The sequence below is a fragment of the Prionailurus viverrinus genome, chromosome C2, assembly GCF_022837055.1.
Source record: "Prionailurus viverrinus isolate Anna chromosome C2, UM_Priviv_1.0, whole genome shotgun sequence".
Lineage (NCBI taxonomy): Eukaryota > Metazoa > Chordata > Mammalia > Carnivora > Felidae > Prionailurus > Prionailurus viverrinus.
The window spans coordinates 92,433,398-92,979,668 of NC_062569.1; the positions used below are offsets into that span (position 1 = coordinate 92,433,398).

The 546,271-nt window shown below is 35.6% G+C and overlaps 1 protein-coding gene, 1 non-coding gene and 1 pseudogene across 4 annotated transcripts; all 3 read right to left on the reverse strand.

Annotated features, from left to right (window-relative positions):
* Window positions 1-24,809: 24,809 nt before the first annotated feature.
* Window positions 24,810-423,258, reverse strand: STXBP5L (syntaxin binding protein 5L). Of its 3 annotated transcripts, none has more exons than XM_047876607.1 (29): window positions 423,114-423,258; window positions 421,757-421,953; window positions 368,713-368,810; window positions 335,179-335,260; window positions 330,948-331,048; window positions 283,805-283,939; window positions 277,080-277,143; window positions 243,580-243,663; window positions 238,481-238,604; window positions 223,037-223,115; window positions 216,366-216,520; window positions 211,136-211,208; window positions 193,803-193,950; window positions 192,850-192,917; window positions 163,013-163,053; window positions 159,424-159,641; window positions 157,541-157,710; window positions 155,517-155,642; window positions 138,181-138,332; window positions 136,132-136,203; window positions 113,788-113,853; window positions 106,390-106,482; window positions 46,796-46,966; window positions 44,222-44,461; window positions 35,840-36,200; window positions 30,249-30,414; window positions 27,713-27,824; window positions 25,828-26,048; window positions 24,810-25,264 (listed from the first exon to the last, which is right to left on the reverse strand). In XM_047876607.1, the coding sequence occupies exons 2-29, from the start codon at window positions 421,943-421,945 to the stop codon at window positions 25,223-25,225; spliced, it is 3,651 nt and encodes a 1,216-aa protein (XP_047732563.1). In that variant the 5' UTR covers window positions 421,946-421,953; window positions 423,114-423,258; the 3' UTR covers window positions 24,810-25,222. The 3 variants fall into 3 exon arrangements, with proteins under 3 accessions (XP_047732563.1, XP_047732565.1, XP_047732566.1); XM_047876609.1 differs by lacking the exon at window positions 423,114-423,258 and adding an exon at window positions 422,489-422,544; XM_047876610.1 differs by lacking the exon at window positions 136,132-136,203.
* LOC125175856 (uncharacterized) lies at window positions 275,324-275,421 on the reverse strand (annotated as a pseudogene).
* Window positions 334,874-334,983, reverse strand: LOC125175812 (U6 spliceosomal RNA). The gene has a single exon (XR_007155987.1). It is a non-coding gene; the product is annotated as a U6 spliceosomal RNA (small nuclear RNA).
* Window positions 423,259-546,271: the final 123,013 nt, after the last annotated feature.

Genomic DNA, 546,271 nt, shown 5'->3' on the forward strand with positions numbered 1-546,271 from the left:
ATAGCCCTACCAATTCCCTGATTTTAACCCAATAAGACCATATCGGAGTTCTGACTTGCAAAAGTGTAAGATAATAATCTGTGTTTGTTTGTTTTTCAGTTTTATTGAGATATAATTGACAGAGCATTGTATAAGATTAAGGTGTACAGCATAGTGACATATATTGTGAACTGATTATCAAAATAAGTTAACATCCGGGGTGCCTGGGTGGCTCAGTCGGTTGGGTGTCCAACTTCGGCTAAGGTCATGATCTCGTGGTTGGTGAGTTTGAGCCCCGCATCGGGCTCTTTGCTGACAGTTTAGAGCCTGGAGCCTGCTTCAGTCTCTGTCTCCCTCTCTCTGCTCCTCCCCGACTCATGCTCTATCTCTCTCTCTCTCTCAAAAATAGATAAAGCTTAACAAAAATTTTAAATAAGTTAACATCCATCATCTCATTTGGTTACCTAAGTAAGTAAGTAAGTAAATAAATAAATAAATAAATAAATAAATAAATAAAGGTTTTGTCCTTGTGATAAGAACTTTTAGACCTAACTCTTAGCAACTTTAATATATATATTAAACATTCATATATTTTTGACTATAAACTTTTAGAATTTACTCTTAGCAACTTTAATATATATATTGCATATATAAATATATATATATAAGTATATATATATTTAACATTCATATATTTTTGAGAGAGACAGAGGGGAGGAGAGAGATGGAGACACAGAATCCTAAGCAGGCTCCAGGCTCCAAGCTGTCAGCACAGAGCCCAACGCAGGGCTTGAACTCACAAACTGCGAGATCATGACCTGAGCCAAAGTTAGCTGCTTAACCAACTAAGCCACCCAGGCACCCCTCTTAGCAACTTTCAAATATATAGTCTAAGAGTGTTAACCATAGTCATCATGTTGTACATTACATCCCCAGTACTTATTTATCTTGTAACTGAGGTTTGTACCTTTTGATCACCCTCATCCAATTGCCCCCTTCCCCTACCCTCTGCCTCTGGTAACCACATTTCTGATCTCTTTTTCTGAGTTTGTTTTTTAAAGATTCCATATATAAGTGAGAACATATAATATTTGTCTTTCTCTGTCTGACTTATTGCACTTAGCATAGTGCCCTCAAGGTCAATCCATGTTGTGTCAAATGGCAGAATTTCCTCCTTTTTATGACTAAAAAATATTCCATTGAATATATAGTCCACAACTTCTTTATGCATTCATCCACCAATGGCCACATAGGTTGTTTTTGTGTCTTGACTATTGTAAATAATGCTGTAAATAATGTTAACAGGGGTTTACAGATATCTCTTTGTTAAGTGTCTTCATTTCCTTCAGGTAAATACCAAAAAGTGGAATTGCTGGATCATATGGTAGTTCTATTCTTAATTTTTTGGAAAAATGTCATACTGTTTTCTATAGTGGCTGCACCAGTTTGCAATCCCACCAACAGGTCACGAGGGCTCCCTTTTCTCCACACCCTAGCCAACACTTGTTCTTGTCTTTTTCATGATAGCCATTCTAATGGGTATGAGGTACTATCTCACTGTGGTTTAGATTTGTATTTCCCTGATGATTAATCTTACGCACCTTTTCATATATCTGTTGGCCATTTGTGTATCTTCTTTGGAAAAATATCTATTCAGTTTTTCTGCTCATTCTTTAAATTTGATTGGTTTTTTGTTTTGGGGTTTGTTTTTTTCTTTTTGCTATTGAGTTATAGAAGCTTTAATATGCTTTAGATATTAACACCTTAGCAGATGTATGACTTACAAGTATTTTTTCTCATTTCACAGGTTATATTTTCATTTTGTTGATTGTTTCTTTTGCTGTGCAGAAGGTTTTTAGTTTGATGTGGTTTGATTTGTTGTTTTAGGTGTCATATTAAAAATTTTTTCCAAGACCAATGTCAGGAGCTTTTTCTCTATGTTTTCTTCAAGGAGTTTTATGGTTTCAGGCCTTAAATTTAAGTCTTTCAATTTCAAATTAATTTTTGTGAGTGGTGTAAGATAGAGGTTTAGTTTCATTCTTTTACAGGTGAGTGTCCAATTTTCTTAGCACCATTTATTGAAGAGGTTATCTTCATTGAGTATTTTTGGTTCCCTTGTCAAATATTAGTTGACTGTATTTGTGTGGGTTTATTCCTGTGTTCTTTATTCTGTTCCATTGGTCTGTGTGTTTGGTTTTTTGCCAATAACATGATGTTTTGATTACTTTAGCTTTTTGATATAGCTTATAATCAGGAAGTATGATGCCTCCAGCTTTATTCTTCTTTCTCAGGATTGTGTTAGCTATTTGGGGTCTTTTATGGTTTCAAATTTTAGGATTATTTTGTCTACTTCTGTAAACAATGCCATTGGAAACTTGACAGTTTGGGGTAGCATAAACATTTCAACATTACTAAGTCTTCCAGTCCATGAACATGGGATGCCTTTCTATTTATTTATGTCATCTTTGATTTCTTTACTCAATTGTAGTTTTCAGTGTAGAGATATTTTCCCTCCTTGATTAGACTTATTCTCAAATATTTTATTTTATTTTATTTTTTTTATGAAATTTATTGACAAATTGGTTTCCATACAACACCCAGTGCTCATCCCAAAAGGTGCCCTCCTCAATACCCATCACCCACCCTCTCCTCCCTCCCACCCCCCATCAACCCTCAGTTTGTTCTCAGTTTTTAACAGTCTCTTATGCTTTGGCTCTCTCCCATTCTAACCTCTTTTTTTTTTTTCCTTCCCCTCCCTCATGGGTTCCTGTTAAGTTTCTCAGGATCCACATAAGAGTGAAACCATATGGTATCTGTCTTTCTCTGTATGGCTTATTTCACTTAGCATCACACTCTCCAGTTCCATCCACGTTGCTACAAAAGGCCATATTTCATTTTTTCTCATTGCCACGTAATATTCCATTGTGTATATAAACCACAATTTCTTTATCCATTCATCAGTTGATGGACATTTAGGCTCTTTCCATAATTTGGCTATTGTTGAGAGTGCTGCTATGAACATTGGGGTACAAGTGGCCCTATGCATCAGTACTCCTGTATCCCTTGGATAAATTCCTAGCAGTGCTATTGCTGGGTCATAAGGTAGGTCTATTTTTAATTTTCTGAGGAACCTCCACACTGCTTTCCAGAGCGACTGCACCAACTTGCATTCCCACCAACAGTGCAAGAGGGTTCCCGTTTCTCCACATCCTCTCCAGCATCTATAGTCTCCTGATTTGTTCATTTTGGCCACTCTGACTGGCGTGAGGTGATACCTGAGTGTGGTTTTGATTTGTATTTCCCTGATAAGGAGCGACGCTGAACATCTTTTCATGTGCCTGTTGGCCATCCGGATGTCTTCTTTAGAGAAGTGTCTATTCATGTTTTCTGCCCATTTCTTCACTGGGTTATTTGTTTTTCGGGTGTGGAGTTTGGTGAGCTCTTTATAGATTTGGGATACTAGCCCTTTGTCCGATATGTCATTTGCGAATATCTTTTCCCATTCCGTTGGTTGCCTTTTAGTTTTGTTGATTGTTTCCTTTGCTGTGCAGAAGCTTTTTATCTTCATAAGGTCCCAGTAATTCACTTTTGCTTTTAATTCCCTTGCCTTTGGGGATGTGTCAAGTAAGAGATTGCTATGGCTGAGGTCAGAGAGGTCTTTTCCTGCTTTCTCCTCTAAGGTTTTGATGGTTTCCTGTCTCACATTTAGGTCCTTTATCCATTTTGAGTTTATTTTTGTGAATGGTGTGAGAAAGTGGTCTAGTTTCAACCTTCTGCATGTTGCTGTCCAGTTCTCCCAGCACCATTTGTTAAAGAGGCTGTCTTTTTCCATTGGATGTTCTTTCCTGCTTTGTCAAAGATGAGTTGGCCATACGTTTGTGGGTCTAGTTCTGGGGTTTCTATTCTATTCCATTGGTCTATGTGTCTGTTTTGGTGCCAATACCATGCTGTCTTGATGATGACAGCTTTGTAGTAGAGGCTAAAGTCTGGGATTGTGATGCCTCCTGCTTTGGTCTTCTTCTTCAAAATTCCTTTGGCTATTCGGGGCCTTTTGTGGTTCCATATGAATTTTAGGATGGCTTGTTCTAGTTTCGAGAAGAATGCTGGTGCAATTTTGATTGGGATTGCATTGAATGTGTAGATAGCTTTGGGTAGTATTGACATTTTGACAATATTTATTTTTCCAATCCATGAGCAGGGAATGTCTTTCCATTTCTTTAAATCTTCTTCAATTTCCTTCATAAGCTTTCTATAGTTTTCAGCATACAGATCCTTTACATCTTTGGTTAGATTTATTCCTAGGTATTTTATGCTTCTTGGTGCAATTGTGAATGGGATCAGTTTCTTTATTTGTCTTTCTGTTGCTTCATTGTTAGTGTATAAGAATGCAACTGATTTCTGTACATTGATTTTGTATCCTGCAACTTTGCTGAATTCCTGTATCAGTTCTAGCAGACTTTTGGTGGAGTCTATCGGATTTTCCATGTATAATATCATGTCATCTGCAAAAAGCGAAAGCTTGACTTCATCTTTGCCAATTTTGATGCCTTTGATTTCCTTTTGTTGTCTGATTGCTGATGCTAGAACTTCCAGCACTATGTTAAACACAGCAGTGAGAGTGGGCATCCCTGTCGTGTTCCTGATCTCAGGGAAAAAGCTCTCAGTTTTTCCCCGTTGAGGATGATGTTAGCTGTGGGCTTTTCATAAATGGCTTTTATGATCTTTAAGTATGTTCCTTCTATCCCGACTTTCTCAAGGGTTTTTATTAAGAAAGGGTGCTGGATTTTGTCAAAGGCCTTTTCTGCATCGATTGACAGGATCATATGGTTCTTCTCTTTTTTTTGGTTAATGTGATGTATCACGTTGATTGATTTGTGAATGTTGAACCAGCCCTGCATCCCAGGAATGAATCCCACTTGATCATGGTGAATAATTCTTTTTATATGCCGTTGAATTCGATTTGCTAGTATCTTATTGAGAATTTTTGCATCCATATTCATCAGGGATATTGGCCTGTAGTTCTCTTTTTTTACTGGGTCTCTGTCTGGTTTAGGAATCAAAGTAATACTGGCTTCATAGAATGAGTCTGGAAGTTTTCCTTCCCTTTCTATTTCTTGGAATAGCTTGGGAAGGATAGGTATTATCTCTGCTTTAAACGTCTGGTAGAACTCCCCTGGGAAGCCATCTGGTCCTGGACTCTTATTTGTTGGGAGATTTTTGATAACCGATTCAATTTCTTCGCTGGTTATGGGTCTGGTCAAGCTTTCTATTTCCTCCTGATTGAGTTTTGGAAGTGTGTGGGTGTTCAGGAATTTGTCCATTTCTTCCAGGTTGTCCAATTTGTTGGCATATAATTTTTCATAGTATTCCCTGATAATTGTTTGTATCTCTGAGGAATTGGTTGTAATAATTCCATTTTCATTCATGATTTTATCTATTTGGGTCATCTCCCTTTTCATTTTGAGAAGCCTGGCTAGAGGTTTGTCAATTTTGTTTATTTTTTCAAAAAACCAACTCTTGGTTTCGTTGATCTGCTCTACAGTTTTTTTAGATTCTATATTGTTTATTTCTGCTCTGATCTTTATTATTTCTCTTCTTCTGCTGGGTTTAGGCTGCCTTTGCTGTTCTGCTTCTAGTTCCTTTAGGTGTGCTGTTAGATTTTGTATTTGGGATTTTTCTTGTTTCTTGAGATAGGCCTGGATTGCAATGTATTTTCCTCTCAGGACTGCCTTTGCTGCGTCCCAAAGCGTTTGGATTGTTGTATTTTCATTTTCGTTTGTTTCCATATATTTTTTAATTTCTTCTCTAATTGCCTGGTTGACCCACTCATTCGTTAGTAGGGTGTTCTTTAACCTCCTTGCTTTTGGAGGTTTTCCAGACTTTTTTCTGTGGTTGATTTCAAGCTTCATAGCATTGTGGTCTGAAAGTATGCATGGTATAATTTCAATTCTGGTAAACTTATGAAGGGCTGTTTTGTGACCCAGTATATGATCTATCTTGGAGAATGTTCCATGTGCACTCGAGAAGAAAGTATATTCTGTTGCTTTGGGATGCAGAGTTCTAAATATATCTGTCAAGTCCATCTGATCCAATGTGTCATTCAGGGCCCTTGTTTCTTTATTGACCGTGTGTCTAGATGATCTATCCATTTCTGTAAGTGGGGTGTTAAAGTCCCCTGCAATGACCACATTCTTATCAATAAGGTTGCTTATGTTTATGAGTAATTGTTTTATATATTTGGGGGCTCCGGTATTTGGCGCATAGACATTTATAATTGTTAGCTCTTCCTGATGGATAGACCCTGTAACTATTATATAATGTCCTTCTTCGTCTCTTGTTACAGCCTTTAATTTAAAGTCTAGTTTGTCTGATATAAGTATGGCTACTCCAGCTTTCTTTTGGCTTCCAGTCGCATGATAAATAGTTCTCCATCCCCTCACTCTCAATCTGAAGGTGTCCTCAGGTCTAAAATGAGTCTCTTGTAGACAGCAAATAGATGGGTCTTGTTTTTTTTATCCATTCTGATACCCTATGTCTTTTGGTTGGCGCATTTAATCCATTTACATTCCGTGTTATTATAGAAAGATACGGGTTTAGAGTCATTGTGATGTCTGTATGTTTTATGCTTGTAGTGATGTCTCTGGGACTTTGTCTCACAGGGTCCCCCTTAGGATCTCTTGTAGGGCTGGTTTAGTGGTGACAAATCCTTCAGTTTTTGTTTGGGAAGACCTTTATCTCTCCTTCTATTCTAAATGACAGACTTGCTGGATAAAGGATTCTCGGCTGCATATTTTTTCTGTCTAGCACCCTGAAAATCTCGTGCCAATTCTTTCTGGCCTGCCAAGTTTCAAAAGAGAGATCAGTCACGAGTCTTATAGGTCTCCCTTTATATGTGAGGGCACGTTTACCCCTTGCTGCTTTCAGAATTTTCTCTTTATCCTTGTATTTTCCAGTTTCACTATGATATGTCGTGGAGAAGATCGATTCAAGTTACGTCTGAAGGGAGTTCTCTGTGCCTCTTGGATTTCAATGCCTTTTTCCTTCCCCAGTTCAGGGAAGTTCTCAGCTATTATTTCTTCAAGTACCCCTTCAGCACCTTTCCCTCTCTCTTCCTCCTCTGGGATACCAATTATGCGTATATTATTTCTTTTTAGTGTATCACTTAGTTCTCTAATTTTCCCCTCATACTCCTGGATTTTTTTATCTCTCTTTTTCTCAGCTTCCTCTTTTTCCATAACTTTATCTTCTAGTTCACCTATTCTCTCCTCTGCCTCTTCAAGCCGAGCTGTGGTGGTTTCCATTTTGTTATGCATTTCGTTTAAAGCGTTTTTCAGCTCCTCGTGACTGTTCCTTAGTCCCTTGATCTCTGTAGCAAGAGATTCTCTGCTGTCCTGTATACCGTTTTCAAGCCCAGCGATTAATTTTATGACTATTATTCTAAATTCACTTTCTGTTATATTATTTAAATCCTTTTTGATCAGCTCATTAGCTGTTGTTATTTCCTGGAGATTCTTCTGAGGGGAGTTCTTCCGCTTGGTCATTTTGGATAGTGTCTGGCATGGTGAGGACTTGCAGGGCACTTCCCCTGTGCTGTGGTGTATAACTGGAGTTGGTGGGCGGGGCCGCAGTCTGACCTGATATCTGCCCCCAGCCCACCGCTGGGGCCACAGTCAGACTGGTGTGTGCCTTCTCTTCCCCTCTCCTAGGGGCGGGATTCACTGTGGGGTGGTGTGGCTCGTCTGGGCTACTTGCACCCTGCCAGGCTTGTGATGCTGGGGATCTGGGGTATTAGCTGGGGTGGGTAGGCAAGGTGCACGGGGGCAGGAGGGGCAGGCTTAGCTCGCTTCTCCTTAGGTGATCCACTTCAGGAGGGGCCCTGTGGCAGCGGGAGGGAGTCAGGTCCGCTGCCGGAGGGTGGCTCCGCAGAAGCGCAGAGTTGGGTGTTTGCGCGGAGAGAGCAAGTTCCCTGGCAGGAACCGGTTCTCTTTGGGATTTTGGCTGGGGGATGGGCGGGGGAGATGGCGCTGGCGAGCGCCTTTGTTCCCCACCAAACTGAGCTCTGTCGTCAGGGGGCTCAGCAGCTCTCCCTCCCTTTGTCCTCCAGCCTTCCCGCTTTCCGAGCAGAGCTGTTAACTTATGTCCTCCCAGACGCTAAGTCGCGCTTGCTGTCGGAACACAGTCCGTTGGGCCCCTCCGCTTTTGCAAGCCAGACTCTGGGGCTCTGCTTGGCCGGCGAGCCGCCCCTCCGCCCCGGCTCCCTCCCGCCAGTCCGTGGAGCGCGCACCGCCTCGCCGCCCTTCCTACCCTCTTCCGTGGGCCTCTCTGCGCTTGGCTCCGGGCGACTCCGTTCTGCTAATCCTCTGGCGGTTTTCTGGGTTATTTAGGCAGGTGTAGATGGAATCTAAGTGATCAGCAGGACGCGCGGTGAGCCCAGCGTCCTCCTAAGCCGCCATCTTGCAAAACCTCCTGCTCTCAAGTATTTTATTGTTTTGATGCTATTATAAATGGGATTGGTTTTTTTTCCGGTTAATTCATTTTTAGTGTATAGAAACACTACTGACTTATGTATGTTAGTTTTGTATGCTACAACTTTATTCATTGAGTAGTTTAAAGAGTTTTTTTGGTGGTCTTTAGAATTTTCTATATATAAAATCATGGCATCTACAAATAGAGACAATATTACTTCTTCCTTTCCAGTTTAGATACTTTTTGTTTTTTTTTTTTTCTTGCCTGATTGCTCCCACTAAGACTTCCAGTGTTTTGTTGAATAGCCATGGTGAGAGTAGGCATCTTTGTCTTGTTCCTAATCTCAGAAGAAAGGCTTTCAACTTGTCACCATTGACTATGATGTTAGCTGTGGGCTTGTCATATATGACCTTTGTTATGTTGAGGTACCTTCTTTCCATACCTACTTTGTGAACATATGTTGAATTTTGTTAAATGCTTTCTCTGCCTCACTGAGATAACTATATGATTTTTTTTTCTTTCTTTCTGTTAATGGGGTGTATCACAGTATTTATTTGTGTATATTGAACCATCCTTACATCCCAGGGATAAATCCCTCTTGATCATGGTGAATGATCCTTTTAATGTGCTGTTGAATTAATTTGGCTAGTATTTTATTGAGAATTTTGTGTCAATATTCATCAGGCATATTGACATGTAGTTTTCTTTTCTTATGGTGTCTTTTTCTGGCTTTAGTATCAGGATTATGTTGGTCTTGTAAAATGAGTTCGGGAGTGTTACCTCCCCTTTGATTTTTTGGAAGAGTTTGAGGATTGGCATTCTTTAAATGTTTGGTAAAATTTACCAGTAAAGCCATCTGGTCCTGGGCTTTTTGTTTGTTGGGAAGTTTTTGATTAGTAATTCAATCACCTTAATAGTAATTGCTCTGTTCAAATATTCAGCTTCTTTCTGATTCACTCTTGGTAGGGTGTATGTTTCTAATAATGTTTCCATTTCTTCTAGGTTGTCCAGTCTGTTGGAATATAGTTGTTCATAGTAGCCCTCTTATAATTCTTTGTATTTCTTTGGTATCCATTATAATGTCTCCTCTTTCATTTGTAATTTTGTTGATGTGGGTTCTCTCTTTTCCTAGGTAAAGATTTGTCAACATTTTTAAAAATCTTTTTTGGTTCTCTATTTCATTTATTTCTGCTCTAATATTTATTATTTTCTTCCTTTTGCTAACTTTGAACTTAGTTTTTTCTTCTTTTTCTAGTTTCTTGAGCCATAGAGTTAGGGTGACTATTTAAAATCTTTCTTGTTTTTTAATATAGATATTTATTGTTATGAACTTCCCTCTTAGAACTACTTTCACTGAATCCCATAAGTTTTAGCTTCTATTTTTTGTCTCAAATAACACTTTTATTTCCCCCTTTAATTTCTTCTGTGATCCACTTGTTCATAAGAGTGTTTTTGATTTCCATGTATTTGTGATTTTTCCAAGTTTTCTCCTGTTATTGATTTCCAGTTTCATATCATTTTGGTCATAGAAGATATGTGGTATGTCTTCAGTCTTCTTGAATTTGCTAACAGTTGTTTTGTGGCCTAACCTATGGTCTATCCTAGAAAGTGTTCCATTTGTGTTTGTGAAGAATGCATATTCTGCTGTTGTTGGATAGAATATTCTGTATATGTCTGTTAGGTTTAGTTAGCTTAGTTTATAGTGTTGCTCAAATCCACTGTTTCAGATTGATTTTCTATCCAGATTATCTATCCATTGTTGAGAGCAGAGTATTAACCCCCAACAATTGTATTGCTGTTTATTTTTTCTTTCAGCTCTGTTAGTTTTTGCATTATATCTATATAAGTGCTCCATTGTTGGGTGCTTATTTACAATTGTTATATCCTCAATGGATTGACCCCTTTATTGTTGTAAAATGACCTTCATCTCTTCTTTCAGTTTTACGTTAAAGCCTATTTGGGGTAAGTAAGAGATAAGTATAGCTACATCTACTTTTTTTTTTTAATAATTTGCTTGAAATGTCCTTTTTCATCCCTTTATTCTCAGTCTGTATGTGTCTTTAAGGTTAAAGAGTGTTTTGGAAGCAGCATATCATTGGATCTTGTTTTTTATCCATTCAGCCATTCTGTAACTTTTTCTGAAAATGTAATTGATTTACATTAATGTAACTATTAATAGGTAAGGACTAACTATTGCCATTTTGGTAATTGCTTTCTGTTTTATATATCTATTTTTCCTTGCTTCTTATCTTGCTATATTTTTATTTTTTTATCTTCTGGTATCACTATGCTTTGATTTCTTTATCATGTTCTTTTGTATAATTACTACAGGTCCCCTTGTGGTTACCATGAGGCTTACATAAAATATCTCAAAACTATAACATTCTATTTTAAAGTGATAACAACTTAGCTGCTATAGCATTCCTAAACTTTATACTTTTACTTCTCCTTCCCCTCCCATTTAAGGTTATTAATTTTATACTTTATGTATTTTTTATACTCTGCATCCAATAAGAGATTATTGTACTTTGGGTTATTTTTAGTATGTTTAATTTTTTTTTAACTTTTAAACTAGAGTTGTAAGTTAATTATGCACTTCTATTACCATATTATGGAACCTAACTTGACTATGCATTTACCATTACCAGTGATCTTTTTCACCACCTTCTTTTGTTTTTATAATGTTAAATTAATTTCCTTTTACTTCCACTCAAAGAACTCCCTCTAGGATTTCTTGTAAGGCAGGTCTGGGGGTGATGAATTCCCTCAGCTTTTGTTTGTTCAGGAAAATCTTTATCTCTTCTTAATTTTATAAAGGACAGCTTTGCTGGGCATAGAATGCTGTTTGACAGGTTTTTCTTTCAATACTTTGAATATATCATCCCATTGTCTCCCATCCTGGAAAGTTTATGTTGAGAAAAGTGTTCCCTTGTATATAACTTGTCTGTTCTCTTTCTGCTTTCAAAATTTTTGCCTTTGATTTTTGACTAATAATTGTCTCACTGTAGCCCTATTGAGACTCAACCTATTTGGGATTCATTGGATCCCATGGATCTGAATATCCATTTCTCTTCCCAAGTTTGGGAAGTTTTCAGCCATTATTTCTTTAAATATATTTTCTATTCCTTTCCTTTATTCTGGTTTTCTTATAATGTGGACATATGGGTTGTGTCCCATCATTCTCATAGGCTTTCTTCACTCTTTTCCACTCTTTTTTCTTCTTGTTCCTCTGAGTGGACAACTTTAAGTATCTTATCTTCCAGGTCACTGATTCTTTCTTTTGCATTGTCAAATACATGTTATTGAAGCTCTCTATTGAACTACTCACTCCAATCATTGTATTTTTCAGCTCTTGGATTTCTGGATTTTTTTCTTTTGATAGTTTAGATTTCTTTGTTGAACTTCGTGTTTTGTTCATGCATTGTTTTTTTAGTTTTGTTCAGTCATCTGTGTGTTCTTGGAGCTCATTAAGCTTTTTTAAGAGGATTATTCTGAACTCTTTGATTTCCATTTATTTATGGTTAGTTATTAGAGCTTCATTAGTTTCCTTTAGTGACGTCATATTTGCCTGATTTTTTGTGATCCTTGATTCTGTTGGTCTCTGTGCATTTAGGAAGCTGTTTTATTTTCTACACTTTAGAGGTTCCCTTTTGTAGTGATAGTTCTTCCCCAGTCCACATGGTTTGGTATTCTGGACGTGTCCGCTGGTAATGTCCTTGGGCCAATAGGACTTGTTATCAGGGTCTATCTTTGGGAAGGCCATTGCCTATGATTTGAGGTTGAAGGGCAGGGGGATGCTGCTGGCTGAGAACAGTTGATAGGACTACTGGTTTTGTTCCCTGCTCTAAAGAGGCTATAGGATGGATTTGGTAGTTGTCTGGGTTCTCTACTCAGGTTTTCTACATGATTGGGTCTAGGTACTCTACTCAGCAGTAGGTATGGTCATGAATTAGCTTCACCATCTTGGCAGGTCAATAAAATGTCCCCCAAGGCCTGCACTGCTCATTGTTCGGGGACCCAGATCAGGCTAGACTGTACACTGAATTTCTGGCCAGACAGGGCTATTGGTTTTGCTATGCACCTGGAGAAAGCCAAAATCTGTTCTTTCTTTTCAAGTACCACTTTAAGTATGGGTGTAGTGTGGGCTCTGCAGCTTTGTATGTACTCTGTTAGGTCCTCTGGTCAGAGATGGTGGGGTGGTGGTGAAAGCTGGAACAGCAGCAGCTGGGGCAGGAAGTGGTTTCCCTGTCCAGACAGGACCTCATATGTGCCCCAAGGCTGGTAATGTTCTTGTTTAGGAATCAGACAGATCTGCAAGCTAAGCTCCCTGGACAAGTGGGGACACTGTCTTGGTTCTGAAGAGACCAAGGTCAGGTCTCCTGGTCTTGGTTCTTTACTCAAGAACCTGGAGTTCCTGGTCAGGTTCTTTACTGAGCTCCTGGTCAGGTTCCTTACTCAAGTGCTATTGTAATCAGGACTGCGGGTTGGGCTATGGAGTGTCCCAAGTGCTAAGGCCAGGCTTCCCGGTCAGGCAGGGCTGGGAGCTATGCTCAGCAGTGGGCAAGGTTATGAAGTAGCTCCCATGCCCAGGCAGGGCTGGAGAGCCAGCTCCAAACAGTGTCCCAGATGATCTATTCCAGCTATCTCGTTAGGCAAGTCCACAAGCTATACTCAGCAGTGAATGAAGCTATGAATTAGCTCCTCTACTTGAACAGAGCAGCAGAACTGCATCCAAGTAGCCTCCCAGGAGTTGAGGTCAGGTTTTCTGGTAGCACGAGGCTGGGAACCACACTCATCATGAGTGGGGTTATGAATCATCTCCCCTCATTGGGCAGAGAGGGGTAATTGGCTCCAAGGCTGGCAAGGCTCCTTGGTGATCTGTGCCAAGTTTTCTGGCAGAATGTTGCCACTGGCTTTGCTCTATGGATGATCAGATACGCCTGCTGGACTCTGCACTTGAACATGCTGGGCTATGCATCTTTTAACTCTTCTGGTCAGGCTTTCTCATTGGGCAGGGCTGGGAGCTACATTGAACAGTGGGTAGGACTATGACACAGCATCCTTGTCCTGGTAGTGGTGGGGGACAGTGGTACAGTGGTGGGGGAAGGGGGTAGACCAGGCTTCAGGGCTAGAAAGGCTCTTTGATTAAGGTCCTAAATCAGGCAAACCTGCAACCTTCTGAGTTCCCTGGTCAGACTGTACCACTGTCCTGGCTCTGCAGATGAGCATAGATGCTATTTGTGACTTCTGCTTAAGTGCTATAAGTAGGACCTTGGTCTGCCAAGATCTGAGTGCTGGTTGTTATAAGTCCCTCCCTCCCTCTCTGTCACAAATTGATTTCCAGTGATTAAGCCCTGCAGATTCCCCTGAGATCCCCTTGAGACAAGACTGGAGTGAGCCAAGAAGCAACTCATGCTGCCAGGGGAGCTGGATTTCCACCATGGGCTCTTTTCCCATTGGAGAAACCATAGGCTTAGGGGAGACTTCTTGGTGTCATGCTGTGCTGATCTGGAGGAGAGGCAGTGTAGTCCATGTAGCCATTCCTTTTACCTTTGTAATGTGGTCGGCCTCAGTCTTTGGTGCAGGGGGTGCTTCAGTCTCAGCCCTGTGTTCGAGGATTTTCTCATTGGTGTCTTGTCCATGGATACTTGTTAGTTGTTCTTGTGAGAGGGAGTACACTTGGGAATGATCTATGTCACCGACTTATTGATGCCATTCTTCAGTTTGTGTTGTTTTAAGCCAGAAAGTTTGTGGTGATTTGTCATAGCACTGATAGGACATTAATACATGATCATGATGAGTTACCAGTTACATCACTTCTTTCAAAGTCTGTTCGTGATTGGCCACTGCATGTCTGTCACTGATTGTAGGTACAGACAGTAAAGTATGTAGCAGTGTTCACTCCTTGTCTCCCAGTGTGAATTAGTGTGACATTTTACAAAAAAGGGTAATCAAAAGAGGAAATTGGCTAATGAAGATGCAAGTACACCAGAGAAATGAAAAATGACAACACTTGAAGTGCAAATTAAACACAGAGTTATAGAATAGCTGACTAGAAATATTGATATTCATGCTATCCAAGATGCTCTAGATGTGCAACTTGAAAAATTTAGTGAAGGCAAAATTATCAGTATAAACTAAGAAAATGGTTGTGACAAAAAGGATACAGATGTTCTAGAAGAAGTGATGACAGCAGAAGACATCATTACTTGTATAAATTTACTGTAATTCCATTGAAAGTCTCAAGAGGATTTCCATTTTAGATAGGTGCTATCCCAAAGCTTAACTAGAGAAAAAAAAATCAAACTTGAAAAAGATCAAAGATATCTATCAGATATTAGGACAGATTATAAGGATAAAATAATTTAACAGCTTATTAGGGATGCAGAAATAGACTAAATTACTAGGGCAGACTAACGAATTTAGAAAACATGAGGCACCTCGGTGGCTCAGTCGGTTAAGTATCCAGCTCTTGATTTCAGCTCAGGTCATGATCTCAGTTCATGAGGTTAAGCCTCACATCAGGCTCTGTGCTGACAGTGCTGAGCCTGGTTGGAATTTTCTCTCTTCCTCTCTGTCTTTTCCCCATTCTCTCTCTCTCTCTCTCTCTCTCTCTCCCTCCCTCCCTCCCTCCCTCCCTCCCTCCCTCCCTCTCAAAAACAAACATGAAAAAAAGAATTTAGAAAGTGGACTGTAATGTAGATGGGAAATTATTAAGATATCATTTCAAATTAGTGGTAAAGGATGTCATTCAAAAGAAGGGGTATAGTGATATATTATCCATTTGTTAAAATATCTCTTATCTCAAAACTCCAGATAGATTAAAAACCTAAATGTAAAAACTAAACTATGAAATTAAAGAATTTATGAATTATTTTACAAACATAAAGACCTATAAAACACAGTACAAAAGTCATAAAGCTAAGAAATTATAAAATTTTATTACATTAAGAGAAAATCCTCAATATGAAAAAGGGATGACAGACATCCAAGACCCAGAAGAGTATAATCCAGGGCCAGGGCATGATAGAGAACCCAAAAGGCATCCAGAGCCTGGATGAGGCTGAGTTAGCAATTGAGGACCACAGAGCCCTTCTCCAAACAGGAGAGGAAGCCACACATTCACTATTGTACTTCAGCACAAATCAGTGAAAGGCACTTAAGTGTCTGGAACAGACCAGCCACTATTCTAGAATGAATGATAGAGGACTCACAAGGAAATACAAGAACCACCACCCTTCTTCCCTTGCCATGAGGTCACATAAGACTTCCTTTAAACCCAAAAGGCAGTCTTGCAAAAAGGAAGAGGAAGAGATTGTCTGAATGGCCTTTGGAAACACTCATGGAAAAATCAGCTATATAAAATAAACAGGCTAAATTAATTTCCAGAGTTGTAATAAAAACAAATAATAGAAAAGGGGTCTATAATAAAGAGTCTGGCTTCATCTTTTGCCATTTGCTGACAAGTTTTAAGTCTCACTCTCTCTTGCCCTTCTGCCCCACACCTGGGTAAAGCTGAGCAGAAAGCCTGGGTGCTCTCTTCTTTACTGTGCAAACTCCTTTCTGCAAACCCTGGCCCCACCTTCTAACCACATAAAAACCACAAGCCATCTTTTTTTCTTATTCTCCGAAGCTATTTTTGACCAGTTTGGGAGCTACTGATCTCCCCAGAAATCTTTATGTGAGTGATAAACGTTTTCATATACTCTTAGGGTGTGTGTGGTGGCATCAGTTTCAACATCCAAACCAAATGCTGGAGAAGGCTTCAGTCTTCTGTAGGGTGGCCACAACAGAACTATTCAGAGAGTATAGTCAAAATTACAAACAAGTCACAGAAGACAGAATAAGTGTGTCTAATTAAACACATAAAAAATATTTAATTTCACTAATCAGAGAAATTCTAATAAAAAGAGTAAGATACCATTTCACCTTCTAGATTGTGAAAAAATAAGATTAATATTGAGAATAGATGAAAATGTAGGCAAGCAGTAATTCTTACATACTGGTGAAGAATAGTTTAATTGGAAACATTTATTTAAGAGGTTTGAATAAGCATGCCCTTTGAGGTAATTCCAGTATCTTCCCTAGAGAACTGCTTGCAGATAGCAAAATGCATGTGCAACAATGTTTGTTGTGGTCTTATTTATGGTGTCAAGGGATTGGAAAATATCTAAATGTTTACTATTAGAGGAATGGTAACAAATTATGCTTTATTGACACCATGGAATAATATAAGTTAAAAAGAATGAGTGATATCTATAAATACTGACATGGAAAGGTATCTAAGACATAGGTACATGAGCAAGCAAGTTGCAGCATAGAAAAACATTTGGAAGGAAACAACAAACTAATAATAACTGTTATAGAAAAAGGTAGGCGGTAACCAAGGGAAACTTTCACTTTCTTTTGTCTATTTATTATTTGGTGTGATTATAAATATACATTCATGTATTATTTGTGTAATTAAAACACATTTTTATTTTTTTAATGTTTATTTTGAAAGAGAGAGCACGAGTGGGGAGGGGCAAAGAGAGAGGGAGAAAGGATCCAGAGTGGGCTCTGTGCTGACAGCAGCGAGCCAGATACAGGACTCGAACTCACAAACCGTGAGATCATGACCTGAGCTGAAGTCAAGCACTCAACCAACTGAGCCACCCAGGCTCCCCAAAACACATTTAAAAAATTTTTAAATAGTGGTTGGCTTCCCAAACCAGTTCAGAAAACTATTCTAACCCATAAAGCAGCTACCCATTTGCTATGAAAGGTAGAAGACAATGTCATTGAAACACAAATAATTTGACATAATTGAAATAGTTTTATTTTTATAATTTTATTTTGAAGTAATTTCAAACCTAAATAAAAGTTTCAAGAATAGTACCAAGAATCCCACTCAAGTGAGTTTTGTGAATTGCTGCAATTATGTTTTTCATAGCAAAAGGGTCCAATCCAAGATTACATGTTATACCCAGTTACCATGTCTCTCTAGTCTCCTTGAATCTAGAATATCCATCCAGGTTTCTATAGTTTAAAATTTAATTTTTTCTTTATGATTAAGTAGTTTTTGTGAAAATACTTTTGAGACTATGTAAATATCTTGTTCCTTCATTACATTTTAACCCACTAGTTATAGCATCCACTGGTTTGTTGCCCCTAATTTAAAGTGATTGACAGTAATTTTAAAATTCTATCACATTTATTGGTCGACATTATATTGTAAGGAAGAGCTTTTCCTTCTAATTAATTAACATCAGTGTGGACACATAGGTAGCTATTTTATTCAAATAGTATTATTAGTTTTGATACTCAAATTATCCCAGGTTTGACCTGTGTGGCCCCTTTGAAGTTGGCTTCTGTGTCCTTTTGACACATCCCCATCATTCTTTGAATACTTGATTTTCTGGAATAAAAAGATGTTTCAGCCTTGAAATCAGCTATCTCTTGACAAAACCCCAGTTCCTTTTAGCAGAGAATATTTAGAAATCAAATTCCAAGTACTACATGTGTTCAATGTTCCTGGGGTGATGTTCCTAGTTCTCTCAGTGTTCAGAATTAGGATACACACACACACACACACAACACACACCTTTACATCACAGGTATGTATGTATGTTTGTACATAAAATTCTCACTGATAGTTCCAATTCTAATCCAATACTACAGGATTTATTTTCACATCCCCCCTTTTTTAATATTTATTTATTTTTGAAAGAGACAAAATGCAAGTCGGGAAGGGGCAGAGAGAGAAGGAGACACAGAATCTGAAGTAGGCTTCAGGCTCTGAGCTGTTAGCACAGAGGCCAACGCAGGGTTAGAATTCACAAACCGTAAGATCATGACGTGAGCTGAAGTCGGGTGCTTGACCAACTGAGCCACCCAGGCACCCCTCATGTTCCCTTTTATTTGTACTTCTCCATCATTGAGAAACCTGACTCTTGTAGCCTCAATATATTTGTTTAATTGCTCCTTCCTTTATCTCCACCTGCTGGACTGCCTTCTGTCCTGTGCCTACCTCTCACAGGCCATCATTACTGTCATGTCAGCCACCTCACTCTGATTCTGTCTTCCTCTGGATTGTCACACTCACCTGCTACTGTGCACTCCTTGCATGGGGCTGTCATCAACAACTTAGGTTGGTTGACTTTTGGACTGAATGAATGGAAAAAAAGGAAAGGAGGAAGGAAGTCAAATCAGTATTTTAAATATTGAATGCATATATGTGAAGCCTGACTGATTGTATTTCAAAGAAGATAAGGACACTTTTGAGAAAATTCTGAAGGGGGGGGATGCCTGGGTGGCTCATTTGACTGAATGACCAACTCTTGATTTCGGTTCAAGTCATTATCTCACGATTCTTAAAATCAAGCCCAGTGTCGGGCTCTGTGCTGATGGTGCAGAGCCTGTTTGGGATTTTCTCTCTCTCTCTCTCTCTCTCTGCCCCTCACCCACCAGTGCATGCTCTCTCTCAAAATAAATAAACATTTAAAAAAATTCTGAAGAAAAGACAACATTTGGATTTTACATTTCCGTTTTTACATTTTCACTATTTATTGAAAAACATTTCTTAGCCTATGGTTGGTTGGTTGATTTTTTTTTCCATCTTTATATGGAGCTAAAACGAGGAGGGAAGTTGTGGTAATAGGAAAATTTTCTTGAGATAATTAGACAGTATTTGGAAGAGTAAGATTAGTCAGCTAAGGCCACAGTATAGATAAATATAAAAAAGTGCCTGAAGAGGAATTAATTGTGCAGATGAAAGCCAGAAGGGGAAGAGAGCACTGTCTTTCTAGGGGACTTTTGGAGGTTGTGAAGTTAATGAATGTAGTGATATAAACCCATAATGGTTTATGGGTTTTGCCTGAATGGGATTAAGGCCTGAGCTTTAATGAAGTCAAGAAGTAAGGTATGAATGTTCAGTTTGTAAATACATCTTACTCAGCCTCAAAAATTGACTGTAGAGTCTTCCATAAAAAAGTTACACAACTCCCCAGTTTGAAACTTGGGGAAATTTGGGGTGGCTATTCTACCCTTTGGGATTTATAGACTCTAGCAAAATCTATGAGTTTGGAGAACTTATGTTTAGTCTTTTTGTTTTTTACTTCAAACAAATGTGTTGTACATGCTCCTCCTCTCTGCCTTTTTAAAACAATTATACTTTGCAAAACCATGGCTCAAAGTGTTGCAAATGAAGGTCTTACCTCTGTCCATATTTAATCTTGGCAAAAATGTTTAGTAGTGCATGACATCATAACATAAGAGCATCTATGTACAAACATATACAATTTTATTGATATTTCTACAGACTACAAGAATTTTAAGTATAGTCACAATTGCTGAGTGCAACAGAAAAATAGTAATTTGTCATTTTCTGAAAAGATGCAAAAGTTCTGAAGATGAAAGAAAGATACATCAATGATGTCATCTGTTTCTTATTTCCTAGAATAAAACATCACATAATTAAGTACTAAAAATTATAGGTTATTAGAGATTTTGATTCTGTGTACACTTGTCCATAACCACCACCTAGTTTATTTTCTGGCTTTGCAGTTAAGAAGCATAGGCCAATACCAGAGGGAGCAGTATGAGAGGAGAGAACTCTCAAGTTTTCTCATTAGGTATTATTGCCTTGGATAGGCAGACTCTCCCTTTTTAAAGGTGAAAGCAGTCTTTCAGGGCACAGATAGTGAGTTACAGACACTCTTCTCCCTTTAAACATGAATCCAATAACCAAGAAAATAAATCCAAGTGGCCCTGGGAGCTAAGCCAGCAATCAAAAAGGAACTGCTCTTCCTTCTTGCTAAGATCTTGTCCAACTATGCAGAAAAGGCACCTAGTACCTATGTCTCCTCCAAATGAAGAATGAATAATAAATTTGGACCTGATTTAGTAAATGATTGTTTTAATTTCCACTATCCTATTACTAAGAATTAGTTTCCACTTAGCTTTACATACTGTTGAATTTCTTATTTTTCTTCTGGTGTCTTGTGATGTCACATGTATAAGACAATCAAAACCTAGATGTTTGAATTGGAATAATTAATGGCCAAGTCACATGGGAGAAAATCACAAAGACAGACTTATTTAAAATTAATGGGGCCTTCCCTGGTCAGAAATTTGCACAGAACATTTGTTTTGGGTTTCAACACAATAATTATCAACCCAGACAACACTATATCTCTTACATGTTGTCGTCCCTGACCCATCAGAAGTGGGGCTTGGATACCAGCCAAGGTAGACAAATGTTTCTTCCTTAATCGGCCATAAAGCTGTGTTTGTCAACGTTGGCTAACATTGGAACCATGTTGAGGGCTTTCAAAATTACACGTTTGGTTCCCACTCTGAGAGATTTTAGTATAACTGGGAATTTTAAAAGCTCCTTAGGTGATTCTGTTGTACAGCCAAGGTTGAGACTCAGTTCCCTATGTAAATACATAAATAAAAGCAGCCATCTGTGCCTCTGGTTTCTCATCAAAATTTCTTCCACTTAACTCTGGCTCCCATGTCCCTCCCCACCCCAACCCTCTTGTTACCAAACTGGCACTTCCTCTCACTTTCCCAAGTATTCTGTATTTTGTCCTTTTAGGGCTATTTTGTATGCAAATATGTACACTAAACTTGCTACACAACCACTATACTCCCTGGAATGAGCCATCCAGAATACATGACTTACCAGAGTGTTTCTGGCACCTGGATCGGTGTGTATGTGAAGTAGTATGTAGTCAGTAATGGGGTTGGTGTAATAGAGGACATAGGTGAGGAAGCTGTGAAGGCTACCACTTTTCTCCTGAATCACAGCAAGTCCTGATAGAAGTGTCTGACTCCTTTCGGCATTGCCGTCTCTGAAAGTGGTCAAGTTCTAATGTCTTTCCATTGGGCCAGACTTAATCACACAGATATACTGGTGGGTTGTCCCAATGATCCTAAACCAAGGAGAGTATTTTTAGCTTACTTTTCTAGACCTGCTTCATTTTTCCTTTCTGCCAAACGTTTTATAACTATTTCAAAGAGCTCATCTTCATCTTCTTCAACCAGCCTTGGGCATAATCTATTTTTTCTTTCTCAAAGTCCTGGTAATCCCTTAATACAAATAACAGATAGATGGTACATTTAATATTTGACACATGGGTCACATAAAAAGGGACTCCAACAGTAAACCTTTTCCTCTTATAATCCTTTAAGATCTTTGAGGAATAGAAAACTGGATTCTGATTTAACTTGAGAATCACTCCAAGGCTATAGAAAAGGTTTGACAAATTGTCTTTGTGACTAAAGTATAAGAAAACATCTCCCTCAGTTCTGTCACTATTCTTCCAAAGTTAATGACCCCAATGGTGATTGGGGCACTGAGTCTGAGTCTCAAGTATAAGAAGGAAAGTCAGTAGTCCTGCTTTTGTAGGGGATTAAATGACAAATCAATCATCCTCCCCTCCATACAACAAGGTTAATGGATGATTTCATGGTAGGGGTTATTGCTCACATTATTAAAACCAGGAAAACAAACACTTATAGCTTCTTATTGGTGAATAGAACACAAAGACCCATTTTCTTGTGGGACAGTAAGAAGGGCTTATCTCCTGAAGGATTCATAAGGAGATGAGGTCAACTTAAGAGGCTGTGGTTTTCAAACTTTATCTTCTGATGCCCCCATAGCAGATATAATGTAATTTTGATGACTACTAAGGCTCAGTCATTTTTTCTATCATTGTCCAAGTTACTAGGAGTATTTTTTTGTGTTCCAAGATAGAGGCAAGACATTTAAAGAGTAGAGAATAGAGGTGTAAAGAATTACATGGATCAACAGTACTCATTTTCCAAAGATGATGATGATAAGGTTGTGGTGGTGGTTGTGATGGTGTGTGTGTGTGTGTGTGTATACGTGCGTGCGCGCACACACATGTCCGTGTAACAGAACGGAAATATTCAAAGAGAAAAATCACATCCACATTAGATTCTTGTTATTGCTGTCTCTTTGAATTATAAAAATAATTCTGATGCAGTAAAACCTCATTGATTTGTATTCCACTAATCAGGAGTTTGGGAGATGAAGTTACCCTTACATTAAGAAAGGGTTTATAAAAATTATATTGAAAGACATATTTAAACGACTTAAAAGAATTTATTCATTCAAGCATTTAGAAGCACCTGTTTACTTCCAATTGATGTGCTAATTATAAACGTTTTATCTATTCATTAGAGCCAGAGTTTTAAGCACTTCTGTAAAATGCTATATTGTTCTTTTTCGTGTTTTCTCTGTATGCTTAAAATATTCTGTAATTGTTATTTTTTACTGATTCATATAAGCTTTCTCAAAACAGTATTTTATTGCATATGAACCACGCATGTAATTTGGGGTGTAATAATTTATCTTCTTAAGTTATGGTATTTAATTTTATACAAGACATATATTACATAGTCACATTTAATCTGTCTTTAAATAATGTAGAACAGTGGCTCTCAACTGGGAGCATTTTTGGCAATGGCTGGAGACACTATTTTATTCTGGGGTTGCTACTGGCATCTAGTGGATAGAGGCCAGGGTTGTTGCTAACCATCCTACAATGTAAAGGGCAGTCCCACAATGAAGAATTTTCCATTAATAGTGACATTGTTGAGAAACCCAGATGTAGAACAAGTTAAATACAAACTTACTGAGGCCTTCAGAGACAGTCATTGAATTTGATGCCACTTTGGACTGAATTTCATTGTTCCTAAAATAATATTTTGCTCTTTTAGTTTTTTTTTTAAGTTATAGAAATGATAAAGTATCTGTTCAGAAAATCAGAAAAGTGAGTTCTTAAAACTGATGGTACAAATAGTGTACTGCAATATGGCTGCCAATGTTTTCTAAACTCTGATCTCAGGTTTAATATTTTTACTGTATAATCTTATGTTTCATGTTTGTATTTCCAAGTTCTGTTACTCTAAGGCTGTTCTCAGGAATGGTGAGATTCATGGAGAAGCTTTTTTGAGAAATTAGGAGAATCCAAGGACTCTGAGAAATGGTTTCTTGGTATACATTTTCTGACTCTATCATCTTTGCTCTTCTCAAAATTACTGAGAGCATTTAAAGAAAGTACCACTTCAAAAAAAAACCACTAATAATAAAAAAAAATCTAAAAAAAACCTCACAAATAAATACTATTTTGGGCTACTAAAATAACTTGGACTGCAGGAAAATGTGAATTCTTAAACACAAATGCAAATCCAATAATACCTGGAATAATCAAAATTCAGTAAGACAGACCCATTAATTTTTTAAAAATATTCTTTTCAAAGGAACAACATATTACAGGATGGGTCCTGGAATCTGCATGCATTCATTTTCTATGACTTTTAACTTCCAGAATCATGTTAAATAATGATGGCAAATGTATTCATTTAGCCTCTAGTAGTTCACTGTTAGAGTTATGACAGAGAACATTTATCATATTAAGGATATTCTTTATTCCACCTTTAAAAGAGTTTTAAATAAGGAATAGGTGTTTGGTGTCTACTGACAGTTTGTGGCTTATAGCCCAGTGAGTGACAAAATTATTGATTTTTGTATAATTAAACTCTCTCTGTATTTCTGTTGTCCATGATGGTGACTAAGGCCAAGATAGCAAAAATTTTATAAAGATTTTCAATAGTAAGTATTGAACCAAAAAGTATTTACTAATGAAAGCCCTTGTTAGTCAGAAATGAAATAAATCAGAATCCCTTTCCCAAAACATTAACTGAGGTTTTACTGAATCATACTGAAGAAAATGACCAGTTTGGTCTGTGAGTGTCAGGCTGCAAGAGCACCTTTGGATTGAAGACCCCACTGGGCTTGAACAGTAATATACTGTGTAATTGGCAGACAAAGATACAAATGGAGGCTTAAAAATATATCACTTTAGAAACTGAAACCAGAGTGTGTGAAATCAGTTCTCAAAGCTAACTGCATTGTTCCTATAATCTAGTTTCCCCAAACTTATCATCAACTCCCCTACAGAGCACAAGCCAGACTGAAAAAATGCTTTGAGGTGACCGAGCCCTACCTGGTTTATGACTGAAAATAGCAACTTGTTCTGGAGATGATAGAAATGGAAATAATTGTGTTAGGAATAATTTAATATACTGGTAATAATTATGACTGATAACCATGATGATGTAAAATATTATGGAGAGAGAAACATTAATCAGACTCTTGCCATAAGAATTCAATAATGTCATAGTATAATGAAAATTATAGATGAGAAGAAAATTCTGGTTTTCTTTTCTTTTTCAGTTGGGTATGGCAAATGTACTTGAAATACACTGATATCTTCTAATGCAGATTTTTTAAATTGTCAGGTGTGGCCCAATTTATAAAAATAGTTTACCATAAATCTTTTTTTCTTCTGTCACAACATGCTTGTTTTTTTTTTCTTTTCCTCTTAAGATGTTAATTTATCATGCAAAGATTTTTTTTCATTAAGTGCATTAATGCTTTTGTTTGTACAGGATTTTTTCAAATCAGCAGGACTCCCCGTAGTTCCTAAATGTAAATCCTTAGCAAATGACATGCCAAGATGATAGCTCCATTCCACGCTGGGAAAAGGCAAATTCAGCCATGTCTTGGGATTTTAACCAGGTTTCCAGCCTTTGGGTTATACGGTGTCTCTAATAAATTTCCCTTATGATAACTTCAGATGGACTGTAATGGAACATTTTGTAGAAGAAACTGGCTTCTAGCAAGTTGAATAGTGATGCTGGGAATAAATTTGGTTTCCCTGAATAATGGTTTCTCAAAGCAGTCAACAGCTTCTTTAGAAGTTTAGAATTGGTACCATTTCTTATCCTTATATTTCAGCATTAACTGCAAAGAAAAATAGTCACAATAAAATGCTTTTAGAAGTCTTTAAAAGTACTAATCAAAGCAAGTTCATACTGAGCTAATCATGCATATCTAACTAAATTGCAAAATTTATATAACTTCATTTTTGAAATAAGGTGCATATGAGAAAGATTTTTTAAAAATAATCAAGCTGTAAAGACTCAGCTGATTTTTAATGATTGAAGCAAAAAGTAGTGTGTGGATTCTTGCTTCTTGTGCCCCTCACCTTTTTTTGCTTGAGAGGGAATCATGTAATGTACCTAAGCACCTTTCTAGTAGCAGGTGCACAATACAGATACGATGTATCAGAGCCAATGAATAATTTTCTTTTAAATTATCTCCTAAGGTAAAGCAGTATTACTATAGTATTTAAAAACATTTTTATTCCAAATACTGGGGGAATTACAATACTTATAATGAGATTCAAGCTACCTTGGCTCTCACACAGGATTACTTACGGTGGCATCTCTGTTTGGGTTTTCTCGTGGGGGACCTGAATGTTTAAAGCTATTGCTGTGTAAAGATGCCTATATTAAGCAGTTTACCTCATGTGCATGTTTGGAAAATGCTTCCGCACTGGTCATCATGCCTGCAGTTTTCTCCTCCAGCTCTCCTAGCCTCTGTCCTCTCTCATCAAGTGCGATCCGGGCTCGAGTCAGCTCTCCCATCACCCCTCCGGCCGCACCTTTCATCCCTTCTATACCACCTGGGCCAGGAATGTGTTGTGCAAGGCTGCGCGATGCTTTTCCTGCTGAAGCTTCCCCAACTGGGAGTTTAAGCCATAGCAATTAAAAACACATTGTCAGTAATTCAAATAATTATAATCAAGCTTATCACCAAAGTACTTACATTAAATTCTATCATCATAATTCTCATATAGAGAGAGGTATACTTGGTTCTATCACAGACGTGTATTTGGAGATGTTAGCATTTACCCACCTATGAAAGAGATTGAGACTGCGAGATAACTGTGTTGTTACTGCCTGTCTTCATGTGTATGTGTATGTGTATGTGTGTATGCAGGTTCCATGCAATATGGCATCACTGCCCTTCTTGACATTGCTGAATCAGTTGCTCACAATATAGGCGATTTCATATTTAACCCATATTAGGATAGTTCCAATCTTAGGCCAGTTCATTTGTTTAAACTTCTGCCCAAGTCTTCATTCCTACCATCTCTGCTCATCTTGCTGTCATCCTCTGTAGGCCTCAGTTGTTACTGTTTTAAATTGTGTGTTGGGGGGAAGTAAAATACTAGAGAACAGGGTCTATGCCTGATGGACACGAGCATACATATGTTGAAATTCTGTTCCTTTATAAAAGGATAATAGTTTCTCTACCATTTACAAAGTTCAGTTTAATTTGAATGAGTTTTAAGGAAGTTTTTTATTGAAAGACAGCTATCTTGGTAGAAATTTGGTGAGCATTCTCAAGGATGTAACATTAGGCATGGAATTAAGATCTATTTTTTTTTAATAAGAGACTTACTGAGATACAATTCACATACGTTATATACCACAGTTCAGTGGTTTTCAGTGTACTGACAGAGTCATGCAGCTACCACTACTATCTAATTTTAGTACATTTTCATTACTCCAAAAAGTTTAAACTCTGTGCCCATTAGCAGTCACTCCCTGATCTGTCCTTGTCCCAGTGCCTGGCAACCACTATATGCTTTATGTCTGTATGGATTTGCCTATTCTGGACATTTCATGTAAGTGGAATCATATAATATATGGTCTTTTTTGTCTTCCTTCTTTAACTTAGCATGGTGTTTTCAAGTATCATTCATGTTGTAGCATGTATCAAACTTCATTTGTTTTTATGGCTGAAAAATATTCCATCATATGGAGGCATCTAGATCTTCTGCTTGGTTAAAAGTTCAAGAGAAAAGGAGTTTTGATCTGCAAGACTAAATAGTGGTGAGATATTCTGGAAAACACATTTTTCTTTCTGAAAATGTTCCCTAGTATCTTTCTACTCCTTTTCAATTATTGTTTGTCAGAGTTTCACTGGAAGAATTTTAAAGTAATTTATTCTGTAGCATTGATAAGCCTATGTTCTGGATAAAGAATCTGTTTCCCAGCAGTGGTTTCAAGGTAGCAGATCCATAAACATTTTTTCCAGAATTCAGTAACTGAATATCTTCACCTGCCTTGTGGGTATGATCTATTTGCAAATGAGATTTATTAGCTCACTAATTATTTGTATGAATTGCATGCAGTATTTTTATTAAACTATTTCCTAATATTAAGTAACTGATTTTATTCATATTTGGTAAAAAATAATTTTCAAGATACAGAAGCAAAAAACCCTAGTCTAGAATTTGAGATCACATATTATATTAAGTTACACACACACACACACACACACACACACAAACAGGTCTTCTACTTTGTGATACAGCTTCATAATCAGGAGTTTACTCACAGAGCTCTTCTCTGTCAAATGTCTGTCCACTTCCACCAAAGAGTCCCTTGAGAAAGCCTCTATTTTGAGCTTCTGGTGTCTCTATGGGAATAAACAAATCTCCTAGCATGTCCTGTATCAAATTCAAACAAAAAAGCATTAGAGTAAAAATAAATGAATAATAATAAAACATTGTGGAATGCTAAAGCACATAATGAAAAGACAATCTGCTTTCCATATATTTTCCTGGTGATTTTTGCTTTCCTCCCAGTTTTCTCTCTGGCATTTCTTTCTCCACCTCCTTTTCCTTCCATTCTCCTGTAACTGACATTTTTAAATTTTCATTTTTATGTCCTCTTCTCTTCTCCCCTTTACAGTTAGAAAGCATGAGAAGCAATATATTTACCCTAGGATTAATCTCCACCTGATCAGTGACTCACAATCTGGACTGCTTTTCCTTTTTCAATTACTATAGCCTCTTTCCTGTCTGAACCCCCTTCCTGAACTAAGCATGGACTAACCTATGAAGTAGGAAGCCTTTGGGAGTATGTGGAGGAAGTTTGGATTTATTTTTATATGAAGTACAAAATTAGGAAATGATTCAAGATAAATGAGTCAAAATAGGCAGCATAGTGAGACACAGTTGTTTTCAATATCTGACGTGCTTTAGAATGACTGGAGAAATACCTTGTTAGAAATACAGGTGCTTGAGCTTCATTTCATACATATTAAATCAGAACCTACATAAATGTTCTTTGGTTATCTATATTTTTATTGTGCTCTTCAGGTCTTTCTGAAGCAGACCAAAATTTGAGAATCATTGGTATGGAGGAAGGAACTTCAACCAAAAGTCAATAGATGTGTGACCTAATATCAGTTTGTCCATGAACTGCAGCGTGACTCTCTCTCACCTCTTCTCACCAGACCCGCACTCTTCCTCCTGGATCCCTTCTCTTTGGAAGTGGCAGCACCATTTACTTAGCCAGAAACCCAGGGATAATTATTAATCCCTTCCTTTCCCTCACTGCTATATTTAACAACCTTCCAATCCAACTGATTACACTCTTACTATTAAATCTGCTAACTTCTCTCCATTCTCACTGCTAACTCCCTTATTTTAAGCCACTGTTATTTTTGGCCTTAATTATTGAAAAAAAACTACCTCCTAATTGTTCTCTCAAATTCTTCAAAACTATATGTAACCAGAATATTAGTTTTAATAAACAAATTTGCTAAACCTTTTCCATGACTTCCTGTTCCCCTTGGGATAAATGCCAGATTCCTTAAGGAGCTTACAGGGTGCTCCAAGATCTACTTTTGAATAATTCCCCAGTACTATCCCTCCACCCTTTTCACTGTCTAACTCTGCAGTTTATTGGCAATTTCCTGAACCTCTGGAATTTTTGCATGACACCACTCTGCCGAGAATATCATATCCTTTTCCATTCCCAGCCACCCATCCCTATAGATGACTCTTATTCATCCTTTACAACCTTGTTCTAACTAGCCCTCCCTGCTATCCCATAACCGAGGGGCCTCTGTTCCATGTCTCCTCAGCACTGGCACAGCCACATATAGACAGTCTTTTTCTGTCAGACAGAGTGTGGTGCTTGTCTGTTGACTAATCTTCCTCCACACTAGCAGGTAGAGACTTATATCTTAACTAGAACCTAGCCAAGTACCAGGCTTATGGTAACCACTCAACAAGCATTTGCTGAATAACAATAATAGGAACATTATTATTTATTTTTAAAACATACTATATTCCAGGCACTGGGCTCAGTTCTTACTTAATTCTCATGACAGTGCTCCAAGGCAGAGCATACAGGTCAGTTAAGCAAAATTCCCAAAGTTATACAAGTGGGCAAATTACAACTTAAATAGTTCAGAGCTTATACTTTTAACCTCTCTATTAAAATGGATGGGTTTTAGTTTTCTGTTTTGTAAAATAAAGGGGTTGAACCAATTAAATCTCTAAGATGCTCTTTTGTAACCACGTTTAGGTTATCTAAGGTTTTGATAAGCTTTTATATTTATTTTGTTTCAAAGCTCTGCTCACTGCTATGATAAAACACAAATGCCCAATACTAACCCACAGGATATGTATTTATTTTGTATGGCTCTTAAAATTTAGACTTCTTTTTTTAAAAAGTCCATGAACTCCCTGAATTGTATGCAAGATTTTTGTGTGCACGTGCATAGTCCCCACCTTGGAGGGAGAGTTTATAATCTTACAGGGGATTCTCCATAGTAAAACAAACAAACAAACAAACAACAACAAAAAAAAAACAATAAAATGACCAAACAAAAACTCAACCATTAATACGTATGATCTTTGCATACTCCCCGTCAGTCCCCCTCTTTCTTTCTTTTTTTTTTTCTGTGTATAACTACACCCACACTAAACTTGACAGGGTCACAATGATGAACATATATTCAAAACATCTAGGGAAGGCATATTTATTGCCTGGCCCAATAATATTTAGCTATTAGATATCTCTCTCATTCTCTTTTTACAACCATATCCAATGTGTATTCATAAATGTGCCTGACCTACCTGTAGATTATCACACATCTCTTGGCTGTATGTTAACCGCTGAATTTCAGTAGGAGAGACGAGGTATAACGCTTGGCCTTCATTGGTAAAACAAAATGTCCGTGCTATCCTCATGTCTGTCAGTGGCAAATAATTAACATCCAACATTGGGCGAAGACTAGGTAGGCTGAATGGAAAAAAGCAAATCCACATTTCATATTCACGTTGTTAGAAGCTTTCATTTCTCTGTGTAAAATGTACAGTTCCTTACATAAAAACATTTATTTTTATACCACTGTTTAATGTTTGTTTCTTTTTATTCTCTTGAAGTCTCTGGTAAAAAACTAGACTTTCACATAAAATTATATACACACAAAAAATTTTGGGCCTGGTTCTTTCTCTTAATCCACACAGATACTTAGCAAATATGTTTGAAGGGTGGATTAAATGTAGTGGCCAGCAATTTCAGAATACTTTCTGCAGCATTTCACAGGTTCCTGCAACCAAAGGTTGCAGTCTTTGGTTATGGGAGAAACATCACCACTAGAAAGTACTTGGTCTCCTGTCTCCTTTTAAGGCAAAACTCCTGAGTCTGAGGAGGTTATGCACTGATGAAGACATGGAATGGATCCAGTTCACTGTGCCTGGCCATGGAGTGGCTTTGCTCCCCATTCCTCTACTCCCTCTACACACAGGAAATAAAAATTACCTATGACTTAGGACATCTGCACTGAAGGCATGCTTAGTAAATAAACATGGTTAGGGCTGTACGGGAATGAGAATAAGTTATAAATAATAGATCAGAATTAGGCATAGCTAAATGAATACCACTCATCTCCAGTGTCTTACCAAATAGCTATAATCTTCTCCTTATGTGGTAGCCCAAAATTTTGCTTAAATATTCATCAGAATGTCCCTTTGGATATGGCCACAAGAGCCAGTTTTGCAAACTACTGAAGAAACTGGTCTCATTGCTTTTAAATCACACCTCTAATACCAAAAGGATAAAAAGAGACTTGTCATTAAATCTCCAGCTTTCAAATTGTTCAACTGATTCTGGCGTTCATGATGATTTTAAATTATCCCAGATCATAAAACCAGTACCTTGAAAAAAACGTACTTATTTCTCTTATGAAAGTAGTTTGTTATTACAAGTTAAGCCCTAGAACTTTACAGTATAGAATGGGATCTGAAATGTGCACAGTTGGAAAAAGCTTTCCACGAGGTTCTAGCACTATGTTGTCCGATATGGTAGCCACTAGCTACATATGGTTATTGAGCAGTTGATATGTGGTTTGCATGAACTGAGGTATTCTGTAAGTGTAAAATATGTACTGGATTTCAAAGACTTAATATGTTATGACATTTCAAGTAATTGAGGTCTTTAGGCTGTGAGCCAAAACAAACCCGGTTAAACAGACTTCCATGCTAGATTCTGTCAAATTAATGGGTGGCGGTGGGGAAGGGATTCCAATGGACTTTTCTGATAAGCTACATTGTTTATGTAGCATAATAAAAGTAAGGGAAGAAAACAAAAATGGTTTAATTACTTCAGGTTGGAAATGGCAAAAAGTAATTTACTTGCTAAGAACCAGGAACCAAGTGCTTTTAAAGCTGAAAAAATAGATTTTTTTTCTGTGCAGGGACACTTTATAAGGAAATAGTATCACGTAACTAACAATGGTTTTCACTAAAAGCCCAGTTTGAGAACACATTTATAGATAAGACTCATGTATGCCTTTCTACTACTTTCTAGGTTTGGGTACATTAGCATGTAAGCAATCAGCTACCTGCCAACTATCAGAAAACTAGGTCTTGAGAAGAATGGACTCAGTAGAGGTAATTTCTGATAGGATCTGGAAATATCTAGGAAAATACTTAGCATGGGAAGATGATCAAAGTCAGGAGCATGCCAATTTGAAGGATTCAGTTCTTCAAGCTACATATTATATATATTACTAAAATCATCTCAAGGTAATTTCCTTCCAAATATTTTTGAGATCCTCAAGAACACATGAAGATTTTCCACTAAGACATAATTAATATTAAAGTAGCCATTACCATGTAAAGCAGTTTTTACATAGAGCAGAGGAAGACAGAGATAGCATCTTAATTCTCCTGTTGCTATGACTCCTGCTGTTTTTTAAACTCTCTATTTTTCATTTTTCAAGCAATTTCCCTCCTCATAAATGTAGATGGCAGCACATATTTACTTAAATGGAAATTAATTTTCAGATATACTCAGTATCATTTGAGAAAACGAGACTCACTAAAATTTTGCAAAAACAAGGTAAGTAATCACTATCAAACTAAAAATTTCAATTGTGACAACAGTTTAACGTCTTTTAACTTAAAAGAAAAATTTTGAGTGACTAAATGTGAGCTTGGGGAGGAGAGGGTATGTGTGATACACATTTTTTTTTCCCTCAAAACTAAGGCATGTCTAGGAGTTAAGTCCTCATTTTCAAACAAGACTGGAATGATTTTCATGACAAATACTGAAAAATAGTTTGAGAAAGAAAAACAGAAACAGAGAAACACAGACAGAACCAGAAATATCTAAGAGAATAAGTAGACAGTAAATGATTTTTTTTATTTTTTTTAAACTTTATGTAGCTACTTTTCCTTGGCTTACATGTCTCCTCTATTAAAGAAAATCTAACAATGAAAACACTCTCGAAAGCCAAGTTTTGCTCTTGAACTACTTTCCTGTCCCTCATCTATCTTTTTACCACAAGGTTTCCTGAAAAAATAATCTATACCAGGGGTTGGCAAACATTTATTAAAGAGCCAGATAGTAAATATTGTAGGCTTTGTAGGCCATATAGTCTGTTATAACTACTCAACTCTGCCTTGTCATGCAAAAGCAGCTAGACAATATGTAAACAAATGGGTGTGGCTGTGTTCCAAAAACTATTTATGAACATTGAAATTTTAATTTCATGTAATTTTCACATATTATGAAATATTCTCTTTGATTTTTTTCAACATTTTAAAATGTAAAATCCATTCTTAGCTTGTCAGCTGTACAATATCAGATTACAGGAAGGGCAGGATAGATATGGCCTGTTGGCTGTAGTTTGTCAACTTATGATCTATACCACTGTCTCTTTCTCCATTGAAAATTTTGTTTTTGCCTCCACTATGCTTCTAAGATTTGTTTTGCAAGGATCACTAATACCCTACTGGTTGCCAGGCCAGGCCTAGTGTTTTTTCTTCTACTCAAATTCTTTGGCCTCTCTGCTATATCTGACTCCTCTTGACGTTTTCTTGGTGGTCTTCTATTTTTGTTTGGATACTCTTCTATCCTTTTTATTTCATGAAGTTATTCTTCTCCTTTTCCTATATCTCTGATGACTTCTTCTCAATATCCTCTGCTGGATTTTGTTTTTATTCTACTACATAAATATAGAGATATGCCAAGTTTTTGTACCCAGATCAGTCTATTTCTCCGTTCTTTTTATACTATCTTCTTTGATGATCTCATTCACTGCTGTAACTTTCACTAATGCATTTATATAGATGACTAACAGAGCTGGATCTTCCATATTTTTCTAACAGTCCGAACCTAAAATTGCTTGTCAAACTTCTGTGGGATCACTTAAAAACACCTCATATTCCAAGAATTCATTCTCAAATTTCTCATTTTCAGCTTTTCCAAATTCTCTTATTTCCTGTTTTAATGACATCGCTGCTACCCAGGTTCATTAAATATTTTCAGTTAAATTCTCTTCTAATCCTGTGATTTAATGGCCTCCATTACCTTTCACAATCAGTTTTATATTTAGCAAGTTTTCCTCAATTATCCCTCACATCTGTTTCCATCTTGCTTTCGAGATAGCTAAAACTTTAGTTCAGAAGACCATTTCAAGCTCTTTCTTTATATGTATTTCCTGATGTATAGCTAGAGCAAGTTAAATGCAGCTTTAAAAACAATATTTCCTATTAACTGATTAATATCAAACTCATTAGCCTGCCATTACAGGTCCTCAATAATTTACCCCAATCTTTCTCTCCAGTTTACTTTCCTCCCAACATCTTGTATTTAATAACATATACCAACTATCTCATGACTTTGATTCTGAGAACTTAGTTTGTGACTAGAAGATTCAATCCTATATTTCCTCTGTTGGAATATACATGTTCATTGTGTTATCATTATTTGTGTATCTGTCTTATCTCCCCAATTTGATAGTAAGCTTTTTAAGGATTAGGACTATGTTTTTACTAATTTTTATATCTTTCATAAGCCTAGTATAATGCTTAACTGTCTCAATAATTTTTAGAACCAGGTGATGTATTAAAATGAATGACAGTGACTTCTACATAGGTTATATTTATTAAATGTTTGTTGAATTCATAAAATAACTAGGTAATTAATTTTGTGTCTCATGAATTTTATTCTAGTTTACTAACAGTATAATGAAATCTCTCAGCTGATAGCACATTATTAAGGTTGTCAAAGGGCATAAACTTACAGTTACAAGATTAATACCTTCTGGGGGTCTAATGTACAGCATGGTGACTCATAGTTAACAATACTGTATTGTATACTTGATTGCTAGAAGATTAGATCTTAAACTTCTCACCACACACACACACAAATGTAACTCTGTGAAGTGATGGATGTGTTAATTAATGTTATTGTGGTAGTCATATATACATGTATATATATATATATATATACACACATACACACACAGAGTGAAGTTACTATTATATATATATTGTGTGTGTGTGTGTGTGTATATATAATCATTGTGCTGTATACCTTAAACTTACACAGTGTTATATTTCAGTTGTAGTGATGACTTTTAGTATACTGTTCAGTGCTGGTCTCACTTTTTCCTAGACTTGTAACCTGAGGTGATTTAAACTTTAATTTATTATGGGGCGCCTGGGTGGCGCAGTCGGTTAAGCGTCCGACATCAGCCAGGTCACGATCTCGCTGTCCGTGAGTTCGAGCCCCGTGTCAGGCTCTGGGCTGATGGCTCGGAGCCTGGAGCCTGTTTCTGATTCTGTGTCTCCCTCTCTCTCTGCCCCTCCCCCGTTCATGCTCTGTCTCTCTCTGTCCCAAAAATAAATAAAAAATGTTGAAAAAAAAAATTTTAAACTTTAATTTATTAACATATGTAAAATGGAGGATGCAAATAATACTTTGTTTTCCTATGTCCTACAGAAACCATAAGGATCAAATTAAATTCTGTATGTAAAATACTTATGTGGACTATAAAACATAGTAAAAGTAAGTTAATTTCTTTTCCTTATAGCTTATTCATTTTTATATTTCATGACTAGCATAGTATATGGGAGATACATATGTTCAATAAATGCTTGACTTGTGTGAATGACCAGAAAAATCAGTCTTTCCTTATATTCCTTGAAATCAATTAAAATATGTGTATTTCATTCAGAATGCAAAGCATTTTTAACAAAAAAAATTAAAAAAAAAACCCAGAGTTTCTTCAAATTGTCAAACAATAAAACATTCACAAACATAATGAAAGAATGATCTGTTTGCTTCTTGATTGCACATTACACATATACTTTTCAAAATTGTACCTTATTCACACTGTTGTGATTACCAGACAATTTATAAAGAAGGCAAGTACCTCATTATCATGATATGCCCATTGGCACAAAAGCATGCCAAGCAGGCACTGTTACACATGACCACCACGTCTGCTTGCAGTATAAAAGATGTCTCCGTGATGTTATGAACATAAAGACAAGTCTGAGAAGGCAGTGAGAAGACTTTGGCTTGTTTTTCTGAGCAGATTACTGTATACTGATGATCTCCTGTTTCTTGGGATGGAGAGGGGTAGTTCATGATCAGTTTCCTTCTCCAAGATTTTTCATTTTCATCTATGTTGTTTGGATCCCTCCAAACTTCATATGGCGGTTGCATTAATCCACCAGTTCGGTCCATACAGGAGAATGTTAGCACAGCTCCTTTCAGCGAGAGGAATGTACCTATAAAAAAAATTTCATATCACTGGCATGTGAAATTCTTTCTAAAACAGCTGTTATTCATGGACAATAAATGCTTTATATTATAATTATTTATAATTTATAGTGCTACAATATTGCAGTAATATACATAAATCAGTAGATTTGCGAGTTCATCAGTTGCAATAACTTGGAATCATAGAATGTTAGATCTAAAAGGGGCCTAAGACATCAGCTTGTCAAATCCTTGCATTTTATTATTTATTTACTTTTAAGATTTTATTTTTAAGTAATCTCTACACCCTTGTAAGGCTCAAACTTACCAAGATCAAGAGTCACATACACCCTACCAACTGAGCCAGCCAAGCACCCAAATCCTTTCATTTTATTAATGAGAAGATGGAGGCCCAGATTTGGGCCATGTCAGATGGCAGGTTGGTTGTTGAGCCTGGACTAGAATTCACATTTCCTAATTTCTAATCCAGTATTCTTTTGCTATACTATATAGTCTCCCTTAAAATCCTTTTTTTAAAAGCAAATTTTAGAACATTTATAATTTTCATTTATTGAAATAACTCCAACTGAAAAAAATCATGCCATCTGATTCTATTTCCTTATTTCTTAGGCTCATTTACTAGAAAACGGTTTCTTCTTCTGAAATTGAACACCTGGAATAAATTTCATGAAATTTTGACATATAGAGTTCATGCTAGCAATTTTGATTGTATTAGAAAAAAAAAAAACCTTCCTTTGGCTCTTACGCAGGCTTATGCATGTTTACATAGAAAAGAAGTATACTCACCTGGATTCTCCAAGTTTGAATATCCATGCCAAATTATTACCTATGGGCTATTTTTACCAGTCCTGGATATTATAAACAGGATATTATAAAACTTGGGAGGCAACTTGTGACAGATTGGGACATTACCAGACTCCTGTAAGCAATGCCCAAGAGCCTTTTTTTTCCCTTTGTCCTCTGACATCATGTAGAGAGAGTAAGGGGATTAACCTAGGCTAATATTGCCTCAAAAGTGTACATATGACAGACACTTGTAAAAGGAAGGATAATAAATAAAAATACATTCCATTTAAAGTACTTTATAACTTAAAGTACTTAATCAAATTTAAAATAACGTGTTTAGATGATTTAACATCCCAGTTGTGTTTTAAAATCCACTTTAAAAAGAAGAATCTTGCAAATGTCCTACAAGGGAACTGAAGAAGTTAGGAGAGCAGGGTTTGGGCACTTCATCAAGGAATAAAAGAACAGCTCTCCCAGTGTTCCGGAAGCGGGGTGGGGTGGGGGGCGGGGGGGATTTCCAAAGCTATGACAAGTGATTTAATTAGAATTCATCTAGGATTCATTCTTCTATAAAGCCACATTTCCTTAATTACCTGTCATGGGATAACTCTTCTAATTATAAATATCTTAGCACCCTCAATTTAGAGATACCCTAAGGTAGGTTAAAAAGATAAGAAATCTACATTTTGGAAGCCATTTTACTTATACCTGATGCTTACAAACTGTCAGCATCAAAATGACAATTTCTCAATAATCTGCCCTTGCCAAAACAGCTGCTTTGTCTCCTAATTTGTGATAAAAAAAAAATGCTTTGATTATATTCTGTCCATTAGGTTTATACAGGGTTTAAGTTTTTTCAAATATGTATTATTAATCTTTATGACTTGCCATTAATCTTTCCTAACTTAAAAAAAAAACAAACTTAAAGTCCAAATTGTAAGCCACTACTATTTCAGAAATACACTTCATTGCAAAGTAAGCTTAAATTTAAGGTCCTGTATAATAAGATCTTCACAGTTCAGTCTATGGTAAATAATTCACCACACAAGTAATTAGGACTTTCCTCTTGAAGGAGGTCTCACTGGCTGGAAGTATACCTTACTCCAGCTTTCCACAATGGCAGCCTACCCTACTACAACCTTCACTTATATTTATTGAGGACTTACTATGTGTTCCAGGTTCTGTTTTAGGGAATATAATAGTGAATAAAACAGAGATAAATCTCTACTTTCCTAGAGTTTATTTTAGATGATAGAGATAGACCATATATGATAACTAAGTATATATATGAGATATTAGACACTGATAAATACTAAGGAAAAAAATAAAGCAGGAAAGGAGATAAGAACTCTAGGGAAAAGGTATGATTAAATTTTAATAGAGTAGAAGGTGTTAAGGACTAAATGTTTCTACCTCTCCCCTCTCTCAAATTCTTAGGTTGAAGACTTAACCCACAGTGTGGATGTACTTGGAGATGGGGCCTCTAAGATTAAATGAGGCCATAGGGTAGGGCCATGATCTGATAGAATTAGTGTCCTTAAAACGAGAGACACCAGAGTTTGTTCACTCTTTCTGGACACAGAAGAAACACTATGAGAACACAGTGTACAGGCAGCTGTCTACAACTCAAAGAGAGAGCTCTCACCAGATACCAACACTGCTGGGACACTGGTTTGGGATTTTCAGTCTGCAGAAGTGTGAGAAAATAAATTTCTGTTATTTAAGCCACCCTCTCTGTGGTATTTTGTTATGGTGTCTTGAGCAGACTAATATAGAAGAGAAGGCTTCTTTGCCTCATACTGTGAGAATCAGGACTCAGGAAACCAGCACAAAATGCTGATATACTGACTACTGGTCAGATATCTGATTATCTTTCATCTCTGAACCAGGAGTCTTTTATCTTCTATCAACATTCATAAAACTGGAAACCTAACTTTAATAGCTTGCAAATAAAGTAAAATCTCAAACTCTTTTCAGATCTTGACTTTCTAGAGCAGCAAAGGGCAGACTTAGAGATGATGAGATCAGAGAGATCAGAGATGGATCCAGGTTATAAAGGGTCTTGTAGAACACAGTAAAGACTCAGACTTTTACCTGGTATAAGGAAGATTCTGAGAATAGAGTGATGTAATCTAATTTTCATTTAACATGATCACTCTTTCTGCTGGCCATATTCCAAAGGGAGAACAGTTAAGAGGTTACTACAATAAATCAAGGCAAGGAAAGGATAAAAGTTTCTTCCAATCAGGTGGTAACAATAGAAGTGGTAAGCAATGGTCAGAATCTGAGGATACTATAAAAGTCAAGCCAACAGAATTTGCTAATAAATTAGATTCAGAGTGTGAAAGAAACAGTGGTCCAGGATGATTCTAATGTTACTGACGAGAGAAATTGGAAGGATGGAATTGTCATGAACAGATGTGGTAATGAATATGGGAGAAAGGAAAGGAAACCAGGAACTCGATTTTGGACATGGTAAGTTTGAGACGATTAATAGATATCCAAGTGGATGTCAAGTAACTGGATATCTATGTCAGAAATTTGGAGACAATTCCAGACTATAAATAAAAAATATATAACCCATTAGATTTTCAATGGCATTTAAAGTCATGAGGCAGGTTTAAAGTCATTTTGTCCTCGAATGTAAATAGAAAACAGAAAAGGTTTGAGTCTGTCTCTGGGCATTCTTACGTTTTAAGTCTAGTGAAATGAGGAGGAACCAGTAAAGTGGACTGAGAAGGAATGGCTACAAAGGTAGGAGGAAAAGTAGGCAAATATACTGTTCTGGAATCCAAGTGAAGTGTTTTTAAGGTAGGGACAACGGTAAACTTGGTAATATGTTGCTGATATGTCAAGTAATACATGGCCTGACAACTGACCATTGGATTGAGCCATGAGGTCAGTGGTGACCAGACAAAGGTTTTTATTGATTGGTATGGGAGAAAGCTTGTTTAGAATGGAGCCTAGAGAGAATGAAAGAATAAAATTTGAAATCGTGAATATAACAAAAACATTTCAAAGATTTTGCATTAAAGAAAAAGAAATGAAATGGAGCGTTATAGAGGGATAGATTCAAGACAGAGTGTCTCTCTTTTATTTACTCATTTACTTTTAGATTTTAAGTAATCTCTACACCCACTGTGGGGCTCAAACTCACGACCCCAAGATCAAGAGTTGCATGCTGTACCGACTGAGCCAGCCAAGCACCCCAAGTTTTTCTCCTTTAGTGGGAGAAAGAACAGCATGTTTATTTGCTGATCTAGCAGAAAGATAAGTATTTATTATAACTATAATTACACAATTAGGTATAAAGGAAACAGGAAAAGTTGCTGGATTGACTTTGAGTATACAAATAGAGAAGTTGGCCAAGTTGGGAGCTTACACAGTTTAGTCATAATAACAGGAGAGAATACAGAGACCATGGAGATATAAGCAGACAGGTTGGTAGATGTGGTGTTTGAAGTTATATGCTTGTTTCAATTTTCTCAGTAAAAGAGGACACATGGTCATTAGCTGACATTGAAAATAGTGGAGGAGGTATTTGAGGTTTGAGGAGAGTGGAGAAAATATATGATTGAGAGTGTGGGAGAGAGGATATTACCCAGCAGCATAGGAACCTACTTGAAGTTATTGGTGATTTATTTCAAAATGAGACTATTTATTGTGGTTATGTTTTTCTCCAGCCATGTTCAGCTGCCCAGGCATATAAATAAGCAGGGAGAAATAAATTTAACCAGGATTGTAATTAAGCTGAATTTGCATGTGTGATATTGTGATTTATAATAAACATTTATTTTGGTCTTTATTCTGTATCTGGCACTGAGCTGCTAAAACCTTTGGAATTTCCTCAAGGAGGAGAAAAACACAGGTGTCTTTTATTATGTTAATGAGGTGACTTTTGGATCTTACCCAAGGATAGGGGCTGGTTGCCAGAGGAACCAGCTGTGTTTAGAGGGTTGGTACCTTTAGTCCCATCCCTTCCCAATCTCCGGAGAGGAGGGGCCTGGAGATTGAATTCAACCAATGATCAATGATTTAGTCAATCATGCCTAAGTAATGAAGCCTCCGTAAAAACCCAAAAGGAAGGGCTTTGAAGAGCTTCCGGGTTTGTGAACAGGTGTTAGTGCAGGGAGACTGACGCTCCTGGAGAGGGTATGGAAACTCTGTGTTCTTTTCCACATACCTTACCCACGCATCTCTTCCACGTGGATGTTCATCTGTATCCTTTCATAATAAACTGGTAAATGGTAAGTAAACAGTTTTCCTGAGTTCTGTAAGCCACTCTAACAAATTAATTGAACCCAAAGAGGGGGTTGTGGGAACCTCAGATTTATAGCCAATGTGTCAGAAGCACAGGTGACAAACTAGACTGGTGATTGACATCTAAAGGAAAGAGAGGGAGCAGTTTTGTGGGAATGAGTTCTTAACCTGTGGAATCTGACAATTATCTCCAGATAGTGTCAGAATTGAGTTAAACTGTGGGACACCCAGCTGGTGTTGCAAAGACCTGCTTCTTATGGGGAAAAACCTCTCCACATGTGGTGTCAGAAATGTTGTGAGTGTGGAAGCAGTTTGAAAGAGGCACACAGAAGAAACACACAGAAGGAGGAAGCACTGTGTTTTTCCCTGCACAGGAGTAAAGAATTGTAGATTTTTCCATCCTAGCCTATGTAAAGTGGCATTTGTAGAAACAGCATCACCTGGAAGCTTGTTAAAAATGCAAATCCTCAGACCCCACCCCGGACCTGTTTAATTAGAAACTCTGAGGGTGGGGACCAATAATCTGTGTTGTAACAAACCCTCCAAGTGATTCTGATACAGACTAAGGCATAACTACAGGGAATGGATAACCTTAAGGTGCTTTTCCACTCTAAAATTCAATGATTGAGTACAGTTCAAATTTCCATATCATTGAATAGAATTTGCTGTCAAGACAACCACAGTAAATTAAAGTGAAAAGATTCCTTAAAAAAAGAGTTGGCTTTTCTTTATTGAGAGGTTTTTGATTACAGATTCAATCTCCTTAGTAGTTATAGATCTGTTCAGACTTTTTATTTCTTTATGATTCAGTCTTGGTATGTTATATGTTTCCAGGAACTTATCCATTTCTTTTAGGTTGTCTGGTTTATTTGCATATAATTGTTCATAGTAGTCTCTTATGATCTTCTAATTAGGCTTTCTCTCTTTTCCATGGTTATTTGTAAAACACATTGGAAACCAGCTTCATAGTTTTCTCTATTGTATACCTCTTTTTTAAAAAAATACTTTTTTTAGAGCACTTGTAGGTTTACAGAAAATTGAGCAAGTAGTACAGAGAGCTCCCATATGACCCCTTTGTCCTTTATTAACATCTTGTATTAATGTGGTACATTTGTTACAATTGGTGAGCTGGTATTGATATTAACTAAAGTCTGGAAGGAACAGGAGAATAATGACATAGAAAATTGGAGAAGACAGGTTCCCATTATATATCTTTAACTAGATGAGGAAAAGCTTTGCAACTACTTACTAACTAGATACCACATTATTAAGTTAAATCTATACTTATTTTGTAATTTGCCATCATTTTTAGTCTATGTCTGTTTGCTAAGAATGCTAAAGGACTTCCCTACAATATTGAGAGATCTGTTAAGTCAGTTCCAGAGAATGTTTATTTCTAAGCTTGTGAAATAGAAAACCACATTTTTTAGAATATCTCTTAAAAAACTGTCTTTCACTTATGGTTGTAAACTTTTGTACACAAGAGATAAATTTTCACCTTTAAACTTGTGAGGAATGCCTGGCACATATTAGGTGTCCAATATGTATAACGACTTATTGAGTTAAATAGTGGATTGAATTAATGTTTAATAATTCATTATGACCTCACTAATCTGGCTTTAACTCAACCAATATAAGAGAATTGTGCATATTTCCTTAAAATAAGGAATGTAGTAAGAGATGTTTTCTCATCGTGAAATATGTTTACAATTAAAATACAGTGATCCTAGCAGATTAACTTTTAAAATACAATGCATTTTATGGGCTGAATTGTGTCTCCACCAAATTCATGTGTTGAAGGCCTAGAACCCAGTACCTCAGAAGGTAAAACCTTTAAAGAAGCAATTAAGAGGAAGTTGTTAGGGTGGCCCCTAATCCAAACTGGTGTCTGTCTAAGAAAAAGTTAGCATACATAGGGAGACACTAGGGGTACATGCACACTGAAGGACAGCCATGTGAACACATGGCACCTTTGGTGATCTGCAAGCCAAGGAGAGAGGCCTCAGAAGAAACCAAATCTGTTGACTCCTTAATCTTGGCCCTGTAGTCTCCAGAAGTGTGAGAAGATCAACTTCTGTTATTTAACACATACACATACACATAAATACGTTTATCTAAATTTGCCACACTAGGAGAGAGCTGACTATTCCACCTACATTAAGTAAATATCTATAAGAATTTGGTACACCAGTTAAGAAAACAAAACTCTCTCTAACCTGGCATACCGTATATATGTATTCTTTTAAAATAAAATTCCTTATCCTATATATTAATAAAATTCCTTTTTTATTTTTTTACCTAAAAACTGTCTGAAAAACATTTCTTATACATAGGAAATACAAAGCAAAAGTTACTGAGAACAAAATTTTAAATGTTCAAAGGAATTGCGTGAGGAATCACATTCATTTCTTTGAAAAGAAAAAAAGATAATTCAAGTAGGAAGAAGATACTTTGCTTTAAGAAAAATATATGCTTTAGCAACAGTACTCATAACTTAGGTCAAATTCTTCAGGCGCTAGGATAAAAAGGAAAGAAATTGTGTGGTATGCTTTTGAAACAAGATGGAAAGTTTACTGAAGATTTTCAAAAGCTATGTAGTGCTTCTAACTTAATTGTTCTGAATTTGTCAGGGATGATATAGGCTCTGCTCTGGCCTAGAACTTTAGAGAAGTACTTCATTAAATACTTTAACTTTTGCATTAAGGTTTTCCTTAGTGTTTTTCAGAAACTTTTTCCCCAAGGCATTGTTTAGGTGGGCAGTTATACAGTTTACTACCATAGAAATGATTATACTATTTTATCCTAATGAATGGTAAGTTGCTATATGACAAATGTTGGGGTAGTATATGATTTATGAAATTCTCAATAGTTTCCAACATACAGAATGCTTATAGTCTTCCAGATCAATACAAATTAATGTTATACATTATCTTATGTCAAAATGTGAAAAATAGCAATTAAGGAATAAAATAAGAACTCTTACCACTTGGAAATACCATGACTGGTTCTGTAAATCTTTGTTCATCTGCTGAAGGTAGGTTCAGGGAGATGATTAACACCATTCCCAGACTAGTTCCAACAAACAAACAAGGGGAGACTGTAGAGTCATTTTTCCGAGCAAAAGACTCCATGAAGTATAGTGCTGTAATTGCTTCTTTAGAATCTTTGTCAATACTGGAGATGCTCGAACTTCTAGAACGATTATAGGAATTCTCTCGGCTTTCTATGGATGTTTAGAAGAACAAAAATTAAGTTAGTGTATTTCTATAAGAAGTAAAGTCAGACTTCATACATGAAAAACAAAATTATGAGAGGGAAGTAGAATTTGGTTCCTTGTTAACTGATCTGGAAGACAGCTTGTCCAATTCACCAGCTTATTTTGATAATGAAGAGACTGAAGTCCAGAAGTATAAATCATAAACTTAGGCAGAGCTGGGACCAGAACTTGGGACTCCAGAGTTCCAGGTCACCATGTTTTTTCCCCTACATTACCTCCTCTATTAGTTGAAATTTTCTAATCTGGGGAAAAAATATTTAGTCTAAGTAATAAAGGTTACAAGAATTTCTGGTACCATTTTAATTATGCTTCTGTATCTCAATTATTGAAAATATTCCTAATGATTTCTTGGCAATTCCCTCTTACGGACAAAATTATGACTACTTACCTGAAAGGTCACAAATGTTCTGTGGTGAATACATGTCCCTAACTAACACAATTTTTGGTTTTGCTATATTTGGAGTAACTATAGTTGTAAAAATTGGAGTATTTACCAAGGCCAAAGAACAAATGTCGTATCCCGGAACTACTTTCAGGTTACCTACCTTGAATCCAAATCCAGTTGTAACTTTTCCTAGGACCGGATCAGAAGCTATAGACCGTGCCATCTCATTGTTAATGGTAATCTTTCTGAGGGGGCTTCAGCCCACCTACAGGAAGCAGGATAGTTGCAAGTTTTCCTGCTCATCAACACTCATACATGTGCACACTCCAACAAGCATAAACTCATCCTCAGTTAAAGGAACTCGAGGCAGGTTTTGTTCTTATAATTGCTCTGGAATACAAGTTCCTCATATTCCTTTTTTTCTACATATTCACTCCTTCCTTTATAGGTACAAGTGTGACTCATTTTTATAAAAAGAGTTAAATATAAGTTCCTTAGATTATCCTTTTTCTAGAAAGACAAATATAGTATTCCTAATTTCCCCCTTATATCCCTCAGCAAGTCTGTAAAAATATTCGTAATAAAATTTAGAGATGAGAGGGAGCTTGGATATAATCTATATAACTTTATAGATTTAGAGACCGAGATACAGAGTTAAGCAATTTCCCCAGAATCCAGTACAAATTAGAGGCAGAAATGTCTGAAAGTCAAAATTCTCAACTCTCAAGCCAGTGATTAAGAGTGCTATTTCTATAACCTTTACATTTTGCTTTTATTATACAAATCCTAGCTAAAATGCTTTCAAAATTTTTTCATTCATAGTGTATCAACATTCAAGGTTGTTTCTCACAGACACCTATGAGAGAGATAAATTCATTATTTGCATGTCAATGAACCAGATTTAGTATGGTATAATAATTAAAATAGTTTTTAAATTAAAATTTTTGAATAGTAATATAGGTCATTACTATCAAATTTATTGAGGGGTGGTAAATGGGGAATTACTTTATAGACTAGAATTACCATAGAAAATCTTCCTAAGATTTTTTTTTCCATATCTTTCCCTAAAGTTGTCAGCAAGACAGTAGCCACTAAGTTAGAAGATTCCTTTTTTCCTCCCTGTCTAAAACTTTCTGGCCTTTTAGCTCTTATACTTTAATCCCTGCTCCAATACTCATTCCACTAATAAGCAATCATTTAAAAAACATATGAAGATGAAGATTGCAAACTTAAGAACTTAAGATCTTGCCTTTTTCTTTTTTTTTTTTTTAATTTTTTTTTTTCAACGTTTATTTATTTTTAGGACAGAGAGAGACAGAGCATGAACGGGGGAGGGGCAGAGGCAGAGGGAGACACAGAATCGGAAACAGGCTCCAGGCTCCGAGCCATCAGCCCAGAGCCTGACGCGGGGCTCGAACTCACGGACCGCGAGATCATGACCTGGCTGAAGTCGGATGCTTAACCGACTGCGCCACCCAGGCGCCCCAAGATCTTGCCTTTTTCTTGGTCACGTTCACTTGACAGTTGAGGAAATTAGGGTTGCAAGACATTAACTACAGATAGAGACACTAAAAGCTCACCATTGAGATGGAAGGAGACTCTGTTGCTGGGGGTCTTCAGAACAAATTAAAGCATAGGTCTCCCTTTGTACAAGAGAAGGTGTCTACCAATAAGCAGAGCCATCCTGGTTTTAGAGATGAAGAAGGAGGTGTAGCAAGGAATGGATTTGGAATCATGGCCACAGTTTGACCAATCTCTCAGTTATTCATTGCTGAGAGCTGACTATAGTTTTAAATATCTTTTACATGTAATTTATATCCCTTGCCCTCTAGCTCTCATTATTATGGTATATCAAATTTTAATTGTATCCACAAAAATTTGTATGTTTAACTTACCTTCTGCTGTGACTGGTAAAGAAATTTCCATGCAAGCAGCTGATTGTGCTTTCCGAAATGGTGGTCTTCCAGGACCCCAGCGATTTACTTTTGAAACATCAGCACTAGACAGACGTTTTCCAGAACTGCAACTCTGAGAGGTTGGACTTGTGCAGTGTCCGTTTACATGATCTGTACCAGGAGGAAGAAGGCAGCATAAATACCACAAGTAAATCTTCATATATAAAGGAATCTGAATGTGTAGATTAGTAAATGAAGAGTGATAATTCATTTTTTTCAAAACATACAAAGATGGCTAAGTCCTCACTATTTTAAGAGTGAGTCACATTTTCAGTAGTTAGCCAAAAACTTCATACGATTTTTATTAAACATAAGTTCATTTTTAATATTTGACTGTTAACATAGTTTAAAATTTATTGTCTCCATTAAGTATTTTATCATTTAATGGCAGTACAAAATAGGTTATAGTATTCAACTTTCTTTTGCATAATTTAAATATGCACCTATTTATATAAGTTTTGGAAGAAACTCAAGTGCTTGGAGTTTAAAATATAGAATGGAAGTATCTTACTGTGCAGTTGAAAATGGTACTTAAGAATAATGACTCTTAAGCCAGACTGCCTGGGCTCAAATCCTAATTCTACCATTTACAAATTATACAAATTATTGTAGTCCTCCATACTTTAATCTCCTTTTCTGTAAGTTGGGAATATTATCTACTTCACGGATATTTTGCGATAATTCATGTCACATGCCAGAACACTTCTTAGTATATGGTAAATTCTGAACAAAAATTATTATTGTCATTCTTATTCCAGACAAATAGTACTATTTACTTAGAGCTCATGAGTTTAGCTCTGTTGTGATAGAACTTAAAAAACCTGTAAATAATAGCACTAAAAATGGGTCTTATTTTTTTTAATCCTGATATATAATATTTGAAACATCATCTCATAGTTCTGCAATATTCAGAATACATTTTAAAATGTGCTTTGGACATTCAAAGGGTAATAGAGTTAAATGGAGAAGAATCATGTTTAATGTCCATGTGGTACTAAGTGTCCACTCCATTATAGCTTTTCTGTATTGTAGAATTTGAAAAGTGTCCATTTTCTGGATATCCTTGAGCTAGTGCAAGCATGACAATTAGGTCTTACCATTTATATGCATTAGTGTTTCTTTTACTATTTTCAAAAAGGAGAGTTAACATTTATCAAATATTTAAATGCCAGACACTATATAAACATTACCCATTTAATTTTTTTGAGGGGGGGGTAAAAAATGGGAGAGGCGGAGAGAGAATCTTAAGCAGGCTCCATGCCCAGTGATTGTGACACAATGACCTGAGCAGAAATCAAGAGTTGGCTGTTTAACTGACTGAGCCACCCAGGTGCCCTAACGCTACCCATTTAAGGTTAATAACAGCCCTACAGGGTAGATCCTTTTATTATCCTGATTTTGCAGCTGAGGAAACTGAAGCTCAGAAAAAAGGGTTTGGATACTTTGGAAAAGTATCTAATAATATATAAATAGTATTCATGGGGGCAGAATTTGGATCCAGATTTTCTCAGTTACTGTGTATATACTTAAAAACTGGGCCACAGGGCCACTTTAAAATATTTTGGTAAGGGGTAGAAGTTTTGAAGACACATATAGTAGGGTTTAGGAGCAGCCTGTGTAATGCGTATTGAGATCCAAGTCTTTTGGGGCCAGTCATCTTCCGTATTAACACAGATTTCAGAAATCCCAGATCTCCCAGATGGAAAGACAGAAATATCCCTTGATGAGTTAGCCATAGGGAAGCTGAAGTCAAGAGCTCTACCCCTCCTGCACTATCAAATGTAGTCTTGTAAACAGCAAAAATACTGAGAGCAACTTCTGGCACTAACAACATCTGACACAACACTGGCACTAACTAGAATGAATTAAAAAGGACAACTTTGGGGGTATAAATTGCAAAAATAAGCCATACATCTGTTGGAAAGAGTTGCCCCTTCCTCAGACATGATGTGTTGGTTGGAGGAAAAGTTGCTTTGTTAATTGACTTAATGTTGGTTTGCTTGATTAATTTGTTTTAGCAAGAAAGGAATTTATTAAAGGATATTAGGAAGTTCGGAAGCTCAGACAGAAACTATGAGGTGTACTCAGAAGCTTGCAGCCCCAAACAATGTCCAACCACACAGGATAATGTTTTACTTAAAAAAAAAAGTCAGTGACTCAGCATTGATGATTCTGGAGCTACATGCTAGGAGCTGTGCTATTGCTGGCCTGGTTCAGCAGGACATCTCTGCCATCGTAATCCCAAAACTAAGGTTTATGTAATTTTTAATTTGTCTTTATTTTAGTGTTTTTTGACTGTCAACATTCTCTACTTTTTTGCTGACTTTTTTTTTGAGGTTTTTAAGCTTTTATTTTTAGAATATTTTTTCTGAAGAATTTTAAGCTGAAAACCTGGATGGACAGAATCTTAGTCTTCCCCTTGATGAGCTTAATTTTTATCTCCAGTTTTAATTTGATTCTTCTATAGCAAAATTTTCTTGGCTATATTTTTGTTGTCAAAGTTAAAAATGCTTTGAATGAGCAAAGGTTTATATGCCTTGAGTTTAATGGTTAGTCTCTGAAATGCAAAGTTTCAAAGAGCTTCTTCCTCTTTATTTTTCAATAATTAACCATTTGTTTTTTAAAGTTTAACTTATAATTTGTTCATTTAAATGGATGTTTAAAACTAACTTTACAGTTTTAGGGAAAATAATTTCTTACTGAAACCATTGCCTTAGGCTTTGTCGGTGATGAATAGAATGCTTTAACTTGAAATAACTATTGTTAAAATTTCAGCTTCATTGAGGTAAAACTGACATTTAAAATTGTAACATTTAAAGTATACATCAAGGGGTGCCTGGGTGGCTCTTTTGGTTAAACATCCAACTTTGGCTCAGGTCATGATCTCACAGTTCATGAGTTCGAGCCTCGTGTCAGGCTCTGTGCTGACAGCTCAGAGACTGGAGCCTGCTTTGGATTCTGTGTCTCCTCTTCTCTCTGCCCCTCCCCCACTCACACTCTGTCTTTCTCTCAAAAATAAATAAACATTAAAAAAATAATAAATTGCACATCACTGATATATATACAAACTGGGAATGTATTCCCACTATCTAATTAACATGCCCATCACTTTATTTATTTTTTGTGAGAACATTAAGTTCTCCCTTAGCAAATTTCAATTATACATTACTGTGTTGTCAACGATAGTCATCATGTTTTACATTAGATTCTCAGAACTTACTCATCTTATAGCTGAAAGTTTATACCCTTTTACAAACCCTTCCCTATTTTCCCTACCCTCAGCTACTGGTTACCACTTTTCTACTCTGTTTCTATAACTTTTTAAAAAAATATTCATCATATAAGTGATATACCATGCAGTATTTGTCTTTGCCTGGCTTATTTCACTTCATGTAATGCCCTCAAGGTCCATCCATGTTTTTGCAAATGGCAGGATTTCCATCTTTTTCATGGCTCAATAATATTCCATTGTGTATATATACCATGTCTTCTTTATCCATTCATGCATTTATAGGCCCTTAGGTTGTTTCCCTATCTTAGCTATTGTGAATAATGCTGAAATGAACATAGGACTGCAGACAGTCCTTCAATACCCTGTTTTCATTTCCTTTGGATGTATACCCAGAAGTGAGATTGTTGGATTATATGGTGGTTCTATTTTTAATTTTTGAGGAACCTCCTGTGTTAAGGGCCAGGGCTGGTTTGCACAAGCACACCCTAATGCCGCTGTTAATCTTTATCTTGAGAATGTATAGATCCCGTCTTCTCTCTGTTATTTCCCATAAGCAAGATATGTAGAAAACATGTTGTTCAGCATTCCAGGTCAGGGGCTCTAGGGCTGGCCAACTTGGAGTATCACCTTGATAATGCAAATGTCCAGGTGGTGAGTTCTGATATCATTGGAACATTTGCTGTGCAAGGAAAGGCAAAGCTACAGAGAATTCCTAGGATAATTGCTACACTATAAAAGTTTGCTGTGTTTAGTTTCCAGCAGCAGATGCTTTGTTCAGTTGGCCACTCCTGGGCTCCCTGTATGTAAGTGCCCCCAATAAACCTAGATCTCGATCACTGTTTCTGGGTCATTCCTTTGGTCTTGCTGGGTTGTCACCCACCTTTGGCATAGAGTCTTCAGGAATGTGATTACACACCTCCATACTGTTTTCCATAGTGGCTGCACCAATTTACATTCCTACCAACACTACACAGGGTTCCCTTTTCTCCACACTCTTAACACACTTGTTAATTCTTTTTGATGATACATACCATAGCAGGTATGAGGTGATACCTCGTTGTGGTTTTGATTTGCATTTCTCTTATGATTAGTGATGTTAAGCACCTTTTCATGTACCTATTGGCCATTTATATGTTGTCTTTGGAAAAGTGTCTATTCAGTTCCTCTGCCCATGTTTTTTTTTTTTTTAAAGTAGGCTCTACATCCACCATGGGGCTTGGACTCACAACCCCTAGATCAAGAGTTGCATGCATTATTGACTGAGCCAGGCAGGCACCCACCTCTGCCCATTTTTTTAATCTGAGTTTTTTTGCTATTAAGTTATATGAATCCTTTATATATTTTGGATATTAACCTTTTATCAGATATATACTTTACAAACACTTTCTCCCATTCAGTAGATTGCCTTTTCATTTTGTTGGTGGTTTCCTTTACTATACAGAAGCTTTTTATTTTTATGTAGTCTCACTACATCATATTTTTGCTTAATTTTGCATATATTTTCTTTGTTTTTGGTTTCAAATAAAAAAAATGCCAAAACCAATGTCAAGGAGCTTACCATCTCTGTTTTCTTCTTGGAGTTGTATTGTTAAAAGTCTGTGTTCAAGTCTTTAATCCATTTTGAGTTGATTTTTGTGCATGGTGTAGATAGTGGTTTGGTTTCATTCTTTTGCATGTGGATGTACAGTTTTTCTAGCACCATTTATTGAAGAGATGATCCTTTCCCTATTGTATATTCTTGGCTCTTTTTTTGTAAATTAATTGAGTGTGTGTGTGTGTGTGTGTGTATGTGTGTGTGCATTTCTGGGCTTTCTATTGTTTCATTGATTTGTGTCTATTTTTGTGTTGATACCAAACTGCTGTGATTGCTATAGCTTTGTAATATAGTTTGAAATCAGAAAGTATGATGCCTCTTTGCTCTTCCTTCTCAAGATTGCTTTGTCTATTTAGAGTCGTTTGTGGTTCTATGCAAATTTTTAGGATTATTCTATTTTGGTGAAGAATGTAATTGGAATTTTAAGGGGGATTTCACTGAATCTATAAATTGCTTTGGGCAGTATGGACATTTTAACAATATTAATTCTTGCAACCCATGAGTATGAACTATCTTTACATTTATTTGTGTCTTTTTAAAAAAAATTTTTTTTCAACGTTTATTTATTTTTGGGACAGAGAGAGACAGAGCATGAACGGGGGAGGGGCAGAGAGAGAGGGAGACACAGAATCAGAAACAGGCTCCAGGCTCTGAGCCATCAGCCCAGAGCGCGACGCGGGGCTCGAACTCACGGACTGCAAGATCGTGACCTGGCTGAAGTCGGACGCTTAACTGACTGCGCCACCCAGGTGCCCCCATTTATTTGTGTCTTTAATTCTTAATATCTTACAGTTTTCAGTGCACAGATCTTTTACCTCCTTGGTTAAACTTATTCCTAAGCATTTTATTCTTTTTGATACAACTAAATAGGATTTTTAAAATTTCTCTAATTGTTTGTTGTTAGTGTATAGAAATGCAACTGAGCTTTATATATTGATTTTCTATTCTGTAACTTTGCTGAATGTGTTAGTTTTAGTATTTTTGGTGGAGACCTTATGGATATATATATATATATATATATATATATATATTCTGCAGATAGACAATTTTACTTCTTGTGTTCTTATTTGGATGCCTTTTATTTATTTTTCATGCCCTGGAGAGTATTTCAGTACTATGTTGAACAAAAGTGGTGACAGCGGTCTTTCTTGTCTTGTTTCTGATCTTGGAGTAAAAGCTTTCACTTTTCCACCATTGAATATGATGTTAGCTGTGCCTTGTCACATACGATCTTTATTATGTGAGGCACATTCCCTCTATTCCCACTTGGTTGTAGTTTTTGTTATGAACAGATAGTGAGTTTTGTCAAATGCTTTTTCTTCATCAATTGAGATGATGGATTTTTATTTTTCATTTGGCTAATATGATGAATCACATTGACTTGAATATTACCCTTGATCATAAGATCCTTTCAATGTACTATTGAATTTGGCTTGCTAATATTTTGTTGAGGAGTTTTACATTTATGTTTAGCAGAAATATTGGCCTATAACTTTCTTTTCTTGTAGTGTCCTTGAAAAAATGAGTTAGGAAATTTTCCCTACTCTGATTTTTTGGAAGAATTTGAGAAGGATTGTATTAATTCTTTAAATGTTTAGTAGAACTCAGCAGTGGAGCCATCTGGTCCTAAACTTTTATTTGTTGGGAGGTTTTAAATTAGTGACTCAATCTCCTTGCTAGTAATTGGTCTTTTTGATTTTCTAGTTCTTCATGATTGTCTTGGTAGGTTGTATTTTTCTAGAAATTTATCTGCTTCTAGAATCTCCAATGTTTTGGCATTCAATTGTTAATAGTGGTCTCATGATCCTTTGTGTTTCTGTGGCATCAGTTATAATGTCTCTTTCACTTGTGATTTTCAGTCTTGGTGAATCTGGCTAAAGGTTTGTCTATTTTGTTTCTCTTTTTTAAAAAATCAGCTCTTAGTTTCCTTGATCTTTTTGATTTGTGTTGTTAGCCTCTATTTCATTTATTTCTGCTCTGATCTTTATTTACTTTCTTCCACTAATTTTGGGTTTCATTTGTCCTTTTTCTAGTTCCTTGAGGTAGAAAGGTAGGTTGTTTTGTTTGAGATCTTTTTTGTTTTCTTGTGAAGGAGCTAAGTTGGCAGTGTAGAAGGAGGATCCCACACTTGTCTCATCACTTGAACAGAGCTGGATAACTGTCAAATCATTCTGAATACTCAAATTGGTCTGAGAACTGACAGAATAAACTGCACAACTAGAGGGAGAGAAGAGGCCACTATTGAGGAAGGTAGGAAGTGCAGAGACCAGGTTTGGGGGAGAAATGGAACATGGGTGCTGTGGACAGGAAGGAGTCCTGGTTGCAGAGAAAGCCAAGAGAGAGTAGAGTGCACAGGGATAAGTATGAGGAGAACAATTTCCCAAAGCCATTGGCTGTGAAAATGAATGGGGCTGAATTTTGTGAAATTTTGCAACCAGGGGGCTGAAAGACTGGAGTTTTAGAGGTCTGTGGGCTTCTCTGGGATAGAGACCTGAGGATGCTGCCCTATTCCTGGAGCAAAGGCAGGAAAACAACTCCAGGGCAGATTGCATGATGTGAGGATCACCTAAGGGGCACAGGGAGAGCCTGTTCATTCCCTGTGGAGCACATCTGTGACAGGAGGCATTGCCTCTCTGGTGGTAAAATAACCAGCCAGCCCCATTTCCTCCTCCCACCCCTCAGCAGAGGTGCAGAGATACCTGCTAAAGGCCACTAACCAGGACACTGGCTGTTTAGCCTGTGAGACAGGAAACCATCAAAATCCTAGAGAACACAGATAGTAACTCCTTTGATATCAGCCACAGCAACATCTTACTAGATATGTCCCCTGAGGCAAGGGAAACAAAAGCAAAAATAAATTATTGGGACTTCATCAAGATAAAAACCTTCTGTTTAGTGAAGGAAACATTCAACTAAACTGGGAGGCAACCTTTGGAATGGGAGAATATATTGGAATGGGAGAGCAAATGATATATCTGATAAAGGGTTAATATCCAAAATCTATAAAGAACTTATCAAACTCAACATTCAAAAAATAAATAATCCAGTTAAAAAATGGGCAGGAGACAAGAATAGATATTTTTCCAAAGAAGACCCCGAGCTGGCTAACAGACACCTGAAAAGATACTCAACATCACTCATTATGAGGGAAATACAAATCAAAACTGCAATGAGATATCCTCTCGCACCTGTCAGAATGGCTAAAATTAATAGCACAGGAAACAAAAGATGTTAGAAAGGATGTGAAGAAATGGGAACCCTCTTCCACTGTTGGTGAGAATACAAACTGGTGCAGCCACTTTGGAAAGCGGTATGGAGGCTCCCCCAAAATTAAGAATAGAACTACTCTAGTATTCACCAATTGCACTATTAGGTATTTACTCAAAGGATACGAAAATACTAATTGGAATGGATACATGTGCATCAATGTTTAATTTTTTTAATGTTTAATTTTGTTTAATGTTTATTTTTAAGAGAGAGAGAGAGAGCAGGGGAGGGGCAGAGAGAATGGGAGACACAGAATCCAAAGCAGGCTCCAGGCTCTGAGCTGTCAGCACAGAGCCTGATGCGGGGCTCAAACCCACGAACTGTGAGATCACGACCTGAGCTGAAGTTGGACGCTTAACCAGCTGAGCCACCCAGGTACCCCTTGTATACCAATGTTTAAAGCAGCATTGTTGACAATAGCCAAATTATGGAAAGAGTCCAAATGTCCAGTTCTCTGAGTGATGAATGGAAAAGAGGAGGTGGTATGGTTAGGGCGCCTGGGTGGTTCAGTTGGTTAAGCATCCAACTTCGGCTCAGGTCATGATCTTGTAGTTCCTGAGTTTGAGCCCCATGTTGGGCTCTGTGCTGACAACTCAGAGCCCAGAGTCTGCTTCAGTTTGTGTCTCCCTCTCTCTCTGCCCCTCCCGTGATCATGCTCTGTCTCAAAAATAAACATACATTTAAAAAATTAAGAAAAAAGAAGAGGTGGTATGTACATATATATAATGGAGTATCACTCAGCCATTAAAGGAATGAAGTCTTGCCATTTGCAATGACATGGACGGAGCTAGAATGTATTATGCTAAGTGAAATAAGTCAGAGAAAGAAAATACCATATGATTTCATTCGTATGTGAAATTTAAGAAACAAAACAGATGAACTTGGGTGACGGGGGAGAGAGACAAACCAGAAAACAAACTCTTAACTATAGAGAACAAACTGAGGATTACAGGAGGAGAGGTGGGCAGGGGTTGGGTTAAAAGGGTGATGGGTATTAAGGAGGGCACATGTGATGAGTGAGTACTGGGTGTTGTCTGTAAGTGATAAATCATTAGATTCTACATCTGAAACTAATGTTACACTGTACGTTAACTGGAATTCAAATAAAAACTTAAAGAAAAAAATCGAAAAACATTCTTAGGAGGAGTTACGATAGCAGAGAAGTAGGGGGGCCCTAGGCTTTCTTTGCCCCTCAAACACAGCTGTATTGAGGTCAGATTACTTGGAACACCCAGGAAATAGATCTGTGGAGTGTCAGAAGGATTTCCACAGTTGGGGGGAGAAGCTTGGCAGTCTGGAGGTGCATGGATATGAATTGGGGGAGAGAAAAACAGCAGAGCTGCAGAGGGGAGGGAACTCTTCCTGTGGAGAGACAAAAGGGAAAGAAAGTGAGAGGAGTTGAAAAAGTGTGGCATCAAGTTAGCACAAGAGGAAAACCTCTCTGGACCATAGACGGGGAACAAGAAGTACAGAGTATCCCAGTTCTCCTTTGCAAACAGCTTTTGGAGCTCAAATTCTGAGGTCTTGCAAGTTTGTGATTTTCTCCAGAGTGGTGGGATACATGTTCCTAGGGAGGAGGGAGCTGGCCATCACATACATAGCATGGTGTAGACATCTCCGGGTGCACTGGAAGAGAACAGTCCTCTTCCTGGAGTACTTTTGGAAGAGGGTTTATTGCCTCCCCAAGAAAAAAAGACCCTCAGGTGCCAGCCAAAGGCCTTCCATCAGCAGGGTGGAGAGACTCTGCTCTGGAGGAGAGGAATGGATCCATGCCATGCTGGGTCCTTTCAGATGTTGGGTTTGAATCCCAGCCATGTGCCAAGGAGAAGGCATAGAAGGTTGTGGTGCAGAGCAAGCTGACTGCCCTTGCTATTCTGTAAGGGATGCTTGAATAGTGGAGGTTGGTCCAGGGGTGAGATATTGGGATGGCACCATTTTCCCACCCAACACCAACATAGTGGGACTTCAGAGAGCAACACAGCAGCCCCTAGTAGAGGGGGGAGCTGCTTACACCAAACCCTGTCCTTCCTTGCCTGGCAACTGTTTATTTATTGGGGCAAGACTGACTCTGAGTCCTGGGCCAGATAACTTCCCAGAGGAATTCTACCAGACATTTAGAGTTAATACCTCTTCTTCTCAAACTGTTCCAAAAAAATAAAATGGTAGGAAAACACCCAAATTCATCCTATGAAGCCAGTATTACCTTGTTTCCAAAACCAGACAAAGACCCCACTAAAAAGAATTACAGACCAGTATCCCTGATGAAACTGGATGTAAAAATTCTCAACAAGTTACTAGCAAATTGAATTCAGTAGTACACTAAAAGAATTATTCACCACGATCAAGTGGGATTTATTCCTGGGCTGCAGGTCTGGTTCAGTATTTGCAAATCAATCAACATGACACACCACATTAATAAAAGAAAGGATAAGAACCATATAATCCTTTGAATAGATGTAGAAAAAGCATTTGACAAAATAAAGCATCCTTTTTTGATAAAAACCCTCAAGAAAGTCAGGATAGAAGGAACATACCTCAACATCATAAAAGCCATATATGAAAGGCCTGCAGCTAATATCATCCTCAGTGGGGAAAAACTAAGAGCTTTCCCCCTAAGCTTAGGGACACAACAGGGATGTCTACTCTCACCATTGTTGTTCAACATAGTACTGGAAGTCCTAGCCTCAGCAATCAGACAACAAAAAGAAATAAAAGGCATACAAATTGGCAAAGTAGTCGACCTTTCACTCTTTGCAGCTGACATGATATTCTATGTGGAAAATCCAAGACTCCACCAAAAGTGCTAGAACTGATACATGAATTTAGGAAAGTTGCAGGATATAAAATCAATGTACACAAATCAGTTGTATTTGTATATACCAATAATAAAGCAGCAGAAAGAGAAATCAAGGAATTTATACCATTTACAATCACACCAAAACCCATAAGATACCTAGGAATAAACCTCACCAAAGAGGTAAAAGATCTGTATGCTGAAAACTATAGAAAGCTTATGAAAGAAATTGAAGAAGAGCCGAAGAAATGGAAAAACATTCTACTTTTGTGGATTAGAAGAACAAATATTGTTAAAATGCCAATACTGAGCTCGGAGGGAAGATGGCGGCGTAGGAGGACGCTGGGCTCACCGCGCGTCCTGCTGATCACTTAGATTCCACCTACACCTTCCTAAATAACCCAGAAAACCGCCAGAGGATTAGCAGAACAGAGTCGCCCGGAGCCAAGCGCAGACGAGAGGCCCACGGAAGAGGGTAGGAAGGGCGGCGAGGCGGTGCGCGCTCCACGGACTGGCGGGAGGGAGCCGGGGCGGAGGGGCGGCTCGCCGGCCAAGCAGAGCCCCCTAGTCTGGCTTGCAAAAGCGGAGGGGCCCGACTGACTGTGTTCCGACAGCAAGCGCGACTTAGCATCTGGGAGGTCATAAGTTAACAGCTCTGCTCGGAAAGCGGGAAGGCTGGAGGACAAAGGGAGGGAGAGCTGCTGAGCCCCTGGACGACAGAGCTCAGTTTGGTGGGGAACAAAGGTGCTCGCCAGCGCCATCTCCCCCGCCCATCCCCCAGCCAAAATCCCAAAGAGAACCGGTTCCTGCCAGGGAACTTGCTCTCTCCGAGCAAACACCCAACTCTGTGCTTCTGCGGAGCCAAACCTCCGGCAGCGGACCTGACTCCCTCCCGCTGCCACAGGGCCCCTCCTGAAGTGGATCACCTAAGGAGAAGCGAGCTAAGCCTGCCCCTCCTGCCCCTGTGCACCTTGCCTACCCACCCCAGCTATTACCCCAGATCCCCAGCATCACAAGCCTGGCAGTGTGCAAGTAGCCCAGACGGGCCACGCCACCCCACAGTGAATCCCGCCCCTAGGAGAGGGGAAGAGAAGGCACACACCAGTCTGATTGTGGCCCCAGTGGTGGGCTGGGGGCAGACATCAGGTCTGACTGTGGCCCCGCCCACCAACTCCAGTTATACACCACAGCACAGGGGAAGTGCCCTGCAGGTCCTCACCAAGCCAGGGACTATCCAAAATGACCAAGCAGAAGAATTCCCCTCAGAAGAATCTCCAGGAAATAACAACAGCTAATGAGCTGATCAAAAAGGATTTAAATATTATAATAGAAAGTGAATTTAGAATAATAGTCATAAAATTAATAGCTGGGCTTGAAAACAGTATACAGGACAGCAGAGAATCTCTTGCTACAGAGATCAAGGGACTAAGGAACAGTCACAAGGAGCTGAAAAAAGCTTTAAATGAAATGCAAAACAAAATGGAAACCACCATGGCTCGGATTGAAGAGGCAGAGGAGAGAATAGGTGAACTAGAAGATAAGTTATGGAAAAAGAGGAAGCTGAGAAAAAGAGAGATAAAAAAATCCAGGAGTATGAGGGGAAAATTAGAGAACTAAGTGATACACTAAAAAGAAATAATATACGCATAATTGGTTTCCCAGAGTATGAAGAGAGAGGGAAAGGTGCTGAAGGGGTACTTGAAGAAATAATAGCTGAGAACTTCCCTGAACTGGGGAAGGAAAAAGGCATTGAAATCCAAGAGGCACAGAGAACTCCCTTCAGACGTAACTTGAATCGATCTTCTGCACGACATATCATAGTGAAACTGGCAAAATACAAGGATAAAGAGAAAATTCTGAAAGCAGCAAGGGGTAAACGTGCCCTCACATATAAAGGGAGACCTATAAGACTCGTGACTGATCTCTCTTTTGAAACTTGGCAGGCCAGGAAGAATTGGCACGAGATTTTCAGTGTGCTAGACAGAAAAAATATGCAGCCGAGAATCCTTTATCCAGCAAGTCTGTCATTTAGAATAGGAGAGATAAAGGTCTTCCCAAACAAACAAAAACTGAAGGAATTTGTCACCACTAAACCAGCCCTACAAGAGATCCTTAGGGGGACCCTGTGAGACAAAGTCCCAGAGACATCACTACAAGTATAAAACATACAGACATCACAATGACTCTAAACCCGTATCTTTCTATAATAACACGGAATGTAAATGGATTAAATGCGCCAACCAAAAGACATAGGGTATCAGAATGGATAAAAAAACAAGACCCATCTATTTGCTGTCTACAAGAGACTCATTTTAGACCTGAGGACACCTTTAGATTGAGAGTGAGGGGATGGAGAACTATTTATCATGCGACTGGAAGCCAAAAGAAAGCTGGAGTAGCCATACTTATATCAGACAAACTAGACTTTAAATTAAAGGCTGTAACAAGAGACGAAGAAGGACATTATATAATAGTTACAGGGTCTATCCATCAGGAAGAGCTAACAATTATAAATGTCTATGCGCCAAATACCGGAGCCCCCAAATATATAAAACAACTACTCATAAACATAAGCAACCTTATTGATAAGAATGTGGTCATTGCAGGGGACTTTAACACCCCACTTACAGAAATGGATAGATCATCTAGACACATGGTCAATAAAGAAACAAGGGCCCTGAATGAGACACTGGATCAGATGGACTTGACAGATATATTTAGAACTCTGCATCCCAAAGCAACAGCATATACTTTCTTCTCGAGTGCACATGGAACATTCTCCAAGATAGATCATATACTGGGTCACAAAACAGCCCTTCATAAGTTTACCAGAATTGAAATTATACCATGCATACTTTCAGACCACAATGCTATGAAGCTTGAAATCAACCACAGAAAAAAGTCTGGAAAACCTCCAAAAGCAAGGAGGTTAAAGAACACCCTACTAACGAATGAGTGGGTCAACCAGGCAATTAGAGAAGAAATTTAAAAATATATGGAAACAAACGAAAATGAAAATACAACAATCCAAACGCTTTGGGACGCAGCAAAGGCAGTCCTGAGAGGAAAATACATTGCAATCCAGGCCTATCTCAAGAAACAAAAAAAACCCAAATACAAAATCTAACAGCACACCTAAAGGAAATAGAAGCAGAACAGCAAAGGCAGCCTAAACCCAGCAGAAGAAGAGAAATAATAAAGATCAGAGCAGAAATGAACGATATAGAATCTAAAAAAACTGGGTCGGCGGCAAGATGGCGGCGTAGGAGGACGCTGGGCTCACCGCACGTCCTGCTGATCACTGAGATTCCATCTACATCTGCCTAAATAACCCAGAAAACCGCCAGAGGATTAGCAGAACGGAGTCGCCGGAGCCAAACGCAGATGAGAGGCCCACGGAAGAGGGTAGGAAGGGCGGCGAGGCGGTGCGCGCTCCACGGACTGGCGGGAGGGAGCCGGGGCGGAGGGGCGGCTCGCCGGCCAAGCACAGCCACCGAGTCTGGCTTGCAAAAGCGGAGGGGCGTGACGGACTGTGTTCCCACAACAAGCGTGACTTAGCGTCTGGGAGGTCATAAGTTAACAGCTCTGCTCAGAAAGCGGGAAGGCTGGAGGACAAAGGGAGGGAGAGCTGCTGAGCCCCCTGACAACAGAGCTCAGTTTGGTGGGGAACAAAGGCGCTCGCCAGCGCCATCTCCCCCGCCCATCCCCCAGCCGAAATCCCAAAGAGAACCTGTTCCTGCCGGGGAACTTGCTCGCTCCGCGCAAACACCCAACTCTGCGCTTCGGCGGAGCCAAACCTCCGGCAGCGGATCTGACTCCCTCCCGCTGCCACAGGGCCCCTCCTGAAGTGAATCACCTAAGGAGAAGCGAGCTAAGCCTGCCCCTCCTGCCCCCGAGCACCTTGCCTACCCACCCCAGCTAATACGCCAGATCCCCAGCATCACAAGCCTGGCACGGTGCAAGTAGCCCAGACGAGCCACACCACCCCACAGTGAATCCCGCCCCTAGGAGAGGGGAAGAGAAGGCACACACCAGTCTGACCGTGGCCCCAGCGGTGGGCTGGGGACAGACATCAGGTCTGACTGCGGCCCCGCCCACCAACTCCAGTTATACACTACAGCACAGGGGAAGTGCCCTGCAGGTCCGCACCACTCCAGGGACTATCCAAAATGACCAAGCGGAAGAACTCCCCTCAGAAGAATCTCCAGGAAATAACAACAGCTAATGAGCTGATCAAAAAGGATTTAAATAATATAACAGAAAGTGAATTTAGAATAATAGTCATAAAATTAATCGCTGGGCTTGAAAACAGTATACAGGACAGCAGAGAATCTCTTGCTACAGAGATCAAGGGACTAAGGAACAGTCACGAGGAGCTGAAAAACGCTTTAAACGAAATGCATAACAAAATGGAAACCACCACAGCTCGGCTTGAAGAGGCAGAGGAGAGAATAGGTGAACTAGAAGATAAAGTTATGGAAAAAGAGGAAGCTGAGAAAAAGAGAGATAAAAAAATCCAGGAGTATGAGGGGAAAATTAGAGAATTAAGTGATACACTAAAAAGAAATAATATACGCATAATTGGTATCCCAGAGGAGGAAGAGAGAGGGAAAGGTGCTGAAGGGGTACTTGAAGAAATCATAGCTGAGAACTTCCCTGAACTGGGGAAGGAAAAAGGCATTGAAATCCAAGAGGCACAGAGAACTCCCTTCAGATGTAACTTGAATCGATCTTCTGCATGACATATCATAGTGAAACTGGCAAAATACAAGGATAAAGAGAAAATTCTGAAAGCAGCAAGGGGTAAACGTGCCCTCACATATAAAGGGAGACCTATAAGACTCGTGACTGATCTCTCTTTTGAAACTTGGCAGGCCAGAAAGAATTGGCACGAGATTTTCAGGGTGCTAGACAGAAAAAATATGCAGCCGAGAATCCTTTATCCAGCAAGTCTGTCATTTAGAATAGAAGGAGAGATAAAGGTCTTCCCAAACAAACAAAAACTGAAGGAATTTGTCACCACTAAACCAGCCCTACAAGAGATCCTAAGGGGGACCCTGTGAGACAAAGTCCCAGAGACATCACTATAAGCATAAAACATACAGACATCACAATGACTCTAAACCCGTATCTTTCTATAATAACACTGAATGTAAATGGATTAAATGCGCCAACCAAAAGACATAGGGTATCAGAATGGATAAAAAAACAAGACCCATCTATTTGCTGTCTACAAGAGACTCATTTTAGACCTGAGGACACCTTTAGATTGAGAGTGAGGGGATGGAGAACTATTTATCATGCGACTGGAAGCCAAAAGAAAGCTGGAGTAGCCATACTTATATCAGACAAACTAGACTTTAAAATAAAGGCTGTAACAAGAGATGAAGAAGGACATTATATAATAGTTACAGGGTCTATCCATCAGGAAGAGCTAACAATTATAAATGTCTATACACCGAATACCGGAGCCCCCAAATATATAAAACAATTACTCATAAACATAAGCAACCTTATTGATAAGAATGTGGTAATTGCAGGGGACTTTAATACACCACTTACAGAAATGGATAGATCATCTAGACACACGGTCAATAAAGAAACAAGGGCCCTGAATGAGACATTGGATCAGATGGACTTGACAGATATATTTAGAACTCTGCATCCCAAAGCAACAGAATATACTTTCTTCTTGAGTGCACATGGAACATTCTCCAAGATAGATCATATACTGGGTCACAAAACAGCCCTTCATAAGTTTACAAGAATTGAAATTATACCATGCTTACTTTCAGACCACAATGCTATGAAGCTTGAAGTCAACCACAGAAAAAAGTCTGGAAAACCTCCAAAAGCATGGAGGTTAAAGAACACCCTACTAACGAATGAGTGGGTCAACCAGGCAATTAGAGAAGAAATTAAAAAATATATGGAAACAAATGAAAATGAAAATACAACAATCCAAACGCTTTGGGACGCAGCAAAGGCAGTCCTGAGAGGAAAATACATTGCAATCCAGGCCTATCTCAAGAAACAAGAAAAATCCCAAATACAAAATCTAACAGCACACCTAAAGGAACTAGAAGCAGAACAGCAAAGGCAGCCCAAGCCCAGCAGAAGAAGAGAAATAATAAAGATCAGGGCAGAAATAAACAATATAGAAACTAAAAAAACTGTAGAGCAGATCAACGAAACCAAGAGTTGGTTTTTTGAAAAAATAAACAAAATTGACAAACCTCTAGCCAGGCTTCTCAAAATGAAAAGGGAGATGACCCAAATAGATAAAATCATGAATGAAAATGGAATTATTACAACCAATCCCTCAGAGATACAAACAATTATCAGGGAATACTATGAAAAATTATATGCCAACAAACTGGACAACCTGGAAGAAATGGACAAATTCCTGAACAACCACACTCTTCCAAAACTCAATCAGGAGGAAATAGAAAGCTTGAACAGACCCATAACCAGCGAAGAAATTGAATCGGTTATCAAAAATCTCCCAACAAATAAGAGTCCAGGACCAGATGGCTTCCCAGGGGAGTTCTACCAGACGTTTAAAGCAGAGATAATACCTATCCTTCTCAAGCTATTCCAAGAAATAGAAAGGGAAGGAAAACTTCCAGACTCATTCTATGAAGCCAGTATTACTTTGATTCCTAAACCAGACAGAGACCCAGTAAAAAAAGAGAACTACAGGCCAATATCCCTGATGAATATGGATGCAAAAATTCTCAATAAGGTACCAGCAAATCGAATTCAGCGGCATATAAAAAGAATTATTCACCATGATCAAGTGGGATTCATTCCTGGGATGCAGGGCTGGTTCTACATTCACAAATCAATCAACGTGATACATCACATTAACAAAAAAAAAGAGAAGAACCATATGATCCTGTCAATCGATGCAGAAAAGGCCTTCGACAAAATCCAGCACCCTTTCTTAATAAAAACCCTTGAGAAAGTCGGGATAGAAGGAACATACTTAAAGATCATAAAAGCCATTTATGAAAAGCCCACAGCTAACATCATCCTCAACGGGGAAAAACTGAGAGCTTTTTCCCTGAGATCAGGAGCACGACAAGGATGCCCACTCTCACCGCTGCTGTTTAACATAGTGCTGGAAGTTCTAGCATCAGCAATCAGACAACAAAAGGAAATCAAAGGCATCAAAATTGGCAAAGATGAAGTCAAGCTTTCGCTTTTTGCAGATGACATGATATTATACATGGAAAATCCGATAGACTCCACCAAAAGTCTGCTAGAACTGATACATGAATTCAGCAAAGTTGCAGGATACAAAATCAATGTACAGAAATCAGTTGCATTCTTATACACTAACAATGAAGCAACAGAAAGACAAATAAAGAAACTGATCCCATTCACAATTGCACCAAGAAGCATAAAATACCTAGGAATAAATCTAACCAAAGATGTAAAGGATCTGTATGCTGAAAATTATAGAAAGCTTATGAAGGAAATTGAAGAAGATTTAAAGAAATGGAAAGACATTCCCTGCTCATGGATTGGAAAAATAAATATTGTCAAAATGTCAATACTACCCAAAGCTATCTACACATTCAATGCAATCCCAATCAAAATTGCACCAGCATTCTTCTCGAAACTAGAACAAGCCATCCTAAAATTCATATGGAACCACAAAAGGCCCCGAATAGCCAAAGGAATTTTGAAGAAGAAGACCAAAGCAGGAGGCATCACAATCCCAGACTTTAGCCTCTACTACAAAGCTGTCATCATCAAGACAGCATGGTATTGGCACCAAAACAGACACATAGACCAATGGAATAGAATAGAAACCCCAGAACTAGACCCACAAACGTATGGCCAACTCATCTTTGACAAAGCAGGAAAGAACATCCAATGGAAAAAAGACAGCCTCTTTAACAAATGGTGCTGGGAGAACTGGACAGCAACATGCAGAAGGTTGAAACTAGACCACTTTCTCACACCATTCACAAAAATAAACTCAAAATGGATAAAGGACCTAAATGTGAGACAGGAAACCATCAAAACCTTAGAGGAGAAAGCAGGAAAAGACCTCTCTGACCTCAGCCGTAGCAATCTCTTACTCGACACATCCCCAAAGGCAAGGGAATTAAAAGCAAAAGTGAATTACTGGGACCTTATGAAGATAAAAAGCTTCTGCACAGCCAAGGAAACAACCAACAAAACTAAAAGGCAACCAACGGAATGGGAAAAGATATTCGCAAATGACATATCGGACAAAGGGCTAGTATCCAAAATCTATAAAGAGCTCACCAAACTCCACACCCGAAAAACAAATAACCCAGTGAAGAAATGGGCAGAAAACATGAATAGACACTTCTCTAAAGAAGACATCCGGATGGCCAACAGGCACATGAAAAGATGTTCAGCGTCGCTCCTTATCAGGGAAATACAAATCAAAACCACACTCAGGTATCACCTCACGCCAGTCAGAGTGGCCAAAATGAACAAATCCGGAGACTATAGATGCTGGAGAGGATGTGGAGAAACGGGAACCCTCTTGCACTGTTGGTGGGACTGCAAATTGGTGCAGCCGCTCTGGAAAGCAGTGTGGAGGTTCCTCAGAAAATTAAAAATAGACCTACCCTATGACCCAGCAATAGCACTGCTAGGAATTTATCCAAGGGACACAGGAGCGCTGATGCATAGGGCCACGTGTACCCCAATGTTTATAGCAGCACTCTCAACAATAGCCAAATTATGGAAAGAGCCTAAATGTCCACCAACTGATGAATGGATAAAGAAATTGTGGTTTATATACACAATGGAATATTACGTGGCAATGAGAAAAAATGAAATATGGCCTTTCGTAGCAACGTGGATGGAACTGGAGAGTGTGATGCTAAGTGAAATAAGCCATACAGAGAAAGACAGATACCATATGGTTTCACTCTTATGTGGATCCTGAGAAACTTCACAGGAACCCATGGGGGAGGGGAAGGAAAAAAAAAAAAAAAGAGGTTAGAATGGGAGAGAGCCAAAGCATAAGAGACTTAAAAACTGAGAACAAACTGAGGGTTGATGGGGGGTGGGAGGGAGGAGAGGGTGGGTGATGGGTATTGAGGAGGGCACCTTTTGGGATGAGCACTGGGTGTTGTATGGAAACCAATTTGTCAATAAATTTCATAAAAAAAAAAAATAAAATAAAAAAAAAATAAAAAAATAAAAAAACTGTAGAGCAGATCAACGAAACCAAGAGTTGGTTTTTTGAAAAAATAAACAAAATTGACAAACCTCTAGCCAGGCTTCTCAAAATGAAAAGGGAGATGACCCAAATAGATAAAATCATGAATGAAAATGGAATTATTACAACCAATCCCTCAGAGATACAAACAATTATCAGGGAATACTATGAAAAATTATATGCCAACAAATTGGACAACCTGGAAGAAATGGACAAATTCCTGAACACCCACACACTTCCAAAACTCAATCAGGAGGAAATAGAAAGCTTGAACAGACCCATAACCAGCGAAGAAATTGAATCGGTTATCAAAAATCTCCCAACAAATAAGAGTCCAGGACCAGATGGCTTCCCAGGGGAGTTCTACCAGACGTTTAAAGCAGAGATAATACCTATCCTTCTCAAGCTATTCCAAGAAATGGAAAGGGAAGGAAAACTTCCAGACTCATTCTATGAAGCCAGTATTACTTTGATTCCTAAACCAGACAGAGACCCAGTAAAAAAAGAGAACTACAGACCAATATCCCTGACGAATATGGATGCAAAAATTCTCAATAAGATACTAGCAAATCGAATTCAACGGCATATAAAAAGAATTATTCACCATGATCAAGTGGGATTCATTCCTGGGATGCAGGGCTGGTTCTACATTCACAAATCAATCAACGTGATACATCACATTAACAAAAAAAAAAAGAGAAGAACCATATGATCCTGTCAATCGATGCAGAAAAGGCCTTTGACAAAATCCAGCACCCTTTCTTAATAAAAACCCTTGAGAAAGTCGGGATAGAAGGAACATACTTAAAGATCATAAAAGCCATTTATGAAAAGCCCACAGCTAACATCATCCTCAACGGGGAAAAACTGAGAGCTTTTTCCCTGAGATCAGGAACACGACAGGGATGCCCACTCTCACTGCTGTGTTTAACATAGTGCTGGAAGTTCTAGCATCAGCAATCAGACAACAAAAGGAAATCAAAGGCATCAAAATTGGCAAAGATGAAGTCAAGCTTTCGCTTTTTGCAGATGACATGATATTATACATGGAAAATCCGATAGACACCACCAAAAGTCTGCTAGAGTTGATACATGAATTCAGCAAAGTTGCAGGATACAAAATCAATGTACAGAAATCAGTTGCATTCTTATACACTAACAATGAAGCAACAGAAAGACAAATAAAGAAACTGATCCCATTCACAATTGCACCAAGAAGCATAAAATACCTAGGAATAAATCTAACCAAAGATGTAAAGGATCTGTATGCTGAAAACTATAGAAAGCTTATGAAGGAAATTGAAGAAGATTTAAAGAAATGGAAAGACATTCCCTGCTCATGGATTGGAAAAATAAATATTGTCAAAATGTCAATACTACCCAAAGCTATCTACACATTCAATGCCATCCTAATCAAAATTGCACCAGCATTCTTCTGGAAACTAGAACAAGCAATCCTAAAATTCATATGGAACCACAAAAGGCCCCGAATAGCCAAAGGAATTTTGAAGAAGAAGACCAAAGCAGGAGGCATCACAATCCCAGACTTTAGCCTCTACTACAAAGCTGTCATCATCAAGACAGCATGGTATTGGCAAAAAAACAGACACATAGCCGATGGAATAGAATAGAAACCCCAGAACTAGACCCACAAACGTATAGCCAACTCATCTTTGACAAAGCAGGAAAGAACATCCAATGGAAAAAAGACAGCCTCTTTAACAAATGGTGCTGGGAGAACTGGACAGCAACATGCAGAAGGTTGAAACTAGACCACTTTCTCACACCATTCACAAAAATAAACTCAAAATGGATAAAGGACCTGAATGTGAGACAGGAAACCATCAAAACCTTAGAGGAGAAAGCAGGAAAAGACCTCTCTGACCTCAGCCGTAGCAATCTCTTACTCGACACATCCCCAAAGGCAAGGGAATTAAAAGCAAAAGTGAATTACTGGGACCTTATGAAGATAAAAAGCTTCTGCACAGCCAAGGAAACAACCAACAAAACTAAAAGGCAACCAACGGAATGGGAAAAGATATTCGCAAATGACATATCGGACAAAGGGCTAGTATCCAAAATCTATAAAGAGCTCACCAAACTCCACACCCGAAAAACAAATAATCCAGTGAAGAAATGGGCAGAAAACATGAATAGACACTTCTCTAAAGAAGACATCCGGATGGCCAACAGGCACATGAAAAGATGTTCAGCGTCGCTCCTTATCAGGGAAATACAAATCAAAACCACACTCAGGTATCACCTCACGCCAGTCAGAGTGGCCAAAATGAACAAATCAGGAGACTCTAGATGCTGGAAAGGATGTGGAGAAACGGGAACCCTCTTGCACTGTTGGTGGGAATGCAAGTTGGTGCAGCCGCTCTGGAAAGCAGTGTGGAGGTTCCTCAGAAAATTAAAAATAGACCTACCCTATGACCCAGCAATAGCACTGCTAGGAATTTATCCAAGGGATACAGGAGTACTGATGCATAGGGCACTTGTACCCCAATGTTCATAGCAGCACTCTCAACAATAGCCAAATTATGGAAAGAGCCTAAATGTCCATCAACTGATGAATGGATAAAGAAATTGTGGTTTATATACACAATGGAATAGTACGTGGCAATGAGAAAGAATGAAATATGGCCTTTTGTAGCAACGTGGATGGAACTGGAGAGTGTTATGCTAAGGGAAATAAGCCATACAGAGAAAGACAGATACCATATGGTTTCACTCTTATATGGATCCTGAGAAACTTAACAGGAACCCATGGGGGAGGGGGAAAAAGAAAAAAAAAAAAAGAGGTTAGAGTGGGAGAGAGCCAAAGCATAAGAGACTGTTAAAAACTGAGAACAAACTGAGGGTTGATGGGGGGTGGGAGGGAGGAGAAGGTGGGTGATGGGTATTGAGGAGGGCACGTTTTGGGATGAGCACTGGGTGTTGTATGGAAACCAATTTGACAATAAATTTCATATATTAAAAAAAAAAAGAAAAAAAATGCCAATACTACTCAAAGCAATCTACACATTCAGTGCAATCCCTGTCAAAATAACACCAGCATTCTTCACAGAGCTAGAACAAACAATCTTGAAATTTGTATGGAACCAGAAAAGATCCCAGATAGCCAAAATAATGTTTCAAAAGAAAACCAAAGCTGGAAGCATCACAATTCCAGACTTCAAGCTGTATTACAAAGCTATAATCATCAAGACTGTGTGGTACTGGCACAGAAACAGACACATAGGACAATGGAACAGAATAGAGTACACAGAGATGGACCCACAAATCGATGGCCAATTAATCTTCAACAAAGCAGGAAAGAGTATCCAGTGGAAGATAGTCTCTTGAGCAAATGGTGCTGGGAAAACTGGACAGAGACATGCAGAAGAATGAAAGTGGACCACCCTCCATACCATACACAAAAATAAATTCAAAATGGATGAAAGACCTAAATGTAAGACAGGAAACCATCAAAATCCTAGAGGAGAAAACAGTAACCTCTTTGACTTCGGCTGCAGCAACTTCTTACTAGACCTGTCTCTGGAGTCTAGGGAAATGAAAGCAAACATGAACTATTGAACCTCATCAAGATATAAACTTCTGCACAGTGAAATAAACAATCAACAAAACTAAAAGGCAATGGATAGAATGGGAGAAGATATTTGCAAATGACATATCAGATAAAGTGTTAGTACCCAAAATCTATAAAGAACTTATCAAACTCGACACCCAAAAAACAATTCAGAGAAGAAATGCGCAGAAGACATGAATAGACACTTTTCCAAAGAATACCTACAGATGGCTAACAGACTCATGAAAAGATGCTCAATACCACTTATAATCAGGAAAATACAAAACAAAACCACAATGAGAGACCACCTCACACCTGTCAGAATGGCTAAACTTAACTCAGGACACAATACATGTTGGTGAGGATGCATAGAAAGAGGAACACTTTTGCACTATTGGTGGGAATGCAAACAGGTGTTATCACTCTGGAAAAAAAATAGTAGGGAGGTTCCTCAAAATACTAAAAATAGAACTATGCTATGATCCAATAATTGCACTACTAGGTCTTTTTCCAAAGGATACAAAAATGCTGATTTGAATGTGTACATGCACCCCAATGTTTATAGCAGCACTATCAACAATAGCCAAATTATGGAAAGAGCCCAAATGTCCATCAACTGATGATTGGATAGAAAGGACACACACACACACACACACACACACACACTGGAATATTATTCAGTGATCAAAAAGAATGAAATCTTGCCATTTGCAACAATGTGGATGGAACTAGAGTATATTATGCTAAGCGAAATAAGTCAGAGAAAGACAAATACCATATGATTTCACTTATATGTGGAACTTTAAGAAATAGAACAGATAAACGTAAGGAAAGGGAAGGAAAAATAAGATAAAAATAGAGAGGGTGTCAAACCATAGGAGACTGTTTAATACAGAGAACAAACTGAGGGTTGCTGGAGGGGAGGTGGGGGGGATGGGCTAAACGGGTGATGAGGTTTAAGGAACACACTTGTTGGGATGAGCACTGGGTGTTATATATAAGTGATGAATCACTGGCTTCTATCCCTGAAACCAATACTACACTGTATACAAACTAACTTCAATTTAAATAAATAAAAATTTTAAAAATCCTTCTTTTTTCTTTATGTGTGTTTATCACTATAAGCTTCCCTTTTTACTATTGCTTTGGCTGTATCCCATAGATTTTGGTATGTTGTATTTTGATTTTCATTTGTCTCAAGATATTTTTAATTTTCTTTTTTGATATTTTACCTATTATAAGCATGGCTACCTTGGCTCTCTTTTGTTTACCATTTGCATGGAATATCTTTTTCCATCCCTTCACTTTCAGTCTGATGTGTTCCTAAAATTAAAGTGAATCTCTTGTAGACAGTATATAATTACACCTTGTTGTTTTTTGTTAAATCCATTCAGCCACTCTGGCTTTTTATTGGAGAATTTAGTCTACTTACATTTAAGGTAACTATTGATAGGTATGGATTCATTGCCTTTTTGTTGATTGTTTTTGGTGGTTTTATAATTGCTTTGTTCCTTTTTTTTGTTGTTGTTGTTATTTATTGCTTTTCTTGTGGTATACTTAGATTCTTTCTCTTACATGTATTCACTATAGGTTTTTGCTTTGTGGTTACAATGAATCTATAAAATGTTATTTATTTAAGTTGCTTAAAACTTGTATTCTTCTTGAACATAAAATATTGTATTAATTTTAGGTGTACAAACAGATTTATAATGGTCTATTTTAAGTTGATAATAACTAGTTCAAATGTATTCTAAAGCTCTACATTTTTATTCTCCTTCCCACATTTTGTATTTGATGTCATAGTTTATTCTTATTTCATATCTATTAGCAAATTATTGTTGTTACAGTTTTTACAACTTTTGTGTTTTAGCTTTCATACTAGATTTATAAGTGATTTATTCACCCCCATTACATTTGATTATTCTGAATTTTACTATATATTTATCTTTACCAGTGAGATTTATACTTTTATATGTTTTCCTGTTACTAATTAGCACTGTTTTGTTTCAAGCCCCTTTAACAATTTTGGAAAGGTCAATATAGTGGTGATAAACTCCTTCAGTTTTCGATTGTCTAGAAAACTCTTTATTTCTACTTCAATTCTGAAGGACAATTTTCCTGTGTAGAATATTCTTAGTTGGCAGGGTTTTTTTCTTTCAGCACTTTGAATATAGCATTTCACTCCATTATGGTCTGCAGATTTTCTGTTGAAACTCTGCTAGTTGTCTTATGGGGATTTCCTGGTATGTAACAAATTGTTTTTCTCTTGTTTTTAAGATTCTTCCTTGCCTTTGACAATTATGTGTCTTGGTATTGGTTCTTTAGATTTATCTTATTTCATAGTTTCTAGTTTTCCTGGATCTGGATGTCTTTATCATTTCCCAGATTAGAGAATTTCTCAGACCTTATTTCTTCAAATTTTTTTTCCTTTCACGCTTTTCCTTCTCAGGTCCTTATAATGTGAATATCGTTCCACTTGATGTTGTCCCATTCGTACCTTAAGTTATCTTGACTCTTGTTCATTCTTTTTTCCTTTTCTTCTCTGATTGGGTGGAATCTGCTTTGCCTTCAAATCCACTGATCCTTCCTTCCAGTTCAGTCTGTTGTTGAACCTCTCTATTAATTTTTCCCGTGTAGTTATTGTATTCTTCAGGTCTGTGATTTCTGAAAGTTTGCTACCTTTTCATGTATTTTGCCTCTTTGTTTAAATTCTCATTTTGTTCATGCATTTCTTTCCTGACCTTGGTGAGCATCTTTATTATCATTATTTTGAACTCTATCAGGTAAGTCACTTACCTTCATTTCATTAGATCTGTCTCTGGAGCTTTATCTTTATTTGTTTGAAATATATTCCTCTGTTTCTTTATTTTCCTTGACTCTGTGTTGGTTTCTACACTACAGATTAAATAGTCACCTCTCCCGTATTTGAAGCACTGGTCTTATATAGCATATGAATCTTATGATTCACCCTGGCCCAAGCTCTTGGTGATTTCTGAATCCTTTGTGGTTGTCCAAGAGGTTTTGTTTTTTGTTTTTTTGTTTTTTGTTTTTCTTAGTGGCTCTCATTAATTGAGAGTGTGCAAAGTTGCATTTCTACATGGGTATTTTCTCATTCATCCAATGTGTAGGAGTCACTCAGGTAGTCTGGATTTCCTTCAGAGGGAATTGCTGCATGTGTAGTTGTAGATCTGTGGAGTCCATGGAAGGAGAAGAATTCATCAGCCTCCTATATTGCCATCTTGGACCAGAACTCAACATAACAATAGATTTTAACATTAAAATGCCCTTATATCCTGATTGATGCTGAAGAAGCAAAATGATACCTTGCCCTGAGCCATATCAAGTCCCACATAAGAGTGGGAAGAGAAAAAAACCACGGTGTATTCTGAGATAAATTAAAAAGAAAAAAGTTAATCTAGCTGTCATCTCCAAAAAGATGAAATCTTGAGTTGCTAGTTTACTTTTTTCTAATGTTTCTTAACAAAAAATTCTAACCCCTGATTTTTGCAATACTGATGTTAACGACTATGAAAATAATATGGGTAAAATCCCTCCCACTCCCACTATATGAACAAATTTACCTTAACCTTGAAAAGCTTGTGGACTTTTTGTTTGACATACCTGTTTGTGTTTTATATTCAGTGAGCCAGTTCTTCAAAATCTAAACTTCATTTAATGGGCTTGCAAATCAATAATCACTTTTTCTTAATGCTTTTGTGTCTGAATCTTTCACAATGAGCTGTACATACAGTATGTGTTTTCTAAATCATACATAAAAACCTAAAATAAGTTGAAACTGCTTTTGAGGGGTAAATCTCAATATATTGAGTTAAAATTATTTGGTTAAGAAAATTAAGACTTTTACTACTTTATATATTATGCAATGTTCTAACAGGGTTCCCTGGGTATTATACCTTATACCTTCAATTTATTTTTTCTTCTAAAATAACTTTTAATTTTAAAATGTAAGCTCAAAATTCCCTCAGAGTTTCACCTTCATTTAGACAAAGAATGTTAACATTTTCTTTGAGTATTCTTCCACAATTAGTCTAAACATTTTTTCATTAGAAGTGGAAGCACATTAACAATATTTTGTACCTTTTTTTTTGTTTTTAAATTTCACAGTGTCCTGGAGACCATTCTATATAGATCTATGTAATTGTTTGTAAATATAGAATAATGGTTTATATAGGGACAAATTTTCCATTTTAGTGCTATATAATAATTGATTTAACGATTTTCTTATTAGGCTTTCAATCTTTTACTATTTGAAAACAAACTTTAATGAGAATAGTAATACTTCTTTACACACATATGTGATTATATCTGTAGGATAAATTCTCAGAATTGAAATTGCTTGGCACAAGAATATGCAATTTAGATTTTGATTGCAAAATGACTTTCAAAAAGGTTTAACCAATTACATTCCCTCCAACAGTGTATAAGAACTTCAGTCTTCCCACATCTTCACCAATATTTTACATTATACAATTCTTTGATATTTGTTGATCTAATTGGAAAAAAATAGTGTTTTAATATTTCTTTAATAATTATTGTTGGATATCTTTTTATTAATTTTAAAGACACTTATATTTCTTTATTTGGGAACTACCAATACTTCGTAAATTTTTGTTAGTGTGTTCTTTAACTTATTTTTATATCTGAGTACTTTGGACATTGTAGAAATTGGTCTTATCTGGCAAATTTATTGCAGAATGTCATTTTTCTATATTGATTATTCATACATAATCAAATTTATCAACCATCAGTTTTTGTTTGTTTTGTTTTTATATGGGTACTGAATTTTGTGCCATCGTTCACAAATATATCTTAACTCTAAGAACATTTAAAAAAATATCTTTTCCCATGCTTTATTCTAGCATTTTTATAGTTTCTCTCTATACATTTGTATTTTTATTGTCTAGAACTTATTTTGGCATAAAGAAATTATTTTTTCAGATGCTTAGTGAGTTGTCCCTATAACATTTATTGAATGACCTACTTTATCTCACTGATTTTAAATGTTACTTATTTACAACTATAAAATTTATATACACATTTGGTCTCTTTCTGAATTTTCTATATTGTTCTACTGATTGAACTTTTCATACATAAGTACCAAAAATTGTATATTTATTATACATGTATGTATTATATGTATGAATTTTGTACCCAGCCATGCCACTGAATTCTAATGATGTGTTTATTAGTTTTTCAGTTGATTCCCTTGAGATTTCAGGTATAAAATTTATCCCCTGTAAGTATGATAATTTTATCACATTTTTTGAATATATATACATAATATTTATTTTATTTATTTAATTGCATTTGATAGTACTTTAAAAGCAAACTAAATATCTACAAATGGTAAATCTTAGTTTCTAGATGTCTGAAAAAGCCATTGCTCTCCTTCATTCTTAGATGATAGATCCCTATTTGACAACTACATTCCTCAGCATAGGTTGAGACATAACTGACACACAATAAGTTGCACATGTTTAAAATTGAATAACACTATTCTGTTTCAGTCTCATAGTAAAAATAATGAATATATCCATCACCTCTCTCAGTTGCCTCATTCTTATTTGTAACCCCTCCATCCTGCCTCTCCCCATTGGCCCTATAGCCTCAAAAACCACTGATGTACTTTGTTACTGTATATTAGTTTGCATTCCATGGACTTTTATATAAGATAATCATACAGCTTATATTTGTTTTTGTCTTGCTTCTTTCACTCACCATGATTGGTCTGAGATTCTGCCATGTTGTGTTATGTATGAAGAGCTCAATCTTTTTATTGCTGAGGAGTATTCCACTGTATAGGTATGGCACAATTTGTTTAACATTCACTCATTAATGCCTATTTAGGATGTTTCCAGTCATCAATTTATTTTTTAAAGAAACTTAAAAACTAATCAGTTTTACTTACCCACATATTTACCATTTCCAGGGCTCTTCATTCTTGTGTATATCTAGAATTTCTTCCAGAAAGACTTCTTGCAGTTTTTCTTGTAGACCTGAGATTTTAGTGCTGGATCTTTTCAGCTTTTGTATGTCTGTAAAAGTATTTATTTCACTCATGTTTCAATGATACTTTGCTGAGTAGAGAATTCTAGATTGATTTTTTTCAGCACTTTAAAAATGTTCTTCCACTGTCTTCTAGCTTATAAGTCTGCTGTTATTCTTATATTTGTTCTTCTCTATGTTAATATATCTTTTCCCTCCTCTCTGGCTGTTTTTAAGAATTTCAATTGTGATGTACTTTGGCATAATTTTCTTCATGTTTCTTGCTTGAAGTTGCTTGAAGTTCATTAAGCTCCTTGGATCTATGGATTTACAGTGTTCATCAAATTAGGAAGATTTTGGGCATGACTTATTCAAACATTTTTCCTGTCCCATCCTTTCTTTCCTCTTCTTATGTAAGTTGGAGTTAAACACTAGGTCACTTATTTTGGTTTATTCCTTTGTTTCATTTTGGAGAGTAAAAATTTGAGTTTAGTAATTTTTCTTTTTTTAGTGTCAGTTCTGCTGTTAATCCCATCTAGTGTATATTTATATAATCTCATACATTATATTTTTCATTTCTAAAAGTTCAATTTGAGTCTTTTTGTTTTCTTCTTAACATGCTTGTGCTTTCTTCAATCTCTCTGAATATATGAAGTATATTTATAATAGTTGGTTTAATCCTGTAACTTCTGGGTCAGTTTTCATTGATTGATATTTTCTCTTCATCATGGGTTGTATTTTCCTGTTGATATGGTATTATTGCCTGGAAGCCAGACGTTGTGAATCTTAATGTTATTAGGTGTTATTTGTTTCCTATTCTTTAGGTATTCCTGAGCTTTGTTCCAGGGCACAATAATGTTTTTTAGAAACAGTATAGTTTTTTGCTTCTTATTTTGGAAATAATAATATAATCACACTAAGTTGGTGATAAGTATATAAGATAATATATGGATATACTGTATTTACTTATGGATAAGTAAAATGACAGTAACGATTGAAGGAATAAAAAGGTGAAATTAGGAATGCTTTGTTATTATAAGATACTTGCACTACCCATGAATCAGTATGCTATTTAAAGCTGGACTTGGATCAGTTATAAATGTATACTGCAAACTCTAAGAGCAGCCACTAAAAAAAAAGTTAAAAAGAGAAGCATAATTGATATGCTAAGAAGAGAGGAAAAGGAATCATATAAAATGCTCAGTTTAAACTAGAAAAGAAAAAATTCAAAAAGAAAATAGGAGCAAAGAACAAGGGTAATGAATAGAAAACATTAATAACTATGGTAGACACTAATCCAACTGTATAATCACTTTAAACGTGAATCATCTAAACTAAAAGAGATTATCAGAGTAGTTCAAAAAACAAGACCCAGCTATATATTGTCTACAAGAAACCCAATTTAAGTATAAATGCATATATGGATTAAAAGTAAAGGGATGGAGAAAGATACATTATGCTAACATTAATCAAAAGATTAATAATAAAATATATGTATGTAGTCACTTGCTTCAGGATGGTGCAAAACATGTAAGACCAGTGAACTCCATAAGCATTGGCTCACTGCCACACTTCATTTGCTATGACATGAATTCCTTGATACTGTGAGGATTACCATTATGGTGGATAAGGTATTCTGTAAGTCCATAGATGGTAGTTTTGGCAGAAGCATTGTATGCAAGGAAGACAGATCCATATCCAGAATAATGGTTATTCAAGTAAGAACAATATCCTGTCCCTTCCATGATGAAAATGGTCTAATGTAACCAATCTACCACCAGATAACCGGCTGATCACCCAGAAATGGTGCCAAATTGGAGAAAGTGTTGGTTTTTGCTGCTGTTATATTGGGCACTCAGCAGTGGTTGTAGCCAGGTCAGCTTTGGTGAAAGTCCATGTTGCTGACCCCATGCATAACCTCTATCCCTACCACCATGGTTACTCTGTTCATGAGCCCATTAGGTGCTGACAGGGTCAACTGGGAAGGACACCAACTGGTATCCACAGAATGGGTCACTCTACCCACTTGATTGTTAACGTTTTCCTCTGCTCAGGTTACTCTTTGGTGAGTATTCGTATGGGACAAAAAGTTTCCTGTATACTAGCAATGGAATTTGAAATTAAAAACAGTAACATTTACAGTAGTACCTTCAAAAATAAAGTACTTAGATATAAATCTAATAAAGCATTTTTGAGATCTCTATGAGGAAACTACAAAACAATAAAAAAATTCTTTACTGATAAAAGAAACTGAAGAACAAATAAAAAGATATTCCATGTTCATGGATAGGAGGACTCAATATTGTGAAGATGTCAGTTCTTCCCAACTTGATCTATAGATTCAATAGTCTCAATCAAAATCCCAGCAGGTTATTTTGTAGATATTGACAAATTTATTATAAAGTTATATAGAGAAGCAAAAGACCCATAATAACAGAGTATTTAAAGAGGAGAACAATGTCAAAGGACTGGTGCTACTCAACTTCAAGACTTACTATAAAGCTAAAGTGATGAAGACAGTGTGGTATTGGCAACAAAATAAACAAATAGATCAATAGGGAACAGAATGGAAAGCCCTAAAATATATCCACACAAATGTGTAGTCAACTGATCTTTGACAAAGGAGCAAAGGCAATACAATGGAGCAAAGACAGTCTTCTCAACAAATGGTGCTAGAACAGCTGGACACTCGCATTTAAAAAAAATCTAGACACAGACATTACAATCTTCAAAAAAATTAACTCAAAATGGATCGCAGACCTAAATATAAAACTCAAAACTAGAAAATGACTAGAAGAAAACATAGAAAATTTAGATGGCCTTGGGTTTGGTGATGACTTTTTAGATACAACATCATAGGAATGATCCATGAAAGAAAAAATTGGTTGCCCACACAACCAATTAGAAACTTAAAATTAGAAACTTCTGCCTTGTGAAAGGCACTGTCAAGAGAATCAGAATACAAAGACCCAGACTGGGAGAAAGCAATTGCAAAAGTTATATCTGGTTAAGGACTGTTATCCAAAATACACACACACACACACACACACACACACACACACACCATTTAAAACTCAACAATAAGAAAATAAACAACCCAACTAAAAAATGGGGAAAGGATCTGAACATATACTACACCAAAGAAGGTGGACAGATGGCAAATAAGCATATGCAAATTAAAACAACCACGAGAAACCACTATATACCTTGTAGAATAGCAAAAATCTCAAATATTGTCAAAGCCAAATGCTAGAATGGATATGGAACAACAGGAACTCTGATTCATTGTTATGCAATACAAAAATTCTACAGTCACATTGGAAGACAGTTTGTTAGTTTCCTAAAAAACTAAACATACTCCTATCATATGATTCAGCAATCATGCTCCTTGGTATTTACCTTCCAAAATGGAAAACTTAAATCTATATAAAAACCAGCACAAGAATATTTGGCAGCTTTATTCATTAATTGTCAAAACCTGGAAGCAACCAAGATGTCCTTCAATAGATGAATGGATAACCTGTGGTATATCTAGATAATGAAAAATTCTAAAAAGAAATGAGCAATGAATGCATAAAAAACATATAGAGAAACCTTAAATGCATATTAGTAAATGAAGTCAATCTGAAAAGGCTGCATACTATATTTCAACTGTATGACAATCTGGAAAAGTCAAACTATGAAGACAGCAAAAATATCAGTCATTGCCAGGGATTTAGGGGAGGGAGTGATGGATAGGTTGACACAGAAGAATTTTAGAGCATTTTTTTTAATAGAGAACACGAGCAAGCACAAGCAAGTGAGCAAGGGACAGAGGAAGAGGGAGAGAGAGAATCTTAAAGCAGGCTCCATGCCCAACACAGAGCCCAAAGTGGGGCTCAATCTCACCACCATGAAATCATGCCCTGAGCCAAAATCAAGAGTCAGATGCTTAACCAAATGAGCCACCAGGTGCCCCTAGAACAGACTTTTTATATTATGTATTATATTTTAATGATGAATATGCTTAGTGTTTTGACTTATATATAATGTCACATGAGCCCTAATGTAAACTATGAATTCTGGGTGATAATGATGTATTAACATAGGTTTGTCACTGATAACAAATTCACCACTCTGGTGTGGGGGGTTGTTAATAATGGAGGAGGCTGTGAGTGTGTGGGCAAGCAGCATACAGAAACTAGTGTTATCTTTTCATGTGCTTACTTGCCATCTATATGTCCTCTTTGGTAAAGAGTCTATTCAAGTATTTTGCCCATTTTAAAAAATAAATGTCTTTTGGAATAATTTTAGATTTAGAGGAAAGTTGCAAATATACATAAATTTCTCATATTTTTTTTACCTTGGTACATTACTATTCACTAAATTCTAGACTTTGTATTTTACCAGTTCTTTGAAATGTTTATTTTTACCTCATTGTTGAAGTGAAACTCACATAATATAGAAGTAACCATTTAAGAATGTGACATTTTGTACATTCACAATTTGTGCAACCACCACTACTATATAGTTCACAAACATTTTTGTCACCACAAAGAATAGCACTGACTCATTAAGAATTTACTGCCCATTCTACTCTTCCTCAGCCACTGGTGACCATCAGCCTACTTTCTGTTTCTAGGGACTTAACCATTGTGGATATTCCTTATAAATGGAATCATATAATTTGTGGCCCTTTACACCTGGCTTCTTTCAGTTAATACAATGTTTCTGAGGTTCATCCACATTGTGGCATGCATCAGTACTTTTTCAGTAAAGTATTTTTAAATTGTGGTAAAATGTATATAACATAAAATTTACCACATTACCCATTTTTAACTGTATAGTTTAGTGGTACTAGGTACATTCATATTGTTACCACCAGCCATCTTCAGAATTCTTTTCATCTTGTAAAAATGAAACTCATTATTTATTAAACAGCAATTCCTCATTTCCTTCTCTCCCAGTCCCTGGCAACCACCATTATACTTTTTTATCTATTTATTTGACTACTCTGGGTACCTAATATAATTACAATCATATAGTTTTTTGTGCCTTTTTGTTACTAGTTTATTTTACCAATGTCCTCAAGGTTCATGCATGTTATGGTATATGTCAGAATTTCCTTCCTTTTAAAATCTGAATATATTTATGTATACACCATGTTTTGCTTACCCATTCACTCATTGATGGACACTTGGGTTGCTTCCACATTTTAGCTATTGTCAATAATGCTGTTATGAACATGTATGTACAAATATCTCTTTGAGACTCTGCTTTCAATTCTTTTGGGTATATACCCAGAAATAGATTTGCTAGATAATACAATAATTGTAACAATTTTAATTTTTTGAGGAACCACCATAGTGTTTTCCATAGCAGTTGTACCATTACACATTACCAACAGTAATGAACAAGGGTTCCAATTTCTCCACATCCTTGTTAACCCTTGTGATTTTCTGTTGTTGTTGTTATTGATGGTAAGCATCACCTATTAAGTGTGAGGTGGCATCCCATTGTAGTTTTCATTTGCATTTCCCTAATGATTAGGGATTTTGAACATCTTTTCATGTGCTTATTGTCCATCTTTATATGTTCTTTGGAGAAACGTCTAAATCTTTCGCCTGTTTTTGAATTGAATTGTTTGTCGTGGAACTGTAGTAGTTCTCTGTATAGTCTGGATAGCAACCCTTAGATGATATTCAAATAGTTTCTGTATAGTATGTCTTTTCATTTTCTTAATAAAATCCTTTGATGCGCAAAAGTTGTAAATTTTGATAAAGGCCAATTTACCAATATTTTTCTCTTTTTCCTTAAATTTTGGTGTCCTAAGAAACTATTGCCAAATCCAAGGTCATGAAGATTTTTCTTTATACTTTCTTCTAAAAGTTTCATAGTTTAGATCTTAAAGTCACTGATCTATTTTTTGTATATGATGTGAGGTAACAGGCCACCTCCATTCTTTCACAGGTCAATTTCTAGTTGTCTCAGTACCATTTGTTGAAGAGACTATTTTTTATCCCACAGAATTATCCTGGCAACTTATTGGAACTCAGTTGGTCATAGATGTATGGTTTTTATTTCTAGACTCTCAATTTTATTACATTGGTCTATATGTCCATCTTTATGCCAGTACAGACTGTTTTGATTACTATAGCTATGCTGTAAGTTTTGATATTGGGGAAGTGTGAATCTTCCAGCCCTCTTCTTTTTCAATATTGGTTTGGCTATTCTTCAGCATTTTCCACATGAATTTCAGGATAAGCTTTTCCATCTTGTACAAAAGGCTACTAGTACTTTGGTAGGGTCTGCATTTAATCTGTTAGATTGCTTTGGGTGGTATTGATATTTAAATAATATTAAGGCTTTCGATCCATGAACAAGTGATGTCTTTTCACTTTTTTAGATCTTATTTAATTTCTTTTAGCAATGTTTTGTAGTTTTCAGTGTACAAGTCTTATATCTCTTTGGTTAAATTTATTTAAAAGTGTTTTATTCTTTTAGAGACTTGTAAGAATTTACTAAATTCTTTTTTAAAAATTTCATTGCTGGTGTATAGAAACACAACTGATTTTGCAGTTTATATTATACCCTGCAACTTTGTTGAATTCACTTATTCTAGTTGTTCTTTTGTGGATTCTTTGGATTTTCTATACAGGATCATGCCATTTGTCAACAGGGATAGTTTTACTTCTTTTCCATTTTTAATGCCTTTTATTTCTTGCCTGATTTCTCTGGCCAGAACTTCCAGTGCAATATAGAATACAGGTGGTAAAAACAGGCATCCTTGTCTTGTTCTGGATCTTAAGGAGGAAAATTTTTATCTTTCATCATTGAGTAGACTCTTGTCTGAGTTTTTCAGGAATTCCCTGTGATGTTTTAAGGAAGTTCCCTTCCAATTCTAGTTTTCTGAATGTTTTTACCATGAGGGGATATTCAATTTTATGAAATGGTTTTTCAGTATCAATTGAGATGTATCTGTGTAATTTTTTTTCTTTTATTCTATTAATGCTGTTTTTACATCTTTCATTTTCTTCTGTTGAAACATCCTTGCATTTCTGGGATAAATCCCACTTGGTCATGGTACATAATCCTTTTAACATGCTATTGAATTCTGTTTGCTAATATGGTGTTAAATTTTTTGTATGCACATTCATAAGGGAAGTTGGTTTCTAATTTCATTGTGGTGTTGTCTAGCTTTGAAGTTAGGGTGATGTTGGTGTCATAGAATGAATTAGGAAATGTTCCCCTCTCTTGTATTTTTTTTGGAAGAGTTTGAGAAAGATTGGTGTCAATTCTCTAAATATTTGGTAGAATTCACCAGTGAAGACATCTCATGCTGTACTTTCCTTTGTCAGCAAGTTTTTGAGTACAGATTCAATATCTTTATTTATTATAGCTATGTTGAGATTTTCTTCTTGAGTCAGTTTTGATACTTCATGTGTTTCTAGGAATTTGCCAATTTCATCTAGGTTAATGTTGGTTTACAATTGTTCAAAGTATTCACTTACCCTCATTTCCGTAAGGTTGATAGTAATGGCCCCACTTTCATTTTGATTTTAATTATTTGCATTTTCTCTTCTTTTTTCTAGGTAAAGATTTGTTAATTTGTTGGTTTTCAAAGAACCAGTTTCTGGTGTTGTTGATTATTGTTTTTCTATTCTCTATTTAGTTTGTCTTCTCTTTAATCTTTATTATTTCCTTACTTCTGCTAGCTTTGGGCTTAATTTGGTCTTCTTTTCCAGTTTGTTGAAGTATAGAGATGGGTTATTGATTTGAGATCTTACTTTTTTTAACATAGGCATTACAGCTACAAATTTCCCTCTGATCTATGTCTTTGGTGTAACCTACAAATTTTGCTTTTAACTTTAATATGTCTCAAAGTATTTCAAATTTCACTTGTGATTTCCTCTTTGTGACCCATTTGGTTGTTTACAAAGTTGCAGTTTAATTTCCAAATTTAATGAATTTCCCAATTTTACTGATTTCTAGTTTCATCCCGCTGTGGTTAGAGAAAAAAAAATTTGTATAATTTTATTCTTTGTAAATTTATTGAGACTTGTTTTGTGGCCTGAAATGTGTTCTATCCTTGAGAATGTTCCATGTGCACTTGAGTATGTATTCTATTGTTATGTGGATTACTGTGTCTGTTAATGCTAGTTGATTTATAGTGTTATTTGAGTCCTCTATTTCCTGATCTCCTGCCTAGATTTTCTATCCACTATTGAAAGCAGACTATTGAATTCTTCAACTATTATTATAAAACTATCTAATTTTCTCCTTCAATTCTGTCAATGTTTGCTTCATATATTTTGGACTCTGCTGTTTGGTGAACATTTGTTTGCAATTGTTATATCTTCTCACCAAAATGATTCTTTTATTCTTCTTTGTTTCTTGTAACAGTTTTTTCACTTAAGGTCTACTTTGTCTAATATTAACATTGCCATACAAGCTCTCTTTTGGTTATTCATGCATGGAGTCTTTTTCCATCCTTTTAATTTCAACTTATATGTGTTTCTGGATGTAAAATGACTCTCTTGTAGATAACATAGAGTTAGATTATATATTTTTAATCTATTCTGAAAATCTCTTTTAATTGGTAAGTTTAATCCATTTACATTTAAATCAATTACTGATATGGAAGCACTTCTGCTAATTTTCTATATTTGTTTTTCAGAATATCTTTTGTTGTTCATGAATTGCTCCCATACTGCCTTCTATCATGTTTCATTAATTTCTTCCCAGTATATCTCCTTCCATATTTCCTTTTCTATATATTTTTTTTAGTTATTAATGGTTATACTAGTGGTTACAAATTTATACCAATGTCTCTTGAATTGATTCCAACTTAGTTTCAATAGCATACAAAACTCTGTTTCTATAAATGTCCATCACCTGCCCTTATATTGTTGTCTCCATATCTTTATTCATTACATGCACATTAAAGATTTATAATTAGTTTTATATGCTTGACTCTTAAATCATGTAAGAAATAAAAAGGAGTTAAAAACCAAAAATATAATAATATTGGTTTTTATATCTACCTATGTAGTTACCTTTACCATTGTTCTTTATTTCTTTATATGTCTTCAAGCTACTGTCAAATGTCCTTTCATTTCAGCCTATAGGACTCCCTTTGGTATTTCTTATAGGGTGGGTCTACTAGTGATGAACTCTCTTTGCTTTTGTGTCTGGCAATGTCTTAGTTTCTCTTTAATTTTTGAAGGAAAGTTTTGCCATATATCTGAAATTCTTTTTTGACAGTTTTCCCCCCCAGAATTTTAAATATGTCATCCCATTGCATCTGGCCTCTTTGGTTTCTAATGTGGATTTGACTTTTAAACTTATTGAGAATTTCTTTTTTTTTAATTTTTAAAAATGTTTTATTTACTTTTGAGAGAGACAGAGTATGAGTGGGGAGAGGCAGAGAGAGACGGAGACTCAGAATCTGAAGCAAGCTCCAGGCTCTGAGCTGTTGGCACAAAGCCCCATGCAGGGCTTGAACCCATGAACCATGAGATCATGACCTGAACCAAAGTCAGATGCTTAACCAACTGAGCCAGCAAGGTGCCCCTTAACTTATTGAGGATTTCTTATTCATAATGAGTCACTTCTTTCTTGCTGCTTTTAAGATCCTCTCTTTGTAAAGTGATTATTATGCACCCCTGTGTGAATCTCTTTGAGTTTATTATATTTGGGATTTAAAGGATTTCTTGCATGTGTAGCTTATATCTTTCTTCAAGTTTGAGAAGTTTTCAGCTATTATTTCTTCAAATATTCTTTTTTATCCCTTTTATCTTCTCTTCTTCTGGTATTCCCATAATATGTTGGCATGCTGAGTGATGTCTGACAAGTCCCTTAGTCTCTGTTCATTTTCCATTGTTTTCTTTTTGCTTCTCCAAATTGATAATTTCAATTGTGCTATGTTCAAGTTGGCCAGTTTCCTCTGCCTACTCAAATCTGCTGTTGAACCTTTCTGGTGAGTTTTTCATTTTAGCTATTGTAATTTTAGCTCTAGAATTTCTACTTGGTTCCTTTTTATAATTTCTGTTTCTTTATTGATGGTCTCTATTTGTTCATTATTATCCAAGATTCTTTTTATTTCAAATTTTTATTTAAATTCCAGTTAGTTACATACACTGCAATAATAGTTTCAGGAGTAGAATTCAGTGATCCATCACTTACGTACAGTACCCAGTGCTCATCATAACAAGTAGTCCTCCTTAATATCCATCACCCATCTAGCACACCCCTCCACCTACCTCTCTGTATCAACCCTGTTTGTTCTCTACCTTTAAGAGTCTCTCTGGTTGTTCCCGTCTCTCTTTTCCCCTCTCCCATATGTTCATCTGTTTTGTTTCTTAAATTCCACATCTAAGTGAAATCATATGATATCTGTCTTTCTCTGACTGACTTATTTCACTTACATAATACACTCTAGCTCTACCCACTTTGTTGTAAATGGCAAGATTTCATTCATATTGATCTCCAAGTAACATTCCATTGCACATATATACCACATCTTCTTCACGCATTCATCAGTTGATGAACATCTGGGCTGTTTCCATAATGTGGCTATTGTTGATAATGCTGCTTTAAACATCAGGGTGCATGTGTCCCTTCATATCAGTATTTTTGTATACTTTGAGTAAATACCTAGTAGTGCAATTGCTGGGTTGTAGGGTAGTTCTATTTTTAATTTTTTGAGGAAACCTCCATACTGTTTTCCAGAGTGGCTGCACCAGCTTGCATTCCTACCAGCAGTGCAAAAGAGATCCTCTTTCTCTGCATCCTTGTCAACATCTGTTGTTGCCTGAATTGTTAATGTTAGCCATTCTGACAGGTGTGAGGTGGTATCTCATTGTGGTTTTGATTTGTATTTCCCTGATGATGAGTGATGTTGAGCATTTTCATGTGTCAGTTGGCCACCCGGATGTCTTCTTTGGAAAAGTCATGTCTTTTGCCCATGTCTTCACTGGATTATTTGTTTTTTGGGTGTTGAGTTCTGTAAGTTCTTTATAGATTTTGGATACTAACGCTTTATCTGATATGTCGTTTGCAAATATCTTCTCCCATTCTGTCAGTTGCCTTTTAGTTTTGCTGATTGTTTCCTTCCCTGTGCAGAAGCTTTTTATTTTGATGGGGTCCCAATAGTTCATTTTTTTGTTTCCCTTGCCTCCAGAGATGTGTTGAGTAAGAAGTTGCTGTAGCCAAGGTCGAAGAGGTTTTTGCCTGCTTTCTCCTCGAGGATTTTGATGGCTTCCTGTCTTACATTCAGATATTTCATCCATTTTGAGTTTATTTTTGTGTATGGTGTAAGAAAGTGATGCAGGTTCATTTTTCTGCATGTTGCTGTCCAGTTTTCCCGGCACCACTTGTTGAAGAGACTGTCTTTATTCCATTGGACATTCTTTCCTGCTTTGTCAAAGATTAGTTGGCCATATGTTTGTGGATCCATTTCTGGGTTCTCTATTCTGTTCCATTGATCTGAGTGTCTGTTTTTGTGCCAGTACCATACTGTCTTGATGATTAGAGCTTTGTAGTATAGCTTGAAGTTTGGGATTGTGATGCCTCCTGCTTTGGTTTTCTTTTTCAAGATTGCTTTGGCTATTTGGGGTCTTTTCTGGTTCCATACAAATTTTAGGAGTTTGTTCTAGCTACTTGTTGGTTTTCATTCACGTCTTCAATGTATGCAGAAGCACTCTGCATTTGAAGTCACATAATCCTGATGCCAGCAAAATATTGTTGATATGCCAGTCCAAACTGAGGACCATTGAATGAATTAGCTTCTAATATGTTTGCTTACTCACTTGCCATTTTCATACTCAAGTAATAAACAGAAATGAATTGTGTTTCACTATCCACAGCATATTTGTTCTCTAGAGGGGACCACTTCACAAAAATGGCAGCATAATTAATTCACCAGGGTTAGCTTCCAGACACCATCTTTCTCACTCCTGAAAATACCAATGTAGTCACTCTTGAAAGACAAATAAGTATCTGCAATGTGTTTATTGTGTCCCTGGAGTTCATGAGCCAGTTTACCCACTGGTTCCCATTCTTCCTATAGATATAAACTTTGTGGTTATTTTGGCCAAGAACAATCTGAGTATGACCCCTATTCCATGCATGACAAGTGACTGGCTCTAGTAAAAAGTTGTTGCAAAGACAATATTCTTGATGTTTTCAAAAGGTATAAAGCTAGGGTCAGGGCAGTCCTGAGTCTCAAAATGGAGAATTAAAAGACACTGGTCTGAAAATGGAGAATTAGAACAGACCCTGTTCTACTCTGTCACTTTTATAGTGGGTTGTATCTTCTGCTGCTGCTTTTTGTAGACACTTTTACTATATTGTCTGTGTTTTCTTATTTAGTTTTATATGTTTTATCCTTTTAATTTTTGACATTTTAGGGTATTTTACCTTTTTTCTAGTGGTTATCTTGAGGATGTATTCTTCTTCTTAAGTTGCTATCTATGCATAATAACAATTTATTTCCCCTTATGAAAAGTGAAATTAGTGTAATGCTTCTTCCTCTACTTGTCTTTGTTCTCATATTACCACCAATTCGCCACTGTTGTTTGTAGCTTTACACTTAAATAAATTAAATAATCACTACAGTTCTTTGAGCATGGCCTCTCCGTGCATCTTTTCATTGGCTGGAGATCATCTTGTAGTAGATATTTTTAAAGGGCTTATGGGGGCCTGTGTTTCATTTATAATATCCTATGGTGCATATACAACAATATATTCATAATACTATCAGCCAGTCCCTGAATTATGTACATTCCTTGAATTCTATAAAATTCATTTTTCGGTTTTCTTAATTTTAGTTTTAATTAAAAAATTTTTTTAAATGTATATTTTATTTTTGAGAGAGAGGGACAGAGTGCAAGCAAGGGAGGTGCAGAGAGAGAGGGAGACACAGAATCCAAAGCAGGCTCCAGGCTCTAGGCTGTCAGCACAGAGCCCGACTCCAGCTTGAACCTATGGACCACAAGATCATGACCTGAGTGGAAGTTGGATAATCAATCAAGTGAGCTACCCAGGCTCTCCCATTTTTAGGTTTAAAAAAAAAAGTTTATTTATTTTGAGAGAGACAGGGAGAGCGAGAGTGGGGGAGGAGTAGAGATAGAGGGAGAGCGAGAATCCCAAGCAGGCTCGGCGCTGTGAATGCAGAAGCTAACACAGGGCTCCATCTCACAAACTGTGAGATCACGACCTGAGCCATTATCAAGAGTCTGATGCTTAACTGACTGAGCCACCCAGGCACCCCATTTTTAGGTTTTTAATTCAAAATATTGTCAGGAAAGAGAAAGGTCTATTTTTGGTTAAAAATGAGAAACAAGATAGCTTTTCATTAAATGTAAAAATGTTAGGTATAAAGCAATTAGCCATGAATCTGGCAGATATGTCATAAAATGCTAACTACTTAAGGGTTCTAACTGCATAAATATACAATGTATGAGGTTTTTACTGCTCTTATTATTATTTTACTGTTACTGTTATACTGTTCTTTAGTTAAGGATTATTATAACAAAGAAGTTACACTAGTATCTACAGCTCTCCAATGCATTGTTTTTACCTTTGTCTTCACTAAATAGCTCATACACACCATCACTAATACCTTGATATAGATAAATGTTATTAGTTTCTAACTGCTCACTGAATGGTTAAAATGGATGTCCCTGTAGCACTCTAACTCATTCTCCTTTCCTCTCAAACCAGGCATTCTCCATGAAAGCTATTCTCAACATTTTGTAGTCATTCTTGATTACTTCTATGTCCTATGCATTACCAACCTTGTTCTACCCACTGTTTATAATCTCATCAGTTGTAAAGTTTCCCATGGTGACTGCTTCTCCATTTTTGTTGTTGTTGTTATTGTTGTTGTTGTTACTCTACTTTAGGCTCTCATTTGGCCTACTACAATAGCTTCTTAAACATGTTCCTCCTTCAGTAATGGATTACATACTACTGGAAAATACTCTTCCTAAAGTATGTTACAACCAACCCAGGTATATTTTAAAGCCAAGGTTTTATGTGGAAGAATTTACATTTTTCCTTGTTCAGAAGCCTTATGATTTTTTTTCCTGGAAATTTCATTTTTTAAATGAAATTATATTGACAGTATACTTAGAAGTAGAAATTAGAAGTAGAAATTTAATGAAGTTTTATTGTGAATCCTTTTAAATGTAAAAAATCTTTTAGTAAACTGAAAAGCACTTGACAATTTTATGAGTTTCCATAATTCACCTTTGCTTAAAGTATGTGAGAGAATAGTGAGAATGAAGCTATTGGGAGGGAGATAACTGGAGATTTTGAGAGACTAACATTTGTAGAAATTGTTTATTATATTAATAGCAACTATGCTAAATGATCTCCAGATGAGAATTATAACCAAGAGCTTTCTTTGCTTTTACCAATAAATATAGAAGTGGGCTGGGAATCACCTTACTCCATTTGTAAAGTGGGAACAATATCAACTACACTATCTTGGGTAATATGTCCAAATCCTATAGTATCTGACACTGTAGGAAGTCAATAAATGGAACTATAATGTTAATTCTTCTTCTGATGTCAATTACAATGGTATAATACCAATTCACAACAATTTCGTTAATATTGAACTATTAGTAATACCTAATAGGTTAGTGCCTTGCGTTTAAAAAACATGAGTTAATCGAATTCATACAAGATTATATGTAACTAGATTTTAAATGTAATAAGCTATTTGTTGTCTAACAGTTATTTAATTTAGATACAATGAGGTGAGCTATGTGAATATGCTCTAGAGAATCAAATAAAATAATGTATGTGAAGCAGCTTTGTAAACTCTAAAAAATAATGCAGAGGCTAATTATTGTATTTTGTTATTTTACCCATGACATTAGTAGGACTTAATGGTATGGCTTTAAGTTAGAATAAAGGAGATAAAAATAAAGGTAATGAAATTAAAAAAAAAACAAAAACCTATGCCAGAACAAGTAGATAAAAGTTCTGAAGGCCTATTTAATAAAAGCCTTATTTATTTCAGTTTGAATCATGTAAAAGGCTGTGACCACCACAAAAAAATAAGCTAAAAGTGAATCAAATTTTCTGTAACTTTTCTAAAATAATAATAATTAAAAAAAGCCAGGGCTCCATTTTTTTAATGTACCAGACATTTTTTGTTGTTATTAAATAGCATTAATTCTAAATAATATTAATGTACAGAATAGGGAAAATAATTCCAGGAAAGAATGATACTCATTTACATGATTACTTTCACAAAGGGTAGGGATCATATGCATGATTATTCGTTGTTCAAAAATATTTTCATGCTAAAAATAAATGAAACATTATATATCTAGGTGTGTGATGATTTATAAAACACAATTTTGTAAAATGATTGTTAACAAACAGAATGTTGAATGCTGCCAACAGAACTGTTTGGTGATTTTTGAGAAAGCCTTTTTGGAAATTCATCAAACACTGCCATCTAGGAAACTTGTTATTCATGGACCGGTTGGTAAAAATGTTCAGCCAAATGAATATAAGAAAGCTTAAAATTGTTGGCATACCATACCAAGATCAGCCTTAAGATCTGTTGGCAGACTTAACTTTCTTGATCCTTTAACTGAAACAACAGAAAAAGGAAAAAGGCAGATGTTAATTATATTAAAGAGGAGTGTGGGGGAACAGTATGTCTTATATATAATTATTAAATCCTAATGAGCGTTATATTTAGTGAGCATGTATAGAAGCAGAAATATTGTTTGATGTTAGTTTGTTGTCATTCAGTAGTAATTGTTTAATATGCAAACAGAAACATGACAAAAGCAATTGTTCTTATAGTAGATAATTCAGTATATCTTTGCATAGTTTTTTTTCATATGTGGCATTAGAAGTGATTTTTTGTTTAATTTGGGAAGGACCAAAAATCCATATTGGATAAATCTAATAGGTAAAGAAATATGGCAACAAATGTATGAGCTCCTATCATAAATAACTGATAAGAGTAAAAACAGATGGTAAAACCTGTCAACATTTTTTTGAAATAGAAAATTCTATTTTATAGATGTATATATGATATGGTCAAGGAAATTTTGCCATGGAAGTGGCAGATGAAATGACTTCAATATTGACTAGTACAATGTTAAATTCAATAGATAAGAAAATTTTGAAAATAAAAAAATATTTGAAAATGAATTATATTATAAACAAGCTATCAGAAAATGTTTGAATAAACCAAGAAAACACCTATAATTTATTTAAAAAATTTCCTCATTATTTGTCGGCTAATAAAAATTTTACACTGGGTATCTCAAAATATTTAACTAGAATGCATGTTATTATAAAAAGAATGCATAAAAGAAATCATGTTACACATCTTTTCTGTCACTTAAGACTTTAAGAGTCTAGTTGATGTCATCAATTATACCCTCTAAGTGATTTTTCTTTACAAATAGGAAAGCTATTTTATTTTTAATTTATTTTTAAAGTTTATTCATTTTGAGAGGGAGTGCATGCACAAACGGGGGAGGGGCAGAGACAGAGAGGGAATGAGAGAGAATCCCAAGCAGGCTCTACACTGCCAATGCAGAGTCTGACATGGGGCTCTAACCCACAAATGGTGAGATCACGACCTGAGCCAAAACCAACAGTCTGATGCTCAATGGACTGAGCCACCCAGGTGCTCCAGAAAGTTATTTTACAATAAAGATGCAGGATGATGAAGTAGAAAGAATACTCCATTTAAAATCAGAAAACCTGGCTCACAAATTTCTGAATTTTGCCACCTATAAGTTTGAAAAAAAAAATCCCTTTTTCAACTTGTAACTTATTTTTTTTTTAATTTAACATTTTATTTTTATTTTATTTTTTTTTTATGAAATTTATTGACAAATTGGTTTCCATACAACACCCAGTGCTCATCCCAAAAGGTGCCCTCCTCAATACCCATCACCCACCCTCTCCTCCCTCCCACCCCCCATCAACCCTCAGTTTGTTCTCAGTTTTTAAGTCTCTTATGCTTTGGCTCTCTCCCATTCTAACCTCTTTTTTTTTTTTTTTCCTTCCCCTCCCCCATGGGTTCCTGTGAAGTTTCTCAGGATCCACATAAGAGTGAAACCATATGGTATCTGTCTTTCTCTGTATGGCTTATTTCACTTAGCATCACACTCTCCAGTTCCATCCACGTTGTTACAAAAGGCCATATTTCATTTTTTCTCATTGCCACGTAATATTCCATTGTGTATATAAACCACAATTTCTTTATCCATTCATCAGTTGATGGACATTTAGGCTCTTTCCATAATTTGGCTATTGTTGAGAGTGCTGCTATGAACATTGGGGTACAAGTGGCCCTATGCATCAGTGCTCCTGTATCCCTTGGATAAATTCCTAGCAGTGCTATTGCTGGGTCATAGGGTAGGTCTATTTTTAATTTTCTGAGGAACCTCCACACTGCTTTCCAGAGCGGCTGCACCAATTTGCATTCCCACCAACAGTGCAAGAGGGTTCCCGTTTCTCCACATCCTCTCCAGCATCTAGAGTCTCCTGATTTGTTCATTTTGGCCACTCTGACTGGCGTGAGGTGATACCTGAGTGTGGTTTTGATTTGTATTTCCCTGATAAGGAGCGACGCTGAACATCTTTTCATGTGCCTGTTGGCCATCCGGATGTCTTCTTTAGAGAAGTGTCTATTCATGTTTTCTGCCCATTTCTTCACTGGGTTATTTGTTTTTCGGGTGTGGAGTTTGGTGAGCTCTTTATAGATTTTGGATACTAGCCCTTTGTCCGATATGTCATTTGCGAATATCTTTTCCCATTCTGTTGGTTGCCTCTTAGTTTTGTTGGTTGTTCCTTTGCTGTGCAGAAGCTTTTTATCTTCATAAGGTCCCAGTAATTCACTTTTGCTTTTAATTCCCTTGCCTTTGGGGATGTGTCGAGTAAGAGATTGCTACGGCTGAGGTCAGAGAGGTCTTTTCCTGCTTTCTCCTCTAAGGTTTTGATGGTTTCCTGTCTCACATTCAGGTCCTTTATCCATTTTGAGTTTATTTTTGTGAATGGTGTGAGAAAGTGGTCTAGTTTCAACCTTCTGCATGTTGCTGTCCAGTTCTCCCAGCACCATTTGTTAAAGAGGCTGTCTTTTTTCCATTGGATGTTCTTTCCTGCTTTGTCAAAGATGAGTTGGCCATACGTTTGTGGGTCTAGTTCTGGGGTTTCTATTCTATTCCATTGGTCTATGTGTCTGTTTTGGTGCCAATACCATGCTGTCTTGATGATGACAGCTTTGTAGTAGAGGCTAAAGTCTGGGATTGTGATGTCTCCTGCTTTGGTCTTCTTCTTCAAAATTCCTTTGGCTATTCGGGGCTTTTTGTGGTTCCATATGAATTTTAGGATTGCTTGTTCTAGTTTCCAGAAGAATGCTGGTGCAATTTTGATTGGGATTGCATTGAATGTGTAGATAGCTTTGGGTAGTATTGACATTTTGACAATATTTATTTTTCCAATCCATGAGCAGGGAATGTCTTTCCATTTCTTTAAATCTTCTTCAATTTCCTTCATAAGCTTTCTATAATTTTCAGCATACAGATCCTTTACATCTTTGGTTAGATTTATTCCTAGGTATTTTATGCTTCTTGGTGCAATTGTGAATGGGATCAGTTTCTTTATTTGTCTTTCTGTTGCTTCCTTGTTAGTGTATAAGAATGCAACTGATTTCTGTACATTGATTTTGTATCCTGCAACTTTGCTGAATTCCTGTATCAGTTCTAGCAGACTTTTGGTGGAGTCTATCGGATTTTCCATGTATAATATCATGTCATCTGCAAAAAGCGAAAGCTTGACTTCATCTTTGCCAATTTTGATGCCTTTGATTTCCTTTTGTTGTCTGATTGCTGATGCTAGAACTTCCAGCACTATGTTAAACAGCAGCGGTGAGAGTGGGCATCCTTGTCGTGCTCCTGATCTCAGGGAAAAAGCTCTCAGTTTTTCCCCGTTGAGGATGATGTTAGCTGTGGGCTTTTCATAAATGGCTTTTATGATCTTTAAGTATGTTCCTTCTATCCCGACTTTCTCAAGGGTTTTTATTAAGAAAGGGTGCTGGATTTTGTCGAAGGCCTTTTCTGCATCGATTGACAGGATCATATGGTTCTTCTCTTTTTTTTTGTTAATGTGATGTATCACGTTGATTGATTTGCGAATGTAGAACCAGCCCTGCATCCCAGGAATGAATCCCACTTGATCATGGTGAATAATTCTTTTTATATGCCGTTGAATTCGATTTGCTAGTACCTTATTGAGAATTTTTGCATCCATATTCATCAGGGATACTGGCCTGTAGTTCTCTTTTTTTACTGGGTCTCTGTCTGGTTTAGGAATCAAAGTAATACTGGCTTCATAGAATGAGTCTGGAAGTTTTCCTTCCCTTTCCATTTCTTGTAATAGCTTGAGAAGGATAGGTATTATCTCTGCTTTAAACGTCTGGTAGAACTCCCCTGGGAAGCCATCTGGTCCTGGACTCTTATTTGTTGGGAGATTTTTGATAACCGATTCAATTTCTTCGCTGGTTATGGGTCTGTTCAAGCTTTCTATTTCCTCCTGATTGAGTTTTGGAAGAGTGTGGGTGTTCAGGAATTTGTCCATTTCTTCCAGGTTGTCCAATTTGTTGGCATATAATTTTTCATAGTATTCCCTGATAATTGTTTGTATCTCTGAGGGATTGGTTGTAATAATTCCATTTTCATTCATGATTTTATCTATTTGGGTCATCTCCCTTTTCTTTTGGAGAAGCCTGGCTAGAGGTTTGTCAATTTTGTTTATTTTTTCAAAAAACCAACTCTTGGTTTCGTTGATCTGCTCTACAGTTTTTTTAGTTTCTATATTGTTTATTTCTGCCCTGATCTTTATTATTTCTCTTCTTCTGCTGGGCTTAGGCTGCCTTTGCTGTTCTGCTTCTAGTTCCTTTAGGTGTGCTGTTAGATTTTGTATTTGGGATTTTTCTTGTTTCTTGAGATAGGCCTGGATTGCAATGTATTTTCCTCTCAGGACTGCCTTTGCTGCGTCCCAAAGCGTTTGGATTGTTGTATTTTCATTTTCATTTGTTTCCATATATTTTTTAATTTCTTCTCTAATTGCCTGGTTGACCCACTCATTCGTTAGTAGGGTGTTCTTTAACCTCCATGCTTTTGGAGGTTTTCCAGACTTTTTTCTGTGGTTGATTTCAAGCTTCATAGCATTGTGGTCTGAAAGTAAGCATGGTATAATTTCAATTCTTGTAAACTTATGAAGGGCTGTTTTGTGACCCAGTATATGATCTATCTTGGAGAATGTTCCATGTGCACTCGAGAAGAAAGTATATTCTGTTGCTTTGGGATGCAGAGTTCTAAATATATCTGTCAAGTCCATCTGATCCAATGTCTCATTCAGGGCCCTTGTTTCTTTATTGACCGTGTGTCTAGATGATCTATCCATTTCTGTAAGTGGTGTATTAAAGTCCCCTGCAATTACCACATTCTTATCAATAAGGTTGCTTATGTTTATGAGTAATTGTTTTATATATTTGGGGGCTCCGGTATTCGGCGCATAGACATTTATAATTGTTAGCTCTTCCTGATGGATAGACCCTGTAACTATTATATAATGTCCTTCTTCGTCTCTTGTTACAGCCTTTAATTTAAAGTCTAGTTTGTCTGATATAAGTATGGCTACTCCAGCTTTCTTTTGGCTTCCAGTCGCATGATAAATAGTTCTCCATCCCCTCACTCTCAATCTAAAGGTGTCCTCAGGTCTAAAATGAGTCTCTTGTAGACAGCAAATAGATGGGTCTTGTTTTTTTTATCCATTCTGATACCCTATGTCTTTTGGTTGGCGCATTTAATCCATTTACATTCAGTGTTATTATAGAAAGATACGGGTTTAGAGTCATTGTGATGTCTGTATGTTTTATGCTTATAGTGATGTCTCTGGGACTTTGTCTCACAGGGTCCCCCTTAGGATCTCTTGTAGGGCTGGTTTAGTGGTGACAAATTCCTTCAGTTTTTGTTTGTTTGGGAAGACCTTTATCTCTCCTTCTATTCTAAATGACAGACTTGCTGGATAAAGGATTCTTGGCTGCATATTTTTTCTGTCTAGCACCCTGAAAATCTCGTGCCAATTCTTTCTGGCCTGCCAAGTTTCAAAAGAGAGATCAGTCACGAGTCTTATAGGTCTCCCTTTATATGTGAGGGCACGTTTACCCCTTGCTGCTTTCAGAATTTTCTCTTTATCCTTGTATTTTGCCAGTTTCACTATGATATGTCGTGCAGAAGATCGATTCAAGTTACGTCTGAAGGGAGTTCTCTGTGCCTCTTGGATTTCAATGCCTTTTTCCTTCCCCAGTTCAGGGAAGTTCTCAGCTATTATTTCTTCAAGTACCCCTTCAGCACCTTTCCCTCTCTCTTCCTCCTCTGGGATACCAATTATGCGTATATTATTTCTTTTTAGTGTATCACTTAATTCTCTAATTTTCCCCTCATACTCCTGGATTTTTTTATCTCTCTTTTTCTCAGCTTCCTCTTTTTCCATAACTTTATCTTCTAGTTCACCTATTCTCTCCTCTGCCTCTTCAAGCCGAGCTGTGGTGGTTTCCATTTTGTTATGCATTTCGTTTAAAGCGTTTTTCAGCTCCTCGTGACTGTTCGTTAGTCCCTTGATCTCTGTAGCAAGAGATTCTCTGCTGTCCTGTATACTGTTTTCAAGCCCAGCGATTAATTTTATGACTATTATTCTAAATTCACTTTCTGTTATGTTATTTAAGTCCTTTTTGATCAGCTCATTAGCTGTTGTTATTTCCTGGAGATTCTTCTGAGGGGAATTCTTCCGCTTGGTCATTTTGGACAGTCCCTGGCGTGGTGAGGACCTGCAGGGCACTTCCCCTGTGCTGTGGTGTATAACTGCGTTTGGTGGGCGGGGCCGCAGTCAGACCTGATGTCTGCCCCCAGCCCACTGCTGGGGCCACAGTCAGACTGGTGTGTGCCTTCTCTTCCCCTCTCCTAGGGGCGGGATTCACTGTGGGGTGGTGTGGCTCGTCTGGGCTACTTGCACCCTGCCAGGCTTGTGATGCTGGGGATCTGGCGTATTAGCTGGGGTGGGTAGGCAAGGTGCTCGGGGGCAGGAGGGGCAGGCTTAGATTGCTTCTCCTTAGGTGATCCACTTCAGGAGGGGCCCTGTGGCAGCGGGAGGGAGTCAGATCCGCTGCCGGAGGTTTGGCTCCGCAGAAGCCCAGAGTTGGGTGTTTGCGTGGAGCGAGCAAGTTCCCTGGCAGGAACCAGTTCCCTTTGGGATTTCGGCTGGGGGATGGGCGGGGGAGATGGCGCTGGCGAGCGCCTTTGTTCCCCACCAAACTGAGCTCTGTTGTCAGGGGGCTCAGCAGCTCTCCCTCCCTTTGTCCTCCAGCCTTCCCGCTTTCCGAGCAGAGCTGTTAACTTATGACCTCCCAGACGCTAAGTCGCGCTTGCTGTCGGAACACAGTCCGCCCGGCCCCTCCGCTTTTGCAAGCCAGACTCTGGGGCTCTGCTTGGCCGGCGAGCCGCCCCTCCGCCCCGGCTCCCTCCCGCCAGTCCGTGGAGCGCGCACCGCCTCGCCGCCCTTCCTACCCTCTTCCGTGGGCCTCTCGTCTGTGTTTGGCTCCGGCGACTCAGTTCTGCTAATCCTCTGGCGGTTTTCTGGGTTATTTAGGCAGATGTAGATGGAATCTAAGTGATCAGCAGGACGTGCGGTGAGCCCAGCGTCCTCCTAAGCCACCATCTTGCCGCAACTCCCTCAACTTGTAACTTAATCTTATCCGTCAAATAAATAACATTCTGAATACGATCTTTAGTGTTTCTGATGGAATATGATTGGAATACATTTTTTAATCGGTTTTAGAAAATCTAAATATAACACAAACTTAAATATATTTTTATGTGTCCTGAAATATTACTTATCTCTTGATTTTTTTTCAAACAATCATTTAAAAATTAAAACCCCATTCTTGGGTGCCCGGGTGGCTCAGTCGGTTGAGTGTCTGACTTCAGCTCAGGTCATGATCTCCTGGTCTGTGGGTTTGAGCCCCGCGTCCGGCTCTGTGCTGACAGCTCAGAGCCTGGGGCCTGCTTCGGATTTTATGTCTCCCTCTCTCTACCCCTCCCCCGCTCATGCTGTCTCTCTGTCAAAAATAAATATTAAAAAAAAAATTTAACAAAAATTAAAACCCCATTCTTATTTCACAAGTCATAACAAAATAGGTGGCAAGCTGGATTTGGCCTGTGGGCTGTGGTTTGCTTATTATTAGATGCCATGTTGAACTACTTGTAAAAGGAAATCTAAGTATTATCATTTTAATAAAAATAATAGCAGCTGGCAATTGTTGCTATGATAAAACATTAAAAATAATTCTATTAAGATTAAGGGGCAGGGACTCCTGGAGGCCTCAGTCCATTAGGAACCCACTCTTGATTTCTGCTCAGGTGATGATTTCAGGGTCATGGAATCCAGCCCGGCTCTGGGCTGAGCAAGGAGCCTGCTTGGGGTTCTCTTTTCCTCTGCCTTCTCCCCCACTTGCATGCATGTGTTCTCTCACTCTCTTTCCAAAAAATAAAAAATAAAGAGATTAAGGGGCAATCAGTAAATCAAATTTTAGTAATTTGGGTTTAGAATTAGCACAAGCAAAAATTTATTTATATCAAAATATGGCAAACTAAGTATATGTAATATGCTTCAGAAGAGATTGCAAATATATTTTGTAAATTCCTAATTCAGATGAAGTGAAGGAGTGGGGTGTGTTCACTAATCTTTCATTTAATTTTTTAATAACTAATGTAAGGATTGGTTTCATAATTTATGTCAATTGTTTCTATTTTATTTTTAAATAGGGTATTTCAACATATCTATATAGTATTAATTACTTTAAATGAATTACAGTGATGTTTTCAAAAAGTCGAACAGTCCCTGCTTATTGGTCATAAGCCCAGATGCATACAGGAGGACAATGACCACAATGTCACATGCCTTCCCACTTTCCACTCTTCTTTTTGATGGAAAATTCACTTGTATATTGTGAATTGTATATTCTAGTATCTAACTTAGTCTGTCTTCCAAATCTCCTCCATGTTTTTAGATTCCCCCCTCCATTTTATTACCGGTCTTTTTGGTTTCCTGTAGAAAGCCTGAAAACTGGAGTCCCCTCACAAACCCCAATTTCAATAGTATAACTGAAGGAGTGAAAGAGAATGATTTGGTGGGATTAATTAGGGAAGTTTAATACCAATGTTAATAATTGTTCATGCACAGAATGATTCTCTTCACTTGCCCAAATAAACTTTTTTTGTGGGGGGAGGGGCTCTTTAGTGTCCAGGCTCTTAGTGTCCAGACAACTAGTAAATTCTTACTTGTCCTCCAAGACAGCTCAGAAATCACCTCCTTTTTGAATGCAGCCTCAAATTTAAGGTTTCATCTGGTGCCATTATCTTTACTTTCATAGCATCTTGTGCACATTCCTTTATAACACTTAACACATTTTTTACACTTGATTTTTTTTAATGCTACTATCCATTAACATCCTGAAACTGAGTTCTCCAAAGGTGGGAGGTTGTATTCCCAATACCTAATAAATTACTGACATAGAGTAGGTGTACAATAAGTGTTTGCTGAATGAATGTTGAAAAAAAGCCAATAAAGTCAGAAGGTAGGTGGTGAAGAATTACGCTGAAGAGGGCTAAGCAGAGAGAGAAAGTATGTTCAAGTGTTAGAGAAATATGTCACACATGAACATTTGAGGAATTTGGGTTGGAAGATGAATAAGGCAAGAGGTAGTAACAGGCCTTTAGTCTTGCAAATGTACAGGATAAAAACCTTTGCAATGTTCCCCTGGGAATGTGCCTCTCTGAATTGGTACATTTTTACTGTTCTCTAAGCTAAAGCATATGCACAGCAGAGAAAACGGTAAATAGAAACTTCTCACGACTCACTGGCTTAGCACATTACACAAAAAAGAGAGAAAGAGAATCTTGGCTCCCAGGAATCTTAGAGGTCATCTAGTCAAATATCCTATTCAATGAAAGTATTTCTCCTACAACATTCTTGATATCCTATCTATTTGAATAGTTCTGATTGAAACCTTTAAAGGTAGAAAAAGAAATCCAATTTGGGGTTGCTATATTGCTACAAAATTTCCTTCTATGTGAGCTCAAACTATTTTCCTTTACCATTTGTAATTGTCCCAGTTCCGGCCTCTAGAGCAATAAAGAATAAATGATTCTTGCTCTCATATGTCAGATCTTAAAGCCTCTGCAGAGACTTAGGGGCCATCTCCAGGTACTCCGAACAGATAGGCAGGAATTTTTATTTTAAGATGGTGATACTGATGCAAAGAGGTTGGTAGATCACATTTTGAGAAATAACATTTTATGGTTTTATGAACATTAACCTATGGGACTTTCATTCAGGAACCTTCCACAAGAAGTATTTCCTGAGATGCACCCTAGATTTTTCATATGAGACACCATTTGTCCTAGTTGTTAAATTAGATGTATATACAGTTACAGATAGATACATAGATATTCATAACACTTTTATGATCTTTAAAAATTGATTATTATATTCATTTTCAAGTTAACAGGTGCTTTTGGTTCCATTGAGTTAAGTAAAAAAAAACAAAAATTTTGTCATCTCTATTTTCGATCTTACATTTTCTAAATTTTAATTGGTCTTTTTTCCCCTCTGTAAAGTTCCATAAAGACTTTTTGCTTTTCTCCTATGCAGGTTTCCTGTTTTTTAGATGAAGCGAAGTCCAGTGATCCAGAACACAAGTGACCTGGATTCATATCATTTGCCAGGTGATATGGACTCAACCATTTGCCAGGTGAGTGAGTGACGCTGGGGTAGTAGTTACTTAATCTCAGGAAGAGTATGTTTCCCTTTCTCTGTAAAATGGAAATAATAATAGTCCCTACTTCATAGGGATCTCTATCAGCATTAATTAAGTGAATATGTGTAATGCATTTAGCATGGTGTGGTATCTAATAAGAATCCAGTGTTAGCTATTAATTTCATTATTAGTTGACAAGAAAATATTGTTTCTCTGTGGTATTCTATATCAGAAATGACTTGTCTGGGCAATGTGTTGTATTTAAAATCTGGTACCTAGGATTAAACATTGCACATTGGGATAGTCTCCAATTGTATATAGCACTATTATTTGTTTGCTCTGCACAGTAGTACTTCCTAAGAGTCCACTGCTCTTTTCAATAGTAATGCCATACACTTAATTCATAATGGGCTTATTTTCCATGAAAATCTCTTTAAATCATGTTGTGCATTCTCTTCTAGAGTACTATTTTTAATCCTTCACACTTTGAAAAACTGCTTATCTTGGCTCACTGACAGTAACACAGCAAACAGTGACATAGGTAATCCACCTGCAGGGCAGGGACTATTGCTGCACCAAGTGTTAGACTTAAAACAGTTTGATTTCTTATTATCTTAATTCTTTTAGGTTCTGGGCAAATTGTCAGGAAACTCTTGTCCCTTTAACATGTTATGGCATACACTTTTGAAAAAAAAACCCAGAAAATTCATGAATGTACACTAAAAAAGTGAATTTTATCCTATATAAATTGTATCTCAATAAAACTGAATTTAAAAAATTCATAGAAAATTATCCCCACAGAAAGGGTTATTCACTCACCTAATCACATCTATCACCTCTGACTTATCTAGAAAATATCAGGTAGGATGGCATAAGAGACCAAAGATGATGCAAATGAATGAAATAATTGACTGATGGCAAAATACATAGTAATATATATAAATTCAGCCCTAAAGTTCAGGTGATGGCCTAAAACAGCACCAGATTATAAACTTTTGCAAGACTATTTATCTCTATTCTAGAATTTCTGCCTCCAGGCTCACTTACAATAATAGGTGGAGTAGTCTGATAGCTTACCGTAGCTTATGCCAGAATGAGGTAGTATGTTCAGGCCTAAATAAGAGCAGAACTTCAGGCACTACAATACTATTTTAACTAGGGGGCTTCATGCATCATTAATGTATCAAATCCTTCAATCACTTGTTATATTCACGTGCTTTTTTCCTAACTCCTAATTCAAGTCAAAGTCAATGGAAAGAGCAGCCTGGCTCATCAGAGATATGTTGTATTGGCCTCAACTCTCAGAACAAATTCTTAACTATAGAGAGCAAACTGATGGTTACCAGAGGAAAGGTGGGCAGGGGGATGGGTAAAATAGGTGATAGGGATTAAGAAATACACTGGTGATGAGCATGAGTGTGGCATGGGAGTGCTGAATCACTATATTGTACACCTGAAACTAATATTATACTATATATTAACTAAATGGAATTTAAGTAAACACTTGAAAAAATAACACATAAAAAAAAGAACCTCTTGGGGTGCCTGAGTGGCGCAGTTTGTTAAGCATCCAACTTGGCTCAGGTCATGATCTCACGGTCTGTGTCAGGCTCTGTGTTGACAGCTTGGAGCCTGAAGCCTGCTTCAGAGTCTGTGTCTCCCTCTCTCTACACCCCTTGCCCGCTTACACTCTGTCTCTGTCTCTCTCTCAAAAATAAACATTAAAAAAAAAAAAAAAAAAAAAAAAAAGAACCTCAGGTCCTTAATTCCACAGCTGAATCAAAATTTTTGGAACAAAACAAACCCTGAGTCAGTCTGAATGTGGCTTACTACTTTAATGGGAAATAAAATACAGAGATAGGCTAGAAATTTCTAATTGAAAGATTCTGATTAGTTGTTTCTTGGTTAGAAACAACTGGATTGACTTTTTGATTTCCAATGAAAGATTTCTATTTGATAACTTGGCTAAAGATATCATGGTAGGAAATGACAGGTAAGTTCAAATTTCTCTGACTCCAAAGCTTTGCCCTTTCCAGTAAGCAACATAATATGTATGATATATGTATGATACAGAAGATACCACTTGTGTGGCCTAGATGTCTTCTGCAAAATAAATAAATCTAACGATAAATTAAAAGTTGTTTAGATTGAAATGTTTATAAAATTTATCTGTGTATTGATTCATTCACTGACTAGTTGGAACAAAGTAACAAATTTCATTTGTCTGTATCTTCCCTAAGCCAGAAACTAAGATAAAACAAAAATACCTGCTATGTATATAGGTACAGTTCAAACACATATGCGCAATTTTGGAGTCACCATCCATGGTAGAGCACTGAAAGGCCTACATGCCTCTATATTACTCCCCCTGCCCTCACCTTTTTAGGAAGTTGCTAAGGCATATCCAGGCAAAGAAGTATCTTTATTAAAATTTTCCTCAGCATAAAAAAATGTTTAACGTCATGACTTCACTTTTCTTACAATATCAATATATATATATATCCTATTTCTACCTGGACAGTGTTAATGAATCAGTAACTTGTTATTAGTGTTGTATGAATGAGAGTTAAAAGATTGGGAAACTTTACTTCTGTTCTTATCTACCTTGAATTATAAATCCCAGAGAGAACTAGTTTCTTCAACATACTTTTTTAATAGGAGGACAAATAATTTGGGATCAGAGGAACTTGAAGTCTGAAGATATGAGTTGGTTTAGACTAAGTCATTTATTATTAGCAGGGTTATCTTGAGCAAGTTATGAAATTTTTCCTTAGTCATAATTTCTTCAGAGTTGCTGTAGGATTGAATAAGATAATACATATGAAAATACTTAGTTTGCTTTAAAGTACTATACCAACATTGATTACAATTTTTAGCAAACAAGGCTTGATAAATTCAAATGTGATAATTTGTTGATTTTACGCACTATAAAACTAAAAACTATTTTTGTATTTAGCTTTTCCTGGAACTTAAATGGTAAACTATAGTTCTAATGTTTCATGCAAAGTATATTTCTTAAGTTCTTTTGAATTTCTTTGTTAAAACATTCTCTTCATAGCAATTTTGTCACTGCTTGCCTATGTTTTAATTTCAGTTGTGATTAGTTTTTTGCAATTTTCATATTTCTTTTTTTCATTTTATTAATGAAACGAGGAAAACGCATAGGCTTTACAACCAAATGTAACCAAGTTAGAATTCCAGCTCTACTTACTTAAATACTCTGACCATCAGTTTTCTCCTCAGAAAAAGGCCTATCACAGGGGTGTTGTATTACATAAGAAAAAAGTAAGTTACTGTTTGGAAAATTATGGGTTACAACTATTTTTAGGATCCTTGGTTACTGACTTAACTTGGATTCTAGAATATTGGTAATTTATGCTTCTTAAATTGCAAATCTGGTCACAACCATTTTGTAATGAATGCCTAATTTAAGGAAGCTATAAAACCTGTGTTTGATTTTGATTTGGTCTCTCTGAGCAGTATCAAATATTCAATGGCTCTGCTTAAAACAGATTATAAGACCTTCCTTTCTGCTATTTCTGAGAGAACATTGCCCCTTTGAGGCAATTCTTTGGTGGAATTTCAGGGTTCATCACAGTAGTTTCTGATCATAGAAAATACTTAATTGTATTATGAAGAATTAGGAGAATTTTTACAAAACCACTCTACTTTTTGGCTCTTAAGTTTCCCTGAATTCTCTGTTGCTCCCCTCATATTTTCTTATAGGTATGATAAAAGTATTCAGGTTTAAAGCAGAAAAACAACATTATCAAAATTCTATAGAACATTTCAAAGTCTTCACAAAAGCCCTAACAATTCCTGTTTTGTATTGAATGAAGTCAGTGTACATGGTTTTATTACTTCAGGGAAATTTGTCTTCATTCACCATGAGGGACCTGTATTTTCAGCACAGATAGGAATAAAGCTTTTGAGACAAATTGTGAAGTCCAGAAAATTGTAGAGATATGAAAAACTTGTTTGTTCACAAAAGAGATTTTCTCTTTCACCTGGCAAGTGATGTGCTTGATTCCTCTGTCTCACAGCTGGTATTTCATTCCTATACAAGCCTGGTGCTGCCTCAGGAGTTCTGGTAGCAAGTCCTAAAGGAAGGGAATAAAAACTATTGGCATATAATTTCTTAGCCCAGGTGAACCCAGAAGTTTTATCTAAGGGGTGAATTGCATGATAACTATCTGGAAGGGTCTCTATTTTGGGCATTTATCTGGATGTTTTGGCACTGCCCTAACAGAGGACTATTTGAACGGAAGAAGCTTTCTTCTTTGGAGGATGTACTGGGTTTCTAGAAATGTAGAACCATGCAGAACAAGCATTCATTGTAGGCTATAAGACTTAGTTCTAACTCCGGTTTGAGAACAGAGCTGGTTGTTTCTTCGTTAGTTTTTGTGATGTTAGCCTCTATGAAATTTTGATAAAGATATCTTTACTAAAGAAACCTAAATAAACATATTTTAATAATGATAAATAATTCTATCACCCTAGCCTTAACTTGAACTTGATAGCATAGTAAGTCTATTGTATACTGTGGACAGTGAGAATTATGAGGATTGATGGCTGTAGAGGTAGCAGGAATATTAGAACCCGATGCTAGCCTAGAAAAAGATGTTCATCTGAGCAAATAATTTTTAAAGACACACCTTTAAGGAATAAAAATTAGAAAAATGCACATCTTGTGGGCAGATATAACCCTACAGTTGAAGGCTTGGGTAGTTTTCAACTCTTTGTCCAAAGAAAAGGCGTCTATTTCCTTGACGGATTGCAGTTCTGTTCCAGGTAAGTGAAGCTAGGGCTGAATGTTCCTGCTCATCCCCTTGGAAGGTATGTTTATGCAGTACACAAACTGCACAGCCTTACCTAGTGAGTGAAAAATGGTTACACAGCTTTAAGTAAAAACAGCTGACTATTGGTAAAATTATTAGTTTAATGTTGGTTTCTGCAGATACACTGTCAGGTCTATTTGGCATGGAGTATGTTATTTTGTTCATTAGTTTGTTCTCCAGGGATAGATAGCATAATATTTACATAACTACACATACTGAAAATTACCTGTTAAATAGTTGGGTGAATGAATAAATAATATGAAATGGCTATAGTATCCTGGAAGTTAAGAACATCAGCATTCTGGTTGGCTCACTGAGATTCTTTCAGCTCTGAATTCCTATTCTGTTCTCATTGTCCTCAAATAAATATTTAATAGACTTAAACTTTGCTCTATTTTACTTGCAGTTTATTGAGCTAAAAGGGAGTTTGAGATCCATGTAGAAAATCAGAATTATAAAATTATTACTGGTCTCTGGCTTGCCTAATTACCAGCCATTCTTACTCAGCTCTTTGCATCAATGTTCTAATCTACTTTTATCAGACTTTGAAGGGGTTAAGGTTTGAGATCACAAAATAGATACTGAGAGGGTAAGTGTAACTATTGAAAAAATATTTTAAAAATTTTCACAGAGCCATAGTTCTCAAGTGGTCCAGAGACCAGAAGCATTGGCATCACCTGGGATCTTGCTTTGCAAAATTTCAGGCCCCACTCTAGACACTCAGTGCCCAATTAGAATCTTTGGCACTCAGCAATCTGTGTTTTAACAAAATGTTCACATCATTCTCATACAGGCTTATGTTTGAGAACCACTGCATTAAGGAAAAAAAAAAGACAAGAATAGTATTGGCTTTTAAATGCTACATATATATGAAAAAGAGGAGATATACCCAGATACAAACATAATAATTGACATTATTAATCAGATCTAGTTTTTTTAGTATGTGAATCAAGGAGACATTAGAAGGCATGGCTGCTTTTCTTAATTTTTCAGAAGTCAGATGTATTATTATTTTCTAGTTTCCCTTTATTATACATATTGATTCTGCCTTTTATAAGTTATCTAAACATTTTCACTGTTTATATTTTCATTCTTTTCTGCCTTTAGAGATAATAGGCTTCATGAGATTTAAACTACCATTAAAGTTAAATGTGCTTTTTTGGGTTACATTTTAGTTTCATGAGATTGGACTAAAAAGTCTGCATTTACCCTAACAATACCTCTCCTGATAATCTAGATTAAATAAAGCAATTCCTACAATAGGAAGAGATTTCAGAATGTAGTTTTATGTATATGTGTTGCTGTGGTATTCTAGGAATAGCATTGGGTACATTCTCCTTTGTGGGCTTAGAAAGACCCTTTAATGCAACACCATTATTTTTATTTTTTCATGGGAAATGAATGGAATAATCAAATATTATTTCTAATTTTCTTAAGATAAAATAAAATTTGTTGGCACTGTTCCCAGAAGGATAGATTTCATATATTTTAACAAACATAAAATGACTAAAAAGTTGTTATAAGGAAAAAAAATCATTCTTCAACTGTGAATATGATTTAAGGCTGCTACTAAAGAAGAGTGGGCCCTGACCAGCAAACCAGTCTCAAATAAGGCACTGAAGTGATAAGTGAATCTTATCACAGCCAATCATTTCTGTCCCAAGTATCCTAATACAAAAGTAGTCAAAGCCTTGCTGCTTTGAAGTAATCTACCTTATGGCATGCAAAGTCCTGACTCTGCCTTGCAAAACAAACAAACAAAACAAAACAAAGCAAAAAGAAAAAGTGTCTTGGTGGTGTTTCCAGATCTACCCTAACATAATAAAAAAACATCAGAGGCAAAAGTCTAAAAGCAAGATGTCTACTAAAAGCCTATAATAATTACCATAATTAATTATGATATTGAAAGACATGCCTGAGACTGGAAATAAGAGATGTTTGCTAATACCACATATATTCAACATTATATTGGAGGTCCTAGTTAATTTCTTCCTTTAGAAATAAGAATAGAACTGCTCTTTTAACAGTAGGCATAATTGGATAGACAATCCAAAAGAATTTATAAATTATTGGAATTTATCAAGTTTTCTGGATGACATCAATATACACAAATTAATTGTATTTTTATAACCTAGTCACAAACAATAAGAAAAAAATAAAAAAATTATGATGTATAAAAACACCAAATACCAAGGAATAAATCTAATGAAAGGTATGCAAGACCTCTAAAAAGAAAACTAAATATGTTACTGAGAGAAAGATGTATGTGGAACAAATAAAACTTTTATACTGTTAATGGAAGTAAAATTGGTGCAATCATTTTAGAAAACTCAGTAGTATTTACTGAAGCTGAGCATAAACATACCCTATGACCCCCAGGCTTCACTCCCAGAAACACGTACAACAAAAATGAGTTTATATTTGCAATAAAAATTTTACAAGATTGGTCATAACATAACCCCAAATTGAAAGCCACCTAAATGTGCAGCAACAATAAAATGCATAGATATATTCATTTAATGGAGTATCACACAGAACTAAAAATCATTCAATGTGACTGAATATCATATACGTAATGTTGAGCAAAATTAGAAAAAAGAAGTAAATACTGCATGTTTCCATTCATATGAGAGTCCAAAACTCACAAAACTAATTTATGGTTAAAAGTCAGAACAGTGGGTACCTTTGTGAGAGTAAGTGGCTGAGAGGCAGGAGGGAGGTTTCTGGTGTTCTACAGACATTCTGTATTATACCTCAGTTAAAAAAGTTTACTCCTAAAGAGGTAAGACCAAGGTATACAAAAAAAAAAAAATTCCAAAGAAACAAACAAAAAAGGAAAAGTTGTAGTATTAATAGTAAACAAAGTGGAATTCAGGTAAAAAGACATGAACAATGGTGGTTTATGGTATAAGATGCACTTTTTGTCAATATAGTTTAAAATATCTACACATGAATATTTTTAACACAGCAGATATAAGGAAAAATAGAAACATTATTAGTACAGTATTTTAATTCTCCTTTTCTCCATCCTTGGCAAGTCAAGTAATTAAAATATAAAGACATGAAAGACTTAAATAACAATGAAGCAGCACTTATAGCTACTTAATTCTGCTACAAGTTAACATTAATAACTCTGGTAAAAGAAAAAAAAAACTCTACCATATGGAAATTACTATTAATGTAATCACAATTTATCAAAAGCTCTGATACATACAATGCAGAGTTCAATGGGCAATTTAACCTTAGTATAGCAACATGTAAGAAATAAATTAATTAAGCATCTACCACAAAAAAATTGAAAAGTGAAAAATTAGAAAACAGAGGAGGGAACTAATAAAGTTAACAGCAGAAATTAAGTTAAAACCCCTAAAATCCAGTAAAACTTTTGTTCAAGTTTAAAAAAACAAAACAGAAAGGGGCACCTGGGCAGCTCAGTTGGTAAAGTGTCCCACTCTTGATTTCCACTCAGGTCATGATCTTATGGTTTGTGGGATCCAGCCCCACCTTGGGCTCTGCACTGCTGAGGGATTCTCTCTCCCCCTCTCTCTGTCCCTCTCCAGCTTGCATGTGTGTACACACACACACACACACACACACACACACACACACATTTTTTCTCTAAATTAAAAAAAAAACAACAGAAAAATAGATGGACTATTAACTAGCCTAATTAAAGAGCCACAATCTTTGCGTATGTTACATTGAATATTGTTAGAAAATTTCTAGGATGAAAATAGCTTTCTTTACGGACAATATGAAGATACAAAATCAATAATTATAAAGGGTAAGTGACTTGATGGGAGAATTCTACCAAAACTTTAAAAAGCAGATAATTACAATTGTATTTAAATTAATGAGCATAAAGAAAAAAGTCCACAAAGGAAATGTCTGAATGCAAAAAACTGCTGTAAGGCAAGAGATACCACAAGCAAAGTGAAAATGAGAAAAATATGTGGATCTCAGGTCATAAAAGGGTAATCTTAATTTATAAAGAGGCAATAAAAATTGATATGAAAATGACAACTCTATAGAAAATGGGCAAATTGTATGAATAGATGATTTATAGAAAAAAATAAATAGGTCTTAAACAATTGAAAAGGTATTCAATATCACGTATGTGAAAGATAAATTGAAACTACATTGACCTTTTCTTACCAGCGTTACAAAAATTAAAAAAAAAAAAAGATAACCATTGTTTGTATGTTACTGATGGCAAGAGAGAAAATTGCTGCAAACTCTAAGGAGAGCTATTTGGGAAAATTTATAAAAATTAGATAGGCATATACTCTTTGACTCAGAAGCTCCAATTTTAGGAATTTACAGATCTACTGGTACACATTTGTTTGTTTGTTTGTTTATTTATTTAATGTTTATTTTTGAGAGAGACAGACAGACAGACAGAACACAAGCAGGGTAGGGGCAGAGAGAGAGGGGGGACACAGAATCCAAAGCAGGCTCCAGGCTCTGAGCTCTGAGCTGTCAACACAGAGCCTGATGCAGGCTCCAACTCACAAACTAGGAGATCATGACCTGAGCCAAAGTCCGATGTTTAATTGACTAAGCCACCCAGGCGCCCCTACCTGTACACATTTATAATGAGGAAGGTATGAAGGTTAGTCACTGCAGCATTGTTTGACATGGCAGAACACTGGTAGCAAACTAAGGGTCCCTTAATTGGTGAAATACTAAATAAATTACAGTAACTGCATGCATTTCAATAACATACAAATGTAGTGATTATTTAATGAAAGGGAAAGACAAGATACACAGTACAGTGAATCAAGCAAAGTATATTGAAATGCATATACTATACTAGTGTATAGAACAGGAAGCCAAAATGAATATACTATGTCTTTTTGGCTTGTTTACAAATACGAATTGAAAGGATAAATAAGAAAGTAACAATGTTTATTTTTCAAAAGGATGGAAACAAAGTATGGGGAAGGGTGGGAGGGAGATTTTTAAATACCATTTCTCTTTGACTTTTGAACCCTATATTACTATTAAAATTCAGATTACAGGGGTGCCTGGGTGGTTCAGTTGGTTAAGCACCTGATCTTGATTTTGGCTCAGGTCATGATCTCGCGGTTGTGAGATCCAGCCCTGTGCTGGGCTCTGCACTGAGTGTGGAGCCTGCTTGGGATTCTCTCCCTCTGCCCTCCCCTGCTTGCATGCATATTCTCTCTCTCTCTCTCTCTCTCTCTCTCTCTCTCTCTCTCTCAAAAAAAAAATATTTAAAAATTTAAATTTAGCTTATGAATGAGAATTTAAAGTGAAGTTATTTAAATTGATATAGGATATTGAATTTTATATTGAAGATTTATGACATGAGAAAATATCAAAGTAATATTTTAAGGAGATTAGTTTTGCAACATGATATCCAAAATGAATTGTAAGGATGAGAGATCACAGAGACACCTGTTAAGAACATTTTTGTGATACTCTAAATGTAGGATACTAAATGCCTAAATTAGGATGGTGCCTACAGGATAGAAATACAAAAGAAAGGGTAAAGTATGAGATCATATTTAAAATAAAAGCAATGAAATAAAGATTAAATAGATAGGGTTAAAAGAAAACTTTATACAGGACACTAGATTCTACTTTGCCTCACATTCCTGAAGAATAAGGATAAACAATTAACAACTCTTAAGAGATAGAATGAATTGGGGGTGCCTGAGTGGCTCAGTAGGTTAAACATCCAACTTCATTCAGCTCAGGTCATGATTTCATAGTGCATGAGTTCGAGCCCCACATCAGGCTCTGTGCTGACAGCTCAGAGCCTGGAGACTGCTTCAGATTCTGTGTGTCCCCCTCTCTCTGCCCCTCCCTCATTCATGGTCTCTCTCTCTCTCTCTCTCTCTCTCTCTCTCTCTCTCTCTCTCAAAAATAAACATAAAAAAAAGAGATAGAATAAATTAAAGAAATATCACAGTTAGAAAAGAATTTCCAAAAGTCAAAATTAATTGCTTTTTAAGGCATTAAATGTTTATAAATTTATATGAAGTTAAAATAAAAATTAATTATAAGGAATTATAATTTTTTGATACTCTGAAAACATATAGTTCAATGTCAAAGAAATATGTAATATTTTTTGGTGTTCAAAAATTTACATATACTGTATATGTATTGGAGAAAAATCAGGTAAATAAATGAAAAAATATAAGCTAACCATTTATAATCCCACCACCCAACAATTTCTACTAACATTTTTTTGTACACTTTGAAAGACCTATTCCTAGGAATCTTTATACTCACATTTTTAATATACTTTGGTAGGCTCATGCTTTCTTGATGCTTTACTTCCAGCATATTATCATTTTTTCTTTTTTTGAAAAAAAAAAACCTTTGTTTAAAATGTCTTTAAATGTACTACACTCATATCTCTGATCTAAATTTTTTGGGAGGCCAAGAATTTTTTATATATTTGCTTATGGTAAAATTTCAGAAACTAAATTAGAAACAATTACTAAAATTATGAATTTCACATTGTAAGAATTAAGAAAATAAAGCAGTAGATTACTGCAGTGAATTACAAGAAGGCTGAAAGTTAACATTCATGTTTACCTGAAGTGGGAGACTTGCAGCGCTCAAGTTCCAGGGGAATGGGACTATCATTTAGCTCAGTTAAACCTGAAAATGAAATGACAAGAAATTAGATAAATTTTGCTAACAAATTGTAGATAATTCTTATATATTCATTCCTAAAATTTTCAAAAGGTTTTTCTTCTCCCTGTGAAACTTTTCTATTCTCATGTTATGACAATGATTCTGAAAATTTGTTTCAGTAAGTTATACCAGAAACAATAAGGAGCAATAACTAATAGATATATACAAGGAGTAATTAACATAATGGTAGTAAAATACAAAATCTTCTTTCTTACTTTTTAACATGAAATAGCTACTTTAATAAATGACCTAGTTTTATCTAAAAATAGACCAAAAATAATATAATTTATAAGGAGTTTTTAAAAAGACCTAATCAAATCTTCTTTCAAGATAAATGCTTATTGGCTTTTAAAAAGAACTTTAAGGGGCGCCTGGGTGGCGCAGTCGGTTGGGCGTCTGACTTCAGCCAGGTCACGATCTCGCGGTCCGGGAGTTCGAGCCCCGCATCGGGCTCTGGGCTGATGGCTCAGAGCCTGGAGCCTGTTTCCGATTCTGTGTCTCCCTCTCTCTCTGCCCCTCCCCCGTTCATGCTCTGTCTCTCTCTGTCCCAAAAATAAATAAAAGTTGAAAAAAAAATTAAAAAAAAAATAAAAAGAACTTTAACGGATGCTACAGATTCTAAATATTATACTTAGTTATAAAAATGCAGTGTTGTATAATACATATTAAGTGACTTATTTGATGATATCAAATTCCTTCTTATAATAAGGATTACATTTTTCTCTTTTTAAAAAAATTTTTTAATTTTATTTATTTTAAGAGAGAGAGACAGAGAGAGAGAGAGAGAGAGCACACATGTGAGTGGGGGAGGGGCAGAGAGAGAGAATCCCAGGCAGGCTCTGTGCTGACAGAGCTTGATCTCAGGAACTTCAACACCACAATCTGAGCTGAAACCAAGAGTCAACCAACTGAGCCACTCAGTGGTTAAACAGGTTAAAGAGGTTCAACCAACTGAGCCACTCAGTCACCCCTCTCTTATTTTTAATACTCTGTTATGTAACTCTACTGACAAACACAAGGATAGGCACAATAAATAAACATTTTATAATTCTTGCTATCTGCCAGCCTGCATTCCTGTGGCATTCATAAAATATCCTTAATTATGGTTTTCCTATACTTGTTAGAGATTCTTATATACTTTTTCCTTATAAAAAATATTCAGAGTTCCTACTTTAATGTAAATCTTTATACCCAGAAGTACTTATTAAAAACTATTGTCAATTACCAGAACTATCTTTGTCCATATTCCTTGCTACCACCCCTTTCTTGATATAATTTGTACCAATAAACTTACTATGGTTCAAAAAATTATAGAATTTGGGAAAAGGCTGCTGTGGTACTCTAGCCCACCTCTTATGTTTTACAGATAAGAAACTATGAGTTTGAAGAGTTTAAACAATTTAAGGTTACAGAACCAAGTATGTGCCAAATCTTGAATAGAATTATTTATATACTTAAGAGTCTTTTGTTAGAAGTAGGTACTGTGAATATTTTCTTCCAGTATGTGACTTATCTTGTCATTTTCTTTTTTTTTTTTTGTCATTTTCTTAATGAAAATGAAATGTTTTGATGTTCAGGAGATTAGTTTACTTGAAGGACCCTTTATGAAATTTTTTAATTGTGAATTTTTTATAATTCCTGTGTAAGTAATCTTTGCCTACTCAATGCTCATGAAGATATTATTGTATTCTCCAAAAAGCTTTTTTAATTTTCAGCTTTCAGTTTTAGGACTATAATTCATCTCAAATAAATTTTGATTGTGGTGTGAGGTAGAGATTAAGGTTCGTTTTTCCCTATATGTTGTTTGTCTAGTTCCTCCATCATTATTTGTTATAAAGATTTTCCTTTTTTCATTGATTTTTATTAGTGCCTTAGTAAAAAATAAATTGGATACATATGTGTAAGTTTACTTCTAGACTTTGTATTTTGTAGTCATTGGTCTATTTGTCTATCTTTTTTTGACTACCACACTAATTAATGCAGGTCTATAGTACATCTTAAAGTCAGGTAGTAAAATACTCCAACTTTGTTCTTTTCCAAGAGTGTTTTAATTACTTTAGATTTTTTGCATTTCTAAATAAGTTTTAGAATCCATTTGTCAATTGATACAAAAGGATATGCCAAATTTTTACTAGACTGTAATTTTGATAGAATAAACATTTAAAAAATATTCAGTCTCCCAACCTATAAACATGGTATTCTCCTCTATTTAAATGATGTTTTAAATTTTTTTTTCTTTCTGCATGAGTTTGTAGATTTCAGTATAGAGGTTTTGTATGTGGCATTTTTCAAGTCTTTATTTCCTTTTTGGTTTTCTGTCTACTTCTTGTATCATTATTCGAAGTGGAGTACTGAAATTCCCAGTAATTATTGTTGGATTGTCTCTCTCCCTTTGATTCTGTCAAGTATTGCCTCATGTACTTTGTAGATCGGTCGTCAGATACACAGATGTTATATCTTCTAGATGGGTTAACCATTTTTTCATTTTAGATGTCCCTATTTATAGTAGCTTTTTTTTGCTTTAAAATCTATTTTGTCTGGTATTAACTACAGCTGTACTTGCTGTTTGCATGGTTTTTTTTCTATCTCTTAACTTTCAACGGATTTACATCTTTATGTGTGGCCTCTGACAGCATGGAGTTAAATCTTGGTTTTTTTTAAAAAATCTGGCTCAACAGTCTTTGTCTTCTGATTGAATTGTTAAATCTATCCACATTTAATGTTATAACTGATACAGTTAGGTTACACTTGTCATTCTACTTTATTTTTCTGTATGTCTCATGTCTTTTTGTCCCTCTAATCTTCCTTACTGCTTTGTTTGGCATTAAATATTTTCTAGTGTAACTCATTTATTTCTTTAATGATCTTGTCATCATATTTTTGGCATTGCTCTAAGATAACATATACATCTTAACTTCTCAGTATCTACTTCAGATGTATATTAACTTAATTCCAGGGAGATGTAGAAATGTTATTCTTTCATACTTCTATTTCCTCTTTCCCCTTTATGTGCTATTACTGGCATACATAATACATCCATATGTGTTACAAATCCAGCAACATATTATTATAATGATTACTTTATATAACTTTGGGTTTTTATAAAACCTGAGAGAAGAAAGTAAGCAGAAAATATATTTATAGTTTGTATATTAACTTTGCAATTTATCATTTCTAGTTCTCTTCATTTGTTCCAGTCAATCCACCTGGTTTTGTTTGCTTACTCAAATACAACTTTGCTCCCACCTACTTCCTTTGTGCTGTTATTAGAAAATATATTACATTTCTACATACTGTAGGCCCATCAAGACAATTTTATAATATTGTTTCATAAATGGCTTTTTAAATCAGTTAAGAGAAGAAGTCATGTACATTTATATTATTATTTTATAATTACATAGTTACCTTAGTAGTGTTCTTTTTCCCCTTGTGTGAATTCAAATTATCATCTGGCATTACTTTTTTTCAGCCTGAGAAAAACTTCCTTTAGTATTTCTTATAAAGTGGCCTATGCTAGCAACAAATTCTCTCATTTTTTGTTTATCGGGGAATGACTTTATTTCAGCTACATTTTTGAAAGATTGTTTTGCTGGATATAAGATTTTTGGGTTTAGGTTTTTCCTTTGAGCACTCTGAATATGTTGTCCTACTGCTTCTGGCCTCCATTGTTTCTAATGAACTGTTAATCCTACTTGAGTTCTGTTGTATGGGACAAGTCATTTTTCTCTTACTGTTTTCAAGATTTTTTTGCCTTTCAGCATTTTTACTATGATGTTTCTGGGTGTGGGTATCTTTGCATTTATCCTGTTTGGAGTTCACTGACATTTTAGACATATGCATTAATGGTTTTCATCAAATTTTGGAAGTTTTCAGCCATTATCTTTTTGAATATTTTCCTGCTTCTCTCTTTTCTACTCTTATTATGGACATGTTTGCTACATTTACAGTATCCTAAGCTTCTTTGAGGATTTGTTAATTTTTCTTAATTTTTTCCCCTCAGAATGCAGTCTCTATCAGTTTCCTTCAAGTTTGCTGATTCTGATTTCTGCCAGTTCAGATCTACTGTTGACTCCCTCTAGCAAATTTTTCTTTTCATTTACTGTACTTTTTGTACTGTACTTTTGTATAAGAATTTCCATTTGGGTCTTATTTTCCCTTGACCTCATTCACCCATTTTATCGACGCTTCACCCTCTGCCTCTGAAAACCACCAATCTCTTCCCCAGATCTATGTGCTCATTTTTTGTTGCTCTTTGTTCATTTTTAGATTCCACATATAAGTGATGTCATGGGTCTTATTTCACTGGGCACTGTAATGCTCTCAAGGTCCATCCATGTTCTTGCAAATGGCAAGATTTCCTTCTTTTTTATGGCTGAGTAATAATCCAGTTTGTGTGTGTGTGTGTGTGTGTGTGTGTGTGTGTGTGTGTAACTCAATCGTATTTTCTTTATTCATCCATCCATTGATAACACTTAGGTTGTTTCTATATCTTGGAAAATATGTAAATAATGCTGCAATGAACATGGGAGTGGCATATATCTTTTTGAGTTAGTTTTTTATTTTTTTGTATAGATACCCAGAAGTAGAATTGCTGGATTTTATGGTAGTTCTATTTTTAGTTTGTGAGGAACTTTCACACTGTTTTTCAAAGCATCTGCACCAATTTACATTCCTACCATCAGTGCAGACAGGATTCCCTTTTCTCTACATACTTGCCAACACTTGTTATTTCTTGTTTTTTTGGTAATAACCATTCTAACAAATAGGAGGTGATATCTCATTGTGGTTTTGATTTGCATTTCTCTGATGATTAGTGATGCTGGGCAAATTTCATGTACCTGCAGGTTATCTGCATGTCTTTTTTTTGGAAAAATATCTATTCAGATGCTCTGCTAATTTTTTAATTGAAATTTTTTTTTGCTATAGTTGTATAAGTTCTTTACATATTTTGGATATTAACCTGTTATCAGATATATGATTTTCAAATATTTTCTCTCATTTCACAGATTGTCTTTTCATTTTGTTGATGGTTTCCTTTGCTCTGCAGAAGTTTTTTAGTTTGATGTAGTCCTACTTGCATATTTTTGTTTTTGCTGCCTTTGCTTTGGTGTCAAATCCAAAAAATTATTGCCAAGACCCAGATCAAGGAAGGAGCTTACTGCCTATATTTTCTTGTAGGATTTTATGGTTTTGTATCTTATAGTCCAGTCTTTAATCTATTTTGAGTTAATTCTTGTGTATGCTATCAGATAGTTCTGTTTGATTTTTATAACTTCAATCTCTTTGTTTAAAGAATATTAACAATTCTTTATTTGATGAGATATTATCATTATAGTTTACCTTCTTTAAACATGGTGTCTTTTGGCTCTTTAAAGATTTTTCATGGCTGTTATGAGGTCTTTGTTAAATCCAACATTTGAGCCCTCTCAGAGACCATTTCTATTGCCTTGTTTTTTCTGTGAATAAGTCACACTTTCCTGTTTTATTGTAGGTCTTATAATATTTTGTTGATAACTAGACATATTAGGTAATACTGTATAGCAATTCCTTCCCTCTCTCTGGTTTTTTTGTTGTTATTTGCTTGTTTAGTGACTTGGCTAGACTATTCTAGTGAAATTTATTTCCCTTATATTGTGAAGACTCTGATGTTGCTTATCAGAGGGTATAGCCTTCTGTGTGTATACTGTCACCCTGGGATGACAGTTTTAGCAGGGTTCTCTTTGTCTCTTTCCCTGATCACTTCATTGATATCAAATCCAGCTATTAGCTATCACAGTCACAACCAGGTGAATGCTTTATTGTTTTTGACAATGCTCCAGGATATATATTACTCAATATTCTAATCCAATTCAGGCAGAAGTCATATTTGAAGCCAGTATTTGAGGTTTGTTCAAATCCCAACTCACCTTTGGCCTAGCTGGTTGCTCTTAAATAAGAGGAGCTGCCAGCCTCTTATTTGATTTCCAACAAATACTTCATTGGTTTTGAGGGCATCCTTAGGCTTGAACTTCCTCAAATTGTGTTTCAAATAAGCTAGTTTCTTTGGGGAGAGCTTCAAAGTTCATTGCCTCTTTCTCTGGGCAAAATTTCTGAGCCACTAGTCTGGACCTGGGGCAGGGATGGTAACCTCTGGCCTTCTCAGCTCTACTTTTCTGGCACGAAACCTCTGTCCTATGACCAAGCTGGGTGAGAGCAGTCAAGGCCTCAGCATTTTAGCTTGCTATGCCTGGGGTAGACATTTTGTCCTATGAGTGGGGGACTGACAGGGGAGAGAAGACTTTGACCTCTTGGCTACACTCACCAGGAATTTGTCCTTTGCAACTTGGGAGTTGGAACGGATGAGAAATGCTGACAACCTGAAGGCAGGAGAGGTATACAGCAAGTTGTGGCTCAATATCAAACACACACTTTTTACCAAGTGTCAGTAGATTTTCTTGAATAAATGTTTCTTTATTTTCTGTATCCTTTTAGGACAATTTCCAGAGGCTTTAAATGATTGCTGTTTTTAAAAAATACTTTTTACCAGTTTTACTTTTTTTCTGGAGAATGTGTCCATGGTGCTTCTCAAGATGCCATTCGGAAGTCTATCCTGTACCTGATTTTTGTTTTGTTTTGTTTTTTTGTTTGAGAAAGAGAGTGAAGGAGGGGCAGAGGGAGAAAGAGAGAGAAAATCCCAAGCAGGCTCTGAGCTGTCAGCGCAGAGCCCAACACAGGGCTCCATCTCATGAACCATGAGATCATGACCTGAATCAAAATCAAAAGTCGGATGTTTAACTGACTGAGCCACTCAGACGCCCCTATCCAGTACCTGGTATTTCAAAAATAAATAAATTTCTCAATTGTTTCCTTTTATTATATAGAAAGATGATTGATTTTGTATACTGTGTACTCTTCAATGTTGCTAAGTTCACATATTGTTTTGTATTTTTTTTTTGTAGATTCCTTTGAGTGTCCTAATACACCACAATATCACTGGCAAATAAAGTGAGTTTTAATATTTTCTTGCTAAACCCTAGGCATATTATTTTTATATTGCTTTTGCCCTTACTAAGTCTTCAAGTACAATGTCAAACAAAGGTGATGAGAGTGTATATCATTGGCTTGTTACCAATTTTAGTGGAAAAACATCCAATATTCCACAATTAAGTGTGATGTTATTTGTAGGTTTTTATAGATTGGCTTTATTCATTTGAGGAAATATTCTATTCCTAGTTTTCTGGTGATTATTCTAAAGAAGTGTTAGTTTATGATTTTTTTTTGCATGTATTGAGATGATCATATAATTTTCTCCTTTATTATGTTAACCAGTTGTTTTGCATTGATTGGTTTTCAAATATTAAACTCTTATTCTTGGGATAAAACCACCATGGTTATATTTTATCTTTCTTACATATGTCTGTCTTCCATTTACTAATATTTCTGAATCTATGTTCGTAAGTGAGACTGGCCTGTACTTTCCTTTAAGTTTGTCAAGTTTTTGGTTTCAGCATTGTGCTGTCCTCAGATAAGCAGTTGGGAAGATTTCACTCTTTTTTCTATTCCCTGAAATCATTTGCATAAGATTAGTGTTATTTATGTTTGATAGAATTAATCAGTGAAATTATTCAAAGCCTGTAGTTTTCTTTGTTGTGGTTATTTAATTTTGAATTCAAAAATTTTTTAAAGATAGGAGGCTATTTATATTTTCCAATGTGTTTGGTGTCAGTTTTTATAATTTTTTTCTTTCAAGACATCTCTTGCTTTCATCTATACAATTTATAGGCATAACGTTGTTCATAGTTTTACTTTTATTATTTTTAATTTCTGTAGAATCCATAGTGATGTTCCCTTTTTAATTTATCATATTGGTTATTTTTTTTCTTCTTGATCTATCTAACTAGGGTTTTACAGATTTAGTAAATTTTTTGAGGACACACCTTGTGGTTTTATTGATCTACTCTATTGTTTGCCCTGTATTTCATTGATTTCTGTCTTTATTTCCTTCCTCTGTTTACTTTGTGTTACACTGTTCTTTTTTTTTTTTTGGTGTCTTAACAAAGTTTAGATTATTAATTTGATATTTTCTTTTCCAATATAAGCAATAATGTTCTAAATTTTTCCTTTAAGTACTACCTAAGTAACAGCTTACAAATTTTGATATTTTGTGTTTATACTTTCACTCAGTTCAAAAATATTTAAAAAATTTCCTGTGATTTGTTTTTTAAACCATGACACAGTCTTAATTTCCAAATGTTTGGGGATTTTAAGATATATTTCTGTTATTGATTTCTAACTTAATTTCTCTTGTGATCAGAGAACATACTCTGCTTGATTTCAGTCCCCTATAATCCATTGTAATTTGTTTCCTGACTCAGTCTATATTTGTGAATGTTCCATTTCTACTTGAAAAAAATGCATATTTCCCTTTGTATGTGGTAAGTAGCTATTTTGGTCAGGACAATTTGGTTAAGAGGATTGCTTAATTTTTTTCTTAATATACTTACCAATTTTTCTTTATTTGTTCTATCAATTACTGAGGAGAAATAATGAATCCCCAGCTATGATTGTATATTTGTCTCTTTCTTTCTTTCTTTTGTTTACTTTCTATACTTTGAATACCTCTTACTAGGTCTGTACTTGTATAGGATTATTAATATCTTTCTGATAAAGTGATTCTTTTATAATTTGGAACTGCCTCTCTCTCTTCTTCTCTTAATGTCTACTTTATCTTATAATGTAGCCCCATCAGCTCTCTTGAGGTTAATATTGATAAATAATTTGATAAAATTATTTTTCACTTCTTTTATTTTTAATCATTTGTATGTTTTTGTAATTAAAGTGCATCTCTTATAAACAGCATATAGTTGGGTTTTTTTTTTCCATCTTGTTTCACAATTTCTGCCCTTTTCTTGTGTGTGTGTGTGTGTGTGTGTGTGTGTGTGTGTGTGTAATATTTGCTCCATTTACACTTACTATAATATAATCATTGTTAGAGTTAAATTTACGTCTATCATTTTTTTTTCAGCATGTCCTTCTGTGCTTTTTTCCACTATTTCACTTTTCTGTCCTTTGAAAAAAATCAAATATTTTTTAGTATTCTATTTTATCTTCTCTTTGGCTACTTAGCTACACTTCTGTTTTATTTATTTATTTATTTTTTAGTGGTGGTTCTAGGGATTATAATATGCATCTATAATTCATCACAATCTACTTTTAATTATTATTGCATAATTTCTCTTATGATGAAAGAAACATAACGTGATTCTGTTTATGTCCCTCCCATCCTTTGTTACTATTGTCATTTGTTTTTCTTCTACATTTTATAAACCCCATAATACAGTTAGTTTTTAATTTAAAAATTAGATAAACTCCTAGGGATTTTAAGAAATGACAAAATAATCTTTTATATTTACCCACATATTTATTCTTCTAATGCTTTTCATTCTTACTGTATATCTAAATCTCCATCTGGTATTATTTCCCTCAGCTTAAAAACCTCCTATACTGGGGCACATGTGTGGCCCAGTCAGTTGAGCACCCAATTCTTTGGTTTCTGTTCAGGTCATGACCCCAGCAGGGTCATGGGATCAAATACCACAGTGGACTGCACACTAAACATGAAACCTGCTTAAGATTCTCTCTCCTTCTCTCTCTCTCTCTCTCTCTCCCCTCCCTCTGCCCCTCTCCAACCCTCCCTTGCTCTTTCTCTCTCTCAAATAAAAATTAAAAACAAAACCAAAAACAACCTTTACCATATCTTGTAGTGCAAGTCTGCCCATGACAAATTTATTTACCTTCATTTTAAAATATTTTTGCTAGAGGGGTACCTGGGTGGCTCAGTTGGCTAAGCGTCTCTCTTTTTTTAAATGTTTACTTATTTTTGAGAGAGAGAGAGAGAGAGAGAGAGAGAGAAAGAATGAGTGGGGGAGGGGTGGCAGAGAAAGAGGAAGACACAGAATTCAAATAGGCTCTGGGGTCTGAGCTGTCAGCACAGAGCCCAATACTGGGCTCGAACTCATGAACCATGAGATCATGAGCAGAAGTTGGAAGCTTAACTGACTGAGCCACCTGGGCACCCCATAAGCATCTGACTCTTGATTTTGGCTCAGGTAATGATCTCACAGTTCATGAGATTCTTGGGATTCTCTGTCTCCCTCTCTCTGCTCATGTTTGCACATGTGCACTCTAAATAAACAAACAAATAAATAAATAAGACTTTTGCTAGATGTACAATTCTAGTTTTTCCTACTCTTTGCAGTCCATCCATCTACAGAAGGCCCACTCCTTTCGGCACCTGTGCCCAGATCAGTCACTTGCACCAAGTATGGGAGCAGCTGCAGCTTTCTGCTCATCTATGAATGTCTCTTTCACTCTGGAATTCACTTAATCAAGCCTTCTTTGAATCTACCACTTTTTAATATCCCCACAGAAAAATATGATTTTAACTTTATCATTGTATTTATCACAGGGTTTTATTACTGTTGCGATCATTGTTGTTACTACAGGAATGAACTTTCATATCTCAACATCCTGTCTAGAAATGGAAAGCTCCTCTCTTGGTTTTATTTTATATCTTGGAAATACTGTGAAAGCTGGACTGAAGACATGGAAGACCAAGAGAATGGTAACTAGTCAAATTGATTAATCTATTCCTGATACTAGTAAGTATCCAATGAAGTACTCAGAGTACATTCCAGATAATTGTGCTTTTCCCAAAGATTATACTGAGATTTCCCAAAGAGATCTCCCAGAGATTAGGTGGAGAAAATTATGTCTGACATATAAATAGAGTAAAGCAAATTGACTAAACTTGGAAGATTTGTACAGTGATTCATTAGAAAATGCATAATAATAATATAAAAGGAAACATATAATAAATCCTGGTTGAGAACAGATACAGAAATTTTATGGTAAATAAACAACTGAATATCAGAAGACAAATCCCCTTTGGGGTACAGTGAATTATATCAACTTTTATTTAAAAATGTTAAGTATGTACAGTTGACCCTTGCACACAATAAGAGTATGAACTACATGAATCCACTAACACACAAATTTTTTTAATAAATAAGTATAGTGCAATATAGTGTAGTATAATGTATTTTCTTTTCCTTATTTTCTTAATAACATTTTCTTTAGCATACTTTATTGTAAGAATACAGTATATGATACAAGTAACATACAAAATATGTGTTAACTGACTGTTATCCATAAGGCCTTTGGTCAGTAGTTGGCTCTTGGTAGTTAAATTCTGGGGGAATCAAAAGTTAAACATAGATTTTTGACTGCAGAAGAGGGTTGGTGCCTCTAACCCCACAGTGTTTAAGGGTCAAGTGTATACCTATAGTGTATCTTAGTGTATAATATAATTAAGATAGCATTTGAAATAGCAACTTGTGAATGTTAAATAAAATATCAGTATTCTTTAAGAGACTAAGACACAAGTGTCTCCATACATATAAATAGTCTATACTTTGGGGTATTTTCTTACCAAATTATCACTTATCATATAAAATGCTCTGGTCTGAATTTTTTCCAATTTGATTGACATTTTGGTGAGATAATTTTTTTCTGTGGGATAGTATATTATAGGATATTTACCTACATTCTATTTACTAGATGCCAGTAGAGCACCCCTCTTCTACTTGTGAGGGCCAAAAATGTCTTCAGACATTGCTAAACGTCCCATCAGGGACAAAATCATTCTTGGTTGAGACCACTGCCATAAGTTATATTAGCTTGTTTTATTTGTTTGACTCACATTGAGATTACTCACTAAACTCTAGAAAACCCACACATATTACTAAGTAATAGCTCTCCTACTTTTTATTTCCTTGTGCATTTTGTTTAAATTCAAAGATGAAACTTTATATTTTACCCACTAATTACAGTTCAATGTAGTTGCTTTCTAGCACAAAGTTTTGAGGTAAAAAAATTTACACTCTAAGACTAATTTCAAAAAAAAAAATAAGTAAAATATAGACCTGAAAATCAGATATATAAAAAAAACATTTGTTTAACCAAATCATACTATTTTTCAATTTATTCCTCTTATTATGTAGCTCTCTCCTTTTCTTTTATGTACCTATTACAGTAGAGAACACCTCCTATTAACTAATCTTTAAATCTGTTCTGATTCCCATCCCTTCTCCCCTTCTTAAGGATTTTGCTCCTTTAGTTACCCCCTCTGTCCCTTATCACCAGTCTCTCTTTCTCTATGGATCACTCTCTATTCGCATTAACTTTAAAATATGTTCTTTATCTAAAATGGAAAGACAAAAAATTCCTCCTCTTGACACTTTATTCCAGTCAAGTTACTGACTTCTTTTTTCTACACTCCTTCATAACCAAACATCTTGAAAGAGTTATCTACTTGTTCTGTTTCCTCATTTGCCACTCTTCTCTCTAATATAATTTTGGTTTCTCTCCCAATACTTTTCACAAACTACTTTTTAAAGAATCACTAACAACCTTCACAGAGCAAGACACACTAGTCACTTCTCTGAGCTTATTTTACTTAATCCTATCTTTAGCATTTGACATGGCTGATCGCTTCTTGAAACATTCCCCTTTATTTTGGCTTCTGCAACAGTCTCCTCATTTTTTCTCTTTTCTCTGGCAAGTCCTCTGGGCCCGCTGCTCCTCTTTGAAACGTAAATGTTGAAATTCCTAATGTCTCTATCCATAATCCTCCTCTTCCCTCCCTCTGTTTCCCCTTTCTCCCCTGTCTAGGTAATTTCATCTATTCCCATGTCATTACATATTATCTATATGCTAAAGACTCAACTAACAGCACTGATATTCAGATTTGTTTAGTTGTCCACGTGACATCTTCACTTGGATAAATGACAGACATACCAAATTCTAACATGTCTAAAACTGAAGTTTATTTTCCTTATTACCATGTCCTACTCCAACCCTACCACAATCAGTGACTCAAGCCTAAATCTGGAAAGAATTTTTGATTCCACTCTCTGATCTTCCACATTGAATATAATTAGTAGCTCTAATGTACTAATGATATTTGGACCTATCCTTTCTTCTACAATAACATTGTTAAAACCCTAGTCAAAGCCACCTTCAATTCTTGCGTGGAGTACACACTGGCCTCCTAACTGGTATAATGGCCATCTTTTCTTTTTATTCTTCTTTTCTTTTCTTTTCTTTGCTCTTCCCCCCCCCCCCCAAATGATATTTTCTTCATGCAGCAGTGTGGATGATATTTTTAAGACATAAAAGCATATCATTCTCCTCCTTAAAATAAAATGGGATTTCTTATAATTGCCTCAGGACATGTATAATCTTATTCCTGCTCATCTAGACATCAAAATCTTAACTCATTTTCCCTCTCAGTCCTTTTCTATTGCACTCCCAGCCTCCTTGGCCTTCTTTTTATTTCTAGAAGATAGTTAAGTCCTTTACCTTTAGAACCTTCTTATAAGGCTATTCACTCTGCCTGGAATACACCATTTCCTGCCTCATGTGGCTAGTTTTTTTCTTGAAAAAAAGCTTTATGAAGGTTTAATTTACATATTTATAAAGTATATGATATGATAAATTTTGACATATGTATACACCTGTGAAACTATCTCCACGATCAAGATAATAAACATATCCCTCATGCACAAGAGTTTCTTTGTGTCTTTTTGTAACCCTCCTTCCAGCCCTTCCCATAAGTGCCCCTTCCTACCCCCAGGCAACCACTAATCTGCTTTCTGTCACTATGCATTAGTTTTCATTTCCTAGAATTTTATATGAATATACACCTTTTTTTGCCTGGATTCTTTTATTCAGTGTAATTATTTTGAGATTCATTGATGTTGCAACATTTATCAATAGTGCATACCTAGGGGGGAAAAAAGAGAGGCATACCATAATAGACTCTTATCTATAAAGAACAAACTGAGAGTTGCTGGAGGGGAGGTGGGTGGAGGAATGGGTTAAGTGGGTGATGGCTATTAAGGAGGGCACTTGTGATGAGCACTGAGTGTTGTATGTAAATGATGAATCACTAAATTCTACTCCTGAAACTAATATTATACTATATGTTAACTAAAATTTAAATAAAAACTTGAAACATTAAAAAAAGGAAAAAAAAGTGCTTACCTTTTTATTGCTTAGTAAACCACCGAACAGATATAACAGAATTTGTTTATTGGAGAATTTAGTTGTTTCAGGTTTTGACTACTACAAATGTTTCAATGTTTGATTGCTATGCATGTGTTTGTATTGATATAGGCTTTCTGCTTTCATTTGTCTAGTTTAAATAACGATAAAAAATGACTAGATCATGTTATAAATGTATATTTAAATCTTTAATAACCTGCCAACTGATCATACCATTGTACATTCCTACCAGTAGGGTGGGAGAGTTCTGTTTCTTCCACATTCTTGCCAATACTTGGTGTGATCAACATTTTTGATTTTAGTCACTCTAACCGATGTGCAATGATATGTCATTGTAGTTTTTTTTAATTAATTAATTTATTTTGAGAGAGACAGAGATATTGCAGGCTGGGGACCAGTAAAGAGAGAGGGAGAGAGAAAATCTGGGCTGCCAGTGCAGAGCCCCATGTGGAGCTAAAACTCACAAACCATAAGATCATGACCTGAGGCAAACTAAGAGTTGGACACATAACCAACTGAGCCACCAAGGCACCTCTCTCATTATAGTTTTAATTTGATTTTCCTAATGATGAGTGTTGAGAATCTTTTCATATGCTTTTCTTTATTGTTTAATTCTTCAATTTATTGATTGATTGAATTATAATAAAGGACTATCATTATATTTCTGGAATATTCTCTATTTAATTATTTTTGATATTCAGCTGGATTTGATTTCCTAAAACTTTTCTTTTTTTGTGTATAATATTAGTTTCAGGAGTAAAATTTAGTGATTCATCACTTACATATAACACCCAGTGCTCATCGGAAGAGCCCTCCTTAATACTCATCACCCATTTAACCCATTCCCCTGCCTACCTCCCCTGCTGTAGTTCTCAGTTTGTTCTCTATAGCTAACAGTCTGTTTTCTGCTTTGCCCCTCTTTTTTCTTTTTCCCTCTACGTTCATCTGTTTGTTTTCTTAAACTCCATGTGAGTGAAATCATATGGTATTTTTCTTTCTCTGCCTTACTTTGCTTGGCGTAATACTCTCTAGCTCCATCCACATTTTTGCAAATTACAAGATTTCATTCTTTTCAATGGCTGAGTAATATTCCATTGTGTGTATGTATGTGTATGTATGTATGTGTGCAGATATATATATATATACACACATATATGTATATGATGTGTGTGTATGTGTGTATATATATATATACACACACAACACATCTTCCTTATCCATTAATTAGTTGATCAACATTTGGGCTGTTTCCATCATTTGGCCATTGTCATAATCATTACAGTTTTGATTTGTATTTACCTGATGATGAGTGTTGTTGAGTGTTTTTCATCTGTTAGTCATCTGTATGTCTTTTTAGGAAAAATACCTATTCATGTATTCTGACCATTTTTTAAATGGATTATTTTTTGGGTGCTGAGTTTGATAAGTTCTTTATAGATTTTAGATACCAACCCTTTATCAGAGATGTCATTTGCAAATATGTTCTCCCATTCTGAAGGTTGTTTCCTTCCCTGTTCATATGTTTATATGTTATCAGTATATCTTCCTTTGTGAAGTACTTATTCAAATTTCTTGCCCATATTTTTATTGGGTTCTATGCTTTATTATAGTTTTTAGAATTTTAACAATCTATTCTACATACAAATCCCTTATAAGATATATGCTTTGTAAATATTTTCTCCTAGTCTGTGGCTCAACTTTTCATTCTCAAACATTATCTTTTGAAGAGCAGAAATTTTTATTTTTGAAGAAGTCCAGTGTAGTCATATGTTCTAATATGAAGCATGTTATTTAAAAAACTTTTGCCTAACCCAGTATCATAAAAATCTCCTCTTTTCCTAGATTTATAAAAATGTTAGGTTTTATATTAAGGCTAATGATCTATTTATAAGTTAATTTTTTGAAAAAATTTGTTACAATGGATCAAAGTTAACTTTTTTATGGATCAAAGTTAACTTTTTTCAATTGTTTAAGTATCATTTGTAGGAAAAACAATCCTTTCTCTACTTAATTGCCTTTGCACCTCTGTCAAAAATTAGTTGTCCAAATATATTTGTGGGTATATTTCTGAAGTCTCTATTAAGGTCCGTTGATCTATTTGTGTTTGGACTGACATTAAACTGTTCAATAACACTAATTTTTTAAAAAGTCTTTAAATCAGGTAGTGTTGGTCTTCCAACATTTCTCTTTTTTTAAAAAAAAAAGCTCTTTTGGCTCTAAATCTTTTGCATTTCTGTGTGGACTCTAGAATCAGTTTGTCAGTTTCTATTAAAAGTCTGCTAGAGTTTTATTGGAATTGTATTGAATTACAAATCAATTTGGGGAGAAATGAGATCTTAACACTGAGTCTTGTGAAACATGAACATGGTGTAATTCTTCATTTTTGAAGGGTATTTTTTAACTTCTCTTAGCAATGTTTTCAGGTTTTCAGTCTGGGTCTTTCACATCTGTTGTCTTATTTATGGCTGTTTCATATTTTTGATGCTATTATGAATGGTATTTTCAAATTGTAATTTCAGGTTGTTTGTTTTGGGTAGATAGAAATAAAATTGATTTCATACATTGACTTTGTGGACTGTACTTTGTTAAACTCACTTATTAGTTCTAGTAGCTCTCTGTAGAATTCTTTAGATTTTTTTCTTTATGGATGATGATGTCATCTATGAAAAAAGATGATTTAACTTCTTTTCCAATTTAGATAACTTTTTTTCTTGCCTGACTACACTCACTAGAATCTCTAGTACAATGTTAACTAGAAGTGGATGTGAATTCGAAGTTTTTTCTAGTCTGGCTGCTGGGAATAGGCACTGTTTCCTTTAATCCCTTCAGATGGTTCTTTATGTATTCCTAGTTAGTTTCATCATAGTATGTGTTGATCAGTACTTTGGTGAGGAGGAAACTATAGATCTCTGGGATCTTCTTTGTGAACTGCAGTTGCTCTGGTTTTCCTGGTTTCTCATCTCCATCTCATTAACTTAGGGAGTCAACTGGGTTTCTCTAGGGTTTCCCCTCCTCTTTTGCTGCAGTCTGCAAACTCTCAGGGCAGGAACGTGTGTGGTTATAGGGTTCACTTCTTTTGTTTCCCATTTTCAGAGATTACTGTATTTCATTGCCTGATGTCCTGCATCTTAAAAAAAGCCATAGTTTCATTTATTATATCTGTTTTTTTGTTTGTTTGTTTATTTTAGGCAAGACATTAATCTGGTCTGTATCTTGGTCTGAAGTGTAAGTCCAAGGCATTGTCTGTTTCATTCTTATCTGACACAATTTCACTTAAATATTTCCTCCTCAGATAGGCCCTTCTCTCATAACACTCTCAAAAATAGGTCCACCTTTTCCCCCTTATCTCACTTTTCTCCTTGATGGCTTTGCTTTTTTCAATTATAATAGTACATCTATGGATTCTTTACATGTTTTACATATATGCATTCCTTACATGTTTTCTATTCTAAACTGAGGAAAGAGTCCATAATTATTTCATTCATCACTGTATATCTTGTGCTTAGAAAAATGTTTGACACAAAAGATGCTTAATATTTTTTTGAATAAATGACCTCTTCCCATTTATTATTTACCATGATTTTTGCTCATTTTTGTTCATTGAGGCATTCTTTCTTTCTTATTCTTTGTTTTACTTTTCCATTTTTTATATTCTCAAGTTCATTTTTATTTTACATTCATGTGCCTCTCTTTGCTAGTTCTCTTTTATTCTTCTTTCAATTTTTCCTTATGCTTCTATTTGTGTTCCCAGGATCTGTTACCGTTCCCCACAATCTGAAAAAGCCATGCAGTGAGAGTGGGAAAATATCTATAGATAGACTTGAGACTTTTTAAAGGATCTTCCATTGCATTACAAGAAGTTGATGCACAAGCAAGTTTGTCTGACAGTGTTCTACCTTAAGCCTATTCCTCAACTCCTTTGGTTTAAACAGCATACTATTATTTTCTAACTAGCAAAATTTCTGTCACTTTCACAAGTAGAAGGAGCACTAGTTGACGAGGCAGCTGACTGGATGTTAGTCATTCCATAGACCAGTTGTTATACTGGAAAAGATATTTAACCTCTCTGAGGCTTGGTTTCATCTTTTATTAAAATAATAATGTCTACTATTTATAGAGTACTTTTACAAACATTAACCAAGAAAAGTTCCATAAGTCTTTAAGGGAGTTAAGGGATTATAATTTTTACTTGATATTAGAGAAAAAAGAAACTCAGAGAAGTTAAATGACTAGCCACCGATTACCGATATAATGAGTACTTCTTAAGTAGAAAAAGTAGAACTTGATATAAACCTCTGACTGCTATGCCTGCTGCTCTTTGCAAATCATTTTATTGGTTCCACAAATCATAATCTGTCAAATACAAAGATTTCCTTTGAGCCATAGAGTTTTGTTATTCTATGATGTGAAAGATTTGCAGATGGAATAAAGATTTAGGGTAGGCAGTTCCTTGGAACCTAAACTATCTTACAAAATGATCAGTGAAAGAGCCCAGGAAAAGATTGGCATTTAAGTGTTTCTCCAGAAATGAAAGTATAAAGTTCAAAACAGAATGTGTGTCCCTTTGAGATGTAATAAAATATAATATATAATCATGATATAATAAAACATAAAAGATAAAAACTGGATTTCAGAGAGCACCATGTCTAATCTCCTCAATTGTGAAAAATAATTTTAAATTGTTTTGTTTTTGAATATATTTTTTCATTGATTGTGGGTAAAAACTGGGTAAAAAAGTGGTTTCTGATTATAGTATAATGGGATTGATTTCCAATGACCCTGAAACTTTGAGACACTTAGAGACACTGAATAATACAATGGAAAGCATATGAAGTCTGTTTTGCATCAGATAGGCCTAATTCCCACTCATTGTAACTTTGAGAAACTAATTTAATATCCTTTGTCTTCATTTTTTTTCATCTATAGAGGAATCTACAGATAAATATCTATCTGCCATAAAGGGTTACAATGACCATTAAATAATATAACACTGAGTCAAACTGCCGAGCACAATCCCAGAATAGAATAGACACTCAGTGGAAGTGGATTCAGTTTCCCCAAGTAGGAACAATGCAGATATGCTTTCCTGAAAGCTAGGAAATAATTCATGAAAGGCCAAATAGTCTCTATTATAATAAAATGGAACTACAGAAACATAACCAGGTTTTATGATCCAATAAATTAAAAGCAAGTTTTCATAAAATTTATTTTTAAAAGCATATTCCAGGATATACCTTCAAGTCATTAATCAGTCCCGTATGATGTTGATTATCAAGAGAAGACTTTAAAGAAATTGATTTCAAATTCCATGGCTTGTCTGAATTTCTAGGGAGCTCACTGGTGGAGACATGGAGGATCTCTTAATGGCCTCCTAAGGACTTGATTTTACTTCTGTCTTGACACTTCAGATCTTTGTTTAGAAAAAACTATTTGTTTTGCAAAATTCCAGTGAACCCAATAACTGCAGAAGCTATTTCTGTTCTCCCTTGTCAAATCTGAAAAATCCCTTGGCTGTTCATATGAGCAGAAAGAGCCTGCTGTCATGCTCTATCTTACTACCATCATCATTTAACTGCTGAGCACATATTTGTGCTAGGTATAGAGGGTATAAAGAATTTTAGATATACTCTTCACATTCTTCCCATGCATTTGGAAAGGTAGAGCACATGCATAAAAATAAATAAAATACAAATGAATCTACACCAACTACCAACTGGTTCACGTTCTACCATGTCTACTATAGACACTGTAGGCATTTAAATGAATTGGCATAACAGGGCTCTGATGGCAGGAGGAAAAGTTTACAATAGGAACTAAAATTTGAGCAGGGTGTGTTCAGAGGGGGGATAATATGCATAAATTATAAGGATAGCAAGATAAATACCCTTGGCCTAAGGGGAGTGTTTTTATAGAAGAGTAGTAGAAATTTCATTTGAAAATATAGATAGGAATTATATTTTAGAGTACCCTGAATGAAGATTTAAAATCTTTGCTTTTTAAATCTGAAGGCTGTATAAGAGTATTGAAGGCTCAGAATAAGTGAGCATGTCTCTGAACTTCATTAACTGTTATACTGTGGTTGATACTGTAGAATCATGATTAAGAGCCTTCTCCTGCTTCTTATCCTCAGCATAAAATTTCTCTTTTTACTATAAAAGCATTGCATTTTTATTACAGAAATGTCAGAAAATACATTAAAACTAAAAGAAGAGATGTGTAAAAGCCACAGTCTCATGTTTAGAAACTTTTTTGATCCATATAGATGGATACATTCTCTGTGTCTCTGTCTCTGTCTCTGTCTCTGTCTCTGTCTCTCTCTCTCTCTCTCACACACACACACACACACACACACACAGTCTTGGGGGAATCCAACCCTGAGAAGGCTAAACTGGGATTCAGAAGCTCCAGTATGTGTGGTAAACCATGTGGAGACTATTTACAGGAAAAGTTTTGGCTGAAACATTTTATGTGGAAGCGAGTGGGTATGAAAGAATAGTATTAGGGTAGGAGTCAGCTAATTTTTTATATAAAGAGCAAGATAGTAGATATTTTGAGTATCATGGGCCATATGTTTTCTGTTGCAACTGCTCAACTCTGCCATTGTAGTATGGATGCAGCCATAGATAATATGTAAATTATGAGTTTGACTGCATTCTAATAAAGCTTTATTTTGGGGAAATGAAATTTTACATAATTTTCAGGTGTCAAGAAATATTATAATACCTAATTGGTTTCTGTTTTAGGATCAGCAGAAGCCAACATAGATATCAGTGTTCTATCATAAGTCACCAGGAGAAAAGACAGTGAAAAGCAACCAAAAAGGGGGTGTTCTACTAGAATAGAAAACTAGAGAATACCTATGATGAAAAATAAGTCACCCTATGGGCATTCCCAGAAAAATTTTAAGGATTTCATAGGAATTGGCATCCTTTAGCTAGAGGAAGACAATGTTTTAGGTTATTATTAATGATGTGATCCGATTAATCATCTACAAACTGGTGAGGCGAGGTCTGAAGAAATTCAAAATACAAACAATATGTGTGTGTATACATGTATATGCCTATTTTATACAACATGAAGCCATCATATATATTGTTAAGCAACCTTCTTTTTTTTAATATGAAATTTATTGTCAAATTGGTTTCCATACAACACCCAGTACTCATCCCAACAGGTGCCCTCCTCAATACCCATCACCCCCCCCCCCCATCAACCCTCAGTTTGTTCTCAGCTTTTAAGAGACTCTTATGGTTTGGCTCCCTCCCTTGCTAACTTTTTTTTTTCCCTTTCCCTCCCCCATGGTCTTCTGTTAAGTTTCTCAGGATCCACATAAGAGTGAAAACATATTGTATCTGTCTTTCTCTGTATGACTTACTTCACGTAGCATAACACTCTCCAGTTCCTTCTTTTTTAACATAACACTGATCAATATGTTGTAAACCTCTTCTTGTCGATGAATGTTAGCCCATAATATCACTAATAATATCTGCACCTCCAATCATACCTTCATTCTCCATTCTTTCTGAACTAGTTTTTAGAATTGCTTACTCCATCATCTTCAAATTTGCATTTTCTACCATGGTAAATGTTAATATTATTGGATTTTTAGTTTGTGACCTTAATTTCCTAACTTCACAGTGTGTTTGTGTTTTCTATTTAAAAAAAAGCAACAGAAACTAGGAAAGTTAGCTAAGTCTAAGAAATCCAATTACTTAGGAAAATACTGTAGTCCTTGTTATAATACTTTTTTAAAATGAGCAATGGCATAAGGTTTTCCAAACAAGAAAGTATTCAATTATTATTGATACTGGCATTGTCAGGTTTACTATTTATAAGGGCACCATGGCTCTTCCACCTCAAAACAAAAGACAGTGACTCTGGAACTAACAGAATAAGGTCTGCATGGTTTGTAATAAACACTGAAATAATGGGTGTGAATAAATGGATAAATGATATTAGCTATTTGAAGTATTTATATAATTATTAAAATTATCAGGTTGCACTTCCATAACAAAACAAAAATTTGCATGCATGCTGAATGTGTTTTAAAAAACACATTACTAAGCACAGATGTATGGGTTTAAATCAGGCATTAAAACTTAGAAAAGCTATTTGCCTAACCTTTATAGAACTTACTCTGATAGGAAGTACGGATCCGTTTCGTTAAATCAGGATAAAAGTTAGACAGGCCACGCATGCAAAAGTTGTCTTTGGAACATGCCAGAACATCAGCATCAGCAGCAGGCAGGGGAAAGAGAGAAAAATAGTCTAAAGTGAAAGGAAGTGATTCATACCAGAATCTAGAACAGCCAAGATGAAGAAATTGCAGCAAGTTTAGGTAACCAAATTAGAAAGGAGATATTAAAAAAATAAATCAATTAGAAAGTAAGAGGTGATAGATGAATGATGACAGTGCTATAGTAATTTTATTTAATCAAATATAAGAGTAGATGTCATATTTGTCATATGATTTTTATGTAGTAAACGTATTTCACATGTAAATAATACTTATGTTACCTCATAAAAATTAAAATGGTTGTCTTCAATCCTCAGTATTAAAAAGACAGCTTAGGGATTTTAGTCTTTGGTATTTTATTTTTATAATATAAAATGAGTATTCATTGTAGTCATTTTATACACTAAATATGAACAAAGTTTATGACTTCATCACAGTTTTTCCAGATTTTAAAGTCATCAAAATTCTAAGCTCTAATCATAATTGAGTCTCAATAAATTTAAATTAAGTAACAGTTATGTTGTTGGTCACAATATACACCTTGTCATACCATTGTATAAACTGAGTAAGTAACTTAGATACTGGCATAGGATCCAGTTTTTCAAATTCAATTTGTGCTTTCAGTATGCCAGTATTGCCTCTTATACCCTAATATTTTCCTACCCTAGAGTCCATAAACTTTAAAAAATCAATCTTCTCTTTCCCAATCATGAGGTAATCTTACGGAACATGCATGCACAATCTCTTATTCTGCCTTCCTTTCAAAAGCCAGAAAAGGTAGAGGCAGAACCTATACAATTTGAAATTTCCAGCATTCCTAAAATTATGCTAAAAGCTGAGATCACTAGCAGGAAACAAAGAGACTTCTATATTCTGAAGGAGAACTTTTGTGCTCCTGAAAAGGGTTTAAATTAGCAACGTGGAAAGGGTTAAGGTTCATTAAAAAAAAAAAGAAAAAAGATTAACAAAGGGAAGAATTTCAGTATATCAAGTTAATTTTTCATTAGTCCAAAGGGAAACTTCTTTTATTATAACATTTGGATGTTAAATTTGGCACATTTGCTATTTAGTAAATAACACCTATCATAATGTTCTCTTTTTATTTTAAAATATTCTTTACATGAGTCTATTTAATAAACTAAACACATAATACTATAGATGTATTTCCATCTGCAAATCTTTGAGTCAACTGATTTTTTTTATCAACTAAACTATATCAGTGGACAGAAAATATGCAAAATTTTGTCAGTGTTTACAAAGCCAACTATTTGGATAAATACTGAAATTTCAGTAAACTTTGGATAATTTGGCATACCAAAATTTGGCATTATATAGAAAGTATTTCTGCTTATATATTAATTAACCTTATATATTTTTCCTTTATAGTTATACAAATTTATTGGTCCTGTCAAGCAAAATGTTATCTTTCATAGCATTTTAAAATGTTAATAATGTTTATTGCATTTGTGAAAATACCTCAAAGAAAATCACCCTCCAATAAAGAAAGGTGACAGCCAGAATATGGAGTTTAAACAATTAAAAGTAGTGAATATTTAAAATTATATTTTTGAATATTAGAAGAGATATTAGAAGAAAACTATCCTGTTAAAATACAACTATTGCAAATAATTTTTTCAACTACAGAGCCTGATTTTCACAGCAGTTTTATATTTAATAAATTCTTATTTTCTCTTATTTCTTAGGAATTCAACCTATGAAACTTGAGGTGTTCCCTAACTTTGGCAGCAAATTGAAATTTAAACACTTCCTTTATCCTTTCAAAGATTCTCACTATATTTCCGCCCAATTTTATTTACATAGTATTATAAGTTATATTGACTTCATATTGCCATGCATTTGAATAGCATTACAGAAGAAAGATAAGAAATCTAAAGGTAAGAAAACAGATGAACTAATCAAGTTCATAACCATTTTGTTTTATCTCCTACCTGCAATGAACTGCTTGTTTTTTCGAGGAGACCGTGGTTGACGTTGGTATAGGTCACTTGATCTATATAGGTCAATGGTCCCCATGCTTAACAGTACTGTCTTCTGTATAAAATCCACCACAGCCAACCCATTGCAGTTCCCAAATGCAACTCTGAGAGAAAAAAAAAAATGCAGCTAGAACGTATCACAATAATCATTATTATTGTAATCTCTGAATTAAACATAATTGGAAAGTAATGCCTTAGGGTTGGAGAGGTAAGGTCGCGATTGGTGTAACGTCAGGAAGGATACCATGCCTTTACACAGGATGGAGTGACCTTGTATAATAGCCATATTATACAGTCATATTTTATCATCAATTTTATTATTTAAGTAGTGATTACCCAACCTGCTCTTTAACTTGGTCTTATCTTTTTATAGAATCATATAAAATGTTTTTGCTAGCAGTGGGGAAATAGATCAAGAAATGGCATACTCTAATAGCTATAGATGCTTAGGTATATAATTAGATGACTTTTAAAAATAAAATTATAATTATTAACCTCCAAATTATTTCTCTTCTTTCTTAAAAAATTGTAAAAATATTTTTTTATTTTTGAGAGAGAGATAGAGCATGAGCAGGTGAGGGGCAGAGCAAGAAGGGGAGAACAGATTCTGAAGCAGGCTCCAGGCTCTGAGCTGTCAGCCAGAGCCTGATGTTGGGCTCAAACTAATAAACTGCGAGATCATGACCGAGGTCGAAGTTGGATACTTGGCAGACTGAGCCATCCAGGCACCCCTAAATTATTTCTCTTCTTAAACAGTATATATTTAACACAAAATTTACATAAAAAATAACTTTCTATATCTAAGGTTTTGACACCATAGTAGATATAAACAGAGATACAATTTTCATTCACAAAAAATTAAAAATTTCTCTCTTGTTTTTTATTTTGTCCTACTTATTAACTTTTGTCCTACTAAAAGACAAACATCATTCGATTAATTTTTTTTATTTCTCCTGAGAAATTAAAACAGCTCTTAGCACTAAGCAGGCATTTTGGTCAGTCTTAATATTTATTAGGCTTACACAAATTCTCTTTTTCTGAATTTACAACATGTCTTCTAGCTAAACAATTGTAAATTTGTGCTGTTTGCTCCCTAAACTAAACAAACACTAGTTACATGACTGTTGTTTTGCTCATTTCATGTAAGTTCTGTGTTGTTTTCTTACTCAGATTGAATCTGGTTGACAAACCATTGGTTTACTCTCAGTTTCTTTCCACTCCACCACATAGCCTTCCTTCCTTACAACAAATGAAAAGTTCTACCATATGAGATGTTTTGCTATTTCACATAGAGTTCTACACCTTCCAACAAGACAGACTTTGGAAACTAAAACAAAAACAAAAACAAAAACTATTGTTATAAGAGTCAGCAGAGGGGCACCTGGGTGGCTCAGTCAGTTAAGCACCGACTTTGGCGCAGGTCATGACCTCACGGTTTGTGAGTTTGAGCCCCGTGTTGGGTTCTGTGCTGACAGCTCAGAGCCTGAAACCTGCTTCAGATTCTGTGTCTCCCTCTCTCTCTGCCTCCCTCCCACTCATCTCTGTCTGTCTCTCAAAAATAAACATAAAAAAAAATTTTTTTTAAAGTCAGCAGATTCTATCTCTATCATTTACAGGTTATGTGACCTTGAAAACAATTAATGAACTTTGTCAGGCCTTAGTTTCTTTACTTTATAATGAGAATTATAATACTAGATTTATCTATTTTTCAGGGCTTTAATGAGCATCAAAATCAGAAAATTGTTATTAAAATACTTTGAAAAATTTCCATACATAAGTAGAACTGACTCTAATATTATAATAAGTAAATGCAATATTATACATATTACATACTGTATAGCAAGTTCATATCTCGAAACTTATACAGGTATGATAGAGTTCCCAAATTCAATACTGACAAGAAAAAAAATAGGAAAGTAGAATGTATTACATCAACCAGAATGATTATTTTTCTCTTTGAATTAAAAATAAGAATACTAGAAAGTTATACCTTAGTGTTGGGGAGGTCAGGCAATGGTTGTTGAAAAGTCAGTTAGAATACTGGGTTTAATTTCCTAACTTAAATAAAAAACTGTACGAAATATATTAAGACACAGTTTGCACAGATTGACCAACCAGGCAACATAGGATGAGAGAAGGATAACAATCAAAGTAAACTTTACCTAGGTATTCTTCTTGTGTTTTGTTTTTTATTTACAGTTTTATTGAGATATATTTCACATATTATAAAATTCACTGATTTAAATAAAGTGTACAGTTCTGTGGTTTTAAATATATTTGTTCTTACTAGTAAAATGTATTTAGAATTGTGGAATCATCACCACATTTTAGAACATTTCAGTACCGGAATCTGGGTATTCTAATTTAAACTAATGTTCTAATTTAGTGAATGGAGGAGAGACTTTCCAGACTAGACTAGCACAGGAAACTAACACAGAGAGATCAGTGGTCGCACTGAATTGAGGAGAAATAGATCAGACTCTGATGCTATAAAAACAGCCAGAATTTATGAGGTAAAATACTAGAGAGAAAAGAGCTACACAAGGAGAATATATCAGACTCATAGAATGGTTCTCTGGAGCATCCATGTGAAAAAATTCCCCCAGGCTTGGGAAAGAACCACTAAAGAGATAAAGCTGAACAATTCACAAAGTTATCAAAAGGCTGAGAATATTTCATGTTACTACCAGACAAACTGCTGAGATCTCCTAATAGACAAAAAAAAGCAGATATAGTAGTATCACTTTAGGAGTGGGGAACACATTTAGCCATAAACTAAAAGTTCTTCTGAACTCCACCTTAAAAAAAAGCTTAGACACATTATTCTAAGTAACATAACTGCCTTCCAGAAAAATAACCAACACTATTAAAAAGAATCAAACAAAATACCACCATAATGTAAAATTCACAATGTCCACTATATAAAAAGTAGCAGGCATATAAGGAATTCAGAAAACATGACTGATAAGCAAAGGAAAAAATAAATCAAAAGAAACATACCTAGAAATGAAACAAATGATAAAAGTAGCAAACAAGGATATTAAAAATGCTTAAAAATATATATTCCAGATATTTAAGAAGGTGGAGAAAAACATACTCTAAAGTTACAGGAATCAAGACAGGCTGGTATTGAAGTAAAGATAAAAATAAATTTTAATGAAACGAGTGGCCATAAACAAACATAAATGGTCAACTGATATTTGACAAAAGCATTATAGGAATTCAGAGGAAAGATAGTCTTCAATAAATGATGTGAAACAATTAGATATCCATAAGTAAAAAATTGAGCCTTAAATTTTTACCTTCCACAGTACAGAAAAATTAATAAGACACTTGATTTCAAAAAATAGGCAAAAGATTTGAACAGATATCTCACCAAACAAAATGTACAAATGTGAAATAGGCACTTAAAAGATGCTGAGCATCATTAGTCACCAGGAATATGTAAATTAAAACCACTGATCCCATCAGAGTAGATAGAATTAAAAGATTGGTAACATCAAGTGTTGACAATCATGTGGAAAAACTGAAATTCGAATACATTGTTGTTGGAAATACAAAGAATACAACTTCTTTAAAAAATAGTTTGCCTTATAAATATATATAGTTAACTCTTCACCAACACAGGGGTTAAAGGTGCCTACCCCCCACACAATCAAAATCCATGTATAAGTTTTAACTCCTTCATACCCCCCAAACTTAACTATTAATAACCTACAGTTGACTGGAAGCCTTACTGGTAACATAAACAGTCAATGAACACATATATTGTATATGTATTATATATTAGATGTTTACAATAAAATAAGCTAAAGGAAAAATGTTACTAAGAAAATCATAAGAAAGGGAAATATATTTACATTATTGTATTGAAAAAAATCATGTATGAGTGGACCCATGCAATTCAAACTTGTATTGTTCAAGGGTCAACTAAATTCACCATATGACCCAGTAATTCTATTCTTTCTTACCCAAGAAAATGTAAACAAATATTACACAAAGACTTGTACTTGAACATTAATAGCAAATTTATTCATAAAAGCCTCAAACTGGAAACAACTGAAGTTTCCATCGTATAAACACATTTTTTGTATATCCACATAATGGATAATACAGCAATGAAAAGGAACAAGCCACAGATACATATACAATATGGATGAAACACAAAAACATTATGCTAAGTGAATGAAAACAAACACAAAATTATTTATGATTTATGACTCTATATAAAATTACAGTAAATGCAGTCAAATTGAGGGGCTAGAGGAAGAGGTAAAAATTGAATGCAAGGGAGCATAAAGGACCCTTTTGAGGTGATCGATACTTTTTATATCATTAGTTTGTTGGTGGTTACATGACTTATATTTGTCTTGCATGTTTGTCAAAATTAATATGTCATGCTTAAAATGGGTGATTTTTATTTTATATACATACCTCAATAAAGTATTTGTAATACTAATAAATATTTAGTTAATTAAATTGCTACAAAAAAGACAGAGAATTACACAGAGTTATGGACTCTGGTCCCTAAGAATGTTCTGGAGAGTAAGAGAATGATATGGCAAAGATTTTTTAAAAAATTGGATATTTTAGTTAACCTACCTGAAAGATAAAATGATTTCATTGTGGGAAGAAAAGGTGAGATTTTTTTTTTCTTCCAATATCTTGTTGGTAAGGAAATTCAAAAGAAAATATCAATCAACAAGAACATATTTTCAAGATTTAGCATTTATAATAAAAATAATTTTTATTAATCTCATCTTTGTTTCTTTAAATACTCAACATCTATCTTAAACTGCTTTATATAAAAACTAGCTATTCTCAATTGTCTAAGAGTTAATTAACTTTTCTGTTTTATAAGTACAAAATATATTTATATATAGAAATTAAAAGTCCACATTAAAAAGTCCCTAAATACCCTACAGGCATCCTGTTCTATTTTGCATTTATAAACAATGTTAATGTATGGACACATATAAATATAAAAAAAAAGTAAAAGTCAAATATTTTAAAAACACATTTCTATTTCATATCTTTGAATATGGTGATGCTTTAAGAAATTGCTCTTCTTTCTAAAAGCAACTCAGAAAAATAGGTTTAAATATGTTTGTTCAATGGGTTGGAAAAAAAGCAAAATTTTGCTTTTAAATACCTTAAAAGTTTTGTTACTGGTACGAACTTAGGGAAAAAAGCTCATATAACATTTGTAATCAAATACAAATACATTTTGGAAAATTACTGATTTAATAATTCTGTCTTAAAAATAGCTTTGTTTTTTTTCCCTTGATATACCACCATGTAAAAATAATCATAAAACTGTCTGTGTTTAAATTTAAATTTTTTTAATTTTAAAAGAAAATTTAATTATACCTAGAGTTAAAAATTCAGTTCCTAGTTGTGCTAGCTTCATTTTAGGTGCTCATTGTGATTAGCAGTAATATATTCGACTGCTCAGATTATAATACATTGCCATCACTGCAGAAAGACCTATTGCACAGTTCTTTTGTAGGGTATGCATACCTTAAATGTGATTTATTTATTTTATCTCCCTGTGATTTATTTATTTTATAACTGGAAGTTTGCGCCCAATAATCCCATTCACCTATTTTGCTCCACCTGCCAACACCCTCCCCTCTGGCAACTACTAGTTTTCTTTGTATTTATAATTCTGTTTCTGTTTTTTTGTTTTTTTGTTTGTTCATTCGATTTGTTTTGTAGATTCTACATATAAGTGAACCATATAGTATTTGTCTTTCTCAAACTTATTTCAACCTCTAGTTCCATCCATGTTGTCCCAAATAGCAAGATCTCATTCTTTTTCATGACCAAGTAACATTCCATTGTGTGTGTATGTAGGATATGTGTCACATCTTCTTTATGCATTCATCTATTGATGGATACTTAAGAGTACTTCCCTATCTTGGCTATTTTAAATAATGCTGCAATAATCTTAAGGGTGCATATATCTTTTTGAATTAATGTTTTTATTCTCATTACCTTTAGCAGTGGAATTAGTGGGTCATATGATGTTTATGTTTTTAATTATTTGAGGTACCTACATGCTGTTTTCCATAGTGGCTACACCAAATTACATTAACATCAACAGTGCACCAGGGCTCACCTTTTCTGCATATCCTTGCCAACACTTGTTATTTCTTGTCTTTTTGGTACCAGGCATTCTGACAGGAATGAAGTGGTATCTCATTGTGGTTTTGATTTGCATTTCACTGATAATTAGTGCTGTTGAGCATCTAATTATGTGTTTGTTGGCCAGCTGTATGTCTTTGGAAAAAATGTCATTTCAGGTCCTCTCCTCATTTAAAATTAGACTCATTCCTATTGAGTTATGTAAGTTCTTTATGTATTTTGGAAATTAATCCCTTATCAGATATGTCATTTGCAAATATCTTCTCCCATTCAGTAAGTTGCCTTTCAGTTTTGTTGATGGTTTCCTTTGACTTGCAAAAGCTTTTTACTTTGTTGTAGTCCCAATAGTTTATTTTTGCTTTTGCTTCCCTTTCATGAGAAGACTTATCCAGAAAAATGTTGCTAAGGTTGATATCAAAGAAATTACTGCCTTTGTTTTCATCTAGGGATTTTATAGTTTCAGGTCTCACATTGAGGTCTTTAATCCATGTAAGTTTATTCTTGTGTATTGTATAAGAAAGTGGTCCAGTTTTATTATTTTCAATTTAACCATCCAGTTTTCCTAATATCATTTTTTGAAGAGATTGTCTTTTCCTCATTGTGTATTCTTGCCTCCTTTATTATAGATTAGTTGACCATTATAAGCATGGGTTTATTTCTGGGCTCTCTATCCTGTTGGTGAATGTGTCTATTTTTATGCCAGTACCATATTGTTCTGACTATTATAGCTTTCATAGTATACCTTGAAACCTAGAACTGTGATATTTTTAAGTTTTGTTCTTCCTTCTTAAGACTTCTTTGGCTATTGGGGGTCTTTTGTGCTTACATACAAGTTTTACAAGTACATGTTCTAGTTCTGTGAAAAATAATACTGGTATTTTGATAGGAATTACATTGAATATGTAGATTACTTTGGGTAGTATGGACATTTTAATGATGTTAACTCTTCCAATCCATGAGTGTGGTACGCCTTTACATTTGCTTTGCTGTCTTCAATTTCTTTTATCAGTGTTTTATTATTCTCAAAGTACAAATGTTTTACCTCCTTGGTTAAATTATTCTTTGTATTCTCTGGTATTTTATTCTTTTTGATGTGATTGCAAATGGGATTATTTTCTTAATTTCTCTTTCTGCTATTTTGTTATTAGTATACAGAAATGCAACTGATTTCTGTATATTAATTTCCTACAACTTAATACTTAATTCATTTATCTACTCTAGTGGTTTTTATTTTTTTTTCAACGTTTATTTATTTTTTTAAGACAGAGAGAGACAGCATGAATGGGGGAGGGGCAGAGAGAGAGGGAGACACAGAATAGGAAACAGGCTCCAGGCTCTGAGCCATCAGCCCAGAGCCCGACGCGGGGCTCGAACTCACGGACCGCGAGATTGTGACCTGGCTGAAGTCGGACGCTTAACCGACTGCGCCACCCAGGCGCCCCTACTCTAGTGGTTTTTAATGGAGTTTTTAGGGTTTTTGTTTTCTAAGAATGAGACAGGATGAGTGGGGGAGGGGCAGAAGAAGAGGTAAAGTGAGACTGTTAAGCAGAATCCATGCCCAGCACAGAGCCCCAAGCGAGGCTTGATTTCATGACCATATCATGACCTGAGCCAAAATCGAGAGTTATATGTTTAACAGAGTCACACAGGCACCCTTGGATATTCTATATACAGTAGCATGTCATCTGGAAATAGTGAAAGTTTTACTTCTTCCTTCCCTATTTGGATGTATTTTATTTCTTTTTCTTGTCTGACTGCTGCAGCTAGGACTTCCAGTACTATATTGAATAAAAGTAGTGAGAGTGGACATCCTTGTCCTGTTCCATATCTTAGAGGAAAAGTTCTCAGTGTTTGACTGTTAACATGATGTTGGCTGCGGGTTTTCATATATGGCTTTTATTATGTTGAGGTATACTCTCTCTAAACTTACTTTGTTGAGAGTTTTTATCATAAATGGATGTCATTTTGTCAAATGTTTTTTCTGCATCTATTGAGATAGTCATATGGTTTTTATTCATTTTGTTAATGTGGTATATCAAGTTGATTGATTTGCAAATCCTGAACCATCCTTGCACCACAGGAATAAATCTCACTTGATTGTGGTGAATGATCATTTTAATGTATTGTTGAATTTTGTTTGCTATTATTTTGTTGAGTTTTGCATCTATGTTTAGCAGAGATATTGGCTTGCAGATTTCTTTTTGGGTAGTGTTTTTCTCGTTTTGGTATCAGGATAATGTTACCCTCATAGAATGAATTTGGAAATTTTCCTTCCTCTTCTATTTTTTTGTAATAGTTTGAGAAAAATAGATATCAACTCTTCTTTAAATGTTTGGTAGAATTCACCTGTGAAACCATCTGGTCTAGACTTATGTTGGTTATTGATTTAATTGCATACTAGTATCTGGTCCATTCGTATTTTCTATTTCTTTCAGATTTACTCATGGAATTGTATATTTCTAGGAATTTATCCATTTCTTCTATGTTGTTCATTTACTGGCATACTTGTTGTTTGCAGTACTGTCTTAAAATCCTTGTACTTCTGTAGTGTGAATTATTATTTCTCTTTCATTTCTGATTTTATTTGAATCCTCTCTCTTTTTTTATTGAGGAGTTTTCCTAAGGGTTTATTAATTTTGTTTCTCTTTTCAAGGAATCATATCCTGGTTCCTTCCTTCCTCCCTCTCTCCCTCCCTCCCTCATTTATTTCTGCTATGATCTTTATTATTTCTTTTTGATGTTCAGCTGGGTGATTTCCAGTATCCTGTCTTCTATATCACTAATTTGTACTTTTGCATCATCTTATCTGCTGTTGATTCCCTCAAGTATTTTTCATTTCAGTTATTGTATTCTTCAGTTCTGAATGGTTCTTTTTAATATTTATCTTTCTGTTGCAGTTTTCACTGTGTTCATCCATTCTTTTCCCAAGTTTGGTGAACACTTTATGACTGTAATTTTGAACTCTTTATCAGGTAGATTCCTTATCTCAGTTTCATTTAGTTCTTTCTCTGAGGTTTATCAGTTTTTTCATTTGGAATATATTCCTCAATCTCCTCATTTTGCTTCACTTTGTGTGTTTCTACATATTACATAGATCAGCTATATCTCCCAGTTGTGAAGCAATGGCCTTAGGTAGATTTCCTGTGTGGCCCAGAAGTGCAATCCCTACTGTTCACCAGAACCAGGTGCTCCAGGCTGTCCCCTATATGGGTTCTGTATTCCCTTTTATTGTGGCTGGGCTGCAACTGCTATAGGTATATTGGGTAGAATGGACCCATAGGGGAATACAAGGGTGGAATGAGTAATGCTAACCAGGTAGATGGAGGGTATTAGAAATGGTGCCTTCCAGTACCAGGCTAGCTTGATAGAGGAATATGAAAACTGGCACCCACATATGCACATATTCCTGAATAAAGTTGCTACAGATCCTGTCCCTACAGAACATGCCTAAAATTAGTCAATAAGTCTCCTTCAAGTATGGCCCAAGTTCCTTTTAAACTGCTGCCTTTCTGTTGGGTCTTGGTGCAGATGAGTTTGTGTTTGTGAACCAGGCTCTTTATGAGTGGAGTCTTATTTTCCTATAGCCCCGTGGCTCTCCCAGAGTTAAACTCTAATGATTTGCAAATCCAGTTGTTATGGGGGCACATTTTACCAGTGCAGGTCCTTAGGGCATTGGTGCTTGATGTGGTACCTAAACCCTTACCTCCTTAGGGAGTACTCTACTTATGTGATATCCTTCCTGCTTGTGGGTTGCCATGCTGGGGATATAGATCCTGACTAGCTTGCATCTCTTCCACTCCTACCTGTCTCAACGTGGCTTATCCTTAGTTGTGTAAGAGCTCTTCTTCTAGTCTTTGGGTCATTCTGAGAGTTGTCCTATATGTAGTTGTAATTTTGGTGTGTCCATGGAGAACTTAAACTCAGAATCTTCCTATTCTGCCATCTTGATTCTCTCTTCATTTATAAATTCTTTTTGTATTTGTAAGATAAAATCACTCTATTATTGGTTTACTTTGTTTATTCAAGTAAATATATCTTCAAGTTATTATTTTATGGGTGGTAGTAAATCACTATCCTTTCTATCCCTGGGATACTACACTATTTCACGTTTCTCTACACCCTACATAAGTAATTCATTAATTAAAAGCTCCACAATTGTTCTTTTTGAATATGTCATGTGTATTCTGCCCTGAACCTAAAAGTTAAATTTTATTTTATTTTTGTTTTTATTTTTATTTTTTTAAGTAAGCTTTACACCAAAAGTGGAACTTGAACTCACAGTTTTGAGATCAAAAGTTGCATACTCTACCAACTGAGCCAAACAGGTGCCCTTAAAAGTTACATTTTACATGTGTTCATACATTTAATCCTTTCAACATTTTATCCTTGTGTTACAGATATGGAAATTGAGCACAGAAACTTTAAGTAACTTCTAAGATTCAACAGCCAGAAAGCAGAATTAAGATTTGAATCCCAAAGAATCTGACTCTAGCATTCATGCTCTTTAACCCTGCACTAGATTATCTCAGTAACTAAAAAACAGAGCTTCCACTAAGCCATCAAAATTGTATGGTTCTCTATCCTCTGGAAATAATGGGAGGAAGAAAAGCTGATAATAATAGAAGAGCTGACTCAACATAATTCTTTATGTCTTTGGAATAAAAGTAAAATATTCACATTTAATCTTCTTACTAGATTTCTTCAATGACTGATTTCTCACCTTCTTTTTTCTCCAACATTTTCTTCTCAGTTACTTTGCTGCACTCTATCAGTTTCTATATTTATGCTTTCAAATGACTTTCAAGTCATTGGTCACATACCATAGGCTCTAGATTTTCTAACCATTTCTGGTGTCTGATGATTCTCAACAACTCACATCCCCAAGTCCCTAAGGAAAGAGCATTTCAGAGGCACAAAGTATAGTTTTCTTTAAAGTTTTTTTTTCAGTCTTAAAAATTACTTTTACTTTAAAAAATTCAAACAAGGGGCACCAGGGTGGCTCAGTCAGTTGAGTGTCCGATTTCAGTTCAGGTCACAATCTCACGGTTCATGAGTTCAAGCCCCACATTGGGCTCACTGCAGTCATTGCAGAGCCCACTTTGGATCCTCTGTCCCCCTCTCTCTGTGCCCTTCCCTGGCTCACACTGTCAAAAATGAATAAATATTTAAGAAAAAATTCAAACAGTAAGATGAAAGCCCCCTTACTTGGTCTACTGTGTGCCAATCTCCTTTTCAAAAATGACTGCCATTAACAGTTTTTATATTCTTCTTGCCCTTTTTCTATGTTTTAACAAGCTTATACTTGTTCTATAACTTTATTATTTTCACTAAAACATGTCTAAGATATATTTCATTGTCTGTGTTCTTTAACGGTTGCATTGTATTCGAAGGTACAAAAGTAACATGTTTTTTAAGAGAGCATCTTCCTATTTAGGTAGATTTATATAGGTTCCAGATATTTTGCTATTATATGGAATGATGCAAGGAACATGCTTCTACTAACGGTGCATAAGTGAAAGCCTTCAGAAATTGTAAATATTTCACTAAGCCTAGAATTTCAGAGTCAAAAGATATGCTTAGTTTTATTTTATTTATTTTTAAAGTTTATTCTTTTATTTCAGAGAGAGAGCATGAGTATCAGAAGGGCAGAGAGCAAGAGAGAGAGAGAGAATCCCAAGAGGGCTGTGTAATGTCAGTGTGGAGCCTGATGCAGGGCTCAAACCCAAGAACCGTGACATCATGACCTGAGCAGAAACCAAGAGTCTGATGCTTAACCCACTGAACCACCCAGGTACCCCTTAGTTTTATTTAAAAAAAAAAGTATATAAAAAAGAATCCATTTCCTCATATTCTTAATGAATATGTTAGCAATCTTTAAAAATTTTCTCATATAATGGATAAAAATTGCTCTTGTTTCAATTTTACTTGTTACTAGTGAAGTTATAAATCCTTTCATGTTTATTGCCATTTGTATTTCTTCTGTGAATTGCCTGTTTATATAGTTTATTTTTAACTGGGTTATTCTTATTTGTGGATGTTTATAGCATATTATAGAAAGACAATGTTGCATAGTATATAAGTAATATGCTGTACCTTGATTTTTAGAACTTTATTAGATATTTTGCTAATTCTATGTAAATTCATAGTATGTAAAATTTTTAAATGACTCCCAATATTTGTATGTAATCTAATTTATTCCCCTATAATTTTGTTAATGGACAATGAGATTGCTTCCAGTCTTTTGCTATTAACAATACAACAATGACTATCCTTCATAAGTTACTTTGCACTAAAATGTGGAGTATATTTGTGGGATAAATTTCTAGAAATTAAATTACTCAAGTATTTTCAAAACTCTATATTTTACTTTTATTCATATGTAACATTTATAAATAAAAGTGTACATAATTGTACACTTCAATGGATTATCAAAAAGTGAACAATCCCACATAACCACCACTATGTCAAGAAATAGTATGTTACCAGCAGCTGATTCATGTTCCTGACAATTATTGCTACTCTTTCCTCTTCCAAAATCTGACTTCCTACACCAAAAAAGCAGTTTTGCTTGTTTTTGATAGATGTTTATCAAAAGATAGATATGTGTTTGCTTTTCATTAGGTTATATACCTAGAAACGAAACTTTTGGATTATAGGGTGGGCTAACATAAGTATGCTAAAATGGAGTACATAATGCTAACATTTTATAAAGTAGATTCAACAGTTTACCCTCTGCAGCAATGTATGAGAGTTCCTATACCCAATATCTTTGCAAATATTACCAACATTACTAATGGGGTTGTGTACTTTCTCATATGTATATGCAAATATACTTGTCATTTACATATCTTCCTTTGTGAGATATTTGATCAAATTTCCTGCACATTTTTTTCTATTATTTGTCTTTTTGTTATTGATGACTCATGAGACTCTTTTTACACTCTGCATATGAATGAGTCCAGTGTCAGACACAATCTAAATATCTCTTCCTTGCCCTACCATTTCACTCTAATGGTGCCTTTTTTTCCAAGAGTTTCTTAATGTTTTTCTTTATGATTAATAATTTTTTAGCATGTTGGAGAAATATTTTTAAAGAAATTTTTAATGTTTATTTTTGAGAGAGAGAGAGAGGCAGAGCGCCAGCAGGGGAAGGGCAGAGAGAGAGGAAGACACAGGATCCAAAGCAGGCTCCAGGCTCTGAGCTGTCAGCACACAGCCTGATGCAGGGCTCCAACTCATGAACTATGAGATCATGACCTGAGCCTAAGTTGGCGCTTAACTAAGTCACCCAGGTGCCCCATTGAAGAAATATTTTAACATAAGTGTAATGAAGATATTCTCCTATAATACCTTCTAGAATCTTTGTATATAGTGGGAAAGAACAGTCAGATTTTTTCTCTATATATTTTTTAATTGGCTTTGTAGTATTTATTGGGGGAAAACTTGTCATTTCCTCTATTGCTCTGCAGAACCAATTTGGTTATATATGCTTGGATCTCTTTCTTCACTCTTCTGCGAGTTGGTCTATTTGTCTATTTCTCCTGTGCCAATAGAACACTGTCATGACTAATATAACTTTAATAACTCTTGCTTTCCCATAGAACAAGTCTTCTAAATCTATTTCTCTTTAGTATTGTCTTAGTTAATTGTGGTCCTTTGCATTTCTCTATACATTTTAGAACCAGTTTTAAACTTCAAGGGAAAAAATATGCTAAAATTTATATTGGTATTATGGTAAACCAATAGATCATTTTGTGAAAACCTGACATCTTTACACTATTATTGAATTTTCCACTCCATGATTTAGGTTTGTTAATTTCTTTTTATAGTTTTCTGTGTAGAGGTGTGTGTGTGTGTGTGTGTGTGTGTGCGTGCGTGTTGGTAGAGGTCTTGATAATCTTTTATTAAGTGTTTTCCTAGATACTTTATTTTATTTTATTGCAAGTGGAATCTTTATACAACTTTAGTTTCTATTTTTTCAGTATATGGAAATGCTTGTTTGTTTATTTAATTATTTTGAGAGAGAGCACGCACGCATGTGTGAGTGGGAGAGGAGCAGACAGAGAGAGAGGGAGAGAGTATTAAACAGGCTGTCATGCCCAGCATGGAGCCCTATGTGGGGTGGATCTTGATCTCACAACTGTGAGATCATGCCCTGAGCCAAAAAATCAAGAGTCAGAGGCTTAACAAAGTAAGCCACCCAGGCACCCCTGGAAATGTCATTTATTTTTACATTGACTTTGTATCTACTACTCTTGCAATCTAATAAAATTTATCTGCAAAGTATTTAAATGTTGTACATACATAATCATTTCTTTCCATTTCCTTCTTTTGTAATCTATATAACTAACTTTGATTTATTTTCCTTTATGTATTGCTCTGGCTAGGTCCTTCAGTACAATGCGAATAGAGGTAGTGATAACAGTCATCCTTGTCTTGTTTTCATATCAGATGTAAAGCTTTCAACATTTTATGTAAAGTATGGATGATATTTGCTGCTATGTATCAGATTAAGGAAATTTCCTTCTTGGTTTAGTTAATGGTTTCTTTTTAACTCATGAATAGAAGATACATTTTACTAAATGTTTTTGCTTTTTGCATCCCATGGCTTACTTTTATAGTTTTCTATTTTATCCTGTTAATGTGATGAATTACATGAATTCATTTCAAATGTTAAACAAGCCTTGCATTCTTGGTATAAACTAAACATGTTTCTAATATGTGATTATTTTATTGACACATTTTATTATTTTATTGACACATTATTTTATTGACACATTCTAATATGTGATTATTTTATTTATATTTTGGCTGGGATTTTTGCACCTATGCTTATGTTCTGCTTTTTGTAATGGTCGTTTCAAGTTTTGGCATCAAGTTATATTGTCCCATAAAGAGATGAATATGACTTTTTCTTTCTCAGCTTTCTCAGAAAGTTTTTATATAGGACTGGTTTTACTTATTTTCTAAAATTTTGTTGGGATTTACAGAAGTAGCCACTTGAGCTCGAAATTTTTGGCAGTTGAAACCGTCTGTGAGCAAGGTGTCCAAACTTTCTCTTACAAGTGTCGGTTCTTCAGAGGCTCTATAGTGACTGTTACCCCCACAGTTACTTTACATGGAAAATATGCTCTCTGACTTATTCTAACAATCTTCAGCTCCTGAACTTGGTGATATACCTTCATACCCTCTTAAATTTGGTATTCCTTGCCTTTATAGGTCAATCTCTTGAGTATAGAACCCTGAAAATGGCTTCAGCTCAGTCATCTACCATAACTACTTGGGTTAGAAGACAAACATATATTCTTGTCGTATCAAATAATGGGATTATTGACTGTCCCACACTTCCTTCCTCTCTTTCCTTCATTCAAGGGAGTTCCTGCCAGTGTATCTACCAAATAATTTTTCAGTCAATAAAAGGTTCCCCTTATGTATGTTCACATAGAACCTCCACACTGCAAAAACTCCAGGAACACAAGATAAAATTTTTCTTTTTCTTTTAGGCAGTCTTCCTTTCAGATGCCTTCAAAAAGTTTTCTTTGAGCTCATCAAACTTAGCTTAGGGGCAGACCGGGAAGAATGGAAGTAGAACCAAATATATATTTTTCATGTATTATTTGATAAATGATGATTGATTCCAAATTTGGAGGGAAAGATATAGTATTCAGGAAGTGGTATTGGCACAACTCTTAGTCATCAGGAAAGAACTAGAGTTTAATCCCAATTTCATACTTTATATCTAAATTAATGCTAGATAGATTAAATACTTAGATATATTTAAGAAATATATTAAAATAGAATGTAATAATTTTTAATCTTGAAGTGAAGGAAGCTTTTCTAAGTATGACACAAAATCCAGAGACATAAAAGAAAAAATAGAATTACTTTAACAATTTTTAAAAATTTATTCATGGAAAAAAACATCCTAAACAATTTCATAAAGTAAACAAAAACAGGGAAAATACTAGCAAATTACATCAGATAGAAAGCTAACTTCCCTACTATGTAAATAGTTTTCACAAATCTATAAGAGAAATACTAACAACTCTGTAGAAAAATGGACAGAATATAAACAGAAATGTCATAGTACAGGAAAACATGTTCCATTTCACTTAAGATATAAGAAAAGTCTACTAACACAATTACATACTTCCTATCCACAGAATGACATGGAATAAAAAGTTTACACTATTGTTAGGAAGGTAGTGCAAGATCACGTATTCTTAAACATTTTTGAGGGGGTATAATTTGGCACAAGTTCTATGGAGGGCTACAATCTAGAAATAAAGAATAATTAAAATTATATTAGCTTTTAAAGGGTATAATACAATCCAACTTTCAAAGAATGCCTGACTGGATTATGTTGCTCTAAACCTTCTATTGTCTCTTAGTTTAGCCTATTAGGGGAAATGTGAATACTTTTTGGAGGATGATAACATCATTTAGAACCTGAAATTATCTCTATAATGTTTATTTATAAATATGTAAGTATATATATGATGGTATATAAATTTATATGTCCCATAAAAACAGAAAGAACACCAAAAAGCAAATCTAGATTACATGAGGACAATATGACCAAAATCCAAGACAAATCAACTAGATAGAGATAGGGAGTTATCAAACACATATTGAGGGAACTGTATTCAACATGTTCAAGGAAATGAAGGACAAGAGTGATAATTTAGGAAGATAACAAGAAGCTTTAAAAAGAATCAAATGAAAGGTATAGAACTGAAAAACAAAATAACTAAAATTGAACTCCATGGCTGGATCTACCATAAGATTATAAACAACTGAAGACAGAATTAGTGAATTCAAAAAGACAAGTCAGAAGAAAGCATCCAAACTGAAACACAAGGAGAAAAAGGATAGAAAATAGAAAAACAAAAAAGAATGTGTAATAACATCCTAACAACCTCCCAACATTAAAAGTGGAAATGCTAGCACAAGTCTGACTTCAAACAAGAACAAATAATCATAGTTTTTATATAAGTTATTATTTTTCGTATACCATTTTCAATCAAGTAAAAATCTAGGTAAAGCCTTCTTTCCATTTTTAGGACTTAAGTATTTTAAAAGAAACATCTCACTATATCAAACATATTAAATAATACAAATTAGAATGTTTAGCTACTTACATTCCATATGCTGAGCTTACAGCAAGACTTGTAATCTGTTGGGGAGGCTCACCATCCACCCACACCAACTGAATAACAAGTTCTGCTTGGTACCCTGGAGGCATCCTCACTGGTCGTGTCTTAACACTAAAAAAGAGAAAAAAGTAGTTCTATCACATACAGTTTAAATAAGTATGCCCATGCTTATCTTCAGAATTTACATAGCATCTTTCTACAGAAATATACAATACCACACATTGAGGGAAGTACACAGGCGGACAGTGTCTTCTAGCTTTCTCAGAATATACCAAATTACTTAAAATTGCTTAGTTTTTTAAATAGCTTTTAAACCAGTTAAGTCCACAACTTCAAATGGCCATTATCCCTTCCTTTTCTTAATTTTTGAGGATGGTATTTTAAATTATTTTTATTATTTACTTTTTTAACAAAAGTTTTTAAATATTTATGAAATATTTGTGACATATATTAAGTTATAAATGCATAACAATATGAATGACTTAATCTACCACCCAAATTAAGAGTTGAACATATCCAAAACCCAAATTCCTGCTCATTCCTTCTAAATTTGCTTGACCTGCAGCCTTATCTATTCTAGTTTATAGCAACTTGTATCTTTCCAGTTATTCAGTTAAAAAAAAAAAGTCATACTAATATCCTTCTCTTGTACCTCACATCAATCAATCATCAAATTCTGTTGATGTTACCTTCAAAATATACCCATAATCTGACCATTTTTTAATTCTCTATTGTGACCATCCTAGTTACGGTTGACAAATAAAAATACAAGACACCCATTTAAATCTGAATTTCAAATAAACAATAAATAGGTTTTATGTTTTGTTTTGTTTATTTTGTTTTGTTTACTGTACGTATGTCCCATGCAGTGTCTGGAATATACTGATACTAAAAAATGTTTATTGTTTATTTGAAATTTAAATTTAAATGGATATCCTGTATTTTTATTTGCTGAATCTGTCAGCCCATAACATCATCTCTGCTTACATTTAATAGCCTCTTTACTGGTCTCCCGGCTTCTACCTTTCCCTTCCATCCCAAGATCCATTTTCAACAAAGCCACCAAAATGATCAATTTAAAATTTAATCAATGGATGTTGAATGTAAGTGATGAATCACTGAATTCTTCTGAAACCAATATTGCACTGTATGTTAAGTAACTAAAATTTAAATTAAAAATAAAATGGTATGTAAAAAAATAATTTGAAAAATAAAATTTAAAACTGATGTCTCTTTTCTATTCAAAACCCTGTAATGAGTCCCCGTTTAATTAGGAATAAAAGCCATGGCCTTACAGTGGCCTATAATTGGCTCTCTATTACTTATCTGACTTCATCTCTTGCTATTCCCCCCCACCCCACTTGCTCTCCTTGTCCTAGCTACACTGACCTCTTCATATGCAAGGCACTTTAAGCCTTTGTTCTATCTATTCCTTCTGCCTGGAATACTCTTCTACGAGATACATTTCAGGTAAATCCCTCATCTACTTTTTGTTTAAATCTCACCTTCTTATCAGTTAAAAAGTAAAAAAAAAGAAGTATTATTTTAGCAAAATCATAGCAATCATGAGAGGAATGCTTTTTTCTAACATAGTATTCTTGTAGTAGTTAGTGTTCTTGTAGTAGCATTCTTGTAGTGTTTTTTGTCTGGTTGATTGGGGTTTTTTTTGATTCCAAGAAAACTGAAGAAATTCCCTAAAAAGACTTTTTGAATTGGGAGATACCAAGCAACTGGCCAAGTTTCTTCCCTGCCATATGTGTTCCCATTCTATTAAAGCCATATTTTCTTTATGATCTTTCTGGGAAGAACATAAATGCCTTCATAATAAAGGATAAAAATATTGTGCCCTCTTCATAGATATTCAAAGAAAAGACCACAGCACTCCTTGGTTGAGTGTAGATCAATGACAACAACTTAATAAAAGAAAAGAATAATTTTATTTTGTACAGTTTCAAAGTAGTATATGATTAATATGTAAAATTGTTTTAAAATTTGGTAGCAACTCTTACTTGAGGCATGGGATACTGTCCTTTGTTCCTCCTTCACTAGCCACAGTGTTAGTACTTCCAGAAAGACTCCTTGAAGGAAGCTGAGATGAGAGATCTGGAAACGGAGGACTTGTTTCTGGTTCTGGGGTTGTAATATCTTCAATATCATACTGAAGTCGTACCTCTAATGACTTAAAAAAATCATGTTTTAATTTAACCTAGGTCATAACAATAAGTAACCACATTAAATTACCTGACAACTTTTTTGTAATTATTGTTTTATTCAGATTAATAAGTTCAATTTCAATTCATAGTAAAGTTGAGATATCCCAAATTGATTTAAATACTGCTATTTCAGTATTTGTATTTAAATATGTGGAACATTCACTGGCACTCACAAAAAATGTAAAATATTTCTTAATTCTTCAGAATTATAAGAAAAATACCTACTAGTGAAGATAAAGTTTTTACATAAAAAATTCTCCTAAGATAAAGGTATAAATTACAACCCCATATATAGTAAAAGAAGAAATTGGTCAGTTATTCCAGTAAATAAAATAAACTGGATGTGTTTACACACACATACATAACACACAAATTATTTGTACAAGGATTTTAGTTTTAAAAAAAACATTCAATTTTGCCTTCAAATTCAGTAAAACATTCCCAAAATAAATTCTAATTTTTGTTTCATTAGCTCAGCTCTTAATTTCATTAGCTTGCTTAATTAAAAAACATTTGATAAACTGTATTGGAATAAAAGATGATCCAAAACCTTTTTTTTAATCTAAAAATGTTTAAAAATTAAGTACTTTATGATTACATTCTATGCTTTAATTAAAATCGATTTTACAACAAACATTTGCTTTACAATGTAAAAATCAGGATCTTTGAGGCTGAAGACAATTGCTTAATAACATGTCATTATGGGGTGTGAATATAGCAATATTATCAAAATGACTGTTATAATTATCTTAAAATTAAAAAACCCTCTAGTGACAGTAACCATTACCAATTATTGTCAACTATACCTAGACACTATACTAATGATTTTATATAATCCTTATAAGAACCTTATGAAATTGGCATTATCATTTGTAGTTTATTACTACTTTGCATTTTTCTATTTTATTTGCACAGAAAATTACATGAGTGATGAAACTGGGTCTTACTCAGACTCTACTACTGACTACTGGATCTTTGTGACTTGCTCAGCATCATGTAGCTATTCGCTGGTACAGCTAGAATTAAAACACAGACTTATCTGACTCCAAAGGCTGGGATTTTAACTAATATACTTTAACAGGGCAGTACTTAATTTTAGCTGTTGAGGTAAAAAGTTATATACAGGTGTTTAGTAGATAATCTTTATTTTCTGATAAAATGGTAAAATGGACTCAGTAGGGATGGCCAATTATCTATAGATGCCTTAATTTAGATTTAATTTATCCCATGAGAGTATCAGAACAATTAAATTACTTGATTAGTTTAAAATTAAGATTATCATAATTATTTCCATCCTATAAAAATGTTGCTATACAGAAATTAAAAATTGACAAGAAAAGGCAAACTAAAAAATTTTAATAAAGATATACATACAACAAAGCCCACATTAATTTGACATTTATGCATAAAGCTACAAATGTCTGTATAAATTCTATACAGACAAAATACATCCTATCTAAAAATACAAGGTTTTGGTACAGAACTGTTTTCATCATTTTAAGCCAAACTATTTTTTAATAAGTTATATAAGTAACAATAATAATTTAAAATCCTATGAATTGGATTACTGACTAAATACATCAGTCTTGATGGCTTAAAACCATATCAAGCACTAGCCAAAATATATGATAATTGCTTTAATAACTCTAGCTATGAACATTAAATTTTAAATAACTTACCACTATTTCTGTTGTAATTTCATGTCTGCTGAATTTATAAATTATGACATATGCAGAGACTCCTGATACACAGAATATTCTGCTCTCTGGACACCAGTAAATCATCTGAATGGCATATGGATCTTCCTCTACAATTTCACATGTTGGTTTTCCTTCTCCTACCTTCTGTTTTTCAAACACTTTTGAAGTTTTTAGCTTATACAGCATCTGCAGAGTTACTACAAGATATTGAAGCATAGTTATCTTCTAATTTGAACTTAATTCTTAGATGTTGTTAAACTCTTTCAGTGTATTTGTTAAACTACTAAAATAGAATCCAAGCAGACAAAATAAATTATATTTTAACTAGTAAGCATTCAATGTCATGAACTCTTATCATAGTTTAGCTGAAGGGAGACTCCAGAGAAAAATAAACATTTATTGAACATATACTATATACCAATGAATTTGTAGGTCCTTTGTATTCATTGTCTCATGTGATCCTCAGAAAAGTCCAATGAAGTGAGTATTTTTATCCTTATTTATTGATAAAAATATTGGGGCTCAAAAAGGTTACAATGGAAATACTAAACCTAATTCTCTCCTAAAGGAGACCCCTTAATCCTTTTTCACAATTTCCCCCTTTGATTGCTACATGAGAGGTTGATGTTATTCATAGAGGGTTTTCTTCTCCCAACAAATTTCTTAGACAATCCTTAAGATGAGAAACATTTGTAATTTACTACCTAGTAGTATTGAAAGCCCAATAATCTGCAATTATTTTAGAAAGGATCTTTTCTGAATGGCCCTGTATTAGAAAAGGATCAGTTATAATTTTTAAAAACTCTGGGTTTGTGAATTTTTTTCAGGAATTTTTATTTGGGGGAATATTTTTTCCATTTTAGACCCTGATAAGAACTCTCCTATAAAAAGCTCTGATTCTACAAAAGATCCTTAAGAAAATTTCCAAAAATCTGGGAGTTTCTGTCAAAAGTGCATAATTTGAACCTAATCATGAGAAACTTCAGTCAAACCCAAACTGAAGATTATACAAAATAACTGGCCTGAGTTTTCAAAAATATCAATTAAATGAAATAAAGATTAAGAAACAATTCCAAATTGAGGAAAACCCAAAAGATGATAAATGCAATAAATAATTCTCAATTTTCTTTTATTATAAAAGATATTATTGGGACAATTGGTGAAAACCGAGTAAGACCTGGAGGTTAGCAGGTATTGCTGTATTGCCATCAGTATTAATCTTCTGATTTTTATAACTCTAATTTGACTATGTAAAAGAACGTCTTATTTGTAGGAAAGATACAGTGAAGTATTTTAGAGGCATGTAATGTAAAAGGAGCATCATATCTGCAACTCAGAAATGGTTACAAAATGCTGTAAGTATATATAAATATATGGAGAAGAAGGAGAGGGGAGGAGGGTGGAAAAACAAATGTAGTATACATTGACATTTGGAAAATCTGGCTAAAAGCTATATAACACTTCATGGTATTTTTTTTTCAATTATTCTGTAAGTCTAAAATTATGTCGAATCAAAACATTTTTAAAATGGGTAAGGCTTTATATCAGATGCTATAGCCTGGCTTCTATGTCAGATGGGGTATCACTCCCATGATTATTTTATATGACATAGCAATGCTAAAAGGATACTACAGACATAATTAAGGCCCCTAATTAGTTGACTTTGAGTTAATTAACAGAGATTATCCTTAATGGGGCTGACATAACTGGTGCCCTCTCTGAGGTTAGAGAGACACTGCCTCACCAGCCTTAATAAAACAAGTTGCCATGAGTTCTAAAGCTACAAGAAAATGAATTCTGCCAACAACTACATGAGACTTAATGAGGATTCTAAATCTCAGATGAAACTGCAGCCCTAGCGAACACCTTGACTGCAGTCTCAGGAAACCCTGAGCAAAGAACCCAGCTAAACTGTACCCAGATTCCTGACACAAAGAAAATGTGAGATAATATGTAAGTACTACTCAATTGTGGTAATTTATTAGTCAGCAAATTGAAAACTAATACACATAAAACATAAACTCAATTATTCAAATTCAGTATAACCTCACTTCCTGTACTGGACAGTATTCCACAAAATTGACAAACTAAGTGAAATTTCTTCAATGATATCCATTAAATTGGAAATATGTTCTTATAATTACAGTAAAAATATTAAACATGCTGCAAGCCTTTATAATATGTTTTGAATGGGATAAAATATTTAAAAATTAACCTCTTAAAATATTATGCATGCTTAAGAGTGGCATATACTCTAATCACTAGGATGTTAAAGTGTCTTCTCACATTTTAGATGCCAAGGAGTGAATTTGAGGTGGTGGGATGTTACTATAAAATTGTGTTCTTGTAACAAGGTCAGATTTACAAGAAAAGTCCATCCAAAGAAAATCTTTTGTCCTGTGGAATTTCTCCCTGAGCCATTGATTTCTATTGTGTGAGTTCAGAAAGGGGCCTCAAAATTCGTGGTTTTAAATATTTTAATCATTTTTTCTTGCTGATGATTTGCTCCATTGCTGAAAGACTCTAGCTTGCAGGCTTAGAGTATAACCAATAATCAACCTTCTTCCCTCTGCTTTTGTGTTTATCATAATCTTCCTCAGAAGCTGTTTACTTCTATAGTTTCAAATACCACTTTTATGCTGCCTCTTCATTAGTTTCCATTCTTGACTGTTCTTCCTACCTGCTAGACATTTTCACCTGGATTTCCTGGTGTAATTACAAGATTCAAACCTCCAGCACTCTCTTATAGTCCTCACCTTGCTAGTTGTTCATCCTCAGAAACTGAGTCATCGCTCACTTACTCTATTCCTCCTATTCCTATTAAAATCGTAAATATCTTCCCAAACTCACATTAAGTATTACCCCATCAAAATACCCTTTCTGGATCTACCTGGTTCAAACAAATCACAAATTTCTGATAACAAACAGAATTCGAGTTGTATTACATTTACAATTCTTATCTTACTGTTTGCCTAATAGTCAAATATGTGAATTCATTTATCTGATTTAGTAAATAAAAGTACTATAAAGGATATATACAGATACAATCAATTCTGAAATATCTTTGTGTGCCCTTCAACACTGAGGCAGCCTACCTTATTCCTTAAATTACATAATTCTCAAAAATTTTTAAAGAAATTTTACATTTATCTAATCACTTCTTTTGATTCACATAGGGCTTCATAGACAAATGGAAAAGAAAGTGAAGACTAGTGAGATAAAAGAACTTTTCTAGGACCAGAGCTGGAGGTGAAGGAAATTCCTTCAGTAGAGTTAATCTGACAAAGTATGGTAGTTTTTTCAATGTACCTTACCTTTTGTAAATACAACAGTTTGCTGATGGAGACTTCAGTCCTATCTGTTAATATTACAAAGGAAAAGTATAGTAGAGATAGTACTTTAAACTGATCCAACATAGGAAATGGATTTTTATAACACAGCTATATATATATATATATGCTAAAACTGTATCTGAAATATTAATCATCCAAAGTAAAAAGTGGCAAATGGCTCTGCGTAAATATTAACTGAGGGTTTTCTGTTATAGAACAAGAGACTTAAAACTTACTTGCCGAAGCATCCCAAAATTTTATTGATCCATCTGCATGACTAGATGAGAAATACATTAGCATTAATTATAGTAAATTTCAAAAATTATAGGCATTCTAACTGTATATAAGAGGTATTGCCAAAATTTGATTTAAAAATCCCATTCCAATGAGAATGAATATATGCTAAAGCATTTCTAAGCTCATAACAACAGTTTACTTTTTAAACAATGCACTAAAATCTAAATTTAAAAAAGAACAATTATTAAGATTTGACTGTAGGAATATTTTTATGTGTAATAGAGAACAACGAAAACTGGCCTGAATAAACAATATATTTTATATAAAACTGTTTACACTTGGGGTGGCTGGGTGGCTTAATCGGTTAAGCGTCCAACTTCAGCTCCGGTCATGATCTCACAGCTTGTGAGTTCAAGCCCCGCGTTGGGCTCTGTGCTGACAGCTCAGAGCCTGGAGCCTCTTCAGATTCTGTGTCTTTCTCTGTCTCGCTGCCCCTCCCCCATTCACACTCTCTCTCTGTCTCTCAAAAATAAATAAACATTTTAAAAAGTTTAAAAAAATTGTTTACACTCAATAAAAAAAAATACCTGAGTTAATTCTGATTACATTAAAATAATTTTGAAGTGAATGTCATAGTGAAATTTAAGTTTCAAAATATAAAAAGCAAATCCTTAAACCTATCTAGAATGGTATCATTATTTGGTAATATAGTGGCAATTCTATAAGAACTCATCTAGAAATGAAGATGATAGAATAACCCCAACACATTTTATGAGGTCAGCCTTATCCTGACTACCAAAACCAAAAAATAAAATTATACAACCATATTCCTCAAGCATAGGTGAAAAAATTGTCAACAAAATATTAGCAAATCAAATAAAAAACATATAGAAAGGATCAGACATCATGACTAAGTGCAGTTTATCTTAGGAATGTAAGATTTGTTAAACATTAAAAAAAATCAAACACCATATTGTTATTCATCATACTGACAGATTAAAGAAGAAAAACCATATGGTCATCTCAATAAATACAGGAAAAGTATTTGTCTCCAGCTTTTGGCTATTGTGAATAATGCTTCTGTGAACGTTCATGTAAAAGTTTTTGTATATACCTAAAAGTGGGAGTGCTCAGTTATATGATAGTTATCTTTTTGAGAAATTGCCAAACCATATTCTATATCAGCTGTACCATTTTACATTCCCACTAGCAAACTATGTGGTTCTAATTAATCTGTTTCCTTGTCAACACTTGCTTTTCTTCCTCTTAAAAATTTTTTTAGCCATTGTAGTGGGTGTGAAGTGGTATACACAATTAATTGTGGCTTTGTTTTCATTTCCCCAATGACTAATGATGTTAAGCATATTTTCATGTGCTTGTTGGACATTTATATATCTTTTTTTGAAAAAGTCTACACAAATCCTTTGTTCATTTAAAAAAATGTCTTTTTATTGTTGGGCTCTAAGAGTTATTTATATATTATGAAAACTAAACTCTATTAGATATATAGTTTGAAAATTTTTTCCAACTCATTGTTGTCTTTTCACCTAATGATGAAGGCCATTTTACCTATTTTTTTCTTTTGTTTACTTTTATGCTTTTGGTGTAATGTCTACAAAATCTCTGCCATAATCAAAGTCATGAAAGATTACCTTGTTTTCTTTTTTGAATTTTTATTTATTAAATATAATTTATTGTGAAATTGGTTTCCATACAACACCCAGTGCTCATCCCAACAGGTGCTCTCCTCAATGTCCATCACCCTCTTTCCCCTCTTCCCCCTACCTCCCATCAACCTTCAGTTTGTTCTCAGTATTTAAGAGTCTCTTATGGTTTGCCTCCCTCCCTCTCTGTAACTTTTTTTTCCCCTTCCCCTCCCCCATGGTCTTCCTTTTTGAATTTTATAGCTTTAGCTATAAATTCAAGCCTTTCCTTATATTTGAGTTAATTTTTGCATATGGTATGAAGTAGGGGTCCAAATTTTTCTTTCAAGTTTTTATTTAAATTCTAGTTAGTTAACATATAGTGCAATATTAGTTTCAGGAGTAGAATTTAGTGAATCTTCACTTACATATAACACCCAATGCTCATCACAAGTGCCCTCAATACCCATCACCCATTTAGCCCATGCCCCTGCCTACCTCCCCTCCAGCAGCCCTCAGTTTGTTCTCTATAGTTAAGAGTCTGTTTTCCGGTTTTTCTCTCTTTTTTCCCCACTATGTTCATCTGTTTTGTTTCTTAAATTTCATATATGAGTGAAATCAGATGGTATTTGTCTTTATTTGACTGGCTTATTTCGCTTAGCCTAATCCACTCTAGCTCCATCCATGTAACTGCAAATGGCACAATTTCATTCTTTTTTATGGCTGAATAATATTCCATTACACACACACACCCCACATCTTCTCTATCCATTCATCAGTCGATGGACATATAGGCTTTTTCCATAATTTGGCTATTGTTGATAATGCTACTATGAATTTCAGGGTGCATGTGTCCCTTCAAATGAGTATATTTGTATCCTTTGGGTAAATACCTAGTAGTGCAATTTCTGGGTTGTAGAGTAGTTCTATTTTTAACTGTTCGAGGAACCTCCGTACTATTTTCTAGAGTGGCTACACCAGTTTGCATTCTCACCAACAGTGTAAGAGGGTTCCTCTTTCTCCGCATCCTGGCCAACATCTGTTGTTTCCTGTGTTGCTGATTCTAGCCATTCTGATAGGTGTGAGGTGATATCTCATTGTACGTTTTATTTGTTTTTCCCTGATGATAAGCAAGGTTGAGCGTATTTTCCTGTGTCTGTACATCTTCTTTGGAGAAAATGTCTGTTCATGTCTTCTGCCCATTTCTTAACTTGGTTTTTATTTGTGTTGAGTTTGCAAAGTTTTTTATAGATTTGGTGGGGGGGGTGGTGGATGTCTAACTTTATTCTTTTGTATGTGGGTATCCAGTTCTCCTAGCAACGTTTGCTGATGAGATTATTCTTTCTCCTGTTAAACAGTCTTGGCACTCTTGTTTAAAAAAACAATCATAGATGTATGATTTTATTTCTGGAATCCCAATTACATTTCATTAAATTATATCTCTAATCTTATGACATTAGCAAACTGTTTTGATCAGTGTAGCTGTGGAGGAAACTTTACAATTAAGAAGTGTAATTCCTTCAACTTTGTTCTTTTTCAAGATTATTTTGTCTATTTGGAGTCACTTGCAATTTCATATGAATTTTAGGATAACCATTTTCATTTCTGCAAAAAAGCCATTGGGGTTTTGATAGGGATTGTAGTGAATATGTACATCACTTTTGGTATATTATTATCTTAAGAATATTAAATCTTACATTCATAAACATGGGATGTCATTCTGTTTATTTTTGTGTTTTTAAAATATTTTTTGGCAATGTTTTATAGCTTCTAATGTATAAACCTTTCATCTACTTGGTTAAATTTGTTTCTAAATTTGTTTCAAAAAGTATTTTATTTTAATTTTTGATGCTATTATAAATAGAACTGCTTTCTTAATTTCCTTTGTGGATTGTTCATTGTTAGTATACAAAAACACACTAATACATATATAAGATTATGATATTCGCAAATAGAGCTAATGTTCTTTCTTTCCACTGTAGGTGCTTTTTATTTTTCTTGCCTCACTCTTCTGGATAGAATTTCCAATACAATATGAAGTAGAAGTATCAAAAGCAGGGATCCTTGTCTTGTTCATGATCTCAGAGGGAAAGGTTTCAGTCTTTCACTATCGAATATGATGTTATCTGTGGGTTTTGCAAAAATGCCCTTTACCAGGTTAAGGAAGTTCCATTCCAATAAGGAAGTCACTGAGTTATCTGAATGTTGCTGTTGTGGTTTTAAATCATGAAAGGGGCATCTGTAAAATGCTTTTTCTGCATGAGATAACCTTATTTTTCTTCCCTCCATTTTACTGATGTGGGTATTACATTGATTTGTGTATACTAAAACACTCTTGTGTTCCTAGGACAAACTCCACTTGATCATATTTTATAAATCTCTTAATATTCTACTGGATTGTGTTTGCTAGTATTTTATTGAGGATGCTTGCATCTATATTCATAAGTAATATTGTTGCATAGTTTTCTTTTCCTGTGATGTCTTTGTCTGGCTTTGGTATTAGGGTAAAGCTGGCCCCAAAGAACGAGTTAAAATGTGTTCCCTTCTAGTTTTTGGAAAATGTGTGAGAAGCATTTGGTGTTACCTCCTTCAACAATTGGTAGAGTTCACCATGAAGTCATCTGATCCTGGCCTTTTCTTTGAAGGAAGGCTTTGACTACTAATTCAATCTCTTGTTACAAATTTGTTCAGATTATCTATTTGTTCTGGAGTCAGTTTTGGTAGTTTCTCAGAATTTATCCATTTCATCTAGGTTATTTACTTTGTCAGCATGCAATTGTTCATAATATTCTTTTATAACCCTTTTTACTATGTAAGGTCAAATCCACGTATTCTTTCATCTGCCTGTTCAAATCTGAGGCTGAATCCCTCACGTAAGTTTTTCATTTCTGTTATTGTATTTTCCAGCACCAGAATATCTCTCTCTCTCTCTCTCTCTCTCTCTCTCCCTACCTACCTACCTACCTACCTATTTATTTATTTTAGAGAAAGAGAAAGCATGCGGGGAGGGGAGGGAAGCCTCGGGGAGAGGGTAGGAGAGCAAGAGAGAGTGAGAGAGCGAGAGAGAGAATGAATCTTAAGCAGGCTCTATGCTCAGCATGGAGCCCAACAGGGGATCAATCCCATGACCCTGGATCATGACCTGAGATAAAATGAAGAATGGGAGCTCAACTGACTGAGCCACTCAGGCACCCCCAGGACCAGAATTTCTATTTAGTTTCTTTTTAAAATAAATTTTATTAATACTCTATTTAGTGAGACTTAATTCTTTAATTGATTACCTTCAATTCTTTATCCTTGTTTTCTTTTAGTTCTTTAAGCATATTTAAGACTGCTGACTTAAAATCTTTGTATAGTACGTAAAATGTCAGCTTTCACAGGGACAGTTTCAGTTAAATTCTTTTCTTTCCCCTCTGAATGGGCCATGCTTTCTTGTTTCTTTGTATGCTGTTTCTTTTGTTGTTGAAAGCTGAACTTTTGAGCATTAATGAGGAAGCTGTGAAAATTAGATTTTCTCCCTTCCCAATTTTTCTGTTGATGCTTGTTGTAAGTTTTTGCTGTTAGTTTAGAAAAGTCATCACGTAAACAGTTTTTCGAAAGATAGTATCCTTCACTGTGTTTGGCCTCTGAAAACTCTGCTCCGTTAGCTTACTGGTGACCTAGTGATTTGACAGCAATTTCATTAAATGACTATAGCCAAACAACAGCAGCAACAATAATAAATCCTTTCCATGTCTGCACAGGTTGATTCTGTGTTAGGAAACTGCTGCAATAATAGCCAGGTTATTTCCAACTCTGCATTAGCCTTTACTTACTGTCTGGATGGTGCCTAAAGTTAATCCAAAGGGGAAAACTTAGAATCTTCTCAGGTATTTTTTTAGCATGTATCCAACTGTAGGCAGCATACAGACATCTAGATTCTGCAGTGTATGTGGGAGCTTTACAAAGCCTTTGTTCCCCCCATCTATCTTCTTATACAGCCTATTCTTTCCAAGAGTATAAACTATCTATTGTTTGCCCCTGCTTGTTATCCCTTTCCCCAGGTAAGTGGCAGCTGGTACATCTGCCTTTAATTACTCAGATAAATGCCTTCCAGGAAGCCACTTCAACCCCAGGAAAGCTCTGAGGCAAGCAAAACAAAGGTAAGCCCTTTAGCTAATGCTTCAGGGAGTCACCAAACAGGTAAAAACACAGGTCAGGTACAACTACCATTCTATGAAAAGAAGGTCTGTATTTATTACTCCCTCTGGCACCAGAAAGCTATGTAAGAGGAATGCAGGGTGCTATCTTCATGGCCACCAGTAGTTAACTGTAAAGGAGTAAGATAAAAATACCATGCGGTCTCTTAACAAAATTCAGCAGCTTTTTAAAGAAATGAGATATAGTTGACATTTAACATTATATTAGTTTCAGGTGTACAACATAATTAGACATTTGTACATTTTGTAAAATAATTACCATAAGTTTAGTTAATATCCATCACCATAGGTGGTTAAAAATATTTTGTTTTCTTGTGTGAGGATTTTGAAGTTTTACTCTCTTAGCAACTTTCAAGTATACAATACAGTATTATAAACTATACCCACCATGGTATACATTACATTTCCATGACTTATTTATTTTATAGCAACTTCTGTCTTCATTAAGCATTCCCCTGATTGTTATAAATTTTCTATTAGATTCTAGAATTCTGAAAAAATTGATTTTGCCAAGATAAGCATTTTTTAGTGGAGAAACCAGTCCTCTGTCATTTTCAGTAATATAACTTCCTGATATTTTGAAAAAAATTTTTTTACTTAGTTAAAACTCTCCTACAGTACAAATCATAAAATCACACCACAATGAAGCATCACAAAATGAATACAACTGTTTAATCACTCAGATTAAAAAACAGAACATCATCTAAAACCCCTTAAATTCTCTTTTCCAATCACTATTTCTACATCTTCCCCAATGGTTGCCGCTGTCTTGGCTTTTAACACCCTGTATCAGTTTTACCAGTTTTTGAAGCGTCTGTAAATGGAAACAACTATGTTGAGTCTAGTTGATTTCAGTCAATAATATGTATTACTGTAATACATGTCAGAACGTCAACTTGATTTGTGTTACAGTGTGAAACAACAGATTAAAAAATGATGAACACTGGGCGTTGTATGGAAACCAATTTGACAATAAATTTCATATTAAAAATTGCTGTTTAGAATTCCACTGTATGAATACACCACAGCATATTTATATACTCTAGTATTGTTAAATATTTATGTTGTTTCTATTTTGGCACTATTACAAATTGTGTGGCTCTGAAAATTCTTGAAAACTCTATTTTGGAGTACTTAATACAGGTTTTTATTAGATATATATCTAGGAGTGGAATCAGTGGACTCACCTGAATTCTTAGGTGCTGCCAAAGAATTTTCCAAAGAAGCTATAACCAATTCGTACTCCCACTAACACTTTAAAAGAGTTCTAGGGGTACATGGTGGCTCAGTTGGTTAAGTGTCCAACTCTTGGTTTTGGCTCAGGTCATGATCTCATGGTTCATGGGATCCAGCCCTGTGTTGGGCTCAGCGCTGACAACATGGAGCCTGCTTGGGATTCTCTCTCCCTCTCTCTCTGCCCCTCACCCCCAAAACTAAATAAACTAATAATAATAAAAGACTTCTAGTTGTTCCACATCATGAGGAAAAGGTGCTGATAGTCTCTTTAAAATTTTATCCATTCTGATGGGTATGTGCAATGTTATTGTGATTTCAATTGACATTACTCTGAAAAGTGATGAACACCTTTTCATATGCTTATGACCATTTGGTTACTTTGTTAGGTCTCTTGGCCAATTTTTTCTATTGAGTTTACTGTGTCTTTTTCATATATTTATCATAATTATTTATATATCTGATATAAGCCCTTCACTACACAAAATGTAAGAGTCTTCCCTGTAACTGGTATTTTCAGTGTCTTAATGGTGTCTTTTGAGGAAAAGTTCTTAATTTAAAAAATTTTTTTTCCAACTTTTTAATTTATTTTTGGGACAGAGAGAGACAGAGCATGAACGGGGGAGGGGCAGAGAGAGAGGGAGACACAGAATCGGAAACAGGCTCCAGGCTCTGAGCCATCAGCCCAGAGCCTGACGCGGGGCTCGAACTCACCGGCCGCGAGATCGTGACCTGGCTGAAGTCCGACGCTTAACCGACTGCGCCACCCAGGCGCCCCAAAAGTTCTTAATTTTAATGTAATCTAATTTATAAAATTTTCCCTTTCTGGTTAGTGCTATTTTGTATTTTCTTTACAAAATCTTCCAAAACATCAAAAAGATATTCTCCTCTATTATCCTCCTGAAGCTGTGTTGTTTTCCTATAGCATTTAAATCTATCATTTACCTGAACACATTTTTATTATGATGTGTGGTAAAGACAGATTCCATATGAATATCCAATTAAGCAGTATACTTTTTTTTAAAAGATCCATTCCTGCTTTGGAGTGTCATGTTCATAAAAAATCAGTTATCTTATACATGGCATATGTTTTTGGACTCTCTAGTCTGTTCAGCTTTGTCTGGCAGGGTCCATATTTCTGCCATCAACACACAATCTTAGTCACTATAGTTTTATAATAACTCTGAATGTCATTTAATTTCTTTTCTTTTTTCAAGTTTTTATTTAAATTCCAGTTAGTTAACATACAGTGTATGATTAGTTTCAGGTGTACTATATAGTGATTCGACACTTCATACATCACCAGGTGCTCATCATAAGTGTACTCTTTAATCTCCATCACCTGTTTAACCCATCCCTCCCCCCCACCGCCAGCTTCCTTCTGGTAACCATCAATTTGTTCTCTATAGTTGGGTCTGTTTCTTGATTTGCCTCTCTCACTTTCTCTTTTCCCTTTGCTTATTTGTTTTGTTTCTTAAATTGCACATATAAGTGAAATAATATGGTATTTGTCTTTCTCTAATTTATTTCACTTAGCATAATACTCTATAGCTCCATGCGTCATTGCAAATGGTTAAGATTTCATTCTTTTTTGATGGCTGAGTAATTTTCCATTGTGTGTGTACGTATGTGTGTGTGTGTGTATCACATCTTCTTTATCCATTCATCAGTTGATGGACACTTGGGTTGTTTCCATCATTTGACTATTGTAGATAATGCTGCTATAAACATCAATTAATTTACTTTGAATTAGTATTTTTCTTTTCTTTAGATAAATACCCAGTTCTGTGATTGCTGGATTGTCAGTAATTCCATTTTTAACTTTTTGTGTCTGTACCAGTTTGCTTTCTCAACACCAGTGCAAGAGAGTTCCCTTTCTCCACATCCTCATCAATACCTGTTGTTTTTTGTTGTTGATTTTAGCCGTTCTGACAGGTCTGAGGTAACAGCTCATTGTACTTTTCATTTGCATTTCCCTAATGATTAGTGACACTGAGCATCTTTTCATGTGTCTGTTGGCCGTCTGTATGTCTTGTTTGGAAAAATGTCTATTCATGTCTTTTGTCCATTTTTATATTGGATTATTTGTGTTTTTGGTGTTGAGTTTTATAAGATGCTTATATATTTTGGTTACTAACCCTTTATCAGATATGTCATTTGCAAATATCTTCTCATATTCTGCAAAATTTCTGTTAGTTTTGTTGATTATTTCCTTTCCTGTGCAGAAGTTTTTATTTTGATGTAGTCCCAATAGTTTATTTTTGATTTTGTTGGCCTTGCCTCAGTAGACATATCTAGAAAGAAGTTGCTATGGTCAACATCAAAGAAGTTATTGGCTGTGTTCTCTTCTAGGGTTTTTACAGTTTTACATCTCGCATTTAGGTCTTTAATCCATTTTCAATTTATTTTTGTGAATGATATAAGAAAGTGGTTCAGTTTTCCCAATGTCATTTTTTGAAGAGACTCTTTTTCCCATTGTATATTCTTTCTTGCTTTGTCAAAAATTAATTGACCATATAATTGTGGGTTTATTTCTGGGATTTCTATTCTGTTCCATTGATCGATGTATCTATTTTTGTGCCGGTACTGTACAGTTTTGATTACTGGAGGTTTGTAAAATAACTTGAAGTCTGGATTTGTGATGCCTTCACAGCTGTGTTTTTCTTTCTCAGGGTTACATTTGATATTTGGAGTCTTTTGTGGTTCCATACAAATTTTAGGATTGTTTTAGCTCTGTGAAAAATGCTGGTGGTGTTTTGATAGGGATTGCATTAAATGTGTAGATTGCTTTGGATAGAATAGACATTTTAACAATATTTGTTCATCCAAACAATGAAAATGGAATGTCTTTCCATTTGCTTGTGTCATCTTCAATTTCTTTTATCAGTGTTTTATAGTTTTCAGAGTACAGGTCTTTCGCTACTTTGGTTAGGTTTACTCCTAGGTATTTTATTATTTTTGGTGCAATTTTATATGTGATGGATTCCTTAATTTCTCTTCTGCTTCATTATGGGTGTATAGAAATGAAACAGACTTCTGTACATTGATTTTTTTTATCCTGTGGCCTTAGTAAATTTGTTTATCAATTCTAGGAGTTTTTGGTGGAGTCCTTTGGGTTTTCTATATAGTATAATGTCATCTTCAAATAGGGCAAGTTTTACTTCTTCCTTGCCAATCTGGATGCTTTTTATTTCTTCTTGTTGGCTGACTGCTGTGGTTAGGACTTCCAATACTATGTTGAATAAAAGTGGCCAGAGTGGACATCCTCATTTTGTCCCTGATCTTAGAGGAAAAGCTCTGTCTTTTCCCATTGAGGATGATATTAGCTGTGGATCTTTCATATATGGCCTTTGTTATGTTGAGGAAGTTCCCTCTAAACCTACTTTGTTGAGGATTTTTAATGAATAAATGTTGTGGCTAAATGCTGTTTCTGCATTATTGAAATTATCATATGGTTCTTATCCTTTCTTTTATTGTTATGTACCATGTTGATTGATTTGTGAATTCTGAACCACGCTTGCAACTCAGGAATAAATCCCACTTGATTGTGGTGAATGATTTTTTTAACGAGTTGTTGGATTCAGTTTGCTAGTATTTTCTTGAGGAGCTTTGCATCTTTGTGTATCAGAGATAGTGGCCTGTACTTCTCTTTTTTTGTGTTGTCTTTATCTGGTTTTGGAATGAGGGTAAAGTTGGCTTTAGAGAATGAATTTGAAAGTTTTCCTTCCATTTCTACTTTTTGGAATAGTTTAAGAAGAATAGGTATTTAACTCTTCTTTAAATGTCTGGTAGATTTCCCCTGTGAATCCACCTGGTGTTGGACTTTGTTTTTTATTATTATTCATTCAGTTTCTTTGCTGGCTATCAGTCTGTTCAAGTCTCCTATTTCTTCCTATTTCAGCTTTGGTAGTTTATATGTTTCAAGGAGTTTATCCATTTCTTCCAGATTTCCCAGGTTGTTTACATATAATTTTTCAAAATATTCTCTTACAATAGCTTGTATTTTTGTGGTGTTGGTTGTTATTTCTCCTCTTTCACTTATGATGTTATTCATTTGGGTATTTTCTCTTTTGTTTTTAATGAGTCTGGTTAGAGGTTATTGATTTCATTTTATCAAAGAAACAACTCCAGGTTTCATTGATCTGTTCTGTTGTTTTTTAGTTTCTATATCATTTATTTCTGCTTTACTCTTTATTTTTTCTTTCTGCCAGCTTTAGGCTTTGTTTGTTCTTTTTCTAGCTTGTTTAGGTGTAAGGTTAGGTTGTCAAATAGAGACTTTTCTTGCTTCTTGGGTAGGCTTGTATTGCAATATACTTCCCTCTTAGGGGAACCTTTATTTTCCAGGTTAAGTCATTCATAGTTTAGTATCATGTCACTTAACTTCCATGTATTTGTGATCATTCCAGATTTTTTCTGTGGTTAACTTCTAGTTTCATAGAGTTGTGGACAGAAAAGGTGCATGGTATGACTTCAGTCTTCTTTTGTTTGTCAAGGCCTGTTTTGGGGCTAATTTGTGATTTATTTGGGAGAATCTTCTATGTGCACTTGAAAAGAATGTATATTCTGCTGCATTAGGAAGTAATTTTCTGAATATACCTGTTAAGTCTATCTGGTCCAATATGTCATTCAAAGCCATTGTTTCTTTGATGATTTCCTGTTTAGAAAATTTGTCCATTAACATAAGTGGGATGTGAAAATCCCCTACTATTATTGTATTATTATTGATTAGTTCCTTTATGTTTGTTATTGTATTTAGGCACTCCCATGTTGGTTGCATAAATATTTACAACTGTTGTATCTTTTTGCTGGATTGTCCCCTTTATTATTATATAGTGCCCCCCCTTTTTTTTGTCCCTTGTTACAGTCTTTGTTTTAAAGTGTAATTTGTCCAATATAAGTATTGTTACTCTGGCTTTCTTTTGACATCCATTTGCATGATAAATGTTTCTCCATCCTCACATCTTCAATTTGCAGGTGCCTGTAGGTCTAAAATGAGTCTCTTGTGGGTAGCATATAGATAGGTCTTGGTGTTTGTTTGTTTTATCCATTCTGACACCCTATGTCTTTTACTTGGAGTGTTTAGTACATGTATATTCAAAGTAAATATTAATAGATAAATATTTATTGCCATTGTATCACTTGTTTTGTGGTTGTTTTGATTTTCTCTGATCCTTTCTTGTCTTTCTCTCATATTTTGCTGATTTTTCTTTAGTGATAGATTTGGATTTCTCTTTATTCTTTACATGTTTATTGGTGATTTTTGATATATGGTTAGATTAGGCTTGTTAATAACCTCTTCTGTATATAGCAATCTACATTAAATTGATGGTCTTTTAAGTTTGAAACCATTCTTTTCTCCTCTCTCCCCCTGATGTTTTTAAGTGTGTGTTATTATATTATATCCATTTTTGTGAGTTGCTTGACCAATTTTTTACAGAAATATTCATTTTCACTGCTTTTGTGTTTCCTGCTTTTATACTGTCACTTTTGGTGCCTCCTCTCCATTCAGAATCTCCTTTAATATTTCTTGCAGGGTTGGTTTAGGGGTCATGAACTCCCTTAGTTTTTGTTTGTCTGGGAAACTTTTTATCTCTCCTCTTTTGAATGATAGCCTTGCTAGATATAGTATTTCTGGCTGTGTATTTTTCCCATTCAGCACTTGCACTGTATCATGCCACTTTCTTCTGGCCTGCCAAGTTTCTGTTGAGAAATCTTCTGCTAGTCTTCTGGGTTTTCCCCTGTAAGTTAATGATGTCTTTTGTCTTGCTGCTTTTAAGATTTTTTTCTTTATCACTATATTTTGCAACTTTAATTACAATATGTCTTGGTGTAAGCCTGCTTTTGTTAATTTTGATGGGAATTCTCTGTATCTCCTGGATCTGAATGTCTGTTCTTTCCCCATATTAGAGAAGTTTTAAGCTATTACTTCTTCAAGCAAAATTTCTGCCTCCTTTCTCTTCTTCTGGGACATCTATATATGAATGTTCTTACATTTGATGGAGTCACTGAGTTCCCTCATCTATTCTCTTTTTGCATAATTCTTCTTTCTCTCTTTTGTTCAGCTTCATTTCTTTCCATGAATTTGTCTTCTAGGTCATTAATTTGTTCTGCTTCTTCCAGTCTGCTGTTCATTGCATAAAGCAAGTTTCTAATCTCATTTATTGCACTCTTCATTTCTGATTCTTTTTAAACTTTTTTGTCTCTGTGGTAAGGATCTCACTGATGTCTTCCATTCTTTTCTCAAGCCCAGTGAGTATCCTTATAACCAGTGTTTTAAATTCTCCATCAGACATGTTACTTATATCTGTTTCATTTAGGTCTCTGGATATGACCTTATCTTGTTCTTTCATTTGGAATAAGTTCCTCTGTCTTCTCATTTTGTCTAAGTCTCTGCTTTCCTCTGTGTGTTAGAAAAGCCAGTTATATCTCTTGCTCCTGACAGTAATGGCTTTATGAAGAAGAGGTAGTGTAGTGACCAGGGCCTGGTGCTTCAGAGAGTGCCTCCAGCGTGTGTTGCGGGCACTGTACTGTTGTATTCTGGCTGCTTTATCGTGTAGGCCAGTTGTCTGCAAAGGCTCTCCTTATCTGCTGTGAGTTGTGTTTGGTCCCTCGTCTGTGGCAAATTTTAACTAGGTTTGGTTTTGTCTGCTTGTGAAATAAGATCTGTCACCACCTGTTTTGGAACTGAGGACCTGCACAACTCTCTTGTTGGGAGACAATGTGGGCAGGGATTTGTGCTGGTCTTCTGGCAGAGGGGCCTTCCATACTGGAGCTGAAGTAAGTATGACTGAGAAGCGCAGTTCAACTAGAGTACAGGGCATGGGGCTTAGTAAAAGCAAGTTAGGCAGCCAGTTTCTTTGTTGTGCTGCTTCCTGCAGGTGGCTCTGTGTTTGTGCTGAGGGGTGAGGGAGGGAAATGGTCCCCACCTAGCTCCTTTGTTCCCAGAGAAGTGTCTCTGAATGCTGCCTTTCTGGGACATGCTATGAGAATAGCAAATAATCTCCCCACTGTGTGCTCCAGGTGCTCTTCAGATTGCTGTTAAAATGCCATATGCCCCAAGGGTTGTTTTTCTACTTTCTCTCCAAGAGCAGTGCAGTGCCCTCTGGACTCTATCCCAGCCAAGGGTACTGACTTCTAAAACTCCAGGCTTTAATCCCCACTAGTTGCAAGAACTCCTGAAATTCAGCCCCTTCATTTTCCAAGCCAATGGCTATGGGGAAACATTCTTGTGCATTCTCCTGTGTACTCGTCTCTCTCTGCCCTTTTCTGTGATCATGGCTCCCTTGCCTCTGCAGCAGTCAGGACTGTTTCTCTCCTAAACCATGTCTTTGTATTTCCAACATTCTTCAACGTGGCCTCTTCTCTTCCTTTACTTGTGGTTTGTTCTGTCAGTCTTCAGGTCAATTTCTGGGGTATTTAGGATGATTTGATAGTTATCTAGTTGTATTTCTGGTACAAGGTGTAATAGGGTCCTCCCATTCTCCAACCATCTTTTTCAATCTCTCTACTAATTTAATTTCTCACTTTGTTCTTTTTTCCATATTGGTTTGGGTATTGTTCTTTATATTTCTATATATTATAATCGGTACATTAATTTCCACTAAGGAATTGGTACTGATGTTCTTTTATCAGGATTACATTAAATCTTTAGATCAAATTGGGGAAAAAATGATATCCTTATAATATTGAGTGTAACTAATGATTATGGTATATCTCTCCATATACTTAAGTCTTTCTTAATTTCTCAAATTGTTTCACAATTTTAATTGTAGATGTCTTTATATGTTTTGTTAGGTTTATTTCTAGATTATGTGATTTTTTTGTATCCTATTTTAAGCTGTATAATTTTGGGGGCGCCTGGGTGGCGCAGTCGGTTAAGCGTCCGACTTCAGCCAGGTCACGATCTCGCGGTCCGTGAGTTCGAGCCCCGCGTCGGGCTCTGGGCTGATGGCTCAGAGCCTGGAGCCTGTTTCTGATTCTGTGTCTCCCTCTCTCTCTGCCCCTCCCCCGTTCATGCTCTGTCTCTCTCTGTCCCAAAAATAAATAAACGTTGAAAAAAAAAACTGTATAATTTTGTATTTTTTATTTTATGCCTGTTGCTAGTTATAAAATACAGTTGAATTTTGCATACTGATGTTTCCAGTGAATTGCTACATATTCAAATTAATTAAAACAGTTTATTTGTACATTATTTTTACTTATATAATCATGCTGTCTCTGAGTAATAATGGTTAATATCTTCCTTTTCAATCTTTATATTTTCATTTCCATTTTTCTCTATGGAACTGGATAGGTCTACAGTTTAATGTTTAATACTAGGGGTGATGGTAGACATTCTTGTCTTTTTCTCAACATGGGAGGAAAAACTTTAAACATTTCACCAATCAGTACATTTGCTTCAGTTTTTTTTATTTTTTAATAGAAATCACTTTTCAGACTATAGAATTTCCCCTATATTCCTAGCTTGCTAGGAGATTTTATAATGAATAGAGGATGAATTTAATCATATTTTCATTTAATTATATGATGGAGATTTTTCAATTTATTTACTTTATATTGATAGCTGTGTTTGGCTTTTTTCTTTAATTTTTTAACATTTATTTATTTTTGAAAGACAGAGGGACAGAGCATGAGTGGGGGAGGTGCAGAGAGAGAAACACAGAATCCAAAGCAGGCTCCAGGCTCTGAGCTGTCAGCACAGAGCCTGATGTGGGGCTCAAACCCACAAACCATGAGATTATGACCTGAGATGAAGTCAGCCACTTAACTGAGCCATCCAAGTGCCCCTTGATAGATGTGTTTTTGAAGGTTAAACCAGCATTCCTGACATAAAGTTGACTTAGTTCTGAGATATCATCCATTTTCTATAGCACTAAGTTTTATTGGCTAACATTTTACCTAGGAGTTTTGCATCTATATTCATAAAAGAGACTGGCCTATAAATTTCCTTTCTTGTGATGTACCTGTTGTGTTTTGGTACAAAAAATATACTGGCCTCATAAAATAATAAAATATTCTCTTCTTCAAAAAAAATTCTTTCTAGTCTCTGATTTTCTGAAAGATTGGTAATATTCTTTTTATTTATTTGTTTGTTTTAATCATTAAGTAAGCTCTATGCCCAGTGTGGGCCTTGAACTCATGACCCTGAGATCAAAAGTCACATGCTCCACTGACTGAGACAGCCAGGTACCCTGGTAATATTCTTTTTCAAATGTTTAGACAGATTCCCCAATGAAGACATCTGGGCCCAGGGTTGTCTGTGTGAAAGGTTTCTAATTTTAATTAAATTATTTTAATAGATATATGACTAATCATATTTTCTGTTTCTTCTAGTGCCAAGTATGGTAAGTTGTATTTTTATAGAAGTTTTATCTCATAAATTTTACTATTATAAACACCCTATTATGTTTTAATTGATAGTAAATTGTAGTGAATCCTCTTTTTCATTCAATTTTTTGACAATCTTACAAAACTTTACCAACTTATTTCTATAAACAAACAAGTTTTTTTGATCTTTGCTATTATACATTTGCTTTCTATTTCATGAATTTTTTTCTTAATATTAAGATAACTGACTTTTTTAAACTTAAAATAATTAGATCATTGAATTTTAGTTTCTTTTTATTTACATACAGTTATGGGTATAAATTTACCACTAGGTATAAATTTACCTCTAAACATAAACTTAGATGTATCCACATGTAATGATATATTGTATTTTTACTATTTGAGGTATTTAAAAAATTTCTATTGTGATTTCTTCATTAACAGCAGTTAGTTGTAATTACGTGATTTTGAAAAATTATTTTCTTTATATATTTTTGTCATTGACTTGTAGTTTAATTCTCCTGTGGTCAGAGGACATCCTATATAATAATTACAGTTTTTTTACATTTATTTACATTTATATTATGGCCCTGTATATGATCAGTGTTGGTCTGTGTTTCATGTGCATTTGAAAAAAACAATGTACATTCTTGAGCTATAGAGTATAATGTTCTAAATATGTTAAGTTAGATTTATTAATCATGCTGTTCAAAACTTAATTATTATGCATTCTTTAATGATTTTTAAGTCAGTTGCAGAGAGAGCTCTGTAATAATTTCATTTATTGCAGAATTGTCTACCTTTCTATCAATATTTCCTTGAATTCAAAATCCTTATGGATTCAACCTTTTATTTTGAAATAGTACCTTTCACCTTTGGTAATGCTTCTTGCTTTAAAGATTAATGTGGTAGGCAGAATTCTAAAATGTTCTCCAGGATTCCTGCCTCCCAGGATAATCCTATATAATTCCTGGGCCTGTGAATTTAATAGAGAATATATTGCTCCTATGATAGACTTTAAGAAGGGAGACTATCTGAATGGACCTAACCTGATCACATGATACCTATAATAGGTCTAGAGGTCAAAGGTAAGAGTATTCTGAGATTTGAACATGAGAAGTACTAGATGCATTGTAACTGGCTTGAAAGTAGAGGGAGCCACATGGCAAAGAATGCATGTAATTTCTGGGAGTTTAAGATGGCCCCACTGATGGCCAGCAAGTAAATGGGGATGTTAGTCCTACAATGACAAGGAACTAATTTCTTTTGACAAAAAGAATGTGTTTGGAAGCAAATTCATCTTCCTTCAGAGCCTCCAATGAAAACTCAGCCTGGCTGACCTCTTGATTTCAGTCTCATGATACTTTGAACAGAAATCCCAACTATGCAGTGCCAGATGCCTGACCTATAGAGCTATGAGTTAATAAAAGGATGTTGTTTCAAGTTGCTAAGTTTGTGGTGATTGGTTATGCAGCAATGGAAAACTACTGATACAAGTGATTTATACCAGCATTTTAAATTATTTACATTGTATAATTTTTCATGCATTTACTTTCACAATTTTGCTAGACATATATTTAATGTGTCTCTTGTATGCAGCTTAGAATTTGGTTTTGATTTTTATTCATACTGGCAGTTTTTGTCTTAAAATTGGAGAATTCAGTCCAATTACATAAATACTGCATATTATCAGCATAAATACTGATATATCTGAATTAAACCTACCAACCTCACAATTCTTCTATTTGCCTAACCTACTGTGTCTTCTTTCTCTTTCTTTTCTGTCCTTTTAGGGATTAATCACATTTAAAAACATTCTATTTTATTGGTCTTTGAGTATTATTGTACTTATTATTTTGGTGGTTACCACAAATATTACAAAACTGATCCTTAAATTGTTGAGTCCAAATTAAACTGGTAAATTTACATTTTCCCAGACAAAACAAGAAATGTTAAATGTTTTAGCTCCATTTTCCTCTCCCACCTTTTACAATATTATATTTTTATTTTACATCACAATATTAAAAAAATTAAATGTTTTAATATTTATACCAACATATAATATAGTATAAATATAGTATAAAAAGTCAATATTTATTTATATTAATTCCTGCAATTATTTTTTTCCATTTTGCTTATTTAATTTCTGCATTTTAATTGTCTGGGACTATCTTCCTTCTATCTAAAACATTCCCTTTTTTGTTTGCTTTAATTAGTGCAGTTCTGCTGGCAACACTTTCTCAACATTTGAAAAAAATTTCACTTTCATAATTGAAGGATATTTTTGCTAAATATCAAATTCTGTCCTGGTAGTTTTTTATAGCACTATAGATCATTACAATATCTTCTGTTTCCACCACTTCTGTTAAAATATCAACTATTAATCTTATTGTTGCCCCTTTTAAGGTAAAGTGTCTGCATCAAAGAATTTTTTCTTTGTCCTTTGTTTTCATAAGTTTTACTACAGTCTGTGTAGATGGTTTTCTTTATATTCACTCTGCTTTTGGATTTTAGCATTTTTCATATCTCAACAGGAAAATTCTTACCCATTATCACTCAACAATTTATTCTTCTTTATTCTCTTTCTCCTTTTTGTTTGTGTCTCTAATTATGTATATGTTCAATTCTTTACCATGTATCATATCTCATGCTTTCAGTTTCTTTTCCCATCGTGCTTGCATCTAGATATTTTCTATTGATGAGCTTCCAGTTTACTAATCGTCTTTCAGCTGTGACTAAATGCTATTAAATTAATAGATGTAGTTGTTATTTCCAGTTATAATAACTTTAAATTCTACAGTTTACATTTACTCTTATTGTGGTCAAACCATAACATAAAATTTACCATCTTAAACACTAAGTGTATAATGCAGCAGTGTTAACTATGTATACAGTGTTGTGCGGCAGATCTCTAGAACTTTTTCATCTAGCAAAATTGAACCCCACATCCACTGAACAACAGTTCCCTTTTCCCCTCTCTCCCTAGCCCCTAGCAACCACTACCCTAATTTCTGTCTTTATGAATTTGCCTATTCTAGGTACCTCATATAATTGGAATCATGCAGTATTTGTCTTCTTGAGATTAGCTTGTTTCACTGAGCATAATTTCCTTAAGTTTCATCCACATTGTAACATATGACAAGATTTCCTTCTCTTTTTTTAAGTCTGAATTGAATAATCTATCATGTATAGCACATTTAAAAAATCTATTCACCTTTTGATAGATATTTAGGTTGCCTCCACCTCTATGCTATTGTGAATAATGCTGCAATGAACATCTCTCTTTGATATTCTGTTTTCAATTCTTTTGAATATCTAGAAGTGAGATGGCTGGGCTATAAGGTAATTATACTTTTAATATTTGAGGATGCTGTAAACTGTTTGCAATAACATCTGTGCTATTGTACATTCCAACCAACAGTGCACAAAGTTTCCAATTTCTCCACGTGTTTGTTAACACTTGTTATTTTCTGTTTTTGTTTTGTTTTAGAGTGCCATATAAAACAAGTGTAAAGTGATACTGTGATTTTCATTTGCCTTTCTCTGATGAGGAGTGATGCTGAACATCTTTTGTATGCTTGTTAGCCATTTGTATATCTTCTTTGGAGATACAGCTATTTAAGTCCTTTGCCCATTTTTAATTGGATTTTTTCTGTTGATTTGTAGGAGTTCTTTATATATTTTGAACATTAACCCTTTATCAGATACATGGTTTGCAAAAACCTTTTCCCATTCTATAGGTGGCCTTTCTCCTCTGTTGATTGTTTCCTTTGCTTCAAAGAGGGTTTTAAGATTGATGTAGTCCCATTTGTCTATTTTTGCTTTTGTTACCTGTGTTTTTGGTGTCACATCCAAGAAATAATTGCCCAATCCAATGTCATGAAGATTTCCCCTATGTTTTCTTTTAGGAGTTTTAAAGTTTCAGGTCTTATATTTAAGTTTTTCAATTTTCAGTTGATTTTGTATATGGTGTAAGGTAAGGATCCAACTTCATTCTTTTGCGTGTGCAAAGACTGTTTTCCCCACATCATTTGTTGGAGACACTATCCTTTCCCCACTGGATAGCTCTGGTACCTTTATCAAAGATTTAACCATATAGAAGACAGTTTATTTATGAGTTCTCTATTCTGTTCCAATGGTCTGTATAAGTCTGCTTTGATTACTTTGTATTATGTTTTAATTATCATGTCTTGAAACCAGAAAGTGTGAAGACTCTAGCTTTGTCTTCATCAGGATTATTGTGGATATTTGTGGTCCTCTGAGATTCCACATTAATTTTAGGATTTTGTTTCTAGTTTTGCAGGATACACCATGGGGATTTTGATAGTGATTTACTCTAAATCTAGATCACTGTGGGTAGTGTGAACATTTTAACATTTTAACATTTCTGATTCATGAACATGTGGTATCTTTAATTCATGTCTTCTTTCTTTCTTCAATGTTTGGTAGTTTCATTATACAAGAATTTTGCCTACTTGGTTAAGTTTATTCCTATAAATTCTTTTTCATGCTATTGTAAATGAGATTGTTTTCTTAATTTCCTGTCAAACTGTTCATTATTAGGGTACAGAAATGTAACTGACTTTGTGTATTGATTTTGTATCCCACAAATTTGCTGGATTTTATTTAACAGTTGGTGTGTGTGTGTGTGTGTGTGTATGTGTGTGTGTGTAAACTTACAACTTTTCTGCATACAAGATCATGTATTCTACAAATAGATATTCTAATTCTTCTTTTCTGACTCGGGTGCTCTTTATTTTTCTTATCTTACTGTTATGGATAGATTTTCCAGTATTCTGTCAAATAGAAGTTGTAACTGGGCATTCTTCCCTTGGTCCTGATCTTAGAGGGACAACTTCCAGCTTTTCCATCATTGAGTATGATGTTAGCTGTGTGCTTTTCATATATGACCTTTATTATGGTGGGACAATTTCCTTTTATTACTAGTTTGTTGATTTTTTTTATCCTAAAAGGGTGTTGAATTTTGTCAAATGCAATTTTCTGTATCACCTGAAATGACTGTGTGCTTTTTGTCCTTTATCCTATTAATGTGGTTTATCACAGTGATTGATTTTCATATGTTGAACCATCCTTGCATCCCAAGGATAAGTCCTACTTCGTCATGATGTATAATCCTTAAATGTGTAGCTGAATTCAGTTTGCTAGTATTTTGTTGAGGATTTTTGCATTGATATTCCTTGGGGATATTGGTCTGTAGTTTCTTTTCCTGGTAGTATCTTTGTTTGATTTTTGTATCAAGATAATGCTGACCTCATAAATGGGTTTGAAAGTGTTCCCTCCTTTTACTTTTTCCAAAGAGTTTGAGAAGGACTGGTGTTAATTCTTCTTTAAATGTTAGGTAGAGTTGTCTAGAGAAGGCATCTAGTCCTAACTTTTCTTTGTTGATTTCATTTATTTATTTTTTTATTATTATTACTCAGTCTTCTTGCTGGTTTATAGGCATGTTCAGATCTTTTTATGTCTTCATGATTCAGTCTTCATAATTTGGATAAATTTCTGGAAACATACATTTCTTCTAGATTACCCAGTTTGTTAGCATATAATTGTTCAGAGTAGTCTCTCATGAACGTTTTAATTTCTCCAGCATCAATTGCAATGTCTCCTCTTTCATTTCCAGTACTCGTTGAGTCTTCTCTCTTTTTTCTTAGTCTATCTACAGCTTTGTCAATTTTGTTGATCTTTTAAGAAATAATTTTTCAATATCTTTACTGTTTTTCAATTTGTGATATCTTTTATTTCTGCTATAATATTTTCTTCCTTCTGTTAACTTCAAGTTTAGTTTTTTCTTCTTTTTCTTATCTCTTGAGGTGTACAGTTAGATTGTTGATTTGACATCTTAACATCAGCATTTTCTAGTATAAAGTTCATACAGGTTTACTTATAAATCTCTTAGCAGTGCTTTTGCTGAATCCCATGTTTTGGTATATCGTATTTTTATTTTCATTGTCTCAAGATATTTTTCAATCTCCTTGTGATTTTTTTTTAATTTTTTTTTTCAACGTTTATTTATTTTTGGGACAGAGAGAGAGCATGAACGGGGGAGGGGCAGAGAGAGAGGGAGACACAGAATCGGAAACAGGCTCCAGGCTCTGAGCCATCAGCCCAGAGCCCTACGCGGGGCTCAAACTCACGGACCGCGAGATCGTGACCTGGCTGAAGTTGGACGCTTAACCGACTGCGCCACCCAGGCGCCCCATGATTTATTTTTTGACTTATTGGTTGTTCAAGAGAGTGTTGCTTACTTTCCACATATTTGTGGATTTTCCAGTTTTCCTTTCACTGTTGATTTCTAGTTTCATTTCATTATGGTTGTAAAAGATAGTGTTATAATTTCAATCTTTAATTTGTTAAGACTTATTTTGTGACCTAACATGTGATCTATATTGGAGAATGTTTCATGTGTAATTGAGAATAATATGTATCCTACTGTTGTTGAATGAAGTGTTTTGTACATGTCTGCTAGTTCCACTAGCAGATCTATTAATTAGTAAAAGGGGGGTGTTGGAATCTCCTATTTTTGTTATTGCCTCTTCCTCCCTTTAATTCTTTCAATGTTTGCTTTATATATTTGGGTGATCTGGTACTAGGTACATATGTATTTTACAACATTTATTTCTTTCCGATGTACTTGCCTCCTATGACAATTTTTTTATTAAAGTATGGTCATTCTTGCCTGCTTTTGGATAGACATTGCATGGATATATTTATCTATCCTTTCACTTTCAGCCTATGTGTATCCTTATACCTAAAGTGAATTTCATGTAGACAGCACATACTTGGATCTTTTTTGTTTTCTAATCCATGCAACCACTTGATTTGGGAATTTAATTGATTTACGTTTAAAGAAATTACTGATGAGAAAGGATTTACTATTGCCATTTTAAAATTGTTTTCTGTGTATCTTGTATTTATTTTGTCCTACATTTTCTCTTCTTGCCTTCCTTTGCATCTCATTGACTTTTGTAGTGACATGCTTTAATTCCATTCCTATTTTCTTTTGTGCATATTCTATAGGTATTTTCTTTGTGATTACCATGTACATCACATAAAATATTTTATAGTTATGCCAATCTGTTAAAAAATGATACCAAGTTAGTGGTGTCTAGGTGGCTCAGTCAGTTAAGCATCCAGCTCTTGATTTCAGCTCAGGTCGTGATCTCACAGTTGTGAGATGGAGCTCCATGTCAGGCCATGTGCTGAGTGTGGAGCCTGCTTAAGATTCTCCCTCTCTCTCCCTCTGCCCCTCTCCCCTGCTTGCGCTATCAAAAAAAAAAAAAAAAAGTGATACCAACTTCATTTGCATTAAAAAATTCTACTCCTTTACAACTCCCCCTTCACTTTGTTATTAATGTCACAAATTACATCTGTTTATATTTTGTAACTATTAATATAGTTTTATATACTTTATTTTTTTTTTCACCATGGTAAATTTAATCTTTAATCCCCATCACCTATTTTACCCATCCCCCTTCCCTCCTCCCCTCTGGTAACTATCAGTTTTTTCTCTATAGTTAAAAGTCTGTTTCTTGGTTTCTCTCTCTTTTCTCCTTTGCTAGTTTTTTCCTTTAAATTCCACATATGAGTGAACTCATGTGGTATTTGTCTTTCTCGAACTTGTTTCACTTAGCATTATCCTAACTCTATCCATGTTGTTGCTAATGGCAAGATTTCATTATTTCTTATGACTGAATGATACTCCATTGTATGTGTGTGTGTGTGTGTATATATATATATGTATATATATATATGTAAGTGTCTATTGATAGATGAATGGATAAAGAAGTTGTTGAGATATACATATATATATCTGTATATATATACATATATGTATATGTATATATATATACGTATATATATATGTATACATATATACATATATATAATTTTTATCCATTCATCTATCAATAGACACTTAAGCTGCTTCCACATTTTGGCTATTGTAAATAATGCTGTAAAAACAGGGGTACATGTATCCCTTGTATTAATGTTTTTGCATTTTGGAGAAATATCCAGTAGTGTGACTACTGGATCATAGGGTAGTTCTATTTCTAATTTTTTGAGGTAACTCCAAACTATTTTCCACAGTGGCTGCATCAATTTGCATGCTCTCCAATAGTGCCTGAGGGTTCCTTTTTCTCCACATCCTTGCCAACATATTTTGTTTCTTGTGTTTTTCATTTTGGTCATTCTGACAGGTGTGAGGTGATAGCTCATTGTAGTTCTGATTTGTATTTCCCTGATGATGAGTAATTTTGAGCATCTTTTCATGTGTGTGTGTTGGTCATCTGTATGTTTTCTTTCAAGAAATGTCTATTCATATCTTCAGCACATTTTTAATTGGGTTATTTATTTTGGCAGTATTGAGTTATATCTGTTCTTTGTATACTTTGGATACTAATCCTTTTATTGAATAGGTCATTTGCAAATATGTTCTCCCATTCTGTAGGTTGTCTTTTAGTTTTATTGATTGTTTCCTTTACTATGCAGAAACTTTTTATTTTTATATAATCCCAATAGTTTTGATTTTGTTTCCCTCATCTCAGGAGACATATCTAGAAAAATCTGAAAATCTGCTATGGCTGAGGTCAGAGAGATTACTGCCTGTGCTCTCTTCAAAGATTGTTATGGTTTCAGGTCTCACATTTAGGTCTTTATTCTAAGTTTATTTTTGTGTATGGTGAAAAAAAAAGTGGTCCAATTTCATTCTTTTGCACATGGCTGTCCAGTTTCCCCAATACCATTTTTGAAGACTGTCATTTTCTCATTGTATATTCATTCATTCTTTCTTTGTTGAAGATTAAGTGACCATATAATTGTGGGTTTATTTCTTTTTCTTTCTTTTTTTTAATTTTCTTTTTCATGATTGCTTTGGGTATTCAAGGTCTTTTGTGGTTCCATACAAATTATCTGATTGTTTCTTCTAGCTCTGAAAAATGCTATTGATATTTTGATAGGGATTTCATTAAACATGTAGATTACTTTGGGTAGTGTACATGTTTTAACAATATTTGCTCTTCCAACTCTTCCAATCCATGAGCATGGAATGTCTTTCCATTTCTTTGTGTCATCTTGAATTTCCTTCATCAGTGTTTCATAGTTTTCAGAGTACAGGGCTTTTACCACTGTGGCTAAGTTTATTCCTAGATATTTTATTGTTTTTGATGTAATTATAAATGGGATTATTTTCTTCATTTCCCCTTCTACTGCTTCATTATTAGCATATAGGACTGGAATAGGTTTCTGTACAGATATTGTTTCCTGTGACTTTACTGAATTCATTTATCAGTTGTAGTAATTTATTGCTGGAGTCTTTCAGGTTTTCTATGTACAGTATCATGGCATCTGCAAATAGTGAGTTTTACTTCTTACCATTTTGGATTATTTTATTTCTTTTTTTTGTCTGATTGCTGTGGCTAGGACTTCCAGTACTTTATTGAATAAAAGTGGTGAGAGTAGACATTCTTGTCTTGTTCCTGATCTTAGAGGAAAAGCTCCCAATTTTTCTCCATGAGTATGATGTTGGATGAGGGTTTTTCATATAACGCCTTTATTATGTTGAGGTATATTCCCTCTGGACCTACTTATCAGAGGGTTTTTATCATGAATGGATGTTGTACTTCATCAAATGCTTTTTCTGCATCTATTGAAATGATGGTTTTATTCCCTTCTTTTACTCATTTAGCTTTATACAGTTTTTTTTAAATGCTTTTATCTCCTAAATTGTAAACTTGAATTTAAACTTATTTATATATCACCACTACAACATTACAGGATTCTGTTTCTGTCTATATATTTTCTTATGCTTTCATTTTGTTCTCTAGTGTTCATTTTAACTTGAAGAACTCTCTTTAGCAGTTTTAGTAAGGCAGGTATATTGGTGATAAACATTCTCAGCTTTTGTTTATGTTAGAAGGTCTTTATTTCTCCATTTTTGAAGTAGTTTTCCAGTTACAGTATTCAGGGCTGGGTGTTTTTTTCTGTTTGTTTGTTTTTTACTTCTCACACTTTGAATGTATCAACCCACTCCCTTCTAGACTAAAATGTTTCTGTGGAGAAATCCAGATTATTTTATGGAGTTTCCATATGCATAATGAGTAGCTTTTCTGTTGCTGCTTTCAAGATTATTTGTTTGTGTTTGGTTCATTTGACTATGATGTATATCATTGTGGGCCTCTTCGTGTTCAACTTCATTGGAATATTTGAATGCAAATGTTCATTTACTTAGATTTTGGAATTTTTTTACCATTATTTTGTCACATAAGTTCTCTGTCCCCTTCTCGCTCTCTTCTCCTTTTGGGACCACCATAATGCTTATATTGATCTGCTTCATGGTATTCTCTAAGTCCTTTAGGCATTTGTTTTATTTCTCTCATTTGATAATTTCATATTACCTATCTTCAAGTTTGATGATTCTTTCTACATATTAAGTCTTCTACTGATCCCTCCCTTTAATAAAAATTTTCAATTCAGTATTTTTTTTCCCAAACTCCTTTTTGGTTGTTTCTGTGTCTTTACTGATATTCCCATTTCATTCATTCATCATTTTCCTAATTTTGTTTAGCCTAAACATGTACTCTTACAGTGCATTGAGTTTAAGAAAATTATTCTGAACTGTCAGTTAATTCACAGATATCCATTTCCTTAGGATCAGTTGTTTTTTGGAGAGTGTTTTTGTTCCTTTGGGCTATATTTCACTATTTCTTTGTGTTTATTATTTCTTGTTGTGAATTTAGCATTTGAAAATGTAGCCACCTCTTATGGGCTGGCTTTGTACAGGGGCGAATTTTCACCCATCGGCCCATGTAGAGATCCTAGGGGCTTCTCGAACCTTTAATGAGGATGTGTCTTTTTTGGGCTGTGTGTAATAATTTCCCAATTATAGAAGTTTCTGGTTTCTTTACGAGTGGCTTGCAGTCTCTTGCTCCCCCTACAGTCTGTTGGCAGCATTGCAAGTTTTTTGGTGCTTCAACAAACACTGAGCGTTTTTTTTGTTGTTGTTGTTCTCTGCTGCCCCCAGGGATCCATCTTTCATCAGTACCATAGTTTGTCTCACCTGTCAATCTCCAAGGGATCCCCCTGAAAAGCAGGAACGTTGAATGTACAGTCTGTTCTTCTATTTCCCTCTCATGAAAGAAGATGCAGGTTGGACCTTCCTCTTGAACACAAGCTGTGACAATTTGGAGGAGGAGCTCACACAGTTGAAATGAACTGAAATGGCTGTGGCTATTTTAGGCTTTGAACTTGCCTGGAGTACTATTATTTCCTAACTAATCTCTGGGTTTTCGTGAAGGCTTTTTGAAACATATATTGTTGTTACATCAATGTTTCTGGGCTCCCTATTCTGACATCTTTCTGATGTCACTCTCCACTGATTACTTTATAGAGTATTTTCCCATCACTTTTCTCCCAATCTGACTATACTATTGTATTTGAAGTAAGTGTATTGTAAACAGCATATAGTTGGGCCATGTTTTTTTTGGTTTTTTTTTAATATATTTTTTTTCAACGTTTATTTATTTTTGGGACAGAGAGAGACAGAGCATGAACGGGGGAGGGGCAGAGAGAGAGGGAGACACAGAATCAGAAACAGGCTCCAGGCTCTGAGCCATCAGCCCAGAGCCTGACGCGGGGCTCGAACTCACGGACCACGAGATCGTGACCTGGCTGAAGTCGGATGCTTAACCGACTGCGCCACCCAGGCGCCCCAGTTGGGTCATGTTTTTAATCCACTCTGCCAATTTGTGCATTTGAATTGGTGTACTCAGATCATTTATATTTAATATCATTGATATGTTAGGGCTTCAGTCTTTTTTTTTCACTGTTTGTTTCCCCCTACCTTTCTATGGATTACTTCAGTTATTTAATACATCCATTTGATGTATGAATAATGTTTTTGAGTGTATCTTTGCACATATTTTTAATGGCTGTTTTAGGTATTACATTATATATTTATAACTGGTGTCATCATACTACCATTTTGAGGTAAGTATAAAAACGTTATCTCCTTTTTACTTCCCTTTATCCTCTTGCATTTGTAATTGTCTTCAATATTTCCTCTAAGATATATTTATTAGGTATAGGATTCTGGATTGCCAGTTGTTTTATTTCAGCACTTAAAAGAGATCAGATTTTCTTCTGGCCTTCATAGTTTCTGATGAAAAATCCACTGTCATGCATTTGGTTTTGCACTATCAGAAAGGTGTCATTTCTCTTATTTTCATGATTTTTACTTGGTGTTTAGTGTTCATAAGTTTGACTATGATGTGTTTTTTCAGCTTCTGGAATCTAGAGGCTCAAGTATGTTGTCAAAATTAGGAAGTTTTCAGCTATTGTTCCTTATGTAATTTTTCGGTCCTGTTTTCTTCTTTCCTTCCTCACTGGACTTGTCTTGACACAAGAGGAGGAAAGTGTGTGGCTCATTACTGTTGGGCAGTGGTTGAAATTATGGTTCCCCACATGATCTCTAACACCACACGTGATGGGTTTCATTACCACCCAGAAGGGTTAAAAGTTCTAGCCCCCTACTCAGCTCAATGTCAGAAACTGATGCTCCCCACTCGGCCTCTGCATAGTTTTTTTCTGTTGTGGTTAGCTAGAGTAAAGAGATTATTTTTTAACAGTTTTCTGTCTTGATAGGTTGCCCCTTACATCATCCTTTGAGTAGACAGTGCTTTTATTGGACTTTTTGTTTAGTCTGTGCCCACTGGCAGTTCCAAGATGCCAGCTTCTTCAACTCCAATTCTGAGATAACAAAGCAAAAAGGAAACCTAGGAAACTCACCACCATGTCATTTCTTGGGTGTTGGGGGGGCCCTAACCAGCCTCGCTTCTCTCCATCTTTTCCAATCATCTTATGTTTGTTTAAAATATTGGGGTGCCTGGGTGGCTCATGTCCAACTCTTGGTTTTGGCTCAGTTCACGATCTCACAGTTTGTGGGTTCAAGCCCCACAATGTGCTCTGCACTGACCTTATGGAGCCTGCTTGGGATTTTCTCTCTATGCCCCTCCCCTTCTCTCTCCTCCCCCCCCCCAAAAAAAAACAATAAAAATAAATAAATATATATTTTTATATATTATATATTTGTTTATTTATACATAATTATATATATATATATATATATATATACACACACACACACATTTAATAACTGGGGCTTTTGGTAATGCTTAGTGGGAAAAATAGGAAAAAATATATTCCATATCTCATAAGCAGAATGCCTTATAATAATCTTTTAAGTCTCATCTTTATCTGTTATATTTCTATTTTCATTCGTAATATTAGAGCATGAAGTCAGTTCCTATGGGAAGTAGTGACATTTCTGGTACTGCCAGAGCACAATTACAGGAAAGTATAAAAATTCATAATATCTTTTTGTTTATGAATTGATAAAGTCACAAATCACATCCCACTTACCCAGTAATAATAATTTCTGGATATGTTTGTGTTCCAAGGTTCCAGGCTCCTCCACTGATTGGCCACTCCTAAATAAATTATTCAGGAAGAATTTATGAGTTTTATTTTTTTTTAATTTAAATTACTTAAAATTTTTAAAGGAAAACACTTTAAAATAATGGCAAAAGATTCATTTAAAAATAAATGGCCATAAAGTAAATGATGAAGTGTGCAGCTTTTACTTAATTTAATTGAACAAACAATTCCAAGTGCACAATTCCATCTTCTTTAAAAGTACAAATTTTAACAAAAATTACCATATACATAAAAAGTACTAAAGAAGTATTTTAATCATACAAATACAGTGTTGCTACGTTTGCCACATGGTCTCTGTACCAAACTATTGTAGTTCCATTTAACACAGAGTACTATGTAAATTGTGCCCCTTGGAGTTGTCAATTCCAACAGCCCTGTGTAAATAGAAACCATAAATTACTATTGCCAGTATTTTAATCCTATAGTTAAATACAACAAAATTGAATTGAGAAAGTTATTTAACAAATGACTTTTGTTAGTTATGCCTTATAACCACTGAATAAGAAATAGTTAACTGAAGTTGACTCTTGAATTTTGTAAAACATAATCCTTCATCTGAAATAATTAAAAATTACATCTTATGATTCAAATATATGCTAGTTTAAATATATACTTGGGTAAATGTACCTCAGTATGTAAGTCTATACTATCATATGTATTTATAAAATAAGTATATAAGAAATTTATATTTGTGTAGGCTTAAGGCTATGTGGCATTTAGGAAAATTTAAATTTCACAAGTTATGTCTTATAGACACCAGCTTATGACCTCAGAAGAATTTAGTTCAAGTATTCTTAAATGGAAGGTCAGAAAATAACAGGAAAAAGTATGATCATATGATATGAATATAAGAAAACATTTTTAATGGTTACTTTTACCTTATTACTGTATCCTTGTTTTTTATGCTTGGCTCCTATAGAGTAGAGTACTAGAATCAGATCTGGTGGGCAATCAGCAAAGTATGCTGTGCATGTAACTGGTGATTCATGAATGTCCATGGGATATGGATTTTCAAAGATTGGAAAACTAATAGATGAAGACAATATATTAGTGTCACTTCCCAAAGATAAAAAATGAAGTAACTTTTATTAAAAAAACCCTAAAAGCTTCTAAATATTAATTATACATTTCACTTAATAGCTTAGGTATCCTAAAACAAGGATCACATGAACAAGAATGCTCTTTTAAGAATATTTATCTATAAAATGTAATATGAATAGTGGTAGAATTTTTCTTGAATAAACTCATTGTCTTTTCTGTAATTCCAAAATTCCACAGTGATATCACTTTGTTAATACAGACAGAATGAATTATGTTAAACTGAAAATGTATTCATCAAGTTGACTTATTTACATAAAGTTATAGAGAAAACACCTATCTTATGTGTTTTAATACATTGACAAATATTTATATAATATACTTGTAAATGTTAAAATATCTTAGTAAATATGACATGCATTTCCTATTGAAGTAGTACATAGGCAACGTTTTACTTTTTTACAGAATTATTGAAAGACCTGTTTGCTGTGTAGGTGTGTGAATGATTATATATAAGATCATTTCCAATGTAAACTAAACTAGAGAACATAAGGGGAATACAGACTTATGGATACAGTAAATTTCCTATCTTTAAGCCCACTATAATTTAAAAAATGGGTATCAGTATAGAACCACATGAAGAATTCTTAGAGACATAATATGTGCACTTCTCATGTACCAGAGCTACTAGGCACTGTAGTAGAGGGAGTTATTATTCTATGCTGCATATGTTCTAGGTCTGTGTATTCATGTTATTTCTTATATAAGGTTTTTGTTTGTTTGTTTTGTTTTGTTTTACTGAGGGTCTAGGGACTAGTAACAATAATTTTCCAGCATATTATTAGGAACTTAGTTAAAAAAGTAGTCCAATCTAAGAGTATAACATGTATGTGTATTGGCAAGGGTTTTCTTCCTCTGATCTGAAATGCTGCAGATTCTATCCCAGATAAGAATAGTAGTATATGCAAAATCAGTTGAAAAGGAGCAAGTTGTGTTTAATAAATGATATATCCGATAAAGGGTTAATATCCAAAATATATAAAGAAATTATATAAGTCAACACCCTAAAAACAAATAATCCAATTAAAAAATGGGCTGAAGACATCCAGATAGCCAACAGACACGTGAAAAGATGCTCAATGTTACTCATCATCAGGGAAATACTGATTAAAACTGTAATGATGTGTCACTCCACACCTGTCAGAATGGCTAAAATCAACAACAGAAGAAACAATAGGTGTTGGAATGGATGTGAACAAGCTGGTGCAGCCACTTCACGGTATGGAGATTCCTCATAAGTTAAAAACAGAACTACCCTATGATCCAGCAATTGCACTGCTAGGTATTTATTTAAAGAATACAAAAATACTAATTCAGAGGGATAAATGCACGCCAATATTTATTGCAGCATTATCTCCTATAGCCAAACTAGGGAAGCAGCCCAACTGTCCATTGACTGATGAATAGATAAGGATGTAGTGTGTACATATATATATATATACACACACACACACACACACACACACACAATGGAACATTACTCAGCCATGAGAAGAATGACATCTTGCCATTTGCAATTACATGGATGGAGAGCTATTGAGTACAATGCTAAAAGAAATAAGTCAGAGAAAGACAAATACCATATGATTTCACTCATGTGGAAGAAACAAAACAAGCAAGCATAGGTGAAAAAGAAGAGAGGCAAGCTAAGAGACTGTTAACTATAGAGAACAAACTGATGGTTATCAGAGAGGAGGTGGGTGGGGGAATGGATTGAATAGATGATGGAGATTAAGGAGTGCACTTATGATGAGCACTGGGTGTTTTATGAAAGTGTCGAATCACTATATTATACACCTGAAACTATTACACTATGTTAACTGGAATTTAAATTAGAACTATTTTTTAAAAAGTATAAAGTACTACCTGGACCCAGAAATAAATGAAGGAAACAGCAAGCAGATTAAAATAGATGGATGAAAGTTTCTCAGTTTCAGAGTAGAAATTAAACACATCTGAGATTGATGAATTAGAAGTAAAATAAATGGATCACCTTAAAGACCACATCTACAACTTCAGATTTGATAATAACAAGAGGTTATAATGATAGACTGACAAAGTGAAAACATCATGAAAATGTTTGGGGAAAATTAGTATATTGGCAAAGAGTAAAGAGAAATATAGTTAAGAAAAGAATAACTAAAAATGTATTATAGGAATTTAGATGTGGAGATGTAAGCAAAGATAGAAATCCAAGAAATCAAGAAGAGGAAAAATTTGTAAGCCCTGATGCTTGTTTTCATATAAACAATTAAGTGGGGGAAAAAGGAGGTAAGGGAAGAAGGGATAAATTAATTTGAACATTTATTTAAACATGGTTAAAAGTTAACTATTTGGAAGGAAAGAGAATATGTTAAATTTCTTAGACACTCAATGGGAATGTCACATAGTTTAAAATATGGTGCTGCCGAAGGTGAAATGTTAAATAAAAACTAGCAAACAAAATGTCAATTCACATACCCATATAAGCTAATGAAAACTGTAAGAATAAATGTATATACTGAAAACAGTGATTATTAAAGGTATAAAGGGCCTTGAAAGATAGCCAACTAGATAAAGTATAAGTAACCAACAAATATGGCACAGAAAGAAGATGAGTACTGTTGAGAACAGAAGAGTACATTTTAATAAAACTAATATTAGAACTTAGAGGAAGAGACATAACAAATCTATACACGTACACAAAATTTACTCAATTTTAACTTGATAAATAGAGTAGCCAGGCAGAATCAGTGATGATGATCTTAAGGCCCAATCCTATATATCTTTCAAACTACTGACATATATGCTACAAATGAATATAAAGAAGAACTTTGGCTCTGACATTTTCAAATGACATGGAAAGTAGAACTCAGGCTATAAGTCATTCAACAAAAATTTACTGAGAACCTACTCCATGTGCAGACAAAGCCTCTCCATGATCACTACAGTCTAGTAGAGAAACCATTTTGAAACAATAACAGATGGAAAATTTTATATGTGTCAAAGCTATGAAGGAGATGAGCAAGGGAGCTGTGAGAGTCTGTAATAGGATATTTGACCAAATTATATAGGTAATGAAACAATTTTTTAAATGAGGAAATTATACCTGAGTTGAGCTTCTTACAGATGAGATGTTAATGAGGAGAAAAAGGAAGGGAAGATTAATATAGAGGAGAGAGAATGCACAAAAATTCTAAATATAAAGGGGCTAAGAGATCAGTGGGCCTAGAGCATAGAATGAGGGAAAATCAGAGACAGGAGGATCCTGAGCTTATTTTGTCCCTTGGACACACCAAGATAACAACTATATCTATACAACTAACTCTGAAAATGATCTAAAGACTGGCAGAACAGACCTTCTGCAGTTAATTGTAGAGAACAGGTCACACTGAGGGGCAGAGATGATGTTGGGAACCAAACCACTGGTAATACTAATCACACATGAGAGGGATACCACAAGCACAGAGAAGTAAGATGATTAGACCCCACCCTAGGCACTGGGGATATGCAGTAGGAAATCAAGTCTCCATTAACATGGGGCTTCAAAAACATGGGGCTTAACTCTAGGAAAGCCATAGGGAGATAGGAAACAGTCCCTGCCATTAAAGAGCCAGCATAATAAATAACTCCAACTGAGACATAGCACAGATGCTGCAGTTTGAAAAGTCCCTGGAGTAAATGTGAAGATTTATTTACTAATCTCAGAATGTGCACTGAAGGGGCAGAGATCTTAATAAGACTTCTCCAAAAACAAATGTTGGTGGGTGCATTTTTCTTCCCACCCTTCGCCTAGATAGCTGCACAGTTGGAAACCAGCCCAAACACTCTCCACCTATCTTGGTAGCACTGAGTTTCTTACCCCATCCAACCCACCTGCCTTCACAGGCATCCCTGCAAAGAAGCTCCTGCCCCTCTACATCCTGCAAGCATCCTTGGTACAGACCAGTGCCAATCCAAAGTGTCCTGAGGAAATGGGGAGATAACCCCACACAGCAGCATACCTACAATTTCAAAAACTGAGCCTTTTAGCTGGCTATGCAGAGACAAAGCCCTGCTCTTCAGTGTGCCCACAGTTATGGTAGAGAGGCTGACTGCAAATACCTAGTCTGGCTGCTGGCCTCACCCACCAACAAAAGCCTCTGTGGGCAAACAAGGAGAAAGCCCTGCCATTTCATTGTGCCTGTGAAGACTAATCATGAGCCTGACTGCTGACCCCACCCACCTAAAAGCCCACAGAGACTTCAGACCCCTCAATAGCACAGGGACCAAACCCTGTCTAGTGCACCCAGAGCAGGCAAAGTTGATCACTGCAGCTGACTGGGCTAAATGCAGATGCTAGTCAGCTATAGACCAGGGTGCACACAGTTCCCAAAGAAGATATCCCAGGAGCACCCGGGTCTGGTGACCAAGGGGAATATTGCTACAGGACCTCTTCTATACAAGGCCACTACTCTCAAGACTATGAGATATAGCTGACCTCTGTGTTTATTTAAAAAACAACAACAAATGGCACAGTTTGTTTAAAAAACAAACACAGAGTAAGACAGAGGGATATGTCCCAAAATGAAAAACACAACAAAATCACAGTTAAAGATGTAAGCAAAGCTGAGATAAGCTGTATGCCTGATAAAAATGCAAAGTGATGATTATAAAGATACTCAGTGAACTTCAGTAGAGAGTTTATGAACTCAGTGAGAATTTCAACAAAGAGAAATTATAAAACAGAATCAGGCACACACGAAAAATTCAATAATTGAAATAAACATACTAGAGGGAATAAACAGTAGATTAGGAAATAGAATGGCTCAGTGATCAGGAAGACAGGGCACTGAAAATGAAGCAACTAAGAAGAATAAATGACAACAGGTTAAGAGAACTTTGTGACATCATCAAGAGGATTAACATTCACATTATAGGGATTCCAAAAGGAGAAGAGAAAGAAGGAGGGATAAAACTTATCTGAAAAGAGACTGAGGAAGAAGATGGCGGTGTAGGAGGACGCTGGGCTCACTGCATCCTGCTGATCGCTAGGATTCCACTCACATTTGCCTAAATAACCCAGAAAACCACCAGAAGACTAGCAGAATGGACTCTCTGGAGCCAAGCATAGACAAGAAGCCCACGGAAGAGGGTAGGAAGGGCAGATAGTCAGTGCATGCTACACGGACTGGTGGGAGGGAGCCAGGGTGGTGGAGGGGCAGCCCACTGGGCAAGGCAGAGCCCCTGAGTCTGCCTTGCAAAAGTGGAGGGGCCAGACTGCGTGAGTTCTGACAGCCAGTGGGACTTAACATCTGGAATGTTAAAAGTCAACAGCTCTGCTCTCGGAGAAGAGGGAGGGTGAGAGGACACCGGGAGGGAGAGTTGCTGAGCCCCGGAAGACAGAGCTCAGCTCAGCGGGGAACAAAGGTGCTGGCAAGTGCCATTTCCCTCTCCCATCTCCTTGCTGAAATTCCAAAGGTAACCAGTTCCCGTCACCAAACTTACTTGCACCGCGCAAACGCCCAACGCTGTCCTTCTGTGGATCCATCCCTCCAACGGGTCTGCCTCCCTCCCTGTGCTGCAGGGCCCCTCCCACAGGGGACCACCCATGGCAAAGCGAGCTAAGCCTGTCCCTCCCAACCCTGTGCACCTTGTGGATCCACCCCGGCTAATACACCAGATCCCATAGAAGCAGCACCACAAGCCTGGCAGTGTGCAAGTAGCCCAGACAGGGGCCACGCCACTCCACAGTGAGTCCTGCCTCTGGGAGAAGGGAAGATAAGGTACACACCAGTCTGACCATGGCCCAAACAGTGGGCTAGGGGCAGACATCAGGTCTGACTGTGGCCCCGCTGCAGTACAGGGCAAGTGCCCTGCAGTTACGAGCCACCACAGGGACTACCCAAAATGACGAAATGGAAGAATTCTCCCCAAAAGAAACTCCAGGAAGTAGCAACAGCTAATGAATTGATCAAAAATGATTTAAGCAATATAATGGAACAAGAATTTAGAATAATAGTAATAAAATTACTGGGTAGGAAAAAGCATAGAGTACAGCAGAGAATCTATTGCTACAGAGATCAAGGGACTAAGAAATAGTCATGAAGAGCCAAAAAATGCTATAAATGAGGTGCAAAATAAAATGGAGGCAGCCACAGCATAGATTGAAGAGCCAGAGGAGAGGATAGGTGAATTAGAAGATAAAATTATGGAAAAAAGGAAGCTGAAAAAAGAGAGATAAAAAAATCCAGGAGTTACAGGGGAGAATTAGAGAACTAAGTGATGCAATCAAACGGAACAATATCTGTATCATAGGAATTCCAGAAGAAGAAGAAAAAAGAAAAGGGGCTGAAGTTGTACTTGAACAAATCATAGCTGAGAACTTCCCTGATCTGGGAAAGGAAAAAGGCATTGAAATCCAAGAGCCACAGAGAACTCCCTTCAGACGTAACTTGAATCGATCTTCTGCACGATATATCATAGTGAAACTGGAACAAGGATAAAGAGAAATTTCTGAAAGCAGCTAGGGATAAACAGGTTCTAACTTAAAAAGGGAGACCCAGACTAGTGGCAGACCTATCTACTGAAACCTGGCAGGCCAGAAAGGAATGGCAGGAAATCTTCAGTGTGATGAACAGAAAAAATATGTAGCTGAGAATCCTTTACCCAGCAAGTCTGTCATTCAGAACAGAAGGAGAGATAAAGGTCTTCCCAAACAAACAAAAACTGAAGGAATTCATCACCACTAAACCAGCCCTGCAAGAGATCCTAAGGGGGTTCCTGTGAGTGAAATGTTGCAAGGACCACAAAGTACCAGAGACATCACTACAAGCATGAAACCTACAGACATCACAATGACTCTAAACCCATATCTTTCAGTAATAACACTGAATGTAAATGGACTAAATGCTCCAATCAAAAGACATAGGGTATCAGAATGGATAAAAAAACAAGACCCATCTATTTGCTGTCTACAAGAGACTCATTTTAGACCTGAGGACACCTTCAGATTGAAAGTGAGGGGATGGAGAACTCTCTATCATGCTACCAGAATTCAAAAGAAAGCTGGAGTAGCCATACTTTTATCACACAAACTACACTTTAAATTAAAGGCTGTAACAAGAGATGAAGAAGGGCATTATATAATCATTACAGGTACTATCCATCAGGAAGAGCTAACAATTATAAATGTCTATGCGCCGAATACTGGAGCCCCCAAATATATAAAATAATCACAAACGTAAGCAACCTTATTGATAAGAATGTGGTAATTGCAGGAGACTTTAATACTCCACTTACAACAATGGATAGATCATCTAGACACAGGATCAATAAAGAAACAAGGGCCCTGAATGATATCGGATCAGATGGACTTGACAGATATATTTAGAACTCTGCATCCCAAAGCAACAGAATATACTTTCTTCTCGAGTGCACATGGAACATTCTCCAAGAGAGAACACATACTGGATCACAAAAAAGCCCTTTATAAATGTAAAAGAATTGAGATCATACCATGCACACTTTCAGACCACAATGCTATGAAACTTGAAATCAACCACAGGAAAAAGTCTGGAAAACCTCCAAAAAATGGAGGTTAAAGAACATCCTACTAAAGAATGAGTGGGTCAACCAGGCAATTAGAGAAGAAATTTAAAAATATATGGAAAAAATTAAAATGAAAATACAACAATCCAAATGTTTTGGGATGCAACGAAGGCAGTCCTGAGAGGAAAATACATTGCAATCCAGGCCTATCTCAAGAAACAAAAAAAAAATCTCAAATACAAAATCTAACAGCACACCTAAAGGAAATAGAAGCAGAACAGCAAAGACACCCCAAACCCAGCAGAAGAAGAGAAGTAATAAAGATCAGAGCAGAAATAAACAATATAGAATCTAAAAAAAAACTGTAGAGCAGATCAATGAAACCAAGAGTTGTTTTTTTGAAAAAATAAACAAAATTGATAAACCTCTAGCCAGGCTTCTCAAAAAGAAAAGGGAGATTACCCAAATAAAATCATGAATGAAAACGGAATTATTACAACCAATCCTTCAGAAATACAAGCAATTATCAGGGAATACTATGAAAAATTAAATGCCAACAAACTGGACAACCTGGAAGAAATGGACAAATTCCTAAGCACCCACACACTTCCAAAACTCAAACAGGGAGAAATAGATAAATTGAACAGACCCATAACCAGCGAAGAAATTGAATCAGTTATCAAAAATCTCCCAACAAATAAGAGTCCAGGACCAGATGGCTTCCCAGGGGAATTCTCCCAGACATTTAAAGCACAGATAATACCTATCCTTCTCAAGCTGTTCCAAAAGGGAAGGACAACTTCCAGACTCATTCTATGAAGCCAGTATTACTTTGATTCCCAAACCAGACAGAGACCCAGTAAAAAAAGAGAACTACAGGCCAATATCCCTGATGAATATGGATGCAAGTATTTTCAATAAGATACTAGCAAATCGAATTCAATAGCCTATAAAAAGAATTATTGACCATGATCAAGTGGGATTCATTCCTAGGCTGCAGGGCTGGTTCAACATTCACAAATCAATCAATGAGATACATCACATTAATAAAAGAAAAGATAAGAACCATATGATCCTGTAAATAGATGCAGAAAAAACATTTCACAAAACTCAGCATCCTTTCTTAACAAACACCCTCAAGTAAGTCGGGATAGAAGGAACATACTTAAACATCATAAAAGCCATTTATGGGGGTGCCTGGGTGGCGCAGTCAGTTAAGCCTCCGACCTCAGCCCGGTCATGATCTCGCGGTCCGTGAGTTCGAGCCCCGCGTCAGGCTCTGGGCTGATGGCTCAGAGCCTGGAGCCTGTTTCCGATTCTGTGTCTCCCTCTCTCTCTGCCCCTCCCCCATTCATGCTCTGTCTCTCTCTGTCCCAAAAATAAATAAACGTTGAAAAAAAAATTTTTTTTTAAATAAATAAATAAAAGCCATTTATGAAAAGCCCACAGCTAATATCATCCTTAATGGGGAAAAACTGAGAGCTTTCCCCCTGAGATCAGGAACACGAAATGGGTGTCCAATCTCACCGCTGTTGTTTAACATAGTGTTGGAAGTTCTAGTATCAGCAATCAGACAACAAAAGGAAATCAAAGGCATCAAAATTTGGCAAAGATGAAGTCAAGCTTTCACTTTTTACAGATGACATGATACTATACATGGAAAACCCGATAGACTCCACCAAAAGTCTACTAGAACTGACACATGAATTCAGCAAAGTTGCAGGATACAAAATCAATGTACAGAAATCAGTTGCATCCTTATACGCTAACAATGACACAACAGAAAGACAAATAAAGAAACTGATCCTATTCACAATTGTACCAAGAAGCATAAAATACCTAGGAATAAACCTAACCAAAGATGTAAAAGATCTGTATGCTGAAAACTATAGAAACCTTATGAAGGAAATTGAAGAAGATATAAAGAAATGGAAAACATTCCATGCTCATGGATTGGAAGAATAAATATTGTCAAAATGTCAATACTACCCAAAGCTATCTACACATTCAATGCAATCCCTATAAAAATTGCACCAGCATTCTTCTCGAAACTAGAACAAGCAATCCTAAGATTTGTATGGAACCACAAAAGACTCTGAATAGCGAAAGTAATATGGAAGAAGAAGGCCAAAGGGGGAGGCATCACAATCCCAGACTTTAGCCTCTACTACAAAGCTGTCATCATCAAGACAGCATGGTATTGGCACAAAAACAGACACATAGACCAATGAAATAGAATAGAGACTACAGAATTGGACCTACAAAAGTATGGTCAACTAATCTTTGACAAAGCAGGAAAGAATATCCAATGGAAAAAGATGGTCTCTTTAACAAATGGTGCTGAGAGAACTGGACAGCAACATGCAGAAGAATGAAACTAGACCACTTTCTTATACCATTCACAAAAACAAACTCAAAATGGATAAAGGACCTGAATGTGAGACAGGAAACCATCAAAACCCTACAGGAGAAAGCAGGAAAAAACCTCTCTTTCCTCGGCCGCAGCAATTTCTTACTTGATACATCCCCAAAGGCAAAGTAATTAAAAGCAAAAATGAAATATTGGGACCTCGTGAAGATAAAAAGCTTCTGCACTGCAAAGGAAACAATCAACAAAACTAAAAGGTAACCAACGGAATGGGAAAAGATATTTGAAAATGACATATCAGACAAAGGGCTAGTATCCAAAATCTATAAAGAGCTCACCAAACTGCACACCCGAAAAACAAATAATCTGGTGAAGAAATGGGCAGAAAACATGAACTGACACTTCTCTAAAGAAGACATCCAGATGGCCAACAGGCACATGAAAAGATGCTCAACGTCGCTCATCAGGGAAACACAAATCAAAACCACACTCAGATACCACCTCACGCCAGTCAGAGTGGCTAAAATGAACAAACCAGGGACTATAAATGCTGGAGAGGATGTGGAGAAACGGGAACCCTCTTGTACTGTTGGTGGGAATGCAATTTGGTGCAGCCGCTCTGGAAAACAGTGTGGAGGTTCCTCAAAAAATTAAAAATAGATCTTCCCTATGACCTAGGATTAGGACTGCTAGGAATTTACCCAAGGGATACAGGAGTGCTGATGCATAAAGGCACTTGTACCCCAATGTTTATAGCAGCACTTTCAACAATACCAAAGTATGGAAAGAGCCTAAATGTTCACCAACTGATGAATGGATAAAGAAATCGTGGTTTATATACACAATGGAGTACTATGTGGCAATGAGAAAGAATGAAATATGGTCTTTTGTAGCAAAGTAGATGGAACTGGAGAGTGTTATGCTAAGTGAAATAAGCCATACAGAGAAAGACAGATACCATATGTTTTCACTCATATGTGGATCCTAAGAAATTTAACAGAAGACCATGGGGGAGGGGAAGGAAAAAAAAAGTTAGAGAGGGAGGGAGCCAAAGCATAAGAGACTCTTAAAAACTGACAACAATCTGAGGGTTGATGGAGGTGGGAGGGCAGGGAGGGTGGGTGATGGGTATTGAGGAGGGCACCTATTGGGATGAGCACTGGGTGTTGTATGGAAACCAATTTGACAATAAATTTCATATTAAAGAAAAAACTTATCTGAAGAAATAATAGCTGAAAACTTCCCTAATCTAGGGAAGGAAACAGACATCCAGATATAGGAATCTTAGAGAGCCCCTAACGAGATTAACCCAAGGAGGTCCATACCAAGGCATACAATAATTAAAACGGCAAAAAACAATGATAGAATTTTAATAGCAGCAAGAGAAAGTTACATAAAGAGAAATCCCACAAGGCTATCAGCTGATTTTTCAGCAGAAACATTATAGGCCAGGAGGGGGGTGGCATGTATATTCAAAGTGCTGAAAGGAAAAAACCTACAACCAAGAATACTCTATCCAGCAAAGAATAGAATAGATTACCATTCAGAATAGAAGGAGAGATAAAAATTTTCCCAAACAAAAGTTAACGGAGGTCATCACCTCTAAACCAGCCTTACAAGAAATGTTAAAGGGAATTCTTTGAGTGGAAAGAAAAGGCCATAACTAGAAGAAAATTATGAAAGAAAAAAAGTTCACAGGTAAAAGAAACACATAATGAAGGTGGTGGATTAATCACTTATAAAACCAGTATGGAGCTTTAAAACATAAAAACAGAAAATTATATCTACAAAACCATTCAATATATATATGAAATATGTAAAATAGGACATTATATACATAAGACATGGAGATAGTAAAAATGTAATGCTTTTAGAATGTGTTTGAACTCAAGTGACTATCAAGTTAATATAGACTGCTATACCCATAAAATGTTACATATGAACCTCATGGTAACCACAAATCAAAAACCTATATTAGATATGCAAAAAAATAAATAGAAAGTAAACCAAGTATAACAGTAAAAAAAAGCTATCAAACAAGACAAGAGAGCAAGAGAAGAAAGGGACAGAGAAGAACTACAAAAACAACTAGAAAACAATTAATGAAATGGCAATAGTACACACCTACCAATAATTATTTATTTTAATGTTTATTTATTTATTTTGAGAGAAAGAGGGGAAAGGACTGAAAGAGAGGGAGAGAGAGAACCCCAAGCAGGCTCCACACTGTCAGCACAGAGCCCAATGCAGGCCTCTATCCCATGAACTGTGAGATCATGACCTGAGCCGAAATCAAGTCAGACATTTAAGCAACTGAGCCACCCAGTCACCCTGCCAATAATTACTTTAAATGGTCTAAATGCGCCAATAAAAAGACATAGGATGACTATATGGATTAAAAAAACAAGGCCCTTCTATAAGCTCCTAAAGACACATACAGACTGAGAGTGAAGGATTGGAAAAACATATACCATGCAAATGGAAGCAAAAAACCACTCCAAAACCAACAACAACAACCAAAAAATGGAGGCAGCAATATTTAGATAAAAAGACTTTAATTTAAAACAAAGACTGCAATGAGAGGCAAAGAAAGGCACTACATAATGATAAAGGGAACATCCAAGAAGATGATTTAACAATTTTAAATATCTATGTACCCAAATTGGAGGACCCAAATACATAAAGCACATATTAACAAACATAAAGGGAAAAATTGATAATCAAATAATAGTAGAGGACTTGAACATCCCATTTATATCAATTGTATCACAGAAAGGAAATCTAAAGGAAATAATGACTTTGAATGACACAATAGATTGGATGGACCTAACAGATATATACATATTATTCCATCCCAAACAGCAGAATACAAGTTATTTTTAACTGTACATGGAATATTCTCCAAGATAGATCACATGTTAGGCCACAAAACAAATTTCAATAAATTTAAAAAGATTAAAATCATATCAACCATTTTTTCTGACCACAGTGTTATGAAAATTAAAATCAATTACAAGAAAATCTGGAAAGAACACAAATACATTAAGTCTAAACAACATGCTACCAACCAACCAATGAGTCAACCAAGAAATCAAAGAGGAAATAAAAAAATATATGGAGACAAATGAAAAACACACACACACATACACACAATAGTCCAAAATCTTTGAGACACAGCAAAAACAGCTCTAACAGTTCTAAGAGAGAAGTTTGTAGCAATACATGCCTCAATATAAGCCTCAAGAAACAAGAGAAACCTCAAACAACCTGGGAAATGATAAAAATTAGAGCAACATAGAGATAAAAAAATCCACACACAATAGAAAGATTGAAACCAGGAGCTGGTTTATCCTTTCTTTAAAACGATAAACAAAACTGGGGCACCTGGGTGGCTCAGTCAATTAAGCATCTGACTTTGGCTCAGATCATGATCTCACTGTGAGTTAGAGCCCGGCATCAGACTTTGTGCTGACAACTCAGAGCCTGGAGTCTGCTACAGATTCTGTGTATACCTCTCTCTGCCCCTCCCCCACTCGCATTGTCTGTCTGTTTGTCTCTCTCTCTCAAAAATACACATTAAAAAATAAAAGGATAAACAAAACTGATAAACCTTTAGCCAGATGCATCAAGGAATAAAGAAGGAAGACTCAAACAAAAGCAGAGATGAAGGAAAAATAACAACCAACACCACAGAAATACAAGAACTATAAGAGATTATGAAAAATATGCCAACAAATTGGACAACCTAGAAAAAAATGGCTAAATTCCTCGAAACATATTCCACCAAAGCTGATTTAGGAAGATAGAAAATTTGAAATGAATTGTTACTAGTAAAAGAATTGAAGTAGTAAGCAAAAACTTCCAACACACAAAAGTCCAAGACAAAATGGCTTCACAAGCAAATTCTACCAAACATTTGAAGAAGAGTTAAACCTTTTTTTAAATGATTCTAAAAAACAGAAGAGGAATGAAAATTCCAAATTCATTCTACAAGCAAGCATTACTCTGATACCAAAAGTAGACAAAGACATTACAAAAAAAAATGTATGGGCAAATATCTTTGATGAACAACACAGATGCAAAAATCCTCAACAAAATATTAACAAACTGCATTAAGCAACACACCAAAGGATCATTCACCATGATCATCCACCACCCCAAATTTATTCTCGGGAGGCAAGGATAGATCAATATTCGCAAATAAATCAATGAGATACATCACATTAACAGGAAAAAGGATAAAAACCATATGATCATCTTAATACATGCATTTGACAAAATATAACATCTGTTCCTGATAAAAAGTCTCAATAAAGTGAGTTTAGAGGAAACATACCTCAATATAATAAAGTTTGTATATTAAAAACCCACAGATAACATCATACTCAGTGGTGAAAATCTGAGAGCTTTTCCTAAAAGATCAGGAACAAGACAAGGATGTCCACTCTTGCCACTTTTATTCAACATAGTACTAGAAATCCTAGCTCCAGCATTCAGACAACAAAAAGAAATAAAAGGCATCCAAACTGGTAAGGGAGAAGTAAAGCTGTCACTATTTGCAGATGCCTTGAGACTATATACAGAAAACCCTAAAGACTCCACCAAAAACCTACCAGAATGGATAAATGAATTCAATAAAGTTGAAGGATACAAAACTAATATACAAAAATCTGTTGCATTTCTATAATAATGAAGTAGCAGAAAGAAAAATTTTAAGACAATCTTACAATTACACCAAAAAGAATAAAATACCTCGCAATAACCTGAACCAAGGTGATGAAAGACTTGTACTCTGAAAACTATAAAATGTGATGAAGGAAATTAAAGATAACACAAACTATGAAAAGATAGTCCATGCTCATGTATTGAAAGAATATCATTAAAATGTCCATACAACCCAAAGCAACCTACATATTTAATGCAATCACTATCAACGTACTAACAGCATTTTTCACAAAAGTAGAACAATCCTAAAAGCTGTATGGAACCACAAAAGACCCCAAATAACCAAAGCAATCTTGAGAAAGAACAAATCTGGAATTATCTCAATTCCAGATTACAAGATATATGACAAAGCTGTAATAATCAAAGTAGTATGGTACTGGCAAAAACAAACAAGCAAAACAACAACAGACACATAGTCCAGTGGAACAGAATAGAATGCCCAGAAATAAACTCATCCTTATATGGTCAATTAGCCTACAACAAAGGAGGCAAAAATATGCAATGGGGAAAAGCCAGTCTTTTCAAAAGTGGTGTTATGAAAACGGGACAGCTACATGTAAAAGAGTAAAATTGGACCACTTTCTTACACCATACACAGAAATAAACTCAGGTTAAAAACCCAAATGTGAAAGCTGGAGTCTTAAAACTCCTAGAAGAAAAGATAGACATCAAGGATAGACAGACATCTGCTATAGAAACATTTTTCTATATGTATCTCCTCTAGCAAGGGAAATAAAAACAAAAATAAACCATTGGGAGTACACCCAAATGAAAAGCTTTTGCATGGTAATGTAAATCATCAACAAAGTGAAAAAGGCAACTTAATGGGAGAAGATATTTGCAAATGATATATCTGATAAAAGGTTAATATGCAAAATATTTAAATAACTTACACAAGTTAACCCCATAAAACCAAATAATCTGATTAAAAAATGGACAGAGGACTTCAACAGACCTTTTTCCAAAGAAGACATACAGATGGCCAATAGACACAGAATAAGATGCCCAACATCACAAATCATCAGGGAAATGCAAATCAAAACCACAATGAGAGGTCACCTTACACCTGTCAGAATGGCTAGAATCAAAAAAGACAAGAAATACAAAGTATTGGCAAGGATGTGGTGGAAAAGAGACCCCAGTGCACTGTTGGTAAGAATATAAATTGGTGCAGCCACCATGAAAACAGTGTGGAGGTTTCTCAAAAAATTAAAAATAGAAATACCATGTGATCTAGTAGTCCCACTACTGGGTTTTTACCCAAATAAAACAAAAACACTAATTTTAAAAGACATATGCACCCCCTATCACAGCATTATTTACAATAACCAAGATATAGAAGTAACTTAAATGACCATTGATAGATGAAGAAGACGTGCCACACACACACACACACACACACACACACACTGAAATATTACTTAGCCATAAAAACTAATGAGATATTGCCACTTGTGGCAACGTAAATGGGACTGGAGGGTATGATGCTGAGTGAAATAATTCAGACAGACAAATACCATATGATTTCACTTATATGTGGGATCTAACAAACAAAATAAGTGAACAAAGAAAGAAAAAATTCTAGATTCATAAATACAGAGAACAATCTGGTGGTTGCCTGAGGGGCAACAGTGGCTGGGGGATGGAATAAAGGGGATTAAAAGCTATAAATTTCCAGTTATAAAATAAATAAGTCACAAGATTAAAAGTACAATATAGGGAACATAGTAATACTGTAATAATGTTGTAATGCAACAGATGGTGATTACATTTGTTGTGAGCACTGAACAATGTATAGAATTGTTGAATCAATATCTCATACCCCTAAAACTAATATAACATTGTCTGTTAAATATAATTCAATTAAAAAAGAAAAAAGATAGGGAAAATCAGTTTCATGTCTATCATCATTTAGAATGAAAATGTGTAACAAGAAGACAGTATTCATCAATCGCATCTACTTTTACTATGTAAAGGAGTTGAAAGCAACTCCAAGAGCAATATTTCATATTTGTTTCCATTGCCTACAACATGAGAAAGAAAAGAAAGTAAAAGAAGGCCTCCATCTCCTCTGCTTTTGAGATCCTGCTCTCCTGTATTGTTGTTGCAGTAGTCCAATAACACTTTAATCATGTGCCATTTTCCATTAGTCCATAGCTAGCAGATGGCCATATGGTATGTTGTACAAATTTTCATAACGATTGTTTTTGCTTAGGTTAACAGAAAAAATGTGATCCATTTTATGTGTCCTGAGTCTCCAAATGCATCTTTCCAAACATCAGGTGTTGCCTTAAAAATGTGTTACAATTTTCTACGTCTCCTAAAGTCTCCTGGTTTTGTTTTCATTATTGAACTAATTACATTTCTACAATTCTAGCATAACAATATTCCACATAAAGAATATTTACCATCTAACATACACTAATGTCAATTATCTATGATAACTTCCTGTATTTTCATTGTAATGAATAGAGTATAAAAATAGTGTTAATCTGTAAATGAATAACTTACTTGCTTTGTGTCAGATCAACTACAATGAGATCTTTCTCCAGAAGTACTACAACAGCATAAGGTTCTTGAAATTCTACAAAAATAAAAAGTGGAAGTTTTCATGTTTCATATTTTATAAAATAATCAAACTTTCATTTCCTTTGTCTCCTTACAAATGTTATTTAAATGATTTCAGAAGACCAAAATATGAGCCACAGTAAAAAGTAACAAAACATTTTTAATTAAAAAATATTGTTGTTTTTCTCAGACTTAATGTTTAAGATCATTACAGGGAATGTGAAAGTGAGAAGTTGCATAGAGTTAAATATTTCTCAATAATAATGAGGTGGTGATAGATTATTGGAAAAGAGTCTGTCATCTCTGTCTCACAAACATTTATCTTATTCTTCCATAACTTTCCATTTTAGATCTGATTTCATGCATACAAGGAGATGTTGTAAGAAAATAGTTCTGCCCTCCTGGGCTATGACACATTTCACCTCCCTGTGAAAGCAACACTCCTTATACTAAAAAATTTAATTTCTATTCAATATGCTTTAACAGGCACTTAAAGATTGCCTACTATGTGCCTAAGAGTATATACCTCAAAAAGGCAGAGAGTCTGAGGACAATCTGTGATTTTAAATTCCTAAACTTTAACCCCTCCCTCCTTTCAATAGGTTCCAGCAACTATTCTCAGAATAAAGGATATATGGAGAATAAAATTGACAAGGTCCTTATTCTCATGGAGTTTACATTCTAGGGATGTATACAAACAATGAAGAAGTAAATGAACAGATTCAGAAAGTAATGTGAGCCATTAGAAAAAAATCAAGGCTTATGGCATAAGAAATGACTTTTAGGTCAGGCAGAGTAACACAAATACCATATGATTTCACTTATATGTGGAATTAAGAAAAAAAACAGATGAACATATGGGAAGGGGGAAAGAAAACAAAATGAGGGAGAGAAAGAAACAAACCATAAGAGACTCATTATGACAGAGAACAAACTGAGGGTTGATTGAGGAAGGTGAGTGGGGGATGGGCTGAGTGATGGGTATTAAGAAGGGCACTTGTTATGATGAGCCCTGAGTATTATATATAAGTGATGAATCACTAAATTCTACACCTGAAACCAATATTACACTATATGTTGACTAACAGGAATTTAAGTAAAAATTTGAAAAAGACAAAAAAAGAAATGATTTATGGTTGGTGGGAGAGCACTAATTTAGTTACTGTGGTAAGGAAAGGCATTGTTTTCCATTTATAATACAGACTAATAAAGAAAAGGTACAATTAAAGTGTTCTCAATTTAAGAAGTAAATATTTACAAAAACATCTTCCATACATATTTGATTCTCAGTAGCTAGAACAGGTGTTATATTACTATTTTTCATTTCATCAACAAAATTAAAGTCTAAAGAGGTTATGAGATTGGTGCAAATTTACAAAGCTAGTTAATTGAAAAAGCTGAAACTTTAACCCAGGCCTTCTGATTCTAAATTCTAATTCTAAATTCTGATTCTAAGTTTTCATTATACCAGCAGTTTCTACTAGCTACTTTAACAGGTATTTAATCCTAAACTCAACAATCACTTGGCAAGAATTTTATTCAGAGAATTCAAGTCTTAGTTGGAAAACCAGAAGAGATGGCCTTCACAGTCTTGAGAAGCTATAGAACCTATTTATATTTATAAGTCACATGCTATGAGAGAAAAACTAGAAACAAAACCCCCAAAACCGAGGAGTTTGGGTGGATGCAGTCTTCATACTGTTTGCTATTCAAACTGTTCTCAAACTGAGGCTTCCTCTGCTTCTCCCTTATCTCTTAGAGCTGTTTTAAATTTTCAACATTATTTTAATTCTTCTGAACCTAGGGTTTTTATGGTTTTTTGTTTGTTTTTGTTTTTCAGTTGAAGGAACACTGGAGTTCTATACTACTACTTTCTTCTTTGTCTTCTCTTTAGGACAACCATTGGTTGGGAAGCAATTGCTACAAAAATAAAATAGCTGAGACACTGGCATGAATGAGAAAAATTCAAAAATTTTTTTCAGTGGTTATATCTGCTTTATCATTTGAGATAGGTATGTTTCAGGTTATTATTGTTTCTTTTAAAATAATAAAAACTGGTAGCAAAAGTTTCACCTTTGTAGAAGTACTTGGTGAACTGTGGTAACTGCTGAATAAAAAGATTTCCTTAGGAGTCAGTTTAGGTTCAGTTATGTGTCTATTATTTTTTAACAGTTTGATCTTAGACAAATTCATTAACTTATTAGCTCAATTAAATTAATTCAATTTCTTTACCCATTGATATGGCAAAATAATAATAACTTCCTTAGACTGTTACGGAGATTAGGTGTATGTGAAGATGCAAAGCCTGGCACATAGTATGTGCTCAATAGATAACGATCATATCATTTTCTCCATTAGATTGGTTTATTTTTGAGCAGTCTTTTAACCCTAGTCCCCAACAAGGTGAAAGGCTCTATCATAATTACTACTTCTCTGAAGAGAAATGCATTATTTATGACACTTATAGAGGACCAGATACAGTTAAATGTAAATGTGAAACTGACGAATTCCGAGTATAGTTGGTTAGTTACTCTGGGCAATACCCCCTGAGATAAGAGGCATTTGTGTTCTTTGAAAAATAAGTTGAATTGACAAATGTCAAAATGATTTATCAACATTAAAAACTGTTAATAAATTTATTTTAACAAATGCATAAGATTTATCATTATGGCTGTAAAGAAGATTGAAGTTCCATATTTGCTCATATGGAGTTATAATCAAAATACATTGTTAAGTGAAAAAAAAGTATGATACAGAATAGTACATAGAGTATGTTGTCATTTGTACAAAAAAGAGATAATGTAGACATAGATAAGTATACATACGCATATGCATAAACTTTTTGGGAGAATACATAAGAAATGTGGAAATAGTTGCCTCTTGAAGGGCAATGAGTAAAATTTTTATTATATACTAATGTGTACTGTAGGGTCTTTTCTGTCATTTTCATGTACTATTGTTTTAACCAGAAATAGTTATTCTCTTAGCCCCTGACAAAAATTCCATCCTCATTATCACTACTCTGAAAAACAAACACATATATGTGGCTTGGAAGTGATAATACATAGTTACGATATATTTATAACTTACTTAACATCATTATAGATTATCCTAACATCTCTACTAATGTGCATAAATTTGTACAAACACACACGTAAAATGTGTGGTTTGCATAGATCAAACACTATCAGTCTGTGTTACTGGCATACATTTTTCTCTAAGGTCTTTAACAGGATGCATTTTCCTAAATTCAGCTTTTGGTCTTCTATTTGTTCTTTCTCCCTTTGTTCCTTTATCTTTCATTCTCAGAACTCCAAATAACATCTATATTCTGATAATTCATAAATAAATATTAAAGACCTTTTGCCTCTCTTTTTTTGCTCTCTAAGCAATTTCTCTTTCCAAAAACAGTTATTGCATATGAAACCATTATTCTTAAAATATGTTATCTTTGACTCCTCTATCATGTCATTCTCTAACTAATTGGTGCCCAAATTCAGTGAGTTTCCTGTTTCCATTCTTATAGGTAGCAGTGTATTAGATCTTGATCATTTTAATGAACATTTGGACAAATGCCACCCAGCTGTAATCTGGAAATTTAAGATTTCAGTTTTTCTTCAGACCCACACACTCTTTTCTGGCAAATTTTACTAAAAACATTGCTTTCTTTCATGTTAATATTTTCTCAAAATTCCTCTGTTGCTCTCTATCTCCAAATACCTCTAAAAGGCTTTCAATTTTTTCTCTTAAGTTGATGTCACCCTCGCAAACCTTACAAGTTCTAAAACCTTTACTTAATATCCTCTTCAAGTGCCAGGTCCTTCTTCAAAGCCTATCTAAATCCTCTTTCCATGCAGCTTTGCATGAAAATTTGTCATCGATTCTGACTAGCCTACAAATTAGTACATTACTAAAACCCATATAATTCAGCACTTAAGTGTTACATTTTTACTTAAGTCACAATTATCTCCCGCATCCAACCAGATTTTATGTGATTTAACATCAGAGATCAGTTTCATACTTCATCTATATTCTCAATAAGTCCTGACAGTACTGAGGCCACAGAAGCATCCAATAAATAATTGTTGATTAATTAACACAAGTAACTTGTTTGTCCCAGAAACCCTGGAAATAAAATGCCACACTGATATCTCATATCAATCTATCCCATCTTTAAATATGAAACTAAAAATTTTAAGCAAATTAAGTTATAATAAAACAATTTATAGATATTCATAGTTACAAAGTATGCTCATTTTGGCCTTCCAATAATCATGTGGAGTCAATATTATTATTCTCTTTCTAAAAATGATAAGCCTAACTCATAAATTAAAATGACTTACCCAAGTTCACCTAGCTAGTGACTGACAGGGCTAAATCATAAAGCCAAATACTGTGTCTCCAAGTCTAGAGTTCCTTCTTTTGTATGTTCCCTCTTAAAAAATTGTAGTTATATATATGCATATGCATATGTACTGTGTTGTTTTAATCATAAATTCATATTTTACTTTTTATGTTTCATCAATTTTTAGATTTTATTATTAAAATATTTCATTATTAGGTTTAATTATACAGTTTGTACATAAGTTGTTTTTATGTCTAAAGAAAGTCTTTATATTCAGGATGCATCTCTTCTCCCAAAGGCCCTTCTAATTATTCTCAAAATTGAAATAAATCACTAACCACACATCAGCAATCCTAGAGTAATCAGAGGTGCTGCAGTTGCATCTGAAGCAAAGCCAGATGTGAAACAGATGCAGTACCACCAGAGTTACAGATCACTGATATCAGGTAAGTGCTTTAACTTTGATTAGCACTGGAATGGATGGGTGGAGCTGGTCTAGGAGAGGCTATTAGGAGACCTCAGTTTCCCCAAGTGATTTCACCCTGGACCCCTATCGGACCCTCCCAGCTCAGCTTCCACCATCCTTATCAAAGTTTAAAGCACTTACCTGATATAAGAACCTGAAACTCCAGCACTGCTGTACTACATCTGTCTTACTTCCAGTTTGTCAAGTAGGTACAGTTGCAGAACCTGCTCCAGCACCTGTAGCTCAGTGTTGTGCCACAGTAGATGTCAGCTGCCGAAACTAAAAATATTTAAGCTTAATTTTATTAGGACCTTATTTCAAAAATGATTTTCAACATTAATAGTTTCATTTTTGTTACTTACCATTTGGATAGGGCGTTTCACATAAAGTAAGGAATTCAACAATAGGATGATCCATTTCAAGCACTGTAATTGCTTTTCCATGCATGATGGTTAAACTTGGTCTTCTGCAAGCTTTGTCATAGGACAATCCACCAGAAAATATTATGAATGGTTCACTACATAGAAAAAAAAAGTTAATGAGATTGAGAAGTCCTTTAAAATAATACGATTATCACAGGCTGAGCTAATGAACAAGTTTGGTGGGGATTATACAGGATGTAATTTGACAGGGAGAAAACACCTTTCCTGGCCCAAAATACCTCAACTAAATGACTTACTATTATACCATATCCCTTTTTCTGGAGGTGAATTCTTACCATTAAAATTACTAATGAATCAGTCTAAAGGTGATGAGGTGGGCTGGGGAAAAGACAGGATGGCTGAAGGGAGGTAGAAGTACTCATTGACTGAAAAGGACATCTTCACATGTATTAGTTGATTCCCAAAATTCTGTATCACTACCATTAGAATATTGATGTATGTTAGTTTATCATATTAAACAGTTGGCATGTGGGGTCCAAAATTCCTAAGGGACAAGAGAGGCAAGTTTCAATATAAAATGAAATGCAAAAGTAGCAATCCCACAGTGGTAGAAGGTACAAAAATTCTATGTAATGGATTCTTTGTGGGAAAAGAGTTATGATAAAAAGATGGAAAAAACAAAACAAAAAAATGTGATCTTCTCAATTTTACCTTGGGTCAGCCAGTTCTATTTAGCTAGTGAAACTAACATCAAAATTTTAGGGCATGGCTGAGATGACTATAAAATATTACAGGTTTCAGAAAGTTATGAAATAGTGTCATAATTTTTCACTTTTCTCAAAGTAATATCTATATTTCTAGTTTATATATAAAAATAAAATATGTTAATGAAGTATTTTCAATAAGTAAATACTAATAGAAAATATTCTTCTCCAAAACAATTTTTAAAAAGAACTAGACACTAATTTTACCAAATTCTTTGAGAACATATGCTTCACTAAATAATTCACTTCCATTTATTCACCAAAGTATCAACTAGTTTCTAGAAATCACTCCATAAATTTCCCTTTCTCTTTCATTTTGTACTGTATACATAGTATCAAACATTACCAATGGAACATTTGCTAATCTTATGCTGGCTCTATAACAACAACAAAAAGAGCTTTTAAAAAGGTTTCAATTAATACTTACATATTAACTGTTTATACTAATTTTTATTTATAATTCTGTCTTGATGTTTTAACATAAATATTTAAGTTGTAAGCTAAACAAGAAACAGTGCTCTTATTTTTTATTTAAATTTTTTCAATGTTTACTTATTTTCGAGAGAGAGAAACAGAATACGAGTGAAGGAGGGACAGAGAGAGAAAGGAAAACACAGAATCTGAAACATGCTCCAGGCTCCAAGCTGTTAGCACAGAGCCCTATGCGGGACTTGAACTCCGGAACAGCGAGATCATGACCTGAGCCACAGTCGGACACTTAAATGACTGAGCCATCCAGGCACCCCTCTAATTTATTCTTCTTGAGTCTTATATCAGTTGATGTGAGTTAGTCTTACCTCAGTAATCTGGCATATTAAATTACCAACCTAGCAATGGCAGTATTAAGCAGCAAGTTTTTTCCTATAAAATAAATGCTTAATTATTAAGATTTCTCTCCAGATTTAAAAAATCACTTCTAATGAAATGAGTATGTGTTTTTGCACCTTTTTGTGTTGCTTTGTTGTATAACAAATATCATGACTTGGAGAACATATTATCTTTTCATATGTATTGAGCTTAACTGCTCCAAATATTAATAACGCCATAAACATCGATTTTTTTCCATATAAAAGTATAAACTCTCATCTCCTAGTACTAATCCAAATAAAGGTTAAGAAGCAATTTACTCTCCCTTTTTTGGTAAGCACATTGGAAAATATGTCCTTTCTAATATTGGAAGAAAGCAAAACCTTTTCTGCTCTTATTATGACTCTGCATCAGAAAACATTGGGTCTAAAGTTAATTGCTGATATATATGCACTTCTCTATAAAAAGTTATTTCCTCAGGACAATGCTCAGGAAACCACTCATAAATAATTGCACTAGATACTTTATTATCACATTAAATTCTCATAAGTAGAATCCTCATTTCATTAATGAGGTTAATACTAAGCAACTAAGCAAGAAAAAACCCAAAAGAAAATGGAGATCTGTAAGATTTCAAAACCTATTCTCCTAAACAATGATCTATACTGTCTATAGCTGATAAGGAGTCTGGGATTAATGCAGGTGAACTTGTTCAGAGTCAAGCAGCTATGAAGAGGCAGGATAAGGATTTAAATTCAGACTCCAAAGTCCATGTTTTTCACTTCTAATGTTTCTAAAACTGTGGACATAACTTCATAAATGTTCTGGAAAAAGTTTTTAATTTAATAATTTGACAAACACTTGCAAACTACATCTCCCTTTTGAAATTTTATAATTCGGGCCATATAGTAAAGATTCTAAGAAACTGTGTAGTAAAGAATTCAATTTACTTCTATATAATGCAGCATTTCTCAGATCTCTCAAATGAATTTGATTACAGATTCCTATTTTTTCATGAATAGTTAGTGATCAAAGGGACACAATTTGGTAAATGCTATATCACAGTAAACTTCCTCCTTTATTACTTAATACAAGTGTTTCTTGGTATACTGACCAGATGGATTATTACAAAATAAACAGCTATATAATTAACAGTGTCTTTATACACAAAGACAACATTAATACAAATTAAAATTTTTGACAACTTGGATAAATTCCAAAGGCATTATGTTGAGTGAAAGAAACTAGGATTAAAAGGTTATGTAATACATAAATGCATTTATATGACATCTCAAAAAGGCAAAACTATAGTCATGGAGAACAGATTACTGGTTGTTATGGGTTAGGAGGAAAGAAAAGTGTGGCTATTAGGAATAGCATGAGAGAATTTTAGGGGTATGGAAATGTTCTGTATTCTTATCATGATGGTGATTTTCAGGCATCTATACATGTGTTAAAATCCATAGTACTGATTCCAAAAGAAAAAAGTCTATTTTACTGCACAATTTGTAAAATAAATATAATATAAAAAAGCATTAAAATTTTGTCTCAATGAAGATAAACAATAACTTGTGCAACATAACACATATTAAAATAACATTTGTTGAATATGTATAATGTTCCAGGTGTTGTATGAAGAACTTTACTTGCTGTATTGTATTAAATCTTTATGATACCCCAATGAAAAAACTATTATTCTCATTTAACAGATGGATATACTGAGGCTTAGAGAACTTTACACATGAAGTCCATCAGTAGGTGGCCATGATAAAAAGGGATCAAAAGACTAGCAGAAAGTAATTTTTATTAACTGCAGAGAATTTGATAATGCTAGTGGTAGCAGGTAGAAAGATCATTATTCCTTTTTTAGAAGAGGATCCATTTAGTAAGCCTAGAGACCATCAGGGTTGGGGTACCAGTAAGCAAATTATTGACTGGGACCAGTGATTCCTAAGCATAATGGTTGTTCATCCTAGAAATGTAAATAAAGCCAGTTTGTGAATGGCTGATCTAAGATAAATTAAGCAGAAAACAAACCCCTTACATCTGGTACCTATGCAATCCTTTAAGAGGCCCTATTGCTGCAACATATTTGATAGAGTCTTCTTAACGTTCTTGCTCCTGCCACAGCCATCCCAATTTTTGACTTCACAAAGTTTTTACTGCATACTGGGTGGAGCAGAAATATAGCTATGTATTTTCATTTCCAGACTGTGGCCCATTTTGCCATAATACCTTTAAGCATTCTTAACTTCAGTGCTCCTCTGCTTTTTAGTCGTCTTGTGTTCTGAACGGTGGAACCACTGCTTTTAGAGGTGGCTTTTTTTTAATATTGTAATAATCACAACAAACACACAATGTACTAAGTAAAGTACACAGTAAGTGGGATGGCAGTAATTATTATCTACAATATAGAATTACTTCACATTAGAATCTGAATTATTTATACACAAAGTCGGATTACCAATTACTAGAATATATCATTAGGATCAGTGGAATAATTTTAATAATGTGAAATATCATGGCTTTGATGATGAGAATCATGATAACTTCTTTCTATCAGGAAATCCATTATGTGCCAGTCATCAAACTTATGACAGTACAAACTTTATGCATAATTTCATTTATTCCTCACAAACATCACAATGAGATAGGTATAATTGATGAGGCAATTAAAGTTTAAAAGAGTTAAATTTCAAGGCCACATAGCTGTCTTACTCCATTTGGCAAGGATCTTTCTTTTTTTTTTTTTACTTCTTTTTTGCTTTTTGGTTTTTTTTTTCTTTTTTGAGAGACAGAGTGCAAGTGGAGAAGAGGAAGAGAGGGAGAAACAGAATCCCAAGCAGGCTTTGCGCTGTCAGCACAGAGCTCGATGCAGGGCTCAAACTCACAAACCATGAGATCAAGAGTCAGATGCTTAACCGACTAAGCCACCCAGGTGCCCCCCCCCCCCTTTTTTTTTTCGTTTTTAGGTTTTCTTTTCTTTCTTTATTTATTTCTTTTTTTGAGAGAGAGAGAGAGAGTATATGGCAAGGATCTTAATAAGTATCTTACACTTGTCTTGAAATCCTCATTCCTAAAGTATCTTCTCTTCTTGTTCACCCTTTCCTCTATTTGTGTGCCACCATCCTATCATCACTTAAGCCCCATCTCACGTATTTCTTTTCCCAAGAAGAATTTTACTGATGTGTCTTCACTGTGCTCTTCCCCTCTCTAGGCTGGGTTTAGATGTCCTTTTGTTGTGCTGTCATAAATGTACCTCGCATGTTACATGTAAACCACGAGTTTATGGCCTTACTTCCTCTACTAGACCATAATAGATTCAAAAGCAGGCAGTATTCTCTTTCATTTTAGTACACTAAACAAGTTGCACAGTGTGTAGTATGTAGTAATAACTAATATATATATTTAATAATAATATATGCATATATATGCAATATATATCAACATATAGTATATACATGTTTCCATATATAATATGTGCATATGTTTCCATACACATAATACCTATGTAAAATGTTTCCATCCCTAATAATTAAATTTAAAATGTTTTAAGACTTTAATTATAAGAGTACAAAACTGTGGTCATTTTTACTACTTAAGCATAGTAACATTTGGCTGGACTAAAGAAGTACTAATCTATCTTATGTGTGGGGAGGTACATAAACTGTCATAAAAATATACTCATTAAAAACATATCTATCTATATAAACATATACGCCATATATGTTTATATATATAAACTCACTAATTAAAAATGGCCATAATTTTATACTATTAATTCTTTCAAAGAGCAGGTATAATCAAACATTAAATGTGATGAAAATTGAGGAGGGCACCTGTTGGGATGAGCACTGGGTGTGGTATGGAAACCAATTTGACAATAAATTTCATATTAAAAAAAAAAAAGAAGGGGCGCCTGGGTGGCTCAATCTGTTAAGCATCTGACTTCGGCTCAGGTCATGATCTCATGGCTTGTGAGTTCGAGCCCTGCGTCCAGCTCTGTGCTGAGAACTCAGAGCCTGGAGCCTCTTCAGATTCTGTGTCTTTCTCTCTCTCTCTCCCTCTCTTTCTTTCTTTCTTTCTCTCTCTCTCTCTCTCTCTCTCTCTCTCTCTCTCTGCCCCTGCCCGCTTACACTCTGTCTCTCTCTGTCTCTCAAAAATAAATAAACATTTAAAAAAAATTTAAGGGGTGCCTGGATGGCTCAGTCAGTTGGTTGTCTGACTTCAGCTCAGGTCATGATCTCCAGGTCTGTGAGTTCGAGCTCCGCGTTGGGCCCTGTGCTGACAGCTCAGAGCCTGGAGCCTGCTTCGGATTCTGTGTCTCCCTCTCTTTCTGCCCCTCCCCTGCTAATGCTCTCTCTCTGTCTCAAAAGTAAATAAAAACATTAAAAAAATTTTTTTAAATCAAAAATAAATAAAAATAAACATTAAATAAATTAAATAAAATTAAGGTTTAGGCATAATTCTGAATGAGAATATTACCACTAATAATTACTGGAAGTAAAAAGAACACTGTTGATTTATAGGATAAGACTGCTATGTACACATGATAAAACTTTATTATATACTATTATTCAATTTTTTGTCTTAAAATTTAGTACTATTTTAATATGTTAATATCTAATATACATCAGTGATTATCTTTCCATCTAACTATAATCTTTCTAATTTCAGCATGTAAAATCCTAAAGTACAGAGACTTGGTTATGTATTTAATTCTATCATGTAAAATGCTAATAGGTATGTTTCTGCTGAATAACATTGAATGGTTGCTACTTGTAATGTGTATGGCCCAAAGGTCCTACTTTGTTAAAATTAATTTGCATAATATTCATCTGAATATTCATAGAAAGTTAAAATAATTGGCAGTTGCTATTTGTAATATTCATAATAACATCATAGATATTCCTATTAAACAATAAGAATCATTATCATCAATGATGAGGATATAGCCCATTAATATACTTACATAATTACGTAAAACTTTAAATAATATATAAACATTAAATGTTATTTGCCTTTCCTGTCTCTGTTTTTATATAATCTCCTATATTCCCCAAAGTAAAAAATGCATACCTGTTTCTACAGGTCTTGTATTCTACTTTAAGAATTGGCTTACAAGACTCAGATTTTCTTCCTTCTCTTTGACTTTTTCCTAAAGAAAGAAAAAGGATTTTGTTAAATCATATTTAAATTTTACTCATCCATGATAATTTCAAAAGTTTGACTAAAAGAATATAAAGAAAAGGGATAATTTTGTGTTTTGCATAGGATAAACACAGTTCTATGAATCCAAACATATGTGTTGAATTTGTAAACAATTTGTTAAATTCTAATAAAGTTATTTGTAAATTTGTATCTGTATTGTTTTGTATTCTCCATGTATAAATCTAGTCTGTATAGTTATTTTAATTAACTTTTAAAATAAACAACTTTAAAATTGAAGACATATACACGTACATACTCTTCTGCATAACGAAATGTATTATTATGAAAATCCATACTTTCACATGCAGAAAGATTTGCCATTTAAAACTTATGATAGACTATCAAAATAATTGTATTTTTGTCAAAATTCATGTAAAGGAAAGTCCAATACACAAAGAACACAGATGGCACATTTCAATGATATACTATATTTGCATAAAAATAGTGTCTTGTAGGGAAAGGTTTATGTTGTTTAGACTCCATGGATTTTGCAAAATGATCAAAAAGAGTAGGAAATGGACATAAAGCTACTTCTACATATAGCATCTTTCTAGTTATGCTTTTGCTTATAATTCTGTCTCATTTTGATAAAATTGATGATTTTGAAGTATGTTTCTTTTTTATTTTAATAAGCACTCTTATTTATTCTTGTATTGCTACAACTGTTTATAGACACAGATACCTATTATGTAGAGAGATGTTTATGTGCATTTAAGTTTAAATTTTCAGGATAGCTTCAGAATGACACAGTCATAATCTAAATAGGATGTCAACATAGTTTTATTTAATTTGTTTAAAGGGCAGGGTATCAGCATACAACATACCTTATCTGCTCTATGGCATGCTTTCTAAATTTGCCTTCTCTTTCTTTTACCCTACCTCAACTAAAGAAGCAACCAATAATAAAATATTGGTCATGGGGCATTTGGGTGGCTCAGTTGGTTAAGCATCAACTTCAGCTCAGGTCATGATCTCACAGCTCATGAGTTTGAGCCCCACATCAGGCTCTGTGCTGATGGTTCAGAGCATGGACCTGCTTCAAATTCCGCATCTCCCTCTCTCTCTGCCCCTCCCCTGTTGTGCTCTGTCTCTCTCTCTCTCTCCCCCAAAATAAGCAAACATTAATTTTTTTTAAATATTGGTCATAATCATTCACATTATAAAAAATATTTTAAAGTATCTGTATTATATATAAAAAAGAATTGCTGACATGATACGTAGGTCATGATGCCTTAAAAATAGAGAACTTTGGCTCAGGGACTCACTCTGAACAGTAGTCTTAGCGGGGAGGAACAGCTGGTTGGTGATTACTGGTTTGGGTAACGTGGGAATAGAGAAAACTGAAAGAAATAACACTATAAGGAAAGAGACCCATTCTCCTCAGTTGATATCTTTTTCCTCCATTGCTTGTCTAATAATTGCCAATCCATTAATTAAATCAAAACCGTATATTTGCAGTTGTTTATATATACACGTATATAGGTATGTGTGTGTATATGTGTGTGTGTATGTGTACACACATACACACACACATATACATAATGGAAACAATTACTGTTTTTCAATCAATATACATCAGTATCATACACAGATTTCAGTAAAAAAGAACAGTATCTTAATTAATTATTTACTTCAATTTCTAACTCCAATAATTAATTTTTGGCTGAAGGTTTTCAACTTTGATTATATTCATTGCCTGTCAGTAATTGAAATATGCTTATATGTAATGTAAAAAATTGTCATAAAAATTATATTTATTGCTACTCTTTATGTTCAAAGTACTATACTAAATGGCAGGATAAAAAGGAATAACCATCAAGATGCTTAAAATTTACTAGCTTAAGCAAAACAAATATAAAACTGACAATATGAGGTACCATAAATAAATGAGTAATAGACATGAAGTGTTGAGAATAGTAGGAGTACATGAAGCAGTAGTTAAGAATATTATGGCTTCACTTTATGACAGAGAATTTCCAGATGACTTTCTAGAAGCTAGATTAAGCATTATAAATAGGACTTGGGAGTCCCAGTCCAAGATGGTGACATAGGAAGACCCTGAACACACCCCCCACAGACATACCAAATCTACACCTACTTATAGAGCAATTCTTCCTGAAGAACTGAGGGCCAACTGAACAGCTTATGTACAACAAAAAATATACCACAAAAGAACAGCACAAGAGAGGGAAACACAAAGGGAACCTTCACCCCCAATGCTATGAACTACAGTGGGGAGGGGTAGGACTAAGGGACAGGAAGCAGACTCATCTGTCCTGGGGCATAGAAAAAAAGTTATGGTTTAAAAGGGCAACTAGAATATAATGGAACCAGCCCTAGAGCGCTGCCAAATGGGAGGAGGACCGAAACTGTCTTAGGGCTAGAGGGACTGGCAAGCTCCACTGTCTATGATAGCCCTCCACCTTGATAGTAAAGATGGGGGCAGGGTCCAGGTGCCATAGCTGGTCTGCCACCTCAGCAAAACCTGGGCCCCTAGCACATGCCAGCCCTTGATGACCTGGGACAAAGAAAAAAGCCACAATTTAAAAAAGCAACTAGCATATAGGGTACCTGGGTGGCTCAGTTGGCTAAGCGTCTGACTCCAGCTCAGGTCATGATCTCATGATTCATGGGTTCGAGCCCTGCATCGGGCTCTGTGCTGACAGCTTGGAGCCTGGAGCTTGCTTCGGATTCTGTGTCTTCCTCTCTCTCTGCCCTTCCCCCATTCTCTCTCTCTCTCTCTCTCTCTCTCCCTCTCCCTCTCTCTCTCTCAAAAATAAACATTTTTTTTTAAAGCAACTAGCATATAAAAGACTCCACCAAATGTCATGGAAGCTATTGAAACTCTCCAGGCAGACAAGCACCATGGTTTACATTCCCCTCTCCATCTTGAAAGCTTGCACAAGAGCAGAATCCAGGCACCCTAGCTAGCCTACTACCTCAATGACTCTGGGCCCCTAGCCCACACTAGCTCTAGCTATTCCACCAAGACAGCACCACTGTGGTGCACACTGGAATACTCCTTATCAGTGTTCACTACAGTTACAGCCCTTTTGCCAGAGTGATACACGGGCAAAGCACTCGAGAACACTCCAGGGCCAGGCAATGTTGACTCCAGACAATTCACCAGGCACCTCCTGCATGGAGCACCCTAGGACCACCATCCCTCCCTCTGCATAGCTCACACTCTTCCTCAGTTCCAGCCTCTCCACCAGGGCTCCCCCTGCATGGATCATTCTGGGATACCCCAACTTGCACCAACTTCAGCTTTAGCCATCCTTCCAGGGCACCCTCAGCACAGAATGCCCCAGGAGCCCCCTCCCCTCCATCTTGCACCCGCTTCAGTTTTAACTATCCTGCCTGGATTCTCTCTGTGTGGAGAGCCCCAGGACATCCCAGCTTGTATCCACTTCAGCTTCAGTCTTCCTGCCAGAGTATATAATGTGTAGGGTCCCAGGATACCCCCTTCCCCAACACAACTTATACCCACTTTAGCTTCAGCTGTTCTGACACAGCACTCTATGTGGAGAGTCCTAGGATCACCCTGGCCCCCACCCATTTCAGCTTCAGCTATCCACCAGAGAGATCCCAGCACAGAGTGCCCCGGGACCCAGGGTACACAATAGCCATAGCTCTGGCCAGCTAACCAAAGTCACCAGGCACTTAGTCTACACAGGGGATGGTAATACACAAGATCATTCCTTCAAGTTTAGAAGAAGTAGCTGTTTCACTTAACTCACAGATACAAAATTAAGCAAAATGAGGAGACAAAAGAATATGTTTCAAACAAAAGAGGAAAACAAAACTCAGAAAAAGAACTAAATGAAACAAAGATAAACAACCTACCTAACAAAGAGTTTAAAGTAATGGTCATAAAGATGCTCAATGAATAGGAGAGAAGAGTAGATGAACTCAGTGAGAATGTTAACACAAGTTTAAATATATAAGAAAAGCATCATCAGAGTTGAAGAATACCATAACTGAAATGAAAAAATCCACTAGAGGGAAGTAACAGTAGATTAGAAGGTGCAGAAGCAATCTGAAAGAAAGGGCAATGGAAAGCACCCAACCTGAACAGCAAAAAGAAAAAAGAATTGTAAAAAATGAGGATAGGTTAAAGGATACCTGGGACAACATCAAACAAACATTCTCATTATAGGCATCCCAGAAGGAGAAGAGAGAAAGGGGCACAAAACTTACTTGAAAAAAAATGATAGCTGAAAATTTTAATAACCTGGGGAAGGAAAAGACATCCAAGTTCAGAAAGCAGAGTTCCAAACAAGATTAATCTAAGAGGTCCACATCATGACACATAAAAATTAAAATGTCAAAGATTAAAAATAAAGGGAATTTTAAAAGCAGCAAAAGATAAAATTCTTTTAGAATGTATTCACACTTAAGTGACTATCAAATTAATATAGACTGCTATATACTTAGAATATTATATATGAAACTCATGGTAACAACAAACCAAACACCTATAATATATACACAAAAAATAAAGAGAAAGAAAACCAGTAATTACACTAAAGAAAGATGTCAATCACAAAGAAAGAGAGCAAGAGAAGAAAAAAGGAACACAGAACTACAAAAACAGCCAGAAAACAATGAACAAAATGGTAAGAGTACATACCTATTAGTAATTACTTTAAATATAAATGCTCTAATGCCCCCATCAAAAGACATAGGGTGGTGGAATAAATAAAAATACAAAATCAACCCATCTAAATGCTGCCTATGAAAGACTCACTTCAGACCTAAAGACACATACAGACTGAAAGTGAAAGGATGGAAAAAGATATTCCATGCAAATAAAAGCAAAAAAAAAAAAATGGGGCACAATATTTATATCAAACAAAATAGACTTTAAAGCAAAAATTGTAGTAAGAGACAAGAAGACACAATGATAAAGGGGTTAATCCAACAAGAGGATATAGCAGTTATAAATATCTATGCAGCCGACACTGGAGCACTCAAATAAATAAGGCAAATATTAACAGACATAAAGGGAGAAATTGGCAGTAATACAATAATAGTAAAGGTCTATAACACACGACTTACATAAATGGATAGATCAGGCAGAAAATCAATAAGGAAATGGAGTCTCTGAATAACTTAACAGAAATATATAGAACATCCCATCTAAAAACAATAGAATATACATTCTGTTCAAGTGTACAAGAAACATCTCCAGGACAGATCACATGTTAGGCCATAAGACAAGTCTCAATAAATTTAAAATCATATACAACATCTTTTCTGACCACAACAGGATGAAACTACAAAATTAACACAAGAAAAAATGTGGAAAAAGCACAAACAGATGGAGGCTAACCAACATGCTACTAAGAACCAGTGGGTCAATGAAGACATCAAATAGGAATTTTAAAAATACATGGAGAGGAATAAAAATAAAAACATAGTGGTCCACATCTTTGATGGAGTAAAATCAGCTCTAAGTGGAAAATTTAGAGCACTGTAGGCCTACCTCAAGCAACAAGAAAAATCTCAAATAAATAATCTAACCATACACCTAAAAGAACTAGAAAATAAAAACAAACAAAGCCCAAAGTGAGTAGAAGGAAAGATAACATCAGAAATAAATTAAATAAAGACTAAAAAATCAATAGAAAAATCAATGAAACCAAGAGTTGCTTATTTAAAAAGGTAAACAAAATTGATAAACTTTAGCCAGACTCATCAAAAACAAACAAACAAAAAAGAGAGTGGGCCCAAATAAACAAAATCAGAAATGAAGGAGGAAAAGTCAGTAACAGCTGACATTGAAGAAAAATACAAAGGATTATAAGAAACTACTACACAAATTATATGTCAACAAAGTGGACAACCTGGAAGAAATGAATAACTTCCTAGAAACATAGACACTTATAGAAATGAATCAGGAAGAAATATAAAATCTACAAAATCTAAACAGACCAATTAGTAGTAATGAAATTCAACAGAAAATCAAAAAACTTCCAACAAACAAAAGTCCACATCCAGATTGATTCACAGGTGAATTCTACCAAACATTTGAAGAAGAGTTAATATCTATTCTTCTCAAACTATTCCAAAAGATAGAAGAAAAGGGAAAGCTTCTAAATACACTCTATGAGGTCAGCAATACCCTGAAAACAAAACCAAAGACACTGTGAAAAAGAAAACTATAGGGCAAGAACCTTGATGAACACAAATACAAAACTTCTTTTTTTTTAATTTTTTAATGTTTATTTAGTTTTGAAAGAGAGAGAGAGAGAGAGACAGAGCATGAACAGGGGAGGGGCAGAGAGAGAGGGAGACACAGAATCCAAAGCAGGCTCCAGGCTCTGAGCTATCAGCACAGAGCCCAATGTGGGGCTCAAACTCACGAACTGTGAGATGGTGACCTGAACCAAAGTCAGACGCTCAAGTGATTGAGCCACCCATGTGCCCCAAGATACAAAACTTCTTAACAAAATATTAACAAGCTGCATTAGCAACACATTAAAAGGATCATTCACCATCATCAAGTAAAATTTATTCCAAGAAGAATGCAAGGATGGCTTAATATATACAAAACATTCAATGTGATACATCACATTAACAAAATGAAGGATAAAAGTGATAAGATCATATCAATATATGTACAAAAAGTATTTGATAAAATTCAACATCCATTCATGATGAAAACTCTTAACAAAATGAGTTTAGCGGGAACATACCTCAACATTATAAAAGTGATATATAACAAAACCCACAGGTAACATCATGCTCAATGGTGAAAAACAGAGCTTTTCCTCTCAGATCAGGACAAGGATGTCCAATCTCGCCACTTTTTAACATAGTACTGGGAGTCTTAGCTTCAGCAGTCAAACAAGAAGAAGAAAATTGTTAGCATAAATTAATTCAGTAATGTTGTGGGATACAAAATTAATATACAAATATCTGTTGCATTTGTATATACTAATAATGAAGTAACAGAAAGAAAAATTAAAAAAAAAAACAATCCCACTTACAATTGGACTGGAAAGTATGAAATGTCTAGGGATAAACATAACCAAGGAGGTGAAAGACTTATACTCTGAAAACTATAAAACAGTGATAAAAGAAATGAAAGATGACATAAATGGAAAAATAGCCCATGCTCATGTATTGAAAGAATATCATTAAAATATCCATACTACCCAAAGCAATCAACAAATTCAATGCAATCCCTATCAAAATGCCAATAGCATTTTTCACAAAACTAGAACAAATAATCCTAAAATTTGTATGGAATCACAGAAGACCCCAAATAGCCAAAGCAATCTTGAGAAAGAAGAACAAAGCTAGAGGTATCACAATTCCAGATTTCAAGATTTACTACAAAGCTGTAATAATCAAAACAGTATGGTACTCACAAAATAAAACACACACACACAAAAAAAACACACACCAAAAAACCCAACAACAAAAAAATAAAACAACACACATAGTCCAAGGAACAGAATAGAATGCCCAGAAACAAATCATGTTTATACAGTCAATCTATGACAAAGGAGGCAAAAATATCCAATGGGAAAATGACAATTCTCTTCAAAAAATGGTGTTAGGAAAACTGAACAGCTACATGCAAAAGAATAAAACTGTGCTACTTTCTTATACCATATACAAAAATAAACTGCAGATGGATTAAAGTCCTAAATGAAAGACCTAAAACCATAAAACTCCCACAAGAAAAGATAGGCAGTAATCTCTTTGACATTGGCCTTATCAATATTCTTCTAGGTACATCTCCTCAGGTAAGAGAAACAAAAGCAAAAATAAATTATTGGGACCACACCAAAATAAAAAGCTTTTGCACAGTGAAGGAAGTCATTAACAAAATGAAAAGGCAACTTACTTAATGGGAGAAAAATATTTTAAAATGATGTATCTGATAAAGGTTAATGTCCAAAATATATGAAGAAACTATACAACTCAACACCAAAAAAATAAATAAATAAAATAAAACCAATCTGATTAAAAAATATGCAGAGGACTTGAACAGACCTTTTTCCAAAGATGACATACAGATGGCCAACAGACATATGAAAAGATGCTCAACATCACTAATCATCAGGAAAATGCAAATCAAAACCACAATGAGAGGTCACCTTACACCTGTGAGAACAGCTAGAATCAAAAAGACTAGAAATAACAAGTGTTGGCAAGGATGTGGAGGAAAACAGACCCTACTGCACTGTTGGTGGGAATGTAAATTGGTGCTGTCACCATGGAAAACAGCATGGAGATTTCTCAAAAAATTAAAAATAGAAATACCATATGATCCAGTACTTCCACTACTGGGTTTTTAGCTCAACAAAACAAAACACTAATTTGAAAAGATATATGCACCTCTATGTTTATTGCAGTATTTACAGTAGCCAAAAATGGAAGTGTCTATCCATAGATGAATGGATAAAGAAGATTCAGTGTATGTATATATGGTCTACTATATAATGAACTATTACACCTCCATAATAATAATGAAAAAAGACACCCAATTTGTAAATGGGCAAAGGAACTGAATCAGTGTGTCACCAAGAAATATTAAAAATGACAATAAGCACATGAACAGATATTCAATATCTTTATTCATTAGGGAAATATTTAAAACCACAATGAGATATTATTGTATACCTACCAAGATGGCTATAATAAAGATAGATATTAACAAGTGTTGATAAAGATGTGGAAAAGTTGGAAACCTAATACATTGCTGGTAAGTATGTAAAAGTCTGAGGACTCTGGAATACAATTTGGCGGTTCCTTAAAATGTTAAATAGGAGTTGTCATTTGATCCAGTAATTCGATTCTTAGGTATATTCCAAAGAGAAATGAAAATATGTGTCCATATAAAAGTTGTACGTAAACATTCACAGAATTATTCAGATAGTCAAAATATGAAAACAACCCAAATGCCCATCATGTGATGAATAGATAAAAAAAAAAGTGGTATATCCATACAATGGAATATTATTCACCAATGAACAGAAATAAAATACTTAAATTTGCTATGACATGGATGAACCTTGAAAAAATTATGCTAAGTGAAAGAAACCAGTCATGAAAGACTACATTTAATCGGAGTTCATTTGCATGAAATGAAATGTAGTCAAGTCTACAGACAGAGGAACACCAGCAGTTGCCTAATGATGGAGGACTAGTGATAAGATGACTGTTAATGAGTATGGGATTTCTTTTGGGGATGACAAAAATGTTCTAAAATTAGATTGTGTTGATGGTTGCATAACTCTGAATAAATGAAAAACCAATGAATTGTACACTTTAGTGAATTGTGAATTACATCTCAACAAATTTGTATTTTTTAAAAATAGAAGTTTAAGTTCTTTGAAGTACAGCATTAAACTTCAGAACAAACTATTTTCATCACTTATATCTCAGGATTTCTAGTTTAACAAAGTTTTGGGGATCTTTAAATTTACCTTGTTTTTATGGTTGCTAGCTCAATGACATTTAAAACACAGTACACACACACACACACTCACACATGCATATACACACACACTTAAATAAATTTCTTTCATTTCAGTAAGAATTTATTTATTTCAGCAAGCATTGTTCAGGGCATCTAATCTTCCAAACCATCTATAATAGACCATTTCTTTTTGTTCAAATAATTTTCCTATTTTCATGTTTATTTTTGCTGTACATATGTACATCTGATTTTTAAAAACTGTTATTTTTCTTGGGAACAAATTGAATTTTGAATTAATATGTGGGGAGCTAACATTTTATAAAATTAACTCTACCCATGCATACATAGGGTATGTTTTTCATTTATTAAAGTTCTCCTTATGTCCTTTAGTAGAAATAACATCTCACTGTTATTTTACATTTACTTCGGGGATTCTTATGGATGCTATTTTTTTCATGGTTGTAATCATCCACTTTATTTTGTTTTGTATACAGAATTCTCATGTTATACTTAATAGTATTCCTAATTAGTTTTTATTTTTAGCTGTGCAATTACATTATCGAAAAGTAATTTTGAACCCTCAAAACTTTTAAAAAATATTTATTTATTTTTGAGAGAGAGACTGAGAGCAAAAGCAGAATGGCAGAAAGAGAGAGGGAAACACAGACTCTGAAGCAGGCTCCAGGCTCTGAGGTGTCAGCACAGAGCCTGAAGCGGGGCTCAAACTCATGCAAAGTAAAATTTATTTTGAGATCATGAGATCATGACCTGAGCTGAAATTGGACGTTTAATCGACTGAGCTGCCCAGGTGCCCCAAAACCTCTAACCTCTTAAATATCATAATTCTTTTTCAAGTCTAATTACATTACATATTGTTTTGAGGAAAATGTTAAATAATGGTGATAATTGTTGACATCTCTATCCTGTTTCTGAGCAACAATGTCACTATTAAGGATTAGATGGGATTTAAGATCATATATGTAGATTGTGTACGTGTGTGTGTGTGTGTGTGTGTGTGTGTGTGTGTGTATGTATGTTTAGCTGAGGGCATTGTGATTGAATAATACATATGTGAAATCATTAAAATTTACTGTGAAAGAAAAATAATATCTGTAGTGCTAGTGAAAACCAGCTACAATAAGGACAATGTCACCACAGTGCTAGCCTCAAGTAAAATAGGTACTAAATTAACCTTGTTGGCTGTGGCCACCTTCCCTCTTTTCCTACTACTGTCCAATATGAGTGTCAGACAAAGCCTACTTTTGTAGTATAGAAAATATTGATTTGTAGAAAAATAATAAATCTATATATGGTTTCCCAGTTTAGGAAACACAATGGCTAAAGAAAAGGGGGGGTAACAAAATTATATTCTATACTATATTCAACATAATATCCATAATATGCATTATACAGTCCAAATTATTAGATATATGAAGAAGCAGAAAAATTTGAGTCATTCTTATGAACAGAGGCCATCTTCAAGGGGAAGCATATTTTGGTTTCATCAGACAAAGATTTAAAACAACAATTATAACTAGACTCAATGTTTAAAGGAAAGGGAAGGGAAAGGAAGGGAAGGGAACTGCTCATAATGACTAAACAGGGGAAATCTCAGCAGAAAAATACAAAATATAAAAAGGTAGCAAGTGGAAAAATATCTAAAATAAAAATAACTTAAGGGACTTAATAGCTGAATGAAGATTACAGAGGAAAAAGACCAATGGGAATTATCCAATTTGAAATTCAGAGAAAAAATGATTAACAAAAAAATGGAGGCTCAGAAACATGTGGGACAATACCAAAAATTCTACCAGACAGATAACTAGTGTTCCAAAAAGAGATGTAGAGAGAGGTTGGAGCAGAAAAACACATTTGAAAAAATAAAAGCCTGAAAATTTCCCCAATTTTGTGAGAGATATAAATTTCTAAATGTAAGAAGCTCTGTAACTCTTAAACAGAATGAATTTGAAGAAGAAAACTCTAGGCATATCATAGTCAAATTATTGAAAATAAAAGTTATAAAAATTTTGAAATTAGCCAGGGGAAAACAACAAATTATATACAAGGGAACCAAATGTCAAAAACACCACACATTTCTCATTCAGAAACACTGTAAACCAGAAAATAATGGAACATTTTTAAAGCGTTCATTCAGCACCTTAAAAACAACACATACACATATACAAACTGTCAACCCAGAAATTTAAATGCATCATAAATGTGCTTCAAGAATAAAAGAAAAAAAGAGAAGAACTTTTAGATAAAGGAAGGTAAGTGAAATGCTGAATGATGTTGCTGTATCCTCAAGAACAAATGAAACTATAAAACTTCATGAATACAAAATTATATTAAGAAAATTATAAATAAAATACAGAATATTTTCCTTCTAATTAAAAAATACTTAAGACTACTTAAAGCAAAAATTACAACAGTGTATTTAGAACATATATAACTATTATAATAGTATAAATGTAAATAAATATATATGATTATGAAGCTTCTACATTTTTTCATAAAGTGCTACAATGTTAACTCTAATAGACTGTGAAAAGTTAAAGAAGTATACTGTAATCCCTAGAGTAACTGATCAAAAAAAATGTCTTAAGATAAAATGCCTACATGTAAATTAGAAGGAAATTCTAATAAAAACTTTCACATAATCCAGAAGACAAAAAAAAAAAAAAAAAAAGAACGATGAAAGAAACAAAAAAAAAGATCGGACCAACAGAAAACAAATAACTTGGTGTACCCAAATCCAATTCCATCAGTAATTACATTTAATATTAATGGACAAAATACTTCGACTAAATGATAGAGACGAAATAAAAAAGACCCAACTGGGGCACCTCGGTGGCTCAACTGGTTGAGCATCCAACTTTGGATCAGGTCATGATCTCATGGTTTGTGACTGCTGTCAGCACAGAGCCTGCTTCAGATCCTCTGCCCACCGGTCTCTCTGCCCCTCCCCTGCTCATATGCTCTCTCTCAAAAATAAATAAACATTAAAAATAAAAAAGACCCAATTATATGCCCTCTATAGGAGACATAATGGATGCCTAACAATTAAGCCTCAAAAATACATGAAACAAAAAACGACAGAACTAAAGTAAAAAATGGTCATTCCATAATCCATAAGAAATTTTAATACCATTCTCTCAGAAATTGATAACACTAATCAAGCATCACTAAAATCAGAGGATCTGATTAATATTATAAATCACCTCGACCTACTTGATTTTTACAGTATATAAAGCAGAAATGAACAGAATTACAGGGAAAAATCTATAATAATAGAATTTTAACTTACCTCTCTCAAAATTGGAAAATCAAACAATAAAAACTTAGCAAAGATTTAAAATACAAAGAAAACACAATTTCAAGTTTGACCTTTGTATTGGAAATGTATTCTTTTCAAGCGTACTTGGAACTTTGTAGTAATTATTTGTTTATGTCTAATTATAAAGCAAATCACAGTTAATTTTGTAGAACTAGTATCATGCCACACTCTCAGACTACAGTTAGTTTCCAAATCTATAACAAAACACATTTTTAGAAATTATAAAACAAATGTCTAACTCAGACATCAAAGAAATTATAATAGAAATTAGAAAATACCTCAAACTGAATATTAATGAAAATTAAAATTTTTAATAAAATTAATATCAAAACTTATAGAATACAGCTAAAGTACTACTTAGAAAAATTTTTATTTTCTAAAATAAAAATAGGTGAAATGAAATGTAACAAAATGAACCTGAAGAATATAGATAAATATGACAATGAATGCCTTTATTGTAAAAATCACTGATGTCTGCTTAACTATGGAGAGGCAATGGTATTTAACTTAATCTATATGTTATGAGACAGGTGCTAATGTTTTCAACAACCTGTGAACAGAATTTTAGCCCTTTAAACAGGAAAACAGAATTATAGTTGACTCTTGAACAGCATGGGTTTGAATTGTGTGGGTCTACTCATGTAAAGATTTTTTAAAAGTTTTTATTCAAATTCCAGTTAGTTAATATACAGTATAATATTAGTTTCAGGTGTACAAGCCACTCTGTAAAACAATATGAAGTTTCCTCAAAAAGTTAAAAATAGAACTACCCTTCAATCCAGCAATTGCACTATTAGGTATTTACCCAAAAAACATAAAACTAATTCAGGGCTGCCTAGGTGGCTCAGTCCATTAAGCATCCAACTCTTGATCTCCGGTAAGGTCATGATCTCATGATTCGTGGGATTGAGACCCGAGTCAGGCTATGTGCTGACAGCATAGAGTTTGCTTAGGATTCTCTTTCTCCTTTCTCTGCCCCTCCATCCCCCACCCTCTCTTTCTCAAAATAAATAAATATATAAGCTTTAAAAAAAAAAACCTAGTGATTCAAAGGAATAGATTTTTAAAAATATAGTACTGTAAATATATCTTTTCTTTCTATGATTTTAATAACATTTCCTTTTCTCCAGCTTACCTTATTGTAAGAATACAGTATATGATACATATAACATACAAAATATGTATTAATTGACTGTGTTTATCAGTAAGGCTTCTAGTCAACAGTATGCTGTTATTAGACAAGTTTTGGAGGAGTCAAAAGTTATATATACACAGATTTTCAACTGCATGAGGATCCGTGCCTCATCTCCCATACTGTTCTAGGGTCAACTGTACAGAAAACAACCCTAACTTATAAATATGGATATGGTGAAACATATGAAAGTATTAAATATCTAATCCAGCCAAAAAGAACTCGTATAGAAGTTGACAGTCAAGAAGAATAGAAGTAAACAGAAAATTTATGAATAAATCATATTATACACATACAAAAAAAAGGCATAAGGATTTTAGGGGGAGGAGAAAAAGTAAACTCATCATAGAAATAAATATTTAAATCTGAGTGGGAGGTATAGCAAATAACTATCCAAGGTTTCTATACTGGCAATCTGTAAATGAAGCATCTGAAAGTAAGTGAGTAAATGCAAAGTAATCTCTAAGTAAAGCTGCTAGGTTAAATGTTGTAATAATTTAATAATTTGTAAATGGAACATGCAAATGTGGTAGAAAAAAGGACAGACCAACACAAGATGGAAAAGTGGATCTTGTGGTTTATGGGTCATTCATTATAAAGAAATAATAGTAAATTTTCTAAATCTGACACTATAATAAGTGCTCAGAAAATATAAAATAGACTGTGTTTGATTAACTGCTAGGTTTTGACCTCTCTATTCTTACAACCAATGATATAAGGTAAACATGGAACTCAGATCACTACCAATATTCTCAGAAATAAAATGGTCATCTGAATAAAAGATACTCATACATTTGAACTTTTTATTCTGCCCAGTGAGACAGGTACAATATAAACCTTAAATACATCCTTTTGATAAGGAAGATAATAAGAAATATAATCTACAATGAAAACCATAGTTCTCATAATTTAATGGAATCAAATGGTAGAAATGGAAATAAGCGAGAGAATCTAGAAAATGACAAACTATAAACCAGTTTAGGAATTAGGTCTGAAAGTCAGATCTATATGGTGTCATTCTCACTATCTCTGTAACCCTTAAAACTGGGCAGATTTTCTACATTATCTCCTGTGCTTCAGATACATCAACCATCCATCATTCAGTTTTTGTTGGAAAGGTCTCTATATAAGTATCACAAAGTAGGAAAGTGGATAGACACAGGGGAGGGAAAGTACAGAAAGTTTGGAGTATAATGTGGGGATCTGAAGGGGGTATAAAGAGGTATTTAAAATCAGAAGTTACATCCTATTACTTTCTTTCAAACACACTGATACCACCTGTTCCACTTCAAGTCTAGGCACTATATCTCCAGAGTTTATTTCTTTGGAAAGCATACACCTTACCATGTGGAATTGTAGTCTGGAAAGGACGACTTGGGCTTTTCAGGTTCCATAAAGTCAAGCTACCATCTGAATGGCTGCACATGAATTGTTTGCCCTCATGATGCCAATCAATTGAATGAATAGCCTAATGAAACAGCAATTAAAAACAAGTGGGGAGGGGGAAAGTTGATATGTTATAGCATTCTATATTCCAAAGGAAATATATTCTGAGATAAAATTATTATACCAACAATACTTAATAAACATACATAATTTTTCTGACCCAGATCATACTACCTTTAGCTCTAGTCCTCTATAAGCTTATAGAAGACTACAAAAAATAATCTCCTGAGATAAAAGTTAGGTACATTTCATAATATCATTATAGCCTAGAACTTTTTGTTGTAAATTCTATGTCCTCCCTGTATCCTATATGATTATTTGGAAAATTATTTACATAGAAATAAAAGCAAGGTTATCTGAAGATGATTTCTGGAAAGGTAGAGGCCTACTTTCACCTAAAGTAGCCAATTTAAAAAATAATTTACATAAGAGCTACCATCTGAGGGCTTACTATGTGCTAGACCCCTTGGAAAACACTTTATTTATATTAACTCTATTAATTTTATTAAAAAGGTATTATTTTTTCCAATTTGCACATGGTGAAATAGGCCTACAGAGATTGATATACTTGTTCAGGTCACACAATTCAAAGCCAAGGTCTATCCAACCACAAAACCCACATTCTCAATCATTTTACCATATTGCTTCTAACATGAATTATTTAATTGGCTTGGCAATTTAGGGTTTAAGGAAGAAGGATTTAAATCTTTTTTTATACTTCTAATTTCACTCTGAAGATGTGAAATACATAAAATTAACAAGTAATTATTCCAGTTTCACATATTGTTTTATTCCCAGTGGTAGCACAGTGCCTTGCACAAAATAGATACTCAATATCTGTTGTATGAATAATAACGTTATCACATATTTCCACAGCTTGGTATTCTTTCTAAATCATAAAGTTTATATGGACTTTGGATAATGCATAAAAGCTGAACAGATATGTACAACATTACCCTTTCCTTAAAGGAACTTTCAAAACTGCAAAATAGGGAAGACTGAAATAAATGAATATTAATAATAGTTATTGTTTGGAACTTTTAACATAAATATGCATATATATTTGCATATAAAACTAAGACACACACACACACAAACACCATATACTAAGATATGTGTATTTAAAACTAATTTATTGTTTGTTTTCCAAACAGTAAGTATTATTAGAGTTAGAGATAACTGATGGCTAGAGTAATCATTAAACACATCATAAAAGGACATAGGATATGAGCTGTACCTCAAGATAAGTAAGATTTAATTAAATGAAAAGACAACATGGAACCCTGGACTTATTTTCTCTCTTTTCTCTCTCATTCTTCATTACTAAAGACTTTTTTTTTTTTTTTTTTTTTTTTGCCAGGGTTCAGTAGAGGCAGTTAGAGGAAAATACTCTTCATCTTTTCCTTTGCTCATTCTCACTATTTTGGGTAGATCAAGGGAAATGTTTTAACTTTTACGTGTTAACTTGATGAACTCAATGTAAAGTTCTCTCAGACTGCTTTGCTATGAATGATGGAGGCAGAGAGATCATCTCCAGCCCTAACCCTTCTTCCTATCTTACTGAATTTCTTCCTACCTTCTGGGGAAGACAAGTACAAAAATAATAGCTACAACATAAAAGCAAAATAAGTCTAAGTGCCATGAAAGATATATACTTACTGTACACTTATAGGTAAGAATAGGCATCTAAAACCAGTTTGTTATTAGAGAAGGTCAAATAGTGCATCACTGAAGAACTGGCATTTGAATACATTTAATGGGTAAGTACCCAATTTCTATTAATTTGATTATACCCTACTCCTTTCTTAAAAAAGGACCTTAAGGTTCTGAAGAAAAACCAAAAATGAAACAAAGCAAAAACAAAAGCACACACAAATATAATATAACTAATACAAGAAGAATTTTTAAAAAGATAGAAAATAAAATACAGAAGATAAAACACTAGCTAGTTTGGTCAACTTGATGGCTGTGATTGAGTTTCTCTCTACAACAAAAAAGAAAAAGGAAACCCAAAAAGCAGATATCAATATTAAAAAGGAAAACCAGTGGCTACTCAAGGAATTAAAAGGTTATCATCATGTCAAACTCTGAGGGTTTTCACTGTGAGAGATTATTTAGAAATATTGATGTAATGAAACAAAAATGTCACAGCTAATGGAGTAAATTCATATAGTTATTTCTGAAAACTATGTTGGATTTATAAAACAAATTCATCAATGGCTATTCAATTCATCAATGGCTATTCATCAAGGGGCTAGTTAGGTAGTCCTAACTATTCATCAATGGCTTTCATCAAGGCTTTTTCATCAAGGGGCTAGTTAGGTAGTCCAAATAGCTTTACAGTGGCTAAAAAGTTAATAGGATTTTGATATGCAAAAGAGGAAAGAAGGGAGTTCGTGACAAGGAATTAGCTGGAGCAAAGGCTTGGAGGTGGAAAATAAATGGTATATTTAGCAGATAGTAATATGCCTGAAGTGTGAGGAGTGCTTATAAAGATTCATGGCATTAAACTAAAGGGAAAAGATAACATTGGGATCTTAAATCTCCTGTCAAGGAATAAAGATTTTGTATTGTTGATAATTGGGAGCCATTCAAAGTTTCTGAGGTAGAGAATTACATGATCTGTGTCTTAAAATGATAATCTTGTTAGTGAAAGATACTGAAAAGGTAAGATATCAGAGGAAATGCAATTAGTTAGAAGGCTATCATAGTCTTCCAGGCAAGAGATAACAACCTAGATTAGAACATAGAAAGTGGGAATGAAAAAAAGAAAGGAAATGAATGATAGACAATATAACAGAATCAAGAGACTACAAAACTGATAGCATAGGATATGTAAAGAAGAAAGATTAAATATGACTCTAAGGGTTACAAACTGGAATAAATAATCAAAATTTAAAAACTGAAAAAGAGAACACAGAACAAGGTTTAGGTCTTTAAATGTAAATTCAGTGTCAATGAGATATTTACCTGGACTTGTGTGATAGATTGTTAGATATATGGATCAAGAGCTCAGGAGAAAGGTAAGGGTTAGAGATACATTGATTTTAAATTTATTAACATAAAATTAATATTTGAAATGATGGGAAAAGTACATGAATACAAATGTAAACTGGAGGAGAAATCAAGAGGGTAAAGATATAGAATCCTGAAGAGTGTCTATAATTTAAAGGAAAACTAAGGGAAGAAGTGATGGAGAAAGGGGGGGCAAAAAATGAGGTAGAAAGACACAGACAAGGGAAGGCACAATTTTAAGAAGGAGGGGCTGATATAAAGCCACAGGTTTAATGAGAAACTTAAAAGACTATGAAGGGGTCACTATTTAAATAATGAAGAGGTCATTGGTGACTTATTAGAAACCATTTCATAATAGTATTACAAGTAAATTCTAAATACAAGAGGTAAAGTGCTGAGGAAAGTCTTAAAAGTTTGGCAGTAAAATGATATATATATAACTATCTCCATTAAAGTGATAGAATATATAATTATGCATCACAGTAAATAGATTATATGTATATACATACATATATACATAAGTCAATATATAAAATGATTTTTAGGTATAAAATAGGTGTAGTGTAATACTCTACTGACTTAAACATTGTTAATGTTTATTTGAAAATTTCACTAAAAGTTGTTTTTGCTCACTTTTTAAGGTTAGAACTCTTCCTTCTACACTGTTTTAGGGCATAAAAAAAAGCAGCTGAGTCAGCATTTTGCTCTGGATTTCCTTTTTCAATGGCCTACTCTATTTCCAATTGGCTAAATACTCAGATCATATTTGTACTTTTATCTAGCTACTAGTCATCTTTATATTTTGTGTACTTAACAAAAGAAAAATCTAGCTTAGCTCCCCAGGGACTTCTCTCCTTATGATTCAAGATGCAATAGAAGTTCATCACACAGAGCATAAATGTATGACATCACCTGCAGGGTATCTTCCACCAATCATGACCAAATTACCCAACTAAGTACTTCTGAACTCTGTCACTATGAGAATTATCTTGTACATACCATAAAATCTTAGTTTGCGAGAACCACTAAGAAACAAATTGGGTGTGTGTGTGGTTATGAAATAGCCAAAAGCTTCTATCTTTAAGCATCGAATTTAAAAATTCAACTGTTATGAAAGGATGGGAGGTAGAACATGAAGAAATGTGTTTTTTTTTTTAATTTTTCTATTTATCTCAGTGTTTCCTTAAATTCTTCTGCATTCTTCCCATATAAGTGCGGGTGATACCAGATAATGATTATTTGACCTGTATTTTCCTAACTCTCCCTACTTTACTATTTTTAAAATTGAATTGAGAGCTTACATTTATATCCACAACTATAAGAGGTAATTACCCTTTTTCACTTTTTGCCCCAACCTATCTTCATATTAGGTTCTTCTGAAAGGGGAAATCATTAATGGTATAGAATCAATCTTTAAACAACTAGAGTATTAATGCAGAGTCTATTCTCTGATAAACAGCAGTTCATTGCTTTCTCTAAATGAAAACCTAATGGTCTCAACTATGTACAATAAAACTTCCTTCAAGATCGTACTGACTCTTAAGTATGACTATTTACAAAATCAATCTTTATTCTGAGAAGGCAAGTATTGTATGATAAGGCCTTTCAAACTGACCTCTTAAATTTTCTGCCACAGAAAAAGAATTTTCTAAGGAAGTTGTGAATAGTGTCTTTAAAGATCTTAAGGGTACTGAGTGAGGCAAGACATAACCATGGAAAACCTAAAGAAGGAAAAGGATAGATATTAGGCATCAATGTATATAAGATGCCAAAAGGGACCCAAAAACAGTCAATGGAAAATTCTCATTCAGGAGAACAATCCAGAGTTAAAACTTGTGCAAATGCCAACGGTCAATATGAGGCACTGGGTCAGAACCAGGCAGTTTCCCAATGATAAAAATTGGTAATGTACAAAGCTTAGAGTAGAAAACAGGCACAAAGTTATAATATCCTTTTCAAATATTTCAGTAGAAATCACTTACCTCATCATAATAAACTCTCAGTTCTGCTCTTTTAGATTTCAAGTCCCAGAATACTACAGTACCATTTTCATAACCTATCAGCAACTGGAAAACATTAGAACAATAATTTTTGTAATTCCAACATTAATTTTACTTGATCCAAATAAAGCTTAATGTTAATACAATAAAGCAAAATCATAACACAAAACACAACTTTATTTAGAATATCAATTTTTCTAGAGCCTGAATATATATTTCCTATTTTAAAAAATGGCAAATAAACTCTAGTTCAATATAAAATATTTACCAATGAAATCTGCCTTGTTCCAAAGAGAAATTGAGGAAACATAAATATATAAGAACAGAAAAATAAATGACAAAATTGGAACAAAGAAAAATGGGATAGAAAATGAAGATGAAATAAAGGGTGAAATGGGATAAGTTTAAGGACTAATGTACATGCCATTCAGTTCTATGTACTGCAAAAATATGGCCACAAATTGATTTCTAATTTCTTTATATCAAATCCAATTTTCTCTCGGAGTTATGTATTTTATTTTATTTTTTCAATGTATGAAATTTATTGTCAAATTGGTTTCCATACAACACCCAGTGCTCATCCCAAAAGGTGCCCTCCTCAATACCCATCACCCACCCTCCCCTCCCTCCCACCCCCCATCAACCCTCAGTTTGTTCTTAGTTTTTAAGAGTCTCTTATGCTTTGGCTCTCATTATGGAAAGAGCCTAAATGTCCATCAACTGATGAATGGATAAAGAAATTGTGGTTTATATACACAATGGAGTACTACGTGGCAATGAGAAAGAATGAAATAATGGCCTTTTGTAGCAACGTGGATGGAACTGGAGGGTGTTATGCTAAGTGAAATAAGCCATACAGAGAGTGGGTGAGTTATGTATTTTAAACTGGTGATTTGTGAACCCTAAAAAGTTCACAAACGTATTCTAGAGGTTTACATCATTAAAAATGGTTGATATTTATAAATCAATAAAGAAGACAACAAAATACATGTTTTCACTTTAAAACAGAAGTATTTGAGAACAGATAATGATTAATAGATGATCATATTCAACTCATTTGGCTAATTACTGCTAGCCATGCTGATTTTTATTATCATATAATTCGGAGTTATTATTTGTAGTTATATTTACTCTGTCATTAGTTTAAAAAAACAGGAAGGATAAAAATGGGCCAGTGCTCAAATAATGATAATATTTTCCACAAATATGCTTTAAGATGATTTTACTAAAACACAGTAGTATTTGTCTGATAAACATTCTTACACAATACAGAAAAATGTTTCAATAATTCTAAAACATCAGAGGTAAAAACAGAAAATAGAGTGGTGGTTATAAGCTACTCCTATATAGCATCCTGAGACCTAATCACTTACCTCAACATTTTATAATAGGACACAAAAAAAAAGACAAAAATAAATGAACTAGTTTTAACTGGGAATGTAAATTTTTCAAATATCGTATTATGAAATAAATGTATATTTGAAGCTATAACATGTTTAAAGGTTTTATTTTTTTTTTTTTAATTTTTTTTTTCAACATTTATTTATTATTTTTGGGACAGAGAGAGACAGAGCATGAACGGGGGAGGGTAAAGGTTTTATTTTTAACTTTATTTTTTAATTAAAAATATTTGAGTACAGTTGATCCAGAATGTTACATTAATTTCAGGTGTACAACATAATAATTCAACTTCTTTATATGTTATACTATGCTCATCACAAGTGTAACCACCATCTGTCACCATACAACTCTGTTACAGTATCATTGACTATATTCCCTATGCTGTGCCTTTTATTTCTGTGACATATTCATTCCATAACTGGAAGCCTGTATCTCCCACTCCCCTTCACTCATTTGGCCCATCCCCCACCCCTCTCCTCTCTGGCAATCATCAATTTGTTCTTATAGGTCCGATTCTGTTTTTTGTTTGTTTATTCATTTGTTTTGTTAGATTCCACATATGAGTAAAATCATATGGTATTTGTCTTTCTCAATCTGACTTCTTTCACTTAGCATAATACTTTCTAGGTCTATCCATGTTATCACAAATGTAACAATCACATCTTTTTTATGATTACAAATATTCCATTGTGTATATATACCACAACTTTCTTGTTCATTTGTCTATTGATGAATACTTAGGTTGCTTCCATATCTTGGCTATTGTCAATAATGCTGCAATAAACACGGGTGCACATATCTTTCTGAGTTAATATAATTGGTTTCTTTGAGTAAATACCCAGTGGTAGAATTATTGGATCATATGCTTTTTTTTTTTTTTTGAGAGAGAGAGAGAGAGAGAGAGAGAGAGAGAGAGAGAGAGAGAGAGAGGATGAGCTAGGGAGAGGGGCAAAGGGAGAGGGAGAGAATCTTAAGCATGCTCCGCACGCAGAGCCTGTCATGGGGCTCAATCCAACAATACTGGGATCATTACCTGAGCCAAAATCAAGAGTTGAACTCAACTGATTGAGTCACCCAGGCACTCCATTTGTATTTTTAATTTTCAAAGACAACCTACTGAATTGGTGAAGTTACTTGTACGTGATATCTCAATAAGGGGTTAATATACAAAATGTATAAAGAACTTATATAACTCAACACCAAAAAATAATCTGACTAAAAGTGGGCAGGGGACCTAACTACACATTTTTTCAGAAAAGACATACAGATGGCCAACAGAGACATGATAAGATACTCAACAACACTAATCATCAGAGAAACACAAATCAAAACCACAATGAGATACCACCTTACACCTGTCAGAATGACTAAAATAAAAAAGGTTTCAACATTAAATTACATACAGTAAATTTTAAAATTGATTTGCAAAAATTTGAGCTTTACATACTAAATTAAAATAAAGTAAATGACATAATGACTTGCTAAATTAAAAAAGTCAAAAGTGTAAACTTTAAAAATATTTGTTAAAATTTATAAAACATCATAAATACTATACTAAGATGACTTTTAACTTCAAATCAGCTCTTTTTGCATACTATAGAAAATGATGTATCATTAAACCAATTCCTATGGAATCTATGGAAAGGAGGTTTGTAATTCTAAAAAGTTCAGAAAATCTCACTTAGCAAGAGAATGAATAATATAACCTTTCAAAATTTGAACCCTAAGATGTAATGAAATAATAATCTAAAATGCTATATTTTTTCATAGAAATATCTGAAAGATAGTTTTTTGTTTATAAAACATTACCAGCAATAGCCTCATTAAATCACAAAATATAAACTACCTAGCCTCAAAATGTCACACTTTATTGACATAACTATACATTATGATATAATAAGTATAAAAAAATATTAGAATCACTTAGAGAATTGAGAAAGAGAAAAGCTCCTGATACCCAGAGACATCTGACAAGGACACTCTGTGACCATGATGAATCAAGACAAGATCAATCCGTAATATGTCTGACCACAGCAAAACATGAATATCACCCAAGTCACAAAAATATATTATATATACATTTTATCTAATTATATATTACTATAAAACATAATATTAAACATTTATCCCTCAAAATAGAATTTAAGTACTGTAAAGGCAAAGGAGGTGACTTTCTGACTATATCATCAAGACTTGGAACAGTATCTGAAGAAAATAGGTATCTGATAAGTATCTATTAACCTATTAAATACCACAAAATCAAAATCACAGATACTATGTTTCCTAACAACTATGAAATAAAATTAGAAGTTATTAACAAAACTATTTTGGAAACTAAAAAATACACTTCTAAATAATTATGGTCAAAGAAGAAATTATAGTGAAAAGTATGAAACAGAACTGAAAAAAAATGCCTTATATTAAAACTTGTTAGATACAGATTTAGCCTCATCAAGAACAAAAATTGTTTTAGAAATACATATTAAAAGAGGAAAATTTTTGAATTTTTTACTGATATAAGCATTTCACTTTATAAAGTCAAGAAATAAAAAGAGTAAACTTCAAGAAATGGGAAAAAATAGTAAGTCACCTTATCCAAGAGTAAAAGATATCTTTCACTTATTCAAATATACTTTTATACCTTTCAGGAAGTTTGATACTTTCCATATATAAATTTTATTATTAATTTTATAGCTAATCACTTTGAAGTTTTTGGTTGCTATTTTAAGTTGGATCTTCTCTTCATTATTTTTTTTTTTGAAAGTGCATTGTTTCTATGGTTAGGTTTTAGTATAATACCTTATAAATTTTTTTATTATTTATACTCATTTTAGTGTTCATTTTATTAAGCATTTTGGATATACTATCACATAATCAAAAACAGAGACTTGCACTTCTTTCTTTCCAATTTTATGACTCTAATTATTTTCACTTGTCTTAACTGCATTACTAAAACATCCTATAGTATTAAAAACAGTGGAGAAGGTGAGCATCCTTGTTTTCTTCTTGCCTTTAGTGGCAAAATCCCTAATATTTCCCTACTTAGATCCTGGATTCTCTATATATTTAATATATATAGCTAAGAGAGTATGAATTGATTCATTTCTTAAATAAATTTCCTTTATCAGGAATACGTGTTTAATAAATATTTTTACTGAGGGACAGAGAAAAGCACACAAATTATGGATGTGTCTTTAAATGACTATGAAGTGAATATACCTATGAAACTACTACCTGGGTCAAAAAATATAATTGAAGGGGCGCCTGGGTGGCGCAGTCGGTTAAGCGTCCGACTTCAGGCAGGTCACGATCTCGCGGCCCGTGAGTTCGAGCCCCGCGTCAGGCTCTGGGCTGATGGCTCAGAGCCTGGAGCCTGTTCCCGATTCTGTGTCTCCCTCTCTCTGCCCCTCCCCCGTTCATGCTCTGTCTCTCTCTGTCCCAAAAATAAATAAATGTTGAAAAAAAAATTTTTTTTAAATATAATTGAAAAACAAGAAATAGAATAAAAACAATACAAGACACTCAGAAGCCTATTTCATATCCTCAATGAGTCAACATTGCCGTTTCCTCTTTATCTTCTAAAAGTAACTACTGACTTCTGGGGCACCTGGGTGGCTCAGTCGGTTAAGGGTTAAGGCTCTTGATTTCAGCTCAGGTCATGATCTCAGTGTTCATGAGTTTGAGCTCTGCACAGAACTCTGCACTGACAGTGCAGAGCCTGCTTGGGATTCTCACTCTCCCTCTCCCTTTGTCCCTCCCCTGCTCATGCTCTCTTTCAAAATAAAACGAATACACTTTTTAAAAAAATTAAAAGTAACTACCGACTTCTAACACTGTAGGTTATCAGTATCTGTTTTTGAATTTTATATGAGTGGAATTATATATCAAATATCCTTTTCTGTCCTGCTCCTACTTTTGAACATGATATTTATAGCAGTAATTCACTAACTTTTATTAATGTAATAGTATTCCATTGTTTGGGTATTACAATACCACAATTTATTCATCTGACAGGTAATATAGTAATATTGCTATAAATAAGCTTGTATATGTCTTTTAGTGAATATGCATAAGCATTTCTGTCAGGTATATACTGATTCATGGGGTAAGAATATGTTTAACTTTAATAGATAATGCCAAGTAGTTTTCCAAAGTGGTTGTACCAATTTTTATTTCTACAAGCTACATATGAGACCTCCATTTCTTTCTCATCTTTTTTTAACAACTAATATTATCAATAGCTGCACAATATTAAATGGAAGAGGTTGTATGATAGGATCTTTGTCTTATTTCTGAATGCAGAAGAAAAACATTAATTCACCATTAAGGAGGATATTTTCATATTTTTGGGTAAATAAAGTTCAGAATAATAGAGTTCCTTTCTTCTAGTGTAACAAGAGATTTTTATTTACCACAAAGGGAAGGTGCATTTTATCAAATACTTACCTTTTTATTGTCATATGTTTTTTCTCCATATTCCTGTTAATATGATAATTCCATTTATTTTGAAAAGTTAAAACAATCTTGTATTCCTGGGATGAATGCAAATAGGTTGTGTTCCTTTGTGCGTTCTCTTTGATTCTTGATCAGACTTGCCAGAAATGCATCAGTTTTATTAGTGTTTTCACAGAATTAACTTTCATTTTTGCTAACGTACTACATTCTCTTTTTATGTTTATTTTAATTTTTTCTCTCATATTTTATATTAGAATTCTCTAGAAAAATAGAACAAGTAGGATGTATCTATAAAGAAAGATTTATTATAAGGAATTGGCTAATGTGATTATGAAGGCTGACAGGTCTAGAAGGGTTAACTGGTAAGGTTAATTGGCAAACTAGAAACCCAGAGAGCCAATAATGTAGTTCTAGTCTGAGTCTAATGGCATGAGAACTAGAGGAATCAATGGTGTAATCCCAATCTGAAGGCCATCAGGCCCCAGATCCAGGAAGAGCTGATGTTTCAGTTCAAGTCCAGAGGCAGGAAAAAGCTGATGTCCCAGTTTGAAAGTAGTCAGCCTATCTTGGAGGAAAGTCAACCTTTTTGTTCTATTCAGGCAACTCATTCGATGAGGCCTGCTCACACTACGGAGGGCAATCTACTCTACTCAGTCTACTTATTTGAACATTAATCTCACTCAGAGTACCTTCACAGAAACACCAGAATAATATTTGACCAAATATCTGGGCATCCCACAGTTCAGCTCATGTTAACACATAAAATTAACCTTCACATCTTTATTATCTTCTACTTTCTCTGAGTTTAATTCACTATTTTCCAATTTTTATTCTAAGATCATTGATTTACAGCTTTTCTTCACTTTTTAATAAATGCAACAAAAGCTATACATATCCCTCTAAAACACAGCTTTAGCTTCATTCCATAAGTTTTGATATATCATAGTTGTAATTTAACTTAAAATATATTCTAACTTCAATAGTGATTTCTCCTTTAACATGTTATTCAGAAGTGTGGTGTTTATTTACTAAGTACGTATTTAGGAGATTTCCTATTTATGTTTTATTGATAATCTTGCTAAGTTCTCCAGGGTGAGAGAATATATTGAGTATTATTATAATCCCCAGAAATTTATTGAAACATGATTTATGGTCAGCAAATGTACAATTTTGGGAAATACTTCATGTATACTTGAAAATAATGTATGGTATGCAGGTGTTGGGTGTAATATACTATATATGTCAATTAAGTTAATCACGTTCAAATTTTTTTATCCTCACTAATTACTTCTTTATTTGCTTACTTTCGTTTCTTTTAAAAAAATTTTTTTAATGTTGTTTATTTTTGAGAGAGAGAGAGACAAACTGCAAACAGGAAAGGGGCAGAGAGAGAAGGAGACACAAAATCTTAAGCAGGCTCCAGGCTCTAAGCAGTCAGCACAGAGCCCAACATGGGGCTCAAACCCATGAGCTGCAAGATCATGACCTGAGCCAAAGTCAGACGCTTAACCACTTAACTGAGCAACCTAGGTGCCCCTGCTTACTTTTGCTTCTTATGTTTGTGATGGTATTAGAAAGGAGAGGCTTTGGGAAGTGATTAGGTCTTACAAGTGGAACCTTAGGGGTGTATGGGTGGCTCAGTCTGATAAACATCCGACTGTTGATTTCAGCTGAAGTCACAATCCCAGGGTAGTGACATCAAGCCCTGTGCTGGGTTCCACACCAGGTATGGAACCTACTTAAGATTCTCTCTCTCCTCTCTCTCTGCCCCTCCCCAACTCATGCTCTCTAAAAACAGTGGGGAGTGAAACCTAAAGAAAAGGAGCAGTGTCCTTGTGAAAGAGGCTCTACAAATCTTTCTTTCCCTTTTTACTATATGAGGACACAGTGAGAAGATGGCCATCTTGAAAATGGTCCTTCACTAGACACCAAATCTGCTGGTGCCTTAATCTTGCACTTTCCAGCCTCAGAAATATGAAAAATAAAACTTGTTTAAGCTGTCCAGACTATAGTATTTTTGCTACAGCAGCTGAACTAAGACATCTAATTTGTGTGATATTAGCATAGCTATATCAGTTTTGTTTGTTTTTGCTTAGGGTTTACATGCTATATCTGCCCTCTCTTTTTATGTTCAACTTTTCTATAACCTTAAGTTTAAAATGTGTCCTTGTAAGGGCACCTGGGTGGCTCAGTGGGTTAAGTGTCTGACTTTGGCTCAGCTCATGATCTTGCAGTCCGTAAGTTTGAGCCCTACATCGAGCTCTGTGCTGACAGCTCAGAACCTGGAGCCTGCTTCAGATTCTGTGTCTCCCTCTCTCTCTGCCCCTCCCCTGCTCATGCTCACTCACTCTCTCTCAAAAATAGACATTAAAAAAAATTAAAAAATAAAATGTGTCCTTGTAACAATATATCATTGTTTTAACACAGTTTAAAATTTTCTTTCCTTTAGTCTGTTTACATTTAATATAATTGCTGTCATACTTTAGAACTAATCTACTTGTTTTATATTTGCCCCATATGTTTAATATTACCTTTTCCTTTTTTGTTTTTTAAAAATATGTTTTTTAATGTTTATTTGAGAGAGGGGAGGGCAGAGAGACAGGGAGACACAGAACCTGAAGCAGGCTCCAGGCTCCGATCTGTCAGCACAGAGCCTGACATGGGGCTCGAACCCACAAACCACAAGAGCATGACTTGAGCCGAAGTCGGACACTCAACCAGCTGAGTCACTCAGGTGCCCCTCATTTTTTGCTTTCTTTTGAGTTAATAATTTTGTTATCTCAGTTCTCTATTAACTTATCCATTATACATGTTTATTCTTTTAGTGTTACCCACATGAATATAAAATGTTTCCATGACTTATCAAACTATAATGAAAATTAGTACTTGTGTTACTTCCTAGGAGCTAGAAGGACCTTAGAACTTTAATTCAGAGACTTCATCCCAAGTTTTACCTATTTTTAACTTACATGTGTATTATTTTTCAATTTATTACACTCCCAGAAGTCATTATTATTTTAATAAAGTATTCCCTAGATTTATCCATATTTGTTCTTTATTCCTCCTACATCTCTGTTTTTTTTATAATCAATTTCATTCCCTTAGAGAATTCCTTTAGTGTGGGGAATAAGTTTAGGAATTCTCTGAGCTTGCACCAATGGGTTAACAAGGCTTAGGACAAAAGCATCCGAGAATGGGTAAATAAGGCGAAAGCACCCCCAGCATAGAACAAAAGCAGAAAGCTGCTTCCACGGGATGAAAGGGTCTGAGAAAAGGCGCACAGGGCAACAGACCACTGCAGCAGGGTGAAATTGCTTGGAGCTAATTTGCAAAAGAAAAGTACCTTCTTGACCCAGAGGTAGCGTGTACTGTCTCATCCCCCAGGCGAGTTAAGATAAACAGACACGGGGTCTGGTGCCTGCCATCTGCTCGGTGCCAAGGATTTTGTTTTGTATTGACACAAACCCCTAACACTGCATATCTTCGAAGCCCCTTTTCTCTCAACAGTTGAGTTAATGATCACTGTTTCATTGTCTCTTTCTACACATCCATCACGTTTTTAAGACTTCTGATCCTAATAAATATGGAGCAAGGACCCTTCTTCAGCGCTCTTGGACATTAGCCTCTCTTGTATTCAATTCTGCACCTGCTCTCTTGTTGGACAAGAGAGAACTCTAGACTCAAAATCTGCGACACTTCATTTTTTTCATTAGAGTAGATTTGCTAATTACTGCAAATTATGTTAAATTGCTATAATTTCATGACAATGTTTTTAAGGGTGTTTTTGTAGAGCATAGAATTCTGTGTAGGCTTTTTTTCTATAGGTGCTTTTCTTTGTTAGTACCTTCACATAATCACTCAATTGTCTTCATTTTCTATTTTTCTGTTAAAATGTCTGCTATTAGTCTTATTTTTTTTTCTATCCTCTGCTTTTAAGATTATTCTCTTTGTCTTTGATATATCTTGGTGAAGTTTACCTTTTGTTAAGTTTGCTTTGAGTCCATAATGCATCTCAGATTTTTGATATCTGTCATAACTTTGAAAAATTAACATCCATTCATTTTTCAAATATTACTGCTGTCTCATTCTTTTCTTCTTCCTCCAGGACTCCAATTACACATATATTACACCTTTTCATTATGTCCCAAATGCTCTTCATCCATTTGGCTTACCATGCTCTCAAATGGATATTTTCTTCTTACCTATCTCCCAGGTCACTAATTCTTTCTTCATCTGTTTATTCTGCTCTCTGTTGTATTTTTCATTTCTCTGCTGAAACCTCCATCATTTTTAGTTTCAATCACACTCATTTTAAAGTTTGATTTAAAGTTTTATGTTTGATAACTGCTATTTGAATCTCCTGGTGGTCTGTCTCTACTTATTGTCTGTTCACTTGGCTTCTGGTAAACTTTGATCTTTCTGATTCTTTTACACACCATGTTATTTTTACTTTAAGTACAGAGGCAAAGTATGGGAGAAATGTAGTGATAAATAAAGGCTCTGAGTGATGTTTTCTTCTTCCATAAATGATTGATTTTTTAATTTTTTCAGTCAGTTAGACTAATGCTGATCAACTTAATCCCAAAAAGGATTCAGATAATGTTAACAAAAATTTCAGTCATTAGAGGACTGGTATATTTCCAGTTCAACCTTACTTACAGGGCATATTCCTTTGGAGCCACCCTTTAGAGTGATTATCAGAGACTTATTTTTGGCTTGCCCTAAACTTTTTTTATCCACACTACTCATGACCCATACAGCTGCAGAAAACTCTGCTTAGCCTCTCAGCCAATAAATTTCATTTTGGTTATAAAATATCTTAGCCATTCTTTTCAAATGAGAAAATCCCTAGAAGAGTATTTCTGGGCTTCTTTCTCTGGAATCAAGAACTTACAAATCTTTGCTGCCTTGGTCACTCTCTGGTGTCCTCAAACAGATTTTCAAAAATATTTTGTCTAGATTTTATAGTTCCCATTGGGAGGACTGATCTGAAATAGGATAGTCTTTCATTATCAAAAGTGGAAATACAATGGATGTTAAATTTCATTCAAAAGACATTTTCAGCATCTATGGAAATGATATTTTTCTCAAGATCTGTTAATAACAAACTATATTAATGGATTTTCTCATTATATCCATCTTTGCATACTTTGAATAAAACACCATTTGTCAGTGTTTTGTTTTTGAACATTCTGTTGGAGACTGTGTCCTATAGGATATTTTATTTAAGACTTTTCCATTGATATTAATAAATTCAATAAATCCATGTTTTCTTCTTGTGCAACCTTTATCAGGCTTAGTTGTCACACGTAAAGTAAAAACAATTTTAGAGACACCTGGGTGGCTCAGTTGGTTAAGTGACTTCGATTCAGGTCACAATCTCACAGTTGGTGAGTTCAAGCCCCAAATCAGGCTCTCCACCTTCAGGACAGAGCCCACTTCAGATCCTCTGTCTCCATCTCTCTCTGCCCCTTCCATGCTGTGCGATCTTAAAAATAAATGTTTATTGTTTTTAATGTTTATTTATTTTTGAGAGAAAGAGAGACAGAGCACAAGTGGGGAGGGGCAGAGAGAGGGAGACACAGAATCTGAGGTAGGTTCCAGGCTCTGAGCTGTCAGCACAAACCCTGATGCGGGGCTTGAACCACTAACTGAGATCATGACCTGAGCCAAAGTCCGACAGTTAACCAACTGAGCCACCCAGGTGTTCCAAACAAACATTAAAAAAAAAAAACCCACAATATTTTCCTTTTTTAAAATTTTTAAATGTTTTTTATTATTTTTTTTTTATTTTAAAGAGAGAGAGTGCATGAAAGCCGGGGAGAAGGATAAAGGGAGAGAGATCTAGAATCTTAAGTAGGCTCCAGCTCAGTGCAGAACCCCCTGCAGGGCTCCATTCCATGATCCTGGTATCATGACCTGAGCTGAAATCAAGAGTCAGACACTCAACCAATTGAGCCACACAGGAGTCCCAATATTTTCTTTTTTTAAATTATACTCAGAACAAGGGTTGTTAAACTTTTTTTCCTAAAGGGACAGATAGTAAATCTGTTATGCTTTCCAGACCATATAATCTCTCTCTCTCTCTCTCTCTCTCTCTCTCTCTCTCTCTCTCTCACACACACACACACACACACACACACACACACACACACCCCTTATTTACAATAAAAGAAAGCAGGCCAAATTTGTCCCACTGTCCACAGAGGCAACCCCTGCTTTAGAATAGTTTATGTAGTACTGTATTATATAGTACTTAAAAATTTAGTAACATTTCCCTGTAAAATCATCTGGGTCTGGTACTTTTATTTATACATAGTAATTGAATAACTTTCTCATTTTCTCAAACTTCCTGTCTCTATTGGCATCAATGTTGGTAAATTTATTTTCCTGGGAAATTACCAATTTCACCTATGTTTTTAAATATATCTGCTAGAGTTGTGTAAAATAATTTCATGACATTAATTTGGATATTTAAAAATTTCCTTACTTTTAGTGTATTTCTTCTTGTTTTGTGTATCATTTGTGTAACTTTGTTTTTCCCCTCTTTTTCCTCATCAGATAGTAGTTTGTATATTTTGTTTATGTTCTATGCAAAGAACCAGCATATTAATTTATAAAACAGCTTAAAAACAGGAGAACTAAGTCTATAAGTTCTGCATTTGTCTTTATATTTCTCTTCTGCTTCCTTTTATTTTCTTATTCTTTTTCTAGTTTTTTGGTTGCATATTTAATTTATTAAAATTTCTAATTTTTATTCATACAAGTATTAAAGGCTACTAAAAGCTATGAATTATTTTATAATTGTTTTCATTATATTTCATGGAAATTTTATTCTATATTTAATGTGTAGTATTACAGTATTGTTAATTTTTATATATTCTTCAATTTTGTTTTTTATTTTCTATTTGACATAATAGTTACATAATAAGAGTTTTAAATTTTCCAAATGGAAAGGAATTTTTGCTTCTAGATTTTTTATTATTGTTTCACTCTCTATATGAAATGTGCAACCAATTATAGTACTTGGGAATCAAAGATTTTTCCTCATCAGATTACTCAAGATCACCCTAAGTGGAGATGTAATTGAGCAGCAGTCAATATCTAGATAATAGCAACCAATCATCTGACCTATGAGGCAGGCCTGAATTCTGTCCTCTTCCATCAGTTGATTTTAGGTATTCCCCACCCCATGAGACCATATATGTGGGTTGAGACAAAGGTATTGTTGCAAAAGATGTAATTCTTAGACCCCCATTTATCTAATTATGCCTTTTAGACAACTGAAGGCTGATTTCCTGAATATACCACTTCTGTTGTAAAATGGTTTTTGTCAGTTCCCTCACCCATTCCTATGACTCAATGAGTATGATAATATACAAGTCATGTTGGACAACTCAGTTTACATAGTCATTTGGTGTCCCATGGTTGGGTGTTCAGTCTCTACAAGAGCTCATTAGCATGCCAGGAACTGCCGTGAAAATGGAAAATAGCTGTTGTGACCCTTTTATTGGGCTTTCCGACAGACCATTCTTATCTACCAGATACATTAAGCTCCTTTAGATCTACTAGATCATAGTGGTAAGGGGACTGCAAAGAAGCTTGGGAGCCCTTTCTTCCTTAGGTCCCACTTAAAACCAGCAGGCTTTTTGGATAATCTTTAAAAACGATATAAAACAATAATTTTTAAGACATTATATACTATTATCTAAATCCAAAAAGGCCTGTCAAGTGAAATGACACTTTGCACAAAAGCTTATGCTTTATCTTAGAGGAGATACCCCTACATGCCCCAGACCATTAGACCCTCAAAATCATCACATATAACACAAGGTCCCAGATTTTATGGGATTTTCTTCCCACCCTCTGACATGATCTTGTGAGCTACACATAACAAAGAAAATGAACTAGTATCCTTTCTAAAGAATGCTAAGACAATCAAGTTTCCTTAGAACTATGTTATGACAGAGTATGAAAAATAACACAGTCCTAGGAAAAAATGATGAAGTTATACTATTTTCCCTTTCTATGAAAGCAAGCTGCTTTGATCTTCTCTGCTGATATATTGAGAAAAAAGAGTTCACTAAATCAGTAATTATTCATCATGAGATATAGGTTGTTACTGATCTGCACATGTAGAAGTATCAACAACAAGGCAGCTGTGATTTGGGTAATCACCTGGTTAACTTACAGTGGTCTACTAATACCAAGCTCAATCCATCTTGTTTTTTGCAGGACCCAGACAATGGAATCCAACAAGTGACCACTACTACCACATCCTTCAAGTCTAACTGATAATTTCTGCAACTTCTCCAGAAATATATCCTAGCTTTTATTTATAAGAATGACAGGGAGAGACAAGTTTTAGGAGTTTCCATTTGTCCCTTCCAATTGTAATGGCTCTAATTCCAATGTCAGAAAACCAGCTTCTACACATATCTATACAGATTATGCAATTGAGGTGTAAAATAACTGGGTAAGTCTGCATACCCATTAGACCTACTATGAGATACACTTGGGTCAAAACATCATTTATCACCTAGTGACCTAGTTCTATATGCCATGACTCTAACTGGATGACAACACTTTCTGGATCTTTTGATATTAATGTCTGCCCCAACCCTATAGCTAACAGTACTGAAAAAGTAAAGTTACTTCTGCAAATGACCACAGATGGCTTCTATAACTACTATATGTACTTATGGAAGCACTTCAGGGTCCTTCATCAGGGGCAACTGGGCTCTCCCTTTCTATCAGTGGGCTCTAGATCTTAGAGCTGACTTATATCTAGAAGCCTGTGAAGTGCTGTGAGTTTCCACTTCAGTGGTCAATGTCAAGAGCTGATTTTTTTTCTGCTTATGTAAATCAAACAATATCTCAGTCAGCTGCTCACCTAATTTTGCTCCTAGAAACGACATGGTAATTTAGCTATTACCATAGATTTCTGTACTGCCATCCAGGCTTAACTACTTGTTATGGTAATTATGTTTGTATTGCCAGATGGTCAAATATTACCATCTGGCCCCTACCAATCCGTGATATTTAATCCCCATAGATACTATGGAGTCTGGATCTCTGCCATCATCTCCTACTGTCAACAAAAGCCAAAAAAGGACAACCCCTATGAAACTTCTCAAAAAATTCTTGTACTCATCTTTCCAAAGTACTCCTTATTAGGTTAAGTGAAGACAGTGTCCTTAAGAGCCTCCTAGGGAATTATTTTAAAGGAGAGGGAGGGGTCAACATGGCAGAGAAGTAGGGGGATCCATACCTCTCTCATCTCTCAAAGAAGTGCTAAAGCCAAAGGACTTTGAATCTAGGAGCCTGGGGAGAAAAGCGACAGAATCTACCAGGAAGAAAATAGGTCAACTGAGAAAAGATAGGTGGGTGATTGCGAACTGGGGGAGATAAAAAAAAAAAAGGCCACGTGGACACGGAGGGGAGGAACCCCCTTCTCCAGAGAGACAAAGGGAAGAGAAAGAGTGGCTAGGGAAGTGTAGGACCGTATCTGGATAGGAGAAAGACCTCGGACTGGGACTGAGAAGGAACTATCTCTAACTGTGGGGCCTTCTTTGGACTGGGTCTGGCTCCCTGTTGGTGCACTTGAGGAGGAGGGGAGCCAGGCTTAGTGGTAGGTCAGGGGCACAGTCCACAGTTGGAGAAAGCGGCCCCCTCCCTGGAGGGTTGCTATAGTACAAAGCCTGCCTGCGCTGGCCATCTCCAAGCTCAGTGGCTGGGCGGAAGGGGCAGACCCCAGTAGGAGAAAGTGGCCCCATCCCTGGAGTGGTGTGGAAAACGACAAAGCTTGCCCACATCTGCCTGCATGCAGTCAGCCACCCCCAGGGCTCAGCGCAGAGGTCGGGGGCACAGTCCAAGGTAGGAGAAAGCAGCCCTCCCTGAAGTGTGGTGGCACAGACAATGCCAACTGGGACCACATATGGGGTGTCACTAAGAGGCGCTTCCCCAGTGCCAAAGCACATGCAGCGGGACTTGGAATCCTAGCCAAGCACAGGGTCAGGGGAGTTGGAGGAGCAAGAAGGACCACCCAGTCTGTGCCCACAGCACAGTGAGGATGACTCAAACGGAGTCCACAGGGCCCGGATCCATGGAGAAGAGACTGAGGGATCGCCATTTCCACCCCTCCACCACCACTACCAGCAAGGCGGGCCCTCAGGGATTAGTCCCAGGGCCTATAGTGGAGGTGGGTCCAGACTATACCAAACCAGCCCCTTCCTACCGGGTAACTGCATATATACTGGAGCTGGACAGACCCTGTGGACAGATCCTCCAGACCAATGATGCAGCATTGCCTGGATTAACTCTAGGTCAATTCTGGATATATAGATATATTCTTCCCCCCATTTCTCCTCCTTATCTCTTCCCTCCTCTAGGCTGGTTACTCTGGCTAGTGGTTTGTGTAAACAGACATATTTAATCCATTCTCTTGATGCATGTTCTACACCTCTTTCTTACATTCCTTTCTCTCTCTCTGGAATAATCAAGCCATATAGTTTCTCTGCCTGGGTAACTTTATCTTCACTTCTTTTTCCCTACCTCCTTCTTTATCTCCCTTTCTCTCCTCTGGATTAAGCCTTTTAGTCTCTCTGCCTAGTCAATGTTTTTTTTTTTTTTTTTTTTTTTGTCCCCACTCCCGTCATTTCTCTCTTTGTATGTGCTCTTCCAACAGCACCGCCTCCACCCTGTTCTTGTAGTCAGTGTTTTTGGGGTTTTGTGTTTTTAGTTTTTGTTTGTTTGTGTTATTTGCATGTTTGTGTGTTTTTGTCTCCTGTTTTTTGTTTTCCTTTACAGGGCTACTCCAAGGAAAAAATCAAAGCACACCTGGGGGAGGGTCCAAAGTAGGGTAATACAAAGTAGGGTAATAAAATAACCGAAGTCATACAAACAGAGAGCAAGTAACAATCTCCAAAAAACACCACCTGGACAGGCCTTGGACACTGTATGACCCTCCTTTAATATAGCAGTGCTCACAGTGCAGAGCCTACAACAAGCTTTTAAAATGCATAAGGGGCAGAAAACTAGCCAAAATGATTAAATGGAAGAATTCTCCTCAAAAGAAATTGCAGGAAGTAGTGACAGTTAACAAATTGATCAAAACTGACTTAAGAAATATAACTGAACAAGAATTTAGAATAATACTTAAAAATTAATTGCTGGGCTTGAAAAAAGCATAGAGGACAGCAGAGAATCTATTGCTACAGAGATCAAGGGACTAAAAAATAGTCATGATGAATTAAAAATGCTATAAATGAGGTACAAAATAAAATAGAGGAGGCCACAGCGTGGATTGAAGAGGCAGAGGGAAGAAGAGGTGAATTAGAAGATAAAATTATGGAAACAGAGGAAGCTGAGAAAAAGAGAGATAAAAAAAAAATCCAGGAGTATGAGGGGAGAATTAGAGAACTAAGTGATGCAATCAAATGGAACAATATCCATATCATAGGAATTCCAGATGAGGAAGAGAGAGAGAAAGGGGCTGAAGGTGTACTTGAACAAATCATAGCTGAGAACTTCCCTGATCTGGGGAAGGAAAAAGGCATTGAAATCCAAGAGGCACAGAGAACTCCCTTCAGACATAACTTGAATCGATCTTATGCACAACATATCATAGTGAACCTGGCAAAATATAAGGATAAAGAGAAAAATCTGAAAGCAGCTAGGGATAAACGGGCCTTAACATACAAAAGTAGACACATAAGGTAGTAGCAGACCTATCTCCTAAAACTTGGCAGGCCAGAAAGGAATGGCAGGAAATTTTCAATGTGATGAACAGGAAAAATATGCAGCCAAGAATCCTTTACCCAGCAAGTCTGTTATTCAGAATAGAAGGACAGATAAAGTTCTTCCCAAACAAACAAAAACTGAAGGAATTCATCACCACTAAACTGGCCCTACAAAGAGATCCTAAGGGGGATTCTGTGAGTGAAATGTTGCAAGGACCACAAAGTACCAGAGACATCACTACAAGCATGAAACCTACAGACATCACAATGACTCTAAACCCATATCTTTCAGTAATAACACTGAAGGTAAATGGACTAAATGCGCCAACCAAAAGAAATAGGGTATCAGAATGGATAAAAAAACAAGACCCATCTATTTGCTGTCTACAAGAGACTCATTTTAGACCTGAGGACACCTTCAGATTGAAAATGAGGGGATGGAGAACTCTCTATCATGCTACCGGAAGTCAAAAGAAAGCTGGAGTAGCCATACTTTTATCACACAAACTACACTTTAAATTAAAGGCTGTAACAAGAGATGAAGAAGAGCATTATATAGTAATTACAAGGCCTATCCATCAGGAAGAGCTAACAATTATACATGTCTATGCACCGAATATGGGAGCCCCCATATAGATAAAATAATTAATCACAAACATAAGCAACCTTATTGATAAGAATGTGGTAATCGCAGGAGACTTTAATACTTCACTTACAACAATGGATACATCATCTAGACACAGGATCAATAAAGAAACAAGGGCCCTGAATGATACATTGGATCAGATGGACTTGACAGATATATTTAGAACTCTGCAACCCAAAGCAATGGAATATACTTTCTTCTCAAGTGAACATGGAACATTCTCCAAGATAGATCACACATTGGGTCACAAAACAGCCCTTAATAAATGTAAAAGAATTGAGATCATACCATGCACACTTTCAGACCACAATGCTATGAAACTTGAAATCAACCACAGGAAAAAGTCTGGAAAACCTCCAAAAGCATGGAGGTTAAAGAACAACCTAGTAAAGAATGAATGGGTGAACCAGGCAATTAGAGAAGAAATCAAAAAATATACGGAACAAATTAAAATGGAAATACAACAATCCAAATGCTTTGGGATGCAGCAAAGACAGTCCTGAGAGGAAAATACATTGCAGTCCAGGCCTATCTCAAGAAACAAGAAAAATCCCAAAATACAAAATCTAACAGCACACCTAAAGGAACTAGAAACAGAACAGCAAAGACACCCAAGCCCACCAGAAGAGAAATAATAAAGATCAGAGCAGAAATAAACGATATAGAATCCAAAAAAACAGTAGAGCAGATCAATGAAACCAAGAGTTGGTTTTTTGAAAAAATAAACAAAATTGATAAACCTCTAGACAGGCTTCTCAAAAAGAAAAGGGAGATGATCCAAATAGATAAAATCATGAATGAAAATGGAATTATTACAACCAATCCCTCAGAAATACAAGCAATTATCAGAGAATACTATGAAAAATTATATGCGAACAAAATGGAAAACGTGGAAGAAATGGACAAAATCCTAAACTCCCACTCACTTCCAAAACTCAAATGGGAAGAAATAGAAAAATTGAACAGACCCATAACCAGTGAAGAAGTTGAATCAGTTATCAAAAATCTCCCAACAAATAAGAGTCCTGGACCAGGATTGGGGAATTCTACCAGACATTTAAAGCAGAGATAATACCTATCCTTCCCAAGTTGTTCCAAAAAATAGAAAGGGAAGGAAAACTTCCACACTCATTCTATAAAGCCAACAATACTTCAATTCCCAAACCAGACAGAGACCCAGGAAAAAAAGAGAACTACAGGTCAATATCCCTGATGAATTATGGATGCAAAAATTCTCAACAAGATACTAGCAAATCGAATTCAACAGCTTATAAAAAGAATTATTCACCATGATCAAGTGGGATTCATTCTTGGGCTGCAGGGCTGGTTCAATATTTTCAAGCCAATCAATGTGATACATCACATTAATAAAAGAAAAGATAAGAACCATATGATCCTGTCACAAAATTAAGCATCCTTTCTTAATAAAAACCCTCAAGAAAGTCGAGGTAGAGGGAACATACTTAAACATCATAAAAGCCATTTATGAAAAGCCCACAGCTAATATTATCCTCAATGGGGAAAAACTGAGAGCTTTCTCCCTGAGATCAGGAACATGACAGGGATGTCCACTCTCACCACTGTTGTTTAACATAGTGTTGGAAGTCCTAGCTTCAGCAATCAGACAACAAAAGGAAATCAAAGGCATCAAAATTGGCAAAGATGAAGTCAAACTTTCACTTTTCGCAGACAACAGATACTCTACATGGAAAACCTGACAGACTCCACCAAAAGTCTGCTAGAACTGATACATGAATTCAGCAAAGTTGTAGGGTACAAAATCAATGTACAGAAATCAGTTGCATTTTTATACACAAATAATGAAGCAACAGAAAGAGAAATAAAGAATCTGATCCCATTCACAATTGCACCAAGAATCATAACATACCTAGGAATAAACATAACCAAAGACATAAAATATCTGTATGCTGAAAACTATAAAAAGCTTAAGAAGGAAACTGAAGAAGATACAAAGAAATGGAAAAACATTCCATGCTCATGGATTGGAAGAATAAATATTGTTAAAATGTCAATACTAACCAAAGCTATCTACACATTCAATGCAATCCCAATCACGCAGCCACTCTGAAAAACAGTGTGGAGGTTCCTCAAAAAATTAAAAATAGATCTCCCCTATGACCCAGCAATAGCACTGCTAGGAATTTACCAAAGGGATACAGGAGTGCTGATGCATAGGGGCATTTGTACCCCAATGTTTATAGCAGCACTTTCAACAATAGCCAAATTATGGAAAGAGCCTAAATGTCCATCAACTGATGAATGGATAAAGAAATTGTGGTTTATATACACAATGGAGTACTACATGGCAATGAGAAAGAATGAAATATGGCCTTTTGTAGCAATGTGGATGGAACTGGAGAGTGTTATGCTAAGTGAAATAAGTCATACAGAGAAAGACAGATACCATATGTTTTCACTCATATGTGGATCCTGAGAAACTTAACAGAAACCCATGGGGGAGGGGAAGGAAAAAAAAAAGGTTAGAGATGGAGGGAGCCAAAACATAAGAGACTTAAAAACTGAGAACAAACTGAGGGTTGATGGGGTGGTGGGAGGGGGGGGAGGGTGGTTGATGGGTATTGAGGAGGGCACCTGTTGGGATGAACACTGGGTGTTGTATGGAAACCAATTAGACAATAAATTTCATATTTAAAAAAAATGTAATCCCAATCAAATTGCACCAGCATTCCTCTCAATGCTAGAACAAGCAATCCTAGATTTGTATGGAACTACAAAACACTCCAAATAGCCAAAGTAATATGGAAGAAGAAAACCAAAGCGGGAGGCATCACAATCCCAGACTTTAGCCTCTACTACAAAGCTGTAATCATCAATAGAGTATGGTATTGGCACAAAAACAGACACATAGACCAGTGGAATAGAATACAGACCCCAAAATTGGAGACACAAATGTATGGCCAACTAATCTTTGACAAAGCAGGAAAGAGTATCCAATGGAAAAAGGAGTCTCTTTAACAAATGGTGCTAGGGGCGCCTGGGTGGCTCAGTCGGTTAAGCCTCCGACTTCAGCTCAGGTCACGATCTCACGGTCCGTGAGTTTGAGCCCTGCATGGGGCTCTGGGCTGATGGCTCAGAGCCTGGACCCTGCTTCCGATTCTGTGTCTCCCTCTCTCTCTGCCCCTCCCCCGTTCATGCTCTGTCTCTCTCTGTCTCAAAAAAATAAATAAACATTAAAAAAAAAAATGGTGCTGGGAGAACTGGACAGCAACATGCAGAAGAATGAAACTAGACCACTTTCTTACACCATTCAGAAAAATAAACTCAAAATGGATGAAGGACCTGAATGTGAGACAGGTAACCATCAAAACCCTAGAGGAGAAAGCAGGAAAAAACCTCTTGGATCTCAGCCACAGCAATTTCTTACTTGACACATCTCCAAAGTCAAGGGAATTAAAAGCAAAAATGAACTACTGGGACCTCAAGTTAAAAAGCTTCTGCACTGCAAAGGAAACAATCAACAAAACTAAAAGGCAACCAACAAAATGGGAAAAGATATTTGCAAATGACGTGTCGGATAAAGGGCTAGTATACAAAATTTATAAAGAACTCACCAAACTCCACACCCAAAAAACAATCCAGTGAAGAAATGGACAGAAGACATGAACAGACACTCTTCTAAAGAAGACATCGAGATGGCCAACAGACACATGAAAAGATAATCAACGTCACTCCTCATCAGGAAAATACAAATCAAAACCACACTGAGATACCACCTCATGCCAGTCAGAGTGGCTAAAATGAACAAATCAGGAGACTATAAATGTTGGAGAGGATGTGGAGAAACAGGAACCCTCTTGCACTGTTGGTGAATGCAAACTGGTGCAGCCACTCTGGAAAACAGTGTGGAGCTTCCTCAAAAAATTAAAAATAGATCTCCCCTATGACCCAGCAATAACACTGCTAGGAATTTACCCAACGGATACAGGATGCATAGGGGCACTTGTACCCCAATGTTTATAGCAGCACTTTCAACAATAGCCAAATTGTGGAAAGAGCCTAAATGTCCATCAGCTGATGAATGGATAAAGAAGATGTGGTTTATATATACAATAGAATACTACTTGGCAATGAGAAAGAATGAAATCTGGCCATTTGTAGCAATATGGATGGAACTGGAGAGTGTTATGCTAAGTGAAATAAGTCAGACAGAGAAAAACAGATACCATATGTTTTCACTCATATGTGGATCCTGAGAAACTTAACAGAAGACCAGGGAGAAGGGAAAGAGGAGAAAACAACTTACAGAGAGGGAGGAAGGCAAACCATAGGAGACTCTTAAATACTGAGAACTGAGGGTTGATGGGGAGTGGGGGAGAGGGGAAAGTGGTTGATGGGCATTGAGGAGGGCACCTGTTGGGATGAGCACTGAGTGTTGTATGGAAACCAGTTTGACAATAAATTATATTTAATATTAAAAAAAAAGAGCCTCCTAGGGAATATGGTCAGGAAGTGAGTTGCCAGAACAAATATAAAATATCCATTTAAAATTCTCCTCTCCCTGTCTTCTGACCCCTTCTTTAATACTATACCTCTCTACTTTATTTACCATATACTTTTGTTGAGTCCAGCCTTCAAAGAACCATCCCAACAAATGATTCAGAACAGATTCAGGTGTCCTTCTCAAAGCATTAAATCCAAATTATGGTTGAGTGCCCCCATGTAAATGAACTCTCCTCTATGTAGCCCCTATACTCAACCCTTTAAAAAACATTCCTATACACTTGGTGACTATCCAATTCCTAAATTCCTTTGGTGGGGAGGGATTCATATGTAGTGCCTATTTCTTTCAGGAGGAAAACTTATGCTTATATATTAGGCTGTACTGAACTCTGAGATCTAATTACTGGGCTGAAGGTAATGAAATTGAAGGTTGATCTTGTGAGGGTAAAATCATCAGGCAAGAAAACTACCTAATTTCATCAGTCATTTACAGTCTTCTAGAAAAGGAGAACCATTCTCTGGAAATAGTAAAAGAGGTACTTCTGTTGGCCAGGAGGGATCAAGGAAATTGGAGAGGGTGAAATTCTCAGGCTTATACTCACAAATTTCCCTATTCCAAGTGTAGTGGTTGAATAATGTCGCCCAGACCCTCAGAATGTGTCCTTATTTGAAAATTAGGTCTTTACATATGTAATTTGTTAAGAATTTTGACATGCGGGGCATCTGGATGGCTCAGTCCGAAGAGCATGAGACCCTTGATCTCAGGGTTATAAGTCTGAGCCCCATGTTAGGTGGAGACAATTTTTTTGAGATGAAATCATCCTTGAGTAAAGGGTAGGCCCTAAAGCCAATGACTGGTGTCCTTGTAAAAGAGGAGAGGACACAGAGGCATAGAGAAGAAGGTCATGTGAATACAGAGAAAGAGACTGGAATCATGCTGCCAGACATCAAGGGACACTAGGAGCCACAAGAAGCTGGAAGAGGCAAGAAAGGGTTCTCTCCTAGAGCCTTGAGAAGGAGCATGGCCTGACAAATATCTTGATTTTGGAGTTCTGCCTCCAAAAGGAAATAATAAATTTCTGTTGTTTGAAGTCACCCAGTGTACAGAATTTTGTTATGGCAGCCCTAGGAAGTGAATATATCAGGAATCAGGGTCACACTCTTTACTTATCAGGGCTTTAATTAATATATTACCTTAAATGACAAAAAAAACAAACCAAACCAAAAAACAAAACAAAACAAAACCAAAAAACAAAAAACACCTGTCAGTTGTAATTAAGATTTGTTGAGATGAAGAGAGTATCCTGGATTATCTGGGTAGGCCCAATCTAATCACATGAGTCCTTAAGAGTTGAGAATCTCTCCCAGCTATGGTTAAAAAGAGATGCTATGTTATCTTTGAAGATGGAGGAAGGGAGATTTAAGCCTAGAAATGTGTACAGTTTACAAAAGGTTAAAAAGGCAAGAAAATAGATTCTCCTCTAGAGCTAGCAAAAAGGAATGCAACCCTGCTAATATCTTGATTTTAGCTCAGTGAGACCTGTATTGGACTTCTGGCCTACAGAACTATAAGATAATACATTTGTGTTGTTTCAAACTACTAAATTTGTGATAATTTACATGAGAATAGAAAATAATACAAGGGGCATCAAAGGAAGCTGGTTTTTTTTTTCCATCATCATTATAGTCATCCTTGTTCTTTATCAGTTAAACACCACAAGTACTTTAAATCCTACTGTCTTACCTTTCCATCAGCCCCTTTCCCAATTATTCATATGAGGATGTTTAAGTAATTATGATGTCACTGCATGATAAAGTTTAATACCACTTCATCTGGCACCTTCAGTGGGTTCTTTGATTTTAAATTGGAGACAGTTCAAACCCAAACTCCTATCCTGAGGGTCTACAATCTAGAACAGGAGGCAGCAAACTTTTTATGTGAAGGGATAGACAGTAAATAGTTTAGGCTTCACAGGACTTACAGCTCTGTCACAACTGCTGACTTTACTCTTGTGGTAAGAAAGCAACCACAGACAATATGTTAGTGGTTAGCATGGCTGTGTCCCAAAAAAACATTTTATAAAAATAAGGCCTCAAGCGAGATTTGTCCCATTGGCTCTAGCTTCCAATCCCTGATCTAGAACAATTCTGATAATTATTGTCTTAACCAGGGTTCTGTGGAAAACAGCCTGAGGCTAGGCTTAAGTGCTAATGTTTCATAGAGAATTGCAATCTCAGAGCTGTAATAATAAAGGAAAACTGAAGTAAAGCAAAGACGTAAAAGTAAGATGATACATGATCACACTAATCACTACTTTATGGGAGAAGACAAAGAGACACAGCCAATCACTCAGCATGTATATATGTTTGGCATTGCTAGATGTCTCTAACAGTCTATGTGGAAAAACCATAATTCAGAATAGCCCAACCACAGAGAGGAAGGAAAGGAGAATTTATTTCTGTGTCTTGTCTAATATTGGTCAAGGTTTTCTCCATGGGAAGTTAATACCCCCTCATTTCAGAGTCTTGTCATTTGACTCCTTTGGTAGCTGGTAGGAAAGCCAGATATCATATCTTATAGTATGGTATATTATCTGAATCCAGAATTAAAGGGAGAAGCTAAGACTTGGCATAGCCAGTCTACTTAAGAAAACAGTACTGTATAAAACTGATTAATTTTGCCAAAACAGAGATGAAGCAAACAGTCATGATTTGGGGATACAGACAGGCCTGAGAGAATTCAAGGAAATGTATACAGTATTATGCCCAATATAAGCATCTCTCAGTTCAAGGGCACCCTCTTCGATTTGATACACTAATGCACAGTTTCTTTAGTAAATAATATCTCAGAGAGAGGATGGTCTGTTTTCTGATTCCACAATACTATGTTGTTTCAATATTACACTTAACATCAGTAATGTGTTCCTTCTTTCACCTCACCACAAAGCCTCTGTGGAAAATTGTCCCTTCCAGGTTGAATTTATCCCAGAAATGTAAATGTTTTTAATTAGAAAACCTATTAGTATTTCAACAAATTAACAATTTAAGGAATACTCATCTTGTAGTATAAGTACATGATAGCTTTCTTTTTTTTGTAATATAAGTGTCTGACATTAAACTTTTGATTGCTGAGGCATTCACTTCAGACATCCATCTTGAAGAAACACATTGCAAGCTACATGACTAAATAAAGAGCCAGGATACCCCACCCATGAAGTTCCCCTTTTTTAGAAAGCTCTGGTTGACACAGATAAACTGACAATTTGATTGACAGCTTACTTTTCCTTTCCCACACTTAAATTCCCACTCTTCTGTTTTATTTCACAAATAAAGTGAACATGTGAAACCCTAGGCATTCCATCCTCAATAAAATCAGAACCCCAGGTACATACACTCTCTCTTTCTCTACCTATGACTTCACTGAATGGCCCCAACCATGTTGTGTACCCTCTAGGACTCATGAACAATAATCTTGTTTTTCAAAGTTCCCTGATGATTGTTGTTGAGGGGTATCTTGACCATTAAAAAAACCCACAAGGGCTGGTCTAGCCACAACACTGGCTCTGAAAAAGGAAATGTTGATGATAGCTGGTTCAGGTCCAGCTAGTGTCCCCAGGTATTTCTAGATCCTATATAGCATCCTTATCAATAGACTGAGATTAGCACAAAACATATCTCAATGCATGTAGAAACGCATCCAAAAAATTCAACACTGTTTATAATTTAAAACTCTTTGAATATTGGAAATAGGTGAACTTCATAAAAGCAATCAACCAAAAACCTGTAGCAAACATCTTAATTTTGAAATCTTGGAAGATATTTCTTTTGCAGTTGGAAACAAAAGAAAGTTCCCATTAAAGCCATTTATATTCACCTCCACTGGGTTCCTATCCAACAAAACAAATATGTATATAAAAATATATAAATATTAGAAAGGAAGAAACAAAATTTGTCTATGTTTGCTATGCTTTTATACATAGCATATTCCAGGTAATCTAAGGACAGCCATTAAAAACAAAACATTAGGTGACACAATGAACACAAAATAACAAAATCAATATTTTATGCACTAAAAAGACTTAAAATTAATTTTTAAAAAAATTAATTCACAGAAGCAATAAAATCTATAAAGTACTTAGAATTAATCTAACAAAAGATATACATATGAATTTTGTGGAAAAAGTTATAAAGCTATATAGAAAAAAAGAAGGCTAAAGGAAACACTATGTTTATAGTTGGAACATTCATATCTTAAAGAAGTAAATTTTTTCTAATCGGTATGTTCAAATTACAAACAAAATCCCAGGAGACATTTACATAGAGTTTTAGAAACTGATTCTGCAGTGTATATAGTACAATAAATGTTCAGAAAAAGCCAAGATAGAGAAGGAAGAGGTGGAGGACATACCAGATAACAAGATGTTTTGTAAAGGTATTATTACTAATAAAATGTAGTAACAGTACACTAATAAATAAATATATCAATGCAACAGAGGAAAAGTCCAGAAAAAAGATCCATTCAAGCATGAGAATTTCATATGTGAGTGATATGTCCTTATAAATTAGTAACTAAATTAACTATTCAATAAATGAATTATTTATCTGTAAAAACAGACATATCCCTTATTTCAAACCAATATAAAATAAATTATATTTAAGTTCAAATCTAATCGTGAAATGGAAAGCCTTAAAACTGATCTTCTATTTTAAAACAAGGATGCTATTTTCCCACAGGAAGAAATGATTTACTGAATAAGATACAAAATGCAAGAAACAAATGAAAAGACTGACAAAATTCAATACATTAAAATAAGAAAAAACCTCTACGTGTCAAAAGGCTGTTGATGGAAGAACTAATGTACAAGAAGTCAAACAATTTGGGGGCACCTGGGTGGCTCAGTTGGGTAAGCATCTCACTCTTGATTTCAGCTCTGGTCATGAAATCGCAGTTTGCAGGATTGAGTCCTGTGGCAGGTTCTGCACTGACAAATGGAGAGATTCTCACTCTCCCTCTCTCTCTCTGCCCCTCCCCTGCTTGTACATGCAGTCATTCGTGCTCTTTCTCTCAAAATAAACAAGCTTTTAAAAAAAGTCAAATGATTTATTCAAGATTTCAAACATGTAGTATTCTGACATTAATACTAATTTATTTCTCATCCCTTTTAATTTTTAATTACTTAACACACATTATATTCATAAAAATATGAACAAAGGGGACTATCAAGGGGCGCCTGGGTGGCGCAGTCGGTTAAGCGTCTGACTTCAGCCAGGTCACGATCTCGCGGTCCGTGAGTTCGAGCCCCGCGTCGGGCTCTGGGCTGATGGCTCAGAGCCTGGAGCCTGTTTCCGATTCTGTGTCTCCCTCTCTCTCTGCCCCTCCCCCGTTCATGCTCTGTCTCTCTCCCAAAAATAAATAAACGTTGAAAAAAAAATTTATAAAAAAAATTTAAAAAAAAAGGGGACTATCAATACCTTTGATCACTTTCCCCAGTTCCAATCTCCAGTATCCTCCCCAGATTTGTACATATACTTTCAGGCCTTTTTTCTTGGGTATTTGAATATATAATAAAAACACAAATGCATTATTCAAGTAGCCTTATACTGCACTTATTGTTCTTCAACTTTTATTTTTAAAACATGGATTAAAGAACTTTCCATATCAGTACAGCATTCTATAATATGGATATATTGGCATACATTTATTCCATTTTCTATTAATTGAACTTTATTCTGTTTTCAGTATTTTGGCCCTTGGTAATATAAATAGGATAGACCTCTGAAATGAATTTTCTAAGTCATAATGAATACATGTTTTAAATGGTGAGAATGCCAGATTGCCCATATTGGTATATATACCTACTAGTGCTGTATCTAGGTGTCCATTATTCATTATTAATATTTTCCATTACCTGATATTATTTTTAACTTTTAATATTTTGCCAGTCTGATGTAGAAAAAATGGGATATTGCATTTCCCTAGTACTTATAAGTGAGGATATTTCCTTCTCACAGCAGCCAAACTCTGTTCTTTAGAGGTAAGAGACAACACATTTTCAACTCTTATAACTGCCTTTTCTAGTAAACTTACTCTCATATTTCTAAATAAATTTATATTTCAATTTCTTGATATATTAATTACACATATTGATTTCCTATTATGAAAGATGAGGATATGGTACAAGTTTTTTATATATTTTGCATGTTCATTATTTGCCTACTATACGTAGCAAATATCTCCCTCTTTATTGCCTATCTCTTATCATGATTGTCTTGTTATGGTATATTCCTTAAAGCTTTTAGGTTTTATGTCTTTCCTAAGGATGTCTCTACTTTACAGTAACAACTCATTTCCTATAGTTTCTTCTAAAACTTTCTGAGTTGTGATTTTAATGTTTATGTATTTTCTCCATCTGGAATTTACTTCTGTGAATGGAGTAAGGTAGAGAGACATTACTTTTTTTTTTTTCAAAATGGATATCCAATTGTCCATCACCATTTATTCAATAGTTTTTTATGTCCTAAAACATCTTCTCTAAAATATCCAAAAATTACCCCAAAAGTCTGAACCATTTCTGGGATACCCATTTACATCTATTGGTCTTTTTGTATCCCCTGTACCAATATCACAATGTATTGTATTACTTTTTAACAATAGCCAAATTATGGAAAGAACCCAAATGTCCACCGACTGATGAATGGCTAAAGAAGATGTGGTATGTATGTGTGTGGGGGGGGGGGGATATTTTCCATTACCTGATATTATTTTTAATTTTTAATATTTTGCCAGTCTGATGTGGAAAAAATGGGATATTCCATTTCCCTAGTACTTACGTGAGGATATTTCCTTCTCACAGCAGCCAAGCGCTGTTCTTTAGAGGTAAGAGGCAACACCCTATGATGCCAAGTGGGATATTCCTCAGCCATAAAGAAGAATGAAATATTGCCATTTGTAATAACACAGGTTGGAGCTAGAAAGTATTATGCTAAGCAATAAAAGTCAAAGAAGGACAAATACCATATGATTTCAGTCATATGTGGAATTTAAGAAACAAAACAGATGAACATAGGGGGATTAAAAAAAAGAGAGGCAAACCAGAAAACAGATTTAACTAGAGAGAACAAACTGAAGGTTACTGGAAGGGGAGGTGGCAGTGGGGGATGAGTTAAATGGATGATGGGCATTAAGGAGGGCACTTGCTGTGATGAGCACTGGGAGTTGTATGTAAGTGATGAATCACTAAATTCTATACCTGAAACTAATATTTTTTCTAGTCCATTAAACTTTATTTTTTTTCATTTTCTTAAGTTTATTTATTTTCATTATTTTTTATATGTAATTTATTGTCAAACTGGTTTCCATACAACACCCAGTGCTCATCCCAACAGGTGCCCTCCTCAGTGCCCATCAACCACTTTCCCCTCTCCCCCACTCCCCATCAACCCTCAGTTTGTTCTCAGTATTTAAGAGTCTCTTATGGTTTCCCTCCCTCCCTCACTGTAACTTTCCCCCCCCCCCTTTCCCTTCTCCCTGGTCTTCTGTTAAGTTTCTCAGGATCCACATATGAGTGAAAACATATGGTATCTGTCTTTCTCTGCTTGACTTATTTCACTTAGCATAACACTCTCCAGTTCCATCCGTATTGCTACAAATAGCCAGATTTCATTCTTTCTCATTGCCAAGTAGTATTCCATTGTGTATATAAACCACATCTTCTTTATCCATTCATCAGCTGATGGACATTTAGGCTTTTTCCACAATTTGACTATTGTTGAAAGTGCTGCTATAAACAATGGGGTACAAGTGCCCCTATGCATCAGCACTCCTGTATCCGTTGGGTAAATTCCTAGCAGTGCTATTACTGGGTCATAGGGGAGATCTATTTTTAATTTTTTGAGGAACCTCCACACTGTTTTCCAGAGTGGCTGCACCAGTTTGCATTCCCACCAACAGTGCAAGAGGGTTCCTGTTTCTCCACATCCTCTCCAACATCTATAGTCTCCTGATTTGTTCTTTTTAGCCACTCTGACCAGTGTGGTATCTGACCAGTGGTATCTCAGTATGTGAAACTAATATTAAAATGTTTGTTAACTAACCAGAATTTAAATAAAAACTTGAAGTAAAAATTTAAAAAATATTTTAAATATTTTCCTTTTTAAAAATTTATAGTTACTAATTTTATTTTTCTTCTTAACTGACGTATAATATATAGTGTTATATTAGTTTCAGGTGTACAATATAATGATTCAACAATTCTGTTCTTCCATTTATCTATTTTACCCTTCTCCCCAACCACCTCCCTTCTGGCAACCATGGGTTTGTCTCTATATGTAAGAGTCTGGTTTTTTTTTGGCTTGTCTTTTTTTCTCATTGTTCATTTGTTTTGTTTCTTAAATTCCACATATGAGTGAAATCATATGGTATTTGTCTTTCTCTTATTTCACTAAGCATCATACCCTCCAGGTCCATCCATATTGTTGCAAATGGCAAGATCTCATTCTTTTTTATGGCTGAGTAATATTTTATTGTGTATATATACCACATCTTCTTTACTCATCCATCTATGGATGAACACATGGGTTGCTACCATATGTTTGCCATTGTTAACAATGCTGCATTAAACACAGGGGTGCATATATCTTTTCAAATGAGTGGGGGTGTTGTTGTTGTTGTTTTCTTTGGAAAATATCCAGTACTGTAATTATTAGATCATATGGTATTTCTATTTTTAATTTTTTGAGGAACTTCTATGCTGTTTTCCACAGTGGCTGCACCAATTTGCATTCCCAGCAACTGTGTACAAAGCTAGAGGTATCACAATTCCAGAATTCAAGATACACTATAAAACTGTAGTAATCAAAACAGCATGGTACTGGTATAAGAACAGACACATAGATCAATGGAACAGATTAGAGAGCCCAGAAATAAACCCATGCTTATATGGTCAATTAATCTATAATAAAGGAGGCAAGAATATATAATGGAGAAAAGACAGTGTCTTCAACATATGATGCTAGGAAAACTAAGTTGCACGTCACCCTTGCCCAGGGGCCATTCCAATCTTCTCTGTAATTTTAATATATGTGCTGCCAAAGGAGCACAGTGCTTAGAAAACTAGACAGCTACATGCAAAAGAATGAAAATGTACTGCTTTCTTATACTATACACAAAAATAAACTAGAGGCGCCTGGGTGGTGCAGTCGGTTAGGCGTCCGACTTCAGCCAGGTCACAATCTCGCGGTCCGGGAGTTCGAGCCCCGCGTCGGGCTCTGGGCTGATGGCTCAGAGCCTGGAGCCTGTTTCCGATTCTGTGTCTCCCTCTCTCTCTGCCCCTCCCCCGTTCATGCTCTGTCTCTCTCTGTCCCAAAAATAAATAAAACGTTGAAAAAAAATTAAAAAAAAAACACTCAAAAATGGATTAAAGACCTAAATATGAGACCTGAAACCATAAAACTCCTAGAAGAAAAAATGGGTGGTAAATTCTTAGACATCAGCTGTAGAAATATTTTTCCAGATATGTCTCTTCATGCAAGAAAAACAAAAGCAAAATTAAGCTAGTGGGACTACACCAAAATAAAAGGTTTTGCACAGCGAAGGAAACCATTAATAAAACAAAAAGACAACCTACTGAATAGGAAAAGATATTTGCAAATGATATATGCAATAAGGGGTTAATATCCAAAATATATTAAGAACTTATACAACACCAAAAAAAACCCCCAAATAATCCAATTAAAAATTGGGCAGAGGCCCTGAATAGACATTTTTCCAAACAAGACATACAGATGACCAACAGACACATGAAAAGATGCACAACATCGCTCATCATCAAGAAAATGCAAATAAAAACTACAATGAGATTGTCACCTTACACTTGTTAGAGTGGCTGAAATAAAAAACAGAAGAAATAACAAGTGTTGGTGAGGATCTGGAGAAAAATACTTTCTTATGAATTTTAGAATAATTTCCTTAAAAATAAGTAAATTCTGATGACACCTGATTGGAATTACAGTGTATTAATGGATCAATTTGAAGAAATCCAATGTTCTTTCTATTACCATCAGGCAACTTGACTTTCAGGCTCAATATTTATTAGACAAATTCACTTTCTATCATTTAAAAATAAACAAAGAAGAAAACCTATACTAACTAATTTATACAGGTGTTTTCTATGGTATTTAGCAAAAAATATATTACTGAAGAAGGAATATTTATGATGAAAGTGATGCTTTAGATCTTTTCATTGTTATCAACTTTGTTTCCTCAAAATGAAAATTATGAATAATCAAAATGAATAAGGATTATTTCCATAACCTGAGAAATTTTTCTGTATAATTACCTATTTATAAAATCAAGATTGGCTAATTTATGATTATTTAATATTGGTCATGTATCATTACCAAAACTGAATAGCAAAGGCCTATGATTAATGATATTGATAATCAAATTGTTAAGTTCCAGCACAGAATATTTGAAAATGGAAGTTGTTCCACATGTCCCATACCTTCCTCAAAATTCTAGAATTAAATATCAACTTTAACTCTAGGTGAAAAAAGAGACTTAACTTGGGACCATTATTGTGAACAATTCATTCATTCATTCGTTTATTTGCTCATTCATTCATTCAACATATTTTAATTTTAGAAAACACTGAATGCTATGAACTGTGCTACAAGTTAGGTACAAAATAAGAACAAGAAACACCTTCATTCAAGAATGAGGAAAATAAATGCAAGAATAATGGTATTGTAATACTCACTTTCCCTTCATCTCTTGGGCTATCACTTAAATGTACAACTGGACCTGGATGAGTCTTTGTGGATCTGTTAAATTAATTCAAAATAGTAATTAAAAAATAAAAATTAAAACACCTTACCATTAGAGACTGGAACAAAGAAATTATACTAGAATATACTCTTAATAATCTGAGAGTTATTCATTTGAAATTTGGTTGTTTTTCTTGAAGACTATCTTTCTTTCTCCTAGTAACTCTGTTAAAATAGGTGTAACTGTTTTAAAATCAGGTTTAAGAACATAGATCCATATAACAATAGGGTTCTTCATTTCTTTTTTGTTTTAAATGTTTATTTATTTTTGAGAGAGCAAGCATAAGCAGGGGAGGGGCAGAGAGAGAAGGGGACAGAGGATCCAAAGCAGGCTTTGTGCTGCAGACAGACCCAATGTGGATCTCAAACTCACAAACCATGAGATCACGACCTGAGCTGAAGTCAGACGCTTAACCGACTGAGCCACCCAGGTACCCTAGGATTCTTTATTTCTATAGCACAAAAATTAAATACTCAAAGGGACAATATTAATAATGAAAGCGATGCTTTAGATATTTTCATGTTATCAACTTTATTTCCTCATTATCAAAGGAAAATTATGAATAATCAAGATGATGCCTTTTCATAAAAGTATGGATTTATGGACTGGGCATTTTTATGTTTGTTGCCTTATCTGGACCTCCGAAAATTTAAAATTGAACTTTTAGTTACACAAGAAAGAAAACTTACACAGCCATAAGGCTAATGCTGTAAATCCTTGCAACCAAATTGCAAAGTATATAACTGATTTACAATTTCTTTTGACATAAAATCTCTAATTTTGCTCCTAAGAAAAGTTTAGTATCTCCTTTGATTTACAAAGAAACTCTCTCTAGTGATAGCCAGATTACAGAAAACTGACAAACTGAGGAAACATAGTTCACTGGTTATGTCTTACTTATTTGTTATCTAGGGTAAGCAATAACAGGTAACTATGTGTCTAAGTGCATATTGTTAAAAGGACCTATGCTCTGTAAATCTGACTTCAAATTTATTCTACTCTGATATCTAGCATGTTTCTTTTGTGTTCCCTATTTTAACATACTGTTAAATATGATTATGTCATGGTTAAATATAATATGACTTGATATGACCATAGATTTGTTACTGCTCATTTTTCCACATCCTTTCTTCAACAGCCTATTTGTGCCAGACTAATTCTATTATGATTATATTGACATAATTCTAATTTATTTCTTATGCACACATTAAAACCATCAAAGATTCTTCACAAAATAGTAAAGAAGATTAAATTTTAAAAACTTGTTGGAATCAGAGAAAACTGACAAATTAAGTAACTCTAGGTTCCCTAGATACCGACTCCCCACAGTGACTCAGAGGAATAAATACAGATTTATTAGATATTTTGTTACTGGTTTTATCCTAAATGTCATTATCTAAAAATGGAAATAGTAGTACTGACTTTACTGAGTAATTATGAAAATTAGAACATATATATATATATATATATATATATCACCTAATATAATGGCAAAACATGTTAAGCACTCAATGAACAGTATGCATTATGACTGCTGTAAATCAATGGAATAATTGGGAACCAGAGTTACTATTTGCATTCTAAATGTAGTGTTTTATTAGAGTATAAGTGCCTCTGATAAGGACAATGTCCTTCAATTATCCTTTGGAAATTAATAATATCCAACAAACTACATACCCCTGTCTCTTGGGTTTGATTGGAACAGCAAATAACAAAGTGTACTCTATGATTAACTAGTAAATATATAAGTTATTTCACTTAAAGAGTGTTCCATATTTAAAAAGTTTGGGAAACCCTGAATCAAACATAGTTACATATTTTTTTCTTCTATAAAACTTCTTAAAGCCACAATTTGCAAGTGAATATTGCAAATCTTTGATATTTTCCAAAAGTGCTGGTTCATAGGATCCTTCCTCATTGACCATATTAAGGCAATCACTGAAATATACTTTAAGAAACACTACTAAGGCCACATGCAAGACTCTACCATTTAGACTCTCAAACTCTGTTAAACACTCAAGTTCAGAAAATAATCTAGCATTAAACTTCAGTTGTTTGTATTTACTTTTTCAGACTATAGAAGATATATTATTGGTTGTAAAAAAGAAAGAAATGAAGGAAGGAAGGAAGGAAGGAAGGAAGGAAGGAAGGAAGGAAGGAAGAAAGAAAGCCAAACTTAGAGAACACTAATAGTCAAAAGAAAAAAACCTCTCATATTATTTCACTGCCTAAATATAACGACTACTAACATTTTGATATGTTTTTTCTGACTTTTCCCCTGACATTGTACCTCCAAAAACCATCAAGCATTCCTTGAAAAACTTATAGCCATAAAGCATTGGTGTACTCTAGATTCTGTAAATCCTACAAAAATTACTTTAGGTAGAATTATCAATGACCTTAAAGTCATGTAATATCTATCTAAATAATGCCCAATAATATTTCTAGGTATCCCTATTTATTTATCTTCCTCCCATTCACCATGATAGCTTCTTAATAGTTTCCTTTGTGGACTTTCTTTCTCTTTCTATATCTTAAATACTGATATTACTTTTCATTCTGCCCTTGCCTGTCATCTATTCCCATGTTATATATGGTCATGAATTCAAGAATGCACAGGAGCCAGGCAAGATTTGCAAATGAATTAAATAGGCTGAATGAGAACTGTGCCAAATTGGATGCACATTATCCACCTACAAAAGGTGGATTGATTATTGACTGCCATGACAACAATACTGAACTAGAATTGTCTCATCATGAATTTTCATGAAAATCTGGAAGTACAACTTTTTATTTCTACTCTACCAATTTTCAAATATTACAAATAACTCAGAACATACTTAAAACTCTGGTAGCCAAACAAAACATATCTGTGAGTCAGAATTGGTTGAGTGTCTGCTAGTTTGCTACCTGTTTCCTATATACTCTTCATACACAATCTCATCTTTTTTCATGGTTTCAATGATGATAAATTCAGATCTCATTACCTTCAGATCCATATATCCCACTTCATATCATTTTGAATGTCTTACAAACACATACAATTCAACCTACCTAAAATTGAACTCATTATTTTACTCCCAACTTACTCAATCTCCTACTTTATTTCACTAAATGGCACCCTTACCTACACAGTGGCTCAAGCCTAACATCTCTTAATTCTTCTCGTTGTTCTTAGATCCTTCCATAATACCCAAGTCTGGCCTCTTCTATCTTCTATTTATTTAATTATGACAGCTTATCTCCACTCCTAAATCAATCATAATGTTTACCTAGAATACAGTCTTTCTCTCTTTAATCATTTCTTCATATCTGCCTCAGAGTAGTCTTCCTAAATGCATATTTAATCAAGTCAACTCTCTGCATAAAGCCCTTCAAAATCTAGCCCTTGGCCTTAGAAGTCCAAACTTCTCAAACTGCCTTAAAAAGCATATTATATCCCCTGATTACTTCTCCTTTGTCATCCTCTCTCCCAGGTATTATAACCAACTAAACTACTTAAAATTCCTGTGCATGGAACAAAAACTCTCTCAAATTCCACCCTTTAAACTTTCTATCTGCTCCTCCTAGAGTACTTCCACCCCTGTCTCCCAATTCTTCACTCAACTGAAATTCTCATCCTGTCAGATAGCAACATAGATGTAACTTCCTTCACAGACACTTCTCTGAGACCCCATGTTAGGTGTCCTTCTTATGGAATTGCCACATTTTATTCCCAATATATTGGAATTGCCTTTTTAATTAATCTCACCTTTATTAGACTAAAAGCCCCAAGAGGACAGTAACTATGTCTTCCCAGTTCATAGCTGTTTCCAGTACAGAGCATATCGTAGTGTACAATAAACATGTTTGAGTGATTGTTAAACACAAGTCTTACATTTATTATTTAATTCTGAATTTCATGCTCAAATTTTAATCATATGTAGAAAAAAATAGGTTATATATTTTTAACGTTTATTTATTTTTGAGACAGAGAGAGACAGAGCATGAACGGGGGAGGGTCAGAGAGAGGGAGACACAGAATCTGAAACAGGCTCCAGGCTCTGAGCTGTCAGCACAGAGCCTGACGTGGGGCTCGAACTCACGAACTGTGAGATCGTGACCTGAGCTGAAGTCGGACGCTTAACTGACTGAGCCACCCAGGCGCCCCGGTTATATATTTTTAAAAGCCAGGGCTGTTCCACAGAAATATTTATTTTTGTGCTCAAACCTGGAATACATTTTCCCATAGAAATATTTTTATGTCAGTGTAGTTCTATGCTACTATTTTATGGGTCTATAAACATCACTGTTTCTATGGAAAATGTGTTCCAGTTTCCAAATAATTAATACATACATTTTGGGAGCACAAAATATTTATAATTATGGGAATTGACTATAATTACAATTAAGAGGCTTCACTAAAAAAAGAAACAAATTACAAAATAACATTGAATGGAAAGTATTTCAAGTAAGAACTTACCTAGTAATAATTTCACATCTCTTAAAGACAATTCTGCATTTGCTATACTTAGAAAATGTATTGTTAAAACTTGTGTCTAAAATTCTATTACTGAAATGATCTTTTAAATATATATTTATTATTGTCCCATACACTTGACACATATTAACAGGAAGTGGCATGTATTTTCTAATGTATCTGAAGAGGTAGAGAGCAGTTAAAAGACTGTTCTAGGAGACTGGCAGTTGCCATTTAAAATTATATGTATCACAATGGATATATAATTGCATGGAACACACTTTTGGAAATTTGGTCTATGTAAACCAAGAAACATTCAAGAGGTAATGTTGTCTACTAATAATTTCTTGAGGATATTTCAGGACATTTTTCAGAGGCACGTACAACTCTATAAAAGATGATATTTCTATAAATGGTAGATTCTATTATGATGCTGTATCACATGTCTAAGATCATACTATGAAAAATAAAAGTGTCTTATTTTATTTTAGTTCCTTCTAATTTTATCCTCCTTTACAGTTTTTAAATTCATCATTAGTCCTGAAATCGTAAAAGTTAGACTATATAAATACATACAGGTAAAGTAGAAATCACTAATGAACTATGAAAAGTATTTGGTAAGTATGTGAATATGGAAACAAAACAGCAAAAGTGATGAAATATTTGATATATTTGGATAATAAACTTCTTAATTAGCATCATTCAACTAAACACAAATGATACATCTATTACTATTTGTACTAATGTTAAATTTGTATAAAAGTTTATAATTCAATCTCTCAAGTTTATTTATGTTTTTATCAATATCTTAAAACAATATTATGAAAGCAAACATTAAGTTCATCCCTATTTACCACTTCTATAGAACTGAGATTATAGTGGGAAAATCTTTCCCAAATAGCTAAAAAAGTAAATAATTTTTGGAAGACATAGTTGACTATAGGATAAACTTTTTTTAAAATACACATATAGAACATCAAAATATATATGAGTAAAATAGCTCATGCCAATTATGAATGAAAGCTGTAAGTCAATAGTAGAGTGTAACTATCAAAGTAACTCTTCAGTAGTGTCATCAATCACTTAGTAACCACTCTGTGGAAAGCACCAAAATAAGCGAAGTATGAAGAAAAAGAAAGGAACAGTGAACAAAGATTCTGCCCTGGAGCAGCTCTTAATCTAATCAGGGATGAAGAATTACCATTGATAAAAGACCCATTAGGACATAATACAAAAGGAATATTATAAGAAGATCATAATTAGTAATAACCTTTCCTATCAAGTAATATACAGGCACACTGAAACATTAAAAATTGGGAATGGTAGATTTATCATAAAGACCAGACTCAAGCTTCATAAAAATAGGCTGTTTTAATCAGAGCTTTGGAGAATTAATTATGTAACTTAGAATATATCTATACAAGAGAGAGAATGAGCCAGCCTCAAGTTAAATATATCTTATTAAGGACCTAATATGCACAGAACATAAACATTTATTAAAGAAAAAATTTTTCCTGATTAAGTGACCAGGAGACAGTGACCAGGAAAATTGTCCATGTATGTACCACAAAAAGATAACTTGGAATTCCACAAAGCTTCACATTTGGGGAATTTCACATTTTTACATGTGCATAAACTTAAATATCAATGCCAAAGTCAAAGTGGTAATTACCACTAACCACATATCCAAATGGATGCATATGTCAAAACATGAAAAATATTGATAAATTGATTCTCCTTAGAACTCTGAACAATATGTTAGGCAAATGAAGAATAAGCTACCACCAATAAAAAATATGTGAACTGATTATGATTATTTTTACATAAAATGAAATGTGGTCACAATCCACTTGCCATTCCCATTGGAAGCGGCTATACTAAGAATGACAATAAAGAAATGAGATGATTTCCTGTATAACTTTTAGAATGAGTCTTAGCTTATTATCATCAAATTTTACATACATAACCCTTAGTTATTCAGAAACTCTTAAGTATTCAGAAAGGCTAAAATAAGAATATGTTAATACTACAATAATTTTAAGTCTGTACAGTTTCAAATTATTTTAGCTAAACTTTTCACACAAATTAATCATAAATTAGCTATAAATGTTTCAAATAACTCTGTAATTTGACATATATTTTACATAACCATGTGAAATATTTAAGCCAAATAAAGTGATATTCAGATTCAAACTTACAGCTCAATTGCCTTGTTCCACATGATAACATATCCAGAAAGAATGAAAGATTCAATATTTACAATATGTGTATTTCCTCTTTCTGTTCCAACATAGAGCCATTTACTCTGGAAAGGTAGATGACAGTAAGTAATTCTGAAAGAAAGAAAATTACAATTAAAATATCTAAATTTTATATTTGGTCAGCATTATATTTTCCTTATACTTATTAGGTAGCGATAGCTATATAAACAATAAAATTTACTATGCACTCAAGTAGCATTTATTTACTAGCAGAGGATATAGGATATATAACAAGAGTACATCATTAAAAATAATTATGATAATAATAACCACTATTTAATAAGTATCTACCATGGACATTAACATATATTGTTTCTAATTCTGAAAAGAGCACTCCAAGACAGATAAATATTTCTATTTTACACAGAGGAAACTGAGGCCAGGAATTTTTATTTTTACTGGCAGAGGACTGACACCTAGTAAGTGGCAAAACTGGGATTCAAATATACTCCTATCTGATTGCAAAATTAGCATATTTATACACTGGTCATTTTTCTTCAGTAATATTCACTTCAAATAGAAATTAAGTACATAGGAAACAAATTTCAGTTAGAGAATTTGTAGCTTTGTCTGCATAAGATCATAAATTATTTACTATTTATTCAGATGCTTGGAATCTAATTAGTATAAAGAAAACTTATAAGGTCAGAGATCTGCCATACTATTCCTTTGGGCTTTTTTATTCTGCCTTTATCTTCACAGTAGGTTTTCTGACCAATTCTGGGAACCTGTTCTATAGCCAACACAACCATGACACCTATAAATAAAATATGGGAATTTACCAGAGCCTTCTATTGACAGTGTATCACTCTTTAGTTTTGCCTATTCAGGCTCCTTAATCACTCTTAAAATGACAAGGGAGGTAAGTTCATAGTCATCCATTGTCAGAACTTATTATTGAATCATAATATTTCCTAGAATTCACTCAGAAAGAGAGATGGTAAATTGTTAGAAGAACAGGACAGAATTCTGATGCCAGGCAGGCAGACCAATACGAGGGGAAAAAAAGGAATGTGAATGGTAAATTCCCCCCAAAATTCTATTTCATACCTCTTTTTTATATAAGACTAAACATCCAGTCTGTTGAATTTATATTCTCAGTCTGGTTCATTGAAGTATTCAACAGCCTACCTCTCTAAATCAAAATGTATTAAAAAGTATTCTGCTAAAAAAAAAAAAAAGTATTCTGCTAAAAGCACCTTGCACATTACATCCAAAAATCTAGAAATCCTGCTATCATATATGTACTTACAGTTAATTGGCAATCTAATTGAAGTGTAACCTATGTGATATTGGACAAGTCTGATTAAAACCTAAAGTCTAGAAGTGCTATTGCCAAGGAATATTTAATAATGTCCCACAGGAAATAATATGATGGTCATGTTTCTAGGCAATGAAGGATCTATTTCAAATTCAATGTAAGTGGAAAAAGGAAACTCATTTTAAAGAGGATTTAGATTACCCTTTCTGAATCACAGAGTTGAAAAAAACACTAATTTAATAAAAGTAAACAAAAATTTAGTAGTTCTAGTAGATAAAGAGCAAACTTCAATATGACCTAGTCATTTCCAAGGTTAACAAGAAAAATCTAAAAAGCGCCACGATTCAGTAATGAAGGCTGAAGCAAGAGGCAGAACTCTAGTATAGAGAAACTTTACAAGAATGATGGAATACATGAAAAAGACCCAAACAGGATTAGAAGTATTCTTTGAACCAATATTACTTTTCCCCTAATTCTAATTGACAAGAAACTAGACCTTTGATGACAGAAGGGTTTCATCTTATGTCCCATGTCCAACTGATGGGTGGTGGTTAAACAACTGATTTTTTTTCACAGGATTCCCAGACTTTATTTGAACCCAACAAAAAAGACTAATGTGGTTTATGTAAGATGCTTGACATGGGTGAGGGAGAGGGCATGATTACACTTATGCTGTATATTTGATAACCCTAATAAGTGACTAATCAATACCTTATTGAATTTATTATATTTAATAGTTACACTTTCACTTGTAATGTATTTCCACCACCATAACCCGAAAGATGAAAGATTTTCTGTTATGTAGGAACCCTGGAAAAATAATCTTATTCCTATATCCATATTCACTATCATTCTCTCTAGTATATCATCTAAGACATTGTTAGCCTTCCATCCATTTACCCATTAATTCAAATTTCACTAAATAATTCTTTATAAAAAGCACTGGCAGAAGACATGAATAGACACTTTTCCAAAGAAGACATCCAGATGGCCAACAGACACATGAAAAGATGCTCAACGTCACCCCTCATCAGGAAAATACAAATCAAAACCACACTGAGATACCACCTCACACCAGCCAGAGTGGCTAAAATGAAAAAATCAGGAGACTATAGATGCTGAAGAGGATGTGGAGAAATGGGAACCCTCGTGCACTGTTGGTGGGAATACAAATTGGTGCAGCTGCTCTGGAAAACAGTGTGGAGGTTCCTCAAAAAATTAAAAATAGAACTACCCTATGACCCAACAATAGCATTACTAGGAATTTATCCAAAGGATACATGGGGCGCCTGGGTGGCGCAGTCGGTTAAGCGTCCGACTTCAGCCAGGTCACGATCTCGCGGTCCGTGAGTTCGAGCCCCGCGTCAGGCTCTGGGCTGATGGCTCAGAGCCTGGAGCCTGTTTCCGATTCTGTGTCTCCCTCTCTCTCTGCCCCTCCCCCGTTCATGCTCTGTCTCTCTCTCTGTCCCAAAAATAAATAAATGTTGAAAAAAAATTAAAAAAAAAAAAAAGGATACAGGAGTGCTGATCATAGGGGCACTTATACCCCAATGTTTATAGCAGCGCTTTCAACAATAACCAAATTATGGAAAGAGCCTAAATGTCCATCAGCTGATGAATGGATAAAGAAGATGTGGTTTACATATACAATGGAATACTACTTGGCAATGAGAAAGAATGAAATCCTGCCATTTGCAGGAACGTAGATATAACTGGAGGGTATTATTCTAAGTGAAATAAGTCAGTCAGAGAAAGTCACATATCATATGTTTTCACTCATATGTTGGTCTTGAGAAACTTAAGAGAAGGGGAAAAAATAGTTACAAACAGAGAGGGAGGGAGGCAAACCATAAGAGACTCTTAAATACAGAGAACAAACTTAGGGTTGATAGGGGGTGGGGGAAAGGGGAAAGTGGGTGATGGGCATTGAGGAAGGCACTTGTTGGGATGAGCACTGGGTGTTGTATGTAAGTGATGAACCACGGGAATCTACCCCAAAAACCAAGAGCACACTTTACACACTGTATGTTAGCCAATTTGACAATAAATTATCTTAAAAAATAAAAGCACTGTCCTTGATTACAACACATCTACTCTTTTTCCTCTCAAAACAATATGCCATTTAATTGGAGAGATAAGACAAGTAGACGAGTAAACAAAAATAAAAGTAAAGTGTGTCTATTGCTATAAAGGATTCAAAGAAGGGAGGAATTAATTCTAGTAAGGGCAATTAAGGAATGCTAAGGTAGAAAACTGCATTTAAATTGGGCCATTATAAAAATAAAAGCAAAAATGAACTATTGGGGCCTCATCAAGATAAAAAGCTTCTGCACTGGAAAGGAAACCATCAACAAAACTAAAAGGCAACCGACAGAATGGGAGAAGATATTTGCAAGTGACATATCGGATAAAGGGTTAGTATCCAAAATCTATAAAGAACTTGCCAAACTCAACACCTGAAAAACAAATAATCCAATGAAGAAATGGGCAGAAGACATGAATAGACACTTTTCCAAAGAAGACATCCAAATGGCCAACAAACACATGGAAAGATGCTCAACATCACTCATCATCAGGGAAATACAAATCAAATCCACATTGAGATACCATCTCATACCAGTCAGAGTGGCTAAAATTAACAACTCAGGAAACAACAGATGCTGGCAAGGATGTGGTGAAATGGGAACCCTCTTGCACTGTTGGGGGAATGCAAACTGGTGCAGCCACTCTCAAAATATCAAAATTAGAACTACCCTACAACCCAGCAATAGTACTACTAGGAATTTATCCAAGGGATACATGAGTGCTGATTCATAGGGGCACATATACCCCAATGTTTATAGCAGCACTTTCAACAATAACCAAATTATGGAAAGAGCCTAAGTATCCATCAACTGAGGAATGAATAAAGAAGATGTGGTTTACATATACAATGGAATACTACTTGGCAATGAGAAAAAAATGAAATCCTGCCATTTGCCGCAACATGGATGGAATTGGAAGGTATTATGTCAAGTGAAATAAGTCAGTCAGAGAAAGATATCATAAGTTTTCACTCATATTTGGAACTTGAGAAACTTAACAGAAGGCCATAGGGGAAGGAAAGGGGAAAAAATAGTTCCAAACATAGATGGAGGCAAACCATAAGAGACTGTTAAATACAGAGAACAAACTGAAGGTTGATGGGGGAAGTAGGGAGAGGGGAAAATGGGTGATGGGCATTGAGGAGGGCACTTGTGGGATGAGCACTTGGTGTTGTATGTAAGCGATGAATCATAGGAATCTACCCCCAAAACCAAGAGCATACTGTATACACTGTATGTTAGCCAACTTGACAATAAATTACATTAAAACGTTTTAAAAATTAAAAAATAAAGATGATGCCAAAATTTGAAAAACTAAACAAACAAATAAATAAATAGGGCCACTATATTAAAAATCTAGTAACTCTATAGTTTGATATATGTGTTACATAATCATAATAAATAAATAAAATCAATGTTTTCAAAGCTTGAAGAATGTACAGACCTTTAAAGTTTTTTGCTTATCTTCACTTTTCACTTACTTTTATAAATTCTTTAACTTATGTATAAAGTAAGATATAAATTCCTGATCCTTATGGCTTTTATATATACATAGAAAAATACAAAATACAAATAAAACTACATCTAGAATTCAAATTAATGACATTAGTTTATGTGACAGATGGATTTTTTTTTCAAAGAAATAATTAACCTCACAATATGGATATGTTTGTGACTACACAAGTTCTTTTGATTTGGGATATATTTATTCCATGTTTTTCTTCTACCACTTGTCTATACTTGAACAGTTTTGAACTCTATTCCATAGTACATCATTACATACTTTTATAATCATTTTGCATGAATACATAATACATGTGCATAGTCTATTTCTATTATTTTATTAATCCATAACAATTAAAATAACACCATTTGGTGCCAACACAACCACAAATGCAAATTTAATTTCACATATGGGAACTGTGCGACAGTATTTTTGTATAAAATTATTTGTTCAAGTCACTCAGAATCTTTCCATTAATGTTATTATAAAAATAAAAATATTACAATCAGAAACTATTGTGGAAAATTCATAACTCCAAGTCTATGCCTATAGATCCTAATTTGAGAAACACTGTCAACACAAGCCAAAACTATATTTTAAGAAAGTTAAGTGGTTTAAAATTATAGAGACTTTGCTGTATGAAATTAAGTGGGAGATTTCAAGTTTGAAACTTTTTTCCCCTAAGTTCTAACATAGTTCAATTTTAGTCTTATTTTGTATCCAGATACTAGGTAAAACCTCTACTATCAGGCATGATGACTCTGGCTCCAGTCCCTTCTATAATATTTATAATTATGCTTTACAACCTGGTGATACTCAGAATCAGGTGTATTCTACATATTAAAAATACAATTGCTACAGAGAGGAAAGTTCAACAGTTCTGAAGTAAATCTAGCAATATTGTTTTAAAACTCTTTCTGGGTGGTTTTGATGCACAACCATAGTTAAGAACTACTAAATTATAGCAATAATTTTTAATCTTTATTATAAATAAATATCTCATTAAAATGCATATTTTCACATTCAAGGGATAGAATATGTACTGATACTTTAACAAGTAACCTCAGTACTTGATATTCAAAATGAAGTCCATAGACCAGCATGAACATCATCTGGAAACTTAGTAGAAATTCAAATCTCAGGCCCTACCCCAGAATCAGAAACTACATTTTATGAGGAATACCCAGGTTAGTCACGTACACTTAAAGTTTAGTTACTACTGTTCTAGGTGATTCTAATATAGATAACCTATGACCAGTATTTATGAAATACTGTTCTGTGATTGAATGAATGCCATTATTTTACACTTAAAGTTTTAGGATAAGTTCCTAAATTACTAAGTTAGTAATAGGATAGAGCCATATAGCTGCGTAGTTCTCCCCAAATAGCTAACAGTGGTGATAAAAAGAACCACAACAACAGCCCAGGAAAAGAAACAGACAGCTACCCTAAGACTCCCTCAGCATATTGATTCAAAGACTGATACTTAGAGGAATTTTAGTGGAAAAACTAAAATCATATAAAAGAAAAAATAAATAATTAAAAATTCTCTAAGAAATAGAATCTGATAACATTGGATAACCTGTAGCCAGCTCAAATTCTAACACAAGAGACAAAATTAAACAGAAAACTGAAAATTTAGTTGAATTTCATACACAGTCTTAATTAACCAGATAGTAAAAAACTCACTCAATTTTGTTGCTTTAATTATTTATTGTAATTATTTGGAAAACTATCAAAAATAAGTCAAATTTTTAAAATAAGCCAAATCTTTATAGTTCCATAAGGAATAACATCATGATTTCTGGCAAATCCAAGTCTGAGAAGCTTATTCTCATTCTGCTACAGCAAAAGAAATAACATTTTCTACCTCCATTTAAAGTCACAGCATATTTTGGGGTACCTGGGTGATTCAATTGGTTAAGCATCCAACTCTTGATTTCGGCTAAGGTCATGATCTCATGGTTCGTGGGTTCAAGCCCTGCATCGCCCTCTGCACTGACAGTGCAGAGGCTTCATTGGGTTCTCTCTTCCCCTCCCCTGCTCATGCGTGTGCGTGCTCTTTCTCGCAAAAGAAATGAATAAGCTTTAAAAAATAAATAAATTCATAGAACATTTCAACTTCTAAATGAAAGAACTGAGTTAGTGGAGGCCACGTGGGGAGCAGGTATGAGGTCCTTCTATTGTGGTCAGGATGATAAAAGTAGAAGTAAAATAAGGAGTGATAATTATACCCTACCCAGCAGTTACAAAGTGTTTCTATCTCTGAAGATAGTAAAGGCCAACAGGGAAATCTGAATTTCTATTCCCATCTGTTAGTAACAAGATGACATCTGTCCTTTACTGCCAGAGTTAAAAAAAACCTAGCCCAAAAAGGTTCAAATACGATCTACCATTTCATAACATAATATCCAAAATAACCAGTTTTAATAAAACATCCTTCATCATACCAAGAAATAGGAAATCTCAATTTGAATGAAAAAAGGCCAAGATACCAATACCAAGATGATACAGATGTTAGAAATCACTGATAAATATTTAAAAGAAGCTAACATAAAAATGCAACAAAAAATTATGAATGAAATGAAATGAAATTTTAAAAAATGGAAAGTGTCAGCAAAGAAACAGGAGATAAAAACCAAATGCAAATTTTACTACTGAAAAATACAACCAAGAAAATTTTAAAACCTATGGATAAGCTCAAGAGCAGAATGGAGGGCACAGAAAAAAGACTCAGTGAACTCAGAGATAAAAGAATAAAAATTATCCAATCTGAACAACAAACAGAAATAGATGTTTTTTAAAAAATTTCAAGACTCAGAAACTTGTGAGATAAAAATAAAAGATCTAACAACCATGTTATCAGGGCCCAGAAGGAAAGGAACAAAAAATGGGACTGAAAAAAAGTAAGATATCATGTCCAAAACTTCTAAATTTGGCAAAAAAAAAAAAACCCAAAAAACTCAAGAGGCTGAGAAAAACTAAGTAGGATAAACCCAAATAAATAAAATTAAGACAGATCATAGCCAATTATCTAAAAGAGGAAAAAGATAATATCTTAAAAGCAGCATAATGGAAATAAAACCGTAACTATCGGAGAAAATATTCCGATGATGGCAAATTCCTCACCAGAAAACCAGGGGCCAAAAGGAAGTAGAACACTGTTCAAATGCTTAGGGAAAGAACTATCAACACAGAATTCTATATTCTCCCAAAATAACCCCTAAGAATAAGGGAGAAACCAGTATATTATTAGATGAAGGAAGACTAAGAGTTTGTCACTAAAAGACAAACTCTAAAAGAATGGTTAAAAGGAGTTCACTAAACAGAAAAAAGATCAAAGACATTTTTGAATATCAAGTGTGAATAAAAAAACTACAGTTAAATACAGTAAATACAGTAAAAATACAGTTAAATACAATATATTTTCCACCTTCCCTTGAGTATCCTAAATTATCATAGCCAAAGAAAAAATTATAACACAGTCTGATGTGGTTTTAAATACAGAGAGAGGAGAACTTATTTAAAATGAGGAAAGTAAAGGAAAATAAAGAAAGGAAATGTCTATACTTCATTCAAACTGAAAAAATGCAATAGCAGATTTTGATAAGTTGTCTATACATAATGAAATGTCTACAGAAACCATTAAAAAGTGAAATGATACAAAGAGATACACTAAAAATTATAAATAAATCAAAATGGAATTCTAAAATAATGTTCTATTAACACACAGGAAGGCAAGTAAAAAACATTTGAATGAAAAATAAAATAAGCAGACAAAAAATAGACAACTTAAGCACTAACATACCATAATTACATAAAATGTAAATGCCAATTACAATTGGCAGAGTGAACTTAAAAACTGCTCAACTATATGCTGTGCACAAGAAACTCACTTGAATACACTGACATGGGTGGACTGAAAGTAACAGGAAGGACAAAGATACATCATATAAACATTACTCGAAAGAAAGCAGGAATGGGTGTACTAATACCAGATAAAAATGTAACAACTTTGGAGAATAGAAAGTGACCAGAGACAGAGAGGGACATTATATAAAGATAAAAAGATCAATTCACCAAGAAGACATGGCAATCCTAAATGTGCATTTCCAAACAACAAGTTGCAAATTATGTGAAGCAAAAACCGAGAAGAGAAAAAAAGAATCCATGATGCTAGTGCATTTCAACACCTGTCCCCAGCAAATGAGCAAGGGTATAGAACTCAACACAACCATCAGTCAACAGGACCTAAAAAACATTTATAGAATAATCTGCCAAACAACAGCAAAATATCTTGTCACCACAAAACATATACTAAGACACCACATTTTGGGCTAAAAAATAAACTTCAACAAATTTAAAATAATCAAGTCATATAGAAAGTGTTCTCCAAATACAAAGGAATCACATTTGAAATCAAAAAAAATAAGAGAAAAAAATCTCCAAACACTTGTAACTAAGCAACACACTTCTGTTCTATGGGGCCAAGAAGTCATCACAAGGGAATTAAAAAAACACAAGAAATAATAAGTGTTGACACAGATGTGGAGAAAAAGGAACCCTCATGCACTATTGATGGGAATGCAAGCTGGTACAGCCACTGCGGGGACAAGTGTGGATATTCCCCCCAAAATTAAAAATATAATTATCATATGATCCAGTAATTCCACTAGTAGGTATTTACACAAAGAAAACAAAAATATTAATTCAAAACCATATATGCACCCCCATGTTTATTGCAGCATTATTTACAATAGCCAACATATGGAAGCAACCCAAGTGTCCATTCATAGATGAAGGGATAAAGATACAGTGTGTGTGTGTGTGTGTGTGTGTGTGTGTGTGTGCGCGCGCGTGCACATGCGTGCACTGGAATATTACACAGCCATAAAAAGAATGAGATCTTGCCACTTGCAACAACATGGATAGACCTAGAGGATATAATGCTAAGTAAAATAAGTCAAAGAAAGACAAATACCATATGATATCATTCATAAGTATACTTTAAGAAACAAAAAAAATGGACAAAGAAAAAATGTATAGAATTGTTGAATCATTATATTGTACACCTGAAACTAATATAACACTGTATATTAATAATACTTCAACAAAAGACATGTATGTTAAGCTCTTGGAAAAAAATATATTGAACTGAATGATGCTGTAAATACATGAAATCAAAACTGGTGAAACAGCTAAATCAATTCCTAGAGGAAATATATAGTACTAAATACTTACATTAGAAAAGAGAAAAAGTTTCAGGTCAATAACTAAGCTTCCACGAACCTAGAAAAATATTTTTCCAAGAACCTAGAAAAATAAGAGTAAGATAAACCTAAACCAAGTAGACAAAAGAAAACAATAAAGAGCAGAAATCAATGAAACTGAAAACAGAGAAGCAAAGGAGATAATCAGTGAAACAAAAAGCAATTCCCTTGAAAGTTTCAAGAAACTTGAAAAATCTCCAGCAAGATTGACAAGGAAAAAAAGACACAAAAGACAATTCACCAAATTAGGAATGAAACAAGGAGTATCAATACAGATAAATAACAGCTCTATACAAATATATCCAACAGTGTAGGCAGAATGGACAAATTCATCAAGAAGCACAAATAAGAACAATTCCCCATATCTGAAATAAATTAAATAGTCCTATAACTATTAAGAAAATTAATTGTTTTTTTAATTTCCATAAAAGGAAACTTCAGTCTCAGATAGATTCACTAGTGAATTCTATCAAACATTTAAAGAAGAACTAAAAATCTCTTCCAGGAAATACAAGAGGGAAACTTCCAAATTCATTCTATGAGACTAGCACTACCCTGATACCAAGACCAGACTCCATTACAAAAAAAAAAAAAAAGAACTACAGGGGTGCCTGACTGGCTCAGTAGGTTAAGCATCCAACTTCAGCTCAGGTCACGATCTCATGGTTTGTGAGTTTGAGCCCCGCGTCGGGATCCGTGCTGACAGCTTGGAGCCTGGAGCCTGCTTCAGGTCTTTGCTCCTCCCCCACTCATGCTGTATCTCTCAAAAATAAATAAACATTTAAAAATTAAAAAAAAAAAAAACAACTACAGACCAATATCCCTGATGAGCATGGAGGCAAAAATTCACAATAAAATACTAGCAAACTGAATGCAACAGTATATTAAAAGGATCATTTACCACAAGCAAGTGGGATTTATTTCTGGGTTGCCAGAGTGGTTCAATACGTGCAAATCAATCAACATGACACACCACATTAATAAAAGAAAGGATAAGAACCACATAATCATTTCAATAGATGAAGAAAAAGCATTTGACAACGTACAACATCCATTCATGATAAAAACCCTCAACAAAGTGGGTTTAGAGGGAACATACTTCAACACAATAAAGGTTACCTTTGAAAAACCCACAGCTAATATCACCCTAAATAGAGAAAAAACTGACAGATTTTCCTCTACAGTCAGGAAAGAGAAAGAGATGTCCCTTCTCACCACTGTTATTTAACATAGTACTCAAAGTCCTAGCCACAGCAATCAGACAGCAAAAGAAATAAAAGGCATCCAAATTGGCAAGTCAAACTTTCACCATTTGCAGATGACATGTAGAAAACCCAAAAGACTCCACCAAAAAACCTGGTATAACTTATGATATATGAATTCAGTAAAGTCACAGGATACAAAATCAATGTTCAGAAATTCATAAAAAAAAAAGATGAAATGCTGCATTGCAACAACATGAATGGAGCTAGAGAGTATTATGCCAAGTGAAACAACTCAGTCAGAAAAGGAAAAATACACTTGATTTCACTCATATGTAGAATTTAAGAAAACAAATGAGCAATGGGAAAAAAAGGGAGAGAGAGAGGCAAACCAAGAAACAGACTCTTAACTATAGAGAACAAACTAATGGTTACCAGCAGGGATATGGGTAGTAGGATGGGTCAAATAGGTGATAGGTACTAAGGAGTATACGTGTTGTGATGAGCACAGGTGTTGTATGGAAGAGTTGAATCACTGTATTGTAGACCTGAAACTAATGAAACACTATATGTTAACTCACTGGAATTTAAATAAAAACTTAGAAAAAAGAATAGCTAATTGTATACTTTAAATATATAAAATTTTAATTTGCCAATTAGAACACAATAAAGCTTGTGGGGGCAGAGGGAATATGCTACACATCAGTACTCCTCATAAGGACATAAAAGTCCTTAACAAAATATTAACATAGAATTGAACAGTATATAAAAAGGCCAAGAGGGGCTTATTCCAGGAATGCAAGGTTAGCTCAACACCAGTACATCAATGTAATTCACCATATTAACAAGCTAAAACAGAAAAGTAACATTATCATATCAATTGATGTAGAAATAGCATTTGACAAAATTCTACACTCATTAGTGATAAAAACTATCAAAAATGGCATTAGAGTGTATTTTATCAATTTGATAAAGAGCAGCTACCAAAACCCTACAATTAACTTTACACTTAATGGTAAAAGACTGTTTTCCCCCTAAAAATCAAGAACAAGACAAGGATGCCTGTTGTCATCACTCTTCTTCAACACAGTATTGGAAATTCTATCCAGTGTAAAAAAGCAAGAAATGCAAATAACAGTATGTAGATCAGAAAGGAAGAAATAAAATGTTTCTATTTGAAAGTAATATGATGGTCAACACAGAAAATCCCAAGGAATCCCAAGAAACTCTTAGAACTAAAAAGTGAGTTCACCAACATTGCAGCATACATAACTCAATTGTGTTTCTATATAATGGCAATGAACATGTGAAAGGTAAAATTTTAAATGCAGTATCATTTAAAGGCATTCAAGATATGTTATACTGAGGTGTAAATATTTAAAAATCATACAACTTTTATGCTAAAAACTACACAAACCAGATGAAAGATCTAAGCAAACATACAGTGTTCACACATTTTAATAATCAACATAGTAAAGATGTTGATTCACATTTTTATAAAACTCAGGCAAAATATTTTTGTGGTTTTATGGACATGCTTATTCTAAAATTTATATGGAAAGACAAAGGCACTAGAATAGCTAAAGCAATTGTGAAAAATAGTAAATAGGAGGAATAAGTCCACCCCATTACAAAACATAATACATAGCTACAGTAATCAAGACTGTGTGACATTGTCAGAAAGACAGACATACAGATCAATGGAACAGAAGAGAGAACACAGAAAAGTAAACCCACTTAATATGTCCAACTGACTTTTGACAAATATACAAGGCAATTCAATGAGGTCAACAAAAGATAGTATAGAATTGGGTATCTATTAAGACAAAAATAAATCTCTACCGGAACTTTAAATTATACAAAAATTAATACAAATCACACATTTACATATAAAATATAAAAATTTACCAAAATAAAATAGGAGAAAATCTTTGGGATCTGGGACAAAGCAATGAGTTCTTATATTTGATGAAAAAGTATAATCCATAATTAAAGAATTAATAAATTAGGATTCATCAAAATTTAAAACATTTTCTCTATGAAGAATTATGTTAAGAGAATGAAAATACAAACTATAAACTTGGAGAAAATATTTACAAATCACATATCTGACAAAGAATTAGTATCGAGAATAAATTTATAAATTCTCAAAACCGAATGATTAAAAAAAAACAAGCAAAAGCCTAACAAACTGAAAACCAGTTACTTCTATTGGACTTCGGGAAGAATCAAAGTCTCAGGACAAACTACAACCCAAAAATCTTTATATAAGAAGGAGTTTTTAGGGAAACCAAAAAACAAGAGAGACAAAATATCAAGGACACTAAAGATATGTGAAGCCTCTAACACTTAGAGCTACAGCAAGCATCATTACAGCCTTGCTCCTTACAACATCAATGTAAAACCTCATACTTAAGTTCTATCCACCTTGATACCTATTATCCAATAAACATGTCCAATTTACAGCAAAAAAAAAAAAATACATGACATGATAAAAGGCAAGGAAAAATTCTGAAGAGACAAAGCAACACCAGAACCAGATTCAGATGTGACAAAAAAAAAAACACAAAAAAACAAACAGAATAATTAGACAAGTGATTTTAAATAACTATGACTAATATTTTAAGTGCTCTAATGGAAATAGGAAACAACATGCAAGATGGATAATGTAAGCAGAGATGTAAACTCTAACAAGGATTCAAATAGAAATGTTAGATGTTAAAATAACTGTAAACAAAATGAAGAATGCATTTAATGAGCTCAAAAATACAGTGGACATGGCCAAAAAAACAATCAGTAAACTTGAACCAAGTTACTAGAAACTTGCCAAGCTTAAATACTAAGAAAAAAAGAAAAGAACAGAATATCTAAGAACTATGTGACAGTTTCAAAAGATATACATATAATTGGAATACCAACAGAAGAGAAAATGAGAAGATATATGTGAAGAAATAATGAATAAGAATCTTCCAAAATTAGTGACAGACACAAAACCACAGATCCAAAAAGCTCAAAGAAGACCAAAGAGAATAAGTATATAAAATCTACACCTAGGCATATCATATTCAAACTGTAAGAATAAAGCCAGTGTCAGGGGGGAAGCCCACCTACCTACATAACCTATAGAGAGAGAAAAAAAAAAGAGTTACAGTGGATTTCTCATCAGAAACAAAGCAAGAAAGAACAGAGGGGAGTGAAAGAATTGGTTTTGGGGGTTCAAAAAAACCCCTCACCAACCTAGATTTCTATATCCAGAAAAATTATTCTCCAAATGTGAAGAAATAAAAATATTCTCAGAAAAGTAACAACAATAATAAAATAGGGAATTCTTTGCCAGTAGAGCTGCCTGGCAAAAGTGTTAAATATTTTTCAGGGAGATAGAATCTACATTAAAAAGAAGAGCTTGAGAGAAAGAATAAGTAAAGGTAAAATAACAAATTTTCTTTTTCTTAATTGAGCTAAAGGATAAATATTTGCTTAAATTAATAATAGCAACAATGTACTGTGTACTTATTGTAAATAGACGAATTAAATGGCAACAATGTCATAATGGACTGGAGGGATGATTTGAGAATAATCTCTTATAAGCTACAGTCACTACCTATAAAGCAATATGTATTATTTGAAATTTTTATTGAGATATAATTGCCATATAACATTGTGTAAGGTTGAGGTATACAAGGTGTTGGTTTGACACATTTTTTTAATATTGCAATATGAGTACTACAATAGTGTCAGCTAACACCTTTATCATGCCACATAATTATTTTTTTATTGTGTCAAGAACTGTTAAAATCTAAACAATATCCCCTGAATTCCTATATATACACATACATATATATCACATCTACTTTATCCTTTTATCCATTAAAAAAACCTAGGTTATTTCTGAATCTTGGCTAGTGTGAATAATGTCATAATAAACATGGGTGTGTAGATGTCTCCCCAAGGTAGTGATTTCACTTCAGACGTATATCCAGGAGTGGGATTGCTGGATCAAATTTGCAGTTCAATTTTTAATTTTTTTAGGAATCTCCATAATGTTTTCAATAATGTCTGTACCAATTTACTTTCCCACCAATGGTGTATAAGGGTTCCCTTTTCTCCACACCCTCTAGAACATTTGTTATCTCTCATCCTTTTGATAAAGGCCATCCCTACAAATGTGAGGTGATGTTATGGTTTTGACCTGCATTTCCTGATGATTAGCAATATTGAGCATCTTTTCATATTATCTGTTGGCCATTTGTATGCGTTTTTTGGAAACATGTCTACCAAGTCCTTTCCCCATTGTTAACTGGATTTTTGGCTTTTCTGCAATTGAGTTGTATGCATATTGCATATATTTTGGATATTAGTCCCTTTTCAGATACATGGTTTGTGAATATTTTCTCCCATTTTCTAAGTTGCCTTTTCAATTTATTGACTGCATTTTTTGCTGTGCAGAACCCTTTAGTTTAATACAGTTCCATTTATTCATATTAACTTTTCTTGAGGTAAAGTTGGTATACAATTGACCCTTAAACAATGAAGGAGATAGGGATGCTGGCCACCTCCCCCCACCCCATGCAGTTAAAAAACTATGTATAACTATTGGCTTCCCCAAAACTTAACAATAACCTATTGTTGACTAGAAGCCTTACCAATAAGATAGTCATTTAACACATATTTTGTATGTTTTCGTATTATACACTCTACTCTTACGATGAAGTAAACCAGAGGAAAAATGTTATTAAGAGGGGTGCCTGGGTGGCTCAGTGTCTTAAGCCTCTGACTTCAGCTCAGGTCATGATCTCACTGTCTGTGAGTTCACCCCGCATCAGGCTCTGTGCTAACAGCTCAGAGCCTGGAGCCTGCTTCATATTGTTTCTCCCTCTCTCTCTGCCCCTTCCCCCCTCTTTCTCTCTCTCTCTCTCCCTCTCTCAAAAACAAACAAAAATTTTTTTAAAAGAACATGTTATTAAGAAAATCATAAAGGGGAGGAATTAGGATGGCAGAGTAGTAGGAGGACCCTAGGCTTGCCTGATCCCTCAAACACAGCTAGATTAACATCAAATAACTTTGAACACCTAGGAACTGATCAGAGGATTAAGAGAACAATCTACATATCTTGAGTCAGAAAACATGGCAAGTACCAGTGCAGAGATATGAATTGGGGGAGAGAAAAAGCCATATTGCTGCAGAAGGAAGGGAGTCCTTTTTGCAGAGTAGAAAAGGAGAGTAGCAGAGAGAGTAGCACATAGGGTTTGCACAAGAAAAGCAATCCCCCAAAACCATTGACTAGGGAATTGGGAGGCACTATTGCTAGTTATTGCAAACAGCAGAGCCCAAATTTAGAGGTTTTTAAAGTCCACGTCATTCGCCGGAGTCAAACCGGTGGGCAGCTATGCTCCTGGAGAGAAGTAGGGCAGAGGCCCAGAAGCAGACAGCAGAGAGCCTGGTGTAGAGATCCCCTGGTTTGCAGTGGGAGAGAACTCTCTGCTTCCTGGTATGCATTTGGAATAGGGTATACTGCCTCTGCAAGGACAAAAGACCCAGCTGGCACCTTTGAGGGCAGTTCAACAGCAGGGGACAGAAGCATGTGCAGAGGGCAGGTAACCTGGCAATAGCTTTCCCCTGTGCTTCACCATAAGCTCCAGGCACCCACATGGCTGTGTGACTGTTCCTCTGGGAAAGCACAGCACCAAGCACAACACTGCAAGGCTAACCATGGGAGGAGGGGAGCAGGTCTGTGCCTTGCCGGCTCCTTTAAGATTTGGAGTTTTGAATCCCAGGAGCAGTGCCACAGATAAAAGACAGGAGAGCTGTGGTGCCAGGCGTGCCGATGGCCCTGGCATAGAAGGGTTGAAGGAAGAGATCTGACAGAAGCCTGGGACACAAGAGGGAAAATTATTTGCTATTTTGTGAGGACTCCCTGAGCAGCAGCTGGTGCAAGCTACCTCTCCAGGGACAAGAGAGCAGGGTGATGCATCTTCCTAACCCCTCCCCAGCTCCCACCCCCCCACCCACCAGCACAGTCAGTGCAGCACCGCCAGTGAAGTCTGGAGCCCCTTACACCAAACCTCAAACTCACACCCCCACCCCCCACCTCCCGTGCCTGGCAAAAGCATCTTTACTAGGGCAGGTCTGTGAGGCAGCACAGTGAGCCTCTCCCTAGAGGACCAACACAGGTACCCTGTATGCAACAAGTTTACTGACCACAGAGTGTTCCAAAGCATCAGCTTCAGTTCTGGTGGAAATAGGACCGGGCTTTCTTTTTTTGGCGGGGAGGGGGGGGGGGACAGGGGGGGAAGGAGAGGGGTGGTGGGTAGTGAGGGTGGTAGAATAGTTTTGGTTCACGTATTTGTTTTTTCATTTTCTTTTCTCATTTTTTGGTTCAAGCTTTTTTTTTCTTGCTTTCTTTTTCTTTGGAAACAGTCTTATAGTTTTTTGTTTGCTTTTTAATTCTCTTTCCTTATCTCTCTCTCTTTTTTTTTTTGGATCAAGCATTTTCGTTTTTTTAAATCAAGCTTATTTTAACAAAAATATCAAAGCATACCTAGCTAAAGGTCCAAATACTGTCCACTCCAAGCAAGGAGTAACTCTGCAGAGGACTGACATGAGAGAAAGTGTAGCCAAATCAACAGCAGAATGTACACAGCATAAAGCAAAAACACTTCCTGAAGCACCAGATCCTGGACAGTGTATGATCCCTTATTAATAAAGCATTACTCTCAGTAGCAGGAAACATAACAAGCTTTCACAACATGCAAAAGACAGAAACCTAGGCAAAATGACAAGACAGAGGAATTCTCCCCAAAAGGAAGATCAAAAAGAAGCCACAGCCAGGGATTTACTGAAAGCAGATAGAAGCAATATATGTAAACAATAATTTAGAACAGTCATAAAAATACTAGCTGGGCTTGAAAAAAGCATGGAAGGGGTGCCTGGGTGGCTCAATCAGTTAAGTGTCTGACTTCAGTTCAGGTAATGATCTCACGGTTCATGAGTTTGTGCCCCACATTGGGCTCTGTGCTGACAGCTCAGAGTCTGGAGCCTGCTTCAGATTCTGTGTCTCCCTCTCTCTGCCCCTCCCCTGCTCATGTTCTGTCTCTCTCATCTCTCATAAGTAAACGTTAAAAATTTTTTTAAATATTAAAAAAAAGAAATAAGCATAGAAGACATCAGAGAAATGTTTGTTGTGGAGATAAAAGATCTAAAAACTAGCAAGGTCAAAATAAAACATGCTGTAACTGAGATGCAAAACTGAATGGATGTAATCATAATAAGGATGGAAGTAGCAGAGGAACAAATAGGTGATATAGTAGATAAAATTATAGAAAATCATGAAGCTGAAAAGAAGAGGGAAAGAAAACTATTAGGTCATGAATATAGACTTAGGGAATTCAGCAATTCAAAAAAGCACAATAATATACATAGCATAGGAGTCTCAGAAGAAGAAGAGAAGAGAAAAAGTGGCAGAAGATTTATGTGAACAAATTAAGCTGACAACTTTCCTAATCTGGGGAAGGAAACAGACATTCAAGTCCAAGAGGCATAGAAAACTCCCCTCAAAATCAACAAAAACAGGTCAACACCATGATATATCATGAAAGTGAACTTTCATGCATAGTGAAGCTTGCAAAATATAAAGATAGAGAATTCTGACAGCAGCTATGGACAAAATGTCCTCAACCTACAAAGGTAGACACATAAGATTAGCAGCAGACCTGTCCACAGAAACTAGGCAGGCCAGTGGGAATGGCATGATATATTTAAAATACTAATGGGAAAAATATGCAGCAAAGAATATCTTATGTAGCAAGGCTGTCATCCAGAATAGAAGGAGAGATAAAGAGTTTTCAAGACAAGCAAAAACAAAAGGAGTGTGTAAACAATAAACCAGTTCTGCACAAAGTATTAAAGGCGACTCTTTGAGCAGGAAAGAGAGATCAAAAGCAACAAAGACAAGAAAGGAAGAGAGATAATCTACAGGAATAGCAATATTAAAGGGAATAGAATGACACTAAATTCATATCTACCAAAATTACTCTGAATGTAAATGGACTAAATGCTCCATTCAAAAGATATAGGATATCAGAACGGATAAAAAACAAAACAAAAACCATCAATATGCTGCTTACAAGAGACCTATATGAGACCCAGAGACACTTCCAGATTGAAACGGAGGGGGTGGAGAACCATTTATCATGCTAATGGACATCAAAAAAAGCCAGAGTAGCCATATTTCTATCAGACAAACTAAATTTTAAACCAAAGACTGTAATAAGAGATGAAAAGGGCATTATATCATAATAAAGAGGTCTATTCAACAAGATCTAACAACTGTAAATATCTATGCCCCCAACTTGGAGGAAGTCAAATATATAAATCAATTAATAACAAACTTAAAGAAACTCATTAATAATAATACAATAATACTAGGGGACTTTAACAGCTCACTTATAGCAATGGACAGATCATCTAAGCAGATATAAACAAGGAAACAATGGCTTTAACTGACACACTGGACCAGATAGATTTAATAGAGTGCACAAGGAACATTCTCCAAAAGGGAACACATACTGGGTCACAAATCATGCTTCAACATGTACTTAAAGACTGAGATCACACCATGCATATTTTCAGACTACAATGCTACGAAATTTGAAGTCAACCACAAGAAAAACTTTGGGAAGACCACGAATACAGGTTAGGAGGTTAAAGAACATCCTACTAAAGAATGAATGGGTTAACCAGGAAATTAAAGAAGAAATTTTAAAAATACATGGAAGCAAATAAAAATGAAAACACGACAGGGGCGCCTGGGTGGCACAGTCGGTTAAGCGTCCGACTTCAGCCAGGTCACGATCTCGCGGTCCATGAGTTCGAGCCCCACGTCGGGCTCTGGGCTGATGGCTCAGAGCCTGGGGCCTGTTTCCGATTCTGTGTCTCCCTCTCTCTCTGCCCCTCCCCCGTTCATGCTCTGTCTCTCTCTGTCCCAAAAATAAATAAAAAAACGTTGAAAAAAATAATTAAAAAAAAAAAATGAAAACACGACAGTACAAAAGTTTAGGATGCAGCAAAGGCCATCATAAAAGAAAAGTATACTGCAATACAGGCCTACATCAAGAAACAAGAATATTTTCAAATACACAACCTAATCTTACACCTGAAGGAGCTAGGAAAATAACAGCAAATAAAGCCCAAAACCAACAAAAGAGAAATAAAGATTACAGCAGAAATAAATGATACTGAAATCAAAAAGCCAGTAGAACAGATCAATAAAACTACGAGCTAGTCTTTCAGAGAATTAAAAAAATTGATAAACCCCTAGCCAGACTTATCAAAAAGGAAAGAGAAAGGCCCCAAACAAAATAATGAATAAAAGAGGAGCAATCACAACCAACACCACAGAAAAACAAAGAATTATAAGAGAATATTATGAGTAATTATATGCCAGCAAATTGGGCAATCCAGAAGAAGTGATTAAATTTTTAGAAACATATAAACTACCAAAACTGAAAAAGGAAGAGAGAAAATTTCAACAGACCCATAACCAGCAGAGAAATTCAATCAGTAATCAAAAATTTCCCAAGAAACAAGAGAGTCCAGGGCCAGATGGCTTCCCAGGAGAATTGTACCATACATTTAAAGAAGAATTAATACCTACTCTTCTGAAACTCTTCCAAAAAATAGAAATGGAAGGAAATTTCCAAACTCATTCTATGAGACCAGCATTCCTTTAATTCCAAAATCAGACAAAAACTCCACTAAAAATATCAGTATCCTTGATGAACCTGGATGCAAAAAATTCTCAAAAATATACTAGCAAGTTGAATTCAATGATACATTAAAAGAATTATTCACCACAGTCAAGTGGGATTTACCCTTGGGCTGCCAACGTGGTTCAATATTTGCAAATCAATCATGTGATATACCACATTAATAAAAGAAAAGATAAGAACATTATCTTATGTGATATATGTGATATACCACATTAATAAAAGAAAAGAAAAGATCCTGTCAACAGACACAGAAAAAGCATTTGACAAAATACAGCATCGTTTCTGAATAAAAACCCTAAAGAAAGTCGGGATAGGAGGAACATGCCTCAACATCATAAAAGCCACATATAAAAGGTTCACAGTTAATATCATCCTCAATGGAGCAAAACTGGGAGCTTTTCCTCTGAGGTTAGGAACACAACAAGGATGTCCACTCTCACCACTGTTGTTCAATAGTGTACTGAAAGTCCTACCCTCAGCAATCCAACAACAGAAAGAAATAAATGCATCTAAATTGGCAAGGAAGAAGTCAAACTTTCACTCTTCACAGACAACATGATACTCTATGTGGAAAACCTGAAAGATTACAACAAAAAAATTGCTAGAACTGATACATGGATGCATCAAAGTAGCAGGATGTAAGATCAATCAATATACAGAAATCTGTTACATTTCTACACACCAATAATTAAGCAGAAGAAAATCAAGGAATCAATTCCATTTACAAATGCACTAAAAACCATAAGACACCTAGGAATAAACCTAACCAAAGAAGTAAAAGATCTGTACTCGGTTAAGCATCCAACTCTTGATTTCTGCTCAGGTCATAATCTCACAGTTCTTGAGATTGAGCTCCACATGGGGCTCTTCACTGACAGCTTGGTGCCTGGCTGGGATTCTCTCTCTCCCTCTCTCTCTGCCACTTCCCCACTCATGCTCTCTCTCTCAAAAATAAGCAAACATTTTTTAAAAATCAAAAAATATAGGGGCACCTGGGTGGCTCAGTCGGTTAAGCGTCCGACTTCAGCTCAGGTCATGATCTCGCAGTCCGTGAGTTCAAGCCCCACGTCAGGCTTTGGGCTGATGGCTCGGAGCCTGGAGCCTGCTTCCGATTCTGTGTATCCCTCTCTCTCTACCCCTCCCCCGTTCATGCTCTGTCTCTCTCTGTCTCAAAAATAAAAATAAACATTAAAAAAAATTTTTTTAATCAAAAAATATAAAACCAGAGAAGTAGAAAAGGGGGAAGGAGCAGAAAAGAAATAAAGCACAAATACAGAAAACAATTACAAACATGGTAGATATTAATTCAATTATACCAATAATTTAAATAAAAATTATCTTCAAAGTATAAAAAAGTATAAACAAAAGTATAAACAAAAACTCAAAAATACTGACACAGTGGGGTTCAATGTAAAGGGGGAGTAGAAAGACATATCATCTAACACTAATCAAAAGAAAGCTGAAGTAGTTATATTAATTTTAGACAAAATGGACTTCAAAACAAGGAATATTGTTAAGGACAAAGAAGGGCGTTAAATAATGATAAAAGAATTCTCCAAGAAGACATAGCAGTTTTTAATGTGTGTACCTAACAGATATCAAAGTACATAAGGAAAAATTAACAGAAATGCAAGAAAAGAAAAATTCACTAATAGAGTTGGAAACTTCAACACCCATCTTTCAGTAATTGATGGATCAAGCAGGCAGAAAATAAGTTAGAATATAGGTGACCAAAAACAACACCATCAATCCACTTGAACTAATTGACATTTATAGATTATCCCAGCTAACAAAAGTAAAAAATATTGTCAGGTTCACATAAAATATTCACTAAGACAAACACATTCTAGATCATAAAACACACCTTACCAATTTTTAAAATAGAAAGTATGCAAACTACATTCTCAAAAATGATGGTATTAAGCTAGAAATCAAATGTAGAAAAATAGGTAGAAAATTCCCACACATTTAGAGATAAAATCTAAATAGAGCACAGTTCAAAGAAGAAATTACAAATTAAATTTTTAAATATAGTATATAAATGAAAGCACAACTAATCAAATCTTATGAGATACAGCAAGAGAAGTGCTTACAGAAAATGTTATAGCACTAAATGAATGTTTTGGAAAACGAGATATAAATCATTAATCTAATATCACACCTCAGGAAACTGGAGAAAGAAGAGCAATTAAAACTTAAATCAAGGAGAATAAAGAAATAGCAAAAATTAGAGAAATAAAACAAAGAGAAAAACAATTGAGAAAATTAACCAAACCCAATGCTGGTTCTTTGAAATGATTAAAAAAACTGATAAACCTCTAACCAGTCTAATCAAGAGAAAAAGAAAGAAAAATTGCCAATATTGGAAACAAAGGAAGATGACTGTACTAATCGCATGTACATTAAAGGGATCATTAAAGAAAATGATGAAAAATTCTACGTCTACAAGTTTGAAAATCTAGATAAAATAGACTAATTCCTACTAAATTTCTACTAAAACTCACACAAAAGAAATCAATAATCTTAATAGGCCTAGATCTATTAAGGAAATTGAATCAGTAATTAATAAATTTCTAAAAAAAAAAGCACCAGGCTGAAACAGGTTCATTCTACTCAACATTTAAGGAAACAAATTATATCAATTGTCTACAAGATCTTCCAGAAAACAGAAGCAAAGGCAAAACTTCCTAACCCATTCTATGAGGCTAGCGTAGTGTAATACCAAAACCAAAGACCTAACAATAATAGAAAACTAGAAACCAGTAACTCTCAAAAACTTAATGAAAACATTCTCAACAGAATATTAATCAAATTAAAAAATGTATAAAAAGAATTTAATACCAAAACTATCTAATTTATTCTAGGTATGCAAAGCTAGTTCAATATTTGAAAATTAATTAATATAATCAATCATATCACCAGTCTAAAGAAAAAAGGTCATATCAATAGATTCAGGAAAATCATTTGAAAAATCCAACATTCATTCCTGAAAAACTCTCCGTAAACTAGCAATAGACAGGAGCTTCTTCAACTTGATAAAGCAACTAGATGCTTTTCCCCTCAGCATCTAATAAATAAAGAGAAACTAGATGCTTTTCCCCTCAGATCAGGAACAAGGGAAGGATGTCCCCTCTTACCACTCCTATGCAACATTGTATTGGAAGACCTAGTTAATGCAATATGACAGTTAAAAAGAAGTAATATTTACTCATATTGAGAATAAAGACATAAAACTATCTATATTCACAGAAGACCATCATAGTCTTATGTAGAAAATTCTGAAAAATTGACAAAAACAACCTCCTAAAACTGAAAAGCAATTATAATAAGGATTCAGAACACAGGACAATTGCTATCAGTTGCTTTTCTATATACCACAAGTAAACAGAATTTGAAATTTAAAACATATAATGCCATCTATAATAGTACTAAAAACAATGAGTTACATAGATGTGATTCTAACAACATATATACACAATGTATAAGCAGAAACTTCAAAAAATCTAACAAAAATCAAATGAAAGGATATTCTATGTTGACAGATTTGAAAACTTGATTTTGTTACTATGTCCATTATTCTCAACTAGATCTATAGATTGATTCAAGGTTAATCAAAACACCCAAAAGTTTTATGTAAATACTGACAAAATAATTCTAAAGTTTATATGGAAAGAGAAAAGACCCAGACTAGCCAACACAATACAGAAGAGGAAAGAGGTGAGAGAAGGGGAGAAAGAAGAGGCAAGGCAATGGGGAGAGGGAAAGAAGTGGAGAAGGAATGGGAAGAAAAACAATGACAATAATACAGCTGGAGGATTCATGCTACTAATTCCAAGACTTATTTCAAAGTGATTAAAATCTAATGATAGCACCGTACCGACAAAAGAATAGAAACACAGATCAATGGAATAAACTATTTAGTCCAAAAATAGACACATACAAATGAAGTCAACTGAGTTTTGATAAAAACCAAAAGCAACTCATTGAAGAAATTATAGTCTTTTCAACAAATGGTACTTAAACAATATGTACATCCATATGTTCATAAAATGAATCTAGACATAGACTTTACATCTTTCACAAAGATCAAAATTGATCATAAACTTTAATGTAAAATACAAAACCGCAAAATTTCTGGAAGCAAACACAGGAAAAAATCTACATGACATGAATTTAGCAATGAATTTTAATATATAACACCAAAGCACAATCCATGAAATAAAAAGTGTTAAATTGGACTTCAGTAAAATTATAAACTTCAGGGTGCCTGGGTGGCTCAGTCGGTTGAGCGTCCCACTTTGGCTCAGTTCTCCCAGTTCATAAGTTCGGGTTCTGCATCGGGCTCTGTGCTGACAGGTTGCTCAGAGACTGGAGCCTGCTTAGGATTCTGTGTCTCCTTCTCTCTCTGATCCTCCCCAGCTTGCGCTGTCTCTCAAAAATGAATAAATGTAAAAAAATTATAAACTCCTGCTCTGCAAAAGGGACTGTTAGGAGAATTAAAAGACATGCCACAGATTTAGCAAAATATATGCAGAATACATATTTGATTAGGGACTTATATCCAAGGTATATAAAGAACACTTAAAACTCAACAATAAGAACACAACCAAATAAAGTTTAAAATGCGCAAAAGATCTGAATGGATGCCTCACCAAAAAAGATAAACATGTGGAATAAGCAGATGAAAAGATGCCCAACATCATCTGTCATTAGAGAATTACAAATACTACAACAAGATGACTCTATACACCTATTAGAATGGCTAAAAATCCAAAACACAATACCACATGCTACCAAGGATATGGAGCAACAAGAATTCTCATTTATTCCTGGTGGAAATGCAAAATCGTACAGCCATTTTGGAAGACAATTTGGCAGATTCTTACAAAGCTAAAAATAGTCCCATTTGATCCAGCAATTGTTCTCTTAAGTATTTTCTCACCTGTATTGAAACCAAGGAAATCTGTATGCAAATTTTTATATCAGCTTTCTTCATAATCGTAAAAACTGAAAGTGACCACGATGTCCTTTAATAGGTGAATGGATAAACAAATCAGTACAAACATGCAATTTAATATTATTCAGCAATTTTTAAAAAATGAGCTATTAAGTGGCTAAAAGACATGGAGGACACTTAAGTACATATAGCTTAGTAAATGAAGACTGCCTGAAAGGACTGTGTGTGTGTGTGTGTGTGTGTGTGTGTGTGTGTGTGTGTGTAAAAGTATAATTATATGACATTCTAGAAAAGGCAAACTATAGAGGTGGTAATAACATCAGTGGTTGCAAGATGCTCAGGGAAAACGGGAGAAGGTTGAATATATGAAGCACAGGATTCTTATGATGGTGAAACTATTCTTTATCAAACTGTAGTGGTGGAATACAAGATATTATGCATTTGTCAAAAACAACACAAATTTACAGCACAAAGAATGAACCTTAGTGTATGCAAGTTTTTAAAATCACGTTTTTAGAGCTCAGAGGATCCCAAGAGGGAATGAAGACTATAATGAAATCATCTAATTCTATTATAAATGTATGAAACAACTTCAGTGAAACAACGTGAATGAAGACAGTTGAGGGACAAAAGGGTTACCTAAATAATTATGGAAATGAGTACATTTCCATATGAGTACAAGAGTACCTGAGTACAAGACTAAAGACAAAAAGAATTACACATAAACACTATATTCTAGTTGATAAAGTTGCTTCCCTCAGGGATATGGATTAGTAATTCTGATACTAATATACATGGATGCCAGAATTGAACAAATAAGTAAAGGGAGAGTAGGAGCCAAGTTTCTCAGTGTTTGCTTAGAAATTCATAAATAAACAACAGGAGGAATGACCCATACAGTGATGAATTACAGTTGGAGACATCAAGATGAATTCATATTTATCTTAATATAGATACAAATAGGTAAATATTTATAAATATTTGTAGATATTTTTATAGACATGGGTTAGTATATAAACATATATTTCCTTGCTATGTTAGCTGAGCAGGCCTAGAAGCAACCACAGTCCAATAGCAATGAGCACACCTAGTATTCATATTTTGGTTCCTAATATAATAAAATGAAAATGGAAAAATGGCTGATTCTAGAACTGGGGCATAAAGTATATGAGTCTGGAGTAACAAGTAAAGAAGTGTTTAAAATTCCTTAAAGTCTATAATGTTGGGGTATGCTAAAGGGATACAGAAGCCAGTGAAAGAGTTCATGACAACCAAAGTTAGAACAAAAAGAGCAACAAAATAATAAACTAGAATTAGATTATAATCCAAGGTGTGAAATAAGATTTTATGAGTCCATATTATTACAAATACATTATTGATTCAATGAGTCAATGAATAAATACATAAATAAATAAATGGGGAAGAGATAAATCTCCTTTGTAAATAAATTCCAAATAATTTCTAAAGATACTCTGCCTTTAAGGAGGTAGAGTATAAACTTCCACTCTTTACATGTAGGCTGTGCATAATGACTCCCTCCAAAGAGAACAGTATGGAAAAGTAGAAGAAATAGTAACTTTATAGTGGAATAACCTGACAAACACTACCTCAGCCAAGTGCCCAGAGTCAGTATCAACAGCGTTAAATCATATTGATAGCAATGTACCCTTGAAATGATGGAAGAGCACTTTACCTCTATTATCATCTTCCACAAAACTCATACCCACAGTCCAATCATGAGAAAAACATCAAGTTCCAATAGAAGAACATCCTACAAAATGTTTGACCAGGGAGCCCTCCAAATTGTGAAAGCTATTAAAAACAACAAATCTAAGAAAATGTCAAAGCCAAGTGCCTAGGAAGATATGACAATTAAATGTAACATGGTATCCTGGATTGGATCCTGGAACAGAAAAAGAAAAGTAAAAACTAAGGAAATCCAAATAAATTATGGACTTTAACAATAAAGTCTGTACTATCTTTCATTTATTCTGTAAATTGAAAACTGTTCTTAAAAATTAGTCTATTAAATAAATAACCCAAATAAAGAATAGTAAAATACACCAATAGACATTTCAATGAACAGTTTATATACAGATGGCTATTAAACACATGAAAAGATGTCCAACAAGATGAGACAGGAGGGAATTGTAAATTAAAACCACAATGACAGGAAAATAATAGTGAACCCTGATTTAGACTCCCATAGATAAAGTCAATCAATATTTAACAAAGATCAATGGAAATACAATGGAGCAAAGACTGTCTTTAACAAATTGTATTAGAACTGGACATCCACATGAAAAAAATTCAATCTAGACAAAGACCTTATGCCTTTCACAAAAACTAACTCAACATGGATCATAGACCTATACACAAAACATAAAACATAAAACTACAAAACTTCTAGAAGATAACATAGGACAAATCTAGGTGAACCTTGGATATGGTAACACCTTTTTAAATGCAACACCAAAGGCATAATCTATCAAAGAAATAACTGATAATCCGGACTTAATTAAAATAAAAAATTTCTGCTTTGTGAAAGACAATATCAAGAGAATTAAAAGATGAGCCACGGACTGGGAGAAAACATTTGCTCAAGAAACATTTGATAAAGGATGGTTATCCAAAATCAAAAAGAATTCATTTTTTTTATTTGTATTTATTTTTGAGAGAGAGCAAGAGAGAGACAGAGTATGAGTGGGGGAGGCAGAGAGAGAGGGAGACACAGAATCCAAAGCAGGCTCCAGGCTCTGAGCTATCCACACAGAGCCCAACACAGGGCTCAAACTCACAAACCATGAGACCATGACTGAGCCGAAGTTGGACGCTTAACCAAGTGAGCCACCCAGGCACCTCTAAAATCAAAAAGAACTGAAGAGTGCTGGGAGTTCCCGGCAAGATGGCGGCTTAGGAGGACGCTGGGCTCACCGCACATCCTGCTGATCACTTAGATTCCATCTACACCTGCCTAAATAACCCAGAAAACCGCCAGAGGATTAGCAGAACGGAGTCGCCGGAGCCAAACGCAGACGAGAGGCCCACGGAAGAGGGTAGGAAGGGCGGCGAGGCGGTGCACGCTCCACGGACTGGCAGGAGGGAGCTGGGGCGGAGGGGCGGCTCGCCGGCCAAGCAGAGCCCCTGAGTCTGGCTTGCAAAAGCGGAGGGGCCTGACGGACTGTGTTCCCACAACAAGCGTGACTTAGCGTCTGGGAGGTCATAAGTTAACAGCTCTGCTCGGAAAGCGGGAAGGCTGGAGGACAAAGGGAGGGAGAGCTGCTGAGCCCCCTGACAACAGAGCTCAGTTTGGTGGGGAACAAAGGCGCTCGCCAGCGCCATCTCCCCCACCCATCCCCCAGCCAAAATCCCAAAGAGAACCGGTTCCTGCCAGGGAACTTGCTCTCTCCGCGCAAACACCCAACTCTGCGCTTCTGCGGAGCCAAACCTCCGGCAGCGGATCTGACTCCCTCCCGCTGCAACAGGGCCCCTCCTGAAGTGGATCACCTAAGGAGAAGCGATCTAAGCCTGCCCCTTCTGCCCCCGTGCACCTTGCCTACCCACCCCAGCTAATACCCCAGATCCCCAGCATCACAAGCCTGGCAGGGTGCAAGTAGCCCAGACGAGCCACACCACCCCACAGTGAATCCGCCCCTAGGAGAGGGGAAGAGAAGGCACACACCAGTCTGACTGTGGCCCCAGCAGTGGGCTGGGGGCAGACATCAGGTCTGACTGCGGCCCCGCCCACCAACTCCAGCTATACACCACAGCACAGGGGAAGTGCCCTGCAGGTCCTCACCACGCCAGGGACTATCCAAAATGACCAAGCGGAAGAATTCCCCTCAGAAGAATCTCCAGGAAATAACAACAGCTAATGAGCTGATCAAAAAGGATTTAAATAATATAACAGAAAGTGAATTTAGAATAATAGTCATAAAATTAATTGCTGGGCTTGAAAACAGTATACAGGACAGCAGAGAATCTCTTGCTACAGAGATCAAGGGACTAAGGAACAGTCACTAGGAGCTGAAAAACGCTTTAAACGAAATGCATAACAAAATGGAAACCACCACAGCTCGGCTTGAAGAGGCAGAGGAGAGAATAGGTGAACTAGAAGATAAAGTTATGGAAAAAGAGGAAGCTGAGAAAAAGAGAGATAAAAAAATCCAGGAGTATGAGGGGAAAATTAGAGAACTAAGTGATACACTAAAAAGAAATAATATACGCATAATTGGTATCCCAGAGGAGGAAGAGAGAGGGAAAGGTGCTGAAGGGGTCCTTGAAGAAATAATAGCTGAGAACTTCCCTGAACTGGGGAAGGAAAAAGGCATTGAAATCCAAGAGGCACAGAGAACTCCCTTCAGACGTAACTTGAATCGATCTTCTGCATGACATATCATAGTGAAACTGGCAAAATACAAGGATAAAGAGAAAATTCTGAAAGCAGCAAGGGGTAAACGTGCCCTCACATATAAAGGGAGACCTATAAGACTCGTGACTGATCTCTCTTTTGAAACTTGGCAGGCCAGAAAGAATTGGCACGAGATTTTCAGGGTGCTAGACAGAAAAAATATGCAGCCGAGAATCCTTTATCCAGCAAGTCTGTCATTTAGAAGAGAAGGAGAGATAAAGGTCTTCCCAAACAAACAAAAACTGAAGGAATTTGTCACCACTAAACCAGCCCTACAAGAGATCCTAAGGGGGACCCTGTGAGACAAAGTCCCAGAGACATCACTACAAGCATAAAACATACAGACATCACAATGACTCTAAACCCGTATCTTTCTATAATAACACTGAATGTAAATGGATTAAATGCGCCAACCAAAAGACATAGGGTATCAGAATGGATAAAAAAACAAGACCCATCTATTTGCTGTCTACAAGAGACTCATTTTAGACCTGAGGACACCTTTAGATTGAGAGTGAGGGGATGGAGAACTATTTATCATGCGACTGGAAGCCAAAAGAAAGCTGGAGTAGCCATACTTATATCAGACAAACTAGACTTTAAATTAAAGGCTGTAACAAGAGATGAAGAAGGACATTATATAATAGTTACAGGGTCTATCCATCAGGAAGAGCTAACAATTATAAATGTCTATGCGCCGAATACCGGAGCCCCCAAATATATAAAACAATTACTCATAAACATAAGCAACCTTATTGATAAGAATGTGGTAATTGCAGGGGACTTTAACACCCCACTTACAGAAATGGATAGATCATCTAGACACATGGTCAATAAAGAAACAAGGGCCCTGAATGAGACATTGGATCAGATGGACTTGACAGATATATTTAGAACTCTGCATCCCAAAGCAACAGAATATACTTTCTTCTCGAGTGCACATGGAACATTCTCCAAGATAGATCATATACTGGGTCACAAAACAGCCCTTCATAAGTTTACAAGAATTGAAATTATACCATGCTTACTTTCAGACCACAATGCTATGAAGCTTGAAATCAACCACAGAAAAAAGTCTGGAAAACCTCCAAAAGCATGGAGGTTAAAGAACACCCTACTAAAGAATGAGTGGGTCAACCAGGCAATTAGAGAAGAAATTAAAAAATATATGGAAACAAACGAAAATGAAAATACAACAATCCAAACGCTTTGGGACGCAGCAAAGGCAGTCCTGAGAGGAAAATACATTGCAATCCAGGCCTATCTCAAGAAACAAGAAAAATCCCAAATACAAAATCTAACAGCACACCTAAAGGAACTAGAAGCAGAACAGCAAAGGCAGCCTAAACCCAGCAGAAGAAGAGAAATAATAAAGCTCAGAGCAGAAATAAACAATATAGAATCTAAAAAAACTGTAGAGCAGATCAACGAAACCAAGAGTTGGTTTTTTGAAAAAATAAACAAAATTGACAAACCTCTAGCCAGGCTTCTCAAAATGAAAAGGGAGATGACCCAAATAGATAAAATCATGAATGAAAATGGAATTATTACAACCAATCCCTCAGAGATACAAACAATTATCAGGGAATACTATGAAAAATTATATGCCAACAAATTGGACAACCTGGAAGAAATGGACAAATTCCTGAACACCCACACTCTTCCAAAACTCAATCAGGAGGAAATAGAAAGCTTGAACAGACCCATAACCAGCGAAGAAATTGAATCGGTTATCAAAAATCTCCCAACAAATAAGAGTCCAGGACCAGATGGCTTCCCAGGGGAGTTCTACCAGACGTTTAAAGCAGAGATAATACCTATCCTTCTCAAGCTATTCCAAGAAATGGAAAGGGAAGGAAAACTTCCAGACTCATTCTATGAAGCCAGTATTACTTTGATTCCTAAACCAGACAGAGACCCAGTAAGAAAAGAGAACTACAGGCCAATATCCCTGATGAATATGGATGCAAAAATTCTCAATAAGATACTAGCAAATCGAATTCAACGGCATATAAAAAGAATTATTCACCATGATCAAGTGGGATTCATTCCTGGGATGCAGGGCTGGTTCAACATTCGCAAATCAATCAACGTGATACATCACATTAACAAAAAAAAAGAGAAGAACCATATGATCCTGTCAATCGATGCAGAAAAGGCCTTCGACAAAATCCAGCACCCTTTCTTAATAAAAACCCTTGAGAAAGTCGGGATAGAAGAAACATGCTTAAAGATCATAAAAGCCATTTATGAAAAGCCCACAGCTAACATCATCCTCAATGGGGAAAAACTGAGAGCTTTTTCCCTGAGATCAGGAACACGACAAGGATGCCCACTCTCACCGCTGCTGTTTAACATAGTGCTGGAAGTTCTAGCATCAGCAATCAGACAACAAAAGGAAATCAAAGGCATCAAAATTGGCAAAGATGAAGTCAAGCTTTCGCTTTTTGCAGATGACATGATATTATACATGGAAAATCCGATAGACTCCACCAAAAGTCTGCTAGAACTGATACAGGAATTCAGCAAAGTTGCAGGATACAAAATCAATGTACAGAAATCAGTTGCATTCTTATACACTAACAATGAAGCAACAGAAAGACAAATAAAGAAACTGATCCCATTCACAATTGCACCAAGAAGCATAAAATACCTAGGAATAAATCTAACCAAAGATGTAAAGGATCTGTATGCTGAAAACTATAGAAAGCTTATGAAGGAAATTGAAGAAGATTTAAAGAAATGGAAAGACATTCCCTGCTCATGGATTGGAAAAATAAATATTGTCAAAATGTCAATACTACCCAAAGCTATCTACACATTCAATGCAATCCCAATCAAAATTGCACCAGCATTCTTCTCGAAACTAGAACAAGCAATGCTAAAATTCATATGGAACCACAAAAGGCCCCGAATAGCCAAAGGAATTTTGAAGAAGACGACCAAAGCAGGAGGCATCACAATCCCAGACTTTAGCCTCTACTACAAAGCTGTCATCATCAAGACAGCATGGTATTGGCACCAAAACAGACACATAGACCAATGGAATAGAATAGAAACCCCAGAACTAGACCCACAAACGTATGGCCAACTCATCTTTGACAAAGCAGGAAAGAACATCCAATGGAAAAAAGACAGCCTCTTTAACAAATGGTGCTGGGAGAACTGGACAGCAACATGCAGAAGGTTGAAACTAGACCACTTTCTCACACCATTCACAAAAATAAACTCAAAATGGATAAAGGACCTAAATGTGAGACAGGAAACCATCAAAACCTTAGAGGAGAAAGCAGGAAAAGACCTCTCTGACCTCAGCCGTAGCAATCTCTTACTCGACACATCCCCAAAGGCAAGGGAATTAAAAGCAAAAGTGAATTACTGGGATCTTATGAAGATAAAAAGCTTCTGCACAGCAAAGGAAACAACCAACAAAACTAAAAGGCAACCAACGGAATGGGAAAAGATATTCGCAAATGACATATCGGACAAAGGGCTAGTAACCAAAATCTATAAAGAGCTCACCAAACTCCACACCCGAAAAACAAATAACCCAGTGAAGAAATGGGCAGAAAACATGAATAGACACTTCTCTAAAGAAGACATCCGGATGGCCAACAGGCACATGAAAAGATGTTCAGCGTCACTCCTTATCAGGGAAATACAAATCAAAACCACACTCAGGTATCACCTCACGCCAGTCAGAGTGGCCAAAATGAACAAATCAGGAGACTATAGATGCTGGAGAGGATGTGGAGAAACGGGAACCCCCTTGCACTGTTGGTGGGAATGCAAATTGGTGCAGCCGCTCTGGAAAGCAGTGTGGAGGTTCCTCAGAAAATTAAAAATAGACCTACCCTATGACCCAGCAATAGCACTGCTAGGAATTTATCCAAGGGATACAGGAGTACTGATGCATAGGGCCACTTGTACCCCAATGTTCATAGCAGCACTCTCAACAATAGCCAAATTGTGGAAAGAGCCTAAATGTCCATCAACTGATGAATGGATAAAGAAATTGTGGTTTATATACACAATGGAATATTATGTGGCAATGAGAAAAAATGAAATATGGCCTTTTGTAGCAACGTGGATGGAACTGGAGAGTGTGATGTTAAGTGAAATAAGCCATACAGAGAAAGACAGATACCATATGGTTTCACTCTTATGTGGATCCTGAGAAACTTAACAGGAACCCATGGGGGAGGGGAAGGAAAAAAAAAAAAAAGAGGTTAGAATGGGAGAGAGCCAAAGCATAAGAGACTGTTAAAAACTGAGAACAAACTGAGGGTTGATGGGGGGTGGGAGGGAGGAGAGGGTGGGTGATGGGTATTGAGGAGGGCACCTTTTGGGATGAGCACTGGGTATTGTATGGAAACCAATTTTGTCAATAAATTTCATTAAAAAAAAATCAAAAAGAACTCTTCAAACTCAATAAGAACAATAAAAAAACAAACAATCCAGTAGAAAAAAAGGGGGGGGGGCAGAGAGCTTAATGGACGTCTCACCAAAGAAGATACACAGAGTGCAAATAAGCGTATAAAAAGATGTTCCACATCATATGTAATTAGGGAAACACAAACTAAAACAATAAAGACATACAACTATACACTTATTAGTATGGCCAAATCTGGAACACAAAAAACACCAGATGTGGGTGAGGATGTGGATCAACAGGAACTCTCACTGCTGGTGGGAATGTAAAATGGTACAGCCACTTTGGAAGATAGGGCAATTTGGGAGTTTCTCAAAAAACTAAAAATATTCTTATCATAGGATCCAGTAACCTTGGTATTTAACCAAAAGAGTTGAAAACATATGTCCACACCTACATGTGGATGTTTATATTTAGAGAAGTTTTATTCATAATTGCGAAAACTTAGAAGCAACCAAGATGTCAGTCTGTAAGTGAACAGATAATATGAAATGTTGAAATGAAACAGTGAAATGAAATGGAATAACCTTAAATACATATTACTAAGTGAAAGAAGCCAATCTGCAAAGGCTACCACTGTGTGATTCTAACTATATGACATTCTGGAAAAAACTACGAAAACAGTAATAAGACAGTAGTTAGTAGGGTGAAATAGAGGCAGAGATGAAGAGGCAGAGTATAGTGGATTTTTAGGGCAGTCACTACTCTGTATGATAATTATGGATATATGTCATTATACACTTTGTCCGAATCAATGACAATATCTTGGTTCTGAATTTGTATTATAGTTTTGAAAGATGTTACTACCATTGGGTGAAACTGGGTAGGGAATATGTGGGATCCCTCTGTATTATACATTATAACTGCACATGAATCTATAGTCATCCATTTTTTTATGCCCCTTGGCCTAGCAAGGGGCAGCCCAGATAGGGCTGGATTCTGCAAAATTTTAATAAAAATAACTAAATTAGAATGTCTAATTCTGATCAAGGTAAAATATCCTCTTTTCTCCCAAGTCCTCTGCTTACAACTAAAAACCCTAATGAATAGCACATAGTTGGAAGCTGGAAAGATGGCAAAGTAGGATCCTAAGCTCATCTTGTCCCACAGATACAAGTAGATAACACTCACATCAGCATAAACAACCCAGAAAATGAGCTGAAGACTGGCAGAACAAACTCCACAACTAAAGGTAGAAAAGAGGCCACACTGAAGAGGGTAGGAAGGGTGAAGTCACAGATTTGGAGTGAAATGGACCATCGCCTCCCGTGGTAGAGAACAATCCAGTGGCATAAAGAAGAGTGAAAAATAGACTGTCACACTGGGGAGTCCACACAGGGAAGAGGAATGCCTATAATATTTGGCTTTGAAAGTGAGAGAGAACAAATCTCGTGAATTCTTACAACCAGTGAGACTTAAAGCCTAGACATTTTTTAGTCAGTAGTCTCCACTCTGTGAGGCCCAGAGGCATCAGGAAATGAAGTCACTGCCCTTAAAGAGACAGCCCAAGAAACATCTAGTGGAAATACAGTGTGGATGCAGCAGTTTGAAAAATGCCAGGGGCAGACAGGAAGGAGAGTTATTTACTCATCTCAGAAAGTGGCTTGGAGAGGCAGGGATCATGGAAGATACCTCCAGTAACAAAGGAGCTGGCAGGCAACACTTCCTTCCCCAGCTCTACCTTCCCCAACACTCCCTACCCCCGCAAAAACACATGGCCACTTGCAGGAACCAGCATGGTGCCTACACTAGCTATCTAACCTGCTTACACCAAGCCCCATCTACCTGCACTTCAGCTGATCTGTCTTTCCCACTTTCCTTAGTTCCAGTGCTGCAAAGACTCCTCCCCTAGAAGTCCTGCAAAAACCCCACCAAGTCCCCATCTCCTGACCTGCACATTTTGTGGAACCTCAGTTCTAGTGGCAGCAGCAGGCCTCATTTCACAAGACCTGTGCACACTTTTTTAAAATGTACCCCACCTGGCTGGGGATAAAACACTGACCACAACAGGCAAAGAGAACCTCTAAAGATGACTGGTATGAAGGATAAAAGCCAGGACTCAACAGCAAGGCATGCACGATGCACATAAGAGATACCCCTGAAGTGACAGGTCTTAGGCAAAATGGGAGCCCACACTACAGGGCACTATAAGACTTCTTCTTCATAAAGCCAATACTTTCAAGAACAGGAGATATAGCTGACTTTTCTAATACACAGGAACAGACACAGAGAGTTAGACAAAATGAGGAGATAGAAGAAGAACAAAACAAATGAAAGAACAGAACAAAACAACAGAAAGAGACCTAAACAAAATGGATACAGGTACTATGCCAGAGAGAGAATTTAAAGTAATGATCATAAAGGTACTCACTGGACTTGAGAAAAGAGTGGTGGACATCAGTTAGACCCTTAACAAAGAGATAAAAAAGAACCAATCAGAGATAAAAGAACACAATAAATGAAATTAAAAATATACTTGATGGAATAAATAGCAGGCTAGAGGAAGCAAAGGAATGAATTAATGACCTGGAAGACAGAGTAATGGAAAGTAATAAAGCTGAACAAGGGAGACAAAAAAGAATTATGTAAAATAAGAACAGACTTAGGAAGCTCAACAACTCTAACAAGCATGGTAACATTCGCATTATAGGGATCCCAGAAGGACAGAGTGAAAAAGAAATATTTATTGTAAGAAATAATAGCTAAAAACTTCCCTAATCTGGGGAAGGAAACAGAAATCCAGATCCAAGAGGCACAGAGATTCCCCCAATAAAATTAATCCAAGGAAACAGTTTTTTAAACTAAAGAAAGCAGCAAGAGAAAAGGAGAGTTACATACTTAAAAGGCTACCAGCAGATTTTTCAGCAGAAACTCTGCAGGCCAGATGAGAATGGCATGATATATTCAAAGTGCTAAAAGGAAAAAATCTGCAGAAAGGCTATCATTCAAAATAAAAGGAGAGATAAAGTGTTTCTCAAACAAACAAAAACTAAAGGAATTCATGACTACTAAACCAGTCCTACAAAAATATTAAAGGGAACCCTTTGAATAGAAAGGAAACAACATCAGTGAGAGTATAAAAAGGTGGAAGCACAGAATTGGTAAAAAAAAAAAAAAAAAAAAAAAAAAAAGTAAGTATATCTGTAAAAATCAGTCAAGGAATTCAAGAAATGAAAGGGTATAAAATATGACACCATGTACCTAAGTACATGGGTAGGAGAGGAGTAAAGAATGGATTCAAAGTTAAGTGACCATCAACTTAATGTAGGCTGCTATATCAAGAAAATGTTATATACAAACCTAATAGTAACCACAAATCAAAACCACTAATAGATATGCAAAGAATAAAGAGAAAGGAATACAAGTATGTCAGTAAAGCAAGCCAACAATCCATGAAAGAGATCAAGAGAAGAAAGGATCAGAGGAAAACCACAAAAACAATGACAAAACCAGTAATAAAATGACCATAAATACATATCTATCAGTAATTACTTTGAATGAAAATGGACCAAATGCTTCAATCAAAAGACAGAGTATATAAAAAAAAAAAGACAGGGTGACAGAGTATATAAAAAAAACAAGACCCATCTATTTGCTGCCTATAAGAGATTCATTTCAGACCTAAAGATACCTGTAGATTGAAAGTGAAGGGATGGAGAAATATCCATCATACAAATGGATGTCAAAAGTAAGCTAGAGTAGCAATACTTATATCAGACAAAATTGACTTTAAAACACAGACTGTAACAAGAGACAAAAGGACACGGTACAATATACAGGGAGCAATGCAACAAGAAGATATACACTGGTAAGTATTTATGGGCCCAACAAGACAGTATTCAAATACATAAAACAGTTAATAACAAAATAAAGGAACTAATCAATATTAATACAATAGTAGGGAACATTAACACCCCACTTACATTAATGGATATATCATCCAAACCAAAAATCAGTAAGGAAACAGTGCTTGAATGACACATTGGACCAAACGTATTTAACAGATATATTCAGAACATTCCATCCTAAAACAGCAGAAAACACATTCTTTTCAGGTGCACATGGAGTATTCTCTAGAAGAAATCACATATTAGCTCACAAAACAAGCCTCAACAAATTCAAGAAAATTGAAGTCATAACCTGCATCTTTTCTGACCACAATGCTATGAAACTAGAAGTCAACCACAAGAAAAAATTGGAAATAACAAAAATACATAGAGGTTAAATAACATGGTACTAAACAATAAATGGGTCAACCAGGAAATAAAAGAACAAATAAAATAGTACATGGAAACAAATGAAAATGAAAGCACTATAATCCAAAACCTAATGCAGCAAAAATAATTCTAAGAGGAAAATTAATAGCAATACAGCAATACAGAAGCAAGAAAAATCTAAAAGAAAAAAAAAAACCTAACCTTACACCTAAAGGAGCTAGAAAAAGAACAACCAACAAAACCCAAAACCTGCAGAAAGAAGGATATAATAAAAAATTAGAGCAGAAATAAATGATATAGAAACTTCAGAAAATCAATAGAACAGATTAATGAAACCAAGAGCTGACCCTTTGAAAAGATAAACAAAATTCATAAACCTCTAGCCATACTCAAAAAAAATAGAAAGGACTGAAATAGATAAAATCAGAAATGGAAGAGGAGTAAAAAGAATGAAGACTACAGAAATACAAACTATTGTTAAGAGAATACTATGAAAAAAATATACATCAACAAATTGGACAACCTAGAAGAAATGGTTAAAGTACTAGAAACATATAACCTCCCAAAGGTAAACCTAGAAGAAACAGAAAATTTGAACAAACTGATTAGAAGCAAAGAAATGGAACCAGTAACCCCAAAACTCCAAACAAACAAAAGGATCAGATGGCTTCACAGGCCATTTGTATCAAACATTTAAAGACGAGTTAATATCTCTTCTTCTCAAACTATTCCAAAAAATAAAAAAGGAAAAACTTCCAAATTGAGGCTAACATTACTCTGATATCAAAGCCAGATAAAGATATATAAAAAAAAGAGAACTACCGGCCAATAACTCTGATGAACACGGATGCAAAAAATTTCAATAAAATACTAGCAAATCCAATCCAACAATACATTAAAAGAATCATTCAACACAATCAAGTGGGATTTATTCCTGAGTTAAAGGGTGGTTCAATAATCACAAATCAATCAATATGAGAAAGGATAAAAACTGTATGATCATTTCAATATATGAAGAAAAGCATTTGACAAAGTACAACATTCACTCATGATAAAAATCCTCAACAAAGCAGATCTAGAGGGAACATGCCTCAACAAAATAAAGGCCTTATATGAAAGGCCAACATCATTATCCAACAACATACTCAATAGGGAAAAACTGAGAGCTTTTCCCCTAAGATCAGGAACAAGACAAGGATGTCCACTCGCATCCAAATTGGTAAGGAAGAAGTAGTTCAGAGGAAATGATACTATATAATAGAAAAACCTAGACACTAGTGTCTCACTAGACACTAATAGAAACAGCAAAAGACAACTAGAACTGATAAATGAATTCAGTAAACTTGTAGGATATAAAACCAATGTACAGAAATCTGTTGTATTTCTATACACTAATAATGAAGCAGCAGAAAGAGAAATTAAGAAAAAATCTCAATTACAACTGCACCAAAAATAAATAAATAAATAAATAAATAAATAAATAAATAAATAAATAAATAAATATCAGGAATAAACTTAACCAAAATGAAAGACTTGTACTCTGAAAACTATAAAACACTAATGAAAGAAATCGAAGATGACACAAATAGAAAGATACTCATGCTTATGAATTAGAAGAATATTGATAAAATGACTATACTACCCAAAGCAATCTATACATTTAATGTAATCTATATCAAAATAACAGCAGTATCTTTCACAGAGCTAGAACAAATAATAGTAAAATTTGTACAGAACCACAAAAGAAATGAAAAGGACAAAGAAATCTTGAAAGAAAACCAAAACTGGATGTATCACAATTACAGACTTCAACTTATATAACAAAGCTGTAGTAATCAAAACAGTGTGGTACTGGCACAAAAACAGACACACAGATCAATGGAACAGAATAGAAAGCACAGAAATAAACCCACGATTATATGGTCAAATAATCTTCAAAAAAGCAGCAAAGTATATACAATGGGGAAAAAGTCTCTTCAACAAGTGGCACTGGGAAAACTGGACAGCTACATGCAAAAAAATAAAACTGGGCCACTTTCTTACACCATGCACAAAATAAACTCAAATGGATTAAAGACCTAAACTTGAAACAGGAAATCATAAAAATCCCAGAAGAGAAAACAGGCAGTAATTTCTTTGACAATGGCCTTAGCAACATTTTTCTAGATATTCTCCTGAGGCAAGGGTAATAAAAGCAAAAATAAACTACTGGAACTTCGTCAAAATAAAATGCTTCTGCAGAGTGAAGGAAACAATCAACACAATTAAAAACTAAAACAACAACCTATGTAATGGGAGAAGATATTTGCAAATGACATATCCAATAAAAGGTATTTAAAACATATAAAAACTTCATATAACTCGACATCCAAAAACAAATAATCCAGTTTAAAAATGGGCACAATTTATGAATAGACGTTTCTCCAAGAAGACATACAGAGGGCCAACAGACACATGAAAAGATGCTCAACATCACTCATCAACAGGGAATTACAAATCAAAACCACAATGAGATATCACCTCACACCTGTCAGAATGGCTAAAACGAACAACACAAAAAACAAAAGGTGTTGGCGAGGATATAGAGAAAGGGGAACCCTTTTGCACTGTTAGTGGATATGCAAACTGATACAGCCTTTGTGAAAAATGGTATGAATATTCCTCAAAAAGTTAAAAATAGAACTATCCAGAGATTCAGCAATTACGTTACTAGGTTTTTACCCAAAGGACACAAAAATACTAATTCATAAAGGATACACGCACCCCCAGGTTTTTTCCAGCATTATCCACAACAGCCTAATTATGGAAACAGCCCAAGTGTCCACTGACCAATGAATGGATGTGGTAATATATATACATACAATCGAATATTTCTCAGCCATAAAAAAAGAATGAAATCATGCCATTTGCAATGACATGGATGGAGTTAGAGAATATTATGGTAAGTGAAATAAGTCAGAGGAAGACAAATACCATGTGATTTCATTCAAATGTGAAATTTAAGAAACAAATAAAGGGCACCTGGGTGGTGCAGTCAGTTGAGCATCCAATTCTTGATTTTGGCTCAGGTCATGATCTCACGGTTCATGGAATTGGGCCCTGCATTGTGCTCTGTGCTGAAAACATGGAGCCTGCTTGGGGGATTCTCTCTTGCCCTCCCTCTCTCTCTCTCTCTGCCCTTACCTTACTCATGCTCTCACTCTCTGTCTCATAATAAATAAGTAAACATTTTTTTAAAAAGAAACAAAAGAAATGCACAAAAGGAAAAAAAAAAGAGAAAGACAAACTAAGAAATAGATTCTTAACCATAGATAACTGATGATTACCAGAAGGGAGGTAGGAAGGGGGATGGTTGAAATAGAAGATGGGTATTAAGGAGTGCACTTGTTGTGATGAACACTTGGTAATGTATGCAATTGTTGAATCACTATATTGTACACCTAAAACTAATATTACACTATATGCTAACTATCCTGGAATTTTAAAAAAAATGTTTATGACTAAACCTAACAAAAATGTGGAAGACCTCCTTAGAGAATTTATAAATGTTATTTAGAGAAATCAAAGAAGACCTAAGGAAATGGAGGGATATAATATATGCCATTGTTCATCAACTGAATGAATCAATGTTGTCATTGTCCATGACAATGAACCAATATTGTCATCCCCCATCTTCGTGGAATATGTTAGTTCTCCCCAAACTAATCTACAAATTCAAAATAATTCTTTTTTTTTTTTCTTATTTATTGTGTAACTGGAGGTTTGAACCTCTTAATCTCATTTACTTATTTGGCCCATCCCTGCCCTTCCCTGGCAACCACTAGTTTGTTCTTTGTATTTATAAGTCTATTTCTGTTTTGTTTTCTCTTTTAGACTTCATATGTAAGTGATATCATATTGTATTTGTCTGACTTATTTTTATTTAGCATAACACCCTCTAGGTCCATCCATGCTATCACAAATGGTAAGAGTTATTTCTTTTCATGGCTGAGCAATATTCTAGTGTGTGTGTGTGTGTGTGTGTGTGTGTGTTTCATAACTCGGCTATTATAAATGTTACAGTGAATATAAGGATCCATATATCTTTTCAGATCAGTACGTCAAATCAAAATATCAGGAAATCTGTCTGTGGAATTTGACAAGCTATTTCTAAAATCTAAGTGGAAATAAAAAAGTTAAATTTAAGCAAGTGAATTAAAGTAGAATGGTTAATCAAATTGAAGAATATTCACTAAGTTGAATACTACATAACAGTGAAAGTAATAAACTATAGCTACATGCAACCTGGCTGAAATTACAAATATAACATTGAGCAAAAGAAGCTATACATAAACAACTGTATATGCATGGTATCACTTTTATAACTGCCCAAAGAACAGGCAAACTAATCTGTAGTGTTTGAAATCAGGATAGTATTATACCTGGGGTTAGTGATTGAAAGATAAAACAGAGGGGGGGGGGGGTAGTTTCCATAGTTCTAGTAATTTTATGTTTCTTGATTTTTGTGTTTGTTACATGGGTATAAAATTATTTCATGTGTACACTTAATATTTACATAGTTTATTTTTTTAATGTAGCTTTTTAAAATGTTCATTTATTTATTTTTGAGAGAGAGAGCACATGCTCATACACACAAGTGGGGGAGAGGCAGAGAGAGAGAGAGAGAGAGCGAGAGAGCGAGAGAGCGAGAGAGCGAGAGAGAGAGAGAGAGAGAGAGAGAGAGAGAGAATCCCAAGCAGGCTCCATGCTGTCAGTGCAGAGCCCAACATGGGGCTCAATCCCACCAACCATGAGATCATGACCTGAGTGAAAATCAAGAGTAGGATGCTTAACCCACTGAGCCATGCAGGCGCCCCAATATGTGTGTTTGTTTAAAGATTTTATTTTTAAATAATCTCTACACCCAACAGGGGGCTCGAACCCACAACACTGAGATCAAGAGTCACATGCTTCACCAACTGAGCCAGCCAGGCACCCCTACACAGTTCCTTGATTTGGTAACATTTACACACATACCAAAAGAGTAAGTAAAATAAAATAGAATAAGGAAGCTTTTTATGTACTAATAAGGAATAATCTTTAGAATAAATTATAAAGAGAGTGAAAAAAGTACAAAAGTGTAAAACATGCTATAATTTGTGTAACAAAAATATGTATTTTCATATTTGCTTATGTATACATAAGGAAGAAAATTATGTTACATGTATTTGCCTATATATGTACATAATGAAGCTCTGGAAAGATATAATAAATTAATAAGTAACATTGCTTGCCTCTATGGAGGGGAACTAAATGTCCAAGGAAGAAGAGTGGAAGAAAGATCCTTCATTGTATATACAACTTACATCTTTTGAATGTTAAACCAGCTAAATATGAATTATTCAAGAAAATTCTTAAATAAACAGAATTCAAATTACCTTTATAATGCAATACTACCTTTCAAATTGGGGGTACAAACTTCCCCAAAAGCCAACTCTGATGGATCAAGTTTGCTAGATATTTCATAAATTATAGGGTTCTTAAAATATTACTTCCCTGCAACTTAGCTAATATTCCTTAGAAGTAGTCTGATGATATTAATTATCAGAACACCACAGATAGAAAAAATAAACTCTGATATAAGTATAAATAATTTAACATCTTTATGTCATAGTCTACCTATTGAATTTTACTTGAGAACCATATAAAACAATTCTATGCTTTACCCAACTTTGTACAATTTACAATCAGTGATAGCAAGGACTAAAATATAAATGACTTATTTTACTCATTTTCAGATCATGCATCACAGAGATCAAAACAGTTGCTCTTCCATATTTAGCTTTAAAATCAGATTTTAAGGGAATCCAAGGATAATTCCCCAGAAGCAGCTGAAATATCTAAACCTATTTCTCAACAGTTACTGCCTCAAAGATTTTAAGACCAAAGGTTGAAGTTGCCCTAATAAAAAAATAACCTAAAATTTATAGCATAAAATATATAAATTAAATATATATTTGGCATAAGCATAAGAATATATAGAAATTTACATAGTGAAATGACTAATTTAAGAAGGTTTAGAGTTCCAAAAAGTGCTTGATTAAATTCTCCTTTACAGACTTAAGGCTTCTATTTATCATAAGTTTAAAAATATTTCCCCCCTATACAAGAGAATGTGATAGTTGATGATTATTTCAAGTCAAGATAATTTATTTTCAAATTCAAGATGATGAATTTATCTTTGTCAACCACATAGATATCACATTTTTGTCAGCATTAAAATAAGCAGTGCCTATACAATTCCTATGATTTAAACTTATCCAAAATCTTCCGGCTTGCTCTTTTATGTTGCTAACAGTTAAATGTACTTCAGTTGAGATAATAAAAGTATAATTGGAAATCATCACCATCATTTCTTTCCCCCACTCCACAAAGGGCCATGAAAGGAGCCAGAACATTTCCTTCAACATTCCAACTGTAAGGGGGGAAAGCCTATTCTGTCCATCTACACAGAAGTGTAGGGCCAGATCTACTCAGTCCATTCAAAAAACAAACAAAATCTTACAAACAGTGAAAGAGAAAAAATCAGTATGTCAATATCTGAGTACATGATATTTTTAGTGGTAAAAAACAGGAATAGTATAACAACTCTTGACTGATCTTTAAATTTTTCAATATCCTGAAACTTCTGTTGTATTACTTTAAAATTTAAGATAATATAACCAAAACTAGATCTAAATAAATTCTATCTAGTTTTAGCAAACATCTAAAATATATATTCTCTCCTCTCAAAATATACTAGGTATTATAATAAAAATTTCCATTGATGCCAAATCCTAAAATACTGTAGAAATAATACTCATGAATATTACTCAGAATATTGAGGATTAATTATTTAAATAGTATAGTATGCACCCAAACAGAAAAAGAAAAAGCTTCAGGTAAAAAAAAAAAAGAAAAAGAGAATGTCTGCATAACTGCCATCCTATTTTCTCACATAGCTATAAAAACAGATTCACTTCATTAAGCTCTGCCCATATAATGATGATTACATATTAAAGTATTACTATTCAACAATGTAAGTACTATCTTGAGTTCTCAGCAATGACTGCCTGCCTCCATTATTCACCTACCTCAATTTGAATAGTACTTGCTAATCTGTGTAAATTTACTTCTCAGGGGTTTCTTTTCCTTTCATTAACATCAAATTTTCCTGTGAAGGCCCTTCTCATTCACTGCAAAGAGTTAGATTGTTTTCCAAATAATAAACAAATATCAGGTTATTTTATAGTTAAATTACAGAGACAGATAAAGAAATACAAATTTTACTTTATCTCCAGGTGGATTATCAATTGAGTAGATGTGAATTATGTTCTAGGACTAATTGAATACAACATTAGAAACATTAAAATTTGGTAGTTAGAAATAAAACCTATTAATTTTTCCCATTTCCATTCAATTTTCTTTCTCATTATTAATATTTCATTCTAAAATGAGGGAATCTAAATTCTGATCAAATTGTCATTTTTGAAAACATTTAGCTTGAATGTGTAGTACTGCTCAACAAATATTTTTGGAATCTAAAACTTTCTCCTGCTATTTTTTCATGTAAAAATATTTAAGCAAAAGACTGAAAATGTAAGACACAATTGCCATGATCAAAAGGTATAAAAATACATTTAGTATTTACTTGACTTTCAAATTTTAGGGCGTTTTCAGCACCCTGGCATAGGGGAAAGAACACATCATTGTTGTAGTGCCAGTTTACAGTGAGAATAAAAATGTTAGGAGTTCCCCATTAGTAGATGATTAAATCTATATCAGTTATGAATTTTCTATGAAATAAACTATAAAAACAAGGCTAACATTAAGTTATTTCTAGATATTAAGATTATGAAAAAAATAGTCTTTCAAGGTTAACCTTGAAACCTAACCTTCCTTCTCAGGAAATACTTTTTTCATACATTAAGAAATTGTTTAACTCAGACATTCTTACCGTTCTCGATTAAATTTAAGAGAATGAAGAATAGCTGGCCTTTTTTGTCTAAGGTTCCATAAATGAAGTGTATCATCTGAACTCGCACTAACCAAGGCACCCTGAAACAAAAAGAAGACAAAGTAAGTGAGTGACTTCCTTAAGAGTTTTTTGTTAGGCAAAACCAACAAGCTGATTTGCTATGTTTTACACTACTTTAAGAGTTACTTGTATCTATATAACCTAGAAATATAAAGAAAACTATTGTACATACTTCAATCAGGAGGGCTAAGAATGCTGAATAGAAGAAGTAAGTGAACTACTGCTAGTCAGGATGACTAGCTCAAGGAATATGCATTTGCCACTGGAGAGAAATAATTATTGTAGCATCATATGGATATTAAAAATTTTTTGTAGGGGCACCTGGGTGGCTCACTCAGGTAAGTGTCCAACTCTTGATTTTGGCTCAGGTCATGATCTTGCAGTCATGGGATTGAGCCCCACATCAGGCTCTGTGCTGACAGTGCAGAGCCTACTTGGGATTCTCTCTCTCCTTCTCTTTCTGCTCCTCTTCTGCTCATGCTCTCTCTCTCTCAAAGTAAATAAATAAACACTAAAAAAACCTTAGAAAAAAATTTTTTAAATTTTCTTTGGGAAAAACTAGGTTTAATTTTCTCACTTCTACTATTTGCATACATACTATGTAGCTTTCCAGAAAAGAAAATATCCAACCAAGTTTTAAAATTGCAATCTGGTCATATTTTATATTTTATATTTATATTTTATTCACCATTTGTAAAGATTCTCTGTACAGTTGTAAATTATATATATTTTCTAAAAAGTACATGTGGTATAATTTATTTTCAAGAATTAACTGGTTTCAAGAAGCTTCATCTGTGATAAAAGAAAACACCTTTAATAAAAGAAAACATTTCTCCAATTAGAATTCAGTATAACTACAAAAATAATACAAAGATTTTTTTTACATTAGTCCAAATACAAATAAATTATATTTCAAATACACTAGTATGTTTTCTACCTTTTAATATGGCAGATACCATAAGGGCAGATAACTAGCTGCCATGTATGATTTCATAGATATGTATGCTTAAACTATTTATGTGAGCTAGGAACATCTTAAACTATGTCAGAAGTTTTACCATTATAGGTTTCCCAGCTGAAAATGCCAGATCTTGCAGAATCATCATATCCTGAGATATCTAAAATTCTTTTCATATTTTCCAAAGTACTCTGTTACAAGTAACCTTTCATAGTTTATAATATCAACTGCAGATATCAATATGATTATCCCATTTAGATGATCAGATTAACTATAATGAAATTCCCAGAATTTATTTCTTCATTAGGGATTAAAAAAGAGAAGATAGAAATTGTTATAGAAGAACATTTAGATTCCTAAGACAAAAATGTTCATGTATCCTATCATGCTTCTCCTCATATTGTATACCTGTGATTTCAGGCTCAAAGAATAGCTTTTAAAACATCAATCATAATCCAAGAGTATATCCATTAAAATATGTTTAAAATGTATATAATTTGCACATTTATATATTAGTATATAAATACACATGATTAAAAGTATACACTCATATATATATTTTTAACATGAACCCATAATTACATTCCATGCAATAAAATGTACTGTATACAGGCCTTGAGGATTTTTATGTTTGTTTGCTTGTTTTATGTATAAACTGTCCCCAAATGTTTCTTATATACAAACTGGAATGTTACTAGGATTGCTTGCCAGTGTTGATAGGCTAATTTTTTAGATATAGGATGTTGATCTCCTTTCTAAGGAAAATGGAAATTCACTTAGACTAGGGTGGGGATAGAACATGATACAGGAAATTAATAAAAATTCTATAAATAGTTATGTGCTATACAAAAGATACAATATGCCAAAGGCAATGGAATTAAAATAAAGCAACATATGTTCAACATCAGTTTAATAGCCAAATAAATCTATGAAGGAAGTCATAGAATTATTAATTCTATGACAAAAATAGGAAACAATTTATCATTTTGGAGGGACATGAACAGTACCACTGAGCATAACACTACCAATAAAGATTATAAGACACATAAGAAAGTAAGCACATCAGCAGGTGTCTAGGACTTATTTATAAAAGCAAAGTGAATCTGTAAGAAGCACAAGTAATAAAAATTCGTGAAAAGATTAAAAACAAATAAAAACACCAGCCATGAGGTCAGACTAGGAAGTTTGGAAAAAGGTAAAAGAGCTGAGTGTAAGATGGATCAGGGTAACTAGTTCTGGTTAGATGATGGAAACTGAAGGATGTTAAAGGCTTTCTTTTTACTTAGTTATACAGCACAGAAGTAAACCTAAGGATTTCAAGATGATTCTCAGAGAATCAAAATGAGAGAAAATCACCTAGAAACAAGTTATACCTGCTAGTGAACAACCATGCAGAAGGCAAAAGGCTGAGATCACTCTACTAAGAGTTACAGAGTAACAAGGAGACTTCAAAAAGGTTGGCATTCTAAATACTAATGACAAGTATTATAATAAAATGTTTTTAAAATTTTTCCCTTTTCTTCTTTATCTCCCTCTCTCATTGCGGTATCCCATAGTAAATATGACTATAAGGTAAAATACGCTAGGTTTGTCAATCTTCTGAGAAAGATTTTCAGCCAAAAGAAGTAAAGGGTGGACATTTGCCAACATCACAAATTTTTCATGCCTTAACTATCTCTGATACAAAGCTCTATGAACCATTTTACCCATGTTTATGATTATAAAATTTTTAGAAAAAATATAGTAAATATATGGAGATAGTGAATAAAATCATCATTCATGTCATAAGGAAACAATCAGCAATAATTCATTTTCTTTTTCTCAAGGCACTGAGTTCAGTCTGCTATGTGCCTAAATTCAGTACAGCACAAATGCTTTTTATTATTATTATTATTATTATTATTATTATTATTTTGAGAGAGAGAAAGAGAGCACATGCATGAGTGGGGGAGGGGCAGAGAGAGAAGGAGAGAGAAAATCCCAAGCAGGCTCCATGCTCAGCATGGAGCCGGATGCAGGGTTCAATCTCACAACCACCAGATCAGAACCTGAGAAGATATCAAGAGTTGGACACTTAGGGGAGCCTGGGTGGCTCAGCCAGTTAGGCATCTGACTTTGGCTCAGGTCATGATCTCATGGTTTGTGAGTTCAAGCCCACAAGGGGCTCTGTGCTGGTGGCTTGGAGCCTGGAGCCTGCTTCAGATTCTGTGTCTCCTCTCTCTGCCCCTCCCATGCTCGTGCTCTGTCTATGTCTCTCAATAATGAATAAACATTAAAAAAATTAATTAAAAAAAAAAGAGTTGGACACTTAACCGACTGAGCCACCCAGGCACCCCAGTATGGCACAAATCCTTAAAGCATTTTTGCATTGACTGGCTCACTTAATTGAACACAGCTCTAGAAAACTCAATGACCCACTTAAAATATGAATAAAAATATGAGTCCAGAAGGCTTTAAGAAGTCTTCAACTAATGAAAGATCTGCAACCTTTCTGAGCTTTATAATTAATTACATACTTTGTCTTTAGGAGGCTCTTTATCACCATAGGTCTATAAAAACAGGGATGGAGTAGGGAGTCAATTGTCATAATACCTATGGATATACAAATAAATACAAATGCATACATATACCAACAAATATGTATAAATATATAGATAGCAGAACCCATAGGTAAATAACTGAAAAGATTATTTCATGAAAGATAAAGGCAAAACATGAAGTTAGTGCTAGATTATAAAATTTAAGTTGGCATGCAGAAAAAAATTTAGTGATCAAGGAAGCAATTGGTTTTAGTAAGTTTAAAAAATTAAATAATCTGTAAATTATGCTGAATAACAATAACATTCTTCTGGTACGACCTTTTTCCTTTACAATCTAATAAATTGACAAATACTAAAATAGTCTTTTACAAATTTGCATGTCATCCTTGCACAGGGGCCATGCTAATCTTTCTCTGTATCATTCCCGTTTTAGTATGTGTGCTGCCAAAGTGAGCACTGAAATATTCTTTTTAAAGAAATGTGACCATGAATAATATTTCACACATATATATCTTTAAGCATTTAGAATATACAAAATATAACATATTTAAATAAAAATAATATATTTTTATATATCATAATATTAAAAAGATCACATCAACTAATGCAGTGCATATGTGGATGCCTCTGTGATAGTCAAGAAAATCCTTACCTCATTGATCAAGAACTGGAGCTGCAGGACTGCTGCACCACTTTCATGTTGGCAATAACAATCAACTCCAGGTCTCCCGAGTCTAATATAATAAATGTCAAGGATTCTAAGATTTTACTTAGTACTAGTATTAATTAGTAAAGAAAAAACTAACTTACTTAGCATCTAATGTTTTGCTTTTAAGTTATCTTGATTTTTGTAAATAAAGAGTCAAAATATCTTAGTTAATGCAAATAACATTATGTAACACAGGACAACAAAATGGCCAAATAGGACATCTCTTGCACAAATGCCCTTCTTGACAACAACTTGGCATCCATGCACAGACAAAAGTGCTTTCCTGGGAGCTTCCAGATCCATATAGGAGGCTGCAAAACCCCAGTGCAGTCCAAGAATGAAAAGAGTTGTTTTGAGAAGGCAGGGTTACTCCAGGCAACTGATTTACTGACTGTAGTCTCAACTACAGAAATAGAAATAGCTCTGCACGCCCCCCCCCCCGCCTCAGAACTCAGCTACAGCCCCCATTCAACTTGGGGTCACCAGAATTTGCTATATGCCAAGAGACCTGTAAGAGTCACTCCTACCCAAATCAGGTGGTAGTCATACAGACCTTACATCAGTTGTGGACTGGAAGTGGTCTTTGAACCAGCTCTAGCTCCTCTTGGGTACAGTGCAGGAGCCACTGGAAGTAAGCCCACCAAATTCAAGCAGACCATAGATTCTTAAACAACCTTCTAACTAGGCTCTAGACCTTCTCAGCCACAGTCTAGGAACAATCTTGCTGGCACAGTGACCCTGTTGGAGACACTCTTGTCTGTGCCCCTAGAGATCCTGAAAGGGATCTATCTTCCTCACAGCAACAGTCTGACAGTCGGCCAGCAGTCCTGAGGGTCCAGGGTCCCAGTGGAGGATACGACCATCTATGCATCTGAAGATCTGGAAAGAGCCCCATATTCTACTCTGGGCCCCTTCCAGCCACAGTCCACAAGTAGGCCTGCTGGCAAGAGGTCCAGGCTGTAGTCACTCCCATCTGTCCTCCCAATGATCCTAAAAGGGCCTATACATGATCCCAGCCTCGTCACAGTCACAGCCAGCCAGCAACCCTGAGGGTCCAGGGTCCCAGTGGGAAACATTCTTACCTGCAATACTGATAACTCTGAAAGGGCCCTATATTCAGTTCCAACCCCTCCAACTGCAGCCTGTGAATAGTCCTGCTGCCACAGGGACCTGACAGGAGACACCTCCAGCCTCAATCCGTGAGCTGTCCTACAGGCACAGGGACTTGGTAAGAGCTTATACTGTACTCCAGAAGATCCTGAAAGGTCCCTATACTCAACTTGAGCCCCTTAAGCCATGATCAGGGATCAATTCAGCCTATTCAGTGACCTGGAGGGAGACATGCCCATCTCTGTCCACAGAGCCAGTCTGAGAATCCTAATCTTTCTTGTGGATTGTAAAACAGCCCTGAGGCTCAGTTCCAGCACCTCTTAGGTACAGTCTAGGGTCAATCCTGCCTACCTAGGGAGCCATCAAGTAAGGAGGCAGCAGTTCTCCCAGGGATCTGATGGGAGCCACACCCACCATCTACCTGATAATAAGCCCACTGTCTATTTACCTGATAACAGGAGCCACACGTGAAGCCTTGTCCAGTACCACCCTACTAACAAAGTACTACAGGCAGTAGTATGCACCCAGGGACCAGAAGTGATCCACACTGGCCTAAGCCCTGGTAACAAGCCCAACCACAGACTCTACTGCAGATCCAGTGACAGCCTTGTAACCAGCTCCAACCCAGCACAACTGTGATTCTAGAAGTAATACTATCAGTCCAAGGAACAGACAAGAGAAGGCCTTTACCTTCCATTCTATAAAAACTGAAAGAGGCATTTGCTCCTGCAAATGCACAGACACCAATGCAAGGCAACATAGATCATGAATTAAATATATATGACACCACCAAAGAGCACTAATAGCACTCCAGTAACAGACCCCCCAAAAATGGAAATCTATGATTTACCCAGAAAAGAATTCAAAATAATCATCTTTTTAAAAAGTGAATGAAAATGCAAAAGGAACACAACTAAACAAAATCAGAAAAACAATTCATGAACAAAATACATTTAATAAACAGAAACTATAAAAAAAGAACCAAACAGAAATCCTAGAGCTCAAGAATACAATTGCCAGAAATGAAAAATTTAGAACATAGCTTCAATAACAGGACTGATCACACAAAAGGATTAGCAAACTCAAAGATAAATCATCTGAAATTAGAAGAACAAAAAAAGAGTGAAGAAAGTCTAAGTAAATTATGGGATACCATCAAGCAAGTTGGTATTTGCATCATGAGAGTCCCAGAGAAGGAAGAGAAAGAAGCAGAGAGATTATTTAAGGAAAATAGCTGAAAACTTCTCAAACTGTGGAAAAGACGTAGATATCCAGGTACAGGAAGTTCAAAGGAACTCATGGGGCATGCTTCAGTTAAGCATCTGACTTCAGTTCAGGTCATGATCTCACAGTTTGTGAGTTCAAGTTGCATGTCAGGCACCATGCTGACACCTCAGAGCCTGGAACCTGCTTCATATTCTGTGTCTCCCACTCTCTCTGCCCTCCCCTGCTCGCATTCTGTCTCTCAAAAATAACCAAATATTAAAAAAAAAATTTTTTTTAAAGGAACCCAAGCAAGATCAACCCAGAAATTACTCAGAAAAATTATAATCAAACGTTTAAAGTCAAAGACAAGGAGATAATTTTGAAAGCAACAATAGAAAAGCAACTTGTCACATACAAAGGAACTCACATAAGTCTATCAGTAGATTTCTCTTCAGAAATCTTGCAGGCCAGGAGGTAGTGGGATATTATATTCAAAGTAGTGAAAGAAAAAATCTGCCAAACAAGAATACTACACCCAGCCAAACAGTCCTTCAGAAATGAAGGAACAATAAAGACATTCCCAAACAAACAATGGCTAAGGGAGTTCATTACCACTAAACTTGCTGTTAATAAAACATGAAAGGGGATTCAAGCTGAAATGAAAGGACATTATGTAACAACATAAAAACATAAAAGTATAAAACTCACTATAAAGAGTAAATAAATACATAAATTCAGAATACCCTAGTATTTTAATGGTGGTATAGAAATCACTTTTATCTCTATTATAAAAACTAAGGATAATATTTAAAGAACTGTAGCTACAAAAATTTGTTAATGGATGCACAATATATAAAGATGTAAAATGTGACAATTCCATAAATTGTTGGGGGAGGTGAAATAAAAGTGTAGAGTTTTTGTACATGATTGAAAGTGAGCTGTTATCAGCTTAGACTATTATATCTCTAAGATGTTTTATATAAGCCTTATAGTAACCAAAAAGAAAAAAAAAATCTATAGTTGTTACATAAAAGATAAAATGAAAGGAATTAAAGTACATAAAAATATATATATATATAAATAACACAAATTAAGAGAGAAAGAAAAGAACAAAGGAACAAAGGAATTAAAAATTCAGAAAATAATTTTTTAAATGGTAATAGCAAGTACTTACCTATCTATTATTTAAATGTAAATAAACGAATTCTCCAGTCAAAAGACACAAAGTGCCTAAATGGATAAGAAACAAGATCCAATGATATGTGGCCTGCAAAAGACTCTCTTTAGCTTTACAGATATACATAGGCTGAAATTGAAGGGATGATAAAGGACATTCCATGCAAATGGTAACCCAAAATATACTGATGTCAGATAAAACAGACTTTTAGTCAAAATCAGTGGCAAAAGGAAAAAGTCACAATATAGTAATAAAGGGGTCAATTCATCAAGAGGATATAACAATTATAAATATGTATGTACCATCACTGAAGCACCTAAATATTTAAAGCAAATATTATCAGAACTGGAGGGTAAAATAGAAGGGAACACAATAATAGTAAGGCACTTAAACACCCCACTTGCAACATTAGAGAAATCATCCACACAGAATTAAGAAGGAAATAGTGGACCTAAATAACACTACAGCCCAAATGGACCTGACAGACATACAAAGAACATTACATTCAAGAGACCAGAATACACATTTTTTTTCAAGGGCATACAAAACATTCTCCAGGATATATCATATGTTGGAACACAAAGGGAGAATATTGAAACAATTTGTAGTATCTTTTCTGACCACAGTGGTATTACACTAAAAATCAGTAACAGGAGGAAAGCTGAAAAATTCACTAAATTAGAATTTAAACAATGCAAAATTGTAGGGTGCCTGGGTGGCTCTCAGTAAGCATCTGATTCTTGATTTCAGCTCAGGTCATGATCTCATGGTTTGTGGGTTTGAGCCCCACATTGGGCTCTGTACCACCTAGGATTTTCTCTCTCTCTCCCTCTCTACCCCTTCCCTGCTCTCTGCCTCAAAATAAATAAATAAAAATTTTAAAAAGAAAGAAAAACACACAAACAATCCTGAACAACCAATGGATAAGAGAAGAAACCAAAAGGAAAATCATACAGTATCTTGAGACAAATGTAAATGAAAATAAGACACACCAAAACTTATGGGAGGTAGGAAAAGCAGTTTTACAAGGAAAGTTTACAGCCACAAATGCCTAAATTAAGAAAAAAGAAAGATCTCAAATAAACAACCATTTGACACCAAAAGGAATTAGAAAAAGAACAAACTAAGCCCAAATTAACAGGGAAAAAAAGGAAATTATAAAAATCAGGGAGGAAATAACTGAAATAAAGATTACAGAGATTTTTTATTTTTTTATTGAAAAAAATCAATAAAACTAAGAGCCATGTTTATTTTTGGAGGGATAAACAAAATAAGCCTTTAGCTAGATCAATCAAGAAAAAAAGAGGAAAATAAACTTATAAATGAAAGAGAAGACATTACACATGACCCCACAGAAATACAAAGAATCATAAGAAACTACTATGAACAACTATACATCAACAAATTGGATAACCCAAAAGCAATGGATAAATTCCTAGAAACATGAAACCTACCAAGAATAAGTAATGAAGAAACAGAAAATCTAAACAGACTAACAATGGCTACAGAGATTGAAGCAATAATCAAAACCTCCCAACAAAAGAAAGCCCAGGACCAGATAGTTCCACAGAACATTTAAAGAATTAATGCCAATCTTTTTCAAAGTCTTCTAAAAAAATTAAGAGGAGACAACACCCTCAAACTTAGTTTACAAGGTCAGCCTTACTCTGATGCCAAATCCAGAAAAGGACAGTACAGGAAATGAAAATTATAGGCCAATATCCCTGATGAATACAGATGCAAAAATTCTCTCCAAAATATTAGCAAACCAATTCCACAGCATACAAAATGAATCAGACACCAAGACTAAGTAGGATTAATCACTGAGATGCAAGGATGGTCCAACATACATAAGTAAACAAAATAATACACCACATTAACAAATGAAAGGTAAAAATCATATAATTCTCTAGAAGATGAAGAAAAAAACATTTGACAAAATTCAACATGCTTCCATGAAAAAAAAAAACTCCCAATAAATTGGGTATAGAAAGAAGATACCTTAATATAATAAACGCCATATACCACAAGCCCACAGCTAACATCATACTTGGTGAAAGAAGTTGGAAGCTTTTCCTCTAAAATCAAGAGGGGGCACCTTGGGTGGCTTAGTCAGTTAAGTGACCGACTCTTGATTTTGGCTCAAATCATTATGGCATGGTTTGTGAGTTCGACCCCCACATCCGGCTCTGCACTGACCGTGTGGAGCCTTCCTGGGATTCTCTCTCTCTCCCTTGCTCTCTGCCTTTCCGATGCATTCTCTCATTCTCTTTCTCCCCCTCTCTCAAAATAAATAAATAAACTTTAAAAAATAAAAATAAATAAAATCAAGAGAACAACAGTGCCCACTCTCATGACACCCATTCAACATAGTACTAGAAGTCCTAGGAAAAGCAATAAGATAAGAAAAAGAAATAAAAGACATCTAAATCATAAAGGAAGAAGTAAAATTATCTCTGTGGATGACATAAAATTATATGTAGAAAAACCTAAAGATAATACCAAAAAATGTTAGAATAAATGAATTTAGTAAAGTTGCAGGATATAAAATCAGCATACAAAAATCAGTTTCATTTCTATACATTAACAACAAAAGATCAGAAAGAGTAATAAAGAAAACAAAACCTTCTTACAGTAATAGAAAAACACACATGCACAACAACAATAAAATATTTAGGAATACATTTAAACAAGGAGGTGAAAGATTTGTAAAATAAAAAATTTAAGATAATGATGAAAGAAATTGAAGAAGACACAAATAGAAAGATATCCTGTGTTCGTGAACTGGAAGAATTAATACTGTTAAAATGTCCATACTACCCAAAGCTATCCATAGATTTGTTGTAATTCCTATCAAAATTCCAGTTTTCGCAGAAATAGAAAAAAAATCCTAAAATTTTTATGGAACCACAAAAGAACCAAGTAACCAAAGTACCCCTAAGAAACAAACCTAAAGCTGGAGGTATCACACTTCCTGATTTCAAACTGTATTAGAAAGCTATAGTAACCAAAACAGTATGATTCTAGCATAAAAACAGACACATACCAGTGAAATAGAATCAAGAGCCCAGAAATAAGTCCACACATATACAGTCAACTGATATTTGACAAAGGAGCCTAGAACACACAATAGGGAAAAGACAGGTTCTTCAATAAATGGTATTGGGTGTTTTCTCTGTACAGAAATGGATATTCACATGTGAAAAAAAAATGAAACTGAACCCCTATCTCACATCATTCAGAAATATTAACATGAAATGTATTAAAGGCTTAAATATAAAACCTAAACACCCCCCCAAAAAAAAATACTGCAAGAAAACAGAGGCTAAAATCTCCTTTACATTGATATTGCAATTTTGCTTATGACACCAAAAGCACAAGTAACAAAAATAAATATAAACGAATGGGACTACATCAAACTAAAAAGCTACTATATAGCAAAACAAACAACAGAATGAAGAAGCAATATGTATAATGGAAGAATATATTTGCAAACCATATATCAGATAAGAGGTTAATATCCAAAATGTATAAGGAATGCATAAAAAGCAAAAGCAAAATTTTTAAAAAATTGGACAGAAGACCTGAACAGACATTTTCACAAAGACATACAAATGGTCAATAGGTAAAAAGAAAGTTCCCAACCTCAATAATCACCAGGGAAATGTAAGAGCTATTACTTTATACCTGTCAGAATGGCTGTCATTAAAAAGAGATAAGAGAGGCTGGAAAGATGGCAAAGTAGGAGAACCCTAAGTTCACCTTTTGTCCCATGAATATATAACACTCCAGAGATAACTCCATATAACGAGATAATAACCCAGAAAATAATATGGGCAGAACAAACTCCAAAACTAACTGTAGTAGAAAGGAGGCCACATCAAAGAGGTAGGAAGCGCAGCGATGTGGTAGGGAGCTAAACAGACCATAGGCTGTCCAAGGGGGGAGACAGCATCAGGCACAGAGAAGGGAGAGAAACAGACTATCACACTGGGAAGCCCACATGAGGAAGACGAATCCCCATGACATTTGGCTTTGAAAACTAGAGTGAGTGGCCAAATTTTGTGAGTGCTGACAACCAGCATGACTTAAAACCTGGAATTTAAAAAATAAGCTTCTCAGTTCTGGGAGAGCCCAGAGGCAATCAGAAGCTGTCTCTGCTTTTAAAGAGACAGCACTACAAAAAGCCCACAGAGATATAGCACAGAAGCAGCAATTTAATAAACATCTCAGGCAGACAGGAGGAAGAGTTATTTACTAATCTCAGAGCATGTCTGGAGGGGCAGGTTCACTGAGGGACTTCTCCAGGAACAAAGGAGCTGGCAGGTGCCATTTTCTTCCCCCACCAGCACATAGCCATCAGCAGGAACCAACACAGGCCCAACACTCACTACCTAACTTGTGTATGCTAACCCTAGACCCCCAGACTTCAGTGGGTCCACCCTTTCCAGTCACACTTTCCTCAATCACAGCATTATGGCTCCCCTCCCAGAGAAGACCAGCACAAACGTTGCCAACACCTTGTTTCCTGACCTGCATGCTTTGTGGGCCTTGGTCCCAGGGGCAACAGTGGGGCCCCTCCTGCAGAAGATCTCTATGCACCATGTTAAAATTGCAGGCCCCACTCATGCGCTCTGCAGCTTTGCATCAGTCTTCCCGGGTTCTAGCAACTGTAATAGGTCTTTTTACAAACAGACTGGCTCACACCTTGTTAAAACAGCATGCCCCACCCTAGCTGTCCCAGATACAGCATGTCCCCTCTCACCAGGGTGCAAAATGGCAGACACTGTACCTAAACCCTCCAATATACTCTTGGCTAGAGTCAATTCAAAATGGGCTATGAGCCTGGCAGTATGCAAGCAACCCCAACACGGCCGGCACCACTCTAGAGTGACTTCTGCCATGGGGTGAAGGGAAGATAACCACAGACCAGTCAGATGGTGGCCATAGCAGTGGGCTGGGGGCAGACAGTTGGTCTGATTGCAGGCCCCACCTACCAATGAAAGCTTCTCAAGGGATAACAGAGGGATAGTGCCCTACAGTTTGCTGCTACTGCATCTCTGGCAAACAAATAGTCTTACTAAAGTCAAACCCAAGGCAGCCCCAGAGAATGGCCCCTAACACTACAGGGACCTAACACTGACCAAAACAGGCAAAGAGAGCCATTGAAGATGACTGGAATGGAGGAAAAAGCAGCCAAGAAACAACATCAGGGCACAAGCAATATGCAGAGGAAACAAACCTGAAGCACTAGGTTCTGGTGAACAGGGGATACTGCAGTGCAGGGCACTACAGGACCTTTTCTTCTTTGGGCCATTAATTTAAAGAGAGGGGACATAACTGACTTTCCTAGCATAGAAAGTCTGACTAAATAAGTTAGACAGAAAGAAAAGACAGAGGAATATGCAAATGAAAGCACAGAGCAAAATCACAGCAAAGGACTTAAGCAAAATTGATATAAGTAATATGCTGGATAGAGAATTTAAAGTTATGATCACAAAGATATTCACTGAACTTGAGGAAAGAAGGGATATCAGTGAGACAGTTAACAAAGAGATAAAAAAATGAACCAATCAGAAATGAAGAATACAATAAATGAAATAAAAATTTTCATTTTGATGGAATAAATAGCAGGTAGAGGAAGCAGAGGAATGAACTAATGACCTGGAAAACATTGTGATGGAAAGTAATAGAGCTGAGCAAGGGAGACACAAAAGAATTATGTCAAATGAGAATAGACTTAGGGAACTCAGCAACTCCATCAAGCATAATAATATTTACATTATAGGTATCCCAGAAGAAGGACAGAGGGCAAAGGGAGCAGAAAATTATTGTAAGAAATAATAGCTGAAAACTTCCCTAATCTGGGGAAGAAAACAGAAATCCAGATTCCAGAGGCACAGAAATCCCTCAACAAAATCAAACCAAGGAGGTCCACACCAAGACACATAGCAATTAAAATGGCAAAAAGTAGTGATAAAGAAAAAATTTTAAAGCATCAAGAAGATCATTACATAAAATGGAAATCTCATAAGGCTACCACAGAAGTTTTTCAGCAGAAATTCTGCAGGCCAGAAGGGAATGGTATGATATGTTCAAAGTGTTGAAAGAAAAAATCTACAACCAAGAACACTCTATCCAGAAAGGCTATTATTTGGGATACAAGGAGAGATAATGAGTTTCTAAGACAAAAGCTAAAGGAGTTCATGACCATTAAAGCAGACCTGCAAGGAATGTTAAGGGGAACTCTATGAGTGGAAAGGAAAGACCATAACTAAGAGTAAGAAAAGTAGAAAGCACAATGCAGTACAAAAAAAAGTGTATCAGCAAAAATCAAAGAACTCACAAAATAAAAGGATGTAAGTTATGACATCATATGTAAAATGTGGAGGAGGGGAGTAAAGAATGGGTTCAAACTTAAGCAACCATCAACTTAATATAAACTAGTACATGCAGAAGATGATATATGAAAATCTAATGGTAACCACAAATCAAAACCACTAATAGATATGCAAAAAGTAAAGACATAGGAATTCAAGTATATCATGAAAGAAAGCCAGCAAACCATGAAACAAGACAGCAAGGAGAAAAAAGGAACATAGAAGAACTACAAAAACAACCATAAAACAAGTAATAAAATGGCAATGAAAACATACCTACCAACAATTATTTTGAATGTAAATGGACTAAACATTCCAATCAGAACACAAAGAGTGATGGAGTGGATAAAACAACAAGACCGAACCCATACACTGCCCACAAGAGACTCTTTTCAGACCTAAAGACACTTGCAGATTGAAATTGAGGGGATGGAAAACAATTTATCATGCAAACTGGATGCCAAAAGAAAGCAGGGGTAGCAATACTTATCTCAGACAAAATTGACTTGAAAAAAAAAAGACTCTAACAAGAGAAAAAGAACACATATAATCATAAAGGGGACAATCCACCAAAAGGTATAACAATTGTAAATATTGTGCACTCAACATAGGAGCACCCAAATACACAAAAGAGTTGATAAGAAAAATAAAGGAACTAATCAATAGTAATACAATAATAGTAGAGGACTTTAACATCCCACCTACATCAATGGATAGACCATCCAAATAGAAAATCAATGAGGAAACAGTGGCTTTGAGTGACACATTAGACCAGATAGATTTAACATATCTATTGAGAACATTCCATTATAAAACAGCAGAAAAAAACACACTCTTTTCAAGTGCACATGGAACAGTCTCCAGAAGAGACCACACATTAGCCCACACAACAAGCCTCAACAAATTCAAGAAGATCGAAGTCATACCATGCATCTTTTCTACCAACACTATAAAACTAGAAGTCAACCACAAGAAAAAAACTAGAAAAACAAAAAATACATAGAGGTTAAATAACATGCTACTAAACAATGAATGGGGCAACCAGGAAATACGTGAAGAAATAAAAGAATACATGAAAACAAATGAAAATGAAATTACAACAACCCAAAACCTTTGGGAGGCAGAAAAAGTGGTTCTAAGATGGAAATTCATAGCAATACAGGCTACCCCAAGACAAGAAAAATGTTAAATAAACAATCTAAACTTACACACCCAAAGGAGCTAGAAAAAGAAGAAAAACCAATACCCAAAACCAGCAGAAGGAAAGATTTAATGAAAAATTAGAGCAGAAATAAATGGTATGCAAACAAAAGAAACAATAGAACAGATCAATGAAACCAAAAGCTAGTTCTTTGAAAAGATAAACAATATAAACCTGTAGGCAGACTCACAAAAGAGAGAGAGAGAGAGAGAGAGAGAGAGAGAGAGGACTCAAATGCAATCAGAAAGAGGAGTAATAAGAACCAACACCACAGAAATACAAACTATTGTAATAGACTATTGCAAAAAATTATACGTCAACAAATTCAACAACCTAGAAGAAATGTATAAATTCCTAGAAACACATAACCTCCCAAAGATGAAGCTGGAAGAAATAGAAAATTTGAACAGACCAATTATCAGCAAGGAGATGGAAATCAGTAATCAAAAACTCCCAACAAAAGTCAAGGACCAGATGGCTTCACAGGCCATTTCTATCAAATATTTAAAGAAGAGTTAATAACTGGCTCAGTCAGTTAAGCGTCCGACTTTGGCTCAGGTCATGATCTCACAGTTTGTAAGTTTGAGGCCTGCATCAAGCTCTGTGCTGACAGCTCAGAGCCTGGAGCCTGCTTCGGATTTTGTGTCTCCCTCTCTCTGTCCCTCCCCCACCCATGCTCTGTCTCTGTCTCTCAAAAATAAACAAACATTAAAAAAATTTTAAGAAGAGTTCATACCTATTCTTCTCAAACTATTCCAAAAAAATAAAAAAGGAAAAACTTCCCAATTGAGGCCAAAATTACCCTGATACCAAAGCCAGATAAAGATACCATAAAAGAGAGAGAGAGAGAGAGAGAGAACTACAGGCCAGTAATTCTGATGAACATGGATGTAAAAATTCTCAATAAAATACTAGCAAATCCAATCCAACCGTACATTAAAAGAATCATTCCCCACAACCAAATGGGATTTATTCCTGAGTTGAAGGGTGGTTCAATCACAAATCAATCTGCATAATTGGTTTAATCACAAATCAATCTGCACAAATCACACTGCATAAATAAGAGAAAGGATAAAAACCACATGATCATTTCACTAGATGGATAAAAAGCATTTGACAAACTATAACATTCATTCATGATAAAAATCCTCAACAAAGTAGGTCTAGAGGGAACATACCTCAACAAAATAAAGGCCTTATATGAAAAATGCACAGCCACTGAGAGAGAACATTCCCCTTTTGGAGTACTTTTGGAAGAGCGTTTATTGCCTCCCAAGGATAAAAGACCCTGCAGGTGCCAGCCAAAGGCTTTTCATCATCAGGAGACAGAGGTGCGCCCAGAGGGAATATTACCTTTGCTGCCTTTAGTAGTAACAACATAGATTCCACACACTGTGCAGGAGTGGGACTGTTTCTCAGGGACAGAGGAATTCACACAGCATGGAGCTCTACTCCAAAGGAGAGGAGCACATCTGTGCTGGATCCTTTCAGACTTTGGCTTTTGAATCCCAGCTGCTTGCTGGGAAAATGGAGGGGAGTTGTGGCACAGGGTGAGCTTACTGCCTTTGCTATTCTGTGAGGGCTGCCTGAACAGCAGGGGGGTATGAGATCCCTGGTTCAAGACAAGATATTAGAGTGGCACCATTTTCCCCCCAACAACAACACAGTGGCACTTCAGAGAGCAATACAGCTGCCCCAGTGGAGGTGGGACCCACTAACACCAAACCCCAACCTCCTGTGCCTGGCAAATGTTTATTTACTGGGACTCTATGCCAAAGCAGCTGACCTCTTCTCTGGAAGACCAACATAGCCAACATCCCCCATATACCAAATGCACTGAGATCCAGGGCTTCAAAACAACACCTATCTTTCTTTTTTCTTTGTTTCTTTATTCTTCAGTTTTTTCTTTTGGAATCAAAGTTTCTTGTTTGTATTTTTCATTTCCTTTTCTCCTTTTTTTTTTTTGCCAAGGCTTTTTTATTCTTTTTACTTCTTTTTCTTTCATTCTTTTTTTTCCCTTTCTTTTTCTTTATAATCAACCTTATAGTTTTTTTTAATGTTTATTTATTTTTGAGACAGAGAGAGGGACAGAGCACGATCAGGGGAGGGGCAGAGAGAGAGGGAGACACAGAATCTGAAGCAGGCTCTGAGCTGTCAGCACAGAGCCTGATGCAGGGCTTGAACTCACAAACTGTGAGATCATGACCTGAGCCAAAGTTGGATGCCTAACCGACTGAGCCACCCAGGTGCCCCATCCTTACAGTTTTTTGACTTCATCATTGCCAATTTTGATGCCTTTGATTTCCTTTTGTTGTCTAATTGCTGACGCTACCACTTCCAACACTATGTTAAACAACAGTGGTGAGGGTGGACATCCCTGTCATGTTCCTGATTTCAGGGAGAAGGCTCTCAGTTTTTCACCATTGAAGATGATATTAGCTGTGGGCTTTTCATAAATGGCTTTTATGATCTTTAAGTATGTTCCTTCTATCCCGACTTTCTTGAGGGTTTTTGTTAAGAAACGATGCTGAATTTTGTCAAATGCTTTTCTGCATCAATTGACAGGATCATATGGTTCTTATCTTTCTTTCATTAATGTGATGTATCACATTGATTAATTTGTGAATATTGAACCAGCCCTGCAGCCCAGGAATGAATCCCACTTGATCATGGTGAATAATTCTTTTTATATGCTGTTGAATTTGATTTGCTAGTATCTTATTGAGTATTTTTGCATCCATATTCATCAGGGATATTGGCCTGTAGTTCTCTTTTTTTACTGGGTATCTGTCTGGTTTAGGAATCAAAGTAATACTGGCTTCATAGAATGATTCTGGAAGTTTTCCTTCCCTTTCTATTTTTTGGAATAGCTTGAGAAGGATAGGTATTATCTCTGCTTTAAACATCTGGTAGAACTCCCCTGGGAGGTCATCTGGTCCTGGACTCTTATTTGTTGGGAGATTTTTGATAACTGATTCAATTTCCTGGCTGGTTATGGGTCTGTTCAAGCTTTCTATTTCCTCCTGATTGAGTTTTGGAAGTGTGTGGGTGTTTAGGAATTTGTCCATTTCTTCCAGGTTGTCCAGTTTGTTGGCATATAATTTTTTATAGTATTCCCTGATAATTGCTTGTATCTCTGAGGGATTGGTTGTAATAATTCCATTTTCATTCATGATTTTATCTATTTGGGTCATCTCCCTTTTCTTTTTGAGAAGCCTGGCTAGAGGTTTATCAATTTTGTTTATTTTTTCAAAAAACCAACTCTTGGTTTCATTGATCTGCTCTACAGTTTTTTTAGATTCTATATTGCTTATTTCTTCTCTGATATTTATTATTTCTCTTCTTCTGCTGGGCTTAGGCTGTCTTTCCTGTTCTGTTTCTATTTCCTTTAGGTGTGCTGTTAGATTTTGTATTTGGGATTTTTCTTGTTTCTTGAGATAGGCCTAGATTGCAATGTATTTTCCTCTCAGGACTGCCTTCACTGCATCCCAAAGCGTTAGGATTGTTGTATTTTCATTTTTGTTTGTTTCCATGTATTTTTTAATTTCTTCTCTAATTGCCTGGGTGACCCATTCATTCTTTAGTAGGGTGTTCTTTAACCTCCATGCTTTTGGAGGTTTTCCAGACTTTTTCCTGTGGTTGATTTCAAGCTTCATAGCATTGTGGTCTGAAAGTATGCATGGTATAGTCTCAATTCTTGTATACTTATGAAGGGCTGTGTTGTGACCCAGTATGTGATCTATCTTGGAGAATGTTCCATGTGCACTCGAGAAGAAAGTATATTCTGTTGCTTTGGGATGCAGAGTTCTAAATATATCTGTCAAGTCCATCTGATCCAATGTATCATTCAGGGCCCTTGTTTCTTTATTGACTGTGTGTTTAGATGATCTATCCATTTCTGTAAGTGGAGTGTTATAGTCCCCTGCAATTACCACATTCTTGTCAATAAGGTTGCTTATGTTTGTGACTAACTGTTTTATATATTTGGGGGCTCCCGTATTCGGCACATAGACATTTATAATTGTTAGCTCTTCCTGATGGATAGACCCTGTAACTATTATATAATGTCCTTCTTCATCTCTTGTTACAGCCTTTAATTTAAAGTCTAGTTTGTCTGATATAAGTATGGCTACTCCAGCTTTCTTTTGACTTCCAGTAGCATGATAAATAGTTCTCCATCCCTTCACTTTCAATCTGAAGGTGTCCTCAGGTCTAAAATGAGTCTCTTGTAGACAGCAAATAGATGGGTCTTGTTTTTTTATCCATTCTGATACCCTATGTCTTTTGGTTGGCACATTTAGCCCATTTACATTCAGTTTTATTATAGAAAGATACGGGTTTAGAGTCATTGTGATGTCTGTAGGTTTCATGCTTGTAGTGATGTCTCTGGTACTTTGTCTCACAGGATCCCCCTTAGGATCTCTTGTAGAGTTGGTTTAGTGGTTAACGAATTCCTTCAGTTTTTGTTTGTTTGGGAAGACCTTTATCTCTCCTTCTATTCTAAATGACAGACTTGCTGGATAAAGGATTCTCAGCTGCATATTTTTTCTGTTCATCACATTGAAGATTTCCTGCCATTTCTTTCTCGCCTGCCAAGTTTCAGTAGAGAGATCAGTCACAAGTCTTATCGGTCTCCCTTTATATGTTAGAGCGTGTTTATCCCTAGCTGCTTACAGAATTTTCTCTTTATCCTTGTATTTTGCCAGTTTCACTATGATATGTCATGCAGAAGATCGATTCAAGTTATGTCTGGAGGGAGTTCTCTGTGCCTCTTGGATTTCAATGCCTTTTTCCTTGCCCAGATCAGGGAAGTTCTCGGCTATTGTTTCTTCAAGTACACCTTCAGCACCTTTCCCTCTCTCTTCCTCTTCTGGAATACCAATTTTGCATAGATTATTTCTCTTTAGTGCATCACTTAGTTCTCTAATTTTCCCCTCATACTCCTGGATTTTTTTTATCTTTTTCTCAGCTTCCTCTTTTTCCATAATTTTATCTTCTAGTTCACCTATTCTCTCCTCTCCCTCCTCAATCCGAGCTGTGGTTGTCTCTATTTTATTTTGCAGTTCATTTATAGCATTTTTTAGCTCCTCCTGGCTATTCCTTAGTCCCTTGATCTCTGTAGCAATAGATTCTCTGCTCTCCTCTATACTGTTTTCAAGCCCAGCGATTAATTTTATGACTATTATTCTAAATTCACTTTCTGTTATATTGTTTAAATCCTTTTTGATCAGTTCATTAGCTGTCGTTATTTCCTGGAGATTCTTTTGAGGGGAATTCTTCCGTTTCATCATTTTGGATAGTCCCTGGAGTGGTGCAGAACTGCAGGGCTTTTCCCCTGTGCTGTCTTGAATAACTTGCGTTGGTGGGCGGGGCCGCAGTCAGACCTGATGTCTGCCCCCAGCCCACCGCTGGGGCCACAGTCAGACTGGTGTGTACCTTCTCATCCCCTCTCCTAGTGGCGGGATTCGCTGTTGTGTGGCGTGGCCCATCTGGGCTACTTGCACACTGCCAGGCTTGTGGTATTCGGGATCTGGCGTATTAGCTGTGGTGGATCAGCAAGGTGCATGGGGGCAGGAGGGGCAGGCTCAGCTTGCTTATCCTTTGGTGATCCACTTTGGGAGGGGCCCTGTGGCACCAGGAGGGGGTCAGACCCAACGCTGGAGGGATGGATCCGCAGAAGCACAGCATTGGGTGTTTGCTCGGTGCAAGCAATTTCCCTGACAGGAACTGGTTCCCTTTGGGATTTGGACTGGGGGATGGGCGAGGGAGATGGCGCTGGCAAGTGCCTTTGTTCCCCGCCAGGCTGAGCTCTGTCATCTGGGGCTCAGCAACTCTCCCTCTCGTTGTCCTCCAGCCTTCCTACTCTCCAAGCAGAGCTGTTAACTTATAACCTTCCAGATGTTAAGTCCCGCTTGCTGTCAGAACACACTCCGTCTGGTCCCTCTGCTTTTGCAAGCCAGACTTGGGGCCTCTGCTTGGCGGAGGGGCTGCCCCCCCCTCCTGCCCCAGCTCCCTCCCGCCAGTCCGTGTAGCGGGCACCACCTCTCCGCCCTTCCTACCCTCTTCCGTGGGCCTCTTGTCTACCCTTGGCTCCAGAGAATCCGTTCTGCTACTCTTCTGGCAGTTTTCTGGGTTATTTAGGCAGGTGTAGGTGGAATCGAAGTGATCAGCAGGACACGGTGAGCCCAGTGTCCTCCTATGCCGCCATCTTCCCACTTCTCAAAAAATGTGATTTCTTTAGCATTGTACAAAAATGGAATATTCACAGGAAGGCAGAGAGTGACATTATAAGTGCCAGGCTGTGTCAAAATGGTCTTCCTCATTGCCACTTTATTCTGAATGTAAGGCAAATAGTGTATATTTACTGGGGCAAAAATTGCAATGATGGGCCATCATTTCTGTGCCATTGGTCGGGGGTTGTGCTTTGTAATTCCAAAGGAATTTTGAAACATTCATTTTCCATGACTTACTTTTAGCCACACTGTCTCTGCCTTTGTTTGCAGTAGAGGCTTTCCTTTAGCTTAAAAAAAAAAAAAAAAAAAAGAACATCCTACTAAATAATGAATTGAATGTGTTAGGGCATTCGGGTGGCTCGGTCCAATTCTTAGTTTCAGCTCCGGTCATGATCTCATGGTTCGTGAGTTTGAGCTCCGAATTGGGCTCCACCTTAACAGTACAGAACTTGTTTAGGATTCTCTCTCTCTCTCTCCTTCTCTCTCTGCCCCACCCTGCTCATGCTTTCTCTCTCTCTCTCTCTCTCTCTCTCTCTCTCTCTGTCTCAAAATAAATAAACTTAAAAAGAAATAATGGGTGTGTTAACCTGGAAATTAAAGAAGAAATTGAAAAATACATGGAAGCAAATGAAAATGAAAACACAACAGTCCAAACCCTTTGGGATCCAACAGAGGCAGTCGTAAGAGGGAAGTACATTGCAATTCAGGCCTATCTCCAGAAACAAGAAAGGTCCCAACTACACAACCTAACTTGATACCTAAAGGTGGAGAAGCAAATAAAGCCTAAAGCTAGCAGAAGGGAAATGATAAAAACTAGAGCAGAAATACACAATATAGAAACAACAACAACAACAAACACAGAACAGATCAATAAAACTAAAAGCTGATTCATTGAAAGAATAAATCAATTGCTAAACCCATAGCCAGACTTGTCAAAAATAAAAGAGAAAGGACCCAAATAGATAAAATCACAAATGAAAGAAGACAGATCACAACCAACACCAATACAACTATATATTATAAATTGTTTGTACAATAAATACAAACACTCTAAGAGAATACTATGAAAAATTATATGCCAACAAACTGGACAATCTGGAAGAAATGGACAAATGCTAAACTACTAAAACTAAAACTGAAAACAGGAAGAATTGGAAAATTTGAACAGGCCCATAACCAACAAAGAAATTGAATCAGTTATCACCAATCTCCCAAAAAACAAGAGTCCTAGGCCAGATGCCTTCTCACAGGAATTCTATCAGACATTCAAAGAAGAGTTAATACCTATTCTTCTCAAACTGTTCAAAAAAATAAAAAATGGTAGGAAAGCTTCCAAATTCATTCTACGAAGTCAGCTTACCTTGATTCCAAAACTAGACAAAGACCCCACTCAAAAGGGGAATTACAGGCCAATATCCCTGATGAACGTGGATGCAAAAATTCTCAACAAGATACTAGCAAATCAAATTCAGCAGTACATTAAAAGAATTATTCACCATAATCAAGTAGGATTTATTCCTGGGCTGCAGGGCTGGTTCACTATTGCAAATCAAAGAATTTGCAAATTTAATATACCACATTAATAAAAGAAAGGAGAAGAACCATATGATCCTGTCAATAGATACAGAAAAAGCATGTGACAAAATACAGCATTCTTTCTTGATAAAAACCCTCAAGAAAGTCAGGATAGAAGAAACATTCCTCAACATCATAAAGGACATATATGAAAGGCCTACAGCTAATATCGTCAATGGGGAAAAAGTGACAGTGTTTTCCTCCTATGGTCAGGAATATGACAGAATCTCCACACTCACCACTGTTGTTCAACTGTGTACTGGAAGTCCTAGCTTCAGCAATCAGACAACAAATAGAAATAAAAGGCATACAAATTGGCAAAGAATTCAAAATTTCACTCTTCTCAATACTCTACATGGAAAACTCAAAAGACTCCACCAAAAGACTGCTAGAATCGATACATGAATTCAGCAAAGTTGCAGGATATAAAATCAGTGTACAGATACCAGTTGCATTTCTATACACCAATAATGAAGCAACAGAAAGAGAAACCAAGGAATTGATCCCATGTACAATTGCTTCGAAAACCATAAGATACCTAGGAATAAACCTAACCAAAGAGGTTAAATATCTGTATGCTGAAAACTGTAGAAAGCTTATGAAAGAAACTGAGGAAGACACAAAGAAATGGAAAAACATTCCATGTTGATAGATTAGAAGAATATTGGTAAAATGTTGAAACTACCAAAAACAATCTACACATTCAATGCAATCCCTATCAAAATGACACTAGCATTCTTCACACAACTAGAACAAATGATCCTAAAATTTGTATGGAACCAGAAAAGACCCTGAATAGTCAAAGTAATGGGGTTTTTAAAATAATTTTTTATGTTTATTTATTTTTGAGAGAGAGAGAGGGGGTGATGGAGGGGAACAGAGAGAAGGAGACAGAGGATCTGAAGCAGGCTCTCTGACAGCAGAAAGCCCAATGCGGGGCTCAAACTCACAAACTGTGAGATCATGACCTGAGCTGAAGTCAGATGCTTAACCAACTAAACCACCCAGGTGCCCCTCAAAGTAATGTCTGAAGAAGAAAACCAAAGCTGGACATATCATAATTCCAGACTTCAAGTTGTATTACAAAGCTATAACTATCAAGACTGTGTAGTACTGGCACAGAAACAGATACATAGATCAAGGGAAAAGAATCGAGTACCCAGAGATAGACCCACAAATGTATGACCAGTTAATCTTCAACAAAACAGGAAAGAGTATCCAATGAAAAAAAGACAGCCTCTTCATCAAATGGTGCTGGGAAAACTAGACAGCAACATGCAAAAGAATGAAACTGGACCACTTTCTTACACCATACATAAAAATAAATTCCAAATGGATGAAACACCTAAATGTGAAACAGGAAACCATCAAAATCCTAGAAGAAAACACAAGCAGCAACTTCTTTGACCTTTTCTTACTTAGAAACATTGCCGGAGGCAAGGGAAACAAAAGCAAAAATGAACTCTTGGGACTTCATCAAGATAAAAATCTGCACAGCAGGAGCGCCTAGGTGGCACAATCAGTTAAGCATCTGACTTCGGCTCAGGTCATGATCTCACAGCTTGTGAGTTCCAGCCCCACAGCAGGCTCTGTGCTGACAGCTCGGAGCCTGGAGTCTGCTTCAGATTCTGTGTCTCTCTCTCTCTGCCCCTCCCCTGCTCACACTCTGTCTCTCTCAAAAAATAAACATTAAAAAAAATTTTAAAAACATCTGCACAGCAAAGGAAACAATCAATAAGACTAAAAGGCAGCCTACAGAATAGGAGAAGATATTTGCAAATGACATATCAGATAAAGGGTTAGTATCCAAAATCTTTAAAGAACTTATCAAACTCAGTACTCAGAACACAAATAATCCATTGAAGAAATGGGCAGAAGATATGAATAGACACATTGAAAGACACATGAAAAGATGCTCAATATCACTCATCATCAGAGAAATACAAATCAAAACCATAATGAGATACCATCTCACACCTGTCAGAATGGCTAAAATTAACAACTCAAGAAACAACAGATGTTGACAAGGATGAGGAGAAAGGTGAACACTTTTGCATTGTTGCTGGGAATATAAACAGATACAGCCATTCTGGCAAACAGTACGAAAGTTCCTGAAAAAATTTAAAATGAATTACCTTATGACCCAGCAATTGCACTACTAGGTTTTTATCCAATAGATACAAAAATGCTAATTCAAAGGGGCACACACATCCCAATGTTTATAGCAGCACTACTGACACTAGCCAAATTGTGGAACAAGCCCAAAAGTCCATCGACTGATGAATGCATAAAGAAGAGGTGGTATATACATACATACATATATATATATATATATACACATATATATATTTATATACACACACACATATATATACATACATACATGTATGTATATACATACATAAATGTGTATATATATATATATATATACATACATACATACATACAATAGAATACTACTTGGCAATCAAAATGAATGAAATCTTGCCACTTGCAACAACGTGGATGGAACTAGAGTATATTATGCTAAGCAAAATAAGTCAGAGAAAGACAAATATATGACTACACTCATATGTGGAATTTAAGAAACACAAAAGATGAACAAAGGGAAGTGAAGGAAAAATAAGATAAAAACAGAGGGGAAGGCAAGCCGTAAGAGACTTAAATATAGAAAACAAACTGAGGGTTGCTGGAGGGAGGTGGGCAGGAGGATGGACTAAGTGGGTGATGGGCATTAAGGAGGACACTTGTAGGGATGAGCACTGGGTGTTATATGTAAATAATGTATCACTGGGCTCTACTCCTGAAACCAGTACTAAACTGTACCTTAACTAACTTGAATTTAAATAAAGTTTTATTTTTTTTAAAGAATGATTTAAAAAAGTTAAAAAAAATACTACACTAAGATCCAGTAATAGTGTGGATATTTATCCCCCCCCAAATAGTGGATATTTATCCCTCTCCCCAAAAATACTAAAACACTAATTCAGTGATACATGCACCCCTATGTTTATAACAGCATTATTTACAATAGCCAAATTATGAAAGCAGCCAAAGTGTGCATCAATGGATGAAGGGATAAGAAGATGTGGTATATATATGCAATGGAATGTTATTCAGCCATAAAAAGCAATGAAATCTCACCATTTGCAACAACATGGATGGAGGTAAATAGCATAATGTTAAGTGAAATAAGTCAGAGGAAAGACAAATATCATATGATTTCACTCAGATGTGGAATTTAAGAAACAATAAAAAAAGCAAAGAAAAAGAGAGAAGCCAATAAACAGACTCTTAACTATAGACAACAAACTGATAAACTGATAGTTACCAGAGGGAAATTGAGTAGAGGGATGGCTGAAATAGGTGATAAAGAGTACCCTTATCATGATGAGCCCTGAGAACTGTTGAATCACTATACTGTACATGTGAAACTAATATAACACCATATGTTAACTATATTAGAATGAACATTGAAAGATAAAAAAAAAAGAAAACATACAGATGACTAACAGGCAAATGAAAAAATGCTCAGTATCATTCACCATCAGGGAAATGCAAATCAAAACTACAATGAGATATCATCTCATACCTGTCAGAATGGCTAAAATCAAAAACTCAAGAAACAAGTGTTGGTGAGTATGTGGAGAAAAAGGAACTCTTTTTTACTTTTGGTGGGAATGCAAACTGGTGCAGCCACTGTGGAAGACAGTATGGAATTCCTCAAAAAATTAAAAACAGAATTACCTTATGAACCAGTTTTCACACAACTGGTTATTTACCCAAAGAACAGGAAAACATTAATTTGAAAGGATATGTGCATCCCTATGTTTTGCAGCATCATTTGTATATCTGTGGTGTTGGTTGTGATATGTCCTCTTTCATTCATGATTTTATTTATTGAGGTCCTTCCTCTTTTGTTTTCACAGAGCTAGAAAAAACAATCCTAAAATGTGAATGGAACCACAAAAAGATCCTAAAAGCCAAAGCAATCCTGAAAATGCAAAATAAAACTGGAGGAATCATGATTCTGGATTTCAAGTTATAAATCTGTCAACCTCAAGACAGTATGGTACTGGCACAAAAACAGACACATAGATCAATGGAGCAGAATGGAAAACCCAGAAATGGACTGACAACAATATGGTCAACTAATCTTTGACAAAGGGACTTCATCAAGATAAAAAGCTTCTGCACAGCGAAGGAAAACAATCAATAAAACTAAAAGGCAGCCTACAGAATGGGGAAAGGTATTTGCAAATGACATATGTGATAAAGCATTAATATCCAAAATCTATAAAGAACTTAGCAAACTCAACACCCAAAAAACAAATAACCCAGTTAAGAAATGGGCAGAAGACATGAATAGACACTTTTTCAAAGAAAACATCCAGATGGCTAACAGACACATGAAAAGATGTTCATCACTCATCATCAGGGATACACAAATCAAAACCACAGTGAGATACCACCTCACACCTATCAGAATGGCTATAATGAACAACATAAGAAACAGCAGGTATTGGTGAGGATGTGGAGAAAAAGTAACCCTCTTGCACTGTTGGTGGGAATATAAACTGAAGCAGCCACTCTGGAGAGCATATGGAGTTCCCTCAAAAAAAAAACAAAAACAAAAACAAAATAGAACTACCCTCTAATCCAGCAACTGCAATACTAGGTATTCACCCAAAGGATACAAAAATACTGATTCAAAGGGGTACATGCACCCCGATGTTTATAGCAGCCTTATCAACAATAGTCAAACTACGAAGAGAGCCCAAATGTCCATCGACTGATGAATGGCTAAAAAATATATGGTAAAGAGGCACCTGCATGGCTCAGTCAGTTAAGTATCTGACTCGGCTCAGGTGATGATCTCACACTTCATGAGTTCGAGCCCCACACCAGGTTCTCTGCTATCAGCACAGAGCTCACTTCAGACGCTCTGTTCCCCTCTTTCTCTCTCCACTTTTCCCCTTCTTGTTCTCTAAACAAAGTATTAAAAGAAACAAAGTATTTTTTAAAAAAAGATGTACTATAAATGTACAATGGAATATTACTCAGCCATCAAAAGAATGAAACCTTGCCATTTGCAACCACATGGATGGAGCTAGACTGTATTATGCTAAATGAAATAAGTCAATCAGAGAAAGACAAATACCATAAGATTTCACTCATGTGTGGAATTTAAGAAACAAAATAAACATATGGGAAGAGGGAAAATAAAAGAGGAGGGAGGGAAACAAACACAAGAGACTCTTAATGATAGAGAACAAACTGGGGGTTGAAGGAGCTAGATGGGTAATGGGTATTAAAAATGCACTTTTTGGCAACCAAGGGAATGGGAAAAGATATTCGCAAATGACATATCGGACAAAGGGCTAGTATCCAAAATCTATAAAGAGCTCACCAAACTCCACACCCGAAAAACAAATAACCCAGTGAAGAAATGGGCAGAAAACATGAATAGACACTTCTCTAAAGAAGACATCCAGATGGCCAACAGGCACATGAAAAGATGTTCAGCGTCGCTCCTTATCAGGGAAATACAAATCAAAACCACACTCAGGTATCACCTCACGCCAGTCAGAGTGGCCAAAATGAACAAATCAGGAGACTATAGATGCTGGAGAGGATGTGGAGAAACGGGAACACTCTTGCACTGTTGGTGGGAATGCAAATTGGTGCAGCCGCTCTGGAAAGCAGTGTGGAGGTTCCTCAGAAAATTAAAAATAGACCTACCCTATGACCCAGCAATAGCACTGCTAGGAATTTATCCAAGGGATACAGGAGTACTGATGCATAGGGCCACTTGTACCCCAATATTCATAGCAGCACTCTCAACAATAGCCAAATTATGGAAAGAGCCTAAATGTCCATCAACTGATGAATGGATAGAGAAATTGTGGTTTATATACACAATGGAATATTACGTGGCAATGAGAAAAAATGAAATAGGGCCTTTTGTAGCAACGTGGATGGAACTGGAGAGTGTGATGCTAAGTGAAATAAGCCATACAGAGAAAGACAGGTACCATATGGTCTCACTCTTATGTGGATCCTGAGAAACTTAACAGGAACCCATGGGGGAGGGGAAGGAAAAAAAAAAAAGAGGTTAGAATAGGAGAGAGCCAAAGCATAAGAGACTGTTAAAAACTGAGAACAAACTGAGGGTTGATGGGGGGTGGGAGGGAGGAGAGGGTGGGTGATGGGTATTGAGTAGGGCACCTTTTGGGATGAGCACTGGGTGTTGTATGGAAACCAATTTGTCAATAAATTTCATAAAAAAAAAATGCACTTTTTATGATGAGCACTGGGTGTTGTATGTAAGTGATGAATCACTGAATTCTACTCCTGAAACCAATATTTCACTGTATGTGAACTAAAACTTAAATAAAATTACTTTCATAAAAAATAAATAAAAATAAAAGTTTAGTAGAATTGTTTTAAAAATAAAGAAACAGAATGAAATGAAAACACAACATATTAAAATTTGAGAGTGAAGAATTCCAAATCTCCCATATGAAGTAGCTCCATTCCTCCCAGTTTCTGCCTCTTACAACCTAAAAAAAAAAAAAAAAAAACAAAAACAAAAAAAACAAACAAAAAAAAACCCTGAATATAACATTCCAAACAAGCAGAGGAAAATTCTAAAAGATAGAAAGGAGGAGGAATGGCAAAGCAACTCAGGAGAGTGACACAGCAGTGATTTCCTTGGGTTTCCTTATTGTGTCTCATATATCCTGGACAATGCACCACAGAAGTCTCCAACCCAGAACCATCAACTGGTAGAAAAAGGAAAACAGAAACAAAACCAAAAACTCCATGAAAAGGCAATTTTCCCAGCCAAAGGACTGAGAAGACAGGATATCCTAAAAACAAATTTTGGCATCACCCACCTTACAGTAGCAAACAACAAGGAAAAACTCTCCTCTCCCGGACTCCACATAGTTCAAAAGGGTTGACTAGGGAACTGATCTTCCACTTATCCTAACCCCACCCTTCAGAGAGCACACTCCAATTTGTTCAGCAGAGAGTGGTTAGGGACACAAGCAGGGAGTTAATCATCTATCCCCTGCCTGGCAGGAGCAGGTAGCACTCTGTTTCATTGTCAGGTGGTATTAGTGCATTAAGCAGGATGCTGACCTGCCATCTCCAGACTAACGGAGGCAAGTGGGAACACTCCAACCTGATGGGATGGTATTAGTGAGTTTGAATGAGCACTTGGTCCTACATCCCCTTCCTAGCATAAAAGAGGCGTTCTAATTCTACTACCAAGGTAGCATCAATGAAGTCCAGAGACAACAAGATTGAATGAGATGGAACTCATTGGTGGTGGGACTTCAAGGTGGAACTTCACACACTCGTAAGGCTTCACACATACACTACTAGTTTTCCACGTCAGCAGGGAAATCATTAGGAAGTTGAATATCCACATCCACCTGACAATAAGCAATAGGCCATAACACTGAACAAGGTGGGCAAATCAGGTCTAGTCAGCACACATACTGTGTCAAAGGATCCTACTAGGAGCTGAACCTCTACTCACGTTAGTGAGTTAGAACAAGGCAGTTCAAGGAGTGATTGATACCATGCTTCCTATCTCTCCTGATGTCACTGGGCCCCCACAGGGAGATGAACTTCCAACCCCACACATCAGAAAATGAGGTGGTATGAGTCAGTACCCACTTTTGCTGGCGGGGAGGAGGTGTTGACATGGCTCACCACAAAATTTGAATATACACACCCACCTGGCCCTCAAGCTACACTTCAATGGGAGGACTTAGTGGTTTAAAAAAAGTTATTAGTAGCATCCAGATTTCCTAATATAATACCCAAAATATTCAGGAAACAATTGAAAATCACCCATCATACTAAGAACCAAGATAATGACATTTGAATGAGAAACAATAATCAATACATGCCAAAATCAAAATGAATCAGATGCCATAATTATCTGAAAATGATTTTCAATAGCCATCACAGAAATACTTCAATAAGGAATTATGAATCTTCTTGAAACAAATGAAAATAAAGATCAGCAAATAGAAATTCCTAAAAGGAAATAAAATCATAGAACTGAAGAATATAATAACCAAGATAAAATTGGATAGGTTCAATAGTAGAGTGGAGATGACAGAGTATAAAAATCAGTGTACTTGGGGAGAGATCAATAAAATTTACCCAATCTGAACAAAAGAAGGAAGAGACTAGATTAGGGGAGCACAATAAACAGTCTTAGGGGACAAGAACAAAGATCTACCATTCATATAACTGGAGTCCCAGAAAGAGAGAAGAAAGACAGTGGGATTGAAAAACTTTTATAAGAAATAATGGCTGGAAACTTCCCAAATTTAGTGAAATACTTAAACCTACATATTTGGAAAGTGGAGCAAACACCAAATAAGATAAGCCCAGAAATATCCATGTCAAGAAACATCATAATTAAACTTCTGAAAACTAAGGGGAAAAGCTCTGGAAAGCAGCCAGACACAAAGCATTATGAATGAACATGAATTTGAATGACAGATTTCTCATCTGAAACTACAGAGGCCAGAAGAAAGTGGTACAACATTTTTCAAGTAATAAAATAACTATCAACTGTGTATATACAGCAAAAGTATCCTTGAGGAATGAAAAATAAATATATTCTCAGATGAAGAAAAACTAAGACAATTTGTTTCCAAATCTACCCTTTAAAAAAGTCTAAAGAAAGTCCTCTAACCAGAAGGAAATGAAAGTTCTCAAATCAAAATCCCCTATTTTCACCTTTAAAACCCTGGTAAAAGAAGTCTTGGAACTTCAGAAAGGACATAAGAATGGGTAAAATTTTGGGTAAATATAGTATATTATTTGACTTCTTATGAGTTTCTTTTTTTTAATTTTTAATGTTTATTTATTTTTGAGACAGATGGAGACGGAGCATGAGCAGGGGAGGGGCAGAGAGAGAGAAGATGACACAGAATCCAAAGCAGGCTGAGCTGTCAGCACAGAGCCTGAGGCAGGGCCTGAACTCATGAGATCATGACCTGTGCTGAAGTTGGACACTTAACTGACTGAGCCACCCAGGCGCCCCTACTTCTTATGAGTTTCTTAAGTCACATTTGATGGTTGAAGCAAAAATTATAGCACCATCTGATATGATTCTGCTCAAGACATTTACAGAAAATATATAAAATAACTATACTATAAAAGTAGAGAGGGCATAGGGGCCTAAATGAAAGTAAGGCTGCAGTTTCCCTCGAAGTGAAAAAATGTTGATACCAGTAGACCGTGATAATTTATGTATGTTTGTTGTAATACCAAGAGCAACTACTAAGAAAATTCTACAAAGCAATATACTCAAAACAATATAAATAATTCAAGATTGAGTTATTTGAAAAGTTCAAAATAACTCCCAGGAAAATAAGAAAAGACAAAAAGGAACAAAAAAGAGAGGAAACAAGCAGAAAACAAGTAAATAAATTGGCAGAATTAAGCCCCTACATATAATTACCTGATAGTATATTACCTTAACATATCAATTAAGTGAAGCAGACTGACATGGTAGATTAAAAACAAAATGATCCTACAAAATCAGTATATGAAAATCAGTTGCATTTCTATATACAAATAATGAATTATCAGAAAGAGAAATTAAGAAAACAATCCATTTACAATTCCATCAAAAAGAATAAAATACCTAGGAATAAATTTAACCAACGACGTGAAAGACCTGGACACTGAAAACTGTAAGATATTGATAAAGAAACTGAAGAAGGCACAAATTAATGTAAAGATATTCCATGCTCATGGATTAGAAGAATTAACATTTTTTAAAAAAAAATCCATACTACCCAAAGCAATATACAGATTCAATGTAATCTCTATAAAAATTCCAATGGCATCTTTCACAGAAATAGAACAAACAATCCTAAAATTTGTATGAAACCACGAAATATGTGAAATAGCCAAAGTAATCTTGGTTAAAAAAAAAAAAAAGCTAGAGGCATCTCACTTCCTGATTTCAAACTTATTATGAAGCTACAATAATCAAAACATTATGGTATTAGCATAAAAACAGACATACAGACCAGTGAAACAGAACCAGGAGTGCATAAATAAACCCATGCATACATGGTCAACTAATATTTGATAAGAGAACCAAGACTACTCAATGGGGGAAAATACAGTCTCTTCAATAAATGGTGCTGGGAAAACTGGATAGCCATAGGCAAAAGAATAAAACTGGACCACTATCTTAGAGTATACACAAAAATTAACTCAAAATGGTTAGAGTTGAATATAAGACCTGAAACTATAAAAGTCTTAGAAGAAATCAAAGGCAGTAAGCTCCTGGACATCATTCTTGGCAATGATTTTTTGGATATGATACCAAAGCAAAACTAAGCAAGTAGGACTACATCAAACTAAAAAGCTTCTGTTCAACAAAGGAAACCATCAACAAAATAAAAAGCTATCTACCAAATGGGAGTAAATATCTACAAATCACATATCAATATCCAAAATATATAAAGAACTCATACAACTCAATAGTAAAATAAACAAACAAAAACACATTAGATTAAAAAATGGAATCAGGGGATCTGAATAGATATTTTCAAAAGAAGATCTATAGATGGCTAACTGGTACATCACTAATTATCAAATAAATGTAAATCAGAACCACAATGAGATATCATCTTACACCTATCAGAATAGCTATTACCAAAAAGACAAGAAATAACAAGTGTTAGTGAGGATGTGGAGAAAAGGGGGCCCTTGTACACTGTTGGTGGGCCTGTATATTAGCACAGCCACTATGGAAAACAGTATGGAGTTCTTCCAAGAATTAAAAATAGAATTTCCATATGGTCCAGAAATTCCACTCCTGGGTATTTATCCAAAGGAAACAAAACACTAACTTGAAAGATGTATGCACTCCATGTTCATTGCAGGAATATTTATAATAAAGAAGATGTGGAAGCAACCTAAGTGTCTGCTATGGATGAATAGATTAAAAGAAAATACATACACAAACATACACACTCTGGAATATCATTCAGCCATAAAAAAGAAAGAAATCTTGCCGTTTGCAGTAACATGAATTGACATGAAAGGCAGTACACTGAGTAATATTTCAGACAAGTACTGTATGATATCCCTTAAATACAAACAAAACAAAAGAAAACAACAACAAAAAAAAAAACACCAAACTCTCAGATACGGAGAAAAGACTGGCAGTTATTGGAGGTAGGGGTTGGGTTGTAGGAGTTGGGTGGAATCAGTGAAGGTTGTCAAAGGTCAAATTTCCACTTATAAAATAAGTAAGACCTAGGGAATATAGTGTACATCATTGTGACTATAGTTAATAAATTGTGTATTTGAAAGTTACTAAGAGAAATTTTTAAAGTTATCACAAGAAAAACATTTTTGCAACTGTGTGTGGTGATTCATATCAACTAGACTTATTGTAGAGATCATTTGACAAGATATATAAATATTGAATCAATATTTTGCACACCTAAAACTAATGTCAATTATAGCTCAATTAAAGGAAAAAAGAAAATGACCTAACAATATGCTATCTACAAATAAACTACTTCAAGTACAATGACATATTTAAGTTCAAAACAAAAGGATGGAAATAGAATATGCAAATATTAGATTTTTTTAAAAAGCAGGAGTGACCATATTAATATGAGACAAAGTAAATTTCAGAGCAAAGAAAATTATTGGAGACCAATAAAGACATTACATAATGATAAAAGAATCAATCCAGGTAGAAGACCAGAATTCTAAATGTGTGCATACCAAACCAAAGAGCCTCAAAAATACAGAAAGCAAAACCTAATAGAACTGGAAAAGGAGATAAATTTATCCAAAATTATAGTTGGAGATCTTAATACACTCTTCTCTTGGGATTTGATAGAATCATCAAACAGAAAATAAGCAAGGATATAGAACTCAACAACACAATCAACCAACAATATCTTTTTTTTTCAACCAACAATATCTAGTTGACAAATATAGAACATTTCACTCAACAAGAATGCACATGTTTTTCCAGAGTCCATAGAGCATGCCCCAAGAAAGACCATATCCAAGACCATAAAACAAACCTTAGCAAACTTAAAAGAACTGAAATTATACTATATGTGTATGTGTGTGTGTGTGTGTGTGTGTGTGTGTGTGTGTGTGTGTGTGTGTGTGTTTACCACAGTGGAATCAAATCAATAACAGAAAGACAAAATTTCCAAACACTTCCCAATTAATTAAAACACTTCTAAGTAATTCATGGTCTCAAGATATGTCAAAGGCAATTTTTTTTAAGTTTATTTATTTTAAGAGAGACAAAGAAAGCACAAGCTAGGGAAGGTTGGAGAGAGAGGTAGAATCCCAAGGAGGCTCCACATGGTCAGTGCACAGAGCCCAAAGCAGGGCTCAAATCCACAAAACCATGAGATCATGACCTGAGCTGAAATCAAGAGTTGGACACTTTAACCGACTGAGCCACCCAGGCACCCCTCAGAGACAATTTTTAAAACTACATATAATTCAATTAAAATGAAAACACACATATCAAAATTTGCAAGATTCAGTTAAAGCAGTGCTGAGAATTACACTAAATGCATACCTTAGAAAAGAGGAAGAATATCAAATCAATAATCTAAGTTCTGACTTCAAGAAACTAGAAAAAAGGAGCAAAGTAAGCTCAAAGAAAAGTGAAGGAAGAAATAATAATGATGATTTATTAAATAATAAAAATAATAAGCCAGAAAAAATTGAAAACAAAGAAAATGGAGGAAATCAAACAGCTAGTTCCTCAAAAAAGAAATCAATACAATTTAAAAACTACTAGTAAGACTGACTACACATAACCAACATTCAACTAAGATAAATAGAAAACCAAAAGAGTCCTATAACTACTAAATACATTGAATTTGTAATACAAAATCTCTCAAAATAATCTCCAAGCCTAGGTATTTTCACTAGAGAATAATACCAAACATTTAAAGAATTAACCCCAATTTTACTCAATCTCTCCCAGAAAACAGAAGAAGAAACACTTCTCAGTTCACTTTATGAAGCTAATAATACCCCAATATCAGAACCAAAGACAATACAAATAAAAATTTAACTCAAAATAGAACTGTACTTAAATACAAAATGTATAACTATATAATTTTTAGAAAAAAAAATTTAAAAATTAAGATCCAGGGTTAGGCAAAGAGTTCTAAGGAGTGATACCAAAAGCACAATCAATAAAGAAAAAATGATAAACTGGACTCTGAAAAATCCTGTAAAGAGGGTCAAATGTCAAGCTATAGACTAGAAGAAATAATTTGACAAAAGAGTAGTATCTAGAATACATAAGAATACCACAATGAGATATCACTACAAAATTATCAGAATGGCTTAAAAAAAAAGAATGTGAAGATACAGAATGTAAAATGTTACAACCCCTCTGGGAAACAGTTTGGGATATTCCTAAAAAACTAAATTTTGAACTACCATAGAGTCCCTCTAACTGCACTTTTGGGCAGAGAAATGAAAACATGTTCACAGAAAAACACGTATATAAATGTTTATAACTGCTTTAATCATAATAGCCACCAACTGGAAACCCAGATGTCCTTCAATAAGTGAATGGCTAAACACACTGTGGTACTTCCATACCATGGAATATTGCCCAACAATTAAAAAAAAATACTGATACTTACAACAACTTGGATGAATCTTCAGAGAAGAAAAAAGCAAATCCCAAAAGGTTACATACTGTATGATTTCATTTATATAACATTCCTAACATGGCCAAATTACTAAAGTGAAAAACAAATTAGTGATAGAAATCAGGGATGGGGTGGGAGAATTGGAAGGAGAGGATGTGGTTATAAGGGGGGAATGTGAGGAATCTTGGTGGTAACTGAAACACTCTGTACTTTGAGAATATCAATGTCAGTATCTTGGTTGTGATATTACACCATAATTTTGTAGGACATTACTTTTGGGGGAAATTGAATGAAGAGTACATGGGGTTTTTATGTATTATTTCCTGCAACTACAATTAAATCTGTATCTCATGGAAGCAACAACCTAAGTATCAAAATAAAAAATTCAATTAAAATGGAATGACACTAAAGCATAATTTGAGAGGAAATTTATAGCATTACAGACATGTATTAGAAAAGAAGTTCTCAAATCAATAACTTCAGTTTCCACCTTAAAAAAATAGAAAAAAAAAAGATCAAATTAACTCAAAGCAGAAGAAAAAAATAAAAAGATATAAGCAGGAATCAATAAAACTCACGTTAGGAAAACAATATAAGAAAGCTCTGCAGCCAAAAATTGTTTCTTGTGAAAATCAATACAACTGATCAAAAAGAGAGAGGGGGGAAAACAAATATTACCAATATCAAGAATTCAAGATAGGACATTAATAGTTCTCTCACAGACATTAAAAATATGCCAATAAACTGGACATTGTGGGTTTTCACAATCATTATTCATTTCAAAATAAATCAACTTTATTTGGTCATATTTCACTTACCTGAATATTTAAGGAAAAGTAATTGGTATTAATACAACAAATACTGAACCAAAAGTTAAGGATACATTCGTATAGCACCTGTTCTTGTCCCAATAGCCAAGATTTTCTGAACTGGATCAAAGGCTAATGCTGTGGGCTGATAAGGAAAACCATGCCGAACTGTCTGAAAGAGAGCAGATAGTAAAAATAATCACCAGGAAAATAAAAATTAAAATCACAAGATACCACTATCCAACTACCATAATGACTAAAATAAGTATTTTAATTAAAAAAATTACCATATGTTGGTAGGAGTGTAAAATGACACAAGCACTATCTGTCCTATGACCTATATTTCACTCCTATTTATGTATCCAAGAAAATAAGAGCATATGGCCACATAATTTGTGTAAGTATGCCCCTAATAGCTTTATACATAACAACCTGGAAAAAGTGCTAGTGTCCAACAAGAGAATCAAAAAACAAAAATGTGGTATACTCCTACAATAAACTACTACTCAACAGTAAAAGATAAAAACTAGTAACAGATGCAACAACATGGATGATTCTCAAAAACATTATGCTAAATAAAAGCAGCAATACACAAAACAGTGCATATAGTATGATTATATTTATATTAAAATTTGAACAAGCAAAACTAATCTATGGTTAAAAAAATCAGAGCAGTGATTGACTTGAGAAGAACTCACTGGATGAGGGTATGAGGGAACTTTATTGAGTCAAGGTAATATTCTATATTTTGATAGAAGTTTGGATTACACAAGTGTATACATTGGTCAAAACTCATCAAATTGTACAATAAAGTTTATGATTTCTCTGTATGTAAATTGAATGTCAAAAAAAGAAAAAAGTATTATTAACAAATATTTAACTCTAGTTAATGATATGCACACTGAGGTTTTAAGAGGTAAAGTGTACTGACACCTGCAATTTAATTCGAAAGGCATCCAAAGAAGTAATATGGTTAGACAGATGGATAGACATATATGATAAAGCAAATATAGCAAAATGGTAACTGTCAAATCTAGGTGGTGAGAATGTATGTTAGGTGTGTGTATACATGAATGTTCACAATATAACTTTTTCAATTCCTCTGTATGTTTGAAAGCTTTCATAGTCACACAATGGAAAAAAATATATAGAGTTTATAATATCATAAAGATGATAAAACTAACATAAGGATATCCAATAATATACAGGAATTAATTTCAACATGAAATATAACTTTTCAAAGAAATAGAGGACCCACATAGGTCAGGGAAAGGGGATTCTAGAAGGAGCTTGGGAAGATAGTAGAGTAGGAAGACCTTGAGCTCACACCATCTCATGTTTACACCTAGATATCATCCACATCCAAGTAAATAAACCCTTATGATCTGAATAAAGTCAGAACAAATTCTACAACTAAAAATAGAAAAGAAGCTGCATCTCTGAATGGTTAGCAAGGACAAAGGCAGAAGGAGGCTGCCTGCAGGAGGGCAGGAGCTGTGCACTCAGGGAAGAGAAATGGGCCCTAGCACCAGGGAGCTCCACAGTAGGGGGCGGGTACTAATCCTCATAATGTTTGGCTTTGAAAATCACAGGGGATGAATTCCCCTGGAGCCTGGAGCTTTAAAAGTCAGCTGACTCAGCACTGGGCTAGCCAGGAGGGCAAGTGATAGCTGGGTTGCTGCCCTTAGAAGAGGCAAAGAAGCAACATAAAAATGGCAATTAACACAACACAAGGGGCAAACAGAAAACAGATCTGTTCATGCTGATCTCAGAGTGTGTTAGATTACTTCTCTGAAAATGAGGGAGCTGGCAGGCATCATTTTCCTCCCCCCATCATCCCCCGCCCCCACCCCAGCATAAACACAGGGTCATCTGCCAGAGGAAAGGCTGCATAGACCCTTGCTAACTAACCTGCTAGCAGTATGCCATGCCCATGAGTTCTCCTGGGGATTTGCCCACTCCAACCCTGCTAGCCTTGGCCCTGGGTTCAGAGCCAATTTTGTTAAAGCTGCCCATGAAAAATTATTAGAATAAAGGAGTTCAGTAAGTTTTCAAAATTAGTTGTACAAATATAATATTTCTATATACTAGTAATGTACTATCCAAAAATGAAATTAAGAAAACAATTTCATTTATAATAGCATCCAAATGAATAAAATACTCAGGAATAAAATGAAGAGAAGTGCAAAACTTACATGCTGTAACTACAAAACATTGTTGAAAAAAATTAAAGACAAATAAAAGGAAAGCCATCCCATATCATGGATTAAAAGACTTAATATTGATAAAGTGACAATACTCCCCAAATTCATCTCCAGAGTCAATGCCATCCCTATCAAAATCCCATCTGACATTTTTTGCAAAGTTCAACAAATTGATCCTAAGATTCCTATGGATATTCAATGATCCAGAATACCAAAAAGATCTTGAAGAAGAAAGTTGGAGGATTCACATTTTTTGTTTTCAAAACTTACACAAATCTACAGTAATTGAGCAATGAGATACTAGCATAAGGACAGACAGATCAGTGGAACAGAACTGAGATTCCATAAACAACTCCTCACATTTTTAGTCAATTTATTTTTAATCAGGGTTCCAAGACAATTCAACAATGAATGAAAGAATAGTCCTTCAACAAATGGTGCTGCAACAACTGATACCCACATGTAAAAGAATTAAGTTGAACCCTTTACTTACTTTATTCCAATATTAACTCAAAATAGATTACAGACCTAAATGCAAGAGCCAAAACTATAAAGATCTTAGAAGAAAACGTATGCTTAAATCTTAGTGAACTGGGATTAGGCAATTAAATCTGACATTAAAAGCACAAGCAACAAAATTAAAAAGATAAACTGAACTTTGTGAGAACTAAAAACTGTTATGCTGTAAAGGATACTATCAAGAAAGTAAAAAGACACCCCACAGAATGGGAGAAAATATTTGCAAGTCATACAAGTCATATATCTGATAAGGAATTTATATCCAGAGTATATAAATGACTCTCACAACTCAATAATAAAAATGGGCAAAGGATCTTAATAGTCACTTATCCAAAGAATATATACAAATGAGCAATAAGCACATGATGACATGTTCAACAGCATTAGTAAATCACATCCACAACGGGATACAATTGTATAGCCACTAGGATGACTATAATAAAAAAGATAGATGCCATCACATGCTGATAAAGATGTTGGAGAAATTGGAGGTCTAATACTTTGCTGGTGGGAATATAAAACCATGTATAAAATCTTTGGAAAATAGCTTGGCAGGTCCTCAAAGTGTGAAATATAGAGTTACCTATGACCCAATGATTCTGCTCCTGGGTATATAACTAAGAGCAATGAAAAATAAATGCACCAAAACTTCAATACAAATGTTCACAGCAGCATTATTCAGAATAGCCAAAAAGTACAAACAACTCAAATATCCATCAACTGATGAATGGATAAATGAAATGCAGTATGTCCATACAATGGAATATTACTCATTAATAAAAAAAGAATGAAGTACACATACATGCAACACAGGATGTACCTTGAAAACGTTATGCTAAATGAAAGAAGCCAGTCATATATTATATGATTCCATTTAATGGAATGTACAGAATAGAAAAATCTGTGGAGTATGTGGTTGATTTCAAAAGAATGAAGGCTATCAATAGAATGACATAAATTCAGTAAAAATAAATGAAGCAAGAGAAAAATGTAGAACAGAGTCTAGAACAAACATGTCAAGGTAAAAAATTCTCAATTTTAGTGCCAGGTAGGATTGTTGAAATACTATAATTTATGCTCAGTTGGTGAAATAAGATGGCAGTAAAGCTGATCAATAAGAAAATGAGGTTTTTAAATACATAATTTTTCTTTGTTTTTTCTTGCAAGATTTTATTTAAATTCAAGTTAGTTAACATATAGTGTAGTATCAGTTTCAGAAGTAGAATTTAGTGATTCATCACTTACATATAACACCCCGTGCTCATCACAACAAATGAATTTTTCTTAATGTTATTTTGTTTTCTTTTTTTCACTCTCTATATTAGTCTGTTCAGGCTGCTATAACAAAATAACATAAACTGGTGGCTTAAGCAAGATATTTATTTCTCACAGTTCTGGGAGCTGGAAGTCAAGATCAAGTTACCAGGTATTCAGTTCCTTCCTAGCTTGCAGATGGCCACCTTCTCACTGAATCTTCATATGATGCGGGGAGGAAGTCTCTATTCTTAAAAAAAACCACTAATCCCATCATGAAGGCTTCACCCTTATGGTGTCATCTAACCCTAATTAACTCCCAAAGGCCCCCTCTCCAAATACCATCACACTGGGGGCTAGAGTTTCAAAATATGAATTTTAGGGGGACACAATTCATTTCATAGCACTCACCCTTGAAATTACTACAAGGGATGAGGTGAGGTAGCCAACTATATCAATAGCTCTTGAAGCAAAAGATACTTGAAGCAAAGAAAGATATAATAGAGAGAACTGGTTATGAATACGTGGAAAGATTGGTCATATTACCCTAAGTTAAGAAAGCTGCTACCACCTTTGAGATGAAAGAAACCTGTATTCACTGCTGACAGTGCAAGAGTTATTACCAGAAGCAAATGACTTTTACTTTCTTTGTATCTTTTAATCCAGTCTAAGTGCCTCCCATTGGCAGAATATAAGCATAACATCTTAGCTTTAGCTTTAGTTTAGTTTGAATTTCAATTTCCTCAGTATATAAATGAGAACACAGAAGGACCATTGTGGAACTGAGAGCAGTATGAAACAAAGTAGAATTCACATTTGGCCTGATGGACTAAGCTTAATACTACTATAATATTTCAAAACAGCCTTAAAACCTCCTGTGACAGAGACTGCCTGTTGCTCCTTAATATCTTCTTTTCCCCTTTTTCTATAGTAATAAAATTTTGAGCCCAGCACATAGCAATCCAATTCACACTATATTCCGAGCCCCCACAGCAGGCTAGATTAGAATCTGAACAAAGGAATGACAGCAGAAGTGATATGAAGCCTTAAAAGTAAGGCAAATACTACTATTTTTTTTCTCACCTTCCTCCTGATTGGAAAATGTACTCAATGGCAGGTTTTGGATCAACCATCTTAGAACATGAGGTAGAAGCCATAGGTTAAGGATAGCAGAGTAACAAGATAGAAAGGTCTCTCATAAAAGCAAAGAGGCTTGTTAGGCTCTAGATAACATAAAGCCATTGAATCAGTCCTGGGTTGCTTAAACTTGGACAGATTTTATGAAAGACAAATTTTGTATCGTGTAAGCCACAATTGTTATGGCCTACATCCTAACTGGCATCCTAAAAACCACAACCATTCCTAAAAGCAAGTAAATATTTATTAGACCACCAAGTTAATTTATGAGGAATGTTGCCTAGTATTGGTCATTAGTGTGAAAAATGAAAGAAATTAAATGGCTTTTGATTCTGCACTAAAAGGACTCCAGCTCACTACCATATTGGTGATTCATCCCTATATGTATCATTTCCATATACTACTGATAGGCCAAAGCTATCATTTCCATAATCTGAGCACAGAACTCCTAGAATCATGTACCAGATTTCATCTAATGACACAAATGTGACTGTTAGAAATTCCCAGATACAGGTGTCCCATACTTTTGAAAGTTGATGTGTGCCACTTTACTTTTATAAAAGACCTACATTAGTACCTGTTTTTACCAAGCAAAAGAAATGTAAAAAGGATTTTGCTTTTACAAAAAAAGGCAACAAGTGAAAATAGAGTTGGTGATTGTTTTGTAGCTGGCCATTACAGAGGCAGCACATGCCTCAAGCATCAAGAGTGGCACCACCAAGCACCTTCTCTGGAAACTACACTCAGCATCTCAGCATCAAGCTGCCATAGCTTTAAACTGTGTCTGTGAGCATATGTGCTTTATCTCAATTTATTTTGTGAATCTGTTACCAAGATGTGTCCTAAGGTATTAGAAAAGTCTAGGAGAGGTTGTATTTTGGGTCTGGGAATGCTCAAAAACTTTTCCACATAAATTAATAGTAGTTGCTTCTTTGCTTTATGTCATTTAGGTTTATGAAAGATTTCATAGGAACACTCTACTTTCAGATAGTATAAGAAACTTGCTAGAAAAAATAACATAGCTTACAAAAGATAGAATACTACAATTGTGCAAATTTGTTATATAAAAATTCTTTTGGATAAAAAATTTGCTTATAAAGATTTATGATTATATAATACATGTTTATTTTGATTAAGTACATTTGACTGGTTTGGTCTATAAATGTTACACTCTGGAGAAGAGGTATAGTAAGGTAAATCATTCCTGATTTTGAATCCAGAAATTGGAAATTAACTGCAGTCTCAGAATTTGTTCAATAAGTTTAAATAATTTAAGAAATCTTGTTACTCTCCTACAAAAAAGGACTTTCACATGGACACAATATATTTTGGTAAGCAAAAGCCAAACTACTATTGTAACAGTGGAGCAACTCTCACCAGTGGTAAAATTCCCTCAATTTCAATATTTGGTTGAAACTTTATCAAGTAAATTTGATGTCACCGTGGACCACTGAAAGTATTGCTTAATAATTTCCTGCCAACTTGGATGAAGGAAAAGACTAAGTAAGAGGACTATGATAGGCATATGACACCATCGAGTAGCATAATGGTAACAAATTTAACATGTTCCTATGAAATCCCATTATAATGTGATAAAAAGGTAAAATTGCTCTAAATGGTAAAGTACCTGTTCCTGGGAATGCCATTGGCAACTGAGGTATTGGTACCAGTTCTCAGTAAGACTTTTAAATTTCTTGAAAGAATGAGAAAACTATCGCGTTCAAAGATCTAAAGGCAGTTGATATTAAAATTAAAGAAGAATAAGGCATTAATACACCTCCATTTTATAAGATATTTGGAAGTTGACATAATAGAAATGGAATGCTTACTTATTAATATTCTGAAATTTTATATCCTTTTTTCTTTTATTATTTTAGTTTTATTTTTATAACACTCAATCATGCACCCAGTTTAACAAATCAGACAAATCTAAAGGATTTCTGAAAATTATAAATAATTTGTCTCCTTACCTCTCTTATTTCCTACTTCCCAGAGGGAACCACTTGTCACTATTTCTGCTATTTATTTTGGTATTTTTCCTAATGTGTCTCAAAAGAACATTTTTATATTGCTACTTACTGACTTTTCAGGAAAAACAATTTTCTCTTTTTCACCCATCCCCTCATTACACATACAAGTATCCTTGCCATATACCCAAACTTCCAATAAATCAAAACCATCAGTGTTAACACCTTATTGATATTAATCTCTTATTTTGCCTCACAGATGTTTTTGTTCTCTAAGGTTACCTTCTTTTTTAAGTTTCATTTATTTAGTTTTTACATTCTGGTCACTAATTCATCCCCAAACACTTTCCCCAATTGCTCAAATAATCTTTCAATATGTTGAACACATCAGGTATATACCTAAACATATCAGGTATATATACCTGAGGAAGGAGAGTGAGTGAAGGAGGGAGGGAAAGAGGGAGCGTGAGTAACAGAGAGGGAAAGAGAAAGAAAAGGAGGGACTATTTATATAAAATTTGAAAATTCCAAGTAACAAAAAAATCAAATCAGCTGTTGCCAGGATCCAGAGGCAGAAAGAGGAAAAAGGATGCTATGAAGAACCACAAGTAATGAAAATGTTCTCTATTTTTATTGTGATAGTGATTCACAGGAAACTCATCATATTGCACAATATATATAATTGCAGATTGTTTTAAACATTTTAAAGTAAATACTTATGAATATAGGTGCAAAATACTAAATAAAATACTAGTAGGTTAAAACCAGTAAAATATTCTGACAATGAAAAGCCATGACTAAATAAAGTTTATTCTAGAAATGTAAGTATAGGTGCTGAATATATATATTATATGTAATATATATACCTCATATTCCATTTGTTACTAATAAATTTCATCCTTTGCCTTTCCTTAACTTAGATTTTCAACTTTTCAGGGCTTAGTCTTGAAACTACAGGCACTTCTAACTGCTCACAAAATAAGCCTTGGCAACATACAGATATAGAAAAGCAAATAATATTCTTCAGCATATAAATGTCTTTGCAAATGTTAGTTCTAAAAAGGAGTCTGTACTCTATAGATTGCTGCTATCTCTTGTGAATATAGTCTTGAGTTTCTAAGGAGTATATGTAATTCTGACTGGTTGTTTTACTTAATAATGTGTTGCCCTGATATGATATTTAAGTTGGCATAGCATTTTCAGAAAAATATAAATACATGTGAGTGTTTTTTACAAAGCCAGAAGAGGATCATTGGTATGTTTTCTTTTCTCTCATATGCATGGAAGAGAAAATAAAATTTTAAAGTATGTCTCTGTTAGATTTAGAATTTGACTGCTTAATATCATTTAAATCCACAAAAAAACCAGCTCAATATCATGATATGTATTGACATTCATTAACTCAACAAATTAAAAGATAAAACCTCATGATTATATCAATAAATTCTGGGAAGGCATTTGAGAAAATTCAAAAGTCAATCCAAGTAAACATCTTATGTAAAACAGGATTAGAAGAAAATTACTTAAAGATGATAAATATTAAGAGTAATGAAAATAACAACAAACACGATACTAAACAGCAAAAAGCTACAGTCATTCCTATTAAAATCAGGGAGAAGACACAAATGTCCATTTTGTCCATTATTATTCAGCTTTGTTTTATTGACGTAAGCTAATTCAGTAAGAAAGGAAACTGAAATGATGCACATAAATACAGGAAATTTAAGAAAAAAAGAGTTACTAAAATATTTTAGAAATAAAATATGGTACGAAATAAAATGTGTTAAGTTTTCTAGACACAAGGTAAATAAACAATAATCAGTAACTTCTATTAGCAATGACCAATTATCAGTAAAATTAGGGGGAAATCACCATTTATATCTTTAGTTGTTAATTTGAGTTTGTCAAATATGTTAAAAGTCTAAAAACAAATGTTTTATTCAACAGCATTGGTTAATATCTTTCCTAATATATAAAATGGTTATTCAAAATATTTTTCACTAGACTGAATTTAATCTTATCAGTAGCAGGATTATATTCATATATATCAAGGTTTATTCAATACCACAGAAGTTAGAGCACAACTGTTAGAATTCCATTAGATATACAGAGCTGATGTAATTAGTTTGTGTTGTAGCTTTGACAACAAAATCCCATGAGAATTTAGTATTCAAGAAGCAATTATTTGTTTATATACCTCAAAAACTTTTTCACCATTGTTCTATGATTCAAGCTACTAAAAGCATCTCTTTTCAAAGTATCTACAAAAACCTAATAGTGGAAAAACTATACAAAGTGATAAGCAAATGCCCTAATTATTATCATTTTTCAAAAATAAAATATTCATCTACTTATCTCTCAAATCCCAGGTCAAGGCCTTACTCCTACATGAAATGCTTTCTAAAATACTAAGCCAACACCACAGTTTAACACTTCTTAAAAATTACTGAAGAAAGATTTTTACCCTTTGGTTTCCTCCCCAAGTAAGTCCTGAGCTCCTTCATGAGCAGGAACCCTGCCTTTAATTTGTCCCCTTCACTTAGCTAGTTAAGTGCTATGATTATTTAGGTATTTTTAAGTTAATGAATATGATTTATGCATATAAGGAGTATTCCCCTCAAAACCTATTGTCTTATATTTTTAAATAAAGATGAATATTACCAAATATTTTGTAAATATTGAAATAGAATGCTTATCTAGAATAATGAACTCTCTCAACTTTAATAGTAATGAAAGCACATTTGAAATTTATTTTTAAGTTCAAAAGCTATCATTCTCACCCTTTTCCCTCTGAGCACCTTAGTGATTATTGTAACTATATGCAACCGAGTTATATAATGCTAAGGCATTAGAACAGAACAAGTACCCACATTTGGATAATATCTTTAATGCATACAATTATTTAGTTAATATGTTATAGATACTAGGGGATCACTAAGTCTAATGTAAAAGTATGTTATTCTTTACCACCTAATTGTGTTTCTTCCTATCATATTATATAACAAACCACTTGAATTCAGAGATTGTTGTTTCAAGCTTAAGAGACTTATAGGCATTCAAAAAACTACTGACTTTTATTGCAACAGTTTAATACATATAGTAACTTTGATTCTATAGTCTGATTGTTAATCTTATCAATGCATGTTGATAGTTGAGATAATGCATATAAATATGCTTTATACACTGAGCTTAACTATAAACAGCTTATAAGTTTGTGGTTCTTAAACTTCACAGAAAAGTGTCCTTTCAAAATATGAGGAAATCAAGTTCAAATTAAATGCATTTACTTTCTCTAATATTATCTCATTATCCTCATACTATCACCTTCTCTCATACTGTCATGTAGGTATGTTAAAATAGACCCTCAAAAAATACACCATATAATCTATGAACAGCTCCAATTCTCATTAGTGAAAAGTATAGAGATATATACACAAATATGTACTGACAAAAGTAATATGAATACTAGCACACTAATAACATGCACCAAACATGGGTATACCCCAAAGGGTATCCAATTCTATCATCTTTATTATTCAGTAAGGACACAGAACTAAAGGATAGAACAGTCTTTAATGTGGCCAGATTGTTCTCTTCAGAGTTCTTCAACTGTTGTTTTTTTTTTTTTCTTTCCATCCCTAGGACTCAATTTTATCTTCTTAGGTGATTTTATCATCTGGCCAATACATTTTTCTCTCTACTCAGAACCCTATTAACAGCCTTATGTCTTTAATATCCTTGCTTCAATCTAACATACAACTTGAGTACATCATTCTTCCTTCAATTTCAACTCATCTGACCACCACCAATTAATATCATCAGCCTCAAATGAACACAGCCTCATCATCATACACTTCTAGACCTCTTTCAGAACTCCAATTTGCCATTTTCTTTGTTCACTCAAAGTATCTTTCCTTGTCATCACTTCCATTCCATCTTTCTTACTATCTCAGTACTTCTACTTAAACCTGTCTACCTATCGGAAACATTTATTTTCTTTCTGGCTACACTAGCCTCTATTCCTAATTTATTTATCATCTCAATACATTGCACATTAATTCTGTATCATGCTTGAAAGAAATATGTACATTCTTTATTGTATCTATTTTATATGTCTATACATATAACAAATTTCTGTGAATATAAAGATCTTTTCTCACTGATATAAAACAAATATTAAAATTAGTAGTCACAGAAAAATAATTTGGCCATGGAGCAAAATAAAAATCACATTTTAAGATTTTAATTAATCTCTCTACACCCAACATGGGGCTCAAACTTACAACCCCGAGATCAAGGGTCACATGCAGCACTGATTGAGCCAGCAGGCATTCCAAAATAAAAATCACTTTTAAATGAAAAGAAAAATCTTGTGAAGCAAAATTATAGCAGCATGACACAGAATAATGAATACTGTGCTAGGAATCAGGAGAGCTAGTTCAGGTCTCAGCTCTGTCACCATCTAACCTGGACATATTACTTAAGCTCTCAATTTCTTCATCTACAAAATAAAGAGAATGAACTAAATTATGTCAAGGTCCTTTTCAATTCCATTATACTCCTAATATAAATACTTGCATTAGAAACCATGGAAGACCTAAAAACACATGACAGGTAGTTCTGCATTTCTCACTAAGAATATATTCCTTAAAAGAAACAAATAATAGCGTTATGTTCCCTGATTCAAAAGGACTAATTATCTAACTAGTTATGGTGTTAGACTATTAAAGATGATTCAGTGTTTATTTAGTTTGATTCCCTTGTGAGCTACATACTTGCATGTCAAACAGTCCACTGAGATATCTGGTACTATTGTTATTTCTATAAGTATAAATAGCCTTTAAGTATTTGAGGGCCACCTCTCTTCTTCAGATGCCAACTTCTTAAATCTCCAGTAATAGGGAGGGTGGACATTTTGAACCTCCATTACAAATAAAATAAGATCTAAATTTACAATCTACTTGCAGAACAGCATTTTGCAATGTCTTTCACAGTCTATTTACTGTCAGTTGTGAAGAACTGGAAAATGACAGTTTTCCTCTTGCTACATTGAAACAAAAAATGAAGACTATAGACATATAATCATTGTCCCCAAGGCTGCTGTCACCACCATTTTTTCACTATGTACAAGGTACAATGAAAAATACTTTACGTGGATTATTTCATTTAATATTCATTTATTTCTATACCCCCATGAGATAGGTGGAGTCATTACAGATGCAGTTAAGCCTTAGTAAATTTAATCAACTTGTCTAAGGTCACCAAACTAGTGAATACACAGTTTGATAGCTTTGGAAGTGAGAGCTATGTAACCTTTCAGTACTCTAATCTTCTCTCAAGATGAAAGAATATAACCTCCCGATTTTCACGATATGAATTTTTAAAAATTTATAAAATATAATTTATTGTCAAATTGGCTAACATACAGTGTATACTGTGTGCTCTTGGTTTTGGGGGTAGATTCCTGAGATTCATTGCTTACACACAATACCCAGTGCTCATCCCAGCAAGTGCCTTCCTCAATGCCCATCACCCATTTTCCCCTCTCCCCCACCCCCCTATCAATCCTCAGTTTGTTCTCTGTATTTAAGAGTCTCTTATTTTTTGCTTCCTCCCATCTCTGATTGTAACTATTTTTCCCCTTCCTTTCCCCCATTGTCTTCTGTTAAGTTTCTCAAGTTCCACATGAGTGAAAACATATGATATGTCTCTCTCTGACTGAGGGTATTCGCATAATACCCTCAAGTTCCATCCACGTTACTGCAAATAGCATGATTTAATTCTTTCTCATTGCCAAGTGGTATTCCATTGTCTATGCAAACCACATCTTCTTTATCCATTCATCAGCTGATGGACATTTAGGCTCTAGGAATAAACCTAACCAAAGATGTAAAAGATCTGTATGCTGAAAACTATAGAAAGCTTATGAAGGAAATTGAAGAAGACACAAAGAAATGGAAAAACATTCCATGCTCATGGAGTGGATGAATAAATATTGTTAAAATGTCAATACTACCCAAATCAATCTACACATTCAGTGCAATCCCAATCAAAATTACACTGGCATTCTTCTCAAAGCTAGAACAAACAATCCTAAAATTTGTATGGAACCACAAAAGACCCCAAATAGCCAAAGTAATGTTGAAAAAGAAAACCAAAGTGGGAGGCATCACAATCCCAGGCTTTAGCCTCTACTGCATGATATGAATTTAAAACCAGAGCCAGATAGAAGTGGCTTTCAAAGGATTATAAGAAATAATAAAGCTTCAAATTAGGGTAGAATCAAGATCAGTCACTGAGTTAGAGCAGCCACAAAGACAATAACCAGTAACCAAATGCTTCTCCTAACTTTACTAAGTGGTATGAGTAAGATCAAGTGATCCTTATGCCTCCTCATGCTTCAATTAGAAAACAGTAAGATTGTATCAAAAAAGGAGAAGCAGTAGTTATCTCTCATCTCTGAGTCACAGAGTATGGAAAAAAAAAATGACATTACAGACCAGTAAAATACTTTTTTACCTCCTTCTCCCCAGGGCCATTCTAGAAAGTTAGGCTAAGAAAAAACTGATCAACAAAAGGCTTTACAGTTCTTATGGCTTTATAATTCAAGGTACTTATAAAGATCAAAAGCATTAATTTATTAATTTTCCTGGAATGTGCAAAAACAGTTCATTTTGCAAATATAGGGCAAGAAAAAATGAGACCATGGATGATGGCAAAAGTATAGTTGTTCAGGATACAGTAAAAATGGACACAAGAACTCAGAAATTTATGATTAAGAATGGGAAGAGTGCCTGGGTGGCTCAATTGGTTAAGCATCAGACTCCTATTTTAGCTCAGGTCATGATCTTATGGTTCGTGGGATTGAGCTCCCCATCAGGCTCTGGGTTGACAGTGCAGAGCCTGCTTGGGATTCTCTCTTTCCCTCTCTCTACCCCTCCCCAACTCACATGCACAGGCATTCTCTCTCTCTCTCTCTCTCTCTCTCTCTCTCTCTCTCTCTCTGTCAAAATAAATAAACAAACATTAAAAACAAACAAAAAAAAAAGAATGGGAGATAAGGTCTATGCTCAGAGAGAAAAGAAAAGATTGGCAGAGATTACAAAAGAAAAAAATGACAGGTTATTGGCCCTATGCTTTGTTAGGGCCACCTCCATGTCAAGTTGTTGTTGGTAATAGGCCTCAAAAGTCCATAAGGCAATAACTGAGAAGCAGGAAGCCACTTGAAGGAGCAAAATGTGAGCTATTTATTCTGTCTCTAAGAATTCTACTTTCCACAGTCAGGAGAAATATAAATGTTTTTTGGCTCCATATACTCACCAAATTTCCATTATTTTAGTCTGTTGACCCAAATTCAATTCTCAGAAGGACAACAAATAGTTTAATAACAGTGACAAAGAGTCAGAAAACAAAAACTTGAGAAAGACAATAGCTGGGAGAGGTATTTTATAAAATAATACATTGACTTAAATATCTTTTCACAGTGGGACAACTGTAATGAGTAGCAGTGCTTTTATTCCTAAAGGGGAAGAAGGTGTCAGTATAATAGAAGGAAAAAGTTGAAAAAGAAAAGACTAGAAGCTAAAGACCAACCTTATCTACTGGAGGTATTTTTCATGTTGGAAAACACTAATCCCCAAGGTGATATTTAAAGATATTTGAATTAAACTTTAAAAAAAGAGAGAGAGAGATACTTGAAATACTTATTATCCCCAATTCTTTGGGTATTAGTAGCATAAAGCTATAGAAAAATAAACCTCAAGAACCCTTTAGTGTGCAGACCTTTCACTGCTTTGATTAAATTTATTCCTAAATATTTTATTATTTCTGTTGTTATTTTAACTGGAATTGTGTTTTTAATATATTTTTTGGATAGCTTCTCGTTAGTGTAAAGAAATGCAACTGATTTTTAGATATTTATTTTTATGTTCTGCAACTTTACTGAATTTATTTAACAGTTTTTAGTAGAGTCTTCAGGGTTTTCTATGTGTAAGATCATATCATCTGCAAATAGAAACAATTAATTTTGCTCCTCCCTTTCAACTGGGATGCCTTTTATTTCTTTTTCTTGCCTAACTGCTTTGGCTATGACTGCCAGTACTATGTTGACTAGAAGTGGCAAGAGTAGACACCCTTGTCTTCTTTTAATCTAAAGTGCTTTCTTCAGCTTTTCACCACTGAGTATAACATTATCTTTGGCTTATTACATATGGTTTATATTATGTTGAGGTACATTTCTTCCATACCTAATTTTTGAGTTTTTATCACAAAAAGATACTGAATTTTTCTAATACTTTTTGCATCTATTGAAATGATCATATAATTTTTATTTTTCATCTTGTAAATGTTTATATCTCATTTATTATTTTGTGTATGTTGACCATCCTTGCATCCCAGGGATAAATCTTACTTTCTCATGGTGTATAATCCTTTTAATGTACTGTTAAGTTCAACTTGCCATTATTTTGTTAATGACTTTTGACTCTATGTCCACCACCAGGGATACTGGTTTGTAGTTTTCTTAAAACATTGATGAAAGAAATCAAAGGCACAAACAAATGCTAAGATATCTTGTGTCCACGAACTGGAAGAAATAATGCCATTTAAATGTTCATTCCATAAAAACAATCAACATATTCAAGGAAATTCCCCATCAAAATGCCAATGGCATTTTCATAAAAATAGAAAAATAACCCTAAAATTCATATGGAACTACAAAAAAACCCCAAATGGTCATGAGATCAATCCCATGCCAGGCTCATGCTGAGCGTGGAGACTGCGTGGGATTCTCTCTCTCCCTTTCTCTCTGTCCCTCCCCCACGTGCACTCTTTCTCTCTCAAAAATAAATAAACTTTTTTAAAAAAAGAAATATATACACTTTTAAAAAGTGTAATAAGAAAACCTAGGCCTACCACTTAATACATATGTTCTATAATAACATATTATAAATAAATAAATCAGTATGGTACTGGGGTACCATGGGGTACTGGGGTAAGAATAGACACAGATGAACAAAATAGAATTGACATCTCCAAAGCCAACTGAAGATAAGGTTTGGGGTCATTTTAATATATGATTTTTTGATTGAATGTAATATTTGATTTAAAACAATCAAAAACCATTAGGGAAGGAATTAATTATTCAATAATTAGAATTGAGGAAATGAAATAACTATTCAGAAAAATAATTTTAGATTTTCAGTCACATCATACTAAGTCTTGATGTTTAATTGAGTTCTAAGTCCTGGCTAAAATGTTTCAAAAGCCCCAGTGTGCTTCCTTCCCATCCTGGGGTTCTGTGATAGATGGCAAAATGGGCAGAAATTCTATCTCTCCAGCCAACAGGTAGAGTCTATATACCCACCTCCATCTTAACTGTGTGATTTTCTTTAACCAATAGGACATTAACACACATTTTCCAACAATTTGAAAAGTGCTATGCACTGGCGATTGATCTTTTGCTGTTCTTAGAATCTTAAGATCATCATGTAATTCAAGCCCAAGCTGGCCTACTGGAGGATGGAGCAGCCACAGCAAGAAAAACCAAGGTATCACAGCTAACAGCCAGCACAAACCACCAGACATGAGTGAGGCCATCCTAGATCATTCTACATGATCACAGCTGCCAGCCAACCCACCAGCTGATCCTAGACATGGGAGAGAGCCAAGTCTGTGTCTGTGGTCAGCTTGTGGGTCCAGACCAGAAAACTTGCCCAGCTAACTCACAGAATCATAAACAGAATAAATGATTATTTGTGGCATCAAAAAAAAAAAAAGGAAAGGAAAAAAGAGGGAGGAAAGAAAGAAGGAAGGAAGGGAGGGAGGGAGGAAGAAGCAAGAAAGAAACAGGGGAAAGGAAAGGAAAGGAAAGGAAAGGAAAAGAGAGGAGAAGAGTTTGTCAATAATAAGATTTTGTAGATAGAACTGCCTAATTTTACAGACAGGTCTGCCTTTGCTACTAGGCAAATCTGTCTGAAAAGACCCAAGAGAGTCTGAAAGAAACAAGTATTTAAGTGGTTGGAGGTTATTTTCAGATAAAGAAGCAGAAATTAAGAGTCAGAACTACTAGTAATAAATGACTTCGCAGTAGTGAGACAAATTACAAAAACTGCAAATTTGACCTGGTTTAGAGCTTAAGTTCTCAAATTAAACAGACCTGATTTTAAATCACAACTCTACACTTATTATTTATGTGACTTTAGGCAAATTATATAATCTTCCTAAACCTCAATTTTTTAAATCTGATTTACAAAAATAAGAATAGTTTTTACTTCACAGTATTGTTATGATGACAATCAAAAGAGATAATTCTAAATTGCTCTTCTCATTGCCTGACCAAAACTAAGTGCTCAATAAATGTTAACTATTATTATAATTTTTTTCTTTTATTATTTAAATATGATATGAAAAATTATACCAGGGTGCCTGGGTGGCTCAGTTGGTTAAGCGTCCAACTTCAGCTCAGATCATAATCTCACAGTTTGTGGGTTTGAGCCCTGCATCAGGCTCTCTGCTGTTAGAACAGTGTCTGCTTCAGATCCTCTGTCTCCCTCACTCTCTGCCCCTCCCTCACAAACTTTCTCTCTCAAAAATAAACATTAAAATATATACTTAGAAAATATTTAAACATTATAGCATTCATTTTTACTATCCTTGCTTTCATCTAGTTCTTAAAACCTACTTTTCTCTATGTTTAGACCTTCTCTTCCTGATAGTCTAATGATCTAGTCTAGTTAATGAGGCCTGTAGGTATGTTTATGTTTGTGTGTGTGATGAAACATGGAAAAAATGGAAAAAAAATATTGAAATGCCAAGTTAAGTTCTGTGGAATGACTGAAAGGCATTACTTGAACAGATCATTACTGGTAAGAATAGCTTATGTTCTACTTTATTCAACTGTCTTTCCCTAGGTTAGATAAAGCAGATGAGTTGATAATAATTAGGCCTCTGCTTCTAAATAAATTATTCTTAGGAGTAGAATAAGCCAATGAAAAAGAATCCTTCATTTTTTGTGTAACAACTTTAGGACTAGGAACAGAGCAGGTAACATTTATATTATATGGAATGGAATAGAATTATAAGACTAAATAAACACTGATCATATACTGAAGCTATTACAGTGACCATCATGCTAATTCAACGGACACTTTTAGACTGGACTTGATCCCTTTGCCTGACTCTAGAAAGAGATGCTTTGGACAGACACTGAAGAGCAAAGCCAAATCATGACTTAAAAGTCATCATCATTATAATTGCAAAGAATGTCTCCATCATGAATATAAAATATCCTAGAACCAAGAGTATAGATCAAGGCAAATGGGTAATTTATACCATTATTTTCTTCTTAAGCCACCCCCACCCCATTTTTAAAAAGCTTGAGGAAGGATATTAGCACTCAGTTGAGCAAGTAGCCAAACACACAATTGAAAAATTATATAAGACAAATGACCTAGTTTCTTCAACTATTAATAGCATGGAAGGAAAAGGAAGGGGAACTAGTATAAATTAAAAGAATCTTATGGAACATGTGCAAAGAAATAGAGTGCATGGCCTTGTATCATTATTCAAACAAATCTATTATAGAAACGCAATGGGACAATCATTGAGATAATCAGGGAAAACTGAACAAGGATTAGATATTAAATAATGTTTAGGGATTAGTACTAATTTTTCTGAGTGTGACAGTAGCACACAGTAGTGTGGCTTCTGCACCTTCAAAAGACACCCATTTGACTTATCTCTAAATTCTCTTCCAAGTCTAAAATCTTGTGATGATTTCAAATTATTTCCAAGAGATTCAATGATTTCCCAAGATTTGGAAGTCTTCAATTTGCATCTCAGTTGCCCTAGTCAAGTAGAATAATCTTGAATTCAATGTATGTATTCACATACTCAATAATGTACTACATAAGGAGGTTACTTAATTATGGGGGAAATACACTAAATCATAAAATTTCTCAAAGTATACTCCCTAGAAGACTATGGATAAGTGGTGTTACATCAAAAAGTTCACAGAAAGATGCCTAGATGGTTCAGTATAGGTGGAGCATGTGACTTTGGATCTTGGGGTTGTGGGTTCAAGGCCCACATTTAGTGTAGAGATTACTTACAAATAAAATCTTTAAAAAAAAAGTCACATAACCATCCACATGAATCACATAAGTTTGAAAATTTGTGGCAAAGTTTGACATTGGTCACATAAATTCTGAAAATGCTCAGGTAAATGTATTTCTATACCACAAGACTTCTTATGCATTTTATCATATAAAAAGACTATTACATCTCCAAGAGGGAAAGATTGGTTACCAATAGGTTTATCTTATTATCAAGCAATTCAAAGGATACAGTAGTCCTTATTTTATGTGAAGCCTTAGGTTGGTCTTGAAGTTTGGCTACTCAAAACATTTGAAAAGAAAATGGAACAACACAGATTTTAAGGGGAAAACTATAATGAGGAATTTTTAACCATCTAATTTTTTATTTATGTATTAGGGCTACAGAAAGACATTCCTAGATACAAAGAGCTTAGAAAGTGTTGTACATAATATCATTTACAAGATGAATAGGGAAGAATCAGAGATGAAGAACACAGTAAATGAAATTAAAAAATACACTAGACAGAATAAATATCAGGCTGGAGGAAGGAGAAGAATGAATCAGTGACCTGGAGGACAGAGTAATGGAAAGTAACCAAGCTGAGAAGGTGAGAGGAAGAAAAATTATACAAAATGAGAATAGACTTAGGGAATTCAGTGACACCATCAAACATAATAACATTCACAATATAGGGTTCCTATAAGGAGAGATATAAAAGGGGGCAGAAAATTTATTGGAACAAATAAAAGCTGAAAACTTCCCTAATCTGAGGAAGGAAACAGAAATCCAGATCCAGGAGGCACAGATAACTTGCAACAAAATTAACCCAAGGAAGTCCACACCAAGACACATAGTAACTAAAATGGCAAAAAGTAGTGATGAGAAAAATTTTAAAACAAAAATTTTAAAAGAAGACAGTTACATACAAAGGAAACCCCATAAAGCAACCAGCATATTTTTCACCAGAAATTTTGCAAGCCAGATGAAAGTGGCATGATATACTCAAAGTGCTAAAAGGGAAAAGTCTGCAGTCAAGATACTCTATCTAGCAACAGAAAGAGAGACAATGAGTTTTCCAGACCAAAAAAAAAAAAGTTAAAGGAATTCATGACCACTAAATCAGCCCTACAAGAAATGTTAAAAGGGACTGTGGGTGGAAAGGAAAGACCATAAGTAAGAGTAAGAAACTATCAATGTACTACAGACTGCTATATGTAAATAACATACATTATATGTATATATACACACCTAGTGGTAACTAGAAAGCAAAAAAATAGTAACAGATACACAAAAAATAAAGAGAAAGGGATCCAAGTAGGTCACTAACAAAAGCAAACTTATGGTGACAGAAGAGAGAAAGGGAAGAAAGGAATAAAGAAGATCCACAGAAACAACGATAAAACAAATAACAAAATGACAATAAATACATACCTATTGATTTACTTTGAATGTAAATGGCCTAAATACTACAATCAAAAATCATGGGGTGACATAATGGATAAGAAAAACAAGACCCATCTTATGCTGCCTACAAGACACTCATTTCAGACCTAAAGACACATGCAGGTTGAAAGTGAGGGGATAGAGAAGCATCTATCATGCAAATGGATGTCAAAAGAAAGCAGGAGTAGCAATACTTATATCAGACAAATTGACTTTAAAACAAAGACTGTAACAAGAGACAAAGGACAATATATAATCATAAAGAGGACAATACAAAAAGAAGATGTAACAATTGTAAATATTTATGCACCCAACATTAAAGCACCCAAATACACAAAACCGTTAATAAAAAACATAAAGGAACTAATCGATTGTAATACAATAGTAGGGGACTTTAACACCCCACTTACATCAATAGATAGATCACCAAAACAGAAGATCAACAAGGAAATTGGCTTTGAATAACACATTGGACTAGATGTATTTAACAGATATATTCAGACCATTCCATCCTAAAACAGCAGAATACACATTCTTTCCAAGTGCACATGGAACATTCTCCAGAGCAGACCACATATTAGGCACAAAATTATACACACACACACACACACACATACATATATATACACACACATATACACATACACACACACACGCATGCAATTCCTTTATTGTTTCTATGCATGTATATGTTTACCTATGTATACACACATACACATACATACATACACACACACACACACACACACACCACATTCAACACTGAGAAACGGAAAGAAAATACAACCTATATAACAAAAATCAAGAAAAGGAAAACAAACAAAAAGCATTAAAAATGAATATGTCACAAAAGTCCATATATTGTATAATGTTATTTTATTAAATGTCCAGAATAGACAAATCTATAGAGATAGAAAATAGATTACTGGTTTCCTATACTGGAAGGGTGGGATGAGAAGATTAGAGAGTGACAGCTATCTTTTTAACATGATGAAATGCTCTTCAATTGATTGTGACAATGGAGGTACAACTCTTTGAATTGACATTTCAAATAGGTGAACTGTATGGTTGTGAATTATATCTCAATAAAGCTGTTAAAAATATAAAATTCAAAAAGAAAAGAATATATTAATTAAAACAATATAGATATGTTTCAATACAAAGGTACTAATTTAAAATATTCATCTCCTTTGATTAAGCAATTCCATTTCCAGGAAGCTTATTACAGCATGTAATAATAAAGGCCTTTTAAAATTTAAATGTCCATCTATAGGAGACCAGTAAAATAAATTATGGCACAACCATACAACTGAATACTATGCAACTCATAGAAAGAGTAGGGAAGAGCATGCAATGAGAGATAAGATATATTTTTAAGTTTTAAAAGTACAGTGCAAAAGTCCATTATAATATGTAATAATTTGTGTTATAGGATGAAAATATAATTACATGCAAAAACTATCTCAAAAAGGATATATTAAAAGACTGCTGATATTGATTGACTCCAATTCCAAGGAAAGGAATTGTTAAACATTTTACCTAAGAATATATTAACAAAAGATATTCAGTTTGTGTTAAAAAACCAAATCTAACTATAATATTATCAAAGATGAACATCTAGAACAAACTCCAGAAATCCAGTAAAAACTAACCAAATATTAATTTAAAGCAATGGGAACAAAAGGAAAATTGGGATTACACTATTAATATCAGAATTCAAAACAAAACACATCAAATGGGATAGCATTTAATATTTTATATAACTAAATATCACAATGGAGATCTACTGTAATGCTTTGAAACAAATACCACTAGATTAAAATATGAAAGATAAAGTAATAAAAAGAAGAAGAAAAATGGAGGAAACACAATAGATGTGTGGAATAATATACCTATCCATTATTAACCAATCTGGTAAGCCAAAAACAAAGATATGGAGGTACTATATATGTAATTAGTAAGATTTACAAATATAAATGAAATTTGCCTGCCTGGAATAGGAAATACCTTCTAGTGCTCCTTTCCAGTCTTATTGAAACATTTATAATGATTTATAGCATACAGACTTACAAAAAGAAAAAGCTCAAATTCCAAAGACTAGGTGTTATAGAGAATGCATTAGTGAAAGGCAAAAAATTAAAAAATTTAAACGGTTAAGTATCAGTTCCATTAACCTGTTCTTTTAAAAGACCAATAAAATAGACAAATTTCTTGAAAAGTTAACAAAAAGAAAAAGAGAAAATATAAACACATAATGTTAAGTTGAGAAATATAGTCATTGTTACCAATGATATTTTATTATAAAAACCATACATAACTCTGTACTAATAAATGTGAAACATCGGATGAAACTTGGGATTTACTCTGAAAGTAAAAATTATAAAAATTTCATTAAAGGAAAAGCAATAATCCAAATTGAACAATTACCATAAATTTCTGTTTAAAAAAACACTCCCTCAAAAATACTGATCCCAGCCAAATGAGCATTTTTCAAACCTTTCAGGAACAAGGCACTTTATTTCAGATAGAGAAAAGTAGATTAAACTCAGATTCAAAAACCTAATATAGAATACACACACACACACACACACACACACACACACACACACAAATTACACATCAATTCATCAATTCTGTTTAGAAATATAGGGGCGCCTAGGTGACTCAGTTGGTTAGGCACCCGACTTCGGCTCAGGTCATGATCTCACAGCTCATGGGTTTGAGCCCTATGTTGAGCTCTCTGCTGACAAGCTCAGAGCCTGGAGCCTGCTTCAGATTCTGTGTCTCCCTTTCTCTGCCCGTCCCCTGCTCACACTCTGCCTCTTTCTCTCTCTCAAAAATAAACAAACATTAAAATTTTAGAAATATAGGGGCGCCTGGGTGGCGCAGTCGGTTAAACGTCCGACTTCAGCCAGGTCATGATCTCGCGGTCCGTGAGTTTGAGCCCCGCGTCATGCTCTGGGCTGATGGCGCGGAGCCTGGAGCCTGTTTCCGATTCTGTGTCTCCCTCTCTCTCTGCCCCTCCCCCGTTCATGCTCTGTCTCTCTCTGTCCCAAAAATAAATAAATAAACGTTGAAAAAAAAATTTAAAAAAAAATTTTAGAAATATAAAGGATAAGTCCCAAGTATAATATTTGAAAAGTAATTTTACTTGTGTATTTTAAAAAGAAATTGTGGTTTATATACACAATGGAGTACTACATGGCAATGAGAAAGAACGAAATATGGCCCTTTGTAGCAACGTGGATGGAACTGGAGAGTGTGATGCTAAGTGAAATAAGCCATACAGAGAAAGACAGATACCATATGTTTTCACTCTTATGTGGATCCTGAGAAACTTAACAGAAATCCATGGGGGAGGGGATGAAAAAAGAAAAGAAAGAGGTTAGAGTGGGAGAGAGCCAAAGCATAAGAGACTCTTAAAAACTGAGAACAAACTGAGGGTTGATGGGGGTGGGAGGGAGGGGAGGGTGGGTGATGGGTATTGAGGAGGGCACCTTTTGGGATGAGCACTGGGTGTTGTATGGAAACCAATTTGACAATAAATTTCATATATTGAAAAATTAAAAAAATAAAAAATAAATAAAAAGATAACATCATTAAGTAGAGTTTATTCAAGAAATACAAACTGGTACAATCTCTTAAATATCTCTCCAATAAACCTAGGGATCTCTCTATCCTAACCTGAATTTAGTTAAGTTTATTGAAACAGTTACAAAATAAATATACCAAAATATTAGCTTTCTTCTAGATTAGCATTAAATAAAAAAATCTATAAGAAGAGTCCTATTCAAAATAGCAAAACAAATAAAAACAAAACAAATAAAATTCTAGGATAAAACCTAGCAAGAAATGTGTCAATTAGCAACAACCAACCCAATTACAAAACACTGATCAATATAAAATAATGAATAACTAGAAAGGTGTACCATAAATTCAGAAGTTTTAATATTCAAAACATGTCAAGCTTTCCCCAAATTAAATTTTACATGTATGGGGAGAGGGGAGGGTAAAAGAGCTAAGACGGCAGCATAGTAGTAGGACCCTAGGCTTGCTTCTGCCCTTGAACACAGCTATATAACTACCAAATTATTCTGAATACCCAAGAAATTGGAGGACTGACAGAACAAACTGCAAACTAGAGGGAGAGAAGAGGCCATAGAAGATGCCTGAAAAAGGCATAAAGTGCAGATATGGTTTGGGGGAGAAATGAATCACAGGTGCTGAGGAAGGGAAGGAGCCCTGGTCACAGAAAAAAGCAAGAGAGAATGGAGCTTACAGGGGTATGCAAATGGCTATGAAACTGGCCAAAACCATTGGCTGGGAAAATGAGAACAGCTGATTTTCATGAGTTTTTGTAACCAGTAGGGCTCCAAGACTGGCCATATATAAAAAATACCCATAGCTAGTATAATCTTCAATGGTCAAAACCTGAGAGATTTTCCTCTACAGTCAGGAACAAGACAGGGATGACCACTCTCAGCACTGTTATTTAACATAGTACTGGAAGTTCTAGCCTCAACAATCAGACAACAAAAAGAAATAAAAGGCATGGAAATCAGCAAGGAAGAAGTCAAACTTTCACTATTTGCAGATGACATGATACTCTATATAGAAAACCCAAAAGACTCCACCAAAAAATTGCTAGAACTAATACACAAAGTTAGTAAAGTCACAGGATACAAAATCAACATATAGAAATCTGTTGCATTTCTGTACAGGAATGAAGCAACAGAAAATCAAGGAATTGATTATATTTACAATTGCACCAAAAACCATAAGATACCTAGGAATAAACCTAACCAAAGAGGTAAAAGACCTATACTCTGAAAACTATAAAACACTGATGAAAGAAACTGAAGATGACACAAAGAAATTGGAAAATATTCCATGCTTATGGATTGGAAATACAAATATTGTTAAAATGTCTATACTACCCAAAAGCAATCTACACATTTAATGAAATCTCTATCAAAGAGATCTCTACCAAATCTCAAAAAACTGCCAGCATTTTTCACAAACAATCCTAAAACTTGTATGGAACCATAAAAGACCCCAAACAGCCAAAGCAATCTTGAAAAACAAAAGCAAAGCAGGACATATCACAAGTTCAGACCTCAAGTTACACTACAAAGCTGTAGTGAATAAGACAGTATGGTACTGGCAAAAAAAAAACAAACACATAGATCAATGAAACAGAAAGAAAACCCAGAAATGAACCCACAACTATATGGTCAACTAAACTTCAACAAAGCAGGGAAGAATATCCAGTGGGAACAAGTCTCTTTAACAAATGGTGTTGGGGAAAACTGGACAGCGACATGCAAAGGAATGAAACTGGACCACTTTCTTACACCATACACAAAAGTAAATTCAAAATGGAGGAAGACCTCAATGTGAGACAGGAAACTATCAAAATCCTAGAAGAGAACACAGGCAGTAATCTCTTTAACACTGGTTGTAGCAACTTCTTACTAGATATGTCTCCTGAGGCAAAAATAAACTACTGGGACTTCATTAAGATAAAAAGCTTCTGCAGAGCAAAGGAAACAATCAACAAAACAAAAACAACAACCTTCAAAATGGGAGAAGATATTTGCAAATGACATATCTGATAAATGGTTAATATCCAAAATCTATAAAGAACTTACCAAACTCAATACCCAAAAAAGCAAATAATACAGTTAAAAAATGGGTGAAGACATGAACAGACATTTTTCAGAAGAAAACATCAGATAGCCAACAGACACATGAAAAGATGTTCAACACCACCCATCATCAGAGAAATACAAACCAAAATTACAATGAGATATTACCTCACACCAGTCAGAATGGCTAAAATTAACAACACAGGTAACAACAAGTGTTGGTGAGGATGTGGAGAAAGGGGAACCCTCTTAACACTGTAGTGGGAAGGCAAACTGGTACAACCACCCTGGAAAACAGTATGGAGGTTCCTCAAAAAGTCAAAAATAGAATACCCTATAATCCAGCAATCACACTGCTAGGTTTTTACATAAAGGATACAAAAATACTGACTTGAAGGGATACCTGCACCCTGATGTTTATAGCAGCATTATTAACAATAGTCAAATTATGGAAGAGCCCAGATGTCCATCAACTAATGAATGGATAAAGAAGAGGTGGTATATATATGATTGAATATTACTCAGCCAACAAAAAGAATGAAATCTTGCCATTTGCAATGATGTGGATGGAGCTAGAGAGTATTACACTAAGTGAAATAAGTCAGTCAGAGAAAGACAAATACCCTATGATTTCATTCATATGTGGCATTTAAGAAACAAAACAGATGAACATGTGGGGGTGGGAGGCAGGGAAGAGAAGCAAACCAGGAAACAGATTCTTAACTATAGAAAACAAACCTAAGGTTACTGGAGAGGAGGAGGGTGCTGGGATGGATTAAATAGGTGATGGGTATTAAGGAGGGCATTTGTTGTAATGAGCACTGTGCATTGCCTGTAAGTGATGAATCACTAAATTCTATACCTGAAAGTAATATTACACTGTATGTTAACTAACTGGAATTTAAATAAAAATTTGAAAAAAAAAAAAAAAGCTGGGGTGGAGGGTCAGGAGGCTGAGTAGGAATGTAACATAGAATAATTAGAATCCTAACTGGATTTTTTATGAAACTTCAGAAAAAGAAAACTAAAGTCTATTTGGAAATATAAACTTAAAACTAACCAAGAATTTTTTAAAAAGGGATATACAAACAGTGGGAGAGCTATAAAATTTTGAAATATAAAATGATCATAATTGTAAATGTAGTATGCATATAGGAAGGCACAGATTAATATAATGAAATAAAATGCTGAAAAATAGGTCAAGTAAATAAAATAATTGAATATATGATTAAAAGCAGTAATCAAATCACTGAGAAAAAAAGGGTCATTCTATAACTGGGACTGAAAAATGTGGCTGGATCATTTGACAAAATTAGATCCCTACCTCACACCATATGACAATAAAATTCAAAATGGATGAAAATGCATTTCTACAAAAAACATATGAAAAAAAACTAATAAAATATTCAAGCTGTTTTTGGCCCATATTCATATAGGAGTGAGGGAGCGTTAAAGCCTTTTGACACAATAAAGGGCTACAGCAGCATTTTATACATAACCCAGTACACAAGTGTTAATATCTTTACTATATAACATGTTTTATAAACAGTAAGAAAAAGCCAAACAGTCTAGAATGAAATACTAAAAAGACAACATCTAATTCACTACAGAAGAAATACATATGAGCAGTAAGTTTGTTACGTGCAAATTTCACTAAACAATGAAACAAAAAAATCTTGAGTTACCATCTCTTGCCAATTATAGAGTCAAATTTTTTAAATAATGGCAATTTCCAGGGCTTAGGAGACAAGTAAGCTTCTTCTCCCCTACTCCATACTTACTGAGGTATACTTGACAAAATAAATATAAAATTCTAATAAAAATACAAATGTGTACAACTTTTCAGTGGGACAATTTGATTATACATATTAAAAACCTTAAAAAAAATGCCTATTTTTTTAGTACATACCCATTAGCTATGTACTTGTTCTCCTAGGAAAAATCATAAGTATATAAAAATGCACAAAGATATTTATTAAAGTATTTCATTAAAGTAAAAAAATAGAAATAACTGGGGATTTATTTAAATAAGCTAGAATCCATAAATACAACAGAATTCTAGGTAACCACTCAACCATATGAAAAAAAACTAAATAACCAGACAAGGAAAATGTTCATAACACATTAAGTAGGAAAAAGTTTCAAAGAATGTATAGATCTCATTTTGATATAAAAACTTTGCATGTAATCATAAACACAAAAAAATGTCTCCAAAAAAATACTCCAAGACATTAATAGTGGTAATATCTGGGTAAAAATTTGTTTTTCTTTTTTGCTTATTTGTATTTTCTAGTTTTTCATAAGAATACATATTACTTGCAAAGTAGAAAGATAAAATAGATGTGTTTTGTTAATTTTTAATTTTTTTTATTTTTTAAGAGAGAGAGAGAGAGAGAGAGAAAAAGCATGTATGCAAATGGAGGAGGGGCAAAGGGAGAAGGAGGGAGAGAATCTTAAGTAGACTCCACGCTCAGTGCAGAGCCCAATATGGGGCTCGATCTCATGACCATGAGATCATGACTTGAGCCAAAATCAAGAGTCAGACACTTAGCCAACTGAGCCACTCAGGTACCCCTAAAAAAACAAAATAGAAGTTTAAAAGAAAAAGAATTCTAGGTACATTTAGATACTCACTAAACACTTCTTGAATTTAAAATAACTCACAGTAAACCTCAATGTGATTGAAAAAATTAAATTTGTACCCTTAACTAATGAACTTCAAAATCAGATTTAAAATATGAAAATAACCCATTAAGTTGTAGATCATTAACAATTATTTACTATTATTTTGAGTTTATGTATTTATTTTTTTATTTTGAGAGAGAGAGAGTGCACCCACACACTCATGTGCACAAGCAGAGGAGGGGCAAAGAGAGAATGAGAGAAAGAATCCCAAGCAGGCTCTGTACTGCCATTGCGATGTTCCACACAGGGCTGTGAGATTATGACCTCAGCCAAAATCAAGAGTTGGACCGAGTGAGCCACCCAGGTACCACAACATGTACTATTATCATGCTAAAACCTTTTTCTAATTATTTCAATTAATTTCACTATAGATGTCAAGATTTTAAGTTTATTTGTTTTTTAAAAAAAAGATACTGAAGTTCTAGTTTCTAGCCTGGCATATAGGAAATTAGAACTTGTAAGTCCCATCTACACAAGAAAAAAGCTGAAGAAACAAAATCAATAATTTTTCTTAGATATATCAGAGAACTGAGAGCACAGGGTAAACCATTGCCCCCAAAACTGGAGAGAAAAGACAGGCAGATACAGAGAACCACAATGTACTGTAACAGAAGCCCAATAGCAAAACTTATGCTAATAGACCAGTACCAGAGAAGGAATATATGGACTAGTACCAGAGAAGGAAAATCTCAACTGTTGTTGACAAAGCTGGAGGCTTCCTGTGGACAAGTTTGAGAGTTAAAAATATCAATGGACCCAGGTAGGCCTCACACCTTTTTGAGTTTTACCTCCAGAAGCTCTACCAGGTCTTCACAGTGAAGACAAGAAAATCCCCTCCTGCTTCTGGCAGAAAGAAGGAAAGAGTAACTATTTTGAAATACGCCCAGACCATTCTGTTGTTTTTAACAAGTTCTTCCTTTGAAAGAAACAATTTTATCAGAGCCTAATCAACTGGGAGAAGGGAAATACTCAGCTCTAATCCCTCAACTCTCAAGATGGGGAAGGGAAATACCAGCTCTGGCCTTGCTGTCTCACTTAAGGGAAAAAACAAACAAACTGAGAAGTACTTGTGAAAGTCACATTCCAAGGGCACAAGCTCAATAAGGTATAAAAGAAATATAACTGCCAGCTAAGAAGGGAGAGAAAATTCAATCATATAAAATGTTCAGTAAAACCTGAAAAGGCAAAAAAAAAAAAAAAAAAGAGAGAGAGAGAGAAGGGAAAAATGAAAGAAACAAAGCATTCTTCACAGAGCTAGAACAAACAATTCTAAAATTTGTATGGAACCAGAAAAAAAACCCTGAATAGCCAAAGTAACATTGAAAAAGGAAACCAAAGTTGGAGGCATCACAATTCTAGACTTCAAACTATATTACTAAGCTGTAATCATCAAGACAGTATGGTACTGGCACAAACACAGACACATGGGTCAATGGAACAGAATATAGAACCTAGAAATGAACCCACAAATGTATGGCCAACTCTTCTTTGACAAAGCAGGAAAGAGTATCCAATGGAAAAAAGACAGTCTCTTCAGCAAAAGGTACTGAGAAAACTGGACAATGACATGCAGAAGAATGAACCTGGACTACTTTCTTACATCACACACAAAAACAAGCTGAAAACAGATAAAAGACCTAACTGTAAGACAGGAAATTATCAAAATTCTAGAGGAGAAAACAGTCAGCAACCTCTTTGACCTCAGCTGCAGCAACTTCTTACTAGACATGTCTCCAGAGGCAAGGGAAACAAAAGCAAAAATGAACTATTGGGACCTCATGAAGATAAAAAGGTTCTGGACAGCAAAGGAAACAATCAACAAAACAATCAACATTCAAAATGGGAGAAGATGTTTGCAAATGACATATCTGATTAAAGGTTAGTATGCAAAATCTATAAAGAACTTACCAAACTCAACACCCAAAAAACAAATAATACAGTTAAAAAATGGGCAGAGGACATGAATAGACACTTTTCCAAAGAAGACATCCAGAAGGCTAACAGACACATGAAAAGATGCTCAACATCACTCATCATCAGGGAAATACAAATCAAAACCACGAGATATCACCTCACACCTGTCAGAATGGCTAAAATTAACTCAGGAACAACAGAAGTTGGTGAGGATGCAGAGAAGGGGAACAGTTTTGCACTGTTAGTGGGAATGCAAACTGGTGCAACCACTCTGATAAATAGTATGGAGATTCCTCACAATATTAAAAACAGAGTTCCTCTATGACCCAGCAATTGCACTACTAGGTATTTATCCGAAGGATACAAAAATGCTGATTCAAAGGGGCACATGTACCCCAACGTTTATAGCAGCGTGTTCAACAATAGCCAATCTATGCAAAGAGCCCAAATGTCCACCAACTGATAAATGGATAAAGAAGAGGTAGTGTGTGTGTGTCTATAAATATATATATTTATTTATATAAATATATACACACAATGGAATATTACTCAGCAATCAAAAAGAATGAAATTTTGCCATTTGCAACAACGTGGATGGAACTAAAATGTATTTTTGCTAAGCGAAATAAGTCAGTCAGAGAAAGACAAATGTATGATTTCACTCACATGTGGAATTTAAGAAACACAACAGATGAACATAGGGGAAGGGAAGGAAAAAATAAGACAAAAACAAAGGGAGGCAAACCATAAGAGACTCTTAAATACAGAGAAAAGACTGAGGGTTATGGGAGGGGTGTTGGGTGGGGAGATGGGCTAAATGGGTGATGGGCATTAAGAAGGACACTTGTTGGGATTAGCACTAGGTTAAGTTATATATAAGTGATGAATCACTATATTCTACTCCTGAAACCATTATTACATTATATGTTAACTGACTTGGATATAAATAAAATTTTAAATAAATAAATAAAATCACAACAAAAAAATAAATCTTTGGTAGAATTTAAAAAAAAGAAACAAAGAATATGTGCAACAAGTAGAAAATGGTAACAAATATGGTAGATATGGATTAACCAACCATATAACCATATAACCAACCATATAAATAACCATATATTAAACAAATATGGTAGATATGGATTAACCAACCATATAAATAACCATATATTAAACATCAAAGGACTAAATGCACCAATTAAAAGTTAGAGATTGTCAAAGTGGATTAAAAAACAAGACCTCAACCTTATGTTTTCCACAAGAAACCCACTTTAACTATAAAGACATAGATTAATTAAAAGTAAAGGGATGGAGAAAGATACCAGCTAACACTAATCAAAAGAAAGTAGGAGTATTTTAATTTCAGGCAAAGCAGACTTCAGAACAAGGAAAATTATCAAAGATAAAAAGGGGATTTACATAGTGTGAAGGGGTTAATTCTTCAAAAAAGACAAAACAATCCTTAATGTATATGCATCTAACTAAATACAGCATCAAAACATAAGGCAAAAACTGATAGAACTGCAACAAGAAATATAAGAATACACTATTATAGTTGGAAACTTTTACACCCCCTCTTAGTAATCTAGCAGGCCAAAAATCAGTAAGGACATAGTTGAAATGAACAATAAAATCAATCAACTAGATCTAATTGACATTTATAGAATACTTCATCCAACAACAGCATAATAGATATTCCTTCAAGCTCATATAGAAAATTCACCAAGATAAACCACATTCTGGACACTTATTAACAAATTTAAAAGGATTGGAATCATACAAAGTATGCCATAAAACTACAATGGAATTAAACTAGAAATCAGTAAGAGAAAGCTGAAAAACTCCAAAACACTTGGAAATTAAACAATACTCTTCTAAATAGTACATGGGTCAACGAAGAAATCTTAAGAGACATTTAAAAGATATTGAAAAAAATTTTTAAATGCTTCAGTACAATTTGGTACCAAAAATTATCCTTCATTTGGGAACAGAGGCAGAATATGATTTGGCAAAAATAACTGGGATAACAAAAACAAAGACTGAACAAAGATAGATGAAAATCTGGTTAAAAAAAAATCATGAAGAAAAGAACAACAGCGCATTAGAACTAACTGGGCAGAATACAGAGAAAGACAGATACCATATATTTTCACTCTTATGTGGATCCTGAGAAACTTAACAGAAACCCATGGGGGAGGGGAAGAAAAAAAAAAAAAAGAGGTTAGAGTGGGAGAGAGCCAAAGCATAAGAGACTCTTAAAAACTGAGAACAAACTGAGGGTTGATGGGGGGTGGGAGGGAGGGGAGGGTGGGTGATGGGTATTGAGGAGGGCACCTTTGGGGATGAGCACTGGGTGTTGTATGGAAACCAATATGACAATAAACTTCATATATTGAAAAAAAAAAAAGAACTGGGCAGGGAGGATAAAAGGGACAGAAAAAAAAAAGTCAAAATTTTTCTGTAGTGTGAAGTTACAAGGAAAGCCGTTTGGTGATTTCAGAAAACTACCACCCATTCCTTTAAAAGCAATCCTTTCACTGGATTAAGGGGATTAAGAAAATCTTGGCCAATAGACTTGGTATTAAATTAGCATTGCAGCTGCTCTCCCAATGATCTTTATTCCTGGTTCTTCAAGATCATCATGAGCATTTGGATTCTTGTCTGGAACCACAGTTCCTCCTGCATCACTCTTGCCTCTATTCTCCCAAATTTTGTAACTTTCATCTTGAATCTTAATCTCTGCCTATATTTGATCACACTAAATCAAACAAATACACTCTTTAGATAAATTATCATTTGTGACTATGCCCTATGTACTTCTTTGCCTGAATCTCCACCAGACTCAGTAAATTAACTTTCTATGATTCATTCAACAACCTGGCCATCCTATTATCAAATACAATGCTCTCCTCAAAATATACATTTGCCAAAGACATTAGCAAATGATGTTATTTTACCTCACATAATTTTCTTTTATCATAAAATTTTTCTTTTATGCCAGTATAGGAGTGACTAAAAAAGGAAGGGTTAGAAAAATGGAACTGAGACCACTCCAGAGTTGTAAAATATTTGCAGTGATGCAGGCTAGATAATAATTCCTCTTCTGTAACTTGGTTAAAATAACTGGATTAAGTTGATGTCACAAAGCGCAGGTGAAAAATCAAAGTACTACAGAGGCAGCTTACCTCATTCACGCTAATACATACACAATAGAGCTTACAATAGGATTTTTGAAAATCAGTTTTATTTCCACAGTAAATAGAATTTTGTATATTCACCTAGCCATATAAAAATACTATTAAAAAAAATAAAATGAAATAAAAATACTAAATTGATTTTCTGGGTTGACCTTTCAGAAAAACAAGAGTTACTACCTCAAATCTATCCGCTAGAGGTAAAAATGGGTGCCTACTAGGGAATATTATAAGCAGGAAATGAAATTTGCATTATTTTCTCAAAATGGAGATGAAAAGAAAATGAGATTAAGTGGAGAAACAGTAAAAATGAAAAGAGCACAAGCAATTGTTATATTTATTTAGGATAGTTGTTTTCAAGTACACTATTTCAAGTATATAATTATACTGAAGAGTAGTTGTTGTTCAACAACTGTGTACCAATTTCAAATCAACCAATATGAAATTGTTGGCTGTTAATCAATTTAAAAAATGCTCTTATCTAGGTATTGAACCAGGCCTATCTAGCAAGATATTGTAGCAATTTTAGCTACAAAAGCTACTTTAAAAGAAATTGCTAAAAGAGAGAAAAAAAAAAAAAAAGCAGCCTCTAACAGCTGTCAGCTGGAGTTTGCCTGGCATTAACAGCTAAGCCATGATGTTCTCCTGTTGAACATGAACAAATTCATAGAAAACCAACATCAAACAAGGCCACTTTATGACTGTGATGAAGCAAGACAAAAACAAAACTACTGCAGAATCACATCTGGGTACTGATAAATGTAAGAACACTATGCAAACCATACTAATAATTAAGTGTCCCCCACATCCAGCCAACATAAGCAACTGCTATTTCTTTAATCAATTAGAGCTTTAGCCCCACCCATGTCATTCCTCACCTCCTACATAAAAATTCTTAGGATTCAAATAATAGAACTATTCCCCACCTTCTGACAACATTCAATTCATGCTTATTAGAACTTTTCTAAAAGCACCTAACACACAACCAAATTCTATAACAAGCCCTTCCTAACACCCTCATACTGAGGTATTTCATGGTTCCCTAACATACACAATATCTCCCCTTTTGTAATAAACCCAACTTTGTTTAACTACAGAAATGCAGTCTGGTTGGTGGGCACAAATACTGCATTTCCTTTCAAATGTTCCAAAACCCATTCTACACATTATTTTGGCCAGTCTTTAGCCTAAAAATTAAGTTGGTATGGTGTTGGCATAAGAACAGGCACAAAAATGGAAGAACACTGTTATCCCAGATACAAATCCTAGTACCCATCAAAAGTTAATATACAACAAAGGAGTATCATAACTAGTAGAAAATGGAAGAATCAGTTCATAAACACTGTGATAAAACTGATTGGTTATTTGAAGGAAAAAATCATTTTAGAGTCATACTATACATCAAAACAAGTTCCAACTGGATAAAAAAAATTAAAATATAAAAGATCAAAACACTAAAAAATAAAAAAAATAGAAATGATTATTTAATCAAAACTCTGAATTTTAGAGGCATTTCTTTGCTTAGGAGATAAAAAGGAAGGGGTCAATAGATTAAACTATACCAAAAAGTGTGTGTGTGTGTGTGTGTGTGTGTGTGTGTGTGTGTATAATGTGTGTGTGTTCATATATATAATAAACAAGCAAAAAATGAGCTAGGGATTTTTTACAAAAATGTAACAGATAAAAGGTTGATATATTTAATATATAAAACTTTTATACAAACTAATAGAAAATTACTAAGAACCAAGAGACAAGAGTAAAGGATATGAAAAAAAATTCATGTAAGAAGAAACTCAACTGGTTAATAAATGTATAGGAAAATAATAAAGATCACTAATAACAAAAAAGTATAAATTAAAATAACTATAATTTCTATTTTTTACCTACTGATTTAAGAAAAATGTTTTTAAACACCTAAAGCTTGTGACAGTATCGTTAAACTGACAGTTATACATTACTAAAGTGAGTTGAAATTAGTGAATCCTTTCAGAAAGTAATTCAGCAAGATATATGCAAGTGTATAACCCAACTATTTTACCTTTAGAAATCTAGTCTGGGGAAGCGGTACTACATATACTAAAGGCTTAATGCTCACACGTTCATTACATCATTAGTTTTAAAATGGATAAAACTGAAACAACCTGAATTTCCAATAATAAAGAAAGAGTTCATCCACTGGATGAATGTTATAAAGCCATTAAACATAAGGAAAAAAATTCATAACACAAAAAATGTTTATGTTCTAATGTTAAGCCAAAAAAAAACTAGGATGCAAAATTCTATATAAGATCTATAACATAATATAGCATAATATCCATTATATAACTGGGATACCAAACATACAATATACAATGGCCAGACCAGGTACAACAGAATTCTGGCCAAGAAACTCTGCAGCAACTAGCCCAGGAAACAAAACCACAATCCCTGCAGCAACCATTCCAGGAAGCTAAATCACAACCTCTACAGTAATCAGCCCAGAGCTTTAGGATTTGGTCAATGACTGCCAGGTTCCCTAATTTTTGCAGACTCCTACCCCCACAACACTTCAAACTCAGGTCGAATAAGAGAAAGCCAAATATGACTTCCACACTCATCACATAGGATGCCCCACTTATAGTTAGCCTGCCTCAGCATCCCATACCAACAACCTCCTATCAAAGCATATCTGAAACTTCCCCTTTTTTTTTTTCACTATAAAGCTTTCCCCACTCCCTTACTTGCTTTTGAGTCTCTGCCAAATGCAAGCAATGCTGGATGATTCCCTCACTATAGCAATCTCTAAACAAATAGCCTCTGTTCTTGAGTGGTCATTTATTTGCACATAACAAAAACTAAACATAAAAAATACTGAAATAAATGCACCCAAAAAATCACTAATTACCATTTGTATCTGAGTATTTGATGTATGGATAATTTGAGAATGTTTTTCTCTCTACCCTGTTGCATTTTCTGTGATGAGCATGTCTATATTATTAATGGAAGTGTAATTTTTCAATAAAAGTATTTGATGGACTACCATACAGTAATAAAAAAGGGAAAAATTACTGATACATTCAACACAGAAAAACGTCAAAAACATTATATTGCATAAAAGAAGATACACACACAATACATACTGTAAGATTCTATTTATATGATGTCCAAGAACAGACAAAACTAAGTTATGATAAAAGCCAGGAATTCATTGCTTCAGGAAAGGGGTAGAAGGAAGAAATTAACTGGAAAGGAGCAGAAAGAAATTTTAAGAAAATTTAAGGTATTCTATATCATATTTTGATGGCTACATGGATATACATAACTTTCAAAACTCACTAAACTGAGTATTTAAAACCTGTGAATTTTATTATGCATAAATTATACCTCAAATTCTTCCTTCCTTGTTCTTCCCCACTTTGTTTTCAGCTATCAACTCTCAAGTGTTCAACTTTTAGACTGTATCCTCTTAACATTTATCTTTTGCTCCAAGTTTTTAATCTTATAGCTCTCTTCAGAATAAAATATATGGGCATTATGAAAGTGTTACAATTAAATAAATTTTTTATGGTAACTGTATAATCCTGCTTTGTATGAAGGCACAAATTAAATTAGTTATCAAAGAATAAGAAAGCATGATTTGAAGGTAATTCATTGAAGATTATACCGAACAGATCAAGATTAAACACTTTTCAATCCTTTTAAAGAAAAGTTGGTAAGAAAAGAGAAATGGTGACTTAAAGAACTATTTTGATATATTAATAGTACCAATAAGAGTATTAGACTTGTTAGGAGAATAAAATGTGGCAAAAGAAATATGTTTTAAATGTCTTCCAGGTTCTTTCATTTTAGAATAAAAGAGCTTTTAGCCAAGAGAATATAAAGAGAAATTAAGATAAACAAAGGACAAAGACAGCAAATATACTACAAAATGATTTTTAAAAAATAGAAACACAAGGCAAAGAGGAAGGAAAGGGAAAAGGAGCAAAGAACTTTCATAAAAGTTACAAAAAATGAATTAAATACATTTTATGCAAATCATTAATCACATAAAAATATAAATGGTTCATTTAGTGTGTGCTGGCATTGTAAATTCAAAAACTGATGGCCCAATTACAAAGTGCCTAGTATAGAGTTATATATAAAATAGGCCTTCAAAAAATAGTAAGTACCTAGTAATATACATTAGTAAATTAATTGACCTAATATCTATGCTGAATAACTATCAAAACACAAAAGTATTGTATGTTATCTCAAATAGCAAAGAAATTTTGGTTAAGATAGAACTAGAAAAAGCAAAGAAAGATCCAATAAACTAAGAATGGAAGAGAATCAGAGTAAGGAAACTTCTGAATTATATAAGTAATCAATAAAAATGTTCAGATTATTTATAAATGGAACTCTCAATAAATCAAAGTATGTTCCTCATCAGTATTCTGATCCTCTCCTTATTGCCCTCCAATCCAGTTCTTCAGGTATATTTAGCCTATTAACCTAGGCCTTGGATATCCTATAACCTAGAATAAATCTAAGTAAGAGAAAAAATAGAGTTGACTAATCTACTTTAAATATTCAGTTAAAAGAACAGATATGTGAAAACTGGATCCCATCCTAATACCTCCAATAACTTATGTAATAGATAAAAGTTAATACCATTCAGTACAACCAAAAGAATCAACTTCAGTCTTATTAATTTTCACATTTTCTTTTTTTTAATTTATTTATTTTAAGAGAGACAGACAGTGCAAGTGGGGGAGGGGGAGAGAAAGAGAGAGAGAGAGAGAGAGAGAGAGAGAGAGAGAGAGAGAGAGAGAGAGAAGATACCAAGCTCTGTGCTGCCACACAGAGCCCAACGGGGGGCTTGAACCCATAAAACTGTGACATCATGACCTGATCCAACACCAAGAATTGGACACTTAACTGACTGAGCCACCCAGGCACCCCTAATTTTCACATCTTCTATGTCTTTTATATTTTCCTCTTTTCTAATATTCTAAGGAAAATCTACCCCCACAATGGCATCATCAAGTAGGAGTAGCTTAGGCTAATTTAAAAATTTTCTTTCTCCAATTCTTTAAAAGATATGCCCATCTCTAGAAAACAAATTTTAAAAATCTAAAGTCTATTTTTCAACTTGTGGTACTCTGAACAACCCACACACTTCCTCACATAGAGTCTAACAGTTCAGAAAGGAAACAGGCTTTGTTTTCAGCAACATACACAAAAGCATAGGATACCTGATCTTTAAAACAAAACAAAACAAAACTCTGTGACTTTACACAATTTGAATTAAAGATAACTTAAAGCCAGATGAAAATGCAGTGTGAACCTTGTTTGGTTCCCAATCCAAACAAATCAATTACAAAAATAAATTATGGAACAATTGAAGAAATGTAAACATTAACTGCATATTAGAGTGTATAAAGAAATTGTTAATGTTTTTAGAAGTGATAATGGTGCTAGAGATTTTTTTAAGAGAAGAAGGGGGAAAGTTTATATTTTTGAAAAGGAGAAGGGGGAAAGTTCTTATCTCAAAAGTTTTTACAGATGAAATGGTATAATGTCTGAGATTTGCGTTAAAGCAATGAAATGAGAGATTAAGATTTGCAAAATTGATAAACATTGAAAGTAGGAGTTTATTATTCTTATTTTCCATAAAGTAACTAAAAATAAAACAGATAGGTGAAGGTAATGAATATCTTTATGGCAGGCAGAATAGTGGCTCCCTAAAGGATCTGTGAATATGTAGATTTTACAGCAAGGAGGAATCAAGGTTGCAGATGCAATGAACATTGCTAATCAGTAGAGCTTGAAAAGGGGGAATAAACCTGGATTATCCTAGCGGGCCCAATGTAATCATAAAGGTCTTTAAATGTGGAAGAGGGAAGCAGGAAAGTTAGTGTCATAGCGACGCAGTGTGAGAAAGATTCAATTAGCCAATGTTGGGAAGAAGACAAAAGGAATTGCAACCAGCCTATCAAAGCCAGAAAGGAAGAAAAACACTCTCCAAGAACCTCCAGAAAGGGATGCAATGCTACCAACACCTTGATTTTAGCTCAGTGACAGCCATTTCAGACTTCTGACCTCCAGAACTATAAGCTAATAAATTTGTGTTGCTTTAAGCTGCTAAGTCTTTGATAATTTGTTGCATCAGAAATTGGAAACTAATGCAATATTCTAGTAGAATCTCATATTTTTATTTACCTGAGAGGAGATTAAAGCAGTTTGCTCAGAATTCAAATGAAATATGAATCAAGTAAAGAAAAAATTTACTCCTCAATTAAAGAAAAAATGTCCAGATCAGAGACCCTTACTACTTTAAAGGGAAAATCTTTCCTCTATTCCCCATTCAACCTTTCCCTTTCTGGTAGCCTCATCTTCTTTTCTATGGCTCAATTTCATTATCTCCACTACAGTATTATACTAAAATGATATCAGTATCTACCATCACTGCTACTTTCCTACCACTTTTCTCCTTATACACCTACTCTTATAGTACTGATTCTATCAACTCTATTCCGTATTATACTGTGACCTTAATTTTATCCATGATCTTACTGAAAATATTTTACCCTAATCAAGTTCCTCCTGGTCTAAATGGGCTCTCTCAGTTCTGGTTTGTTTTTAATTTCTTTGCTTTGTTTTCATCATCCTTGACATCTTTGCAATGCTGAGACTTTCTTGAATTTCTTTCTTAATATTCTTTGTAAAGAAAGCATCAGATTATTTACCTCTACTCTTGAGCTTTCCTCTTATTCTGCTTACTTCTCCTATGTCTTCTTTTTTAGGTTTACATTTCTCATCTTCTCAGATGTTTACAAACTGTAAGCATTTCCCTCAGATTCAATCTAACTTCTCAATTGATTATACTACTAATGATTTTCAAACTTTTTTGGTTTGCAGATTTATAGACAGGTGTTTAGTCAATTTATAATAAATAAATTAGACTAAACATTAAGCAATCCAATTAATTTCTTGACAGTCTAATTTTATTGTGTACATGTACACAACACATTTTTATTGTGTACATTTATTGTGTACAGTTTTTAATGTTACTGAAATGTACAAATGGTTGGCAAAACAGAAAAAATTTTAAAAAGTAACGGTGTTCTCTAGCTACAAATCCTTACCTTTTGACTCCAGGTACCAAATCTACATCTAAAACCACCATTACATAATGGTCAATTTTATTTATAATGAAATGTACATATTCTAATATGATGATGTTTTTATGCTATTTTCAACCCAAGAAATACTTACTGGATACATGTAATCCAATTATAAGATACCTAGAATTAAAACATTAATTATATTTGTATTCAAATTCACTAAATTGATTATATATAACTATATTCAAAAGAATTCTATATATTATCAACTGGTAATTTTAGGCCTCCTAGAACTAAAATCATACTCTTCTTTCTAATATCTTACATAGGCCCAGAAAATATCATTAACTGATTTTGTTGATTAATCAACCAAAAGATATCATTTCACTCTTATTATAGTTAGGTGAGACTGGTTTATGTACTAATCATTTTACATGGTACAATAAATATTATTTGAGCAATAAACTTGTTAAAATATCTTCTTATATTCCTTCAGTAACTATGAATATTCCATTTAACCAAACCTCTATAAAGATATCACAGTGGGCCTTTATGTATTTTCTGGAGGTCTTGCAATCTATTCTTTACAACTACTTTCCCCAAATCCTTTAAATATGCTTTCTATTTTTAGTTTTATCAAACTTAATCATTGATTTTCTAACACTCCTTATCAATAAATTTTAGCATTACTTAGAAAGTTAGGAATGATTTCCCAGTGTATTATACACATTAAGAGATTAGCCTTTTAAATATTAAAAAGATGTTTAAATTTATCTTTTTTTTAAATTAAAAAGAAGAGCACAGCAGCTATAACCAAATTCTTTTATAAAGATCATTATTTTGACAAGTAGAAACAAAAAATTCAGTTTTCTCTAATACAACAAAAACTCAACTTAAAACTTAAAACAGGGCTTCTATTTGAAACTTCTAATGAATACAAAGTTATTGCTGTCAAATTAATATGTAAATTATTTATAGAACTATAATATGGGAAAGCAATACAATCATTCTATTATTGAAAGTAAACTATGGAACTTAATTAATCCTATGATTTTTTTGTATGCAATCTTCAGGTGAAGGCAGAAGGGGGTCTACAGAAATGCGCTAAACTTCAAGAAATAGGAATTTGATTTAATCATTGGTGATAATCCTACAGAAAAACAAACTTGGAAATTATGTAAGTTTTTAAATTAGTTCGATATTGAAATATACACAAAGTATGACAGCACTTTTTTTTAAAATATATATATTTTTTTAACTGAAGTATAATTAACACAGTATTATTTCGTTTCAGGTGTACAATATGATTCAACAATTCCATACATTATTCAGTGCTCTACATTGCATGTAGATGCCCAGTTTTCTCATACATTCACAGTAAATGTATTCTTAATCTCCTCTATTTCACCCATCCCCTTACCAACCTCCCTTCTGGCAACTTCCAGTTTGTTCTCTGTATTTTAAAGTCTGTTTTTCTTTTGTCTTTTTCTTAGTTTATTTCTTAAATTCCATACATAAGTAAAATCATATAGCATCTGTGTTTCTCTGCCTGGTTTACTTCACTTAGCATTATACCTTCTAGGTCCATCCATGTTGTTGCAAATGGCAAGATCCCATTTTTTTATGGCTGAGTAATATTTTATTTTGTATATATACATATATATGTGTGTGTGTGTGTGTATGCTACATCTTCATCTACTGATGAACACCTAGGTTCCTTCCATAATTTGGCTAGTATAAATAATGCAAAAAACATAGCAGTGCATATATCTTTTCAAAATAGTCTTTTTGTTTTCTCTACATAAATATCCAGTGGTTAAATCACTAGACCATACGGTATTTCTCTTTTTAATTTTTTGAGGAACCTCCATACTATTTTCCACAGCGGCTTCACCAATTTACATTCCCATCAACCCAGCACACAAGGATTGCTTGTTCTCCACATCTTCGCCAACACTTGTTATTTCTTGTCTTTTTTATTCTTGCCATTCTGACAAGTGTAAGGTGGTATCACATTGTGGTTCTGATTTGCATTTCCCTGATGATTAGTGATGCTGAACATCTTTTCATGTGTCTGTTGGCCATTTGTATGTCTTTTTTGGAAAAATGTCATTCAGGTCCTCTGCGCATTTTCAATCAGTTTATTTGGTTCTTTGGTGTTGAATTGTAGAAGTCCTTTTTATGTTTTGGAAATTAACCCTTATCAGATATATGAGTTGCAAATATCTTGTCCCATTCAGTAGGTTGTCTTGTCATTTTATTTATACTTTCCTTCACTGTGCAAAAGCTTTTTATTTTGGTATAGTCCCACTAGTCTAATTTTGCTTTTGTTTCCCTTGCTTTTGTGTATGGTATTAGAAAGTAGTCCAGTTTCATTCTTTTGCATGTAGATGCCCAGTTTTCTCAGCACCATTTCTTGAAGAGACTGTCTTTGTATGTTCTTGCCTACTCTCTCACAGATTAATTGACCATGTATGTGTGGGTTTATTTCTGGGTTTTCTATTCTGTCTCATCTCTGTGTCTATTTTTGTGCCAGTTATACTGTTTTGATTAATGGAGTTTTGTAATATATCTTGAAATTGGGACTGCAATAACTCTAGTTTTGTTTTTCTGTCTCAAGATAGGTTTTGCTATTTAGGGTCTTTTGTGGTTCCATATAAGCTTTAGTATTATTTGTTCTAGTTTTGTGAAAAATGCTGTTGATATTTTGATAGGGATTGCTAATCTAATGATATATAGATTACTTTGAGTATTATGGGCACTTTAACAATATTGGTTCTTCCAATCCATGAGCATGGAATATCTTTCCATTTGTCTATGTCATCTTCAATTTCTTTCATTAGTGTTTTCTAGTTTTTGGAGTATAGATCTTTCAATTCCTAGTTGTTTATTCCCAGGTATTTTACTCTTGATGTAATTGTAAATAGGATTGTTAATTTCTCTTTCTGCTACTTCATTATCAGTGTACAGGAACACAATAGATTTCTGTATATTAATTTTGTGTCCTGCAACTTTACTGAATTCACTTATCAGTTCTAGTAGTTTTTGTGGTGGAGTCTTTCAAGTTTTCTATATATAGTATAATGTCATCTGCAATAGTGACAGTTTTACTTCTTCCTTACCAATTTGGATGCCTTTCATTTCTTTTCCTTGTCTGACTGTGGTAGCTAGAGGAAAAGTTCTTTTTCACTATTAAGAGCACTAATTGTTTTTAAGATAAGAACTGCCATACTAAATGAGATAAAAATCCAATTTGCTGACAATATACTAGCACCAAAAGACTTTTTGTAAGAAAATGTGATTGCTCTCTATGGTAACTTTAAAAGTTTATAAACATACTTCCTACAAGTCTATAATCCCTTACATGAGCCTGTACCCGCACTCTTATGCTCTTAGGATAAACAAAGTAGAGAACCTAGAGTAACAGAATAACCTGGCTTTTGTTTCTGATTCTTTTTTTTTTTTAAGTTTTTTTTTTTCAACGTTTATTTATTTTTGGGACAGAGAGAGACAGAGCATGAACGGGGGAGGGGCAGAGAGAGAGGGAGACACAGAATCGGAAACAGGCTCCAGGCTCCGAGCCATCAGCCCAGAGCCTGACGCGGGGCTCGAACTCACGGACTGCGAGATCGTGACCTGGCTGAAGTCGGACGCTTAACCGACTGCGCCACCCAGGCGCCCCTCTTTTTTTTTTTTTTTTTTTAAGTTTATTTATTTTTTGAAAGAGACAGAGACAGCACAACTAGGGGAGGGGCAGAGAAAGAGGGAGAAGGAGAGGGAGAAAATCCCAAGCAGGCTCCATGCTGCCAGCACAGAGTGCAACATGGAGCTTGAACCTGTGAAACCACAAGATCATGACCTGAGCCAAAACCAAGCACCTGACGTTCAACAAACTGAGCCACCCACGTACCCTTGTTGCTTATTCTTAAAAAAAATTAATTTTAATGCATTTGGTTCTTAAATGTGTTACCATCTCAACCCTAACAAGGTAGCTTAAGTCTTCTGGTTTGCCTCCATTCCTATTCTTAAAGATGCCCACCCTCACCTGTCCATTTTGGCTACAGGAGCATGAAGTCATTGTCAGATGCTTTATCCATAATAAGTTATCCTGCTATGTCAACTGTACTATCTTTTATAATACTAGTTACAGCACAGAATGAGACAGGTCCGCACATCTCAGGGAATATTTAATGAATGAAAATTGCAAATATGTAGAACTGTGATCACGGACTTGCACCAAACCCAGTTACAAAACCTCCCAAGTAAAGACATGCGAAATTAGAATAATGTGGAGACAATGGGAAACCTGAAGAAGAGATAATAATCAGGAAAACCTAGGGACTTGACCTCCTTCAGCTTTCCTGGGTCCTGGAAAGCCTAATTCTCCACAGTCCACACGTTTCTGATTTTATACCTATGTATCTGGGAACATCTTATGTTATATCTGGTATAAGGATCATGATTACAAACTCATTTCCTTGCAGTAGTTACACTAGTTATCTACATGTTGGCTCTGACACTATGACCATTTATAAAAACAGCTTATAAATGTTAATGAATTATGAGTTGGCGAATTTAAGAGTTTATTCAAAACTTTAGGAATTATGCCATCTTGTTCTAGTGATATATTTCTTTTTGTCTGTTTTGTTAGTTAGGTCTAGATCATCCCATGTGTTTGTCACTGTCAATCCAGTACTTCTGAATTGTTCCCTTAAAAAGATTTAGGAATAAAATGTCCCTTATATCTTTCTCAATAAAAACTGAAATTTATTTAATTTTTTAAAAGTTTTGTTTAGGGGCGCCTGGGTGGCGCAGTTGGTTAAGCGTCCGACTTCAGCCAGGTCATGATCTCGCAGTCCTTGAGTTCGAGCCCCGCGTCGGGCTCTGGGCTGATGGCTCAGAGCCTGGAGCCTGTTTCCGATTCTGTGTCTCCCTCTCTCTCTGCCCCTCCCCCGTTCATGCTCTGTCTCTCTCTGTCCCAAAAATAAATAAAAACGTTGGAAAAAAAAAGTTTTGTTTAACGTTTATTTATTTTTGAAAGAGAGAGAAACACAAAGCATGAGCGGAGGAAGGACAGAGAGAAAGGGAGACACAGAACCCAAATCTGTCACCGCAGAGCCCGATGCAGGACTCGAACACATGAACCAAGAAATAATGACCTGAACCAACTGAGCCACCCAGGCACTCCAATAAAAACTGAAATTTAATTGAATACTTCTACAGTCTTCTTTTTCCAGGTCTTTTTGAAAATTATACACTATATTCCTAAAATGGTGTCACTCTTTCACTGAATAATTTCCTTGTCTTCCATAAAAGCCTTTTCCAAGAAGCTGTTCAAAATAATACCTAGTTTGCTCTTAATACACCTTTCTATTACCTTTCCTGCTCTCATTTATTCATTCAACAAATATTTAATTACCTTGTATATGGCAGGCACAGTTCTATGAATTGGTAAGATAGTTGTGAACATAATAAAGCCCTGCCCCCATGTAGTTAAATTATGATAGGAGAAGCAAACAACAAGCAAATAATATATAATTTAATGACAGGTAATTGTGTTATCAAGAAAAAGTAATCAGGATAAGGTCAGGGAGGGAGTGAGCAGCAGTCAATGAAGATCTCTCTGAGAAGTTAACAATTAGTTAACTTAGAACTAAATAAAATAAAGGGAATATGTAATATAATTATTAGGGAGGAAAGTGTTCCATGGAAAAGAAAAGCAAATGAAAAAGCCTTGAGGTAGGAATCGTGTCAGAGAAACAATAGGAAAACCAATGTAGCTGATGCAGAGTAAGTAACATGAAGTAGAGTTGAAAATGATATCTTGGGGGCACCTGGGTGGCTCAGTTGGTTAAGCATCCGACTTGGGCTCAGGTCATGATCTCGCGGCTTATGAGTTCAAGCCCTGCATCAGGCTCTGTGCTGACAGCTCAGAGCCTGGAGCCTGCTTCAGATTCTGTGTTTCGCTCACTCTCTCTCTGCCTCTCTCCTGCTTATGCTCTGTCTCAAAAATAAATAAAACATTAAAAAAAAAAAAGAAAATGATATCTTGTCAGGGCCAGATCATTTAGATCTCTATAAGACATTAATGAGATTTTTGTTTTTATTTTTAAGAGAAATAAAAAGCCATTGGAGAGTTTTGAGCAGGAATAGCATAATATGATTTAAATTTTAAAGGGATTCTACTGCTTATTATGAAAGTGGAGCCTGAGTGAGAACAGAGAAAATACCTAGAAAGCTATTGAGTAGTAGTCCAGGCAAAAGATGTGGTAGAAGTGAAGACACGTAATCAGATTTAGGATGTATTTTGAAGGGGAGTCAATAGAATAGTCTATTTTCTCAAAATCTCTGTTTCCTAAGAAATTAATCATGTTGTCTTTTCTAAATTTTTTTTTCCAACGTTTATTTATTTTTGGGACAGAGAGAGACAGAGCATGAACGGGGGAGGGGTAGAGAGAGAAGGAGACACAGAATCGGAAACAGGCTCCAGGCTCTGAGCCATCAGCCCAGAGCCTGACGCGGGGCTCAAACTCCCGGACCGCGAGATCATGACCTGGCTGAAGTCGGACGCTAAACCGACTGCGCCACCCAGGCGCCCCTCATGTTGTCTTTTCTAATAAGTTAGAAAGATAAAACAGAAAAAATACTAGATTTAATAATGGAAGAATAGAGCATTAAACTTAGCTATGCCTCCTACCAACTTGGAGACCTAAGGATACCACTTAAATTCTCTGGCTTCAGATGTCTTATCAGTAAAATAAAAATATTTACACTTTTCTTGCCTTCCTTACAGGACTGTTATGAAGGTGAAATGGGAGATCCTACAAATAAAGCTAAGTTTAATGTAACAAACTCACTAGGTTAACAAAAACTTTCCATCCTCTTTGTAAAACATAGATTGACATTAATGATTCACTGAATACTTGAAACTCTAGCTTAAATTCTCACACTTTCCTACTCCCAGCCTAATTAGGTGTGGGACAATTAACTGTAAGAATTAAGATAGATGATAGGTAGATAGATTTTATATATACACACACATTCATACATATATATTGTGTGCATATACACTCACCTATACTCTCTATATACGTGTACATACAGTTGACGCTTGAACATGGGTATGAACTGCATGGATCCAGTGATGCTTGGAATTTTTTTAGATAAATACCTAGTACTATACATGTGTTTTCTCTTCCTTATGATTTTCTTAATAACATTTTCTTTTTTCTGCTTACTTTATTGTAAATATACATTATATAATACATATAACATACAAACTACATATTAATCAACTGTTTATGTTATCAGTAAGCCTTCCGGTCAACAGACTATTTGTAGTTAAGTTTTGGGGAGGTAAAGTTTTCAGGGAGTTAAGTTTTGGGGGAGTAGAATATATACAGATATTCAATCATGGGGAGATCCACACCCTTAACCCCCATGTTGTTCAAGGGCCAACCATATATTCATCATGTGTATAAACTGTCAGATGATATGTATATATCATCTAGAAGGACCTGACACTTTGCTTCAAAAGCAAAAAAAAAGTCCTTTTTTTAATTTTTTATTTACTTTTTTTAAATATAATTTATTGACAAATTGGTTTCCATACAACACCCAGTGTTCATCCCAAGTGCCCTCCTCAAGACCCATCACCCACTTTATTCTTGAGACAAAGCATGAGCAAGGGAGGAGCAGATTGGGAGAGAGACACAGAATCCAAAGCAGCCTCCAGGCTCTGAGCTGTCAGCACAGAGCCCAATGCAGAGCTCGAACTCACAAGCCATGAGATCACCTGAGCCAAAGTCGGATGTTCAACCGACTTTGGTGCCCCCCAAAAGTTCTTATTCTACTTTAAATAAGTTAAAACTGAAAATTATACATAATGACTTTGGGATGGTTTATGGAAGAAAAGCCCACACAGAACTCCAATTACAGAACCAATGCTCAACAACAAAAAATCTTGTTCATTCATCAAGTGACCTGTAAAGTGGTGTATATACATTTTCAGTTAAAATAAAATGTTTAAGACATATATTGTTATTAATGACTTTCTGCTTTAATCAACCAACCATGTATATACTGTTTCATTCATGAAGTATATCAGGTGCCTACTACAATCATTCTCAATACTGACTGTGTATCAGAATTTCCTGTGGGGTCTTTTCAAAAAATGCAAGTGTCTAGGCCCCATTCCTCGATATGGATTCTCTAAGATGAGTGGAGCTAGAAATCTTTCTTTTACACAGGGGTAAGAACCACTGGCCTACTAGGTAGTAAGCAGCCTAGTAATGATAAGGAAACATATATTTTCCTCTCATAGAGTTGACAATTTAACAATAGTGACAGAAAAATAAATTTTCTAACCACAGTAAGGTGCTAAATTCACACCAAAAGGAATATTCCAGGTGCTATAAAAAAACAGAAGGGAAAAAAAAAAAAACTAATTCTGCCTTGGGCAGTAAAAAAGGAAGGTAGTGGACAGAGCGGGTTTCATGGAGGTGATATTTTAACTATGAGATAAAAAGTAACTAGGAATTCTCCAAGTTTATTAAAGCTGGAAAGGATATTCTAGTCAGAAGCAACAAATTGAGAAAAGGCATTGAAATATGAGAAAATATGGTCCTTTCAGGGAATGCAGTATGTGTAGGAAATCAAGGAAATGAGGATGGAAATGTAAATAAGAACCTCAACCTGATATAGATCAAGTTAAGCACCTTGACGTTTACTGTATAGAGCAGTAGTTTCAAATTGTGTTTCACAGAATTCAAGTTCAGAAAAGGCACTTCATGTAGTTCATAAATATCTGAACAACATGGGCATTCAAATGCATACATACTGAACTTAGATTGCATTAAACTAATGTATAACTTGTTTTTTGATAAGCTTGAACCTAAGTTTCTTCTACCATTTCTATGTTTTTGAACTTCTTATACATTTGTCACTGATTATAAAAGGTGTAACTTTATACTTTTACTTTTATAAGGCCATCAAAAGTCCTACACCTGACAGGGATAATATTATACAACAAAAACCAAATATAAAATACACGATTTTTATTGAGTAGCTGTATAATTTATTATTATTATTTATTTTTAAATGTATGCCAGTAAGGTATATTTACTTGTTTGAATAGCTGCTGTTTACTGGGTCTGACATTAGCCTTTTATTTGTAGAGCATCATTACTCTAGGGAAACGAACATAAACTTTTTAGCAGGGAAATGACATAATTAACATTACAGTTCAGCAATAACCATTATTATAACAAAATCAATTGGAACAGGGTAAAACTAGAGGTAAGAAGATCAGGTAGGAAGTGATTTCAAGAGACTAACCAAGAAACTATGATAGAATGAACAGGTACTGAAGATGATGAAAAGGGAATAAATTTCAGAAATACTGAGGAAATAGGATAGGATTTGATGACTGATCAGATAATAGAGATGAGGATGGTTTTCAAAAGAGCAGATTACAGATTTATACTTTAGTTTTGATCATGTGGAAAAGTTACAAGTACCCAAAAGGTGCCAACTGCTTAGTACTCAGAATAGAATGTTCTTTGCACATTCCATCAGTGAGTCCAAATGAAGTCCCCACTTTAGTAACAGTCCTAATTTTGGAATTTCCTTAATCCATTTTTATATATTTTCTTATAGTCAAGGTAACCTAAAGTACAATCATAAAATCACTTTTAAAAATTAAGTATATTGCTATCCAAAGATGCCATAGTACTTTCCCCATTTAGTAACACTTTAATACTATTAGTGTTCCACTTACACAGCTATGTATCCTCTTAATTTCTTTGAAAGTATAATTTTGTACTTATATTATTACAACCTACTGGTTATAGTCATTCCACTAAGAACAAGGTGATTTCAAAAATTTAAGAATACAAAAATACACATTTTAGCACCTTTTCCAAATTTATACATTACCTTCACCTAATTGTCTTGTTTGATCTTCCCAGTAACCCTCTTAAGTCAGAAGAGTAGAAATACTTATTACCATACCACAGATGAGAAAATCAAGGCTCAAGGCAGATAAATGGCTTGTCCAAGATTACATGGCTGGCAAATGACAGAGCTTTAAATAAAGTACAATCTGATTCCTAGGCCAGTGTTCTTCCTACCATGCCATATGTTTTTGAAGTAATGCATATTTAACTTCTGCTACTTCTCATGACTATTTCCTGTCTGACTAAATAGGAAGACAACTACATATCTCCCATTTTCCTCTCTTGCATTCACCCATTTCCCCTGAAAATTTTAATTTAAAACCTTCTCTACCAGATTTAAAACCTCAATAGTCCTGCCAATCTGTTTCAGAGGTCTACCTTTTCTATAACTATTTTATCTTTACCAAAACTATCCTAAGAGATTTTGGAAATTTTTTCAGAATCTTGGAATGGAAAGAGTAATACACCAAATATTAGATAATCATAGCATTATTCTCCTAACTAGCAGTTCAAATTTGAGCCTGTAAGACCCTTTTCCATATTTCTTTCATGACCAATATTAAGCCCCTAATCTGACAAAATATCTACTATTTCTTTTTTTTTTAATATTTATTTGAGAGAGAGACAGAGAATGAGCAGGGAAGGGAGAGAGGGAGAGGGAGACAAAGAATCCAAAGCAGGCTTTGAGCCATCAGCACAAAGCCCGAAGCGAGGCCAGAACCCACCAACCATGAGATCACGACCTGAGCCAAATTTGGAGGCTGAACCGACTGAGCCACCCTGGCATCTTTATATGTTATTTCAAATTGAGAACGAAATTATATACAACTTTGTATACAAAATTGTATGCATAGAAACTTCATAGGGTAGAATTATATCTTTTAATCTAATTCTAAATAAATTCACTTTTATGTAAATTAATATATAATATTTTAATAAATACAGGTTTAATGTTTTTATAATGATCCTACCAGGAATAGCGAATAAGACAATAATTTAAACTTACCCCATTATATATGTTATTTACTACAAAAATAATTTTAATAATTTCAAAAAATTCTTTTGAAGTACCAAAACATTTAATAATTTTTGTAATTTCAAAAATTTATGATTTGTTCTAATGTATTCAAACACATCTTAAAATTATATTCATCAGTATTATATGAATGACTTAGTAGCTTTTTTAATTGTACATGGAGGTCAAGAATACAATCCTAAGCTACCTTCCCAAAAGAAAAAAGAACAGTAAGAATTATAAACTACTTTATGTCAGAAAATATAAATATCTATATAGTAACAAAATGTTTGTTTTGAAAATTCTCATGGCTCCCCATCAGAAACTCTATTTTGCTTATTCATTAGAACTTGAACATTAGAGTACAGTTACCCAAAATGTTTCCTCACTAAACCAGAACACAGGCTATTTTTAAGTTCTTACAAGTATTAAGTCCACGGATTTGTTTAAAAATTTAAGAATCTGGAGGTGTTTTCATACAGAATTTTAAACAATGAATTTAAAAACAATACTGTTACATCTTTTTAAATGGATGTATTCACTTAGCTATTACTTCTAGCAACATTTTAATAGCTTTAATCATTTTATACTGCACAGTGAAATAAAATAACAATTAGTTTCTCTGAATGTCAACATGGAATTAACCAGAATGATTATTTTCTCCTTCAGTTTACTACTTACGCATAAATATTACATTAAAAATTTTGCCCACAATTTGGGCCTTGACATTGCAAATTCTACTTTTTATGTTTGCTTATTTCCACTTTAAATTACCATTGCTTTTTAAATTGATACTGAAGTCGATGCCTAGAACATCTTTATTAATTCAAACATCTACCTATAGAGTCGTCTGCCCAGGACTGCCTGATGCTGGCATGTCAACAATTTCTGATCCCTAGTGAGTGTTTTTGTTTGGTTTGGTTTGCTTTGTTCGTTTTTAATTATTCTTTCCTCACAACAGTGAAATAAAGAAATAATAGGCTGTAAGCCAATTCAAAACTTACCTTGCAAATCTGGAAATACTCTGAAGTCAGGGTTTCCTGAATCTCCTCTTTGAGAACCCCTGCAGTCCCTCCTGGGTGCACGGAACCACTTCCAGCCCCACCACCGCTGTTACTGCCACTGCTGCTACCACTGCCAGGGGAGGAGGCAGTTAAGCCGTCCAAAACTTTTCGGAAATTAAACTTCTTCATTTTAAAAACTGTTGAGAAATTCAAAGGAAAGGGTGACTTAACGCATGGACTTATACCTGGGTAAAAGTGTTGAGCTTTTCATATTAGTGAAGGCAGTAGCCAGTCCCCATTTTACAAGCATTGGCTATAAACGAATTAAAAAAGAGAGAGAGAGAGAGAGAGAGCGCGCGCCAGGCTTCATCTTGTCAAATTTTAATTCTAAAAAGAACATCCTTTAAAAAGAAATAATAAAATACAACTCTAAAGGCAACAGTATTCCCTCCTCATACATCAAATTTTCAAGTGCTTTATCCTCAGCTGTAGCTACGCTTTATCAGCACTGGGGTAAAAATAAAAGGCAGTGTCATCATCGTCATTAGCATTATATCATCATTATTATTATACAATCAAGCCGGAGTCCAACAGACCAAGACTCTGTCTCTCTTAAGGGCGGGCTTTCTTTTTAAAGATTCAGCTCAGAATATTTTCAGAAAAACGATACTGGGGTTGGGCGGTGGGATAGCGAGTATTTACTCTGCTACCACCTTCTGGACTCTTCCTCACCATCTTCAACACTCCCTTCTTCTCAGTAGGTAATGAAGGGGAGGCCTTTTTCCATTTCTCACCCCCAACAGTCGGACCCCAAAACATCTGCGGGTGACCCACGGCAACAGCAGACGGGAGGGGTGAACGGCGGCGGCGGCGCCGGCTGCCTCCGCTTCTCCCTCTGCCCTCCCCTTCCAACCCCCCCCCCCCCCCCGCCACCAGCGTCTCCAGCCCTCCTCCCTCTTCTCCCCGCTCCATCCACCCCCCGCCCCCCTCTGTCCGCAGCCGCCGCCGCGCTCGCCCGCCTGTCCGCTCTCCCCGCAGCACCGCGGCGGCTCCTGGGGGACGTGAGGCAGTGGCGGCTACAGCTGCGGCCCGAGTCCCGCCTTAGCCTGCTGGGCGCGCAGAGCCGCCGTTCCCGCGGTCCCTCCCCGGGCGGAGCGCCTGAGGCACCAAGCACACACAAACACCCTCACACAGACATTCGCGCGCCCATTCGGAGCACACTCAAACACCGTCACACAGAAATTCGCGCGCGGGCGCTCACGCTCATGAACACACACACACAGGTGTGAGGGAGCCGCGGCTGGACGGCGTCGTCGGCGTCCCAGAGGGATGACTATCGGACTCCAGACTTAGGCACCTTCCTCGGCCGCCACTAGGTGCCAGCCAGCCCGAGAAGCTGAAGGTGCGGAGGGAGGCGGGCTAGCAGGCGTCAGTCCCTCCCGACTGGGGCCGCTTCTCCGGTTCCTCTGGTCGCGGCGCCCGGCGCTCTCCGAGGTCCTAACCAAGCAGGCAGGCTCCAACGAAGGCTCCGCCCTCCCGCCGTGGGATGCAAGCCCCGCCCCCTAGAACGCCCCCTCGTTTGCCCCGCCCCCTCCACTTCAGGCCGCGCGGCGCTGGAGAAAGGGGCGGAGAGTTACGGTACGTCAAAGGGAGCAAATAGCCTCGGCTCCAATCCTAGGCTCCATAGAGTCAAGCTCCGCGGTCGCGAGGCGCGGAAGAAACTGGGGGATAGGCCGAAGGAAAAGCCAATGAAAGGGGGAGGGGAGAACTTAGAAAAGTGGTTGAAGTGTTTGATTGACGGAGAGATTGGCCAGTATGCTGGGGGGCCGTGTTTTGGGGGCTGTAATTGGCGCTACCTGTTGAAGGACGCAAGTGTGAATCAATAGAATGCGTGGAAGTGTGCAAACTTCGGCGCCTTGAGTCCGAGGCTGCTGGAAGGGTGTTCCTAGGTCTGACCCTGGAAGATATTGTGAACTGGGCCAAGTGTTTTTGCAGTTTTCACCTCTACTCGCTCTCCAGGTGCATCTATTGGGCTTCCCTCACTGTCCTGCTACTTGGCCTAATTGCTTAACAAGTCACCTCTGCCAGAGAGAATTGTATTTCCGTAGACTTGGAATATATAGCCTTCCAGACCCTAAGGAATCAATTGCTTACCTTATTCCCTCTAATACGTAAATTACCCTTCCCCCCCATTTTCACATATACACTTAAAACCAAAAAAAAAAAAAAAAAAAAAAAAAAAAAAAAAAAAAACATTTCTCTGAGTAAACCGTGTCAGGAAAGTTTAAGCTTTATGAGTCACAAATAATCATTTTGAAAAATACACTATTTGGTGCAGGATTAAAAAATACAATAAAAGCATCAGGATGGGAATATTTGGTTCTGAGCCCTGACTTGATACTGGATTGGGGAAAATTTAGACCTCAATTTCTTCGTCTGTGAAAATGAAGGGCAACTCAGGGGGCCAGAGCTAGCTACAGACTTCAATTTGGGCTAGCAACAGAGCTCATTAGTAAGCATCTCATATAGTCTTACATTTTTGAGATCTCCTAGGATGATTTTTTTTCTTTTTTTCTGGTGAAGGAAGAGGATGGAGTGAAAGGGAAGACCTGAAAGAGAAATGATTTGTCCAAGGTCACATAGCAAGGAAATAGCAGAGATAGGTTACAGCCTAGTTTTTCAGATCCTCAGCTCAATGCTTACCCTCTCCTTTTTAATTTTTCAGTATTTAATGTGTATTTTACTCCTTTTGAAACCTTTAAAAGACCCCCAATTGCCACAGCTAGACAGTAACACTTTTGAAGGCAGGCATGGAATTATAGATTTCTATCTTGTCTAGCACCTAGCACAATGTTTCACACATAAGAGGCACTTAAAGGGTTTTGAACAATTGGTTTGTTAATGGTTGTTAGTAAAAGATTTAAGAGATGATACCCAATTATATCCTATTTGGGAAGGGTAAAAATTTGGGTGGAAACAAATGCCATGTCTGGTGAAAACTAGATCTTGGTAGGGTTCCAAATTCTGTATTGTATTCCTAACAATATGTACCTTTGTCATTACTCTCTTTTTCCATTTTTTTTTTCTTCTTTCTTCCTGGCCCCATTTCACCTCCAAGAACAGGTGCCTATTAAGGCTAAAGAGTTTGCTTTCCTCTTTTTTTTTTTAATATGAAATTTATTGTCAAATTGGTTTCCATACAATACCCAGTGCTCATCCCAACAGGTGCCCTCTTCAATACCCATCACCCAATTTCCCCTCCCTCCCACCCCACCCCCATCAACCCTCAGTTTATTTTCAGTTTTTAAGAGTTTCTTATGGTTTGGCTCCCTCTCTCTCTCTTTTTTTTCCTTCCTCTCCTTCATGGTCTTCTGTTAAGTTTCTCAGGATCCACATAAGAGTAAAAACATATGGTATCTGTCTTTCTCTGTATGACTTATTTCACTTAGCATAACACTCTCCAGTTCCATCCATGTTGCTACAAAAGGCCATATTTCATTCTTTCTCATTGCCAAGTAGTATTCCATTGTATATATAAACTACATCTTCTTTATCCATTCATCAGTTGATGGACATTTAGGCTCTTTCCATAATTTGGCTATTGTTGAAAGTGCTGCTATAAACATTGGGGTGCAAGTGCCCCTACATATCAGCACTCCTGTATCCCTTGGGTAAATTCCTAGCAGTGCTACTGCTGGGTCATAGGATAGACCTATTTTTAATTTTTTGAGGAAGCTCCACACTGTTTTCCAGAGCGACTGCATCAGTTTGCATTCCCACCAACAGTGCAAGAGGGTTCCCGTTTCTCCACATCCTCTCCAGCATCTATAGTCTCCTGATTTGTTCATTTTAGCCACTCTGACTGGCGTGAGGTGATATCTCAGTGTGGCTTTGATTTGTATTTCCCTGATGAGGAGTGATGTTGAGCATCTTTTCATGTGCCTGTTGGCCATCTCAATGTCTTCTTTAAAAAAGTGTCTATTCATGTTTTCTGACCATTTCTTCACTGGATTGTTTTTCGGGTGTGGAGTTTAGTGAGTTCTTTATAGATTTTGGATACTAGCCCTTTGTCTGATATGTCATTTGCAAATATCTTCTCCCATTCCGTTGGTTGCCTTTTAGTTTTGTTGATTGTTTCTTTGCAGTGCAGAAGCTTTTTATCTTGATGAGGTCCCAATAGTTCATTTTTGCCTTTAATTCCCTTGCCTTTGGGGATGTGTCAAGTAAGAAATTGCTGCGGCTTAGGTCAGAGGGGTTTTTTCCTGCTTTCTCCTCTAGGGTTTTGATGGTTTCCTGTCTCACATTCAGGTCCTTCATCCATTTTGAGTTTATTTTTGTGAATGGTGTAAGAAAGTGGTCTAATTTCATTTTTCTGCATGTTGCTATCCAGTTCTCCCAGCACCAAGAATCATAAACTACCTAGGAATAAACCTAACCAAAGATGTAAAAGGTCTGTATGCTGAAAACTATAGAAAGCTTATGAAGGAAATTGAAGAAGATCCAAAGAAATGGAAAAACATTGCATGCTTGTGGATTGGAAGAATAAATATTGTTAAAATGTCAATACTACCCAAAGCAATCTACACATTCAATGCAATCTCAATCAAAATTGCACCAGCATTCTTCTCGAAGCTAGAACAAGCAATCCTAAAATTTGTATGGAACCACAAAGACCAGGAATAGCCAAAGTAATATTGAAGAAGAAGACCAAAGTGGGAGGCATCACAATCCCAGACTTTAGCCTCCACTATAAAGCTGTAATCATAAAGACAGCATGGTATTGGCACAAAAAACAGACACATAGACCAATGGAATAGAATAGAGACTCCAGAATTGGACCCACAAAAGTATGCTTTCCTCTTTTTTATGCTTGTCTTTCCTTCAAAAAAAGGTGGGGGGGGGGGAAGGGGTGGATGGAGAGGATTACTTTAACTCTTTGAGCAGTAACATTATTGTCTAAAATAATGGATTTAGATGCCCTCCTTCCCTTCATCAGAAAGTCTATTGACAATTCCTTAATTTTCAAACAAATGAAAGTAAGCCTATAACAATTGATGGTTTGGTCTTTTGATGAGAGTGATTCAGCAAAAGGAGATGTAATGTTTACAAGAAAACCCCATAAACCACCCATCACTAACACTGTACTATCTTAGCAAACTAGGTGGTGGTTTTATTCTGAAGCTGGGGGAGAACTGAGAACAAAAAAGGACACAAAACAGATTGACAAAGACTCTGCTTTAAGACCCTACAGGGAATTCATTGGCCTACTTGAGTTAAAAAGAGGTGACAGCGTAGATATTCCTTCAGATGGGACAACAAATTGGAATGGGAAGTGGAAGAAAAGCCAAGTCAGAATATATAAATGTTTCTAACAAATATTAGAAGCCTAAAAATATATAATTAGAAGGCTGAGATTTTGGAATCTTTGGGATTATTTTAAATATCTTTGTTCTTTCACAGTAGTAGCACTGTGTTTTGTAGTAGTAAGTAGTACATAAGTAGTACATAAGTAGTAGTAAGTAGTAGTGTTTTGTACATAGTAAGTGCCCAGTAAATACTAATTTAAATAAATGACAGCAAGTAAAATTTTAACAAAACTGCAATCTCATTGAGTGGGAAACTGTGGACAGAGGATATTGTAATGCCAACTCACAAACTGTGAGCAAAGGATAGAAATGAGCCAAAGACAGTGCATTATATATGTAATAATGTAATGTGTATGTGAGAAGATAGCACAATTATAGCCTGAAAATCTTACTGGATGAGAGAAGCACAATAACATATATATGGAAGAAAATTCCATCCTTAAATTACTTAAAGAGCAATAAGGTGCTATTCTATAAATCATTTGGCAAAGGGATTGATACCAGACCATAAAATATACCTTAAAAATAATGTAGCAATCTTTAGAATTGGTCCAGATAATAACAAAGGAGAGCTTTGTTTATTCTACTATAAATTAGAATACTTCATTGAGAGGAGTTTCTGATAAGCCACACTATCTTCCTAAAATGGCAAGTATGAAGTCTGTAAGGAAGAAAGATTGTCTAAGCTTGGTCCTTGGAACAAAATCATCAAATTATTTAAACAAATCTAATATACTGAAAGGATTTTTAGAATATATGTTAAAAATGTATTACAAGGGATTGTGATCTTTGATTCAAGCCAACAATGAAGCTAATAGCTGATTTTCCACATCTTCAAAAAATTAACTAATTATAGAAAGTATGTACATATATGGCACTTCACACAGAGATTTGCTAAACTGATCAGGCTTGGAGAAAACGAAGCCAAATTGGCAAAACACGTATAAATGGTCTGTCATTCATAAAGATAATCAGTCCTACCAGTTATTTAGCACCCATATGCCAAACACTGTACTATGAAATTTACAAATATCTCTTTTAATTTGATTCTTATTATAACTCTATGAGACAGATGTTGTTCCCATTTTACAGGTAAGGAAATTTGAGACTCTGAAACATATGAGAAATTCACTCATAGTCACTTAGGTAGATAACCCAGTCTTCAAATTCAAGGCTATCTAACATCTAAGATTATGCTTTTAATCACTGCCCTATTACTAATTAGAAAATTAAATAGGAATTGGAATAGGAAAATGGTGAGGGTTAATTCTTCTGAAATGGTGGCTATATGTGTATTAGTTTTCCAGGACTGCCATAACAAAGTACTACAGACCAGGTGGCTTAAACAACAGAAACTACTTTTTTCACAGTTCTGGAGGCTGGAAGTCCAAAAGCAAAGTGTCAGCAGGTTTGGCTTCTCTTTGGCTTGCATATGACTTCTTTCTTACTGTGTTCTCATATGGTCTTTCCTCTGTGTGTGCACATTTCTGGTGTTTCTGTGTGTCCAGAATTTCCTTTTCTTTTTTTTCTTAAAGTTTATTTATTTATTTATTGAGAGAGAGAGCATGCATGCAAGCAGGGGAGGAGCAGAGAGAAAGGGAGAGAGAGAATCCCAACCAGGCTCCATACTGTCCAAGAGTGCAGCCCAATGCAGGGCTCCATCTCACAAACTGTGAGATCATGACCTGAGCTGAAACCAAGAGTCAGATGCTTAACTGACTGATCCACCTAGGTGGCCCCCTAATTTCCTCTTCTTATAAAGACATTAGTCATATTGGATTAAGGCCAACCCCAGTGGCCTCATTTTAACTTAATCACCTCTTAAAGGCTCTATCTCCAGAGTCATATTCTGAGGACATTTCAGTCCATACCAATATGACAATCAAACTCAATATTCTTTGAAATGAGCATCTACTATGAGCAGGAACTGTGTAAACAATTTTATATTTAGTTTCTCATTTAATTCTCACAACGATAACTCCAATTCATAAGTGAGAAAATGAAAGCAAAGGAAGATTAAATAATATGTCCAATATCATACATCAGGTAGGTTGTGAAATAGGAATTTGAACTTGTATAAATTGTATCCCAAATCTCTTTCCTCATGCTGTTAGTGTGAAACCTAAGAAATCTGATTATATAGATAATTGATATTATAAAGGAAATTATTACAAAATCTAAATATTAGGAAAAAAGAGAACAGAAAAAAGAAGACTACCTGCCAAGGAGTTTGGATACTAGAAGTAAAAAGACATTTTGGAGTTGGGGGAGTAGGTACTAGAAGCAAACTTTGTGAATGGCATGCTAATAGGAAGTTGTTAGCTCACAATAAATCTCAGTATAATTTGAAATATATTAAGAGTCCCAGGGAGTGTCCCACTAAAATAGGAGAAAATCAGTTATTCGATAACTAATTAAACATAGCAAGGCAGTAGTAAATTGCTTGGAGAGGCTGTAGTCTCAGTGAATATCAGAACAGCTAGGAGGAGAATTTGAGTAGAGGGAGGGCAATGACGCAAGATTTACCAAAGGGCCAGACTGGCAATTATTGACATTAGCAAGTGTGAACATTTCCAATCTGCTTGCTGTGAGGTGCTGGATCTTGAACTGAGCAATATCTTTTATCATACATTTCCAACCCCTTAAGCAAGTTATAGCACTATCCATTATTATTTGCTAGTCTAGGAATCAGAATTTCATTGAGAGGACACAGTTGAAAAACAGGTTCTACCTATATCCTTTCTCACAAAATTTTCAAGAGGATTAGCAATTATCTTTCCTTCCTCAATCTTTATCTGACTTTTTCTGGCCCTGTGATTACACATCGTTCAGGAAGGGTACTTGTTGATAGTTGTCAGTTTTCTGTCATATGGCAGGAAATAGCAACCAGCATTATAATCTCTTATTCAGCCTACTCCAAGTGCATAAAGGGAGAAACCACAGGGTTAATTAAATAATGTCATCGCTCTCAAAACAAACAGGCAGAGGTCATTAGGATAGACCCAAAACATACAAAGTATGGCTCAGCATACAATCAATGACAGAATTGCAAACAGAACTCATGTCTTCTAGGGCAAAACTCAAATATTTGCTATTAAACATGTAATTAAAATCAGCTCTTTGTGCCTCTTTTAAAATAGATGTTCACATATCTATCTATCACATTAGGATGTGTAATAGAAAGGGATTTAGTGCTGAGACAGAACTGGTTTTCCTAAGTGGGGCACTAACATGCCCTTTCAGCCTCTAAGCGTCAATTTTTCCTGTATATACATATAGACTATTTTAAGGAAAAATGAGATTATGTTTGTAAAAGTGAATTATGGAATGCAAACCACTCTACAAATATATTGTTATTATTCTTTTGCTTTAGTGACCCTTTATAGGAATTGAGTTTAATTTATTTTTCCCGTTATTATTAATATAAAACTCCTTTGTGTCTGTGGATTGATTGTTGCTGAAATTGAAAGAGAGGAAGAAGGTTTGGACTAAATGAACTTTACGAATCTTTCAAACCCAAAATTTTGTCTCTGTATGATTTATTTAGTCAAGGTTCACTGCAATATTTTCCTAAATACTACAAAAGCTGATTGAAAAAATAATTAAAAGAATACTTATGTGGGTAGTGACCAACAGAGATGAACTGCAGCCTACTGCAGATACAGAAATCCTCAAAAGTATCTGTCTACAAATTAGAGATTCCTGGAGATCACCTTTTTTATTACTATTTCTATTTATATACACTGCACATGTAAAATAAAGTACTAATTATATATACACTGATTATAAAAATAAGGTGTGCTTATTATAAAAACTTAAGAAAACTTAAACATTTATTTCTAGTCATTTTCAGAACTCAACATTTTTAACTAAGCATTTTGTTTTAAACTTTTCCCACTTCATAAAATATTCTTCAGAAATAATCATTTTGAGTGTTATACAATTATTTATACACTGCACTTAATAATTTTCATATTATTGGATATTTTATTTCTAGTTTTGCACTATTATAAATAATAATAGAGAGAACATCTGTATACTGAATCTTTGGCAAAGTTTCAGATTTTTTATTTTTATTTTATTTTTATTTATTTATTTTTTTTTTTTTCAATGCTTACTTATTTTTGGGACAGAGAGAGACAGAGCATGAACAGGGGAGGGGCAGAGAGAGAGGGAGACACAGAATCTGAAACAGGCTCCAGGCTCTGAGCCATCAGCCCAGAGCCCGACGCGGGGCTCGAACTCACGGACCACGAGATCGTGACCTGGCTGAAGTCGGACGCTTAACCAACTGCGCCACCCAGGCGCCCGAAAGTTTCAGATTTTTTAAATAGTTGTTCCTTAAATATTAAAAGTTTACATAATATTAATTCCTTATACAGAAACTCCTCAATTAGCTTTCTTTTAGCGGGCATTACTATGTCAAAATAATATGTCTTCATACTTAGTTCTAAATTTTATTTTTCAAAGGTTACACCAATTCATAATTTCATTAAGAGTTTAGGTCCCTGTGGAGAACTCAACAATGAACCTTTTTGTAAAGTGATATCCCGTCTTACCTGTATTGACATTTTTTGTTTATATTTGTATTGTTTGTTTGAAAAAAGTTCAGAAAAATTTTAAATTATAAGAATTGGTAAGTATAATCAACTAGGCAGAGCAGGAAAACATGACAAGCAAAACATAATTTTAGTAAAAGGTTGTAATTTCAGACTGGAAGATGAAAACGTAAGAGTTTTCATAGAATTTTAAGATTAAAAAGAAATTTAGTAATTCATGTTTGATTTCTAAATTTAAAAAGTAATAACTGGGGCACCTGGCTGGCTCGGTTAAGCGTCCGACTTCAGTTCAGGTCATGGTCTCATGGCTTGTGGGCTCGAGCCCCACATCAGTCTGTGCTGACAGCTCAGAGCCTGGAGCCTGCTTCAGATTCCATGTCTCCCTCTCTCTCTGGCCCTCCCCTGCTTGCACTCTGTCTCTCTCTCTCTCTCTCTCTTAAAAATAAATATTTTTTTAAAGTAATAACAAACTTCAGTTATATGAGCAAATTAAAATTACAATTTTAATATATTGTTATTTGAAGGGAAATATTGAGAAAATAAGCACAAAAAGAGCTTAAAGGGTAGACAAGGAAATATAGACCTACAGAAGAATAATTTCATAGGAAAACAACCAAATCTTAAAAGAATATTTAAGGATCTTAAAGCCAAGTTGGGTTTTTGCCACTGTAGGCCAAATAGGGATGTGAACCCTTGGAATTTGTTACATAAATTGAAACTCAGAGCAAGATGCAAACTACATATTATAGATTCTCTGACCCTCATCTAGATGATAAAAATACAAAGATTGACAGCCTTTCTTGGATTTGGAATGACTTATGATGATTGCACCAGTTTAGGGATATGCATTTGCCTTCATGATGGCAATCACAATATACTGAATTAATTTTTTATAATGGCTAACAAAGGGTTAAGATGTTAAGATTTTGTAAATGTCAATATTAATTATTAGGTCTGCTAAAATTGGCACACAAGAGTTTTAGAAAATAAGCCATGATACCAGCATTACTTTGCTTTAGCATAAACAAAAGTTCCAAAACGGAATCATGAGAGTAGGAGAGGAATGAGTGACTTCTTGCCTGTCCAATTACAGGCTCTAAGACAAGAGAAAACCATTTAAGTGGGTCCTGTCTGGCCAAGGAGGATAAGCTTTCTGTTTCAATCAGCTCCTTGGCTAGCTTGGCTGAAAAAACATTGTTGTTCTCTTAACCTTTGCAAAGCTAAGGAACTTGACAAGTATTTTTTTTTCAGTAACAGCCAGAGTGATTTATAGCTTCTTCTAGCTCTCCTCAGTTAGAAAAACAAATTTTATGTCTTTGCCTCATTCTTTCCTCCCCATTATTCCCACTCTATTGTTTTTAGCCATAATCCTTCTTTATTTAATGCAAAGATTATTTTACATTGTTTTCCAAGTGTGTCTGTGTTTAATGTACTTTAATTATGGAAACTAACTTTCTTGAATTTTCAAGGACAGTTGTTATTTAAAATATTCTGTACCATTGTTCTCATAAACCATCAAAACCGTCTCATAACATATACAGTCCCTCAACAAATACCACTGTTTTCCTTGATGTTATTTTTTAAACTTGAGTGGCAAAAACTGTAGGGGAGTGAAATACACAATAGTGTATATTTAAGAACAGGAGCTCTGATTTCAGATAGAAAAGAGTCTGCTACTTGATGTATGACCTTGGACAAGTTATTTAACTTTTCTGTGTTTCAATTTTCTTATCTATAAAACGAAGATAAAATTACCAACCTCATAGGATGGTTGTGAAAATTAGGTTAGAAAAATTGTGCTGGTATTCAACACACTGCCCGGCACCTAGGAAATCCTCCACATATGTTAGTTATTATTAATTTTCAGCCCCAAAGTTTCAAGTGAATACTGATAATCATAAAAGAGGAGTGCCGGGTGGCTCAGTCGGTTAAGCATCCGACTTTGGCTCAGGTCATGATCTCACGGTTCGGGAGTTTGAGCACCACATCCGGCTCTGTGCTGACAGCTCAGAGCCTGGAGCCTGCTTTGGATTCTGTGTCTCCTTCTCTCTCTGCCCCTCTGCCACTCATGCTCCCTGTCTCTCTTTCTCTCTCTCTCTCTCTCTCAAAAATAAATAAACATTAAAATTTTTTTAAAAAAGAATTATAAGAAAAAAAAATTAATTTTACCACTAAAGTAAAAGACCTTAACATGAAAACTGCTAAAATGTTATTTGTTGTGGTTTGGACCTTGCAAAGTAACTGTGTATTTTCAGGTTGATAATTAGCTTGTCTTTTAGAAAGAAAATCTTTGTAGAAACTGTTAAGCTTGGCTGAGTTCGGCTGGGGAGGCCCTGAATGGTAAATCTTCGAAATCTTAGTCATATTGTCTGTTTAGTAAATACCATGTCTTCAGGCCATATCCTAACAAGAACTTACTAGCAAAATAGGACAAAAGAGAATGTATCTATAGGTCAATAACGGTTAAATATGTTTAAAGATTTTCAATATGGAAACATTAGTTTCCCCAACAGAAAGAAAATGTGTAAACTCAGTCTCTCTCTGTCCAAACTCCAGGATGGAAGAGAGTTGTTACTGTTATTGTTTGCTTGCTTGTTCTTTGTTGTTGTTCTGTGACTTCTGTTTTTGTGTTTTTTCTCATTAACAACTTTTGAGATTGGAATTACCATTGCCATCCATTGATTATTGTAAAATCTTACCTGATAATCCACATGAAGTATTCAGAGACTTGGCAAGAAACGCTGGAAAAAAACTGGAAAGAATAAACAATTATTAAGCAAACAGAGTTTTTTAAACAAGTACAGGAGAATAATGTGCCATCATTTCAACAGCAGATGATGAAAATGACAATGCAAATATTATATTAACTAATATATGGTGTCTTGGCTGAACTTTTTATTTCTCTTCATGTAATTGTATACTTTATAATGATGTGATTCATTATATGATGTATAATTAAATGATTTAAATTTTACACCACTGTAAGACTTGATTATTTTATTTGAAAGAGTAATTAATTATAACTATCAATTCTTGCTCAAGTAAAAAAAAAGTGTTTACAAATAAGAAAAAATAAGCCTTTCACAAGAATATGTACTTTGGTTTGTAAATTTTCTAACGTGGTTATCATATTTATAATTTATTAACTCCTAAGAGATATTTTCACAGTCAAAAAAAAAAAATAAGGCTGAAGGAATCAAAAGTGGTAGCTATGAAAGCATACTTTCAAAAGATTTGAGAAGCCAAAGAGATGATGTGGAAAGAACCATATTTTCCCTTATGCATACCAGGCTAATGAAGGCCTTAGCCTTTGATAGTGTAGGATGCAAAAAGAGGAAAAGTACTGAGAATTGATATGAGTCAGCTTTCTAATCTGTAAAATGGCTTACAAACAGTAATTTTTATCTATTTTCTTCATGGTTGTATCTATGGTACTTATAATAGCATCTGGCACATGGTAGGTTTTTCAATAAATATTTGCTGAATAAAAATATTAGTACATGATATTCATGCTTCATGCTAGTATTTCAAGCCTGAATTTGAAGATGTAATTAAGCCATAAATTAGATAAACATGCTTCTCTTATTCAACAAATATGTATTGTGTGCTATTTTGTGCTAAGTAAAATGCTAGCTGTTATAGGGGACAAAAAAGAAACAAAGAAAAAGAGTAATACAGCCTTAAAAAGCTGATAATAATTGAGTATAAGGTGACAGACATGCAAAAAAATATAAAACACTGTTATGAGAGTAATGTGAGTGGTATAAGCAGAGCCCTGTGGTTGCACTGAAAAAATGCCCAATTATTTCTTCCAGGTTCCTCAATAAAGAGGTGTATGATTGAGAAAGTTGGTTTGAAGTCTTCTTGAATCTTTTTCTATACTAGCTTCCTCAACACAAGTCTATGTTGATTACTTCTTTGAGGTCTCTCTTACTTCCTTCAATGGATCATCTTCCTTTTTTCAACCCCTAAAGATGTGAGGAGCAAGTGGAATATGAGCAAGAATTGGTAGTTATCATAAATTACTATTTCAGGAAGTTTGGTAGTAAAGGAAAAGAGTAAAGCAGAAAAAATGAAAGCATAAAAAGGAGGGGTTGGTTGAGACAGGAATGAATAATATTTTGGGATAGAGAGGTAATACCAGGGAACAAATGATTAAAGATTCAAAAGTAAAATAAGATAACTAATAAAACAAGGTCATAGCTGCAACAACTATTTCATAACCTTCCTACTTTTCCTAGCCTCCAACTTCTCTGCCACTGCAACCCCAGCTGAAGACTTTGTTCTGAATAGAGAAAATGGAAGCCATTAAATAAAAATGTTCTAGTCCTCCTACCATCAAATCTTTAAGACAATAACAACATCAGAGAGATTTCTCCTACTAACAGCCCCTACCTCCCACCTTGTTCCCACTTTCTCCCATTTAACCATACTCTCCTACTTCTATTAAACTTCTTATGTCTTTCTCTTTGTTTATCAGTATGACAATTAAGAATCCCTGGGAAACTTTCCCCTTCTCTACATGCAAAATTATGATAATTTACACTGATCCTCCAAGCTATGGTTGATTTGGGGGACAAAAATATCCATGAGAAAAAGAAAAAATCCTACCCAGTTATAAGTGAACATAAGATATTTATTCATTCTACAATAGAAATGGTGACTATATGGTGAAAGAAACTCTTTTGCCACACCAGAGAGCATGCTTTATCTAGTAGGAAGGAGGAATTACAAAATTCCTACCTCAAAGGTTTATGGTAGGCTTTATTTAGGTTCAGTAAGAATAACAATTTCTTCAGAACATTATTTTTTAAGCATTTAAACTTCTTTAAAAATCCCAGATTCATACTAAATTAACTGCTTTACAGTTTGCATGGTGTTTTGATTTTCAGATAAAAATAAACAGAAGCTCAATATTCTTTTCACTTTGGCATTTAGATTTTTTTTAATACAATAAAAAAGCAGGTTTGCCTCCTGGGTGTAAGGAGAGCTTCTAGCTGTAAGAGTCAATCAATCGGGAAGGGCATTTTGTGGGTAGGAGTTGTGAAAAGTCACCAGCTTGACCTTGAAAAGAATGAAAAATAATTGAGACTAGTGGCAATGAGCATTTATTTCCCATGTGCTGCAGTTTCTCTCACATTTTTAATTTGGTTTAAATTTCTGCCCCCTACCACCTACTCTACTGTGTACTATTAACATCATAATGTATATTAACGAGCCCTCACAGCTGGGTAAGAAGCTTCTTCTAGCAGGCTAATAACATCACTTTGACTCAATGATGCTGTGCATAATGTAATCTAATAAAATTATGTCATGTGCACCGAGAAAGTAGTCAGAATAAAATAGTTCACCCATCCAAAGAGGCAGCAACTAGGAATACAGCTATACTCATGAAATCATCCTGATTTATATAGCCCAGTGGAATTTGTGTCCTTGTATATATTTCTTTGATTCTATATATATATACATTGTGGTGGGTAAATATAAAATGATAAAATCTCAAGGGTGAGAAAGATATAAAAGACCATATACTACAATTAACTGTTTAATACTTAAATTACCAACAATATTTGTTTCAAGTGGTCATCTAACGTGTATCTGAAACATTTTCTCTTCCCACCCCCCCCCCCCCCACATCCTACCTTTAACAAATCCCTAGCAATTGCAAGAAGGAGTAAAATATCTCCAGAGAAATTTTAAACCTTGGCTACACAATAGAACATACTTGGGAACTTTTAAAAATCTCCAAGCTGAGTCTACAGACCAGATCAAGTAAATCAGGATCTTTGGAGTTAAGACCCAGAAATAAGAGGCATTTTTTTATTTAATACTTCCCAAGTGATTCCAAATGCATCCAATTGAGAATCACTGCTCTAGAGGCAACACATCTGAAAATAATAAAGGACCTACTGGTCCTAAAAGAAGTTTTCTTGGGAATTCTAAGCTGAAAATCAGGGAAAAATTCTCTTCTTGGCAGATAAAAAATTAAATAATAGATTATTTTTATAAAACATGAATAAAAGGTTCAGAACTATAAGTGCCAGGCATCACATATAAGTGTCATTTTTTAACCCTTGAAGGAAATATACCTTTCCTTAAAGTTTTGCATATTTGAGCAGAATACCCTGTCTTAAGAAGATTAGACACAGGTGCCTACGTGGCTCAGTCAGTTAAGTGTCCAACTCTTGATTTCAGCTCAGGTCATGATCTCACAGTTTGTGAGATTGAGCCCCACATCGGGGCTGACGGCATGGAGCCTCCTTGGGATTCTCTGTCTTCCTCTCTCGCTGCTCCTCCCCGACTCAGTCTCTCTCTCTCTCTGTCTCTGTCTCTCTCTCTCTCTCTCTGTGTGTGTTTGTGTGTGTCTCAAAATAAATAAATAAATAAACTTTAAAAAAAATATTAGGCAGATAACATTTCATGTAGAATCTATCTCTATGGATGTGATCCTGTTACTGCTTCTCTACCCATGAGATGCCTGCTCATCTTTTTCTCATGTGAGATATGTAAATATTTTCTTTTAGGACACTGAATGGTGGGCTTCCTCCAAACTTTAGTAGATATATTGCGAAGTATCAATCATGCAAAAAAATTATATATATATATATATATATATATATATATATATAATATATACATATATATATATACATGTATATACATGTATATATATATATATCAGCATCATGTTCTAGAGGCTGATTATCAATTCATCCATCTGATTATCCAGTTCATCCATCTAACTGAATCGAGATGGATAGTCTAAGTATGATAATCACCCTTCCACATGAAGGACTATGGAAATATTTAATAACAGATATCACTTTTTCTTCTTCAATTTCTTTCTTCTGTAGATTAAATATATCCTCAAATTCTTCAACTATTTCTCATAAAACATGGCTTTACTTTCTCTCAATATCTTGGTCACTTTCCTCCTATTGCTCCTATTGTAGTCCTCTTAATTATGGTTCCCAGAAATATGAAGATTACCTTCTTGGTCCTAGATATGATAAAATAGAAGTCCTCTTACTTGAAACATTGAGGTAACTAGTTGATCAATATTTGGGGAAAAAATTACCATAATGAAGAAACCATTAAATAAGTGATGATCCACTAGTGCATGATGGTACACTGTTACTGAAGTTTATAGTCTCAGGTCTGAGCAATTAAAAGAATGGAGTTGCCATTAACTGGTAAGGGGAGAACTCAGGAAGGAGAAAGTTTTGGAGGCACTTAGTTTTGAGCCTATTAATATTTTGGTGCCTGTTAATTGGTAGTTGGATATTTAAGTCAGGTATTCATGGGAAAGGTCTGAGCTATAAATACTAGAAAGATATACATTTGTGAGTCATCAGTATTGAGATGGTACTTAAAGGGATGATTTTGGATAAGACCACCAAGAGAATGAGTATAAATAGAAAAGAGAATAGGTGCAAAGTCTGAGCCCTAGAGCATTCCAACATAAAGAAACAACCAAGAAACAAGAATTAAAAGCAGTCAATAAACTGAGGGGTGCATATATCTTTTTCTTTTCTTTGGGTAAATACTAATTCAAAAAGATATATGTACCCCTATGTTTATCGTAGCATTATTTACAAGAGCCAGCATGTGGAAGCAATATATGTGTCCCTCCATATATGAATGGACAAAGATGTGAGATACACTCACAGTGGAATATTAACCTTAAAAAAGAATGAGATCTTGCCCTTTGCAACAACATGGATGGACCTAGAGGGATTGATACTAAGTGAAATAAGTCAGACAAAGAAAGACAAATACCATATGATTTCACTCATGTGGAATTTAAGAAACAAATCAACAAGCAAAAAGGGGGAGACAAACAAAAAATTAGATTCTTAAATACAAAGAACAAACTGGTGGTTTCCAGAGGAGAAGGAAGATAGGTGAGATAGATAAAGAAGATTTAGTACAAACTTTTCATTATAAAATAAATTAGTCATGGAAATGAAAACTACAACATAGGGAATATAGTCAATAAGATTGTAATTTCATTGTTTGGTGACAGATGGTGACTACACTTATGCTGAACACTGAGTAATGTATAGAATTGTTGAATCATTATGTTGTACACCTGAAACTACTGTAACACTGTGTGTTAGTCATACTTCGATTAAAAAATAATAAAAGGAACAGTCAATAAGATAGTTGAAAAACCAATACTGTGTGTTCTGCATGCTAAGTGAAGGGAGGGTGTGCTCAACTGTGTCAAACACTGTTGAAAGTCTAATAAAATGAAGACTTGAGGTTCTGGGTGATATTGACAAGAGTGATTCTTTTGTGGCAAGAACAAAAGCTTATTTAAATCACATTCAAGAAAGAATGGGAATACAAGAATTGAGTATTGAGTGTACAAATACATTTTTTCTTTGGGATAGAATTTTAAAAAGCATGTTTGTTTACTATTAGGAAAAATCCATTAGAGAAGAGGAAATTAATGATGCACAAAAAGTGGGAAGAATAGTTGAAGGATATCCTTGAGTGAAAGAGAGTGAAAAAATCTAGAACATAAGTTGAAGTCCTGTCCTTACCTAAAGTACATACAGCTTATCCATAATAACAGAGGAGAAAGCAGAGTAGATGGTCACAGATGCATTGGGTGGAAATAAAAGGTGGTGTTGTTTTTGGAAGTTCTTTAAGTATTGCTTCCATTTTCTCAGGAAAAGAGGAAGAAAGATCATAAGCTAAAAGTGAGAACGAGGGAGGGAGTATAGGGTTTAAGGAGAAGGAGAAGGAATACGATAATTATCTAAGTCTAGCAGAGTGGGAGTATAATTGCTAGGCAGCGTAAAGGGCCCACTTAAGGTTAATGATCACAAATATAAAATGAGGCCAATAGACATGGTTGTGTGTTTTTCTTTAGTCATGTCAACTAAACAAGCCCAGACATGCAAGAGGCATAAAACTGATTTTTTTTAATGTTTATTTTTTAGAGAGACAGAGACAGAATGCCAGTGGGTTAGGGGCAGAGAAAGAGAGAGACACAGAATCCAAAGCGGGCTCCGGGCTCTGAGCTGTCAGCACAGAGCCCAACACAGGGCTCCAACCCAGGAGCTGTGGGATCATGACTCGAGTCAAAGTTGGACGCTCAACCAACTGAGCCACCCAGGCACCCTGGCATAAAATTGGTTTTAACCAGGATTGAAGACAAGTGAAAACAATACAGTGAAAAAGTAGAAAGAGGCTGAGAGTAGAGATAAGGAAGTTAGTATGATGATTGACTATATCATTCAAGCTAAATAACCAAGGAAGTGAAGACATGAGCAACGAAATAGTGAAAAGCAAGTAGGATAGATACTTTATTGGCTTGGTGGGTTCAAAGGATTATTGGAATTGAAATATAGGAAGGAATGAACTGGAAAGTTTAGAGAAGGTGATAATCAGGGTGGAGAGCTTGAAATTGAAATCATGCAGGAGTTCCAGTTATTGACAAACACAAGATTTAAACTATAACTTGCACAGTGGCTGAGGTGGAAGACAAGGTCATTGGAAGAAAGGAGGTCAATAAACTGAAAAACGAGGCAAATAGAAGGATAATCTATGTGCATGAAGAAGTCATAAAGAATGAAGACAGCTGTATTAGTGGAAAGAATGACAGAAATGAGGAGGAGTGATCTTCTGAGGGTCAGTACATGACTGCAAACGGGCGGGGTAGTGGGTGGAATAAACATCTGATGACATAAGAATCAAATCTTGAGAGGGAGACAGTTTAGAGATTGTTTTGAATATTTCTCTATACAACATACTTGTTTTCATCTTCAGCTTATCACTGATATACTTGTTTAATATATATTCCATATTTTATTTGTGATTCTGATGAAATGATAGAACAAAACAGGTCTAAGGATAGAGCTCCAGACCATGCCAGTAGAAACTTCCCCCCAGGTTGATACTGACCTATTAATAAACATCCAAAAAATATGCTGTAGTTTAATAATTTAATTATCTTGTCTGCCCATAAGAATGTCAAGTGTTGTGAGAAATGTAACGCCTTATTGAAATGTTAATATATCAAGTGCAATGTTTTTCAGACTGGTATACACTGCCCCTAGTAGTTAGTCCACAGATATATCCTCAGAGGTCCTCAAGTTCCTGTGAGAATTATCCTAATGTTGTTATTTAACTTTAATAAAAATATTTTAAAAATCAATACAGACATATTCAATATAATTTGGATAGCCTCTTTATAGTGAGAACTGCCACACTTCTGTTCTTGGGTCTGCAATTATCCTCATACTGGTACCAAGAAGTACTACTTTAATTGTTAGTTAAAAAAAGAGAGGATGCCTTAATACTTAAATGATGCATGCACACGGAAAGCAGGCCAAATGACATCATTGTGTCCTCTATAAGTGATGATTTTGCAGTGTTTCAAATAAAGAAAAGACGTGGGTGACCTGAATCATCACATGGCATGTGGTAGAATTGAAAGATCAAACCCATGGAAGTCAGTACCATGCTCATATTGCTAAACAGTGATTTAAATCTCAAATCTATTTAGATTGATTTAACCTATGTAGTTAACCTAAATAATATCAACTATCACATGAAATTTTAGGGATGAGTTTAAATAATATTGGTTTTGTGGCTTTATTAGCATTCATATTGGATGATCTCAATATATAATTTTATTTATATTTCATTATAATTAAAATATAAGCAATTTAGAATCTATCTTCTTTCATCTTAATAGGGTTTAATTATTTCTCAAGCTGGAAAAATATCCATCTTTTTCATTTTTCCTGTATTTCTAGTCTAATGACTCTGATTTTACTTTTTTTTTTTTTTTAAGAGAGAGAGCACACATGTGGGATCAGGGAAAAGGAGAGAGGGGCAGAGAGAGAGAGAGAATCCCAAGCAGGCTCCACACCCGGCAGGGAGCCCAACAGTGGGCTCAGTCACACAACCCCGGGATCATGAACTGAGTTGAAATCAAGAGTCAGATGCCTAATTGACTGACCCACCCAGGCACCCCTAATGACTCTTATTTTATTTATTTATTTTTTATTTTTTTTTTCAACGTTTATTTATTTTTGGGACAGAGAGAGACAGAGCATGAACGGGCGAGGGGCAGAGAGAGAGGGAGACACAGAATCGGAAACAGGTTCCAGGCTCTGAGCCATCAGCCCAGAGCCCGACGCGGGCCTCGAACTCACTGACCATGAGATCGTGACCTGGCTGAAGTCGGACGCTCAACCGACTGCACCACCCAGGCGCCCCAATGACTCTGATTTTAAAACGTGAGAGTAAAATATACAACATGCCCTGTTTCTTTATGAGTCCATGATGGCAACCAGAAAATTATACATTTTTCTACATCATTTAAAGGCACTCTTGTATTAGTCAGTAACATCACCCCCTCCAATCTCTCAATAGCTTAAAATAAGAGTTTATATCTACCTCTTACTATAAGTCTCAGGCAGATCAGCAGAGAAGCTCTCCTCATCATAGTCACTCAGATACCCATGTTAATAGACTTCATCTGGACATGAGTTTCCTTATCACCAGAACAGTGGAAAATTGCACAATGGCTTTTATAAATCTCCACCTAGATATGCTACATATAATTTCCAATCACAATTCATTGGCCAAAAAAATTTACACGGCCATACCTTCAAATGGGAGTAGGAATAACACTCCTACCACATAAATGGTGGAGAATTGGAAAGATTGGGTGGATAATACTAATGAATGCCTGTATCCCTAGAATCTTATAGGATGAATATATTTACCAGTTTAGAATTAACATTTGTGTCAATTAGAGTTCTATGTTTGCAAACAACATAAATTGACTCTAGCAGTTAAAAGGAATTCATTTAAAGGACTGAAAAGAGAAGATTAAATAATCAGGTTCAGAATGATAAGAAAACCAGAGCAGTTCTGGGTGTCTCAGTAGAAAGAGTAAATGAATGGCCTCTTCAAGGTTTCCTGTTGGGGTGAATAAAATCCACACAAATGCAGTGTTTTTGATGCTCATGCAAAGGGTGGAAATTGATTGGTTATATTGAGTTACATGCCTAGTTCATGGCAAGGGGACATCAGCACCATAATATCCCATTCCAGTGATGAAAGAGGTAATTTCCCCCAAAGAAAATCCAGTGTTGTTGTGAAAAGAAAGAGGGACACTTGAAAGCCAAAATGCAAACTTTCTTCCCTTTTGAAAATTCCAACTTCATTAAGCTGTCTCCTGGCACCTCTTCTATTCTTGATCTTTTAGAAGTTTATTGTTGTTCTCATGACCCATAGGATGAGAGACTAAAAGAGAAAGACCCTGTCTGCCCACAATTATCTTTCCTACTGGCATGCCACATGACTGAAATCATTCACCAATATGGACATTGTTTTGTGTAGTTATCATCTCTAGGAGGGGCTTAATACCAAACAATCAATACTAAAACAATTCATGGATTAATTTGTGAGATTAGATGGCCGTAAGTGATCTGATCAAGACCATGTGGGAAAGAAATGAAGGACCATGATGACATTTTTAAAAGTCTGCATTCTGGAAAACTTTCTGGAGAATAATGATTTGGAAGATGAGGGTCAGCTCTACAGAGAAGTCCCGGGCAGTCTCAGGTACTAGTATTATGATTGGGAAAAAAAGCCATAGCAAACATTTTTACAGTAAGTGTATGAACACAAAATGCTTTCTCTCATTCCATACTTGCAGCCATCTGACCTTTGAAATTTGGCTACTACTGAGTTCTTCATGAGTACCACCTGTTTTTCCTACTTTGGAGAATCAGTTATAAATAAAATGAGTTATTAATATTTGGCAATGCAGCTTCAAACACCAAATAGAAAGTTTTACTGACTACTCTGTTGAGTCCTTGAAGACAGATGGACCAAGCATGTGTGCATCATTTGAAAAGGCAGCAGTTTGCAATGGAGGGCCAAAATCTCATTCTGTCCACCCCACCCCCACAAACATTGCTTCTGCAGGCTGAGCTCTCTGGATAATCAGAGAGAGTTCTGCACATGTGAGAAAAAGACAATAGCACAAGTCTGGAGTAGGTTTAAATTATGTTGTTACTTTTACTTATTTAATTTTTTTAAAAAAGATTCTCTTTTAAAAAAAAAACAGAGCCTCTAGATTTACCTATAATATAAAGCATTTTATTTTATAACGAACCAAATTCTCCCAGTAGAATCTCTCACTGGTTACAAATTAAGCAACCTGGACACTGCATTTACCCCTTTAGGCCTTAAGTAACTGCCACTTTGCAGAATGGCCCAAATGCAGAAACAAATACAGAGATAAGGAAACGGGCTTTCATGCCAGTTTGCTAATAAATTGCCACTTCAGTTTCCTAAATGAATTCCTGGTGGCCTAAAAGAGTTGACATAGATTCTGTACTCCTGTCAAACTTCTAGAAAGGAACTTAGAGGCTAGTAGGAAAATTGATAAATTATTTAGGTTTTAAAAGATTGACATGAAATGAAGAAAACATTAGTCACTATATTCATTCCTTAGGCCAAGAAGTTAAAGTCAATTTTTCTGGGAGGCCCTGTGGGACACAATGATCCTGTTTTAAGAGCGCACTCCAAGCATGGACTTAGAAATGCATTAAATACAGTACTATTGGTTATGATATAGAAATGCACTACACAGAATACCCAAATTAGCCCTCCTTAATCTTCTCTAATTCCCAGGGGAGGTCAAGTTTCCTTATTACAATCTTTTTTTTAAATAAAAGATAACAAATCCAGGGTGATTATAAATTAATAGTGAGCAATAATTTATAATAGTGATAGAGCAAATACGTCCCCCAAATTCAGAAAACGGTTGTTTCCAAAATCTCATTTGTACATAGATTTTTTTAAGTATGGAATATGTTTTTCTTTTTTTTTTTTTAATTTTTTTTTAACGTTTATTTATTTTTGGGACAGAGAGAGACAAAGCATGAACGGGGGAGGGGCAGAGAGAGAGGGAGACACAGAATCGGAAGCAGGCTCCAGGCTCTGAGCCATCAGCCCAGAGCCCGACGCGGGGCTCGAACTCACGAACCGCGAGATCGTGACCTGAGCCGAAGTCGGATGCTCAACCGACTGAGCCACCCAGGCGCCCCTGGAATATGTTTTTCAATCATACTTGGAGTCTCAGGCTAATTCAAAAAGATTGATACACCCAAAAACATGCTTGAGTATCGTGCTGTCAGTACACTACCATCTCTATACCTCACTTCCCATGTGACCTGCAATAGAAAAACAATAGAAAGCAGGGGTATCACATATGGGAGGAGTGGTGTGTAGAACAGTTATGACTAATATGGAGAAAATATGCCAAAGGTACCAGTCGTTTGTAAATCAGCTGTTCGTATGACAGAGAGTGCTTGTCCTGATGTCTATTAGCTAAGACACATTCTTCCCAAAATAATAATTAGAAATTTTTTCTTAAACCTAAACCGGAGAGAAGGTATTTAAATAATTTATGCAAAATCCAAAGCGCTTATACCTGTTCTTCTCAGAGAACACTTTGCTTGTGGCTAGAACTCTTATGTGTATACCTGCCAGGCACACAGTGCCTTTTTTCCCTGAATACTGCTAAAGACTCACAATTTTTTTTTTTCACTTTCCTTCTCTTCCTTTTTAATATTCCCTATTAGTCCACAAAGTGCTTTGGTCATAAGAGACTCTTAAAAAACTGAAAACAAACTGAGGGTTGATGGGGGGTGGGAGGGAGGGGAGGGTGGGTGATGGGTATTGAGGAGGGCACCTTTTGGGATGAGCACTGGGTGTTGTATGGAAACCAATTTGACAATAAATTTCATATATTGAAAAAAAAAGTGCTTTGGTCATTACAACCTTACCTCTCAATGTAATTTCCAAGGTTAGAGCTTATCAATTTCATCATCACAATTTGTATTGACTTCCTGATAAGGTCTACAGCCGTACCACCCTGAACGCGCCTGATGTCGTCTGATCTCGGAATCTAAGCAGGGTCGGGTCTGGTTAGTAGTTGGATGGGAGACTTCCTGATAAGATGTTGGGAAAGCAGGCATTTTAATCTCACCACTAACATTTTATAAATAATATTTAAAGTGGGTCTTCTTCTGAAATTGTTTTGTAAATAATCCTATCTGCTATGTGTTGATTTCTGTACCTCACTCCTAAATTTTAAGTTGTAGGTTACATTTGGAGTGTTTTGCCATTTATCCTCATCATATATTTCTCTTGTCTCATTTTCCACATATATTGCTTCAAGTCTATGTTGAAACTACATATGAAGCACTGGGTGTTGTACGGAAACCAATTTGACTATATATATATATATATATATATATAAAATTACATATGAATCTAGACAAACGAAGACGCTGGTGGTTATGAGGGTGGGGTTGGGGGGTTACACACCCTCACAAGGGACAAGAGGAGGGACACAGAGCCAGCAATCTGATTGATAAGAGGACTAGAGGGCTTCTTTTAAGTTGTGAAGTGAGCACCCTGGCTTTTTAGAGGCCTCTGCATTTCTTTGAAGGGAGCTTCAGAATGGATGTAGCCCTTTTGATCGATTGTTTTCTTTCACCACTTTTGATAGTACTGATATGGGTAAAGATAAAACTTTTTCTCTACCACGAGGAACATCAGCGGTCCAATTATGATAATAAGTGGCAACTGAAATTGGTCTTAGTCTCAGGGAGAAAAAAGAAGTGATAGAAAAATGGTAAAATGGAGAGTGCTCCACCTAAAAGAAGCAGCTGTTACTAGGTTCCAGTGGATTATTGCCATTTAGGAATATGGGCACTGTGTTATCAGTCTTTTCAATTTTTCAAAAGAAGCCAGAAATCCACACTTTAATGTGAGCTCTCCCATTTTTTTTTCAGTGTTGGCTCAAGCTAATGCTTTTTTGTGACTTTACCAGACAGTATGGCATCTTTTTTTCAGGAGACATTGACATCCGTTCTATCTCGACTGACTCATTTGGTAGGAACAAGAAGTCCACATGCCAATGCAAATCAAGGAGGGAGAAGAGGTTCAGGAAGAGGGGAGGAGTGGGGGAGACATTCTGCAGTGTATAAAGATAATGAGTATTGATGCTTTATTTTTTACCAAAAAAATCTATATATATATTCCACCAAACTGAGTCCTTGAGATGTCAAAAATATGTATTATAGTGAGAAACTGACAATTTTTAAAAGTGCTATAACATTTAAAACAGGAGATGGAGAAGGAACATTGGGATATAGAACTGAGATAAGTCTGGTAAGATTTGTTCTTATAAAGAATTAATGTTGGCTATTAGCAAAAATACAGAGAAGTCCCCTGTATGATAAACAACAAAATTCAAGATAATGGTTACATGAGATGCAATCTGGGAGGGTTACCAAAGGGCTTTAATTATATTGCTGGTGTTTTATTTCCTAACATGAGTTGCAGGTATGTGAATGTTCACTATAAATTGTTATATATTTTTATATGTCTTAACTATTTCATAATAAGCACATTTAGAAGAATAAATGTTAAACCTTCATCAGACCTGTGAATGGTTTTTCTGCCAAACCATTATATTTCCTTTTCAAGGGCAAGAAGGGAAAGGGCTCTTAGACTTTTCTTTTCTCACTAAAAATCTCTCAGCCTCTGACAGATGACAAGAGACTGTGAGCTGAAAAGCACACCTCACGTTGGCAGGAACATTGAGGGGTTGCCAGAAATGTTCTAGCTGATAGCACAGCCATGACTCCAGCAATTGGACCCCAGATTTCTGTTTATTTTCCGAACCCAGCCAGAGATGTTTATAGAATGAGTGTTCTGGAGTCTGCTTTAATTTCTAGACGGAAGTAATTAAAAAAATTAGTAATTCCTGAGTAATAATCAGGCACCATATTGTTTATATGAATTGCTGTCATCACCATCATTATAACAATTACCACTCACATGGCATTTAACAATATACAAAAATGTCTTATATACATTATCTTATCTTGGTCTAGCAAAAATCCTGGAAGGAACAGGGGAAGAATAGTATTATCTCTAATCTCCATAATGGATTGACAGAAATCTATAGCTATGACTTTATCAAAACTCTTTCTGGACAATTATCTGCCAGTGCCTTAACCTTCCCTAATCCTATAGGTTGAGTCCACTGAACAGCTTGGACCAGGGGTTTGTCCATGCCCCAGACCTAATGACCAACCCTGTTCTTAATCATGGGTTATTTTTAAAAGCGTAAATGTAGGGCGCCTGGGTGGCTCGGTTGGGCGGCCGACTTCGGCTCAGGTCATGATCTCGTGGTCCGTGAGTTCGAGCCCCGCGTCAGGCTCTATGCTGACAGCTCAGAGCCTGGAGCCTGTTTCAGATTCTGTGTCTCCCTCTCTCTGACCCTCCCCCATTCATGCTTTGTCACTCTCTGTCTCAAAAATAAATAAACGTTAAAAAAAATAAATAAATAAAAATAAAAGCGTACATGTAACAATAACATTTTAGCATATTCTAATATCCTCTCTCTGACTACTAGTCCCATCTAATATAGTACCTATATTCTTGTAACTATCAAATGTTTCTTAAATTATTTCCATGTTTCAGTTTTATATCCCAGCGACATTGTTAATTATCTTATTTGTAGTGCTTTTTGTCATTTGATTCTCATGGGTTTTCCAGCCATCTGTAAATAATTTTTACCTTGTTCTTTTCAGTTTTTATACCTATAACTTTTTCTCTCATACAATTGAATTGACTAATGCCTCCAGGGAAATACTAACTAATAATGATGATAGCAGGTAACTTTATCATGTTCCTGACCAGCAGGGGCTTCTCAGTGAGTCCTCATTAAGATGTGGCTGATGTAATGACATCCACCCCAGCAGCTTAAGGAGGTACATATCTATTCTTCCTCACTTAGGGAGAAAGTATATATGTTTTCCACTTTTTGAGATATTGACATATAACATATGAAGGTTAAGATGAACAATATGATGATTTGATACACAAATATATTGTGAAATGATTACCACACAAAGGTTGATTAACACCTCTATGCTTTCACATTATTACAACATTTTTGTGTGTGATGAAAACACTTAAGACTACTCTTTTAACAACTTTCGAGTAGATAATACAGCATGGTGAATTACAGTCATCATGCTGTACATTAAATACCCAGAACTTATTCCTCCTATACCTGGAAGTTTATACCCTTTGGCCAAAATCTCCCCATTCCCCCCATTCCCTAACCCGTGACAAGCACTATTCTACTCTCTATTTTTATGAATTAGGGATTTTTAGATGCCACATATAGATGGTAATGTACAGTATTTGTCTTTCTCTGTCTTGTTTCACTTAGCATGAGGCCTTCAAGTTTCATCCATGTTGTTACAAATGGCAGGATTTCCTTCTTTGTCGTGGCTGAATAATATTCATATATATTATTCATATATATATATATATATATATATATATATATATGCCACAACTTCTTTATCCATTGATCCATCAGCGCCCACTTGGGTTGTTTCCATATCCTGGCTATTTGGGAATAATCCTGCAATGAACAGGGAGGTATAGATATCTCTTCAAGATACTGATTTCAGCTTCTTCAGACATATACCCAGAAGGGATTGCTGGATTATACAGCAGTTCTATTTTTTAATCTTTTGAGGAGCCTACATACTGTTTGCTAATTTACATCCCCACCAACAGTGCACAAGCATTCCCTTTGCTCCACATCCTCGCCAACAATTTTATTTCTTGTCTTTTTTGATGATAGCCATTCTAACAAGTGTGGAATGATATCTCATTTGTGGCTTTGATTTCACATTTTCTTGATGATAAGTAATGTTGAGCATCTTTTCATGGACCTATTGGCCATTTGTATGTCTTCTTTGTACAAATGTCTATTCAAGTCCCCTGCTCATTTTTTTAATCAGTTTTCTTGCTATTGTTGTATGAGTTCCTTATATATTTTGGATGTTAATTCCTTGTCAGATAGATGGTTTGCAAGTACTCTTTCTCACTCTGTAGATTGCCTTTTCATTTTACTGATTGTTTATATTGCTATAAGAAGCTTTTTAGTTTGAGGTGGTCCCACTTGTTTATTTTTGCTCTTGTTGCTTGTGTTTTTGTTGTCATATTCAAAAAACTGCTGCCAAGACCAATGTCAAGATTTTTATCTATGTTTTCTTCTAGTGGTTTTATAGTTTTGGGTCTTACACTTAAGTCTTTAATCCATTTTGAGTTAATTTTTGGAAATGGTGCAAGATAGGAGTCTAACTTCATTCTTTTGCATGTGAATATTCATCTCCCTATATAAAAAATATCCAACACTATTTATTGAAGAGACTATCCTTTCCCTTCCTTGTTAAGTATTCCTGGCTCCTTTGTCAAATATTGACTATGTATGAATGGGTTTATTTCTGGGCTCCCAATTCTGTCCCATTGGTCTATGTGTCTGTTTTTATGCCAATATCATACTATTTTAATTAATAGAGCTTTGTAATACAGTTTGAAATCAGGAATATGATGCCTCCAGGTTTGTTCTTTCTTAGGATTGTTTTGGCTATTCGGGGTCTTTTGTGGTTCCATACAAATTTTAGGATTGTTTTTTTGTGTGCAAAGGACATTGGAATTTGAATGGGGATTGCATTAAATCTATAGGTCACTTTGTGTAGAATGGACATTTTAACAATATTAATTTTTCAAATCCATGAACACAGGATATGTTTTCATTTATTTGTGTCTTCTTCAGTTTCCTTCAATAATTTCTTATAATTTTCAGTGTACAGGTCTTTCATTTCATTGATTAAATTTATTCCTGAGTACTTTATTATTTTTCATGCTATTATAAATGAGATTGGTTTTTTAAATTTCTTTCTCAGGTGGTTCATTGTTAGTGTATACACATGCAACTGATTTTTGTATGTTGATTTTGTATCTTTTAACTTAATTTATTAGTTCTAACAGTTCTTTGGCATACTCTTTTAAATGTTTTAAATTTATTTTAATTTGTTTATTTTTTTTAAGGTTTATTTATTTTTGAGAGAGAGAGAGAGAGAGAGCGTGCTCAAGGCGGGAGGGCAAAGATAGGGAGGGACAGAGGATTCGAAGCACACACTGTGCTGACAGCAGAAAGCCCGATGCAGGGCTTGAACTCAAAACTGTGAGATCATGACCTGAGCTAAAATCACAAGTTGGATGCTAACTGACTGAGCCACCCAGGTGAACCTAAAATTTTCTATACATGAGATCATATCATCTACAGAGAAAATTTTACTTCTTCCTTTTTTAAGAGACAGCATGAGCAGGGAAGATGGGTAGAAAGAGAGGGAGAGAGAGAAAGAGAAAGAGAAAGAGAAAGAGAGAGAGAGGATCTTAAGTAGGCTCCATGATCAGCCTGGAGCCCAATGTGGGGCTCTATCCTAGGACTCTAGGATCATGACCTGAGCTGAAATCAAGAGTCTGAGGCTCAACTGACTGAGCCACCCAGGTGCCCCTTACTCCCTCCTTTCTGATTTGGATGTCTTTTATTTCTTTTTCTTACTTCATTGCTCTGGCTACAGCTTCCCCAGTCCTATTTTACTATTTAAATGGCAATGGTGGGAATGGGCCCTTATATTATCCCTAATTATCCCTAATCTTAGCAGGAAAGCTTTCAAGCTTTTACCACTGGGTTGATTTTGTATATGATTTGTTGTATATGGCCTTTATTATGTTGAAATACATTTCTTCTATTTTTGAGAGTTTTTGGTATGAAAGGATGTTAAATTTGTCAAATCCTTTTCCTGCATCTATTGAAATGATCATATAGTATTAATCATTAATTCTATAAATGTGTATATCCTATTAATTAATTTGTATATGTTGGACCACCCTTGCATCCAAAAGATAAATCCCACTTGATGATGTGTGAGTCTCTTAATGTGCTTTTGACTTGTCTTCTAGTATTATTTTTTAGAATTTTTGCATCTATATTCATCAGGGATATTGGCCCATAGCTTTCTTTCCATGTATCCTTGTAGTGTATTTTCTTTTTTTTTTTTAATTAAGAGAGAAAGAGAGAGAGAAACAAGCAGGGGAAGGGCATGGAGAGAGAGAGAGTGGGGGAGAGAGAGAGAGAGAGAGAGAGAGAGAGAGAATCTTAAGCAGTGTCCACACTCAGTGTAGAGCCTGATCTCATGACTATGAGATCATGACCTGAGCCAAAATCAAGAGTTGGTCACTCAACCAACTGAGCCTCCCAGGCACTCCTCCTTGTACTGTCTTTATCTGACCTTGGTATCAGCGTAATTAATGTTAGCCTCATAAAATGTATTTGGAAACATTCCTTCCTCTTCAGTTTTTAGGAAGAGTTTGAAAAAGATTGGTGTTAATTCTGTAAATGTTTGGTAGAATTTACCAGTGAAAACATCTGGTTCTGGGCTTTTCTTTGCTGGGAAGTGTTGGATAACTGTTTCGATCTGCTTACTTGTTATTGGTTGGTTCAAATGTTTTATTTCTTCATGATTTAGTATAAAATGTTTTAAAAATGCACACAAGCTTTTTCTTAACTGGCAACAGCATTTAACTAAATGATTTGGACTCATTTTCCCTGTCTTCACAGTTCTACCCTTATAATGAATGCCCAAATGCATATAAGTTTTGTATCTCAGAGTGTAATTTGGCCCACCAGTGAGAGAAAGGTACACATTGGATTCTGGTGTGCATTTTAAATATGCTTCAATATATTTTCTACTCTTGTCTATATACTGGCCACATTTTTTAATGTCTCTGAAAATCTGACTAATGAAGGTTTAAACAAATAGGGATCATTTTCCTCATATTATAAATAGCCTAGAAATAAGCATTTATATATAATGGTATTAGTTTATCTGTTCAACAATACCAAGGATCCAGATTCTTTCTATTTTTCCTCTCTATCACCAATAGTGTGTCTTCATGCTGATTGCCTCATGGTAGCAAAATGGTTTTTAAAGCTCTAGACTGCACATCTGCATTCAAAGTAGGAAAAATAGGGGTGGAAGTAGACAGGGATTAGGGAAGAACAGTACCAGCAGCGTATGTCCCTTTTAATCAGGAAAAAAATTTTTTTTCTACAGAGACCTTATCAGCAGATTTCATCTTTGGTTTCATTGGCTACAACTGAATGACATAGCCACCCTGAACTGCAAGACAGACTAGGAAAGGGAAGTTGTCATAACTGGCTTCATCATCTGGGGCCAGGCATAAACAAAGTCAGGATTCTATCATCAAGGAAGAAACAGGAATGGATTTAGAACAGAAAACTAATGGTGTTTGCCTTAAATATCCAATCTGAAATTGTGTTTTCTGCATTTCTTCAGCAAATTGGTGCGGTAGAGATCTAATAATTTCTTACAAGTAAAAAATATATAAAACAGTGTAAATTGTGAATACCACATTATTCCTACCCTCTATTATCCATGACACAATTAATTTGGGTGAAAATCAATTGTATAACTTTTATCAGTTGAGGGAGATCCATGAAATACAAAAACATTAGGCATTCTATTTCACACAAAGAATATTCTAGTTTGTGATCTCTTGCCTACTTTGAAAATTTATTCATACTGCCATATCCAAAATCATATCTGTAGGACACTGTTAGGCCTAGTGCATTTTAATCAAGAGAGAGCATGATGATTACTTAATACACACACAAAAAAATATTGGCCAAAGATAGAGATTGAGTTTATCCAAGAAGTACAAATTGTTTGATATTATTGCTATAGAGAAGACAAGTTTCTTTCTCTTGGCAGCATTTTTCTCATGTAGATGAGTATTGCCTTGTGGTCTTGTAACAAAGTGCTCCAACCATTATCGGACATGTCAACTGCCACTTTGAACAGGTTTAAAATGCCTGGGGCTCTAAAAACTGATAAGAAAAATCAGAGCCTATTTTAGCTTTTCAAAAGCTTCTTGACACTCCAGGGGACAGATATCCTATCCTCATCATGGTTTTCTCTTCTAAGTAAAGTCAAAAAGCAGACCAGCTAGAGTGCCAAAGTGAGGTACTTTGTATTAATGTTTTTATCCTCAACATGCTGATTTGGTCTTTTAAATTGTTTGCTTGTATGGATGTAAGACTTTTCTAGTTTTTCATAGTTCCTTGTTCTATAAAGGAATTGAATGTACTTTTCCAAGTTTAATCCTATATGTTTAATCTCTGAAAACTCAAATTTGAATTTTCTAAGCCTCAATATAAAACCCATTTGTTTAACATTCAACAGATCTTTTTGGTTGTTCACGCACTATGTATAGACACTGTAAAGAAAATCAAATGCACAACAGTGAATAAGATAATAGTCCCTGCTTTTGCTGAGCTTACAGTGGAGTGAAGAAGAGAAATTTTGTTATTCAAAGGAAGTTTCCCAGGGAAATTCAAAACTAAGCTAAGACCTTGTGTTGCCTAAGGAAAGTAATGCCAGCTGGTGAAACAAACAAACCCCAATTTCTCAGCAGTTTAATACACAAATGATTTACTTCTTATTCACGTTATAGTTACATGAAAGTCCCAGGCACCTTCATCTTAGACTTCTGTTCTCCTCAAAGTCTAACTGAATTTCCAGTTAGGTGGTGGATGGAGAAATAGAGCAAGGTTTGTTTGTAGCAGGGCTTTATGGACCAGGACTGACAGTGGTGCATCACTTCCCTCACATTTTACTTAGTGACACCAGTTACACATGACTGCAAGGGAGGCTAGGAAATGTAGTCTAGCCATGTGCTGATGATAAAGAGGGAAAGCTAGATACTGCTGAACACAAGTAGTGCCTACCCAAACCTGAAGGGTGAGTAGCAATTAGCTATAAAAGTTGAAGCAAGAGAGAAGATGGAGAGATGTAATGAAGAATGTTACAGACAGAGAAAGCACAAAGTAGAAGACCTGGAGGCAAGAAAACATGGCAGGTAGAAGCTGAAAGTTGTCCAGTGTGGCTGGAAAATGGAATTCAAATTGGTGAAGTGAATAATGGGCAGGTCATGGACATCTTTGTGGACCATTTTAAGGAACATGGTCTTTACCCCAAGAAAAGTAGGACTCCATTAAATGTTTTAACCAGGGAAGTGAGATGATCAGATTAGATATTTTTTAAAACCATAATTCTTGTGGTATGGAAAAGAAATTGGAAGAAGTGAGAGTGAGAGTAAGACTGAAGGCCAACTAAGAAGCTGTTTATAATTTAGGTGGTAGGCCCTAAACTAGGATAATGTCATTAAAAGCCGTAGGAAAAGAAAAAATAGATTGTTTTGGAAGATATCTGATAGGAAGCAAAATTGAAATAATATGGTTTCTGATTAGATGTTGGTTGCATGGAGCATCAACCTGCAACATTTCAGATATTTTTCTGCATTTTAGCTAGGAATACTTACTTGTTCATCTTAGTAAGCTAGAATAAACACTCTGAGTTCATATAACAACTCATTTATCAATACTTGGAATGAGGTTAGGGTGTTCCCAAGTCAAAGAGCAAGATAGCACACCAATATATTTAATTTAGAATTATAAATGTAGTTGGGGACTACTATTCCTCCAAGGCCACTTGCCTGAAATAATTACATAAATCAATAACTGAGGTGAATTAGGAAGTTCCTAATTGACTCTGGGCATCTGATATCTCATTTTCCTCCTTTCATAGACTTCTAAAAATTACAAGATTGCCTAAATTGAAAAAAATTTTCTGCTTCATCACAAATCAGGTTATATTTTGGCTTGGAGTGAAGGTTTAATTTTGTCACTGGCTGAAGAAGTCGGGGACATCTTAGACAAAAAAGGAAGAGGTGCCAGTAGTCTTGCTGTGCAAAGGCTTTTTCAGCATATTTCAGGACATATTTGTTTAACAGAATCCCAGACTGCATTCTGGGACCTACCACCTGAAGACATTCTGTGTTTGCAATATCAAGTCACAAATGCTGCTTGCCAAGATTCACGCTGCTGCTCACCTAGCCAGGCCTGACCACCTTAAGAACTGAGAATAGTGGGCGGAAAGTCCTGGCTGACATTGTGGAAATTGGGTCATGCCCACAAGCTCATCTTTAGAAGTCACTGCCTACTATGTTCTGCAGTGCCATGGTGTGTTCCCTATTCTGCTCCTGACCAGTGATCCTGAGTGATGTCATGGTGTTCCTGGCTTATTCTTCATTCCTCTCTCCCCTAGACATACCCAGCAACTTCTTACTTCCTCATAAATCCCACTTACTTCCCTGTGCATTACTTGCATTCTGTGCCATATTCCAGTCTTCAACCTGTCTACACTTGGCATCTGACTCCTCCCCAGGAGTGAGGAGGTACCCCACTTGTATCTTGAAGCTTCCCCTACCCTCTGGAGAGCCTCTGCCTTACAACTACTATCCTGGCCTCACCCCAGTTATTATGGTTGGTCTCTGCAACTGGAATTATCCTTCAGATCCCACGTATACTACTTACTTTCCAGTGCTACAAAATATTATCATAGAACTGGCCCCATATTTCTCTTTTTTGAATTTGGAATTTAAGAAATTTGTAGCAGCAGGAATTAATTAATGACGATTACTCCTGTTCTTTTTAATTTTTTTAATGTCTATTTATTTATTTTTGAGAGACACAGAGAGAGAGGCGCAGAGTGCAAGCAGGGGAGGAGCAGAGAGAGAGGGAGACACAGAATCTGAAGCAGGCTCCAGGCTCCAAGCTGTCAGCACAGAGCCATGAGGGGCTTGAACTCATGAACCATGAGATCATGACCTGAGCTCAGTCGATTCCAGGAGCCCCATATAATTACAAAATTTTAAACAAACATCAGCTATTAGCATTAATGTTGTCTGTGAGCTACATTAAACAAAGTGTTTGTAGAGGAAGACAGAAGATAAGTGAATAATAAATATTATTCATGGAATCAGTCGATTAAATGTCCAACTTTGGGTCAGGTCATGATCTCATGGCCTGCGAGTTGGAGCCCCATGTTGGGCTCTGTGCTGACAGCTCAGAGCCTGGAACCTGCTTTGGATTCTGTGTCCCCCACTCTCTCTGCCCCTCCCCACTCATGTTCTGTCTCTCTCTGTCTCTCAAAAATAAAAATAAACGTTAAAAAAATGAAAATTTTATAATTATAAAACTTTTGATAGATCACATTTTCAGAACATTATGGTGAGGCAGGTGGGGGTGATGTTATTATTTCCATGTTCCAGATTAGGACACTAAAGTTCATTTAAGTTAAATACTTTGCTCTGAATGAAACAACTAGTATACAATGGATTTGGGATTCAAACTTGGCTCTCCTAACTCAAATTTAGTATTCTGGGCACTTGATGGGATGAGCACGGGGTGTTATACATAAGTGATGAATCATTAATTCTACTCCTGAAACAATTATTATACTGTATGTTAACTAACTTGGATTTAAATAAAATAAAAAGAATTACATACATGCATACATACATAAACTAACTTAAAAAAAACTTAAAAAAATTAGTATTCTGTTTATTACCTTCGATGATAACAAAGAGTAGTATAAAGGAACAAGTCTGTTGGGAAAAGTAATTTGTCTAAAACTTTAAATTTACATGATGTCTCACAAAATATGGTTATAGTTTTTTAGCCACACCTTAGTATGTGAGGATTTGAAGTATCACCTAAAAAGTGAGATTATTGCAGGTTTTTGTGATTCGGGATGAGGAATGGTTTTCAGGTTGGAACTGTAACAATGACAGGTTGAAAGCAGAAGTCTCCCCAGTCTAGTTTAATATAGTTACAGAGGATTAAAATTACCTTTTGTTGGGGGTTATTAAAAAAGGGCTTTGAGCCTCAGTATACGTCTTCAGAGAATGGGTACAGATGGAATGGGATAGAAAACAAGCTGGTTACAGAACTATCAGAAACCTGTGCTTTGTAAATTGCATTGCTTTTATGCTTCTGTACTCTGCTTATTTCCCTTTTTCTTCTACCCTTGCTAGTTAATAGAGTTGCTTTGAAAGTTCTTTCCTGTCTAAGGGAACCAAGGATAGGAATTTGATCCTATTTGGGTTGGACATTACCTGTAGACCCCTGAGGACTCAAAATGGTGGAGTGTGTGGAAAGGTGAATCTCTAGGACACAAATTTGGGGTCATGTGGTCAACTGGCTTTTCCTATGTAGAGATTCTCCTTCCTTGGGTAAAATGTTGGAAGAATGCTGCAGCCTTTTTACTTTTGTTTGTTATTTCCCCCCTTAAGAATCTTCACATGATTTGAGTGTGAATTGAGGCAGGGTAAAACATGGTTGGGAGGAAAAAATAATAATTATCTTATAAACACATAGTTTAAAAAATATGTTGATACTAAAACTATTTAAATGGTAAATATAATGTTTAGATAAGGCTTTTCTCTGTTGGTGTCTGATCTTTGAACTTTCCAAATTCAAAAGGATTTTTTTTGTACTTTTAACTTTTTACTCTGCAGTGTCAGGTGACAAGCAGCACAGCATAGTTCTCAAATGCAAAAGTAAAATAAATTTCAGGATATCTTTCCATTTTTCCAAGCTGAAGAGAAGAAAGAATTAAAGTCTCTATTTGCCTGTAGACTTCTAATTTAAAAAATTGGGGAGTTTTCCTCTTCTATTGATTAGGCCTTGAAGCCTGGAGTTAAACAGTGGATGCAACAAACATCTACCCCCCTTAGAGACTGAATCCACAAATATCTTGCCCTAATTTTCAAACACCATTGATAAAGAGAGAAAGAAAGAAGGAGGGAGGGAGGAGAATAAATAAATCTAAAGATATAGTAATTGGAATATCGCTTTTTCTGATCCATGGAGTTGAAGGATCATCACCGACAAGAGTTCAAATGTACCTGAATGAGAATACCAGACTATATTATAGTAACACTAGCATATTTTCCTTGCCTATATCAATTGTCATGAAAGTTGTGTTTACCTGGTGTTATTGTATAATCAACATGCTTGACCTTGGCAGTGAAGTGAAGCCTGTAGGACTAGAAATTAGTTTACACTGAACTTTATAAGGACCCATCCCTGTATTGGTACATGCTATAGGTTGGCACTCATATGCAAACTAGTTAATTATTCATATTTTTCTTTGCTTCCCTTATAGCAGAATGGTGAAACCAATTTCTTGCATTTATAATTCTAAGAAGGAACGTAATTCTAATGGAAAAAATAATTAACAAATACTATCCAATAAAATGTACAATTCCAATGCTATCAGGACGACCAAGCAATTTTTATATGCAAGAAGTAAACTACAGGCACCTGGGTGGCTCAGTCGGTTGAGCATCTGACTTCAGCTCAGGTCATTATCTTGTGGTTCACGAGTTCTAGCCCTGCATTGGGCTCTACGTTGACAGCTCAGAACCTGGAGCCTGCTTCAGATTCTGTGTCTTCCTCTCTCTCTGTCCCTGCCCTGCTCACACTCTGTCTCTCTCTATCAAAAATAAATAAACATTAAAAAAAAGAAAACAAATCCTTCATGGATATAAAAAAAGGAAGAACCATAAAGAAGAGAGAAAAGTTGCTTTTCCTACTATTCTATCACCACCTGTTCTGTTGCTACTTCTGCAAAGTGAACACAGAGAGGTACCCAGTTAATCTCCCTGAGTAACCAAATATTTAAAACAAGTGAATACACAAAAACCTTTCAGCAACCTTCATTTGTAGACAAGGTAACCACAGATAATCAATAAATAAATTGACCAAGCACTTGTAAGAAGAATGTATTTGTCACAGGGCTGTGTTGCTTAAGGACAGTATACCTGACCAGCTTCTTGTTCCTGGATTCACTTAATCCAGGTGACTGCTTCTTTCCAAATCCTCTCAGGTCTTGGAATAAGTCTTACTCAACACACTGATTTGAGATCAAGTCAGAGTTGTTGGTGGCCTCTCTCTAACCCTGGTGTTTGTCCCAAATGTTTCTGGTTGGGTTCACTTCCTATCTCCTAATTACATAACTGATTTTCTTGCCAATTTCTCCAAATCTCATGTTTCTCTGTTCTCTGACACTTACAATATTAGTTTGCTAGGGCTGCTGTAACAAGGTACCACAAACTAGATGGCTTAAAGAACAGAAATGTATTGTCGCACAGTTCTGGAGACTAGAAGTTCAAGATCAAGGTATCAGCAGAATTGGTTTCTTCTGAGGGCTATGAGGCAAAATCTGTTCCATGCCTCTTTATCCTAGCATTTGGTGGGTTGTTGGCAATATTTGGTGTTCTTTGGCTTATAGAGACATTACCCTAATCTCTGCCTTCAGGTTCAGCTGGCATTCTCTCTCTGTGTGTTTATCTCTTCACAATATGACACCAGTCATATTGGATTAGGGGCCCACCCTATTCACCTTAACTAATTATATCTGCAACAACCCTATTTCCAAATAAGGTCACATTCTGAAGTACTGAGGAGGCTAGGACTTCAACATATGAATTTGGGGAGGCACAATTTAACTCACAACAGCTTACTCTCGTCCTAATTTCTTAAAAAAATTTTTTTTAATGTTTATTTATTTTTGAGGGAGAGAGAGAAACAGAGGGTGAGCAGGGGAGGGGCAGAGAGAGAGGGAGACAAAGAATCTGAAGCAGGCTCCAGGTTCTGAGCTGTCAGCACAGAGCCTGATGTGGGGCTTGAGCTCATAAGCCATGAGATCATGCCTGAACTTAACTGACCTGAGTCAGATGCTTAACTGACAGAGACACCCAGGTGCCCCTGCCCTAATTTCTAAATGTCATCCAGTTTACTTTCTGCCAATGGCATACATATGGTTCACCTTTGCTTATTCTACCAATTCTTTGGTAGGCACCTCACATTTGATTTTATTTTCACCTAACTATACTCATGATCTTCCTCCTTTCTCCTTGGAACATTAATGTCCTGGGCTTACACCTACTATGGGAGTCATGTCTAATTATACTTGGCCCTGTGAAGCAGGCAAAATAATGCCCCTCGCCAAAGATATTCAAATCCTAATCCCTGAAACCTGTGGGCCTGTTAAGTTCCATGGCAGACTGATGGAGATTACAGGTGGAATTCAGGTTCTTAATCAGCTGATCATAAAATAGGGAGATTATTTTGGGTTATTCTGGTAGGCCCAAGGTAATAACACGGTCTTTAAAAATTGAAGAAGGGGGTCACAGAATACAGTAAGAGAAAGAGACTTGATTAGGGAAGTAGGGCCAAAGAGATGCTGTGTTGCTGCTTTGAAGATGGAAGGGGGCTATGAGCTAAGAATTGCATGTGGAAAAGGCAAGGAAATAGGTTCTCTCCTACAGCCTCCAAAAAAGAGGCTTTGCTGACATATCTTAATTTTGGCCTGGTAAAACCCAAGCCAGACTTCTAAACTATAAGACTATATGATAATAAAATAGAAAACTATTACATACAAGAATCAGAAACTCCTGGACACACCCTTATGTTTAAGCACCAGTCTTTGAATGGTCCTGAAAGTTATCCTCTTCTCCTACTTCTAGGTATACCCCAATTAATCCATTCTGCCACCACTTCAAATATTAGAATAACCATGCAATAGATGCAGCATGGTATAATTAATGCATTACAGTTTGCATAAACATTGGAGCCAGATTTGACTGCAAATTCTGGTTTTGCCACTCTCTAGCTGTATGACTTTAGATGAATTACTTAACCTTCCTGAGCTTTAATTACCTTTCTCTTATCTATAAAAGAGAGATAACAAAGCATACCTCTTATTATGAGGGTTAGTAATAATATCTGTAAGTTCATCCAACACTGTGCATTGTATATACTAAGTACTCAATAAGTGGTAGCTATTATTAATGCATTTTAAATTCTTAAGACCACTGTTTCATTTTTCTACCACATTTTATTTTAGTCAAGGCTAAAGAAGTCAGAAGAAAAACAGATAATGAGATCTTGAAAGGAAGATTCAGGGAGGCATTATATCTTAGAGTAACTTATTGATGGATGGATGGATGGATTTTCAGGAATAAATCATAAAACTAAAAAAAAAAGTGTCCACTGAATTTTAGGGGGAGGGAGACACCCTGAAATACAAGAGGAAAAACTTGCACATTGTGAAGTATTATTTTTTAATTGCAAAATATGTGTTGTCCTTCATTAGACAGAGAACAAAAAGATATTTTCTCTGTTGAATAATAATGTAAGTAGCCTGAAAGCTCTTTGGGAGATCACGTGCTTATATTCTTTTTCCTTCAAGGGACTCTATATATCATGGGTTAAATCTGCCTCGTGTTATCACGTCATCATGAAGTTGAAAGCCACCAAAATATCCTTAGAAAGATGAAAGTTATAAAACATCTAAAACCTACTTATAACAAAAAATAGTTCATTAAGAAACTATTTCTTAAAATCTCTTCTGTTTAAAAAAAGGGGGAAATGCAAACAATGCTAAAATGATGCTAAAATCTTATAGTAAAATTTGATAGGGTAAAGTGGTAATTTCCTCTGAGAGTTAAAAAAAAACTCTAAGAAATAGCAATGGTTGTTGATCTTAATGTCCTCATCAAAGCAGGGGCAAACCACAAAGGCTGCACTACAGAGCTACAAACTCCAAAATGGCTTAACACCATGATATTCAGCAATCATTGTATCTGAATCAAATACTGCAGTTTGTTAGATATTTGTCAATTAAATGATGGAGAAGATCAACTTAAAATATGTTTTGAGACTCAAAATGTATTTCTAATTTTAAGAACATAAGAAATAGACATTTATAAAGAATAGGAGGGGCTCCTGGGTGACTCAGTCGGGTAAGTGTCCGACTTCAGCTCAGGTCATGATCTCATGGTTCATGAGTTCAAGCCCCTCATGGCTCTGTGCTGACAGCTTGGAGCCTGGAGCCTGCTTCAGATTCTGTGTCTCCCTCTCTCTCTGCTCCTCCCCTGCTTGCACTCTGCGCCTCTCTCTCTGTGTCTCTCAAAAATAAATAAATAGACATTAAAAAAATTAAAAAGAACAGGAGTAATCGTCATTAATTAATTCCTGCTGCTACAAATTTCTTAAATTCCAAATTCAAAAAAGAGAAATATGGGGCCAGTTCTATGATAATATTTTGTAGCACTGGAAAGCAAGTAGTATACGTGGGATCTGAAGGATAATTCCAGTTGCAGAGACCAACCATAATAACTGGGGTGAGGCCAGGATAGTAGTTGTAAGGCAGAGGCTCTCCAGAGGGTAGGGGAAGCTTCAAGATACAAGTGGGGTACCTCCTCCCTCCTGGGGAGGAGTCAGATGCCAAGTGTAGACAGGTTGAAGACTGGAATATGGCACAGAATGCAAGTAATGCACAGGGAAGTAAGTGGGATTTATGAGGAAGTAAGAAGTCGATATAAATGCCTATCCAAATAAAACTGTGTTTTAGCATGACATCACTCTGAAAGCAACAACAGTTCAACAACCAAAATAGTAATGATAGTGATAATAATAATTAAAAAGCAATTTAAATCTTTACAGAAGTCTCTCAAAAATACCAATTTTATCCTAACGCATAGCAAAAGTTCTCAAAATTTTTTTTCATCTCTTTCTGAATAACTTCATCTCCCTAAATTCTATCTCCAAATCACTTCCAAAACTCAAAATAAACCTCTTCTCCAAACCAGCCCCTTTTCATTCTTAGTCAACATTTGTTTCACCTTTTGGGCCTGTTATGTTATTCTTCCAGTAACCTTCTCTTACCCCTATAGAGCAAGCCCTGCTATGTGGGTCCCTTTTAATCTTCTTCCACCCTCACACTGATTCTGTACAAAAAAAACAAAAAACATAAACTCAGATAGTGAACACATAATTCTACTCATAGATCAAAAGAAAAGAAGTTCTGGATATTTGTGAGTTATTTTTTCCTGTCACAATGAATATTATGTTTATTTCCATCACATCTTGCCAAATTTAGAGTAAAACATATTTTCTAGAGTCTTCTCCAGAGCACTGTTTTAGAAAAGGAGTCATATGGCTCTCAGTTTGTCCATTGGCACCATTCCATCTGCATTTGTTATTTACTTTGACCAATTGTTCTTTTAATTCTTCAAAACTTTTGAGTAGCTAAAGTTGGGTAGCTTGTTTAGATCACTTGTTTGCATTATATTGATCAACTCTCTCTAGGAATGACATCACAAATACATTGCCTACTTACTGCCACTCCTACCTCCCTTTGTTCATAGGTGACATCACTAGTAGATTACTGCATCCCCCCCCACCCCCGCAATGAGCTTGGATTAGAATTCTTCTGAACACAGTACTCCAGACAAGTTGTTATCAAATGTTACTGTGCTTCAGAATCATCTGGAGGACTTACAGAGATTGCCTCAGAGTTTCTGGTACAGTAGGTCTGGGGTAAGGATCAGGAATTTGCATATCTAACAAGTTGTTGGGTGATAGTAATGTTGCTACTTGGGGGACCACACTCCAAGAAAGTTTCAGTCAATTACTACCGTGACTGAACACAGTTAGCTTATAAGATGGAAGCTATTTGCTGTTCCTTGTCACAACACATGATCTCCATGAGTTTTCAGAAAACAGATAATAGCCATCCAGAGCAGATGAGGACCCTCAAAGTTTATATTACAGGTGTCCTATAAAAGTTCTCTTTCCTTTAATTGAGAAAACTTCTAGTTTCCCTTCCAATATGAGTCCACTCAGTATCATGTATTCTGCATCACAAATTCTTTGTCTTGGACTTAGTTCCAGCCTTTTGAACTATGCCTTTCCACTTAATACTTTGAACTACCAATTTGATTTCCAATCTCACCTTTGAGCTGAAGAAAGCAGGTCAATGGGGCTCCTGATTACCTTAAAAGATAATTTGTACAGGAATCACAAGTTTTTTTCATAGTTGTTTTCATAGGAAAACAATACAAACAGGACCCATATTGTCTAAAAAAAGTTTTGCTAGACTTCACTTGCTTCGGTCTTATCAAGTGTTCAATGTGGAAAACAAACTAAATAGTTAAAACTTAGAAAACTAAATGTGTCACTCTTGCGGGGAGGAAGGAAATAAGGGGAAATACTTGAAGTGAGAAAGGAATACTAAAGAAGCAATTAATATCTTCTCTCTGATAAGCTGCAAATAGATAGCTGAGGGCTTTTAACATTGCTCTCAAGCACAAAAGCGCCTTGAGGTATACCTACCTACACAGATACATGTACATAAAAACTGATCTAAAACAAAAAAGAGCTATATTCAATACACAGGGGGACTAACACTGTCTGACTCCTCACTTTGTGTCAGACTGCTAAGCAGACACATTTCAAGCAGAGACCAGACATAAATGACAACTGACCTGTTAAGCTGATGTAAACATCCATTGAATACAATTAAATAATCACCCAGAAGTTATCATTTAGCATACCTGGGTACCCAAATCTCACACACAGTGTAATGCAGAGATGACTCAACAACATTCAACAAATATTTATTGAGTACCAAGCTGGCAAACATCAGTGTACAAGACAAAAAAAAATCTTGCCTTTATGGAGCTTATATTCTAACTAGAGGAAACAGACAATAAGCAAGAAATGTAATAAATAAGCAAATTGTATGGTATGTTAGAAGGTGATGAGTAAAGGCAATGGAGTAAAGAAAACAAATAGAGCAGGAGATGAGGAGCTCTGAGTACCGGGACTGAGTTGCAGTTTTAAATAGGTCAGGAGTAGATTTAATTAAGAGTTCAATATTTGAGCCAAGATTTGAAGAAGGATCTCCAGCATTGGTGACTTCCTCAGGTAACTACTACCTTCACTGCCTTTTATATGTCAGTATGCATGTTTGTATGTTTATCTGGCTGAATTTAGTGATAGTACCATTGAATCTCTGCTGGTACAGAATGCATATTGGTTAGCAATGGATCTTTAACAGGAAGGCTGATTTAAACACAAATTCCAGGAAGAAATAGGTCTGGTGTTTATCTAAGTGAAGCACTTGTTGCTTCCCCATGCAGACCTTTAGATTTTCAAACAACTGTTTCTTCAAACTGTTGACTTTTCTTGCTTCAGTATATTCTTTTGCATTTTATTGTTATAAATAATAATAGCAAAAGTTAAAGTTTATTGGATATCAAGCTAAGTATCAAGCCCATTATTAGGCACTCTGTATACATTATTTAATTTAATTCTCAAAATTCCATGAGGTAGGGGGATGTTATTACTCTCATTTTACAGATGGGAAAACAAGCTTCAGGAGGTTAAATAACTTAAAATCACACAGATGGAAAGTGTCAGAATCAAGATTCAGGTCTAATTCCAGAGTCATTTTAGCCTCTATTTACTAACTAAATTTAGTACTGATTAAATGTATTCCTCAACAGGAATTTCAAAATGTATGATAAACATTATCTAATTCAATGGTTTTTTGAAGACATTGCTTCAGCAATTTTTGGATAATTCATACAAAGAATGTGACCTTTGTTCTTACAATGCTTCTGATTGATCCAGTGTTATGGTTCTCCAAATTTCATTTAGCAGTAGAATTCTTGACTAAACAAAATATTGCAATAGAAGACTGAATCAGTCACAGAACTAGTGTAGAAAATTCAAACACAGATGGAAAACCATAAAGGGTAAGTGAAGAGGGTTTAATGAAAGGTCTATTCACAAAATAATGCTGAGGTAAAGGAAAACCGGCAAGAGAAGGTGTAGGTTCCACAGGGCTAGCCACAGTGGGATGGCATGTCCACCCCTAGGCCTGTGGGTGGCAGGCAAGTGAGTGGGCAGAATACTTGCCAAAACCTGGCAAGAACTGTAGCGGTAGGAGGAGCCACCAAAAAAGAGCAGTGGACTTTGGTAGAGGAATATAGCCATTGCCAAACCACAGCCTAGAAGGGAAGGAGTCAGGGGAATACATAACTATGCTTCTTTCTCTTTCTGCCCTCCAATCTCCTGCTGCTTCCCCCATTGGCTGAACCCAATGGAAAACTAGAAGCAAGGAAGCCCAAATGATGCAGTTCACAGAATTCAGCTACCAGGGGGCAAAGAGTAAGATGAAGAAGAGGACAGAATGGATTTAAACAGGCAAACAGAGAATATCCAGCACAAAACCAAAAATGCAAAACTCTTAAAGCATAGTTTCTCTTGTTGAATTGGGGTGGGGGGTCAGAGGCTGCCAGCTTATCTCTCTCTACAATCACTCACTGTTACCACAGCAATCTCTGGAGCACCTTTGTCAAACCCTAGTGCTCTGGTCTAGTCCTTATGTTATAACAATCTCAGCCACAATCCACAAGGCTGTGTGCTTTTAAAAAATACAACATGCATGTTGGTAATCTGGACTTAACCATAACACAAGAAGCACCAGACATGTCCTTGAAGGTTCAGAGCCCCAGGCTCTGGAAAGAATAATATGATTATGTACATAATCATACTGAGGGGCCCATGAATCTGGGAACCTGAGTGCTGAAGGAAATATCTATAGGAATTATAGGCCAGCTGAGAACCCTTAACAAACCCTGGACAAGCATTGGGTTTGGAGACTAAAAGGCTTCCTTTGAATAGCCTCATCTGTTATGAAATAGAACCCTCCCAAAGGGATTCACAATTAAGTTTCATGGTCCATAAAATTAGAGACAAGACTTTATATCCAAATACATTGAAATGTGTAGTTATTTACAAAGACAAATAAGGATATTGATGAGAGGAGAGAGGGAGCAAAGATACAGGGTGGTTGGGAGGAGGGTTAGGTAGACAAGAGAACTGATTAATCAGAAGAGTGACCACAGAGTACCCATCACTAACAAAATACAAAATCTAATGCTGTTACTGGCAGCTCAAAAGCAATACCCTCCAAATGTGCTCTGAAGTCTGAATCACAGCCTGGCCTCCTCAGCGGGGGCTGCTGCAGGTCCGTCAGTCATTGGGCAGAGCTGCTGAGCACACCCTCTGCTGCTATGCAGAGAAGTCTGACTAGGGAAGCCAAAACTAGGATGGAGATGGGCGGGGGTGGAGAGGTGCCAACACACAGGAGCCAGACAGCCAGATATTCTGTCACTGGTGCTGCCACTTAAATCTCTTGGTTCACTGGATAGAGGATGGGGGGGGGGGGGGAGGGGAGGGAAAGAGGGTGTTTTTAATCTTAGCAACTAGAGTGGCCTTCACAGGGAACAAAAATAAGCTGAGCAGAGGAGAAAGGCACAGCTGTTCTTTGCTTTCCGAGGAGTCTCCAAATCTCTTATTACGTATTGGTGCAGCTGCCTAGTCAGAAGAGCACAGGTTACCGCTGTGACAAGCACAGGTAGAGAATAAGGTGGTATGAGATGCAGTCTATACCTACCTTGTATCCCCTCCAGACTACTGCCTCTCTCTCACCTTATTCCCTCACTGCATGTCTCCTGTAGGTTGGAGAGCTTTAAAATACTAATATATAACATTTGTCACACATGAGATAAATCAAATCATTTTACATATATTATCACATTTAGTCCTCAAAGCAACATTATAAGGTAGGTACTATTATAACCATGTGTCTGTTCAGATGGGGAAATGAGGATTTAGAGAGGTGGAGAAACTCAGTAAATAAGTGGCAAGCTAGAGTTTGAGTCCCAGTAACTTGATTTCAGGACCTGTGCATTTAACCATAGACCATCCTATCTTGTCCTTATGTGGTTATTGCTTTGCCTCTTCTGTTCTCTGAGCTAGCCTGGCCTCCATGTTTCTGACCCTGGACTCATCACTTAATCTTTGATTTCTAATTATTTCTTCTGTCAACAGATCCTGAGAAGGGAAGACCAGATCCACCTCACTTGGCTTCTCTCTCCTCCTAAAAAGAGCTAATTAGAGGGGCACCCTGAGGGGCAACTGGTCCTAGGTCAGTGAGGTGAGAAACACCCAGGCCTCTCCCTCAGAGGACCACACTTCATGAACCCAGAGTCTCATTTTCAGATCCTAATCTAGAATGCAGAACACTGTTAAAAGGAAGAGGAAGCTGGGCCATTAGCCTGAATGTATGGAAATGCCTATAGAAAGCAACCCTTATGTGGCAAAACTGAGGCAATGAGAAGAGACAAATGAATCACACCCCAAAATCAAATCACCGACTATTTTCAGAGAATTATACAGAAATTTGATTCCAATTTAGAGAGCTACTAAAATTTTTCTTGGTTAAAATAATAGGTTTAGATAGGCCTTTCTGCTGGTTATTCATAACACTTAAAATTGCTGAAGACAATGAAAATTTTAGGCATTTAAGTTTCTTGAAAAGAAATTATACAATGTTTGTGTGACATGTGTACATTTTAGTATTATAGGAATAGGTTTTAAAGTGCTTTTTATGTTTATCATGAAACTTCATGCTCAATTCCATATCCTCTGTCTTCTTTTTTTTCCTAAGTAACACTCCATTATTCTGGTATATTTTGCATATGCATATATTTACACATGTGTACTTACTCATATATAAGAAAATATTATTCTTAAAAGATTCAAAAGAATGTTTACATGAATCATGGAAGCAGTTACTTTACTACTTTTGTTTTTCTTCTTCTACTCTGTCCCCTCTATATTGTACAAACTTTGTCCTCTGCTCTAAAAAATAAAGGGATATGCAGAATTACATAATTCTGGGGTACATCAGTGGTTATGTATGGTTTTAGTCTGTAAAGCTCAATCTCGCCTCTAGAATTCACCTTATCTTTTGTATTAGGGCAAGTCTGTTTGCAGGGAAGAGAATCTACTTAAAGTAGCTCAAGTAAAGGAGGATGTGGACTTATTATAAGGACATAAATCTCCAACAAGCCAAGAGGCCTCAGAGAACCAGATCTAGAAACCATTCTCTGTTTTCAATCAAGAATCCCACCATTAATATTATTCAGCTGCCAATACTCTCAACTTTTAGGCTTCTCGTTTCAGATGAGAATGAGGGAGAGATGGAGAGAGAGAGAATCTGATTTGTCAGCCTGGCCTGTACATTGGTTCTCTTTGAGTCAGATGACTACCCCTATGTGCTCCTATTTGCTACCAACGGAGTGGTCGGGTCTATATTGCAGATTCTCTAAATAGGTATATATTTAAGTATGTTTGAAGTTGACTGGATAGGAAAAGGGGGCCAAAGGACAAATATCGATGTCTAACATATTCATTCAGGGAGACCTAAAATGGATAAAAAATTTATCTTTTTTCAAGGTTTTTGAAAACTTCATATTGTTTGTTCAAATCCTGGGTTTCTATGGGGCGTTTAGGATGTTCTTATTTTAAATTTTAGTCAAACACTGTATGTTAAATATAGGATCTCTGGCCCCAAAACTGAGCCAGCCTCTAGGGAATTTCGTCATGAAAAATAATACATAATAGCAGTATACAACTTACCAGTGGATTATGTCCTAAGAGTTTATTGGTATATTAGTTCACTAGGGCTGCCATAGGAAAGTACCATAGACTGGGTGGCTTAATTTATTTTCTCACAATTTTGGAGACTAGAAGTCTGAAATCAAGGTGTCAGTAGAATTGGTTTCTTCTGGTCTTTCTCCTTGGCTTGCAAATGGATGTTTTCTCCCTGTATCTTTACATAATCTCCCCCTCTGTATATCTATCTGTGTCCTAATGTCCTCATCTTATAAGGACACCAGTCATATTGGATTAGGGTCTACCCTAATAACCTCATTTTACTTTAATTACCTTTTTAAAAAGGTATCTCTTGGGGCTCCTGGGTGGCTCAGTCGGTTGAGCGTCCGACTTCAGCTCAGGTCACGATCTCACGGACCGTGAGTTCGAGCCCCGCGTCGGGCTCTGGGCTGATGGCTCAGAGCCTGGAGCCTGCTTCCGATTCTGTGTCTCCCTCTCTCTCTGCCCCTCCCCCATTCATGCTCTGTCTCTCTCTGTCTCAAAAATAAATAAATGTTAAAAAAAAATTTTAAAAAAAAGGTACCTCTTAACATAATCACATTCTTAAGTACTAGGGGTCAGGACTTCAACATATGAATTTAATTGGAGGAGGGACACAATCCAGTTGATAACAATTGGTAAGTATTATTTGGAACTAGGAATAGAAGACACATTTCCCATCTCTCACCTGTTTACTGGCCTTCTACTTGGTCCCTACTTTGCCACACTATGATTAATCTGCCAAAAAGACATCAGATTGATCCTTTTTTAAACCAGTGGTCCTTTTCCAAATGAACAAATCTCATTTTTGTCATTTCCTGCTTGGAGGACTCCTCTAGTTCCACAACATCTTAGTGTAAAGTTCAAATGTGCCCCCCCCCAACCCCAGCATAAACGGCTTCTTACAATAAGCTCTAGCTACCCTTCTACCTCATGCAGATGCCTAGACTGGTAGCATGCTAACATGTTGAGAAATATCTGCATTATGTATTTTAGGTTCTTATTTATTCTGTGTATTTAAACAAATTTCATAGCACATTAAAGATGAAGATTATTCCACATTATTGTTTTCTACCATTCGTTACTTGTATACCTATTTCATTTACATTGTAAGTTGAACTAGTCTAGGAACCTAATCTATTGTTTCCAATTGTTCCATAAATATTTGTGAAGCACCTACCATATGTCAGGCACTCTCAACATTTATTACATAAAGATGAAAAGTGAAGTCACTGATTTTAGTAAGTTCACAGTCTAGGAAAGAAGACAAGCAGGTAAACAAATAACTGTAATACAATGTGACAAGTCCAGGGAATAGAAATATGCATGGACTATTGTAGGAATGCAAAATGAATTAATCTTATGTGAGGTGGTCACGGAAAGCTGCAGGGAGGAGAGTTGATATTTGAACTGGGAACTTGGTAAGAGGGAGAATGAAACTTCAGGCACAGAACAGCAAAAGCAAATCATATACAGATAACCTGCCAAGACATCACCTAACCCTGAACTACTATCCCTTTTCTCTAGTGAGATCTGCAACTAAGGGTTGACTAGACTTTTCTTTGAACTTTCAAAACCCAAAGCATCTGATCACATCCCTTCTCTAGACAGCGACGGCTGAGTTCAGACTCTAGGGGCTCCTATAGACCTGTCTGTCTGAAAGAAATCACCTTCAGATTCTAAGGCAATTTCCCTTCTAAAAAGACAGTCCTAAAGTAATTATAAGGTGCTTTATGGTACTCCTCTTTCCAGAGAAAAGAAAAAGAAGCTTAATCTCTGAAACATTTACTTGCTACATATGATCCTTTCTTTTCAGAACATTAGTTCTCACCCTTGACTGTTTGATTTCCTAGACAGATCTTAAATATTCCAATGCCCAACAGGCACCCCAAACCAGTTAAATCAGAATTTCTGAGAGAACCCAGGTATCAGTAGTTTTTAAAGCTCCCAAGAGGATTCTAATGTGAAGCCAAGGTTGAATATCACTGATTCAGAATTTATGGGTATTTCCCTCCTTAATATAGATGTTTATCAAAACTCCTAAGCTTCTCTGACAAGATCAGGATTACTTAACTTGTTGGTTCAGAGGTAGAATGGACAAACATTGCTTTTATTCATTCCCAAAGTAAAATTTGTCTTCTCCTGTTCGGTTTATCTCAGTTGTATAGTCTCTCTGGTTTCTCTTAATGTTCCCCTCTCTGATGTGTGTATTTCTCTCAGGCTCATGCCAGCAGGTTAGAAGACAGGTTTTGGCCAGGTAGGTTTAAGAGAAATGTCTGTAGCCTATCCCACCTCTGGTTCATTTCTTCTGTAGCTAGAAGTTCCCCTTAATTTAAGGATGCAAACTCCTATATTTTTACCTCACTCAAGGGTACACTTTGGAACTGAATCTCTGAAGTTATTTCTCCATGCCTGGCCTTGTTTCAGGCCCTCAGTCTCAGGCTGAGATCTGGACCTTTGCAAGGCTTTCCTTTGCTTCATCCTCCCAGTGTGTTGATGGGGGAGGGGATGAAGGGAATGAAGAGATCCTGACCCCAGAAGAGAAGGGAAGATCTTCAGGTCTTTCTGGAGAAGATGAACAATCAACCTCATCGTTAGAACATGAGGCCTAATCTATGCCTCTCTTTACCCCCTGTGTTGAGAGGAGAGATTGTGAGAAAGCAGAGTACCCATGGGGCTAGAGAGAGGAAAGAAGAGTTAGCCAAGTATCTAGCCCACCAGAAAGTCATCAGCAGAGTGAGGAAGGGAAGATCAGAGCCCTGGCAATCACAGTGACAGTGACAGAAAAATGAAGCCCAAAGCAGGCGAGAGTCTGATGCTGCAGTCCACTGAGTCAGAAAGAACTGATTTCTCATCAAATTAACCAGCTAACGCCTGTGGATGAAGCATCCCACACAAGTGTTGGCTCTATCCAGGCTGCTCATTTGTCAGCATTGAAATGACATCATATAAATTCACAGGCAGATGCCAAACTTGATGGAAATTCATGATTCACTCAGTATCTATTGGGCTTACACAGCTAACTGGATGACCTCTAAGGCCCTTTCTGGCTTTTTAATTCTTGAGATTCTATGATACCAAGTGACTACCATGAACCTGGCATGTCCCAGAAAGTACACTCAGGAGAATTTCCAAGAAGATTTGTATCAGGTGCCAGTTTGTTTTATATGAAAGATGAGGGGGTCACCATGTTAAGGGGAGAAAATGGCCAAGAGACAATTTCCAATAGGGGTATGACTGCTTGTATGTGCCCATTTTTCCTAAGCAGTCCTCTAAACAGCATGTACACATACGGCCAGCATCTCTGATCAGTCCCTACCCAGGCAATGACATTCTTTTCTGGCAGCAATCTGGATCTTTTTCTTCCTGATTGCCCATAGACAATATTCCCTTAGGACCATACTATAGAAGACATACCCACCTCCCATTGGTATTAGCAATCTGTCCACCCTTCTGTGGCTTTCTAAGCTTACTTGTTCAAAGGCACCATGGGGGTGTTGGTCTTTATTTCTAATCCCTCCAGGTAGTAAACATTGTGCCAATTCCTTCTGGACTGAGAACTAGAGTCAGCAGAGAACTCAACGGAAATAGAGGCTGTGTAAGGATGGAAGCAGACCATGTGTTCCCCACACATGCATAACAGGTCTCTGTTCTCATGCTGAGGTAGCAGCTGCAGCACCACCCCTACCCCCACCAGACCCTTGCCTCATTCTCTTTTTAATCACTTATTCTGGCTGTTCTCCTTTCTGCCAACAATAATTCATAATGATTTCACATATAATCTCCTCTCATCATGGTACAGCATAAACAGTGAAATCACAATAACAAAGGTAAACAGAAATACCACATACAGAGTTCTTTATCTGCATGTGAAAAATGGGGGAAAGACTTAAAATATTTCATTTCTAATCATGAGATGGGAACATTGATAGAGCTTGTAATTCAATCACTTGTTTGTTTGTTTGTTTGTTTTTTAAATTTTTTCTACTTCATGAATTTTCTTACAGTAAAATCTCTGTTAATAGGAACCCAACTACTGAGGCTGGGTTCACTTGAGGACGTTTTCTTTTTTTTTTTTTTTAATTTTTTTTAACATTTATTTGTTTTTGAGACAGAGAGAGACAGAGCATGAACGGGGGAGGGTCAGAGAGAGAGGGAGACACAGAATCTGAAACAGGCTCCAGGCTCTGAGCTATCAGCACAGAGCCCGACACGGGGCTTGAACTCACGAACCGTGAGATCATGACCTGAGCCGAAGTCGGACGCTTAACCGACTGAGCCACCCAGGCACCCCGAGGACGTTTTCTATGGCTCTATTTTTAGAAGGAAAAAAATTAGAAACTACGGATTTAAATTTTTAAAAGAGCAACTTTAGGGGTGCCTGGGTGGCTCAGTTGGTTAAGTGTCAGACTTCGGCTCAGGTCGTGATCTAGCGGTTCATGCGTTGGAGCCCTGTGTCGGGCTCTGGGCTGCAGCTTGGAGCCTGGAGTCTGCTTTGGATTCTGTGTCTCCCTCTCTTTCTCTGCCCCTGCTTGGCTCGCACTCTGTCTCTCTCCATCTCTCAAAAATAAATGTTAAAAATTTTTTACAAAATAAATAAAATAAAAGAGCAACTTTAAAGCATATCTTGAAGTTGATAACATTACATTTTCTGGTAATCCCATGTCTTCATAGTACCCAGAGTTATGAGACTCAGTAACCTGAGCTCAAAATGGGAACACATGTCATTACTTTTGTCATGCCTGTGGATAATACACAGCTTTCAGATTCAAGGCAAAAACTCAAAGAATTCTGGAGTTTTAAGCCGGAAAAAAAGAACCATGCTCTGAAAGGGAATGGGAAGGTCAGTCAGACTGTTCCTAGGAAACAGAATATAATCAGACCCCTAGAGTCCATATAGCTAAGACAAGGCTGGAATTTGAGAAGGAAAGTAGGGAAGACACTTATGAATTTGTACCATACCTTTAGACCAAAGTGCATTTATTTCAAGATAAGGAGATCTGAGACTCAGATGAGTTTCTGCTATCTTTACTATAATCCTCAGGACCAAAAATATATTCTGTACTTTAAAAAATTATATTACTGTAAAGGTGTTTATACTTGTTCTTATCTGTTTTCTCACTCCATTAAATTACAGAGAGTCACCTTCATCCATTATCTTTTTTAAAAAACTGTTTTTCCTATTTTATATACTGTAACTTGTTTATTATAGCCCTTGATTTTGGACTAGATCTCTCTGCCCTACTTGGCCCACTGTTAAGTGATTTCATTTACTAAGATGGAAAAGACTGTTATGTTAAGAGTCATATGTAAGGTTGAAAATTAACTAAGTTAGTTAGTCAAATTTCGCAGAATTGTTACACATTAATGTTTAGTAACCATTGAAAATAGTAAAGGAGACTGAATACTGGAAATGGATAATTTTTGCCCAATGAACAAAAGTGACATGGTAAAAGAGAAAGTAGCTCTTTATGACAGAGATTGTAGACAAATGAATATAAAATTGCAAGATTTTTTTTAAATGATTTTAAGCACATAGATAAAGACCACCATCAGGAAACAGCATGGAATCTTAAAAGTAAATTATTTTCTTTAAGGTTAGAGTTCTGCTAAACAAAAGGAACTCTAAAGACAAATTATGACATCAGTAAGTCTCTTAGAATGTCATGGACAAGATGATTTGGTATGAGATAGGGTGATTGTTTAGATAGTGGGTTGAAATTTCTTTAGAATGTGTCACTCTCTCCCACTACATTGTGAACCAAATTAAAAAAAAAAAAAGAGTATTTTTACATTTCTTTGTATCTCTGGTACTTAATTCAATACCTGACAAAAACCAAATACCCAATCCATTTTTCCTAAATTCATCAGCACTTAAACAAATCTACTCAAAATGAACTGCTTAATGTACTCAGGTCCAGCAAAAAAGAATTCTTAGTGACATATTTTAAATACTCTGTGCATAACAATTATCCTGTTTAATACTCTATGGTAGCAATTAATAAATTTTAAAGGCAATTAATATAGTGCATAAGAATCAGAATCTAATAACCAGAAAAGGGATGGTAGCCCAATATCTCATAACGCCTAACAAAATGCTAGATACAGAATAGATGTTTAATCGCTATTTTCTTAATTATTTTTTAAATTAATTGTGCCATTCTCAAGCTTTAACATCTATGGTAGTTGGGACAACTAGATATTCACATTTGCTTCCCTACCTCATACCATAAAAATTAACTCAAAATGAATCAAAATCTACATGTAAGAGCTAAAAGTATAAAACTCTTAGAAAAAAATGCAAGTGAAAATCTTCATGACTTTGGATTATAGAATGGTTTCTTAGATATGACACCAAAAGTATGAACAACAAAAGAAAAAATAGGTTAGACATCATCAAAATTTTAAAACTTTGTGCTTCAGTGGATATCATCAAGGAAGTAAAAAGACAACCTACAGAATGAGAGAAAATATTTGCAAAGCACATTTTTGATAAAAGACTTATATCTAGAGTCTACAAAGAACTGTTAAAAAATAAATAATAAAAGGACAAATGATCCAATTTTAACAGACATTTGAATAGACATTTTTCTAAAGAGTTATACAAATGGCCAATAAGCATATTGAAAGATACTTAACATTATTAGCTATCAAGGAAATGCCAAAGAAAACTACAAGGAGCTACTACTTCACACTAACAGAATGATTATAGTTTTAAAAGAAAAGACAATAACAAGTATTGATGATGATATGGAGAAGTTGGAAGCCTCATGAACTGCTGGTAGGAATACAAAATGATGCAGCCACTTTGGAAAAAAACTTGGCAGGTCCTCAAACAGTTAAATATAGAGAGACCCAGCAATTCCACTCCTGGGTATATATCTAAAAGAAATGAAAACGTGTGTTCACACAAAAACTTGTACATGAATATTTATAGAAGCATTATTCATAACAGCCAAAAAGTGAAAATAGTCCAAATGTCCATCAACTGATAAAAGAATAAGTAATATCCATACAGTGGAATCGTTTTCAGCAATAAAAGGAACTGAAGAATTGACATATGCTACAACACTGATGAACCTTGAAAACATGAAATGAAAGAAGCCAGTCACAAAGGACTCATATTGTATGATTCCATTTATATAAAATATCCAGAATAGAGAGATCTCTAGGAATAGAAAGTAGATCAGTGGTTGCCTAGGGATGGGGATGATAAGAGGATTGAGGGGTGATGGATAAGGGGAGAAGAGTTTCTTTTAAATTATGAGGGTGGGGGCGCCTGGGTGGCGCAGTCGGTTAAGCGTCCGACTTCAGCCAGGTCACGATCTCGCGGTCCGGGAGTTCGAGCCCCGCGTCGGGCTCTGGGCTGATGGCTCAGAGCCTGGAGCCTGTTTCCGATTCTGTGTCTCCCTCTCTCTCTGCCCCTCCCCCGTTCATGCTCTGTCTCTCTCTGTCCCAAAAATAAATAAACGTTGAAAAAAAAATTAAAAAAAAAAATTATGATGGTGGATATACAACTCTGTGAATATACTATAATTAATTGAATTGTATACTTTTAATGGGTGAATTTATTTGGTATGTAGATTATCTCTCAATAAAGATATTTTAAAAGATAACCTATGTAGGGCTCCCTGTTTGTGGTAGACATAGAGATACACTACCCAGACCCCCCCTTCATGGAAGGACCTGCTACCCAGTTGTGAAGAGCATAGTCAGCTGATATTCTATAGCTGTCAGCTCCTTCTCAGCTTCAGAGAGCTGCCTTGGTGAGTTTACACCCTTCCCAGGGCAGCCCATATCCCAGTGAGACAGGAGTATAAAGGCTTAGCCATTTCTGCTGGATGAAGGACAATTTTTACTAGCACTGCTCCTACAAGCTCCTTGCTGGGTTGGCTGAGGCTTTATCAGACTTGCATCATGGTTTGCTTTTCCTTCTGTTCAAACTTGCTTCCTCCCTTTTCTTTTCACAAGTATTGATCTCTAGGGGCACCTGGGTGGCTCAGTCGGTTAAGTGTCCAACTTTGGCTCAAGTCATGATCTCACAGTTTGTGGGTTTGAGCCCTGTGTTGGGCTCTGTGCTGATAGCTCAGAGCCTGGAGCCTGCTTCAGATTCTGTGTCTTCCTCTCTCTCTGCTCCTCCCCAACTCTCTCTCTCTCTCTCTCTCTCTCTCTCAAAAATAAATAAACATTAAAAAAACATTTAACAAGTATTGATGTCTAACCTTAAACCCCAAAGTATCTCAGCAACTGCTTCCAGGGAACCAAACTTGTGACAATGTTAAACATGTAAACCAGGTATCTATATATCTCAGGAACCCCATCAAAGTGAAGGTAAGGTAATTTTGTTTTTTGGTTTTTTTAACTCATTAGGTCCAAGAGAGCAAGAAAAGAAACTTGGTGGATGAAGGAATAATAGTTGTCTTAACAGAAAGGAGGAAACAACAAAAATTCCAGTAGAGTGCGATATCAATAAGTGGGTGATCTCTTCCCTGGAACCTCTTAAAGGCTCAGGACCTGAAAGGGAGTCCCTGGAGACAAGTGCAAGAACAAAGCTGATAAAAAGGGATTGATTGAAATCAATATGTGAAATGGTTACAGCCCCCAATTCTCCTCCTATATCATTGCATAAGACTAGAGATTTCTTTGCTGGAAAATGGATCAGGGAGAGACTCTCAATTTGGAGATGTTAGGATTACTAGAGGTAGAATGAGGGTTGAAGCTCAAAATAAGGGGAATAAATGAAAGTCTGTACGTTGAATAGGGAGACTGCTCCCTTTCAATCTGCTTCCTCTTTTAAGCAGTCTTTTTCTTTTTTAAGTTTATTTATTTATTTTGAGAGAGAGAGAAGGAGAGAGAAAACAAGCAAGGGAAGGGCAGAGAGAGGATCCCAAGCAGGCTTCTCACTGCCAGCACAGGGCCCGAAGCAGGGCTCAAAGAATCCTGAGATCATGACCTGAGCCAAAATCAAGAGTCGGAGGCCCAACCAACTGAGCCACATAGGTGCCCCAGCAGTCTTTACAAAGGCCAGGGCATTGGCTACAAACAATAGATTGGAAATTTTTTCTGTGTAGAAATTGAATGACTCCAGAGAAAACATAACTACCCAATACTGGTATTTGGGGGTTCTCAAAGAAAAAGCAATCTTGCTGTTTTATCACCCCACACCCCCACATTGCTCCCACACACAGAGCTTCCAGTTTTATAGTTCTTCATTATTACATATGAATGGTCAGGCAAGGACTACTAGACATTTGAAGAAAACTTTCAATATGAAAAACAGACCAAAACAAACAAAAGAAGAAGCATAGAGAAACTGAAAATGCAGAGAGAAAAATTTTTTTCTGAAAGCAGAATACTCACAACTCAATATTTGTGGAGAAAAAAATAGAAGATGCTGCATATTTATGAGTTAAAATGAGGAGGAAAGAACAACTAGAAACTAAGAACTTTTATAAATAAAAACATGATATAAATTAAAATGCTGTAGAAGGCTTGTAAGACAAAATTGTGGAAAACTATAAAATATAGAATAAATGACAAGAAGGATAATGGAAGGGAAAGGATAAGAAAAAGACCCAGGCACCAAGCATAACAATAGCATAGCAGGGCGCTTGGATGGCTCAGTCAGTTAAGAGTCACTCTCAGTTTTGGCTCAGGTCATGATCTAACAGTGTGTGAGTTTGAGCCCCGCATCGGGTTCCATGCTGACAGTACAGAGCCTGCTTGGGATTCACTCTCTCTCCCTCTCTCTCTGCCCCTCCCCTGCTCACTCCCTCTGTCTCTCTCTCAAAAATAAATACATAAAACTTAAAAAATTAAAAAAAAATAAAACAATAGCATAAGAGATAAAAAAAATTTCTGAAAAAAATGAATCATAAATTATTAGAAATCATTAGACTTTTTAATATAAACACTGGATTCTGCTAAAAAAAATTACCTTCAAAAGTCTAAGGGAAATTCTAGCATTAAAGTCTAGACTAAGTCAAATTATCAATCATAGACTAAAGATATTTTTAGGCATTCAAAGACTCAAAACTGGACCTCTCAAGTACCCTTTCTTAGGATGGTTATAGGGAATATGCCCCACTAAGAGCAATAGAGTAAATTAGAAATAAGAAGATACAGAATTCAGGAAACATGAACTCCAGGAAAGCAGTGAAGGATGACAGTAGCACAACTAATCTAGATGAATGCAGGAGACAAGGGCAGAGAAAGTTTCTCAAAGACAATAAATAAATACATACATACATACATACATAAAAAAACAAACAAACTGATAAGTTATCCGATGGATTTTACCATATGGAAAGAGTACTGTGAGATGCTTTTTGAAAATATATGGAGTAGGGGCACCTGGGTGGTTCAGTTGGTTAAGCGTCTGACTTCAGCTCAGGTCATGATCTCATGATTCGTGGGTTTGAGCCCTGTGTCAGGCTCCACACTGTGTGGATCCTGCTTGGGATTCTCTCCCCCTCTCCCTACCCCTCCCCCACTCATGCTCGTTCATCTCTCTCCCAAAATAAACTTTGAAATTTTTTTTAAATATATATGGGGTATTTAGAAAGGATTAGCAATAGGTGTATAGGAAACAAAGTCATTAAACAACCAAGGCAATTTTTTATTCCAAAAAAGGAAAAAAAGTTATATAAGAAGGAAACATAATCGGAATATTTTACTTAATTAGGCAGTAAACAGTATTTATATCATCATAATGTAAACATTAGATATTAATTTACCTCTCAAAATTATATAACAGTTGAGAGGATGAAGAGGGGAAGAAAAAGTAGAAGTATATAAAAGATAAACCCTCATCTACAAAAGCAAGATATCAATAACGTTTAAAAATGATGAAATATACAAAATGGGGTAAAATGAAAAAGCTAAAAGAAATGGACATGGTCGCCTCTAAGGAGCAGTACCTGGAGATGAGGAGGGAAGAGTAGACAGGAAACTGCTAAATTTTATGTCTTATACTTAGCTTTTTAAATCATTTGCTTATATTACCCTGACAAAAATAAAGTTAAATTGAAAAACAAAACCTATAAAGATTCCCAACTTCCTTGCGCAGTCAATCTAAACTGTTGGGGGAGGTCATAGAGAGGACATGACCACCAGTTGACCTGTAAGAAGGACCTAGGCAATCAGAGGCTCCTCACCTCCCCCTCTGTCCTTGGAATGTGCATTCTGCTTGCCTTTCCTGCAACCAGAAGCTGCTCCAATGACATAGCCTTAAGACAGGGATATAGTATTGAGACCATCTGGATGGTATGCATGACTGAACTTAGTTCAGGCCTCTATTATAAACTTCTAAGATTCTGGCAGGTGGGTGCAGAGATCTACATCTTGTGGCTGCCCAAGACAAGCCTCATACATAAGTTCTTCTGCTTATTAAATCTGCCACCTACCAATCTGGAGCAGACTGCCTCTTACTTCAGTCTCACAGCTCTCAGTGTACACGGACCAGCTTCGGATCATACCTGGGAAACTCCAGAACTTGCCAACCAGCATAAACTGTTTGTTACTCAAATTACAAAAAGGGGAAAAAGCATGAACTGCAGATTCAAGCAGAGGTATGACTAACGTGACTTAATAGCTATATATGACTTTGCTCAACATTTTTCGCTATTACAGTATATCATGTGAAACAGGATTCATAACTTTCTCATAGGATTGTTGGGAAACTAAAATAAGATACTGACTATGGTACCCAACAGAGCCCAAGCCCAGTATATAATTGAGGCTTGATAAATGTTAGCCATTGTTATCGTTAGTCTGATCTTCAGGAACTTCCATTATTTCACCCTTCTTTTCCAATCTCCATTTATTTTCTCTCTCTACAACCTGACATGGCTTTTCTTTTGCTTTAGCCACACCTCCTTTCCCCATACTTGTTACTGACTGTGCAAACTTCTATCTCCAACTGGATAAGTTTTGTCCAAATCTTTTTTCCAAAACTCTACATGCATCATTCCTTTGAAACTCACTTCTTCTCAGCGTATCTTCTGGACTTCTAAATATAAGGAACATGGGTTCTGTGGCAATCTGATCTGAGGGAAGTGGCTAGTGGTCTTATCCTAAGGTGAGATTGGATGGAAAACTCATTTTAAAAAAAAAGTTGGATGGTATATTTATTTAGGGTGTTTGGGAGTGAATGCTGATGGAGTTAATTGGGTCTGCATCCACCTAAATCATGACTTGACATTGTTTTCTTTATAAAAGCTACCCTTGTGCCAACCATCACTTAACATTGTTTCCCCTTCTTTCTAAAAGGTACCCCTGTGGAACCCCACCTGATTCCTTTACTCAGAATGTCTTTGATCATCCTATATGTACCATCACATATAACACTGGGCACCTATTTAAAGATTGCTTTTCTTAGGTGATCTCATCTCTTATTATCCAAGCCAATTGTGATGGTACATTAGGGCAGGTACAGCTTTCTATTTGTTTTATATAGTGCCATGACTCCTGTTGCATATCTTTCTCCAGAAATTCTTGATGACTGTTTTATTTGCTTCTTACTGATACATGCAATGAGGTAGCCCATCATATAGAGGGGGAAAAAAGGAATTTAGGCAACTTCTTGCAAGAAATCAATTATCAAGAATCCATGGGAATATACAGTGCACCCTTCAAAAAGAAAAAACATGGCTGGGAAGGTAGAAATGAGAGAACCAAGGCAGGTAGGGGACAGCTGGGGTTTGGTTAGAGATACTGCATGAAAGGGAAACAGAATGTGTAATCAGCAAAATGGCTATATTGCTCCTTCAAGGAACTCAGGTACTGCAATAGGAATAGGGCTGGCAGCAACACCATCACTATTATTATTTAGATCTTTAAAATGTGCCCATCACTGAGCCCTGAGGCACATGTACAGAAACAAACACATGTTTCAATATTTACTCTCTAGGGCCTGAATCCATGGTGGTACAGTTGTCGATCCTCCCACAGCCATCAGGCACATGCTTGACTAAACAGATGGCCTTGCCAGGATTTTTACTTGGGTGGGAGGGTAGAGGCTTGTACAGCCAGAATTTTTAATTCAATATGTCTTCCTGAGTATATTCTCTGAAGAGTCCACCTTATAAGAACCATGTGGAATGGGGAGCACACTGAATGTTGTGGGGGGCAGCAGGGGAGAAGGAGGGTAGCAACCATCACATAGCATTTTAAAAAAACACAGAACTTAGAGACCAAAAATCTAGTTTTAAGTAATTTCTTGCCACTAAATTGCTATGTGACTGTGCAAAAATCTCTTCACTTCTCTTAGTCTCAATTTTCTCATCTGTAAAATGGGAATAATGATGTTTCTCCTGCTTACTTCTCATACTTCGTGAGGATTAAGCAAGTTTAATTTGTGCTAAAATACTGTGTAAACTGCATGTCATAACACCCTAGCATCTGAGACAACTCTTTTAAATCTTGTTTTTTCCAAAGGAGAAAAATTGATGCTTTATTTTAAAAACTTTGTAAAACAATTTACTTACATAACAAAATATTTACTACCAAATATTCTTTAAATTTCCATTGTTCAATATTAAGAATAACATAATTTATTTTTTAAAAAATTTAGAATTATGCTTTGAATATTTTTCAAAAGGAAATAGAATTTGGGTAAAATGTTATACAAGATAGAATTTTATTCCTACTTCAGTATTCTTGTAACTACTCTCTTTAAACTAGTGAAAGGTCTATAGGTAAACATTTTCACTGGTATAATTATTTTTAGATCATCTGTCAATTGAACCCAGAAATGAAAAGAATGAATGAGTAAAAATAGGTAACGAAGGACTAAGTGATATTAGGAAACAGCAGAGGAAAGATTATGGAAGAAAAGATGTTTTTTTTAAAGAAGCACCATTTGGGGACCATTTATTCTACAATCTGTACTCATAGTTCTATGATAATTATATCTAGAATTTAAAAATTGAAAATAGTTAATCCTCTACTGTGCCCTGAAACTGAGCTGAAACCAGATTCTTGAAAATGTTGTATGATAATGTGCATCACATATCACTCAGATGCCACAGCTGGATTGACCTGGGCTCCAGTTACTAACTTCCAGTGTGACCTTGAATAAGCTAGTTCACCTCTGCTTCCTCATCTATAAAAATGGGGAATTGTCACCTGGTGATAGTTGGAGTTTCTTCTACCTAGAACTATAGGTCATAGTAGTCAAACAAACTTCTGGGACTTGATCAGCTCACAAAATAGCAACAGCATTTATGTTACTGCTTCATTTCTGGATGAAAAATGGATCATCCAGATGCTTCTGGTGGTTTGCTATTCGTAGACAAAAGAGCCAGTTGGGCTTTTTCCTTTAGAACTTATATGTAGATACCCCAGGAACAGATAAGAGCCATTACAAATGATCCCATACATCTCTTCCTATACATCAGTGGTATTTGGGATTAAACTGTTTGACTCTTTTGTTTTTTACCTCTGTGGCTTAACTCAACAGCCCCAGCCAGGTCAGTTTTCAACCACTCAAAAGAGTGTATCAGAAAGTGATTTTTAGGTTTATCTCCTGTAAGCCATTGAAATTTTTGAGAATGAAAACAATTCACTTACATAAATACTGTATGAAAGAGAGAAAAGATAAAATTTGGTCGTGGTATTAAAGGAACAAGTGTTTAGTGTTACTGCTAATATTAAGGAATAAATGGAGAACTTGTATCTAGTTTACATGAGTTTGATTTGAAAACTACAATATAATAATTTTTATTGAGTGTATTCCCCTAAAGTGGCTATTGAAGAGTTAAATGACAAGAAAATAAGTAAAATTTTCAAAGCAGTGTGCAGGTAGTGAGTCTCACTGAAGATGTGGTTCCCCTTCTTTTTATTCTTTCCTACCCTTCTTCTCTGTCTCCTTTCTCCATTCAGCCATGGCTTCCTGACAAAGCACCCAGACTATGTAGAATTAGGCTCCTCTGTGATACTCTGTGGATAAGCTCAGGGAACAGGCAGCTGTCTGACTGAGGTCTAGTATTCAGTCACCAGAAGGGAGTGATAAGAGCTGACACTAAGTGATGGGATTTCTATTTCCTTTTCTTCTCTCCTCTTCTCTTTATCTTTCTTGCTTTCTCTCCTTTCCAAGAAAAAAAAAAAAAAAAAGTCTGGTTCTGTTTGCATTTGCAGTTAGCCATTTAAATCATTGTTTCTTGTCCCTCTTTTAAATTTTCAAGATAACAAGCAAAAAGGATGAAAGCAGAAAGGAGAGTGACTGTTTGATAGTTGGGAAAATAGAGAATCTTTTGTTCCCAAAGAGAACTATCTTTTAAAAAATTAATATATAATATATAGAAAAGTGCATATATCATGAGCACATAGCTTGAGGAATTTTCACAAATTGAATAGAGCCATTTAGCCAATACCCAAATCAAGAAACAGAATATTAGCAGCATTCTAGAAACCCAAAGCCCTAATGCCCCTTTCTATTCCCTACTTTTCTCTTCAAGCATGACAGCCATCTTGATTTCTAATAGCATCGATTTGTCTGTATTCATATTTTATATCATTTGAATCATACCATATATACTCTTGGAGTCTGTTTTCTTTTGCTCAATATTACATTTGTGAGGTCTTATATTGTTGTGTACAGTTTTAGATCTTAATTCTCCATGGCAGGATAGTATTTGTTTATTTTTCCTTTCTATTTTTGCTGGATATTTGGGAGGTTTCCAGTTTAAGGCTACTATAAATAGTGCTTCTATATACATTCCAGTACATGCTTTTTGGTGAATATATGTATGCCTTGATACTGGGTATATCCTGGAAGTGGAATTGCTGAGTCATATGCTATGCACATATTTGGCTTTAGTTCTATCAAACACTTTTGGAGTTGTAATGGTTTCACACTCCAGGAAAAGAACATTTTTTTTTCTGTGCCCACAAAAAATGATGTTCCTCTTCCTCTTCTCTTACAGTCACATTTACCTACATTCATACATGTGTTGTTCTTTTTTTTTTTAATGTTTATTTATTTTTTGGGACAGAGAGAGACAGAGCATGAATGGCGGAGGGTTAGAGAGAGAGGGAGACACAGAATCTGAAGCAGGCTCCAGGCTCTGAGCTGTCAGCACAGAGCCCAACGCTGGGCTCGAACTCACAGACTGTGAGATCATGACCTGAGCTGAAGTCAGACACTTAACCAACTGAGCGACCCAGGCACCCTGTATATGTGTTGTTCTTTTATATGGAGCTTATTTGCCTTTCTTGGGCTTAATAAATTTGAATAGTCTAAGCCTAAGGGAGCTGTCTCTGAGAACAAAGACTAAAAATGTTGCCTATAAACGTTCACTATGTTCCTGTTTTCCTTTCTCACAACCATGACTGAAAATTAGTTTAATTTTCTTCAGTGCTGTTTTCAGGAAGCTGTAACAATATACCTAATGTTTCTAAAATCATGCAGAGTTCCATTCCCTAATTATACCAGGTTGTACTTCTCTCCATTAACTTGTTGATTTACCTAGAAACTTCATATCTGTTTCTTAAAAAAAAAATTAAAAATCAATAAGGGATAACCTTTAAAATCATATACAGGAGCTATAGCAAATAATTTAAGGGCAGAGAAAAAAGAATAATCTTTCAAGGGATATTAATGACTTCTATCAGCTTTTCAAGCCATTTGAAGCAGGAGGCAACGTTAATCTTTTGTCTGTTAATCCAAGAATTGATCATGTTTGATGGTCTCAGGAAGGATTTCAGTAAAAACTAGGTCACAAGAGCAGCTGTGTTTGATTGCTTAGTCTTGAAATCTATCTAGCGTTTCTGGAATTATAGAATTCCACATGACTCTACATGCTTCTCATTCAGCCTATTTCGACTGAAAGTTTTGGACCTCCATCATTACTAAAAGGCTCTTAAAGCACTCTTTTGGTTGAGTTAATTCAGGTAGATGTGTCCTCTATCAAGGTTAGATCCAATTTAAGCATCTATTCACCAAGTGTTTATTGAATACCTACAATATAACATGCTGATTTATATATTTATTTTAATCAGCATGCTGGTGATTTAACATTTGGCTAACCAAACACAGCTCCTGTGTCCTATAGAATTTATAGCCCAGTGAATAGATTAAAAAATAATAAGAGTAAATATAAAAGCACAACTTGTGATTAAGCTATGAAGAGATAAACAGATTAAAGTAAGCATGACGAAACAAGAAGGTGGAAACTTCTGGGGCGCCTGGGTGGCGCAGTCGGTTAAGCGTCCGACTTCAGCCAGGTCACGATCTCGCGGTCCGTGGGTTCGAGCCCCGCGTCGGGCTCTGGGCTGACGGCTCGGAGCCTGGAGCCTGTTTCGGATTCTGTGTCTCCCTCTCTCTGACCCTCCCCCGTTCATGCTCTGTCTCTCTCTGTCCCAAAAATAAATAAACGTTGAAAAAAAAAGATTAAAAACAACAACAACAAAAAAAAGAAGGTGGAAACTTCTTAGACTGGATGTCAGGGTCTCTGAAAGTTGATGTTTAAGCTAAGACATAAATGGTAACAAGGAATGAGTCATGTAAAGAGCAGTGGGGGGGAAGTGTTAAAAAGGAACAGCATACACAAAGGGGCCAGTGCAGTTGAGAATTGGTGGGTCAACTTTTAATTTTTTTTTTTAACGTTTATTTATTTTTGAGACAGAGAGAGACAGAGCATGAACAGGAGAGGGTCAGAGAGAGGGAGACACAGAATCCGAAACAGGCTCCAGGCTCTGAGCTGTCAGCACAGAGCCCGACGCGGGGCTCAAACTCATGGACCGCGAGATCATGACCTGAACCGAAGTCGGCCGCCTAACCGACAGAGCCACCCAGGCGCCCCTGGTGGGTCAACTTTTAAAGACATGATATTCCCTCTCAATTTATTTTGAATCTATAATATGAAATTTTGATTTTCCTACATTTTTAAAAGGTAGCAAAATAGTTAATAGTCAATCACGTACAAATCTGAGAGATGGCCCTAACTGCCCTATGCTAAATACTTGTTGTTTGGCAACAGATTTGTGGACTAGAGCTAGAAAGTGGGGCTAGAAACACAGAGTCCAAATTAAGTGGCAGAAAATATCAGTTCAATGGCACACCCAGACAGTTGACAAAGATATAGTGCTAACATAACTGAAGTCCAAAGTAATTGTCAGGAGCCAGAGCTGCAGTCAAGGGGGAAGAAGTCAAGTAATACTGGCAAGGCCAGCATTCTAAAATATCTTAAAGATTGCTGTCAAACCAAAAGAGTTTTCCTATTTCTTTGTCTCCTTGGAGGAAGCAAAACGGTGTGTTAGGTTGGAACAGGTAAGGAACCAGAAGTATGTCACGAGAAGGTGGGTCAGATATTGGAAAGCACCCAAGGAGGAAGGTCACAAAACCAAACAGGAAGAAACCAAGATAATTGATATGAAACATCCAGAAGGAAGTTGGACTTGGGTAACAGAGGGGAGAGATTTTAGGCATTCATTTTACCATTTCAGAAGAGAGCTGCAGTTATAAAACAGGGACCAGGATTTTAAGAACTTAAATCTCTGCAACTTCTGTATGTTTATAATTTTTGCTATAAACATAGTAAAAAAGACCATTTTTCCAAAACAATTGGAAGGACCACCCTTAAAATCAATAGGGCCTGGAGACATCAAAAGACTGTGAGACTAAGGAGGTAAGGAGTCTGTGCCCTACTCTATAGCCAAGCTCGGAGTGAAACAGATATCTAAGAGTGGCTATAGCTACAGAAAAAAAAAACAGGAGAACACAGAGAGCAGCTTTGGAAACCTTGCAGCTGAGTGGCAGAAGGGTCTATATGAGGTTCCCTGACATTTGGTGACTAGATATGAGGTTGATTCCGCTTGGACTCATGCTGAGTCCCCTAAGAGTTATAGTTGCAAGCTCGGGGATCCAGGAATGCAGGTGAAAGGAAGCATAATTGGGCCAGGTAGATGCTGTGGTAACCACCATCCCATCTTCAGATGAAGTAGCTTACTTAAACCTGAGCTAGGGAAACTCCAAGAAGAAAGTCTTCAGAACCTTGCTTCTAAGAGGGTGATCCATGGATCAGCAGCAGTGGCTTCCCCTAGGATACTGTTAGCAATTCAGAATCTCAGGCCCCAGACCTACTAAATTAAAATAATGTTTTAACATGACCCCCAGGTGATTCCTATATAATTTAAAGTATGAAAAGCCCTGGTCTAGGGCATCCCTGGAGAATCCAAAAGAGCATTACAGACTATATAAAAAGAAGACAGGAGAAGGAGGCTAATATGAGCAACTGGAGGCAGATAAGGAGTTGAAGTTTGAAACAAAGCTAAAGGTGCCTGAGTGGCTCAGTCGGTTAAGTGTCTGACTCTTGATTTTGGCTCAGGTCCTGATCTCACAGTTTGTGGGATCAAACACTGCGTCTGACTTTGCACTGACAGCATGGAGCCTGCTTGGGATTCTCTCTCTCTCTCTCTCTCTCTCTCCCTCCCCTACTCATGCTTTCTCTCGCTCTCTCTCTCAAAATAAATAAACATTTTTAAGAGCTTTAATAAAAATTAAAGATAAAAAAAGAAATAAAAAAAGAAACCATGTTAGCTAGACTCGGGAAAACCTGAAAGTAGAGAGCCAATGCTACTGCAGGGGGCAGGATGACACCTCTTAGTGAGAACAGATTCCTTTCCTTGGCCAGCAAAGCAGGCAAGAGTTAAAAAAAAAAAAAAAACCAGGCAGCTCTAAAGACCCTGTCAGGAAAAGTTCCAAAGGCAGTGTTTGGGCCTACAGATAGAGAACTAAGAGAAGTTTACCTGGCTATGAAGAACCAGAGAAAAATTGGTGACGGGCTCTGTTACCAGCCAAAAAAAAGATGAGAAACAGAAATATGGAGAGTCCAAAAATGGCAAATGGCAGCATTTCATCAAAAGAAGCCAGCTCAACTTACACCAAAAGATTTCCAGTTATGCACAATAAAGAGATCTGTTTGCTTTTCTTTGTTCCTTTTAACAAACAGCGGTTCTGTGGAATATTCCTATGAAGACTAGGTCCCATTTAATAAAAGCAAATTATGAAGAAGTCTTACAGAGGTCAGAAAGGTCCACTATGAATATTTGACTTCTCCTTTCTTATTCAGCTTTATATCCTACTTGGCTTCACTCTATACTTTTTCACTCCATACTCCAAACCTAGCAATACTGAAGTAGGTTTAGATCCAGAATTTTCTATGCACTCTAATATGTAAAAGAGATGCTATGTGGTAGTGGAAAGAAAACATATTACACTTCTAAAGGATCTTAAATTATTCTGGAAGCTTTGAAAAGGCTGGATTTTTTTTCCTCCTTATTTACTTACTTATGCTAACAGCTTTATTAAGATACAATGCACACATCATAAAATTCACCCTTTTAAGGTATACAATCCATTGGGTTTTTTTGTTTTTAGTACATTCACAGAGTAGTGCCACTGTCACTGCTATATAATTTTAGAATATTTTCATCAGCCCAAAAAGAAACCCCATCTCCATTAGTAGTCATTGTCCTTGCTTTTCACCCAAGCGCTTGGAAACCGCCAATCTATTTGCTGTCTCTATGACTGACTTTTTTTGGACATTTCATATAATGGAATCATGTTGCATATGGCCTTTTGTGTCTGCTTTTTTCATTTAATATAGTGTTTTCAAGACTTATCTGTGTTGTAGCATGTATCAGTGCTTCACTCCTTTTATGGCCAAATCATATTTCATTGCATGGATACACCATGTATTCTTTATTCATTCATTACCCATTGGATATTTGGATTGCTTCCTCATTTAAGTTATTATGAATAATACTGCTCTGAGCATTCGTATACAAGCTTTTATGTATACTATGTTTTCATTTCTTCTGGGTATATAGTTTGGAGTCGGATTCGTGGGTCATATGAGAACTTTATGTTTGACCTTTTGACTTACCGCCAAACTGTTTTCCAAAATGACTGCACCAGTTTCACAATCCCATCCACAACATATGAGAGTTTCAATTTCTCCATATTTTTTGCCAATACGTATTATTTTCATTATCTGTCTTATTTATGATAGCTATGTTATTGAGTGAGTATGAAGTGGTATCTCATTTTGGTTGTTACTTGCATTTTCCACATGATTGATGATGTTAAGCATCTTTTAATGTGCTTATTGGCCATTATTGTGTATGTATTCTTTGGAGAAATGTCTATTCAAATCCTTTACCCATTTTTAAATTGGATTATTTATCTTCCTACTATTGAATTGTACAAGTTCTTTACATATTCTGGATACAATCCCTTTAACAGAAAAATGATTTCAAATATTTTCTCTCATCCTCTGAGTTGTCTATTCATTTTCTTGATGATGTCCTTTGAAGTACAAAAGTTTTTAATTTCAATGAAGTCCTACTTATTTTTATTGTCATTGAACATGCTTTTGGAGTCATCTCTAAGAAATCATTGCCTAATCCAAGATCACAAAGATTTACTCCCATGTATTCCTCCAAGAGTTTCTTTTTATTTATTTAAACCAAGTTAGTTAATATCTAGTGCAAGAATGGTTTCAGGAGTAGAATTTAGTGATTCATCATTTACATATAACACCCAGCGCTCATCCCAACAAGTGCCCTCCTTAATGCCCATCACCCATTTAGCCCATCCCCCCACCCAGCACCCTTCCTATAACCCTCAATTTGTTCTTGGTATTTAAGAGTCTCTTATGGTTTGCCTCCCTCTCTGATTTTATCTTATCTTATTTATCTTATTCCTTTCCCCTATTTTCATCTGTTTTATTTCTTAAATTTCACATATGAGTAAGATCATTTGATATTTATCTTTGTCTGACTGACTTATCTCACTTAGCATAATATATTCCAGTTCCATCCATGTTGTTGCAAACAGCAAGATTTCATTCTTTTTGATTCCTGAGTAATACTCCATTGTGTGAATATCCATTCATCAGCTGATGGACATTTGAGCTCTTTCCATAATTTGGCTATTGTTGATAGTGCTGCTATAAACGTTGATAGTGCCCCCTGCATTTTTGTGTAAAAGTCTGGATTTTCTGCTAAGCACGTAAGAACAGAGTTAGAGGCATCGTTTCAAGATGAATTTTGTACCCTGAGGATAAAAGTAAGGTTTCACCAGATTTCACTAGTAATTATATCTTTTATAATTATTTGTTTGGATAATTACTAAGAGGCCATCTTTTCATCTTTGTGTTTACAGCACTCAGCATTATTCCTACACAAAGAAGGTATACATTTCATATCACTTGGATACATGAATAAATGAAAGAATTGCCTTGGCTCAGAGGCTCATACAGGATTCCTATAAAGGCAGGAGTCAGTCTCCAATTTGGTCCAAAGCCAGAACGTAAAACAAACAAACAAAGAAATAAACAGAAAATTATTCCTAGAGTAGAGAAGCAATCAGGCTGAGAAGAAGGAAGATTCAGCAATCAGCCCTGACTTTTCCCCGTTAGTCTGAAATTTCCAGCTATTTCAAGAAGTAGCTATTTTAATGACACTAAAACTTAACAGGTCCCCTTCAAAATATTACACCTTCCTAAATTCTCTTTTATCTAATTATATATGTGTCCTTAATCTCCCCTTACTCATAACCTCAAATTTACTTTTTTACTTTTCTTTGTTCCATATACACATCCTGGTACAAAGTTCTATAGCTTGTTTTACTAAATGTCTTTCATTTCTCTTTTCCTATCTGAGCCCATAGTCATCCTTGTACAGGCCCTAATCACTTCACCTTTATATCATCACAATATCCTCCTGGCTGGACTTTTTCCTCTGACCTTCAATTCTTCCTGGCACAGCATTAAAAAACAACAGCAGCAACAACAACAACAACAACAATGACAGCAACAACAAAACCTTTTCATCTTGTAATTCTCTTGCTTAAAAACCACCAATTTCTTCTAATTGCCTATTGACTCAAATACAGATGGAGAGGTAGATAGTGTGTGTATTAATATTTCCTCAGTTCTTAGTATTCTCTCTTGGTGTAAGTCAGATTGATAGCCTTACCATTTTCCTTCCCACTCTTGATAATTCTTATTTTTGTTCACCCTTTAAGGATTTTTTCCTTTGCCTGAGTGGCTGTCAACATCTCCCCATCAATTCATGGCCATAATCCAATTAAAATCAGATTCAAGATTTACTCGCTACAGTTAAGCCTAAGACACACTAATGATAACCTTGATTTTCATTTTCATGTACTATCATATATACACATATACACACATCCATATATAAATGTATATTCATTGGATTATACGTAATTCTTTTTATATGTTAATATTATTTATTTTATCTTTCAAACTAATTTATATAAAATTAAGGGACTTTGCCACTTTAATGTTTCATCAGTATAGACTGAAATTATACATAAACTATATTATTATTCATATTTTTAGAAGAAATAAATGAATAATTTTGCTTTGAGATATTGATATTGTCACTTATTTTTCTTTGTGGATAACTTGATTCATTTACCTGTGAATTCATTCATTCACTCATCAATCACTTATTGAATACCTTTTGTTCTGAGCCCTGAAGTGAGACCGGGAGGCCTGGAATAAGACACAGTCACTACCATCAAGGAGTTTATACACTTGTGATGAAGACAGACAAAACAAAACAAAACAAAAACAAAAACAAAAACAAAAACAAAACGTAGATAATTGCAATTATATCAGACACCTGGAATTGTCACCTACTTTTTTTAGTAATTCTCCCCTTCCCCACCCACACATTCAAAGAAGACAGTATTACCCACTCTAACTTCTCAAGATAATTGATCCATCAGTAAGCAATTGACTCATGAGTATTTTGCATTTTTACTAAGGCAATGATTCTTCAGATTAATGGAAAAAAGTTATGTTTCTCTCAATTTTATTTGGTGTCCAGCAAAACAACAGCAATTAGAATGAGTAACTCATCAGTGGTGATATTGGTCTAAAAAGAGTGACTAGAAGAGATTTATTCTGATTTATTTTTAAGATTTCTTCTCCATTGATCTCAAAGAACAATACTCTGAATAAAATCACTTAAACTGAATTGTTTTAAACTGGATGAGCAGGAGACTTCTAAATAGCCTAGTAATTGAGATAAGCAAGACTATATAATTTAACTCTAGATACTTAGGAATTATTTTATTTATAATTCAGTAAATTCTGTCTTTTTGTCTTCCCTGGTGGTCTATGGTGAGTGACCCCTATATGGTTTTCAATTACTGAATTTCTCATAATATCATCTTTGTTCCTTCTCATTTATGTTCTTCACCAGAATCTGGTTTCTCTTGGTTCCCTACTGAAACATACATTTTAGTATTGCCACAGTTTATGACATTCTGACACCACAGGTTCAGATACACATCTATTTGGTAAAATGAGGTAAAGAAGAAACATTCATAGTGACTTTGATAAATGAGAAAATAGAACAACAAGATGAAATTCAATAAAGAAAATTTAAGTTGATTTGTAAAGGAGAGGAACAAAAATATAAATGCAAGGTAGGGACCAAATACTGTGCAACTGCATAGAGTTTGCAGCTAATACAATGATTTCTGAATGGAAGAAGAGGGGAATTAATTGCATTCAAACTTTTATATACTTGAAAAAATTTAAAAGACTAGTGGTCACCAGTTGTTTTCCACTGGTGAAAGGAAGAAGAAAGAAAGAAAGAAAGAAAGAAAGAAAGAAAGAAGTAGGCAGAGAGGGAGGGAGGGAGGAAGGAAGGAAGGAAGGAAGGAAGAGAAAAAAATGCCTTAGATTAAAGAATATTATTTTGGGGGGTACCTAGGTGGCTCAGTTGGCTAAGCATCTGACTCTTGATTTTGGCTCAGATCACGATCTCTTGGTTCATGAGTTGGAGCCCAGTGGGGCTCCACACTGACACTGCAGAGTCTGCTTGGGATTCTCTCTCTCCCTCTCTCCTTGCCCCTTCCCCACTTGCACTCTCTCTCTCTCTCTCAAAATAAATAAATAAACATTTAAAAATATATATATTATTTTTGGTTGTATACCAGCAAGGCTCTTTACTATCAGTGAGATTATATACTAAGATGGGGTCCTGAGAGAGACTGCAGACTCTCTAGTCATTCAATTACTATTTCTTGCTAACCCTAGGAAATCATCATAAAGAAAACATAAAATTTCCTGAGCTGGAGGATTGAGTTCTTTGCTTCCTTAAATAAAGACTGCTGAACAATTTTTCAGCATTCTCCCTGATCTAGAATACTTCCAAAAACATGATTAAGGGAAACTCAGCATTCTAGAAAATGATTAGAGCTGTATATTGAATTGATTCCAGGCTATTCACTGACTTTATAAATAAGCAAGCAAACAAACAAAACCAAATAAGAGGGACTTATACCTTTCTCCTAATTTTAAGTTTGACTCAAAGGTTTGTTGACCTCTACGACTAGCTGTGATTTGGAGAAATGGTTTCTATTTTATACCAGCATCCCCCTCATTCACTATTCATGACAGCTAACATTTTCTATCATTAAGTTCAGAATGAAGATTAAAGATAGAAATAATTCACTCTAATTAGCATAACAACCGAATCAAAATGTCCTGTCTTATAGTTTCTAAAACATGCCCTTGTGAACCTATGTTCTATCCCAGAATCTAAATTCCTTTTCTTCTCCTGCTCCTACCACGTTGTATCTTAATTATCACCCTAAATTATCCTGAATTCTAGAAATGTGAACCCTGTGATTGCATTCCTTGACCCAGAGGCCATAAGAGGAAAACTTTTGAGGAATGCCAAAGGAAAGACATTCAGAAAAATGAGAGATGACTTAGCTAGCAAAGCAATACTGACATTAACTCTAATAGCAAAACCCCATGTTCTAAATATGAGCTGCCCAGTAGAAATATAATGTGGACTACATGTATTATTTTAAAACTGCTGATGGCTACACTAAAAAAATGAATAAAATGTATTTTAAAAATATATTTTACTGAACCCAATATACCCATAATATTATCATTTCAGCATGCAATCAATACAAAAACATTAATGAGATATTTTACATTCTTTGAAATCTGGCTTGTATCTAATGCTGATAAAATATTTCAGTTTGGACTAACTACATATCAACAGCTCAAAATATACCTAGTGGCTACTCCAATATATTGGACAGAGAAGTTCTAGATCACATATCCAACTTTGATTGCAAGGAAAGGAAAGAGCAAACAAGGAAAGGTTGAAACATCTGTGTGGTATTTGCTAGCACTTCTCTAATTATTTCATTTCTTACCATATAGGAGAAAATACTTTGAGAGGACATTGGACAGGGCATTGTCAAGTTTTGTCTTAAATGCCTTTTTCTCGGTCCCACCTGATAATTCTATATAAAACTGCATTTTCTCCCCATCCTACATTCCTGATCCCCCTTACACTGTGCTCTTTATTCCATAGCATTACAACCTTCTAATATACTGTGTTATTTATTTATTTTATTTATTGTCTTTCTCCTATATAGAATGTCAGAGAAGAGGAAAGCAGAAATATGTGCCTGCTTAGGTCACTAAGGTAATCTAAGTAACTGGACAAGTACCTCATATAGTAGATCCTTTAAGAATAGCTGATGAAAAAAAAAAAAAGAATAGCTGATGAATATTGGAGGAATTGGTAGAACTCTAAAGCTTGCAATGTTACAAATGAGAACATTGGAACCTAGAGATGTAAACTGACTTGTCAAGATCCAACAGGCTGGTCAATGGCAGATCCAGTCCTAAGACCCAAGTTTTTGAACCACTTGTCTAAAGCTTTTTATACTATTCCATGTGTAAAAAGACAGAAAGGCAAAAAAATAATTCAGTTATTAGATATGAAATACAAATTATGGTATTAATAGTGCAACAAATCTTTGTTGGATCATGAGTTCCCAGAGGTCAGAGACTGTCTTATACAGTTTTGAACCTTCCTTCCCACCCCCATATTTGCAAAGAATATTTTACATTCTGTAGGTGCTAAATTAATAAAAGAATGAATGGTCAGTGGTATCCGGCTTGTGACATAATGTGTGATTTTCTTTTACTGGGAAGACAGTGGAAAGAAGTTACTGTGTTCACCACAGAAGATTATTAGCTTTTTGTCATGGCCTAAAGAGTTGAGAATGAGGTTAACATCTTCTGCTGCTATTAGCAACTAGCCTCTGGAACTCAAACAATAAAATCCAAGAAAGGAGAAGAATATTCCAGAGGCAGGTTTTAACAACTAGTTTCTACTTCTCCTCAAAGTTCTGTCAGGGACACAAGTATTGCTAGTTGAAATCAACTTTGATATTTAGGTGTCTGAGAACTTGAATTAACTGTGACATTTAGATTTCTGAGAATCTCGCTTTTCATACTAACGTCAATGTGGTGATGACAAAATGCAGCTGACCAAATGAGCAACAAAAACTGCCCTTGAGGGCACCTGGGTGGTTCAGTCAGTTAAGCATCCAACTTTGGCTCAGGTCATGATCTCGTAGCTGATGAGTTTGAGCACAACATTGGGCTCTCTGCTGCCAGCACGAGCCTGCTTCAGATCCTCTGTCTCCCTCTCTCTCTGCCCCTTCCCCACTTGTGCTTTCTCTTTCTCAGAAATAAATAAACATTAAAAAAAAAAGCTCCCCATTGTATGTACCTGTAATAAAACACAGCTCCTGCCATAATGTGATTATATTCATGAGATTTTTATGTAATAAAATATAACCCTCTTTAAATAATGTTCACAACATCCTTAATCTTTAGATACCTCTGGTAGAATGCAAAGAGACAAGTGTCACTTTCCTTCATTAGAAAAGGAAATGAAGATGGAGAAAGACATCCGTTGGTTATTCAGCAAGTTTGCAGCCAGATCACAAATCAGGATTTCTGCACTTTAAAGACACCCAAAAAAGACTTTGGATAAGAGTCTATGAAACTTTCATATCTGTTTGAACTAAAAGGTCATGTCTTTATTTAAAAGTAACACTAGCCAGAACTCTGAGAAGTCCTATTTGCATAGGAAATCTACAATCAAAAGTTTACAGAAACATACTATTGGCATCCTAGTAGCTTGCTCAGCTTGAACATATGCTATCTGATCCTTTTTTAGATTCATAAAAAAAAACAGTGCTGGAACTTTGGGTGCAGCTTAAAGTACAAACCTAGGACAACTGGGAGCAATGCCCCTATGATTGAATTGAAATTTGGAGAATTTCAGTAACTTTGAAAAAGATGGTGAGCATCCCACATTTTTTTTTTAATTTTAAGGTTTTCTTTAAGAGACTACAGATGAAAAGCTATCAAAATTAATTTTTCAGAATAATTTGATTAGACATGTCAAAATGTTTTAATTTGCCATAGTTAGGGTCCAATTTAAGGGAGACAGTCTTCAGAGGCTAATGTTTCCTGAACTGGTAGTATTTTATTATCAGGCAGATGCATCACAAATACATTTTGAGTTTCCATCTATGGATTCCAGCCTATATTAATCTAATTCTGAAACCGGCAGTTGGAGTTAAGAAAAGAAAAAATGGTCATGAGGATCAGAAGAATAGGTTTAAATCCACTCAATCACTTGCAGTACAACCTCAAGAAAATCATTCAACTTCTCTGAACCTTGGATTTTTCATCCAAAAAAAAATGGAAGGAAGAAAATTCTAGATGAAGAGAATCTTATGAACAGAGCCCTGGAGGTAAAGATGACAGAAGATCCTGGGCTTGACTAGGGCAGAGGTTACATATTAAATTTTTAAAAAGAGGTGACATGGATAAAATCAGATAAGTAGAGCCAGAATAAAGATGTGGACTTAATTCAATGGGCCATTAGCAGTCAGAGTAACATGAAGAAAGGGTGTGTAAAAGATTGGTTAAGGGTGGTGGCAGAATGTATCAGAGAGCAAAATGCCTGGAATTAGGAAACCTCCCCAGAAATGAGTTGCAATAATTTATATGTGAGGTGAGGAGATCTGAAGTAGCACTGTGGTGGAGAGAATGGGAAAAAAATCAGTAGGACTTGGTGAGTCTTCCTCATATTTATATATGAAAGGAAGAGAAGGATGAGTCAAAGATGACTGCAAGATTTAAACCAGGGTGGTGGCAAAGACAATGATGTAATGCACAGAGAAAGAAGATGAGAGAGGAAAAAAGTTTCCAAGATGTTAAATTAGAAACTGGTGATGGCAAGCCATCCATGGGGAAATATTAATTGAGCTTTTGGTGTGTGAACCTGGTGGTGTGGACATATCCAGATTAAGTATGATAGTTGAAGCCATTGGAACAGAAGAGCTCCCCTGGTGAATGGAGAAAAGAGAAAGCACAACTCAGGATTTAGGCTGGAAACTTGGAGAATTAAATGCAAAAATATATGTAAAGTACTCAGCAAAGTAGAAAGCATATTGTAAGAGATCAATGATGGCAGATTTTACTACACTTAAGAACCCACAGATTTAAAAGATAAGGCAAACAAAGAGCTTTCAAAGGAGAGAGGCATGCATGGTGAACTAAAGTAACCTGGCTCTCTGATTGAAAGTGTGGCCTTCATGGTAAGGGACTCAGACCTCAGTGCAAGTGTACCTCAAGGCTCCCAAGGATCATCTTTCACAAAACTCCTTACCAACTATAAAAAATAATTTAACATTAACAATTTTGTTAGTGGGTTGAATTCCTGAGAAGTATATTAATTGATTATTCAGGCATTAGCTGGAAGTGATATAAAATGTGACCCTCAGATCTATCCTTTTTTTTTTAAAGCAAGAGTTTGTAAGAGTCTACCATTATTCTTCTCTTAGTTAAGTGTGGGTCAAACTATTCTTGCCTGGGTTGAATTCGTGGGCAATTAGTATCAACTGGAACAGGACTTCAACTTTGTTGTATCCCTCCAACTTCATGGCCACTTGACTTCAGCTCTATACATCTGGACAGCTCTCTCATTAAGCAACTCTAACCTGAGGCCTCTTAAATAACAGAGTATCCATGGCATATACTCTTTGAAAATCATCCATCTATTCGTTAACTCTGATCCATGCACAATGTCACTCATAGTCAAAAAAAGGAAGTTCTGAAAAAGAGTAAGTCAATGAACAGATAGGGGAGTGGAGGCAAAATGAATAGTGAGGTCTAAAGAGATACAGGCTGTTAATAAAATGCCACAAAGCATTTAACTCTTCATCAGTCTTCATAAACTCTCTCCACTTTATATCAGAGAAGGCAATTAGATATGTAGGCTACTCAATCCTAATTTCTGAATTCAAGAAGAAATTAATGGTTCTAAAAAAAGAAGAATTTTTCCACTTTTCTTGTATCAATCCAGCATGAGCACAAATGTATCTCTTAAGGCTGGGGGGAGATAAAGGGAGGGAGAATATGATTACTGCCAGAACAAGCTCAACAGACAGGAACAGAAAAGAATTTTACTGGCAGAAATTAGAAATTGTTCTTTCTCACTCCACCAACACATAAGTAATAAACGCAGAACTACCTTCTGCTGCCTTTATAAGCTGTGTTACAAAAATGATGCCTCAAGGGATACAAGTAGAATCTGCCATGCAATAGAACTGCACCACCCCACCTAGCACACCTGAAACTATTCTAAAAATATTTAATTTTTCTCATAATATTTTTATATACATCCAATAGTCTAAGTTAGTTTGTAAATGAGGCCGAAACTTTTTGGCCATGGGCCTTTGCCAACTCTCCAGAACAGATTGAAAAGTGAATGATGCAATCTTTAGAATAAAAACCATCACACACACACACACACACACACACACACACAAATTAAGTGAGTATTCCCTGTATGAAACATGTAATGTTTCAGAGGGTACCAGATATGTGTAATGTGATGTTAAATGAGACTCTGTCTGACTTTGGCTGAAGCCCCTCAGGTAATAAATGCCAACCATTTCTACATTCCAAAGTGAAGTGCTAGATTCCCTAAGCAGGACTTGCTGTCTTATAACCATTGGTTGATCACCCATTTTCTAGCTAGAAAAATAAGTTTGAAGATGCTTATACAGTTTTTGGGAGATTGAGGAAAGGATTTCTTCTAGTGAGTATAGAAGGGTGGTAGTATTTTCTTTCCCCATCATGCCTATCTTGCATCAACATGGAGCCCTATATTGCACCTCAAGCCCAGTAAGGGAGCGTCAAGGAGAACATCAGAGGTCATTTTGTGTCTCCAGATCAACTGTGAGAAATTTAAAGGATTTGAGATTGTTTGAGGTAACCTGAGACAGTAGAATAGACCACTATAGCTGACAGGTAACTGTATCCCCACTGACAACAGAGCTAAGGTGCTTGTTTGCTATGAGTTGGTTGTGGACAACACAGGAGAGAGGCTGCTGACCTGGAACTGGTTAGAGTAGTGCCCAGGAGAGTTTTCTGTGAGGGACAAGACAACTTTCAGCCGAAGGAAGCTCAGAAATATCAATGGTATAAAAGTTGTGGGGATGCAGATAGGGATTGTTAGCATGTAGGGAAAAGGGCTACAATTGAGTATCCACCAGAGGGATCTCTGAGGAAGCCACAAAGCACCAGTAGAGAGTGTGCTTGCATCTCTGCCCCGATGAGAGGAAATTAAGACCACTACAGTGGTACTAGTCAGATTTTTGCTGTTCCACACCTCTCCTGCCTCCCCACACTTCAATAGTAAAGGAACAAGCACAAGCCCAGTGAGTGGGGCAGAAGAAAAGGAAACAATCCACACCCACCTGCATAGCAAGTTTCCAGTTGAAGCAGATCCAAGTTAGGGGAAAGAAGATTTAACTGAATGAAATTCAGAATTTTTACTATTACACTGGCCAAGACATATTAATTACTAAACTAAGACTGTTTTAGGAATTCAAATGACCAGAGGAAACAAGATTTTATTATCTAATTGTAAGCATCTAAACTACGAGGTTTGCCCAAGATTCCACTTGGGAACAGAAGAAGATGTAACCAACAGAGTGCAGGCTGTGAAGGAAAAGTACAAAGTTGTCTTCATATTTCACCCTACTTTTTTCTGTATGCCCACACTCCTACTGAAAGGACAGGCCCTAGAGAGACATGTTTTGCCCCATTGTGACTCCATTTAATTCCCAATTCCTGGCCATGGTTAATTAGACGAGGGAAGGGTATCTGATCAAACTCAGTGAAACAATAGCTCAGCCAGAGACCTGTGACATTCCTTTGAGCAAAAAGATAAGTCAAATAGTTTCATTGCATGAGAACACAAGAAAAAGAAGAGAATGAATATACTTAATCATTGGAGTTGAAATTAAAATATCATTCATTCATTCAACACATATTTAGTGAGGGCACTAAATGCTATGTTTTAATAAAGTATAAGAAACATAAAGTCCTTGTTCCGAAGGACCTAACATTCTAGGGGGGAAGCAGACAAAAAGCACTTTAAAAAATTAGATAATGACAGATTATTATTGTTGTGAACAAAGTAAATAGGATATTTGAATAAGGAATAGCAAGGAGGAAGGACCTATTCTAGATAAGATGGTCTGAGAAGGGCTTGCTGGGTGTGATATCTAAACTGAGACCTGAAAAATGATATAGATCCAGATTTGTGAACAGTCAGGGAAAGAGTGTTCCAAACATAGAGAAAAGCAAATGCAAAGACCCTGAGGAAGAAAATTGCTCAGCACATTACCAGAACTGACAGACGGCCAAGGCAACTAGACAAGAGTGAGCAAAAGGGAAAGATGATCTCAGGGAGAAAGACAGGAAGCAGACTATGCTGAAACTGGGAGGCCATAGTGAGTCAGTGTCACCTAATGAGACAGAGTTGAGACCAGTGTGGACCATGTGAAATATACTTTTAAAAAATGGCAAAGACTGAAGAGTAACTATGAGTTATCTAGTAAAAATGATAGCTAATGATAAGTTCTTTCATGCATGTCAATGTATTAAATTAGAGATCAACAAACTTCCTAAAAATAGCTGGGTAGTAAGTATTAGAAACTTTGTAGTCAATGCAGCTTTGATCACACTATTCAATTCTGCTGTTTTAGTGCAAAGACAGCCATAGAAACTATGTAAGTGAATTAGCATGGCTGTGTATCAATAAAACTTTATTTATGGACACTGAAATTTGAATTTCCTATGGTTTTCATGTGTCAGGAAATATTTCTTTGATTTTAAAATAATTTAACAATGCAAAAATAATTCTTTACTTATGTAATTTAAAAAAGAAAAGTAAGATTGGCCTACAAGCCATAGTTTGCCAACTACTGTTCTACATGCTTTACTTATGATTAACTCATATAATACTCTCAACAACCCTATGAGATAGGTACTATTAATATACTCAGTTCATAGAAAAGGAAACTGAGGCAAAAATTCTCTCAGGACTTAGAAATTAGCAGAAACAAGAGAATCTCGTTTCAGATTACATGGTATTGATTTTGCAATTCTGCCTTATGCTAATAAACAACAAATTTAACATATTCAAAAGAAGCACTTCTGGAATGGTGGAGCAAAAATCCATCCCTCCATAAAATCAAAGAGAGAAAACTAGCAAAAAAATAAATAAACTTTTTCAGAACTTTGGAAATTAAGTTTAAAAAAATGGTCAAATCTTGGTAAGAACAGTGGGTTTTGTGATGTCTTAACTTGCCTTATTCCTATCCCCCTCTTCCCAGTTCCTCAGTAGCCTTGAAAATTAACAGCCTTGAAAATGCATTAGCTGTTAAAAGCAGTAGCCTAATAGCCACTGGAGGGAGACAAAATGGTGTGAAGCAGCTCCATATCAAAATAATCATTATTTGAGTTGTTTGACAGCTGCCTGGGAACCTCAAATCATAGGCTTTTATTTGATCTGTCTCAAAGTTCATTCAGTGTATACAGCCTTTCCCCAGGAATATTTGTCAAAAACAATTGGTAATTGTTTAATGTCACAACTGCCTGAAGAGGAGATAACTGTTGGCAAAAATAAGCTGACCAAAATACTATAAAAAAAAAAAAACCACTAGAGAATGAAATACCCATGGGGGCTGTGAGAAAGCTCCAACATATTGCTAGAAGTCTAGATGGCTATACACACGTGCACTGTGTGCATACCCAGGAAACACTTAAGAAGTCCCTAATCTCTTGATTCTGGCTGACAGTGAGACTCTACATGAGCAGGAAGTGAAGGATAAGGCAGAACTGCAAACTACAAGAGAGTTGAAGTGTGCCCAAATATGCATAGAATCCGTCAACAAAAGTGAGGAGACATTGCTTTAAAGCATTTAAGAAAATCACTGTGCAATCATTAGCTGACTTCCAAGATACCCAAGCAGAGGCTTCAGTGATGGAACATGACAAAGAATGCATAATTTACAGAATTAGTTCAGAAAAATTACTAACAAAAAAAAATAGCAGCAATGGTAATAAGGGCAAAAACATCAAACCCTAGGAAAGGGGGCAATTTGATATCCAGAGTTGTCACATTAGATTATTTAAATGTCTAGTTATCAAGAAACAAGTAAGATACATGCAAAGAAACAATAAAAACAGTCAGTAGAAACTGTCCCTGAAAAAGCCTAGACATTGGACTTTCTAAACAAAGACTCTATATCAGCTATTATATATATGTTCAAAGATCTAAATGAAACTGTCTAAAGAACTAAAGAAAAATATGAGAACAATGTCTTACCAAATAGAGAATATCAAGAGATATAAGTTATGTTTTTTAAAGCAAATATAGATTATAGAGTTGAAAAGTACAATAACTAAAATGAAAATTTTACTATGTCTCAACAGCCATAGGTCAACTGATATCATCCAGTTTATAGCATAGGAAAAAAATAGAATGAAATAAATTAACTGTGGGACATCATCAAACATATCAACATAGGCATAATAGGAGTCCCACAAGGAGGAAGATAAAGGGGTAGAAAGAATATTTGAAGAAATAATGGCTGAAAACTTCCCAAATTTGATGAAAAACATTGATCAACACATCCAAGAAACTCAAAAAAACCCAAGAAGGAGAAGCTCAAGGAGTTCCACACTAAAACACATCACAATCAAACTGGTGGAAGACAAAGACAAAGAATCTTGAAATCAGTAAGACAAGCAACATATCATGTACATGAGTGCCACAATAAGATTAACAGCTGATTTCTTATCAGAAACCATGGAGGGCAGAAACAGTAAGATGATGTATTCATCTAAAAGAAAACCAGTCAAGAGAATTCTACATCCAGCAAAATTTTCTTTTAAAAACACAAATTAGGGCATTCCCAGATAAACAAAACCCAAGAGAATGTATCACTAACATATCTGCCTTATAAGAGATACTAAGGAGAGAACTTTGGGCTAAAATAAAACAATACTGGACAATAATTCAAATTCACAAGAAAAAACAGAAAGAACCAGTAAAGTTAATTACTTAGGTAAGTATGAAAGACAACATAAATATATTTTTAAATTATAACTCTTTTCTTCTCTTATCTGACTTGAAAAACTGCGTAAGGCAATAATTATAAAACTGCATTGATAAGCTTATAATGAATAAAGATAGAAGTTGTATGACAATAATAGAAAAAAAAGCAACAGAGTTATATAGGAGCAAGATTTTTATATATTATTTAAATTAAATTAGTATCAATCTGAGCTAGATTGTTATAAATTAAGATTTTAACAGTAATGTCTAAGCAACCATTAAAAAAATTAAAAATATAGTAAAAGAAATGACAAAAGGATTTTATATATATATATATATATATATATATACACCTCAAAAATATCTAATACAGAAAAGGCAGTAACAGAGGAATATAGAATAAAAAATACATAAGACATAGAAAACAAATAATAAAATGGCAGACATAAATTCTACATTACCAGTAATACATTTCAATCAAAAGACCGAGATTGGCAGATGGGCTTAAAAATAAATACAGTCCAAATATATGCTGTCTGAAAAAGACACACTTTAGATTCAAAAACAAAAATTTATTTAAAATATGAAGTGTAAAACAATACACCATGCAAGCTATAACCAAAGAGAGCTGAAGTGGTTATAACTTTATCAGATGATTTTGACTTTAAGACAAAAATTTGTACTAGAGCCAGAGAAAATTTTTTTTTATTTTTTTATTTTAATTCCAGTGTGGTTAACATTCAGTGTTATATCAGTTTCAGGTGTACAATGTAGCAGTTCAACAGTTCCGCATATTAGTGCTCATGGAGATCAGTGTAGTCTTAATCCCCTTCACCTATTTCACCCATCCCCTCCACACACCTCCCTATGGTAACTACCTGTTCTCTATAGTTAAGAGTCTGTTTTATGGTTTGTCTCTTCTTTTTTCCTTTGTTCATTTGTTTTTTTTAAATTTTTGTTTGTTTGCTTGTTTATTTTGAGAGAAAGAAAGAGAGAGTGTGTGAACACAGGGGATGAGAGAAAGACAGAGAATCCCAAGCAGGCCCCACACTGTCAGCACAGAGCTGACAGGGCTTAAACTCATGAACCATGAGATCATGACCTGAGCCAAAACCAAGAGTTGGACACTTAACTGACTGAGTCACCCAGATGCCCCTCATTTGTTTTGTTTCAAAGAAAAATATTTTATAATGATAAAATGGTAATCCATTGGGAAGACATAGTAACTATAAAAATAAATGCACCTAACAACAGAGCCCCAAAATACATGAAACAAAAACAGAATTGAAAGGAAAAATAGACAATTCAACAATAATGGTTGGAGACTTCAATATCCTACTTTCAATACTGCATAGAACACCTAGGCCAAAGTTAAATAAGGAAATAAAGACTTCATCACTTCTTGGCCTTTTGGCTAAGATCAAGTGTAGGAAATAAAGACTTGAATAACATTACAAGCCAACTAGACCTAACAGACATTACTATAATACCCCACCCAACAACAGCAGAATACACATTTATTGCAAGTGCACATAAAAAATTCTCGAAGATAGACCATATGTTATACCATAAAAAGCCTCAATACATTTTTTAAAAATTATTAACATATAAACTATGCTCTCTAGTTATAATGAAATGAAATTAGAAATCAATAACAGGAAAATTTGAGACATTCATAAATATTCAGAAATTAAATAACACATTCATAAATAACCAGTGAATCAAAGAAGAAATCACAAAGTATATTAGAAGTACTTTGAGATAAATGAAAATGAAAACAAAATATACCAAAGATTATAGGATGCAGCTATAATAGTAATTAGGGCAAAATTTATAACTGTAAATGTGTGCGTTAAAAAAAATGAGTGACATCACTCAGATGGCAACATAGGAAGCTCTTGAATCTCCCTCCTGCTATGGATGCACCAAATAAACAGCTACATAAGGACTGATTCCCTGTAAGAACAATTGAGAAACTAAATAAATGGATCCTACACATTAGGTGACTGAGAAAACACACACATCAAAATGGGTAGGAAATGCTGTGACATTCTTGTCATAAATTGGCACAGTGCCTTATAATCATAAGAGAACTTCCAACTCCCAGTGTCTCCCTGAGGAGTGAAGGGTTTGGACCACACATATTGTGCCCTAACTTTTAAGTCTTCCAGCCAAGGGATGGGCCCCAAATCACCTATCTCTGAGAGCAAATGGGGTTCACATTCACAAGTCCATCAGGACAACAGCAAAGAAGCAGTTATTAAACAGGTGCATGAGCTATTCTCCCAGGCTCAGCACAGAGGGAAAAGAAAAAAATGCCCATTTCCTAGTTATCCCCTGGAAATTTGACTACATAATTTACCAGCTGCTACCTGAGAGTCTAGCCTCTAATAAGTCCATATCTAAATGCTGACTGTGATCCTCCCCAGAACCTGAAAGAGCCAGTGGATACTGCCCTCACCTTCTGTTTCTGGTTCATTCCAACAATGAAAACCAGCATCAGCTGGGAAGGAGACAGTCCACACATCTAGCACTCTAACTTTTATGGCTGCCAACTAACGGACAGACCCTCAAATCACATAGCTCTGATAACTGATGGAGTTTGCATTCAAAGTTGCACAAGATGGATAATAACAAATAAAGAAGCAGTTTTTAAACAGACATATGAGCTCTTCTTGTGGCTTATATACTCAGGCTCAGTTCAGAAAGTAGGCAAAAACACCATCTCTGTTTCTCCTTAGAAAAAGTTTATAGCATATTTTATCAGCTGCTGCCAGGGGTCTGGCTTCCAATCATCCTGCATAGGTGATGGCTTGAAAAGAGCTGGTGGGCTAGTAGGTGATTACCCTACATTGTACCTCTGGCTCACTCCAACAATGGAATAAGTCTCCAGCTTCTCCCTAGAAGGACCTTGTCCACATACCTGGCATCCCAACTTTTACATTCACCCCCCCAAGTGATGGGCCTTGAAATCACCTAGCTCTCTCTGATAGCCAATGGGGTGTGGTATTCACAAGTCCCATAGGATCAAATTGAACCCAAAAAAAGTAGTTTTCAAATGAATATACAAGCACTATCCCCTCACCCACTCCCAGGCTCAGCACAGAGGGAAGAGGCAAAAATGCCTATCTCACAGTTTATCCCTGGAAGGGATAAGAGTAAGTATCAAACAAAACAAAACAAACAAATAAACAAAAACAAAACAAAACAAAAAACCTGTTCCTGGTTTCTCCCTGAAAGGAGATAGATTACATATTGAATGTCCTGATTTTCCCAGCCACTACCTGAAGGTCAGGCTTCCAATTAGCCTGCATCATGCAGATGGTGGGGTTTGGGGGGGAGTAAGCTATAAGTAGTCCTCTGGTGGCCTGAACAGGCATGAGTATGGGCATTTCCCATGCCATAAGGACACTTACAGGTCTTGGTGCAACCTCAACTACTGGGAGCCAAAGAACAAATGGCAGTGAACAAAGGTTTGATAGGCAATCAGGAGTTTGAGCTGGGCTGATTGATGAGGCTCATCTCTTACACAAGGGCAATCTGTGAAGGCTGGGAGAAGTGGCTGTTTTATTTAACGGGCAGAGAATAACACAGAGTGTCATGGAAATGAGGAAATGGAGGAATATGTCCAAACAAAAGAACAAGATAAATCTCCAAAAAACAAATTTAATGAAATGGAGGTAAGTGATTTACATGATCAAGTGTTCAAAATATTGATGATGAAAAAGTTTACTGAGGTCAGAAGAGGAATGCATTAATGAAATGAGAATTTCAATATACAGAAAATATTTTAAAGTACCAAATAGAAATCATAGAACTGAAGAATATACTAATTGAACTAAAAAAATTCAATAGAGGGGTTCAAGAACAGACCAGATCAAGTGGAAGAAAGAATTAGTGAACTCAAAGACAGGACAGTGGACATTATTCAATCAGAAGACCATAACAAAAAAGAATGAAAAAGAATGAAGATAGCTTAAGGGACTTATGGGACATCAGGAAGACCAATATATGCATTTTAGGCATGCCAGAGGGCATAATACTATATAGAGAAAATCCTAAAGACTCTACCAAAAAACTACTAGAACCGATCAATGTACTCAGTAAGGTAGCAGAATACAAAATTAATATACAGAAATCAGTTGTGTTTCTATACACTAATAATAAAGTAGCAGAAAGAGAAATTAAAAACAATCCCATTTATAATTGCACGAAAAATAATAAAATGCTTAGGAATAAACTTAACAAAGGAAGTGAAATACCTCTACTCCAAAAGCTATAAATCATTGATAAAACTGAAGATCACACAAACAAATGGAAAGATATTCTCTGTTCAGGAATTGGAAGAATAAATACTGTCATATCCATTCTACACAAAGTAATCTCAATTCAACACAATCCTTATCAAAATACCAATGACATTTTTCACAGAACTACTACAAATAATTCTAAAATTTGTACAGAACCACAAAAGACCCCCAAGTAGCTAAAGCCATCTTGAAAAAGAATAACAAAGCTAGAGATATCACAATACATAATTTCAAGATACACTACAAAGATGTAGTAATCAAAACAATATAATACTGGTACAAAAATAGACACATTGATGAATGGAACAGAATAGAGAGTCCAGAAATAAACCCATGATTATATGGTCAATTAATCTATGACAAAGGAGGCAAGAATCCACAATAGGAAAAATATTCATCTCTTCAACAAATGGTGCTGGGAAAACTGGAATGCTACATGCAAAAGAATGAAACTGAACCACTTTCTTACACCATACACAAAAATAAACTCAAAATGGGTTAAAGACTTAAATGTGAGACCTGAAACTAGAAAATCTCTGGAATAAAACATATATGGTAATTTCTTTGACATCAGCCATAGAAACATTTTTCTAGATATGTCTCATCTGGCAAGGAAAATCAAATTAAACTGTTGGGACTACCTCAAAATAAAAAGCTTTTGCACAGTGAAGAAAACCATCAAAAAAAAAAATGCAACGTACTGAATGGGAGAAGACTATTGCAAATGATATATCCAATAAAGGGTTAATATCACAAATATATAAAGAACTCATACAATTCAACACCAAGAAGATGCCCAAATAATCCAATTTTAAAAATGGGCAGAGGACCTGTATGACATTTTTCCAAAAATGACATACAGATGGCCAACAGACCTATGAAAAGATGTTCAACATCACTAGTTATCAGGTAAATGCAAATCAAGACCACAATGAGATATCACCTTACATTTGTCAGAATGGCTATAGTCAGAAACACAAAAAACAACTGTTGACAAAGACGTGGAGAAAAATGAACCCTTGTTCACTGGATTGATGGGAATGCAAATTGAAGTAGCCACTGTAGAAAACAGTATGGAGGTTTCTCAAAAATTAAAAAAGAAAGAAGAAAGAAAGAAAGAAAGAAAGAAAGAAAGAAAGAAAAAAATGAAACATTAATTCAAAAAGATATGTGTATCCCTATGTTTACTTCAGCATTATTTATAAAAGCCAAGTTATGGAAGTAAATCAAATGTCCATCAATAGATGAATAGATAAAGAAGATGTGGCATATATACACAATGGACTATATTACACAGCAATAAAAAAATTAAATCTTGCCATTTGTAGTAACATGGATCAACCTAGAGGGTATAATGCTAAGTGAAATAAGTCAGTCATAGAAAGAAAAATACCATATGATTTCACTAATATGTGGAATTTAAGAAAAAAGAGAGAAACAAAATACCATGCTCTTAAATACAGATAACAAACTGGTGGTTGCTGGAAAGAAGGTGGGCTGGGAGGGTGGGAAGAGTGAAATAGGTGAAGGGAATTAAGAGTATACTTCTTGTGCAAGGGGCAGAAGATATGAAAAGATACTTTTCCAAAGAAGACATCCAGATGGCTAATAGATACGTGAAAAGATGCTCAACATCACTTATCATCAGAGAAATACAAATCAAAACCACAATGAGATACCACCTCACACCTGTCAGAATGGCTAAAATTAACAACTCAGGAAACAACAGATGTTGGCGAGGATGCAGAGCAATCTTTTGGGAACCCTTTTGCACTGTTGGTGGGAATGCAAACAGATGCAACCACTTCAGAAAAGAGTATAGGGTTCCTCAAAAAATTAAAAGTAGAATTACTCTATGAGCCAGCAATTGCACTACTAGGCATTTATCCAAAGGATACAAAAATGCTGATTCGAAGGGGCACATGCACCCCAATGTTTATAGCAGCACTATCAACAATAGCCAAATTATGGAAAGAGCCCAGATGCCCATCGACTGATGAATGGATAATGAAGATGTGCTATATATATACAATGGAATACTACTAATTGACCAAAAAGAATGAAATCAGGCCATTTGTAGCAATGTGGATGGAACTAGAACGTATTATGCTATGAGAAATAAATCAGTCAGAGAAAGACAAATATCATATGATTTCACTCATATGTGGAATTTAAGAAATAAAACAGACGAACACAGGGGAAGGGAAGTAAAAATAAGATAAAAACAGAGAGAGAGGCAAACCATAAGAGACTCTTAAGTATAGAGAACAAACTGAGGGTTTCTAGAGAGAAAGTAGTTGGAGAATGGGCTAAATGGGTGATGGGCATTACGGAGGGCATTTGTTGGAATGAGCACTGGGTGTTACATGTAAGTGATGTAAGTGACTGGATTCTACTCCTGAAACCAACACTACACTGTATGTTAACTTGAATTTAAATAAATAAATGTTTAAAAAATGAGTGTGCTTATTGTGATGAGCACTGAGCAATGTATACAATTGTTAAATCATGATATTGTACACATGAAACTAATATAACATGGTATGTTTATTATACTTGAATCAAAAAAAAAAAGACCATTACAACTTCTGCAGAAAATAAACAAAGTGATGGATGTGTTAATTAACTCGATTGTAGGAATTCTTTCACAATGTATACATATATCAAATCATCATGTTGTTCACTTTAAATATAATACAATTCTATTTCCCAACTATATATCAATAAAACTGGGGGGAGGATAAAAAAAATCATAAATCAGTAATCTAATCTTCTACCCTAGGAAACTAGAAAAACTCTGACTTAAGCAAGCAGAAGGAAGAAAATAATAAATGTTATAGAAGAAATAAATAAAACAAAATAGAAAAACAATATAGAAAATCAAGAAAATCAAAAGTTAATTCTTTGAAAAATTCATCAATTGATAAATTTGTTTGGCCAAGAAAAGAAAAAGAGAGAATATCTATATTACTAAAATCAAGAATAAAAGAGGGGGCATTATTACTGACCTCACACAAAGATAAAGGGTTACACAGCAATACTATGAACAACTGTTTGCCAAGTAAAATGTATAATGTAGATGGAAATGGGCAAATTACTAGAAGGACACAAACTATCAAAAATGACTCAAGAAGAAATACAAAATCAGAATGCACCTATAACAAGAGTTGAATTATTAATTGACAAACTTCCCCCCCCAAAAAGCTTAACTTTTCAATCTCTCACAATCTTCCAAAAAGGAGAAGGGAGGAAACATTTCCTCACTGATTCGATGAGGCCAATAGTATCCTAATACCAAAAGAAAAGAAATAAATCACACACACATACACACACACACACACACACACACACACACGCCCAAAACCCACAGACTAATACCCCTTGTGAATACAAACACAAAACTCCTCAAAAAAAAAAAAAAACACCAGAAAATAGAATTATACATCCCAACCAATTGGTATTCATCCCAGGAATGCATGGGGAGTTTAATATATGAAAATCAATCAAATGGGGGCACCTGTGTGGCTCAGTCAGTTGAGCGTCCGACTTCGGCTCAGGTCATGATCTTGCAGTTCATGAGTTCGAGCCCCACGTCAGGCTCTGTGCTGGCAGCTAAGAGCCTGGAACCTGCTTTGGACTCTGTGTCTCCCTCTTTCTCTGTTCCTCGCCTGCTCACGCTCTGTTTCTCTCTCTCTCTCTCTCTCTCTCTCTCTCTCTCTCTCAAAAATAAATAAAGCTTAAAAATTTTTCAAAAAAAAGAAAATCAACCAAATGGATACACCATAGTAATAAACTAAAGGACAAGACCACATAAGGTAGTAGAGCACAATGGTAACAGCATGAGTCCTGGAACCAACTCCATAGGTTTCTACACTAGATCCACCACTAGCTGGTGACCCAAGGCAAATGAAAAATCTTTTCATGTCTTTTTCCTTGATTATTTTGAGGATTAAGTTAATAGAATGTAAAGGACTTAGCATAATGTCTGATACAGAGTGTTAGTCAAATATTTTTGTTATAATTATATGGTTATTTAAAAATTATTTTTTTACTATGCTTGCTAAGGATCATAAAAATTTTGACTTATATAATTCCAAATTGTATTTGATGCTATGCCACAAGTATCTCAATTGACATGCTCAATTTTTTATCTTTAAATGCTATAGAAATAGTTCTCAAGGAACTAGAAAAAGAAAAACAAAGCTCAATACTAGTAGAAGGAAGGAAGTAACAAAGATTAGAGCATAATCAAATAAAATAGAGACTAAAAAGACAAATAAAAGTTCAATGAAATGAAGAGCTGGTTCCTTGAAAAACTAAACAAAATTGACAAACCTTTAGATAGACTCACCAGAGAGAGAGAGAGGAGAAAGAATTCAAATAAATAAAATCGGAAATGAAAGAGATGTTGCAACTGATAACAAAGGATCATAAGAAACTATACGAACAATTGTATGCCAATAATTTTGACAACATAAAAGTGGATAAATTCCTAGAAACATATAGCCTACCAAGACTGAATTGTGATTAAATAGAAAATATGAACAGACAAATTACTAGTAAGGAGATTGAATCAGTAATTAAAAAACAAAAAACAAAAAATAAACCAAAAAAAACCCTCCTAACAAACAAGTCTAGGACCAGATGACTTCACTGGTGAATTATAATAAACATTCAAAGGAGAATTAATACCAATCCTTCTCAAACTCTTCCAAAAAATAGAAGAGGAGGGAAAGTTTCCAAACTCATTTTACAACACTAGCATTACCCTGATACCAAAAACAAATCAGGAATTCACAAGATTAAAAACAAAAACAAAAACAAAAAAACTACAGGCCAATATTCCTGAAGAACCTAGATCCAAAATCCTCAACAAAATAGTAGCAAACCAAATTCAACAATATATTAAAAAGATCATGCACCAGGGTGCCTGGGTGGTTCAGTTGGTTAAGTGTCCTACTTCAGCTCAGGTCATTATCTCATGGTTCATGAGTTCAAGCCCAGCATCAGGCTCTCTCTGCTGTCACTGTGGAGCCCATTTGGGGTCCTCTGCCTCCCTCTCTCTGCCCCTCCCCACTTGCCCCCCCCTCAAAAATAAAGAGTGAAAAAAAAAAGGTCATACATCATGATAAAGTGAGATTTATTCCAGTGATGCAAGGATGTTTCAAGATCCATAAATCAGTCAATGTGATACACCATATTAACAAAATGAAGAATTAAAATCATACAATCATCTTAATAGATGTAGAAAAGCATTTAACAAAACTCAACATCCATTTATGATTTAAAAAAAAAACTCTTAACAGAGTGGGTGTAAAGGGAGTGTACCTCAACACAATAAAGGTCATTATGTGACAAACCCACAGCTAACATCATACTTAATGGTGCAAAGCTTAAAGCTTTTACTCCAAGATCAGGAATAAGACAAGGATATTCATATTTGCCACTTTTATTCAACATAATATTTGAAATCCTAGCCAGGGAAATTAGACAGGAAAAATAAGTAAATAAGGAAAGAAAGAAAGAAAGAAAGAAAGAAAGAAAGACTATCCAAACTGGAAACGGAGAAATAAAACTATTACTATTTGCACACAACATGATATTATATATAGAAACCATAAAGACTATCAGAAAACTGTTAGAACTAATAAAGGAATTGAGTAAATTTTCAGGATACAAAATCTATGCATAAAAATCTGTTGTGTTTGTATATACTAATAATGAACTACCAGAAAGAGAAATTAAGAAAATAATCTCATTTACAATTGCATCAAAAAGAGTAAAATATCTAGAAATAAATTTAGCCAAAGAGGTGAAAGATCTGTATATTGGAAACTACAAGACATAAATGAAAGAAGTTGAAGAAGACACAAGTAAATGGAAAGATATTCTGTGCTCATTGATTAGAAGAATTGATATTGTTAAAATGTCCATACTACCCAAATCAATATACAGAGTCAGTGCAATTCCCATCAAAATTCTGGTGGTATTTCCCACAGAAGTAGAAAAAATGGTCCTATAATTTGTATGGAACTATACAAGACCTCAATTAGCCTAAGTAATCCTGAGAAAGAACAAAGTTGGAGGCATCATGATCTCTGATTTGAGACTATATTTCAAAGCTACAGAAATTAAGCAGTGTGGTATTGTTATAAAAACAGACATATAGATCAGTGGAACAGAATAGAGAGGACAGAAATAAATCCATACATACGTAGCGAATTAATCTTCAACAAAAAAGCCAAGAATATACGATGGGGAAAGGAATCTCTTCACTAAATGGTGCTGAGAAAATTATATAGCTTCATGCAAAAGAATGAAGGTGGACAACTATCTTACACCATATACAAAAATTAACTTAAGATTAATTAAAGACTTGGGGCATCTGAGTGTCTCAGTCTGTTGAGTGTTCAACTTCGGCTCAGGTCATGATTTTGCAGTTCATAAGTTTGAGCCCCATATCAGGCTCTGTGCTAACAGCTCAGAGCCTCTAGCCTGCTTCGGATTCTGTGTCTCACTCTCTCTCTCTCTGCCCCTCCCCCTCTTGTGCTCTGTCTCTCTCACTCTCAAAAATGAACATTAAAACAAATTTTTTAATGGATTTAAGACTTGAACATAAGACCTGAAACCATAAAACACCTAGAATAAAATATAGGCAGTAACCTCCTCGACATGGGTCTTAGCAATGATTTTTTTAATCTGACACCAAAGCAAAAGCAAAAAAAGCAAAAACAAACAAGTGGGACTATTTCAAACTGAAAAGCTTCTACAGAGCAAAGGAAACCATCAACAGGCAATCTACTGAGTGGGAAAATATATTTGCAAATCATATACCTGATGAGAAGCTAATATCCAAAATATATAAAGAACTCATACAACTCAAGAGCAAAAAAACAACAAAATCCAATTAAAAATGGAAAGAATATCTGAATAGACATTTTTCCAAAGAAAACATACAGATGGCCAAGAGGTATATAAAAAGATGCTCTATATCTTTTAATAATCAGAGAAATATAAATCAAAACCACAATGAGATATCATCTCACACATGTTAGAAGTGGCTTAGTTGGTTAAGCATTTGACTGTTGATTTTGGCTATGTCATGATCCCAGGGTGGTGGAATTGAGCCCCACGTTGGGCTCCATGCTGAATGTGGAGCCTGCTTGGGATTCTCTCCCTCTCTCTTTCTCAAATAAAATAAAATATTTTTTTTTAAAGACTAGAAATAATAAGTACTAGTGAGGATGTGGAGAAGAGGGAACGCTTGTGCACTGTTGGTAAGAATGGAGATTGAGGGGGACTGGGTGGCTCAGTTGGTTAAGCGTCTGACTTCAGCTCAGGTCATGATCTCATGGCTCGTAAGTGTGAGCCCCGTGTCAGGCTCTGTGCTGACAGCTCAGAGCCTAGAGCCTGCTTCGGATTCTGTGTCTCTCTGCCCTGGCCTGCCAACGCTCTCTCTCTCTCTCAAAAATAAATAAATATTAAAAATATTTTTTTTTAATTATAATTTAAAAAAGAATGTAGATTGGTACAGACATTATGGAAAACAGAATGGAAGTCTCTCAAAAAGTTAATAAACAGAATTATCATATATTCCAGAAATTCCACTTCTGGGTACTTATTCCAAGAAAACAAAACCACTAATTCAAAAAGATACGTGTATTCCCATGTTTGTTGCAGCATTATTTACAAGAGCAAAAATTTGGAAACAACCTAAGTGTCCATCGAAAAGCCATCAAAAAGAATGAAATCTTGTTATTTATGACAAAATTGAAGGTTCTCAAGGGCATTATGCTAAGTGAATCGGTCAGACAGAGAAAGACAAATACCATATGATCTCTCTTATATGTGGAATCTAAATTTAGGTAGGGGTGTGTGTGGGGGGGGGGGGGTGTGTATCTCCAAGCTCATAGACACAGAGCACAGATTGGTGGTTGCCAGATGCAGCGGTTAGCGGTAGGAGAAATGGGTGAATTGTTTTTGTTTTTCTTAATTTAAATCAATTTTTTTAAAGAAATGCTATTGAGTATTAACAAATGCTTTCAGAGATTAAAATAAACTCATAAATATGAGAAAAAAATACTAAAATCAAAATCTTAATATCCCCTACTTAAACCTACTCCTCCTCAAATGTTTTCCTTCTCAGAAAATGACACCATACAGTTTCTCAGGCCAAAAAGAATTTTAAGTTCTCTTTGATTTCTTTTTATTCTCCCTCATACTCAATACTCAATGCACAAGGAAATTCTTCAAAAATCATCCCAATTCATCCACTTCCTACCTCTGCAGGAGTAGCATGCTAGCCCAAGCTCTCCTCATCTTTCTCTGAACTACTGTGCTAGCCTCCTGACTGAATTCTTTGCTTCCACTCCTGCTTCCGTATATGCTAGGCTCCACACGACAACCAGAATCACACTTTTAAATTGTAAATCAGATCATGGCTGTTTTTACCATGCCTTACCTGCATAATCTGGTCTCCGGATACTTCTCTGACTTCTGTTATCTATGAACTTTTCCCTTGCTTCCAGCACTTCAGCCACAGTTGATTTCTGTGTTGATCCTCTAACATGACAGCATATTCTTAAGGTCTTTGCACGTGCTGTTTCCTCTGCAGGAACAGCGTTCCCTCATGGATCTCTCTCTCAATTCACTCAGGTCTGCATTTAAATTCAACCTCCTCAGAGAGGCTTTCTCTGAACATTCTATCTAAAATAGGACCCTTCTACTCTCTCTTTTTACCTTGGTTTATTTTTCGTCATAGAATTTATTGCTACTTGACACTACACATTTATCATTTGTTTATTCTCTGTTTCTTCCCATTCAAGTTTAAACTCCATGACTTTATCTGTTTTGTTCATTGCTGCATTCTTGGTGCTTAGAGCAGTACAAGCACACAGTAAGTAGTCAACAAATATTTGGCAAATGAAGGAAGAAAAAGTCAATCAGAAGAGCAAAAAGAAAGTAGCAAAGACAATATTATTTAGAGAAGCCATATGTCTCTAAGAGAATTGGAGAAGGCAGCCAGTCTCCAGGACAGCTTTGGCTCCCACCAGATTTCCAGGCTCAGTTATAGTCCAAGTATATCCTTAGAATAGCCACCCCTCCTCCTCATTTTTCTCTGTTCCTTGCAATTGAAAGAAGTTAACCTGCAATTGTTACCAGGATTAGGGTGTCAAATAATAGACATGAAGAAAGTGTGGCTCTGGCCTATTATCAGAGTGAGGAACACTAGCATCTCCTTAGCTTAGAATGAGAAGATATACGAGTGGAGTTTGAGGAGTTAAGGCTGGAAAGATAAGCCACAGGCTGGGATATCTTGGACCCCTGAAAGACAAATTTTTCAGGAAATTTTTGGTCACTGCTTTAGAGCATTTCTGAGGAATTAAAATAAAGAATAGTGGTTCATTACTTTTCACTTTCTTGAGTGCAACAGGAAAGGAGCAAACTTATTTCCAGGTTGCCCAGTTAGCTGCAGATAGAGAAAAACAGGAGCAGTGTGTAATCTTTTTGCCTCTGTCCTATGTCTTACAAATCAACATGGCAGGGGTCACCCATACCAAATGCAAAGAAGAGACAAATTATACTGCTCAGCATTGGAGTATCAGGCAGAACAGGAGGGCTTTCAGGGCCTTCCCTTACAGGGAACTCCTACAACAGTCTGAGAATTCAGGCAGTGTGGTGACCAAGGCCAACCTCCTCTCCAGAGAATCAAGAGTGTAAGTCAATACCTACAGGGATCCCCTGGTCCTTATTGTATATCCTACAATCCACACAAATCTGGCCTTACAATGCAAGTTTGTGAGGAGGGAACAAACAATGCTATAGATTGCAAGCCCAGAGTGCAAGTAGGGCAATGGGTGAACTGTAGAATATGTATACCCGCAGAGTTCTTCCTAGAGGTACTGCTTTGTTCACATACCCAGATGGTGTCAATTTAACCTGGTTATAATAGCATAACCTTTGCCCTGTTGCTTTAATAATTGTTGCTGAGAGAACCAGGCAGGCTACAGATGCCAGGATCACTTAATGTGTTAGTAAATGTTTCCCAGTTGCCTCTATTAGTCATTTGAATTTATAAGAAGCAATGAAAATTTACAAGGTATAGTACAAACTTCAATAAATTCAAATAGACACCTGTGCTCTCTTCTGCCACATTTAACAATCATGAATATTCAATGAATTAAATCTTAAAATGATCATTGTTTTTTTAAAAAAATAGTCATTTTAAAAACAACAATGAAGCTCATCTCCATCTTTGTTTCAAAATTATTTTCATATTTAAAATTTGAACGTCTGAATGTATTCATTAGGATTAGTTATGGTAACAGTGACTTCAACAAAGTAGGAGTTTATTCCTCTATCTGGTAAAAAATAAAGTGTCCCAGGCTACTATGAGAATCCACAATCCTCAGGTATTAATTTTCCTTCTAGCTCATTGTTTTGACATCCTCCTAACAAAGTCTTCAAAGTCCAAGAGAGTAGAGAGTTCAGTCATCACATCATTTTTTCAGATTGCATGATGGAGAAAGGGATGAAGAAGGGGAGAAGACACTCACCAGATGCCTTTTCAAATGGTTTCCTGGAAGGTGCTGCACAATATTTCTATTTTTTCACATTAGCTCAAACCTAATCACCTAGTCATGCCAGCTAGAAGGAGACTGGAAAATGTCTAATACTCTGAGTGGCTATATATCTTGATAAATATTGGGAGTTATATTATTAAAAAGAGAAAAGAATAAATACTGAGGTTAACAATTAGCAATCTAGGCCACACTTCAGGATAGAGCTCTGGAAATTCTGTTTCGAGAGCAGGTTAAGCCATAGTTGTTGCTAAGGATGAGAAGATTAATCCATGTAATTATTAAGATATGCCTGGATAGAGGTAAAAAAAAAAAAATGGAGGCGAATATTTACCTGAGAAAGCACGGATAGAATGTTTTGAGTTTAAAATATAAAAAGGAAATTATTGATTAAAAAAATACAAATGGGGGTTGGAGAGGAGGGCTATGCTCTTAATGAATGCCTTGACTGCCCTTCATGTTACAGAAATGGGAGAGTAGAAGGGTCAAGGGAGAGTTATGTTAAAATGATGATTGAAAACAGGGTTTGACAAACTATGGCCCTGGGACCAAATCCACTTTACTGTTTTTGTAAATAAAGTTATCAAAACATAGTCATACTCATCATTTGCATATTGCCTATGGCTACCTTTCTTTTTTTCTTTTCTTTCTTTATTGAAGTATAATTAACATGCAGTGTTATAGTAGTTTCAGGTATACAATATAATAATTCAGCAATTCCAAGGGCACCCTTGTGGCTTAGTCGGTTAAGTGTCCAACTTCGGCCCAGGTCATGATCTCACAGTTCCTGAGTTCAAGCCCCACATCAGGCTTTGTGCTGACAGCTCACATTAACAATTCTAAACATTATTCATTATGTCACTTAAATAAGTGATCCTAATCCTCTTTACCTGTTTTACCCATCCCTCCACCAAACTCCCCTCTGGTAACCACCAGTTTGTTCCTTGTATTTAAAAGTCTGGTTTTTTGTTTGTCTCTTTTTTTCTTTGTTCATTTGTTTTGTTCCTTAAGTTCCACATGAATGAAATCATACGGTATTTGTCTTTCTCTGACCTATTTCACTTAGCATTATATCTTCCAGATTCATCCATGTTGTTGCAAATAGCAAGATTTTACTTTTCTACATCTGAATGATATTCCACTGTGTGTGTATATATGTATGTTATGTGTGTGTGTGTGTATATTAAAATCTTGGTTTGTGAGCATAATTTGTTCCAGAAACATGCTTGTAATCCAAGGCACTTGTATATCAAAGCAAATTTTTCCATAAAAAATGATGGAAACTCAGATGATTTGTTCCACAACCCCAAAATAATAATATAAAAATGATTACAATACTGTAATATAATACAAAATTATAAAGAAAATACAAAATATAAAGAAAAATAAACAAATTAACTTGCACAACCATTATGGCTGGTGTGAGGGAAACAAGAGAGAGGAGGGTTATTGTATAGGATGACTTTCACTATCACTAATGGAATCTTTTTCTCTTCATGCAATTTTAACAAGGAACCTATCCAATGACACTTGCTTTTGCTTCCTTTTAAGGATATCACATAAATGTGACATTGCAATGAAGATCACCCACAATCCTGCGGTGAGAGAGAGATAGAACCATTGGCTCAGTTGTGACTATGTCACATTTGGTGTCACATACTACTCATATTGCAAGACATCACTTGTTTATCAAGTTAAAATTTATTAGAAATGTTTGCTCACCTCACAGAACACTCACAGAATAAGTCACTCTCACTCCAAGGTTTTACTGTATATATATTATATCTTCTTTATCCATTCATCTATGCATGGACACTTGGGTTGCTTCTATATGTTGGCTATTGTAAATAATGCTTCAATAAGCATAGGGGTGCATATATCTTTTTGAATTAATGTTTTCATTTTCTTTGGATAAATAACCAGTAGAGAAATTACTGGATAATATGGTAATTCTATTTTTAATTTTCTGAGGAACTTTCATACTGTTTTCCACAGTGACTGTACCAATTTAAATTCTTACCATTGGTGCTTGAGGGTTCCTTTTTCTCCACATCCCCGCTAACATGTTATTTCTTGTCTTTTTCATTCTAGCCATTCTCAGAAGTGTAAGGTCCTATCTCGCTGTGGTTTTGACTTGCATTTCTCTGATGATGGGTAATGCTGAGAATCTTTTCATGTGTCTGTTGGGCATCTCTATGTCTTTTTTGAAAAAAATATCCATTCAGGACCTCTGCCTATTTTTTAATTAGATTATTTGTTTTTTGAGTTATAGGAGTTCTTTATATTTTTTGGATATTAACCTCTTAGCAGATATATCATTTGCAAATATCTTCTCCCACTCAGTAGGTTATCATTTGGGGGTTGTTTTTTGGTTTGTTTTTTTTTTTTGCTTTGCTTTTTTTTTGATGGTTTAGTTGACTGGGCAAAAACTTTTTATTTTGGTGTAGTCCCAATAGTTTATTTTTTTCCCCTTCCTGAGGAGATATATTTAGAAAAATGTTTCTATGGTTGATATCAAGGAAATTATCACCTATGTTTTCTTCTAGGACTATTATGGCTTCAGGTCTACTTTGAAGTCTTTAAACCATTTTGAGTTTCTTTATATATATATATATATATATATATATATCAGTAACAAAATTTAGTGATTCATCATTTACATGTAACACCCAGTGCTCATCCCAACAAGTGCCCTCTTTAATGCCCATCACCTATTTAGCCCATCCCCCCCCACAACACCCCTCCAACAACCTGTGTATGGTATAAGAAAGTTGTTCAGTCTTCCCAGCAACATTTGTTGATGAGACTATCTTTTCCCCATTGTATATTCTTACCTCCTTTGTCATAGATTAATTGACCATATAAGTGTGAGTTTGTTTCTGGGCTCTTGATTCTGTTCCATTGATCAATGTGTCTATTTTTGTGCCTGTACCAAACTCTTTTGATTACTACAGCGTTGTAGTATATCCTGAAATCTGGAATTGTGATACTTCTGGCTTTGCTCTTTCTTAAGATTGCTTTGGCTAGTCATGGTCTTTTATGGTTCCATACAAATTTTAGTATTTGTTCTAGTTCTGTAAAAAATGCTATTAGTATTTTGATAGGGATTGCATTAAATCTGTAGATCTCTTGCAACCTAGAAACATAATCAATATTAGTTCTTGCAATCTATGAGCATGAAATATCCTTCCATTGGTTTGTGTCATCTTCAATTTCTTTCTTCAATATTTTATAGTTTTCAGAGTACAAGTCTTTCATTTCTTGGTTTATTCCTAGATATTTTATTCTTTTTAGTACAGTTGTAAATGGAATTGTTTTCTTAATTTCTTTCTGCTACTTCATTATTAGTGCATAGAAAGGCAACTGATTTCTGTATATTAACTTTGTATCCTGCAACTTTACTGAATTCATTTATCAATTCTAGTAGTTTTTTAGTAGAGTCTTTGAGGTTTTCTATATAATATCATCTGCAAATAGGAAAGTTTTATTTTTTCCTTATCAATTTAGATGCTTTCTATTTTTCTCTTGTCTTGATTCCTACAGCTAGACTTCTAGCACCATGTTGAATAAAAGTGGTGCGACTGGACATTCTTGTCTTGTTCCTGATCTTAGGGGGAAAACTCTCAGTTTTTCACTAGTTAGGATGATGTTGGCTGTGGGTTTTTCATATATGGCCTTTATTATTATAGTTTTATATATAATTATATATATGTAATTTATATAATTATACTTGAGGTATGTTTCCTCTAAGAGCACTTTGTTGAGAGTTTTTATCATGAATGGATGTTGTACCTTGTCAAATGTTTTTTTCTGTGTGTATTAAGATGATCATATGGTTTTTATCTTTTCTCTTGTTAATGTGATATATCACATTGATTTGCAAAAATGGAACCACACTTTTCTCCCTAGAATAAATCCTACTTGATTGTGGTGAATAATTTTTTAGTGTATTGTTGGATTTGGTTTTGTTAAGGATTTTTGCATCTGTGTTCATCAGAGATATTGGCCTCTAATTTTTTGTTGTTTGGGGTTTTTTGGTATTGTCTTTATTTGGTCTTGGTATCAGGGTAAGGCTGGCATCAAAGAATGAATCTGGAAGCTTTTCTTCTATTTTTTGGAATAATTTGAGAAGAATAGATATTAGCCCCTTTAAATATTTGGTAGAATTCACCTGTGAAGCCATCTCGTCCTGAACTTTTGTTTGTTGGGAGTTGTGTGTATGTGTGTGTGTGTGTGTGTGTGTGTGTGTAATTTTTTTTTTTTTTTTACTGATTGAATTTCATTGCAAGTAATCAGGGTTTTCAAATTTTCTTTCTTCCTCAGTTTTGAAAGATTATATGTTTCTAGGTATTTATCCATTTCTAGGTTGTTCAGTTTGTTGGTATATAATTTTTCATAATATTCTGTTATATTGCTTTGTAATCCTGTCATTTGGTTGTTATTTGCCTATGCTGTAATGGGGGAATTGGGTAGTTGCAGCAGAGATCATGACATCTGCACAGTTGAAATGAAAATATTTGCTGTCTAGGCCCTTACAGAAGAAGTTTGCTGACCTCTGGTTAAATTACCTGAGTGAGGCAGCTTAATCGCTTTTTTTTTTTTATGAAATTTATTGTCAAATTGGTATCCATAGAGGCAGCTTAATCTCTGATGTTAATACTTGCTGGGTTATTTTGTCTGTTTTCTTTTTTTTTTTCTGGTTTTTTGAAGTAGGATCCACACCCAGGGTGGAGCCCAACACAGGGCTTGAACTTGAACTTACGACCCTGAGATCAAGACCTGAGCTGAGATCAAGAGTCAGATGCTTAACCAACTAAGCCACCTAGGTGCCCCATTATACTTGCTATGTTTTTAAAGCAATTCCACATTAAAAAATGGCAATGAGTTATAAATAAGCTGTGATCACAAGGAGGCAATAGTTTCCTTTAGACGTTTTGCACGGCTATTGGAGCAATTGAATGTGGACCTTAGCTCTTATAATGATAATATCCCCAAAGAGTCATCACATATATTGTTGCTGCTGTTGTTTTAATAAAAAAATGGAGATATTTAATTTTCTTAAGATAATACATTTACCTATTCAAATAAGCAAAAATCAATGCACAGAGAAAAGTTGAAGAAAATCATCTTTCTTCTCTTTTTTTAATTTTGGAGAGAGAGGGTACAAGCAGGGAAGAAGGGCAGGGGAAGAGAGAAAGAAAGCACACCAGAGAGAATCTCAAGCAGGCTCCACGCTTAGCATGGAGCCCGATGCGGGGCTCAATCCCATGACACTGGAACTCATGATCGGAGTCAAAATCAAGAGTCAGATGCTCAACTGACTGAGCCATCCAGGTACCCCAAAAATCATCTTTCAAATTCCAGAACAAATATCACCTCCTCCATGAGGATTTCATGATCAGCTGGATGGAATTAATCTCAGCCTCCTCTGTCTTCTCTGGCATGTAGCCTGTACTTCTATTGAATCTGTCACATTATGCTTTGTTTTGAGATTGTCTGTCAATAAATCTATTTCTCCTCTAGATGTGAACTCCTTAGTGGTTTAACTTTCTCATTAGCTTGAATGCCCAGGTGCCTGGTCAAAGCCTCACACCCAACAGGTCCTCAATAAATGTTGGTTGAGTTGAAATGTGAAAAAAGCCATTAGCCTCCACTACATCTCTTTTCTTTCTTCTCCATTGTAAAGGCTGTCAGATCTGCCCCCAGTTCACATTGGGCCATTATATTCTCTCTTTTACCCTTCTCAGTTTATTGGCTCATTTATCATTCTACATAAACTATGTATCTGTGAAAATGTGGTTTTCACACTGAAATTTTCAAAATATGGCTTTTCTTCTCTCTAGAAATTCTCACTCTGTGATACTTTTCTTCTCTGGGCAGTATTTTGCCTCACCCCTTTCTCCATCTCTAAATTACGTTCATCTTTATGCTGAAACAGAAGAGAAGTTTAAGCGCTCTACCTATTACCTTTCACCAAGCAGTGAAACAGAAGAGAGAGAAGGGGCTTCCTATATTCCCCACCTCCCTTCCCCTTGCTTTATTGATCCAACACATTTGGACCTCTCTTGGCAAAAACTGACTCTGGTAAGAAGTGCAGCAGCTTCCTGGCCCTGAATTTTAAGCTTCATAATAGAGGAAGCATTTCTTTTTACTCCCACTTCATCAAAACATGGCTTTTGCTACAAGGACATATAATTCCTATGCTTTAAAAACAAATTTATGAAAAACTAATCATGATGAAAATGGGAATCCACAAGAAGAGCTACTGCCATGATGCCCTCCATAGACCATGATGGAGTGACTCTGTCTTTATTAGAAAGATGCCCATGACAAGGGTAAAAGAATAGGTTCATTTATGGCTTTAGTCTAGTGTCTGTGGGCCCTTTGCCTTTTACTGGTGCTGCTGCCTGGGCTGTCTCTTAGTGTCCCATCTTGCTAGGCACCCACCAGATGCAGCTGCCAGGCTGAAAGGAAAGAAGAATTGATTTAAATTTCCAACTTGAGAATGTCCTCACTGCTCTGACCTTGAACATGGATATTTCACTTTCTTGCCAATCCTCAGTAAATAGCCAGAGTTTTGCTCTCAGCACTGTTTTGATGCATTTCCCCAGGATTTTTTTCTTCCCTTCTTCTTTGTGGCCTCTCATCTTGGCTGGCCCTGTTCCCTGACCCTCTCCAAACCCAGCAGGGCCTCCTCGCCAACCAGGATAATAATATGCACCAAGAGAGCTGCAGAACTGGCTCTTGGCAGGCTGCAGGCACCTGGGAGGACCAGTGGCTGGGAGAGAACGAGGGCTATGTGGTCCACCTCTCCTAGTCCGAGAATCTCTTTGACCCTTGTAAACAAAGAGAGACTGGCCCTACTATCAAGGTGGTGTGACCTTTGGCAGGACCTATTTTTGTCTCCTCTTTTCATTTATGTATAAGATGAAAATAACACCAGAAAAGCACAAATATTCACACAGAGACAATCAATGTCAGAGCAGTAGCAAGAGCTCCTTGGGGGAAAAAAAGCAGTGATTGCTTTGAGCTACAACTATTAAAGATTTGAGAAAGTAGTGCAAGAGCACTCAAATTTGGTCAGACTTTCCAACAATAAGATCCAAACTAGATTAGGTAACTTTTTAGTCAAGCAATTACACTTCTCTTTCCAGTGAGTATATTTTCAGAAGTCAGGCTTATCTAGGAAATGCTGATTCTTGCAAAGTACTGTTATTCTAGAAACTTCTATGCATCCCCATAGCCCATTCCTCTCCCCCTCAGGCCACACCCCATCAAAAGGTGGCAGTGTGACTCTCTCTGAAACAAAGTTTAGCCTTACTGCTAGTGAAAAAAATGGAGATTCTTAGTTTCCTCTGCAGGCTGGAAGTCAAGAATAGAAAGACGTGATCTGGCACCAGTTTTACCTCAACTACTTGGGCAAGTTGCTTTACCTCTCTAGGTCTCGATTTCTTCTTCTTACAAAACAAATAGGCTAATTCTTTCTCTAAGTTTCCTCTTAGGTTCTGCTGCAATAATTCATTCTTAGCTGCATCAAGTGCATCACAACTCTGAAGGCAAGAGGAAAATGGCTCTCAGATGCACTGATTTCTCTTTGAAATACAAATGAAAGCTGTACAGAGGACATTGCCAGGTAGCCATAGATATGGGGGAAGAGAGTTGTGATTAAAGAAAGTTATGCTCTGGAGTCACTGGACATCGATTTCTCTTGAGAATCTGTAGCATTGACTCACCCTCCTCTACTGGCATCTACAGAGGCAGCAAGAATCCTCCTTTTTAAGCATCATCCTTGCCCTCCACTGCCCATCCAGTTTACTACACATGGAGTGAGCATTTTTATGTGCCAGGCACTATTAGAAATGTAAAATTTTATTAGGTAAGATCGTTTTTTAAATCACGCTCAAGATATTCGCTAAAAGCAAGAACCCAGCAAGGTAAAAACTCAAGAGTCCTGGTTGAAGAATCATTCTGATCTTCCTTTTCATCTGCTCAGGAAGGGAATTAAGTTAGAAGTACAGAAGGTCTTTGACATCAGACACACCTGGATTCAAATTTGGGCAAATTAATTTCTGTCAATTTCCTCATTCTTCAAAATAAGACAATAATAAAACCTCTCTTAAAGGATTAGTGAGATAATGCATGTAAAAGGTCTTCACTATCTTGCCACAAATAATTTTTGAAAGCTTTTATGTACTTTGGAAGATAACTAAGAATATAATTTCAAGTGAAGAAGTGGCCCCTCCCCTCAAATTTTTCAGTGTGGTGCAAACTAATTGGATACTACACAAATAAATATATATGTTTAAATAGTGATAAGTGCTATGCATCATTTGGGTCCTCCAGGGAGTTAAGATAGAATTAGAAGCATAAGAGATTTATTGGGGTTAGTGCCTGAGAATCATTAAGAGCAGAGGAAGCAGAATTGGGCAGGAAGAGCTTCAGACTACAATGCAGATCTGTCAAAGGCTTGGAGGTTCAAGAGAGACTCAAGAATGCAGATTTCCCCTTAGAGGAATCCTACATGGGGTAGAAATGGCCAGGCACTAGGACCACCAACTATGTCCAGTCATTAGATAACGGATGCTCCAGAAGAATGTAGCCTTGGCTAGAAAGCTGAGGCAGGGCCTGAAGGCATTAAAAGAAGGTGGTGTGTCACCTGCACTCTTTGCAGCTGAATAGCACATTTTTGAAGGGACATCCACTTCCATACCATAGAGGTGTACCATACCATAGAGGTGTACCTCTATGGGTGTCCATGCTATGAAGGAAAGCTGTAAGAGAGGTTAATGCAGAACCTAATCTAGGCTTCCTTGACACGGTTATTCACAAGGAGATGTTTAGGACTATCAGTATTAGCCAGACCAAGATGGGCAGGCAGGAGCTGTCCAGGGTAAGAAAAGCATCTGTGAACCACTCAAGCCCCGAGAGGGCAGGGCTAGTGTTGAGACCAAAAGAGAACAAGACTTGAAACTCAAGAGGTTAGAGCCAGATGTGGCAGGACCTAAACGGCCATTTAAAAAATCTGGTCTCTAATATAAGAGCAAAGAAAAGCTGGTGAAGGATTTTTAAGAAGGGTAAGGGAGGAGTCAACATGATCAGATTAGCATTTAGAAAAATTACTGTGGCTGCTATATTGAGGAAAGAACTCGTAGAAGAACAAGAAGAAATACAGGGAGACCATTTAGGAGGTTCTTGTACAATACCTTGTACATACATAGTAAGCCCTCAGAAAATAAGGCTGATCATCATTAATAAGTATAAGCCTGAATGGCATCTTACTCTTCCCTGAATTAAATCTAGACACTTTGCACTTGTTTTAAGTGCTCTACCTATTACCTTCAGCCTAGTCTTTGTTAATCCCAAATTATACTGTTCAATAACCTCACATTTTACTGCTTTGTTTTAGACATTTTGCTTCATTATAATAAAGCAACTATTCTCTGAACACAACTGTTACATTTTTGCTCCAAGCCACAGTTCATGCCCAGCTGAATGCCCTTCCCCATTCTCTGCCAAAAATTATTTTCTTCTCTTCCCAAACTCTGATGAAGTATTCCCAATGTGTTCCGCCTAGCTTGATATTCTTTCCTTCTGCCACTAATGGAACTCTCTAGGTAGCTATGGTATGTATTGCAATGTGTTCCTTTCATATTGTTTTCACTTCTTTTGAACTCCTAGAAACCAAAGACTTTAGGAGATTTTAGGCACCTAGAATAAGAAAATGTAGAATATCTTATCTTTCCAAGAAGCTTATCATTTAATTTTTAAGGGAAGACTAGTTGCAAATCGTCAGTGTAGATTGTGATAGAGAATAGGAGCAAGTGGGAAATAAAAACTTCCAGAAAAGGAAAATAAATGTGACATGCCAGAAAAAATAGCTAATAATAGAAACTAAAATGTATTTAGTGCCTTCCTTGTACCAGTCACTATTCTAAGAACTTTACATATATTATCTCATTTAATTCTCACAACAAGTATAATTCTTGTCCCTATTTATAATGTCAAATGATGAGGATCACCCAGTACCCTGAACTTTAAAGAAAAGAAATTTTTCTTCAGCTGATAGTTATTGAGCCTTAGCTATGCCACGTGGTGTGGAGGGGAGAGAGTCATTGGAAACGCTGATGGAAGCAAAATGGTTTCAGAGACTAAAGTTGACTCCCAGAGGGAATGATGGGGTAATGGGAAGTGCAAGAAGGAAATGCAGATAGGAAGGAAGTAGGATTTGGGAAGGAGAACAGTTTACAAGATATTTTAAGGAAGTTTTGCCTGTCCCTTCTCCATCTCCTTAAGAAACTTTAGTGAAGATCTACATTGCTCTTTAGAATTTTCTGCCTCAGGTTTTCTTTAGTCTCCACTAATGTGCTGAGCCTGGCATTGTTGAGAGCTAGAGAGCCTGTTCCTTCAAAATTTATCAGGAGGTAAGTTCTCTAAGAACTGTGAAGGGATGTGAAATACAGAAAATAACTAGGTGGAGAGGCACCTCTTTCCCTGTATCTGTAGGATTAGATGAGGAAACAAGGATGGAAAGGGTTTTCTCTACGTCACAGTGAAGGAAGATTTTGAAAGAGCAGTTTCATGGGATAATGTCAGTGCCATATGCTAAAAATGAAAGAGACTTAGAGCAGAAGCCTTAGAACCTCCGGGTTTATCAAAGCAGTCCTGAAGGGTCAGGGAGACCAAGGAATAGAAGCTGCACTGAGGCCACAGTGAAGGTGAAGAGGCTAAATTTCCACAGAATTGGGGCCAGATCTGCACTGTTCTGCTTCCTCTTTTTTTTAACATTCTGCTGATTGACTTTCCTCCCAACCCAGGAAACCGACTTTACCTCTTTATCTTCAAGTAGCTGGTGGCAGGAAGAATGAGCAAAGCTTTGCTCCAAGAAGAGCTATTATAACTAAATAATTATAATTCGTGTGATAGTGCAGGGAGAGAAACCATTTCTTCTGCAGAATTCAGGGTGTTATTTGCATTTGAAAAAAATTCATTACAGCAGTATGTTAGATTGTAAGATATTTTCCAGGAAAATATTTCAAAGCAACCACAGTAATCTCTTGCATGTGCACTCGCACATACACACACACACACACACAGATGCACATTCTCAATTTTCCAATTAAAAGTACACACTGTACATAGTTTTTCAATTAAAAAGCATTCAGAAAGTAAGACACACTGATTACTAGATGCTCCTAAATTTAAAGAGGGAAAGACTTGTGGGGGTTTAAAGGGAAAAGGACTGGGAGTTTGGGGGAAAAGACATTAGGGAAAGCTATATGGCAAGGTTAAGAAAATTATGGAATTAATGCTATTTAAAAATAATTGTGTTAAAAATCTTTCTAAAGGAATTAGTCCATTTCATTGGCTAGGTAATAATAAAAGTAATTCCTTATTTTAGGAATTTTAATTGGGTGGCCACAATTAGATGCAAGTGGGGATCCTCTCCTGGCGCTAGAATTGCAATCAGCTTGTTCAATTTATCAACAGGGTATGGTAAATCCCCTAATCCAAAAGGGTTCCATACAGCTACCATGCACCTCAAAAAACTCCCAAAGGGTTTTCTTGTTTTCATATGCCTCTTCCAAGTGTTTTTACTCATGGCTAAACCTCTTCATATGTTAGGCTACTTAACTTCTTTCATTCTCCTTTATCCTTACCTTGAAACATATTTCATAGTTCTTTGTTCAACAGAGAAAATAAAACTAGGATTGCAAAGAATAGTAATGGTCATCTTGGCCTATTCTCTCATTTTATGGGTAAGAAAACCAGGACAAAACAGGTTAATTTCCCCAGGATTGTGCAGCTGGTTAAAGGCAGGAGTGGTGAAAGCCCTAGCAGCCAGGGCCCCTTCCCACAGGCCTCCTGCTGTGCTACCTGCTCTTCAGTAGCTTTCCTGGGGCAGCTCTCTCATCTTCTAATTTTCCCTCTTGGGGGCCTTTGCCAACTCATTATGTCTCCTGTATGACATGGAACTCACTATCACACACACACACACACACACACACACACACACGCACAATATGTTTGCAAGGGCAATCTCAAATGCCCTGATTTGTTTCCTAAACACATTTTGTGGCCTTTTGGCCTACTTTGCACATTGGGCATATGTCTCACTTTAAGTAGGCTGGCCCAAATGCTTTCCTTCTACAAGGAGTCTTAAAATAGGAAAAAGGAACTCAATAGAAAATCCTCTATCTTTTAAAAGAAAATTTAAAATAAAACAAATGCACAACACTAGAAAAGTCATGAAACCATTACTTCACCCTTCACTGTAAAGAATCATTATGATGTACTTCCTCCAGGTTGTTCTCCTAGGCATCCCTTTTTAATATCCTTGTTATCTAATCTTTCGACTTAGCTCATTCAAGTGTTGGAATAAACTGTCTATAAACTGTCTTGCTCTTCCTCAGAATCAGTGAAAGAATATCCAGAGAACACCAATACATTTAGAACCTCACCCAAAAGATAATCAGGAGTTGAAAATAATTTTTTCTGTCATTTTACGGTGGGGGGGGATTGTGACAGAGACAGCAACTTCTTACTTGATATCTGTAATTCCCTTTTACCTTACACCAATTTCATTTAAGGCAAAAAATGCCAAGCTTAAAAATTCTATTTCTGCAGACACTCTTTGAGTCATATTGGTCATATGAAACAGATTTAGTGAAAAGATGTCAGCAGAAATCACAGGGTAGAATAGGGAATGCTCTTTAAAGAGGACTGGCTGACTCACCACTGTGTATGTGTGTGTGTGTGTGTGTGCGTGCGCGCTCTCCCTTCCTCCTATCTACATTGTAGATGTGATGGCTGGAGCTGCAGAAATCGGCTGTGACCATGAGGCAATCTTGAGGATCGAAACTAAAGGCTAAGGATGTTGGCATCTGAAAGAATAAGGCTGGGACTTCAGTGATACTGTGGTGCTACTACACCTGCTCTGAACTACCAACTTCCCAACTTCATGTTGAGAGAAAGTATATGTCCATCTGGTTTAAGTCACACTTTCAGCAGATTTCTTTCTTTTTCTTTTACCTAAAGCTAAAAATTACTAACTGATACAGGAGCCAAACAACCCTGAAATGTTTTCAGAGAGAGCTTCCCCTTAAATGTCTTTTTTTGGATGCCCTAATGATTCCTCTAAGTCTGGATCTTTTGGTTACTTGGGATTTCCCAGTCCTCTCTTTGCATCCCTACCTCCTGCACTGGTGCCTTGCCAAGGCCAAAGCCTCACACCTTGGACTCTTTGGACCTAACTCTCTGGACTCACATGGCTGAACTCGTTCCTCTTACCTTCACTGTTTCAAGTTGCATTCCCTGAAAAGGCCTGACCTTACCTGAGAAGCTGCTGTTCCTTTTAAACCACTCCCCACCCCCCACCCCCGACTCCTACCCTCTTCTCAGTTTAGTTTGTGCACCTGCTACAGGTCATTCTGACCCACTTTCCACTAAATGCTTAACAGAAGATTTACACCATAGTCTTTCTTTGTAGAACATCCTCTAAGGTCTCCTTAAATTTTATCTAGAATTCCCAGACTTATTTTTTCCCTTCCTAACAGGCTCTAACAAACTGACTAGTTCCCAAATAGTTCAAGCAAGGGGCGATCATGGCTGATTAGACCCAGCTGAAAATCTATCCATACAGGGTTAATGAAGAAGCTTCTGGTTTTATGCAATTTGTTCCCAAAGATTAGCCATAGAAATAGGGAGGCCCTTATTTCGTTTTACTATTTTACCCCTTAATCTTTTTTCATTGAATTATGATTCTGATACCACAGGATTTGCAGTCCTTGGGGTCCAGGTTTACTTAATGGATAATGATAACTTTAAAACTTGTGGCTAGAAATAAGCAATGTAAAGCAAAAAAGTAAACAGTAATATAGGCACCTGGATTTTAGTGGTAAGTAAAATTCTTCCCTGGGCTATCACTCAGCTACATCAGCTTGTGATTATAGATTAGTCTGGTCAAGTATTGTTTCCTTGGATTCTGGTGGCCACCCATACCTCAAGCCCTCAGGGAAATGATCTTTCTGGTCCAGGTGTTCCTACTAATAAAGCATCTGCAGGACAATTAACTAATGTGATTTAAGTTGGCTCATGTGTGCTCCCACTTCTTTAAGAGCTCGACTTGAGATAACGAAACAAGCAAGAGACCTTGTTGACTGCTGCTTGGAGGACTGGGTCAGAGAAGACTGACTTGGAGGAGATGGAAGGCTAGAGAAGTGGCTCTTAGCACAAGTGTCCCAGGCTGGGCTCTTAGAGACTTATCATTACTCTCAATGAATTGAGAACTGGAATAAAAGACATCACAAATGTAGTCCATTCCAACAAGAGCAATTCTAAAACTTAGGGTCCTCCTTCTCTGTCTTTAACAGGGACTGCTCAGAAGATCTAATCCGAAATTTAATTATTTTTCCCCTAAGGAATGTTATTTACTTCCCTCTATCATGCAGAGCAATTCTGCACACACACACACACACACACACCCCTCCCCAACTTTTATCCTCACCACCAATCATGACTCAGCAAGCAGAGAGCATTCCAACTACCAGGGCCCTCACTCAATTATAAACAGCAGAACGTTACTTTCTCTTACACATGGATAAAAGACAAGATGAAAATAGTTTCCAAATCAGTTCAGGTGGTAATTATTGGTGGTTTCTTTTTTTCCTTCATCTTTCTACTTCCAGTTTTCCCATATTTTCTTTAATTAAAATATGTATTAATGAGCACTAATATTTCCTGAGCACTGACTCCAGGCCGGGACCTCTGCCAAGCACATTATGTATTTTATTTCATTTACTCCTCTTTATAAATCTATGGGTTTACATGTAAAGAAACTAAAGAAATGAAGTACCTTATCAGTGGGGAGCCTACATCTGAATCTAGGTTTATCTGACGTTGAAGTCAGGTCTCTTAGCTCCTGCACTATTACTTTAATAATGGAAAAAGCACACCTTTTAAAAAAATTATAAGATGTTGAAACTGGAAACTTTAGTCATGGATTTATATTAAGGTTTTGTAGTATATATAGTATGGTGGTTAAGAGTGTGGGTTCTGGAGTGAGAACTCATGAACTCCCAACTTCCCATCTCGCTAGCTCTATGACCCTGAGCAAGTTACAGAACTTATCCATGCCATATTTTCCCCATCTACTGAATGAAGATAATAATAGCACCTACCACAGAATTATTGTGAAATTTAAATGAATTCTATTTGTAAAATGCTTACATAGTGCCTGGCACATAATAAGTGCTATGGAAAGTATTTGTTACTGTTGTTATTCTTGTTGTTGGTTGTTATTACTGGTATTTTATTCCAAGAGATTTTCAAGCCAGGCTTGTAGTCTCCCAAAAAGAAATCTGGGCTATAATTCTCTTAAGCTCCTGGATCAAGGCTTTTAGGAATGAGACTGCCTGTCTTTCCTTGTGGGATAACTATAAAATAAACAATGATGGGGGCGTGGTAAACAATCTCTTTTGAGGGCTGAATGAAAGCACCTTGCAAGGCTCTTGGCATCATTTTAACTGCACAGTCAAGCCTCAGATCAGATACCTCATGTTAATCTTTTAATGTAATTATTATTAAAAGTATCGTGTCATCAAAGGTCTGTTCACCATTTTTTTTTTTTTGAGAGAGAGAGTATGTACACATGCGGGGGAGGGGCAAAGGACGAGTCAGAAAGGATCTTAAGCAGGCTCCACACTCAGCGCAGAGCCCAAGGTGGGGCTTGATCTCATGATTGTGAGATCATGACCTGAGCTAAAACCAAGAGTCAGACACTTAACCAGCTGAGCCACCCCAGCACCCATGTTCATCATTTTTAAAAGCGGAGAAGAAAGTTTCTAGGAATTATCAAACTAAACTCAAAGAACTAAAAGCACTATATATGGAATAATAAAAATATTTCTGCAGCAAAAACAGTAATTGCCTAATATATGTTCAAAATGGAAAGTGAGTCTTTCTGTTTTAAGCAAATGTATGGGTACAAGAGCTTGAGTTTCACTATGAGGAGAATGCCTAAGGACTTATGCTTTCCCAGCTGAGGTCCCTGTCCAGAAAGTCACAAGCCTTGAATCCTCAGCTAATGTTAGTGGCTTCCACATTGAAACCTAAGAAAAATATGAAATATCAGGTGAAATCAAAGAAATGAATCCAACTGGGGAAAAACAGAGAAAAATGGTGGCTCCCTTGGTCTAGGGAATATAAATTAAACAAATAATGCTTCCTCACTTCTCATCTCACCTCCAACCAGTGTAAGTAAAGTCATCTCCCTTGTAGCCTTAGCCACAGTACTTCTAGAATCTGAGAGGGGCGCCTGGGTGGCCCAGTGTGTTGGATGTCTGACTTCGGCTCAGGTCATGATCTCACAGTCTGTGAGTTGGGACCCTGCATCAGGCTCTGTGCGAACAGCTTGGAGCCTGGAGCCTGCTTTGGATTCTGTGTTTCCCTCTCTCTCTGCCCTCCCCTGCTCACACTCTGAATCTCTCTGTCTCTGAAAAATGAATAAACCTTAAAAAAAAAATTTTTTTTAGAATCTGGGAGCTCCCTCTCTTTGGGATAATGGCTCAACTGTTGAACAGCTCCTATGCTAAACTGATATCTGCCTTCTTAACTTTTACTCCTTGGTCTAGCTGTACATCTTGACAGAGAAGAACAAATTTATTCTGCCTGTCACAGAAAAGCCCTTGATATATTTGCAGACAATGATGTGGTATTTTTTCAGTTAGCTTTTTGTTTTCTCCATGCTAAAAGTGACCATTTCTATCAACTATCTCTGATTTCCTGACTCTCATCATCCTATTTGCCTTGCTCCAGTTAGTCAATATCCCCCAAGAATTGTGGTACCTACCACGGAACCCAGTACTTCAGTGTGGTCTGACCACAGCCCACTGCAATAGGACCAGTGTGCCTGTTATCTCCACTTCACTTCCCTTCATGCAGTCAAAGATTGGGTTGTTGTTGTTGTGTTTTTGGTTTTTTTTTTTTCCAGCAGACACATCACAGTGCTGGCAAATATTCAATTTGTGGTTAAAGTTCCCAGTTCTTTCATATGAACACTGTCCAGGTAATCTCCATCCCGAATAGCTGGTTTTCTTTTTTTACCCTAAATATAAAATTATGCAATATTTCTGGTACACTTTGTCTTATTGATATCGACAAGACACTCCTATCTAGCCAATTTTGAATTCTGATTTACTTCTGTGACTATACAGTTTTGTTACTTGTAGGTTTAGTAAAAAAAAAAAAAAAAAAAAAAAAAAAAACACCATAAACCTATTGATGTATTAAAGGTAAAGCAAACTTTTCTGACATTATTGAAAGTGTAGGCTTGGGTACACGGTGCAGAATGACTTCTAAATTAGCTTGAGCAATTTATAGACAGCCTTTTTCAATTCTCTCCAACCCACCTGTATGACATATAATACAAGGCATACAAAGATGAAAAAGAGGCCTCTTTAGTGTGGGTAGTGAGCAAGGAAGAAAACAGAAAGAAGTGGTGACACTACCTCTACCTTCCTCACTATTCTCCTACTTTTGGTCTCAAGATTGGATACTCTTATGGTCTGATCTAGGTATATGAGGCTAATGATGTGTTTACAGCTCCTGCTATACCAGGGCTCAACCTAGCTATCCCATTTCCCTGTACAGGAAGAGCAGAAACAACAGATTGGCATCAAGACATCATTTGAACAGTATGGATGTAAATGCAGCAGCTCCAGTCTGTACAAGATTCAGCCCTCTGATAGTTCTCATCTTCTGGAGAGCAATCATCACTTCCTTCCTCTTCCCTTCACCTCCACAAGATCAGTACTAGACACAAAAGGATTTTTCCTGTGTTGATTTATTTCCTCTTAATTACGCTTAGAGGAACCAGAGCCTAACTTTTATCAGCTTACTCTCAGGAAAACAAAGTGTACTAATAAAACTAACAAATAGAAGCCATTTTATGGCCAAGATCTGATGACCAGTATAATATTTCCTCTGACACAGCTGAAATGGAAACATACTCTGAACCTGAACATATTCAGTCTGACTTCTACTCCCCTCCCAAAGAGAGATAACCATAACAATCACCTCTAAAAAGCTTCCTTACCTGAGTTGATATGGGCTCCTTTTTCCTCATATTCCAAAATCAGATCATCTCAAATGTCCTACACAGTCATCATGATGGGAGCCATAAAACAAGGGTGTACAGGGGAGAGGACCATATTTGGGAGCTAGCCCCAGAATCAGGCCTGGATTTTAGTACCAGCTTTTCTATTGACCAGTCATGGGATCCTGGGCATATTACCTATTCTCTGTTCCTCAGAGATGCATAAATAAAAATAGAGTTGACAAGACTTATTCAAAAGTTCATAAACCAGTACAGTCCTTGGCATCTATGAAGTGTTTAGTAAATATTAATTATTTTCAAATGGTTTTCATATATATATTCAGTTTCTTTTTTCTAGTATGCAGTTGCTATGCTTTGATCTAAAACAACTAAGAAACATGGTAACGGTTGTCACCAGTCCTAGAATCCTAGCATATTAGAGATCTAGCATGACCCGTCCTTTTGCAGATGAAGAAATTGAGGCCCAGGTAGGAAAAAGGAGTTTTCCAAGGCACAAAGTCAGTGAATGGCAGAGCCAGGACTCTAAACCAGGTATCCTGGCTCCCTGACTCCCAATCCTGTCCCCAATTACAGCCTTTTTTGTTCCAGAAAGGAATCAGAATTAGCTGTGTAACTAAATGCAGATTTAGATACTAGTATATATGGTATATATAATATATATATGATTCTGTATAGAGAAATTTAAAGTATTATCTATAACAGTTTAGCATATGCATCCAATGAATCTAATGCTCAAAACTCTGACTTCAAAACCCCTTATTTACTAAGCAGTATGGAATCATGGAAAGAACATAGAACTTGGAACTGAGTAGGCTTAGATTCAAATCCCAATTCTACTGCTTACTGCTTGCATGAACTTTAGCAGTTTATTCATCCCTTTGAATTTTAATTTCTTCATCTGGAAAATGGGAATATTAACCCCTATCAGTGGTTTTTGTGATGCATATGGCATATCATGTATGGGGGCACAATGCCTGGTATACTGAGATGCCCATCATACATTGGCACCTCTCCTTAGGTGACACTCTCATTTCCCTGCTTTTGGTGCTCTACTGGAAGCAAGACACTGTCAGGAGCTTGTGAGATGGGAACCATGTTTGAAAGGAAAGACAGTGATCTGTTTTCTTTGCCATGAGTGGAATGGGCTACAGTACTTGGAGTTTCCCTTCAAGTCCACTTGTGGGCATAAGGTTGTTTCCTAGAGGACATCAACTCAGGCAGTATGACAAGACTCGGGGTTACTTACCATGGGGATATTGTCTCTAGATTGTTGAGTGCTGGGCCTTGGCTTTATCAGCTGGCCTTAGAGCCATCTATGAACCAGGATTATATGTATTCTAATCCTCAAGTCTACTATCACCTAAAAGCGACTTTTGCTTTTGGCACTTGAAGTGCTGATTGCCAAAACCTTCTCTTGGTAAACCCCCTTATATTTTTAAATATTTATAAATATTTATGGAAGGATGAAAGAAGGAAGGAAAGAAAGGAAGGAAGGTTGTTTCAAGGATGCAATGATGACTGGCCCTTGAGAACTAGGAAATCATGTTTTGTTCTGAGAGTTAATCTATACAATCAATCCCTAATGGATCAGATCAGAATATGCAAAGTCATCTTAAAGCAACAGTCTAGATTCTTAGACAAATAAAACTTTTATATCTGTTGTTTCCCAACGTGGTTAATGATCAGAGTCACTTGGGATCCCTGTAAGCATTCAGATCCCTAAACCTTTCCACAGACCCAATAAATCAGAATTTCTAGTAGAGCCAAAACAGTCTTTATTTCTTTATGAGTCCTCCAGGTGCTTTGGGGGCAGCAGCCCCACCCTAGCCAGTAGACTGGTTTGGGGAACCATAGTTCCACTTCAAGAGGTTTGAAAAAGGATTAACACATATAAAGAGCAATGTATAGGTAAGAAGAGGATTATTCAGCAAAGGAACTGAGGGGAAAGGGCACACTTGGCATACTCTGGCAAAGGCAAGCAAGCCTCTGGAATTGGGTCCCCTGCCAAAAACATCTAGACCACTCGGAGGGGGGATTCCTGTTGAGGAAATACAGAGCCTGATGAGCAGAGCCTGACATTATTCAAACTATTTGAATTATCTAACTCCCTGTGTCAAAGTTCCTTGCTCATTGAGCAACCTTCTGATGATCTCTCTTCCCTTGCAACTGGCCTATAGGGAGAAGAGGAGCTGTTCAGGTCAAATGTTTCTAACTGTAAATTAATAAACTGGCATTCTGGTTATATATCAGTCTCTTGTGAGTTAGTATGAGTCAGCATCCCTGAGTCTGATCAACTCAGAGGCTCTGCCAAGATCAAGTTTCTGATGCTGCAAAGCTGAGCAGGCCTGACCTGGGACCCCAGAGAATTCATAAAAGTAAAAGTATCCTATTCAGGCCCCAGGAAGCCAGCCAGTTAGCCTCTGCTGGGGAAAGGAGGTGAAAAGGTGCCCATTTCCCAGGGAAACACACTATGGAAAACTTTGTTGATACTGCATGTGCTTTACTGTTACATGAATTTGAAAGAAGGGGTTAGGTTCTTATAACAAGAAAAGTCATTTAGAATGCTTTTTCTGTTGTCAAAGGGCTTTCGTGTATATTGCTCATTTGACACTTACACTAGCCTAGGCAGTAAGTCAGGCATATATTATTATTACTCTTATTTCAGAGGTGAGGAATCTGAACATAGTCACTTATCTCAGACCCAAAGTAAATGGTACTGCTAGGACCAGAATCTGGATCCTTTGACTCATATTTTTCTCACTTCCCCTCTCATTTAATAAAGAGAATAAACAGAACCCTAAAGGGGTACTAGCTTCTAGTACTAGATACTAGTACTAGATACTAGATACTATCTAGTCCCTAGAGTAGGATTGTGTTTACCTGTATGTATGGGGGCTGGGTTAAGGACACAGATATTGGGGAAAGTTGAGCAGAAGAGAAATCAGGTCAGTGATGATAAGAAAGTGTATCAAAATTTTTTCTAGCTGAGAGAACTGAGACATCATTCAATTTCATTGAACACGTTATTTATTGAACCCCTATTGTGTGCAAGGCCTCTTGTGCTGTTACCAACGGGAGAAGTTAGGAAAGAACATTTTTTAACATGTATTTTGGTTTAGTGAAGGACTCCCAAATCTTGTTCCTTCTTTATGGTAGCATCAAAGAATACAAGCCACAGCCACAGTGTTTAAAAGGAGGTGGGAGGGGCGCCTGGGTGGCGCAGTCGGTTAAGCGTCCGACTTCAGCCAGGTCACGATCTCGCGGTCCGTGAGTTCGAGCCCCGCGTCAGGCTCTGGGCTGATGGTTCAGAGCCTGGAGCCTGTTTCCGATTCTGTGTCTCCCTCTCTCTCTGCCCCCTCCCCCGTTCATGCTCTGTCTCTCTCTGTCCCAAAAATAAATAAATGTTGAAAAAAAAATTTAAAAAAATAATAAATAAATAAATAAAAGGAGGTGGGAAAGGGGAGATCGTGGTAGTTGAGAGGCTGACTGTGATTAGGACTCTGGCAGCCAAGACCATTTGGAAACACAGGCTTGATAACATCTCATCGGGATGGATGCTTGTGCAAAATCCTTGGCAGGGTGGGGGAGGCGGGGAGATGCAGCTTCCTCAACACTTTTCCATCATTGCATTTTATCTTAGGTCTTTAAGTCCTTGGTAACTTCACCAGTGACAGTTCCCAAAATAAATCCTGTTTTTCTAAATGCTTCTTATAATGGCATGAAAACAAAATCTAGAATTCAGAGGCACAGGAATTATGAAAGGGGCAAGTCCCTGGGCTCTTCTTTCTCCTTCACTGACGTGTTTCAGCATGATCCACAGCTGGAACAAGGGGCTGCAGCCAGACCTCTTTTAATTAGCCCAGAAACACTGCCCTGTGGCTTGCTTCAGTCTTCATGAGTTACTAACTGGTTGATCCAGCTTTCTCTTTATAAATCTGTATGTTCTGGTGTGAGCACTCTGGGGTGGCAAAGGGAGAGAGAGCTGCCTGTTCCCCACCCGATCGGTTCATGTCTGGCTGGATCAGCCTCCCACCTCTCTGGCTGATTCATCAGGCTCAGTCTATTCAAACAGATGGGACTTCTATTTAGGTATTTTAATAGCACGTATTTAAGATACCCTATTGAGAATCTGATCTGACAGAGGTTTGATGAAGTGTTGATGTGCTAAGAAACCAGGCTCACTGGGCAAATAACTTCTTCTCAAACCAGATAATTTAAATCAATTCAATCAAGTACTTAACTAAGGGCCTACTGTGTCCCAGTGTGTGCCCAACATTGAGTTAATAGAGCCAGAAAAGAAGTAGAATGTTTGACAGGCCCTGGGAAGCTTCTTTTTCTGGGAAGAAATAACGGATGCATGGATGTCTTTGTAATTTTAGATATTTGCCTGCTATGTGCACGAGATTTATGCAAGTAAGCAGCTAAGTGGGGTAGTGGCCACACCTCTTTAATATCAAGCCTGTATCAAATATTTCAAGGGGAAATGGCTCTCTTTTGTGTCATGATGAGAAAAATGAAAAAAAAAAAACACCATTTATCGAGCACCTGAATTGAATGTATTGAATGTTCTTCAGTGCATCATGTTCCTTCTTGAGACCATGTTGTTGCTTTTACTGCCCTTTTATTTTTTTACCTTTAAAAGATTTTATTTTTTAAGTAATCTCTACACTCAATGTGGGGCTTGAACTCATAACCCTGAGACCAAGGTTGTACACCCACCAACTGAGCCAGCCAGGCGCCCCTTACTGCCCTAACTTTAAGTGATATCCATTCTCCCACACTGGTATGCTTATCCAAATGTGATTTCTTCTTTCTTTCTTTTTCTTTCTTTTTCTTCCTTTCTTTCCTTCTTTTTTTTTTCAGATGAAATCTTACCTTCTCCAAAAACCTTTTACTCCTCTAGCTTTTAGGCAACAATGGTATCTCTTCTTCATTGCCTTTATTATTAGTAACATGCTTTGAATTCAGTACCTAACAGCTTATCCTGTCTTATATTGGTTTCTAATCTTTCAGGCTGTGAGACTTGTATAAACAACATTGTAAGCTCTTTGAGGGTAAACCTCAATTTATATTTGTTTAATCATAATATTTGTTGAGCAACTACTTTGTACCAAATTGCCATTGTAGGAGAAACAAATATAAATAAAAGATTTCTGCTCTAAAGAAACTCATATATATTTGGCACTCAAAATGGAATCACAATCTCCTGGAAAGCACTTAACATTGTGTCAGATACATAGCAAGTCTTCTAAAAATGGACACCATTATTAGTTATTATTTCGCTGACACTGGATGGAAGAGTAGAAAGTACAGATAAGAACTTAGAAAGGAAGCTACCACTGTTAGGTTTGGAGGTGTGTAACAAAAAACCCAAATCAAATGGTTTAAGCAGTAAAGGGAATTTATTGGCTTTTCTAACTGAAAAAGACAAGAGGGATAATAATGATTGGTTATGATTCGGTCAGGGCTTTGGCTTCATCTCTTTATGACTCTTCTTGGTATTATTTCTTCATGTGTTGGCTTTGTCCTCAGGCTGGTTGCAATATGACTGTAGTAACTCCAGGCTTCACATTTATACATAGCATCCAGAAGAAGGGAGAATTCATCTCTTTTGGTGGTTTTCTTAAAAGTAAGGAAACTTCTTTCCTCAAGATTCCAGCAAATCTCCCTTCTTAACTCATTGTACCAAATGAGTTGCAAGACTTTTTCTTAACCAACTCCTTGACCAAGGAATGTCATGGACTGCTTGGCTTAGGCTACGTTCCTGGCATAGATACTGGTAAGAGGATGAGATTACTGTCAGCTAGGATGGCCTGCTTATACTGCAGTAATAGCCAACTCCCAAATCTCAGTGCCTTAATACGGCAAACATTTATTTCTTGCTCTTTACATGCCAGTATAGGTCGGCAGGGGGAGCTCTACCATTATGGTCACTCTGGGACCATGGCTGATGGAGTCTTCATCTTGACAAATGATTTAGCAATCACTGCTGCAGTGGGAAAGGTACCTGGTGAATCCTACATCGGCTCTTAAAGTCTTCTGCTTGGAAACGATATAGATCACTTTTATTCACATTTTATTGGCCAAAGCAAGTCACATGGCCACAACTAACTTAAGCTAGGAAATGCAATCCTACCATGTATCTAGGAGAACTAGAATATTTATAAATAGCCCCGATTATTACTACAATTACTCTTGGTTCAATCAGAGCCAACTGTATGGATGACTAGAGAGTGAGCTTCTCCTGAAGCACATGTACTTCTTCGGAAAGGGGAGCCTTTAGCAAAAATCAGGTACTACTAGGAAGGGAGCAATGGATGTTATTCAACCAATAATGTTTATTATAGAAGTTATATGAAGGTAAACTAATCTCAGACCTCAAAGGCATAGAGAAAGCAAGATCATGAACGGTTTGGCAAAGGTCAAGGAGAGAAGTAACAACTGTAGTAATGTAGCCATCTAGAGATCTGCACATCAGGAAGGGCCCAGATGAAAATAAACAGCATAGCTAGTAGCACACCAGTTAGTATCTTTGCTGCTGCACTCCCCAGCCAGGGCATACAAGCATAAAAGCAAAAGCATATCAGGAAGATATGCAGGGATGATGGACGGTTTGAGGGACTTTGTGGGAGATCTTCAGTTGTTAAAGAAATTGGAGAGTTGAAGAAGTCAAGGGGATCTCAAATAGGCAGTGGGACGAAAGTCATAATATAATCTAGAACCAGTCACATTCTTAAACTAGGTTAAGTCTTTGAGAAGTAACCTGTAACAGTAACAAAGACTTTTGGCAGATGGTACAGACAGATGAAATGGAACCCAAATGATGGAAAATGGAGGACAGCCAATCTGAAAGAGATACTGAAATAAAGATGAAACCTCCTGTCCTGTTTGGCCTACAGGTATTAGAGAAAGTCTCCATGGAAGAGGAGTGTTCAGTTAATATTAGAGCCATGTTTCTACCCATGGGTGTCAATACAACATAAAAGAGAGAACTCTTCTAGATCAGCAGTCAGGAAACTTGGGCTTGAGGCCCAACAATGACTATAAACACAACATTGGCAAATCATTAT

What these genes read in the sequence shown, in the direction of transcription:
- STXBP5L (XM_047876607.1), bottom strand. Translation starts at nt 421,945, where the DNA reads ATGAAGAAGTTTAATTTCCGAAAAGTTTTGGACGGCTTAACTGCCTCC. An exon ending in AGTATTTCCAGATTTGCAAG is followed by an intron (nt 368,811 to 421,756) that starts GTAAGTTTTGAA and finishes GCTCTCTTTCAG; the next exon opens with ACAGTTCGGCATGGTTTTCC. An exon ending in ATTTTGGGATGCTTCGGCAA is followed by an intron (nt 159,642 to 163,012) that starts GTAAGTTTTAAG and finishes AATATCTTGTAG; the next exon opens with TAACTCTGCAGATGCTGTAT.